General features: G+C 35.3%; 8 protein-coding genes and 2 long non-coding RNA genes across 28 annotated transcripts; 6 read left to right on the plus strand and 4 right to left on the minus strand.

The window, feature by feature from the left end:
- Positions 1–258: 258 nt before the first annotated feature.
- On the plus strand, positions 259–56866 carry LOC123556713 (F-box/WD repeat-containing protein 7-like). Its single transcript, XM_045347633.2, has 13 exons — positions 259–371; positions 9292–9422; positions 19440–19555; positions 22329–22875; positions 30585–30664; positions 38554–38680; positions 40340–40474; positions 43517–43780; positions 46088–46201; positions 46618–46799; positions 49893–50118; positions 50989–51199; positions 55758–56866. Exons 2-13 carry the CDS (start codon positions 9318–9320, stop codon positions 56054–56056), a joined length of 2406 nt encoding a protein of 801 aa, XP_045203568.2. The 5' UTR covers positions 259–371; positions 9292–9317; the 3' UTR covers positions 56057–56866.
- Positions 56867–114454: 57588 nt separating this feature from the next.
- Positions 114455–295629, minus strand: LOC123558240 (nucleolar protein dao-5-like). Of its 10 annotated transcripts, none has more exons than XR_008370927.1 (25): positions 295298–295629; positions 262509–262582; positions 255698–255767; positions 225283–225395; positions 180683–180697; positions 171565–171610; positions 158229–158942; positions 155346–155464; positions 153047–153248; positions 150314–150910; positions 143501–143621; positions 140611–140772; positions 136079–136188; positions 134015–134095; positions 132473–132704; positions 130972–131441; positions 129986–130054; positions 127238–127336; positions 126684–126776; positions 125964–126184; positions 124963–125048; positions 124494–124618; positions 122543–123614; positions 121890–121994; positions 114455–118412 (listed from the first exon to the last, which is right to left on the minus strand). XR_008370927.1 is itself a non-coding variant. In XM_053543021.1 (25 exons), exons 1-24 carry the CDS (start codon positions 295412–295414, stop codon positions 121867–121869), a joined length of 5031 nt encoding a protein of 1676 aa, XP_053398996.1. In that variant the 5' UTR covers positions 295415–295629; the 3' UTR covers positions 114455–118412; positions 121854–121866. The 10 variants fall into 10 exon arrangements, 9 of the variants coding, with proteins under 9 accessions (XP_053398996.1, XP_053398994.1, XP_053398990.1 ...); XM_053543021.1 differs by lacking the exon at positions 121890–121994 and adding an exon at positions 121854–121889; XM_053543019.1 differs by having other exon boundaries at positions 121956–121994.
- A 3354-nt stretch (positions 295630–298983) lies between these two features.
- On the plus strand, positions 298984–309284 carry LOC123558843 (uncharacterized). Its single transcript, XM_045350691.2, has 3 exons — positions 298984–299143; positions 308067–308173; positions 308597–309284. Exons 1-3 carry the CDS (start codon positions 299046–299048, stop codon positions 309124–309126), a joined length of 735 nt encoding a protein of 244 aa, XP_045206626.2. The 5' UTR covers positions 298984–299045; the 3' UTR covers positions 309127–309284.
- Positions 309285–318772: 9488 nt separating this feature from the next.
- Positions 318773–349376, minus strand: LOC123558844 (cyclic nucleotide-gated cation channel alpha-3-like). Its single transcript, XM_045350692.2, has 4 exons — positions 349138–349376; positions 336168–336289; positions 334945–335159; positions 318773–321155 (listed from the first exon to the last, which is right to left on the minus strand). The coding sequence occupies exons 1-4, from the start codon at positions 349291–349293 to the stop codon at positions 319549–319551; spliced, it is 2100 nt and encodes a 699-aa protein (XP_045206627.1). The 5' UTR covers positions 349294–349376; the 3' UTR covers positions 318773–319548.
- Positions 349377–355960: 6584 nt separating this feature from the next.
- Positions 355961–363628, plus strand: LOC123556714 (uncharacterized). 4 transcript variants are annotated; one of them, XM_053543024.1, is made up of 5 exons: positions 355961–356119; positions 357738–357812; positions 360687–360771; positions 361802–362645; positions 362677–363628. In XM_053543024.1, exons 1-4 carry the CDS (start codon positions 356026–356028, stop codon positions 361992–361994), a joined length of 447 nt encoding a protein of 148 aa, XP_053398999.1. In that variant the 5' UTR covers positions 355961–356025; the 3' UTR covers positions 361995–362645; positions 362677–363628. The 4 variants fall into 4 exon arrangements, 2 of the variants coding, with proteins under 2 accessions (XP_053398999.1, XP_053399000.1); XR_008370929.1 differs by lacking the exon at positions 355961–356119 and adding an exon at positions 357425–357444; XM_053543025.1 differs by lacking the exon at positions 355961–356119 and adding an exon at positions 357462–357537.
- An 8586-nt stretch (positions 363629–372214) lies between these two features.
- LOC123556715 (serine/arginine-rich splicing factor 4-like) lies at positions 372215–389845 on the minus strand. The gene is made up of 4 exons (XM_045347637.2): positions 389715–389845; positions 386146–386220; positions 382799–383206; positions 372215–376712 (listed from the first exon to the last, which is right to left on the minus strand). Exons 1-4 carry the CDS (start codon positions 389744–389746, stop codon positions 374813–374815), a joined length of 2415 nt encoding a protein of 804 aa, XP_045203572.2. The 5' UTR covers positions 389747–389845; the 3' UTR covers positions 372215–374812.
- Positions 389846–420040: 30195 nt separating this feature from the next.
- Positions 420041–508831, plus strand: LOC123556716 (kinase D-interacting substrate of 220 kDa B-like). 6 transcript variants are annotated; one of them, XM_045347639.2, is made up of 26 exons: positions 420041–420098; positions 439512–439574; positions 455727–455885; positions 456567–456665; positions 459088–459186; positions 462202–462300; positions 463304–463402; positions 463876–463974; positions 467351–467449; positions 470281–470379; positions 470885–470983; positions 478272–478370; positions 478855–478953; positions 479457–479634; positions 480536–480697; positions 481874–482056; positions 482527–482686; positions 483534–483682; positions 486954–487654; positions 490149–490163; positions 495118–495168; positions 504333–504540; positions 505202–505364; positions 505736–505923; positions 506213–506532; positions 506933–508831. In XM_045347639.2, exons 3-26 carry the CDS (start codon positions 455769–455771, stop codon positions 508250–508252), a joined length of 4905 nt encoding a protein of 1634 aa, XP_045203574.2. In that variant the 5' UTR covers positions 420041–420098; positions 439512–439574; positions 455727–455768; the 3' UTR covers positions 508253–508831. The 6 variants fall into 6 exon arrangements, with proteins under 6 accessions (XP_045203574.2, XP_045203573.2, XP_045203578.2 ...); XM_045347638.2 differs by lacking the exon at positions 420041–420098 and adding an exon at positions 426993–427079; XM_045347640.2 differs by lacking the exon at positions 420041–420098 and adding an exon at positions 427058–427119.
- A 4-nt stretch (positions 508832–508835) lies between these two features.
- Positions 508836–517565, plus strand: LOC128556947 (uncharacterized). Its single transcript, XR_008370930.1, has 2 exons — positions 508836–512805; positions 513854–517565. It is a non-coding gene; the product is annotated as an uncharacterized LOC128556947 (long non-coding RNA).
- A 6058-nt stretch (positions 517566–523623) lies between these two features.
- On the minus strand, positions 523624–535140 carry LOC123556717 (ELMO domain-containing protein 2-like). Of its 2 annotated transcripts, none has more exons than XM_053543027.1 (8): positions 535027–535140; positions 530184–530386; positions 529246–529372; positions 528599–528728; positions 528290–528423; positions 527683–527751; positions 526863–526996; positions 523624–525805 (listed from the first exon to the last, which is right to left on the minus strand). In XM_053543027.1, exons 2-8 carry the CDS (start codon positions 530335–530337, stop codon positions 525642–525644), a joined length of 912 nt encoding a protein of 303 aa, XP_053399002.1. In that variant the 5' UTR covers positions 530338–530386; positions 535027–535140; the 3' UTR covers positions 523624–525641. The 2 variants fall into 2 exon arrangements, with proteins under 2 accessions (XP_053399002.1, XP_045203580.2); XM_045347645.2 differs by lacking the exon at positions 535027–535140 and adding an exon at positions 534813–534983.
- Positions 535141–535347: 207 nt separating this feature from the next.
- On the plus strand, positions 535348–564050 carry LOC128556948 (uncharacterized). The gene is made up of 3 exons (XR_008370931.1): positions 535348–535662; positions 542746–542813; positions 564011–564050. It is a non-coding gene; the product is annotated as an uncharacterized LOC128556948 (long non-coding RNA).
- Positions 564051–576716: the final 12666 nt, after the last annotated feature.

Here is a 576716-nt window from a genome sequence, read left to right on the forward strand (position 1 = left end):
CATTTCATGTTAAATACTGTCAGACATATGTTAGTCGCCATAAAAATACAACATTTACATTACATCTATGCAAAACACTTTGAAATTTGAAAGAAATACTGTTTTGAAAAAAAAATCGTTTTATTTTTGTCTAGGAATGGCCCTGGGTGTTGTTTCTTTGTCATAAACAAATTATCCGAATATCTTGGGTGGTCGCCTTCGGCACGCAAACCATTAGTGTATGCCGTTGCATAAACAAATGTCGGACTCGGCAATGTCCGCAGATTTCCGCACAGTCTCGGAAACAAAATGGAGTCTGACAGGTTGGCCGATGAAAAAATACGAGGAAAATTTTAATTACCCTTGTCAGTCTGGAATGTTGCAAACTTTGAGTAAGTTCTGTCGATGCGGAATATCTTGCCCCTGTTAATTTCTTTTTATATCTGCAGTACATAGAGCGGAATTGTTGAAAATTAAATTTATGCAATGTTTCTTTGTCACCAAATTTTTTGCCAAGAATGATACTTGATTTTCTTCAGGACGGAGCGTACCATTTATGGAAAGTATCTTTAGTTGGACGCTAATTGACTCAGGATTTTCAAAAGATGCTTAAAGGACCTGGCATGTATCTGGTGTATCTTCCCTCCATCCTAGGAGAACTGGTCACCGTGAGGGCATAGAATAGAATTGAATATAATTCCAAGATCCAAACTCGTGAATACTGTAAATCCCTTCACCACGACTAATAACAAGGTAGTAGTTACACTGAGATCTAATGACATAAAAGTTACTTACGTATATGTAAACACACAAATTTATACTTCGGAGAGTCTACTGAGACTACTCAAAGAAGTATAAAATACACAGAATGGCAACTGGCTGTAATCTCACGTGATCTCGTGTCAGAGTGTGAATAGGCGTTATCTTAGTAAAAACAGACATTGGCGAGCATGAGTTACAATTTGCACCTTTAAAACTACATTTAAAATAGGCAGTGGCTACGATTACGGTACCGTAATCCTAGCCTTCGATTCTAGGATTACGGAAGTTCCGTATTCCTAGACAACCCTATGCATAGGCTACATTTATTTATTTATTGACATTTGAGATCAGTAGCATAAAACACAACACATGGCAATAAATATAAATATCACAGCATATAAAAAACAGTTTCTTTACATAGTTATAAAAACAAATCTATATTTAAGACTAGGGTAAGATGCATACTTTTAATAAAAACAGAAAATTCTAAGCCAAGGTGTTATACTTTAGAGAAAGCTAAAGATCTATGGATAACCCATTCAGCTAAAAGCTTATTTCCAATGGGGCCCATGCTAATCTAATAAAAAATACAGTGTAAGAAAGGAAAAACAATATAAGAAATACCCAGATTTTGGTACAACACGGGATTACTAAAAGTATGCATAACTTATTACGTAAAATTTATCACAATTAATACATTTTTGGTATCCACTTATCACATTTTGTGTTTAACTTATTTATCACAGATGCACTTATCACAACCCACCCGCTTAGCTCAGTAGGTAAGAGTGTTGGTCTACGGATCGTGGGAACTTGAGTTCGATCCTCAGGCGGGGCGTATGTTCTCCGTGACTATTTGATAAACGACATTGTATCTGAAATCATTAGTCCTCCACCTCTGATTCATGTGGGGAAGTTGGCAGTTACTTGCGGAGAACAGGTTTGTACTGGTGCAGTAGTGTTTCCTGCAGACTCTAAAAGGGGCATGGTGCTTCCCTTGAAAAAGGGCACTTTTAATGCGCAGTTTGGCACTGAAAGGGCATTCGTTCAAGTACGCTTGCTGGCATCATTTTACAGACACTATTTTACATACTATTTTCACATTGCATTTGAGAATTTTTCATATCTCAGATATGGGTTAGATATTTTGTATTATTCCTTAGATAATGTTTACCATACTTTAAAACATTCTTATTTTGTTACCAACATGAAGTGCTGGCTTGCATTTTCAGAGACAGATATCAGGTGATAATTTAATAAGCAACAAGTTTTATTGAACAACTATCAATGCCCAACTTTATTTTGTCAATCATCACATACCATTTCACCATTGAATTACGTTAAGAGCATAGGCAGTTCGTCAAATCTACATGTAATCAATGACTGTGTACCTATACCGCTGATTAAACCCATTGTTCTTCGTTGTCAGTAAGATTTAGAAGACAAATCTACATGGAAAGTTACATTTTTCTTTTGTTTTGGGCATGCGAAAACGAAAGTAGAATGCTACGTAAAAAGTACATGCTGTGAAATTTGCTAGATTAGATCGTCTGCCACTATTTTTATCAAGTTTCTGCGATGCATACACTAGTTTGAATCAACGATTGACTATGAATCTGTTCTTTTTTTTTTATCTAATCATACAGTATTAAGTAAAATAAACATACATGTGAATACCTATGGTTCATTGCGAATAATAATTCAAAATTTCGGCTTGCTTGAATGCGGCCGTGCACTTTCAACTTAAATTTCAGCCTTATAAAATTATTTTGACAAATTATTTACTAAAACAAAACTAGGGCCTTGCATTTTTAGTTTATTCATTTAAATCTCGATCAGGTTTTATAACTTAATCACTAGGTTATTGGTCATTTTCATACCGATGTACGTTTTCAAATTTTCAAGATGGTGGCGACTTCTGCGTCGGCGCGTCATGAATGTGCTTTTGAAAGTACTAGTTCGTAATTATTAAACAAGACATTTGTCGATTTTAATGAATTTGGTATCATTCTGAAGCTTAAATGTTTATCTTGTATTATTTTTATAAATGATACCCGTGAAGGAATAAAATATATCTTGTAGATAAAATCGATGTAAAACATTTTGAGTCTGGTCATTTTTCATGGGTTGGTCGGCGATCGGCAAAGGGCAAACATTCAACATTTTATTTTTAAAGGCCTAATGAGCGCATCAAAAATGTGCGACAATCAATCTACATTTTAATTGATTACAACCTTTTAAAATAATTATCCTTTAATCATGTGTTAACTGACCGTTTTCAATCATCTCTTCCGTAAAAAGGCTAAATGTAGCTTCTCCGCCGACGTGCTAAAAACAACAAATTTTCATCTACTGTTTCCAATTAAAGAATCATAAAACAGTAATTGATTGCATAATCCTGTCAGTTCTTAATCAGGGTCATTCACGGTTGATGCACCCACGTGTCGACCTGTTGATCAAAGCCGCTAATTGACGGTACAATACACGGAACATGCCCCGCGGACATTGGCTATCCAGGCTGGTTTTGAAAGGGCACTTTTCAAGATAAATACAAAAGCCTGATAAAATAAAAGGGCACATGGCGCAAACGGGCAGCTTGAAGGGCACCTTGACGGCACTTCAAACGGGGCATGGCGCTGCGCCATGTTAAAAAGGCCTGCAGGAAACACTATGCAGAATCCAGGAACACTGGTTAGGTTAACTGCCCGCCGTTACATGACTGAAATACTGTCGAAAAACGGCGTTAAACCCAAAAACAAACAGACAAAAAACACTTATCACATATAGAATCAGTAATGTACAAAATCACTTTTACTTTCTGAAGTTTGCTTATCCAAAAGAAATTTCTTAACTAACCATTTGAAAGTTTTAATATTTTTAACATTTTTTATGTTTTCAGGAAGAAAATTCCATTCCTTACATCCAGTATAACAAAATGTCTGTTTACTAGTGTTATTATTAATACTAGGTAACATAAAATTCTTCTGAGTGGATCTGGAACTTTAAACAAAATTATCACTCAAGTATGATGGACAAGTGCCATAAAACACACTCTATGTATATGATTGAGTCGTAGTTGCTTCACTCTATTTTCTACAATTAACATATTTAGATGCACATAATCTTGCCAAGTAACAGAATCCCAAGGAGAGTAACCCTTTATGAATCTAATAATTTTGTTTTGCATTACCTGTAATTTGTGTTTTAAACGTTTATTCAGACCTTCATACCAGGACGAACAAGAATAATCAAAATGACATTGTAAAAGTGCAGAGCATAAAAGTTTCCTTGTGTTAAAATCCAGACATCTATTTTTGTCTATATAAGAACTTAAGTTTTCCATTGACTTTAGTTATAATATTGTTTACAGTTGAGTCACCTGATAAAAAAATGTCTATTGATAAACCAAGGTATTTTACCTGACTAGAACTATTTATACTATGACCATTGCAATTTACAGACCCTGATCCAAGCTTACTTAGCTTGCGCTTTGGGCCAAAGAGAATGTATTCTGTTTTACCTAGGTGAAGGGATAACTTATTGTCTATTAGCCAGTCTGAGCAACTTTCCAGTACTTGACCAAGTTTGACAGAAATAAAATCTGGATTTTTATGACTAAACAAAATTGTGCTGTCATCAGCATATAAATTAAGTCTGCAGTCTTTATCTATGCTAGTAATCATGTCATTAACATAGCACAGGAACAGGAGGGGCCCTAATATGCTGCCTTGAGGGACACCACAGGTTACCGGATTAGCATTTGACATTGTTTTTCCTAGACTAACAACCTGGCTTCTACCTGATAGATAGGACTTAAACAATGGAATTGACCTAACGCCCATCAGTTCTAATTTTCTAAACAGGATATCATGATTTACTGTATCGAAAGCTTTCTGAAGGTCTAACATTATCATTCCTGTATAATGATTTTTTGAGTTATTCTTCTTAATAGTATCTAACAGATGAATCAAACAACTATCCGTAGAATAAGACTTTCTAAAACCTGACTGATAATCATAGATGATATTGTGCTTTGTCAAAAAAGATTCCGATTGAGTGTAGACAGCCTTTTCTAAAACTTTTGAAACAATACTTAAGATACTGACAGGTCTGTAATTACCTACGTCCAATGTACTACCTTTCTTGTGTAAAGGTTTGACTCTAGCTTGTTTAAAATCAGAAGGAACTACTCCTTCGGAGATAGACATGTTTACAATAGAAGTGATTGGGAATTTCAAACCATCAGCGTCATCTCTTAAAAACCTAGCAGGTATGAAATCAAATCCTGTACTTTTACTTGCATTCAAAGCAAGCAATTCTTTAAAAACAAATTATTTTATGTTTTTCGGTGGTTTATCGAAATATAACGGTGAATTATATCCTGATAAACTCACTGGCCACTCAGTGAAAATTATCAAATCTGATACCCGGATTAACGTCAAAAGTTTACCGAGCGTACTGAAAGCCGGAAACAATACATGACGTCTGTAATACTCATCCATGCTCCTATAACTTTCTGGCAAATGTTTTGAATCAAGCTGTGTTAAATAGAAGGAACTAATACGAGATAGAATGTTTACGATGAATATATGGAATTTCATAAACATCAAAGTGTCATTTCTCTTAAACTCGCCACGTATTCACATTAATCCTGGTGAATTTTAACTTGATTCAACGCAAACAACTCTTTAACACAAATCTTCTGAAACATGTTTCAAGTAAAGTTCCCTGTATCAGGGTTCTTTTCTTTATAAAATCTTGACAAAAACTCAGATTCAACATTGAACTTGTGCTTTGCTTTCGGTAGTTTTTGAACTAAAACTGAGGCAATGCCAGTAAAAAAATTATTAAAATAACTACAAACTTTAGAAGAATCATGACAAATTTCACTATCTGTTGAAAGAACAACATTCTGACTGTCTTTCTTACTGTTTTTATAACCAAGAGTTTTACGGTTCATTTCAAAATTTTCTTCCAGTACTTTTTTCTGTTTATTATTCACACTTATAAATGCTAGATGTTATAAGCACAGGTTAATTTAGGGTTGTATACAGATGTTTATGATTCGCATGTGTTTGGCGGTAGATTAAAGGTGCCGCTAGCCATTCATTTTAATTGAGTAGGGATTACAAATAAAGAAGTTTATTAAGAAAAAAATCAGCAGGGGTGTAAAAATAAATTTCACACCACTCGCCTAGTCTGTGTTCAGACCACTGGCACCAGATCAGAAAGAAAATGCCTCCGTACATGTTATACCCTACCCCTAGGTATTCTATAAGAACCATGGTCGTGAACGGGAAAATATACTAACCCGTTTCAATCGCACATTTCATACCTAAAACACACAGTGTGGTAAATGTGTACTATGGATATCAAACAAGTAGTAATTTATCTTCCATTGTGTGACGGTCACATTTTTTCAATACATCTTATCTTAGAAAACAACGCATAGTTTATAGTAATTTCAACATTACACAAAAAACTTGCTTGAACTTCCCTGGTGAAGTTCCGTTCTAGATTACAAAACCGTTCTGATTGGCTGTTGTGAAAATGTATGTCAATCGTCATTTTGCTACACGTGTTCGCGAAAATGTGAAAATGCAGCAAAATGTGCAAAATGAATAAAATATACAGAACAGAATGATGCAGGCCAATCTACGATTTCAAATTAAAGATCATATACTTGATGAATTTCATTCATCATTTCGAGTTTTAGTGTAAAATTGTGATTTTTTTTTAATCTGTTTTTGTTTGTTTACGTTTCGCCAAACATGTGCGCACTGCCGTGACTCTAGACCGGATGTTCATTAGGGAAGTTCAAGCAAGTTTTTTCTGTAACGTTGGCGAAAGCATAAAATATGTTGATAATCTTAGCAATATGGAATATTGAGACAATGTGACTGGTACACGATGGAAGATAAATTATCGCTTGTTCAATATACTAGGTACCCATTCACCGAACTGCGCGTTTAAGTTGAGAAATGTACGATTGAAATGGGTTAGTGCACTTTCCCGTTCATGACCATGGTTCCTATAGAATACCTAGGGGTAGGGTATAACACGTACGGAGGCATTTTCTTTCTGATCTGGTGCCAGTGGTTCAGACCCTATGTTTTGTTCACAGGAGATAACTCTTGAAGCTATTCAAATCTTGTATAATTATGTCCCTTTTCTTCTCAAAACAGGTAGAACCAAGACTGATGAAGTCAGAATATATTACAGAATTATTTTATTCTAAAAAAATATATTATCTAGTTGGTAGCCAGACTAACCACTCGTCCTGCAGGACTAGTAGCCAGTAAAATCTACTCGCCCTTAGTGAATAGTCACTCGCCCTAATAAAATTACAACTATCTTAATGACATTTTTAATACTGTCACTTCTATGAAAGAAGTATTATATACAACAAACAAATTTCAAACATAACATACAGTACTTAGACAAATAATATTCTGTTGTGTACACTACATTTCCATTTTAATTAATCATATTCGTTATGCTTAAATTTTCTTTTCACAGCAGACTTTTATCTTTCACTGTATTTTTGTCATCTCCACTACTTGGTCACTCTCCAAATAAACTACGGATGTTGGTTTGCCATGCCATGCTTATACAGCGAGGTCCATTTATCCTATCCAGACTTTAACTCGCCAATGCAAGCAAGCTCTGATCAGGAAATTTAACTTAGATTAAGAATGTAATAATGATATTAATATTAATAAAACAACTTTTGGTTAATATTATTGTAATACTAATAGCACTGCGTATTACTTTATAAGAAAATTCAGTCAATAATATCAACATGTTGAGACAGGACTCCTGTATCAGGGGTCTCGCGAGGGGGCGACTTTGGCGAAATAGTCGCTTTGGAGCTTCAGACTTCGCTCAAATGTAACCTTAAAGCGAAATTCAGTTCACCACTGAGGGTTTTTTGAAATGTCGAAATGAGTGTTGAATACACATACATACACACATCCATAGCATCAGACTTCAGGAAAGTTAAAAAAAATGGCCGGACATTTGGTCCAGCAATGCCTAAAAATCAGCCGGACCGAAAAAATGTCAGTGTACCGCATATGTTGCTTTTCTCCATCATATTCGAGCCCAGTGCAATTTTTAGTCCCATTTCTCGTTAAATGTTCGGTGAACCCTCTTATTTTCGTACATTTTTTTTCTTTTCACTACGACTGTCGGGCGTTAATTTAGGTTACTTTCCCGGTTCTGCCCCGGAAAATATGTTAGTGACACCATTTTGATGTGTTGTCTAAGATGTTGCGGTTCTCAGGGTACGATAAATCTGGTCAGTCGAACTGCATACGGATTAAGAAATGACGGACCTTGTCAAAATTTTCCAGTCATGTCCGTCAGACTGATGACTTTCCAGAAGTCTGAGCATAAATTAAGATGGCCTGATGTTTCATCTTGCAGTAGGAGGCAAAAGTTAGTGGTGATATGATTTACTGCTAAACACAGATTGAAATTATTTTAGCTCTGTAGCCTTTGGTACAGTGCCATGATGTAACCTGTTTTTCGATTTTAAGTGTAGTGTGACTGATGCTAAATCTTGTTTGGAATGCCTAAGGGGAGAATGTAACATTTTTGTGTTTAGTTTGATTGATAAACACTTAAGCCCCAGTCACAAATTGTGATATTCAGTTGCTACCAGACTACGAGTATTTGAGGGATAATAGGCAAAATTTTAGTTAGTTTTGGCGTATTGGTCTATTTGATGGCTTCTGAGAAAGGTTTAGTCAGTGCTGGCTGGGCAAATGTTTTGTCTTCGGAGAGCTTCGAACACATTGTCATAGAATCGATGATCAGAAGTGGCCAGAATGGCTCTTACTTGAATTGGGTGAAGTACAATAACTGTTCCAAACTTTACCTCCAAGATCATTTGGTGATGGTACTGACACCATCCAGACTGTCTGAGACAGTGAAGAAGCCCTTACAAGCATGATCTAATGTACAATTATTGTCTCGGGCTAATACTTGGTCTAGTAGGCCAATATTGCCTTAAGAGCCTCCAGCCCTGGATAATAACGTATAACTATCATCATGTTGTTGTGCTCATTCATAATGTTATCGCAATATTGCCTTTACCTCTGCAGTAGTTGACAGTAGGACAGTACATTGATGATTGAATGGCACTTTTGGAACACTATTGTGAGTTATTAAGAGGCTGAACTATATAGATCTAGGCATTGAAAAAAAGTAGTTAAACACTAAGTTGGATAGATGCTGTTAAGTTGAAGTGAAAGCTTCCTCATTAGAAACCATGCTGCATTCATGTTGTTGTTTTTTTTAATGATGAATATTTTACTTCATATGATAACCTGTATCCTCTATGTTTTTTTCACATAAAAATGTATAAAATATGTGCGGCTGAGCAGTTTGTTTGTAGTTTCTAGTGTAAAAGTGCATAACATTTGCGCCCTGGTAGTTTTTAGTGTAAAATGCATGAAACTTAGTACAACTGAAGGGAACAGCTTTTAGTGTAAAAATACATGACTTTGTAATGTATGCAGCTGAAGTGTCCTCTATCTTTTTCAGTGTAAAAATGCTGATTGTGCAGCAGAATGGCCAGTGACAGACTAGATATCAATGCAGCTACTGTTGATGACTTTGAACAGCTGATTGGTGTTGGACGGGGCAAGGCAGAGGCTATTGTTAAACATAGAAAAGTGAGTTTAATTTGAGTCTGAAATGAAATTGTGCTGTTTTTTTTTCTTGTTCATGCACCTTCATTGAACTTCGATATTTGTACAGATCAGATCTGAAAGCCTATTTCAGAATTAATTCATCCTTTTTTCAGTGACAGAAATTTTCTAGGAATGACACAAAGTTCAGTTTTTGAAGTCTCTGGTGCAGTTGGTCCCTTTGGGGGGCCACTTGAGCTAAAAATAGAGACACCTGTGATAAACATATGAAAAGCTTGATGGATCTTAATAAAAATTGTATGTAGTGTCATATATAATAGGGGTGACCCCTCATTTTTTAGCTCACCTGTCACATAGTGACAAGGTGAGCTTTTGTGATCACGCAGCGTCCGTCGTCCGTGCGTCCGTAAACTTTTGCTTGTGACCACTCTAGAGGTCACATTTTTTGTGGGATCTTTATGAAAGTTGGTCAGAATGTTCATCTTGATGATATCTAGGTCAAGTTCGAAACTGGGTCACGTGCCTTCAAAAACTAGGTCAGTAGGTCTAAAAATAGAAAAACCTTGTGACCTCTCTAGAGGCCATATATTTCACAAGATCTTCATGAAAATTGGTCAGAATGTTCACCTTGATGATATCTAGGTCAAGTTCGAAACTGGGTCACGTGCCATCAAAAACTACGTCAGTAGGTCTAAAAATAGAAAAACCTTGTGACCTCTCTAGAGGCCATATATTTCACAAGATCTTCATGAAAATTGGTCAGAATGTTCACCTTGATGATATCTAGGTCAAGTTTGAAACTGGGTCACGTGCCGTCAAAAACTAGGTCAGTAGGTCAAATAATAGAAAAACCTTGTGACCTCTCTAAAGGCCATATTTTTCATGGGATCTGTATGAAAGTTGGTCTGAATGTTCATCTTGATGATATCTTGGCCAAGTTTGAAACTGGGTCACGTGCGGTCAAAAACTAGGTCAGTAGGTCTAAAAATAGAAAAACCTTGTGACCTCTCTAAAGGCCATATATTTCATGAGATCTTCATGAAAATTGGTCAGAATGTTCACCTTGATGATATCTAGGTCAAGTTTGAAAGTGGGTCACGTGCCGTCAAAAACTAGGTCAGTAGGTCAAATAATAGAAAAACCTTGTGACCTCTCTAGAGGCCATATTTTTCATGGGATCTGTATGAAAGTTTGTCTGAATGTTCATCTTGATGATATCTAGGTCAAGTTCGAAAGTGGGTCACGTGCCTTCAAAAACTAGGTCAGTAGGTCAAATAATATAAAAACCTTGTGACCTCTCTAAAGGCCATATTTTTCATGGGATCTGTATGAAAGTTGGTCTGAATGTTCATCTTGATGATATCTAGGTCAAGTTCGAAACAGGGTCATGTGCGATCAAAAACTAGGTCAGTAGGTCTAAAAGTAGAAAAACCTTGTGACCTCTCTAGAGGCCATACTTGTGAATGGATCTCCATGAAAATTGGTCAGAATGTTCATCTTGATGATATCTAGGTCAAGTTCGAAAGTGGGTCACGTGCCGTCAAAAAGTAGGTCAGTAGGTCAAATAATGAAAAAACGTTGTGACCTCTCTAGAGGCCATATTTTTCATGGGATCTGTATGAAAGTTGGTCTGAATGTTCATCTTGATGATATATAGGTCAAGTTTGAAACTGGGTCAACTGCGATCAAAAACTAGGTCAGTAGGTCTTGAAATAGAAAAACCTTGTGACCTCTCTAGAGGCCATACCCTTGAATGGATCTCCATGAAAATTGGTCAGAATGTTCACCTTGATGATATCTAGGTCAATTTTGAAACTGGGTTACGTGCCCTAAAAAACTAGGTCAGTAGGTCAAATAATAAAAAAACCTTGTGACCTCTCTAGAGGCCATACTTTTCATGGGATCTGTATGAAAGTTGGTCTGAATGTTCATCTTGATGATATCTAGATCAAGTTTGAAACTGGGTCAACTGCGGTCAAAAACTAGGTCAGTAGATCTAAAATTATTAAAATCTTTTGACCTCTCTAGAGGCCATATTTTTCAATGGATCTTCATGAAAATTGATCTGAATGTTCACCTTGATGATATCTAGGTCAGTTTCGAAACTGGGTCACATGCGGTCAAAAACTAGGCCAGTAGGTATAAAAATAGAAAAACCTTGTGACCTCTCTAGAGGCCATATTTTTCATGAGATCTTCATGAAAATTAGTGAGAATGTTCACCTTGATGATATCTAGATAAAGTTCAAAACAGGGTCGCGTACCTTCGAAAACTAGGTCAATAGGTCAAATAATAGAAAAACCTTGTGACCTCTCTAGAGACCATATTTTTCAATGGATCTTCATGAAAATTGGTCAGAATTTTTATCTTGATAATATCTAGGTCAAGTTCAAAACTGGGTCACATGAGCTCAAAAACTAGCTCACTATGTCAAATAATAGAAAAAATGACGTCATACTCAAAACTGGGTCATGTGGGAAGAGGTGATCGATTCAGGACCATCATGGTCCTCTTGTTTTAAATGGGTTTTTTGTCTATACATCTATACATGTACATGTATCTTAAGAACACTTTGCTCTAAAGTCATAAGGTTGTGCCTGTGGGATCAAAAGGTGATAGGTTTAGATCTAAAAATCAAGTTTCTGATCTATAATATCTGAAGAAAACTTTAGCCTACAGTCATCATACTTTATAGAATGATTGTCTATGGTCAGTAGCTTAAACCTATTGTTTTGGGGTCAGTAGGTCAAGTTCACAGTGACCTTGGTCTTAAAATAAGATTTCCCACCTATACTAGAGAACACTTCGTCCTGCAGTCATCAACTTCATAGGATGATTGCCTCTGGTTTTAAGACGACTCCTATTGTTTTAGGGTTAGTAGGTTAAAGGACAAGGCCGCAGTGATATTGACAATGAAAATGGTTCCCACTTAATAGGTAAAAATCACTTTGGCCCAGTCATCATACTGTACTTCGGCTTACATTCTTAACCACAGGGAAGAATTTAATAAAATAGCATGTTATATTTACCTCATCAGGTTTATGTGCAGAGCCAACAACGCATGTCTCTAGGTCCATTGTCAACGTCACTTAAAGGTCAAAGGTCAAATAGCTTAGATTTCTGTTCTTTCCATATTGTCTAAATAACTTGAAAGATTTCCATAAAACTAGAATCAGTTGTTCGTTACACATTAAGGTCATTGTCAAGATTAAGTAGCTTAATTTCTTGTCCACTGTGTCTTCTAAACCATTTGAGAGAATTTCATGAAATTAGCATCTCATTGAGTTGACTTGCAGATAGCAGAGTCCATGTAATTTGGTCAAACTCAAAGGTCAAGGTTACACTTAGAGGTCAAAAGTGAAAAACCTGGTAGTTAAGTTTGTGTCTGCTCCATATCTTTGAAACTGCTAGATTTTCATATAACTAGCGTCAGTTGTTAACCTAGGTGGCCTCTGTGGCTGATTGGTTAAGGTTGCTGACTTCAAATCACTTGCCTCTCATCGATGTGGGTTCGAGCCTCGAATTCTTCTTGTGATGAAGCCATCCAGCTGGCTTATGGAAGGTCAGTGGTTCTAAAATTTGCACGTGATGAAATAATGCATGGAGGGGCACCTGGGGTCTTCCTCCACCATCAAATGTGGAAAGTCACCATACGACCGATGTTGGCCGTAAATACTGGTTAAAACCGGTCAGTACTGGTCGATTCAGTACTATGGTCACTCTTGGGTGGTTAGTACTGGTTTATTCAACACTTTTACATAATTTTCCATATATACAGGTTAGCACTGACTGTAATAGTAATGTAAAAATAATCAAGCAGTTTGAATATTATAAAATTTTGTTCATTAAAAAGTATAGTGGTCAGTACTGGTCAATTCAATTTTTGACCTTGGCAGTGTGTCCTGGTCAGGCTCAGTTTTGGACAATATACTTAGACTGGTCAATAATAGTTTTTTCAGTGCTTTTATCTTCTTAACCACTGGGAATAATTTTTAACTTTTTTTAAAAATTAATTAAAAATTTTATTACTATAAATTACATGCATTGAAATGGACAGTACTGGTCAATTCAAATTTTGGTCCTACTCAATATCCCTGGTCAATACATATAGTGGTCAATACTGGTCAGTTGAATACTTTGATTGCATTACTTATTATTTAAAATAAAGTTACCATGTTCAAGCATTGAGAATAATACTGTGGGGTTATTGATCATAACAGCTAACTAGTGACTAGAGAAACAGGGCAGCAACATACCTGACATGGTGTCAAATTAGGCAATGTGACAATTGCTATCAAAACACAATTAAACCACTCCCATGAAAGGGTCCAGGTGTTCGCAGCAATTTTTCATTAAATTATTTATAGCAGTAAACATAATTAGATTGATCTTTTGTGAATCAAACACTTACTGCTACAGTTTATGAAATACTTTCTACAAATTAAGTTCAGTTTAATTAGCAGTTTTTAGCTCGATTTTTTGAAGAAAAAGTAGACCTATTGCACTTGCCCAGGCATCGATGTCGCCATTGGTTAAAGTTTTTGATAAAGACAAATATCTCTGTTACTATCAAAGCTATTGACTTGAAACTTAAAATACTTATTTACTATCAAAGTCTACACCAGGAGAAACAATTCCCATAACTCTTGATTTAAATTTTGACAGAATTATGCCCCCTTTTAGCTTAGACTTTTTGGTTAAAGTTTTTGATAAAGTCAAATATCTCTGTTACTATTAAAGCTTTTGACTTGAAACTTAAAGGGAAAGGCAATGTTGTTCATACGTTAATTCCATCTGCTAGAATTTCTTGAATCATTTAAAGGAGTAAAAGAATTTTCAAAATAGGCTTAAAAATGAGAATGTTATGAGCAAATTGGCAACCATTTTGTTTCCATTGCAACAAAAAACAAAATGGCGGATTTATTATGCCCCCAAAGGGAGGCATATTAGTTTTCAACTGTCCGTCCATTCGTTAGTTCGTTCGTTCGTTAGTTCATTTGTTTGTCACAACGTTAACTTTTTGCATGAAGGCACTTACTCACGAACCACTGCACCCAGGACCTTCAAACTTCACTTGCTGATAGTACTTATTAGGTACACCACCCCTACTGACTTTGGGGTCACCAGGTCAAAGGTCAAGGTCACAGGGGCCAATGTTAACTTTTTGCTTGAAGGCACTTTACTAGCGAACCACTGCACCCATGACCTTCAAACTTCACATGCTGATAGTACTTTCTGAGTACACCAACCCTACTGACTTTGGGTCACCAGGTAAAAGGTCACAGGGGCCAACGTTAACTTTTTGCATGAAGGCACTTTACTCGCGAACCACTTCACCCAGGACCTTCAAACTTCACATGCTGATAGTACTTATCGAGTACACCACCCCTACTGACTTTGGGGTCACCAGGTCAAAGGTCAGGGTGCTGCGGGGGCATTTGTCACCATTAGTGACAGCTCTTGTTAAATTTCTTGATACATATTTCAACTGTATTTACTTATTTCTGTAAAACAATTTTTCTACCTTTTCAAGCTATAATGAAAAAAATTACCATGTTTTACATCTGTAACACTCAAGAAACATATGAAATTAATCTATTTAAAAGGTTATTTGCTAAATAAAGAATTATTATTATTATTATACCAGATTTATATAGCGCCATTTTCATGATCAATTTCACGTTCATATAAAATTTACTTATTGTCAGGCTTTCCTTACCCTTTAAAAAAGTTATTTACTATCAAAGTCTACACCATGAGAAACAATCCCCATAACACTGGTTTGAATTTTCACAGAGTGATGTCCCTTTTTAACTTAGGATTTTTTTGGTTAAAGTTTTATAAAGTTTATACTGGCAAAGCTCTAATTCATAGTCATGCACTGAGAAGTAGAATGCGCTGTCTTACAGACAGCTCTTGTTCCACTTATTGTAACATTTTTGTAGAAAAATAATATATCTTTGTAATCTAATCCAGCAGAAAATGTTCAATGACTGTGTCAAGCAGTATTGACCAGTCAAACACTTCTGACCAATTTGAGAGTATTGATAAGATTGCTTTAACTAAATAATAATGCCTGCATTCACTTTAATCCAGCCTCAAATGCTCTTAAACAGTCCTTATTTAATTGTTCATAAACTCTGCAAAATATCTTAACAGTCTGTATTGACTAATTGACCAATATTGACCAATCGACCAGTATTGACCACTTCAGGGAGTATTGACCAGGGCGGTTTTTACTTGGTTTTAACCGCCCAACGTTGCATATGACCTATCATTGTGTTGGTGTGATGTTAAATCCAACAAAATAAATAGTCAAGATGACTTACGGAGTGTACAACCTAGATTACTAGGTCAAAGTCAGGGTCACACTTGCAGGTCAAAGATCATGGTCTAAACATTTTCTTTCCCAGTATCAAAGTGGCATTTGGGGATATTAATCACTGTTGATAGCACCTTTAATTTCCTTTGAAGTAGTTTCTTGGTTCAACAGGCTTAGAGGAAGAAATTCTCATATAAACTTGAATTGCTATCCATGATCAATTTAATATTGGCTTTTCATTATTCACCTGATATTGTTTCAAGTTATTGCTATCTCCAGTTTCATGTAATAGGGGGAATAATATTGTGTCAAAAATTATCTGTTTTCTGTTTCATATATTTATGTTATAATTCTAGTTCACGAATTGCTCATGGTGAGCCATTATGATCATGTTATGTCCGTTGTGCGTGTGTGCATCCATTCGTCGTCAACAATGTCTTGATGAAACATGGCCTGGATGTACCTTGGGTGGTCCTATACCAAAGTTCTTTAAACAGTGCTGCTTGGTTGCACATGGGGGCTGCCAGAGCTAAAAATAGAATCTTCTAATGACATCTCCTACTAAAAGGCTGTTCTGATTTTGAAATAATTTCTCACAATTAATGGTCCTTATGTAAGACTGTTCAAATTATAATGATTCGTCAAAAAACATGGCACCCAGAGGGCATGATCACTTTTCCCTATATGTTTATTGTAGAATCTTAAAAAATCTTTTTGTATGAAACTGCAAGCTTGATTTTGAAATAGTATCACACAAATTGGCCTTGTTTGACCTTCTACAAAGATTGTTCAAATTATTCTGATTCATCAAAAAACATGGCCGCCAGGGGCCGTGGTTACTTTTCCCTATATGTATATAGTGAAAATTTTAAAAATCGTCTTGTGTATAACTGCTGTCCTGATTTAGAATAATTTTTCACAAAGGGTCCTTACGTGACTTTCTTCCAAGATTGTTCAAATTATTCCAATTCATTTAAAAACATGGCCACTAGAGGGTGTGGTCACTTTCCCTATATCATGTATATAGTGGAAACTTTAAAAGTCTTTTTTAGTGAAACTGCAGGCGTGATTTTTAAATGATTTCCCGAGATTGATCAAATTATAGCTGCCAGAGGACATGGTACATTTTGTAACTTTTCCCTACATGTATATAGTAGAAACTTAAAAAAAATCTTCTTGTATGAAACTGCCAGCCTGATTTTAAAATAATTTCACAGAAATAGTCCTTGTGTTACCCTCTACCAGGATTGTTATTCTGATTCGTTAAAAGAGCCATTAGAGGGAGTGGTCACTTTTCCTCCTATATTTATAATGGGTTCTTTAAACATTCGTCTTGCCTGGGTTTTTTTAATACTCGCAAAACTTGGTCAGTAAACAAAATTGTTGCATTTATTGTTACAGTGTGTTTTGACATATATTTAAGGTGAAAAGGTCAAGGTCAGGTGCCTGTCTGTAGGTCTGTTATGGCTCTCTTGTTATTAATATAAAATGTTTTCACACTGTACAAGGAGAACAACCAGTGTTAGACTGCATAGAAACTGTCATCTAAAAGTACTGATACTGTTAATAAACTGTAAATAGCAACTGGATAGTGTTTAAGAATAGCAGTGCAATTTGGTGCCCCAAATGTTTTTGTTGGTGTCAGAAACACAGAGTCCTGTAACAAATTTATGCACTGTTCACTGACCCATGTCTATTTAATCTGTGTCTGTAAGTGAAAATTCTGTTGTAATATGTGCCACTATTTTAGGAGTTGACGGTATAAAAGTTTTCTGACAGACATGGAATTTGTCTGATTTTTCTGGCATATGGTCGTCTTGTGTTCAGGAAAATGGTCAATCCATACAGTTCTTCAAGTTATTTCCAATATAACACACAAATCCTCAGTTGGTAATAGTATCACTGCTGCAAAGCAAACTGTCATAAAACCTGATGACAGTATGTAAGACACTTGGAAATTTGTTCACCTAATTTTAATTTTATAGTGATTTTTTTTCTTTTAAATAATTTCTGTTGTTACAGACATTGAGTTGTTCATTTGTTTCATTTTGGAAGTGTATGCTACCTTTGTGATAGGTACAGGTGTATGTCTGTTGGTTTGTATTATACATGTAGGTACAGGTGTATGTCTGTTGGTTTGTATTCTCTTTTTTTTTATCTGTATATTGAAATTTGATTTGCAGTTTAATATGTAACATTGCCAGCTATGTATTTATTTCTTCAGATTGTGACAAGTCATGTTGTAGAAAGTGTAACATTTAAGTTTTATGTGTAGGAAGTGAAATATTTGAGTTTTTCAGTGTCATTTTTAGCTCATCTGATTTTTGAGAGAAAAAAAGATTAGTGATTATCATCACTTGATCGTTGTCGGCGTCTGTGTCGACGATTTCTTGGTTAAGTTTTATGTTTAGGTCAGCTTTTTTTCTAAAATATCAAAGCTATTGCTTTAAAACTTGCACAACTTGTTCAACATCAATAGCTGACTCTGTACAGCAAGAAACATAACTCCATCCTGCTTTTTGCAAGAATTATGGCCCCTTTTGGACTTAGAAAATATCAGATTTCTTGGGAAAGTTTTATGTTTAGCCTTTAGGTCAACTTTCCTCCTAAACTATTAAAAGCTATTGCTTTGAAACTTGCAACACTTGTTCACCATCAAAAGCTGATTCTGTACAGCAAAAAACATAACTCCATCCTGCTTTTTGCAAGAATTAAGGCCCCTTTTGGAATTGGAAAATATCAGATTTCTTGGTAAAGTTTTGCGTTTAGGTCAACTTTTCTTCTTAACTGTCAAAGCTATTGCCTTAAAACTTGGAGCAGTTATTTGCCATTAAAAGCTGACTCTGCACAACAAGTGCTGTAACTCTACATTGCTTTTTGTAAGAATTATCGCCTCTTTTGGACCTAGAAAATCATGGGTAGGACAGTATTTCTATTTTACAGAGACAAAAAAATCAGATGAGCATCTGCACCTGTAACTTATCATGAGCTTTTCAGTGTCATTTTTATTTGTAAGTAGTGTAACATTTGATGGCCCTTATCTTAGCCAAATGTCCCATGTATTTCAAAATGTACTTTACCTAGAATAACTAAACATTAGACGATTGTTTTACAGTATGTGAAGTTGTGCACCTGGTGTTCTCTTAGGGATTTCACTTAGCTAGGCCAGAGTTATGATCCTTCACTTTCTGAAAAATACAAAAAAAGTTCTTATAAGTTTTGTGTTGCAATTTTCTTTTAAAAATTGTTACTTTAATCGAGTCATGACACGATATACAGTGACAGGAGTGGGAAGAGGTGGGGGTGCACCTGTGTCCTTTGGACACGCATCTGATGGCTTTCTGTGGTTAAAACTTAAGTTATGTTGTCGCAGTTTCATTTACATTTTGTTTTGTTTAACATATTTTACATCTTGGTGACAATTCATTTGCATCTCATATATCTTGATATCTAATACGTATGCAGTGTATTTTGATGATATTTTCTGAAATATTGTAAACAGGTTAGGGCACTTGAGTAAGAATTATTGTTGTTTTCTTTTCATTACACAATTTTATGGCATATTAATGTTGATCATTCCTTGTTCATAGAACATCAAGGACAAAATTCAGTTAGGATGTGGAGTATGACATATACCTCGTTGACGTAATATCAACTGTGGTTAAGTCTGGCTGCACATTTTTTATCACACGGTTTTAAAATATGACTGAATTTTTCAGACTGTTGGCGGTTTCCAGAGTGTGAGTGACCTCTGTGCTGTACCTAGTGTAGGTCGCAGTGTCCTTGACCTAAATAGACGACAACTTTGCTGCAAGGTTACTGGCAGGGCAAGCAGGTAAGCATTATACTCTCAAGACAGAACAGCAAAATAGTTATTTTCAGTTTTGTTTAAAAAAATTATGCTCTTGCTAAAGAGAAATGTAAAATTTTTGCACATTGTAGTGTTTATATTGTCAGATTATAGTACATGTAGCTACTGGCTGTTCTATTGAACTATTCCAGGTTCATGCCTGCAGATTTATGTCAATTTTTTCATGCCAGAAGGGCAGCAGATATATTAATTGAACTGTCCATTCTACCTGTCTGTCAGTCCTTCCTGCTTTAGTTGTCTGGAGTGTAACATAAAAACCATCGATAGACTTCAAACTTGGAATATAGTTTAAGTCTGCAGTGAAGGGAGTGCAATGTGCAATAAGTATAACTCTTGCATCCGTTATTCTTAGTTTTCCTTGTTTTCATTTTTTCCTCTCTGCCGATTTTCCCGATTAATATAAAAGATAAAACAACAATATTTTTAAAAGAAGATTAGGGAATTACTGAGCTAGAATAGAATGCACATGAACCATAACTTCAGCTCAAATACATTTTGAATTATCTTACTAAAACTTGATTTTAAATTTACTTTTGCATATAATTATTTAAAAAAGCAGCCAATTATCAAGGCGTATCTCAGTTACAGCTGCAACTTGACAGATGGCATTCTTCTTATCAAACTTACTTACATACCCAAGTTATAGGCTTTTTGATTGAAATTTATACAAATTATGGCCCTTATTTGACAAAAAATGGTATTATTTGACTGAAACTTCGTTGGAGTTTTGCATGTTACTTTTTAAACGCCTGACTCTGAAAGAGCGGGGCGTATTATGTGAACACCCTTTACAGTTGGGCAGTGGGCGGGCGGCGTCCAAAAGCATGTCCGCTCTCTAAAGTCGAACAGTTTTCATCCGATCTTCACCAAACTTGCTGACCATGTTTGTGGGCATAATATCTCGGCCAAGTTCAATAACCACCCAAACGCCCTAACCACTCTTGGATTATGGCCCTTGAATTACTGGAAAAACTGTGAATTTAGTCTTGTCTGCTCTCTTAAGTCAAACAGTTTTCATCTGATTGGCGTATTTTGTGACAGTCTGGCTCTCTTGTTATCATTACTATAATAAAATTATGATTTTATCAGGCCTCCTAGTGAAACCTTTAAAACCTTTAAAAACCTTTAATTTCAGAGCAAACCTATCTTCACCAAACTTGCTGACAATGTTTGTGGTCATAATAGCTCGACCAAGTTCGATAACCACCTAAATCACCCCAGGCATTCTTGGATTATGGCCCTTGTTTAACTGGGAAAACTGCGAATTTAGCCTTGTCCACTCTCTTAGTCGAACAGTTTTCATCTGATTGGCGTATTTTGTGACAGTCTGGCTCTCTTGGTATCATTACTATAATAAAATTATGATTTTATCAGGCCTCCTAGTGAAACCTTTAAAACCTTTAAAAACCTTTAATTTCAGAGCAAACCTGTAAAACCTTTAAATCTTCTGAAAAAACCTTTAAAATGGCCAAATAGCCTGTAATTTTCACTCAAAACCTATATTTTTGTTCAGACTGCTTGCTGTGCCAGTTTAAAGCAAGTAATGGTTATACTACTGTATTTCTTCCCCCCTTTTAAGTGTTGTTATTAGGATACTGCTTGTGTATCTTTCATCTTGAGTTTCTCAGAATGCTGTTGTGTTCACCAGACCACATACATGTAGATGTTTTTAGTAAATACCTATATATATTATGTGTTTTCAACGAGAATTCCGACAAAAATAGCCTTTATTTACTCTTTATTTTTTAATATTTTACACTAAAAGGCCTTTATTTCCATAGATTGGAGCCTTTATAAAAACCTTTATTTTTGTTCAGGCCTGCTAGGAGGCCTGTTTTATAATGAATTATGATAAAATAATTAGTGGCATTATACACCAGATATGAAATTTACAAACTTTTATTGAAAATGCTGTTGGGGTCTTACATTGTGAAGAATCAGTATATAAAAGGTTTCAGCAATTTGATACCTTCAAAGTGTACTGTTGTCATTTAGGATTTACTGATTATGCGACTTTTGATAAATTGAAGGCTTTTTAAGGTTAAGGAAGTTTATTTCTGATAATCATTGTTATATTTAATAAAATAATCGTTAAACATTCTGTCAAAATTTCATTATTTTGCGAAGATAAAAAGAAACAAAATTTAATGTAGAATTTAAAAAGTTGTTCTTTAAACAGGAACTCTAATAAAATTCACGTGGCAGAACTGTTGTGATATTTTGACTTGAATTTTTGGCTATAGGTAGTGATTTTCTCGTAACAAAATGCAAGTTGTCATATTTTGCTGTGCTTACAATAAACTGGAAATAAATTGCAAAATGGATGAGTTAAGAAATCTGATTAAAGAATTCAAATGAATTTTCTGAAGTGTACCATTACGGCATAAATGATGTATTAAATTATGTAGTACTTTGAATTAACATGAACTCTCATGGCATAAAATAAAATGTTATAGATCCTGTGCATACATGTTTTTGAGAAGGAAGACTTGTTATACTTCGGAAGTAAATAAGGAAAATGAAATTGTTTATATCATATATCTGGTGATATATATCTTATTACTTATCACTTCATATATTGCTAAGTTTTCAGGTGAGTTTTTACTCTTTTTCATGTTATGACATTTGTTTTGTAGATCTGAAAAGGAAATGTTTATAGGTTTGGAGAATTTCTTAATACAGTTTTGAGGATTACTATCTGATTAAAACATTAAGAGCTGTCCTTTCCTTGTTCCAGGGGTCGTAGGTTGCAGCTTGAGTGTTCAGCTTTAGTGGAGCAAGGTTCATCCAGGGCTATCAGAGCTGTTTTACGTAATAGAGCAGAGCCAAGGACACCTAAACTAACATCCTCGGCAAAGAAATGTAAATCAGGATCTGCAACAAAAAGGATCTCATTAGATAAACAAACAGATCTTGAAAATAAAGAAACAATTAAGAATAAGTCAAAATCACCTTCAGTATCAGTTAATGATGATCAGCCTTCAACCTCAAGAGACACTGCCCCAAATATATTTGGACAAATTTCCAAGTCATTCCTAACACCAGGTCCATCAGCAGACATTGTAGTTCATGGGGAAGAGCCAGTGCTGGAGGAGGAAGGTGGTGTGGAGAGTATTCAAGGGGAGATAAGTGATGCTAGTGATATTGAAGAACTTGACCCAGAACAAGAGGAAGATGAAGGTCATGAAAATATGTCAGATGTATCAGACACTGTTTATAGCTTGTCAGGTCAAAGGTCACGGATTCCTGTGCCGATATCTGGTTCTCTGACAGCCCATAATCTTGTAAGTAAACTGTACTCCCAGTTCTGTTGCTTTATTGCAAAACTGCGAAAATGTGCTCATAAATTGTTATTATTACTCCACCAAACTTTAAGGGCTATATAGGAATTACTTTTTTCCAATGCATCCCTGTCACACCCATCCTGTCCCATCTCTAAACAATAGAGATTTCATTTTGAAACTTACTGGTAAAGTATGTTTGTAAGATGGTAAGGCATGTTCATTCACATACCAGATCACATAACTCTGGTTTGTTTTGACAAAATTTTCTCCCCTTTTTACTTGGAAAATTTGCTATAAAGTTGATATTCCTTCCAATATTTCAGAAACCTATTAATGCATTTTATTGAAATTTCAAATGAGTATTTGAGATCATAAGTTTACACATTAAATTCCATTAGTCTGCATTTTATTTTGTTCAAATTATTCCCCTCTTTGACTCAGAAAATGTGGCAACATTAATGTCGGGAATTCTATGAAACTTGATACAGTGATAGATAAAAATCAGATAAACTAAAATCAGAAGAACCATAACTCTTGAATGAATATGAAATAATCCCCCAGACTGAACATCAGAGGTACAGTGAATAGCATTAAAAAGATAGAGGGTATTATTTTTTACCTTGTACCTCGTAACCTTTTTAGCATTTAGCCTGCTAGCGGCAAGTGATTCTGCCTTTGCAACCAGTGCAGACCCAGATCAACCTGCACAACCATGCAGGCTGATCTGGGTCTGCACTGGTCGCTATTCAGTTAGTAAATTTTCATTAAACACCCCTTTAAATATTAAATGATACTGCCCAAATTGAATGATAGACCAGTTCATTGTAGAAATTTAGCAGGGTAAAGGTTAAACAAAGCTTTTAGTACAGGAATCACATTTGGTAATATCTCTAGTTTATTTAGTTATTTGAAAACACTTCAGTGCACAAGTAATTTGATATAAAATAGCTGCAAAAAGCAAATGTTTTTCTCACTTATTCAGAAAATTTCGGATTAGTTTTATTTGATAGTTCTCATTTTTCACTTTATCTTTTACCGATTTCCCTAGTTTTCATTTAACCTCATATAATAGTCTTGGTAAAGGGCACACATCTTTTGGTTTAAGATTTGTTACCTGGAGGGTCAAAGTCCCTCAGGTCAGATAATGTAGTGATGTTGTTTGAAATCTAAGGGCACTGTAATTCACTCTATCTTCCTAGATGTCATCTGGGAACTGGTGTTAGTGTGGGGAAAGACAGCTTTTAGTTTGGGCTTCCAAAGTTTACTCCATATTGTGTCTTAGTATCACCTGCACACACTCTTTTTCAGCTTATAAACTTTGGTTAAGGTTTTGTGTGCAAATGACTATCATGCTGTGTGTCAATGACTGCTAAAATTTATTGGGTCAAATCTTAGGATAATGTTTCTCAGTAGCCAAGTTTGATAAGTATTGGTGGAATTTAGTGTAAATTATGGCACTCTTTTTACTTAGAAAATATGGTTAAAGTTTTGCATGCAAATAAATATTTAATTTTCTCAGTAACAGCATGGATGGAATTGAAACTTCGCACAATACTTTTCGGTTGTCAAACTTACTAAGTTAGATAACTCTTTGTTGAATTTTATTTGGCCTTTTTTTGGTCTTTTTTTTTTTTTGCTTAGAAAGTTTGTTTAAAATTAAACCTTTAAAGTCATGGGTTTTGGACGGAAACTGCTATTTTTAATTTGGCCTTATAGACAGCACATTCCTGCAGGAAAGTAAAAAAATCCGTCTTTAATTTTCTTATTGCTTCCATATTTTTTTTTGTCATTTTCACATCTCTGTTTGCAAACATTTTGGTGTGGTTGAAGGTGCTTTCATTCTTGGAGCTCTTTTTAATGCTGAAAGTTCTTTTCCTTAAAGGGATACTAGGTTATTTTTTACTAGGAGATTCATGATTTTTTTATTCTCTTTCATTGAAATGATAGAAGGGAACAGAAAGACGCCATTTTATGGAATTAAATCTAACTGTGGCAGACACTGTTTGAATATATCTGTGAATTGCGAAAAAAAATGACAAATTAATCAAGAATTTGACCATAAGTCTCTAATTACCATACCTTGTCATTGGCAAAAATGAGACACATAAAAAAGAAAAGTAGAAAGTGTTGTTTTGTAGCAATTATTAGGAGTTTTCCTAACCCGGTATATGTAGGTCAGGTTAGCGAAAGCATGAAAATTGTGCAGCTACATTGTCAAGGTATGAAAGCCTATATCTGTTTCAACTGAGCATGTCAGTAAAATGTGTGAAACACCATTTTTACAATGATTTATAGTATTTCAATTTTTTTGACCCAGTGTTAACAGGATGTTTAAAATATGATTTCTAGGAAATGAGTCAGGTGAAGTACATCCCATCTTGCATATGCTAGATAAAATTACATATTTTGACTGAGCTAGAAACTTACCATATCTATAATTGGGGTATGTTTTTTTGAGGCAGAATATTCAAAAAATATGTGAAATGAATAAGGATTTATATATAAATGAGCTGCACCAAGAGAAATCCAACATAGTGCATTTGCGACCAGTATGGATTCAGACCAGCCTGCACATCCACACAGTCTGGTCAGGATCCATGCTGTTTGCTTTCAAAGCCAATTGCAATAAGAGAAACCGTTAGCGAACAGCCGCGCAGGCTGGTCTGGATCCATGCTGGTCGCAAATGCACTACGTTGGTTTTCCCATGGTGTGGCTCAAATGATAGCACCATCAGGACTTCATTTTCACGAAAATAGACAGATAGCAAATAAAGCAAAAAGAAATTCCTGGTGAAAATTTCTGAATTTACAGTAGTGAATGACAGTGTGTATTTCCTCAATCTTCTGTTTAAGAAACAAATGCCACATCTTTTATAGAAGTTATTTGATTTATAAAGTAAATGACTTCTGTAACAAAATGAATGAACATTTTCTCTTGTTAAGAAAATTGTGATTTTTGTTCATCTGCAAATGTAATATAAGAAAGAGGTGATTTGATTTTGGCTGTTTCTTACAATGAAGAAAAATATGAAAATGGTTTGGAGAATAATGGGGAAAAAAAGATATATAAGGACTAGCATATTAGGATGTACAGAGCTATAAGATTAGCTGTAAGTTGTTTTCCTAACATTTTTAGCTCTTTAGATTAATTGTTTTAGAAATCTATTATTCTATAAGATATTGTTGTTACTTGATCGTTGGTGTCTGCACTGCAATGGTTAAAATTCTTATTCAGGTCCACTTGGTCTTAAAATCTGTAAGAGTTGTAGCTTTGAAACTCTATGCTAGTTTATAATGATTAGGTGAGGTAGGTATTGTGTCTGAAATCATTAGCCCTCCACCTCTGATAATTCATGTGGGGAAGTTGGCAGTTACTTGCCGAGAACAGGTTTGTACTGGTACAGAATCCAGGAACACTGATTAGGTTAACTGCCGGCCGTTATATGACTGAAATACTGTTGAAAAACGGCGTTAAACCCAAAACAAACAAACAAACAAGGTGAGGTAGGTGACAATGAGACAATAACACACAGAAAATTTCTTTAAACTTTACTTGCCTGCACCTCTGATCTAAAACATTGAACATATATAGGCACGTTTTGAAGAGCTCTTGTTTTGAATACAGTAATAGCAACAGAAACTTTGTACACTCATTTATTATCACTAAGGCGTAAAAAAAAATTGTTTGTTTCCGGTATCCCGACCTACCCTAAATTTTTGGCCTGACCCTAAATGTTTTTATGGCCTTGGAGAATATTTTTTTAAACTTTTTAACAAAAAGATGCAAAACTGCACTTTTTATGCTTTAAACATGGCCAGTGATGTTAGAAATCTACTTACTGATGCTCTAAAGGCATAACCACCTTATTTGTAATCATTTTTTGACAAAAAAAAAATTTCCGACCTACCTACCCTAATTTTTTTGAGCATGTTACCGGAAACAAAGATTTTTTTTTTTTTAGGCCTAAGATGTATAAATAGGTTATGAACCATAATTCTCTTACATCTTGTCTGCAGAAAATTGGACTTTCTTGGATAATGTTATTGTTTTGTCTTGTCCGCTTTTCCTGAATACTATATAAAGCTATAGCTTTAAAACTTTTTACAATTGTTTATTCATATCTTATTAGATAGTTAAGTAAGTCAAAAACTAGAACTCTCTCTTGTACTTGTCTGAATGATAGCCATATTTTAACCCTGAGTATAAGTAAATCTTAGTTAAATTTTTTGTTTAGGCAACTTTTTCTTGAATGCTGTAAGGGATGTAGCTTTAAAACTTCATACATTTCTTTGTCATCAGTAAGGGAGTAAGAGGGTTAAGAGCCATAACTGTTTTCCTGCATATTGACTGAACTCAAGCACTTACGGACAAGTGTTGGCAGCAGCAGGGGGCACTCTTATTATGCCCCCCTTCAAAGAAGGAGGGGTATATTGTTTTGCAGATGTCCGTCGGTCTGTCTGTCTGTCGGTCGGTCTGTATGTAGACCAATCCGTTTCCGGATGATAACTCAAGAACGCTTGGGCCTAGGATCATGAAAGTTGATAGGAAGGTTGGCCATCACCTGCAGATGACCCCTGTTGATTTTGAGATCTGTATGTCAAAGGTCAAGGTCACAGTGACCCTGAACATTTAAACGGTTTCCGGATGATAACTCAAGAATGCTTGGGCCTAGGATCATGAAAATTGATAGGGAGGTTGGTCATGACTAGCAGATGACCTCTATTGATTTTGAGGTCAGAATATCAAAGTTCAAGGTCACAGTGACCCGGAACAGTTAAATGGTTTCCGGATGATAACTCAAGATTGCTTGGGCCTAGGATCATGAAAGTTAATAGGGAGGTTGATCATGACCAGCAGATGACCCCTGTTGGTTTTGAGGTCATTTGGTCAAAGTTCAAGGTCAGATTGGCCAGGAACAGTTAAACGGTTTCTGGACGATAACTTGAGAGTGATTGGGCCAAGGGTCATGAAAGATGATAGAGAGGTTCATCATGACCAGCAGATGACCCCTATTGATTTTAAGGTCAGTAGGTCAAAGGTCAAAGTTACAGTGACCTGGAACATTTAAACCATTTCCAGACAATAACTTAAGAACGCTTGGGCCTAGGATCATGAAACATGATAGGGAGGTTGGTCATGACCTGAAGATGGCCCCTATTGATTTTGAGGTCTGTAGGCTAAAGGTTAAGGTCACATTGACCCAGAACAGTTAAACCCTTTCTGGACGATACCTTGAGAACGCTTGGACCTAGGATCACTAAACTTATTAGGGAGGTTGATTATGACCAGCAGATGACCCCTGTTGATTTTGAGGTCAGTAGGTCAAAGGTCAATGTCACATTGAACCAGAACAGTAGAATTTTTGTTTACAGTGAGCAAATAATTTCTGTTCCTTGTGCAATTACTGAATGCATCATGGGGGGCATTTCGTGTTAGATGAGCTCTTGTTTCCTTTTGTTAAAGGTGGTCAATCACATTTAAACAACATTTAATGACATTTTTTACTTTTTGTATATTCTGGTAGGGAATTATCTAAGGAACAAAAAAAATCAATTACATAGAGTAAGATTCCTATTTGAAATGTATATTTTATTATTTTTTTATAAAATTTTGTAATTACTCCCTTTTAATATGAAAGTATATAAAAAGCTGGGTATTTCTTTTTATTTCGATACAATGTCTAGTTTTACATTTGCATTTGATAGACGTATCAACTATTGAACAATCTGAACCAAAATGCAAGTTTTAAAGCTGTGTGTAGCTTCTGAATTAATTTATTTCCAATCTATCTTGGTTGCGCATCCAAGATAGGCAAAGGGAGGTAATAATAATTTTTCAAACTTGCGTTTCTAATGAATTCCATCTAAATACATAATTTTTAATTCAAATATTTTACAAATATATTACAATATGTCTAATATTTATACATTTCCTTAGGCAAAGTATATTTATCAAATTTATACTTATGATAAAATAACTCTATCTTGGCTGGGCAACCAGGATAGGAAAATGAAATTTTAAAAATACCTCTAGTGAAAATCTAATTGTATTAAGTGTTAAGTGAACATAAATAAGTGTAAATGATCAGATGCTAAAGTTTCGAACAAATCCGTTACATGGCCAAAATCTGATTATCCACCTTTAAGTTACTTGTATAGGAGAATTGGACTGGATAGAAAAAGCTGCTGTCATCTTTAAATAGTTCAGATGGCTGGGGTTGGAGCAAGGTCATAGTCACATCCTCTCAAAGACGCTATTTTGGGGATTCTCTCAGGAATGATTAAGATATAACGTGGCAAAGCTTTCTTCAAAATAAACTAAAAAATTAGGGAAAGCTAAGATATGGATTGCACCATTATTTACAGTTTTGCAACATTTAAACAGAACACTTTCAAACCTTTTAAAATTGGCATAATGTCAGTTTTCTGAGATAACACTGTAAGAAATCTCTAACTGTTAGCAATAAAAGAAGGTAATTTTAAAGATGATTTGAGACTTCATGTCTAAATATTTAGACAGTTATTGAACTATACCTGTAAGAACACGAAGACTTAATACATAGTAGAGCAGTATTAACAACAAGGTATTATATTCTCGCAATTACAAATAGAAAAATGGCGGAAATCTCTCTTCTTACATACCCAGAATGAGGTCTTGTAGTCTATTAGAAAACCTTTGCATAATGTTATACGACACTTTCAGAAGTGTGAAACATTTAAAATGTCACAATACTCAGGTTAACCAAACAAATATCAAGTAATTCAGGTGAAAAGAGGTAAAAGAAGGGAATCCATAAGTTTTCTATCACATAAAGTTTATTGTATTTAAAATGAACTATATGCTTTGTAAGTAATTTGTATTAATATAAGTTGGCTTACCTGAACACTAAGTGCTCATGGCGGGCCTTAGATGGTGGGATGTCAATCGTCCATACGTCTCATGTCTGTCTATGGTCATCCACAATTTCTTAAAGAACATTCTGCTCCTAGACCACGGAACATATTGCAACCAAACTTCACAGGAATGTTTCTAGTATGGTCCCTCTTGGCATTCCTTCAAATATAGGTCATTCATGTATAATTCTGGCTGACATAGCAACTGAGAAGAAAAACTTAAAATCTCCTATTTTAAAACATTTCACAGCAATGTTCCTTGGATGACCCTCTATCAAGGTGCTTCAAGTTGTTCTTTTTGATAAAAAAAACATGTGTCCACCAGGATGCTGGGCTAGTTTTGCCTAAATGGCTATACAAGGAATACTTTGAAAATCTTCTTGGCCCAGTTTGGTTACATTTTGTAAGTAATCTGGTATCTCAGTATCCTCTAATGGGAATGGATTGTAATCTCACATACATGTTCACTATGATGATCTGATGCGCAATGCACAGGTTCCATAAGTCAGTTTTTCAATTTTACAAAATTAAGCCTGTTTTCCAGATTTTTTTGTATGTAAGCTCTGTAACCACTAACAGGAATGGATTGTTACTCAGCTCACTTGTTGACAGTGATTATATGACATGCATTGCACAGGTCCCATGACTTTGTTTTAATTTTCACAAAGTTATACCCCTTTTACAATATAAGAATTCTGTTGTGTAATCTGTTATAAAAAGGAAAGTTTTACTGCTCAGATTTGTTGCCTGGTTTATACTCTTTATGATGATGCTTGTTAGCAGTTACTGTTGCTAATATTTTTGTCTTTTTTCAGATGAAGAGAAAAAGCAATTTGCACAGAGAAGATTTATTGTTACCAACTAGCAAGAGAATGTGTCGTTTAGAGTATTCTAGGTAAGTTTTCTTACTTTTATTTGGGTTAAAAATACTCATTTAGTGTATTCTAGGTAAAGTCTCTTTCTGACATTTTGGTCAAAAATACTAATATACAGTATTCCAGGTAAGTTCTCTTACATTAATTTTGATGAAAAATAACTATCTACAGGTATTCTAGGTAAGTTCCCTTTAAAAAAAAAAGTGTCTGTTTTGACAGTACTGGCCCTTAGAAAATGCACTTCAGCTTATTGTTATGGCATCATCAGACATATTTAAACAAACTTTGTTTCTTTTTAGCTCGCCTGTCACGAAGTGACAAGGTGAGTTTCTGTGATCGCGCAGTGTCCGTCATCTGTGCGTCCGTCCGTGCGTAAACTTTTCCTTGTGACATCTCTAGAGGTCACATTTTTCATGGGATCTTTATGAAAATGGGTCAGAATGTTCATCTTGGTAAATTCTAGGTCAAGTTCGAAACTGGGTCACGTGCCTTCAAAAACTAGGTCAGTAGGTCTAAAAATAGAAAAGCCTTGTGACCTCTCTAGAGGCCATAATTTTCAATGGATCTTCATTAAAATTGGTCAGAATGTTCACCTTGATGATATCTAGGTCAAGTTCTAAACTGGATCACGTGCCTTCAAAAACTAGGTCAGTAGGTCTAAAAATAGAAAAACCTTGTGACCTCTCTAGAGGCCATATATTTCACAAGATCTTCATGAAAATTGGTCAGAACGTTCACCTTGATGATATGTAGGTCAAGTTCGAAACTGGGTCACGTGCCGTCAAAAACTAGGTCAGTAGGTCAGATAATAGAAAAACCTTGTGACCTCTCTAAAGGCCATATTTTTCATGGGATCTGTATGAAAGTTGGTCTGAATGTTCATCTTGATGATATCTAGGTCAAGTTTGAAACTGGATCACGTGCCTTCAAAAACTAGGTCAGTAGGTCTAAAAACAGAAAAACCTTGTGACCTGTCTAGAGGCCATATATTTCACAAGATCTTCATGAAAATTGGTCAGAACGTTCACCTAGATGATATGTAGGTCAAGTTCGAAACTGGGTCACGTGCCATCAAAAACTAGGTCAGTAGGTCAAATAATAGAAAAACATTGTGACCTCTCTAAAGGCCATATTTTTCATGGGATCTGTATGAAAGTTGGTCTGAATGTTCATCTTGATGATATCTAGGTCAAGTTCGAAACTGGGTCACGTGCGGTCAAAAACTAGGTCAGTAGGTCTAAAAATAGAAAAACCTTGTGACCTTTCTAGAGGCCATATATTTCACAAGATCTTCATGAAAATCGGTCAGAACGTTCACCTTGATGATATCTAGGTCAAGTTCGAAACTGGGTCAGATGCCATGAAAAACTAGGTCAGTAGGTCAAATAATAGAAAAACCTTGTGACCTCTGTAAAGGCCATATTTTTCATGGGATCTGTATGAAAGTTGGTCTGAATGTTCATCTTGATGATATCTCGGTCAAGTGCGAAACTGGGTCACGTATGGTCAAAAACTAGTTCAGTAGGTCTAAAAATAGAAAAACCTTGTGACCTCTCTTGAGGCCATATATTTCATGAAATCTTCATGAGAATTGGTCAGAATGTTTACCTTGATGATATCTAAGTCAAGTTTGAAAGTGGGTCACGTGCCATCAAAAACTAGGTCAGTAGGTCAAATAAAAGAAAAACCTTGTGACCTCTCTAGAGGCCATATTTTCCATGGGATCTGTATGAAAGTTGGTCTGAATGTTCACCTTGATGATATCTAGGTCAAGTTTGAAAGTGGGTCAAGTGCCATCAAAAACTAGGTCAGTAGGTCAAATAATAGAAAAACCTTGTGACCTCTCTGAAGGCCATATTTTTCAATGGATCTTCATGAAAGTTGGTCTGAATGTTCATCTTGATGATATCTAGGTCAAGTTCGAAACAGGGTCCTGTGCGGTCAAAAACAAGGTCAGTAGGTCTTAAAATAGTAAAACCTTGTGACCTCTCTAGAGGCCATATTTATGAATGGATCTCCATAAAAATTGGTCAGAATGTTCATCTTGATGATATCTAGGTCAAGTTTGAAAGTGGGTCATGTGCCGTCAAAAAGTAGGTCAGTAGGTCAAATAATTAAAAAACCTTGTGACCTCTCTAAAGGCCATATTTTTCATGGGATCTGTATGAAAGTTGGTCTGAATGTTCATCTTGATGATATCTAGGTCAAGTTTGAAACTGGGTCACGTCCGGTCAAAAACTAGGTCAGTAGGTTTGAAAATAGAAAAACTTTGTGACCTCTCTAGAGGCCATATATTTCATGAGATCTTCATGAAAGTTGGTCAGAATGTTCACCTTGATGTTATCTAGGTCAAGTTTGAAACTGGGTCACGTGCCTTAAAAAACTAGGTCAATAGGTCAAATAATAGAAAAACCTTGTGACCTCTCTAGAGACCATACTTTTCAATGGATCTTCATGAAAATTGGTCAGAATTTTTATCTTGATAATATTAAGGTCAAATTCAAAACTGAGTCACATGAGCTCAAAAACTAGGTCACTGTCAAATAATAGAGAAAACGACATCATACTCAAAACTGGATCATGTGGGAAGAGGTGAGCGATTCAGGACCATGATGGTCCTCTTGTTTAGTATCATTTTTTCACTATATTAAGATGAGAACTATCTCTTATTCAGGTTTCAGTCGCATTTGAGATATTAAAGAAGTAGAATGATGGTGCTTTTTGTTTAGAAATGATTAGGTAAAAAATCAGTGGTTTTTAGCTCATCTGATTTTTTGAAAAAAAATGATGAGTTATTGTCATCACTTGAGCGGTTGTCGGCGTCGGCGTCAGCGTTGCCTGGTTAAGTTTTATGTTTAGGTCAGCTTTTCTCCTAAACTATCAAAGCTATTGCTTTGAAACTTGGAATACTTGTTCACCATCATAACCTGACCCTGTATAGCAAGAAACATAACTCCATCTTGCTTTTTGCAAGATTTATGGCCCCTTTTGTACTTAGAAAATATCAGAGTTCTTGGTTAAGTTTTATGTTTAGGTCAACTTTTCTCCTAAACTATCAAAGCTTTTGCTTTGAAACTTGGAATACTTGTTCACCATCATAAGCAGACCCTGTACATCAAGAAACATAACTCCATCTTGCTTTTTGCAAGAATTATTGCCCCTTTTGGACTTAGAAAATCAGTTTTCTTGGTTAAGTTTTATGTTTAGGTCAGCTTTTATCCTAAACTATCAAAGCTATTCCTTTAAAACTTGCAACACTTGTTCACCATCATAAGCTGACCCTGTACAGCAAGAAACATAACTCCATCCTGCTTTTTGCAAGATTTATGGCCCCTTTTGGACTTAGAAAATATCAGATTTCTTGGTTAAGTTTTATGTTTAGGTCAACTTTTTCTCTTAAACTATCAAAGCTATTGCTTTAAAACTTGCAACTCTTGTTCACCATCATAAGCTGACCCTGTACATCAAGCAACATAACTCCATCCTGCTTTTTGCAATAATTATTGCCCCTTTTGGACTTAGAAAAATCATTTTCTTGGTTGAATATTATGTTTAAGTGAACTTTTGTCATAAACTATCAAAGCTATTGCTTTAAAACTTGCAACAGTTTTTCACCATCATAAGTGGACACTGTACATCAAGAAACATAACTCTATCCTGCTTTTTGCAAGAGTGATGGCCCTTTTTAGACTTAGAAAATCATGGGTAGGACAATATTTCTATTATACAAAAAAAATCAGATGAGTGTCAGCACCCGCAAGGCGGTGCTCTTGTTTAGCTCACCTGTCACGTAGTGACAGAGTGAGCTTTTGTGATCACCCTTTGTCCGTCGTCCGTCCGTCCGTCCACAATTACTTGTGAACAAGATAGAGACCACATTTTGTAAGCAATTTTGATCAAACTTGTACAAAACTTGTATTGGCATGATATCTCAGTTCCTTTCGAAAACTGGCCGGATCCCATCATGGGTTATAGAGTTATTGCCCCTTAAAGGGCCAGAATTTGCTATTTTTGTGCGTCAACAATTTCTTGTCTGCACGAAAGTGGTTTCATTTATGATTTTATTTTAACCAAACTTGCTCACAACTTGTATCACCATAAGATCTTGGTTCCTTTCTTGAACCGGCCAGATCCCATTATGGGTTCCAGAGTTATGGCCCCTGAAGGGTAAAAATTAGCTATTTTGACCTTGTCTACACAATAGCAGCTTCATTTATGATTTTATTATGCCCCCCTTCGAAGAAGGAGGGGTATATTGTTTTGCAGATGTCTGTCAATCGGTAGGTCGGTCGGAATGTAGACCAATCCGTTTCTGGATGATAACTCAAGAACGCTTGGGCCTAGGATCATGAAAGTTGATAGGGAGGTTGGTCATCACCAGCAGATGATCCCTATTGATTTTGAGGTCTGTATGTCAAAGGTCAAGGTCACAGTGACCCTGAATAGTAAAACGGTTTCCGGATGATAACTCAAGAACACTTGGGCCTAGGATCATGAAAGTTGATAGGGAGGTTGATAATGACCAGCAGATGACCCCTATTGATTTTGAGGTCAGTATGTTAAAGGTCAAGGTCACAGTGACCCTGAACAGTAAAACGGTTTCCGGATGATAACTCAAGAACTCTTAGGCCTAGGGTCACGAAAGTTTATAGGGAGGTTGGTCATGACCAGCAGATGACCCCTATTGATTTTGAGGTCAGTATGTCAAAGGTCAAGGCCACAGTGACCAGGAACAGTAAAATGGTTTCCAGGCAATAACTCAAGAACACTTGGGTCTAATGTCAGGAAAATTGATAGTTAGGTTGGCTATGACCAGCAGATGACCCCTATTGATTTTGAGGTCATTAGGTCAAAGGTCAAGGTCACATTGACCAGGAATAGTTAAACGGTTTCTGATCTTCTTGTCCAAAACCATAGGGCCTAGGGCTTTAATATTTGGTATGTAGCAAAATCTTTGGTCCTCTACTAAGATTGTTCAGATTATTTCCCTGGGGTCAAATATGGCCCCATCCCGGGGGTCACATGGTTTATATAGACTTATATAGGAAAAAACTTTGAAAAACCTCTTGTCCAAAACCACAGGGCCTAGGGCTTTGATATTTTTTATATGACATCATCTAGTGGTCCTCTACTAAGATTGTTCAAAATATTCCCCAAGGGTCAAATATGGCTCCGCCCTGGGGGTCACATTGTTTACATAGACTTATATAGGGAAAAACTTTGAAAATCTTCTTGTCCAAACCACAAAGACTATGGTTTTGATATTTTGTAATGTAGCATCATTTAGTGGTTCTCTACCAAGTTTGTTCAAATTATCCCTCTAGGGTCAAATATGGCCCCACCCCAGGGGTCATATGGTTCATATAGACTTATATAGGGAAAAACTTAGAATCTTCATGTCCATAACTTACATCATTCAAATTTGGACCACATGTATAGTTTTGAATGGCAAGATGAACCTTGACATGAGTTGACCTTGATCTTGACCTAGTGACCTACTTTCACATTTCTGTAGCTACAGCCTTCAAATTTAGACCACCTGCATAGGTTTGTGTACCGAAAAAAACTTTGACCTTGTTCTTGACCTAGTGACCTATTTTCACATTTTTGAAGGTACAGGCTTCAAATTTGGACCACATGCATAGTTTTTTGTTCAAAAATAAAATTTGACCTTGATTTTGACCTAGTGACCTACTTTCACATTTCTCAAGCTACAGCCTTCAAATTTGAACTACATGCATAGTTTTGTGTACCGAAATGAACTTTGATCTTGAGATTGACCTAGTGACCAACTTTCACATTTCTGAAGCTACATGCTTCAAATTTGGACCGCATGCACATTTTTGTGTTCTGAATTGAAATTTGACATTGATTTTTACCTATTACCTACTTTCACATTTCTCAAGCTACAGCCTCCAAATTTGAAGCACATGCATAGTTCTGTCTACCGAAATGAACTTTGACCTTGAAATTGATCTAGTGACTTGCTTTCACATTTCTCAAGCCACAGCTTTCAAATTTGGACCACATACACATTGTTTTGTACCAAAATGAAATTTGACCTTGAGCTAGTCTTGAATTTGGAACATTCAAAAATGGCTCAGTGGATGGTGCCAAGATCACTCTGTAATCTCTTGTTAGGTTAATAGGTTAAAGGTCAAGGTCAGATTAAACCAGAATGGTAGAACTTTTGTTTACAGTGAGCATATAATTTCTGTTCCTTGTGCAATTATTGAATGCATCAAGGGGGGCATTTCGTGTTCAGTGAGCTCTTGTTTTAACCAAACTTGCACACAACTTGTATCACCATGAGATCTTGGTTCCTTTCTTGAACCGGCCAGATCCCAATATGGGTTCCAGAGTTATGGCCCCTGAAAGGGCCAGAATTAGCTATTTTGACATTGTCTTCACTATAGCAGCTTCATTTATGATTTGAATTTAACCAAACTTGCACACAACTTGTGTCACCATAAGAGCTTGATTCCTTTCTTCAACTGGCCAGATTCCATTATGAGTTCCAGAGTTATGGCCCCTGAAAGGGCCAAAATTAGCTATTTTGACCTTGTCTGCCCAATAGCAGCGTCATTTATGATTTGATTTAATTAAACTTGCAGAAAACTTGTGTCACCATAGGATCACAGTTCCTTTCTTGAACTGACCAGATCCCATTATGTGTTCCTGAGTTATGGCCCCTGAAAGTGCCAGAATTAGCTTTTTTTACCTTGTCTGCACCATAGCAGCTTCATTTATGATTTGATTTTAATCAAACTTGCACAAAACTTGTGTCACCATAAGATCTTGGTTTCTTTCTGGAACTGACCAGATCCCTTAGCGGGTTCCAGAGTCATGGCCCCTGAAAAGGCCAAAATTAGCTTTTTTGACCTTATCTGCACAATAGCAGCTTCATTTATGATTTGAATTTAATCAAACTTGCACAGAACTTGCGTCAGCATAAGGTCTTGGTTCCTTTCTTGAATCGGCCAGATCCCATTATGGATTCCAGAGTTATGGCCCCTGAAAGGGCCAAAATTAGCTATTAGCTCTGTAACTGTTGAACCCCTTGAAGGATTTCAAAGAAACCTGACACAAATGTTTACCTCACCGAAACAATGTGCAGAGCGCATTTGGATGGCTCACTTCAAGGTCAAGGTCACACTTAGGGGTCAAAGGTCATATGACTTTGTTTTGTGTGTATATTGCTCTGCATTTGCGTTGATTGCAGTGCTCTTGTTTTTATTTGACAGATCCTTCTTTTGTTGACCTACAATAATTTTTTTCAGCTACTTCCCTTTTATGTTACTATAAATAGCTTATGAAGTAACTTTATTATTATTGACCGTAGGGAAAAAACATAGACCACTTTTCTGTGATACAACATGGATGGTACCTCCAATTGTTAGGTGTATTTTGACATATCTGTACCTTGTAAGAATTTTTTATTTCTTTTTGGTTAAATTTTGCTCTTTGTTGTTCCTGTCCTTTGGACTTCGATATTTTTTCTGAGGACTTAAATTTATTTTTAATTTCTTACCTTTGTTGTTCCTGTCCTTTGGGCTTCATCAGTCAAAATTTTGCTCGATGTAATCCTTCGGGCATAAAACTACTGGCCTGATTTGAAAATAATTTTATTTGAAGTAACTTTAAGAAAATTTCAACTATAATTTCTCATAATTCTTTTGATTGATCTTGATTATGATTTTTTGATCTTCTTGTCCTTAAGTGCAATGATAACAGGTGAGCGATATAGGGCCATTTTAGCCCTCTTGTTTTTATCTAAAGTGAAAGTGAGTATTAACTCAGCACAAATGTTAGTATGGTTATTGCATTTAACTCAACTTGTTCTCCTCTCCAAATAAAATCTGTTTTATTCCAGTCCACAAACCACCAAATAAAATCTGTTTTATTCCAGTCCACAAACCACCTACAGTAACCTGAAGGCTCCTATGAAGAAGTGTGTGTACCAGTTACATCGGCAGAGAATTCCCTCCAAGGAACATCCGCCTCCTGGACTGGCCGAATGGCTCAAACAGTTTCAGGTATATAACTTCACTTACATACATACACATAGAACAGAAAAGTACACCATTTACATACATATGAATTGCAAACTGTTGTGAGGTCAAAACCTGCTAAAAATTTAAATTAACCAGTTAGGTCAGCTTATTTTAACTACTGCTTTGGGATGGACCACCTTATACTGTATTAGCATATTGTAATTACTGCCCATGAAAATACTACACTACATGTCAGTATATCTTAATTTTTGACTGGGCAAGAACCATGTTATATGTCAGCATGTTTAACTGCCAGTGGAAGTACCAGGTAGTTTGTCTAGTCAGTATATTTATTTCCCCAGCAATTACCATATAATTTGTCATCATGTTTTAATAACTGCCAGTGGAAGAACCGTGTTTTTTGTCAGCATATTTTGATTAATGCCTGTGGAGGTGCCACATTATGTGTCAGCATACTTCAGTTCCTCATATGAGCCGTGCCATGGGAAAACCAACATAGTGGGTTTGCGACCAGCATGGATCCAGACCAGCCTGCGCATCCGCGCAGTCTGGTCAGGATCCATGCTGTTCGCTTTTAAAGCCTATTGAATTGGAGAAACTGTAGCGAACGCATGATCCTGACCGACTGCGCGGATGGCAGTGGTCTGGATCCAAGCTGGTCGCAAACCCACTATGTGGTTTTCTCATGCATGGCTCATATGTCAGTATATATGTTACTGATGGAGAAGTCAGTGTTTTCAGCTGACATCATATATACGTAATAAGCCTTAAAATAATAAACCAACTTAACAAACCCTGACATACTTGAAAATTGAAAAGAGTTGAAATTTGATCATTTGAATAATGAATTTCTTAATAAAAAGGAAAGCTAGACTGTTTATTTTCAATACATTTATCTCTGTCAGTTTATGATCATCCCATCAACTGATTCCTGTATTCGTTTATTTTCTTATACTGTGAAATTATTTTACTTCATAGGCATAAAATCTTGTGGTTTGGGGCAAAAATTAAATATTTTATCTATTCCTTTATTTGTTTCCTTAATACTCATGAAAAATATCTTTTCCAGTGTATGTTGAAAGATATTTCTGTGATAACAAACTTGATATTTAATATTGTCATCTAAAGAATATGAGATTTTACAATTACTAAGCAATGCCTTATTTCAACTGACAATAATGGCTTGTATTACCTCAGTATTTTAAGGCTATGTGAAATATATTGGCATTCTATGGAAAGAGCTCAGCTCATTTATACTGTTTTGTAATTGAATATCTTCTGCATCGGAATACCTATATGAGCCATGCCATGAGAAAACCAACATAGTGGCTTTGCGACCAGCATGGATCCAGACCAGCCTGCGCATCCGCGCAGTCTGGTCAGGCTCCATGCTGTTCGCTTTTAAAGCCTATTGGAATTGGAGAAACTGTTAGCGAACAGCATGGAGCCTGACCAGACTGCGCGGATGCGCAGGCTGGTCTGGATCCATGCTGGTCGCAAAGCCACTTTGTTGGTTTTCCCATGGCACGGCTCATATTATTTTTTTTAATAAATATCACTTTATTTCTTCCTATATGTTTATGGCAAGATGGATGATGGCCTGTTAAGTAGATAGCTGATTTCATTATAGATTTGTAGTTGTTACTCTGAAAGTCTGTATGTACAATGATTATTTCTCAGGAATGGGGTAATGCAGAGCGGTTAATGGCTGTAGATGAGTTGATTACGTTGTGTGAGCCGACTCAGGTTCGGCACATGATGCAAGTGATAGAGCCACAATTTCAACGAGATTTTATATCGCTTCTTCCCAAGGAGGTATGTATAAATAACATACTTGAACCAAATAGTAACATTAATTGGTTTTCAAAAGTAATTTTAAGTTGTTTGTTTTAATTGTGTAAGGAAGAAAGTTATTCGGTATTACCATAGGACTTTCATTTGTAAACAACGAAAAAGACTAAATATTTAGAGTACTGTTTAGGTTTCTTTTGCCTTGCTTTCCGTGCAGTAAGTGTTTGGCATGCTGAGAAGCAGCTAATCTATAGCAATTAGCCCAAAAAGAATCTTTCTAAAAAAAAAAGTTGTTTGCTGTGGATAGAATGTCACAGTATAACTACCTTTACTTTGCTAGGATGACTTGCCAAACATATTCAGGTTTGCTAGAAACGCTAAACTTTGAGCAAACACAATTCAGGTTTGCTAACACTGACCGCTAAACATTTAGCAATATTCATACATGGGTTTATGACATGAACCAAATCTGTCCTTGTAATATTTACATGATAATTATTGAACTGTTAACACATAGACTTCCCTATTTCAAAGTTTAAGAATAAACACTGCTTATTATACACCAGAAGGGATTTACTATGTTATGCTGCCTCTGTCTGTCCATCTGTCTGTTAGCGATTTCTTGTCCGCTCTGTAACTCTTGAACCCCTTAAAGGATTTCCAAGACATTGAGACGACGTGCAGAGCACATGTTTTGGATGGCTCGCTTCAATGTCAAGGTCATATTTAGGGGTCAAAGGTCATACCTTCTGGCGTAAATTGCACCGCATTGCGGTGCTGTAGTTGTAATCTGTATTATCTATGCTCACAGATGGAATTACAACTGTTTCAACAAGTTTTTGGTATTTTATTCAATAAATTCTACAGTTTCATAGTGTTTTTACATTAATGACAATATGCATGCAAATTTATTTGTTGGCGCACGCATCGGCCGTATTACTGAAAATAGAAACAAGTCTGGTTTTACCGATTATATTTAGGTTTTATCTGTGAAATAGACCTTTATCATGCTAGAATTGTCTTGGTATAATAAAGACTGACTTAAAAAATTTATTCTAATCTATTTAGTTTTTCGACACATTCAGGTTTTTTTCATGATTTGAAGAAGATGAAATTTTCCAAATGTCACTTTTTATAAATATGAAAATGATAATTTAAACACACTGTAAACATTCCTTTTTGTGGCACAAGTGTGCATTGCCCCACATACAATAGCAGCTGTTATCAACTATTTCAGCAGCTGTACACAAGCTTAATATGTGTCCACTAAATGCTATCAGACTCTTATCAGGTTTAAGCAATTTATTGGTTAATTCCAAAAACATTTCTAGGTGAAGGTCCCCTAACACCCACATAGGAGGAATTTTCTCCCCCAATCAACCTTGACTGAGGCATTACTTTTCAAAACTAGGACATGCCAATACATCAGATATATATAGAAATTAAAAGTTGCTGTTTTAAATAGTATAAACTTCAAACAGATATGTCTGCATCACTTATGTCCCATTATCACCATGATATCTGTATTAATATTGATTTTGATATGTGTTGTATCAGATATTCAGAAATAAAGAAATGTTGAAAATGGTACTTACTACTGCTATTTTGCCCAAAAAAAATCAGTTGTCAATGATTCATAGACTTTTTCTAGCTTACCAGTCACCTAGTGACAAGGTGAGCTTTGTGATCGCCCTTTGTCCGCTGTCGGTCCATCCACAATTTCTTGTGAACACAATAGAGACCACATTTTGCTACTGATTTTAATCAAACTTGCACACAATTTGGAATGGCATAATATTTGGTTCCTTTTGAAAACTGGCCAGATCCCATCATGGGTTCCAGAGTAATGGCCCCTTAAAGGGCCAAACTTTGCTATTTTGGCTTGTGAACACAATAGAGACCACATCTTGCAACTGATTTTAATCAAACTTGCACACAATTTGGATTGGCAGAATATCTGGTTCCTTTTGAAAACTGGCCAGATCCCATCATGGGTTCCAGAGTAATGGCCCCTTAAAGGGCCAAACTTTGCTATTTTGGCTTGTGAACACGATAGAGACCACATTTTGCAATCAACTTTAATCAAACTTGCACACAACTTGTACTGGCATAATATCTTGGTTCCTTTCAAAAACTGGCCAGATCCCATCATGAGTTCCAGAGTTATGGCCCCTTAAAGGGCCAAAATTTGCTATTTTGGCTTTTGCATATAGAGACTTCATTTATGGTTCGATTTGTTACAAACTTGCAAAATATCTTTAACAACAGTAGATCTTGTATTCCATAATGAATCCGTCAGATCCAGTCATAGGTTCCAGAATTACAGCCCCTGATTGACCCCTGAAAGAGCCAAAATTTGTAAATTTTTACCTTGTGAACACGATATATTAAGTGACATTTTACATTCGATTTTAACCACACTTACACACAACTTAAGTCACAATAAGATCTCATTTCCTTTTGAAAACCAGCTAGATGCCTGAATGGGGCAACATTTTCTATTTTGGCCCTTTCATCCATATAGAGGTTTCATTAATGCTTTGATTTGATACAAACGTGCATAGAATGTTTATCTTGATGATCTCTAGGTTTGAAACTGGGTCATGTGGGTTCAGAAACTAGGTCACCAGGTCAAATCAAAGGAAAAGCTTGTTAACACTGCAGAGGCCACATTTATGACCTATCTTCGTGAAACTTAGTCAGAATGTGTATCTTGATGATTCCTAGGCCAAGTTTGAAAATGGGTCATGTAGGGTCAAAAACTAGGTCACCCAGTTAAATCAAAGGAAAAGCTTGTTAGCACTAGAGGCCACAGTTATGACCCTATCTTCATGAAACTTGGTCAGAATGTTCATCTTGCTGATTCCAAGGCCAAGTTTAACAGGTGAGCGATAAATGGTCATCATGACCCTCTTGTTTAAAAAATGCAATTTTTTACTAACTTTAAGCAGTTGTCACTTTTTCAAAAAAGAGTGAATGAGTTGATTTAAGTTCATATAGAACATCAATGAATGACCTAGTGTACCCAACTATATGTTTACTATTTATATTTCTGGTCTATTTCAGCTTGCATTATATGTATTATCATTCCTCGAACCAAAAGATCTATTACAAGCAGCACAAACTTGCCGTTACTGGCGGGTTCTTGCTGAGGACAATCTATTGTGGCGGGAAAAGTGTAAGGAGGAGAATATTGACGAGTCCCTTGTGTTCGGATCTAACAGGCTACGTAGACGTCAGCCTTCACCAAAAAGTCCTTGGAAGTCATTATACATGAGACAGCATCAGATAGAACAAAACTGGAGAACAGGGCCTCTCAGATCTCCAAAGGTAAAAACTTAATCATGCTTGTGAGCAGGGCCTCTTTGATCACCAAAGGTAAAAAGTTGATAATACTTGTAAGCAGGGCTTCTTAGATCTCCAAAGTTTAAAACATAGTCATACTTGTCAGCAGGGCTTCTTAGATCTCCAAAGTTTAAAACATAGTCATACTTGTCAGCAGGGCTTCTTAGCTCTCCAAAGTTTAAAACATAGTCATACTTGTCAGCAGGGCTTCTTAGATCTCCAAAGGAAACAGGGTTATCTAATACATGAACGGGATCACTTTTAAGGTAAATGCATATGGTTAACTATATACATGAACAGTATCAGTACTTGGTACTTGAACAGGATCACCCCAATGAACAGTATCACCACTTGGTACATGAACAGAATCACTCTAGGTACATGGTCCCATAGCTATCAAATAGCTTCTTTTTGTAACAGGAATGAAGTAACAAAATCTATACTGTAGAAGAATATGGTCACTGGTTTTCTAAGGAACAATGACAATCCTGTAGATTAACAGGATTACACACAAGTTCAAATACTAGTCTACAGCCTGCTTAGCTCAGTAGGTAGAGCATTGGTCAATGGATCGCGGGGTCGTGAGTTCGATCCTCGGGCGGAGCTTATGTTCTCCATGACGATTTGATAAAAGACATTGTGTTTGAAATCATTCGCCCTCCACCTCTTATTCTTGTGGGGAAGTTGGCAGTTACCTGCGGAGAACAGGTTTGTACTGGTACAGAATCAAGAAACACTGGTTAGGTTAACTGCCCACCGTTACATGACTGAAATACTGTTGAAAAACGGCGTTAAACCCAAAACAAACAAAATACTCAGGTGTCTAAATGTACATAATCTATCCTGTAGGTGGACAGGACCACTTTCAAAGTTCAAAATAAGTACCAAGTTAAACAGGACCACTTTGGTCTGCAAAAACTGCGATATAAACCCCCGCTACGAGTGGTGGGGGGTTATAGGAATGGTCTCCATCCGTCTGTCTGTCCTTCCGTCTGTCCGTAACACTTTCGTGTCCGCTCCATAACTCCTAAACCCTTTGAAGGATTTTCATGAAACTTGGGTCAAATGAAGACGATGTGCAGAACGAGTCAGCCTTGTCGGCTCAAGGTCAAGGTCACAACTGGGGATCAAAGGTTTTAGACTTCCATTTTGTGTCCACTCTATATCTCATAAACCCCTTGAAGGAATTTTATAAAACTTGGGTCAAATGATCACCTCATCAAGACCATGTGCAGAACCCATGAGTCAGCCATGCCGGCTCAAGGTCAAGGTCACAGCTTGGGGTCAAAGGTTTTAGCCTTCCATTTTGTGTTCGCTCTGTATCTCCTAAACCCCTTGAAGGATTTTCATATAACTTGGGTCAAATGATCACCTCATCAATGCGTTTTGCAGAGCTTATGAGTCAGCCATGTTGGCTCAAGGTCAAGGTCACAACTCGGTGGTCAAATGTTTGAGCCTTCCATTTTGTGTCCGCTCTATATCTCCTTCTTGAAGGATTCATAAGAAACCTGGGTCAAATGATCACCTATCCAAGACAATGTGCAGAACTTATGAGTCAGCAATGCTGGCTCAAGGTCAAGGTCACAACTCAAGGTCTAAGGTTTTAGCCTTCCATTTCTTGTCCACTCTGTATCTCCTTGAAGGAATTTTAGAAAACTTGGATCAGATGATCACCTCATCAAGAGGATGTGCAGAACTTAAAAGTCAGCCATGCAGGCTCAAGGTCAAGGTCACAACTTGGGGTCAAAGGTTTGAGCCTTCCATTTTGTGTCCACTCTGTATCTCCTAAACCCCTTAAAAAGGATTTTCATGAAACTTGGGTCAAATGATCACCTCATCAAGACAATGTGCAAAATTCAGCCATGTCAGTTCAAGGTCAAGGTCACAGCTCAAGGTCAAAGGTTTACCCTTTCACTATCCATGACAGTGGCGGGGGATTTAGCTGTCTTTCAGACTGCCTTGTTTGTTAGTGAAGATGTTTACCGTGTTATCACTGATAGTTTTGTGAAAATTGGATTACTCAAGAACAAATTATATTTTCTCATAGGTATTTATCATTTAAATACAGGTATGAGTACAGGTACTGTTGGAATTAATAGATCTTTGTAGAAAATTGTTGTAAAAGCTCTGTACTACACTGCTGAGCGTCAGTGACTAGTGATATGTATGGTCCTCAGTTGCTTTTCTTATATTATTATGTTTAGATTGCTGAAAGCCCTGGATTCTCTTGCAACTTTGAGCGATCGTTTATCTACAATATTTAAAAGACAGTCTTCTTTCTATATTTTCCAGTTATTGAAAGGCCATGATGACCATGTGATAACTTGTCTTGAATTCTGTGGTACCCGTGTTGTCAGTGGTTCTGATGATAACACACTCAAAGTCTGGTCAGCTCTCACAGGCAAGGTAGGTAATTCTACATTCATATGCTGATGTTACAGTCCATCCATCAAAAAGTTAAAAAAAACACTAAGACTGTTGTTAGTAATAATAATACTATAAAAGCTTTCTGACTACAAGGTCTTCAGCTATGATTAATGAATTAAAGATTTCTTTGGTAGCTCAGTTTGATTATTGACGTAGACAGTAATCTTACATTTCAAGGTACCTTGATTGTCGATTGTAACAGGCTAGCACACTGTATGACAACTGAAGCTAGAAACATTTACTGGACAACACCTTGACTGTTTGCTAAATGTCCTTGAAAAGATGTCATCATACAGGTGTGGTATGGTCATCTCAGAAGTTTTCTCTATTTCAGCAATTACATACCTTTGTACAGGTTTGGTATGGTTATCTTATGTGTTTTCTCTGTATTTCAGTGTTTACGTACCTTGGTAGGACATACGGGTGGGGTATGGTCATCACAAATGCAAGGTAATGTGATTATCAGTGGGTCCACAGATAGAACATTGAAAGTATGGAATGCAGACACGGGTCAGTGTATGCACACTCTGTATGGTCACACATCCACAGTCAGATGTATGCATCTGTACGGAAGCAAGTAAGTCACTTACTTTTATTATACCCAAAGACCCCTATATAGCAGTCACGCATGTACATTTGTTCTTCCCTAGTTTGTGTTCACTCTTTATCTTCTAAACTTCTTGGAAGATCTTCATGAAACTTGCATCATTTATTAACCTCTTCAAGACGAGGTGCAAAGTCCAAGGTCAAGGTCACACTTCAAGGTCAAATAGCTTAACTTCATATCCGCTCCATATCATCTTAACCGCTTCAAAGTATTTCATAAAACTAGCATCAATTATTAACTTTGTCAGGATTACATGCTTAGTGCACAACCCAGGTCACTAAGTTATGGTCAGGGTCACGCTTCAAATAGCTAAACCTTGTGTCCACTCATCTTCTAAATCGCTAGGAAGGTTCTTATAAAACTAGCATCAATTTTTTTACCTCATCAAGGTGACATGCAGAACACACAACCCAGATTGCTAGGTCCAAGGTCAAGGTCACAGAGATCAAGGATAAAAAGCTTAAATTCAAGTTCACTCCATATTTTCTAACCAACTGAGAAGATTTTCGCAAAAAAAAGTTATTTACCTAATCCAAGTGACATGTAGATTGGACAACCCAGGTCTAAGGTCAAGGTCACACTATACTCAAAGGTTGTGTTCATGCCATATCTTAACTCATGGATAGATTTTCATTATTCTGGCATCAGTTCTTGACATGCAGTGTACACAGCCCGTCGGTAGGTTCAAGGTCAAGGTCACACTTGAAGGTCAAAGCTCTTGGTCACAACAGTTGACTTCAGTCTTCGTCGTAACTGGGTTGCCCGAAGTCCGGGACAAGAAGATCCTGTTTCGGGCAAGCCAAAGTTTTCAGGTGGTTGCCCGAACGGACAAGTGCTTTTTTCCAAAATTTAAATCCCTTAATTTTCACAATAATTACAGAATTTCATGAATCTGAAACGAACATTCTAAATACTAGCTTTCGTATATTTATGCATGAATTGATGACTTCACATTTGCAATATATAAAGTAACTTTACAAAATTCAGATATTACATCCCTAAAATTACCTGAATTGACTGGAATTTACCCGCGAATCGTAAAGATATCAAAACGCCATGCCAGTAATTTTCCATTCCACGAGCACGTGCGACCTATCGTATCGCCGTTACTTTTGTTTATTGACACGTACACAAAAAATGCGTTTAATGCATTCATTTTTTAATATAATCGCTTCAAATTTTCAACACCGTTTGAGAAGTTATACAGTTTGAATTCTATAACAATTTTAAAAAGATATCGACAGAAATGTATGCAAAATTCTATAAAAACGATCAAAGTTTCATACAATTATTTGTAAAATTTCAAACAGCGCGATCTTATTTATTTATTTATTTCTAAAAGTAAATAAATAATACATACTATAGTCATAAATTTCAGACTTTTGACAAGAAAGTACAAAAAACAGAATTAAAAAATCTTAAATAATGAAAAAGCGGCAGCAATTTAAATACATCAAGTAAAACGATTTTTGGCAAACTGATTTCTGCAAGTGCGGCAGAATAGGTTACATGACCTCGTGGACGTAAATAAAAACAATGATTGTTTTAAAATAAAGCAGTATGATGTCGCTGTGGTTTTTAATAACTTTAATAAGTAAATGAATCTTTGTACTTTTTTGACTCGATGCTATGTCAGATATTCTTTTCAATCAATAATGTAAATTCCTTGAGGGCAAATAGGTCACCTAGGTAGGATATCTACTTCTATCGTTTGACACATTTACCTGTCAAATTTATACGGGATATTGTATATTCGCTTTTAAAAAAATTAAAGAAGATATATTTTTTACTGATTTCTTCTCAGCAATTTAAAGAACCAAGGCCGTACAATCAGACAGTGATGTGTCACATGGCGCGAAAACATGACGTAATGCCATGACAATCTCGGGCAACTACACCGCTTTGATCTCCACTTCAGAAGCCACGATACCGACACACTTCATTTAGCTCTTTGAGGGGGTTTTAATTGATGATGAAAACAAGGCCAATTACTTGTTTATCAACAGAATAATTACCGACAATGTTTTTGGTTTTTTTTCGCTGTAAACACGGGTGGGTTGATGATGTTTATTTTATCCATATTTTTTTTGGACACGTCGCCCCGGACTGTGATAATAGGCTACATTAAAATTTTACTTGATAATAATGCTTCAAAAAAATAAAAAAAAAACAAAAAACAAAAATACTGACCTACCGACCCTACTTTTTTTGGCCATGCCAGCAGAAACACAACATTTTTTTTGGGGGGGGGAGGGGGGTGCCTAACCAGGCTGATCCATTATTGCAGTTAACTTTGAACAACTACACAATATTTTAAAGGCCCTAAAAAAGTAAGTTTTAGAAGGGTAGTGCAAATTTGAACCCCACACCTGGCATATAACTAGATACTGGTATAGGTCTTACTTTTTTTCTACAGTTTTCTCCCATAATTTCTGTCTGGTAGTTACTTGAATATTGCAACATGGTTATCCACTTACGTTGGCTTAGCCTGCCCCATGGATAGTGTGGGTAGGTTAGTTGACTACCATTTAAGTAACTGAATGTTGAATTAAGCATAAACCAAAATACATCATATTTATAAACAAAATTATTTCGGGCAAGTAAAAATGTTTTCGGGCAAGTGGTTTTCTTAACTTACTTGCCCGAAAGGACAAGTGCCGAAAAAAAATTAAGGCGAAGACTGTGACTTTCCCTCTATCAAGGGAGCGTATGGGAGTATTAATCACCTTTAACTCGTGTATTTTAAACTGGAAATATTGTGAGACCTTAATTACTTGCTGATAATGTATGGTTTAATTTTATGGCAGTGCATCTTTTTGTATGATAGTGTTTTAGAATGTAGATGTATAAAGCATTTTTTATTTTATTTCAATGAACTTGTGAGATATTTTAAATCGCTATGTGAGAACGTATTTAGGTATATATAGATTTTCACAAAGTAACTTTACCTTTGGCAGTTTTACTTTGAATTTTTCACGGTATAGCTGCATTTTATATTTTATAAATTGTATTCAGGTTTGTGCTCTACAAAGCTTGTATTCACTTTGAATGGTTTTGTTATAGAGTTGTTAGTGGCTCTAGAGATGCTACACTTAGAGTATGGAATGTGGACACTGGTACATGTTTACATGTGTTGATGGGGCACGTGGCTGCCGTGCGCTGTGTACAGTATGATGGTCGGAGGGTTGTGAGTGGTGCCTATGACTATATGGTGAAAGTGTGGGACCCGGAGTCAGAGACCTGCTTGCATACACTACAGGGACATACTAACAGAGTCTATTCTCTACAGGTACAGATGTTAGATTGAACAGAAACAAAAAAATCAAATTACTGTCAGAGAAATATAGGAGCCATGTCAGCATTTTATGTTTAACAAAACATATTTTTTAAGGTCATGCATTCAGTATGTTTCAGGCGAAGCAAAATAGTTCTCTGGCCTATGTGTTGTACCTTTCAAAGCGTTTGTTTACGTTACACTGTAGGTTACCAATCAATCTGACTAAAGTACATATCCTGTTACGCTACGCATAGGATCTGAGAACGACCTATTCATTGCCTCGTTCTGACGACCCTTTCGCTAGCCAATCAGAGCCTAACTTACAACATCTTGCAAATCTACCTGTAGCCTTGACTTTTGATATTTACAATTCTTATGTCATAATGTATCAGATAGCTGGTTAGCTCAGTCGGTAGGCCACTTGCTTTGTAAGCGAGGGGTCCCAGGTTCGAGCCCTGGAATGACTGCACATTTTTCTTACTCTTTGACATTCGAACAAGTCGTCTGATTGGATAAAATAAAAATAGCAATACTGGAAATCCAAAATATACAGAAGACGAATGTGAATGGGTCGTTCTCAGATCTTCGTTTAGAAGATCAAGTACTTTAGTCAGATTGGGTTACCAATATGCTTTTCAGTTGGTTAATTGTGGGAAAGTGTTATTAGAATGTTGTTCAAAGGTTATGTCAGTTTATATCATTTCCACTCTAGGGTAGACATGTGGTGTATTTGTGTGTGAAGTTTTCAAAAAACCTTTATATGAAAATTTGTATCTTACAGTATGAGTCATTGTTGATTGTTGCGTATGTAAAAGAAAATGAGTGAACTGTACTTCATCAGCTTGCAATCCTTATTAACATGTGATACTTCTGATACTTCAGTTTGATGGTATCCACATAGTGAGTGGATCGTTGGACACGTCTATCCGTGTGTGGGACGTTGAGACAGGCAACTGTCTACACACATTGATTGGTCATCAGTCATTGACCAGTGGGCTGGAGCTCAAAGACAACATTCTAGTCTCGGGAAATGCAGACTCTACTGTTAAAGTGTGGGATATTACAACTGGCCAGTGCTTACAGACATTACAGGGTGGGTATTGTATACCTAACTAAAAACTTCCTTGTGAGAACATTGTTAGCATTGAAAAAAACTTTGACAAGTTTTATACCTTGTCATTGAAGGAATGAACAAGGTATAGTTTCATGAAAGCTTGACCAAAGAATGAAATGTCTGAACTGTCAGAGGTTATAGGCTGGTCACAACCAAATCAAGTTAAATTGGTAACACAAAAATCCATTGTCGTCAAATCTAATTACAATGGTTTAAGGTAGTGGTTGTAGTTACTACATGTTAAGGTAGCTGATAGGTAATGACTCTATGTAATGTATTTTAAGCAATTCTCAATTTAAACATTCTCCGGAGGGAAATAGCACAATCATTTGCTTTCCTTGACAGGGTTCTCACCAGGCTATTATCGCCTGTCGCATGTGACATGCCTTCAGACTTTGAGTTGTATATTCGACATCCCTTATTTCCCCCGTCATCCCTTATTGCCGAAGGGACATGTCATAAAATCATCCCAATAAACACCCCGATTAATCCGATAGTGTATTCGAAAAGCTTCCACGTGCTTACCCGATAGTTTAGCTAAAGCGATGCCAGTTAAGATAACCGATAAACCAATGACAGCTTCCTATGTGTGGAACGTGTGATGTAAATTTCATCGTAGCTCCGCCTTTAAATCCTTTGACAGGCGGTATCTTGTGAAGTGTACATGAAAGTGACTTCGCAAGTTTTAAGATTATACATGTCATTAGATATAATGACAGATGATTCAACAATTATCGTCCGAATATTTTTCGCAATCAAGGAAAGACAATGTAAGGAATTAAGTCAAAAATTGTGCAACACGGTAAAATGCTTTTGAACAATTATCGCCGTAATATTAATGTTTTTCACACGTGTTTTTCTCGGGCGGAATAATGAAAAAACTATGCAAGAATTAATGTTTTCTGTCGTCACTTTCAAAATAGAACTTGTAGAGAAAAGTTTGAAATACCCTCCGTGCATTATTTCATCACGAACGGACACTTTGGTAGAACCACCGACCTTCCGTAAGCCAACTGGATGGCTTCCTCACATGAAGAATTCATTGCCCTGAGTGAGGCTCGAACCCACATCGATGAGGGGCAAGTGTTTTGAAGCTAGCGACCTTAACCACTCGGCCACGGAGGCCTCGGTGACAATTTCAGAATCCCCCCCAGCCACGCCAAATGGCCAAAGGAAATCGGGCATTGATCCAAAATGGAAACCAGCGTTTCCCTGGATGACAGTCTCAGATTGTGTTGTTTTACATGTATGTACAACAAACAGTTGACATTTTCAAAAACTTAAAATGGATAAATTTCAGCAAATAAACTCCACAGGAATAGAAGACATAAACTTTAAAGTACAAACAGATCTGTGTGTAGTGCTAAAATTGTGTTGTTTTATATACAATAAATAGTAAATGAACATTTTAACAACTTAAAATTGATGAACTTTTAATTGTCATTCAGCAAATAAACTCCATAGGATTTTTATGACCCATTATCTTTTCTTGTTGTACATGTGAATGATGCTTATTAATTACTGAAAATACCACTATGTTTTTCACTCTGAAATGCACAAGAATGCACCAAAATGAGTTGTAGTAACACAAAATTTTCTGGGGTAACCCCCATACCCCCCATGAGGGAAGGGACACCCCTCCCGTGCCCACCCCTTTGCTCGTCAAAAAAAAAATCCTTCTGCAACATGCCTTCAGAAAATTCTGGCTAGAACCCTGCTTGAAAAACGAATAAATGCTGAAAAAGCATATGGAGATTACTCTATTTGATGATTTTCGTTACAGGTCAACTACCCTAAACATACTAAAAGGTGTTTTATTTATTGTTGAAAACAAAGTAATCGGATAATTTCAGATATCAACATTAATTTAAAACTTATACTGTTTACAAAACTTGAAAAAGGTTTTTGTTGGGGCCTCTCATTTACAAATATATCAACAATTATCACCTGAATTGAGTGCATTCATGAGTGGAAAATATTGATGGTAAAATGGTGTAGGGGTTTGCTTACAATATAAAATCTTTAATAACTTCTTTAAGGTACATTTTTGGTATTGTTTTGGTAAGCCTATAATAAAGAGCATGTCATTCTCTTTCACTCAGAATTTTTTCAAGCATTTTAGACTCTTGGCTAGTCTTGGAATTGACTTTATTTAAAAGACAAAAGGAAGTTCAGTATAGGCTCTTTCAAAATGTTGAAAGTAGAGTAAACTTACATTATACTATATTGAATTTATTTAGCTGTGGGAGCTTTTGATATAGACTAATTGGGGAAGTCCTAAAATCTTTGAAAAACAGTCAGTACAAGAGTTGTCCATTTTGCTTCAGATATTTTGAGAAAGTCATTTTTAGCTCGACTATTCGAAGAATAGTCTAGCTATTCTACTCACCCTGGCGTCGGCGTCGGCGTCACACCTTGGTTAAGTTTTTGCATGCAGGTACATACAGCTATCATTTAAAGGCATATAGCTTTGAAACTTATTTATTCTTTTTCAAGGTCAATTACCAACCTCACTGGGTCAAGTTCCATAACTCTAACATGTATTTTGAGCAAATTATGCCCCCTTTTGGACTTAGAAAATTCTGGTTAAAGTTTTACATGCAAGTTACTATCTCCAAAACTAATGCAGATATTGAATTGAAACTTCACATGTGTCTTTGGGATTATAAAACTAGTTGATAGCACCAAGTCCCATAACTCTGACCTTCATTTTGGCCAAATTATGCCCCCTTTTGGACTTAGAAAATTCTGGTTAAAGTTTTGCGTGCAAGTACATACAGCTTTTACTAAAAGGCATATAGATTTGAAACTTATTTTTTCTTTTTCTAGATCAATTACCTACCTCACTGGGTCAAGTCCCATAACTCTGACATGTATTTTGGGCAAATTATGCCCCCTTTTGGACTTAGAAATTCTGGTTAAAGTTTTGCGTGCAAGTACATACAGCTATTACTAAAAGGCATATATATTTGAAACTTATTTTTTCTTTTTCTAGATCAATTACCTACCTCACTGGGTCAAGTCCCATAACTCTGACATGTATTTTGGGCAAATTATGCCCCCTTTTGGACTTAGAAAATCCTGGTTAAAGTTTTACATGCAAGTTACTATCTCCAAAACTAATGCAGATATTGAATTGAAACTTCACATGTGTCTTCTGGGTTATAAAACTAGTTGATAGAATCAAGTCCCATAACTCTGACATGTATTTTGGGCAAATCATGCCCCCTTTTGGACTTAGAAAATCCTGGTTAAAGTTTTGCGTGAAAGTACATACAGCTATTACCAAAAGGCATATAGCTTTGAAACTTATTTATTCTTTTTCTAGGTCAATTACCAACCTCACTGGGTCAAGTTCTATAACTCTAACTTGTATTTTGAGCAAATTATGCCCCCTTTTGGACTTAGAAAATTCTGGTTAAAGTTTTACATGCAAGTTACTATCTCCAAAACTAATGCAGATTATGGAATTGAAACTTAACATGTTTCTTCGTGGTTATAAAACTAGTTGATAGCATCAAGTCCCATAACTCTGATATGCATTTTGGTCAAATTATGTCCCCTTTCGAACTTAAAACTCTTTTGATATTTAACATTTTGGGTAATAATTTCCTGCTTCTGTGACAATATTTTGAATAGTCGAGCTTGGCTGTCTTACGGACAGCTCTTGTTTAGATATCAAATATTTCTGTTTTTGACATGGAGAAGAGGAAAACCATAAATATATTAAGAAAATTGGTGCACTTAGCTATCATTTCACTCTGAAAAAACCCTGTAAAGATGAATTTGAATTTCTTAGGTACCATCTCTAAGTATATTCAAAGGGTTGTATTAAATGAAGTGTAACTTTCATAAATAAAAGTTAACACCACACTTTCTTTTTGTGTACTGGTTATATAGTTCTTTACAGGAATATAAGTCTCTGAAAATCAGGTATTCTAGAAAGTGTAGAAATTATGTTTCTAAGTAAGTGGAATTTATATAAAATAATGATGAAATGATTAAGGTCACTGGTTTCATAACACTTGACCCTAGCCACTGCAGGTTCAAGCTGTACTGTGGGCTTTTTTGTGAGGAAGCCATCTCTAGCTGGCATGTTCTACCTTGGTACTCATCTGTGCCAGAAATAATGCCTAGAGATGCACTGGGGGAGGGGGGGGGGGTCATCCTCAGAATTCTTTATTTTCATTGTTCTGCGGTTATACTCAAAAAGAAGTGTTTTCTACTTTATAGAGAAGCTTAAAGAACACATTACAATTAGGTGGATGAAATGTTCTGACAGTAATGATAGTCTTTGTTACACAAAAAAAACACATCGTCAGTGCTTGACATTTCGGATTCTAGTTTTTCACTTAAGGAAGACAGCTGTGGTGACGACAGTGAGCTGTAGTTTCTCGGGAATGATGTTGATATTAGACTGACCACAGTGTGCTGTAGTTTCTTGGGAATGGTGTTGGTATTTTAATAATCAAGGTTTTCTTTTTACATCTCAGTAAAAAGCCACTGGTGTAATAATTTAATTAACATGTATTTCCAGGTTCAAACAAACACCAGAGTGCAGTCACGTGTTTACAGTTCAACAAGAAATTTGTGATTACTTCATCAGATGATGGGACTGTGAAAATTTGGGACCTGAGAAGCGGAGATTTTCTCCGTAACCTTGTGACTCTCGATAGTGGTGGCAGTGGAGGTGTGGTGTGGCGAGTCCGCTGTAGTAACACAAAACTTGTGTGTGCCGTTGGTAGTAGAAATGGCACAGAAGAAACAAAACTACTAGTGTTAGACTTTGATGTTGAAGAAAAGAAAGATAAAATGCCTATGATTGAAAGAGTGTGAAATTTTTCTTGTATTCTAGGAATTTTTAAATGTGAGCAGATGGTCTGTGTTTTAAATGTGCTTTATTTCTCTGATAACGCCAAACAGAGTTCACTTTGGATTTTAGAATCATACATCCTAGTGCAGAAAAAGACTGAAAGGAACAGTGTCTTGTGTGCTAAATTTTTGGAAGATTAGATTCAGAAAACAGTGTGCAAATGTGTCATGAATGACCAAAATTATTTAATATATAATTAAATACCTTTATAAAAGGTGAGCCAGTATATTGTATAGTGAATATTTCAGTTGACTATAAACTACATTGTATTTCGATATGTTGGGCTTTAAACATTTGAAATTGTAAAAAGAATCAAAACAATTACACTATTTATTGTGATAACAACCCTCAAACTAAAGTGCCCAATTCTTTGTTTTAAACAAGGAGAGGACCAGCTTTTAGTCTTGAAAATCCCAGTTACTGCAGTCTTTGAACATTGCCAATAATGTATGCACTTCACATGTGTAAAGTGAATTCATTGAAAATACATTGAGGGAATTTATTAGAATAAATATGGTACATTGAAGAACAGGAAATGCTCAAAGTGTGACAGTAATCACTATGGTACAGGTGTGACTGGTGTGAACTGATATATGTTTTAGACAAGGTTGGGTATTACCTTTTAGAACTTTTTGAAGAATGGTGTTTGGGCTTTATTTCTGCTATAAGAATTAAGGGTTAAGGGAGAGCAAATTATTGTAAAAAATGTTCAAAATTTGTTATTGTAATTCATCAAAGTCAGGCCTCTTGGTTACATCCTATGTTCTGGAAAATATTAGAATTTGAAAGCTGGATGTTTAAGAAATTAGGTCTTGTTGTCTTCAAGTTGAGTGTAACTTAGAGCCATAGTTCAATAAGGTAGTAAAGTTTTTATTGAAGGATTGACCTTTAATGCAGGGCCTTCATAGCCAAGTGGTTAAAGTGGCTGACTTTAAATTATTTGTTCCTCACTGCTGTAGGTTCAAATCTCTCTTTGGGTGTAGAACTTTTTCCTGTGAAGAAGCCGTTCAGCTGGCTTACAGAGGGTGTTTGCATGAAGCCTGCTTAACCTTAAATAATGCACAAAGGGGCACCTAGAAACTTTGTCCATCATGAAAAGCTAGAATGTCAACATATGACATATAATTGTGACCGTGTGACACTTAACCCAGCCAAAAAAAAAAAGTTTTAATTCCAGGCTTCCTGAGTCTGGACACCAGATTTAACCATTGTACCCTGATTTCTTCAAAATAGTGTTCTCTATGAAAATGTATTACAGTAAAAGGGAAAAGCTGCTGGACACAGGTAGTACCCAACATTACAGTTTGTATGTATAATTGTGACAGTGGACTATGACTATAAATGCTTGTAAGATGGTTGTCATTACAAATGTTACAGTCAGCATTTTCTTTTGTACTGATAAAATGGCAAGACATGTATTTGTTGCATTGTGTTAATGTTCTATAATGTCATGGTATACAGTGATTGGTGTTGAACAGGTCAGTGAAAGCTTTTGTAATAATATCTTGTGAAAAATTATTTAAAAGATCTGAAATTTTGCTTTTAGAACCATCTGGAGGGGCTTATGAAAAACTAAGTTAATTTTAAGTTTAGGTAATCATGACATCTGAGTCATTTTGCATTTGCCAGTCTATAGCAAGTTATTTGTGTGAATGTGTACCCATTTCCAGTGTGGCTTTTACAACTTCCAGACTAGTATAATGAGTTGGGTTTTACGGTGAACAGACACAAAAAGGTAGGAATTTCAGATTTGCTGAACTCGTAGGAGGAAAAGCTGATTATAAGTTCAACAGTATATACATTGCTTTGACTGTTCTGTTCTACACCCATCAAGCAGATCTACCTACTGTATATATAAACTGTGAGTTTATAAATGGTTGTTGCTGCGATAGAACATGGTAAACTTTCAGTCATATTTCTGTAACAATAATTTATGGTGACATTTTTCAGTACATATTTTTCAGGATACATGTTCAGCATTCTTTAAATTATACCAAATCAATTGGTTTTTTTGATACCAGATAGAGCTTGGATAGGGAAAAAAAATCAAAATTGACAAGGTTTTAATTTCAGTTTTTAAGGAAATTTTAGTTACCTTTCTTGTAAAAGAGCTTTTGTTTTGGTTTTACTTTTCCAGTAAAATGGGCATTTTACTGAGATGGTACTGGAGATACCTAACTTGGATTTGTCTAAAGTTAAGGATTTAAGGGATTTTGTGTGAAAAGAAAAATTTTGGTCATTCTAATATAATTCAGGGAATTACAGAATTGTAATACAGAAAGTCTAAAAACTAAGCAACTTCAGTTAAAATGTCAGGTATAACATTCTCTAGATATCTGGTTCCGCTACATGCATTTCACAACACCTTAATTGTTGTCATGATCAATTTAGTGATTTAATTGTCCCTAGTGAAAATGAGTACAGTTGATTCAGGCCCAGTCTTTCTTATTTCACTGCAATTATTTGTGTTACATACAGTCAATACTGCCATTGAAATTATTTGGGATAATGGACTATTTGGCGTTCTACCCATTTTGTCATGAAGTAGGCTCAATCTGACTAAAGTACTTGATCTTCTAAACGAAGATCTGAGAACGACCCATTCACATACGTCTTCTGTATATTTTGGATTTCCAGTATCGCTATTTTTATTTTAACCAATCAGACGACTTGTTCGAATGCCAAAGAGTAAGAAAAATATGCTGATATTTCAAGGCTCGAACCCGGGACCCCTCGCTTACAAAGCAAGTGGCCTACCGACTGAGCTAACCGACCATCTGACACAATACGACATAATAATTGTAAATATCAAAAATCAAGGCTACAGGTAGATTTGCAAAATGTTGTAAGCCAAGCTCTGATTGGCTAGCGGAAGGATCGTCAGAACGAGGCCATGAATAGGTCGTTTTCAGATCCTATGCGTAGCGTAATAGGATATGTACTTTAGTCAGATTGGAAGTAGGCTGTAGGTATTTGCAGGACCACTCTATTCTCGATAGAATCAACAGGTTCCTGTAAATTATCTACCATTTTTGTTGCAGTTGATTTGTAGCAAACTATTTCTAGGGCTGAGCGCGAAACTATTGTATCTTGTTCTTTATTTATATACAGTTACAATAGTTTCGCGCTCAGCCCAAGATTTCTGTAGTTCTTTTATCTTCCCTTAATCAGCATAATAATTTTTATAAAAATAGTCTTTGTGTAAACCCTTTATATCCCTTTATTTCCATAATAGTTTCTTCTGACTTACATGTTGGAACAAACTAAGTTAGTCCTATAGGGAAATGGGTTACATACCTGTACTATATAACCAGAAATTTGTTCTATAAACCAAGTAGATGTGGTTTAGTTGATGTTTTTTATTTGGTTGTAGTTGTCTTTAACTTGAAATCAATTTTTATAACATTGTTATACCCCACATTTATGTTGGGGGCATATAGCGTTGCTGCTGTCCATATGTTTGTCAGTTTGTATGTCCCGAAATAATTGTGTGTCCAACACCTCATTCACTATTAGCCTAGTTTGCTTCAAACTTTCACAGAAGAACAAGCTTGATGTACAGATGACCATAAAGAAAGGAACTTTTGCTGTGATAATTTTTACCACAGTTATAGCCATATAGCCACAGTGATAATGTCTTGTGTGTCCAACTCCTCAAACACTATTAAAATGACATGGATGTGAAGATGACCATAAGTAATGAACTTTTTTAGCTCACCTGAGCACAAAGTGCTCAGGGTGAGGTATTGTGATCGCTCACCGTCCGGCGTCCGTCCGTCCGTCCGTCCGTCCACACTTTCCTTTAAACAACATCTCCTCCTAAACCAACAGGCCAATTTTGATGAAACTTCACAGGGATGTTCCTTGGATGGCCCCCTTTCAAACTTGTTCAAAGAATTGAATTCCATGCAGAACACTGGTTGCCATGGCAACCGAAAGGAAAAACTTTAAAAATCTTCTTCTCAAAAACCAGAAGCCCTAGAGCTTAGATATTTGGTGTGAAGCATTGCCTAGTGGACCTCTACCAATTTTGTTCAAATCATGACCCCGGGGTCAAAATTGACCCCGCCCCAGGGGTCACTTGATTTTACATAAGAAAATCTTAAAAAATCTTCTTCTCAAAAACCAGAAGCCTTAGAGCTTAGATATTTGACATGTAGCATTGCCTAGTGGACTTCTACTAAAATTGTTCAAATCATGACCCCAGGGTCAAAATTGACCCCGCCCCAGGGGTCACTTGATTTTACATAGGAAAATCTTCAAAAAAATTCTAAAAATAAACCAGAAGGCCTAGAGCTTAGATATTTCACATGTAGCATTGCCTAGTGGACCTCTACAAAATTTGTTCAAATCATGGCCCCCGGGGTCAAAATTGACCCCGCCCCAGGGTTCACTTGATTTTACATAGGAAAATATTTAAAAAATCTTCTTCTCAAAAACCAGAAGCCCTAGAGCTTAGATATTTGACATGTAGCATTGCCTAGTGGACCTCTACTAAAGTTGTTCAAATTATGACCCGGGGGTCAAAATTGACCCCGCCCTAGGGGTCACTTGACTTTACATAGGAAAATCTTCAAAAGTTTTCTAAAAATAAACAGAAGGCCTAGAGCTAGATATTTGCACATGTAGCATTACCTAGTGGACCTCTACAAAATTTGTTCATATCATGACCCCCTGGGTCAAAATTGACCCGCCCCAGGGGTACTTGATTTTACATAATTTTTCTAAAAATAAACCCAGAAGGCCTAGACTAGATATTTGACATGTAGCATTGCCTAGTGGACCTCTACAAATTAATTTGTTTAAACCTTGTACCGGTAAAATTGACTCAACCTAGGTTTTACTTGATTGTACATAGAAAAATCTCAATTTTAAATAACCAGAAGACTTAGATATTTGAAAATGAAACATTGCCTAGTGGACCTCTACAAAAAGTTTTCAAATCTTGTTTTTAAAGTTACTTAAAAGAAAATTTCAACTATATTTTCTCATAATTCTTTTGATTGATTTCTGTTATGATCTTTTGACCTTGAAGACTTGTCCTTAAGTGCAATGATAACAGGTGAGCGATATAGGGCCATCATGGCCCTCTTGTCTGTGGTTATTTTTGCTAGAATTATGGCCCTTGCTTAATTTCACAAAATAGGCCATAGTGAAGAAATTTGGTGTGTTCATCTCTTAATACACTTTATGAAGGAATGGATTCAATGTTGCTCAGATACACAATCTTATCTAAATACAATTTGCTTTAAACTTTTAGTCAAACATCTTTCATGTGAAGATGGTCTGTACTAAAAACTTTGCTATTTAGAGTATGGTGCAGTATGTGGGGGCATCCATGTCCTATGGACACAATTCAAGTTGTTGGAGAAGTTTTGTTGCTCATGTGTTGTCAGTAGTGATATATAGAACATGGCTACATCTGTTCATTCTCTGTGATAAAACTACAACAGTGATCAGTATACCACAGAAGATAGAAATTATATTTTATGTAGTTATACCCAAGTTTTGCGGTAACGTTTTTTTTTTCAGAGTATTTCTCAGTAACTTTGCAATCATAGAAAAACCTTGTTAACACTGCAGAAATCACAGTGTCTGCAACCTGGTCAGAATGTTTGTTTTAACGAAATCCAGGTCAAGTTCAAAAAAGGGCAGTCTGGGATCTCGATCTAATTCAAATCATAGAAAAACCTCAACTTTCTTCTTACCTAATTTATACTTGATCTACATGGCATCTGGTATGAATGTCTATTTGAAATCTAGGTGAAATTAGAAACGCTATCGTCTGGGGTCAAATACTAGGTGAGATGAAAGAAAAACCTTGTTAAAAAAGAAAGAGGCCATATTTCCTACCTTATCTTTATGAAGGAATGTCAGTATAATCTTAAATGGGAACATGCAACATTTGACAATATTTCGTTTTAGTAAGAACTAGATGAAACATTAACACTATTCAAAACAGATAAACGGGATTTGACCTTAATTTTTCAATGTTGGAGTTAGAATTCTGTCTCATTAAATCTGTTTATTTGAGGCACCCTAGAAAAAAAAAGATATTTACAGTTTTATTTTGTGTTTTGTAATTGTTTAACAATAGTTTGATGTTTCTTTTATCAAAATTAATGGTGTTATGAATTCTCTGCAAACATTTTAGATAGTGGCCATCACCTTGAAATTTGTCTCTTGAGCTTGAGGAAATACCTTAAATTATACAAAATTTACAAAAAAACTGCACGGTAAAAGTTGTTTAGAATTTGCAACACAATGCGAAACATGGTTAACTTTGAAAATATACCAAGCAAATGCTATTTTTTATACATTACTTTTAGGGGTCCAATACCTTAAGCTTAACAATATTGCCATATGAACCACTCCATGGATCTTCCCCAAACTCGGTATCTTCATTAATTTAAGCCTTATATGGCTCAGATTGTAAGGACTGAAAATAAAGTGTTTGCTACCAGAATGTTTATGTTGTATAATGAATTAAGAGACCTCTATGGCTGAGTAAGTAAGGTTGCCGACTTTGAATCACCTACACCTTGCTATTGTTGGTTCGAAATTAAAATTTTTAATGTGATGAAGGTTGGTGTTTCCCCCAAGGTGCCCTCCTGTGATGAAACTCCCGTGAGAAATAATGCAATCAAAAGTTGGAACAGTTGTCATTAGATCTAAATTGTGTCAATGTGACTCTAAACCAATCAGAAAATCTACAATAAAATTAGTTTTACAGATAAATTATAATAAATAGAACTGAAAGGCAGATTTTTTAAGATATTAGATTGTATTGAAATGTTTTAAGGACTACAGTAATAATTTTAGATAGGTCCAGCTTCTTTCACATAATTTATGGTGAATTTTTGGTTGTGGTAGACAGCTGTGCCCACATTGAAATTTTCAGATTCAGTTGAAAATTGAAGGTTTCCTGTACCTGTTCTGCTAAAAATTTACTATTAATTAAGTTACTTTCATCAGTAATGAATAAATGATAAAACTATAACATGCAGTTTCATAAGACAATAGTTCTTGATGAAAACTTGAAGGAATTTGCCTTATTTAGAAACTAAGTTTTAAAACCATTTCTGAGTAAAGCTGAACTCCTTTGTTCAAATGTTTCAGCTGTAATGCACACACAGAGGCTGCCCGAGATAGAATAGTAGTGCAATTTGGGTGTATATATAAAATAGAATTGAAACTTATCATTTTTGGGGTTAGCGGACTTATTGTCTAGCTGCTAGGCACCTTGCTGCAATTGTTCTGGTATATTGTGGTGGTGATTTGGTTGTATAAATTCTTTCTGCCCATAATGATTTATAATGCGAACTTAAATGTGTATATAACTCTACAAACGATTGTCAATTTACTGGTATACACATCCAATACATAAAGGGGCCGCACTTCTGGACAGTTCAGCTCCTTTAAAAACTCGCCATTTTCAAAGAACGGTTACATGTCTTCCTTTGATGCATTTGCAAAAATGTCCCAGTGCTGAAATTTCACGTAACTAGGAGTAATTTTCAAGAATCATTTACCGTACATTTATTTCCTAACAAAATTGCATTCATCTTTCAAGGGGGGCAACTTTTTGAGACTATTTCAAGTATCCAGTCATATGCAGCAATATGATAAAACATGTTGGACAGGTAGATATTCATTAACCAAATATTTCTGTGTTATGATGATATGCTGCTAAACTTAGACATTTCTTTACATACTTGTCACAAATATTTAAACCATTTCTGACAATGGTTGAAATAAAAGTTGGGAATATAATCTGCACAAGATTTTCATATATCCAGATATATCAAACACTAACTTTTTTTGAGACATCTGGTTTCCTAAACCAACTAGGCAGGGGCTTCCGTAGCCGAGTGGTTAAGGTCGCTGACTTCAAATCACTTGCCCCTCATCTATGTGGGTTCGAACCTCACTCGAGGCATTGAATTCTTCATGTGAGGAAGCCATCCAGCTGGCTTACGGAAGGTTGGTGGTTCTACCTAGGTACCCGCTCGTGATGAAATAATGCACGGAAGGGCACCTGGGGTCTTCCTCCACCATCAAAGCTGGAAAGTCGCCATATGACCTATCATCATGTGTCGGTGCGACGTTAAAGAGAACTCCTATAGTTTTTTTCCTTTCATGGAATTTTTTCAGATTCACATAATTATATGATAGGAAAATTTGTGCTGAAAACAATGAACAAATAAAAACAATGGGTCACCAGACTTTTTTTTTTGTGAAAAATTGTTTTGAACACACCCACTGTTGTTGAAACTGCCAGCGATTTTTCACCATTTTCATAATTTTTTGCTTTTTTATAAATACCAACCAAAATATACATCAAGACAGCACAATAAGGTTTATTCTTTTTACAGATTTTATTATATACTTATTCGATATCGTAGTCATATTTGTAATACTATATCCTTACAATAATGGGTACAAATGAAAAACCTCTGATTCATGTGGGGAAGTTGGCAGTTACTTGCGGAGAACAGGTTTGTACTGGTACAGAATCCAGGAACACTGGTTAGGTTAACTGCCCGCCGTTACATGACTGAAATACTGTTGAAAAACGGCGTTAAACCCAAAACAAACAAACAAAACAAATGAAAAAAGAATTTGTTCCATATTCACTTTTGTGAACTTTTTTCAATGAAAAACTACACATAGTGAAGAATATTTTTTTTTAAATTTTGAAAAAACTGTTTCATAGAATTTTTTCCTTTTTTTCTTGTGTATGGATAGTTGTATTGTGAGCATAAAAATGGCTAAAAATGCATGGGTCACCAGGCTAAATTTTATGTTAAGACCGCTAGAATACAACACCTGTTCGGACGAAAAATGGCACGAACCTGACCAAATTGATTACATGTATATGCTAGAAGTTAAAAAAATAAAAATACTTAATTCTTTCTATAATTGAATACTAAATAATCTGAAAAGTGATACTGTCTTATCAGTACTAAGTCAATTGACTTACATTATTTGAACAACACTGTCTTTGTACTAAAATGCTATGTGAAAACACAACCACAAAAAATGGCAAGATACCTGTCAGGCATGATACTAGTCAATACAACATAAACCAGTATCAACATGTGATTACTGATAAAACTCATCAAAAATGTTATTTCATTCACGATTCCTCATATTTAAGATTGTCTGTCACATGTTTCAAAAAATGTTGACTTCGCCGTTTTCAATGGAAAGTGTCAGCTGCGCAGAAAGATGCGCATAAAAAACTACGGGAATACACAAATTCCTGCATTTCACAATTTAAGTTGTTGATGTTTGTAAATGTAGCCAGAGGTGGGCACAATATTTTTTTGAAATGACAATAAAGGAATAGCTTTGCATCAACTTTTTTACAGAACAAAATTTAGATGTAACAGACCAATGACAGAAACAGTGATTTGTCTTGATGACCCACCTGCTGCGGAAAACATGAAACAGGCTCCATCTAGCAGTAAGTACAAAAATGTATTCTGTATATTATGTGGTTTACAGTTTCATTATTATTCAGAGAATTATGGCAATCTGTCTAAAGTACATCTCTTATTAATGCTACACACATCGGATCTGAAGACGTGCTAATGATAGCCTCGTTCTGATGACGCTTTTGCTAGCCAGTCAAAGCCTTACTTACAACATTTTGTATGTGAAAGTAGAAGTTTAAAAATCTATATTTAGCCTGGGTTTTTCATATTTACAATTCATATGACGGCCACATCCTGTTTATAGAAAAATCATAAGTCATATCACGGACTTGGTCATGTAAGGTGTCAGACAGTCGTTTAGCTCAGTCGGTAGGGCACTCGCCCTGTAAATGGGGGTGGGTCCTGTGTTTGAGCCAAAGACTGACTGCTCATTTTTCTCACCCTATGACATTTGACGCTATTTTGATGGTTCAGCTAAATCTTGTTGAAACAAGTCGTCTGAATTGTTCAAATAAAACCAGATTTGCGAAAATGAAAAAAGCATTATCGGAAATCCAAAATATACAGAAAACGAATGTGAATGGGTCATTCTCAGATCTTCAGTTAGAAGATCAAGTACTTTAGTCAGACTGAGTATTATGGCCCTTTGAATTATACATTAATGTTCTTGTGTGGACTCCATCTCCATGATCACTATCTTGATTATAGAGACTTCGCATGAGAAGTTGGTATTAAGCTTAGTTGTGCATATCATAAACATGTTTTGGTTTGATGATTTTGTGGAGTTTAAAAGTTCTGTCCTTCAATGATTTTTTCATAATAAGAATATTAACTCAAAAGGCAGTTTGCATGGGGGAAACCTGTGTTTTGTTTGTTTTGTTTTATGAAATAAAGTTCATGTAAATGTAACAAAAATTTCATATGTTTTACAGCAGGAAAATGTCTTCATTTCCTGAGTCGTAGGACAGATGTAATTGCCACGGAGAGAGGTAAAGCCAAGTTTGACTGTAAGGTTGAGGGATTCCCTTTTCCACAGATGAAATGGTGAAAGAACATGCTAGTGAGAGTTCAGTTTAAAACACAATATTGCATGGTTAACATTAAAGTGGGAAATAAAGGGAATTTCTGGGAAATATGATTCAGATCAATATATTTCATTTTTCAGATGCAACAATGATGCCAGTACCATCAGGTAGTATACATTCATCCTCCGAGAATATGCCTGATGGCCATCTAGATGAATATTTGAATAGCCCTGAAGCAGAACATGCAGGCACCATCAGCTGATAATACATCTTCACATGAATGTCAGTTGGATACTAATTTCACCCATCTTTAGGAGGAAACTGAGAAAACCTCAGCCAAATGAGCATTGAAACCTTAACATGCATTTAAACTTTGCAACTACATGTACATTCTTTTAACTGCATCAGTATGATTACTGCTTTTACTTCATTGGTCACAATCTGTTGCAGTGTTGTTTTCCTGTCTGAAAGTGTTATTTTAAATGGGCTTACCATGAAAATGGTACTCTTTCTATATCACAGAATACACTTTTTAGCTCACCTGTCACATAGTGACAAGGTGAGCTTTTGTGATCACCCTTCGTCCGTCGTCCGTCGTCAGTCCGTGCGTGCGTGCGTCAACAATTTCGTGTCTGCACGATAGTGGTTTCGTTTATGATTTTATTTTAACCAAACTTGCATACAACTTGTATCACCATAAGATCTCGGTTCCTTTCTTGAACTGGCCAGATCCCATTATGGGTTCCAGAGTTATGGCCCCTTAAAGGGCCAAAATTAGCTATTTTAACCTTGTCTGCAAAGTAGCAGCTTTATTTATGATTTGGTTTTAACCAAACTTGCACACAACTTGTATCACCATAAGATCTTGGTTCCTTTTTTGAACTGACCAGATTCCATTATGGGTTTAAGAGTTATGGCCCCTGAAAGGGCCAGAATTAGCTATTTTGACCTTGTCTGCACTATAGCAACTTCATTTATGATTTTATTTTAACCAAACTTGCACACAACTTGTATCACCATAAGATCTTGGTTCCTTTCTTGAACTGGCGATATTCCATTATGGGTTCCAGAGTTATGGCCCCTGAAAGGGCCAGAATTAGCTATTTTGACCTTGTCTGCACAATAGCAGCTTCATTTATGATTTGAATTAATCAAACTTGCACAAAACTTGTGTCACCATAAGATCTCGGTTCCTTTCTTGAAGCGGCCAGATCCCATAATGGAATCCAGAGTTATGGCCCCTGAAAGGGCCAAAATTAGCTATTTTGACCTTGTCTGCACAATAGCAGCTTCATTTATGATTTAATTTTAACCAAACTTGCACACAACTTGAGTCACCACAAGATCTTGCTTTCTTTCTTGAACTGGCGAGATTCCATTATGGGTTCCAGAGTTATGGCCCCTTAAAGGTCCAAAATCAGCTATTTTGACCTTGTCTGCACAATAGCAGCTTCATTTATGATTTGATTTTAACCAAACTTGCACACAACTTGTATCACCACAAGATCTTGCTTCCTTTCTTGAACTGGCGAGATTCCATTATGGGTTCCAGAGTTATGCCCCCTTAAAGGTCCAAACTTGGCTATTTTGGCTTTTGCAGCCATATATAGACTTCATTTATGGTTTTAATTTGATACAAACTTCTAAAATATCTTCAACAACAATAAATCTTGGATTCCATGACAAATCAGATCCAATCGTAGGTTCCAGAGTTATTTTATATCTGATTACCTCCCCTGATTGTAATCAAAATGGATTTATATCAGTAAGTACTTATAGGACTTATTTGAAATTTTATTATTGTTATTAGTTGGACTGAGACAATCAGGGTAGATAACTATGGACTGATTTTATGTCAAATTACCTCCCTTTATTTCAAATTAAAATGGGTATATCTCAATAACTAATGAAGATACTGATCTGAAATTTCATTTATGTCAACAGATTTATTTGGCAGATCCTTCTTTTGTTCACTTACAATATTTTTTTTAATTACTTCCCTTTTATGTAACTATAAATAGCTTATTTTAGTACCTTTTTATTATTGGCCGTAGGGAAAAACCGAGACCATTTTTCTGTGGTACAACATGGATGGTACCTCCAATTTTTAGGTGTATTTTGACATATCTATACCTTGTAAGATTTTTTTTCTTTTTGGTTAAATTTCTTCCCTTTGTTGTTCCTGTCCTTTCGACTTAGATATTTTTTCTGAGGACCTTCTTGTCCATTTATATTGACATTTCGAAATAATCAATGAAAATATATATAGAGAGAGAGAGAATATATGTTCAGACAGTGTTAAAAGTTTAATTATAAACCCGAGCGCTTTCGGCTTTTTAAAAAAGCCTTTTTCAAGGGTAGTATAAATCAAAACATAACGGCGTGACCTTGTCGGTCGGTCTGTCGGTCTGTTGGTTTTTCATTGTTTCCGGACAGTAACTCAAGAAAGGCTCGACCGATTTAAATAATTTTTGGTACATATGTGTAACATCAGAAAATACAGGTCAAGTTCGACTTTGGGGTCAGTAGGTCAAAGTCACAGTGACTCGGAACAATCAAACAGATTCCGGATGATAACTTGAGAATGCTTGGGTCTAGGATCATAATTAATAATAAATACAGATCAAGTTCGACTTTGGGGTCAGTAGGTCAAAGGTCGAGGTCACAGTGACCCTGAACAATAAAACGGTTGCCGGATGATAACTTGAGAACGCTTGGACCTAGGATCATAAATTTTTGTACACAGGTGTAACCTCATGAAACAAAGGTCATGTTAGACTTTGAGGTCAGTAGGTCAAAGGTCAAGGTCACAGTGACTCGTAACAGTTATACGGTTTCTGGTTGATAACTTGAGAACTCTTGGGTCTAGGATAATAATTTTTTGTACATGGGTGTAACATGATAAAATACAAGTCAAGTTTTAAGTTAGTAGGTCAAAGGTCAAGGTCACAATGACATGAAACAGTTAAAAGTTTCCAGATGATAACTTGAGAACGCTTAGGCTTAGGATCATGAAAATTGATAGGGAGTTTGGTTGTGACCAGCAGATAACCTCTTAGGATTTTGAGGTCAGTAGATCACAGTGACCTGGAACATTTTAAATGGTTTTCGGACAATAACTTCAGAATACTTTGGACTAGGATCACGAAACTTCATAGTGAGATTGGTCATGACCAGCAGATGACCCCTATTAATTTTGAGGTCCAAAGGTCAAAGGTCAGAGTGACCCAGAACATTTAAACCTTTTCCGGACAGTAACTTGAGAACGCTTGGGCCGAGGATCATGAAACTTAATAGGGAGGTTGATCATGACCAGCAGATGACCTGCTGATAATGATTTTTAGGTCAAAGGTCAAGCAAGTTCGGCTTTAACATTGGCTTAGTTCTGTATATAGTATAATATATCATAAAATAACAGTTTTTCTGATTGTTTCTTTCAACATTTAGATAATGGAAACTGTTGAAGAAAAGCGCCAGATTGATTCTGTGTAGTGTATATATATTATAACTTCAATATGTTTCTTTAAACATTATCAATCAACTGTCATTAAAATATCAAAGATTACTTTTAAGAGCAGGTGTTAATATCATGTTTACTTTAATCTTGAACTTAGAAAAGTGTGACACAAACCATTATCACTTCTGTATAATAATTTATATTGCAGCTATAAAGTTGGATTATAAATGCAACAATCAACAATGTTTTAGACTCACAATTTTTGAATAAAATAATTAAGGATATGAAAAAAATTGTAAAAAAAACTAAATAAAACCTTGGACTTTACATCTCCCTTTTGGGAGGAGTAATGTCTCAGGTTTGGGAGGTGTAAAGTCCTAGGGTGTATTGTCCCAGAGGTGTAAAGACCTGAATTCGTAAATACCGCCTGTATAGTTCAATATATAAATGCTTAATGAAAATATCGATCAACAGAATGGATAGAGCGGGCTGTCAATCAAACTAATTGTTATCTATGATATTGACCAATAAGATAACGCGAATTATTCAGTGCACTTACCTTGTTGCTAACCAGCCATTGCTTCCCACAAGCTTTCACTTAGAAACCATTACGGACTTATTCTTTTAAGTTTGATGCATTTATTTTTCGAAGGAAGTGGTGTTGAGGTGTGCGTTAGGAATATGTAATGCTGACGAACAGTAACCGCAAAGGCTAGAAGGGGGAAGATTTATCTTTCCATAAACCAAAGGCCGATTTAGAAAAATGTAAGCGTTGAACGGATCAATAAGCAATCTGCTCAGATGTAATTCTAATAAACTTTATATTGAAACTGCTCTGTGTGTGTGTGTGTGTGTGTGTGTGTGTGTGTGTGTGTGTGTGTGTGACTAATGTGCATGGTACAATATAATAACATACATAATACATCATGAATCGTCTGTCTCTCTTTACTCCTTTGTCTGTGATCGGAATTTCAATATGAATTTGCTCACTTTATTTTAATTTAGGCCGATCGCAGAATTATTCAGTTCAAGACATTAAATATATAAGTCATTTATATCTTATTTCATATAAAAGTAACAGCTAACCTTCTTCAGCAATATATTCTCGCAATTAAAAGTATGATGTGTATTTTCGCATTTGATTGTATATTATATAAACTATACTATATAAAAATGTTGAATTAAGCGACCAATCTTGTTACACAGAAAAAATATTAAACGTAGAGCGCACATTGAACGAGTCATTAATAAAGTCAAAACATATACATGTAAATTAATTTTACATAGAATACCAACATCATTATTCAAACATATAGATAAGATCTGGACAGTGCGTGGCATATTAACTTTATTTCAAGGATAAAACGTAAGCGTTTATTAATCAGACATTAAATCAGGAGCATAAAGATAAATATTCGAGAGTGAATTTTAATGCTTTCTCATTATTAGTCCCCTACTGGTTGAAAACCAGTTTTGGGGACTATAGGAATGCTCTTTTCCGTCATTCCGTCTTTCCGTCATTCCGTCCGTCCGCAATTTCGTGTCCGGTCCATATCTCTGTCATCCATGAAGGGATTTTAATATTACTTGGCACAAATGTTCCCCATGATGAGACGACGTGTCATGCGCAAAACCCAGACCCCTAGCTCAAAGGTCAAGGCCACAATAGGAGGTCAAAGGTCAACAGGGCTTTTTTCCTGTCCGGTCCACAACTCTCCCATCCTTGAAGGGATTTTAGTATTACTTGGCACAAATGTTCCCCATGATGAGATGATGTGTCGTGCGCAAATCCCGGACCCCTAGCTCAAAGGTCAAGGTCACAATTGGAGGTCAAAGGTCAACAGGGCTTTTTTCCTGTCCGGTCCATAACTCTCCCATCCATGAAGAGATTTTAATATTACTTGGCACAAATGTTCCCCATGAGGAGACGACGTGTCATGCGCAAAACCTGGACCCCTAGCTTAAAGGTCAAGGTCACAATTGGAGGTCAAAGGTCAACAATGTTTTTTTCCTGTCCGGTCCATAACTCTCCCATCTATGAAGGGATTTTAATATTACTTGGCACAAATGTACCTCATAATAAGACGATATGTCATGCACAACTTTCAGACCCTAGCTCAAAGGTCAAGGTCACACTTAGCAGTCAAATGTTAACATAGCATGAACAGGGTCTGTTTCGTGTCCGGTCCATAACTCTGACATTCATTAAGGGATTTTAATATTACTTAGCACAAGTGTTCCCCATGATGAGACGACGTGTCATGCGCAAATCCCGGACCCCTAGCTCAAAGGTCAAGGTCACAATTGGGGGTCAAAGGTCAACAGAGTTTTTTTCCTGTCCCGTCCATAACTCTGCCATCCATGAAGGGATTTTAATATTACTTGGCACAAATGTTTCCCATGATGAGACGACATGTCATGCGCAACACCCAGTACCCTAGCTTAAAGGTCAAGGTCACACTTTGAGATCAAAGGTCAAGATGATTTTTTTCCTGTCCGGTCTATAACTTTGTCATGCAAAGCAGGATTTAGATATCAGTTGGCACAAATATTCCCCTGGATGAGACAACATGTCATGCGCAAGAACCAGGTCCCTAGGTCTAAGGTCAAGGTCATATTTAGAAGTCAAAGGTCAAATTCAAGAATGACTTTGTATGGAATATTTCTTCTTCATGCATGGAGGGATTTTGATGTAACTTGGACCAAATGTTCACCACCATGAGGCACCCTTGTTTTTAGAATTACATCCCTTTGTTGTTACTATAAATAGATTTTATTGTAACTTTTTTATTACTGGCAGTAGAGAAAAATCGAGACCACTTTTCTGTGGTACAGCATGCATGTTACATCCAATTTTTAGGTGTATTTTGACCTATCTCTACCTGGTAAAGAGTTTCTTGTGGACTTATATTATTAATTTTTTTTTTTTTTTTTTTTTTTTTTTTTTAAAGATTTATTTCCCTTTGTTGTTACTATAAATAACTTACATGATAACATTTTTATAATCAGCCAAAAAAATTCAATATGAAAACAACTGTGGGTTTTTATATATGCACATTTTAATCCAAGTGTGTTGTTATAATGTTATAACATATTGTATATGTAGTACAATATTGTTTATACATCATTGACAGATATCAGTTCATTATGTTATACTGCAGTAGAAAAAATTAGGTGCCTTCCAGTAGGGGACTTTGTATTGCATGGCAATACTTCATTCACTTGTTTATTATGTTATGTTATGTCTTTCATATTTATTCAAGGAAGTCTGACAATGGATAAGTTAAAACTGATTTTCCTGTCAAGAGTCCTATAAAATGTTTCTTGTCTGGAAAGGGAGCTGTCTGATTTGTTGGGGATGTTTAAATTAGCAAACTTGCTGACATGAAAGTAAAGGTGGAAAATAACGCATGGAAAATAAAATGTAAATTAGAATTTACGTACATTATGTTATTACTGGTATTACGGCTTGTATTATAATTTTATAGTAGTTTTATCAATTGTAGGAATATACTAAACCCCTTCAAAATGAAAGTTAAATTAAACTTATATTTGTAGACGAATAAAATTAGATTAAAATCTTAATCTATAAATTTTGCTAAATGCAGATATCAATGTGAAAATTGAAAATAACGCACAACGGCTTAGAAATGATAATATTAAGCAGATGACAGAAATTGTGTTATCTTATAAATAACATAATTAATTATGTAGAGTCTCGAAAGTTGTTTTATTGAAAAAGGAAATATATAAACAACAGTATTTGTTTTAAAGTTGATATTTACCTAACGAAAAATATCGAAAACTGTGGTCTGAAGAACAACAGAAAACAACAACATTAGTTTTAAAGATGAACACGTAGATACTTACATACTTAACGAAAAATATCGAAAACCGCAATCTGAAAAACAACAGCATTACTTTTAAAGATGATGCTTACCTAACGAAAAATACCAAAATCCGAGATCTGAAAAACAACAGCATTAGTTTTAAAGATGACACAATCTGAAAAACAAGAGCAAACAACAGCATTAGATTTAAAGATAATACTTACCTAACGAAAAATACCGAAAACAGCAATCTGAAAACCAACAGAAAACAACAGCATTAGTTTTAAAGCTCATACTGAACTAACGAAAAATAAAAAAATGCGATTTGAAAAACAACAGAAAACAACGGGATTAGTTTTAAAGATGATACAATCTGAAAAACAAGAAAATAACAACACTAGTTTTAAAGATGATACAATCTGACGAAAAAACACAGAAAACAACAGCATTAATTTTAAAGATGATACAGTCTGAAAATCTACAGAAAACAACAGCATTTTAAAGATGATACAATCTGAAATACAACAGAAAACAGCAGCATTAGTTTTAAAGATAATACAATAGGAAAAACAACAGAAAACAACAGTATTAGTTTTAGAGATGATACAATAGGAAAGCCAATGGAAAACAATACTATTAGTTTTAGAGATGATACAATAGGAAAAACAATGGAAAACAACCTCATACGTTTAGAGATGATACAATCTGAAAAACAACAGAAAACAACAGCATTACTTTTAAAGATGATACTAAGTCTTACCTAATGAAAAATATCAATAACGACGATCTGAAAAACAACAGAAAACAACAGGATTGATTTTAAAGATGACACTTACCTAACAAAAAAATATCGATAACCTCAATATGAAAAACAACAGAAAACAACAGGATTAGTTTTAAAGATGATATGTAACTAACAGAAAATAATGAAAACTGCGATCTGAAAAACAGAAAACAACATATTAGTTTTAAAGATGATACAATCTGAAAAACAACAAAATTAGTTTTAAAGATGATACTTACCCGAGGATTTTAAAGATGATACTTACCTGAGGATAAATATTGATAACCGCGATCTGAAAAACAACAGAAAACAACAGGATTAGTTTTATAGATGATACTTACCTATCAAAAAAAAAATATCAATAACAATAATCTGAAAAACAACAGAAAACAACAGTATTAGTTTTAGAAATGATACAATCTGAAAAACAACAGGATTGATTTTAAAAATGATACTTACCTATTGAAAAATATCGATAACAGCGATCTGAAAATCAACAGAAAACAACAGTATTAGTTTTAAAGATGATACAATCTGAAAAACAATAGAAAACAACAGCATTACTTTTAAAGACGATAAACCTGAAAAACAACAAAAAACAACAGTATTAGTTTTAAAGATGATACTTACCTAACAAAAATACTGAAAACCGCAATCTGAAAAACTACAGCATAGGTCTAAAGAAGATACAATAAGGAAAACAAAAGAAAACCACAGTATTAGTTTTAGAGATGATACAATAGGAAAAACAACAGAAAACAGCAGTATTAGTTTTAGAAATGATACAATTTGAAAAACAACAGAAAACAACAGGATTCATTTTAAAGATGATACAATCTGAAAAGCAATAGAAAACAACATTACTTTTAAAGATGATAAACGGTAAAACCTGAAAAACAACAGAAAACAACAGCATTAGTTTTGAAGATGATAATAACCTAACAAAAAATATCGATAACTGCGATTTGAAAAACAACAGAAAACAACAGCATTAGTTTTAAAGATGATACTTACCTAACTGCGATCTGAAAAACAACAGAAAACAACAGCATAGGTCTAAAGATGATACAGTAGGAAAAACAACAGAAAACAAAAGCATAGGGCTAAAGATGATGCAATAAGAAAAACAACAGAAAACAACAGTACTGGTTTTAGAGATGATACAATAGGAAAAACAACAGAAAACAACAGTGTAAGTTTTAGAGATGATACAATCTGAAAAACAACAGAAACAACAGCTCTACTTTTGAAGATGATGAATCTGAAAAACAACAGAAAACAACATCATTACTTTTAAACATAATACTTACCTAACTGCCATCTGAAAAACAACAGAAAACAACAGCATTAGTTTTAAAGATGATACTTACCTAACGATACATACTGAAAAACGCGATCAGAAAATAACAGCATAGGTCTAAAAATGATACAATAGGAAAAACAACCGAAAATAAAAGCATAGGACTAAAGATGATGCAATAGCAAAAAAAAACAGAAAATAAAAGCATAGGACTAAAAATGATGCAATAGGAAAAACAACAGAAAACAACAGTCTTGGTTTTAGAGATGATACAGTAGGAAAAACAACAGTATTAGTTTTAGAGATGATACGATCTGAAAAAAAAAACAGACAACAACAGCTTTACTTTTAAAGTTGATGAATCTGAAAAACAACACAAAACAACAGCATTAGTTTTAAAGATGATACTTACCTAACTGCCATCTGCAAAACAACAGAAAACAACAGCATTAGTTTTACAGATGATACTTACCTAACGAAACATACCGAAAACCGCGATCTGAAAAAACAACAGAAAACAACAGCATAGGTCTAAAGATGATAAAATAAGAAAAACAACAAAAAACAACAGTATTGGTTTTAGAGATGATACAATAGGAAAAACAACAGAAAACAACAGTATTAGTTTTAGAGATGATACAATCTGAAAAACAACAGAAAACAACAGCATTACTTTTAAAGATGATTAATCTGAAAAACAACAGAAAACAACATCATTACTTTTAAACATAATACTTACCTAACTGCCATCTGAAAAACAACAGCAAACAACAGCATAGGTCTAAAGATGATACAGTAGGAAAAACAACAGAAAACAAAAGCATAGGGCTAAAGATGATGCAATAAGAAAACAACAGAAAACAACAGTATTGGTTTTAGAGATGATACAATAGGAAAAACAACAGGAAACAACAGTGTTAGTTTTAGAGATGATACAATAGGAAAAACAACAGAAAACAACAGCTTTACTTTTAAAGATGATGAATCTGAGAAACAACAGAAAACAACATCATTACTTTTAAACATAATACTTACCTAACTGCCATCTGAAAAACAACAGAAAACAACAGCATTAGTTTTAAAGATGATACTTACCTAACGATTCATACTGAAAAACGCGATCAGAAAACAACAGCATAAGTCTAAAGATGATACAATAGGAAGAACAACAGAAAATAAAAGCATAGGACTAAAGATGATGCAATAGCAAAAAAACAACAGAAAATAAAAGCATAGGACTAAAGATGATGCAATAGGAAAAACAACAGAAAACAACAGTCTTGGTTTTAGAGATGATACAATAGGAAAAACAACAGTATTAGTTTTAGAGATGATACAATCTGAAAAACAACAGAAAACAACAGCTTTACTTTTAAAGATGATGAATCTAAAAAACAACAGAAAACAACAGCATTACTTTTAAAGATGATAAATCTGAAAAAGAACAGAAAACAAAAGCATTAGTTTTAAAGATGTTACTTACCTAACGAAACATACCGAAAACCGCAATCTGAAAAACAACAGAAAACAACAGCATAGGTCTAAAGATGATACAATAGAAAAAACAACAGAAACCAAGTAAAAGCAATAGAAGTAGCGGCACCAGTAGTAGTAGTACAATCAAAATGTTAACTATTGGCAATGGAGGGTATTAGAGTTGTAGATCTAGTAAAATTGTCCGTTAGGTTTGGTGGGGATCACTTTTTAATAGATATTATCGTCGAAAGTCTTTTTAGGAGCCGGTGTTTTACACGGAAAGAGTAACTTTTTTAAATAGAATAATGTCCGGGAATCGATATTGTATCGAATGTAGTAATTTCGGCAGTGAGTATTTTACATGGAAGGAGTCAATTTTTCTATAGAATAATAACCGGGGTCGTTATTCTATGAGATTCGAAGGGAGTCATCTTTACGTGGAGGGGTCAGTTTTTCTATAGAATAATGACCGGGGGTCTTTATTCTATAGAGTTTTCAAAGGGAGTCAGTTTTTTATAAGGGGAGTCAATATTTTATAGGAAAGGAGTCACATTTTCTATAGAATAATGACCGGGGGGTCGTTATTCTATGGGGGTCGGAATACTTCATTACACCGGCACACCATTAGCACTTGTGTTTTATTAGGCGGTTGATGGTAAATCCCCATTCATTACTCCATTTTTCTATTACCTCAAGGACTTTTTGACCTTTTAGTAATGTACTATGGGGGTTTGGTGATGTTACCCATGTGGCTCCATCATCTACAAATTGGGCAAGTTCGGTCCGGTCACCGGGAGGGGACTGCTTGTTGTGTGTATCTATAGCCGTGTTTAGAGTGTTCTTAAGTATTTCAAAGTTCTGGCTACGCCTATTTATAACTTTATCATGACGTCACAGTACATTAGTGGTTGTAACTGACCAATCAGAGAGCTGCATTTTCGAGTACTGCCAGTTTCCACTTGGGTATAACAAAGTATCAATACAATCTGTAAGAAATGATCAATATATATTTGAAATATCGGTGTCATTTCAGGATCTGATATTAGCGCTGGGTCGACATCACGCACAGGCTACGGCGTTTAAAAGTTAAAAAAATAAAAAAATAATAAATAAAAAAACTTGTGTTATTAAATATACTTTGGATATTTTGTATCATTTTAAAGTTTTTTTAACACCTATGACAAATGACTCTTAATACCGTCGTCAACAGAAATTTTTAGTCCATGAACTACCAGGGACGTGAGCATCTCATTGAAATTACCGCATAAATACGCTCATTTACTTTAAAAAAAATGTTTTTCTTGTTCTTTACAAATTAAGCACAGTCAATTCACACCTTTACGCGTGCCTGATCACCGTCAGTTTTTAAAATTAAACAGTTTTATGTAGGCCTACAAGTCTAACCCTCTAATGATATTCAATTTTATCGGGAGATATCATCCATATGTTAAAAGCGCAGACTCATTTACCAAACGCGCAAGACAGTTACCCTGCGCATATAAGAAATATATAAGGTTGATCGATTTACAAATCGTTGCGCAGATAACAAATTGGTTATTTGCGCTGCGCGATTTACCAAATGCGCAGATTGGCTATATGCGCGTAACATATCCATTTTCCAAAGACCTTGCTGTTGATATTAGAAATAATGTATATCTATTTATGTCCGTGTGTTGAGTTAGCTTTTCACAGGTGCGGTTAATATTTCTGGAACAGCCTGCAAGTGAAGCAACTGTTCTTGGTTCTTGTCATGATGGTGTCCCGGAGATGTCTCTGCTCCAGAAAATATCACAACATGCAGACGATAAATTTTAAATGGAATGCAATTTTAACAAATGATAACCTACCGGTACCCGACTGAGAAATGCAGTAGGCAGCACACACTGAACACGGGTTGGTTGGGCCAGGAAGGTCTTATACGTATCAATTGTTCCAGGTTGGGCTAACCTCTAAAATGTAGCGGATATCGAAAAAAAACCGAGTAATCCCGCAACCTTTCGTGCTCTGTAATATTGCCATGCCTTGTTTGTAGAGCTGAAACAAAAATGCCACCTGGTTCTGCAAACAAATGATCACGTAGGCATCTGCGAATGTCTGTATAAACTTGTGGCCTATTAGTAAAGGCCATTTATGGCCAAAATGCCAAATAAAGGAAAAAACTCGCAAAGAATTGATTTTCTGTGTAAGTATTATACAAGATGTATGCAACAACATATAAAAAGTATAGAAAAGTATCATGATGCAAAATGTCTATTTTTGGGGTTAAAATGTTTAAAATATTAATGGAACTCGGATTTCTGGAATCGGCTTATAAAAACTGATTTATGCATCTTACGAGGTCCAACTTTGGCACTACATTAGATTACTATATTGTGCAAAATGTAAACTAATTAGAAATTTAGAAGAAAACAAAATGGCGTCCTAAATCCAATATGGCCGCCATAAAACGACATTTTAAACCAGAACTGTCGTCGATTTTATGTCAAATTCTCTCATATCATGCTTTTACATATAATAAGCTGGTTTATTGTTAGTAACAGTATGTAGTTTACCTAAGATGGAAAACATACTGCCAGCAGATTCAATACGAGGCAATAGTGAAGTATACAGATAAAATTGCCAAGTCATTCGGCAGTAGAAATTGTCGTAAAGCAGCGATAACTTCCTTATTTATTAACAAATATATATGAGTATGGGTACTTTTCTTTCTCAGTAATATCATTTCCCATATGATAATCATAGTTTTGAGGCAAAATTACATTAAAAGGTGTTTTCAGATAATTTTCTTTTTATTAAATAGGAAAATGGCACGAAAATATGGTAGATTCAAATAGTCCTCAGCCTTTTTCTTCCTTTTTTTTGTTCTGTAGAGCTATTTTCCTTATATTTTAACTATTTTTCTGAAATGACATAAATTACTATGCTTGACTGTAGGTAGCGTTTTCACAATGAAATAATAACATGACAGAATTGTCATGGAAACATATACTCCACCACTACAACCTGGGGTCTCATTTTCAGCTGATTTTGCAATTTGTGTGTTTGACTGAAAAATTTTTCTTGCATCAAACATAACCCCTGCTTTTCTTTTGATTTTTATTCAGCACTGATAATATTCTTCAAGAAAATGTAAGTTATAGACATTCTAAATTGGTCCTGATGTGTGCTACAGCCATTGGAAATATGTCAATTGTATATAGTATAAAGATGAACAGCTATTTAATGTGTTATAACCTTATGAACGGCTTGGGTTAATAACAGTCATAGCTGGATCTCAGCATCACACAATATGTTAAATACAATCGTATAGTAAAAGAGAACCAACTATTTGTTAGATCAAGTACTCGTGTATTCAATGTAAAATATGTTCGAATTTGGACCAATCAGAAACAAGTTCCATTAATAGCACCAGTCAAAGCACACCTCTGCTAGGGTATAGATAAGTAGATGAATTACAATGTCATTGAAGTCATTCTGTATCCACACATCAAGGATTTAACTTATAATTTATCCTAGTACCTTGAAAAAAGAGCTGTTGCAGCTACACTGTTAGGGCAGATAAATTATATAAAAGAGACGTTTGAGACTAAAGAAGAGTTGAAGTATTGTAATTAGGTTTCAAGTGTAAAGACCAGCGCATAGAAATTAAACCTTTACGGGATAGACAATAGCAAATACAGGCTGATCATCAGAAATCTGAGACAGAGACGTTTGGTTTGGTATCTTCTGAATCAGTAAGAGAACGAGGTTCAACGTTATCGGCGGAGTACAGCCAAGGCATTAGGGTCATTTTAATGCTGTATTTTATAGCATATAAGCGCTGAGCATCCAGGAGTTAGGGCAATCATATTGAGTTGCAGCTTCATGTAAGAGAACACCAGTAATCTTCTGAATCAGGAAGAGAACGAGGTTCAACGTTATCGGCGAAGTACATCCAATGCATTGGGGGTCATTTTAATGCTGTATTTTATAGCATATAAGCGCTGAGCATCCAGGAGTTAGGGCAATCATATTGAGTTGCAGCTTCGTGTAAGAGAACACCGGCTGAACATCTATGTGAAAGGACACTTGTATGTTGCCGATTCAAAGACATTGGCTGACAGGAACTTCAAAACAGTCAAACACAGTATTCCCAGCCTATAGGCGTTTGAGCTGATTATCATTAGTTGAAGGTTGTTAGTTTGAAACATTGAGTGATTCGCCTGATCCCTGAAATCATTACAGTCATGAATCATTTAGGCGAGGTAGCCAGAGAAAAAATATTTATAAGGTACTGTATATGGTCTCACCAGCTCTACGTTTTAACATAGGACAGTCACCGTAGCGATTGGACCCATTACATTGTTCTAGATACTAAAGGCGTAAGCATTTTCCTGTGTCATATAACTCGTATCCTGATATTTACATATGCTATGTGGAAGTGTTGTTATGATATAGATTTCTATGCTATTGCGAATCGTACTTTAGTAAAATGTATTCAATTAATGTTTTTGTTAAAGGTTATGACACACTTAATAGCTGTTCTTTTTTTTATTCTTTATAAAATTCACATATTCCCAATGACTGCAGCGCACATTAGGACCTATTTTAAATGTCAGTAGCTTATATTTTCTTGCAATTCTATTGTCAATACTGAATAAAATGAAAAAGGAAAGCAGGGGTCATGCTTGATGCAGAAAAAATATTTTCAGTCAAACACACAAACTGCAAAATTAGCTAAACAATGAGATCCCTCTAGTGGTAGTGTATGATGTACGTCAACATGACACATTCTGTAGTGTTATTATTTTATTATGAAAATGCTACCTACATGTCAGGCATAGATCGGCAAATATTGCAAAGAAAATAAGGAAAATAGCTCTAAAGAGCAAAAAATGAGGACTATGTGAATCCGCCATTACGCGACTACGATTTTGACCATTTTCCTATTAAGTGCCTGTATGCCTATAAGAAAACTTTTTTCTCTAAGATGTGCCCGTTTCATTTGAAATGTACATAGAACCTAAATACAAGGTTTTAGTTTATACCAACAATTTCTAAGGATTTATGGCAATTTCAGTAACGTGGAGAACTCGTCAAATTTTGGCAAAAATAGCTGTCACAACATAATTTTCAATCAGTTATCATATCTGTAGCCTACTTTTGCCCTGTTTTGTCATTTTCTACTGTGATCTGCTACACTGTCAGGGCAAATTACACATTTAAACTGTAAAATATGTTCAACTGTACCTCTGACTACTAGAAATTAGCAATCGTTTTAGGATACCAAAATGCAGTTTTGAGAAGAAGTACTGTGCATACACACAAATACATTTAAAATGTGGTCTTTTTGTGTTTATCAATATTTAAAGCAAAATTGCAATAAATTTACCATCTTCTATCAAATTCTAGTTAAAGTAGACCTTTTCCATCCTCATCTGGCCAGATTTCAATTTTTACCAATGTACCCTTGTATGTTACAGCACACTAAATAGCTGTTCTTAGTTATTCTATATAAAATTGTTCCAATGGCTGTAGCACACATCAGGACCTACTTTAAATGTCTTTATCTTACATTCTCTTGATGAATATTGTCAATGCTGAATAAAAATCAGAAAAAATGGGGGTCATGTTTGATGCAAGAAAAATATTTTCAGTCAAACCATTTTTAGGGGCATTTTCTTATTCGGGGTCTGTATTGTCTAAATGACCCCGTGGCGGCCATCTTGGAATTGAGAAGCCATCTTGAATTTGTTTAAGACTGAAGTCTGTGTGTTTTGAAATAAAATGTGTGTATCTTCTATGATGCTGGTCATTTTATACACTATTTGAACTTATGTTGTGACATACTTAAACGGTTTTCCTGTGAAATGAGAATTTAATGGAGACCATCTTGGATTTTGGCGGTCATATTGGATTTTTTTAAAAATAATCATAAGCTTAATTTTTTTGTGTTATAATTGTCTACTACCATGCAAAATTTCGCTTTCTTAATAAAAATATTGACATCATTATGGGCCGATTCCAGAAATTCACAGTTTCAATTATATTTTTAAACTTTTTACCCCAAAAAAATGCATTTTGCACCATGATAACATTCTATACTTTTAGTATGCTGTTACATACATATTGTTTAATGCTTTCACCAAAAATCAATTCTTTGCAAGTTTTTTCCCCTTTTTTCATAAATGGCCTTTACTAGTAAAGGCCATTTATGGCCAAAATGCCAAATAAAGGAAAAAACTCGCAAAGAATTGATTTTCTGTGTAAGTATTATACAAGATGTATGCAAAAACATATAAAAGTATAAAAAGTATCATGATGCAAAATGTCTTTTTTTGGGGTTTTAAAATTTTTTAAAAAATTAAGGGAAACCCGGGAAATTTCTGGAATCGGCTTATAAAACTGATTTATGCATCTTACGAGGTCCAAACTTTGGCACCTAATTAGATTACTATATTGTGCAAAAATGTAAACAAAATTAGAATTTAGAAGAAAAACAAAATGGCGTCCTAAACCCAAATATGGCGCCATAAAAACGACATTTAACCAGAACTGTCGTCGATTTTATTCAATTCTCTCATATCATTGCTTTACATAAAATAAGCGGTTATTGTTAGTACAGTATGTAGTTTACCTAAATGGAAAAATACTGCCAGCAGAATTCAAACGGGGCAATAGTGAAAAATACAGATAAAATTGCCAAGTCATTCGGCAGAGAAATTGTGGGTAAAAAGGCAGCGATAACTTCCTTTTTATTAACAAAATATTGAGTATGGGTACTTTCTTTCTCAGTAATATCATTTCCCATATGATAATCATAGTTTTGAGGCAAAATACATTAAAAGGTGTTTTCAGATAATTTTCTTTTTTATTAAATAGGAAAATGGCACGAAAATATGGTAGATTCAAATAGTCCTCACCTTTTTCTTCCTTTTTTTTGTTCTGTAGAGCTATTTTCCTTATATTTTAACTATTTTTCTGAAATGACATAAATTACTATGCTTGACATGTAGGTGGGTTTTTTCACAATGAAATAATAACATGACAGAATTTGTCATGGAACATATACCCCACCACTACAACCTGGGGTTCATTTTCAGCTGATTTGAAAATTGTGTGTTTGACTGAAAATATTTTTCTGCAATCAAACAAAACCCCCTGCTTTTCTTTTGATTTTTATTCAGCACTGATAATATTCTTCAAGAAAATGTAAGTTAAAGACATTCTAAATTGGTCCTGATGTGTGCTACAGCCTTTGGGAAATATGTCAATTGTATATAGTATAAAGATGAACAGCTATTTAATGTGTTATAACCTTATGAACGGCTTGGGTTAATAACAGTCATAGCTGGATCTCAGCATCACACAATTGTTAATACAATCGTATAGTAAAAGAAACCAACTATTTGTTAGATCAAGTACTCGTGTATTCAATGTAAATATGTTCAAATTTGGACCAATCGAAAACAAGTTCCTTTAAATAGCACCAGTCAAAGCACACCTCTGCTAGGGTAAAAGATAAGTAGATGAATTACAATGTCATTGAAGTCATTCTGTATCCACACATCAAGGATTTAACTTATAATTTATCTAGTACCTTGAAAAAAGAGCTGTTCAGCTACACGGGTTAGGGCAGATAAATTATATAAAAGAGACGTTTGAGACTAAAGAAGATTTTGAAGTATTGTAATTAGGTTTCAAGTGTAAAGACCACGCATAGAAATTAAACCTTTAGGGGATAGACAATAGCAAATACAGGCTGATCATCAGAAATCTGAGACAGAGACGTTTGGTTTGGTATCTTCTGAATCAGTAAGAGAACGAGGTTCAACGTTATCGGCGGAGTACAGCCAAGGCATTAGGGTCATTTTAATGCTGTATTTTATAGCTTATAAGCGCTGAGCATCCAGAGTTGGCAATCATATTGAGTTGCAGCTTCATGTAAGAGACACCAGTAATTTTCTGAATCAGGAAGAGAACGAGGTTCAACTTTTATCGGCGAAGTACATCCAATGCATTGGGGGTCATTTTAATGCTGTATTTTTAGCATAAGCGCTGAGCATCCAGGAGTTAGGGCAATCATATTGAGTTGCAGCTTCGTGAAAGAGACACCGGCCGAACATCTATGTGAAAGGACACTTGTTTTGTTGCCGATTCAAAGACATTGCTGACAGGAACTTAAAAACAGTCAACACAGTATTCCCAGCCTATAGGCGTTTGAGCTGATTATCATTAGTTGAAGGTTGTTAGTTTGAAACATTGAGTGATTCGCCTGATCCCTGAAATCATTACAGTCATGAATCATTTAGGCGAGGTAGCCATGAAAAAATATTTATAAGGTACGGGATATGGTCTCACCAGTCTACGTTTTTAACATAGGACAGTCACCGTAGCGATTGGACCCATTACATTGTTCTAGATACTAAAGGCGTAAGCATTTTCCTGTGTCATATAACTCGTATCCTGATATTTACATATGCTATGTGGAATGTTGTTATGATTTAGATTTCTATGCTATGCGAATCGTACTTTAGTTAAATGTATTCAATTAATGTTTTTGTTAAAGGTTTGACACACTTAATAGCTGTTCTTTTTTTTATTCTTTATAAATTTCACATATTCCCAATGACGCAGCGCACAATTAGGACCTATTTTAAATGTCTGTAACTTATATTTTCTTGCAATTATATTGTCAATACTGAATAAAAATGAAAAAGGAAGCAGGGTCATGCTTGATGCAGAAAAATATTTCAGTCAAACACACAAACTGCAAAATAAGCAAACAATGAGATCCTCTAGTGGTAGTGTATGATGTACGTCAACATGACACATTCTGTAGTGTTATTATTTTATATGAAAATGCTACCTACATGTCAGGCATAGATCGGCAAATATTGCAAGAAATAAGGAAAATAGCTCTAAGAGCAAAAAATGAGGACTATGTGAATCGCCTTACGCGACTACGATTTTTGACCATTTTCCTATTAAGTGCCTGTATGCCTATAAATAAACTTTTTTCTCTAAGATTGTGCCAGTTTCATTTGAAATGTACATAGAACCTAAATACAAGGTTTTAGTTTATACCAACAATTTCTAAGGTTTATGGCAATTTCAGTAACGTGGAGAACTCGTCAAATTTTTGGGAAAAATAGCTGTCACAACATAATTTCAATCAGTTTTCATTCTGTAGCCTACTTTTGCCCTGTTTTGTCATTTTCTTTCTGTGATTCCTACCTGTCAGGCAAATTACACATTTAAAATGTAAAATATGTTCAACTGTAACCTCTGACTACTGAATTAGCAATCGTTTTTAGGATACCAAAATGCAGTTTTGAGAAGAAGTACTGTGCATACACACAATACATTTAAAATGTGGTCTTTTTGTGTTTATCAATATTTAAAGCAAAATTGCAATAAATTTACCATCTTCTATCAAATTTAGTTAAAGTAACCTTTTCCATCCTCATCTGGCCAGATTTCAATTTTTACCAATGTACCCTTGTATGTTACAGCACACTAAATAGCTGTTCTTAGTTATTCTATATAAAATTGTTCCAATGGCTGTAGCACACATCAGGACCTACTTTAAAATGTCTTTTATCTTACATTCTCTTGATGAATATTGTCAATGCTGAATAAAAATCAGAAAAAGGGGGTCATGTTTTATGCAAGAAAATATTTTCAGTCAAACCATTTTTAGGGGCATTTTCTTATTCGGGGTCTGTATTGTTTTAAATGACCCCGTGGCGGCCATCTTGGAATTGAGAAGCCATCTTGAATTTGTTTTTAAAACTGAAGTCTGTGTGTTTTGAATAAAATGTTGTATCTTCTATGATGCTGGTTCATTTTTACACTATTTTAACTTATTTGTGAATACTTAAACGGTTTTCTGTGAATGAGAATTTAAAGGAGACCATCTTGGATTTTGGCGGTCATATTGGATTTTTTAAAAATAATCATAAGCTTAATTTTTTTGTGTTATAATTGTCTACTACCAGCAAAATTCGCTTTCTTAATAAAAATATTGACATCATTATGGCCATTCCAGAAATTTCCCCAGTTTCAATTATATTTTTAAACTTTTTACCCCAAAAAAATGCATTTTGCACCATGATAACATTCTATACTTTAGTATGCTTTACATACATATTGTTTAATGCTTTCACCAAAATCAATTCTTTGCAAGTTTTTTCCCCTTTTTTCATAAATGGCCTTTACTATATTTGACAATTTTGCTTTTGATAGCTACTTTATCAATACACGTGTTTATTCGGTTTATCCATTTAGGTATTATGCAGAACGTACTGTCTTATTTCTGAAGCAATAATATGTAATAAAATTATATATGAAAATGAAACCGACTAAATGGAGGCGTGGTGCACATTTCATTATCTTTCACGAACAGACTGCCAAACTGACTTTGTTCATATTTTGCTTGGTTGCGTTCCATATTGCTCTAAAAATAGGGGGAAAATCTTATAGACGGATTACACAATATATCGGAATTCCGAACCCATAATGGCAATAGAAATATCCATTTATTAATAATTTTTAGTATCTGATTCTCACTTGCTCGACGGCCGAAAAATATCTAAAAGTAGAATATGGCGATTATGGGTCCCGGGCTTTTAACCCTTATCATGCTGGACATGATTGATTTTGCCTTTGCAACCAGTATAGATCATGATCAGCCTGCACATGCGTGCAGTCTTATCACGAACTGCACTGTTCGCCATTCAGTCAGTATCTTTTTGGAACGCATGCCTTTTAACTGTTAATGGTATTGTCCAAATTGGAAGACGGACAAGTTCAGTACAGAAATTTAGCAGGGTAAGGGTTAAGAACTCAACACCACAATATAAGTTGCTCTATATTGTGCCGAGGGCCGCATCTAAACGTGGCCAGCGGTAGAGGAACTGCATGCAGAGTGGCATTACATATTGAACGCCCCTCGTATACTAGCATTGAGTACTTACTACTGAAACCAGGAAACGTCGGATCATCCCTTATTCCTCATTTTTAATCTACTTTTTTCATTAATAAAAGTTAGAACTCCCAAGCGACATAGCTCTTTTCTTTTTTCTCTACTTCCTTCTCCTTCCTTTTTTCTTACCTTCCCAAACTCTTTGTATAATATTCGTATTGAATCTGACGTGATTTTGATTCGAAACATGTTAAGTTCATGTTTTTTGACTATATATAGCATTGACATTGTATATGAAATTGTATGTCATATGTGTGTTATGCAAAGGAAAATAAACGAGGGTTATCCAGCTGGGGCCTCCAAAAAAAAAAAACAACAAAAAAACTCAATATCAATAGTTCAAATTAATTTTGTTCTCATGTCCTTCTCACGAAATGGAAGTGGTATCATTTTACATTAAGAAAACAAGAATATGTCCATGCTGTATGACACATGCCTCCTAAAACGCTTGACAGAACAAGGGCTATTTGTTAAACCATAGCCTGTCCATCTTAAGTCACGAGGTCATCATGACCTTACCCTTTAACATGTTGACTCCCATACAAACAGGGGTAATTTACTGACCAAAGGCAATCATAACAAGTTTGAAAGCAGCAGGCTCAATGGTTCTAAAGGTAAATGGACAGAAAAAATCTCTCAGTCTCACTATGACTTTCATCTTTGACATACCGACCCCACAAAGCAGTATGATTCATCTACTGACCGCAGGCAATTCTCCTATGATATTTAACAAGAGAGCCATGATGGCCCTATATCGCTCACCTGGTTAAATGGTTGCTATGAAGATTTGCATTTAAGCTTGACCCCGGGGTCATGATTTGAACAAACTTGGTAGAGATCCACTAGGCAATGCTACACACCAAATATCTAAGCTCTAGGCCTTCTAGTTTATTTCTAGACATTTTTTGGAAGAATTTCCTATGTACAATCAAGTAACCCCTGGGGCGGAGCCAATTTAAGGTCGGGGGTCATGATTTGAATAAATTTTGTAGAGGTCCTCTAGGCAATGCTACCTGTCAAATATCTAAGCTCTAGGCCTTCTGGTTTATTTTTAGACATTTTTTGAAGATTTTCCGATGTGCAATTAAGTTATCGCTGGGGCGGGGTCAATTTTACTCTGGGGGTCATGGTTTGAACAAAGTTTGTAGAAGTCTACTAACAATGTTACATATCAAATATCTAAGATCTAGGCCTCCTGGTTTATTTTTAGCAAATTTATGAAGATTTCCCTATGTACAATCAAGTAACCCCTGGGACTGGATCAATTTGACCTTGGGGGTCAAGATTTGAACAAATTTTGTAGAGGTCCACTAGGCAATGCTACATGTCAAATATCAAAGCTCTAGGTTTCTGGTTTTGAGAAGAAGGTTTTTTAAGATTTTCCTATGTAAAATCGTATGACCCCTCGGGCTGGGTCAGTTTTGACCCTGGGTCATGATTTGAACAAACTTGGTAGAGGTCCACTAGGGAATGCTTCACACCAAATATCTAAGCTCTAGGGCTTCTGGTTTTTGAGAAGAATATTTTTAAAGTTTTTCCTTTCGGTTGCAAGTTCTGCATGGAATTCAATTCTTTGAACATTTTTTGTAGAGCTTCACCCAAGACATTCCTGTGAAGTTTGGATGAAATTGGCCTAGCGGTTTATGAGGAGATGTCGTTTAAAGTAAAAGTTTATGGCCGGAAGCCGGACGGTGAGTGATCACAATAACTTACCCTGAGCCTTTGACTCAGGTGAACTAAAAAATAAAAGCTGTAGGCCAAAGCGTTCTTTACTTACTCAGCAAAAACCACTTTAGTGTCATCACAGTCGAGATCAATCCGACCTTGACCTTTGACCTACAAAACCCTGAACCAGTGGAGTAAATCTACTGACCACAGGCAATCAACAATTGCTGACCAAAGGGTTCTTTAAAGAGAATTCCTATAGTTTTTTCCTTTCATAGAATTTTTTCAAATTCACATATCCTTTCTGCAGCCTTAACGTACTAAAACGTACTAGCGTCTGATGGCCCTTTCACGCTTCGGAGAAACAACATTTATTACACGAAACTTATTTTGAAAATATTTCTGAAATGTCTAGGTCTGCAGCTCTCAAATACGGTTATATCTTACATCTGAGGCATATACTGACACTCTCAGACAACATCAAAAATGACATTTTGAGCGATTTGATGAAGTTCCAAAATTATCGATGTACCCTTGGTCCGTTACGGACCCCTGTGGGATTTCTGTTTATCCAGAGCTCAAATATTTTTTCGTAGATTAAAAGCTGACATGCTGTACTAAAGCCCAGGTAATTTCAATTCGTAATAAAGTGAATAAAGTGTTGAAAATTGGCTCCCCAATAGCAAAAAAAAAAAAAAAAAAAAAAAAGAAGAAGTCCACGCGCATACATTTAGACTGGGTGACCCCTGCGTGTGACCCCTGACTATCTACGAATCAAAATGCGGCTTTCGTTTTCAAGTTTAGCATTTCTACTTTCATTTTATTTACTTCCGGAAATAGCTGAAGGTCGAGTGACGTCATTTTCTGTGTTGTCAAAAACATACATGTGCCTGGCGAGATTGCATAAATATGTGCTGGCCGTCCTAAGGTTATTAGAGAAATCATTTTTTATCTAAAAATCAGTGCTTTTTCGACATTTTTTAACACGTCTGTACGAAAACTGATGTTTGAGACAAAAATGGCTAAACTAAAATGCATTTTAGGAAATCTGTATATCCTTTCCGCAGCCTTAACGTACTAAAACGTATTAGAGTTTGATGGCCCTTTCACGCTTCCGTAGAAACAACATTTATTACACGTAACTTATTTTGAAAATATTTCTAAAATGTCTAGGTCTGCAGCTCTCAAATACGGTTATATCTTACATCTGAGGCATATACTGACACTCTCAGACAACATCAAAACTGATTTTTTGAGCGATTTGATGAAGTTCCAAAATTATCGATGTACCCTTGGTCCATTACGGACCCCTGTGGGATTTCTGTTTATCCAGAGCTCAAATATTTTTTCATAGATTAAAAGCTGACATGCTGTACTAAAGCCCAGGTAATTTCAATTCGTAATAAAGTGCTGAAAATTGGCTCCCCAATAGCAAAAAAAAAAAAAAAAAAAAAGAAGTCCACGCGCATACATTTAGACGGGGTGACCCCTGCGCGTGACCCCTGACTATCTACGAATCAAAATGCGGCTTTCGTTTTCAAGTTTAGCATTTCTACTTTCATTTTATTTACTTCCGGAAATAGCTGAAGGTCGAGTGACGTCATTTTCTGTGTTGTCAAAAACATACATGTGCCTGGCGAGATTGCATAAATATGTGCTGGCCGTCCTAAGGTTATTAGAGAAATCATTTTTTATCTAAAAATCAGTGCTTTTTCGACATTTTTTAACACGTCTGTACGAAAACTGATGTTTGAGACAAAAATGGCTAAACTAAAATGCATTTTAGGAAATCTGTATATCCTTTCCGCAGCCTTAACGTACTAAAACGTATTAGCGTTTGATGGCCCTTTCACGCTTCTGTAGAAACAACATTTATTACACGAAACTTATTTTGAAAATATTTCTAAAATGTCTAGGTCTGCAGCTCTCAAATACGGTTATATCTTACATCTGAGGCATATACTGACACTCTCAGACAACATCAAAAATGACATTTTGAGCGATTTGATGAAGTTCCAAAATTATCGATGTACCCTTGGTCCATTACGGACCCCTGTGGGATTTCTGTTTATCCAGAGCTCAAATATTTTTTCATAGATTAAAAGCTGACATGCTGTACTAAAGCCCAGGTAATTTCAATTCGTAATAAAGTGCTGAAAATTGGCTCCCCAATAGCAAAAAAAAAAAAAAGAAGTCCACGCGCATACATTTAGACGGGGTGACCCCTGCGCGTGACCCCTGACTATCTACGAATCAAAATGCGGCTTTCGTTTTCAAGTTTAGCATTTCTACTTTCATTTTATTTACTTCGGAAATAGCTGAAGGTCGAGTGACGTCATTTTCTGTGTTGTCAAAAACATACATGTGCCTGGCGAGATTGCATAAATATGTACTGGCCGTCCTAAGGTTATATGATAGGAAAATTTGTGCTGAAAACAATGAACAAATAAAAACAAGAGGGTCATGATGACCCTGGATCGCTCACCTGAGTAATATGAGCTACATGTTTCAAATGTCAAACTGATGATAAAATATTAAGAAAGTCAGTAGGTCACATTCATGGTCAATGAAATTCAGTTTTACGATTTGTGTGCAAAACTGTGTATGTCATCAAAATTTCAAGGCTGTATCTTAAAAAAAACAAGAAAGTAGGTCAGTAGGTCAAGGTCACAGTCAAGTGACATCATATTACTTGGGGTCATCAGGTAATTATAATTAAACAGTCTTGGAAATAGGATCAGATGTGTTTTAAGTATTTTTCCTATATAACTCACATAATAACTAAGTGACCCCAGGGCGGGGCCTCTTTTAACCCCAGGGGCATAATTTGAACAATTTTGGTAGAGGACTACTAGACAATGCATCATACCAAATATCAAAAGCCTAGATAATGGTTTCAGGCAAGATTTTTAAAGTTTTTTCCTATATAAGTCTATATAAAACTTTGGACCCCCAGGGCAGGGCCTCTTTTCAGCCAAGGGGTACAATTTGAACAATTTTGGTTAAGGACCATAAGACAATGCTACAAACCAAATATCAAAGGTCTAAGTGTTGTCGTTTCAGACAAGAAGATTTTTAAACTTTTTTCCTATATAAGTCTATGTAAAACTTGGGATACCCCTGGCGGGGCCATATTTGACCCTAATGGAATCATTTGAACAATCTTGGTAGAGGACCACTAGATGATGCTACATACCAAATATCAAAGCCCTAGACCATGTGGTTTTGTACAAGAAGATTTTCAATGTTTTCCCTATATAAGTCTATATAAACCATGTGACCCCCGGGGTTGGGCCATATTTGACCCTAGGGGGTTAATTTGAACAATCTTGGTAGAGGACCACTGGATAATGCTACACACCAAATATCAAAGCCCTAGGCCATGTGGTTTTGTACAAGAAGATTTTCAGTTTTCCCTATATAAGTCTATATAAACCATGTGACCCCCGGGGTGGGGCCAAATTTGACCCTATGGGGATAATTTGAACAATTTTGGTAGAGGACCACTAAATGATGCTACAAACCAGGTATCAAAGCCGTAGGCCCTGTGGTTTTGGACAAGAAGATTTTTAAAGTTTTTCCTTTCGGTTGCCATGGCAACCAGAGTTCTGCATGGAATTCAATTCTTTGAACAATTTTGAAAGGGGGTCACATAAGGATCATTCCTGTGAAGTTTAGTGTAATTCTGCCCAGTGGTTTTCAAGAAGAAGATTTTTTTAGAAAATGTTGACGGACGGACGACGGACATTGAGCAGTCACAAAAGCTCACCATGAGCCTTTGGCTCAGGTGAGCTAACAATGGGTCACCAGGCTTATTTTTGTGAAAAATTGTTCTGAACACACCCACTGTTGCTGAAACTGCCAGCGATTTTTCAACATTTTCATAATTTTCTGCTTTTTTATAAATACCAAGCAAAATATACATCAAGACAGCACAATAAAGTTTATTCTTTTTACAGATTTTATTATATACTTATTTGATATCATAGTCATATTTGTAATACTATATCCTTACAATAATGGGTACAAATGAAGAAAAAAAAGTTTCATATTCACTTTTGTGGACTTTTTTTCAATGAAGAATACCCATAGTGAAGAATATTTTTTTAAATTTTGAAAAAACTGTTTCATAGATTTTTTTCCTTGTGTATAAGTAATTGTATTGTGAGCATAAAAATGGCTAAAAATGTATGGGTCACCAGGCTAAATTTTATGTTAAGACCGCTTGAAGACAACACCTGTTCGGACGAAAAATGGCGCGAACCTGACCAAATTGATTACATGTTTATCTGCTAGAAGTTAAAAAAAAGTTTTAAAAATTCCTTATTTTTTCTATAACTGAATACTAAATAATCTGAAATGTGATATTGTCTTATCAGTACTAAGTCAATTGTCTTACATTATATGAACAACACTGTCTTTGTACTAAAATGCGATGCTAAAACACAACCACAAAAATGGCAAGATACCTGTCAGGCATGATACTTGTCAATATGACATAAAAAAGTATCAACATTTGATTACTGATAAAACTTACAAAAAAATGTTATTTTATTCAAGATTCCTTATATTTAAGATCGTCTGTCACATGTTTCAACAAATGTTGACTTCATTTCAGTTTTCCATAGAAAGTGTCGGCTGCGCAAAAAGATACGCATAACAAGAGGACCATGATGGTCCTGAATCGCTCACCTCTTCCCACATGACCCAGTTTTGAGTATGACGTCGTTTTTTCTATTATTTGACATAGTGACCTAGTTTTTCAGCTCATGTGACCCAGTTTTGAACTTGACCTAGATATTATCAAGATAAAAATTCTGACCAATTTTCATGAAGATCCATTGAAAAAGATGGTCTCTAGAGAGGTCACAAGGTTTTTCTATTATTTGACCTCTTGACCTAGTTTTCGAAGGTACGTGACCCTGTTTTGACCTTTACCTAGATATCATCAAGGTGAACATTCTCACTAATTTTCATGAAGATCTCATGAAAAATATGGCCTCTAGAGAGGTCACAAAGTTTTTCTATTTTTATACCTACCGGCCTAGTTTTTGACCGCACGTGACCCAGTTTTAAAACTGACCTAGATATCATCAAGGTGAACATTCAGATCAATTTTCATGTAGATCCATTGAAAAATATGGCCTCTAGAGAGGTCAAAAGATTTTAATAATTTTAGACCTACTGACCTAGTTTTTGACTGCAGCTGACCCAGTTTCAAACTTGACCTAGATATCATCAAGATGAAAATTCAGACCAACTTTCATACAGCTCCCATGGAAAGAATGGCCTCTAGAGAGGTCACAAGGTTTTTTTATTATTTGACCTACTGACCTAGTTTTTTAAGGCACGTGACCCAGTTTCAAACTTGACCTAGATATCATCAAGGTGAACATTCTGACCAATTTTTATGGAGATCCATTCACAAGTATGGCCTCTAGAGAGGTCACAAGGTTTTTCTATTTTTAGACCTACTGACCTAGTTTTTGACCGCACATGACCCTGTTTCCAACTTGACCTAGATATCATCAAGATGAACATTCCAACCAATTTTCATACAGATCCCATGAAAAATATGGCCTTTAGAGAGGTCACAAGGTTTTTCCATTATTTGACCTACTGACCTAGTTTTTGACGGCACGTGATTCACTTTCGAACTTAACCTAGATATCATCAAGACGAACATTCAGACCAACTTTCATACAGATCCCATGAAAAATATGGCCTCTAGAGAGGTCACAAAGTTTTTCTATTATTTGACCTACTAACCTAGTTTTTGAAGGCACGTGACCCACTTTCGAACCTGACCTAGATATCATCAAGGTGAACATTCTGACCAATTTTCATGAAGATCTCATGAAATATATGGCCTCTAGAGAGGTCACAAAGTTTATCTATTTTTAGACCTACTGACCTAGTTTTTTACCGCACGTGACCCAGTTTCGAACTTGACCTAGATATCATCAAGATGAACATTCAGACCAACTTTCATACAGATCCCATGAAAAATATGGCCTTTAGAGAGGTCACAAGGTTTTTCTATTATTTGACCTACTGACCTAGTTTTTGATGGCACGTGACCCAGTTTCGAACTTGACCTAGATATCATCAAGGTGAATGTTCTGACCAAGTTTCATAAAGATCTTGTGAAATATATGGCCTCTATAGAGGTCACAAGGTTCTTCTATTTTTAGACCTACTGACCTAGTTTTTGACGGCACGTGACCCAATTTCGAACTTGACCTAGATATCATCAAGGTGAATGTTCTGACCAATTTTCATGAAGATCTTGTGAAATATAGGGCCTCTAGAGAGGTCACAAGGTTTTTCTATTTTTAGACCTACTGACCTAGTTTTTGATGGCACGTGACCCAGTTTCGAACTTGACCTACATATCATCAAGGTGAACATTCTGACCAATTTTCATGAAGATCTTGTGAAATATATGGCCTCTAGAGAGGTCACAAGGTTTTTCTATTTTTAGACCTACTGACCTAGTTTTTGATGGCACGTGACCCAGTTTCGAACTTGACCTAGATATCATCAAGATGAACATTCTGACCAACTTTCATAAAGATCCCATGAAAAATGTGATCTCTAGAGTGGTCACAAGCAAAAGTTTACGGACGCACGCACGGACGGACGACGGACACCGCGCGATCACAAAAGCTCACCTTGTCACTTTGTGACAGGTGAGCTAAAAAACTATAGGAATTCCCTTTAAATCAACAACAAAAAATAAAATAAAACAAGAGCTGTCTCCAAAGGATGACACATGGCCCGATGGCACTTTGAATGAATAGTTATGGCCGATGTTAGAGTTTAGGACCTTTGACCTACGGACATGGGTCTTGCGCACGACACATCGTCTTACTGTGGTACACATTCATGCCCAATAATTTTAAAATCCATGCATGAATGACAAAGATATGGACCGGACACGCCCATCAATGCACTATCATGAAATATGACCTTTAACGTCTAAGTGTGACCTTGACCTTTGAGCTACGGACCTGGGTCTTGTGTGCGACACGTCGTCTTACTGTGGTACACATTCATGCCAAGTTATTTGAAAATCCATCCATGGATGACAAAGATATGGACCAGACACGAATGCACTATCATGAAAAATGACCTTTAACGTCTAAGTGTGACCTTGACCTTTGAGCTACGGACCTGGGTCTTGCGCGCGACACGTCGTCTTACTGTGGTACACATTCATGCCAAGTTATTTGAAAATCCATCCATGGATGACAAAGATATGGACCAGACACGAATGCACTATAATGAAAATCGACCTTTAACGTCTAAGTGTGACCTTGACCTTTGAGCTACGGACCTGGGTCTTGCGTGCGACACGTCATCTTACTGTGGTACACATTCATGCCAAGTTATTTGAAAATCCATCCATGGATGACAAAGATATGGACCAGACACGAATGCACTATCATGAAAAATGACCTTTAACGTCTAAGTGTGACCTTGACCTTTGAGCTTCGGACCTGGGTCTTGCGCGCGACACGTCGTCTTACTGTGGTTCACATTCATGCCAAGTTATTTGAAAATCCATCCATGGATGACAAAGATATGGACCGGACACGAATGCACTATCATGAAAAATGACCTTTAATGTCTAAGTGTGACCTTGACCTTTGCGCTACGGACCTGGGTCTTGCGCGCAACAGGTCGTCTTACTGTGGTACACATTCATGCAAAGTTATTTGAAAATCCATCCATCTATGACAAAGATATGGACCGGACACGAAAATTGCGGACATACTGACAGACCGACAGACTGACAGACGGTTCAAAAACTATATGCCTCCTTTCGGGGGCATAAAAATAAACCAACTAGGCATGGTAGTTATAAAATAAGATAACACTTTTCATGTTTATTCCTTTTAATTATGATAGCTACTGAATAGCCAATAACCGTTTCTAGTACAAAGACAAAATATAACAGCTTAACACTGAGGCAGCAATAATTGAGCTGTGCCATGAGAAAACCAACATAGTGGCTTTGCGACCAGCATGGATCCAGACCAGCCTGCGCATCCGCACAGTCTGGTCAGGATCCATGCTGTTCACTTTCAGAGCCTATAGCAATTAGAAAAAATGTTAGCGAACAGCATGGATCCTGACCAGACTGCGCGGATGCGCAGGCTGGTCTGGATCCATGCTGGTCACCAACCCACTATGTTGGTTTTCCCATAGTGCGGCTCATATAGAAGACAAACTGGTGAGATAGCTAGAGATTGCTTTATGTAAAAAGCACAGTCATGTCTCCCCATACCACTTCCTGTAAACAGAAATATGAACTGATATGCGAAGACATTTTGTGATACAAGTTTATGGAATACAGAAAGGGAAATGACCAGAATTGTATAAGAAATTGATACGCAACCATAACTAATCAACATAAATTAAACAAGAGCTGTTTGTAAAACATGCTCCACATGACCACAGGATACTTACATATTAAAATATTTAGTATGCTGTCACCCTGACTTTTTACAACTCAATCTTTTTTTTCAACATGGAAATGCTACATCCATACAAAGTTTATTTGAAATTCTGCCAGTAGTTTCAGAGGAGAAGTGCAGAAAAAATTTGTGACAGGACAGACAGACAAGACAAAATCAATAATCTCCTTACATACGAGACAAAATAAATCATTTTATCACACATTTGAAACTGCTGGAGCGAAATTAAATTCTGTCATATTTTAAATATTACATTTGGTGTAACAACAGTTTGACATTTATGTCATTTCCAGTAAAGACTAGGTAAAAAAGGAAGAAATTTCTAGGTTTCCACATAGATAACAAGAAACTTACATCTGCGTCTTTCCAATAATTTATTAAACTGTTTGAATAAAAACTATATAATGCTCATAAGAGCCTCACATTTTACCTTCAATAAGTTGCACTGTTAATATAAATTTACGACATTCCCTTATCGCTGACTGCTAAGACATTGTAACTTCAGGAGATTCAGCAATGTATTATTTGTGAGCTGCTGAAACTAGAGACCAGTTACTTCAGACAAAAATTTAGCGCAAATTTTAGGACGATTTTAAACAAAAATTGGGGCTTAAATAAGGAATTTGTAACAATTTCTTAGATATTCTCAGGCTGAAATTATTATTTTTTACTAAAATAGAGACCTTCAGAATTAACATCTCTGTCATCCAGTCACAGCCACTGGTCAGTTGTCTATAAGCTGGATAAAACTGCTCACAGTAAGTAAGAAGACCTATAATACTACATTAAAACATAATTAGCATGAAGTACTTCCACAACTCCAGTCTAGGAAATTAGGGGAAAAAAGTAGGTCATATTCATGAATTCCTTTTAATTTTTCATTTTTTTTTCTAGGAAGTTTAGCCAAATTGAAAAAAAAAAGTAGGAAAAAGTAGGAATTTTAGGGACATTGAACCGCCTGATGAGTACATACTGAATAACATCTTGAGATAATTAATTTGCCCAAAATACATGTCAGAGTTATGGGACTTGGTGCTATCAACTAGTTTTATAACCCCAAAGACACATGTGAAGTTTCAATTTAATATCTGTAGTAGTTTTGGAGATAGTTACTTGCATGTAAAACTTTAACCAGGATTTTCTAAGTCCAAAAGGGGGCATAATTTGCCCAAAATACATGCCAGAGTTATGGGACTTGACCCAGTGAGGTAGGTAATTCATCTAGAAAAAGAAAAAATAAGTTTCAAATCTATATGCCTTTTAGTAATAGCTGTATGTACTTGCACGCAAAACTTTAACCAGAATTTTCTAAGTCCAAAAGGGGACATAATTTGGCCAAAATGAAGGTCAGAGTTATGGGACTTGGTGCTATCAACTAGTTTTATAACCCCGAAGACACATGTGAAGTTTCAATTCAATATCTGCATTAGTTTTGGAGATAGTAACTTGCATGTAAAACTTTAACCAGGATTTTCTAAGTCCAAAAGGGGGCATAATTTGCCCAAAATACATGCCAGAGTTATGGGACTTGACCCAGTGAGGTTGGTAATTGACCTAGAAAATGAAAAAAATAAGTTTCAAATCTGTATGCCTTTAAGTTCTAGCTGTAAGTACTTGCACGCAAAACTTTAACCAGGATTTTCTAAGTCCAAGGGGGCATAATTTGGCTAAAATGCAGGTCAGAGTTATGGGACTTGCTGCTATCAACTAGTTTTATAACCCCGAAGACACATGTGAAGTTTCAATTCAATATCTTCATTAGTTTTGGAGATAGTGACTTGCATGTAAAACTTTAACCAGAATTTTCTAAGTCCAAAAGGGGCATAATTTGCTCAAAATACATGTCAGAGTGATGGAACTTGACCCAATGAGGTTGGTAATTGACCTAGAAAAAGAAAAAATAAGTTTCAAAGTTATATGCCTTTAAATGATTGCTGTATGTACTTGCATGCAGAAACTTAACCAAGGTGTGACACCAACACCAACGCTAGGGTGAGTAGAATATATCTAGTTTGTTAACAAGCTTTACCTTTGACCTAGTTTTTGACCCAACATAACCCAGATTGGAACCTGACCTAGAGGTCATCAAGACAAACATTCTGATAAATTCCCGTGAGTTTCAAACTTAAAATTAGATCTCTAGAGTGTTAAAGCTTTACCTCTGATTTGACCTGGTGACCTAGTTTTGACCCTTCCTGACCCGGATTGAAACTTAACTAAAGATCTTCAAGATTAACATTCTGACCAAGTTTCATTAAGATATGGTCATAAATGTGGCCTCTAGACTGTTAACTAGCTTTTCCTTTGATCTGACCTGGTGACCTAGTTTTTAACCACACATAACCCAGATTCCAACTTGACCTAAAGATCATCAAGGTTAACATTCTAAGTTTCATTAAGATATAGTCATAAATGTGGCCTCTAGAGTGTTAACAAGCTTTACCTTTGATCTGACCTGGTGACCTATTTCTGACTCCACTTGACCTAGATTTGAACTTGACCAAAAAATAATTAAGATTAACATACTGACCAAGTTTCATTAAGATATGGCCATGAATGTGGCCTTTAGAGTGTTCAGTAGCTTTTCCTTTGATTTGACTAGGTGACCTAGTTTTTGACCCCACCTGACCCAGATTTAAACTTTACCTAAAGATCATCAAGATTAACATTCTAACCAAGTTTCATGAAGATACAGTCACAAATGTGGCGTCTAGTGTTTACAATTTTTCCATTTGATTTGACCTGGTGACCTAGTATTTTAATCCACATGACCCAGATTAAAACTTGACCTAACAAGAGCACCGCCTTGCGGGTGCTGACGCTCATCTGATTTTTTTTGTATAATAGAAATATTGTCCTATCCATGATTTTCTAAGTCTAAAAAGGGCCATCATTCTTGCAAAAAGCAGGATGGAGTTATGTTTCTTGATTTATAGTGTCAGCTTATGATGGTGAAAAACTGTTGCAAGTTTTAAAGCAATAGCTTTGATAGTTTATGAGAAAAGTTGACTTAAACATAATACTCAACCAAGAAAATGATTTTCTAAGTCCAAAAGGGGCAATAATTATTGCAAAAAGCAGGATGGAGTTATGTTGCTTGCTGTACAGGGTCAGCTTATGATGGTGAACAAGTGTTGCAAGTTTCAAAGCAATAGCTTTGATAGTTTAAGAGAAAAAAATGACCTAAACATAAAGCTTAACCAAGAAATCTGATATTTTCTAAGTCCAAAAGGGGCCATAAATCTTGCAAAAAGCAGGATGGAGTTATGTTTCTTGCTGTACAGGGTCAGCTTATGATGGTGAAAAACTGTTGCAAGTTTTAAAGCAATAGCTTTGATAGTTTAGGAGAAAAGCTGACCTAAACATAAAACTTAACCAAGAAAACTGATTTTCTAAGTCCAAAAGGGGCAATACTTCTTGCAAAAAGCAGGATGGAATTATGTTTCTTGATGTACAGGGTCTGCTTATGATGGTGAACAAGTATTCCAAGTTTCAAAGCAATAGCTTTGATAGTTTAGGAGAAAAGTTGACCTAAACATAAAACTTAACCAAGAAATCTGATATTTTCTAAGTCCAAAAGGGGCCATAAATCTTGCAAAAAGCAGGATGGAGTTATGTTTCTTGCTATACAGGGTCAGCTTATGATGGTGAACAAGTATTCCAAGTTTCAAAGCAATAGCTTTGATAGTTTAGGAGAAAAGTTGACCTAAACATAAAACTTAACCAGGCAACGCTGACGCCGACGCCGACAACCGCTCAAGTGATGACAACAACTCATAATTTTTTTTCAAAAAATCAGATGAGCTAAAAATCATCAAGATCAACATTCTGACCAAGTTTCATGAAGATACAGTTATAAAAGTGGCCTTTAGAGTGTTAACAACTTTTTCCTTAGATTTGACCGGGTGACCTAGTTTTCGATCCTAGATGACCCAATATTGATCTTGTCCAAGATTTTATTAAGAGTAACATTCTGACCAAGTTTCATTAAGATTGAGCCAAAATTGTGATCTCTAGAGTGTTATCAAGCTTTTCCTTTGATTTGACCTGGTGACCTAGTTTTTGACTCTAGATGAACCAATATCGAACTCGTCCAAGATTTTATTAAGAGTTACATTCTGACCAAGTTTCAATAAAATTGTGACCTCTAAGAGTGTTAACTGTCAAATTGTTGACGCCGACGGAGGGACGATGACGGACACATGGTGATCACAAAATGCAAAGTGGAATTATGGAACCTGTGCGAAGCACGTCAGTTCATTACAATGGACAGGAGACAGGGATTCCCATTACTTGGTATTGAGATAACAGTTTACCAGGTACATACAAGAACTTGACCTCAAATTGCTAACTCCAAAAAGGTGCAAATTTTGTAAAAATGCAAAGTAGAGTTATGGAACCTGTGTGAAGCATGTCAGATCATTACAGGGTACAGGAGACGGTGATTCCCATTACTTGGTATTGAAATAACAGTTTACATGCAAAAACCTCAAATTGCTAACTCTTAAAAACAAGAGCGCCGCCATGCGGGGCAATATACGCCCGAAGGCTTACATCATAGGATTGGAGTAAAGTTTTATGAAATTGACTGTTGTAGCCCCAAAGGACTGGAACAACAAAAGGAAAACTTCAAAAAACAAATCTAAGTCCACAAAAAAAAAATAATCAAAGTCTACAAAAAAATCCTTATCAGGTATAGGTATGTAAAAATACACCTTAAAATTGGAGGTACCATCCATGTTGTACCACAGAAAAGTGGTCTCGGTTTTTTCCTACGGCCAATAATAAAAAAGTTTCAAAATAAGCTATTTATAGTAACATAAAAGGGAAGTAATTCCAAAAAAAAAAATTACTGTAAGTACAAAAAAGAGATCTGCCAAATAAAAACAAGACCACTGCAATGCAGAGCAATATACACAAAGCAAAGTCATATATGACCTTTGACCCTTAAGTGTGACCTTGACCTTGAAGCGAGTCATCCGGAACATGTGCTCTGCACATCGTTACAATGTGGCGAACATTTCTGCCAAGTTTCTTTGAAATCCTTCCAGCAGTTCAAGAGTTACATAGCGGACACGAAACAAACTGATATGACTTTTGACCCCTAAGTGTGACCTTGACCTTGAAGCAAGTCATCCGGAACATGCGCTCTGCACATCGTCTTGGTGTGGTGAACATTTGTGTCAAGTTTCTTTGAAATCCTTCAAGGGGTTCAAGAGTTACAGAGCGGACACGAAACAAACTGATATGACCTTTGACTCCTAAGTGTGACCTTGACCTTGAAGCAAGTCATCCGGAACATGCGCTCTGCACATCGTCTCGGTGTGGTGAACAATTGTGTAAAGTTTCCTTGAAATCCTTCAAGGGGTTCAAGAGTTACAGAGCGGACACGAAATTGCTAACGGACAGACGCACACCAGCGTCATAACATAATACGTCCCTTCGGGCATATAAAAAAGGCACTGGTCCAGTGATTTTTTGTTTTATATAAAAAAAATCCCTTTTTCACACAAATATACTTTTTATTTGTTGGTCAAATAAAAACTAGAGCTATCACTAAAGGTGATGAATGTACCCCCCTCATGCACTGACAAAGTACTTTGCAATTTGACACACAAAAGACTGCATAATTATGTGGACTGTGTGTATATAGACTGTATGTAAACAGTATAGTAACAAAAAACAAAGTCCCATAACTATGCAGAATATTTATCTAAAAGAATGTAACATGCACCATGCACAACTAGGGTTGGTACTGATCACTTGTGTGAAGTTTCATTAAATTGTGTGCAAGGGTTTGGTAGATTAGGCACGCACAAGATTGCATATGCAGACTGTATGTACATAGTATGTTAACAAGAAACAAAGTCCCATAATTCTGCAATTTTTGTCGCTGAAAGAACCTAACATGCCCCATGCACAACCACTGTTGTTACTGATCACTTGTGTGAAGTTTCATTAAATTGTGTCAAGGGGATGAGGAGAGATGGTGCGCACAAGATTGTGTCTATATATATAGTATAGTAACAAAAAAACAAAGTCCCATAACTCTGCCAATTTTTTTTCTGAAAGAACCTAACATGCCCCATGCACAACCACTGTTGTTACTGATCACTTGTGTGAAGTTTCATTAAATTGTGTCAAGGGGATGAGGAGAGATGGTGTGCACAAGATTGTGTCTATGTATATAGTATAGTAACAAAAAAAACAAAGTCCCATAACTCTGCAAATTTTTTTTCTAAAAGAACCTAACATGCCCCATGCACAACTACTGTTGGTACTGATCACTTGTGTGAAGTTTCATTAAATTGTGTCAAGGGGATGAGGAGAGATGGTGCGCACAAGATTGTGTCTATGTATATAGTATAGTAACAAAAAAACAAAGTCCCATAACTCTGCAAATTGTTTTTCTAAAAGAACCAAACATGCCCCATGCACAACTACTGTTGGTACTGAACACTTGTGTGAAGTTTCATTAAATTCTGTCAAGGGGATAAGGAGAGATGGTGCGCACAAGATTGTATCTACGGACAGAAGACCAGACGGACAGACAGACAGACAGACAGACAGACAACCTGAAACCAGTATACCCCCCTTACAACTTTGTTGTCGGGGGGTACAACAAGAAATGACGACAAAAAATCCGGTCACAGTATCAGTCAATGTATATGATACTGTGACTGGTTTTCTTGTCAGCAATTTTTTTTTTCATTTGACTAACATGTAAAATGTAGATCTTATATTTGTGTGAAAAAGGGATTATTTTATATGAAACAAAAAATCACTGGACCTGTGCCTGTGTTAAAAAGGTGCATATCTTTTAAAAATGGAAAGTAGAGTCAATAGAAACCTGTGCAAAGCATGTCAGATCATCATAGTTGACAAGTGTGTGAAGTTTCACTTCATTCCCATCAGTTGGTACCAAGATATTAGCTTTCATTTAAGCCAAATATTGCATTGTCAAACAAGGGGCATAATTTGTAAAAATGCAATGGAAAAGTTATTGAACTTGTGCAAAGGATATGAGAAATTTCAATCAACTCCCATTCTTGGGGTTATGAAATATAGCAGCTTACATACAAAACCTAACTCGATTAAAATTTGCAAAGTTGAACAGCAGAATAATTTTGTAAAAATGCAGAGTATAGTTATGGAAATTTAACATAATACATGTCAGATCATCACAGTTGGGAAGTGTGTGAAGTTTCAATCCATTCCAATTAGTAGGAACTGAGATACCAGCTTACAGGAGGCTTTGGACAATAGTACTAATTCTTTGAAAAATACAGTTAAAACAGGCATAATTCCATGCATATCAAAATAACGACTGGGACAAGCTCTGCAATGAGTGGTAACCAGGCTGGTAACATTGCCCGATCGGGCTTATGACACAAAAAGTAATATTTCTCAACAATTAATGGAGATATTTCTTTCAAACTTGGTCCATTTATTAAGCATTACATATAATGATTATCAAGATAGAAATAACTTTGTTGCCTTCAGTTTAGTTAGAATTACTTCCCTTTTTCAGATTTTTATGATGCATAATTTTTGAAGTCCAAAAATATTATGTTTTTTAATGCAATGTTTAAAACAGTAAAGGGTTCAATGGCTTTCTAGTGCTCCAAACTTGTGCGCCAATACCTTTATTCTATATATTTAGGGTAAATACTTTGTTTCTAGTGCAGATGTATGAGCAATTTTTTTAGGACTAACATTTCTCTATAATGTTGTAAGTGAAAGCAGAGTAAAATGCTTACATTCATGTACTAGCGCAATAATTTAGAGCATTAGAAAGCCATTTAACACTTTTTTGTTTTAAACTTAGCATTAGAACATTGTTTTTTTGGACTTCAAAGATTATGCGTCATAAAAATCTGAAAAGGGGAAATAATTCTACCAAAACAGAAGGCAACCAAGTTATTTTTATTCTAATTTGTATCATTTGTTATGCTTAATATTTTTCAAGAAATATTACTTTTTGTGTCATAAGCCCGATCGGTCAATGTTACCAGCCTGGTAACCATACCACACTGGGGTGGACAGGTCACGGGTTGGGACAATGTCTGGCACTACCTGATTCAGACTTAGCAAATGACAATGGATTATACCGGAAACTGGTTCCAAGTCTAGCAAACCAATAAGACTTCTTAGGTTGACAACAAAGGCGGGCATTTTGTCAGGAAGAGATGAGCAAATGAAATTTACCTGAAAAACCTCATCAAATTTACAAAGTAGAAACTCTAAACATTAAACACCGTTAAACTGAAGCTTTGCTTAATTGACCTAGCCATATTTCACTTATTTACCTTTCCTTTTCTTCGTTTTGTCTTCGACCTTGTACCTGCAATGGCTAAAAAATTGACACACCTTCGTCTTTTCTGCAGCTACTTGCTGAATGAACACGAGTTCACCAATAGAAAAGGTCACGTGATCAACACCTTGCGCTACACTGCATATATCTTATGAATTCACTAGACACCACCTGCTACGCAATGATAACACTTTAACCGTAACGCAGACCAGATATGACATGACAACTTAAGAAACTGAATAAAACAAATGACATCATGTTTCCATGTCATTTGTTTTATTCAGTTTCCTAAGTTTGTTTTAGATCGTTTTTGTCCCTAGTGAGGTGGTTTTGGTCTCGTTTGTTTTATTGAACACTTGATTTTCTCACTTATACCAGTTCAGGCCCAACTATTTGTTAAGACTTTAAGGTGAGTTATGTATGCCGCTAATACAAATTTCATCAGGTTAGGCCGTGGAATTATTTGGTAAACTTTTAAGACCTCAGAGAATAGTCTGCCTCTGAATGTTTGAATAAACATATATGGTCTTGGCTATGGTTTGCCTGTCGGTAACATCTAAAAAATAACAGTCTTAGTGTTGAATTAGAAAAAAAACGCATAGTAAAAATAACATCTACAGGCTGCACCCTGGATGCTGACCAGTGTTTGACCACGGGTCTTTTTGTTGCATCAATAACAAGAGCACCGCCTTGCGGGTGCTGACGCTCATCTGATTTTTTTGTATAATAGAAATATTGTCCTACCCATGATTTTCTAAGTCTAAAAATGTCCATCATTCTTGCAAAAAGAAGGATAGAATTATGTTTTTGATGTACAGCGTCCGCTTATGATGGTGAAAAACTGTTGCAAGTTTTAAAGCAATAGCTTTGATAGTTTAGTAGAAAAGCTGACTAAAACATAATACTCAACCAAGAAAACGGATTTTCTAAGTCCAAAAGGGGCAATAATTTTTGCAAAAAGCAGGATGGAGTTGTTTCTTGCTGTACAGGGTCAGCTTATGATGGTGAACAAGTGTTGCAAGTCTCAAAGCAATAGCTTTGATAGTTTAGGAGCAAAGCTGACCTAAACATAAAACTTAACAAGGCAACGCCGACACCGACGCCGACGCCGATCAAGTGATGACAATAACTCATCATTTTTTTTTCAAAAAGTCAGATGAGCTAAAAAGCAATCACTCTTCCTATGCAGTGTCAAGTTTAAATTTTATAGAGACACCTTAACTGACGTATTATATGTATCTTGTCCTCCGTCGTTGATGTCATGGATTTTGATTCTCTTGGCTCGCAGCGCAGCGCAGATCACATCCTTCAGTTCCAACAGCTGCAGCACACAGGAGGACCCATTTTTAAATGTCTGTAACTTATATTTTCTTTAAGAATATTGTCAGTGCTGAATAAAAATCAAAAAGAAAGTGGGTGTCATGTTCGATGCAAGAAAAATATTTTCAGTCTAACAAACTGCAAAATCAGCTAAAAATGAGACCCAATATGTAGTGTTGTTGTATGGTCTAAGTTTCCATGACAAATTCTGTCATGTAATTATTTCATTATAAAAATGCTACCTACAAGTTATTCGTAGATCCGTCAAGTGATTTATGTAGAACATTGCAAAGAAAATAAGGAAAAAATAGCTCTACAGAGAAAAACAAAAACAACAACAGAGGACTGTCACTACTTGAATCCGCCATTATTTTTTTCGCGCCAAGGCATGGCATTTCATTTTTGACATTCTATATTTCCATTATCGGCATTTACTTTATTGTTGTGCGCACCCAATCGTCAGACTTCTATCGCAGTTTTTTTTTTTTAAATGAGGGTCTTTACAGTTGCAGATTATTTTCATAGATCAAAGTACCTTGAACTATGATATAAAGTGTATCTTCTTCCCAGAAAGTACTAGAAGATTGTCAATATATACAAGTTAGCGTGAAAAAAAAAAACGAATAGATAAACAAACACATTGTATTTACGTGCCAGTTAACAGTCAAAATTGTTTGCTCAGGAACAGATTGAATATAATATGATACAGGGAAAATACGATGTCTGTTGAACTTTGCATAAAAGAGCTTGCGAAACTATATTGGTAAGTCAAGGAAAATGAACTCCTGATTAAAGCATAAATGAGCCGCATCATGAGAAAACCAACATACTTCATTTGCGACCAGCACGGATCCAGATGCTGTTCGCTTTCAATTAGAGAAACCGTCAGCGACCATGCTGGTCGCAGATCTCTCATTGTGCGGCTCAAATGTTCTAAATCTTACTTAAATGCAAAAATAGTGCAAGAAGAAGCAGGGTAATGCAGATGTTCGTAGAGTGTAGACACGCGGATCAAACATAATTCGCGGAACAGATACATGTAGGTGAATACGACATTTTGCACGCAATTTACGGGTGTTGGAAGAATGTATACATTGCAACAATAGCCATTAATCCTTTATTACAATGCACCCAATGAATATGTCAAAGTAAGGTGGCATAACCGGTTATTGTTACACACCTTACACATAATTTAACATACACACCTACTTAGGCAACAATTACTGAATCAATGTATTTGTTTATGAAAATAAATTAAGAACGATGTGAAATCGAAACATGTGGTCATAAAAATCTTTTACATTTTAAAGGGCATGCGCGGATATAGACGTGGGGGGGGGGGGGGGGGGGGGGGGGGGGGGGGGGTCCTAAAAATAGGAAAGAGAGAGAAGAAGGGAAAGAAAATGATGTTTTTTTTCAAAAGGCATCATTAGGACCGCATTCAAAGTGTATGTGGCTGCTGCTTCATACAATCTCAAAGACACAAAGAATTTTACCTTAAAGGAAACCTAATTTTATCATTTTTTCCAAATTTAACAGGTGAGCTCATAAAAATGGGAACATAAGGGGTATATTTAATGTAGAATTGCAGTGGGAAAAAAAGTGTTCTTAATGCTCCTAAAATGCTCCAGAATGCAGGAAATGAAGCGCTGACCCCCCTTCCTGGTCAGCTTCTTTTCTATTGTAGCCTGTTAAAAAAAATATTATTGACAACCATGTACTGTAAGCGGCTAACAAATAATCGATTTGTTAAGACAGGTCGGCGCGGACGGGTGCGGCGGTGACATGTTTGTCATAGTATGGGTCGATCGATCGGACCCCCTCTGAGAAAACTGGCTGGATCCGCGCATGAAGGGTCACAAAATACAGATGTTGAACACAATTTTCGATTACACGGGTTGAAAATATTTCCTTGTCAATCATACCTTCATAGGTATGGCAAGACGATGGACAATGTATAATTTCACACTATGGAACGCCGCAGTTGTCTTAGGTCGGTACATTCTAAGTAATCTTGTTTGTTCGTAAGTAAGCTTATTTATAGTCGCCACCGATAACCCGTATGGGCGATTCCTCCAGAAGACGTGGGAGGATAGTGAAAGATACAGAAGACGCTCCAATTCCAGAAGCTTCCCTGGTTCTTTAGCGTGTCAGATGTAAAGCACACGTGACTCTTATCCCAATCACTGGCTAGAAATTTGTAGTTGGAGGAGTGGAGCTTGAACTCTAGACCCCAGGTTTCGTAGTCAGACAGTGTTACCATTTGCCACTGCGTCCGCTCTGCAAGTAATCTTGTCCATATAGTGCATTGTTATGTAATCAAGCTATGTTAAACCACAGTCGCAAATGGCGGACTGCCGAACCCGGGACCTCGGTACCGATGCTTTATTAATTGAGTTACCCGGCCGCCTACACATTTTCTCCCACTTTTAATATTCAAGTTATATACCGTGACATATTCCCCCACAATTTTGAAATTCGTCCTCGAATTTCAGCGAGTACATGATATATTATACAATTATCGACTTTTTCATAGGTTGATATCAGGATTTATCAACCCGAAAAGAGTTATATTCACCGAGCCGAAGGCGAGGTAACTATAACTTTTTGAGGGTTGATAAATCTTGATATCAACCTATGAAAAAGTCAATAATTGTTTTATTACATGAATAAATGTAAAGTTAGTCTTGTTATTACAACTGTAACTTTAATAAAGAAATAAGGAATAAATTTAGACCAAATCAGGTTGATATTGGTTTTCCAAGCACCTGCTTCGATCTATTTTTATTTTCGTACTATTTATAACCCAAGATAAGTTGATATGATATGTACTCATTACTTTTCAAACCGTTTTCAGCCAATCAGAGAAACAATAGAATACAGTCATGTAATAAAAGCAATTATTGGCGTCGGAGACTAACCAGTGTAGGCTAATGCCGTCACATTCCCACGTTGGGTGCGAAATATTACACGGTGAGAAAAATGTGCAGCCAGACCGGGACTGCTCCGATGCTCTACCGAATGAGCTACACGGCCGCCTACATATTTTCTCCCCGTTTTGATATTCAAGTCCTATACCGTGACACCTGGGAAGAGTTTAGGGAAGAACTCTATGAATGATATAATTCAACTGCGACCGGATAGTTGCTTATGACCAGAACATCGTTTGACTACCGGAAGGGACCCGGATGGCTCTTGGGCGGTGACAGTATAGATTCTGTTCCGAACCCTCCGGCGACCGTACTGGCACCGCCCAGGCATATGCAGAACTCTAACAGGGAACGTCCCCCGGTAGAAAAGTCCCGGTTGGTGAAGGCCTAACAGAATATGTCTGTCAGGGTGATTGGAGGCGTTGATTTTTGCAACGCGGAGGAAATGCTTTCCGCCAATGTCGGGACAAAACACTTCTTTGCCTTTACTCGGGTATCAAGTACGTGTGGAAAAACTATTCTTAGTTTGATCATTTGGAAATAGCTCACAGATTTTGTAAATAAGACACGTCCAATCATTAAAGTAACACAAACACAGACTTTACATTGTGTGCGTTAAACATGGGATCCATTGAAAATATCGTTGAGTTAAAGAAGCTACAATTTTTGGACCAGCTGTGTCGACTCTCACCGACCTGCGTAGCGAAGAAGGTGTTTGTCAGTAATTAATGTCCTTTATGAACCATGATGAACAGTATACTGGATTTATTCCGGATGTTTATAGGATTCTCCAAAAGTATATGTCCTACATGACTATATCGCGAGCGGACTATTTCCTGGACAGTATTCTTAGAAAATGACTAGCGTTTATCTTAAAAACAAACACCCTAACAAGTAACGGTAGATAAACCATGTTTTCTTTGGAAAAACGCAAACACTTTCGGAGTTGTCTCCCTTGTATTGTACGGTGTTTCAGATACGTAATTTATACATGAAAGCGAAATTGACCATGCACGTTAGTTTTGTAAATGCAATGAAAATTTCTGATATCTATGGTTTATGATATTATGGGTTTAGTCGACTTTATTCAATTTCAGTTAAAGAACAATCATCTACTGTGGGGCTTCCAGCTATTGAGACAAATGATGAAGCAATATTCGCTCTTGTAGCCATACCCTTGCTAAGATGTATCTGTAACATGATTGATTGATATTTACTTAGATGTTTATACGTGGAATGTCGCACATACCGCTTAGCCTTGTTGTCGTTAAATGTCTGTTCTGACTTTGATTATTAACATGTTTAATTATTTGTATTGTTTTGTTTTATTTCTTTAATTCAACACTTAAGAGCTTGTGCGTGTCCTATTCCCTTTGAAAGATTTCTTGGAATCGAAATATTACAAAAGAACATTGGCAGCTGCCGTGAATAATTCAATACTTTTCTACTGTTATTTTCGAGTATGGCTGTTTGAAAGTCAATTTTCTAAACTAAATTGTAACAAAAAGGTTAAAATGATGGTGAAACTAAGGTTTAGACACAGTATGAATTTCTGTAGTGTCCGTAGATGTTATAACAGTGATTCTTTAAGACAAGTTAATGATATTTAAAATGTTTAAAATGTTAAGCATTTGTTTGTGGCTACAAGATTGTGCTTTTTATGCAAAATCTTTATACATTTTATGCCAGGATAGAGGTTAGATATACATTTTCTACTTAAGAAACACCATGAGAAAAAAAAATTTGACTCAGGTTTTGGAAATATGTAGCCATAAAAAAAGAAACATTCACATCAGTTGTATTTTTATGATTGTGTAAACCTTACTTTAGTTAGTCATTACAGAACTTTCTCTGTATATTACAACAGCATTGTTGGAATCATCATCAAATCATGTAACATGTTTTGTAGTGTCCGTAGACATTTTAAAACGTCTTAATGAACCAATTTATTTTCAAAACTCATAAACTTTTAGTCCTGAGCATCTGTTAGTGAACTGAAGTAGTTTTCCTATCATTGTCAGCTGTTCTGTTAAAATAAAAGAATTTGAAAAGTTTAATAAACAATTTGTGTTATTATAATCATACTTCTTATGCAAATATTAACACAATGATGTCTTCTATCGAGTGGTTTTCGAGTGAAACTTACTAAATTGTAGTTGTTTAAGCAAGTTACAGTCAAAATGAATCTTTACTTCAGTGTTTTCCATAAATTACACATTGTTATGCCTAGTGTTTGTAGTGTCCGTGACTCTGCTACCCTCATATAATTGCTGCCGTGTAAATTTTATAGCAGACAGCCCTAGTCAAAAAGGTTTTGGTGTTTGGTCCCTGGTATATTAGACCATGACATGGACTGAAAAAATGAGGATTTGAAAAACTTCATTTTTTTTGGCAAAATTGCAACATAAATTCCCTATCTGATCTTGTTTTAGCCGATTAACAAATATTTGCAGAACAATAGTATTAACTTGCAATCATTCTTATGAGGACCAATCAAATATTTCATCAAGGATTTTATATAGCAGGTCCTTGTTTTATGATGTCTGAGAAAGTTACCAAAATTACTTCTTAATTATAATTTTAATATTTGCATACAAAGTCCAGTGAATAAATTATAACTCAATGGTTTTCGTATTATTGGCATAGTAAGCAAATCAAATGCTTCATCTTTATTAAAATATCTACATATTAATTCTTATGACTGAATTATAAAAAAAGTTATAAGTTTTCAATGGTTGCAACATAAAGGTCGTGTTATCATTACAATATCACAATTTACATACAAATATGGATAATGCACTATTAAAAAGTGACATGGGAAATGAATTGCCAGCATTGGAAAGGAATTGGCATATTGAAATACCAATTACAATAATGTGTGAAATGGCGGATATCCCCTTCCATATATGCCCCTGTTGGCATCCATGTCGATACAAAGCAACCTAAGTCCAAAACGAGGTCAAGTTCAAGGTCAAGGTCAAACTGAGGTCAGGTGATGTTTGAAGATGAGGAATGGTCACAGGTTACATCTGCATTAGAATCAAGTCATTCTAGTTAGGGGTATTGACGCTAGACGAAATGGTCCCATTTGGTTAACCTCATACGAACGGACGGACGGACAGGACAATCACTATATGCCTCCCACATCAGTAGATGCTGGGGGCATAAAATTTGGTCCCAGTGGGGCTTGAACCTACGCCCCCCCCCCCCCCCTCCCTGAAAATTGCAGTCAAAGTAGGTTTAAGGTAGGAATTGAATACTCTTCAAAAAGGAGGTACTCTATTACGGGCCCAATACCTTAAATATCATTAAATTAGCTGGCTTGAACAGATTTCTGAAACTTAAGATATATAAAACACAAGTAAACAGTATTTATTATAATAGCAAGCTTTATTATTATTTAAATAGAATGTTTTATCTGTTTATAACATAAATATTCTGCATTATTATATACATGTATTTTACAAAAACGAAGACATAATATATTGCTATTAAAACATGCATTAATCAGTCAACAATATAACATTCTATAAACATGTAATACGGTACATCATGTCAGAGACCTGTATCTTGTGTTTGCCCAAATATAAACATGTTATACACAATCTCCATTCATTCAAAATACAATGTGTAATCATTGCTGAGCTCAAAGTTTTTGTGGGATTTGTGGGTTTGTTAATTCCTGGAAATCGTGACAAAACCACAGAAACATTATGCCAACTCGATGAACCTTTAACCTGCTGGCGGCAAGTGATTCTGCCTTTGTGACCAGTGCAGACCAAGATCAGCCTGCTGGCGGCAAGTGATTCTGCCTTTGCGACCAGTGCAGACCAAGGTCAGCCTGCTGGCGGCAAGTGATTCTGCCTTTGCGACCAGTGCAGACCAAGATCAGCCTGCTGGCGGCAAGTGATTCTGCCTTTGCGACCAGTGCAGACCAAGATGTCTGTGTCTGTGCAGGCTGATCATGGTCTGCACTGTTCGCTATTCAGTTAGTAATTTTTCAGTGAGCACCCCTTCGAAAAATAACTGGTACCGCCCAAACTGAATGATGGAACAGTCAATTTTAGAAATGATTTTACTACAGTAAAAAAGTACTGAAATATTACATACAGACTTGCCTTTACTTCTGTACTACTCAAGTATAGAAATGTATATGAAATGATTCAATATCTTTATATGTAAATTACTATTAAATTTTACAAAAGAGTTGACAAAAATGTCTGGGCACAATTATTACAGATCATACTACCTGTATATGATTTTTCCGGACACAGTGAAATATATCTGGTAATTTCAAATATCTTTCATTTTTATCAGTTCACTTAGAAGTCAAGTACTGATATAACTCAAGAACTCCCAGAACATCTTAATACACAGATATAAGATGAGGATGCAACACATTTACAACCTACAAGACAAACTCGGAGAATCAATCAAACATGTGAAATATAAAATATCAGCTGTCTCATTTTACTGTTTGATTATTATAAATTCTTGGAAACAGAATTTGTTCTTGTTAAATGGAAAAAAAAAACTGCAAAAAAGTAAAATGCAACCTTCTTTTTCAAAATTTTATGTTACTAACTTTAAATCTATGACATTTCAGTCTATCTTAACAATAGAACGTTTCATTTCCTTGAAAGGATTTATGCATTTGTTAACCTGTAATGTAGATCAAAGTGACTGAACAATTTATAAGCAAGCAAGCAAGCAAGCAAGAAGCTATACAAGCCTCTATATCAAACTGTCACCTTCGAGGTAAGAGCTTTATGTTTTCTTTACTCAAAACACATTGCACATTGCCTCAGTGATCACTTCATATCATATAATAAATGAACAAACATATTTCAAACATATCATAAAACTACCATATACATACATGTATAAACTGAAAGTTATACAAAACACACCATTCATCATGGGACATAGGAATAAAAAAACACTGTATACATACACGTATAAACTGAAAGATATACAAAACACGTCATTCAACATGGGACACACAAATAAAAAAACAGAGACAGCAATGTCAAATGGGAGGCGAAAGTTAGGGGCTGGGTGGGTGATATATCACAATACACTTTATAGAGCCTTTTTAACATATAGAATACATATCTTTATACAGCTACTCTGTATCCATGGTTACAAGTGTATATAATAATATAGTGTAGTCATTTCACCTTTTATAAAGTACAATATATTCAGCATACTATTTAGTGCCAGCTAAATAAAGTAGCCATATGTTATTCACTGAGAACCATGTTGTCCTTGAGAGTCTTGTTTCCAAGCAATCTGCTTACTTAAGACGTCTTTTTAGTCAAGTACAAATAAAATAAAATCAGGGTATTATTGACAGAAGAAAGTCAAATGATAAAGTTCACTTTAGTTTTGTCTATTTTGCTGAAACTTTGCAGAACCTGAACTTGTAAGTATCAGTAATATGCAAAGTTTCATGTAATCTGTGCTGTTTTACTAAAATATGATAACAAGGTATATTTGACTGAAATTTAAAATGTAACTTGGAGACTGGATTTAACGAATGCAGGTCCAGATATCTGGAGTATTCATTGGTAAACATCTTGCCTAATAACTGTATGAATATGTACAGAAAAATCTTTTTGCTGACTTAATATTGCTTAATATATATTCCACAAGAACTGGTATACTTTTTGTAAAGGGTCTCTCAAAAGAATGCCACTAAAAATGCAAGCTGCAGTAACAAAAACATTTTACATATATGCAACATATTAAAGCACTGAAGCAATTTTAAGCTGACTTAAATACAAGAAGTTTACAAATCATATTTGATGACAAATAATTTGTGTATATAAAAACAATATGTATAATATATTTACTTTCTCTGTCACATATACTTCATTGCACTAAAGTCTACAACTTGATGAATTTTATACATAAAATGTAACAACCATAAATGTCATGCTGGAATGTCGAGAACAACAACAACAAGTCAATGTTTTGCAAAATATGATGCATGTAGTACACTAGTTCAGATGTAGTACACTAGTTTTGGTGTTGTAGACTGGATCCGGTGCAGTACACTAGTTCTCATGTAGTACACTAGATCAGTATAGCACATAGATCAGGTGTAGTACACTTGTTCTCATGTAGTACACTAGATCAGTATAGTACACAGATCAGGTGTAGTACACTCGTTCTCATGTAGTGCACTAGATCAGTATAGTACACAGATCAGGTGTAGTACACTAGTTCAGGTGTAGTACACTAGTTCTCATGTAGTGCACTAGATCAGTATAGAACACAGATCAGGTGCAGTACACTAGTTCTCATGTAGTACACTAGATCAGTATAGTACACAGATCAGGTGTAGTACCCTAGTTCTCATGTAGTACACTAGATCAGTATAGTACATAGATCAGGTGTAGTACAATGTTCTAATGTAGTACACTAGTTCAGGTGTAGTACACTAGTTCTCATGTAGTACACTAGTCTACTAAAACCAATGTTATACAGGTTCAATATTTAAGAAAAAAAACAGTCAACATGATGTATTTTTTTCTTAACATCAGAAAAATTCAACTGTTATTGAGTTAACAACTAGCTTATTTCTTTCAATGTGCTCCTTAATAGGGAAAACTAGTGTAACCATGTGCCAGTTCAGACAACGAACTATTTGCTATTTGTTAATCAAACAGTAATGAGAATATCTTCTTTCAATTACTTAAATATTGATTCAAATCAACCTCTGTTCTGCAGATGCAAATACATAAATAATGTAGAAGTCTACTTGAATAATAATGCAGAAAAGACACATGAAAAAAAAAATCAACATGATTTATTATTGCTTTAAATGTTAATGTGGTTAATAATGTGAAGATATATTCGGATGTGTAAACATTCATCATCAACTTTGTAACAAATTATACAACAATTCACTAACCTTGCAATTATCTATACAGTAGTTGCATTGTAACATTTTTTACCTAAAAGAATATATATTCAATAAATGAACATTATGGGAAAGCGGTCGTCTATAACATACATGCATGAATGAATATAATGTTAACATTTCCTTACTACAGTAACACTGTTATTGCTATATGAATATATCCAATGCTATTTTGATATGTAATATTGTCTAATCAACGTTAAAGGTATTTCTCTAAATGTTCTCTTTTTTTTTTCCACATGCCTCATGTACATATAAATTGTCTTTTGTGGCACTTGGATCATGCAACAATTTGGATAGTTCCGGGTAATGTAGAAAAACAAGTCTGGCATTTAAAACACAGTCTGGTATCTATTTCTGCTATGGAATTTATTATCACACTTTGCTGAACTTTAAACCAGCTGAAAAAAGACAAACAAATCATTAAATAACAATATATAGCTTTATTTCAAAATCTTAAATAAAAGTCATCATTACCTGTAAAGGCCTTGGCCTGCTTTTAAAATTCAAGGAAATATATATATTCGTGTAATTTTTAGTCTACAGAAAATATACTGTAAAAACTATTTACTTATTTCGAAAAACAAATTTGGATATAAATTTTTATTTAGCTATTACTATTTTATTAAATATTTTTGATTATAATATCTTTGGTTATGTAAGATTAGTTAATGTAATATTATAACACTGCTAGCAATATACAGCACCCAAACACCAATAAATTATATTATGATAAATATATATTCTCAATACTAAAATATCATCCAAATCAAACAGAACTTTACAGATGAAAATAAAACTCAATCCATGCCATCAGTTTCTAATGCAAGGTAAACCAAACTTAAATCCAACACACTAGGTCATACAAACTTAGCAGGATAGAAACTTTCTCCAGTCTTGTGTTCAGCTCTTGACAAGCCTCTACACTTTCCAGGTAATGTCAGAACAATATACAGAAATTTCAGAACAATGTATGGAAAGTTCAGAACAATGTACAGAAAGTTCAGAACAATGTATGGAAAGTTCAGAACAATGTACTGAAGTTTCAGAACAATGTAAGGAATTTTCAGAACAATGTACGGACAGTTCAGAACAATGTACAGAAATTTCAGAACAATGTATGTAAACTTCCAGACAATAGATAGTTCAGAACAATGTATGGAAAGTTCAGAACAATGTACTGAAATGTCAGAACAATGTACGGAATTTTCAGAACAATGTATGGAAAGTTCAGAACGAAGTACCAAAAGTTCCAGACAATGTGGAGTAAGTTCAGAAAAAGTGTACAAAAACCACAGAATGTAATAGCCTATATAGCCTAATAATTATACATATCACAGGAAATTATTAAATTTTACTTATTTCTATAATGAACTTGTCCATCTTGGACAGTACCATTAACTGTCAAAAGGGTGTACTTACCAAAAAGATACTGACTAATGGCGATGAATGCAGACCTTGATCAGACTGCATTGATGTGTGCAGGCTGATCACGACCTACACTGTTCGTAAAGGCAGAATCATAAAAACATGTATGGTGTACCTTTTATGCTGGTGTTATTAAATTTGCAGACATTTTCACTGAGGAAAAGAATGGTAAATCAATTGTTTGACCTGTGACAGTTCTGTATTAACCTTTGTACTAATTACTTCGAAAACTTTGAACTTATGCTTGGAAATGGGCAGACAACTCTTACTACTTTTAAACCTCTTACTAAGGCACAATATGGCAAATCACTTGTCAGAAATGCCGGATACGGTTAAATAGCATAGTAAAAATTTGTTGGTAAGATCTTTCAAAAATATTCAAGTAAAGCGACTTCCTGAAAAATAACAAAGAATCACAAAAAAAGTTAGGTAAACTTAGTAAAAAGCTCAATTCAAACTTTCTGGTGTTTATCATTTAGAAATTCTCAATAATGGGATTTTGTAATTAAAGCTGGGTCCAAAACTGAGTTTGGAAACCAGTTTGGAATTCCAGCATCTGATTGGTCGATTCTATCTCAATCCAGCATCTGACTGGCTGATTCTATCTATCTTAATTTGAAATTGACCAATGGCAAAGTTCCATTAGAAGACTAGTTTCAAGACTCAAGTTTTACAATCTAGGACCATGGTTCCAATGATACAAACTTGAATTTAGAGACCATTGTAATAATTAAACCTTTGCCATTAGTCAATTTCAAAAATAATTTATTATTTATGATGTTGTCTAAACTCCTATTTCAATACAACCTTTGATCCTGGGTTCTAAAGCATATTTCAAACATGAGCTGGTTTTGCATCTTGTTACTGCCACACAGCATACACCATGCAAACCTTCAAACAATCATTCTTTCATGTATATAGATATATTATCAGACATTTTATATATAAAATTTTAATTAGTAATAGTGCCCATGCAAAAATGATTCAGTAAAGATTGATCTAAACTGAAAAAAAATCTATCATTTATATATGGATTTATAAATATATGTTTTGAAAAATGCTAAAAACTACCTTCTACACCATAATTTATGCTACTTTTATAATAAAACCATCTCCGCATTATATCATTTTTGGAGTATGAATTAAAATAATTTTACTGAAAATTTGAAAACCATGCTAATCAAACCATTCTATATTTCTGACTGGTTACCTATACATTGGAAACAAGTGGCATGGCTTGAATTATCTCCCTTGTCAGAATACTCCCCAGTATTCTATAACACTACCTTCATCATTACTGTAACAATTTCTACAATGTAACTTGTTGACTCGTACTCTAACGTCCGTGCCCTCGGACCCGTTACCTAGCGGCATACGGCATACACAGCAACGGAAACACTGTACATGATAGTACAAACTGAGGGACTCAATCACCATAGCCGCACCGAAGCCTGTCAAACAGAATCATAGCTTTGTTAGCAATAACTCATGCTATATTCAATAATAACTGTGACCTTGCTACGTAAAAGGTAAATTTCGAGCTATCGTAAAGTCCTTTAAATCTAAAAATATCCATCACAAAGGTAATCATCCTTGTTAGAACTTATGTGTTTCTTTTATTAATTTAGTTGTCAGAGTTTTACAGCCAATTATGGGCATAAACATAAATTTATGCAAAAACTCGAACAAGACTTTCAAGTGATGGCTCGAAAAGGTACCAGATACATAACACAGTCTAGCATAATATAGTATGCCTCTATGGTAATTTCCCAAAGCCTGTCAATAAATGAAAAGCGAAGTTAGCTCAACTATATATACAAAGCTAGCAGCCTTCATAATGCAATAAAGCTGGTAGCTGACATGTTAAATATTAATGAGTTTATCTGTTTCACAACTCTTACAGTAGCTGAAACAGATGTCACTCCTGTATGAGGTATTGTTCTTGAAACGCAACAATACTGCTGCAAGTTTACCTAGCTCTTTGGATATATAGGTACAAACAATTTCAGGACAGTTTTGTAGAATCCAGAACTTATATATACATATTCTTATATTTACTTAACAGAACATTCAATAATTCTGTACAATCACTTTTAACCCTTACCCTGCTAAATTTCTATAATAATGAACTGTCTATCTTTCAATTTGGACAGTACCATTTACTGTTAAAAGGTGTGCATACCAAAAAATACTGACTGAATGGCAAACAGTGCAGATCATAATCAAACTGCACAGATGTGCAGGCTGATCATGATCTACACCAGTGGTCACAAAGGCAGAATCAGTCTTGTTTAGCATGGTAAGGGTTAATTCCCCTCTAAAATATCATATTTTGGTTTTATATTATGCTTTGAAGACTGAACACTACATAACTATCCAGATTTTGTCATGTGTTATCAATAATATATAAATACCATTATATTTCAGTTATGGGTGTTTATAAACGCTACCTGTATGTATAAATATGTATTTACACAAGGTACATAACACGGAAACCAACGTAACACATCAACTACCTTCTAGAAAATCACACTGAAGATGATTTAAGTTTTCAACTGTGAAAATCAAAGTATAAAAGCTCGGAAATTATGACATTAGACATAAGTAACCAAGTGCAACCATAACAATATGAATCCATTTTAATTCATACAATATAATCTTTATCAGAATATCAAGCATATTTCTATAAACAGTACAACTTCGGAGAAATAAAAGTCAATAATGGTTCATTTAAAAGTTTGGCAAAATTGTAACAACAGCTATTGGTGAGCTAACATTGATTTATATGTAAAATAACAGGTTTCATTTCCGAAAACGTGTGAATGACTTCTGTATAACATGAATTATAGCAGGAGTTTATCATGCACTGCTGACAATTGTCACGCTTCAACTAGCACAAAGAAACCACCATAATATAATGTATTCAATTATTAATCATAAATCAACAGCATAAATTTTTAAACTGTTAAAAACATTTACATACAAATTCAAGCATTAACTGATTTTGTTCTTAAAGGCAGTACTTATCTTAAACTAATTCAAAACATGTCATGTCAACAAAGATCTGTATTGTAATAATAAACCTAATTCAGTAAATACGTACCTAGTTCCTCTCCACAGTGAGAACACTTCTGTTTACCACTGACAGCTATCACCGGACCAGAGTCATCGGTCAAAGATCTTGGCGGCTTTGTTGGCATGCTGTCTTGATTCCGAACATTTGCATTAAAACTAAAGTTTGGTGGTAAAGTTTGTGTTAATGATGGGTTACTGGCAAAAGTACTAGGTGAAGTCTTTGCACTGAATTGTGTAACTGTTTGTTCTGGACTGCGGTTATACTGGTTTAAACTAGATCCAGTAGCTGACAGCGGTCTAGATGTCGGTGAAAGACGTGAATCAGAATTATAGGAAGATGGGTATGAATATCTGTTACTTCTCGGTGGGGGTTCAATATCTCCCCTGAATCGACTAACTAGAGAACTTTGACTGGGTTTGGTTGGTCCTGCATGAGCAGTTACACTTTCTATATTTGCGTAATCTGACTTTTCTGCAAGTCTACGTTTCTCAGCCTCACGAACCAACCAGTGGTCAGATGGATTTGAATAGTCTCTTTGATGAATAAGATCTGATCTTTTACCTATCACAAATGGTTTTTCACTTTGCGTATTATTTTCAGCATCCCTATCCTTAATCCAAGCAGCTGAACTGTGGAATTTCGGTTTTGGCACAGCATTTAATGAATGCAACTCTCCTTTTGACGGAGCTTCCCGTGTGGCCGGAGATAAACTGTTATCGTGTGAATCACCAGAAACTGTTGTCTCCACTGATGGATCTGGACGAGTTAAAGGTGTCGCTTTGCGATTCATTGCTAACAAATCCTCTCGTGTCAGCCGAGCCTTTGTGGATGCTCGATCAGGCTTTGGAGCAGTTGGAGGTGGAGCCTTTTTTGACTGTGTTTCTCGATATTTTGGGTCGAGAGCAGGGGGCGGAGATCTAGGAGACTGTGATAATGATGATCCTGAACTTCCAGCTGAACTTCGCAAGTGACTATTGACCGGCTGATAGCGTGAGGAATAGCTCTCCTCCTGTCTCACTTTCTGTTCCAACATGGCCTTCTCTCTCTCCACTCTCTCTTGTTCACGTTGTAATTGTTCTCTTTCTCGTTCAATCAATTCCTGAAATATTTCAATATCCATTTTAAATCTGTTATATATGCTAAGTGATCAATCTAACAATATATAGAACAGCTTTTAAACTTGTTCAACCACTTCAGCATTACCATTATGTAAAGTAAACTAAAACCAATTCTTATCAGGTAAAATATCTACAATCAGACCTGGCCCCTTAACTGTTACTTGTGTCACATTCTATTGCACAATGTTTTGACATCATGCATGTTCTACAGCAAAAAATAAAACAACAGACACAAACTCTTCTTTCTGAACCCAAAAAGTAGTACACAGACATGCATCATGAACAATGTCCCCTACCTGCTGAAAAATGTTTATTAATGAATCATCCTTACATTGAAATAGTTACAGAAAGCTGTTAACAGTTAAAGGGATACACAGGTAAAATTGCTAATGAAAAATGTAAATCTTGAAATCATTCAGGAAACTATACTTCATACATTTTACTGACATGCTTTGTTAAAATAGTTACTTTTTCTTACTTTGGCACTGCTGGTGCACAGTTTTCATGTTTTACTAACATGGCCTAAAAATGCCTGTGAGAATTACTAGAAAAAGTAAGTTTCCACTATTCTTACCATGGACAGCATAATTAGTGTGATGTTCTGATTCTTGACTGGATGATTTCTCGCACGTTTTCACAATTTAACAATCATTTAGGCACTGTTACAGAAAGATTTAATTTGACTAAACAATCTCTTTTTTCTTGGATTTATCAATCAAAACAGAATAAAAACATCATAGATCTATTTCTTTTAAAAATACCTGAGTATTCCTTTAATACACTTCACATAAATGATTCAAAGCAATCAACAGGATAAGACCATGCTGCTGCATGTTGTTGTAAACTTGGGACAAGATTACCTGTTGCTCTCTCAGTTCTCTTTCTTTTTCTTCCTTCCATCTTTGTTGTTCCTGCTCAAACTTTCGTTTCTCCTCCTCTCGGATTTTCTCTCTCTCCTTAGCCAGTATCTCCTCAGGATTCAGTTCTGTAAAGGTTTCAGACATATTTTGATGTTAATCATACTGTACTGTAGAATAGATGTAGACCAATGACTTACAGAATTAACAAACATTAAAAAGCTGGCTTTATGATTATGGTTATTAAAACATTAAATATTCAGCTGAAACATCTAATTTCACAAACAATTAAAAATGTTCAATTAAAAATATTAATGCACAAAGATTAATAAAATTGGAATCTTCAATTGAAATATGATTAGAAGTTTGGATTAACAGTCCAAAGCACACCTTGCAGAAGTGTTTCAAACTTGATCATTTTAGATGAGATACACATGTATATCTTCCTACCAACTAAGTGTACTAGTCTTACCTGGCTGATTGAAAGTGCGTAGTGGCGGAGCAGAATCTGTCCTAGGAAGGTCCACTCTAAAACTATACTCTGGTAACATATTATCACTGTAACAAAACATAAAAATTATATAATGTTACATCAGAACTGTAACTGTTTTTACAACTTTTCAGTTCTTGGTCTGGTACTTTCTCCAGACTATGAAAAATTTTATCGAGATTATAACAAGAACTCAAATCAACAGCTCAATTCAATCTCAAGCAGGAGATTAACTGGAATTATCTGTGGAATACTAGTACATGAGCAGATCTGAAGTAATGATTATAAAATCAAGGAAATTCAACCTTCTAGCCTATATATCACAGTCCATCTCAATTTACCCCAAATTCAAAATCAACAACTTTGGTATGCACTTGATATAAGATAACAGATCTATATATATGCATTATAACTCATTGATTTGTAATTTGAGAATAAAACAGGCTGGAGTTACCTACTGATACCAGGTTACAAATGTAATTTCGTTTCATATCAACCATTTGGGTAATTTGAATTGGGGATCCTCAACACCTTGATATGAGATTCATGCCATTCCAAGGACAGAAAATGACATACATCAATCAAGTAGACTACAATCAAAATACATGTAACAACAAAATAAAGAACTGCCTCTTTTGAATCCTAGGAATGTAGATGGTTCTGAAGAACTATTTGTCTTCATGTAAAAGCAAGACTGTGGAAAATATCACAATATGCATTATAACAACAAAATTGAGCCACACCATGAGAAAACCAACATAGTGCATTTGCGACCAGCATGGATCCAGACCAGCCTGCGCATCTGCACAGTCTTGTCAGGATCCATACTGGTCCCTAACGGTTTCTCTAATTGCAATAGGGTTTGAAAGCGAACAGTATGGATCCTGATGTGCAGGCTGGTCTGGATCCAAGCTGGTCGCAAGTGCACTTTGTTGGTTTTCTCATGGTGCGGCTCAAATCTGATACTGATTTTTACTTTTTACCTTTTGCCTTCTTGATTTCTTGGATCAATGACAAGTTGCCTTCCCTGAGAATTTGCTGGAAGCCTTATTGTCATTGGCTGAGAGTTGTAACCTGACTGTGTGCCAGTGGCTCTGATTGGTTCATTGTCAATCAGGTTCTGACTGGCTGCTTCATGTTTTGTCTGAAGTATCTGTGACTCCATATCCCTAAGAAACTTGTCTGAATTCAATGTTTGCTGTTCCTACAAGTCATTTGATAACACACATAAAATTTAAGAGACAAAACTTTGAACAATATATGCTGCATGCTGTCAACTGAGACAAAGATGTGACCAAGTAAGTGAACACAGCCACACTCTGACCCACTTTAATCAGTAAAGCTTAGTGATCCTGTAAAAGCTACAAGATTACTTATTTTGTTAGGACATGAGAAATAATTATGAAGAATACATCCTGCTTGTTGAAATATAAATTTGTCCTTTTAGAAATCAAACATTCAATTTAATCTAAATGCCCAACAAATCAAGAGATATGTTTTTTACTTAGTTCAGTACATTCTTACTTTTAACTTCTGAATGAAGTTTGTCTTAAGACAATGAACATAGGAAAAAGTAAACTGCCATGTAAACAAACAAGCTGTAAGTTTGAACATTCCATGGAAAATTATTTCACAATTAAAGATATAACTGATGGCAGCAAACTTAGTGTTTTCACAATAAATCAGAGATTAGCCCATATTACCTGCTCTTGTTTCTGCTTTTCAGCTTCACGGGCTCTTCTCTTTTCCTCCTCATATTGCTGACGAATTCTCTGCTGATCCCGCTCAAACTTTTCCTATACAATAACAACAATCAAAATTACTCTCTAAAACAGTGCTGCCTATATACACAAGAGAAATACAGTTTGTCATTCATGTTTAAAAAAACAGAAGTTGTTATAACTGGTTTATTTATTGTTTTTTTATGCAACTATACTTTCTGAAGGAGTATACATTACAGGCATGCAAATATAGGCAAGCTACAAAAACTTTCTGCTCAGTCTTGTTTGATTTTTTCAAGATTATGAATCTTTTAATATTGTTGCTGCTTTATTTCCAGAACTATGTGGACAACTAAACAAAACAGTATTTACATTAATATAATTATTTTCTTAATTTTACATATTCAAAATTATAGAATCAAAGTAAATGAACCATGACCACTTATAAAACACAAGCAACCCAAAACAACAATATCTACAGTATAAGCAATTTTGTTTTCTACAAACATTCTTTATACTACCTTATCATAGTTTACCTGTGGTGACAGCGGCGGCGGGTCGCTGTAATTGGGTATATTTATTTCCATCAAGTTAGGCGCATCAACCTGCGCTTGTTTCCGAGCAGGGGCGGCAGACTACAAGAACAGACAAGTATGTGATCACATGCACACAGCAAGCAAAGGGGACACACCACACGGTGAAGCAAGACAGGTATAGGCCAACAACATGCAAAACTCAGGGGAACAACCACTTCATTCTGGAGGTATTTCTAAGTTAATGACTAAAAGTTAATGTGCTGTTTTTATTGTTCTTCTTAAATTTTCACACTTTAATACTTCCTCATATAATATAAATCTTGACAAGTACAGCCTGCAGTTAAGTCCATCAATACCTCCAAAACCAGAGTGGCTCCCCATAAACTAAAACAACACTATTGTGGTCTTTTCATCCACATTTGCAATCAATTTTCTATAACTAAAATCAGACACTACATGTCTAAATGAAAATTATCCTGAAACAAGAGCTGTTTGTTCAACACATATGCCCCCATGATGGCCTCTTTGAGAAACCAGATATGTAATTTTGTATAATGTTACTTTGACCTTTGACTTAATGCCCTCAAAAACAACAGTGATCATCTTCTGACTACAGGCAAATATCCTATGAAGTTTGAAGGCCACAGACCTAAGCATTCTACAGTAACTATGGAAACTATTTACAATCTCAATGGGAGCCTGTTCTTTGAGGTACTGAACTCAAAAAGAATAGGGTTATCTCCTCAATGCAGGTAATTATTCTCTAAGTTATATTTGAAAGCCATATGCACAAGTGCTCCAGATATTGAACAGAAATCATTTTCAGTTTTAACATATCTATGACCTTGACCTTTGAACCTTAAAACAATATATGTTTTCTGCTGACCACAGGCAATCATTTTATAAAGTTAAAGAGCAGTAAACACAGACTCTTTAGTTAATAGGCAGATTATGAGACCTTGACCTTTCACCTACTGATCCTCAAAAGGACTGGGGTCATCTACTGACCACATGCAATCATGCTATAGAGTTGATGAATGTAGGAAAGTGTTCTTTAGTTAATGAAGAGAAACAGTCTTCAGTTTCAATCTCATTTGACCTATAACCCTCATCAAAAACAGAGGTCATTTACTGAACAAAGACAATCATTCTATGACGTCTGACCTCCGTAGGCCCCAGTGGTCTCTAGCCAAACAGTCTACAGACAGATGGACAGACCAACAGGCAATGAGCAAAACAATATACCACCTGCTGAAGGGAGGCATGATAATAAAGAAAATTAAAAACAGGAAAATAATATAAAAGAACTGAAATGCTGCAGCAAAGAACAGAAAAAAAGTGTACTGTCTTGACTGATGCCTACAAATATCCTCCATAGAAGCTATGTTGTTTATTTACACTTTTTAAATTTTCTGAATAAGTGAATCAACTGAGTTTGGTTTCATTACAATAAAATTAATGCCGACATTTGCTCATCAGATTAAGGTAAATATATTCATTAACCCTTATCCTGCTAAATTTCTATAATGAACTAGTTCATCTTTCAATTTGGACAGTACCATTAACTGTTAAAAGAGGTGCTTACCTGAAAGATACTGTCTGAATAGCGAACCGTGCAGATCATGATCAGACTGCATGGATGTGCAGGCTGATCATGATCTACACTGGTCGCAAAGGCAGAATCAGTCATGTCCAGCATGATAAGGGTTATCAGAATAGATATTTTATTATTTATTTCAGTTTAGAGTCACACCAACACAGTTTAGATCATAATTATGGAGTTTTTCAGCTTTTGATGGTGGAGAAAAACCCTAGGTGCATAGCGAATGAGCAGGCACCATGTTAAAACCACTAACTTTCCATAAGTCAGTTGTCTGTCATCCTCATAAGCAATAATTCTACAACCCCGGCTAGGTTTCGAGCCTAGAGCAGATAGGGGCAAGTAACCTTAACCACGGATGCTGATTTATTACAAAAGAAAACTGTTAATTGTAAATAATTAACTATAAAAATTTTACATTACTATTTTCATTATTAGTGTAATTACCATGAGATTAATGAAGTTAAGAAGAACAAAATAGCATAAGGTCTGGATGTATCACTTTTGTGGTTATGTTCTTTATCACATTATGCAAAAATATGTATCTATCACTTAAATTACAAAAGAATTTGTAATTGTACAATTATACCATTTTTGCTGCCATGCAATTAAAATTACACTTATCGTTGACAATATATTGATAAAATAGCACCATCATAAAAGTGATGAGAAGGAAACTGGAGTTATACTTGCTCATAGCAGAATTCTGTTAATCAAAGTAAAATGTGTTAGTTTTTCTAGATCTGCAGAATCACACTTTTATCCCTATAAACCAACCAACTTGTCATACATTTATGTCAAGAATTTTTCTATCCATGTATAAGTGGGCATGACACAACCTTATACATGTTGGCTTTTGCAACAGCATAAGGTCAATAGTCCAACATGAGATGAAACTCACAACCAAATTTGGATCTTAATTTGAGTTTATCAAACATGGCCAGACAGACATACTATACTGTAATTAAAATATATCCCAAACAGCTCTTCACAAAGGAGACATGAAAAGTTGGTTGGTTTACTCTATTCTACTCTTCTCACCATAACCTGCAAGCAAATCACAAGCAAACCAAGAAATGTTCACAAGCAAAGTTAAAAGGAAAACTGCAAGCAACATAAATATATAAGCAATTGATTAAGCTGTTTACCTGTGCTGTTAAATTCTCCTCTCGGTGTATGTTAAGTTCAATGGGTGGGGTACTGGAATGCTGGTCAGGCTAGTACAGGAAAAGATGCAAAAACATAGTAAATTCAACATCATTCAATACATGCATGTGTTCAACATTTATGTGGTTGTTTGCTACACTGGAAATATTTTGTTATGTGTAGTGTTATTAAGCACTGACAATCATCAGAAAAATAAATATGAAGTTAAAACACTGGTTCTGTTTGTTTGTTTTTGGGTTTAATGTCTTCTTCAACAGTAATTCAGTTATTTAATGACAGGCAGTTATCCTATCCAGTGTTTCGGATACTATACCAGTACAAACCTGTCCTCCGCAAGTAACTGCCAACTTCCCCATATGAATCAGAGGTGGAGGGTACAATGTCTTTTATCAAATCATCATGGAGAACATATGCTCCACCAGGGGATAGAACACACAACCCCGTGATCCAGATCTCTATTGTGTTAAGTGGGTGGGCATAAAATAGACACTGGTGTATCCAATGGCATTTTTGGTCAAATTCTTACCTGTACACCAATACTTATTTTGGAGGATTTGTCAAACTCATGAATATCCATGCAATGTCTCATGCATCACACATTGATTGTCAGTGTCTATTATATGTCTAGTACTGTTACACCATGTGAACTGTCAATTCTCCATGGGAAAAAGGTATCAGAGCAAGAAACACATTTCCTTCATGCAAAAATATCTTTGTGCAAACTACTTATGCATATATAACATACAGCCATGTGTAGATAATACATATTACAATTCCCAAGAACTGTTTAAAATCTGAAATAGGAATGTCCGTGTAATGATACCTGAATGATTATTATGTAAATATTTCATGGACAGGTATAGATCATTACACCTGAAATGCAGCTGTATTTGATTTGTTGGAAAAGCATGACTTCCACTCATATGTAGCATTCTACTGAATTTTAAGCCAATCAGATTTCACCTACCAGTCTCTGCAGGTCCTGCTTCTTCTGCCAATCTTCAATACGTGTGGCATCATTGAACTGATAAGCATTTGGCTTTGATTCCACTGGTTTTGACACAGACACCGACTCTACAAAGTCTCTAGACACTTTGTCCATCATGGAATCATCCTTACTATAATCTTTGTCCAATGAAAATGTGTTATCCGATTTAAAAGGTAAGGTAGCACTCAATCGTTTTGTTCTGTCTGATGGCTGGTTCTCCGCTGCCGACATTGAAAATGGGTTCTGGTACTCTGATTTAGCACGTGGGCGTTGCCATCTCAACAGAGCAGCTGGTGGACCAAATCCTGAGGAGTCATCGCTAGTGGTCACCCCTGGGCTTTCTGTATACTTGGCTAACGGTGGAAGTTCTGTTTTAGGTGGTGTTGGAGGTGGGGGTGAGTCTTGTTTCACAGGGGTTCTTGAATATTGCATCTGAACAGGTGGCTCATCTACAAAAAGCAGAAGAAAACTAGATATGCTTTTGAGAAAAGCGCATGTCTCCCACAACTGTCCAATGAAAAATGACTAGTTTCTCTGGATGGTCTAGACGAATGTATCCAATCAGTAATTCAAGGGCCAAAATTCAATAGTGCCTGAGCGGATTTGGCTAGTTATTGCACCTGGCCGAGGTCTTATGGTCAAACACATGTTGATCAAGTTTGGTGAAGATCCAATGAGAAATGTTCGACTTAGAGTGCGGACAAGCTTTGTGACAGTGTTGCCCAATGAAAAATGACTAGTTTCCCTGGATGGTCTAGACAAATGGATCCAATCAGTAATTCAAGGGCCATAATTCAAAAGTGCCTAAGCGGATTTGGCTAGTTATCGAACTTGGCCGGGGTCTTATGGTCAAACACATTTTGTTCAAGTCTGGTGAAAATCCGATGAGAAATGTTCGACTTAGAGTGCGGACAAGCTTTGTGACAGACAGACAGACAGACAGACAGACTGGAGTAAATCAATATGTCTCCCACACCACTGTGTGGTGGGAGACATAATAATTATGAATTTTTATAGAAACTTTTTATGGTAACAATTTCTTACTTTTACAAATAAAGTAAATCTCAATTTGTTAATCTGTCAAGGTTACAGTAACATCAAAGGAAGAATGCATTATCGTAACATCAAAGAAAGAAAAACTGTAATGTAATTTTCAGAATCTAAACAAACTGAAGTAAATCTGATTAAAACCAAGCTTATAAACAAGCACAGAGAAGTAAACAAATCATAAATCACTTTAAAAATGTGTTTCATATTGCACCCAACCATGAACTTTCATTTATGTAAGTAATTTTTCACAAATGGTAATCCAAATTATATCTTCTTTTGGAGTTTTTTAACTATCTATTACATGACCTCACCTATAATCTTTAAAATATATTTCATCTTTTTGCATAAGTAAATATATCACAAAACTTTGATGTATGTTTTCTTCTGGGTGCAGAAATGTGTAAAAATGCTGCTGTACAAAAGTGTATACCTGGTTTAGGGGTTGTACTTGCAGGGGATTTCCTCACAGAGATGGTGGACCTCTCTTCTGTCAGTGTGACATCCTGTGGTGCACTCATATCCTGAGTTGGACTTGGCGTCTGCTTCACTGGTGTCGTCTGCTGCGCTGGTGTTGACTGCTGCGCTGGTGCAGACTGGGCAAGAATTCTAACGTCTGCTGTGAAACTTTCTGCTGCTACTGGACTAGGTGCTCTCTTGTTTCTCTGAATGTATAAATCCTTCACAGTTATAACAACAGTAATTGTTCAACAGTTGATGCAAAAATTATCTCCCAAAGTTTACGCATACACACAAAATAAATCCATTACATCAAAACAGCAAGCAAGAACGATGACAGTGTTTCATAGAAAACAATGTGGGCACTATTTTTTTTATATTTTCAGAATTTCTAGATTAATTACATGCAGACAAATCCAAATTGAGCAAAAACAGAATACAACATCGTCACCACTGAAGTCTGGTTTTCAAAATCCATGAAATTATTCCCTAGATAATGATTCATTTTTACTATGTTCTTTTTTTTTGCACAAATGAAATTTATTTTAACAATTGCATTAAAACATGGTAATTTATATGATTTATTTATTTATTTTGTTGGGTTTAACGTCGCACCGACACAATTTTAGGTCATATGGCGACTTTCCAGCTTTAATGGTGGAGGAAGACCCCAGGTGCCCCTCCGTGCACTATTTCATCACGAGCGGGCACCTGGGTAGAACCACCGACCTTCCGTAAGCCAGCTGGATGGCTTCCTCACGTGAAGAATTCTACGCCCCAAATGAGGTTTCGAACCCACATCGATGAGGGGCAAATGGTTTGAAGTCAACGACTCTAACCACTCGGCCACGGAGGCCCCCGGTAATTTATATGAGGAATGCCATTTAAACAAAGATGAAATGAGTTTAAAATACATCTGGAATATTAATGCCCATTAACAAACATATATCATTGCTAAATTCATCAAGTTGCTATTAGTCATGCAGTTAAATAAATGTATTTTACCATCTCATGTGAAATACACCACATAAGAGGAAAACTTGGCTGCATTTTCATATGAAGTGTTATTTAAATGCTTTCAAGGGAAATTACCTTTAATAGAAAATGATCATGTTAATGTGTTCTGAAGTAAAAAGCAGGTATGTATTGTCGTGATATAGTGATGGCAAATAAGGAAATTTAATCTCAATGTCACATTATATAATTAGGTTTTCAACTTTAGGTTTAAACTTCAGTTTAATATCTTTATTAAAATTAGGCTCAGATCTTCACACTTTTCCGCAAATTCTTTCTGGTAAATAAAATGTGATGGCAAACACTGATGGCAAATAAAGGAATTTAACTGCAATGTCACATTATAATTAGGTTTTCCACTTTAGGTTTAAACTTCAGTTTAATATCTTGATTAAAGTTAGCCTCAAATCCTCGCACTGTTTCGCTAATTCTTTCTTCGTTATAAAATGTTTCACCTTGAGTTGTGCATGCAACAGGGAATATAACTCTAGCATGTACATACCTCATTATTATTAGCCTCCCTTTGTTGCTCTCCTATAAGTTGATCCATCAAGCGTGGCTTCTCCTCTGTCCTTGTTGACATCTAGAATTATACAATATAAAGTATTCCATGTAATTTGCTGCATGGCATTAGCCCGTATATGTGCAGTAGTCCTCGTACAAAAAAAAATGTCACTCAATGTTTTATCAGTTTTGTATGAAGAAATAAATCATAAATTGTTGACTTTCCATACTTCTAGTAAGTTATGTGTCTATCTTAAGCATCTGATATTAAAAATCTGACATTTCCAATTGGGGGTTGGAAGGGGAGCGGGGAGGGGCAAACTTTAAACTGCTCACTACTGCAGTCCCCATATGGATAGCAAATACACAAAGTTCAAACTAGGTAGATAACAAAAACAGAATGCTGTGCATTGAAGTAGCCAGAGATGATAAGCACTGACACAGAACCTTTACCAGGGGTCTAGCAAATAATTTAAAAAAAATAAAATTGTTTTTCCTTTTTTTTTCATTTTCTCAGAAAAAATTCCAAGGCAGCTGCTATTCCACTGATACGTTGATTTTATACAAACTACTTTTAACACATATTTCCAGAATCACATTACAAACTAACCTTACCATGCCAAAAGAACTTGCACAAAAATGTGACAATATTCTTGTATTATATTTTCATATATTGTCGGCTAATAAAACACATTAATAATCAGCTCAAATAATCCTCAGGAATAGCTTCATCATTATTTTCTTTTGAAAAAAGGAAAAACAATAGTATCAAATTTCCACCATTTCAATCTGAACATTCCATTAATCTACATACTATTCACAAATTGTAAGAGAATATTAACCTATTCTATATGTAACATAAAACATTGTACACAACATCTTTGCCACCTGTAACAAGATAATTTCCCGACATAATTCTGGTTTAAATGTTCAGTTACATTGTTAAGCTACCCATATGTTTTCTAAATCAGTAGATCTATTTATTTGCAGTTAACTTAAGCAAGGATGACATCTGTTTGTGTATCTATTGTAATTTGAAGGTAAATATTTTTGATCACGGAAAATCAATCAAAGCTTGGCAACATACTGAGTATATCAACAAAACACCTTTACAGATAGTTGACATGTGTGCATCAAATGATTTAAACTATTGTTATTTACCATATTTAACATAATCTGCATGTTCTGTTCCATACAAAAGGGTATATTTTGCAGGTGGTGGTGTGAAGGCATTGTTGTAATATTAAGTTGGGTGGAGGGTGGTGAAAGAAAAATTACACAATACAAAATACAGGGAGGCCAAAGCATGTATGTGACACACACTGAGAAAATGTCCCGATTCAGGTAGCATTTTGCCTGTATTTTCCTTAAAACCTGACAGCTTTTCATAAGATAAAGAATGTTGAAGACAGAAAAAATACTGCTTTCCTCTGCACAAATGTATGCAATCAGTTCTCAGTATTTATCAAAAACTTTGCCCAACTGTGTGTACGCTTTCTGCACAGTTAGTCCAAGAAAAGCACTTGGGCGAGTGTTTCAGCAAAGTACTGAGAACTGATAGCAGATGCTTTGTGCGGAGAAACACACTCATTTTGCTGTCACTGATGCACTTTATGAAAAACTGTCAAGTTAAAAGGATAATATAAGCAAAATGTTACCTGGATCAAGACATTTTCTACGCGTGTATGTATCCAAATTTCACATAGGTTGGCCACCCTGAAGACAGTTTGAGACAATTTTTGTTTTCGCCATTAAATTGTATCTGTGCTACTTCACTGGTTTCAAAATGGTGGGGAATGATGACAAAGCCCAGGGGTGGGGTATGGAGATTTATTCTAGGAGTAGCAACAGGGATTCATTTGAGGGGCGAGACACCCAGATTTACCATCTGATTTAACCACTTGGATGTCTTTGATGGGGATTTAATGGGGGTGGGGAATGGTGGGGGATGGAGAATGGGTATTTTTCAGATGCACTGGAGAAAATGATCAATGCATTCAACTTTTTTGTTCAAGGAAATGAATGCTTCACACTAGATTCTAATTATATTTACATGTATTACCTGTAGTGCAGGTTTATAGTGGCTGGTTTCATTTAAGTGATCTGTCTTGTTGTTGTTGTTTATACTGGCCTTGTCAGTAAATGCACTCTCTTCCATTGAATCATAACCCTCTGTAAGCAAAATTAATAATCATTATCACATTAAGCTGAACCTGATAAATTTCAAAGTCACTAATATGTGTTTCTTCAAGCAGTTATTATTGACCAATCAAATGTTTCATGCATACATTAATATGAAATATAGTTTATAACTTATACATAATTTTCAAGGGAGAGATGCTAATACATATTTTAAATAAGTACTTTTCTTCACAAAGAGGCTTATATTAATAACATGAATGACTGCATAAAACAAATTTAATCTTGAATGCATCTTCAAGTCCAGCAGCGACACTTTACTTTATGAGACAGGAAAAAGCACTCCCGGTAATAGTTGCTTGTACCCAACCTATATCCTCCCATACCCTTTCCATATATCCTCCTCTACCTTCTCATACCCCACCTACACCTTCTCATACCCCTCCTACATTCTCCTATCCCTTCTCATACCCCACCTACACCTTCTCATACCCCTCCCACATCCTCCTATATCTTCTGAATCCCTCCCATATCCTCCTACATGTATTCCTGTCATACCCCCATCCTGCTATATTTCTCAAACCAGTATTTTCCTGTGCCCTCTCATACACCTCCTACACCCTCTCATACCTTTCCCATACTCTTGTATACCCCTCACCCTCTCATACCTCTCCAATATTTTCTATGCCATTTCATACCCCTCCCATACCAACCTCATTATTAACATTACAGTGTTCCCGATAGTTTAGGACCATACAATACATCTTCTTGTGTTTGCTATGCATAATGAATTTAATTATCTGGTTTAACTATTACCATTTCTTATAATACTTCTCACTTCTCAATGCTGATAGTTTTTTTTTTAATTTATCATATGCACTCACCTTTTTCAGCTTAATCCTTGTATATTCTGTTACAACTTTACTTGCTTAAATTCATATTTTCTAATTAAGTAATGTTTTAACAAGTGTATTTTAATTTATTTCAGTTAATCAAAAAATAATATATTTAAACATATTTTTTTCAACTTATTTTTTTTTGTTTCAGCAATTTACCATGTTCTATAATTAAATTTTACAATTCCCAATGGCACTATTTACTTGAATTAATTGAGTAATTCATTTAAAATTTTGTAATCAGATAAAATTCCTTTTGATGAAAATCTCAATAAATTTCACTCTGGTCATTATAAATAATCAATGTTCTTCACTGAATGAGCCAATATTTCCAATCAAGCGCACTATTGACCAGTTCCTGATTACTGGTTCCTGATTACTCTGTGGGTAAGAACAATAGAGCCAGGTAACACAGGAATGTCAGGTATCCCTACTTACTAGATAACACTGGTTTTATATTCCCAAACCTATCTATCTCCACTTTCTTTCTTATAAAAAATTATCAGTTTGTTTACCATAAAATAAAGCTCACGAGACAAGAACCACCTTGTTTTTCTCTTATTTATAGACAAAATGTTGTAGCAACAATAAATCAATTATAGGCCTAACTTTTTTTTTATTAAAATGAAATTTTTTTTTAGATGGGAGTTAATACAGAAATGAAACCTTATAATGAAGACTATAAAATATTTTATGAATAAATGAAATGGAATCTTTTCTAATTTCATAACTGAAGATCCTAATAAATTTCAATACAGTCTCGCCTATTCATTGAAAGTCTGAATAGATGTTAAATATATAGTTTAATGTAATTTAATAAGGGAAATTTGAGTAAAACTGATATAAATTTACAGTAAATTTACACCTATTATATCAAATATGTGGGAAATATTTAGACAGTTTTGGATGTCATCATGACATCTGTTGATTTTTCTTTTTTCAGTCTAATGCCATAATTTCATTCAGTTTTTAGAAAGTCTGTCTTGACTGCTGATAGTCTTGACCACTGATAAATGAGACAGGCAGTCTTGACCCTCCAGGTACCATTATCTTTATTTGTTACACTTTTTTTAGTAGATTAATGTCTTACTCATCAGACAATCACCATCTTAAAAGCTATATATAATATTAAACAAGTTATTCATTGACAATTATTTTTATTTACAATCATATCAAATTTTGTGGCACAATTTCCTCCTTGTAAATATTGAAACAGGGAAGGCCTAATAAGTTCAATCAATTTAGTATAAAAGCCAGTGTAGTAGAACTTGACATTCCAGTGAAGATCATCCAACAATCTATCAAACATATAAAATCCTCTTTATGTCAAAGTTCTATGTCTAACAAAATCCTATAAGCTTTCAAAATCTCCTGATAGTTAAGGACTCATCTCTCTGTATTTACATCAACACAAGTTTTAGATGGTATAAATATTTAACATATGAAATGCAATTAACTGAATGTGTTTGTTGGTTACATGATGGCCAAAAATGTGCAAGGCTCCATGTTTTGATTAGCAGAACATTGCAAATCTGACAATATGATAGCAGATGGCTTATATGAAGTATGGCAGTTCATTAAGGTAGGACACAGGTCAATGCCAGATCAAGTTTGATCTTGTATAGGAATCAAGGTATGATGTTCAATGACAAATACCTTCTCAGATAAATTATATATTGATTGTTCCATGATGGACATTTTTCCTTCCAAGCAATTACAATCCAGAGCCAATCAGGGAATAGCTGTTAGCATAGAAATGTCTGAATTTAGCTAAGACTTTGTAAATGAAAATGTAGCTCTAAAACTAATCACTGTAATTTGTCAATCACTGTTTTATTGTTTGCTTTCTGTGTTTTCTTACTTTGTGTTATAGTTTGCTTTCTATGTTGCCTTACTTTATGTCATTGTTTGCTTTCTGTGTTGCCTTACTTCATGTCATTGTTTGCCTTCGTGTCAGTGTTTGTTTTCTGTGTTGCCTTTGTGTTAGTGTTTGTTTTCTGTGTTGCCTTTGTGTTAGTGTTTGTTTTCTGTGTTGCCTTCATGTCAGTGTTTGTTTTCTGTGTTACCTTCATGTTAGTGTTTGTTTTCTGTGTTGCCTTACTCTCTGTTATTGTTTACTTTCTGTGTTGCCTTCATGTTAGTGTTTGTTTTCTGTGTTGCCTTACTCTGTGTTATTGTTTGCTTTCTGTGTTGCCTTCATGTGTTTGTTTTCTGTGTTGCCTTTGTGTAAGTGTTTGTTTTCTGTGTTGCCTTACTTTGTGTTATTGTTTGCTTTCTGTGTTGCCTTACTTTGTGTTATTGTTTGCTTTCTGTGTTGCCTTACTTTGTGTTATTGTTTGCTTTCTGTGTTGCCTTACTTTGTGTTATTGTTTGCTTTCTGTGTTGCCTTACTTTGTGTTATTGTTTACTTTCTGTGTTGCCTGACTTTGTGTCATTGTTTCTTTCTGTGTTGTCTTACTTCGTGTCATTGTTTACTTTCTGTGTTGCCTTACTTCGTGTCATTGTTTACTTTCTGTGTTGCCTTACTTCGTGTCATTGTTTACTTTCTGTGTTGCCTTACTTCGTGTCATTGTTTACTTTCTGTGTTGCCTTACTTCGTGTTATTGTTTACTTTCTGTGTTGCCTTACTTCATTTTCTGTTGCCTTACTTTGTGTTTTACTTTTCTGTGTTGCCTTACTGTGTCTTGTTACTTTCTGTGTTGCCTATTGTTGTACTCCTACTTTGTGTATTGTTTACTTTCTGTGTTGCCTTACTTTGTGTTATTGTTTATTTTCTGAATTGCCTTATTTTGTTATTACTTTTTGTGTTGCCTTGCTTTGCGCTGTTGTTTACACTTTCAGTTTTGCCTTACTCTGTACCAAGCAATCTGTACTTATTAAGTTCAGAAAGCAATAGGAACATTAAAATTATGGCAGGTTTGAATTCCTGCAGTGTGTGGTCCCTTTTGATATTGCAAATCAACTTTGACGCATTGAATAATGAAATATTCACGAGTATAAAATCATTCTGTGGACTCCAGGTGTTGTTATGATAGGCAAAAATGAACAGTGTGTACCTGAGCTGCTGATGTATGCAAGCTGCTGAAATGTGACATATTCAACACCTTAATTAACCTATAAACACTAACTGTTTATTAATACATGAAAGAAGATTATGGAAACAAGTAAGATGAATATGCTACTGTATTATCTTCTCTATAGACATAACACACCTGTCACTGTTGTTTCATTGTTGTTGTTATTAATCAGCCTCTCATATGTCAAGTGTCTATCAAAACGAAGTAACAGGTAAATATTTCATCCTAAATAAACAATAAGTGACAGGTTCTGGATTACTCCACTACCAAATAACAGAATGGCAGATCTAGGTAATAAAGGTACATCCTAGAGATAAAGATGATTAAGCTGGACTGTAAAAGTAAAAGTTATTCAGAGTTCTGTCCCTTGCACACCAGTCTGAACTGCCCTCTTTATAAATACCCCTCACTTATATCTGCAAGAGTTATTTTGTTTATGAATAATCTGACTTCTGTCCCCTGTGAAACAGTTATCTACTTACCTTCTTGTATATATCTCTTGATTCTTAGTTCAATCTGCCCTCTTTTCACACTGTGATCCACCATGCCCTGTACCTGGGCCAAGGTCAAGGACGTAACATCTCTACCATTTACAGAGAGGAGTTCATCGTTTGCCTCAACTTCACATACATCAGCAGCACTACCTGTAAATCCAGCAGACACAATAATCCTTCAAATGTGGCATAAAGTACTCATGGTAGTATTGTCCAAACAACTTCAATCATGATGTTTAATACTTGATTTTAAAACAACAGTTCATTCTGATTTTAGTTTAATGAAACAGCATTATTGTTCTTCGAAAATCTTGTATGTCTGTTCTGCTTACTTTTTAGTATATTTGAAAAAGCTAAATTATTCATTTTTTTCTTTACAAGAGCTACCCATAGGACAGTCAATGCTTGACTATTCACACTGTTGTCCCAGAAGCAGGAATACTACCACTCCAGTATCTGCATTAGTTTTGGAGATAGTAACTTGCATGCAAAACTTAAACCAGAAGTTCTTAAGTTCAAAATGGGACATAATTTTGCAAAATACATGTCAGAGTTATGAAACCTGGTGCTATCACCTAGTTTTATGAACCCAAAGAAATGTGTGAACTTTCAATTCAATATTTACATTAGTTTTTGAGATAGCAAGTTGCACGCAAAGCATTAACCAGGATTTCTAAGTCCAAATACTGGGGGACATAATTTGCCCAGAATACATGCCAGAGTTATGGGACTAGATCCTGTGAGGTTGGTTATTGACCTAGAAAAAGAAAAAAAAACAAGTTTCAAAGCTAAATGCTTTTAAATAATAGCTATATGTACTTACATGCAAAACGTTAACCTGGATTTTCTAAGTCCGAAAGGGGTAAAAATTTGGCCAAAATGCATGTCAGAGTTATGGGACATGATGCTATCACCTAGTTTTATAACCTCAAGACACATATTAAGTTTCAATTCAATATCTGCATTAGTTTTGGAGATAGCAACTTGCATGCAAAACTTGAACCAGGATTTTCTAGACCTAGAAACAGAAAAAATAGGTTTCAAAGCTATATGCCTTTAAATGATTTAACCAAGGTGTGATGCTGACGCCGACCCCGACTCCAGGGTGAGTACAATAGCTCAGACTATTTGAAGAATAGTCGAGCTAAAAAACGGAAGTCAAAGACATTATCAAATGATAACTTAGCAATTTTCTGACTGATTACTGGCTCCAGTATTTATACAGATTATGTTATAAAGTACCAGTATGGGGTCCCTGTAAAAATCTTGCGTGCCATTTTTTGGTCACTTTTTTAAATACAAAAAAAAAGGTAAGTAATTTCTTTCTCCATGTGATTTTTTTCAGCAAAAAATTAGAATAAAGAAAATCCCTGATATTTTCAAATGGTCATTAATTTTGGCAACTTTCAGACAGGTTATCAGCTTAGATATTTTCAGTAATGATGAGACTAAGTATATTTTGTGCCAAATATGATAAAACTGAAAACAAGTTACCCCAGAGATGTCTGATAAGAGAGAATGTTTGTTAGAAATGTTGCTGATGGTCAAGTGAAAAAATCTGAAGTTTAGAAAAAAACAAAACTGAAGAAAAAAGTGTCAATTGTGCCAAAAAAATCAAATATTAGCAGAGAAAAAACAAGAGCTGTTGGAGGACAGCAACGCTTGACTATTCAACAGCCTTGTCAATTGAATGAATGTAAAAGTTGAAAAAGGGGCATAATTTTGAAAAAAAAAATGCAGAACAGGGTTATGGAACATGCACAGTGCTTATCAGCTCAAGACAGTGGACAAGTGTGTGAAGTTTCAATCCATTTCTAAAATGTCTAAGTCGGAAAAGGGGCATACTTTGGGGCATACTTTTGTAAAAAAGCAAAATAGAGTTATGGAACCTGTGCAATGTAAGACAGTTTATCACAGTGAATAAGTGTGTGAAGTTTCAATCAATTCCCATTAATGGGTACTGAGATACCAGCTTATATACCGAATTTTAACCAAAAACTGCTATTACCACAAAATTTTAACCAAAAACTGCTATGTCGAAAAAGGGGCATAATTTTGTAAAAATGCAAAGTAGAGTTATGGAATCTGCACAGTGCATGTCCAATCATAACAGTGAACAAGTGTGTTAAGTTTCAATCCATTCCCATTAGTGGGTACGGGAGATTCCAGCTTACATACAAAACCTTAACCAAAAATTTCTAAGTCGGAAAAGGGATAAAATTTTGTACAAAAGCAAAATAGAGTTATGGAACCTGTGTAATATCAGTCAGTTTATCACAGTGAATATGTGTGTGAAGTTTCAATCCATTCTCACAAGTGGTTACTGAGGTACTAGCTTACATACAAAAACTTAACCAAGTCGGGATGTCAACACCGGTGTTACCGGCGCAGACACTGATGCATGGGTGAGTCCAATAGCTCTACCTATTCTTTAAATAGTCAAGCTAAAAACGGCATTTGTTGAAAATACTAATCATTTTAAAATTTCTAAACTAAAGGATTTTAATGTTAACTAGAGGTGGATTGGTGGTTTCTGTGGCAACAGCTGTCACAGTGACAACAACAGCTGTCAGGTGGATTGTTGAAATGTTAAGGAGTCATAGAGGAATGTTATTTCTAGACTTACTCTCCGAATCATCTATAAAGACATCGTCATTCTCGCTTGTTTCGCTTCCTGAATACAAGTAATATAAGTGCTGAACAAATATAAACCAATCAAAATTGCTGTTACATACACAATCAGATTCTCCTATTGAGTCACATGCGCACACTATGAAACATATTAAGTTTATGACTATCAAAAGTACAAAAATATCCAATCCAGAAACACTGACTGATATTCAAAATTTTCTTGATGAAATCCAGACGTTTTACATACCCAGAGAAACCCTCTGTACTGTGACAGGCTGTCTCTTTTCACACCCTCCAACCAGGAAGAATCCAAAACCCTTATCATTGTTTGGTTTCTGGTTGATTTTAATTGTCTTCTCTGTAAACTTCTGCAAAAGTAAGTCACTTATATTCAAATATTATTCAATACAAAGAGACATAACTCCTCACAAAATGGGTATAACTCATGTTAACAGTCAGCTCCCTTACACTTACAAAATCTGAGCTGTATACAGTCAAAATACAATATTATCAAAATAAAACAAAATGACAAAAGCTACTCTGTTTTTTTACTGTATTTAGGTTCTAACAATTAAATCTTGTTAATAAAGACTTTTCCTTGCTAGTTATCAAAGAGAACTTTGTTAACAGGAAACAATTAAAACTAAACTGTTTGCATTCTACTAAAAAGTCTGTTAACAGCAATAGTTGTGCTTTAAGAAGAGATCGTAAACAGCAGGTACATAAATGAAGTTAATGCATTCAAATAATTGCTCTGTCACAAACAACAACAACCTGCATAAGTTAAGAAAATAATTTAAGGGAAAACTTGACTGGAATTATAATATCATTAAGTTTATCTAGTGACTTTCTTGGTACTATTTGACAATATATAGATAACATCACTGATGATCTAATTCTAATGTCGCACAATATATTCTAACAGCAAAACATGTGACTGTACCTGTCATTGTGTTTAGAACTACATGTAACAGTACCACAACAATAGTAAGTTAGAGCTAAATTCAAAGTAAATGTAACAAATGGTAGCTAGCCTCTTCAACTACATATAGAAGAATGTAAAAACGGAGGAAATCAATGAAAGAGCGATTTCATATTTCTGTCAAATTGTTAGCCATACTCTGAACGTTTGCCATCTAAAGCAGCATTTAAAAAACGTTTCTGCCAATCAAGGCAGAAATTTTTCTTTACCCGGACTAGTCTGGAAGCCTGTATCTTTTTCCAGAAAAGAAAACCGTGTATAGTTTATATTTGGTGTACATGTTCATGAGGGATGACTGCATTCGTGTATAATCTAAAATTACCCAAATTCATTCACTCAAAAGATATTTTGAAGCGAAAACAAAAATGTTCACTATCTGGATCAAAACTGTGATATTTAACTTTTCATAATTATTTCAATAATTGGAAAGTTTAGTCCAAAACTACCTAATGATACCTCCAGCCAATGGACAACAGGTTCGTGAATAGGAAAATGCCCTTTATGTAATTATACCATTAACACGACCAAATAACTAACCTACGTATTATCTGTCTGTAAAATTTGGTGTCTGTCATCCAGGCAGTGATCTGTCATCACTGGTGCCCATAATAATACGGTGTACATAAGCCATGGCTAAGGTTAAGTTACCAGACCAATGGTAAGCCATGACTAAGATTAAAGTAAAAGACCAATGACAAGTCACGGCTAAGGTTAAGTACCAGACCAATGGTAAGCCATGACTAAGGTTAAAGTACCAGACCAATGACAAGTCACGGCTAAGGTTAAAGTACCAGACCAATGACAAGTCACGGCTAAGGTTAAAGTACCAGACCAATGACAAGTCACGGCTAAGATTAAAGTACCAGACCAATGGTAAGCCATGACTATGGTTAAAGTACTAGACCAATGACAAGTCACGGCTAAGGTTAAAGTACTAGACCAATGAACAAGTCACTGTAAGCTTAAAGTACCCGACCAATGACTCAAGCCATGACTAAGGTTAAAGTCACGCTAGGTAGTACCAGACCAAGTCAACGACTAAGATTAAAGTAAACAGACCAATGACAAGTCACGGCTAAGGTTAAAGTACCAGACCAATGGAAAGTCACTGGACTAAGGTTAAAGTACCAGACCAATGAGTAGCCATGACTAAGGTTAAAGTACAGACCAATGACAAGTCACGGCTAAGATTAAAGTACCAGACCAATGACAAGCCATGACTAAGGTTAAAGTACTAGACCAATGACAAGTCACGGCTAAGGTTAAGTACCAGACCAATGACAAGCATGCTAAGGTTAAAGTACCAGACCAATGTAAGTCCATGACTAAGGTTAAAGTACCAGACCAATGACAAGCCAGACTAAGGTTAAAGTACCAGACCAATGACAAGTCACGGTAAGTTAAAAGTACCATGACCAATGGTAAGCCATGACTAAAGGGTTAAAGTACCAGACCAATGACAAGCTCAGACTAAGGTTAAAGTACCAGACCAATGTAAAGTCACGGCTAAGGTTAAAGTACAGACCAATGACAAGTCCACGCGTCTACAGATTAAAGTACCAGACCAATGAAGCCATGACTAAGGTTAAAGTACTAGACCAATGACAAGTCACGGCTAAGGTTAAAGTACCAGACCAATGGTAAGCCATGACTAAGGTTAAAGTACCAGACCAATGACAAGTCACGGCTAAGGTTAAAGTACCAGACCAATGGTAAGCCATGACTAAGGTTAAAGTACCAGACCAATGACAAGTCACGGCTAAGATTAAAGTACCAGACCAATGGTAAGCCATGACTAAGGTTAAAGTACCAGACCAATGACAAGTCACGGCTAAGGTTAAAGTACCAGACCAATGACAAGTCACGGCTAAGGTTAAAGTACCAGACCAATGACAAGTCACGGCTAAGGTTAAAGTACCAGACCAATGACAAGTCATGGCTAAGGTTAAAGTACCAGACCAATGACCAAGTCACGGCTAAAGTTAAAGTACCAGACCAATGACAAGTCATGGCTAAGGTTAAAGTACCATATCAACGACATATTAAGCCTGAACTTAACATACCAAACCAAAAATGTGTCATGGCTAAACTTACAGTATCATGATAGACACAGGCAATGCTATGGAATATTGGTATACTCAAACTCTTCACAAATGTAAACTAAAATGCTTTTCAGTCTTTGCTTATTCCTACACTACAAAACACTTTGTTTAAAAATTTTACTTTAAAGATAACTGCATGATAATACTACAGACAAAGAGGTAGTTATGGACATTGCTACTCTAAAATGTTTGCCCTTCTCAAATAAGTGCCACTAAAACATCCTCGTGGCCTAATAAAAACTATGTACTCTGGTCTGCTCATGTATGTGTCTTCATGCATTGCAAAAATAACTGGTCATAACAACAACATGCCATTTCTAAGTGTAACAGCATTTCATTCTGACATTGCTGGATGATCCAACTTTGTACAGCTGCATAGTGAGGTTATTATTTTCCCTTAGCCCAGGTATTATGTTTGTAAATAAATATAAATTTCATGTAGCTTGTTCATGAAAAAAGTCAAAATGGAGCACAAAAGGCCAAAATCAATATATAGAACACATTTTCTTCCTTCTCTCTCAATGTTTCAAAAGGTGTATTACTACTTTTAAGAAACTGAAAACAAAACCTGGGCACTTAATTCGATCTGAAAATCTATAGTTCTTACTTTTTTGTACTGCATAGCAATTATCTTAACAGTTACTGATTTTTTTCAAGAACAAAGTACAATTTTTTAATGAGATTTTACAAAGTTGGATCAAAATATAACTAACATAAAATGTGCAACACTAAATGTTTGTTAAACAGCTAACTCTACTGACTTCTTAATATAGGGATATTAAATTTTAAAGAAAGACTTGCTTCAGGACTATCTGGTTCAGTATTAAAATCCGACTCTCCAGGACCCAGGTATGGAAATCCCCACTTTGTGTTGTACCAATCATACACAAGATTTTCTTCAACTGAATTGTCTGCAACACTGCTAACTATGATATCCGGTATAGAACTTTTTGGTAAAGCCGGGGGTCTAGGTGACTCTTTGTTAATATCCAAGACTCTAGGAGAAATTGATATCTCATTATTAGCTTGCTCTAATGTTTCCAAGGTTACTGTTACATCAGACGTTTTTGGAGAATCTGGAGCTATATGAAAGGTCTGCTGACTCAGGGATTCTGAGTCTGTTGGAAGATGCGAGGTTATTGAAGATCCTGTGACCAATGATGGCATTTGTTGCCTTGGTGACCCAGATTTTGCTGATGATTGTGAAGATGTAGAGACCTCTGCAGTTGTTGGTCTAGATGATCTCACAAAAACAGGAGAGGCTGGTGGACTTAGAGAACTTGTAGTTGTTGGTTCTACTGGTGGTATGATAATTTCTGCATTATCTGCTGAACTCATATGTTTATGCTGTAATTCATTTTCACAGGACTTATCTAACTCACTGACTGTATCTTCAGCAGGCAAGGAACTGGACAAGACTGTTTCCTTTTCACCCTCATTATCAAAGTTTAAATCCAATTTTGGTATAACCTGTTTTATTGTATTTATTTCAAGATTTTTCACATTTTCAATGACACTGTCAACAATCTGCTCAGCAAAGTCCTCAGTTCCATTTACAGTATTTGATTCTGTTTCTTCAGAATTAAGAAAATGTAATTTATCATGTATATCACCAGCCTGCCTCAAATTTTTGTCTAAGGTTTTAGAAGTATCTTCAAAGCCATGGTTCTGTTCCACATGTATGCTTTGTTCATCTGGTTGTTTATCTTCAGTTACATCTTCAGGAATGTCATATAAATATTCACTAAGTCTGTTACTTTCTCTTCCAATTGGCTCTATACTATTACTATCTCTATCTTGTTGATTAAAATTTGTACAGATTTCTTTTGTCTCTGAATTTTTCACTCTTTCATTTTCACTTTGCATCCTGTTTAACTCAGCTTTATCACTAAAGTTATCAATATCAGGAAAAACATTCCTCGCACATTTATTTTCAGGTTTACCATCATTTACATCAATTCTGTCAATTTTCTCATGTTCCACAGAACCATTTTGTGCTCCAGTTAGGTTTGACTCTAGTTTGTTATCCAAAGATGATTCAAACTTGGCTTTCACTGAAGCTATTTTTGTTCTGGATGGTTTTGGAGATGTCGCAGGAGGCTTCTTAGATGTGTTACAGGGTCCCGTAGGTGTTAGAACAGTAGGTTTAAGTACATGAGAAGGGGAAAGAGTTTTAAAATACCTTACATTCTCACTAACAGATGGCTTTTGAAACAAAGAAAATATAACACTATTAATTTTTGCAAGATCTAAATAAACAGAATTTTTGGAGAGCTGAAACTCAATGACACATTGTCCTTTGGATCATTCTAAATTTGAAAACAGTAAGTATTTGAGGCAACTTTACTGAATAAATCACTTAATAAGACCTGAGCCAAAATACACTGCACGAGACCACAGATTTTTGAGTTTCGATGGTACATACATGTGTATATCATTAAAACTGATATCTTTATCAGAATCAAAATGTTGTTTATTTCATACTGAATTTTCTATTTCAGTTTTGATTTTAAATCTTTTGATGCAAGCTGCACAAATACAATGGTTATCTATAAAATGATATCTGGTTTGAATATCCTTTTCCAGATTTATGTAAACATTGTGGTTTCACACTTTGTGTGATTGTAAGGGTGTATTAGATAAAACATTGATATAAAAGCTCAAATTTATAAATCTTGAACCTTTTTTGTCAATATCAAAATGTCAATAAAACAGAGACTCTCAAACCTTACATATATAGAATACTAGGAAAAAATATTATTATAAAAACTTATCTAATTAAACAAACTTGAGCCATCACATTTTAAAGTACCATAGTACAAAAATACTGTTTTATTTGGGAAAAAAACAACATCTGAATTAACATTGCAAATATTCCATTATACAAGATGTTTCTAAGCACTCATAAAAATGCAAACAATTTCTCAAATTTATTGAAATTAAACAGATGTTCCCTTTTATTATGACTGCAAGCACTAAATCAAAACTGCTCCGTCACAACTTTATATCATGATTCTTTAACACCAGTTTTCAAATATGCACTGGAACAATTGCTGTTTTTTTCAGCTGTATTTGGCCCTTGACATTAGGGCTGTGGATCATCAGACAAGTGGCGATTCGATCTGATCTGCGAGTCGGGGCTGACGGATCACCAACAACTTATAATGATACAAAAATGCAAGCCTGTTATTTTTGTACTGTTTTCTTTATGGAATCAAAGCTTTGCAGTTCTCATAGTGCTCAGTTTAACAGTTTTGACCTATGTTTAATGTTTTGCTCATTAATTAAAGTCAGGTTTCTCGGGTGGACTTCTGTAATGTTCGGCCATTCTTGCAGATGAATGATATGACGTCAGTCATTAATAATCACAATATTTAGTAACAGTTTTGCATTTTTGATAAGAAAATTTTATTTGGACAGAAATTTCATATCTAAATTTTTATTGAATTTAATTACTTAAATGATAAATGTTTATTCACTGTTTTGACATATTCCATATTAACTTTAGTTCGAAAATAGGACCAATGCTAACTCTACCTAAGACATTTATTTACATCCGGTTTAGAATCTAAAAACTTGTAATCGTTTTAGATGTGCAAGAAAATTCATTGAAGACGTTTAATGTGGCTTTAATATAGTTTTATTGATAGAATTTTACAAATTGCATGTATTAATGAAAAAGATCGCGATCCAACGATCCTGACAATGACGAATATCCGTACTAGAACTTCTGGTCAAACTCGTGGATATCCGAGTACTCGGATACTTGTTACAGCCCTACTTGACATTATATCTTTAAAGTTAGTTTTTCAAGATCCAAAGTTTAAACCTGCTGTTACAGATATACAGTCATATTACTAAGAACATTTACTTGGAAAAAGATTAGCAAAACTCTTCTTTCACAAAATGAAGTTTTTGACAGACAATCTGGTATTAATATGTTTATATAATATTAAAACTAATACAAGTTACCAACCTTATCCGCACTGTTCGTAGCGGGACTTCCGACTGGACTGAAGTTTTGGGAGAACCTCTGATCCCGTGGAGTTAACGCTTTAGGTGCCGTCGGTGAAAGAGGCGATGGTGGTTTCTTTTCAAGCGGTGAATAAGGTTTTGAATAACTATCTGTTAAATCCAACGATTTAGAAAGAGAAGAACGACTAAATTCTGAACGTTTTGTTACCACAGGTGTTGCATTAGCTTCTTTATCCTTCTGTTCAAATGCTTGAGTTATATTCCTAATTTTAGCACTATTAGCTGGAAGATCTTTGACTTTTTTATCATCTTTTTTCTGAGATTCGTTTGCACTGTTTTCCCATATTTTCATACTATCTCCTAACGACCTCTGTGTTCTCACTGGCGGGGTTAGTTTGCTAGAAACTGTCTGGGCAGACTGTTTATTTTTCACCCAAGAATCATCATCACTCAAAACTTTGCTGGGTGTTGATTTGTCAGAAAACACACTGTCCGTATCACCTGATTGGTGGCTATTATTAGTCTCGGAATCTGATTGGCTGTTATCCTCACCACTGGAATCATGTGCCCATGGTGCTACATCTGCTTTTGACTTGTTCTGGAAAAATGAACAATAGATAAATGGTCACCATATGTCTACAGACTAACTAACCTAAGTTTTCTTTTAAATACATAGCAGTGACATGTGTATTAAGTAATAGGAGTAACTTCAGCAATGACTGTCTCTTTTATAGAAAGCTGAAGATGGGACTATTTATTTATTTTATGTTTAAATGTAGTTATTCAAAATACAACTGTGGAATATATTAAAAAATTTCACTGTTCAAACAGCCGGGTTATCGCATTACAATTTCGCTGGTTCAGAACAACCGTTAAACAAGGAAGACTACAAATAATCGGAAGTTCCGCTCGCGAAAAAAATATGAAAATTGGACTACAAACAAAAAAGATATGGCAATTTAAGTATTATTAATTTAATGAAATGGCAGCCATTTTTGGCACAGTGATGTCATCATTTTTTCCTTATTTAGGCATTACCAAATATGGTATTTATGGCAAAACTATGTTAAATACAATTTAACATGGAGTTTAAATGTAAGGAATGCACTTTTTCACACAAACTAAGGCTCATATTATATAACGACCCGCAAAATATGATCTTCTTAGTTGTTATTTACTGATTTACCATATAAGGTTATGCCCATATAAGGAAAGAATGATGATGTTACTGTGCCCAAAATGGCTGCCATTTCGTTACATAGATGGTATTCAAATAGCCATATCTTTTTTGTTTGTAGTCCAATTTTGATACTTTTTTCGTCAGTGTTCATGTTTCTCCTAGTTCTTTCTAATAAAAAAAAACGTTGCCAAATGTTGCATATTCCCCTATATACCTACAAGAACAGAAAGACTTGCAATTTGTTTTACATTTCAGATCAAAATATCTTTCACCTAGGAGCACCAGATTTTAATTTTCAATCATGGCTGCACAACTTGCAGTATTCACTTGATGACAGAATATTTAACAATTTCACTGCAACAAACAGATATATTTTATTTCTACCAAGTTTTTTAATCAAAAACATAATTTTCACAAGTTTATATAATCTTAATCAGATGAGTATTGCTTTCATGATATAAAAGTACAAGTTTATTTAACTAAACTGATGTCCTGCTAGTGTAATTTTCCTTAATAACTTGTACATTAAATTCAAGGTGGTTGACTAGCGCTAGTAAACTACTATAGACAGCACCAGTATATACCAGCTAATGCTGCAAGCTAACAACCAGAGACAGTACCCGCTAATGATGCTAGCAAGCAACCAGAGACAGTACCTGCTAATGATGCTAGCTAACAACCAGAGACAGTACCCGCTAATGATGCTAGCTAACAACCAGAGAGTACCCGCTAATGATGCTAGCTAACAACCAGAGACAGTACCCGCTAATGATGCTAGCTAACAACCAGAGAGTACCCGCTAATGATGCTAGCTAACAACCAGAGACAGTACCCGCTAATAATGCAAGCTAACAACCAGAGACTACCCGCTAATGATGCTAGCTAACAACCAGAGACAGTACCCGCTAATAATGCAAGCTAACAACCAGAGACAGTACCCACTAATAATGCAAGCTAACAACCAGAGACAGTACCTGCTAATAATGCAAGCTAACACCCAGACTGAGTACCAGCTAATGATGCCATCAAAAACTAGAGACAGTACCAGCTCATGATACTAAGAAATGACTAGATAGGTGGATAATGATGCTAGCAAACAACCAGAGTACCAACTAACAATGCTAGCAAACAACCAGAAAGAGTACTGGCTAAAGATGCTAGCAAAAAAAAACAGACTGAATACTGGCTAACAATGCTAGCAAACAACCAGAAAGAGTACTGGCTAATGATGCTAGCAAAAAAACCAGACTGAATACTGGCTAACAATGCTAGCAAACAACCAGAGAGAGTACCGCATAATGATGCTAGTAAACAACCAGATTGAATACTGGTTAACAATGCTAGCAAACAACCAAAGAGAGTACCAGTTAACAATGTTAGCAAACAAACAGATTGAGTACCGGCTAATGACGCTATCTAACAACCATAGAGTACAAGCTCATGATGCTAGCAAACAACCATAAAGTACTGGCTCATGATGCGAGCCAACAACCAGATTGAGTACCAGCTAATGACACTAGCAAACAACCAGAGAGAGAGATTACTGGTATATACCTTTGGTTTTGATTCCTGTTTTTGGCTGTTGGTCTTGGATATGTGTGATTCTCGAGTTTTTACCCCTATACCACTGTCATCATCCTCCAGTGGGTAGAAGTTCATGGCTCCAAGGCTACGTCTCTTATCCTTCTTCTCCATCTTAATGTCCTCATCCTCTGTAGGGTACAAACTCATTGGTCCCACACTTCTTCTCTTTTCTCTGTAAATATATTAAGACATTCAAATACTATCTCCAAACAGCAAAAAATAATGTTTTTTGAAATTATGTTGAATGAATAGACAAATTTAGGCATTTTACTTCAAATTGCTTGAAAAGACATGAAAAGACAGAATTACTGCCTCTTTTATTGTTCTCTGTGAAATATTTTAATTCCTTGGAAATAAAATTTTGAGCTTTTGGTTGAAACGCCCCTTTTATGGATACATAAATCTTCAGATTTTGCAAATTTGAAAGATAAGATTACCTTTCGTCCAACATATATGTCTCCCATGATGTGACTAAATGTTTAATGTGGTTTACATACCTCTTTCTGTTGTGATACCAAAGTGAACTACAAACTTTTTCTGCCGTGATCTGTTCAAGTATTTTCTTCTGTTTTCAAATTCTTACTAGATGTTTTCTGTTACATTTCTGCCATTATTTCAGCCAATGTATTTTCTGGTTTGCTTACTTCAACCATGATGTGACTGAATATTTTCTGTGGTTTACATTTTTTTCTGCCACAATGTGACTGAATGTTTCCTGTGGTTTGCTTAAACTCAACCATGATGTAACATGTTATCTTTGGTTTACATACTTTACTGCTGTAATGTGACTACATGTTGTGACTCAATATTGTTGTGATTTGCTTATGTTTCTGAAACGTTTAATGTGGTTCACATACATTTCTGCCATTATGTGACAGAATGCTTTCTTTGGTTTACTTATGTTTCCCCCATGATGTGACTGATGGTTTACTGCAATTTATTTAAATTTCCCCAATGTTAACTGCAGTTTATATAAACTACTGCCATGCTCTGACTGAATGTTTTCTCTGTTTTACTTACTTTTTTGCCATGCTTTGAATGTTTCTTTTACCTTCTTTTCTGCCATGTTGTGACTGAATGATATCTACAATTTACATGCCTTTCTCTCATGATTTGACTGAATGTCTTAGGTTTTCTGCCATGATATGACTGAATGTCTTAGATGGTTATCATACTTTTCTGCCATAAAATGACTGAATGTCTTAGGTTTTCTGCCATGAAATGACTGAATGTCTTAGGTGGTTTACATACTTTTCTGCCATAAAATGACTGAATGTCTTAGGTTTTCTGCCATGAAATGACTGAATGTCTTAGATGGTTAACATACTTTCTCCCATAAAATGACTGTCTCAGGTTTTCTGCCATGAAATGACTGAATGTCTTAGGTGGTTGACATACTTTTCTGCCATAAAATGACTGAATGTCTTAGGTTTTCTGCCATGAAATGACTGAATGTCTTAGGTGGTTTACATACTTTTCTGCCATAAAATGACTGAATGTCTTAGGTTTTCTGCCATGAACTGACTGAATGTCTTAGGTGGTTTACATACTTTTCTGCCATGAAATGACTGAATGTCTTAGGTTTTCTGCCATGAAATGACTGAATGTCTTAGATGGTTTACATACTTTCTCCCATAAAATGACTGTCTCAGGTTTTCTGCCATGAAATGACTGAATGTCTTAGGTGGTTGACATACTTTTCTGCCATAAAATGACTGAATGTCTTAGGTTTTCCGCCATGAAATGACTGAATGTCTTAGGTGGTTTACATACTTTTCTGCCATAAAATGACGGAATGTCTTAGGTTTTCTGCCAAGAAATGACTGAATGGTTTAGGTGATTAACATACTATTCTGCCATAAAATGGCTGAATGTCTTAGGTTTTCTGCCATGAAATGACTGAATGTCTTAGGTGGTTTACATACTTTTCTGCCATGAAATGACTGAATGTCTTAGGTGGTTTACATACTTTTCTGCCATGAAATGACTGAATGTTTTAGATGGTTTACATAGTACTTTTCTGCCATGAAATGACTGAATGTCTTTAATGGTTTACATACTTTTCTGCCATGATATGACAGAATGTCTTTAATGGTTTACATACTTTTCTGCCACGATATGACTGAATGTCTTTAATGGTTTACATACTTTTCTGCCATGATATGACTGAATGTCTTTAATGGTTTACATACTTTTCTGCCATGATATGACTGAATGTCTTAGATGGTTTACATACATTTCTGTAATGTCTACTCTGTTGCTCACTTACTTTTCTGCCATTATCTGACTGAATGTTTTCTGTGGCCTTTTCTCTTCTTCTTCATCTAATGTATCACTCTCTAATCGAGCATGTGTGGATTTACGTCGTGACTTCCAGTTGTTAAAATTCTGTAACAAAAACATAATAAAGAAATAAAATCAAGCCTTACCACAATACATTTTTTGGGGAAAATTTCAGCCCCATTCCCATTTCAAAAATTATATTTCCCTGAACATTTATCTACTTGTTTTGTAACAAAACACATCCCCACATGTATCAGAGGTGCAGGATGTTCAACACATCCCAACATGAATTGGAGGTGCAGATGTGTTAAACACCTCCCCACATGAATCGGAGATGCAGGATGTTAAACACATCACCACATGAATCGGAGGTGCAGGATGTTAAACACCTCCTCACATGCATTGGAGGTGCAGGAGGTTAAACCAATTCCCACTTGAGGTGGTGGTAAAACATGTTAAACACATCCCTACATGATTTGGACCTGCAGGATCTTAAACATCTCCCCACAGGAATTGGAGGTGCAGGATGTTAAAACACATCCCACATGAATTGGAGGTGCAGAGTTTAAACACCTCCCCATATGAATTGGAGGTGAAGGATGTTAAATACCTCCCCACATGAATTGGAGGTGAAGGATGTTAAACACCTCCTTACATAAATTGGTGGTGCAGGATTTTGAACACCTCCCCACATGAATTGGATGTGCAGGATTTTGAACACCTCCCAACATGAATTTGAGGTGCAGGATTTTGAACACCTCCCGACATGAATTTGAGGTGCAGGATTTTGAACACCTCCCTACATGAATTGGAGGTGCAGGATGTTAAACACTTCCCCACATGAATTGGAGGTGAAGGATGTTAAACACCTCCCCACATGAATTGGAGGTGAAGGATGTTAAACATCTCCCCACAGGAATTGGAGGTGCAGGATTTTGAACACCTTTCCACATGAATTGGAGGTGCAGGATTTTGAACACCTCCCCACAGGAATTGGAGGTGCAGGATTTTGAACACCTCCCTACATGAATTGGAGGTGCAGGATGTTAAACATTTCCCCATATGAATTGTAGGTGAAGGATGTTAAACACCTCCCCACATGAATTGGAGGTGAAGGATGTTAAACATCTCCCCACAGGAATTGGAGGTGCAGGATTTTGAACACCTTCCCACATGAATTGGAGGTGCAGAATTTTGAACACATCCCCACAGGAATTGGATGTGAAGGATGTTAAACACCTCCCTGCATGAATTAGAGGTGCAGGATGTTAAACATTTCCCCACATGAATTGGAGGTGCAGGATGTTAAACACTTCCCCACATGAATTGGAGGTGAAGGATGTTAAACACCTCCCCACATGAATTGGAGGTGCAGGATTTTGAACACCTTCCCACATGAATTGGAGGTGCAGAATTTTGAACACATCCCCACAGGAATTGGATGTGAAGGATGTTAAACACCTCCCCACATAAATGTGAGGTGCAGGATTTTGAACACTTCCCAAAATGAATTGGAGGTACATCCCCAAGTGAGTCAGAGAATTGTGATGCATTACAATCAATCAGTATTATCAATCAGAACACTTCTGGACAAACATGTACCTAACCTTTTGATTGTTAGTCTTTTGTTTTGCCTACTGGGTTAACCTCTAAGGCAATCTACTACATAATTTCATTTTTAACACTAAAATCAAACAAATTACTTCACCTGGAGTTTAATATTTGCACTGTACACATGAGTACACCAAACAAACCACTACTACGCTATTTCTCACTACCTTCTACACATTGCACATTTTAAAACCTGGTCTCCTACTGCCCAGTTTTTCAAACAAGAAAGAAATTAACTCCCCATTAAGTCCATTTATCAGAAAAACAACACGCAACTTGTTTAGTTTACTTTTCAATTGAAACTAATCCTAAACAGCTGTGTACACAATCAGTAAATATCCAAGAGTTTCCTTTTTCTAGCAATAATACTTCATTGGCAAGAAGACAAAATTCCTGCAAATGGAAGAATTCCAAATACGTAATTGTCTATCAGAAACCAAAGGTGATTTATCAATCATGGTTGGGTCCTATAAGGACGGCAAAACAAGTTTAGCAACTCCTGCTGTTAATGACTCACCTGTCACAGCCTTGAAAAAAAACTTATCATTATCAGTGAGGAGGAAAGAGCACAACCAAATTATTACTAACTATCCTTAAAAACACCTAATTTATGAGGTAATTTTAACACTTTCTTCTGAATAAATTTGCATGTTAATGTCCTTACTTATTACTGTAAGATCTCTACAACCAAACAAAGGCTTGTGTGCAAATATGACCATATGCAACATATTTTTGAAAGGCGATTTGTATTATTTCTGAAGTCTCCACAGATTAAGGGTTACCTGAATAGAGGCGTTTTTGACCGTAACATTTTAGAGGATTCTTCTTTTCATAGAAGCAGCAGGGGAGAGAGGCCTTCTCACATACAACATGACAAGTTACATGATAGGTATTCAATAAGGCAGGGTCAATCACAGGTCTTCAACATTCTTTCATCTCTATATTAATAATACATCAAAAGGACATTAATTTTACTTGTACTGAATCTATGTTAACATCTATGTTTATATTTAGAGATAGTGTATATCAAAAAGCAACAACAATATCTTCTATCCTAACTTTGCAAACTAAGCAAGTTATCGATATAGGATAGCTTACAACAATCTAACATATTCAAAGCCCTGTCAACTGAGACATTTCACTGAGACATGACCAGTACTTGTTCGTGCTATATGTCATCTTAAAAAAAAGGACTTGTTTCCATTAAATTTTGTGGTTTTTAAATCTGTCAGAGAAAACTACTACTAAAACAACTTACTGACTGCCAGTCTGGTTCTTCATTGCTGCCGACACTGTCAACCTTGCCACGCATCATGTTCACCTCCTTTGCTACTTCCATCTGCTTCTTTGCTTGTGCAGCCAAGTCGGCAGCACCTTTCAGTTTCACAAACTGTAATGGATCTGGTGCAGACGTACTTGTTTTCCTGGCACTGCTAGAAGAACCAGACCGTCTTGTTGCATAATTGTCCGTACTTCCAGACGACTGTCGGGAATGGTTACCGTAATAATTTCCTTCCATACTGTCAGTTGATGATGATCTTGTATGAGCATGTGACCCCTGAGAGAGGTCAGGCGAACTTACATACATACCATCATGTTTATCGTCAGAATACATAGACTCGCCACTAGCTGTTGACAGTCTAAGATCACGCGGCATGGACAGCGAGCTAGCGCTCCCGTATCTTCTCATTTCCCGCATGTCTGAACGTACTGGCATAGTACCACTGCTATCTAACTCATCAAAACTTGACTCAGACTCACGTTCGTAAGATCCAAGTGAATCATAAGAACTATCACGAATATGTTTATGATTATCCTTTGTTAGCGGACTTCCATTTTTAAAAGAATCCTCTGAAATTATGTTCTTATTCCCATGACTATGAACAAGAGCTCCAAAGGCACTCGCATCAAGCTCTGGTCCCTTATATTTTCCTGCTACTGTTCTACCAAGCCAGTACACAGTCACAGCAACCTAAAAATAGATAAAATTAGTATCTACTTAGTATGATTATCATGAACAATGATTTCTGCATTTGTCAAAAAATTCTACAATTATAATGAAAATACTAATTTTTTTTGTACCAGTCAGAACTCTTCTCTGTTTTTTGACACACCTAAACAGAAACAAATTGTAAGGCAAAATATAAGGTGGGACATTTTAACTTAAAGAAACTAAATGAAGTTAAGTATCCGTATGTCAAGCTATCTTATCGCAATCAAGATCTCAACATAATTATTTTGTCGCAATTGTTACAAGGTGTTTTTTCCCATTTGTTGCAAATTTGTCTATGATACTGATCACATGTTCTGGCAGACTGGGTCTGCACGCGATCGTCAGATATACCTGACTGATTCACAATTAGAAGATTGCTTTTGATGTCACCTCTATAATCTAGGACACAAGTCTATGTACAAAAATTACACTATGTATACAAGAAGACATGAACTTTTTAAGTCAACTCAAACTGTAACATAGCTACAAATACTACAATAATTGAAGATATTTGAACATATTTAAAATGGTGAACAGTACCATCTGTCTTAACAATGTTTCCTTAGAAACAATGTTACACCATTATAGTTCATGTTTCATTAGTAAACTTCTAGTCAAAATAAATAAATATTTTCTAAATAAAAAAATTCTTTAAAAATAAATAATGCTATTCTTTTCTTACTTAACAACATGCGTATATATTCCGGCATAATCAGAGAATTTGAGCCACATCAGCTTTCAAATTTTAAAACAGGAATGACGAAATCTGTTCACTACCTCCAGGGCATTTCACCATACAAACTGAACATTTCTCACCTTTTGATGTACACCAAAAACATCAAAAATAAATTCATCAATAGTTCACTGATCAAGTAAATGTCACAAATAGTTGAGTTTCAATCCCAGGTAACGATATGTAAAGGTATAATAATACCTAATATATGTGGTATATTATTCTTTTATCTTTGTCAGGATAATAATTCTCCACCCTACGCTATTTAAACAAACATTAAACATTCCTAACTGAATGTTCATCATGGACATTGTATAACTTCCTAATCACGATCATGCTTTGCCAAATATGGCGACAACGTCAGCCAAAGTAAATACAAGTGTTGAAGAAAACAAACAATGTCTTAAAAACTTAAAGGGAGACAAATGATGACCTACTGTTAAGATCTGGAATTAAAACTTTGGCAGGTATTTAACCCTGAAGGGTTCAAACCTACACTGTCCTCAATATATCCTCAAGGTCTATATTCCCTAACAATTATCCTTATTAGTAAAATTCAGTTTTTATATTCCCCCATAATTGTGGTAAAGTAAACAGTTATGTGCATTACAATGATTGGTTGATAATGTCATGACTTTAAGGTATCAAATAACTCAAGTGTTTAAATGAACACAAAAAAATATCAAAATGGGAATAAAATCCATAAAATATGTTACACCTACATCACCTGGCCATAAAAAGGTACTGCTAATGTAGTAAAAGATTAAAATCCCCATAAATAATTCACTGTCAATACCATCAAAGAAGTATAATGTATAGCTGTTGCTTGTCACATACATAAAATATTAATCAGAAAGTGAAGAGTTACTGTAATTACAATAGACTGAACAGTTTTAAGGATACAAAAATCTGCCAAGCAAACAGTCTTAATTTGTCCTTTCTTCTCATATGAAATGATCGAAAAAAAGCTAAATTTATTTACAATGGACACTATTTCAAAATATTTGTAGTGTAAAGTTTTATCAATAGTAAGGTCAATCAGGTTGTCAAAATCGAGATAAACTTTTCACTGTCCTACCCATAGATAAACAACATTCCTATCCGCATAGACAACATTTGTTTATAAAGGATTCAATGTCCTTATTTGTACAAACAATGGTCATATGTCCAATACTCTGGGGAAGTTAGGGCAAAACGGAATTTGCTAGAAGAAAAGTCCAATATACCTCCACATCAAAAGAGAGCTTTTAACTAGTGAAGATGCATATACTAGATATACAACATCAAACACGACATTGTGGTGTTTGCTTTGTCGGTACAAAGTCATTATTTGGAAAAACAAGTGATTGAGTATTGCAGTGGCAATACGGAAGTCACATACCGGTTTTGAAAATTTACTTAGTGTTCATTGTTGGCAACAGTGTTAGGACTAAAAACGCTTCAAGGCATTTAGGAGCGAAGGAACAAAACCTACTTTTACTTAAATTTCAATAGTGACCTTGACTTACAAGCATAGATCATGTATGTGACACTTTGTCTCATCTTAGGGAACATTTGTGTGCAGTACTAAGATAATCCATCAATGAACGTAAAAGTTATGGAGCGGAAACAATTTTACTTGACCTTCAATAGTGACCTTGTCCATTGACATACAACCATTTGTTATGTGCGCTACACATAGTGTAATCATTGGGTACATTTCTGTGTAGTAATAAACAAGAGCTGTCACTAATGTTGACAAACGCCCCCCGCAACACCTTGACCTTTGACCTTGACCTTTGACCTGGTGACCCCAAAGTCAGTAGGGGTGGTGTACTCAATAAGTACTATCAGCATGTGAAGTTTGAAGGTCCTGGGTGAAGTGGTTCGCGAGTAAAGTGCCTTCATGCAAAAAGTTAACGTTGGCCCCTGTGACCTTGACCTTTGACCTGGTGAACCCAAAGTCAGTAGGGGTGGTGTACTCAATAAGTACTATCAGCATGTGAAGTTTGAAGGTCCTGGGTGATGTGGTTCGCGAGTAAAGTGCCTTCATGCAAAAAGTTAACGTTGGCCCCTGTGACCTTGACCTTTGACCTGGTGACCCCAAAGTCAGTAGGGGTGGTATACTCAGTAAGTACTATCAGCATGTGAAGTTTGAAGGTCCTGGGTGCAGTGGTTCGCGAGTAAAGTGTCTTCATGCAAAAAGTTAACGTTGTGACTAACGAACTAAATAACTTAACTAACGAACGGATGGACAGTTGAAAACTAATATGCCTCCCTTTGGGGGCATAAAAAATCTTTCAATGCAATTAAAAGTTATGGAGCAGAAACAAATTTTTACTTGACCTTACACAGTGACCTTGACCTTTAACTGAAAAGCATAGATCACGTGTTGACATAATGTCTCATCATGGGGAATGTTTGTGTGTAGCATTAAGATAATGCATCAATTCATATAAAAGTTAAGCAGCGGAAACAATTTTCACTTGACCTTCAATAGTGACGTTGACCTATGACCTACAAGCATAAGTCATGTACTTGCATGTTACCTAAATATTGCCCTCTTTTCACATACTGAGTTTTATGAACCTACAGCTTTAATACATACTTTTTGAGTAATTGTAGGATCCAGATTTGCAGATGTACAGATGGATGGATGGACAGATGGCATTCCTATAATGTGTTCCACTGGTAGGGGACTAATACACATTAATATTTATGATGCTCAATTAAATCACAATCATAGTATCTTGTATTGCTCCAAAGTTAAGGAACTTGCCTTAAACAAATGATTGAAATGTAACCTTGCTTCAATGTTACAAATAAACAAAATTGGGCATTTATTCAGTCAGCAACTCAATTCAACTGTAGTGATTACATCTTACTGTACCATTAGAATTCTGATCTCCTTTTATGAACAGTACTTATCTGTTCACACACTACCTTCATGACCAAAACATTTCTGCTAATTAAAAAGAAAAAAAAAATTGCTCCAAGTGTGTCAAAGGTACAGTCCAGACATGACCTTTTACCAGCATTATGTGACCTTTAAGGCAGCAGACAGTCTCCTAGACACAAACACTACCAATGTACTAATGAACATACACAGAACAGGTACTTTGACGACAATGTCAGACTGGGTACAAGTTGACTGGACAAATATCGCATTATCTCCGCTTTAAGTGACTTTCAACTTAATCACATGGAATATAATGTTTATGCTACATAAAACAATGAATAGGTTGGCCATCAAATAACTTCACAACTTTTCCCCTCCCACATAAATATTTTCTGACTCCAGGCTAACATTTAATGCATTAATAACTGAAAGCTTAATTTAGCTGTTACATGAAACTGGTTTGTTACGGACTAATGAATATAATGTAATAATACATATTTTAGCTTACATATAAAAATTGTATGAATTTTTGATGTACTATTATTTATTCTACAAAACATTCCACAATGCCACAATGTGCATGTTTGTCAAAAGGCCAGTTTTGCATGTTTGTCTCGGGTGCACTATAGACATTCATATAGCAAAGGGAAATAACTCAAATCAATTATAAGCCTAAAATAAAACAAGAGTAACAAACTGCCACAATAAATTACTTTTTGACTTTAAAAACACTCTTACTTTTGATACTTTTGAGAGGTGTAGTTACCAATTTTCTCAATTTCAACTAATTCAAGGACCATTACTTCAGATTGTTAAAGACTATCTGGCTGGTTATCAAACCTGGTCAAGGTTATAATATGCCTATAAACATTCTGAATTAGCTTGGTGAACTGCATTAATTATTCAACAGACAATTTCATGTAATTCATGGGCCATAACTCAAGTGCGGTTTGAGTCTTATGGCTGGTTATCAAATGTGTGCAAGATATTATGCCCATATACAATGGTGAAAACTGCACAAGAACTGCTCAATTTGGAGAGGAGAAAACTTTGTGGACACAGGCTGCCACTGAAATACGTCCCATTTCATGTGTAAAAGAAAGTTCTATAATTATTATATAAACAGTTTCAACAGTATTCAAAGTTAGTACTGATACAGATTCGAGGTTTGACATCATTCCATCTGCAAAACACTTTAGTAACATTAACAGTGTCATAATGGCTCAGTGTCATAATGGCTCTCAGAGCTGTGATGGCAGTTCCTAAGACTGTGGATGAGTACTTACTTGTTCACAAGATGACAGACTTCAGACACACTGTCTTCCATCAGATCATGAAGGAATAAAGTAAACAGTAACCTAGGTTTCTTTAATCTGACCACTGACTTCTGTGTGTCTTGATCCAGTCAACCAAACTGATAAATTTCTCTGATTTTTCTTTTTAAAAGTCCTTTTTTTCTTAACATATTTTATACAGAAAATTGCTTTAAAATACACTAGGAAATAAGTTGTCTCCATTCATACAGTAAATTATGAGAGATAGTTTTCTTATTTAATTAGCTCTGTGACACTTGATTCTTTGTCATTAAAATGTTGCATTACCTTAAATGGAAATTGCTGTTTAATTACCTTATATTTCATAAAAATTAAATTAACAGCATGAAGACAGACAAGGCATGATATAAATGTCAACATGGTATTTTTTGTTTTTCTCACCATGACATGCATTATATGACCTCAAAGTAAGTGCTGAAACTCTCTCACGTTTTTACCTGCTAGAAACTTATTTTACAGAACTGTAGTTTCTGTGATACAGTCTCAATCCACCTAATTTTCTTTACAATCCTTCAAGCAGTTCAAGAGTTACAGAGCCGACACAAAACAAAGTCATATGACCTTTGACCCTAAGTGTGACCTTGACCTTGAAGCGAGCCATCAAAAACATGCGCTCTGCATGTCGTCTCGATGTAGTGAACATTAACCCAGACAGCTTTCCACTACACCACTGTAGCAGTACAGATATTTTCAGGGTATAAATATAGCATAAACTAACGAAAACGCCCAAAAATATGGACAAATATTATAGCCAGGTTATACTTAATTCAACACACCTATTAAAATGGCATGCATTTAAAAATCATTATATTCTGTTATTCAAACAAACATGTCGATTAACTAACCACAATTGCATGTAAAAATAATTAAATCAGTTCATTATGAAATCAATGATGTCAAAAACACATTTTTATGAGTTTTTATGACGTATCTCATAAATGTTTCTCAATCTGTTAAAAAACGCCATTTATAAGAAACTTTCTTTACATCATTATGGAGAAGGCAAAGGTATGCCAAATATGTCCATAAACTTCCTTGACAATGTTTGGAAAATGTCAAAATGACAACATTAATGAAGGACAGTAAGACAAAACTGATATGACAATGAAATGCACTTGGTTCACAAACTGCATTCCTTAATGAACAGGACATGGTGATTCAGACTAGCAAATGAAATGTACTATACATGGTCAACATACGGATTTTATCTATGGGATTTCACTGTGAATCCCATTGGGACTCTGCATCAACACCATCTACCTGTACAGGCTAATACAGTAATACAGGGATTAGGGATGAAATAACAAGAGCTGTCCGTAAGACAGCCAAGCTCGACTATTCGAAATATGTCATAGAAGCAGGAAATTATTACTCAAAAGAGTTTTAAGTTTGAAAGGGGACATAATTTGACCAAAATGCATATCAGAGTTATGGGACCTGATGCTATCAACTAGTTTTATAACCCCGAAGAAACGTGTTAAGTTTCAATTCAATATCTGCATTAGTTTTGGAGATAGTAACTTGAATGTAAAACTTTAACCAGAATTTTCTAAGTCCAAAAGAGGGCATAATTTGCTCAAAATACATGTTAGGAGTTATGGAACTTGACCCAGTGAGGTTGGTAATTGACCTAGAAAAAGAATAAATAAGTTTCAAAGCTGTATGCATTTTGGTAATAGCTGTATGTACTTGCACGCAAAACTTTAACCAGGATTTTCTAAGTCCAAAAGGGGACATAATTTGACCAAAATGCATACCAGAGTTATGGGACCTGATGCTATCAACTAGTTTTATAACCCCGAAGAAACATGTTAAGTTTCAATTCAATATCTGCATTAGTTTTGGAGATAGTAACTTGAATGTAAAACTTTAACCAGAATTTTCTAAGTCCAAAAGAGGGCATAATTTGCTCAAAATACATGTTAGGAGTTATGGAACTTGACCCAGTGAGGTTGGTAATTGACCTAGAAAAAGAATAAATAAGTTTCAAAGCTGTATGCATTTTGGTAATAGCTGTATGTACTTGCACGCAAAACTTTAACCAGGATTTTCTAAGTCCAAAAGGGGGCATAATTTGCCCAAAATACATGTCAGAGTTATGGGACTTGATTCTATCAGCCAGTTTTATAACCCCGAAGACACATGTGAAGTTTCAATTTAATATCTGCATTAGTTTTGGAGAAAGTAACTTGTATGTAAAACTTTAACCAGGATTTTCTAAGTCCAAAAGGGGGCATAATTTGGCCAAAATACATGTCAGAGTTATGGGACTTGACCCAGTGCGGTTGGTAATTGACCTAGAAAAAGAATAAATAAGTTTCAAAGCTATATACCTTTACATGATAGCTGTATGTACTTGCATGCAAAAACTTAACCAAGGTGTGACGCCGACGCCAACGCCGACGCCAGGGTGAGTAGAATAGCTAGACTATTCTTCGAATAGTCGAGCTAAAAACTAAATACAATATAACCGCAAGTCTTTCTCCAGTTTACAGATCCTTATAAAACATGGAAGAATTCAATATAACTCGAGTGCAGTGATCAATCCAATTAGGACTGATAAATTAAACTAACCTACCATATATTCCCTTACTTATGCCCCTCCCCCCCCACACACACACCCCACCCCCCTGGGGGGCATTTATTGAGGCAATTTGTTTAGTACACAATCATGTACTAATGAACTGTAACAATAACAGGACTACCAACATAACTTACACAGACTTATTTTTGAAAATATGGGAAGGGTGCATGATGTTTATTACCAGTATAGAATTAATTTGGAATATACCTGTAATATACATACACCATTGCAGTCAGAAAGTGACATTTTTAGCATGAAGTGTCAGAAAAATGACACACCATTAAATGCCAGCAAGAAGGCTCAGAAAAGTGACACAATTAAATTCCAGCACAAAGGGTCAGAAAAGTGACACCATTAAATTCCAGGATGAAGGGTCAGAAAAGTGACACTGCTAAATTCCAGCACAGAGTCAGAAAAGTGACACCATTAAATTCCAGGATGAAGGGTCAGAAAAGTGACACTACTAAATTCCAGCACAAAGGGTCAGAAAAGTGACACTACTAAATTCCAGCAAAAAGGGTCAGAAAGTGACACAATTAAATTCCAGGATGAAGGATCAGAAAAGTGACACTATTAAATCCCAGCATGAAGGGACAGAAAAGTGACATACCATAAAATCCTAGCATGAAAGGTCAGAAAAGTGACAAGTTTACAGTTATACTGTTTGTTATGATTTACTTGCTGGAATGTCCACCCTCTAGCACAACTATCACATCCATAAACATCAAACTGTGAAATATTCATTTACAAATCTATCTCCCATTGTCCATTTTTCACAAGTGTTTTGCAATAACTGGACAACTGACCACAACAACAAAATTAATGTTCAAGGATTGACAAATGTAGAGAAACATGTTGGAAAATCATGTAAATACATGACATTGTATATAAAACTCTCTAGAAACATCAGGTGTTTCCAGTACTATGCTAAACAAATTAGGGTAGGTAGGTCTGTAATTTTTTTAATTTTATTTATTTTATTAAATGGGACTTTTCGGAAATTATTTTAGTGTCAAACAAGAGCTGTCTCCATAGGATGACACATGCCCCCGATGGCACTTTGAATAAATAGTTATGGCCAAAGTTAGAGTTTAGGACCTTTGACCTACGGACCTGGGTCTTGCGCACGACACGTCCTCTTACTGTGCCACACATTCATGCATAGTTATTTTAAAATCCATGCATGAATGACAAAGATATGGACCGGACATGCCCATCATTGCACTATCATGAAATATGACCTTTAACGTCTAAGTGTGACCTTGACTTTTGAGCTACGGACCTGGGTCTTGCGCGCAACACGTCGTCTTACTGTGGTACACATTCATGCCCAATAATTTTAAAATCCATGTATGAATGACAAAGATATGGACCGGACACGCCCATCAATGCTCTATCATGAAATATGACCTTTAATGTCTAAGTGTGACCTTGACCTTTGAGCTACAGACCTGGGTCTTGCGCGCGACACGTCGTCTTACTGTGCCACACATTTATGCGTAGTTACTTGAAAATCCATCCATGGATGACAAAGATATGGACCGGACACGCCCATCAATGCACTATCATGAAAAATGACCTTTAACGTCTAAGTGTGACCTTGACCTTTAAGTTACGGACCTGGGTCTTGCGCGCGACATGTCGTCTTACTGTGGTACCGTTCATGCCAAGTTATTTGAAAATCCATCCATGGATGACAAAGATAAGGACCCGACACGAAAATTGCGGACAGACCGACAGACAGACAGACAGACAGACGGTTCAAAAACTATATGCCTCCCTTCGGGGGCATAAAAATGAATACAAATAAGGGGATTATGCCTTTTGAGTATCAGTAAGTTGATTTCTAACATCACTGACCATATTTAAAGCATAAAATGTTTTGCAACTTTTTATTAAAAAGTTAAAAATAAAATTCTCCAAGGCCATAAAAACATTTAGGGTCGGGCCAAAAATTAAGGGTAGGTCGGGATACCGAAAACAAACTTTTTTTCTACGCCTTACTTAAACAAACTTCCACAAACTTTACGGACTCAAAAACAATGTATTTTCTTTTAGAAAAAAGAAATTTCAGTTCCACAATTTGCAAACTAAATTGGAAAAACACGTCTAAAGTTCTTGGCATAAACATTCTTGCATTGGAAGCAAAATTACGTTACTACAAGGCTTATAATTTATAAACAACACTCAGGGTCTGATATTAAGTAATGGGTTGGTGTACAAAAGAATGCTGCATTAAATTTCAGCTAATTCAAACTTCAGTAATAAGTGTTTCATGCATCATGTCCTCATTCCCAAGGGAAAATAAAATATTTATTGTCAAAAATATTTCACAAATACTAAAGTTGTAATGTTTTTATTTTGTTATTTCAGAATGCTGTTACCCAAATCCGCCATAAATCACCCGTATCAGCTACTAATGCAATACCTCATTTGGAAGAATGTAAAAATTTTGCTTGAAGTGAAATTTTACACCTTACATAGCAAGCTGAGGGCAAACACATTGTCATGTCATCAGCTATCTCATTTGTTTTACTCAAATTACCATTATAGGACCATGTAAGGTCATTATAGGGTTACATTGTGGTATGAGCATTGCACACAAAAACAAGTCACATAGTAAATCATATCTAGTGAACTAACAATATTATATCCCACTGTTGACATTGTTACCAGTCAAAGCAAAAGGAATATTTAAGACCCAAAACAATGAATCTTTTCTTTAATTTCTGTTTCAACATTACTTGTCTGTAAAATCATCTTCAAAGGCTTCAATACAATCTTTCCTTTTGCTTACAGTGCCAGTCAAAAAATTACAGTCACACAAACCGTGATGGAACAGTATCTGCCAGACTAAATAAATTTTCCTTCTTCCTTGGTTGGAAGCTCTCCCTGTCTTTGTATCTTGAATATTACAAAAACAAAGAGAAAACAAAGAAAAATCAATTAGGCATATGAAAACAAGGAAATTATCGGTCAAAGGTTTGTCAACCATAAACTTGTGGTCATCACCTCTGGTATGTGATTGCCATCGTATTGCCACTTGCCATCAAATACATGTTACTTTTGACCACAACAGTTTTCATTTAATTGGTACAGCTGATTTTATGTAGGTGCAAAAATTGACAAATGCAGTAAGATAGCAAATGATCATTTATGTAAACATAGCAGGCAGACAAGGTTCAGTCTTTTCCCCTTTGAAGTTTATTTTATTTGTTACCGAGTTTGCGACAAATGACATAGAGAACTAAATCTCTGCACATCAACTGCAATTAATGATGCAGTTGGTCTGTAAATGTTTACCTAGGAGATATAAAACATTTTAAAGTTGCAGTGACATAAAAATCTAGTTGCAAAACAATTGCAGACCTTCATTCTGAATCATTTTAGGTGGAGATGAGTATACAACATAGTTTTATCGTTTTTTTGCGAATGCTGCATTATACAATGTAAACCTGTACACAGCTTAGACATTATCTTTAGTGTAACCAGACTGTACAAAAGTCCTTAAGCATCAACTTTTGATGTCTGTTGGTTAGAACCCTGCCTAGAATTAAGTATGTATTTAACAACAAGAACACCGCAATGCAGAGCAATATAAGCTCAAAGGTATGTCCTTTGACCCCCAAAGTGTGACATTGACCTTGAAGCGAGCCATACAAAACATACGCTCTGCATGTCGTCTCAATGTGGAACATTTGTGCCAAGTTTCTTTAAAATCCTTCAAGCAGTTCAAGAGTTAGGGTGGACACCAAACAGTCATATGACCTTTAGCCCCTAAGTGTGACCTTGACCTTGAAGCGAACCATCCAAAACATGCACTCTGCACGTCGTCTTGATGTGGCTAATGGATGGGCAGACAGACCACCGACAGACAGACAGAAGGACACTGGAGTCATTACATAATACGTCCCTTTGGGCGTATAAAAATATGTAACCCTAAATAAGTGAATGGGCACACTGAGACATACAAATCGTACCCATCGTCACATGATAAAATGTTTCTGTCTCCATCAGCTTTAATGACATGTACATGGAGCATTTGTAAATGCAAATAAATGCATAAAATAATGTTTAAAGCAATTGTAGGTTAATTGGCTAGCATTTTTGTTGTTTCGCAGAAAAGAATAAAACAGATATCATGCAACCAATGATATAAAAATGTTTTAAAAAAACATCTTAGTATTGTACACAAACAAATCATGAATACCGATAGCTTTGTAGGATGACACTGAAAACCACAAAATGTGAACTTGAAATGTGAATGTGTGAACATGCAAGGTAGCAGAATGAATCAGTGGAGGGTGTTGGGTAATGATATGTATCAGGTTTGCATCTACTGTGGCTACCAACTATATAATCTTTTTAAAAAAAAAAAAAAATCATGTTATTCGGACTGATCTTTCTTGGCTCTGAGTACCTAGACCCAATAGGGACAAAATAAAACAAAATTGAAATATCCACAGGAGTTATCTCCTGTCAACCAAACATGGGGTCTGAACACAGACTAGGTCTGCATCATATGACTGGTCAGTCAAATAAATTTAAACATTTTGATTGGTTGATCAATTTGTATTTCTTTTATATTAAACCATTTTCAATTATCTTAAAGCACTGAGTATGTTTCTTGTTGTTATTAGTGTTATAAAGCTACCAATCTGACTAAAGTACATATCCTATTACGCTACGCATAGGATCTGAGAACGACCTATTCATTGCCTCGTTCTGACGACCCTTTCGCTAGCCAATCAGAGCCTAACTTACAACATCTTGCAAATCTACCTGTAGCCTTGACTTTTGATATTTACAATTCTTATGTCATAATGTATCAGATAGCCGGTTAGCTCAGTTGGTAGGCCACTTGCTTTGTAAGCGAGGGGTCCTGGGTTCGAGCCCTGGAATAACTGCACATTTTTCTTACTCTTTGACATTCGAACATGTCGTCTGATTGGATAAAATAAAAATAGCAATACTGGAAATCCAAAATATACAGAAGACGAATGTGAATGGGTCGTTCTCAGATCTTCGTTTAGAAGATCAAGTACTTTAGTCAGATTGATAAAGCTACTTACATTTATTGCTCTCCTATCAACTTCCTGTTTCAGGAAAAATTCATTTCTGAAAAGACAAAAGAAAACAGTCTAAATACAAAATGAAAAACATTTTAGAAATTACATGTCCACCATATTTATACATTTTCATTTACAACTTTGCCACACCTGAAATAAGATTCATTATTGCATCTGATGGTCACTTGGTGAAAGATATTTCAATCTTTATTCTCTATATAAATGTCGACAGATAAGACAAAAATTTCAAATACATTTATATTTTGTTATGCAATATCAAACTGAGAAATTGTTAATTGGATTTTATTTTCTGAAAAAAAAGAAGAAAAGAAATGAGGCAATAAGCAAAAAATAAATTTTATGCACTTGTTTTGGTTTTCAGGAAAACAGGAGTGAGATAAGAGTAAAAGAAAATATTGTCATACTTTACTTTAAGAAAAACTTAAAATAGTATCACTTTGTCAGAGACAACATGCATATTGTCGACAAGCTGTTATATGCTTAAGACTAATAAATGTTCTGTTCTGTTCATATTATAAAGTCCTTACCCCACCCATTTCTGTACACTAAAAGGTCAGTAATTTTAACACGGAAAAGTGACATGCATTAAAATACATTTCCCCTTACAATTAAAATGTAGTTTAATGTGATAAAATTAATTTGTGGGTCTCCACGGCTGAGTGGTTAAGGTCGCTGACTTCAAATCACTGGCCCTCTTTGATATGAGTTCGAGCCTTGCTTGGGGCATAGAATTCTCTGTGAGGAATCATCTGGCTTACAGAAGGTCAATGGCTCTACCCAAGTGCCCGTCCTTGATAAAATAATGCCTGGCGGGTCACCTGGGGTCTTCCTTTACCATCAAAAGCTGGAGAGTCACCATATGACCTACAATTGTGTTGGCGTGACGTCAAACCCAACAAAAAAGAAATCAAAATAAAATTGATTTGTTACTTAGTTCACTTTTAAATCTGTTTTAAATTGGTATATGCATTAAGAGAATTACAAATACTATGTGTCATGGTATATTTATAGTTAATATGTTTACATACTACATAGTTTGTTTTAATTGTGATTAAAGGCCATTTTAAGACAACTTGAAATGTGATTATCTGATCAGTGACTGTACAGTCAGTAAAAAGTACAGCACACACATATTTTAACCAGATTTTTTTTGAAGGTGTATTTCCGAAAAAAATATCAGCAGCATATTTTTAATTTTGTCTTTACACTTAATTTTAGTTAAGTAGTGAGTATACATGTTTAGGCTTACAGTCTACTTTAGTTCGAGGTATTTATAACCTCCCACTCTTTAATGTAAATGTGTTTAACGCCATTAAAAAACCAAGCTGGAATTTGACATGCGCAATGCACTGATAATGTGTTATCAATTATGCCAATCAAATTCTAGTAAGCTATGAAATATAAATGATCTGTAAAATGTTGAACAATTTTGATAAAATGCATCAAACCAAAACCTTACATTTGTTATGGCACTAAGCTATGTGTATGAGACATAATGATAAATAGTTTCAATAAATTTTTTGTTGTTAGCACATAGTATTGCATGTCGAAACTGCTTTCCAAAATCCTCCTTCTCTTACCATAAAAAAACAAGTTTCCAAAAAAAAAAAAAAAAAAAAGGCAATTAAAGTTCTTACCAAATTTCAACAAATCACTCCTATATTCCAAACCAGGTGATATCGGGAGTAGAGATTTCAATCTATATTATTATTTATACCAATATTTAGTTTGAACTTCTCAAATTCCAACTAGTATGAATACACCTTTTAATCAATACTTAAGAACAAATTGGAAAAATCACTATACATTACTTTATATATCAAATAAATTGTTGAAAATCCTAATCTGTCTAATTTTAAAAATAGGCATTCAAAATAAACACGATCCTAATTATTATTTCCAACTGATCAAATTAATCCAATTTAAATTAATCCAAGTATTAATACCTCCGACCTTCCGCCACTAACCACAGACTGCCTAATAATATGACTTTACGATTTGCGACATACAGCAATAATAATCGTTCAGCTAAGTGAGACCGTTCAGGGTCGTACAGGTAGCTAAAACACGTGTCAGCGAGACTAAGGTATGCATAAATTAAAGAGGCATTTGTTGATATCAGAGATAAACTTCAAAATGTTTTTAAAGTCTTTTGCCATTTTTAGTTTGTTAATAGGATCTATTAGTGAAATAGATTGTTCAAATATCTTTTCGCCATACTTACATTGCTAATTACTATATTGCGTAAATATTACTCAAATTTAATCATTATAACAAAAAAGGAAACAATTTCTTTTCTTTTTTTTTCCTGCTAATATGCAAATCCAAGTTATAAATAACATGGTTATTTTTTTTAACCCTTAGCCTGCTAAATTTCTAAAATGGACTGTTCCATCATTCAGTATGGGCAATACCATTTATTATTCGGAGGGGTGTTCTCTGAAAATTTACTAACTGAATAGCGAACAGTGCAGACCATGATCAGCCTGCACATCCGTCTAGGCTGATCTTGGTCTGCACTGGTCGCAAAGGCAAAACCAATCGCCACCAGCAGCCTAAGGGTTAATGCTGTGTAGCCAGCTGTTTGTGTTATTGACCCAGTTATATTCATCCACCATTTGATCATAGTAATTTATGCATCATTTTCATGGCATTTTCAGTCGTTTTTGCTTTTTTTCAGATTCCATTGATGGTCAATGTACTCACTTTATTAAAAACTAAAATGACATAGGGCCTTGTATATATTATATATTAACTGTACCTTGAAGTTACAGGGTAAACATTCTGTCAGTTAACTAGAGCTATCACTAAATGTAATTCATACCCCAACAAAAAGCCTATATAAATTCTGTCAAAAATACTGCTTGCAATTCACAAGTCAATATGAACAGGCAGAAAAAATTCTGTATTGTACATTTTGTATAGTATGTTGTCAGACTATTTTCATATAATATGCATGGCCTGACACAGCGCACACTTCACTCATTTCTATTTTAACATCCACAAACACTGAAGATTTCTTTTAATAACAAAACAACAAACAAAAAGGTTGAGGTATATAATAAAAGGGTCAAAACAATAGTAGCTAGATCTGGGATTTTGTATACTGCACTCGTGGATTTTACAAGGACGTATCACACTCGGCACTTGCGCACCTCGTGAGATCGATCTGGCAAAATCCACTTGAGCCGAATACAGCTACTATTATAATAATCCTATTATATTGGTAATAAATGATACTCGCTACTTCACATTGCACCTTTTATGTTCAATCTGGGAGATAATTTTATCTATATTCAAGGAAGAGTTACAGTTCCTGTACTTTTCAGTTTATTGCCTTAAAAATATTAAAAAGAAGTACAAAGGGGCAGATAACTGCGATTATCATTGTCCAGAGTAAATTTATGGTAAATGTCTTTCAAAATCTCTTAATGACATAGCAGCAAAGTATCACTGTATCAAGTAGTATGAAATACTATTCTGTGGAAGTTACAGATCATTCTCTTCCGTAGTGAAAATGAGAAAAATTAAATACAACTGTAAAAGGGAAACAATTTTGTATAAAAATCAGGTATGGGACTTGTTATGTTCCCTTAACTTTCAGGTTGATAATTGACACTAAATTTCTTTCAGTAAAGTCAAAGTTATTCCTTAAATTTCGAAAAAGGTTTCAAAAAGGGAGATGAATTTATCACTGTTCAGGGCTCAGTTATAGTTATTTTACATTAAATTCCTTCCAGTAAATTTCATGTCATTCTTCTAAATATCGAAGTGTGAAAAAATTAAATACAGTAATAAAGGGAGACAATTTTGTACAAACTAGATGTGGCTCCACCTCCACAGGTGCCCCCACACATACTCCTGTCACTATACATGGTTTTATAACTCTAGGTGAAATATTTGTAAGAAATATGCAACATAAACTTTTAAGCACTTCATGTGCATTTTTTCACTGTGTGAAAGACCATAACTCTGGCCTAGCCAAGTGAAATCCCGAAGAGAACACCAAATGCACAACTTCACATGCTATACAACAATCATCTAATGTTTTATAACTCTAGGTCAAGAACATTTTGAGATACATGGGACACTGTTAAACTTCTATTTTTTCACTTAGTCAAGGGCCATAACTCTGGTCTTGCAAAGTGAAATAATAAAAATATTCAGAAGCACAAACTCACATGCTGGTTAATATTCCTGCATGGTTTCATGACTCAGGTTAAATATTTTTTTACGATATATGCAAACTTAAAGCATTTTATGTGTATTTTTCAATAAGTCAAGGACCATAACTCGGGTCTGGTTGAGAGAAATCCCAAACAGAACACCCTATATGCAACTTCACATCCCCTGATGTTTTATGACTCTAAGTCATTGAGATACAATGGACACAAACTTCTATTCCCTTAATCAATGCATACTTTTGACAATCAAGGGCCATAACACTGGTCTGACCGACAGAATCTGGAACAAAATCCCAGGTGCACAACTTCATTAAAACACCAATGTTACTATCTTTCTAAGGATAAAATGAGCCGTGCCATGGGAAAACCAACATAGTGGGTATGCAACCAGCATGGATCCAGACCAGCGGATGCACAGGCTGGTCTGGATCCATGCTGGTTGCATACCCACTATGTTGGTTTTCCCATGGCACGGCTCAAATATAGTCTTAAAATGCTTGACACATTAAATAGTACCATACAGGTCTTAAATTCAGTGTGTATACTAATGTAAGGACCTCTTTAATTATGAGGAAATACCTCAAAAACAAGTACACGGACCAATTTTATGACTGTGGGAAGTTTCATTAAAATCTACATTGTACAAAAATTTCTACTTCATGCAAAAATGATAGCAAAATTGTGATTTCATATCTTCTAAAAAATCCTTGTTAAATGTATTTAACTGAAAATATTCCTTGTGTTAATTTAATTCTTAAATGAAAATCAATCTCAACTGAAGTAACAATTGTTCCAAATTTCATCTTTATTTGACTAAAACATTTTCCCATGCAACTGTCAATTATACTAAATGTTGTTATTTTTACTGCTGTCCTCAAAATGAAAGTGATTTCTAAGCTGCAATCTAAATATCCTCAAAGTGCCATATATATCTAGCTAGTGAGGGCCCCCTTGGCCAAGAGGTTAAGGTCGCTGACTTCAAATCATTTGCCCCTCACCAATGTGTTCGAGCCTCACTTTTGGCATGGAATTCGTCATGTGAGGAAGCTATAATCCAGCTGGCTAAAATACAGAAGACTTGACTCTACCCAGGTGCCCATTGGTGATCAAACAATGCCCAGAAGGGCACCTGGGATTTTCCTCCACCACAAAAAGTTTGAAAGTCACCTTTTGACCTATAGTTGTGTTAGTGGGGCATTAAACTCAACAAAAACAAAACAAAAACTATTTAAAGTGATATTCTAACTGGAATGTCCTCATTTCGAAGTGATATCAAACTGGAATGTCCTCATTTGAAAGTGATATATAACTGCAATGTCTTCATTGTAAAGTGATATCTAACTGCAATGTCCTCATTTTAAAATGATATCTGCAATGCCCTCATTTTAAAGTGATATCTAACTGCAATGTCCTCACTTGAAAGTGATATATAACTGCAATTTCCTCATTTTAAAATGATATCTGCAATGCCCTCATTTTAAAGTGATATCTAACTGCAATGTCCTCACTTGAAAGTGATATATAACTGCAATGTCTTCATTGTAAAGTGATATCTAACTGCAATGTCCTCATTTAAAAGTGATATCTAACTGCAATGTCCTCATTTGGAAGTGATATCTAACTGCAATGTCCTCATTATCAACAGCGAGAATGATCATTACAAGAAAAATTGCATTTTCAGCATTTCCATTATTGGTTTTGCACTTGTACATTTCTATTGTTAGAGATCATTAAATATTATATATCATATTTCTTAATCATTTAGAATGTAATATTTTGCAAGTGTCAAAACCTTTTTGCCTGGTAATTTGCCAGATTTCTTTAACATAAGAAGTTCCCTGTTGAATAAATACAAAATCTTTCATGTCCTTGATCCACAACATGCATTTCAAATCATGAAATATGCCTCAATAGTTTTGTTGTTAAGAAGGCCCTGTCCTATAGAACAGTTTGAACAAGGACCTGACTCAAAATGAAATATTTATTTATGGGCATGCAAGTATGCATTTATCCAGCTTGATATACATTAGAACTGGTTGTAAACATCTTTATAAGTACTTAATGTGCATTTATATGCAATCTTTACAACTGAAATATTTCAAGTGCTGTATTTATCAGTTTGTTTTATCAGGTAAAACAATCTAAATTTCCCACTCTCCACAAATCCTATTTTTACCTTTTTTGTCGGACGTTTTTTTCAAGTCATGTGAAAGAATACTTTTTTACTTGTAAAAGAGTTGCACATTTAAAAAACTGTGATGTAGCTGATTTTGGCCCATTTCAAAAAGCTTGGGAAAAAGTTAAAGAACTTATGTGTAAAGTTTTACGCCAAAATCTGTTTAATATAAGTCTATTGATTTTGTCTTTCAAAAATATTCAATTTACCACCTTGATAGCCAAGTGATGATTTTGGTGCCCAATGTAAGTTTGGGAGGTTGTAGGTTTGTTCCTTTTCCGAATCACACATATGACGTGAAAAAATTGTAATAGCAGCTTCTGCACTTGACCCTCAGCAAAAATACGATTGGTCAAACCGATGTCAGTATAATGTGACTGGGTGGGGTATCATGTCACATGTCTACGGCCTGATATTACACTGAGGCAGCAAGTATAAAGTCACTGCTAAAAGTAGACAATGTCGTTTATTATGACTGTAAGATTGTTGAAAAAGACACTCAATCCGAAAACATACACTTTATAGAACCTAAGCACATTGAATTAGGAACATAATTTTAGAATCCATACTTAGGAGAGAACTTTGTATAAAATTTAAGAACTTGTGTAAAACATTTACAAGTACTCTTTGAACAATTTTTTTTAAGAACTGCATAAATTAATTTGATTAAGTCTGGTGCGCAGAAAAATGATAAAAAAACAAGAGGGCCATGAAGACCCTGTATCGCTCACCTGACCTATTGACCTAAAGATCATCAAGATTAACATTCTGACCAACTTTCATTAAGATATGGTCATAAATGTGGCCTCTAAAGTGTTAACTAGCTTTTCCTTTGATTTGACCCGGTGACCTAGTTTTTGACCTCACATGACCCAGATTCGAACTTGACCTAAAAATCATCAAGATTACCATTCTGACTAAGTTTCATGAAGATACAGTCATAAATGTGGAGTGGTAACAAGCTTTTCCTTTGATTTGACCTAGTGACCTAGTTTCTGATCCCAGCTGACCCAGATTTGAACTTGACCTATAGATCATCAAGATTAACATTCTGATCAAGTTTCATTAAGATATGGTCATAAATGTGGCCTCTACAGTGTTAACTAGCTTTTCCTTTGATTTGACCTGGTGACCTAGTTTTTGATCCTACATGACCCAGATTCAAACTGGACCTTGAGATCATCTAAATTAACATTCTGACCAAGTTTCATGAAGATACAGTTATAAATGTGGCCTCTACAGTGTTAACTAGCTTTTCCTTTGATTTGACCTGGTGACCTAGTTTTTGATCCTACATGACCAAGATTCAAACTGGACCTTGAGATCATCTAAATTAACATTCTGACCATTTAGCTTCATGAAGATACAGTCATAAATGTGGCCTCTACAGTGTTTACAATCTTTTCCTTTGATTTGACCTGGTGACCTAGTTTTTGATCCCAGATGACCCAATATCGCACTTGTCCAATATTTTATTGAGGGTAACATTCTGACCAAGTTTCATTAAGATTGGGCCAAAATTGTGACCTCTATAGAGTTAACAAGCTTTTACTTTGATTTGACCTGGTGACCTAGTTTTTGACCCCAGATGACCCAATATCGAACGCGTCCAAGATTTTATAGAGGGCAACATTCTGACCAAGTTTCATTAAGATTGGGCCAAAATTGTGACCTCTAGAGTGTTAACAAGCTTTTCCTTTGATTTGACCTGGTGACCTAGTTTTTGACCCCAGATGACCCAATATCGAACTTGTCCAAGATTTTACTGAGGGTAACATTCTGACCAAGTTTCATTAGGAATAGGCCAAAATTGTGAACAGTGAAATTGTTGACGACGGATGGACGACGGACACAGGGCTATCACAAAGCTCACCTTGAGCACTTCGTGCTCAGGTGAGCTAACAAGCAAATTTGATGAATTGGTATCCCCCGAATGCCGAATGGGTTTGTGGTGAGGAATGGCAAAGAAAATTATCCTGCAAAAAGGATGTTACTAAGAAGCAAATAATTTCATTACATTTGAACTTAAAAGAACAGATGTCCTTAACCTTTAGCCTGCCTTTGCGACCAGTGCCAATCTGACTGAAACTTGACGGGCCACATTTTCCTATAGTGTTTAACATGTATATGAAGTTTTATTTAAATATTCTAAACCACTTCCTTAGATATGGCTCCGGACGGACAACGCCAAATCTATCTCCCTCCGCATTTGGCGGGGGATAATAAACAACTTTGTGATTAAAACTGAAATGATGGTTAAGAACTGTGAAGAAAAGTTTACAAAAGAGTTAGTGTAAAATGTGTGACTTAATTACAGATAGCTTCAATTCCAAACAGAGTATAATATTAATTGCAATATACATGCTTCATATAAACACTTTCACTTGTTTTAATTGACATATAACTCTGCTCACAGCAGGTGAACTTTGAACTTTGCTTCTTTTTAAATCTTTTATTGTGTGAAATCTTTAATAATGGTAGTGGACCCCTTGATATATTATTGCCAATTTCTCTGTGATTTCAGCATTCTCCCATTGGTTACAGCTTGTGCATATATGCAACAATTGCAGCAATAACATGAGAGAATTATGCAATCACAAGGAAGTAAATTTTAACCGGTCCATTGACTTATTTTAACAAACAATTATTTTTCTGTAATGCAGTAATTAGTAAGTATCAATATTACACAATGTTACAACCAAACAAGCTCAACAGGTTTGAATTTTTAAGGGTTACATACCCTCCATTGCTTGATCTGTGGAAGAAAAAAAACACAAGCATACACACAAACAGTTATAAGATCTTCCATAAATGCTAAAATATGTTGCTGCCAGATTTTTTGTTATTTACATAAAATATGTTAATTTCATGTTAAATCCTACGCAAGATAATTTTTTTTTTAATTTTTGACAAAGGTCTGAATATAATGATGAATGTAGCAGAGGGTTTTTAGGCTATATACCAATAAAAGAAATTGTTCTTTGTTTCATATAAAATTCAGCTACTTCAGAACAATTTTGTTACAGTTTCTAGATTTTCACTCCGTCGTAGACCTATTTTCCACAAGATATCCATACATATGCTTCAAGAAAACGAAAAGAAAAAGGGGTGTTGAATAGTATGCAGTGAAATGCAAGTCAACTGAAGTCAGGTACCCTCATATTGCCGCATTTCAGAAAGCGGTCCGCAGAATAAACACCCTACTTTCGTTTTCAAGTAAACAATTCGAAAACATGCGAGTATTAGCATGAAACGTGTCCTATTTTATGTAAAATTCATTCCACGAGTGAAATAATGCCCATCTGGCTCCCGATTTACGCACAAATGCGCGAAAAATGGAAAAATTAGGATCTATTTATTAGGGACTTCTTTCGACTACACCACGGAAGCACATTTTGGACCAAATTACTGCATTTTAACCTTTATTGAATCTGTTGTCTTTGATTACCTCCCTTTGTAGCACTAACTGTACAGTTTTATGTGCAGTATTAAAAGTAACGCTTTTCTAACCATATAATTTTGCATAACATCTACTTGGACAGCTGTTTTATCAGCTTTTAACATAAAATTTAAAGTCTTATGGAACTTTAAGGAGAGACTGCAACAAAATGTCCACGTACAAACGGGTTGCAGGATGGGGTCCTATAGACTGGAAATATGTCAGAACAAAAACATTTCATGGGTCAGTGTAAGAAACATGGCAATTAGAAGGCGCCAAAAATTCAACGTCTAATTTGTCAAAAACAACCTCTTGAAGATAAAGCAACCCATTGATCAAAACATCACATAAATACGGAAATTTCACCTTTGACGAAAAGTGACATGGACCACGATTTGTCCCTTTAATCAAGCATGTTTAAATTCCCGATCAGGACAGTATGCCTCAAAGTTCAATGTTTTCACTCCTAAAAAAGTGTTAAAGGAATTTTTCAAATGAACTCAACTTCAGGAAGAGAGAAAACAGGAAATTAAAGCAAACAAAAGATCTGAGTAATGAAAAACGACAGCAGTATATCATGAGAACACAATTTTATATTGTCATCTGCTGCATACCTCAGTGTTGTCTACACATACTTCAGCTGTGACAGTGCACAAGGACGTGCATGTACCAAATGCAATAAAACCTCCTCACTAACCTTTCTGCAGATGTTATTCAAGAATGTCAAATGGCATTGCTATAATTATCATATCATAGAGGGACACCTTCTTTTGCACATGTCAAATAAAGTCAGGCTGCTGACATTTACAAATTACTACTGTCAGAGCAATTACAACCCCATTAAAGGAAATGCTTCCTTTAAAACATCAAAGCCACATTAAATGTTCAAAATTTTCTTCATATCCTTACATTAAGTGCATCTCAGGTCTACAACTGGCAAATCAGACCGGAGGCTGACGATGGTCAACCACAGTTTAAACATTTATAACAATTTGCACCACAGTTACAATATGCCCATAATCAAAGACTGCTGTTCAGGGTTGACCATGGTCATATCAAGTCTTACCATGGTTTGCCAATGGCTAAATATTGTAACATGGTTTAACTTGTACATCTGGTTCACTTCTAAAGTAATCACAATCCTGCAAATATGAAGTAAAGACCTTGAGAAAGTTATTATTGTTCAATATCATAGTGAATTCAAATTGATCAAAATTATATAAATCACGGAGATACTTATTTGTAATTGACACTTAATTACAATGACTAGACAGTTTTTAACATTTGATATAATTATGACTGGTATTCACTGAGGGGAAGCAACTAAGAATGGAAGTTATGTCAATTCTATTACTGATTAATAAATTTTCAGCTTATTTTTCGAAAAGGCCATGATGACACTATATCTGACTCGCCATAATCACTGGACTGCAGAGAATCAGAGATTTTCAGTTTTTCTATGAAGACATATTAGGAAAACCAAATCAATCCTTGGATGCCACATTTTTTAAGTAAAGACGGCTAATTTAATAATTTTCGTAGAGATTTACCAAAAGAACTTTTCGGTGAAATTATTTCAAAATCAGACAAACTATTTAGTAGGAGATTGCATTTTAACTAGCTTTTAGCTCCAACTGCCATGTGTTTTGACAAATTAAAATACTATGAACAAACTTTGTACATAGTTTTAATTGTCAATGATTTTCAGATTTAATTCAACAATCTATTACTATTCCTACAATACATGGATATAATTAAAACAAGAGGCCCAAATGGGCCTGAGTCGCTCACCTGAAGAGGACCTTAACCATCTGATCTAGAAGGGGGCCAAACACCTCAAACTTAACAAATTTATGAGAAGACCTTATATTGATGCCACAGACCAGGTTTGATGAAGATCCACTGAGGGGTTCACGATAAGTGGTCATCAAAATGTACTTTTACTTTTAGCCCTAGCCCTAAAAGGGGCCTGGCTTGAACTGCCCCCATTTGAAAAATTTGCGAGAGGACCTTATAATGATCGTACAAACCAAGTCTGATGAAAATCCATCTAGCCATTCATTAGAAGAAGTTGTTTAAAGGTATTTCTAGTTTAGCTCTGGCAGCCCTTAAAAGCTGGGGCCAGGTGTCCCCAATCAAAAAATTTTGGAAAAGGGCCTTATGATAATGCTACAAATCAAGTTTGATGAAAATCCATCAAGCAGTTCATGAGAAGAAGTCTTTTGAAGGCAATTACATTTCTGTTCACTAGTGGCCCCTAAAAAGGGGGAGGACTGCCCCCATTTGTAAAAATTTGGGTGAGGACCTTGTAACAGTGCTACAGACCAAGTTTGATGAAGATCTATCAAGCGGTTCATGAGAAGTCTTTTAAAGTCATTTCCTTTTTCAGTTCTAGTGGCCCCTAAAAGGGGCCAAGTTCCCCCATTTAAACAAAACTGGGAGAGGACCTTATCATAATGCCACAAACCAACTTTGATGAAGATGTGTTTAGAAGGGGAAAGGTGACACATATAGCCTTTATTTGTGGATAGATACCTATCTAGGATAGAATCTGGTGAAATGGTAAAAGGGACATCATTAAAATTCCTAAACTATCAAACTGAAATGAAATTGTCCTAAATCAAGTCAAATTGTCTATTAATGGCCTTCTGTGAAAGCTACACTTAACAGATATTTAAATACCTAAATGTTGACCTCTTCTGTTGTTAACTAATGTAAATTAATTCTCAAAAATCTTTCTCTTTCAAACAAATTTTAAGTTTTAGAACTGAGACTTTTTAAATAGAGATCAATATGTAAAAGAATGGTATTCAAATAAATCATTTCATCAGGTTACCGATTCTTTCATTGAAGGCTTTGTTAAATAATACCACATAATGTGTTTTATAGATTAAGATGCATTTAGACCAAGGAATGCATTATTGATATAAAAGCTGGTTATCGATCAGTAAAGTATCATATGAAATATTTCTAAATACTGAATAGAGACTTCAGATCTCCGCTTTTCTCTTTTAACATTCCTGTAATATTTTCATGTGTGCAATACCTCAAAAGCAACAAAAAAGGACTAGTGGTGAAAAATGAAGCGTGAATATTTTGCCACATAATCTTAGACTTAGTAAATCTATCAAATATACAAAATGCATACTATGCAACAATAACGTAAGACTGGCACTGCCTTAATAAACACAGAACATGTTTTAAGACATCTTCGCAAAGTTAGTCATGATGGTGATGATGATAGTGCTGATGAAACATGGTTTATTTTCTCCACTCACTAAACAAATACATTTTTTTATTTTACACTAAGCAATGAATAGAGATGCTGTCGTAAACATGCAATATTTATCACATGTCTGATAATAATGTGCTGAAATTGACAACATGTCTTAAATGCATAGCAACAAATGGTTGATCATTGTTTCTTAATGAAAATGAAATAACTGCCTTCAACACCTGCCATGCAGGTCTTTAATTAATCACTAACACACAGCCACATAATGTGCCCTCAATTATACAACATCTTTAAGCTTTCTAAACCCTGCTTAATTTCTATAATGAACTTGTCCATCGTTCAATTTGGACAGTACCATTAACTGTTAAAAGGGGTGCTTACCAAAAAGATACTGACTGAATGGCAAAGAGTGCAGATCATGATCAGACTGCACAGATGTGCAGGCTGATCATGATCTACACTGGTTGCAAAGGCAGAATCAATCATGTCCGGCATGATAAGGGTTAAACTTCTCCCTTTGTAAACTAAACAAATGTTATCATTTGTAATGTGTAAATTCTGGATGCCCCCCTTTTATTTTAGCTTTGCTTGGAACAAATTGCTTAAAAATTCCTGCAAAGAATTCATCTGCAAGTAACCATTGCCATGATCTACAAGAAGTTATCTGCTTCAGTTTGCCAGGATTCACTTCCTTTGTATACACAAGTCTATTCCACTAGCACTTCCTTTGTATACAAAAGTCTATCCCACTAGCTTTGCTAGGATCCACTTCCTACAAGTAACCTTCCTTAAGCTTTTCCAGGATTCAAGTAATTTGGCTAACATGCAGTACTGGCTAGATAGATATCATTGTACCTATACTGTCAGAATAACTTCCTGAAAGGACAAAGATATGCCATATGTAGATGTCAACTCTGACCTTGACCTAAATGAGGAAGGTGAATTGACCTTCTGCCTTGTGATATGAACTTTCTAATATAAATGACATGAACTGTCTCCACATAAACCTCTTCACTAGTGGCAAAACTGAACTTTGAACATTTTATATGGCACTTATCTAATTTTGTCTAACTACATCTAAAAGTGTAATGCATTTAGTCTTATTTAATGCTTTATTTGAGCAAACATATTAATTCAATTTACATGTCGCCTAAATTCTGTGCAATTGTCACTTCAAAATGTTCTTCCCGTTCCAACTTCTATTTTTTGTGCCGCCAATGTGCATGTAAAATTTTTTAAGGTGGGCACAACCAATCATTTTTAGTCTTGCATTGGCAATAAATTATCGTGGATGCAAAATGCACATACCTTCGCTGACAGAATACAATTAAGACCAGAGTCCCCACTTTTGTATCTAAAACTTTTCTTTGACAGCTTTAACAAAAGCCTTAAATAAGCTAATTTTTATTCAGTCGATGTCTTTTTAAACATTTCAATGATGAAAACTGAAAAATAAGCTGTCACAATTTGTTGTTTTCAGGACAATCTACTATTTAATAGTCTTTTTCCAAATATTTGGTCAATTTTTGTATGGTACTGTGAAAACCATCAATTTGTCATGCCTAATTGTGTATTTCAACAGATAGTTATCACTACCCATCATCTAATTATGTCCAATTGGCGGTTAATGAGACAAGTCAGTCTTAATGACATTTGACTTGTGACCTTTAATGAGCCATAGCTAATGACCTTCCAAGGTCAACCTCTCCCCCAGCAAAACAACTAATGTCCATTTTAATGACTAGTCCTTAGCTGTGTTTTCCTTTGATATGTGCTGACTGCTTGTGACCAATCAAGTGTGGGCTTTCCAGGTGTTGGATAAGATCCAAGATTCTCCTGTGGACATTACTACAGGAAGAGGTAGGTAAGCATATGGTGCAGAGCCCCTGTGCTCATTACTACAGGAATGGGCAGGCAGCTGGTGGAGAGGTCCACTGTACTTTTTTACAGAAAAGGTAAGCATATGACAGGCAGTCTCTCTGCAAATTATAGCAATGAGTAGGAACACAGTGGAGAGCACAGCCCTTTGTATAATACCACAGGAAGGGATAAGCACCTGGTGGAAAGCCCCTCTGCACAATTTATAGATGACTAGAGCTATCATCTTTACACCAAGGAGACACTGTAAACATTCTCCTTTGAGACAGGACTGGGTCTTGTGCATCTTACAGGGAATATTTGTGCCCAATGATATAAAATCTCTCTAGCTAATGAAAAGACATGAAACAGACCTTATAGAATTTTTGACCTCAAAGCACAACCTTGACAACTGAGTTACAGGCTTCAGGTTACTGGACCAACAAGAGTGTGGTGGATGGCTGGAAATCAACCTCCTACACTCTTTCTGCTAATCCATGATTATTTTTACATATGTATAATAATTAATCACTGCATCTTATATATATACAATTTACAAGTTTATTATAATCTAATTCTACCAACTACAGGCTTTGGACAGTTTGATTATACTTATACAGGATTTGGACACCAATGGGCTCAAGTCTCACTACATTCTTCCCTGCATGAAATTATCATACAGTTACTGTGCCGCTATAATACTGTCAATAGCAGTTGTTTTTTTTCCTTTTTTGCCCTTATCCATTTGCCTTAATGGTGTGCTGCATACAAGACTGCTATGAGCAATAAAACTATCTGCACATCAGTATATGATAGCTGTCATTCCTCACTGAACAACAAGTATGTATAAACATAATATTTCCTCTGTTAATATGCTTTTTGAGAAAGTTAAAAATCGATTCACCTGACGCTATTTCAAATATTTGGAATAGGTAATTTTTCATATCAAATTTGCATTTTGCAATACTGGCTGCTTCGTACTGTCTATTTATCATAACAAAAAATTGAAAATGACTCATGGACGCAAGCAAAACCTGTTTTGGCAACAACAAAAATTCAGCTGAAAGTAACGCTTCATGCACAACTAAGTTCTTTTGACTTGTTTTTGATGTAAGATGGCATGTTAATCCCTCTCAGGTATTAAAAGGCATTATATTTCATTGCTGTAAGACGACTGTACTTTTTCCAACAGTCTATTCAGAGTTATGTCACATTTTTTCAATCATCTATCCTACCTTACAAAAGGTACAACATACAGTAAGTCTCTTTCCTGCAATGAAACAGCAACATCAGGAAACTAAAAAGTCAGGACGTATCATGTCGGTGGAAAACAAGTCTTTTACAAGCTTGTCAGATGACCCAGGTCCCTTGTAGATCATGATTCTCCTCAATACTTGATTAACCAACAAGTCAGATATCCACACTAAATACAACTAGAGTTGTCAAAAGAGTGACGAATTATACCCCCACAATATGGCCTTGTCACAGAACTAAGCCAATGTCAAAGCCGAACTTGCTTGACCTTTGACCTACTGACCACAAAATCAATAGAGGTCATCTGCTAGTCATGATCAACCTCCCTATGAAGTTTCATGATCCTCCGCCCAAGCGTTCTCAAGTTATTGTCAGTAAAAGGTTTAAATGACCTTTGAACTTTGGAAGTCAAAATCAATATGGGTCATCTGCTTGACATGACCAATCTCCAGATTAAGTTTCCTGATCCTAGTCCCAAGCATTCTCAAGTTTTGTCCGAAAACTGTTTAAATGTTCCGGGTCACTGTAACCTACTGACCTCAAAATCATTAGCGGTTATCTGCTAGTCATAAACAACCTCCCTATCAATTTTCATGATCCTAGGCCAAAGCATTCTCAAGTTATCATCCGGAAACCATTTAAATGTTCCGAGTCACTGTGACCTTGACCTTTGACCTACTGACCTCAAAGTAGAACTTGACCTGTATTTCATGATGTTACACCTGTGTACCAAAATTTATGATCCTAGGCCCAAGCGTTCTCAAGTTATCCGGAAACCATTTAACTGTTCCGAGTCACTGTGACCTTGACCTTTAATCTACAGACCTCAAAGTCGAACTTGACCTGCACTTCATGATGTTACACCTGTGTACCAAAATTTATGATCCTAGGCCCAAGCGTTCTCAAGTTATCATCCTGAAACCATTTAACTGTGCCGAGTCCCTGTGACCTTGACCTTTGACCTACAGACCTCAAAGTCGAACTTGACCTGCATTTCATGATGTTACATCTGTGTACCAAAATTTATGATCCTAGGCCAAAGCGTTCTCAAGTTATCATCCCGAAACCGTTTAACTGTTCAGGGTCACTGTGACCTTGATCTTTGACCTACTGACCCCAAATTCGAACTTGGCCTGTATTTTCTGATGTTACACCTGTGTACCAAAAAGTATTTAAACTGGTCAAGCCTTTCTTGAGTTATCATCCGGAAACAATGCAAAACCAACGGACCGACCTACCGAACGACCGACCAACAAGCTCACTCCTATATACCCCCCCAAACTTCATTTTGTGGGGGTATAATTAATGAGCATTAATCAGATGTACCCCCAACTTAAAATTCTCTAACCTTACTAGGTAATATCTAAATACCACACCAGTCCAGTGGTTTTACAGTAAATTATTCCAGTATATTGCAGAAGTTGCCAAGTAGATAGAGGTGGGGGTGAATGAGTGTCCTCCCATTAAGAACTTTATTCGCTACATAAAAAGTAGCTGGGGCTTTATACCATAACAGCAGGTGGTAATCCCCACCCCCAGACCTTCACGAAACCCATAATTTATATTCACACTGAGTAGTTCATATCAAAACTTCAATTATAAAAACACTATCTTTTCAACACTGTAAAACAAGAGGACCATGATGGTCCTGAATCACTCACCTATCCCCACATGACCCAGTGTTGAACTGAGTATGACGTCGTTATTTCTATTATTTGACATAGTGACCTAGTTTTTGAGCACATGTGGCCTAGATATCAAGATAAAAAATTCTGACCAATTTTCATGAAGATCCATTGAAAAATATGATCTCTAAAGAGGTCACAAGGTTTTTCTATTATTTGACCTAATGACCTAGTTTTTGAAAGCACGTGACCCACTTTTTAACTTGACCTAGATATCATCAAGGTGAACATTCTCACCAATTTTCATGAAGATCTCATGAAAAATATGGCCTCTAGAGAGGTCACAATGTTTTTTTATTTTTAGACCTATTGACCTAGTTTTTGACCGCACATGACCCAGTTTCGAACCTGACCTAGATATCATCAAGCTGAACACTCTCACCAATTTTCATGAAGATCCATTGAGAAAAATGGCCTCTAGAGAGGTCACAAGGTTTTTCTATTTTTAGACCTACTGACCTAGTTTTTGACCGCACGTGACCCAGTTTCTAACTTGACCTAGATATCATCAAGGTGAACATTCTGATCAATTTTCATAAAGATCTCTTGAAAAATATGGCCTCTAGAGAGGTCACAAGAATTTTCTATTTTTTAGACCTACTGACCTAGTTATTGACCGCACGTGACCCAGTTTCAAACTTGACCTAGACATCATCAAGGTGAACATTCTGACTGATTTTCATAAAGATCCCATGAAAAATATGGCCTCTAGAGAGGTCACAAAGTTTTTCTATTTTTAGATCTACTGACCTAGTTTTTGACCGCACGTGACCCAGTTTCAAACTTGACCTAGATATCATCAAGGTGAACATTCTGACCAATTTTCATGAAGATCTCATGTAAAATATGGCCTCTAGAGAGGTCACAAGGTTTTTCTATTTTTAGACCTACTGACCTAGTTTTTGACTGCACGTGACCCAGTTTCGAACTTGACCTAGATATCATGAAGATGAACATTCTGACTAATTTTCATAAAGATCCCATGGAAAATGTGACCTCTAGAGTGGTCACAAGCAAAAGTTTACGCACGGATGGACGACGGATGCCACGCAATCACAAAAGCTCACCTTGTCACTTTGTGACAGGTGAGCTAAAAAGGGCAAAAAAATGCAATAAAACAATAGTACCTTTACATAAAACAAGTTAAAGGTCTTTCCAAAGGATATAAATTCATCATAATCTTTTTTGGCTTCACATGCTTCAAACACTGCAGCAAATTACAAAAGTATGAAAACTATGTAACCTTTCCATATATAAAAAAAATGACAGTGAAAAATAATTCACACAGCCAGATAATATTTAACATTTCGAATGGTGAAATTCAGGCTTAGAGCATAAAAACTCCTAATATCCTCTAAAATGCTTTTAAGATAATCATTTCCTCTAACAAAAATATCAAAATGAACCTTTTCATCAATAATAGAGGTAAGTTTATCCTGAAGCATTATTTCCAGTTCACTTACAATTATAACTTTCAATTAGACTACACAGAGAGTATCAAGTTCTACCACAATTTGACTTGCGGTGCCATTTAGAGCATGCTTACAATGTCATCTACCAAACACCATACCATGTTAATCAGCTTGTATTCCACACAAAACATCACCTTAATAGATGGTTTGACTGGTTAAGGGTGAAAATTACAGCCTATATGATCATCTCCTATTAAATTAAATGTAAATTCAAACCAAAGGTCAACAAAATAATCCCTATTACAACACCAATTCACACAATGAAGCTTAGCTTGGTATGCATATAGAATAAATCCTCGCATTACTGAAATTTTTACAAAATCCTAGTGATAGTGTGCAGTAGAAATCATCACAGGTTACAGGTTTAAATCTCCATAAAATTTTAATTTGATGCGGGCTACTGGGGCCAATCAGAAGCAGCAACTGTTCAAAGCTTTTTTAACACCCTTAAACCTTACACAGATTTTATTTTGAACTTAAATTCAGTTTTGAGATAACTGAAATCAGTTTACAGGTTAATTATCATGTATATGTAGTACTAATTAAAGGACTTTGCTGCAGTGTTCATGTAAGAAGCACGACATTTGGTATTGTAATTGAATGTAATTAATTTAATTAATTATGCCTCTTTCTCGTAATTCCGAGCCTTCTCATTGATCCGAGCCTTTGGAAAATATGCACTTGCAGCTATTTCCTGTTTCTAAATTTTATGTATGTTGTAGCAAATCATATGACAGTTAAACACAAATAAAAAGAAAATAGAATTACTTGCATTAAAATAGAAATATACACAACAGAAAATTTTGGCACAAAATTTGCTTATCTAAAATCATTGGGGTAATATATAACCTTCTTACAGAAAACAGAAAGCACCTATTTTAAAAAAAATTGTCCGCTAACACAATAATGTATCTGTTCTTAATTTTAACAAAGAACTTTTTCAAAAAAGCCATAATTTTTCAGAGCTAGTACTAATGATTGCAAGTCTCGGTTTTAACGAGAAAGAATCTGGCTGTTTCAGAGGGTTAGGGTCATCATGTGAAAGCCTAGATTATTCATTTACCAAAATCCTTAGAATTTTTCTTCATAGGGATTTTATAAGTTTAGATGTTGGAGTATCAAACTATAGCAAAAACTCTTTTGAAACTTAAATCTTCTACTGACCAGCACTGAAAAACCGGCTTAGGGGCTCGGAATAACGAGAAAAGGGCATACATATCTAAATTTCATGTAATGGTAATTGTAATTTAATTGGACATTTCTCAATGTAATTGTAATTTAATTAATTACATTTTAAAGTAATTGACCCCAGGTCTGCTGCTAAATTTCTATATTATATGAACTTGACCATCTTTCAATTTAGACAGTACTATTAACTGTTAAATGGGTGCAGGCTGATCATGATCTACACTGGTTGCAAAGGCAGAATCAATCATGTCCAGCATGATAAGGGTTAAACTTACTCAAGTTGCAAAATCAAATGCAATAAACATGAAACCAGGCTATATGTAATTGACATGAGCTAGAGTTATGGTTCCTGTACACTTTCCTCTTCGTCCCATCTAGTCACTACATACCTGTAAGTTTCAAGTTTGGAGTCAACTTGGGAAAGTTATTTGTCACTCTTCAGACAAACAAACATCAATGGAGATAATACAGAATGAAATAGTGCTCAAGAGTTACAGTTCTTGTACTCAGCCGCACTTTCTCTAATAAGGATTCCTCTGTTCTTCATTCCAGTTGGATTATCTTTCATACAATAACAGAAAATAATTGGACAAGGAAAAGTGTGAAAGGGAAATAACTTCTAAAACATAAATTTGACAAAATACAAGCTAGTGTTATGTAACTTGCCGAATGAGATGAACTAGATCATGCCAAAGATTATGTGTGGAGTTGGAAAGCATTTAGACTGGCATCAGTCGTTAGAGTCATTAAATGTAAAGCACTTGGCCATAAAATCAATCCTCTTTGATAGCACTTTCTAAAAAAATTTACAATATCTCTAACCTCTGTCTCTAACAGAAAGCATTTGGCCTAACAGTTTTTGAGAAGCCTGCTTATATGTACAATTTCAACCTGAAACTCTATGTTAAAAAGGGGAATAATTTTTACAAAATGAAAGCTAGAGTTATGCAACTTGTCCTGGGAGGTCACCTCATGATCTCGAATACTTGCAAGTGAATTTGGAAGTATTAGGTCTAGAGGTTTAAGATACCTGCTTACATGCGAAAACCCGTGATGCAGACAGCAATGCTGATGAAAGTGTTCTATTATTGCAGTCAAGCAAAAAAATGACCAAAAATATAAAAATATTTTGTACTTTAAAGGTGTACTTTAAAACAGTCATAAATACAACAGCAGACATTTAATAGACAGGGGTCTAACCACGAAAGTGAGTAATGGGTAATTTCAGAGAAAACCACAAAATGATCTACTGATAAAAACAGTAAATACATTCACACCATAAATCAAATAAAATGTAAAGTAGCAACATACTGTCTATGTTGTTGGCAACTTTATTGTTTCAAAAACTTCTGTAAAACACAAATCATTCTGCCAACAACCATTTTTATACTTGGGTCATTAGGGTTTATTTGTTTATTTTAAGAAATGTCAAATGTTCTTCAACAACTTAATTTATATCATAATTAAACAAAAGAGAAACTGTAGGGAGATTCAGATTTCAAAAGCATGCAAGTCCAGATAAAAGAGGAGTTTTGGATTTCCCAAAGCATAAAGTATACAGCAGTGAAGAGTTTCAGATTTCTAGAAACATAAAAGTCCAGAGTAATGAAGTTTCAGATTTCTAAAATAAGCAATTAAGTACAAAGAAAAGGAGAGTTTCAGATTTCCCAAAACTTAAAAGTCCAGAGCAGTGGAGAGCTTCAGATTTGCTAAACAAGAGGGCCATGAAGGCCCTGTATCGCTCACCTGACCTATTGACCTATAGATCATCAAGATCAACATTCTGACCAAGTTTCATTAAGATATGGTCATAAATGTAGCCTCTAAAGTGTTAACTAGCTTTTCCTTTGATTTGACCCGGTGACCTAGTTTTTGCCCCCACATGACCCAGATTCGAACTTGACCTAAAGATCATCAAGATTAACATTCTGATTAAGTTTCATGAAGATACAGTCATAAATCTGGCCTCTAGAGTCTTAACAAGCTTTTCCTTTGATTTGGCCTAGTGACCTAGTTTTTTAACACACCTGACCCAGATTTAAACTTGACCTATAGATCATCAAGATTAACATTCTGAACAAGTTTCATTAAGATATGGTCATAAATGTGGCCTCTAAAGTGTTAACTAACTATTCCTTTTATTTGACCCCGTGACCTAGTTTTTGACCCGACATGACCAAGATTCGAACTTGACCTAAAGACCATCAAGTTTAACATTCTGACTAAGTTTCATGAAGATATAGTTATAAATGTGGCCTCTAGAGTGTTAACAAGCTTTTCCTTTGATATGACCTAGTGACCTAGTTTTTGACTCCATCTGACCCAGATTTAAACTTGACCTAAAGATCATCAAGATTAACATTCTGACCAAGTTTCATTAAGATATGGTCATAAACGTGGCCTCTACAGTGTTAATTAGCTTTTCCTTTGATTTGACCCGGTGACCTAGTTTTTGACCCGACATGACCCAGATTCAAAATTGCCCTAAAGATCATCAAGTTTAACATTCTGATTAAGTTTCATGAAGATATAGTCATAAATGTGGCCTCGAGAGTGTTAACAAGCTTTTCCTTTGATATGACCTAGTGACCTAGTTTTTGACCCCACCTAACCCAGATTTGAACTTGAGCTATAGATCATCAAGATTTGACCAAGTTTCATTTAAGGTATGGTCATAAATGTGGCCTCTAGTGTAAAAATAGCTTTTCATTTGATTTGGCTTGGTGACCTAGTTTTTAATCCTACATGACCCAGATTCAAACTGGACCTTAAGATCATCAATATTAACAATCTGACCAAGTTTCATGAAGATACAGTCATAAATGCGGCTTCTACAGTGTTAACAAGCTTTTCCTTTGATTTGACCTGGTGACCTAGTTTATGAACCCAGATAACCAAATATCGAACTCGTCCAAGATTTTATTGAGGTAACATTCTGACCAAGTTTCATTAAGATTGGGCCAAAAATGTGACCTCTAGAGTGTTAACAAGCTTTTCTTTGATTTGACCTGGTGACCTAGTTTTTGAACCAAGATGACCCAATATCGAACTCGTCCAAGATTTTATTTAGGGTAACATCCTGACCAAGTTTCATTAAGATTGGGCCAAAATTGTGACCTCTAGAGTGTTAACAAGCTTTTCCTTTGATTTGACCTGATGAGCTAGTTTTTGACCCCAGATGACCCAATATCGAATTCGTCCAAGATTTTATTGAGGGTAACATTCTGACCAAGTTTCATTAAGACTGGGCCAAAAATGTGACCTCTAGAGTGTTAACAAGCTTTTCCTTTGATTTGACCTGATGACCTAGTTTTTGATCCCAGATGACCCAATATCGAACTCGTCCAAGATTTTATTGAGGGTAACATTCTGACCAAGTTTCATTAAGATTGGGTCAAAAATGTGACCTCTAGAGTGTTAACAGTCAAATTGTTGACGACGGACGGACGGACGGACGGACGGACGGACGACGGACGACGACGGACGCCGGACACAGGGTGATCACTAAAGCTCACCTTTGAGCACTTCGTGCTCAGGTGAGCTAAAAATAAAAGTCTAGAGCTGCAGAGATTTTCTTATTTCCCGAAGCATAAAGTTTAAAGCAGTGGAGAATTTCAGATTTCTAGAAAAAGTAAAAGCCAGCATAGTGGTCAGTTTCAGATTTCCCAATATAAAAGTCTAGATCTGACAGTGAAGACTTTCCGATAAAAGTCTAGAGCCAGGGAGACTTTCTGATAAAAGTCTAGAGCTGTGAAGACTTTTTGATTTTCCCTGTTGCAAGAAAGATTGAGAGCAGTGTCACTGCAAGTGAAAACTTTAACATTCCTTTAAACAAGAAGTGAGGACTTTCAGATTTTTCTGAAGAAAAGACAAAGCAGAGAAGAATTTTACATTTCCTCAAGCAAGAAAAGGACAGAGCTGTGAAATCTTTCAGATTTCCCTGAAAAAAGAATGCACAGAGAAAAGTGAAGAATTTCAGATTTCCCTCAAATAAGAATTAGCATGATGCAGTGAAAAAATATTTTTAAAAATTCAGATTTACCAGAAAAGTATCGAAAAGATCATGAAAGTCCAGAGCAGTGAAAAGTTCCTGAGTTCCAAAACTTGAACTGATGATAACAAGAAGGAATGGAATGTGTGCATGCAGCTGTCAACCTCTACATTTTATAAGGATAGTGAATAGGATGTGGGAGTTAATAAATTGTAATAAGTAATTTTGAGTACTTAAACTTTAAAGAAAATGTATCATATTTGTTCCTGCAAGTGTAGGAAGGAAGATAACACCTTTTTGCTGGTTATATGATAAAAAACCACATTAAAATTTTTCACATCTCATTTACATCAGAATAAATATGTAAGATAAATCAAGTTTTTATACCTGCTTGAATTGTTGAGATGGCTTAGTTTTAATAACAACAACAACAACAACAACAATAAACATAGCACAAACAGATCATAACACTAATTTCATGACAGCCCTTTTGTTTGGTATTAAAATGCAGAAGGTTTTGAGACTCAGTACCAACTGCTAAAGTGTAGGATAACATGGGTGAATCCTAGGGGGGATTTGCATGCCGGCTGTCTCAAATATTCATATTCATGCCAAAATATGTCAAATATATATAATATACACACTCGTCAGAATTTGCACCATTTGAGGCAAACTTGCCAAAAACTTTCTATGGGGGCATGCCCCCGGACACCCCTAGAGACTCCTCGTCCCCTGTAAACCACAATCTTGGATCTGCCTCTTAAAGGTTATAATACGAAACCTCCAGCATTCTCATTATGCTAACCTTAAGATATTCCATGCGTCTGACTAAAAATAATGTATAGATCCAGGTATGTTTTGGAAACATCTAGACAAAATCTCTGACCTGTTAAATTGTTACTGTTCCTTTCATAAGAAATACCAGAAAACAATACTGTGCATGATAAAAAATCCTTCCAACATAAACTATATTTATTTCATATCTAGTAACACTATAACAGGAATAATTTCCAATGGTAAATCCCCCCCACCTGAGAAAACACCATTTATAGCTTTGCAAATTCACATAATCTGATTAATTTCGCCACAATGGCCACATAAATGACAATGTTTTCATTTTACATTAAACGTATACAGCTAGTATTTAACATTTATATTTACCTATTTCATAAGTCCTTTCATTCCATATCAGTCCATATAAAAAATTATTTCCGTTTTTTTTTCTTTTATTCTTTCTTCAATGGTCTACTGGTAGATATAAATATTTTAAAAGACGAGACAAAGCAATTAAAACTTCAATCGAACAAAAAATCGTTCATTAATGGTCTCACTTCTTTTGAAGCAATCAATGAAAATGACAATAAGGCAATTATATCATTGAGCAAGGGAAGCATTTTATTTACTTACTTTTATTATCATTCCCAACTCTACCGTAAACAACAAGCACACATTCTAAACTTAAAAATCATGTCCTTTTTTAAACACCAAAGTTCCAGTGTAAAGAAATATTGCATAAAGTACAATTAAGGTAATTGTATCATATTGCGTGTGAGAAAATACTAACAAGGTTTATGCCGTTCGGGTGAGACAAAAGCTGCCGTAGTGACAATATAAACAAAAGTCATGCCCTTGGAACACGTATACATGTAAAAGGTATTAATGTGGATCACCTGTACTTGGTAAACTGTATTTAATCAATTAAATTTTTCATTTATTGTAAATAAAATAATCAGGGCATAAAGTGGTCATTCAAATAAAATTACATGAATAATATTATATAGTTTATAGACAGACCACAATACAATAGGACAATAATAAATAAACAATAAAAATTGTTAGAGTGATGTAAGAAAGCTAGTGTATGATACAGAATTCCGTTAGGGCCATCACCTTTGACTGTGTTGATCTGAAACATGTTACTCGATAATATGATGATGAAAACGCGAAATCATGAAACTACAATAACAACAAGAGCTGTCTCCGTAGGATGACTCATGCCCCCGATGGCACTTTGAATGAATAGTTATGGCCGATGTTAGAGTTTAGGACCTTTGACCTACGGAGCTGGGTCTTGCGCGCCACACATCGTCTTACTGTGTCACACATTCGTGCATAGTTATTTTAAAATCCATGCATGAATGACAAAGGTATGGACCGGACATGCCCATCAATGCACTATCATGAAAAATGATCTTTAACGTCTAAGTGTGACCTTGACCTTTGAGCTACGGACCTGGGTCTTGCGTGTGACACGTCGTCTTACTGTGGTACACATTCATGCCAAGTTATTTGAAAATCCATCCATCCATGACAAAGATATGGACCGGACACGCCCATCAATGCACTATCCTTTAACGTCTAAGTGTGACCTTGACCTTTGAGCTACGGACCTGGGTCTTGCACATTGCACGTTGTTTTACTGTGGTACACATTCATGCCAAGTTATTTGAAAATCCATCTATCGATGACAAAGATATGGACCGGACACGCCCATCAATGCACTATCCTTTAACGTCTAAGTGTGACCTTGACCTTTGAGCTACGGACCTGGGTATTGCGCACTGCACGTCGTCTTACTGTGGTACACATTCATGCCAAGTTATTTGAAAATCCATCCATCGATGACAAAGACATGGACCGGACATGAAAATTGCGGACAGACCGACAGACTGACAGACTGACAGACCGACAGACCGACAGACGGTTCAAAAACTATATGCCTCCCTTCGGGGGCATAAAAAGGCAACAACTAGATGATGGTAATGCAACACTACGATAATGAAAATGTGATAATACAATGAGGATAATGCAATATACTATCACGTTTTCACCATCGTAATATTCGTGATATCTGTTGTCTGGCCGAATGAAATCTCTAACAAAACACCAGGTGTACAACTTCCTATTTTGAATAATAAGTTTCATAATCCTAGGTAAAACACTTTTTGAGATACATGCGTCATAAACTCAGGCCCTTGTCATGCATATTTTAAACAAAGTCAAGGGCCGTAACTCTGGTCTGACAGTGTGAGATCCCAATTAAAACACCAGATGCACTTCACATGCTGAGTAACAATCCTGTAAGGTTTGATTGACTCTGGGTCAAATACTTTTTTTAGATAATATGCACAACACAAATTAGGACGGATGGATGGACATTTTTGACTGTCAAGGGCCATAACTCTGGTCTGGCTGTGTTAGATCTCAATTAAATCACCAGGTGCACATTTTCACAAGCTGATTAATAATCTTGTGAGGTTTGTTGGCTCTGGGTCAAATACATTTTGAGATATGCAGGACACAAATTTGGATGGAAGGACAGACAAGGGCAACTCTGAGGTATTTATGATGTTGAACTGTGCGTAAGTGTAGCCCAGATATTTGTCTCTAGTGCAAGGCAACAAGATGACACAGTGCTTTGCATAAAGATATTAATTTTATGTTTTACATGCTGTTTATTTATATTGTAAAATAAGGCTGTTTTAGGATGACCTGATGATGATCATTTTCATATAAAAACACGCTAAACGTTAAGGAATTTCAGATTTTCACTAAGAGTTTCGCCGTTTTTCCTTTTAAGCCTTTGCCCAGTCACCAGCTAAGCAAATTTCTATTTTTAGGTTACAAGAACACTAACGTCACAATTAAAGACTGATAAATGCAAATATTTAATCAAAGAACCTTTAACATGCGGGTTAAGAAATATTAAATGATACAATCAAAATAGTCATTGACAAACATTATTTACATGCCAGATGTAAATAACATAGATATTACAACCTTAAATTTGGTTAAAAGACAAAAGGAGCGCTTAAACGACAATACAACAGCCTTAATCAACTTGACCTAAACCCTTACGAAAATGAAATATGGAAACAAGCTGGCATTAAGCTGCAAGGTAACTGTCAATAATCTGGTAACAGTCTGTCAAAAAAAAAAGGTAACTGGAAATAATCTGACTCCTACAGGGGAACAAACTTCCAAGAAAAAAAAGTCTATCTGAAAATAACATGGACACTATTTCCATATTATTTCCAGTTTCTGGGAATAACCTGCAAACTATATGACAATAAACTGGCTCATAACAATCAGCATGTAAACACACTGACAATATTGTCAGCTTGTTTCCAGTGTCTGGAAGAAATCTGGCAGGAAAATGGCAAGGAACTGGAAATAAAAAACATAATTTCTATAATCAAACTGATATGGCAACACACTGGAATTGTAAACAAGAGCTGTTGGAGGACAGCAATGCCCCAACAGCCTTGTCAATTGAATGAAGACAAAAGTCGGAAAAGGGGAATAATCTTGTAAAACTGCAAAACAGGATTATGGAACCTGCACAGTGCATATCAGCTTATGAAAGTGGACAAGTGTGTGAAGTTTCAATCCATTTCCATTAGTGAGTACCAGCTTACATACAAAAACTTAAGCAAAAAATGCTATGTGGAAAAAGGGGCATAATTTTGAAAAAAAAAAGTTATGGGACCTGCTTAGTGCATGTCAGATCATGACAGTGAACAAGTGTGTAATTAGTTTCAATCCATTCCCATAAGTGAGTACTGAGATACCAGCTTACATACAAAACTTTAACCTTCAAAGTAGAAAAAGGCCATAATTTTCTAAAAAAAAAACGTACGGGCATGTCCAATAACTCGGCTATTCTTTGAATAGTCTAGATAAAAATTACATAAGTGACAATATTGTATGAATTTTCTGTCTGTCTGACAGTACAGTGGATATAAATTTACTCTGAGAGCAGATTCTGGCAATGCACTGGCTACACACTGACAATACACTGACAATATACCCATCTTAGCAATTTTCACAGCAAAACAAATATTACAAGACACCTTATCAAAATGGCCGAGTATTGCATTTTTCCCTCCAAAATTATTTTCAGTTTTCAATAGTTTTCCAGCATTGATGGGCACATTGTAAAGGTACTTTTTCATCATTTTACAGTTATTGTTTTCATTGTAACACAGATTCTGTCCGCAACAAGTATTTGTGCTAAACAGATACAGAAAATTTAAAAGTCATGTATTTTCGCTACCCTGTAAAATTAAACTTGCAAATTTACCATAATCTCCTTTGGTTTCAATATTATATTATTGATAATTGAAATATTGCAAATCTTAATTGGTATTAAAATTGAGTCACAAGCAAATGAAGGTTTTAAGTCACATTAAAATTCATATTAAACATTAATAAAGATAAATAGAGAAAAATATATACTGACACTAAACTGGAAACAAACTTCCCATACACTGACAATGCTATGACAATACAATGGTAATAAAGACAATTTTCCTAGGGGAAATAAATAAAATTAACAATACTGAGTAAGCAAGCGCTATATTGGGGTACTAGTCCATCTTTAGCTCAGTAGGTAGAGCGTCGATCTATGGATCGGGGCTTATGTTCTCCCTGACTATTTGATAAACGACATTGTGTTAGAAATCATTAGTCCTCCACCTATGATTCATGTGGGGAAGTTGGCAGTTACTTGCGGGGAACAGGTTTGTACTGGTACAGAATCCAGGAACACTGGTTAGGTTAACTGCCCCCTGTTACATTACTGAAATACTGTTGAAAAACGACGTTAAACCAAAAACAAACAAACAAGACTAGTCCATCTGCCACACTAATGTATAAGTGCTCATAACTATGTACTGCATGAAGGAATTTAGTTAAAACTTTAAATAATGATTCCAGTTTGCTAAAGTGTTTCTCTTATCCATGTAAGAGAGCCTGGCATGTTGTGACTGACTTTACACTGACAATACAATGACAACACACTGGCAATATGCCAGTGTGTTGTCAGAAAAATATTTCCAGTTGACTGGCTGCGCACTGACAATACAAGGACAACAGACTGAAAAGTCCAAAAAGCCGCTTGTTGTCAGTTGTGTATCCAGTGTGTTGCCAGATTGACATTGCATACCAGTTTGTTGCCAGTTTGTTGTCAGTGTTTTATTTCCAGATACCTCTATATAATTTAGCTCCTTCAAATAATTTTATATGAAAAATCAATGAAATTTTGTTAAAACGTCATTACAAACATCACTGGCAACAAACTGTATATAAACTGACAGCAGACTGGAAGTTAAATTGTACAGCTGGTTTTCAGATCTGGAAATTAGCTGACAAGTACATGGACACATGATGGTTATTCAGTGGCAACACACTGGGTCAGTTTATTGTCAGCTCTGGAAATAGGCTGGCAAGTAACTGGATTTAAGAGTATTATTCACTGGAAACACACTGGACATAAACTGACCATACACTGACAATAGGGACAGTTTTTCGTAAGGGAAGACATCAATATTATTTCATTCATAAAATTTCAAAAGAAGGACAGAATATAAGAATCTTTAACTGGATGATGGTGCAGACAGAAATATCTGGCTCGAAGGTAACTTTAAGGCAGTAACGAGGCTCTGCTGAGTAACAGCGAAACAGTTACCTGAGAGCCAGATATTTTCATCCACACCCTCAACTAGTGATTGATTCTTTTTCTTGCATACCGCATTCTTCAATTAATAGAAGAAATAAAATAAAACATGTTTTTCTTTCAAGCCCTATTTTATTATAGCAGCATACAAATTTACACTTTCATTCACAAATTTCAGCATTTGAGTCATGGTGTGTAAGATTAGTTTTTCCAGAACCAGTAAAAACACAGGAAAATCCTTTCTGGCATGTAAGAAAATTCCAAAGTCATATAAATATTGTACTTAATTTTTGACCAACTTCATAAATGTTTTGGTAAAACATTCTATGAAGCAAACCAAAAGTCTGCCATAATACAAGATCTTTGCAATCATACTTGAAATCGAGGATAAATGAAGCAAATGTATAAGTAGATGCAGTATCAATGGGGAACTGTATAGGTAATGGTGCCATGGAAAAAAATCTTTAAACTGGAACAAAAGGGCAAAGGCTAAAGTCTTAAACTGGGACGAAAGTAACTGTACAAGATAGCACAAAGGGAAAAGTCTGTAATTGGAACAAGTGTATCTGTACAAGTTAGGGCAAAGGCAAAAGTAAAACTGTAACCAACGTATCTGTACAGGTTTGTGCAAAGGAAAAAGTCTAGAACTGGAACAAGACACTGTACTAAAAAATTCAAGTTGGTGCTAAGAAGCAAGTGCACCTGTTAAGACTGGTGAAAAAAAGCTGAAGTTAGAGAACAAACACTATGAACTCAAGCAAGTGTACCTATACTGATTAAGTGCAAAGAGTCTGAATTTAAGGAACTATCAATATGTGCCCATACAGATTGGTGCATGGAGGCTAAATTTACGGAACTATCAGTATGTACCTAAAAAGATTGGTGCAATGGAGCCTAAATTTATAGATCTATCAATATGTACCTATATAGATTGGTGCATGGAGGCTAAATACCTATATAGATTGGTGCATGGAGGCTAAATACCTATATTGATTGGTGCATGGAGGCTAAATACCTAATAGTATATAGATTGGTGCATGGAGACTAAATAACTATATAGTTTGGTGCATGGTGGCTAAATACCTATATAGATTGGTGCATGGAGGCTAAATACCTATATAGTTTGGTGCATGGAGGCTAAATACCTATATAGATTGGTGCATGGAGGCTAAATACCTATATAGATTGGTGCATGGTGGCTAAATACCTATATAGATTGGTGCGTGGTGGCTAAATACCTATATAGATTGGTGCGTGGAGGCTAAATACCTATATAGATTGGTGCATGGAGGCTAAATACCTATATAGATTGGTGCATGGTGGCTAAATACCTATATAGATTGGTGCATGGTGGCTAAATACCTATATAGATTGATGCATGGAGGCTAAATACCTATATAGATTGGTGCATGGAGGCGAAATACCTATATAGATTGATGCATGGAGGCGAAATACCTATATAGATTGGTGCATGGAGGCGAAATACCTATATAGATTGATGCATGGAGGCTAAATACCTTTATAGATTGATGCATGGAGGCTAAATACCTATATAGATTGGTGCATGGAGGCTAAATACCTATATAGATTGATGCATGGAGGCTAAATACCTATATAGATTGGTGCATGGAGGCTAAATACCTATATAGATTGATGCATGGAGGCTAAATACCTATATAGATTGGTGCATGGAGACTAAATACCTATATTGATTGATGCATGGAGGCTAAATACCTATATAGATTGGCAGGGCTCCGGAAATTTTGATAACTCAATCGGTCCGAAACGAAAATCCTGACATCGGCGCTACCCCACCCACCGCATTCCCAATATTACATATTTTGTAAAACGTGATAGAGTAAAGAAATAAGCATGTCATGCATTAAAACTGAGTTACCAGTCACCGCGAGTTACCGTACAATGAAGACAGTTATTCAGTGTTATGTGTGATCGTTCTTTGTTTAAATTTCGATGTTTTTCCAAGAAAATACTTGCAAGGATAAAATTGCCGAGGCATTGACAACGCGTACGTAACTAGTCTAAAAGCCAACGCACGTGACTTCGGTACCGTACACACGGCAGATACTTTGTGATGTTTCCTCATTCTTTGACGGAATCCTATAAAATACAGTGCGTCAAAGTGAATTACACGATACATATTCCCTGCTAAACAGCCTCAGTATTTTAAGAATACTCTGCCACGGACCGAATGTGTACGTTATGTGCACGCTGAGATCGAATTTCCCGCATGCATAGTACCAAAATGTCACGCGGGTTGGCCACTGATATTTCATTTCACTTACGTTGTACTTCAATAAGCAACTACATTTTATAAACTTATGTTCTCTTCTGATGTAAACAAAATTTCATTTTGAAACGTTTTTTAAAGACCGATTTGATAAACAGCGCCACTCCGGTTCTCTCTATCATTCGTGTTTGCCAGTCCATTGTTTTCATTTTCTTTTTTTGTACAGTCGGGTTGCAAAGAAGATTTTCCACACTTGTTTCAACTGGAGCCCCAACAAATGAATCATGTAATTTTTTCAAATAAATTAATTATAAAAATTATTTTTATCGGTTTTCCGTGTGATGTCTCATTAAATCAAACACCTATAATGCACAATTATAACTCTTTGATTAAATGCAGTGACCCTTTGTTTTTTACCGCGATCAAACATAGCCTTTTGTAATAAACCATCCATCGGATTCTAGATAAAAGAAGTGGATCCCCGTCGAAATGATTTGGATCCAGTCAAAACATTTGGAAACCAGTCAAAAATGTTTAATACATTGCAGTCGGCTGTCTGCAAACATTAAAGGATGTGCCGCGCAAGCACTGATTGCGTCACGTGCTAATTACGGACTGATTATCAAAGTGACAATCAGACCGTTTGACACATTTATTGATTATCTGAGGGTGCGACCAACAATTTCCTGCTTGGCAGGTGATCGTGTATTGTGATATCAGACCGAAATTTATACTTTTCTCATTTTTACGGGACCAATTTTTTTCGTTTTTTCACTTCACGAATCGGTCTGAAAAGTCAAAAATCGGTCCAAAACCGACAAACCGGCAAATTTCCGAAGCCCTGTAGATTGGTGCATGGAGGTTAAATACCTATACTAAGTTTTGGTGCATGGAGGCTGAATTTACGGAACTATCAAAATGTACCTATATAGATTGTTGCATGGAGCCTAAATTTATGGAACTACAGTAGAATTCCGCTATTAAGACCACCCATGGTTCTTTGTAAAACTGGTCTTATTAGCGGTCTGGTCTGATTAGTGGACAAGGCTATACGGGGAAGGTCTGGCAGATAATAACACATTGGAATACAATCAAGACGCAATAATGGCAAACACAGTGTTCAATTTATACTCAACTCAACTCAACTATGTAGCTTTATTTTCTTACGGATCAAACTGTGTATTAATTAAGGCCGCATTTAACTGATAATGATTTAAATTTTGTTCAATTAAAGACAATTACAACAATATCAAACCTTTTCAAACTTCATTCTCCGCTGAAATCCCAAACGTACTTACATTAATAATAACAAACAAACACCGTTTAGATCTAATTAAATCCGTTTTAATCCAGTCAATTCGATCAGCGGGCATTCGTCTAATTACAAATAAATTAATTATTTCAACAATGTCTTATGTTAAAATAGCGATGTAAAACACCAAACATCTTTAAATAACAATTTCAGACAATCAAACAGTTTGATATGTTGTTTTGATAACGTTTACAGACTTAGCAATTAACGGATAAATACACAATTTACACGCTTAACGTGTTAACACGATGTCGCATGTGTTAATTCCGGCGGCGATTCGCAGTAACATACAGAAAAATTTGAGTGGTCGTAATTGCGATGATTAATTAAGTGTGAAAAAACCAAACAGTTCTGAAATTGGTGGTCGCATTAGTGGATTAGCGGTCTGGTGGCATTTTCGGACAAACGACCATTGGTTTTAAGAAGGAAATATTCCGTTCTTTGCAAAATCGGTCGTATTAGCTGTGCGGTCGTAATTTCGGCGTGGTCGTAAGTAGGAATTTTACTGTATCAATATGTACCTATATAATTGGTGCATGGAGGCTAAGTTTATGGAACTATTAATATGTACCTATAAAGATTGGTGCATGGAGGCTTAACTTAAGAAACTATCAATTATGTACCTATATAATTGGTGCATAAGGGCTTAATTTATGGAACTATCAATAAGTACCTACACTGACTGGTGAACTGAGGCTGAATCTGGGGAAGTATCAAAATGTACCTATATAGATTGGTGAATGGAACCTCAATTTAGTAAACAGTATCAATATGTACCTATATAGATCGGTGCATGGAGGCTGAATTTAGTGAACTATCAATATGTACCTATATAGATTGGTGCATGGAGGCTGAATTAGTGAACAATCAATATGTACCTATATAGATTGGTGAATGGACCCTCAATTTAGTGAACAGCATCAATATGTACCTATACAGATTGGTGCATGGAGGCTGAATCTTAGGAACTGACTGGTTCATGGAAGCTAAATTTAGACAACTATCAAGCCTGAAGCAAGTGCAGCTGTATAGACTGATGCAAAAAAAAAACTGAATTTAAGGGACAATCTATATAATTAAGTGAGACAAATGTACCAGTATACACTCAGGTGCAAAGAATCTGTATTTGGCAATACTGACAATTACCTGCATACACTGATGCAATTAAAGGAATATGAATTAAGGATCTGTCTCTATAAAAGTATCATCTTGAAACTTGATAGGAATGATCCATATTTAAGACTTTAACTTTACCCTACTAAATTTCTATAATGGACTGGTCAATCATTCAATTTGGGCAGTACCACTTACTACTCAAAGGGATGCTCAATGAAAATTTACTGACTGAATAGCGATCAGCGCAAACCAAGATATCAGCCTGCATGGATGTACAGGCCAATCTTGGTCTGCACAGGTCGCATAGGCAGAATCACTTGCCGCCAGCAGGAACACAGATGACTGGCATATACAGTTTACTTATATTTAGCAGGCCTGAGCTTTGGAAATGCATGAAGGTATACCTATTTATTCAGGACCAGTAGCTGAATATTAGGTAATGTTTGTATTTACAAAACTGTTTGATTCTATCAAAATAGAGCAAAAAAAAAGAAAAAAAGAAAAATAAGATCTGACTGTATCCAACATTTACTTACTGGTCAATACTCAGTGACCTAGTACGCAAAAATTGATTTCAGTATAAACCTACTGTTTTTCTTGGTGACTATCTATTACAGCAAGTGACCTGATCAGCTCTTAGTAGTGGAGTTTTATACAAATCACTCAAATTCTGGAACAGATGAGACGTCTAAAAATTCATTTGTTCACTCTGTATCATTATAAATGTATTTCAGAAATGAAACTATTATATTTTGCTCAAATTAATATATGCATGACCGTTCCCTGAAAAATGCACAGATATTTCGTAGGTGTTGCAAATAATGCCATAGTGCGTCATAAATCTTTCTCAACATGTAGTTAAACTGTCTGTTACAATTATACTAAAATGTAAAATTATGTAAAAATTAAAAGGTTGTACATAAAACAACAAAGGAAATGCAAGGAAGTTGCACTATAACTGTCGTAATGCAAATATTAAAGATTTTTCAAAGTAGATCCTACAGGCTTTTAATGCTGCTTATCTTTTGTTACCTAAAAGGGCGTAAAATGTTGAACAATACCCAAAACTGCAATACCTTGTATTTACACAGGTGAGCCCACACACGTTAAAAGCTGTGACAAGGAAAAAATAACAGCAAATAATATATGAAATGCAAACTTAATGTAAATTATCTGCATTATGCACACTATTAGGCGTAATATTAGTGTCACATTAAAAAAATCTGGGTATACTAAGGACACATTTCTCAGTAGTTACAACAAAGTTCTTATAATAAAATTTTTAAATCTGCAGCCTACAAAAACAGTCTGCTACCTACACTTAGCTGCACTCAATTAATTATTCCATATTGACAATATGGAAATACTTAGTCACATTTCTGTACTGTAAGCCCTTTTGGTTTAGTAATTGTGTGTGTGTATGTGTTTAACGTCAGATAGAAATATTTATATGTCATAATTTATGCATACAGTGGTTTTCCAGCTTTCAGGTAGACAAAGACCCCAGGTATCCCTCAGAGCACTGTTTCCAGCTTGAATGGTCACCAGGGTAGAACCACCGACCTTCCATACGCCAGATGGATGGCTTCCTCACATGAAAGAATTCTTAACCCAAAGCGAGGTTTCAAACCAACAACAGTGAGCTTGGCCATGGAGACCCCTTTTTGGTTTAGAAATTAAAACATAACATATATCAATGCTATGGAATTTTTTCTTTGCAGATGTCTGCAAGAGACATAAACCATTCTGGCAGAAAAGCTCAGTGCTTTGATGGAGGATTGCACTTCCTTTTAAACTTCATAAACTTCAAAGATTATACCACAAAAAAATCTCTCCTCAAAATGTTACCTTGACCTTTTCATCAATCTAGCACAAACAGGGTATGAAATAATTTTCCAATCCCTTGCAACAATAATAGAAACACTATATACAAGATCACTTTTTGACACTGTGACCTCAATAAGTTATTTGGAAGCTCTACTGTTGGGAAGACTGTCATATTAATATAATTACATCCACCTACAAAAAAAACTAAACAATCACAGTCTTACCTGGTGCCCTCTCTTACAAGCTGGTAACCAGTCAACGCTACCTCAGAACAAGGTCCGTAGCATGAGGGAGGTAGCCTAGAACTCCCTCACTATAATATCCTTCAAGCCTCAAGTTCAGTTCTTTTGTGAGGAAGGTGTGATTAGCAGTTGCTCAAGCTGTTGCAAATACCGAGAAAGGGGAGATAACCATTATCAACCTAGAAAGGGGAGATTATGAACATCAACCTAGGAGGGGAGATAATCATTATCTGAAGTACCTTAATACAACTTTTATGATAAAGGTGAAAGCTGCATTAATTTCAACAAATATGTGGTGCATCACCTTTTATGTATCATTATTCAAGCATGTCACTGCATAAATTTCCCATTTTCAAAGCCTTAATGATTTCTGTGAAAAGAGTTATTACACCATAAAATACAACACTTTTAGGAATAATTTACTGATATTTCCAAATATGTAAAGGCATACAACACAATATAAAGTTGTTTACATGACACATAAAAAGGAGGCAAAATCTATAAATCAAATCTCAATGCATTGCAAAGATTTTATCTTAATTTACACTGAAACTTGAACCAAGTAATAAATCTATGTATTATAATTTTACCTTTGATACATAAGCTTACAATTTCCTTTCTATGCCGCTGATATATCCACAGCCATATTTAGCATTCTTCACCAAAAGGCAATGTGGCAAAAACCAATTACCACATCACATTATGACCTACACCTGGGCTGGGTCAATAAAACAGTGACAGAGAAATATTTGATCTAATAAGAACAAGCACTAATATTGGAGCATCCTGCATTCTTTAGTACAATATCAGGTACTCCCAGCATTGATTAGTCTTTATTGGCTTAGAAGTATAGAATAACCCTTACGAAAAACTGTCCCTATTGTCAGTGTATGGTCAGTTTATGTCCAGTGTGTTTCCAGTGAATAATACTCTTAAATCCAGTTACTTGCCAGCCTATTTCCAGAGCTGACAATAAACTGACCCAGTGTGTTGCCACTGAATAACCATCATGTGTCCATGTACTTGTCAGCTAATTTCCAGATCTGAAAACCAGCTGTACAATTTAACTTCCAGTCTGCTGTCAGTTTATATACAGTTTGTTGCCAGTGATGTTTGTAATGACGTTTTAACAAAATTTCATTGATTTTTCATATAAAATTATTTGAAGGAGCTAAATTATATAGAGGTATCTGGAAATAAAACACTGACAACAAACTGGCAACAAACTGGTATGCAATGTCAATCTGGCAACACACTGGATACACAACTGACAACAAGCGGCTTTTTGGACTTTTCAGTCTGTTGTCCTTGTATTGTCAGTGCGCAGCCAGTCAACTGGAAATATTTTTCTGACAACACACTGGCATATTGCCAGTGTGTTGTCATTGTATTGTCAGTGTAAAGTCAGTCACAACATGCCAGGCTCTCTTACATGGATAAGAGAAACACTTTAGCAAACTGGAATCATTATTTAAAGTTTTAACTAAATTCCTTCATGCAGTACATAGTTATGAGCACTTATACATTAGTGTGGCAGATGGACTAGTCTTGTTTGTTTGTTTTTGGTTTAACGTCGTTTTTCAACAGTATTTCAGTAATGTAACAGGGGCAGTTAACCTAACCAGTGTTCCTGGATTCTGTACCAGTACAAACCTGTTCCCCGCAAGTAACTGCAAACTTCCCCACATGAATCATAGGTGGAGGACTAATGATTTCTAACACAATGTCGTTTATCAAATAGTCAGGGAGAACATAAGCCCCGATCCATAGATCGACGCTCTACCTACTGAGCTAAAGATGGACTAGTACCCCAATATAGCGCTTGCTTACTCAGTATTGTTAATTTTATTTATTTCCCCTAGGAAAATTGTCTTTATTACCATTGTATTGTCATAGCATTGTCAGTGTATGGGAAGTTTGTTTCCAGTTTAGTGTCAGTATATATTTTTCTCTATTTATCTTTATTAATGTTTAATATGAATTTTAATGTGACTTAAAACCTTCATTTGCTTGTGACTCAATTTTAATACCAATTAAGATTTGCAATATTTCAATTATCAATAATATAATATTGAAACCAAAGGAGATTATGGTAAATTTGCAAGTTTAATTTTACAGGGTAGCGAAAATACATGACTTTTAAATTTTCTGTATCTGTTTAGCACAAATACTTGTTGCGGACAGAATCTGTGTTACAATGAAAACAATAACTGTAAAATGATGAAAAAGTACCTTTACAATGTGCCCATCAATGCTGGAAAACTATTGAAAACTGAAAATAATTTTGGAGGGAAAAATGCAATACTCGGCCATTTTGATAAGGTGTCTTGTAATATTTGTTTTGCTGTGAAAATTGCTAAGATGGGTATATTGTCAGTGTATTGTCAGTGTGTAGCCAGTGCATTGCCAGAATCTGCTCTCAGAGTAAATTTATATCCACTGCACTGTCAGACAGACAGAAAATTCATACAATATTGTCACTTATGTAATTTTTATCTAGACTATTCAAAGAATAGCCGAGTTATTGGACATGCCCGTACGTTTTTTTTTTAGAAAATTATGGCCTTTTTCTACTTTGAAGGTTAAAGTTTTGTATGTAAGCTGGTATCTCAGTACTCACTTATGGGAATGGATTGAAACTAATTACACACTTGTTCACTGTCATGATCTGACATGCACTAAGCAGGTCCCATAACTTTTTTTTTCAAAATTATGCCCCTTTTTCCACATAGCATTTTTTGCTTAAGTTTTTGTATGTAAGCTGGTACTCACTAATGGAAATGGATTGAAACTTCACACACTTGTCCACTTTCATAAGCTGATATGCACTGTGCAGGTTTCATAATCCTGTTTTGCAGTTTTACAAGATTATTCCCCTTTTCCGACTTTTGTCTTCATTCAATTGACAAGGCTGTTGGGGCATTGCTGTCCTCCAACAGCTCTTGTTTACAATTCCAGTGTGTTGCCATATCAGTTTGATTATAGAAATTATGTTTTTTATTTCCAGTTCCTTGCCATTTTCCTGCCAGATTTCTTCCAGACACTGGAAACAAGCTGACAATATTGTCAGTGTGTTTACATGCTGATTGTTATGAGCCAGTTTATTGTCATATAGTTTGCAGGTTATTCCCAGAAACTGGAAATAATATGGAAATAGTGTCCATGTTATTTTCAGATAGACTTTTTTTCTTGGAAGTTTGTTCCCCTGTAGGAGTCAGATTATTTCCAGTTACCTTTTTTTTTTGACAGACTGTTACCAGATTATTGACAGTTACCTTGCAGCTTAATGCCAGCTTGTTTCCATATTTCATTTTCGTAAGGGTGGTCTGTCCATGATGGCCCTATATTGTTACCAGAGTTGATCTGGCCTACTGACCTAGTTTTTGACCCCATATGACCCAGTTTCAAATCTGACCTAGAGATCATCAAGTGGGGGTGACTATTGAAGCCAATTTTGACTATTACAATACTATTGATATTGCTTAAAAACTATTGCGATACTATTCTATTGCATGTTACTATAGCGATACTATTGCAATAGTTATCGGCCATCATATTTTATACAGTAAAGCTACCAACTGGCATTGTTACACAGTGTAAGAGACAGCACTGTTTATAATTGCTGTTAACACACATTGAGATTTTTGTATAGATGAAATGGACAGAAATAATTCTAAGATTAAATATTTCTTGCCTTCCTTGGCTTTGGAACAATAAGTAAAACAATAAACCTATGCAACGTATACTTAAACAAATCGGCCATTTTGTTGCGAATGTCAACATGTTTAATAACCCAAAGCATCGAAAAAGACGATAATTAACGGATCGGATTAAGGTGTACCAGCACTAAATGAAGGGCCCTACCGAACAGTTTGCTGTATAATACAAGTAGCCTTCTTTCTCCATGTCCATAATACATTTTCTCATCTAAGATTAACAGGTTATTTAAATATATTTAATCAATGTTTCTAAGAAACTAAATTTATTAATTATCTCCCAGACTTCCCAGTCCTTTATGGTAATTTAATTGCGTGAGGGTAATTACTGTAATGGAGACGTAAACATTTTCCGAGGCGCAAATGAAAGCTGGCTCTGTTTCTTGGTTTATAAATTATAAATTATTTCTGTATTTACTAAAATTTCAAAACTATCGAAACTATCAATTGTTGAAGGAACTATCGGCGATTGTTATTGGATCGTGACTTTTCTATCGATGCATGTTATCGGGGCACTTAGTATCGCAATGCATCTATAGTTCAATGTATCGTTACACCCCTATCATCAAGACAAACATTCTGACCAAGTTTCATAAAGATTGGGTCAAAACTGTGGCCTCGAGTGTTAACAAGTTTTTCCTTTGATTTGACCCAGTGACCTAGTTTTTGGCCCCACATGACCCAGATTCAAACATAACCAAGAGGTCATCAAGACAAACATTCTGATCAATTCTCAGAAGTTTCCAACCTAAACCATGGAATCTTGAGTGTTAACTAGAGCTATCACTAAAGGTGATGAATGTACCCCCCGCTTGCACTGACACAGTACATTGCAATTTGACGCACACAAGATTGCATAATTATGTGGACTGTATGTATATAGACTGTATGTATACAGTATAGTAACAAAAAACAAAGTCCCATAACTATGCAGAATATTTATCTAAAAGAATGTAACATGCACCATGCACAACTAAGGTTGTTACTGATCACTTGTGTGAAGTTTCATTAACTTGTGTGCAAGGGTTTGGTAGATTAGGCACGCACAAGATTGCATATGCAGACTGTATGTACATAGTATGTTAACAAGAAACAAAGTCCCATAACTCTGCAATTTTTGTCGCTGAAAGAACCTAACATGCCACATGCATAACTACTGTTGTTACTGATCAAGTTGTGTGAAGTTTCATTAAATTGTGTCAAGGGGATGAGGAGAGATGGTGCGCACAAGATTGTGTCTCTGTATATAGTATAGTAACAAAAAAACAAAGTCCCATAACTCTGCAAATTTTTTTTCTGAAAGAACCTCACATGCCCCATGCACAACTACTGTTGTTACTGATCACTTGTGTGAAGTTTCATTAAATTGTGTCAAGGGGATGAGGAGAGATGGTGCGCACAAGATTGTGTCTATGTATATAGTATAGTCACAAAAAAACAAAGTCCCATAACTCTGCAAATTTTTTTTCTAAAAGAACCTAACATGCCCCATGCACAACTACTGTTGGTACTGATCACTTGTGTGAAGTTTCATTAAATTCTGTCAAGGGGATAAGGAGAGATGGTGCGCACAAGATTGCGTCTACGGACAGATGGACAGACAGACAGACAACCTGAAACCAGTATACCCCCCCTTACAACTTTGTTGTCGGGGGGTACAACAAGATTTTCTTTAGATCTGGCCTACTGACCTAGTTTTTGACCCCACATGACCCAGTTTCAAACATGACCTAGAGATCATCTATACAAACATTCTGACCCAGTTTCATAAAGATTGGGACACAACTGTGGCCTCTAGAGTGTTAACAAGGTTTGATTTGCCAAGGTGACCTAGTTTCTAACCCCGTGTGACCCAAGATTTGACAAATTCTGATGAGTTTCAAACTAAAACCTTTGACTCTTGAATGTTAACAAAATTTTCCTTTGATCTTGCCTACTGACCTAATTTTTGACCCCATATGACCCAGTTTCAAATCTGACCTACAGATCACCAAGACAAACATTCTGACCAAGTTTCATAAAGATTGGGTAACAACTGTGGCCTCTTGGGTGTTAACAAGTTTTTCCTTTGATTTGACCAGGTGGCCTAGTTTTTGATCCAATATGACCCAGACTCGAACTTAACCTAGAGGTCATCAAGATAAACATTCTGATCAATTCTCATGAGTTTCAAACTTAAACAGTGGGTTCTTGAGTGTTAACAAGATTTTCCTTTGATCTGGCCTACTGACTAGCTAGTTTTTGACCCCACATGACCCAGTATCAAACTTGACCTATAGATCATCTAGATTGGGTTACAATTGTGGCCTTTTAGAGTGTTAACAAGCTTTTCCTTTGATTTGACCAGGTGACCTAGTTTTTGACCCCACAGGACCCAGATTCGAACTTGACCTAGAGGTCATCAAGACAAACCTTCTCACCAATTCTCATAAGTTTCAAACTTAAACTGTGGACTCTACAGTGTTAACATGATTTTCCTTTGATCTGGCCTACTGACCTAGTTTTTGACACCAGACCCAGTTTTGAGCTTGACCTAGAGACCATCAAGACAAACATTCTGACCAAGTTTCATAAAGATTGGGTCACAAATGTGTCCTCTAGAGTGTTAACAAGGCAAATGTTGACAAGACGCCGCACACCGCCAGACAATGACCAGTCACAATAGCTCACCTTGAGCACTTCATGCTCTGTTGAGTTAAAAAAACATAAAACAGGTCAAGTGCCAACAAATCTGAGAGAAGAAAAAAAGGCATTTAAAGATATTTCTATTTTTAACTCCAGTGGCCCCTTCAAGGAGGCCAAGTGCCCTCATTTGAAGAAATTTAACACGGTACTTATAAGAATGCTACAGACAAACTTTGATGACATCAAGGCTTCATGAGAAGTTGTTTAAAGGTATTTCTATTTTTAGCGCTAGTGGCTCAAAAAATGGGGCGAGTGACCACATTTGAAAGAAATGAAAAAGAGGACCTTATAATAATGCTTCAGACCAAGTTTGATGAAGATCCACTAAGCAGTTCATGGGAAGACTTTGTTTAAAGGTTTGTCTACTTATAGCTCAAGCTGCTCCTAAAAATCAAGTGCCTCTGCTTGAACGACCTTAGACGAAGTTTGATGAGAATCCATTCAGCTGTTCTTTTAAAAAGTATATTGTTTAAAGACTTTTCTATTTTATCTCTAACTGGACCCTAAAAGAGACCTAGTGTCCCCATTTAACCGAAACTGAGATAGAGTCACAGACAAGTCTGATGAGGATCAGTCAAGCAATTAATGAAAAGAAGTCATTTAATGGTATTTCTATTTTTAGCTCTTTTTAGCCTATAATTGTGAACAGGTATGTTGACCCCACTTTGGACAGGACCTTATAATGATGCTATAGACCAAGTTTGATTAAGATTCTCCAAGTTGTTCATTGTAAGTAAGAACTGTTTAAAGGTTTTTTATTTTAAGTTCTATAGCAGCCCCTAAAAGCCCTCCGTTAAAGACAGGACCTTACAATAATACTACAGACCAAGTCTGATGAAGATCCAGACATCCAAACTCTCCAGATCCGATCGGGTTTCTCCCGATTCTGGTTGTAAAACCCGATCACCCCGATCAGAAGTCTCAATCTCCCGATTAAAAAAAACAACAACAAAACAACATAAACACACAAAAATTATGAAATAATCCGCTTCTTTGCACCTATATGATACTGTATCACTACTGACGAGTCTGTAAACAACAGCTTTCGGATATTTTCGCACCTTATTCTACCCGTGCTGATTATTGTTTATTACACGATTTAACAAAGCCAGGTGTTGATTAATGTGTCACAGTTGAAATTAAAATCCAGACATTAGATATCTAATTAAATTCAATCAAATTTAGATTAGAAATTATACTGGCTTTACCTTTTTCTGTAACTTTTTGAAATCGAAAGTAGATGGTCGCCAAGTCAACAATGTTAAAAAACATTTCTCTTAAAATCATTTTGATAAGAGGAAATGTCATGGTAAATTTTAATATCACTTACTATCAAATGCTGTTAAACTGTCTTTGCATCATAACAATTTGTCAAACACATCCTTTTAACTGGAGGTTTAGGCAAATCTATGAAAGTGTAACAATACCCGGACATTCAATTTTGGATAACAGGATTTTGATCAATAAAAGTATTTGAGCCAGGGGTTTTAAATACTGGTTGACAGGGATGAGAATCAAACAGTAAATTTTCTATTGCTTGAACTTTTATTCTTTTAGCTATATACATTTTGTTTTTACAGTTCTAACAGCTGTATGTATACTGTTTGTCATGTAAAAGTCTTCTTTCCAACAAAAGAAATAAAAGTGCAGGTTTAATTCACAGTGGTGTTTAGAATTTAGACATAGTGCTTAAAGTGCCATAACTATTTAATTTTGCACAGAAGGTTTCATGTTTTATTGTCCCAAAACATTAAATATGCATGAATAATAAGATATAGACAAGTGAATTTTTTTAAGACTAGTGATTTTATAAGGGCAAATAAGTTTATATTATCATTAGATTTGTTAAAAGCTTCGTTATCATGAACATTATTACCGCGGTATAAAATCTCCCACTTGAACACCTCAATCTCCCACTTTGGAAAGCAAAAACTCCCACTTGGCATTCAGAAAAAGTTGGGATGTCTGAAGATCATCAGGTGATTCATGAGAAGAAGTTGTTTAAAGGTTTTCCAACCCTTTAAAGGACCCAAGTGCCCTAATTTGAATTTGAGACAGGACCATATTATGATGCCACAGACCAAGACTGATGAAGATCTGCTGAGTAGCTCATGACATGAGAAGACATTTTAAGTTTTTTTTTCTAGTTTTAGCACTGCTCACAAACCTGAATAACGCCACCTTGAATAGGCTGACGAAGATAGTCCCTGATATGCAAAGTTGCAAGGTTGCAAGCTTGTGCGATCATAACAAAGTTGCGAGAGACTCGCAAATGTCTTTTTGTCTGTGCATTAAAGCTTGCAAAATTTCCAAAAAGTTTCAAACTGCATCATGAGTTATTTTAAAAGAATTAATGTAATGTTGAGAATTTCAATGTAACATATAAAATTTCTGTAATCTATACACCTTAAATGAAAACAACAACAGATAATAATTATGTACAAATAAGACTTTGTCTGCTGGGGTAGGCATGGTGATTCCATGTTGCACCTACGTATTCTGCTAAAACAAAACATGAAGTACAACATAATTATGCAAGTTTAATAGTTTGTCTACAGACAGTTACAGATAGCATCGACTGTTCTACCGAGAAGACAAGGAGTGAGCCAGTGTTTCCAGGTAATTACCTACTCAATAATTAAACACATCCTTTCTCTATACACTATATATAGACAGTTCAATAAATTGACTTACTGGAAAGAAACGACACAATATGTTCTAATATTGCTTGTCCCTGTGCATCTTTACTTAGAATCATATATCCTGTGTACTGAAGAACTGTCAATTATGTTATACTATGACATCTGCCTAGAAGCTACATTATCAGTACCTAACCTCACATTTTATAACATGACTGTGGATGGGGTTTTTGAAGAAGTTGGACAACTCACTAATTAACCCTTAGCTGCTGCGCATACTTTGCCTTTGCAACCTGCAACCAGATCAGCTGCACATCGTGCAGCTGATCAGTCTGCATGTTGCTATTCATCAGAAATTTCAGCGAACCCCTTTCAGTTAATGTTCTTCCAAATTGAAACATGACAAGTCATTATAGAAATTTAGCAGGGTAAGCGTTAATTTAGCATGCAGCCAATCACCTTTCCTTGTTTTCCTATAATGATAATGGAAGAGAAATTCACAAATGAACATTCCAACACTGAGGTGAAATGTAACAACCTCAGTGACAATGATGGCACTATGACAGGATTATAAAATGGCAAGTTTTATAATTGATGAAACTTTTCTAAATAACTTACAAAATACTTCAGGCTAGGTATTTCAAAACCATTCTTTTTAACCTTAAAATTCACAACATGCATGCATTCTGTCATAAAGAAAAACAATTTTAGCAGTTAAAAACGAAAACAATTTACATGTTTGCATGAAACACAAAACCCAAAAAACAAGAAACCAAAAACATGCTGAATACAGATTCATGAAATTCTCTTTAGTTGAAGGGCTAAATTCCAGTTTTTATCAGTTAGAGAGGATTGATGATAAGATGAGAAGACACTTTCTTTGATTTAAGCATCACCTACAAATTGTATTGGCTGTGGTGATATCATATTTCATACCTTTTGATTGGTTGTCTTGTGATGAACTCAGTACCCCTTTATTGGTTGTCCAGAATGGGCTGCATCCCCCCCCCCCCACCGTTTGGTTGTCTAGACTGACTTGGTACCCTAAAATTGGTTGTCTAGTATGACCTGATACCTGGTACAGTCCCCTAAATTAGTTGTCTAGAATGAATCGAAACCCCACAACTGCTTGTTGAACAAACAATCATTGTTTTTCTCAATTATGGTATTGTAATATTCACATGGCCAACACAAGAAAATCTCTTTATTATGTTCATCCTTAGATTCATTTCTTTTTCTATTACGAAAATTCTCAACCACCATACAATTGTAAAAGTGAGGTTCATTGATTTTTAAAAAAGAGCTGTATTTCAGTTAGATGTCTGTGAACCCCACCCTCACTCAACTGCTGTCTTTTTTACAACATAATCCATCAAACATCAGTTCCATCCAACTCAACTATTCATCTACTTTCAAATCAATGAAGCCAAATTTGGTCATTTGTTGACATTACAGCTGTGAGCAAACACCACTTATTCTCTCCGATAAGCTTAAAAGATTAAAACACTTTGTACAAGTTTTCATTTTGCAATTCTTTCATCCCGCTATCTGCATTAATTCTTTAGGATTAAACCCTGTATCCTTGTTCTAATGATTGAAGTGTAGTTCGTCTTTGAACTGCAGTTAGGTAATTTTGCTGAGGACGCCACAGCCTTTCTAAAATCATAATTATTAAATCTGTTTGAGACATATTCAAATAAAGAGTCCTTTATTTGTTAGTTTCAAAAGTAATAAACTGTGGGAGTAAAGTGTTCGACACTTTCACATAATAAGTAGTCGTATCATGAACTGCATGCATATTAATTGCGCTTCCACTAATAATTTCTACTTAACAAAATATTGTAAAAGAGGTAAGTTTGTACTGAACCAAATATATGCCCTAAAAACTCCCAAAGCTTTAAAACAGTAAAAGGTATGTTTTTCCGCCAAAATAAAAATGTCATTTTTCCATCAAGTAGAACTGTCTTTCTCTTTAAAAAGTAAACTATGTCTTGTATCTTAAAGAACCTACAAGTTTCTTTATGGAGATAAGAAAAAGATCATTTAAAGAGAACTACAAGCCTATTTAGTACAATTTACAGTAACTCTAATGTGTTTTTAAAATTTCAAATCATTTTAAGATGGATTACTATCAACAATTACCAAGTTTCATACAAGGCCTTCCTTGTCCAACATTCCATAATCAAAATAGGTCATCAAAAATGTCATTTAGATGTCCATTTGTCTAGTTCATTTTGAACAGTCTCAAAATCTTGGAAATTATGTAAATCTTTGTAAATCTTGGCATCATCAGCAAACAATTTGCAGTAGGGCTGTACTTTATCTGGCAAATGGTTTACATACCAGATAGATAACTAAAGGCTAAGGACAGATCCTTGGCAAACAACGCTTGATACATACATCTAACCATTCTGATGCTTGTCCATTTAGAATTACATATTCTTTTCTGTCTTGTTAAAAGTTGCTAATCCATTTTAATATTCATTTTCACCCATAGAATCTGAAACTGTTCAGTATCATTTTTAGATATTGGATATCATAAATCTTGTTTTCACAAACTGGTCAAAATATTACAAAATAATCAACCCCACAATAATCACTGCTGTATCAAATAATAAGTTTCAAGTGACATTTCATTAACATCCCAACCATTGAATTAAATCAAAATGACTGGAAGAATAAATCATTTTACCACCCAGAATTCATATAATTCTATTACTATGTTTGTAAATGCTCCAAATGTCTCTTTAAATTCCTAAGAAATTCTAGAAGTTTTCACAGCTGGTAAAGTAAAAAAAAAACACCCAACTAACAATGGAAAAACTTGCATCAACATTATCAAAGGACTTAAAAGTCCTGAGAATCACCTTGAAGTTGTAGGAGAGTGTGTCAGCTGTTTATGGAATATGCAGAGTAAGAAAACCAAAGATGACAGTGAAAATGACAAGTTTATATTAACATATTGAAGTAAATTTGTTTAAGTCTACCTCTCAGGGCCATGTTGCCCTATCAAACCTAAAATTACGCCAATTAACTGTCACAGGATTATCTTCCTGTGATGATCTCAATGATCAGTTGCATCAGAGAGATGAAATCAGAATCTAAGTATACAAAGGAAACTATGAAGCTTTCATGGAAATGCTTTTGATAAACAGTGCATGTATATAAACTTAGGGGGTCAAGGGTACATTGTCAGACTCCAGATTCAGAGATGGTGGATTCCAACTTTGCTGAGAATGGAAATGGACTGCTGGTCCCACAATCTCTTGCCAATGTGCAAGTACTGGTCAGGAAAAAAAAACAAACATGTTTTGCAGTGAAGAAAGAAATAACTTAAAACTTAAAACAAATATGAAATTTGATACTCTTTTGAAATAAAATGTGAAATAGCTTTATCTCTAACAACTCACACTGCTTTGATCAACTGTAACAAACTTACAGGAAATACATGTGCACTGTTCATTTCATGAAAACAAAGATAAGATGAATCAATTTTTCAATCATTGTTCAACTTACATAAACAGATAAATATTATCTGTATTTGTTACAAATAAACATTAGGGCATCTTACCTGACTAAACTCAACAAGCCAGAACAAAACAATTAATCTCGATCATATAACCTCCAACCTCAATAAGGAGATTAACGCCTCAAATAATTTCAAATTAATTATATTTACTGAATATTAAAATTATATTCAGAAGTTGAATTCCGTCACCACAAAATTAAGTCCGTAATTTATCACCTGGGGTTGAGCTTTTCAACTCGACATGAGATATAGAAATGGTTTATTCATGTATACCATAGCACCGCTGGAATTTGAATGTCATAATCCGCAGTGAACGTTTACTAAAGCGTAACACAACAAATAATAAGTGGCGCAACTCAAGGTATTCGTAATTGTCTGCAGTGAAATGCTTCAATGGCCGTCTATAATTAAATTACGATAAAATTACCTTTCCTTATAATTTTGCTATACAAGACGATTTTTACCATTTTTTTTTCAGGTGAAAACTGGGCTGATAATTATTATAATTACACAAAAAAACATGTCGTCTTGAAGTCTTATATTCCCCAAAATTTGTAATAAATTTCAGTGTTCAAAGGTTGAAGCAACATGTCAAAATAGTGATTTTCTGATACCGATCTTTAAAATCAATTAACCTTACACCTAGTTTAGACAAAATTCGTTAGAAATGATGGAATGAAGGTGTTGTCTGTCCCTCTTATATTTCACCTTGACACTTTTTCATGTACACTTCTTCTTTTGACAAGTATAATTTAAACCAGAAAATTACATCTTTATAACAAATAATGCAAAAAAAATCTAGAATTGAAAATTTATTATTTTTAAGGATCATTGGATGATCACCTACAAACCATAAACTAAGGTGTTCCAGATTTTCACACAATGAGAGAGAAGAGAAGCGCGCTTCTGAGATAATTTGTGTACCTAGTAAAACATATCATAATGTAAGTGACCAAGATAATGTAAACTGCATTAAAGATGAATTTAAATGTGCAAACACTGCACTTAAAGTTTTTTGCAAGTGCAAGATGGGACAAAGATCCTCACATGCTTTATCAGCTAACCTCTCCGATATGTATATAGCAAAATATACAGCTGAATATAGCATAGCTTACTGTATTTACAGCAAAGCGTATAGGGGAACAACAACTGTATTTACAGCAAAGCATATAGGGGAACAACAATGAGAATAAGGTGGTTCAGCATGTTCTTATCATTTTTGTAGAATTTATTCACACCCTATTACCTGATGTCCCTCACGCCAAGTAATGTGTCTACCACAGAGTAACAAAATCGATAACGCCAAGTAGTGGTGTTAGTCTTTTGAGCTGTAATTTTTCATTTCGTCTTCCCATTAAGATATTCTAGTACATGCAGGTCTTTAAAGCGAAAACAACAGCCAGAATCGTTGATTTACATCAAATTTTCCTCTGCCATAAACAGCATCCTGTATTTTGACTCCTAGGTGTGGTGGACAACATTTAAAAACTCCCTCTGTGGTAAAGTTTATCATAAGTGTCCATACCCGGGTCACTTTGGAAGGCCAGAGCATCGGTGTAGAAGTAGGGACAGACTTGAAACTTGTCTGGATTATCCTCAAGTGGTTGACTGTTTGACTTGTAGGGTAAAAATATTCAAAGTTTATTGTAAACACTTTGAATTGGGCCGTTGAACACAAATTTCACATCATTTTCAATAAATTCCAATATTAACAGTTGAACTCTTCTTTATTTCACGAAGATAGCGATCAGGGTTAATTGTATAATGTTTAGGCATTTACACGTGTGCATGCACCAGAATATCTTATGGGCGTGAGGAGCATCAGATAATGGGGTATGTTAATTAATGAAAGATTTTTCAAGATTTAAGTTATATTCATACAAGAGGGTCATGATGATCCTATATCGCTCACCTGTTAAACCTGGCCTTGGAATCATCAAGATAAACATTCTGACCAAGTTTCATGAAGATAGGGTCACAAATGTGGCCTCTACAGTATTCATAAGCTTTTCCTTTGATTTGTGTGGTGACCTAGTTTTTGACCCCACATGACCCAGTTTCGAATCTGACATAGGAGTCATCAAGATACACATTCTATCCAAGTTTCATGAAGACAGGGTCACAAATATGGCCTCTAGAGTGTTAACACGCTTTTCCTTTGATTTGACCTAATTTTTGATCCCACATGACCTAGTTTCAAAGATGGCCTTGTAATCATCAAGATAAACATTCTGGCCAAGTTTCAAGAAGATAGGGTCATAAATGTGGCCTCAAGAGTGTTAACAAGCTTTTCCTAGAATTGACCGGATGACCCAGTTTTTGACCCCACATGGCCAAGTTTCAAACTTGACATAGAGATCATCAAGATAAACATTCTGTTCAAGTTTGTTTCAAATCAAAGCATAAATGAAATCTTTATATGGCTGAAAGGGCCTATTTTGCCCCTTTCTGGGGCAGTAACTCTAGAACCTAAGATGGAATCTAGCCGGTTTTCAAAAGGAACCAAGATCTTATTGTGATTTAAGTTGTGTGTAAGTATGGTCAAAATTGAATGTAAATTGTCACTTCTACTGTGTTCACAAGGTAAAAATTAACAAATTTTGGCTCAATCTGACCTATGACTGGATCTGACGGATTCATCATGGAATCCAAGATCTGTGGTTGTTAAAGATATTCTGCAAGTTTGTGTCAAATAAAACCATAAATGAAGTCTCTATATGGCTGCAAAAGCCCAAATAGCAAACTTTAAGGGGCCATAACTATGGAACCCGTAATGGGATCTGGCCAGTTTTCAAAAGGAACCGAGATATTATGCCAATACAAGTTGTGTGTAATTGATAGCAAAATGTGGTCTCTATCATGTTCACTAGAAATTGTGAACAGACTGCGGACAGACGAAGGGCGATCACAAAAGCTTGAGTTGTGCATTTGAGTTTTTTGCTAGAATCATTCAAAAAATATATACCTGTGTACCTCAGTCAAACTTTCATAATGACAGTCTATTGGAAAACCTAAAATTTGATGACACTTTTACGTACAGAAAAGATTATACAGAGCAGATTGTAATGAAACTTTCCTTCTTTCTTCCTGCCCAGGATTAAAGATATTCCAGTCCTAATTTTGAAATTCTTCATAGGTTCAAATATTTTATCATTTAGAAAGACAAAAATACCTGTTTTATAAATTAAAACAAGTTTCCATTTGCCTGCCTTTTGATTTATTATGCTGTATCTGGACTTTAGTCTACATTTTACAAACAGTCGACCATCACTTCAAATGCACAAAACCTTTTTAAATGGTTCTTTTTAGGCCTTATTACTTTATGTTCTGTAAACACTTGTGAGCATAATTATATCAGCTTTACTGGCTGCTCTTGTTTTTACAGGTTTGTTGGAAAAGAGTTCCATACTAGACTAAATACTTTGTTATATAATATAGTGTTACTTACTCATCAGAAATGGCTCTATTCGACAAATCTTCAAGGTCAGTTGGGTCAAACAACTGTGTCTTGTTTAGGCCAAAGTTTTTCTCGCATGCAGTCAGGAATACATTTATATTATCCTGAAAAGAGAAAATTGTCTACAATTTCATAAAGTAATAATGTTAGCCACAATAAAAGCAATACTGGTATAAAAACCATCAATGTACAAAGCAGTATTTGGTATCCTGGCACTAGATTTATATCTGGATAAAAACCATCCATGTACAAACAATATTTGGTATCCTGGCACCAAATTTATATTTGGATAAAAACCATCAATGTACAAAGCAATATTTGGTATCCTGGCACCAGATTTATGTTTGGATAAAAACCATCAATGTACAAGGCAATATTTGGTATCCTGGCACTAGATTTATATTTGGATAAAAACCATCAATGTACAAAGCAATATTTGATATCCTGGCACTAGATTTATATTTGGTAAACACCATCAATGTACAGCGCAATATCTGGTATCCTGTCACTAGATTCATATCTGGATAAACATCATCAATGTAAGGAGCAATATCTGGTATCCTGGCACTAGATTTATATCTGGATAAACATCATCAATGTGCAGAGCAATATCTGGTATCCTGTCACTAGATTCATATCTGGATAAACTCATCAAGTAAGGAGCAATATCTGGTATCCTGTCACTAGATCATATCTGGATAAACATCATCAATGTAAGGAGCAATATCTGGTATCCTGTCACTGATTCATATCTGGATAAACTCATCATGTAAGGAGCAATATCTGGTATCTGTCACTAGATTCATATCTGGATAAACATCATCAATGTAAGGAGCAATATCTGGTATCCTGTCACTAGATTCATATCTGGATAAACATCATCAATGTAAGGAGCAATATCTGGTATCCTGGCACTAGATTCATATCTGGATAAACATCATCAATGTACAGAGCAATATCTGGTATCCTGGCACTAGATTTATATCTGGATAAACATCATCAATGTACAGAGCAATATCTGGTATCCTGGCACTAGATTTATATCTGGATAAACATCATCAATGTACAGAGCAATATCTGGTATCCTGGCACTAGATTTATATCTGGATAGAAATGCTATTAATTTACAGTCTATTACAATGTTGGAACAGACTACAGCAAAATGATTATGAACTTCATCAAAGCCTAAAAACCTGAAGTAAATTTACCTACATTACTCGAGACTGACAAAATTCAAGTTCATCTTCAAAAACTGATGTTTTTCATCCTACAGCAGTATGTTGGAAAACTGGAAATAATTACATCCACTTTTTATTATGTGTCATAAAGAAATCTCGATCAATATAAAAACCAAACAGTGTGTGCAGTGTTAACCTGCAGTTATATCATGCAATCTCCATATTTCATTTCATTTTTCAATGCATGTACAAACTGTACAAACCATTAATCATGTGGATGATACGAATGCTATGAATGCACATTTTAATGCCTTTTTGCCTTTGTAAACAACTACATATTAGGATGGGATTTTATTAAAAAACATTTTTTCTCAAACTTCTGTGAAATTGTTTTGATGGGCATAACTGATACAGCGTTCTAACATGATGGGCAAGAAGCATTGTATATTCTGTGATAAACCATGCTTAACATGTGGACCTTACAATGCCAATTAAGATGTTAAATAGCCACATGACAGCATGTTTTAATGAAAATAAACAAGGCCTAATTTTTAATCTGGTGGTTTATCATATCATTTGCAATGGGTAATCACTGAGGTGCTTGGGTATTTAATCACTCAGGCTAATGCCCTACTGGTGTGGTAAATCAGATGATTAACAATGTGCTGGCATTGATTATCAAAACCATCTGCAGCTCTTTTTACCTCTATATATATTAGATACTAGACAGATTTTTCCTGTCTCAGCAAATCAATTTTTAATATTTCAAAGTATTAGAAATAAAGAGTTACTATTCAGGGACTATTGAAAATTATGTTCCATTTGTTATCAAATAATACCACTGAATTAATCACAAAGAGATAATTTAAGTTTAAATTACGATTAATTTCAAGTACTTTTATCACAAAAGATGACACGTATAAAATGGATTCTATTCAATCCCTTACAAAAGTCAAATGACTTCCCTATCTTTCTTCAATAAATCTATGAAAGAGATGATGATAATATTGACATAAATGACATTCTGTATAGAATTTAGTCATTACCTTGGACTTCAGATGATTAACAAAATGATATAAAGCTCCACAATTTGTATTTGAATTCAAAATTTTGATCTTATCCATTTTATAGAAAATAGCAAAATTTTCAAACATTCATTTAATAAAAGTCTTGTCAGGACATTATTTCACAATAAATGATGAAGTACATAATTATCTTTGTGTTATACATGAAAGCATGTTCAAACCATAACTGTATGATAATCATTGTCTTTTCTAAACTTTTTAATAATTCTCTATCAATTTATGTAAATTATCGAAATAAGTACCAAATTTTGAAAAGTTTCCTTTATTTTAGATCGTGTTGGAAACACACCACAACTCCTATACAATTCCTCCAGTCCATCTTCCATTAACTGTTTTATATTCAACCACAGAGGTTCATACTTGTGATTTAGCTCTGTAGGTAGAACATAATTATATGACTTTGAATCAACAGGCCGAGATGACTATCCTCTTCTGGAAGTATCATTACCAATGGTAACCATCCTAGACAAAATGATGACCATGGTTGACCATGTTTTAACGTGGTCAACCATCAAATACCATGGTGAAAACATGGTCAGGACCACGGTCAGCCATGGTGAGATAAGATTGGCCATGGTCAACCATGGTCAGAAAAGATGATCAACAGTTTGATCATGGTCTACTGTGGTCAACTTTTTTCAACCACGGTTGACCATGGTCATGTTAGTAATTTTCACACTTATCAAGTTTTACAATGCACCAAAGATACCTGACTGCATTTTGGCTCCAACGGTTTTCATAGTTATAGAATAAAACAAGAGCTGTCATTAATGGTGACAAATGCCCCCGCAGCGCCTTGACCTTTGACGTGGTGACCTTGAGCTTTGACCTGGTGACCCCAAAGTCAGTAGAGGTCGTGTACTCAATAAGTACTATCAGCATGTGAAGTTTGAAGGTCCTGGGTGCAGTGGTTCGCGAGTAAAGTGCCTTCATGCAAAAAGTTAACATTGTGACGAACGAACAAACGAACTAACTAACGAACAGACGGACAGTTGAAAACTAATATGCCTCCCTTTGGGGGCATAAAAATGCATTCAAAGGTAAACTTTCATAGTCTGACTATAATTTGTTGTCATCTTAGCAATTTTATGACAAATAAATAACTGACTTGCAAAAATAGATATAGACTGCAATTGTCATGTATTTTCACGACCATTTCATATTTATACAGTTTTTGATAGTCAATAATCACCATGGACGACCATGGTCATAGACCTTGGTTGACCATGGTTGACTGTGGTCCACAACCATGGTCGTCTATGGCTTTTGACCATGGTCTGATACCATGTTTTATGACCATGGTGCCAATTACCACAACCATGGTCAACCATTGCCCAATGACTATGAACTACCATGGTAAACCATTAATTACCATGGTAATAAACTGTCAATTTGGACTGGGATTGTAACAAGTGTTGAGAATATAAACAATGAAGTATTCAAGTCTATTAATTTATATAGTTTGAATTTGATGCTTGAGAGTTCAATTTATAACAGGTCTTTCTTACTGTAGTCTGGTTATCTATCAAGTTAAGCTGACTTCAGACTCGACCTCACTGACCCCAAATGCTATCCCAACCTCAGTTTTTCTATAAACTATCTACAGGCCAAGTTTAATTTCATTACATCAATCCAAACTTAAGTTACTGACCTTAAACTGTGCTTTTTCTATTTTTAGTAACAATAACCTTGACCTTAACGCCACATAATGCTGACTGAAGACCTAATACCTAAATAACAGACTGATTGACCTGTAAAACAATACCTTTAAAACATCTTAAAAAGGAAAACAGAATAAAGCAGATAAATCTATTTCTCTCTAAAACATGCTGAAAATATGAACGCTTGAACTAAACTGAAATTCTACTGAAAACTTACAATGACCTGATTCAATATTGACATAAAATGACCAAGGCAAACAAAGATGATAAGATTAAGTTATTTAAATGTAGATTTCCTTATCCTTTGTTGAAATTGTGTTATATAATGCAAATACCTCTTAACAATTCCTTTTACACATTCATGGCAAAATTTTGTATCAACGTTTAGTTAGTTTATTATAATAGGGATTTTCAAAACTCGACAGTTAAAAGCTAAAGTCCACTGAAAAGCAATAATTCTTCTTCTTACCTATTCCATGCAAGACCAGACTGATGTGCTTTCCAGAATTTAAGAGACCTGCTATATTTTGTGACTATTCTATTAATGAGTTTGTGTGTAACGGATGTTACATGTTACGGAGGTTATCCTAACTCTTTAACAGCCACATACGCTTTCTTTAATTTTGAGGTAGATACAAAGAACAAAATCAATTCTTTTAAAATATCATTACATGAACACAATCAGCAAGGATTCAGTATATAAATGTATTTATAAATAAAATAAGATACCTCATGCTCCAGGTAACAATTCAATGAACAAGATCCTAGAGTTATCCCAGGTTTCAAGCTATCCAGAACAAAAGAAATAGAAGGAAAATGCCTATTGCTAAAGTGAACCCTGGTTCTCCACTGCTACAATGAGCCGTATAGTTTGCTGTAAGTGCTGTCTAGAACTCAAGTCAACCTTTTTCTATTTAATAGCAAATATAGGAAATATGGAATATAAGCTGTATAATGTCCTGTCATATCAAAGACTTTATTTAATAGTTTAGAGCAGTTTTAAATTTTCTGTTTATGTTATTCTAGGTCTTGCATTTTTTTCCCTACAAAACTCTGAACATTAAAGAAAGTTTTATTTTATTAAAAGAATCTGTTTACATACCTATGTAGTGAAAAGCTCTTTATTTAAGGTTTAGCAGTATATCACAAAACAACAGATTTTTAGTAAATGAACAGCATCTTGATACACAATACATGTTTTACTGTTCTGTCCCACAGAGTTGGATACTAAAATTTTTCAAAATGAGTTGTCCCCCTGTAAATAAGAAAGCCATTTGTAAAGAAATAAATGTAAACAATTGTCAAAAACGATGTATTACCTACTTATGTAAAGTTTAAACTCTCGCACGATGTTGCAAATGCATCAAAACGAAGACATGCAACAGCTTTTTAAAAATGGTGAGTTTTTAAAGGCGCTGAACTGTCCAGAAGTGTGGCCCCTTCAAGCAGTCCCTTTCCAGAATTCAATAAATATATGTGTAAACTGACAATGGCTTTGTAAAATAATATAAATGTTTTATATGCTGTTAAATTTTCATGTAAAACAATGCTTTCTTTCTATGATTTGATGACGTTCGAACTTTTTTCTCCGAAACATGGACCTATACCTTAATAACTCTGAAATGTTTTGTCAACACAAAAACAGAATACTTAAATCACACCTGACTCCCAGCAATAAATATGTGCATGTAAAATTTGCAAAAACTGAAACTTTGTATTTGATATTCTATTTGGAGGTATGATAAGCAATATTTGATCATTTAGAACCGAATGTAACAACAATGACTTGACTAAAAAGTGCAGTATTTTACCATTGGTAGTTACATAAATGCATTACATATTTCATTTTAAAGGTGAACTAGTGTAATTCATGTTTAATATCGATATAATTAAAGAGCCTATAAAATATTCCCTGTCAAGTAGTAAAGGAATTTACCAAATGATAAATGGCTATGTTTACCATATTTTAATCCTTTGTAGTATTGTAAAGGTGTCTGTTCCACCTGTATTACTTAATGACAGAAATATGGAAACACAAATGTAAAGCTGTTATCTCATTTTAATAAGGCTTGTGGAGACATGCCATTAATGCTGTTATCTCGCATAAAATTAATGAGAGACATGGAAAACAACAGTAATGCTGTAATGTTATCTCGTGTTAATAACAGACATAGAAACACAACACTAACAATGTTATCTCGTGTTAATAACAGACATAGAAACACAATAGTAACGCTGTAGTGTTATCTCGTGTTAATAACAGACATAGAAACACAACAGTAACGCTGTAGTGTTATCTCGTGTTAATAACAGACATAGAAACACAACAGTAACGCTGTAGTGTTATCTCGTGTTAATAACAGACATAGAAACACAACAGTAACGCTGAAGTGTTATCTCGTGTTAATAACAGACATAGACACACACCAGCAATACTGAAGTGTTATCTCGTGTTAATAACAGACATAGAGACACAGCGGCAATCCTGAAGTGTTATCTCATGTTAATAACAGACACAGAGACACAACGGCAATGGTGCAGTGTTATCTCATGTTAATAACAGACACAGAAACACAACGGCAATGGTTCAGTGTTATCTCATGTTAACAACAGACATAGAAACACAATGGCAATGCTGCAATGTTATCTCATGTTAACAACAGACATAGAAACACAACGCCAATGCTGCAATGTTATCTCATGTTAATAACAGACATATATGTATGTATGTATGTGTTCGGGTTTAACGTCTTTTTCAACAATAAAAGACATAGAAACACAACAGCAATGCTGCAATGTTATCTCATGTTAATATCAGACATAGAAATACAACATTTATGGTATCTCAATTGTTATAAACATACATTGAACACATCAGAAATGTTATCTCTAGTCAATGACAGACCACAGGAAAAATAGCAACAGAAATGCTGTTATCCCACTTTAAACACACAAAAACACAACAGTAATGTTATCTTATGTTGATGCAAAACCACTGGAAGCACAACAAAATATGATGCTATCTCATGTTAATCACAGACATAGAAAAACAACAGCAATGTTGATGGAAAACCGAACAAAAATGCTGTTATCAAATATTAATCACAGACATGAAAACACAACAGAAATGCTGTTACTCCACTTTAATCACAGACATGAAAACACAAGAGAAATGCTGCTTTCCCACTTTAATAACAGACATGAAAACACAACAGTAATGTTGTTATCTCATGTAAATGAGAGACATGGAACATAACAAAAATGTTGTTTTGTTACCTCATGACAAACCAAACTGTAATGCTAAGATATAATGTCAATGACAGAAAACTCAAGGCAGACCATTATAAATCCAACAGTAATGCTAAGGTACAATGTCAATGACAGACAACTCCAAGGAGCCTGCTAATGTCAGACCATTATAAATGTGACAGTAATGCTAAGATATAATGTCAATGACAGACAACTCCAGGAAGCCTGTTAATGTCAGACCATTATAATTCCAACAGTAATGCTAAGATATAATGTCAATGACAGACAACTTCAGGAAGCGTGTTTATGTCAGACCATTATAAATGTGACAGTAATGCTAAGATATAATGTCAATGACAGACAATTCCAGGGAGCCTGTTAATGTCAGATGATTATAAATCTAACAGTAATGCTAAGATATAATGTCAATGACAGACAACTCCAGGAAGCCTGTTAATGTCAGACCATTATAAATCCAACAGTAATGTCAATGACAGACAACTCCATGAAGCCTGTTAATGTCAGACCATTATAAATCCAACAGTAATACTAAGATATAATGTCAATGACAGACAACTCCAGGAAGCCTGTTAAATGTCTGACCATTATAAATGTGACAGTAATACTAAGATATAATGTCAATGACAGACAACTCCAGGAAGCCTGTTAAAGTCAGACCATTATAAAAGTGACAGTAATGCTAAATTTATAATGTCAATGACAGACAACTCCAGGAAGCCTGTTAATGTAAGACCATTATAAATCCAACAATAATGCTAAGATATAATGTCAATGACAGACAACTCCAGGAAGCCTGTTAAAGTCAGACCATTATAAAAGTGACAGTAATGCTAAATTTATAATGTCAATGACAGACAACTCCAGGAAGCCTGTTAATGTAAGACCATTATAAATCCAACAATAATGCTAAGATATAATGTCAATGACAGACAACTCCAGGAAGCCTGTTAATGTAAGACCATTATAAATCCAACAATAATGCTAAGATATAATGTCACTGACAGACAACTCCAGGAAGCCTGTTAATGTCAGACCATTATAAATGTGACAGTAATGCTAAGATATAATGTCAATGACAGACAACTCCAGGAAGCCTGTTAATGTCAGACCATTATAAATCCAATAATAATGCTAAGATATAATGTCAATGACAGACAACTGCAGGAAGACCATTATAATTCCAACAAAAATGCTAAATTTATAATGTCAATGACAGACAACTCCAGGAAGCCTGTTAATGTCAGACCATTATAAATGTGACAGTAATGCTAAGATATAATGTCAATGACAGACAACTCAAGGAAGCCTGTTAATGTCAGACCATTATAAATCCAACAGTAATGCTAAGATATAATGTCAATGACAGACAACTCCAGGAAGCCTGTTAATGTCAGACCATTATAAATCCAACAATAATGCTAAGATATAATGTCAATGACAGACAACTCCAGGAAGCCTGTTAATATCAGACCATTATAAATCCAACAATAATGCTAAGATATAATGTCAATGACAGACAACTCCAGGCAGACCATTATAAATCCAACATTAATGCTAAGATATAATGTCAATGACAGACAACTCCAGGCAGACCATTATAAATCCAACAATAATGCTAAGATATAATGTCAATGACAGACAACTCCAGGAAGCCTGTTAATGTCAGACCATTATAAATCCAACAGTAATGCTAAGATATAATGTCAATGACAGACAACTCCAGGAAGCCTGTTAATGTCAGACCATTATAAATCCAACAATAATGCTAAGATATAATGTCAATGACAGACAACTCCAGGCAGACCATTATAAATCCAACAATAATGCTAAGAAAGAACAAAAAATCTTACAAGGTATAGATATGTCAAAATACACCTAAAAATTGGAGGTACCATCCATGTTGTACCACACTAAAGTGGTCTTGGTTTTTCCCTACGGCCAATAATAAAAAAGTTACTAAAAATAAGCTATTTATAGTATCGTAAAAGGGAAGTAATTAAAAACAAGAGCTGTCTCCATAGGATGACACATGCCCACAATGGCATTTTGAATGAATAGTTATGGCCGAAGTTAGAGTTTAGGACCTTTGACCTACGGACCTGGGTCTTGCGCGCAACACTTCGTCTTACTGTGGTACACATTCATGCCCAATAATTTTAAAATCCATGCATGAATGACAAAGATATGGACCGGACACGCCCATCAATGCACTATCATGAAATATGACCTTTAACGTCTAAGTGTGACCTTGACCTTTGAACTATGGACCTGGGTCATGCGCGCGACACGTCGTCTTACTGTGGTACACATTCATGCCAAGTTATTTGAAAATCCATCCATGGATGACAAAAGATATGGACCGGACACGAATGCACTATCATGAAAAATGACCTTTAACGTCTAAGTGTGACCTTGACCTTTAAGCTACGGACCTGGGTCTTGCGCGCGACACGTCGTCTTACTGTGGTACACATTCATGCCAAGTTATTTGAAAATCCATCCATCGATGACAAAGATATGGACCGGACACGAAAATTGTGGACAGACCGACAGACTGACAGACTGACAGACCGACAAAAAGTATATACCTCCCTTCGGGGGCATAAAAAATATTGTAAGTGAACAAAAGAAGGATCTGCCAAATAAATCTGTTGACATAAATGAAATTTCAGATCAGTATCTTCATTAAATTAGGAGATACACCCATTTTAATTTGAAATAAAGGGAGGTAATTTGAAATAAAATCAGTCCATAGTTATCTACCCTAATAGTCTCAGTCAAACTAATAACAATAATGAAATTTCAAATAAGTCCTATAAGTACTTACTGACATAAATCCATTTTGATTACAATCAGGGGAGGTAATCAGATATAAAATAACTCTGGAACCTACGATTGGATCTGATCTGCCATGGAATCCAAGATTTATTGTTGATGAAGATATTTTGGAAGTTTGTATCAAATAAAACCATAAATGAAGTCTCTATATGGCTGCAAAAGCCAATTTTGGACCTTTAAGGGGCCATAACTCTGGAACCCATGATGGAATCTGGCCAGTTCAAGAAAGAAAGCAAGATCTTGTTGTGATACAAGTTGTGTGCAAGTGTGGTTAAAATCAAATCAAAAATAAAGCTGCTATTGTGCAGACAAGGTCAATATAGCTAATTTTGGCCCTTTCTGGGGCCATAACTCTGGAACCCATTATGGGATCTGGCCGGTTCAAGAAAGGAACCGAGATCTTATGGTGACACAAGTTTTGTGCAAGTTTGATTAAATTCAAATCATAAATGAAGCTGCTATTGTGCAGACAAGGTCAGAATTGCTAATTCTGGCCCTTTCAGGGGCCATAACTCTGGAACCCATAATGGGATCTGCCCAGTTTAAGAAAGGAATCAAGATCTTATGGTGATACAAGTTGTGTGCAAGTTTGGTTAAAATAAAATCATAAATGAAGCTGCTATTGTGCAGACAAGGTCAAAATAGCTAATTTTGGCCCTTCCAGTGGCCATAACTCTAGAACCCATAAAGGAATCTGGCCAGTTCAAGAAAGGAACCAAGATCTTATGGTGATACAAGTTGTGTGCCAGTTTGGTAAAAATCAAATCATAAATATAGCTGCTATTGTGCAGACAAGGTCAAAATAGCTAATTTTGGCCCTTTCAGGGGCCATTACTCTGTAACCCATAATGGGATCTGGCCGGTTCAAGAAAGGAACCGTGATCTTATGGTGATACAAGTTGTGTGCAAGTTTGGTTAAAATAAAATCATAACGAAACCACTATCGTGCAGACACGAAATTGTTGACGCACGGTCGCACGAGACGCACAGACGACGGACAAAGGGTGATCACAAAGCCTCACCTTGTCACTAAGTGAAGGTGAGCTAATAAAACATACATTTCTAATACGGATCTTATTCTCTATAACAGGTGTTTCATTCTTAAAAGAAATAAGAAAGTGGAAAATGTTATAAAATGTTCCTTAAATGTGAAGGAAAACCTTTAATTAACAAAAACGCCTGGGCATATTTAACTTATTAAAATCACTGCTTATCAACATGGATTATTTGAGCTGTTGCTACTGCCGCTTGTAACAATTGTATCAATAATGATTATTTATCTGTGATGCAACCTTTGTCAGGTTAGTCAACATACTTATGTAACCGCTATCACAGTTCTGAAAGGGAGAACTGTGATAAGAGAGATAACCTCACATTCCTAGATAAGGTACCTCAAAATCACTGTGTCAACCAGGTTGAAGTTGCCAGAACAATAAACATACAATTAATTCCAATTATAGATAAATGGCCTGGCCTAATAACTTCTGAATATTTAGCCTTCCTTTGATATTAGAACACATAAAAAAACAGTCATTTTTGGTTAATGTATCTTCTTTAAACCTCTACTAAGTCACAATGTCCCTAGCACCCTATTTTCTAGGGATATACACTGATATTATAAATTCTGCTTTCAATATTCATGAAATACTCATTCTACTTTCCTGAAACATCCTATCTGCTTTCCTAAAATTTTCTGTTTTCCTCAAACACCCGTTCTGCTTTGCTCAAACATCCATTCTGCTTTGCTCAAATATCAATTCAGCTTTGCTCAAGCATCCATTCTGCTTTGCTCAAACATCCATTCTGCTTTCCTTAAACATCCATTCTGCTTTCCTCACATCCATTCTGCTTCCTCAAACATCCATTCTGCTTTCCTCAGACATCCATCAGGGTTCTCACTAGCAATTTCAAGTTGCAGTCCTGGGACTCCCAAAGCTGAAAAAGTTGCAGTCCCAACTACTGACTAGACTGACGGAAAACAGTTTGAGGAAAGCAGAATGGATGATTGAGGAAAGCAGAATGGATGACTGAGGAAAGCAGAATGGAAGCAGAAGGGAGTCCATTCTGCTTTCCTCAATCATCCATTCTGCTTTCCTCAGACATCCATTCTGCTTTGCTCAAACATCCATTCTGCCTTCCTTTGAACATCGATTCTGCCTTCCTCAAACATCAATTCTCTTTTCCTCAAACATCCATTCTGCTTTGCTCAACCATCTATTCTGTCTTCCTAAAGCATCCATTCTACTTTCCTCAGACATCTGTTCTGCTTTGCTCAAACATCCATTCTGCTTTCCTAACATCTATTCTGCTTTCCTCAAACATCCATTCTGCCTTCCTCAGACATACATTCTGCTTTGCTCAAAGGTCAATTCTGCCTTCCTCAAACATCTATTCTGCCTTCCTCAAACATCCATTCTGCTTTCCTCAGACATCTATTCTGCTTTGCTCAAATACCCATTCTGCTTTGCTCAAACATCCATTCTGTTTTCCTCACATCTATTCTGCTTTCCTCAAACATCCATTCTGCCTTCCTCAGACATACATTCTGCTTTGCTCAAAGATCCATTCTGCCTTCCTCGAACATCTATTCTGCTTTCCTCAGACATCCATTCTGCTTTGCTCAAACATCCATTCTGCTTTCCTCAGACATCCATTTTGCTTTCTTCACATCCATTCTGCTTTCCTCAGACATCTATTCTGCTTTCCTCAATCATCAATTTCGCCTGCCCGCTTAGCTTAGTAGGGAGAGCATTGGTCTATGGATCGCAGGATCGTGAGTTGGATCCCCGGGCGGGGCATACGTTCTCCGTGACAATTTGATACTGTGTCTGAAATCATTGTCCTCCATCTCTGATTCATGTGGGGAAGTTGGCAGTTACTTGCGGAGAACAGGTTTGTACTGGTACAGAATCCAGGAACACTGGTTAGGTTAACTGCCCGCCGTTACATGACTGAAATAATGTTGAAAAATGGCGTCAAACCCAAAACAAACAAAGCTTTCCTCAGACAGCCATTCTGTTTTCCTCACATCCATTCTGCTTAGCTCAATCATCCATTCTGCTTTCCTCACATTCATTCTGCTTTCCTCAAACATTCATTCTGCTTTCCTCAAACATACATTCTGCTTTCCTCAAACATACATTCTGCTTTCCTCAAACTACCTTTCTGTTTTCTTCAAACATTCATTCTGCTTTCCTCAAACATCCATTCTGCTTTCCTCACATCCATTCTGCTTTCCTCAAACATTCTGCTTTCCTCAAACATTCATTCTGCTTTCCTCAAACATCCATTCTGTTTTCTTCAAACATTCATTCTGCTTTCCTCAGACATCCATTCTGCTTTCCTCAGACATCCACTCTGCTTTGCTCAAACATCCATTCTGCTTTGCTCAAACATCCATTCTGCTTTCCTCACATCTATTCTGCTTTCCTCAGACATCCATTTTGCTTTCTTCACATCCAATCTGCTTTCCTCAGACATCCATTCTGCTTTCCTCAATCATCCATTTCGCCTGCCCGCTTAGCTCAGTAGGGAGAGCATTGGTCTATGGATCACAGGATCGTGAGTTCGATCCCCGGGCGGAGCGTATGTTCTCCATGACAATTTGATACTGTGTCTGAAATCACTGTCCTCCATCTCTGATTCCTATGGGAAAGTTGGCAGTTACTTGCGGAGAACAGGTTTGTACTGGTACAGAATCCAGGAACACTGGTTGGGTTAACTGCCTGCCGTTACATGACTGAATACTGTTGAAAAATGGCGTTAAAGCAAAAACAAACAAAGCTTTCCTCAGACATCCATTTTGTTTTCCTCACATCCATTCTGCTTTCCTCAATCATCCATTCTGCTTTCCTCAGACATCCATTCTGCTTTCCTCACATCCATTCTGCTTTCCTCAAACATTCATTCTGCTTTCCTCAAACATACATTCTGCTTTCCTCAAACATCCATTCTGTTTTCTTCAAACATTCATTCTGCTTTCCTCAAACATCCATTCTGCTTTCCTCACATCCATTCTGCTTTCCTCAAACATTCATGCTGCTTTCCTCAAACATCCATTCTGTTTTCTTCAAACATGCATTCTGCTTTCCTCAGACATCCATTCTGCTTTCCTCAAACATTCATTCTGCTTTCCTCAAACATTCTTCAAACCTTTATTGTGCTTTCCTCAAACATCCATTCAGCTTTCCTCAAACATCCATTCTGCTTTCCTCAAACATCCATTCTGCTTCCCTGAAACATCCATTCTGCTTCCTTGAAACACCCGTTCTGCTTTCCTCAAACATCCATTCTGCTTTCCTCAAACATCTTTTCTGCTTCCCTGAAACATCCATTCTGCTTCCCTGAAACACCTATTCTGCTTTCCTCAAACATCCATTCTGCTTTCTTCAAACATCCATTCTGCTTTCCTCAAACATCCATTCTGCTTCCCTGAAACATCCATTCTGCTTCCTTGAAACACCCGTTCTGCTTTCTTCAAACATCCATTCTGCTTTCCTCAAACATCTTTTCTGCTTCCCTGAAACACCCATTCTGCTTCCCTGAAACATCCATTCTGCTTCCCAGAAACATCCATTCTGCTTTCCTCAAACATTCATTCTGCTTTCCTCAAACATCCATTCTGCTTCCCCAATATCCATTCTGCTTTCTTCAAACATCCATTCTGCTTTCATTCTGCTTTCCTCAAACATCCATTCTGCTTTCCTCAAACATCTATTCTGCTTCCCTGAAATATTCTTTATGTTTTTCTGAATCCTTCATGCAATACACATTCTGCTTTCCAAAACAACATGTTCTGCATTCCTAAATATCCAGTCTTTCCTAAATGCTCAAATATCCTGAAATATTTCTGAAATATGCATTAAGCATCCATTCAGTTTTCCTCTAACATTCATGAAACACCCCTTCTGCTTTCTTCAAATTTCAATGAAATGCCATTAATACTTTTCAAGTAAATTGTCCGGACAAGCCTTATTTTGTATAATAAAGGGAGATAATTCAAAAACTAGGTAAAGTTAAGAGTTATGGTTCTTTGACACTACACTTCCAGTCATCAGTGGCTTAGACATATAAAACGTTCATCTAGATAAGGGGCCTGAATCCTTATTTATATGACATAGGACTTCTGCCAAGATATTTTGAAAAAGTGACAGGGATGGGACTAACAGACTGAAAATTTTAACAATGTCACCATTTCCAAGTTCTTGCAATTCAGCTGACAAGACATTTCACATCATTCACAGCAGCAGACTGCCTGTCAATGACATCGACTGACATTTTTATTGCCACAAATATACATGAGGTTGCTTCTGTATTGATTCAATACATTAATTCTACAAGATGTAGCAATTTGTCAGCAGCTCTAATTAAAACAGTCAACAGGGGGGTCAGGTAGGCCCTATATTACTCGCCTGGGTGTTTTGTTGCAGCTTCTACGACTTTTGGAAAAAAAAAATAATTTCCTAAATTACCCTTTAAGAAAAACTGGCCAAGACCCATGACAGTCAATATCTAACTAATGTATTAAACAGTGTTTTGTTTTTGCTGAAGAGTATCAACAGAACTGAGAACTTACATCAAACCTTCACCATTGTTTTTTAAATGGAAGGTTTTGGTAATTTTCTTAATATAGAGATGTCTTTTTAAACTACTGTTGACACACAAGGTAGAAAAGACAAAGAGTTAGAAATTAAAATCCATAATGTTTTTTATGAATACTGGGGGAAAAGGTACATTTTTTTGTATTGCAAAGTAGAGAAGTATACAAAAAGCATCTGCTTTGAAATTCATCATGGCATTGTTTACTTTAAATTTTTAAGTATTTTGAGCTTCATTATCAAGTCAGTTTTCCTGAACAACCTACCTTTTGCATCTGCATATCCACAAGATATAATTCTAAACTTTAACACTCTAAGGTGAGGGGCAAGTCCAGAATGACTCAGTCTTGGGGTACCCCTGAGTAAGGAAGAGTTTATTAAATAAAGTGACTCAATGTTACATGTTGTATTACAATGTGAATGCATAACTTTTCCTCATTTAAGCAAACAAAGTATTGAAAAGATAATGAAAGTCACTTGAATACATTGTATCTTCAAGTCAATGCAAAATGCCTTGTCATGCAATGCATGTTTTAACTGATAAAACACCTAATCAGATAACAATCTTTGAAAAGGGCAAGGTAACAAAAGTATTGATAATTCTACTGAATCTAATGACATTCATTAAAATTATTAATTCAGTTCAATTTACAGTAACATGTCTAGCATGTAAAATTGCAGTCTGGATATAAAACAGTCAAATTTTTAAATTCTCTGAATCAAACGTTCCATGGACTCAGTCAGAATCCTTTATTGACTCAATCAGGGCCCTATATTCACTGAATCAAACGTTCCATGGACTCAGTCAGAATCCTTTATTGACTCAATCAGGGCCCTATATTCACTGAATCAAACATCCCATGGACTCAGTCAGAATCCTTTATTGACTCAATCAGGGCCCTATATTCACTGAATCAAACGTTCCATGGACTCAGTCAGAATCCTTTATTGGCTCAATCAGGGCCCTATATTCACTGAATCAAACATCCCATGGACTCAGTCAGAATCCTTTATTGACTCAATGAGGGCCCTATATTCACTGAATCAAACATCCCATGGACTCAGTCAGAATCCTTAATTGACTGAATCAGGGTCCCATATTCACTGAATCAAACGTCCCATGGACTCAGTCAGAATCCTTAATTGACTCAATCAGGGCCCTATATTCACTGAATCAAACGTTCCATGGACTCAGTCAGAATCCTTTATTGGCTCAATCAGGGTCCCATATTCACTGAATCAAACATCCCATGGACTAAGTCAGAATCCTTAATTGACTGAATCAGGGCCCCATATTCACTGAATCAAACGTCCCATGGACTCAGTCAGAATCCTTTATTGACTCAATCAGGGCCCCATATTCACTGAATCAAATGTCCCATGGACTCAGTCAGAATCCTTTATTGACTGAATCAGGGCCCCATATTCACTGAATCAAATGTCCCATGGACTCAGTCAGAATCCTTTATTGACTCAATCAGGGCCCCATATTCACTGAATCAAATGTCCCATGGACTCAGTCAGAATCCTTAATTGACTGAATCAGGGTCCCATATTCACTGAATCAAATGTCCCATGGACTCACTCACAATCCTTTACTGACTGAATCAGGGTCCCATATTCACTGAATCAAATGTCCCATGGACTCACTCACAATCCTTTACTGACTGAATTAGGGTCCCATATTCACTGAATCAAATGTCCCATGGACTCAGTCAGAATCCTTTATTGACTCAATCAGGGCCCCCTATTCACTGAATCAAATGTCCCATGGACTCAGTCAGAATCCTTAATTGACTGAATCAGGGCCCCATATTCACTGAATCAAATGTCCCATGGACTCAGTCAGAATCCTTAATTGACTGAATCAGGGCCCCATATTCACTGAATCAAATGTCCCATGGACTCAGTCAGAATTCTTTATTGACTCAATCAGGGCCCCATATTCACTGAATCAAATGTCCCATGGACTCAGTCAGAATCCTTAATTGACTGAATCAGGGTCCCATATTCACTGAATCAAATGTCCCATGGACTCACTCACAATCCTTTACTGACTGAATCAGGGTCCCATATTCACTGAATCAAATATCCCATGGACTCACTCACAATCCTTTACTGACTGAATTAGGGTCCCATATTCACTGAATCAGAGTCCAGTACTGATAGAATAGGGTCCAGAACGGGCTGAAACAGTGTCCAGTATTAACTCAATAAATCTCCATAAAAAAATGTTGAAGTGAAATATGCTAATGATTGGTGAAATTAGTTTGTTACCGAACCTGTGGTGACCTTACAAACTAAACTATAAGTACGTCCAGATGTGTAGTCCAGAGAAAACTTTGTGTGACAGACAGACAGACAATCAATAGGACACAGAAATGACTATGTCTGTTGACTCTAGATTCAAAGGCTTAAATTTCAAACCTACCCAGTGAAAATTTTGTATTGAAGAACCAACATATTTTTGGCAAAAAAAAAAAGATTCTCTAAAAAATCTATAAAAAGTGAGTACTCTGAAAATGACTAGTGATACAAACTTATTGACATACGATTTTTGCAAGATATTGTTATAAATAACCAAAAATATTGTGCAGAAGGTACAATTTAGTAAAACGCATTGCAATGCTTTTGAAATAATGCAGAAAATTTATATTCATCCTGCATTTTTATCAATATCTTAAACTTTTATTTTCATCAACTTTATGATTTTTCAGTGTCATATTCTATGCCAAATTTAGTTAAAATAAACACCTTGAAAAATTTTACCAAAACTATGGGTGAGTAGCTTTACATGACACAGCCACTCTGAAGTCCATTATTTGCTACAACTGGCACAAAATCTAGGACCCCTTATTCTGTTAACTGACCAGGATAATACCTGCTGCAGGTTTTAAAGGTTAATCTTATATAAATTTCTACCCAGAGGGTATAAGTGCATGCCTAAAGTGAACTAAAGACAAGGTCTTGAACAAAATCAATACAGTTTTCATGTTCAAGCTGATTATAAATTCATATATCATGTGTAGGTATTTTCATGCATGTTTCATCAATCCATTCTTCAATTGAAAAACTTGTAAAATTTTAATCTAATTCCCTTTTACCACCTGTAGGGGGTCAGTATAACGTCTAAGTCTTCAATTTCTTACAATGGGCAAAAAAATGTGCATTCAGTTTATCAAATATCTTAATCTAACATATTTAAGAAGTTTTCAAGTGTGTTTAACCAGCAAAAACGACAGTTACAATGGGTAATGACTCCATTTGCAGGGCTGACAGGTCTGTCCCCTTACTTTTGAAGATTTCTATCTTAATCTGACACAAAATAGATACAAGTCTCTCATTCACATTGCAGATGTATTGTTCACAAGTGTCAAGCATTTATTACAGTTGCTCAATGACAAAATGTAGCATGTTAAATGGAGCTTTCAGAATTTTTCTGTCCAAATTAATCTGTTTTTCTCCACTATTCACAAGGCTAAAGACCTGGGTACTAGAAAAGTGTCTTTGTGGTCTACATATTGTTAACAAAAAACAGGATCCATAAATTCCAAAGATATTTCTCTCAAGAACAGAAATGTGTATAAGTTGTAAGTTAAAATACTTTTGCTGTTATTTTCACACCAGAAAAAAAATCTATCTTAAGGTAAAAAGTGCCCTTATAATTCAATGAATATGTGTTAACATTTGTACAATATCTACCACATATCTGCTCAGTAAATTGTATGTATTACATAAATTCGATACAAAAAAAGAAGGTATACAAATTTCTCCCTTTTGTTACTAAGAAAGACTACAAGCAAAGCTGCAAGCAACATCCAAAACTATGTTTTCGAAAACATTTATGTGGAACTACAAAACTTGAAATTCTGGCAAAAGAAGGGAAGATTCAAAGTCTTTTAAAAACATTTTCTCCTATAGGGGTAATAATACAAATAAATTTTATTTAAAAGATAACAGAGTAAATTTTCAGATATGAACACAGTTCTAGGTAACAAGCCCTTTTGTGCAAAACAAATCAAAGATAATAAATTGGTAATCTAAATGTCCAGAACCTATGTACAGACATACTATTAATTGGTTTTGTATCTCTTAACTAAATCTTCAACATGATTTCTGTATCATATTTTCTATTTCTGTAAACATTCATTACAGAATGTCACGTTCAACAGAAATGGGACCTTCTAAACACGGAATACAAGTCAAAAAAATATAAAAATCAGAATACAATTAACTACAAGTCTAACTCTACCCTACCTTTAGAATTATTGCATTTTCTAACAAGAGCACCGCCTTGCGGGTGCTGACGCTCATCTGATTTTTTTTGTTTAATAGAAATATTGTCCTACCCATGATTTTCTAAGTCTAAAAAGGGCCATCATTCTTGCAAAAAGCAGGATAGAGTTATGTTTCTTGATGTACAGTGTCCACTTATGATGGTGAAAAACTGTTGCAAGTTTTAAAGCAATAGCTTTGATAGTTTAAGAGAAAAAGTTTACCTAAACATAAAACTTAACCAAGAAATCTGATATTTTCTAAGTCCAAAAGGGGCCATAAATCTTGCAAAAAGCAGGATGGAGTTATGTTTCTTGCTGTACAGGGTCAGCCTATGATGGTGACCAAGTGTTGCAAGTTTTAAAGCAATAGCTTTGATAGTTTAGGATTAAAGCTGACCTAAACATAAAACTTAACCAAGAAAACTGATTTTCTAAGTCCAAAAGGGGCAATAATTCTTGCAAAAAGCAAGATGGAGTTATGTTTCTTGATGTACAGGGTCTGCTTATGATGGTGAACAAGTATTCCAAGTTTCAAAGCAATAGCTTTGATAGTTTAGGAGAAAAATTGACCTAAACATAAAACTTAACCAAGAAATCTGATATTTTCTAAGTACAAAAGGGGCCATAAATCTTGCAAAAAGCAAGATGGAGTTATGTTTCTTGCTATACAGGGTCAGCTTATGATGGTGAACAAGTATTCCAAGTTTCAAAGCAATAGCTTTGATAGTTTAGGAGAAAAGCTGACCTAAACATAAAACTTAACCAGGCAACGCCGACGCCGACGCCGACGCCGACGCCCGCTCAAGTGATGACAATAACTCATCATTTTTTTTCAAAAAATCAGATGAGCTAAAAACACTACAGTTTATTACAGAAATTAAAAACCTGTTTCTTATAAACATTTTGACTGTCAGTTTTATTGTTAAAAAACTTGTTCACGACAAACAGGCGCACTGGAAGAGGCGCTCAAATTCCTTTAAATTGTGCAAAGTCATCTCACAAGTAATAAAATCAAAATAGAATTTTTTTTAAAGGCAATAACCCTTGATTAATTGTTTGAATTCTGTTGAAAGGACAACGATTTGAATGACAAAACACATCTTGACACTGTTATCAAAAGAACACACATCTGTGGTCCATAGTTATGTAGGAAATGGTACAAAAGATATTTACTGAAATAACTTGATACTGTCAAAAGTGAGCGACCCTATCATGAATTTATTAAAATAAAGAGCCGCCTCATGACCTCAATAAAGATCTTGATCTCTTCACGCCGACTGTCAGCGACAAATCACCTGGTAAAGGTAATCAATGTGATAAAGAATTCGCTTTAATACTGCTTGACAAGGACTTATAATCATAGCATATAAAATATATTAACAAGAAAATACTTGTTGAAACTGTAAATTATACCAGTATACCTGACATCACACATGATTACTTTTCCTTCAACTTGTAAATAGATCTTAAGTTGTTTAAATATATGTGCACGTATTTGGAAAGTATTAAATTGATATCACACTGTTTATTGAAAACACTTACTTTAGCATCAGGTTATAAATTATTTCTAAAATACTGAAATTGATTAATAGATTTAGGTCAATGTGAGATTATATTAAACGAAAAGTGTTTGTTTTACGGACTCTTCAAAAATGGTAGTATAAGGTTTATCGAAACTTACTTTGTCTCAAACTGACAAATCTTTGCACTAAACTTGATATGGTGGTATACAGCATGTAACTGTGTAACTTGTACTCCTGCAATCCAAGTTCTTTTGCAACTATGACTTAACTTCAGCACATCTTACTCATTTCACCGTCAATGAATGCAACTGTGACTGCAACAGGTCTTGCTGACTTTGCTGTCAATGAATGTAGCTGTAACTGCAACGCATCTTGCTGACTTCACCGCCGAAGAATGCAGCTGTGACTGCAACACATCTTGCTGACTTCACTGCCGATGAATGCAGCTGTGACTGCAACACATCTTGCTAACTTCACCGCCGATGAATGCAGCTGTGACTGCAACACATCTCGCTGACTTCACGCCAATGAATGCAGCTGTGACTGCAACACGTTTTACAGACTTTGCCTTTAATGACTGCAACTGCGACTGCAACACATGTTGCTGACATCTTCGTCAATTAATGCAACTGTGACTGCAACACATCTTATTGACTTCACCTTTGATAAATGTAGCTGTGACTGCAAGGCTACTTATTGACTTCACCTTTGATAAATGTAGCTGTGACTGCAACGCATCTTGCTGACTTTACCGTCGATGAATGCAGCGGAGACTGCAACACGTTTTACAGACTTTGCCTTTAATGACTGCAATTGCGACTGCAACACATGTTGCTGACATCTTCGTCAATTAATGCAACTGTGACTGCAACACATCTTATTGACTTCACCTTTGATAAATGTAGCTGTGACTGCAACACATCTTATTGACTTCACCTTTGATAAATGCAGCTGTGACTGCAACACATCTTATTGACTTCACCTTTGATAAATGCAACTGTGACTGCAACACATCTTATTGACTTCACCTTTGATAAATGTAGCTGTGACTGCAACACATCTTACTGACTTCACCTTTGATAAAAGCAGCTGTGACTGCAACACATCTTATTGACTTCACCTTTGATAAATGTAGCTGTGACTGCAACACATCTTACTGACTTCACCTTTGATAAAAGTAGCTGTGACTGCAACACATCTTATTGACTTCACCTTTGATAAATGCAACTGTGACTGCAACACATCTTATTGACTTCACCTTTGATAAATGTAGCTGTGACTGCAACACATCTTACTGACTTCACCTTTGATAAAAGCAACTGTAACTGCAACACATGTTGCTGACATCTTCGTCAATTAATGCAACTGTGACTGCAACACATCTTATTGACTTCACCTTTGATAAATGTAGCTGTGACTGCAACACATCTTATTGACTTCACCTTTGATAAATGTAGCTGTGACTGCAACACATGTTGCTGACTTCACCGTCGATGAATACAGCTGTGACTGCAACACATGTTGCTGACTTCACCGTCGATGAATGCAGCTGTGATTGTAACACATATTATAGACAGCGCCTTTGATGAATGCAACACATGTTGCTCACTTCACTTTCAATGAATGCAACTGTTACATAACAACTCAAATGAAATATATTCGCCCACAATGACAGATCATTCAAGATGTCACAACATTGGCTACAATTACGGTGTCCTTTGATATACATCTATTTTAAAGGAAACTGCCCATGGAAAGCATTCCCTGTGAGGTGACATTAGAATATTTCTCAATTCAACAGCTGCCATTAGTTGATGGTTTTGTCATTTCAGAGATCTAAAACTTCAAAAGTATGCAGCAAATCTCTAACAGCATCAAATAAAATTACATAAAAAGTTAAAACAGTTACAGATTCATTCAAGAAACAAAAGTACCAATCACCTATTAGAAATATAATACAATAATTATTAAGAAATTTTGTAGTTACTCCCCTTTAGTACGAAAGTATTTAATACCATTTCTAGATTCACATCTGCATTTTATAGATTCTGAAATAATTTGACAATATGAACCAAAAGGGAAGTTTTAAAGCAGCACATGGATTTTGCATTCATTCATTTCAATGATCTTGACTGCTCAACCACAATAGGCCAAGGGAGATAATAATTATATTACTAACATGCATTTTAATGCATTTTGGCTAAATATATAACTGTCAATGCAAATCTACAATACTTCTTATACTAACACCAATCCTTATGCTATATAATTACCATATTAATTTCCTACTTATGCTAAAGTAACTTGTTTTGGCAAGCAGGAAAAGGAAATCAAATTTTAGAAGTGTTTCCAGTGAAAATCTAACTTCTACTCTGAAATAATTTAATTTCATTGGCACAGTGACAGATTTCATGTTCTTTGCAAAAGCAGCTGTTTCATCACGAACACTATATGAATAGTAATTTCATTTGTTCACTGTAATCAAATTTCATAGACTGACTCAACCAAGAAATCCACGAAAATTAGTCCCACAATAACAAAAATGATTTTACAGTATTTATCATTTGGTTAACGCTACTATAAGTTTTACAAATCAATTATTGGAACAAAAACTAATTTATCACCTTTAAAGGTGGTCAATCACATTTAAACAACATTTAATGACATTTTTTACTTTTTGTATATTCTGGTAGAGAATTATTTAAGGAACAAAAAGACCGATTACATAGAGTTAGATTCCTATTTGAAATGTATATTTTATTATTTTTATAAAATTTTGTAATTACTCCCCTTTAATATGAAAGTATATAAAAAGCTGGGTATTTCCTTTTATTTCGATACAATGTCTAGTTTTACATTTGCATTTGATAGACATATCAACTATTGAACAATCTGAACCAAAATGCAAGTTTAAAAGCTGTGTGTAGCTTCTGAATTCTATCTTGGTTGCGCAACCAAGATAGGCAAAGGGAGGTCATAATAATTTTTCAAACTTGCGTTTCTAATGAATTCCATCTAAATACATAATTTTTAATACTTATGATAAAATAACTCTATCTTGGTTGGGCAACCAGGATAGGAAAATGAAATTTTAAAAATACCTCCAGTGAAAATCTAATTTGGATTAAGTGTTAAGTGAACATAAATGAGTGTAAATGATCAGATGCTAAAGTTTCAAACAAATCTGTTACATGGCCAAAATCTGATTATCCACCTTTAAAGTACACTTAAAGATCACTTTAAACATGCCCATGTATTACACACAGAAATGGAAACTACTTAATTGTTATTTATTCCTTAATCTTACCTGAAAGAACATGCAACATGCACTAAACAAGAGGGCCAAGATGGCCCTAGGTCGCTCACCTAAGAAACACTCCATAACAGTGTAAAACATGTTTGACCTAGTGATTTCATGGAAACAAATATTCTGACCAAATTCTGAAAAATACAGCCTCTATCGCATACACAAGGTTTTTCTTTGATTTGACCTAGTGACCTAGTTTTTGACCCTAGATGACCCATGTTCAAACTCGACCTAGATTTTATCAAGGCAATCATTCTGACCAAAATTCATGAAGATCAACTGAAAAATACAGCCTCTATCACATACAGAAGTTTTTTCTTTGATTTGACCAAGTGACCTAGTTTTTGACCTCAGATGACCCATATTCAAATTCGACCTAGATTTCATTAAGGCAATCAACCTGACCAAATTTCATAAATATCAACTGAAAAAAACAGTCTCTATCGCATACACAAGATTTTTCTTTAATTTGACCTAGTGACCTAGTTTTTGACCCCAGATGACCCATTTTCGAACTCGGCCTAGATTTCATCAAGGTAATCATTCTGACCAAAATTCATAAAGATCAATTGAAAAATACCGCCTCTATCGCATACACAAGGTTTTTACGTGATATGACCTAGTGACCTAGTTTTTGACCCCAGATGACCCATTTTCGAACTCGGCCTAGATTTCATCAAGGTAATCATTCTGACCAAAATTCATAAAGATCAATTGAAAAATACCGCCTCTATCGCATACACAAGGTTTTTCTTTGATTTGACCTAGTGACCTAGTTTTTGACCCCAGATAACCCATTTTCGATCTAGGCCTAGATTTCATCAAGGCAATCATTCTGACCAAAATTCATGAAGATCAGTTGAAAAATACAGCCTCTATCGCATACACAAGGTTTTTCTTTGATTTGATCTAGTGACCTAGTTTTTGACCCGAGATGACCCATTTTCGAACTCGGCCTAGATTTTATCAAGGTTATCATTTTGACCAATATTCATGAAGAAGAATTGAAAAATACAGCCTCTATCACATACACAAGGTTTTTCTTTGATTTGACCTAGTGACCTAGTTTTTGACCCCAGATGACCCATTTTCGAACTCGGCTTAGATTTCATCAAGGTTATCATTCTGACCAATATTCATGAAGATTAATTGAAAAATACCACTTCTATCGCATACACAAGGTTTTTCTTTGATTTGACCTAGTGACCTAGTTTTTGACCCGAGATGACCCATTTTCGAACTCGGTCTAGATTTCATCAAAGTTATCATTCTGACCAATATTCATGAAGATTAAATGAAAAATACAGCCTCTATTGCATACACAAGGTTTTTCTTTGATTTGACCTAGTGACCTAGTTTTTGACCCGAGATGATCCATTTTCAAACTCGGCCTAGATTTCATCAAGGTTATCATTCTGACCAATATTCATGAAGATTAATTGAAAAAAACAGCCTCTATCGCATACACAAGCTAAATGTTGACAGACGACGGACGACAGACGACGGACGACGGACGACGGACATCGAGCGATCAGAAAAACTCACCTGAGCATTGCTCAGGTGAGCTAACAATTCAAGAAACAAGCAACAGGACAATTTCAAGAAAACAAGGATTTTCAAACATCTATTTTTAGTATCAGTTGCCTTGACCTGACAGTCACCTTGACTCAAGTGGCCAAATAAAGAATGCCCTAAACTAACGCACATAACAGCCATTTAGACGACTGTGTCTTTGCTTCTGCAAGCGGGCTCGACAATTACCGAAACTGTCACTACATGTCATCCTTTATTGCTTGTTTTATAAACATTAACCTTACAAGTGCTTACTTTGAAATAATTACTAACTGGCTGGATATATTAATTAATATGTTATTCAATTCATGATACGAATTTTGAACTCCTCAATTTATATTTAAAGAACTGAATCACTGAATACTGAATGGACAGGCATAAACATGCCAGATATAGAAACACAAAAAAGTTGCTGAGAGAATTTATAATTCAAAATTTATCAGCAAAGTAACAATTATCTGTATGGCACTGTATTTCTGTTGCTATAAAACATGATTATTAATTGACAAATAGCAATATCAAATTCTGTTTTCTTGACCAAATCATCTATTTAAACAAACATCTCTTACGTCATGATCTATAATATTTAGATCAAATATCTATTAACCCTTACCATGCTGAAAAGGATTGATTCTGCCTTTGCGACCAGAGTAGATCAAGATCAGTCTGCACATACATGCAGTCAGATCAAGATCTTCATTGTGTGCCATTCAGTCAGTATCTGTTTGGTAAGGACCCCTTTTAACAGTTAATGGTACTGTCCAAATTGAAAGATGGACAAGTTCATTATAGAAATTTAGCTGGGTATAAGGGCTAAAACAGAATACACACAAACTTCATCGACAAAATGCTAAAACCACAGCGAAGTCTAGAATTATTTTGAACTACTTGTTGAAGATAAAAATGCTGTTTACACAATGTCACTTAAAAATATTGGATACCACAAGGGCAAACATGGCCAAGTTTGCTCTAGACAAAATTCAAACATATCAATTATGCTAACATGCTTTAGTTGCTATTCTGAGTCTCGAGTAGGAAGATATCTAAATTACTAAATCTGACAACCATGGCGCCACTAAAAGTACTAACACAAAGAAGTTTGACTTTTTTCTTCCTATTTACCGAAGTGGTATCAGTAACTGGAATGTTTGCTATCATGGTCTATGATTCTGACCTTGCTTTTGTGTAATCATATCAGTAAAATGGTATTTATAAGCATTTCTTCAGTTATTCAAGTAATCATCATATCTTACTGGTTTTTTATGGGTAGAGAAAGCCAGAAAAAATCTAGAATTGTAGCCATTGGACACTGATGTCTCCACATACTGTGACTTCCTCTAAATAGCAAATTTCACATGAGGGATATTCGACATAAATTTTGAAACAAATTGTATTCATCTGAGCAACTTTGAATCCATTCCTTAATAAAGTGTATGAGGAGTTGAACACACCAAATGTATTCACTATGGCCTATTTTGTGAAATTAAGAATGGACCACAATTCTTGAAAAAATAACTACTGAAAAAATTCTATTATTTACGGTATCTTCACATGAAGGTCCTTCATATGTGAAACTTTCAATAGGGTTTGAGAAGTTGGACACGCAAGATTTTTCTCTTTATTCCATATAGTAAAACTATCAAATGGCCATTAAACTGTGATAAAAATAGTCACAGCAAAAGTTCCTTCCTTTATGGTCATCTTCACATTAAGCTTGTCCATCTATGAAAGTTTGAAGCAAATCAAGTAACAGTGTGGCAGGAGTTGGACACACAAGATTTTTCTCTATAGTCTATTATAGCAAAACTATCAAACGGCCATAACTGCAGTAAAAATAGTCAATGAAAAAATTCCTTCCTTTATAGTCATCTGTACATCAAGCTTGTTCATCTGTGAGAGTTTGAAGCAAATCAGGCTAATAGTGTGGAAGGAGTTGGACACACAAGATTTCGGGACATAATTATGCGGATGGATGTACGGACAGCAGCAACGCTATATGCCTCCCACAAGAAAAGACTTTAAACAACTTGTTCTCATGAACCAATGTATGGATCCTCACCAAACTTGGTCTGTAGCATCCGTATCTGTAGCATAATGTGGGGGCATAAAGAGTAATGTCAAAATTGTATGACACATTGAAAATGAAAGTGATGATACATGCCTGAACACTTCATTTTAATGGTAAGTAGCTATAACAATATTATAAAGCACCAAACCTGTGGCAAAACTCATGGAAAATAAAATCAAAATCCTGAAAATTTGGGCATACTGATGCTGATGGTGCACACCAAGTTTCATTTAAATTTGATGAAAACTGTAGGAGTTTAGTACACAAGGTACAGATGTATTTATAAAAAGTCTGCATACTAACAAGTGTAACCATTTACTATATTTAAAGAGGACTTTGCAGTGATGCTACAGACCAAGTTTGGTGACAATCTATGAAGTGTTTCAAAAGAAAAAGTAGTTTGTTTTTTTTTTACATTTTTCAGCTGTGGTGGCACTTAAAAAAGCCAAACATAACCATTTTAACAATCTGGAGGGATGACTATACAAAGATGCTTTAGACCAAATTTGGTGAAGATCCATACACTGGTTCATGAGAACAAGTTGTTTAAAGCCTTTTCTATTTTTTAGCTCTGAGAGGATCTTACATGGCTGCTACAGACCAACTTTGGTTAAGATCTATCAGCTGGTTTATGAGAATGAGCTACCCATAGGTTTTCCATTTTTGGCCCCTTAAGGGGGCCAATCAGAACCCTATGAACAAATTTGGAAAAAGATCTATAGACCAAGTCTGGTGAAGATTAATCATCTGATTAATGAGAAGAAATTGTTTAAAGCTGTTTCTATTTTTCACCGTTGGTGGCCTCTAAAGGTGGCCAAGCAGAACCCTTAGAAAAAATTTGAGAGAAGGACGCTACAGACCAAGTTTGCTGAATGTTCATCATTTTGTTCATGAAGTTGTTTAAAGATGTTTCTACTTTTAGTTTTGTTGACCCCTAAAGAAGCCAAGCAGAACCATTAAAATGAATTTGAGAGAGGATCTTACAAGGATGTTACAGACCAAGTTTGGTGAAGATCCATCAAGTGGTCCAAGAGAAAAAGTTGTTTAAAGTTTTGTTTTTTACTCTGGTGGCCAAACAAAAGATATGAACAAATTTGAAGGAAGCTACAGACCAAGTTTGGTGAAGATCATTTGGATGGTTTATGAACAACTTTTTAAGAAGGTTTTTCTTGTTTTAGCTCAAACTTAAGAGTTTGAACAAACTTGAGAGGAGTCCATGCCAGGACGCTGCTGGTTGTGTTTGGTGTCATTCTAACCAGAAGTTATAGAGGAGAAGATGTTTAAATAAAAATGTTGGCACAAAATGATGCATAACCATCCTATACTACTAGCTCATCCAGAACAAAGTTCAAGTGGGCTTAAAATGGAAATAAAATATGAAAGTCCTGACAATAAGTTCACTTCATGTTGATGATGTATACAATAATCATTTCAACTGGATGGTGTCTGTAGGAGTCCAGTACACAAGACTAGTGTGACATACTGACGTACATCCTCATAGTAATTATGTGACAACCCATTTAATCTTTCCTTCATTCATGTAAAAGATTTGTGCTACATAAAATTAACTGAATACAGCATAACCTGCATTTGTTCTCTTCAACAAACTGACAACTTCCAGTAATGAATCAGAGACGGAGAACATATGACTTTGGACTGGTAGTTATTGTCTCCAGTCAAATAATACTGACTGCCAGTCTAACTACAACCTTTAAATTGTTTGTCTTGTACTTTTTGGAACTGAATATTTGGGTTAGCTGTCATGAATTAAAGGGATACACACACTACAAACTAGACTGAAACTGTCAACCTACATCCACTACAGACAGACATATCCCCTATTTCAAAGTAATGGTGTAGATATCTAAGGGAGACAAACACTAATGTTTGTCCTCTTAAAGCAGACTGAAGTTATAAACCTTACTACTACAGCTTATATACATCTAAGGGAGAGAACTGCTATATAAATGTCCTGATATAGCAGACAGGATTATCAACCTTCCAATAGAAAAGAACAAATAACAACATACCAGACCAGCAATAGCTCCTGGGAGTTTGTTAATTCTTTTTACACTGCCTGGCTTCAAGCAATTTAACAACCTGAAATACACAACAGATGAGGGTACATGTATATCATTTTCATTTAGGTTTTACAAAACAGTCCTACCACAAGAAAATGTTTACTCCAATAACAGTAAGAATTTTAATTCAAAACATTTGTTTTTGGGTCCAACACCATTTTTAAACAGTATTTCAATTAAGCAATGGCCAGTTAAAACATTTAATAAAAAAAAAACTTGTTTATTAAATCAAAATTCAGAACAATTAATACTATTTCAAACTAGGGGTGTGAATTATTAAAAGCTGTAATATACTGATTGAGTATCATCAACCACATATCAATTCAACGGCATAAAAAGCCACAGATCACAATATTTTATAAAATGTCTTTATTTCATTAATATAGGATAAAATAGCTTTGGTTTGCGAAACATATTAAACATGAGAAATGCTATTATGATAATAAAAGATTAAAACTGATAACTCTTTTTATCAATTAAATTACTGAGTGAGAAACTGTAAAACATATTGCTGGTAAAATATTATTTGTTATTTGATATTTCAGAATGGCAGTTGATACATCAACTATCATTTGAATCAATCAAATTCCACAATTTCAACCCATTAATTTTTCATTACCTACTAAACAAAACCTTTTTGTTTGGGGGATTTATATTCTAAAAGCATATCATGTTATATACAGGCAATAATTTAACCTATTCTTCATATTTCTGACCAGAACTGACTTGCTCGTAGCACTGACAATTTCATTCTTTTCATTGAGCACTGAGCTGACAACCTCATTGGCAGGGTGGTTTTTCATAAGAAAATGTTCAAACATAAAAAGATGGAAGAGCTCCTGTATTCCTGCCTCTTACTGACATTCTTTGGAATGTTAGAATACTGTATCTTACTGGGATACACAGGACTGATAGGGTACCCTGCCTCTTACTGACATTCATTGGAATGTTAGAATACTGTATCTTACTGGGATACACAGGACTGATAGGGAAACCCTGCCTCTTTACTGACATTCATTGGAATGTTAGAATACTGTATCTTACTGGGATACACAGGACTGATAGGGTACCCTGCCTCTTACTGACATTCATTGGAATGTTAGAATACTGTATCTTACTGGGATACACAGGACTGATAGGGTACCCTGCCTCTTACTGACATTCATTGGAATGTTAGAATACTGTATCTTACTGGTATACACGGGGCTGATAGGGTACCCTGCCTCTTACTGACATTCATTGGAATGTTAGAATACTGTATCTTACTGGGATACACAGGACTGATAGGGTACCCTGCCTCTTACTGACATTCATTGGAATGTTAGAATACTGTATCTTACTGGGATACACAGGACTGATAGGGTACCCTGCCTCTTACTGACATTCATTGGAATGTTAGAATACTGTATCTTACTGGGATACACAGGACTGATAGGGTACCCTGCCTCTTACTGACATTCATTGGAATGTTAGAATACTGTATCTTACTGGGATACACAGGACTGATAGGGTACCCTGCCTCTTACTGACATTCATTGGAATGTTAGAATACTGTATCTTACTGGGATACACAGGACTGATAGGTACCCTGCCTCTTACTGACATTCATTGGAATGTTAGAATACTGTATCTTACTGGGATACACAGGACTGATAGGGTACCCTGCCTCTTACTGACATTCATTGGAATGTTAGAATACTGTATCTTACTGGGATACACAGGACTGATAGGGTACCCTGCCTTTCTGACATAACCTTCATTGGTAGTGTACTATGTCTTTAAGTGACATACCCTGGACCAGTAGACCATCTATTACTGACACACCCTGGACTGGTAGTGCATCATGCCTTAGTGACATACCCTGGATTTGTAGTGTATCATGACTCAGTGACAGACCCTGGATTTGTAGTGAATCATGACTTAGTGACATACCCTGGACTGGTAGTGCATCATGACTTAGTGACATACCCTGGACTTGTTGTGCATCATGACTTAGTGACATACCCTGGACTGGTTAGTGCATCATGACTTAGTGACATACCCTGGACTGGTTGTGCATCATGACTTTAGTGACATACCTGGACTGTGTGCATCATGACTTAGTGACATAACCTGACTGTTGTGCTCAGACTTAGTGACATACCCTGGACTGGTAGTGCATCATGACTTAGTGACATACCCTGACTTGTTGTGCATCATGACTTATGACATACCCTGGACTGTAGTGAATCATGACTTAGTGACATACCCTGGACTTGTTTGGCATCATGACTTAGTAGACATACCTGGACTTGTTGTGCATCATGACTTAGTGACATACCCTGGACTTGTTGTGCATCATGACTTAGTGACATACCCTGGACTTGTTGTGCATCATGACTTAGTGACATACCCTGGACTGGTAGTGCATCATGACTTAGGTACAGACCCTGGACTGGTAGTGATCATGACTTAGTGACATACCTGGACTTTTGTGCATCATGACTTAGTGACATACCCTGGACCTTGTTGTGCATCATGATTAGTGACATACCCGGACTTGTTGTGCATCATGACTTATGACATACCCTGGACTTGTAGTGCATCATGACTCAGTGACAGACCCTGGATTTGTAGTGAATCATGACTTAGTGACATACCCTGGACTGGTAGTGCATCATGACTTAGTGACATACCCTGGACTTGTTGTGCATCATGACTTAGTGACATACCCTGGACTTGTTGTGCATCATGACTTAGTGACATACCCTGGACTTGTAGTGCATCATGACTCAGTGACAGACCCTGGATTTGTAGTGAATCATGACTTAGTGACATACCCTGGACTGGTAGTGCATCATGACTTAGTGACATACCCTGGACTTGTTGTGCATCATGACTTAGTGACATACCCTGGACTGGTAGTGCATCATGACTCAGTGACGACCCTGGATTGTAGTGAATCATGACCTTAGTGACATACCCTGGACTGTAGTGCATCATGACTTAGTGACATACCCTGGACTGGTAGTGCATCATGACTTAGTGACATACCTGGACTTGTTGTGCTCATGACTTAGTGACATACCCTGGACTGGTAGTGCATCATGACTTAGTGACATACCCTGGACTGGTAAAGCATCATGCCTTAATGTGACATACCCTAGATTGGTAGTGAATCATGACTTAGTGACATACCCTGGACTGGTAGTGCATCATGACTTAGTGACATACCCTGGACTTGTTGTGCATCATGACTTAGTGACATACCCTGGACTTGTTGTGCATCATGACTTAGTGACATACCCTGGATTGGTAGTGCATCATACCTTAATGTGACATACCCTTGACTGGTAGTACATCATGACTTAATGTGACATACCCTGGACTGGTAGTACATCTTGACTTAGTGACATACCCTGGACTGGTAAAGCATCATGCCTTAATGTGACATACCCTGGATTGGTAGTGCATCATGCCTTAATGTGACATACCCTTGACTTGTAGTACATCATGACTTAATGTGACATACCCTGGACTGGTAGTACATCTTGACTTAGTGACATACCCTGGACTGGTAAAGCATCATGCCTTAATGTGACATACCCTAGATTGGTAGTGCATCATGCCTTAATGTGACATACCCTTGACTGGTAGTACATCATGACTTAATGTGACATACCCTGGACTGGTAGTACATCTTGACTTAGTGACATACCCTGGACTGGTAAAGCATCATGCCTTAATGTGACATACCCTGGATTGGTAGTGCATCATGACTAAGTGACATTTGTTTGTTTGTTTTCAGTTTAATGCCATTTTTCAATGTTATTTCAGTTATGTAATGAAAAGCAGTTAACCTAACTGGTGTTCCTGGATTCTGTACCAGAACAAACCTGTTCTCCACAAGTAGTGCCAACTTCCCAACATGTTTGAATTCAGAGGTAAGGATGAATGTCATTTATCAAATTGTCACTTACAACACACGCCTCGCCCAAGGATCTAACTCATGACCATGCAATCCATAGATCTACGCTCTTTCTATTGAGCTAAGCAGGCAGGCTTGTCTTGGTGATGCACCCTGGACTGGTAGTGCATCATGTCTTACTGACAGACCCTGGATTTATAGTGTAAAAACTGTCACTTCTCTTAAACTTGAATAAGGTGGCAACAATGTTTCTTTTGAAGGCTGTATGAAGAGAATGTGTACTTAAAGAAAATTGAGATTGCTGAAACTGTTTATGTACTAGAACAATGAGAACTGAACAAAATGAGGTGACTGTATCCAGTTATTCAATAAATACAGGAACAATTAACTTAATGGGAAGGAACTGTCACTCTGTCTCTGGCATGGCAGATGGTTACAAGTATCTGACTGAAGTGATAAACAGAACAAGTGAATGAAGTATGCCAGGCAAAACAAAGTCACCTACTTGAAAAGTCGAGGCAAGGGAATGGAAAGGGAAGTTACTATACAGTATAAAATTGTGACACCTCGTCTTCTTATAGCAAATATTTGTGCTAAGTTTATGTGAATATCCATCAAAAAAAAAGTTATAGATTGAAGAAAAATTACCTAAAATCTTTTACCTCTTAGTGTGACCTTGACCTCTGACCTAGAGGTGTCTGAGACTTGCAAGCGACATCATCTTAATATTATGGTAAATTTTTATGATAAGTTTTATCAAGAAACAAGAGCTGTCACAGGAGACAGCGCGCTCAGCTATTACAATGCTGGATAGTGAAACTGGGCATATCTGAGGAAACTGGAGCTGTCACTGGAGTGTTTAATGACTCCAATGGTGGATGAAGATATTGCACAATAGCTTGAGTCTGTGTCAAAAATATTAAGTAATAAGTGAGGTAAAGATGAAGTGTATCAAAACACTATATAAGTATAATTTTAAGCAAAAAGGGGGCATAATTCATAAAATATTGGTGCAAGAATTATGCACCTTGTGTCATATGATGTGGGTGATAATGTGGAACAACTACTTCAAGTTTGAAGCACATGCATTTCGTAATAACTGAGATACAGTGAAAATTATTGCATCAAAATTAACCTTAAATTCTAATAGAAGGGGGCATAATTCATGAAAAATTGGTGCCAGAGTTATGCACCTTGTGTCATGAGTTATGAATGATAAGGTGGAACAACTATTTTAAGTTTGAATTAAATCCATTTAGTAATAACTGAGACAGAGTGAAAGTGTATCAAAACTTTAACCTGAAATTCTAAGTAAAAAGTGGGGATAATTCATGAAATATTGGTGCAAGAGGTACGGCCCTTGTGTCATATGATGTGAGGGATGATGTTGAACAACTATTTAAGTTTGAATCAAATCCATTTCCTAATAAATGAGATATAGTGAAAGTGCATCAAACCTTTAACCTGAAATTCTAAGGGGGAATAATTCATTAAAATTATATTGGTACCAGAGTTATGGGCCTTGTGCAGTATGATGTGGGTGATGATGTGGAACAACTCCCTTTAGTTTGAATCAAATCAGTTTAGGAATGACTGAGCATCAAAACTTTAACCTGAAATTCTAAGTATTAGGGGGGATAATTCATGAAATATTGGTGTGAGAGTTATTGCCCTTGAGCCATATGATGTGGGTGATGATGAGGAATAACTATTTTAAGTTTAAAGCAAATCCATCAAGTAATTACAGAGATAAGGAGAAAAAAGAGAAAGTGTTAAAAAACTTTAACCAAGGTGGGGAAGCGGAAAGACGCCGACCCCAACGCCAGGGTGAGTAGGATAGCTCTCCATAAACTTTGTATAGTTGAGCTAAAAAGTAGCAGATTGGATAAGAAAAATTACTTAAAATCTTTCACCCATAACCTTGACCTTTTCTTTGAGATAGAGGTCCAAATCTTACATGTAGCTTTGTTGAGTGCGTAGCACGAGTGATTTAATATTCACATCCCAACAACTGCCCATATTTTATTAACTGATAAAATTATTGGAACATATTCATTATTTCCATTCTAACCATGAAATTTCTTCGTATTTTACAGCACTATATTTTAGCTCGATATGTCATTCGGCGCTGGCTATATGCTATTATAAAAACCTCCCCACAAATGGAAAGCGTTGCATAAAATGGAATTTTCCGAAATTCAGTAAATTTTGATTAAGTATTAAGTAGTTACTGCTGTGAAAATGTTATTTTCAATAACATCTAAGGACGGATATAGAAATCAAAAGTAAATACTAGTACTTCATTGAAAGGTCATATGTGCAGTTTCTAAAAATAGTACAAGTCACCTTCATGATGACACTGAAACAATCACGCCAGAACATTTCGGCATATAACGCTTGATCGAGTCTGGAATATTGGAGCATGAACTATAATTTATTTACTGTCAAAGAAGAATCTTGTTGACATTTGTGGTGCCCACAACGCAGAAATTGTAAACTACGCACACGACCAGATATAGATGCACTGATACTGAAGTTGAAACTGAACGGGCTGAAACATTTTCTTACAGTAAAAATATAAACAAATAAATTTATCAGTTAGAAATTGTTTGTTTCAGAAAATTTGATGTACACTTTATTACTACTACTTTAATGAGCACTGAAAAAGTCGGGTATTTAGTCAGCATATAACGGAAGCAGAGTAGAATCTCACACTCATGTTACAAACGTAGTGTGGAATGGAACAGCTATTTTATCGTAGATTCATGTATAGGCGATTTCACTGTATGTTTATATAGCAACTGCTGCGGATCGTGTTAGAATAACTGATATTCATATATACTGTATACTCACTCGCACAACAGAACTCCATTTCCAAGAGACTTCCTAAAATCTTCAGCATACTCAAACTTCTTTCTTGTTACAGCCTGAAACACAAAAATTGATGTGTGAATTCACTTTAAAGGGATACACTGGTGAAATAGTTGCTGAAAAATTAAAATCATTTCAATTTCTGTAGGACAGCTGCACATTTTATTATCAAGTTAAGCTGGGAAAAAACAGCAAATTGCACAGTTTTAGTAACATCTTGTAACATAAAATGCGTCCTGGGGACCTGAAAAAAATTGACACTCTGTTGCACTGTTTACCGCTCTTTCCTGGCTGCTAGATAAAAGATCGATTCCAAATCACTTCAGCGCTTTCTGGTGCTCTTACAAAGCGAATGGCTGGTATGTAAAGCGGCTACACTGTATGATTAATCATTATGCTGGACAGTTTCTGTCTGAATGAGCCAAGATGAAACAGGCCGCTATAACAGGCATGTCTGGCCTTACCTCAAAGCAAATGTCAATTGAAACACAGAAGAATATTGAAAGTGAACAAGAGCTGTCTATAAATATGACGAAAGGCAAAAAATGCAAATTTCTGGCTGACTGGTCTGATCAAATTATTTGGTTATGTCACATGTTTTGTTCACTTTTGAAAAAGTGTAAAAAACGAAATCTATTTACAACTGGGTGCAGCAATTTCTAGATATCTCTGTCAAACAAGATTCATGAAGTTTCATGAAGATTGGGTCACAACTGTGGTCTCTAGAGTGTTAACAAGTTTTTCCTTTGATTTGACCGGGTGACCTAGTATTTGACCCCACATGACCTAAATTCAAACTTGACCTATAGGTCATCAAGACAAATATTCTGACCAAATCACATGAGTTTCAAACTTAAATTCTGGACTCTAAGAGTGTTAATAAGATTTTCTAGCCTACTGACCTAGTTTTTGACCCTGCATGACCCAGTTTCAATCTTGACCTAGAGATCATCAAGACGACTTCATGCTCAGGTGAGCTAAAAACTGAAACTGCAATCTGATACGCAAATGTCTATGAAAACAATTAAGTAATAAGCAATTAAGCAAGTACCAGTATTTAATAAAGTACTTAATACAAAGAAATATAAGCTAGACATTGGTTCATATGTACTGTGTACATTTCCACAGCACCCACATATCTTTTCCATACCTGTAGCATAAAAAAAACAACATAATAACGACCTTTGGCCCAGTTACGCTCCTGTAGAATTGAAAATCATTTTAAAGATATGGCTATGCAGCTCTGAAATACAGAAACGTCAGAGATCTGAGGCAAATAGGGATCCTTTTAAGACAACACCAAGAAGGGCCTTAAGAATACTTTTATGAAGTTTGCAAAACTTTTATATAACCTTGTTCAATAACGGATCCTTAAGGGACTTGTGCTGTGCTCCATTACTGCAAAACTTAATTTCATTAGATGGTCAATAAATGATCTATAACCTATACTTAAAGGGCAAGGAATGCCTGATAAAAAGTTGAATTTATTTATAAGCCATGATCAAACCTTTCAAAATGCTGAAAGAATTTTTAAAATCGGACCACTATTAAAAAAGGTATAGCAGCTTGAAATTGAAGACAAGAAACGCGGCAATGCCACGAAACCAGGTTTTCAACACTTTTCATAAGAATAAACAAGAGTGCCAGAATGTCACAATATACGCCCGTCACAGCAAATTTCTTTACTCTAGCACCTGTATTTGCAGATGTAATTTTAATTTTGTGGTTGTTTAGTAATCATTGTAATTCTTTTGTTTTTCTAAGTTCACAAAAAAACTCCTTACCAGGTAGAGATACCTTAAAATACACCTAAAATTAGAAAGTAACAACTAGGTTGTACCACAGAAAAGTGGTCTTGGTTTTTCCCTACGGTCAATTATAAAAAAGTTACAATATAAGTTATTTATAGTAACAACTAAGGGAAGTTAATCTTAAAAAAAAAAAAAAAAAATACAAAAGAGCTGTCTCCATAGGATGACACATGCCCCCGATGGCACTTTAAATGAATAGTTATGGCCGATGTTCGAGTTTAGGACCTTTGACCTACGGAGCTGGGTCTTGCGCGCGACACGTCGTCTTACTGTGTCACACATTTATGCGTAGTTATTTTAAAATCCATGCATGAATGACAAAGATATGAACCGGACACGCCCATCAATGCACTATCATGAAAAAAGACCTTTAACATCTAAGTGTGACCTTGACCTTTGAGCTACGGACCTGGGTCTTGCGCATGACACGTCGTCTTACTGTGGTACACATTCATGCCAAGTTATTTGAAAATCCATCCATCGATGACAAAGATATGGACCGGACACGCCCATCAATGCACTATCCCTTAATGTCTAAGTGTGACCTTGACCTTTGAGCTACGGACCTGGGTCTTGCGCGCGACACGTCGTCTTACTGTGGTACACATTCATGCCAAGTTATTTGAAAATCCATCCATCGATGACAAAGATATGGAGCGGACACGCCCATCAATGCACTATCCCTTAATGTCTAAGTGTGACCTTGACCTTTGAGCTACGGACCTGGGTCTTGCACGCGACACATCGTCTTACTGTGGTACACATTCATGCCAAGTTATTTGAAAATCCATCCATCGATGACAAAGATATGGACCGGACACGCCCATCAATGCAATAACCTTTAATGTCTAAGTGTGACCTTGACCTTTGAGCTACGGACCTGGGTCTTGCGCGCGACACGTCGTCTTACTGTGGTACACATTCATGCCAAGTTATTCGAAAATCCATCCATCGATGACAAAGATATGGACCGGACACGAAAAATGCGGACAGACCGACAGACCGACAGACTGACAGACCGACAGACCGACGGTTCAAAAACTATATGCCTCCCTTCGGGGGCATAAAAATTGTAAGTCCACACTGAAATCCTTACCAGGTAGAGATTGGTCAAAATACACCTCAAAATTGGATGTAACATGCATGTTGTACTACAGAAAAGTGGTCTCAATTTTTCCCTACGTCTAGTAATGAAAAAGTTACAATATAAGCTATTTACAGTAACAACAAAGGGAAGTAATTCTAAAGAAGGGAACTGCGCAAGACACTTCGTCTCATGATGGTGTATAATTGTGCCAAGTTACATCAAAATCCCTCTATGCATGAAGAAGATATGCTCCGGACAAAGTTTTCATTCTTGTATCCTTTGACCTCTAAGTGTGACCTTGACCTTAGACCTAGGGACCTGGTTCTTGTGCATGACACTCCGTCTCATGACGGTGAACAATTGTGCCAACTTTCATCAAAATCCCTCCATGCATGTAGAAGATATGCTAACCCTAACCCTAACCTAACCCTAACCCTATTTTTAGTAACAATGACCTTGACCTTGATCCGAGAAACCCCAAAATCAATCCAAAGCTACAACTTTATATAAGCTTTCTATACACCAAGTTTCATCATGATAGCTCATTCCTAAGTTAAGTTATTGACCGGAAACCCTTTTTCTATTTTAAGTAACAGTGACCTTGACCTTGACCCCAGAAACCCCAAAATCAATCCCAGCCTTTGTCTTGATATAAGCTACTTACATACGTTTTATTCAAATATCTTTACCGAAACAAAAGTTACTGACCGGAAACACCAGTTTGACGCCGCCGCCGCCGGCCGGCCGCCCGCCCACCCGCCCGCCCGACCGACCGACATCTTCCCCAATCTAATAACTCAGGTTTTCGTTGAAAACCTGGTTAAAAATGGCTGATCATGGAGGCAGCTATTTTAGTGTGTTTATGATGTCATTTACACATTGCTGAATTCATTATTTAGCAAATAACCTTTTAAACTAGAGCTGCTTTTGAGAAAAGCGCATGTTTCCCACAACTGCCAATCATCTGAATAGTAGTATACGAGTCAATCATGCACCAAGACCTCAACTGCCTTATCAGACTTTCAGTGCTTTGATTATCAAAAACAAGTTTCAAGGGCCATAATTCCGAACAGCCTGGGCCACTGGCTAGTTATCAAACTTGGCCGCTTACTTATTGGCAAACACATTTTGTTCAAGTTTGGTGAAGATCGGATGAGAAATGTTCAACTAAGAGTGCGGACAAGATTTGTGACAGACACACACAGGAGTAAATCAATATGTCTCCCACACCACCATGTGGTGAGAGACATAATAAATTAATTTCTTATGTTTCTTGAGTGTAAGATGTAAAACATGGTAATTTCTTTCATTATAGTTTAAAAAAGTAGAGAACTTATTTTACATAAAAAAGTAAATACAGTTTCAATATGTATCTAGAAATTTAAGAAATCTGGCATTTCATTGTTTTTTTTGCCATTGAAAGGAAATGACCACCATTGTCATCATATGTTTAAATGCTCATAACTTTCTTACCTTTTAGCTGATTTTGAAAATTCTTTCATTCTTTTAAATGATTTAAGAAATCCTAGCAGATGAATTTAACATAAGAACATGGTTGCCTATCCCTTTAATGTTTGCTATGTACATGTTATTAGACTACCACTTCTTGGGGCATCCGTGGCCGAGTGGTTAAGGTCACTGACTTCAAATCACTTGCCCCTCATCGATGTGGGTTCAAGCCTCACTCAGGGCATTGAATTCTTCATGTGAGGAAGCCATCCTGTTGGCATACAGAAGGCCGGTGGTTCTACCCAGGTGCCCGCTCGTGATGAAATAATGCACGGAGGGGCACCTGGGGTTTTCCTCCACCATCAAAGCTGGGAAGTCGCCATATGACCTATAGTTGTGTCGGTGCGACGTTAAACCCAACAAAAAAAAACAAAAAACACCACTTCTTAGTATTACCACAGTAAGTTTACACCCAGCCCTATAAAGCATTGTGCTAACAAGCCAGCCTGTTCCGTTAAGGTATTTCAGCATGGCAATGTACCAAAACGGATTATAACATACCATTAAATCTGATACCTTAAATTATTTATGCGAAAAAATACCAAGACTGTCTAGTTTACCTGAAGATATGCAAATTTTTGCTGCTTGGTACATAAAATGTTTGGTTCATTCACATAGTTACCAGGCTCATCTCATAAGTATTACACCAAGTAACAATAACTGTTCTGCTTTCAAGCATTCTTTTTCTATTAAATGACTGAAAATGAAAACAAGAGTGCAATAGCGACCCTAAGTCGCTAACCTGACTTTGACTATTTGACCTGGGATAGATGTACCATATTATGAATGATAACAAAATGTGTTTAATATGAAAAAACATAAATCCTGGAATGCACAAAGATATATGACCACGACAAGAAATCAGGACTTATAGTCTCTGTGACATTGACCTTGAAGATATGACCTTAAAAAATGTGTCCAACCAGTTCGACAAAATTGAAAGATGACCCTGAAAGGATTCCATAAACCAAGTTCATTAAAGGTTCATTTAACTTCTATCTTTAACTCTGATGGCACCTACAGAGGCCAAGCGCAATCAGTTGGACAAAACCGAGGATGCTACAGTTTCAAGAGAGCAATCAATGTTAATGAAAAAGCAGTAACTGAAAGGATTTTCTATTTTTAGTTCTGGCAGCCGTTATACTGATCATGTGCCCCCATTTGAACAAAGTAGAGAGAGGACCTTACAAGGATACCATAGGCCAAATTTGGTGAAGATCTATCAAGTGGTTCACAAGTGGAGTGTGTGTGTATGTTTGGGTTTTGCATTTTTTTCAACACTTTTCAGTCATATTAATGATGGTGTCTACCTGCTGGAATATCTTGCCATAGAGATGTGACATGATACCTACCCAGTCACACTATACTGACTCTGGGCTACCATTTTTTAAAACTTTGGTATGACATGGCAAGCTCATACGGGCGCTCTACCACTGGGCTACCATTTTTTAAAACTTTGGTATGACATGGCAAGCTCACACGGGCACTCTACCACTGGGCTACCATTTTTTAAAACTTTGGTATGACATGGCAAGCTCACACACGGGCGCTCTACCACTGGGCTACCATTTTTTAAAACTTGGTATGACATGGCAAGCTCACACGGGCGCTCTACCTGGGCTACCATTTTTTAAAACTTTGGTATGACATGGCAAGCTCACACGGGCGCTCTACCACTGGGCTACCATTTTTTAAAACTTTGGTATGACATGGCAAGCTCACACGGGCGCTCTACCACTGGGCTACCATTTTTTAAAACTTTGGTATGACATGGCAAGCTCACACGGGCGCTCTACCACTATGCTACCATTTTTAAAACTTTGGTATGACATGGCAAGCTCACACGGGCGCTCTACCACTGGGCTACCATTTTTTAAAACTTTGGATGACATGGCAAGCTCACACGGGCGCTCTACCACTGGGCTACCATTTTTTTAAAACTTTGGTATGACATGGCAAGCTCACACGGGCGCTCTACCACTGGGCTACCATTTTTTAAAACTTTGGTATGACATGGCAAGCTCACACGGGCGCTCTACCACTGGGCTACCATTTTTTAAAACTTTGGTATGACATGGCAAGCTCACACGGGCGCTCTACCACTAGCCTACCATTTTTTAAAACTTTGGTATGACATGGCAAGCTCACACGGGCGCTCTACCACTGGGCTACCATTTTTTAAAACTTTGGTATGACATGGCAAGCTCACACGGGCGCTCTACCACTGGGCTACCATTTTTTAAAACTTTGGTATGACATGGCAAGCTCACACGGGCACTCTACCACTGGGCTACCATTTTTTAAAACTTTGGTATGACATGGCAAGCTCACACGGGCACTCTACCACTGGGCTACCATTTTTTAAAACTTTGGTATGACATGGCAAGCTCACACGGGCCTCTACCACTGGGCTACCATTTTTTAAAACTTTGGTATGACATGGCAAGCTCACACGGGCCTCTACCACTGGGCTACCATTTTTTAAAACTTTGGTATGACATGGCAAGCTCACACGGGCACTCTACCACTGGGCTACCATTTTTTAAAACTTTGGTATGACATGGCAAGCTCACACGGGCCTCTACCACTGGCTACCATTTTTTAAAACTTTGGTATGACATGGCAAGCTCACACGGGCACTCTACCACTGGGCTACCATTTTTAAAACTTTGGTATGACATGGCAAGCTCACACGGGCACTCTACCACTGGGCTACCATTTTTTAAAACTTTGGTATGACATGGCAAGCTCACACGGGCACTCTACCACTAGGCTACCATTTTTTAAAACTTTGGTATGACATGGCAAGCTCACACGGGCACTCTACCACTAGGCTACCATTTTTTAAAACTTTGGTATGACATGGCAAGCTCACACGGGCGCTCTACCACTAGGCTACCATTTTTTAAAACTTTGGTATGACATGGCAAGCTCACACGGGCGCTCTACCACTAGGCTACCATTTTTTAAAACTTTGGTATGACATGGCAAGCTCACACGGGCGCTCTACCACTGGCTACCATTTTTTAAAACTTTGGTATGACATGGCAAGCTCACACGGGCGCTCTACCACTAGGCTACCATTTTTTAAAACTTTGGTATGACATGGCAAGCTCACACGGGCGCTCTACCACTAGGCTACCATTTTTTAAAACTTTGGTATGACATGGCAAGCTCACACGGGCGCTCTACCACTGGGCTACCATTTTTAAAACTTTGGTATGACATGGCAAGCTCACACGGGCGCTCTACCACTAGGCTACCATTTTTTAAAACTTTGGTATGACATGGCAAGCTCACACGGGCGCTCTACCACTAGGCTACCATTTTTTAAAACTTTGGTATGACATGGCAAGCTCACACGGGCGCTCTACCACTAGGTTACCATCACAGATGGTTCACAAGAGAAAATTTTTCTTTCTTTAAAGATTTTCTATTTTTAGCAGTGGCAGCCCCAAAAACGGACCAGGCTGAATGATACAAACAAACTTGAAAGGGGACTTTGCCAGAATGCTACATACCAAGTTTGGTGTTATTCTGGCCAGAAGTTTCTGAGGGGAAGATGTTTTAGTTAAAATGTTGATGCCCAAACATCTACCGATACTAAACGCTCATCCTGAACCTTTCATTCATGTCAGCTAGCAAAACTCAGAAAAGGGAGACAATTTCTATATCTATTGTGTCTGAACAAGATGAAACTAAGGGAAACAATTGAGCATCAGATGTCCAATTAGCGAACAAACCCATTAATCTTATCGTCATATTCAAGAGTTAGGTCAATTTACAGATTAATTATCATCTAAACATTATCTAAGTCATTCATAAACTTTAGTGGTACTATATTTCCCTACATATCTTGCACCCGTTTCATATAATGAGCTAAAACTGCACTTCAAAATTTACAAGTTGAGCCATTTTTGCATTCATCTATGAAATAATTTGAGTATATCAGAGAAGGCATGGGTGAAATGTTGTTGACACTATATATTATCAGTGTTTTACAAACCTACTTTGATAATGCAGGAGTATATTGTGGTATGTCAATATTGACCCTGGACACTGAAGATCACAGTACTCAATCACTGTTAAACTATTACCGCTCCCTTTAAAGTTGAAAAATATGAAAAATGATTTAATGTAAGAGGTTTCAACATAATTTATTTAAATAACATGAAAAGCCAATATGAAGTTGTAATGACAATGAGAGATTTCTGTAAATACATATAGCCTGCAAAACCAGCAAGATTAAAAGGCAAATAATTTGCTGCACTAACAAGATGTGAAATCACATAAAATTCTATAGCTTTGGCCGAAATGGCCATACAGACATTACACTTTGGATTTTAAATTGTAAATATGGAATGACCCAGGGCACCGGTATTTCTGGCTTGACACAATCACAAAATCAGTCCCCATTTTACTAATTTTGGTACTTCTAATTACCTCCCTTTAACAAAGTATTAATGTATGTCTTATCAATATTTTCTGATGATATAAATCAAATGCATTATAACAACAAAATTAAGTTAAAACATTTAACTCCGACACCCAGCTGAAGTTTTTTATACACAAATTTTGATAACCCGGACTAATTAATCTGTTTCATCATTTTTAAAACAATTTATTAAGTAAAGTCTTCAATTGTTTTAATGTCTGGCATCCAAGAAGGCAGACTGATTCGAAGGTGTGGGACAAGCCAAGGCCAAATTCTTCAGGCACAAACGGGAAGCACAGAGGAAGAGCTGGAGAAACAAAACAGCCTCGCTCAACCTAGAACGAGATGGCCAAAAGCTGTGGAGATTGACGAGACAGCTGAATGATGAAGAAACGGGAAGAGGCTCAGTAACTCTGGAAGAGAATGGTGAACTGTCGATGGGTAAACAAGCGGCAAACACTTTTGCCTCTGGTTACAAAGATGTTTCCAACATCCCCATCAACAGGGAACAGCAAAGGGAAGCCCAAAGAGAAAAAAGGGAAAGGCAGACAAGCCAAGTGACACCAGAATGCATGAAGCAGGGTCTTAAACTGCATGAGCTACAGACAGCTCTTAGGCAGTTGAAGACAAAGAAGTCTCCTGGACCAGATGGAGTCACAAATGAAATGCTGACCCATCTAGGCACTGAAGCAATTTGCAAACTCCTGGAAATTTACAACTGCAGCTGGACACAAGGACTGATTCCACAGATATGGAAAGAGGCAGTCATGATCCCCATCCACAAGAAAGGGAAGGATCCAAAGAAGGCTGCAAGCTACCGCCCAATAAGCCTAACCAGCTGTGTTGGAAAGACCATGGAGAGGATTGTGAATGCACGCCTGAAGTGGTACATGGAGACTAACAACCTATTTGCAACGCAACAAGCTGGCTTCAGACAATTCCGCTCCACTGAGGACCAGACCACTTATCTATCGCAAGAGATAGAGGACACCTTCCAAGAGCAGAAAGTCATGCTTACAGCATGGATTGATCTGCAGAGGGCGTTTGACAAAGTCTGGACTGATGGACTCCTCGTCAAGCTGATGAGGACTGGAGTAGGAGGTCACATGCTGAGGTGGATTAAGTCATACCTCCAAAACAGAAGAGCAAGAGTCAGTTTAGAACATGCCAGCAGTAGGAAGTTCCTGTTGCGTCATGGTGTCCTACAAGGCGGAGTCTTATCCCCTACACTCTTCTTGCTTTTCATCAATGATCTGGTGTCTGAACTACCGAAAGAAGTTAAGGCTGCTCTCTAAGCTGACGATCTGGTGTTATGGTGTAAGGAAGAACATGCCACTACAGCCACATACAGGATGCAAGAAGCCACCAACAAGCTTTCAGCTTGGGCTGAAGATTGGTGTGTATCGATCAATACAGAGAAATCGTCCACCACACTATTCTCCCTGTCGTCAAAGCAGAGGGCGAGTAAAATCAAGATGGGAAATACTTCGCTGATTGAAGCAGACGAGGCAAAATACCTTGGAGTGACCTTTGACAAACGGCTAACCTGGAAGCCCCACATTAGTCAAGCAGAAGGGAAGGCCCGTAAAAAGCTTGCCATGATGCGCAAACTTGCTGGAACGTGAGGAGCAAATGAGCAAATACTCAAGACAGTATATCAGGGAACAGTGAGACCCCATTTAGAGTATAGCTCAACTGCCTGGTCCACTACTGCCAAAACTAACCAACAGGCTTTAGACAAGGTTCAGAACCAAGCATTGCGGATCATGACAGGTGCTACAAAGTCTACACCAAATTCCTTCATGGAGAAGCTAACAGGCAAACAGCCGTTACAAGACAGAAGACATGCAAAGGTTCTGCTTCAAGCAGAAAAGTTCAGGTCTTTTCAAGACCATCCCATGAAAGCCAAGCTAGATGGCTATACAAAGAATCGGCTCAAACGTAGCAGCTTCATACATGAGGCAAAGAAACTCAACCGAGAGTTCAAAACTGAGCTGAGCATTCCAACGACTCCCTTAGGTAGTGAAGACATCATAAACCCACTAGTGAATGATCTGTCCTCAGCGACTGTGAGACTTGCTGTTCCTCGTCTTGACCGCGGGAAGCAAGAGGATGAAGGCATTCCGAAGAGCCTCACACTTGCTATGATCAATGAAGACTATCCTCCGGAATTATGGACTCATGTCTATACAGACGGATCAGCCAAAGATGGAGGAGCAGGAGTTTTAATTCAATACCCATCTGGCAAGAGAGAAACACTACATGCAGCCACAGGAAAACACTGCAGCAACTACAAGGCAGAGACTGAAGCACTCATGAAGGCCGTCTCAGTGGTTGAAGACTCGGCAGAAGAAAGCTCCTCAGTCGTCTTTTCCACAGATGCACTGTCTGTCATGGAAGCTCTGATCAACAATAAAGCTCCGCAGCTAGCCAGGAGAATGCAGAGCCTGAGTATAACCTGCAAAGTAGCACTTCAGTGGATTCCATCCCATTTTGGACTTGCAGGCAATGAAGAGGCAGACAAACTGGCTAAGCTAGGAGCTCAGTCAGAACAACCAACAGTACCTGTGAGTTACAAGGAGAAAGTCACCATCATCAAGGCACTAACAAGACCAAGGATGGAGGAAGATGCTTTTCATCTCCTTGATCGGTCTGAACAAGTGATGATGGTCAGGCTCCGCTCAGGGCACAACAAGCTCAATGCTCACATGTACAAGAAATACAGACTGACATCATCGCCAGCTTGTCCGTGTGGTGAAGAAGATCAGACTGCGGAGCATATACTTCAGAGATGTAAAAGGCACGACCAGGAGCAAGCTGCGACTCAGCCGATAGATACCTCAATCCACCAGAAACTGTATGGAGGCATTGAGGATCTTAGGCAAACCACAAGTTTCATCGAGGCTACTGGTCTGAAAGTGTAGATGCAAACGACAAGAAGAAGAAGAAGAAGAAGGTGTGGGACGAACAGAAACAGCTTTTTCCTTATCAGTATTTTAGATTGTATCAGTATTTTAGATGGTATCAGTATAATGGTTTATAGCATTTTTTAAATATCTTAAATCACAATAAACCTCAGAAATTGTCAACTTATATATCAATGTTATAACACTGGTGCTAAACTTCCCATTCTTATGATCATAATATTTACCTGAAAGCTTTATAAACAGAGCTTTTACCACTAGGGTACGATTTATCAACATTTACATAAATTCTTTCACAAAAACCATTTCAACAATTTAGGTTAAATAGAAAATACTGTATGACAGAATCATGTTAAATATACACAAAATTCAACAGTTATTAATGAATACTCAAGATTTTGTTCTGGTTTATGCCTACAGAAAGATTATATAACTTCATATTCACAATGTCTTGATCTAAACTCAGGGGTGGTATAGTACGTCATCAACAGGTGCGCGCAACACTTCCCGATGCGGCTTTTTTGTGTCAAAACATCTCAATTCGGTGAGTAAACTTGCGATTATTATATTGATAACTAATAGATTCGGAAATGACATGTAGTCGAAAGTACCCGCACATGCGTCTAGTTTATCATTTACGTTTGCATTTTTCAAGAAAGCCTTCCGTTTAAGAAAACATTCGTGCACAATGCACTTCATGGAAACACTTCCCTATTCACCACACCATATTATGTCGTATAACAAGAGTTTACATGCATTTCTGATAAATCCAAGCATTGGCGGGTGTTCTTTTATGGTAAACAGATGTCAGTGATACCTTGATTAGTCATTGGAATCTAAACTTTCCGAAAAATCAGTAAGCTAAAATTTCGCCTTCCCGGTTCACCTGCTGAATTGATGTCCTTCCCGGCTCACCAATTTCCAGCATGACTAACATAGGACTGGTGCTCATGCAAATGTGATCACGCTTGCCTGGAAGTTCTGTTAATTCGAATAACTAATTGTTAGAGTGCTTGCACTAGATGGTCCGTAAACTTCATTTGAGCATTTGAAGATTATATTGAAAGAACGAGACATAACTATCTTGAACATATGTTGTATACTATAAACGTGCATATGTATGATATAATTATGGTTCTATCATGTCCTTATTTTGTTATTTTAGTACACGAAAGACAAAAAAGGAAACATATCTTCTAGTCTGCATCAATGGAATTGTCAATATATGTTAAAAAGGATTGTTGAGTGATCGGCATGCAAGACATAATTGACGTATATATTTTCCAAAAGCTGTACGACATAATATTTTAGAAGTGGAAGGAACATCCTCTAACGGAATTACCCCAGACAAGGATTTCAACGCTCAAACTAGTCTCCGTACCAAACTGTTGTCACGACTATGTCGGTTGCTGTTTGAAGGTATGGATATAAATAACACTGATTTAATTCAATAATGTTACAGTAGTTAAACTTTAATAAGGGGTATAGTTAGATAGGCACTTCGACACATGATAATATAAATAGAAAGTATTTTGGAAACAATTAGTTAACTTGTTACTCTAATTATTTTTTCATGATAACTATATATGGCGTGTCATCGAAAATAGTCGAGTATGATGGCTTTGATTCCGAACTTGAGTTCAAGGCAAGACTCGATGAGACAAATAAGAATATGCAATGATAATATGCTAAGTAAAGCAAAATCATATAGTAAAATTATTATCATGTGCCGTTTTTTAAAGGAGCAACCTTTTAATATATTTTTAAAGGTATAAAGTCGCACCAGTGCAGTTTAGTTTTTAATGATATGATACTATTTAATTTTGTTTAACGTTTCAGGGCCACGTGATCATCACAGTTGCTCGGGAAAAATGTGAAATTACTGTATCGCGCCAACGAAATGTTTTTATTAAGGAGTTTTAGATGTGTGCAGGGAAAGACTAAGAATGGCTGCAACCGAATTATAATTACCACATAGTAGAATGGGACATCGATTGAATCTACACTACAAAGCGGTTCAGGATTTAACATTGACTTATGTTCAGATTTTGCTTGCAAATCTTAGTGCACCCGATTACATGTTAAAACTCTAAGTGAGCTTGAACAGTGGTAGAACAATTTTACTTGCAATGTAAATTATTTTGCTTTTCTTAAACTGTTTAGATGTTGAAAATGTTGTTGTATAAAATATCATTTAAAATAAGAATTTTTACTGATTTTTTATTTAAACCCTTACACAGTGGAAGCCGTTGTGACATAAACATACATTTTCAAGACATAGCAACATCTTTCTTTTTATCAGCTAATGTTATATATTTAACAAATCAACAAAAGTAGATTATTACTTGATTGTAGCAATTCTAAATTTTATACACACTTATACGGGTACAAGGATAACGTTTCATTAACTTTGGACGTAATTCTTTATAACTCAACATTTAAACAAAATGAAATTCACTCAAGTTTCATTAAGATCGCATATCGACAAATCTTTCCACATTGTATGCTTTAATTTTTTTCGATCAAAGTAGTGTGCATCTCTGTATGTCACATATTCGCAACAACTGAAAATATTCAGACACGACAGAAAGACATGAAGTGGAGATGCACTGCCTAAACTTCAAAATAACAAAATCAGAATATAATAAACTCTTGACACCAGAAAATTTCATTAAAACACACAAAAATTGATAAGTGGCAATGTAGTAAAATCTGTAAACGTTTATTGACCGAAACATAGCGATAACAAGAATATTTACATTGTTGTGTTTTACCCGTTATGAGCATTAGTATCGACTACATTTCATACAAAGTTAATACTGATGTTGCCTTCATCAAAATCTGCCAAATGTTATTAAGAAGAAAGGAGAGGCACTGACAAGACTCTGTGACTTCAACACAGACAGACAACAAAACAGTTTCAATAAAAGATCACAATTGTTGAAGTCACGCAAAATCACATTAAATTCTGTCTACAAAAGCTGTACGGTAGTGGTCACACGTAACAGTGAGCTGTTTTAAACGGTGTCTGCACATATTGCCAGTGAGTGAACCTCAAACAACGACTAGTTTTGTGGTCTTCATTTCTGACTTTTTCACAAACATCCACAACAAGCGGATATTGTTCTTTCTATAATTCTGATGTTTTGACGTGTCATTTCATTCCCGAGAAATGCATGAATTACTATATACAGTTTATGTTCATCTTCTACGGATATCATACTGCTGAACCCCAAGTGTTTAGCTTCATAATTTAATTCTGATAAACAGAATATCTCAGTGGTTCGGTGTTGTGATCTGAAAAAAGAAAGAGTAAATCTGTCATAATATAGCCCTTGAGAGTAAATTAAGCACTGTTTTACTGACATAAACGTTCATTGCTAAATACTAGTTTTGCTGGTATGGCAACCGAAGTACCATGCGTCAAAATAAATTGAAAGGCTACATATAATTAAGTCAAACACGATGTCACACGGGCGGTGAGCCGGGAAGTGCATCGTTTACCTGGTGAACCGGGAAGGCGAAATTTTATATTACTGATTTCTTTGAAACTATAGATTCCAATAATTAATTAAGGTATCACTGACCTCTGTTTGTCATAAAAGAACACCCGTCAAGGCATTTAGTCATTAGAAATGCATGAACTCTTTTTATGAGATATAATATGGTGTGGTGAATGGGGAAGTGTTTCCATGAAGTGCATTGTGCTCGAATGTTCTCTTAAACGTAAGACTTTCTTGCAAAATGCAAACGTCAGTGATAAACTAGAGACACATGCGGGTACTTTAGACTATATGTCATTTCCAAATCTATTCGTTACCAATGAAATAATTGCAAGTTTACTCACCGAATCGAGGTGTTTTGACATAAAAAGCCGCATCGGGAAGTGTTGCGCGCACCTGTTGATGACGTACTATACCACCCCTGAAACTGCAACCTTGTATTTGACAAAGCTTACAACCATTGGCAGTAGATAATAGATTTTAGATGGCACATGTTCTTGGCTTAAACTGAGCCTTATGTCTTGCATTTTGTCTCACTATCACGGACATCCATGCTAATTATTACAATTTACAAATCCCTTGATGGATAACAAGAAAAAGGTTACAGCTTCATGAAATCAACTATTTCTTTTTCCAGAGGGTTCACTATGTTAAGGAAGTCTTACAGACCAGGACAAAATCTGAGGACACGTGGACACACAAGCATACAGCTGGTCAGGATGACACTGACACAAGCAGGCTTGACCGAAACGTTTAAGCTGTAAAAATTGATAGTTTAGCTGAAAGGTCAAACTGGCTCTATTTTTTAAGGTCTTAGAATTAAAATACTTCTTTACTATAAATGGTGTTAATTATAATTTAAACTAATGTGATCGAGACCAGTACCACAGCAAAATATTTATAAATATTTACAATATCAAATTGGTATGACAGCACCCCCAGGCCTTATTTTGATTTTACATAGTGAATAGGTGAAAAAGGTTAAAATTTAATTTTACGCTCTACCGAGGAAATATAAGTGACAATTTACACAATACAAAATATAATATTTAAACTAAATGTAATGTTTAATGACCCATATTGGGCGAAAACTGACAAATAAGCTAATCGGAGGGTATAGAATGACAATGATTTTGTTACATTTTAAGTACACAATGATATCCTTATTGATCTGTGTTTAGACAGGAGCTTATAAGATTGTATATCAATTTCATTAAATAAAAGCAGGTGTCAACATTCTGAGATATCTATTTTCACTTGTTCTTCACTTCTGACTATAAAAAAAATGACTAAGTCAAATACACTGTTTTAATTTCACATTGAAATAAAGTTCAACCTGAGTAGCTCCTACTATCTACAACCATACCATCTACACAGCCATAACATCATCTACAACCACACAATCATACCATCTACACAGCCATAACATCATCTACAACCACACAATCATACCATCTACACAGCCATAACATCATCTACAACCACACAATCATACCATCTACACAGCCATAACATCATCTACAACCACACAATCATACCATCTACACAGCCATAACATCATCTACAACCACACAATCATACCATCTACACAGCCATAACATCATCTACAACCACACAATGATTCCAGCTATACAGTCATAACATCATCTAAAACCACACAATCATACCATCTACACAGCCATAACATCATCTACAACCACACAATCATACCATCTACACAATCACAGCATCTGCAAAATACTACCACCTTCTACAAACATACAATCTATATAAACATATCATCTTTTACAATCATACCATCTACAAAAATATACCATCTTCAATTTACAGTCATGCCATATATACAATCATACCATCTAGAATTTGGAAATATATCTATATGTTGAGCACAAAATTATATCTACAATTCTGTAGTAATAGTCATTTTAACAGAGTAAATATCTACGAAGCTCTGTTTATGTTTAAAACTGTATGTTGTTCAACACATAATAGCTTTTCTTAAGCTGGAAATCTTTGGAGAAATTGGTAAAAAATGTCCTTTTAATATCTTTTCTAATGAAAAAAAAGAGGCTGAAAGTTTTGATCTCCCCCTCACAGTTTACTATCCTATAGAAGATGAATGTCTCTGCTTGATTTAATCTATATTTAATGATTTTGTGATGAAGTGATTATTGCCTCATGTCACATGTTGTGGTTGGCCAGAACCTGTCACCTTGGGCTAACAAATGACAACCTTCACTGACTCCATCACCTTGTAAACTGACAAAATACCAAAATATTTGTACTAAATAAAATAAATGATCTGCTGGAAAATGAAAAATTGAAAGTATCAATCATCATCCCTCTTATATCAATTACAGCTCTAGATACATTTGTATTTTAATATTATAAATCAATTAAAATACATAGCACAGTTAGTATGTAAAACATACAGTCAGCAAAATATTCAAACAATTTCTGTATCATATTATACAAGGGGGGTATTCGATCTACTCCTTACCACCGAAACAAAATGGCGGCCAAAACTGAAAATGTGAGTTTTTCTTACTTTTTTTCTTTTTCAAGGATATCTAGACAATAACACATGTCTATCAACCTCCTCCACTGTTTTCTCTATCAACCGCTACCTTTCACTTTGGAAACAGTGCTGTAATTTGTCTGGAATGCTGGTCATGAGATTCGAATCGATGGAAAATCCTCCGTTAAACACGGGATAAGGAATAGTGCGATTAGCAAAAATGGTCTTTTTTCCTAATATACCGCAGGTTGTAAGCTATTTTTCTGATTGGAAGGAATATTTCCACATGCTTATCTAATACTGTTCATTTTGTGCAGATCACAGTTCGTATTTTCAAAAAAACACAATTTTTGTCCGATGGTAAGGAACAGTGTGCGAAAATCAGAGGATAAGGTGCAGTGCAATTTTTTCAAACGGATTTTACAGTTTTCTTTCATCGTTTCTGAGATAACCAGTTTACATTTCTCTACCATGTAATAATGAAGGGGTCGGATTGAGGAGTAGAACAGTAAACATAATCCCCGAATGAACATATTACCAGACAAGATATGTCAGTAGGTAAGCACACTTGACTTTTTCAGTGATTGTCGATTAAACAAAACTGTTGTTCTCTGTTCTACGTGGTGTCTTATATCACTTTTGACTAGATATTTGGCCAATCAAACATTTTATAGGAACTTATATTTGGCCATTCAAATATAAATAGTCGGGAGCAAATGTAACCGAATTTTCCATTGGTATAAATATACAAAGCAACCAATTTCCTCTTCAGAAGATATATATACTACAAAGTTTGATTTCTACTTCAGAAGCTTTTCACGAAAATATAAACAAACAACGATTCTTCTGGAAATTACAAATCGGTTAGGTCTCTTGGTAGACTTTTATGATTATTCATGACGGCCAAGAACCGTTGCTTTTTATTTCACAATCTCATTTGCATATTTAAAGTGAAACTCTGATCATCTTACTGTAATTCGTGTTAGTATAATACTAGTAGCAATTTTCAGTTGCTGTGCATTTCCATGTGTAAAATGAATGATATTTCCGCAAGTATTTGGTTGTCGTGCTTTTGAAATATATAAACCAGGCATTCTGGACAGGACAATGCTCTATTCTGTATGCTAAAACATACGATAATCCAATCTCACTTGAAAGACTTCCAAGTAGGATGTCTCGTTATCAGCCTGCATGAAAAAAGTGAAAAATGTAAACATTTTCATAAACATGGCTATAAATATGGGGACTTGGGATTCAGTCTTCATTTAAAAATGCAAAAGGAATTATTCACCCAAAATCACTAGTGAGGCGCATGTGTATGTTAGCTGTTACTATCTTATTCACAAATCAATAGAAGAGTAATTCGTCTCCATGTCATATAGCACTAAGCTTGTTTGATTTTTATACCGAATCTTTGACTGTTACCTTTGTCTGTTAGTACTTTATGAAGCTTCAAACTACCGTAAACAATACATACGCTACTGTCGCCAGCTCATTTTTTATGTTTAATGAACGTTCTTGTAGTTAAAATTCATCAGTAGTCAATGAAATCACATATTTTTATGAAGTAACATAGGAAGTTATTTTTATAATCAAACATAGATACAAATTTTTCCTGACTCCTTTGGTATCAGTCATCATTTAAAATAATGCCAAAGAATATGATAATGTTTTTGCCGTTTCTGGGTGGAATAAACATTCACACATGTCTGTTTGTAATTATATAACTATTATGCTTGCTCATTCATGCTGTTAATTCGGGTTACATTTTATACCATATAAGCGTGGAAAACCTTACCCAAAAGCGTATATAACAGATTGATACATCCGTTACCGTATTGTAGAAATATCAAATTTAATTTAATTCATTTTTTAATGCTCTTAAAGACGAAGTTCATTGTCATATCTGATAGCTGATTACCCTTTAGGCAACAAATATCTATCAATGAATATTTTTATGAGCATCAAAGAAGGAAATGATACATACGTGATCGTACATACGTTACTGAAATATTTAAAACTAACTCCTACGTCAGCATACATCAACAGTGACGCAGGGTTTCATGTTTACAAGCTTTTTAGGTCGCCAACTTTTAATTTTGATAACCTTATATCACGTACACATTGTAAACAAATTCAGTTTTGAGAATTGTATGCTATAGATATGATAAGAGAATAATATCACACCGTAATAAATTTTCATATCTAATATTTTTTTAAATATAGAATATGTTTATTATTTCAAATAAAATCATTACATGTATATTAAAAGTATATAAAAGTAAAGATACAGTGTTTACGAGTGATACATACGTATCCAATAGTAACGTATGTATAATTTCAAATAAAAAACATTTCTTTTTTTGGTGGCATTCGTAATGTAGTAATACAATTATTTGAATATCATGCTCGGAATATAATTACAGGATATGAATAGATAGGAAAGTATTTTCGTATTATGTTCAAACCGGGTGCCATTATTTATCCCCAAAGTTGATTTGACAATGTAATTCAAGTTCCATTTGATCTGTAATTCATTTACATCAATACTAATGCTTCGATTCAGTCGTACAGGATGGATTTTATATCCTTTCGTAGAATTTTGACGATTACATAACGCATATTCTTACTTTTGTACAGCAGGAGGTTACATGCCAGCTGTAATTGTGCAGTAACGTATGTATTTGCTTTGAAAAAAAGCTATTTGTTGTCGCGATATTGATTCTTCTTTTCTGCAATTCACATGATATGCATAACTGCCTTGATAGTGATTAAACATCTTAAAACATTTCCTTTATTATAGTTTTGGACCAATATACTAGAAATTTAGGACGTACATAAATTTCAGGGCAGTATCATAGATGACTGAATTCAAATGAGAATACACTATTGCCCATAAACAGTAATACAAAATTTAATGTGATCGAAACATATTCAAAGGGCATATAAAAAGATTTTATTAAATTAACGAAAAGTGGTATCGGTAAATACATTGTATATGCATAATTTACTTAACTGGTACATACGTTACCTGAGCATACTCATCGATTTTGTGTTATGTATGATGAAAATATGATAGAATGTTCTCAAAGTTGTTAGAATGACTGTAAATATTCCAGGACTTTTCCTTCAGACAAAACTATTGTTTGTATTACGTTTAAATTACATAGAAAAAAAGAAAAAAACTGCTTTAGTTCACTCTGAATGTTTAAAATAAAATTTGATTTCAATTCATCTTGTTAGTTTGATATATGAAGCCGGAAAAAATAAATGCAGTTTGTATAATGAGTATGTAGCTAAAATGCTGGTATATTTTCAGCTATTCTACTAAACATACCGACACAGTCAACCGCGCAACTGTTCCCGAAAACAGTTTGTTTTTTAAACACTGGTGTAGTTACGTATGTATTTTGAAAAACCCTCAAGGAAAAAGTGGTGATGTTTTTAATGTATCATAACTTTCTTCAGAGAAAATTTCATGGTTGTTTTTTTGTTTTTTGTGTGTTTAATCTAGGTATGTTTTATTTTGGAAATGAAAACACCTCACTTGTATACCTCAAAATTATTTTTTTTTCAGACTTTTTACGACCTATATACGCCTTATTAGTAATTTTGGGTGAATTACTCCCAAAAAAGCTTTTTAAAATGTTTGAATTATTATATAACACAAGGAGAAATTTTTTTAGAATCTGGAAAATAAGGTGTAGTCCTTTTCATAAAAAGATGTCAGCAGTAGTGTTTTCAAATCATAATAGTAAGATTTAGATTCGTTTATTTATAAAGCTTATGGAACTAGATGTGTTGATAAACGTTTTTATGATACTGCTTTCACCCCTGAAATTAACATGTATGCTTTAACACATAGTGGGAACTCCAAAAACATTAGAAGCAAAAGCAACCACTTGTCAAAACACAAATGTAAAAGCACATAGCGTAAACCCTCCTATACCAAAAAGAAATTTACAGAGCAAGGGATACTATATTAAATACTTGCTAAACTTTTGGCTTTCAGTACATCACGTGTCTGATAGACAGGCGGATACCTTTTAAATCTCACTACATTGAGCAAGAGATAGTTATAAATGATACCAAAATATTATTTTTAACAGAATTTTACTTGATTATCTCTGAAAAGAGCGAAGGAAAAAGTCGCTTGAAGAATTGTGAACTGTACCTTATCCTCTTATTTTTCGTACACTGTTCCTTACCATCAGACAAAAAACTGTGTAATTTAAAATTACGACTTTTAATCGGCTCCAGACTAACCATGAAGGAAATATATATTGATATTTTACTTCTAATAAAAAAATAGCTCACAGCTGTTTGAATAATTAGGAAAAAAGACCATTTTTGCTAATCGCACTATTCCTTATCCCGTGTTTAACGGAGGATTTTCCATCGATTCAAATCCCATGACCAGCATTCCAGACAAATTACAGCACTGTTTCCGAAGTTAAAGGTACTGATATATAGAGAAAACAGTGGAGCAGGTTGATAGCCATGTGTAATGGTCTAGAAATCCTTCAAAAAGATAAAAAGTAAGAAAAACTCACATTTTCAGTTTTTGCCGCCATTTTGTTTCGGGGGTAAAGAGTAGATCGAATACCCCCCTTGTTATACCGGTAGTAAATATAATTCTGAAACCTATGTAACTTACTTAATACAAAGATAATAATAGTAACATCTCCCTCACCTAGCACATATCAGTCAGACAACATTTTCCTTTTGCAACACCACTGACAAGATTTCCCTTTTATGAAATACAGCGACCCGAGACAACATTTCCCTTTCTAAAGGGACCACAGTTCAAACAAGAGCTGTCGGAGGACAGCAACGCTCGACTATTCAACAGCCTTGTCAAGTTCTTTCTCAATGAAAGTTGTTTGCTATCAATAGGCTGGTAACATTGCCCGATCGGGCTTTCGACATAAAAACTAATATTTCTTGAAAAATAGTAAAGATATTTCTTTCAAACTTGGTCCATTTATTAAGCATTTCATATGACACAAATTAAAATAAGAATAACTTGGTTGCCTTCAGTTTTGGTAGAATTATTTCTCCTTTTCAGATTTTTATGACGCATAATTTTTGAAGTCCAAACAAAATATGTTCTAATGATGCTAAGTTTAAAACAAAAAAGGGTTCAATGGCTTTCTAATGCTCTAAATTATTGCGCTAGTACATGAATGTATACACTTTACTGTGCTTTCACTAACAACATTATAGAAAAATGTTAGTTGTAAAAAAATTGTTCATACATCTGCACTAGAAACAAAGTATTAACCTTAAATACATAGAATAAAGGTATTGGCGCACAAGTGTTGAGCAATAGAAACCCATTAAACCCTTTTCTGTTTTAAAAATTGCATTAAAACATAATTTGTTTGGACTTCAAAAATTATGCATCATAAAAATCTGAAAAAGGGAAGTAATACTAACAAAACTGAAGGCAACAAAGTTATTTTTACCTTAGTTTGTGTCATATGTTATGCTTAATTAATGGACCAAGTTTGAAAGAAATATCTTCATTATTTTTCAAGAAACATTAGTTTTTATGTCTAAAGCCGGATCGGGCAATGTTACCAGCCTGATCAATGGTCTGCCATGGTATATAATATATGCAAACCCTGTTACCTTTGTTAACACTTAGCCTTATGTTTTGAGAAACAAGTGAATGAAGTATTGCCATGCAATACAAAGTCCCCTACTGGAAGGCACCTAATTTTCTCTACTGCAGTATAACATAATGAACTGATATCTGTCAATGATGTATAAACAATATTGTACTATATATACAATATGTTATAACAAAACACTTGAATTAAAATTTATATATATAAAAACCTATAGTTGTTTTCATATTGATTTTTTTTGGCTGATTATAAAAATGTTATCATGTAAGTTATTTATAGTAACAACAAAGGGAAATTAATCTTTCAAAAAAAAAAAAAAAAAAAAAAAAAAACTAAATAATATAAGTCCACAAGAAACTCTTTACCAGGTAGAGATAGGTCAAAATACACCTAAAAATTGGATGTAACATGCATGCTGTACCACAGAAAAGTGGTCTCGATTTTTCTCTATCGCCAGTAATAAAAAAGTTACAATAAAATCTATTTATAGTAACAACAAAGGGACGTAATTCTAAAAACAAGGGTGCCTCATGGTGGTGAACATTTGGTCCAAGTTACATCAAAATCCCTCCATGCATGAAGAAGAAATGTTCCGTACAAAGTCATTCTTGAATTTGACCTTTGACCTCTAAATATGACCTTGACCTTAGACCTAGGGACCTGGTTCTTGCGCATGACATGTTGTCTCATCCAGGGGAATATTTGTGCCAACTGATATCTAAATCCTGCTTTGCATGACAAAGTTATAGACCGGACAGGAAAGAAATCCTCTTGACCTTTGATCTCAAAGTGTGACCTTGACCTTTAAACTAGGGTACTGGGTGTTGTGCATGACACGTCGTCTCATCATGGGAAACATTTATGCCAAGTAATATTGTAATCCCTTGATGGATGACAGAGTTCTGGATCGGACAGGGAAAAAACCTTATTGACCTTTGACCCCCAATTAAGACCTTGACCTTTGAGCTAGGGGTCTGGGATTTGCGCACGACACGTCGTCTCATCATGGGGAACACTTGTGCTAAGTGATATTAAAATTCCTTAATGAATGTCAGAGTTATGGACCGGACACGAAACAGACCCTGTTCATGCTATGTTAACATCTGACTGCTAAGTGTGACCTTGACCTTTGAGCTAGGGGTTTGAAAGTTGTGCATGACACATCGTCTTATTATGAGGTACATTTGTGCCAAGTAATATTAAAATCCCTTCATAGATGGGAGAGTTATGGACCGGACAGGAAAAAAGCCTTGTTGACCTTTGACCTCAAATTGTGACCTTGACCTTTAAGCTAGGTGTCTAGGTTTTGCACACGACACGTCATCTTCTCATGGGGAACATTTGTGCCAAGTAATATTAAAATCTCTTCATGGATGGGAGAGTTATGGACCGGACAGGAAAAAAGCTTTGTTGACCTTTGACCTCCAACTGTGACCTTGACCTTTGAGCTAGGGGTCCGGGTTTTGCGCATGACACGTCGTCTCATCATGGGGAACATTTATGCCAAGTAATATTAAAATCCCTTCATGGATGGGAGAGTTATGGACCGGACAGGAAAATAGCCCTGTTGACCTTTGACCTCCAATTGTGACCTTGACCTTTAAGCTAGGGGTCTGGGTTTTGCGCATGACACGTCGTCTCATCATGAGGAACATTTGTGCCAAGTAATATTAAAATCCCTTCATGGATGACAGAGTTATGGACCGGACACGAAATTGCGGCGGACGGACGGACGGACAAACGGACGGACAGACGGAATGACGGAAAAGCGCATTCCTATAGTCCCCGAAACTGGTTTTCAACCAGTAGGGGACTAAAAAATCAAACACCAATCATAGAAAGAAAAAGTTGTTTCACATGAAATTTCAACAGCTTGTAAAACATGTATATTACTCTACGAAACAAATGTCAGTATACCGATATAAACATTGAATTCTGTAAAAGACTGCCTAAAGGGGTCCCACTTCCGGAACGGTTAAGCGCCTTTACAAGCTCACCATTTTCAAAGAACTGTTACATATATTCCTTTTGATGCTTTTGCAATAGCGTATGAGTGTTGAAATTTCACATAACTAGGTGGAACAGTTTTCAGCAATTGTTCATTTTTATTTCTTTACAAATGGCATTCATTTTCAAAGGGGGACAACTTTTTCAGAATATTTTAAGTATCTGCCGTATCAGACAGTTCAGCAGAACATGTAATGGTCAAGTAAAATATTGGTAAAGATGTTGTTCGTTTATCAAATATTTCTGTGTTTTGATGATATTGTAAAATTCAGAGGCAGGCACACCCTGCAAGCTCTTGCATGAACTGAAATATCTATGAAAGTGATCCCATTATATAAAACTATTTTTACATAATTATGCAGTACAGAATGAGTTTCATTTTTTCTAAATTTCACCTTTTTCCCTGACCCTAAAGTTGGAATTTTATTCCAAAAAATAATCTTTTATTGCAATAAAGGTCTCATGTTCCAAAGTTTAAGGTCAATTTGAATGCATATCTGTCAAAAGTGGCAACTTTTATTTAAGTATAGATTGATCATGTAGATTTTATACTTGTATAATTACTTTATTCATCTATGTTTGACTGAACTATTTGTCATCAGATAACCTGACGAAAATAAGTTAAAGAAAACTTCTTTCATTCAGAATTTACAGAGCAGAACGACATTTCCAAAATATTTGTGAAAAAAGAACAAGTTATTGCAACTGTTATTAAAAGTTTTGTGTTTTTGTTTTTTTTAGTTTTACTCCTTGACATTGAACCTGTTTTTGGATAGAATTGTCTTTAAATACCTGAAATATTTAGGTTTCCCTTTCCTTTCACATCCACCCAAAAAGTAGTTATTGATATTGCACTGACATCAAAAAGCAGTTAACCACTTTTTGCACCAAAGTGACAAAATGTTATAGGATTAGACTGTTCCTCAATATTCCCCATTCTTATTAAAGATAGAGTTATATTCCTCAAGATAAATAGAGTTGCTGGAAAATGAAGTGTTTCATTATAGGTTTAATAAATTATTAATAGCTATTCTACAACAATATTTAATATATATGTATGTCATAAAAACTCATAATAATCATTAGACCTATATAAATGGGTTCATATAAAATATGCAATATAAAATAACCCCATGGCTAGTTTAAACAATCTCTTACTTCTTTTGTGCTTCATGAAGCCTTCCTCACAAAAAAATATAACTAATGATAAAAATTAAAAAGAATGTTCAGTTTATATTTCCATTGTTCCTTGATTCCAAACTAGTCCTAATTTGTTCCCTGCAAGCATATGACATTTTCACTACGTACATCAATTCCCCTGTGAAAAAGGTTCATGAACTTCATGAATTTATTCATGAATTTGTAAGAATTCATGAATTATTTCATTAACTATCAAAAAAAGTTCATGAACTACAAGGAAAAGTTCACTAACTTAAATTCATGAAGTTTCAAGTTCAAGAATATTACTTTCATTTCATGAACTTGTAAATGTAGTTCATGAACATTTCAGAAAATCAATTAAATAATGAAAGAAATTCATGAACTTGAAAATGAAATTCAGATAATGATTGAAATTGTGATTCAGGAACTATGGGGTTATGACCCTGTAAAAAATGTTCTAGAACTTGTATTAAGTTCTTGAACATTCAAGAACTTCTGAAGAACTTAAAGAACTGTTCTTGAACTAGCATAACAGTTTTTAGACTGTGATTCTAGAACAATGATAGTTCTTGAACATTGGTTCAAAAACTGCAAAAGTTCAAGAACTTATAAACTTTACCAGTTCCTGAACAGTTACTGTTGGTCTAGACTAAGACTAAGAACCAAAATTGTTCACAAACACAGGTTCATTAAAAGTACTAAAATTCAAAACCTTTTTCTAGTTCAGTGTAACCAGTTCTTGAACCCAATTGTGAGTTTCTGAACTGTTCATTCATTAAACATAGAACTTAGGTTTATTGCCTTTTACAGTAAATGAGTAAGTTCATAAACTTTTCATGAATGTTCATGATCATTAAATTCATAATGTCACATGATCAGTTTCCATTATTTTGTTGCATGCTGAGAAATTTTTTGTACATGAGATTCAGCAATTATTGAGAAGTTTGTGTATAAAATAAGAAGGAAATAACTATCATACTACAGTAAGGAATGGTTTAAAACGAACATGAGTACATATACTGAAAACCAAATAAGTAATTATGGTGTTGTCATAAATCGTTCATTTAAAAAAAAATAAAATCCTTTTAAATTGTCACAAGTTTTCACGACCCTGAAGCAAAGCTAGAATCTGAATTTCAATCTTGAGATTAAAGTAAATTATCCCAATCCCACTCTTGTTTACTGTTTTACTCAACATGTCATTAATTTTGTCGAGGGTAGAAAATGTGACTCATCAGAGACTAAAAAAAACAGTCTCTGGCCAGGCTAACTGAAAACACTTTGACCTACAGGATTTTTTCTTGTATCAAGCTCTACTGAAATTATTAAAAGAATTCCATTACATGCAGATCTCTCAGGTTTCATTGTGTTACACTCCTACCAGCTTTCCTTGATTAGTTCATGAATAAGTTCATGAACTCCCCCCCACCAACCCACCTTTTTTTCTTACAAAAATAGTTCATGAATAAATATTCATGAAAATCAAAATTTATGTTTCATGAATTTCAATATGAACTAGTTCATGAATTAAAATTCATGTATGATTTTTAATTCATGAACAAGTTCACGAATATCGAGTTCATGAATAAAAATTCATGACAATAAAAATTCATGTTTCCTGAATTTCAGTATTCATGAATTAAAATTCATGAAAGTCAAAATTTATGTTTCATGAATTTCAATATTCATGAATTTGTTCATGAATTAAAGTTCATGAATAAATATTCATGAGAATCAAAATTTATGTTTCATGAATTTCAATATGCATGAACTTGCTCATGTATTATTCTTAATTCATGAACAAGTTCATGAATATTGAAATTCATGAAATATAAATTTTGATTCTCAAGAATATTTATTCATGAACTATTTCATGAATTTGTTCATGAATAAATTCATGAAGTTCATGAACCTTTTTCACAGGGGATAGATATAAAACATGTATGACTTGACATGTATAGTACCTTGTATAATGAATTCACCTCAGCTGGGAATCAAACTTGAATCCTCTAGATTAGTAACTCTGCCTTACTCAGCCTCTTGAGCTGCCTATTCTAGGGGCCACTTACTACAATATCTGACTAATATTTAGAAACATATTATATATCAATTCTCTACAGATATAAAGATAGTGTTCTACAATAGTCTTTTTTATAGTGAGTTCCACTAACACAGGTTTGTCTGTATGGGTTACAACAGATGACTCATAGCCGATCTGCTTAACATCATAATTTCATGGGAGAACCTGTCCAGTGTTATCACACTCTAGTGCAAAAATAGCAATTAACTGATTAGGTCCCAATTAAAACAGGGAAATACTAGACCTTAACTGATACAAAAGTGTAAAAGTCAGCCTTTTGACATTATTGATACAGAATTTGTCATTTGTTTTACTGGAGAAATATCCAAGAAACTTCATATGTCCAAATTTCACATTTGAAAAGATGAACAATTAATAAACAGTACATGTGTAAACATAAATACTTGTTAATCACTATTTTGCAGTCTATCGATCATGATTGTTCTAAAATGAGAATTATAGGTGGAGGGGCACAGCAATTATTTGATAAAAACATGTATTTGGAGAAAGATAGGGAAAAATAAAAATCATAAAACTGTTCAAAGAACCTAAAAGTGGTGTTACAGAAACATTTTAAACAAAAACAACACCTAGGGGCGGCATGCAATGCTACCTTTGCGACCAATGCAGACCATGCATGCAGGCTGATCATGGTCTGCACCGCACCCTGTTCAGTCAGAAAATTTTCAGTGAACATCCCTTTGTATAATAAGTGGTACTGACCAAACTGAATGATTGATCAGTCCATCTTAGAACTTTAGCAGGTTTGTAATTTGGGAATGATCATACAAAGTGATACAATTACTGTTTGACACCAAAAATCCCCTTGAGAATACATTGTTCTTACAGACTATACTCATGTACCTGTCACACTGTAATGAAAACCAATGTTTGTGATCAATAAAAATCTGCATTTTAAGAAGAAATTGAAACCAGCCTATTCTACCATTAAGTAATCCAGTATAAAGGGGTATATTTTGTGTTCATATTACACAATTTTACAATGATTCTGGACTGGTGGCTGTTACATGTAAATAATACTGTCAAATTTGCATACCATTTAAAATAATTTTAACCGTATGGTCTAAAGCTTCTAAAAATAACACAGATTTAGTAATTTACACCTGAAATTGTATGTACTTTAATGGAAAATGGCAAAATATGCAATTTACAGAAAACAAAAACTATTAATATATTAACTGATATTAATGACAAGTGGCTGTTGTTGATTTTTTCAGTCAAGAAAAGATCATCTCAATAGAAGGTAAGCAAGGAAATACATGTATTTTTCTCATTTATTATAGTACTGAGTAACAATACTGGTGTCATAATTGTCCGAGACATGCCCCCTGAATATACTTGCTGGAATAAAGTATTAAGTCAAAGTTCGGCAAACTGCAAAAAACAAAAAAATCTGACACTAAATTCCAAACATTGAGGCAGTTTTAGTATGGTTATGTCCAAAAAAGAAGCATAATTTAAAGAATAATAATCAGACAATGTCATGTAAGTCCTCACAATATGTGAATGTCCACTTCACAAGTGTGACAAACAGACAGACAGGTAAACAGACAGGCAGTTCAAACACTATATGCCATATTTTGACATTCAAACTCAGAATCTTGTAAAAACTTATTACTTTTACAACTTGTATGTCAGAATTATTAAGAAAAGTTTTATGTGAAATAATACTGAAATTCTCTATCAATGATTAAGGTGAAAATCATCTTACAGTTACAAGGTACCATTGTTCTCATCTCTCAATGCTCACTGTAACATTCTTCTTCTCTTACAAATAAACTGTTCATACATTAAATATGATATTTATGTATGGAACAATTGATATAATTTACTGAATGGAAAAAAGAAAACTTTGTTTTGTTTTATAAGGTGCAGAAAGGTAACTATTACAGAACTTTTAATACTATTACAGTTTACTGCCCTTCACACAGACAAATAACTTATTAAGCAGTTCAAAAAGTTATTCAGTCAGCTGGTACTTAAATTCAAAAATAAGATATTGTTAGTAAACATAACTGTGCATGTCAGTGAATAATAAATAAATAAGTTACTTAGTCAGACTGGAGCCATTACAACATTCAACATAATGTCTCGATTGTTTACTAATCCAACATAATCTTCCAGAGGATTTGTAATAAAAATTAAATAGGAAAAAAAGCTCTGTGTTTCCCACAAAAATAAAAAATTATTTTATGCTAACTAATGAAATACTGTATTCTATCAGTTAAATATTTTTGTAATTCTAATCACTCACACTGTGAAAATATGAAATTTATATTTCACACTGTGAGAGATATAGCTCCGCCCCCTCATACATTGTGTATGAATTTTAAATTATTTGCTTAAAACAGGATAAAAAGTGTAGTCACACTTTGTTTTTTATAGTATATTTCTCGATTCAAATTATTTTACTTAATGAGAATTTCTTAACGTTATGCAACAAAAAACTAGAGATGCTTTTGAGAAAAGCGCATGTCTCCCACAACTGCCCCTATGAAAAGTGTCTAGTTTCTCTAGATGGCTTAGATGAATGGACCCAGTTAGACGGCTTGGACGAGTGGACTCAATCAGTAATTCAAGGGCCATAATTCAAAAGTGCCTGGGCGGATTTGGCTAGTTATCGAACTTGGCCGAAGTTTGGTGAAAATCTGATGAGAAATGTTCGACACAGAGTGCTGACAAGCTTTGTGACAGACAGACAAACACACACAGAGACTGGAGTAAATCAATATGTCTCCCACACCACTGTGTGGTGGGAGACATAATAAAATAAAATGGAACTTTATGTTGTGTGCGTCTTTCTAGCGTCACAACACATCTGACATCATGTCTGTTTACGCGCATCTGTTTCCCGCACTGAGATTAAAAATTGTTGCAAAATGCACATCTGAGCATAAAATAAAAAGATAATTTGTTTGTGTTTCGTGAATATTGAATATATCTCACCTCGAAGTGAGAAAAAGTTCACATTTTCACTCTCGCTACGCGCTCGTGAAAATATTTCAAATTTTCTCTCTTCTCAGTGAGATACATTCCATATTCACTCAGAACAAACAAATATCCTCTATGTATATAATGATCACAGACTATAAATAGGGGTTACTATACCCCAGACCACCCTAAAACCTTCATGTGATGTACCCCTGTGTTTTTTTTTGTATGTTTTACCTACATGCATATACTTCTTGTTGGTGAATATAAAGTTTCTGTTGGAATTAGTTGAACGTAATAACCTATTTCTCTTAGCCTATATTTTCAAACATAATATTAGGGACTTCTGAATGGATCATCACCTCCCTTAAAAGATGAATTTAGAACAAAATATAATTCACATTTCATCTGTGAAAAAAGTATTATTGTTGCCCCCTACAAGTTTCAAAAAAAAAGAATAAATAAAAATTAAGCTAGGAATTTTCAAATTCTGAAGCAGTGTCTATGTTATACATAAATAAGAAGCAATTTTACTTTTTTTCATCCCCCCCCCCCTCCCCCCAAAAGAAAAACCCAAAAAACAGAATATTGTAAACCTGCTAATACTCCTACATATCAGGATATAATAGTCTTTCAGTAATATATATATACTGTACACCTGTACATTTTCAAAAAATCTTTGTTTTGGTATTAAAGTATACGTATAGGTATAAATTAGAACTGATGTATTTTATTGCACTTCACTTCTGACATCGTTTTTTTTTTTTCTTCCTTTTTTTGGTAACTAGATTCTATCTCTCTCTCTCTCTCTATACATAGTGTTAAAGAAATGGGATGCTGTTTTTGCTCATGTAAAAAGGAGAATGGATCCACCATCAGATAAAATAACTAGACAGAGTAATAATATATGGTCTTCAGCCCCTTCCAAATAACAGGTTGTTTAACAAAAAAAGTAACTTAAAGGCTGCATTGTACCGGTATATTAATTCAACTGTAGCAGTAAACATAAACACAACACCTGAAATGGTCCAATTGAAAATACTACTGCTCTGTGCTGCTGCAAGCGTGTCTCCTTACAAATTTCACACCAAATATTACGTCACGTGTGTCAATAATTCAATACACAAACCGCGGGAAATTATGACACTTACCTGTATCCACCGTTCCGCTTCGTGCAAAGCAAGTTCTGTAAAGAAATCCATTTCCTCATCCTCCCGAAGTCGGATCGGAATCCATTCCTCTTCGTTTTCTTGGGTATCTTCCGCCATTTTCACAAATCTAACAATTCAAACAGCAAATAAACCGGCTTAAGATCCTTCAATGAAAAATACACACACAGCGGTCAGCTAACACCAAATAAAAGCAAAAGGTAAACATTCCACTGAACGTCACGCGCTATAAAATTCGTCTGACACACTTCGGCGGTCAGGTTATCAAAAAATCTGGTAAGCATGAACGCATAATGACAGTTTTATGTGTCAACTTTTGTAACCTGAAACAAAATTAAGTAATGATACTACATTTATCCAATTTTACAAGTGGAAAAGTAAATGTCAAATAATGCGTAAAACAATTTATAAAAAAAATGTAGTTGCCTATTGTTTATCTCGATGAGAGATACTTGACCTGAATTGTTTAAGTGATGCGCTGATACTGACAATTCAAATCATAATTCAAATAGCTAAAAAATATTCTCAAAAACTAACATAAATTTCCTTCTCTAGTCAGTTTGAATCAGATAGATTAATGAACACACGTGCTATTAAAGTGGAATTATGGGCATTTTTCAAGTAAAAATCCAGCTGAAATAGATGTGTGTGTAGAAACGTACTAATTTGAGCCGTTTTCATTTTATTTGGTATATATAATGGATAGAAATTCCTTTAAATCGGGATGACTTATTTTATGATCTGATATTTTAATGCCAAAACGGCCAGCTGTAATATTTATTTAGCTGCAGCGAAAGCGTATTAACTAAGAATATTCTATTCGATTCCCTTATTATGAGTTTTTTTCCTTAATTTATAGATGTAAGGTATATACCAATATAAATATCTTAAGAGTAATCAGAAACTTTTTCATATCATTATTTCACAGCTTGATTAATTTGATTTTTTTTCAATGTAAAAGTGCTCGTCCAAAATATTATCTTTAAACATTATGTTTGAGAGCATTTTTGTACCTGATACAAAGATCAGAATTCCTTTGAATGTTTCCGTGTTTCAAATGCTAGAAAAATCGAACGTTCTTAACCAGTTTCATATTCTAAACATTCTTTAAATTACACCGGCGTGCTTGTTTATTTTATGTATATTTTATAAGTCATTTAAAAGTCAATATAATTATATGCTTTTCATTCCGTTCACATAAAATCTAAACTGATTTGTGTCCTCGTCAGTTTAATTGCCCTTGATCTATTTTCGTATATTTTTCTTTATATTCATACAAACACATATGGACATTTTTCAGTCCATTTTGTCGGGAACCTACAGATTGCAAGAATTACATTGAAACAAAACAGTCTTTGTTCGGCTCTCTTGTAACTTAGTTCAGTAGCCTTGGGTATATACTCGTATAATTATACGGAAATCGACCAATGTATAATTGTTCTAGGGGATTTTTTTGGAGAGTTCGGTCGTTTCCCACTTTCTGTTATTTAGTATTGGTTAAGTACAGTGAAATCTCCCGGGTCACTAGTTTATAAAACCTTTAAAGAACAGTGTGAATTTCTAGCACCACTAATATTGTTTTGCCCTGTCCGTCCGTCAGAACCTTCATCTGAATTTGACCTAGAACCTTTAAACTTCATAATTATGATGATAGGTCTTACGGAGTAAATGACCCTGACTGCATTTTATTAATATTAAGTATAAATAAAGTCTGCATTTCTACAGCAACAATGCTCCTGAATCCTCTTCAGTGTGGAAGACCCTTATTAGACCCGAAGTTCTATGTATAAATTTAAAAGTTCTGGTTAAAACACTATTGGATTAACTGTTGTCAGATGTTTTTCTTGAAAGGAACTTCAGAGGACATTAATGCTGGACTAATGTAAAGAATTCAAGGCTTATCAAAAGGGTTTAAACTAGAGCTATCACTTAAGGCGATTAATAACCCCAGATGCTTCTTTGATACAGGGAAAGTTAAATGTTGTGATTAAGACCTTTGACCTTTAAGTGTGACTTGGACTTTGAACCTAGTGACCTGGGTTGTATACTCTGCAAGTTGTCTTGATAAAGCTGTCGTTCAGATTAAACTAAAAGATTCTTTTGTAGGAAAGCTCATATCTCTCCAAAAGCATAGAAGTCAATAGAGGACAGGAGCGAAAGTCAAAGAGAAACTGATGGTTGTCTTAGTGACTGAAATGCAGTTAAGATCATCTACTTGGCATGTCAAATCATCCCATGAAGTTTCAACATTCTGGGTCAAATGGTTCTCTAGTTATGGATCGGAAACTGTTTTCGATGTTCTGGCCCCTGTGACCTTGACCTCTGAAAGAATGGCCTCAAGATCAAAAGGGAACATCTACTTTGCATGTCAATTATCCTATGAAGTTTCAATATTCTTGGTCAAGTAGCTGTCAAGTTTTCATAGGATATAGTTATTTTGGAATAAACTTAACTATGATATATAAACTATATGTCAATGGTAAAACAAATATAACGTGATCAGTATGATTAAGAACTGAATGAAGATGAAATCTTTGCTCACACTATCTTGAGATTTTCTGGAGATGTCTGGCTTGGAAATGTTGCCGACTTACAGATGTTACTGTTAAAAACTTTAAACATATTCGGAACACCTATTTGCTATATTAATGTCAAGGACATACATTAATGTGTATAAAGTATTCGTTATGACGACCATCTTATTTTTTTCTGGAAAGCAAAAGCAATACTTCTAACAAATAAATTTTCATCATTACAATGATTACTGTGAATACGCTCTTATTAATGTATATTTTTGTATTTGCCGTCATTTTTATATCTCTAAATGACCAAAAGATATATATTGTATATTCCGATTGGTCAATTACGTCCTGGAATAAATTTAACTGTTACTCCTGATGGTGAGTACGAGAATGCACATGTCTGGATTTCAAAATTTTAAGGGAGAGAGATAGCATCATCATCATCATCATCTTCAGTAATAGCCTCACTCTAGAAGTTTGATTAAAATACTGCATGTGTGTCACCCCAGCGTAGACTGGTTTATGGTATATTGAAGCAGGTAGCTTCGAAGGACAACATTGGCAGGTAAAAGGCCGTGTGGATAGGCAGATCTGCTTCAGGAAATATGGTTGTACAGTTGGTTGTGGAGTGTCTGGCAGATCATGTTTGCCGTAGAAGAGGATCTGGAATATATGGTCATATTTTTGCCACGATATAGTAGCTAGGTAGCTATCGTGATAATATTGCTTATTTCCCTGGAAATGTATGCATTTTTCTGAAAACATTTTAGCCACGAATGGTATTTTCTAGATATCTTATTCATTTCCTGAACATGTTTCAGTGCAAAATTTCCACCATAGGAATAACATCAACAAGAGTGTGCCTAATTTTGTACAGCATGGTTATTCTGGACATGTTGCGTCTGTGCTGAAATGTGTCCCACTTGAGTTCATGGAGTATCTTTGAGACTGAGCTTGTTCGTCTGTAGTCGTATTGGAGGAACCTTGCAGCTCTTTGCTGAATCATATCCAAAGTTTTGTGCGACAAAACTGTAAAACATATGGGAATAGTAAAAGAAATGGGAATAGTACCTAAAAATAAATATTTAGTGTATTACAACCTGGTCCTGCTTTGTAGAATTATGCGTATTATTACGCATCACCGGTGGGCATGACAGAGTGACGTCCCTTACATTTTGGCTTCATTAGTAACAACTGAGCTGACTGGCATGCTAAAGGATGGAAATGTGGACACTCGTTGCAGTACTTGCAATAAACAGATGAAAATAATGAAACGATGTACCCGTTGCAAATCTGTTATGTACTGGTGCGTATTGGAATCTGTCATTTACACATAAAAAATTTGTTGGAAAAAAAAAAAGGTGTGGGGGGCGGGGGGACTGGTCTCTGTGTGTGTAGATTGTTTCCGCTTTTGTTGTAGCGTTGACCACTATGTGCAGTGCATTATCATTGTCATCACAGGTTGCTAACACAATACGCTTTTTCAGTGTTGCTTCATATTAAAATATTGTAATGAGGGAATTTGTTTTTAGGAAGTGTCTAGCCGTCCGGTAACCAGACGCCTAGCCTGCGTTCTAACCGTCCAGTTACCGGATGACTAGCAAATCCTCGGGAGATTTTCTAGCCGTCCGGTTATAGATTTCTGAATGAATAAATAATGATTTCATATATTTTTAATGTTATTTACTTAAGATATCGATACAGTGCTTTAGGGTATAGCGGATTTCAGGGTATAGAGGATAGATTGATAAATTTTATCTTTAGACTTGAATTATTGTATAAATTTTCATATCATTCTTTTACTGGTATGCAAACAGACATTCTGACATACATTTTAAATATTTGCTTGTTGTGTTATTTTTCACATGTCATCAAATGTAAAATAAAGCTATCCCGTATAGACTAAATCAGCGTATATGTAAAAAACGTCAGTGAATGAAAAGTATTTGATAGAAATTTAAAAAGCTGACTGTTTTTGAAAAGAGAATACATTATTAATCTGATTTATAGTAAAGAAATCTTGGAAAGTTTGTTAAGATGTGGATTTTAAACTAGTAATCTAAAAAATGACCAAAGCTATCCTGTACACCCTAAGTCAGTGCATATGTAAACAATGACTTGGAGAGAAAAAACACGTGAATTTCTATTAAAAGCTGAATGTTTAAGAAGAATAGATGTTTTCTGTCTGATATACTGAAAAAAAAAACTACTATTTTCATTTCTTTGAATTGGAATGTTGGAAAAATTAGTTAGCTATCCGCTATACCCTAAAGCACTGTATTTATCTGCAAATAAAATTTTATGTGAATACATATTGAAGATTTACAATAAATCACTGCATTAATCAGCCGATAAAACGAAAGTTTGCCGAAATCAATAATGGCGAGATCGCCATGACGTCACTCATTAAAATCTGATGGTTTTTATTTTCGGAATATTTAAATTTTAACAACTTTTTCACTGGATTTTCAAAATTAAAACAGTTTTGAAATAGATTCTACTTACAATTTTCATATTTAGTATTCAAATATTTTTTAATGAATAACTGTTTCAAATGACATTTAATTTCAGTAGCGGCAGTGTGATGTTCAAAACTTTTAGTAAAACAGTAGTTAAGCGTTTATAATTAATCCATTTTATTTCAAAATAATGTCAAAATTAATTAATGAATTACTTGTTTTATAAGCTTTCTATTCTTCAAAACAAATATTTTTTGTGTTTTAAGAATTAAAGTTTAGGCTGTTATAAAAACATCACTTTTACAAAATAACATGGATGTTCGGCGAACAATATTTTATCATTTCTAAAAATAGAATATCAACGGATTTGTATACAAACACGATCACATTCCTTTTATTGACTAAAAAAATCAGATAAGTATTGATATCTTAAGTAAATAACATATAAAACTATATAAAATCATTACTAATTCATTAAGAAATCAATTACCGGACGGCTAGAAAATCCCTGAGGATTTGCTAGTCGTCAAGTAACCGGACTGCTAGAACGCAGGCTAGGCGTCCGGTTATCGGACAGCTAGACACTTCCTTGTTTTTAATGTCATTTAATAAAATCTGCCTGTTGCATGATCGATAAATGCTGTAAAAGCTTTGACAAGTTCTTCTTTTGCAGTGACTGTCACATCCTCAATTTCTCCTGCTGCTGCTAGTGTAGAAAGAGAAATGGTGCTGCACTCTATGCTTTTCTTGTATATACAAGTATGTCATCAACTGTCCTTTCAAGTATATCTCTCTGTGAAGTGAATCTTAAACATTTCAAAACGTAGTGCTCAACTGCTTCTGGGGTTTGGCATTGTTCACAGTACTTGGATAAGTTCTTATCGATTTTAGACCAAATGAATGATTTTTTTACGCCCGAAGGGACGTATTATGTTATGGTCCCAGTGTCCGTCTGTCCGTCCGTCCATCCGTTAGCAGTTTTGTGTCCGCTCTGTAACTCTTGAACCCCTTGAAGGATTTCAAAGAAACTTGACACAAATGTTCACTACACCAAGACGACGTGCAGAACGCATGTTTTGGATGTGTCATTTCAAGATCAAGGTCACACTTAGGGGTCAAAGGTCATATGAGTGTGTTTCGTGTCCGCTCTGTAACTCTTGAACTGCTTGAAGGATTTCAAAGAAACTTGGCATAAATGTTCACCACACTGAGACGACGTGCAGAGCGCTTGTTTCAGATGACTAGCTTCAAGGTCAAGGTCACACTTAGGAGTGACAGGTCATATGAGTGTGTTTTGTGTCCGCTCTGTAACTCTTGAACTGCTTGAATGATTTCAAAGAAACTTGGCACAAATGTTCACCACACTCAGGCGACATGCAGAGCGCATTTTTTGGATGACTTGCTTCAAGGTCAAGGTCACACTTAGGGGTCAAAGGTCATATATGACTTTGCTTTGTGTATATTGTTCTGCATTGCAGTGCCCTTGTTTTTATTTGGCAGATCCCTTCTTGTTCTCTTACAATAATTTTTTTTTGAATTACTTCCCTTTTTTGTTTTGTTTTTTACTATAAATAGCTTATTTTGAAACTTTTTTATTATTGGCCGTAGGGAAAAACTGAGACCACTTTCCTGTGGTACAACATGGATGGTACATCCAATTTTTAGATGTATTTTGACATAACTTTACCTGGTAAACTTTTTTTTGTGGACTTAGAAATTATTTTTTTAGCTCACCTGTCATGTAGTGACAGGGTGAGCTTTTGTGATCACCCTTCGTCCGTCCGTCCACAATTTCTTGTGAACAAGATAGAGACCACATTTTGCAAGCAATTTTGATCAAACTTGTACAAAACATGTATTGGCATGATATCTCAGTTCCTTTCAAATACTGGCCAGATCCCATCAAGGGTTCTAGAGTTATTGCCCCTTAAAGGGCCAGAATTTGCTATTTTTGTGCGTCAACAATTTCTTGTCTGCACGATAGAGGTTTCATTTATGATTTTATTTTAACCAAACTTGCACACAACTTGTATCACCATAAGATCACGGATCCTTTCTTGAACTGGCCAGATCCCATTATGGGTTCCAGAGTTATGGCCCCTGAAAGGGCCAAAATTAGCTATTTTGACCTTGTCTGCACAATAGCAGCTTTATTTATGATTGGATTTTTACCAAACTGGCACACAACTTGTAGCACCATAAGATCTTGGTTCCTTTCTTGAACTGGCCAGATTCATTAATGGGTTCCAGAGTTATGGCCCCTGAAAGGGCCAGAATTAGCTATTTTGACCTTGACTGCACAATAGCAGCTTCATTTATGATTTTATTTTAACCAAACTTGCAAAAAACTTGTATCACCATAAGATCTTGGTTCGTTTCTTGAACTGGCCAGATTCCTTTATTGGTTCCAGAGTGATGGCCCCTGAAAGGGCCAGAATTAGCTATTTTGACATTGTCTGCACAATAGCGGCTTTATTTATGAGTTGAATGTAATCAAACTTGCACAAAACTTGTGTCACCATAAGATCTTGGTCCCTTTTATTGAACTGGCCAGATCCCTTAATGGTTCTAGAGTTATGGCCCTGAAGGCCAAAATTAGCTATTTTGACCTTGTCTGCACATAGCAGCTTCATTTATGATTTATTTAACTAACTTGCACATAACTTGTATCACCACAAGATCTTGCTTCCTTTTTCAACTGGCCAGATTCCTTAATGGGTTCTAGAGTTATGGCCCCTGAAAGTGCCAAACTTAGCTATTGTGAGCTTGTCTACAATAGCGCGCTTCATCTTATGTTCTTACTTTTGATAAACCTTGTTCTGATAACTTGTTCACCCTGATCATTGGGTTCTTCTTCAAACATGGGCCAGATCCAGACATTGGTTGCTAAGACTGTATGGACCCCATTAAATGTCCAAAATTTGCTATTTTGGCTTTTGCAGCCATATAGAGACTTCATTTATGGTTTTATTTGATACAAACTTCCAAAATATCTTCAACAACAATAAATCTTGGATTCCATGACAAATCAGATCCAATTGTAGGTTCCAGAGCTATATCTGATTACCTCCCCTGATTGTATTCAAAATGGATTTATATCAGTAAGTACTTATAGGACTTATTTGAAATTTCATTATTGTTATTAGTTGGACTGAGACAATCAGGGTAGATAACTATGGACTGATTTTATGTCAAATTACCTCCCTTTATTTCAATTTAAAATTGCTATATCTCCATAACTAATGAAGATACTGATCTGAAATTTCATTTATGTCAACAGATGTATTTGGCAGATCCTTCTTTTGTTCACTTACAATATTTATTTTTTTAATTACTTCCTTTTTACGTTACTATAAATAGCTTATTTTCAGTAACTTTTTTATTATTGGCCGTAGGGAAAAACCGAGACCACTTTTCTGTGGTACAACATGGATGGTACCTCCAATTTTTAGGTGTATTTTGACATATCTATACCTTGTAAGATTTTTATTTCTTTTTGGTTAAATTTCTTCCCTTTGTTGTTCCTGTCCTTTGGACTTAGATATTTTTTCTGAGGACCTTCTTCTCCTCAAGTGCAATGATGACAGGTGAGCAATATAGGGCCATTATGGCCCTCTTGTTTGGAATTTCTTCTTTTTTTTTGTTCCTGTCCTTTGGGCTTCAACAGTCAAGATCTTTAAATTTTGTTCTCATCCTCTGATATAACTCTTCGAGCGTACATGTATATAGCCCCGCTTGGCGGCGCTCTTGTTTAATCTACTATGGCCACACAGCAGTTGATTCATTATTCAAAAGTTTTTTCTGTCTTCTTCTCCAGTACAGTTTCTTGTTACCACCTTGCTGAAAATTTCTTTTAGAAATAAAAGCAAACTGAGTTGAGGTTGTTTACACCTAAAAAAATGTTTGTTTAAGTTATCTCGACCTACCCTAACAGTTACTGTAGTCGAACTAATCCGACGCATACAGTTTGTTTTATATTGTGACGGTCAAACTGTAAAGCGGTGGCTGCAAATGTCAGAAATTAAAATTAAGCAGCCACTCAGCCACAGTAAGCTTGTCTACTCTTAACAGTGTTCGAAATTAGCGGTAGTCGGATAGCCCGTGGCTACTGAATTTCAGCTTGGGCTACCGATTTTCCTCAGATACAAGTCCGAACAGGCTACTGTTTTTTCCAGATGTGATAAAAAAAAAACATGCTAATTCATATAGCATCATGATTTCATATGATCTGCATTAATAAACAGTTTTTAGCTCGACTATTCGAAGAATAGTCTAGCTATTCTACTCACCCTGGCGTCGGCGTCGGCGTCACACCTTGGTTAAGTTTTTGCATGCAAGTACATACAGCCATCAATTAAAGGCATATAGCTTTGAAACTTATTTTTTCTTTTTCTAGGTCAATTACCAACCTCTCTGGGTCAAGTCCCATAACTCTGACATGTATTTTGAGCAAATTATGCCCCCTTTTAGACTTAGAAAATTTTGGTTAAAGTTTTACATGCAAGTTACTATCTCCAAAACTAATGCAGATATTGATTTGAAACTTCACATGTGTCTTCGGCGTTATAAAACTAGTTGATAGCAGCAAGTCCCATAACTCTGACTTTCATTTTGGCCAAATTATGCCCCCTTTTGGACTTAGAAAATTCTGGTTAAAGTTTTGCGTGCAAGTACATACAGCTATTTCTAAAAGGCATATATATTTGAAACTTATTTTTTCTTTTTCTAGATCAATTACCAACCTCACTGGGTCAAGTCCCATAACTCTGACATGTTTTTTGAGCAAATTATGCCCCCTTTTAGACTTAGAAAATTTTGGTTCAAGTTTTACATGCAAGTTATTATCTCCAAAACTAATGCATATATTGATTTGAAACTTCACATGTGTCTTCGGGGTTATAAAACTAGTTGATAGCAGCAAGTCCCATAACTCTGACCTTCATTTTGGCCAAATTATGTCTCCTTTTGAACTTAGCAAATTCTGGTTAAAGTTTTGCTTGCAAGTACATACAGCTATTACTAAAAGGCATATAGATTTGAAACTTATTGAAACTTTTATTATTCTAGATCAATTACCAACCTCACTGGGTCAAGTCCTATAACTCTGGCATGTATTTTGGGCAAATTATGCCCCCTTTTGGACTTTGAAAATTCTGGTTAAAGTTTAACTTGCAAGTTTCTATCTCCAAAACTAATGCAGATATTGAATTGAAACTTCACATGTGCCTTCGGGGTTATAAAACTAGTTGATAGCATGCAGCAAGTCCCATAACTGGTATGCATTTTGGTCAAATTATTTCCCCTTTTGAACTTAAAACTCTTTTGATATTTAACCTTTTTGGGTAATATTTTCCTGCTTCTGGGACAATATTTCGAATAGTTGAGCTTGGCTGTCTTACGGACAGCTCTTGTTATTCAAGAATGCATCATGCATCATCCAGATTGACGAACGCTTATTGAATTATTGACACATCGTCCAAATTGAGGAACGCTTATTGAATTATTGAAACAGTATGAGTGTGCCCAATTGGGTGGTCAGAATCGTAAGGGAATCGAATTCAAACTGTTTCATAAATTCTTCCAAACGAGTGATTACACAATCATGGAGTAGATCTAAAAAACTTTCACAAATGCAAACCGATGGTCTCCATCCATCTGTCCTTTCATAACAATTGTTTCCGCTCCATTTAACTTAAACCCATTGAAGGATTTTCATGAAACTTGGGTCAAATGATAACCTTATCAAGATCATGTGCAGAACTCCTGTGTCAGCCATGTTGGCTCAAGGTCAAGGTCACAACTCAAGGTCAAAGGTTTGAGCCTTCCAGTTATGTCTGCTCTGTATCTCCTAAACCTCTTGAAGGATTTTAATATGACTTGGCTGTAATATTCCCCTTATCAAGACAATATTAACCCATGCCAGCTCAAGGTCAAGATCACAACTCAAATTTTTATTGCTTCCACCCTTTACCATCAACCCTTTCACTATCCATAACAGCGGCAGGGGATATAGATGTCTTTCAGGCTGCTTAGTTGTTTTTGTTTTTATTGTTATTCTTTAGTGGTAGAGGGTTACATGTGGTGTGTTAGAAGAATCATGACATAATACTTAGAGACAGATCTAGATATCATTCCCACCCCCCTCCCCGACACACACACACACCCACCCATTCCTCCAGCTGTGAAACTCAGATGAGCAACCTAGGGCTATGATGACCCTCTTTTTAGCCCACCAGCATCAGATGGTGGGCTATTCAAATCACTCTGTGTCCGTGGTCCGTCGTCCTTCCGTCCGTCCTTCTGTTAACTATTTCTCGTTATCGCATCTCCTCAGAAACTACCAGGGGGATTTTGACCAAACTTTGTCAGAATGATGTATTGGTACCTTAGTTGTGTCCCCCTGAAAATCAGACTGGTTCAACAATTTTTTAGTAAGTTGTGGCCCTTTGTTTATTTCTATAATTTACATAGATTTATATAGGGAAAAACTTTGAAAATCTTCTTGCCCAAAACCACAGAGCCTAGGGCTTTGATATTTGGTATGAAGCATCATCTAGTGGTCCTCTACCAAGATGATTCAAATTATTTCCCTGGGGTCTAATATGGCCCCGCCCCGGGGGTCACATGGTTTATATAGACTTATATATGGAAAAACTTTGAAAAACCTCTTGTCCAAAACCACAGGGCCTAGGGCTTTGATATTTTGTATTTGACATCATCTAGTGGTCTGCTACTAAGATTGTTCAAATTTTCCCCCTAGGGTCAAATATTGCCCCGCCCCGGGGGTCACATGGTTTACATAGACTTATATAGGGAAAAACTTTGAAAATCTTCTTGTCCAAACCACAAAGCCTAGGGCTTTGATATTTGTAATGTAGCATCATCTAGTGGTTCTCTACCAAGTTTGTTAAAATTATCCCCCTAGGGTCAAATATGGCCCCGCCCTGGGGGTCACATGGTTCATATAGACTTATGTAGGGAAAAGCTTTTAAAAACTTCTTGTCAATAACCTACAACATTCAGATTTGGACCACATGTATGGTTTTGAGCAGCAAGATGAACCTTGACATGAGTTGACCTTGATTTTGACCTAGTGACCTAATTTCACATTTCTGTAGCTACAACCTTCAAATTTGGACCACATGCATAGTTTTGTGCACTGAAATAAACTTTGACTTTGACATTGACCTAGTGACCTACTTTCACATTTTGAAGGTGCAGGCTTCAAATTTGGACCACATGCATAGATTTGTGTTCTGAAGTGAAATTTGACCTTGATTTTGACCTAGTGAGCTACTTTCACATTTCTCAAGCTACAGCCTTCAAATTTGGAACACTTGCATAGTTTTGTGTACCAAAATAAACTTTGACCTTAAGAGTGACCTACTTTCAAATTTCTCAAACTTCAGTCTTCAAACTTGATGCACATGCATAGTTTTGTGTACAAAGAACTTTGTCCTTGAAATTGATCTAGTGACCTACTTTCACATTTCTCAAGCTACAGCTTTCGAATTTAGACCACATGCACAGTGTTGTGTACGGAAATGAAATTTGACCTTGAACTAGTCAATAAGTCTTGAAATTTGGAACACACAAAAATGGCACATTGGTGGGCGCCAAGATCACTCTGTGATTTCTTGTTATACTTTCAGCCAGAATTGTAACATCTGATCATGATGATTTATTTTGGTGGATTCCGAACACTAGTAGATAAGTGTTGCAAACTACTAGTTAAGGCTAGTTTAACATTGTAATCTTTTTCTGCTTCAGTTCCAGAGATTGCCAAATAAAAGACTGGCCTGTGCACCAGTCGGTTTGTGAGCCCAGCAGAAAAAGCGGCTATCTCAGAAATGACAACAGTATTTTTAATGATGAAGGTACGTTGCCTACCAGCAGAATGTGTAAACCCAAATAAATTCTTTTCAAAGTTATATCACTACATATGCAAGATCTGTGTTTTCGATATACAATTGTTTCCAGTATAAAATGAAAATCTTATAGAAACAAGAATTGTCATATTTCTTTCTTTAACGTTAACAGTCAGTGGTGCACAGTGGTGCAACATGATCAAGTTGAAATTAACCAAGTTATCACTGTTCTGAAACTTTTTTGGATAATATAAAAAGCAAAACTTGTTTTGTGTTTTTTTTGGGTAACCTAGTTTTATATTTCAGTATTTCCAATATTCAGGATAAATAATACCTCTACTCAGAGTCATTAGTCTGTGATGAAGAAATTTGACACCCATAAAATACAGTTTTTATGGCAGTTAATAACTTTCTTGTTTACTGATTTCACAGTTTTACAAGACAACAGGGACAGAGGGTCAGCAACAGCAAGTCATCCTCCATTAGTAGATTTCACAAAGGCAACTAGACACAAATCAGAACCACGGATAGACAGCGTGAAAAAGCCAGAAGGAAAGTGTTACCTTTTTGTTAATGAATATTACACCGATGTTCCAGTTGTGAACCACTCAGAACCAGCATCTTCCATCACAGTCAAGTGTAACAAAGATAAACACAAACTGCTTGTTCAAAACAGTTGGACTGGAGTTGAAGTATTTAAATTTTTGTCTTACTCTTTAGAGATACCATTAGAAAAGGTGAAGGTCATACATAAAGGTAAAGTGTTAAATCGAGAAACTATATGTGAAACGATAAAAGACAAGGCACTGTATCAGGTGATTGGTGAGGTAGCAGAGTCAGAGGAAGGTCTGGATCAACGAGATATTTCTGTGATGATGAAACAGTCGGGACTTGACAGACAAGCTGCTGTGCAGGCTTTAAAAAAGAAAGGAGATCTTCTAGATGCCCTACTAGATCAGTGACCACAATCTGACTTAAGTACTTGACCTTCCTGTGTATAGCATTAATAGGAGTTCTGATGTTTTTATTTTGATTGTTTGTAACCTGTACTTGGCTACATGCTGTTTTCATGTTTCCTCTTCTACAGTATTGAAATTTTATTAAAAAACCATTATAGTCATTGGAACTTGTGTTTGATAAGCATAGAAACAAATACTAATTTTCATCTTGTCATAATCTTTTGTTAAAGAATTTGACATTAGCCAAAATGCAAATAGTGACATACAGTGTAAAGGTTTAATCAAAAACTGCTGCAAACAAGCAATATGACAAACAAGTTATAAAGAATAGTAACATTAATGCATGCATTACACCAAAAAAAGTAATTTTTAGCTGGACTATTCAGAATAGTCTGAGCTATTCTACTCACCCTGGTGTCAGTGTCGCACCTTGGTTAAAAGTTTTGCATGCAAGTACGTACAGCTATCATTTAACTTTGAAACTTATTTTTTCTCTTTTGAGGTCAATTACCAACCTCACTGGATCAAGTCCCATAACTCTGAAATAATGCCCCCTTTTGGACTTGTAAAATCATGGTTAAAGTTTTGCAAGCAAATTACTGTCTCTAAAACTAATGCAGATATTGAATTGAAACTTCACATGTTTTTGGGCTTATAAAACTAGATGATGGCATGAAGTCCCATAACTTACATGCATTTTGGCTTAATTATGCACCTAATCCTGGTTAAAGTTTTGCATGCAAGTACATATAGCTATTATGTGCACATAGCTTTAAAACTTATTTTTTCTTTTTCTAGGTCTCAGAGGATCAAATCCCATAACTCTGACATGTAATTTTGGAAATTGGACTGTGAAAATCCTGGTTAAAGTTTTCCATGCAAGTTACTATCTCCAAAATAATGCAGATATTGATTTGAAACTCTACTTCTGTCTTCAGGGTTATAAAACATGGTGATAGCATCAAGTCCCATAACTCTGACATGCATGCTGACCAAATTATGCCCCCTTTTGGACTTAGAAAATCCAAAACCAATGTAGATACTGGATTGATACTCTATAGATATTTTAACATTTAGGGAAATATTCTTGCTTCTGGGACAACAATTCAAATAGTCGAGTATTTGGCTGTCTTACTGACAGCTCTTGTTACAATATTATGCCCAAGTTTTCCCTTGTCCACTGTCATAAGCTCACAATTGTTCCATAACCATGTTTTGCATTTTTACAAAATTATGCCTCTCTTTCAACTTTTATATTCATTCAATTGACGAGGCTGTTAAATAGACCAGCATTTCAACTACTACTGAAAAATTCAAATTTCCTTAACTTCCTGTTCGATGAATCTGTATCACTAAAACTTTGCTTTGTTTTTCCTACATATTAAGTCTATTCATCACATGTTTGACGTAGCAGGAATGTAATAAAGCCATATTATTTTAAATTAAACAAGAGGGTCATGATGACCCTGGATCGCTCACCTGAGTAATAAGATTTTCCGATGTACAATCAAGTAACCCCTGGGGCGGGGCCAATTTTACCCCGGGTGTCATGATTTGAACAAAGTTTGTAGAAGTCTACTAGGCAATGTTACATATCAAATATCTAAGCTCTAGGTCTTCTGGTTTATTTTTAGCAAATTTATGAATATTTCCCTATGTACAATCAAGTAACCCCTGGGGCTGGGTCAATTTGACCCTGGGGGATCATGATTTGAATAAATTTTGTAGAGGTCCACTAGGCAATGCTACATGTGAAATATCTAAGCTCTAGGCCTTCTGGTTTATTTTTAGAAAATTTTGAAGATTTTTCTATGTACAATCAAGTAACCCCATGGGGTGGGGTCAATTTGACCCCGGGGGTCATGATTTGAACAAATTTTGTAGAAGTCTACCAGGCAATGCTACATGTCAAATATCTAAGATCTAGGCCTTCTGGTTTATCTTTAGAAAGTTTTTGAAGATTTTCCTATTTAAAATCAAGTGACCCCTGGGGCGGGGTCAATTTTGACCCCGGGGATCATGATTTGAATAAATTTTGTAGAGGTCCACTAGGCAATGCTACATGTGAAATATCTAAGCTCTAGGCCTTCTGGTTTAGTTTTAGAAAATTTTTGAAGATTTTCCTATGTAAAATAAAGTGACCCCTGGGGCGGGGTCATGATTTGAACAAATTTTGTAGAGGTCCACTAGGCAATGCTACATGTGAAATATTTAAGCTCTAGGCCTTCTGGTTTATTTTTAGAAAATTTTTGAAGATTTTCCTATGTAAAATAAAGTGACCCCTGGGGCAGGGTCATGATTTGAACAAATTTTGTAGAGGTCCACTAGGCAATGCTACATGTGAAATATCTAAGCTCTAAGGCTTCTGGTTTTTGAGAAGAAGATTTTTGAAGATTTTCCTATGTAAAATCAAGTGACCCCTGGGGCGGGGTCAATTTTGACCCCGGGGTCATGATTTGAACAAACTTTGTAGAGGTCCACAAGGCAATGCTTCACACCAAATATCTAAGCTCTATGGCTTCTGGTTTTTGAGAAGAAGATTTTTAAAGTTTTTCCTTTTGGTTGCCATGGCAACCAGAGTTCTGCATGGAATTCAATTCTTTGAATAATTTTTGTAAAGCTTCACCCAAGGAACATTCGTGTGAAGTTTACTGGCGACGGATGCCGGACACCGGACGGTGAGTGATCAGAATAGCTCACCCTGAGCCTTTGGCTCTGGTGAGCTAAAAAATAATACACAGGACTGGTGTAAGCTTTGACGTCAGCATCATTTATAGTACAGGAGACTATGGTCAAAATGACTTGTTGTACCCCCCAAACAACAAAGTTGTAAGGTGGGGGCTGTGTGCAATGGTTTCAGGTTGTCTGTCTGTCTGTCTGTCTGTCCATTGACACAGTCATGTGCGTACTATCTCTCCTCATCCTCTTGACACAATTTAATGAAACTTATAATACAAGTGATCAGTAACAACAGTAGTTTATCACCTCAACACAACTAAGTCGTATCTTATTATAGATTTATAAAGATACGACTTTGTTGCGTTGAGGTGACGAAACTGTTGTGCATGGTGCATGTTAGATTCTTTCAGAATTTTTTTTTGCAGAGTTATGGGACTCTGTTTTTTGTTACTTTACTATATGCATAGACACAATCTTGTGCACATGATCTCTCCTCATTCCCTCTGCACAATTTTAATGAAACAGAAGTTGACTTTAATGAAACTTGACACAAGTTATCAGCAACAACAGTAGTTGTGCATGGTGCATGTTTGGTTCTTTCAGAAATTTTATTTGCAGAGTTACAGGACTTTTGTTACTATGCTATATACAGAGAGTCTGCATATGCAATCTTGTAGGCGCCTAATCTCCTGAACCCATGCACACAATTTAATGAAACTTAATTCAAGTGATCAGTAGTAACCCTAGTTGTGCATCCTAGTGCATGTTAGGTTCTTTCAGAAAAAAATTCTGCACAGTTATGTATATAGTATGTTCGTACTATATACATACAGTCTGCATAATGCAATACTCGCCTTCTATAATAAATTAATCTTCTGAATCCTTGCACACAATTTAATGGAACTTCACATAAGTGATCAGTAGTAACCCTACTTGTGCATGTTGGATGTAATTTTCTTTTAGATAAATATTCTGCAGGGTTATGGGACTTCGTTTTTTTGTTACTATACTATACTATATACTTACAGTTTATATACATATAGTCCACTTAATTATGCAGTCTTGTGTGCATCAAATTGTAATGTACTGTGTCGGTGCGTGTGGGGATACATTCATCAATTTAGTGATAGCTCTAGTTTGTATAGTAAAAGAAAGTAGAATTTTTTATGTTTAGACAGGAAAGGCTAACATGTGATAAAAAGAATATTGTATTTGTGACTTTCCACATTGAATTTCGTTTTCTACGATTTAACCTAGTGTCCTAGTTTTTTACCACTGGTAACCCAGTTTTAAACTTAACCTCGATTTCATAGAGACAAATTATCTGAGAAAATTTCTACAAGAACTCCGCCAAGTGGGGCAAAATAAGCCCAAAAGGGTTATAAGCTATTTATAGTAACATAAAAGGGAAGTAATTAAAGGAAATATTGTTCGTGAACAAAAGAGGAATCTGCCATAAAAAAAACAAGAACACCGCAATGTAGAGCAATATACACATGAAACAAAGTCATATGACCTTTGACCCCTAAGAGTGACCTTGACCTTAAAGCAAGCCATCCCAAACACATACTCTGGACATCGTCTTGATCTAGTAAATATTTGTATGTTTCTTCAAAATCCTTCAAGGGGTTCAACAGTTACAGAGCGGACATGAAATTGCTAATGGACAGACATACACAAGGGGTACAACATAATATGTCCCTTCGGGCATATAAAATATCAAACTCAAAATGTGACCTCTAGAATATTAACAAGATTTTCTATGATTTTACCTTGTGACCTAGTTTATTTATCTCAGGTAACCTAGTTTTAGTCTTATCCTAGATTTCATCCACAAACTTCTGACAGTGTCATAAAGGTGAGCTAGAAAATGTGGCCTCTAAAGGTTTTCCTATTTATTGACATAGACTCCAAATGGCCCAGTAAACTATTCATTCTAGATTTTATTTAGGGTTATATTCTGACCAAGTTTCATTAGGATTAGACTGATAATGTGACCTCTAAAGAGTTGACAGTTAAACTGCTGAAGCCACACAAGAATGACCAAAATAGCTCACAAGCAATATTGTATGTAATAATAATAACAACTTTATTTATAGTGGATAACATATTTGGCTATGCCAATTTACAATATGGTCCACATATGTAATGATATGCATCTGTTGTCTTGTCACAGTAAAAAGGAACATGATTTTGAGTGTTAGAAACTATCTCACCTCTGAATGTTCTTTTAGAGTATTTATTTTGTTTTTCATCTATTAATCTCAGGCATGTTTACACACAAAACATATTTATACTAAATATATTCAAACACTAAGTCAGTAATATGTTCCATTTTGATGTGACAACCTACAAACATGTATGAACTCATTCTGCAATGTACTGCACCTAGAGGTCACAGGAAGGTAAATGACTCACTCAAACTAATCTCTCGCCCTGTCCCAAAAAATTGCAAAAAGATAATTCTCCTGTAACAAAAGATAATTCACAATGACAAATATGGATATGGCACCCTACAGTATGAAACAACACAAATCAATAAATAAAAGTCTTAAAATTTAATCATTTGAAAATTATCTTAATTTATGTTCCAGAACAACTAAATTACATATACATATGTGTACATACAGTTTAAAACATCATCAACATTATCCGGATGGAAACAAACATCTGTTTTTCATCAAACAAAAATAATACTTGTTATATATCATACAACAAAGTCATATTCCATACACATTGTCTATGTAAACGTTCAGGTATTAAGTAATGATCAATTAGACATGTTGTCAGAAAACAGTTCCGTATTGAACCTTTTGTATTGTATATTGCTGGACTGCTTTCATTTGATAAGCATGACCTGACACAGTTCTATAAATAGTGCACAAAAATCTTCACTCATTTCTATTTTAACATCAATAAACATGGAAGGTTTCGTTCTGTAACAAAACAACAAACAAAAATGTGGAGGTATGTAATAAAAGGGACATTATAACAGGAACTAGATCTGGGACTTTGTATTCAGCTCTCATGGATTTTGCAAGGTAGGATCCCACTCGGCGCTTGTGCACCTCGTGAGATCCAATCTGGCAAAATCCACTAGTCAAAAATACAGTATCCCAGATCTAGCTACTGTTGTAATAACCCTGTTATATCGGATTTAAACACAGCAATGTTTATGTATGATGTCTAATGATATATGATGTAATCATAGTGGTGTTTAGAGATTATTAATCAGCTGATGATAACTCACATTTACTTAATAATGGTGAACATATGAAGAAAACAACATTGGTAATGCAAATTAAATAGCATATTAATGTCCTTTTTCAGGACAACATCACTTTAGACTTACAATACTATAAATATATGTTACACAAAACAATTTAAGGACCAATGATTCTGTAGTGATTTAACTTTTGTTAGTAAACTTCCACAGGAGCTGCAGAAATCTCAACAGTACAAAAAGATTTTCCCTAAGGCGTAAAAAAAAATTGTTCGTTTCCGGTATCCCAACCTACCCTAAATTTTTGGCCCGACCCTAAATGTTTTTATGGCCTTGGAGAATTTTTTTTTCAACTTTTTGACAGAAAGTTGCAAAACTGCACTTTTTATGCTTTGAACATGTTTAGTGATGTTAGAAATCAACTTACTGATGCTCTAAAGGCATAACCACCTTGTTTGTATTCATTTTTTGACACAAAAATAATTTCTGAAAAGTCTCCCTTAATAAAAAAAAAAAATCAAAAAAAAAAGTTTTTCCGACCTACCTACCCTAATTTTTTTGAGCATGTTACCGGAAACAAAGAATTTTTTTGTTTAGGCCTAAACAGTAAAGCTGTAAAATACATCCCGGGTCAACTTGTGAGCATCTACATGTTGTTAAATTCCTACAGGAGATTTTTTGCATTTAAAAATCTGATGAAATTGTAAAGCAGCACAAAGGATTGAGAACTTTTTTCTAAACGCTTGTGTAGAATGTAACTGGTAAATTTTCTAAATATGAAAAGTTCTATTTGGTTTGGAGAACAACAATTAAAAGCTGTATGTCTTCATTTTGAGGGTTTAATTGTTCAGTGTCCTCTTGAACATACAAGTTGCAAAGTAATAAAAGTTAGCAACATACAAAATGTAATGGGCAAACAAAAATGCTATTCATACTGAGAAATCTGTACTTGACAGGCAAATAGTTACAATTCTCAATTACTTTAAACATTTCTATATTTTCCAGTTTACCTCCATGCTTTCAAAACTGTGGGGAAATTACCCTCTGGCTCAAGATCAGTAGCAATGAACAGCTATTTATGAACACAGGACACAAAAGAAACCTATATGCATCACATGTTAATAAGTTTACTTTTTGCAATAAATGTACAATACAGACATGTTAAGCAGTACCATCTTTTAGCAGTTTCTCAAATGTATGCTTCTGATCACGTAGGAAGAAAATCGTTGTCCGTCTCAAATTTTAACAAATCTGTTTGATAACGAAGAATTTATTAAAAATAGAGGGACAACATGCCTGAACACTGGAAAGGTTTTAACTGTATTTATTTATAGGTTCTCTATGAACGTTCATCAGAATCTGTTTGATATCTTGGGACTTTATGAAACTTAACATGCCCCAGAAGATTTATATATATTTGAAGTAATTTTTATTCATAAACTTCCATTATTACAAGACTAATTCCTTACCAAGTTTAAGCAATACATTGGAAAGGCCTGTCATAATGACCTTAAGAAAACCTATATTGACAAAAATTAGATCTTATATAAAATAAATAATAACAGTTTTATTTCTTTTAAATGATTAAAGGGCAAGAAAAGCCCGACTATGAGTTAATTTTATATGAAAGCCATTCCAAACCTTTCGTAATGCTAAAAGAATTTTTAAAATCGGACCACTATTGAAAAAGATATGGCAGTTTTAAATTTTAAAAAAATGGCTGATCATGGAGGCCCAGGCCTTTTAGTGTGTTTATGACGTCATTTACACACTGCTGAATTCACTATTTAGCAAATAACCTTTTAAATAGATTAATTTCATTTGTTTCTTGAGTGTAAGTCTGTAAGATGTAAAACATGGTAATTTCTTTCATAATAGCTGGACAAAATAGAGAAATTATTTTACAGAAATAAGTAGAATTAATACAGTTCAAATATGTATTTAGAAATTTAATAAATCCACCATTTTGTTTTTTGTTGCCATAGAAAGAAAATGGTTGCCATTATGATAAAATATTTAAATGCTCATAACTTTCTCATTCTTAAACTGATTTTGAAAATTCTTTCTCTTCTTTTAAAAGACTTAAGAAATCCTAGCAGATGGATTTAACATGCGAGCAACATTGTCTTTCCCTTTAAAATGATTAATAATGGTGTGAACAAACGCAGTCACATCAATTTTTCTGTCTGTGTAAAACAAAACGACAGTTAAAGTGTCATCACTGTAAGGGATACAATCTCTGAAATTTTAATTTTTATATTTGGAGAATGTTCTTGTAATGTAAACAGTCAACAAGAGCTGTCTGTCTACAGCTTGCTCAACTATTCTAAAAATTGATATACGTATGGGTTCACAATATTACCAGAGACAAACAATGTACCTGTATTTGTGGAACTGAATAAGTCTTGCAACATATGACCATATGGGCCATAATGCAGCCAAAAAACTTTACCGAGTTATGTACCCTTGCTTACAGATAGAGACTGTTATAATAAACAAGAGATCAAAGATATTATGCATAATCACACGGTTAGAAAATCACTACATGTACTTTCAATATAACACATGAACTCTTACAGTTAGAGCAATAAAGGGAATTAATGATAAATAATGGTTTCAAAGATATTTCAATATTCAAGCCTTTCGCAAATACCTAAGAAAACAATTATCAAACATAGCATTTAACATAAAATAGACACATTTTATGTCTGCAACAAAAAAAAAAATGTGGCTGCCGTATTATAACAAAGGCATACTGTGCCTTTAAAATTTACACAACATTTGACAATGAAATTCATGATACAAAGCTTCTAAAGAGTGACCTACATTTTGAAAGTGGTGTATGTAGTAAAGAACAAACTTCCATAATACCCTTGGTTAATAATGTTCAGTAAAATAGCATGCATCTTATTTATGAAGATTTGAATATAATTTTACAAAATATTGCCAATATTTCTTTCACCTCTTTTCAAAGATTAGACTGATTATTTTTTACTGCTTAACAGATTTGTATAGACAATGGTCAATATTGTACGTAAAATCTTGCTGAGGGCAGTCGGTCTCCATGTTAGTGATACCAATGTTTTTTGATGGCTTTATTATCAACTTTGAAATCAAATACACAAGATCATTTCTGCTCTGCATACATATTTACAACACTTTCTACCAGGGCTTCGGAAATTTTGAGAACTATATCGGTCTGAAACGAAAATCACGACATTGGCGCTACCCCACCCACCGTATTACCAATATACCATATTTATAAAACGTGATAGAATAAAGAAATAAGTATGTCATGCATTAAAAATAATTTACCGGTCACCGTGAGTAACCATACAATGTAAACAGTCATTCAGTGTTATATGCGATCGTTACTTTGTTTAAATTTCGATGTTTTTCCGAGAAAATACTTGTAAGGATAAAATTGCCGAGGCATTGTTTTCTTGACACCGTGTACCTAACTAGTTTAAAAGCCAACGCACGTGACTTCGGTACCGTATACACGGCAGATACTTTGTGACGTTTCCACATTATTTGACGGAATTTTATAAAATACAATGCGTCAAAGTGATTTACTGGACACAAAGTCTCTGCCAAACATCCTCGGTATTTTTAGAGTACTCTGCCGCGGACCAAATGTGTCATTATGTGAACGCTGAGATCGAATTTCCCATGTGTATGATACCAAAAGGTCACATGGGTTGGCCGCGGATATTTAATATCACAGGCGTTGTACTTCAGTAAGCAAACTGCGTTTTATAAAGTTATATGTTCTCTAATGATGTAAATAAAATTTCATTTTGAAACGTTTTTAAGACCAATTTGATAAGCTGGCCGGGTCTGCCACTCCGGTTTTCATTATCATTCGGGTTTGCATATTCATTTTTTTTTTGTACAGTCGGGTTGCAAAGACGATTTTCTGTACTTGTTTCAACTGGACTGCCAAATGAATCATACAATTTTTACAAATCAAGTAATTATAAAAAAAAAAAAAAAAAATTTATATCGGTTTCCCGTGTGATGTCTCATTAAATGCAATGACCATTTGTTTCTTTTTACCCATCTTCAAAATAAAGCAATCCATGGGCTAATGATCTAAATAGAATAAGTGGGTCCCCGTCAAAAGCATTTGGATCCAGTCAGAAGCATTTGGAAACCAGTCTAAAAATTGTTAAACACGTTGCAGTCGGCTGTCTGCAAACATTAAAGGATGTGCCGCGCGAGCACTGTTGTGTCACGTGCTAATTACGGACCGATTACCAAGGTGACAATCAGACCATTTGACACGTTTATTGATTATCTGAGGGTGTGACCAACAATTTCCTGCTTGGCAGGTGATCGTGTATTGAGATTTCAGACCGAAATTTATACTTTTTATACTTTTTCTCCATTTTTACGGGACCGATTTTTTTCGTTTTTTCACTTTATGAATCGGTCTGAAAAGTCAAAAATCAGTCCAAAACCGACAAACCGGCAAATTTCCGGAGCCCTGCTTTCTACCATAAATGCATTAAATACTTAAATTATTTCTTTTGCTCAGACTTGACATCTTTTGTTTTTGCACCATCAGATTTACTGTCTGATCCTGAATCTGTCTTAGCTTTTTGTGTTTCAGGTTGCTTTGCAGCAGCATTTTTCTCTTCAGTTTCAGGTTCTGTCTTCTGCTGATCTGATTTTTCTGATGACTGGTCTTTTTTAGTATCTGGTTCTTCTACTTCTTGGATGGGTGATGGAGTTCTAAGTTTTGCAGCAGAAGACACCCTCTCTGGAATTTCAACAGATGACAACGGTCTGACGATGTCTATACCAGTCATGCTTACTCTAGACTTTGTTTGATGGGTGATTCTATCAATCTTTTCATAAAGTTTATCAATGCTCCTCTGAATATCATCAACAGCATCTACTATAATTTCTATCTTTGCAGTCATTGCTTGTTGACGTCGTTCTTCACGGAGTGCTGCTTCTTCATCTAGCAGTTTATCTTTCCTTAGCAACTGTTTACCTTTTTCGAGCAACATTTTCTTAGCTTCTGGGTATTCTTCTAAAGCCTCCCACAGATCATGTTTTGTCAAACAGAACAGATCAGAATACCCAACCGTTTTTACACTTGCTGTTCTCCGATTACCTGTCTTGTTACCTGCAATGTTCAACACACTTATCTCACCAAATACAGCACCATCACTGAGAGTTACAAATACTATCTTACCACATTCTGATACCACTTGCAGTTTCCCACGTTTTATAATGTACATCTCTTTACCTATGTCACCTTTTCTACAAATGAAATCACCAGGACTATATACCTGAAGTTTCAGTTTTAACACAAGTTCCACCAGTAAACCTGGCTCACAATCCTGAAATATTGCAACTCTCCTCAATGTGTGCATATGTACATGGATTGAGATTTCAGCTCTTAATTTCTCAGGTAAAAACTGTAAAGCCTCTTTGTCATCAATAGATTGTTTATTATTCCATGTATAATCAAACCATTTTATAACTCTATTTTGAAGTTCTTCACCGATACCTCGCAGCTCCATGTATCTTTTAACATTGTCAACCCTATTCTGAAATTCATTTCTAGCTGCATCCATGTTGTTTATCATGGCTCCGACGTTACCAAAAATAGTAGCAAAGATTAATACACCCATTAAAGCACAGGTGAAACAATACAGTGTTTCTACTGGAGTTACAGGCCACATGGTATCTCCAATAGTTGTTAGTGTCAGAGTTGACCAGTATAAACTGAAAGTAAACTGTTTACTGAAAGTGTCGAAGCCTGCACTTTCGGGATCAGGATAAACCCAATCATCGGTACCAAAACCAATGAGTTCACTGATATAGTAGTAACAACACGCATTCCAATGGATGATAATAATAATATACAGGACCAGGTTTGATACTCTGATAAGATTTGGAAAGTTTGTGTGCGTTTCTGCCATCTGAAAAAATTCTCTAAGCCGCCACGTCTTCAGTACTCTATTAAATCGAAATACTGCACTGTACTGGATCCAGATGTAGCCAATGTCTGTAGGTAAGATACTCAGTACATCTACAGAAAACTTCCAAGTCTTTAAATATCTTTGGGTTAGCTTCTTTACATCACGAACAAGCAAACCTTGCTCCAGAAAACCTGAAATAAATCACTAGTTTGATTTATTAAATATAAATACTCTGTCCCAATGTAAGATGGAAGTCTAAATCATACTAAATTAGAATATGCTTTCACCTGTAGGGTTAACTAATAAAAGCTGGTGTACAACAGACTCTTATTCAGAGCTGGATGGCAAGTAAATCATAAGTATGTTCAAATCAATTTACTTTACTCTAGTGGTGGCAAAAGGAACTTTATGTTTCAAAACATCTTGCTTTATATTGAATTTATTCTCAAACTAGAAATGTGTCCATGGGACACAGATGCCCCCACTACATGACATTAAAATGACAATTTTTTCCCAGGTCAGGGGCCATAACTCCTATAATACTGAATGAATCCGGACGCGAAACCCCAGGTGCACAACTGCACATGCTGACCAACATTCCTGTAACCTTTGGTGACTCTAGGTCAAATACTTTTGGAGCTACGCACAACACAACATTAAAATGACCAATTTTTAACTAAGTCAGGGGCCATAACTCCTACACGACTGAATGAATCCGGACGCGTAACCCCAGGTGCACAACTGCACATGCTGACCAACATTCCTGTAAATTTTGGCGACTCTAGGTCAAATACTTTTGGAGCTACCATGAGTTTAACTAAATCAGGGGCTATAACTCCTACAAGACTGAATGAATCCGGACGCGAAACCCCAGGTGCACAACTGCACATGCTGACCAACATTCCTGTAAACTTTGGTGACTCTAGGTCAAATACTTTTGGAGCTACACGCGACACAACATTAAAATGACCAATTTTTAACTAAGTCAGGGGCCATAACTCCTACACGACTGAATGAAACCGGATGCGAAACCCCAGGTGCACAACTGCACATGCTGACCAACATTCCTGTAAACTTTGGTGACTCTAGGTCAAATACTTTTGGAGCTACACGCGACACAACATTAAAATGACCAATTTTTAACTAAGTCAGGGGCCATAACTCCTATACGACTGAAAGAATCCGGACGCGAAACCCCAGGTGCACAACTACACATGCTGACCAACATTCCTGTAAAGTTTTGTGACTCTACGTCAAATACTTTTAGAGCTAGGCGCGACACAACACTAAAATGACCAATTTTTACAAAGTCAGGGGCCATAACTCCATCACGCCTGAATGAATTCGGACGCAATACCCTAGGAGCACAACTACACATGCTGACCAACATTCCTGTAAAGTTTTGTGACTCTACGTCAAATACTTTTGGAGCTAGGCGCGACACAACATTCTCGGAAGGACGGACGGATGGACAGACAAGAGCAAATCTATATGCCCCCACCAATCATGGGGGGGCACAAAAACAAAACAAAACAAGAGGGCCATGATGGCTGTAGGTCGCTCACCAGAGTAACACAACATAACAAACATGTTTGACCTAGTGACCCAGTTTTTAAAACCACATGACCCAGTTTCAAACTCATCTGAGTTTTCAAGGAGATAAACATTCGGACCAAGTTTCATGATGATTGGAGCAAAAATGTGGTCTCTAGTGTTTTTTTCTTCGATTTGGCCTTGTAACCTAGTTTTTTATTCAACCGGAGCGAATTTTTTACCTGTCCGAAATTTCATGGAGACAAAATATTCTGACCAATTTTCATTAAGACTGGACCAAAAGATGTGGCCCGAGTGTATACAAGCATTTTCTTTCATGTGACCTAGTGACCTAATTTTTGACCCCACATGACCCAGATTGAAACTCGTCCATGATTTCATGAAAACAAACATTCTGACAAAGTTTTGTGAAGACTGGAGCAAAAAAAATGTGCCCTACCAAGTGACCTAGTTTTTGACCCTACATGACCAAGAGTCGAAATCATACAAGATTTCATGATACCAAACATTCTGACCAAGTTTTATGAAGATTGAATCAAAAATGTGGCCCCTAGAGTGTTAACAAGCTTTTCTTTTGATTTGACCAGGTGACCTAGTTTTTTATCCCACATGACCCAGATTCGACTTTCCCTAGAGGTCATCAAGATAAACATTCTGACCAAGTTTCATAAGACAGGGTCATAAATGTGGCCTCTAGAGTGTTAACAAGTTTTTCCTTTAACTTGACTGGGTGACCTAGTTTTTGACCCCACATAACCTTGATTCAAACTTGACCTAGAAATCATCAAGTCAAACATTCTGACTAATTCTCATGAGTTTCAAACTAAAAATGTGGTCTCTAGAGTGTCAACAAGATTTTCCTTTGATCTGGCCTAGTGACCTAGTTTTCAACCGACATGACCCAGATTCAAACTTGGCCTAGGAATCATCAAGATAAACATTCTGACCAAGTTTCATGAAGATAGGCTCATACATGTGTGGCCTCTAGAGTGTTAATAAGCTTTTCCTTTGATTTGACCGGGTGACCTAGTTTTTGACCCAACATGACCCAGATTCAAACTTGGCCTAGAGGCCATCAAGATAAACATTCTGACCAAGTTTCATGAAGATAGGATCAAACAAGAGTGCAAGAATGTCACAATATACGCCCGTCACAGCAAATTTCTTTACTCTAGCACCTGTATTTGCAAATGGAATTTTAATTTTGTGGTTGTATAGTAATAACTGTAAGTGTTTTGTTTTTCTAAGTCCACAAAAAAAACTCCTTTCCAGGTACAGATACCTTAAAATACACCTAAAATTGGAAAGTAACATCTGTGTTGTACCACAGAAAAGTGGTCTTGGTTTTTCCCTACGGTCAATTATAAAAAAGTTACAATATAAGTTATTTATAGTAACAACTAAGGGAAGTTCATCTTAAAAAAAAAAAATCAAAAAAAAAATTGTAAGTCCTCATAAAAATCTTTACCAGGTAGAGACTGGTCAAAATACACCTCAAAATTGGATGTAGCATGCATGTTGTACTACAGAAAAGTGGTCTTGATTTTTCCCTATGACTAGTAATGAAAAAGATACAATATAAGCTATTTATAGTAACAACAAAGGGAAGTAATTCTAAAGAAGGGAACTGCGCATGTCACTTCGTCTCATGATGGTGTATAATTGTGTCAAGTTACATCAAAATCCCTCCATGCATGAAGAAATGCTTCGGACAAAGTCATTCTTGTATCTGACCTTTGGCCTCTAAGTGTGACCTTGACCTTAGACCTAGGGACCTGGTTCTTGCGCATGACACTACGTCTCGTGGTGGTGAACACTTGTGCCAAGTTAAATCAAAATCCCCCTATGCATGAAGAAAAAATGCTCCGAACAAGGTTTTCATTATTGTATCCTTTGACCTCTAAGTGTGACCTTGACCTTAGACCTAGAGACCTGGTTCTTGCGCATGACACTCCACCTCATGGTGGTGAACAATTGTGCCAAGTTATATCAAAATCCCCCTATGCATGAAGAAGAAATGCTCCGGACAAAGTTTTCATTCTTGTATCCTTTGACCTCTAAGTGTGACCTTGACCTTAGACCTAGGGACCTGGTTCTTGCGCATGACACTCCTTCTCATGATGATGAACAATTGTGCCAACTTTCATCAAAATCCCTCTATGCATGAAGAAGATATGCTCCGGACAGACATTCTTGAATTTGACCTTTGACCTCTAAGTGTGACCTTGACCTTAGACCTAGGGACCTGGTTCTTGCGCATAACACTCCCTCTCATGATGGTGAACAACTGTGCCAAGTTTCATCAAAATCCCTTCATGCATGTAGAAGATATGCTCCGGACAAAGTCTGTGGACGCCGCCCGCCAGGGTCGTTCCCATAATACGTCCCGTTTTTCAAACGGGCGTATAAAATGTGACCTCTAGAGTGTTAACAAGTTTTTCTTTTGATTTGACGTGGTGACCTAGTTTTTGACCCCAGATGACCCAATATCGAACTCGTCCAATATTTTATTGAGGGTAACATTCTGACCAAGTTTCATTAAGACTGGACCAAAATTGTGACCTCTAGTGTGTTAACAGTCAAATTGTTGACGTCGGACGGTGACAGACATGGACACAGGGCGATCACAAAAGCTCACCTTGAGCAAAGTGTTTGTGCTCTGGTGAGCTAAAAACCCAAACAATTTTTATTGTAAATTTCAGCCTTTTTGCACACCAAAGAATTTTTAAACTTCAATTTTGGCTTTATTTCTTGATGGTTTATAGTTAAACTTTCTCGATATATTAAACTTTATATCATAATGGCAAGCTGCGTATTGTTTTTCCAACCATTTTCAACAACAACGTAAACCAGCCCTTGGTCAAGATAATACTATGCCCCAACAATAATGTGATCTTTACAAACATAACTAAAAATACATTTTGTAGCAGTGTGTATATAATGTATATAATTAGTCTATGATATCGATTGTCCGACTAGCTCAGTTGGTAGAGCATCTGACTTGCAAGCAGAAGGTCGCAGGTTCAAGTCCTGTATCCGGCTGCACATTTTTCCGCTCCTATTACATTGGTGCTGTGAGTGTGGTGGCTAGCCTTGGAATCCTAGAGCTAGGGTGAAGCAATGGCTGGGTTAGTCAAAAGAATCTGAGTTTGTCTTTCAAAAAAAGGAAGGAGGAATGTAGCAGTGTGTATATAATGTATATAAATAGTCTATGATATCGATTGTACAATTAGCTCAGTTGGTAGAGCATCTGACTTGCAAGCAGAAGGTCGCAGGTTTGAGTCCTGTATCGGGCTGCACATTTTTCTGCTCCTATTACAATTTATTAATGAAACATAGGGAATTCAACATTTTTATAACTTTTCATTTAGTTGTCAAAGTCTAAATGTTTCTAGATCTCGTACCAATAATAAATTAGCTCAGGGGTAAAGCATACTGTTTATGTTCATCAGGACTTTTGTGGTGTGGGTTAGAAACTCAGCAATGGCAGTTAATTTTTGTTTTATTTTTGCATAAAAGAAGATTCCTTCATTTTCTCTATGACACAATAACAGAGAAATATCTGAAGCCAATGAGAAAAGTTTAGTATCTTTAGTATCATATCAAAGATGATATAAGTTAAATGCTAGGGCTGTGTATTGAATGGAAAAAATTGATGCGATACATATTGCAATAAAGAAGGATCAATACATGGTATGTACTGACGATTCAATACAACATCTAGTAGGACCTATAACTTCAAAGCTACAACATGATGGGTCCAAAAATTGCTTGTTTGGGGTAACATGACCGTGAGAAACTGAAAATGTCTAGTTGTGTGGGCTCCTATAAAATTTGAACTCATTTAAATTGTTAAAGAAACGTTAAGGCATGATCTTTTTATCTAATACATGTATCAGTCTATATTTCAGAACTATACATTGGGAAAATGCATATATATTCCTGCTTAAAGGGAATTCCTATAATTTTTTATGCACATCTTTCTGCGCAGCCGATACTATCTATGGAAAATTGAAGTGAAATCAAAATTTGTTGAAACATGTAACAGACAATCTTAAATATGAGGAATCTTGTATAAAATAACAATTTTCAGTAAGTTTTATCGATAATCAAATGCTGACAGTGGTTTTGTTGTATTGACATGTATCATGCCTGACATGTAATCATGCAACTTGCCATTTGTGGCTGTGTTTTGACAGCGCATTTAAGTACAAAGACAGTATTGTTCGTATAATTAGACACTTAACTTTGTATTGATAAGACAATATCTCCTTTCAGATCATTTACTATTCAATTATAGAAAGGATTTAGAATTTTTTAAACTTCTAGCAGATATAATCCATTTGGTCAGTTTCAGGCTACTTTTTTGTCCGAACAGGTGTTGTATTCAAGCGGTCCTAACATACAATTTAGCCTGGTGACCTAGATACATTTTTGGCCATTTTTATGTTCACAATACAATTATCTATACACAAGAAAAACAGGAAAAAAATCTATGAAACAGTTTTTTTCAAAATTAAAAAAAAATATTCTCTACTATGAGTATTTTTTTATTGAAAAAAGTTCACAAAAGTGAATATGAAACAAAATTTTTTTTTTCATTTGTACCCTTAATTGTAATGGTATAGTATTACAAATATTACTATGATATCATATGAAATAAGTATATAATAAAATCTGTAAAAAGAATAAACCCTACTGTGCTGTCTTGACTCATGTTTTTGTTGGTATTTATAAAAAAGCAGAAAATTGTGAAAATGTTAAAAAACGCTAGGAATTTCAGCAACAGTAGGTATGTTATAAAACAATTTTTCACAAAAACAAGCCTGGTGACCCATTGTTTTTATTTGTTCATTGTTTTCAGCACAAATTTTCCTATCATATATATATATTATGTGAAATTGAAAAAAATCTATGAAAGGAAAAAACTATAGGAATTCTCTTTAAAGTCGTAAATTTCGACTGAGAACTTAGCACTTATGCAAGGCCTTTATTAGTATACCAGATCTTTAAGTTTGTTTTGTTTTTACTTATTTCTTTAATTATTAAGATTGCTAAAATTAAAACAGCAACACGTGCGGTAACAACATCCATGTAAATGGAATTCCCCGCAACTGAAATTACGTAGCAGGTGCGCCCGAAATGGAAAACTACCGGCATTACGTATGGATTTCATTTCATTTTAGCAGGTAATTTCCAGTCAGTTTGAGAATAAAAATAAAAAGCCAATGAAAAGCGAGATTTCCTTAAATCACGTGCTTGATTTACATGAGACGTCATGCTTGTCGGGGGATGTCTTTGAACTTAGCTGTCAAAACAAAAAGTGGTTTACGCAATGACTGTTTTGGGATATAATGGCGGCCCGAGGTTACAAAATTGTACTTTTCTTTTAATTTCTCTGAATATTTTATTGTAAAGTGATAAAAAATGAAGAAGTTTGCTTTTATTTTGTGTTAAAAGGGGCGTCACTGAATATATCGACATACGAAGAAAGCAGATACGCGTATCGGTGTAAACATGAATATTCAATTCATATCTATATACCGGTATATTAATCCAGCCCTATTAAATGCATATGCTAAACATATATGCTAAACATCTACAAGAGGCCCAAATGGACCTAGGTTGCTCACCTGAGGTAGACCTTGACCTAATCAGATCTTGCTTGTGATGGTGTCCCCATTTGAACAAATTTGGGAGAGGACTATATAATTATGCTACAGACAAAGTTTAATGCAGATCAATACAGCGGTTCATGAGAAAAAGACTTTTAAAGGTATTTCTATTTTTAGCTCTAGCGGCCTCTAAAAGGGGCCAAGTGCCCCCATGTGAACAAATTTGGAAGAGGAACATATAACTATGCTATAGACAAAGTTTAATGCAGATCCATCAAGTAGTTCATAAGAAGACTTTTAAAGGTATTTCTATTTTTAGCTCTAGCAGCCCCTAAAAGGGGCCAAGTGCCCTCATTTGAACAAACTTGGGAGAGGCTACAGACAAAGTTTAATGCAGATTCATCGAGTGTTTCATGAGAAGAAGACTTTTAAAGGTATTTCTATTTTTAGCTCTAGCGGCCCCTAAAAGGGGCCAAGTGCCCCCAGTTGAACATATTTGGGAGAGGACCATATAATTATGCTACAGACCAAGTTTGATGAAGATCCATCTGACAAGCGGTTCATAAGAAGAAGTACTTTAAAGATATTTCTATTTCTAGCCCTAGTGGCCCCTAAAAAGGGCCAAGAACCCCAATTTGAACAACCTTTGGAGAGGACTATATAATGCTGCTACAGACCAAGTCTGATGAAGATCCAACAAGCGGTTAATGAGAAGAAGTTGTTTAAAGGTATTTCTATTTTTAGCTCTAGTGGACCCTAAAAGGGGCCAAGTGCCCCCATTTGCACAAACTTGAGAGAAAACCCAGTTTGATGAAGATTCATCAAGCAGTTCATGAGGAGAAGTCGTTTAAAGGTATTTCTATTTTCAGCTCTTGCGGCCCATAAAAGAGGCCAAGTGCCTCCATTTGAACAAATTTGATAGAGGACTTTGCCAGGATGCTACAGACCAAATTTGGTGTTATTCTGACCTGTAATGTTCGAGGAGAAGATGTTTAAGTAAAAATGTGGACGACAAGACGCCGGACCATCCACCCATACTAATAGCTCACCCTGAACCTTCGGTTCAGGTGAGCTAAAAAAGAAAGTGAATAATGAACATATGCTACATAAAGACATATATAAACTGCAAACCATCAAAGAAAGAAATGAAAAATACAGGGACAGAATTGAAAACCTATAGGAAACCAGAGGGCCATGATGGCCCTATAATGCTCACCGGAGTCGAGTTGCTTGCTTGAACAAATTTCTTAGCTAAAGCTTTAAAAACAAACAAGAGGGCCAGGATGGCCCTAGGTTGCCCACCTTAGAAACACACCATAACAGTGTAAACATGTTTGACCTAGTGATTTCATGGAAACAAATATTCTGACCAATTTTCATTAAGACTGGACAAAAAATGTGGTCTCTTAAGTGTAAACAAGTTAGTGTTTTCTTCAATTTGACCTAGTGACCTAGTTTTTGAGCCAAGATGACCTACATTTAAACTTGACCTAGATTTGATCAAGGCAATCATTCTGACCAAATTTTATGAATTTCAATTGAAAAATACAGCCTCTATCGCATACAAAACGTTTTTCTTTGATTTGTCCTAGAGACCAAGTTTTTGACCCCAGATGGCCCATATTCAAACTTAATTTCATCAAGGCTATCATTCTGACCAAATTTCATCAAGCTCAATTGAAAAAAGACAGAAAAAATGGTACTAGTAGCTTCCTCACTTGGCGCTCAGCATTAAGAGGGTAGTGCTAGAACTGGTCAGCCCGGTGTCAGTATAATGTGACTGGGTGGGGTATCATGTCACGTGTCTACGGCGTGATATTCCAGTTAAGCAGCACTATAAAGTCTGGCATTGTGCTCACTGCTACAAGTAGAAACCGTCGTTTATATGACTGAGAAATTGTTGAAAAAGACGTAAAACCCGAACACACACACACACACACACACACAATTGAAAAATACAGTCTCTATCATATACACAAGGTTTTTCTTAGATTTGACCTACTGACCTAGTTTTTGACCACAGAAGACCCATATTCTAACTTGACCTAGATTTCATCAAGACAATCATTCTGACTAAATTTCATGAATATCCAGTGTAAAATGCAGCCCCTATTGCATACATAAGGTTTTTCTTTAATTTGACCAGGTGGCCTAATTTTTGACCCTAGATAATCCATATTCAAATTCAATCTAGATTTCATCCAGACAAACATTCTGATCAAATTTCATGAAGATCTGGTGTAAAATGCAGCCCCTATTGCATACACAAGGTTTTTCTTTGATTTGACCTAGTGACCTAGTTTTTGACCCCAGATAACTGATATTCGAACTTGACCTAGATTTTATCAAGGCAATCATTCTGATTAAAATTCATGAAGATCAATTCAAAAATACAGCCTCTATCGCATACACAAGATTTTTCTTTGATTTAACCTAGTGACCTAGTTTTTAATCCCACATGACCCATTTTTGAACTTGGCCTAGATTTCATCAAGATAATGATTCTGACCAAAACTCATGAAGATCAATTGAAAAATACAACTTCTATCGCATACACAAGGTTTTTCTTTAATCTGACCTAGTGACTTAGTTTTTTATCCCAGATGACCCATTTTCAAACTTGGCCTAGCTTTTATCAAGGCAATCATTCTGACCAAACTTGATGAAGATCAGTAGAAAAATACAGCCTCTATCGCATACACAAGCTAAATGTTGACAGACAGACAAACGACAGACAGACGCCAGACATCGAGCAATCACAATAACTCACATTGCTCAGTTGAGCTAAAAAATAGGTGAGTGGGTCATGGTAAAGATTATTCAAAATATCTTCTGAAATCTGTAAAAAAATTATACAGGTGGTCCAAATCTCTTTGCTGTAGCTTCAAAATCAAGAATGTAGGTCAGTAGGTCAGAAGATGTGTATTGAAATTTGTATCAATCATTACACATCATGTGATCCAAATTTCTTTGCTCTAACTTAAAAAACAAGAAAGTAGGTCAGGGTTAAGAATAATAAAGATAAGTATTGAACTCAAAAGTAATAAACGTGGTCCAAATTTCTATGCTGTACCTTCAAAATCAAGAAAGTAGGTCAGAAGGTCATGATTAAGACTATTCAAGATGAGCATTGAAATCTGTATCAAAAATTACACATACTGATGAAAAAATATTAAGAAAATAGGTCAGTAGGTCACATTCATGGTCAATGAAAGTCAGTGTTAAGATCGGTGTGCAAAACTGTATATGTCATCCAAATTTAAAGGCTGTATCTTAAAAAACAAGAAAGTAGGTCAGTAGGTCAAGGTCACAGTCAAGTGACCCCTAATTACTTGGGGTCATCAAGTAATTATAATTAAAAAGTCTAGGCAATATGATCAGATAATTTTTTAAGTATTTTTTCCTATATAACTCATATACAAGTGACCTCCGGGGCGGGGCCTCTTTTTGCCCCAGTGGCATAATTTGAATGATCTTGTTAGAGAACCATTAGGCAATGCTACATACCACATATCTAAGGCCTAGGCCTTAAACTTTCAGACGAAGATTTTTTAATTTTTTTTCCTATATAAGTCTATGTAAAACTTGGGACCCCCAGAGCAGGGCCTCTTTTCACCCCAGGGACATAATTTGAACAATTTTGGTAGTAGACCACTAGGCAATGCAACATACCAAGTATCAAAAGCCTAGGCCTTGCAGTTTCAGGCAAGAAGATTTTTAATTTTTTTTCCTATATAAGTCTATGTAAAACTTGGGACCCCCTGGGTGGGCCCTCTTTTCAACTCAGAGGCATAATTTAAATAGTCTTGGTAGAGAACCACTAGGCAATGCAACATACCAAATATCAAAAGCCTAGGCCTTGTGTTTTCAGACAAGAAGAATTTTAAAGTTTTTTTTCCTATTTAAGTCTCTGTAAAACTAGGGACCCCCGGGGCAGGGCCTCTTTTCACCCCAGGGTAATAATTTGAACAATCTTGGTAGAGAACCACAAGGCAATGCTACATACCAAATATCAAAGGCCTAGGTCTTGTGGTTTCAGACAAGAAGATTTTTAAAGTTTTTTCCTATACAGTCTTTATAAACCAAGTGACCCCCTGGGCGGGGCCATATCTGACCCTAGAGGGATAATTTGAACAATCTTGGTAGAGGACCTCTAGATGATGCTACATACCAAATATCAAAGCCCTAGATTTTGTGGTTTTGGACAAGAAGATTTTGAAATTTTTCCCAATATAAGTCTATGTAAACCATGTGACTGCCAGGGCTGGGCCATATTTGACTCTAGGGGGATAATTTGACCAATCTTGGCAGAGGACCTCTAGATGATGCTACATAACATAAATCAAAGCCTTAGGCCCTGTGGTTCTGGACAAGAAGATTTTCAAAGTTTTCCCAATATAAGTCTACCATGTGACCCCCAGGGCAGGGCCATATTTGACCCTTAGGGAATAATTTGAACGATCTTTGTAGAGGACCACTAGATGATGCTACATACCAAATACAAAAGCCATCTGACCTGTTGTTTTGGACAAGAAGATTTTTAAAGTTTTTCCTTTTGGATGCCAAGGCAACCAGAGTTCTGAATGGATTTCAATTCTTTGGGCAATTTGAAAGGGGGCCATCCAAGGATCATTCCTGTGAAGTTTGGTGTAAATCTGCCAAGTGGTTTTGAAGAAGATTTTTAAGAAATTGCTGTTACATGATGCACGACGGATATCAAGCGGTCACAAAAGCTCACCTTGAGCCATTGGCTCAGGTGAGCTAAAAATGATAAATTATTTTATTCTTGTTGAAAAAAATTAGATTCTATATTTCAGAATGGAGAAAATATCTATAAATCTATTTATTTTGATACACAATTTTATGCGGCAGTTCCATGGAAACAAAATGGCTGCCTCTTTAATCAAATATTGAAACATTCATAACTTTTTGAAATTGATTTTGAAAATTCTTTCACTGCCCCTGACTGGTACTTTACTGAATATTTCTTAAATAATAATAATAATTCTTTTTAAAAAATGAACAATTTCAAAGGCTACTTATGGTGGCATATTTCTGCATCCCCTTAAGCAGATAGTTTTCGCGAAAATTCATACAGTTTTCGAGAAAATTAAAAAAACTTTTCTTGAGAAGAAACTCTTGTTCTAAGTGAAAACAAGAGGGTCATGATGACCCTGGATCGCTCACCAGAGTAATATATTTCAAATGTCAAACTGATGATTTTTAGCAATTTTTTGGAAAATTTTCCGATGTACAATCAAGTAACCCCTGGGGCGGGGCCAATTTTACCCCGGGGGTCATGATTTGAACAAAGTTTGTAGAAGTCGACTAGGCAATGTTACATATCGAATATCTAAGATCTAGGCCTTCTGGTTTATTATAATTAAGCAAATTTATGAAGATTTCCCTATGTACAATAAAGTAACCCCTGGGGCTGGGTCAATTTGACCCTGAGGGGGTCAAGATTTGAACAAATTTTGTAGAGGTCCACTAAGCAATGCTACATGTCGAATATCTAAGCTCTAGGCCTTCTGGTTTATTCTTAGAAAATATTGAAGATTTTTCTATGTACAATCAAGTAATCCCATGGGGCGGGGCCAATTTGACCCCGGGGTCATGATTTGAAGAAATTTTGCAGAGGTCTACTAGGCAATACTACAGGTCAAATATCTAAGACCTAGGCCTTCTGGTTTATTTTTAGAAATTTTAGAAGATTTTCCTATGTAAAATCAAGTGACCCCTGGGGCGGGGTCAATTTTGACCCTGGGGTCATGATTTGAACAAATGTTGTAGAGGTCCACTAGGCAATGCTACACGTGAAATATCTAAGCTCTAGGCCTTCTGGTTTATTTTAAGAAAATTTTTGAAGATTTTCATATGTAAAATCAAGCGACCCCTAGGGCGGGGTCAATTTTGACCCGGGGGTCATGATTTGAACAACTTTAGTAGAGGTCCACTAGGCAATGCTACATGTCAAATATCTAAGCTCTAGGTCTTCTGGTTTTTGAGAAGAAGATTTTTTAAGGTTTTCCTATGTAAAATCAAGTGACCCCTGGGGCGGGGTCAATTTTGACCCCGGGGTCATGATTTGAACAACTTTAGTAGAGGTCCATTAGGCAATGCTACATGTCAAATATCTAAGGTCTAGGGCTTCTGGTTTTCGAGAAGAAGATTTTTTAAGATTTTTCTATGTAAAATCAAGTGACCCCTGGGGCGGGGTCAATTTTGACCCCGGGGTCATGATTTGAACAAACTTGGTAGAGGTCCACTAGGCAATGCTTCACACCAAATATCTAAGCTCTAGGGCTTCTGGTTTTTGAAAAGAAGATTTTTAAAGTTTTTCCTTTCGGTTGCCATGGCAACCAGAGTTCTGCATGGAATTCAATTCTTTGAACAATTTTTAGAGAAGACCATCCAAGGAACATCCCTGTGAAGTTTCATCAAAATTGGTCTGTTGGTTTAGGAGGAGATGTTGTTTAAAGGAAAGTGTGGACGGACGGACGGACGGACGGACGGACGGACGCCGGACGGTGAGCGATCACAATAGCTCACCCTGAGCACTTTGTGCTCTGGTGAGCTAAAAATTCACGATAGTGCCAACTACTGCATACGATAACATAAACTTCATTCCATAGAAAGGACTACTGAGTTATCTTTATACAGTACAGGGCACTTACTATTTTGACATATATAGTCTCGATGACCAGATGATATTTTCACGAAAACGTTCTCCTAATTTAACTAAAGTTTATTCAATTTTCATGAAAATTTTATGAGTATGCAGAAATATGCCACCATAGCTACTACTCACCTATTCTTGATTTTATGAACATGTCGCAAAGGTAGATGCAATCACAAATGTAATCGACAGTGAACCACAAGGGAAGAAGGTTACTTTCATGTGGTTGGGGGAAAACACACCTCAGTATGATAAACAGGATGTTATATAGCACTGCAAACATCACAACCATTGACCAGTAGAAATAATTCTCATTTGACGGGTCTACAACCACACTCTTCCAAAAACTGAAAAAAAAAAGTGTATGATCAGTCTTGTACTGAATGAAACTTGTAAAGACTAATTCAATAAGAACAGCTTTCCAACTTTAAGGAAAAGAGACATGGATACCCAACAAGAAAAGTGCATGTCCCCCATACTGCTTTGTTTGAATGGAAGTGGTAACTGATATGTAATATCTGGGTAAATGTTTGGTCAAATTTTTTTATAACCTATAAATCATATATGTTATGCCCCGGGCAGGGAAAAAAACTTTTGACCTTTGATCTCAGAGTGTGACCTTGATCTTCTAAGTCAGGCTTAGGCATGAAAACTTTTCTCATTCTGGGAAACATTTGTGCCAAAAAATATTAAAATCCCTTGATTGATGGCAGAGTTATGCACCGCAAAAGGGAAAAAACCCAATTGAACTCTGACCTCCAACTTTGACCTTGACCTTTGAGTTAATGATCTGGGTGTTGCGCATGACACATGTTCAGTGACCTTTTAGTATAAAATTCGTATTCATGAATAAATATTCGTATTTGTCACCCTGTATTCGTGATACGTATCATATTCGCCCCTTAGTGTATTCGTTACAGCCCTAGTCAATAGTCAGGAAAAAACAAAAGAACAGAGAGATTGCGAGTACGATTCAAAATGAGTCAGATCATTTCAAGAGTCTTGATATACTGAATACAGCAGGCTTCCAACAGGCAATGTTTCGGCATGGCATTTTTGTTATTCTGAATCTGCTGAAGATTCCCCAGCCTTGCCGATACAAATTCAGACTTGTATACAGGCAAAACAGTAATACACTGTAATATGTTTGCTTTTGATTCTATCTGTAGACCATAAAAATATTTGCTCGAACTAAAGAATTTTTTGCCGTTAAATGCAGGTTTCAATCTTGAAAATTGGGACAGGTGAATTTTGACTGCGGGCAAGTGGATTTATTGGGATTTCCACACCCCTGATAACTAAGAACAAATATATAATGTTGCATAATGAAATGGTAGCGTTATCTTGAGACTTGCCTTTTTGAAAAGTAGTCTTTGAATGTGTACACCACAGCCTCATTTTCTGCTGAAAAAGATCTTCCAGTGACTGTAAATCTATCCAAAAATGAATCTCTCACAGGTGCTTCTTTCTTTTGAATCTAAAATGAAAAGTCTACCTTCATTACAATCTTGAGTCAAATTTGGTATTATTCAAGTATATGAATATTATATATTCAAAATAAATATTACATATTCCAAAAAAGCTGGGTATACATTATGCATATATACACATATCACACTGTCAGTTACATAAAATGTTCCAGACCTTTAAATCATTAGATGTCGAAGAACAAGGTCACATTAGAGGAAAAGATTCACTTTTGCCCAAAAATGGCCTAAAAACTGAAAGTCTCTAAATGGAGTGAAGAACAAGTTTTCTTACACCAAGAAGCATTGTTTTATCAAACCACATGAAATATTATACAATTTTTTCATTATCAAAGAAAATATCTGACGTAAATGAAAATACTTTTTACATTAAGGGTATGTGAAACCTTCAGTTTTTAACTAAATTTTTGAAAAAAACTGAAAATTTCAATATGAGCACAGCTGTCGACCACAATAAAAAAATGACCATATGTTCTATGAAAGATGCTGGACCTATGGTCAAAACATTTTTGTGGTCTCTGAGTGCGCTCATTCCTATGTGACGGAATATTGTAAATATAGCAAAAAATGCTCATTTCCTCAAAAATCAGTGATTTCAGAAATATTCAGTGACATGTTTTGATAAAAATAATAAAAATAAAGTACATTTTTTCTGATTATAATACATTTGAAAATTTCCAAATTTTGTAGGCCATATTAAGGCTTAAGTGAACTATGTCCTTTAACAAGTAAAACAGCCCTTTAGCTAATGTCTCTCAAAAATTCAAAAATAAGAGTGCAAGACTGTCACAAAATACGCCCGTCATCGAACTTGGCCTAATTCAAGGGCCATAATCCAAGAGTGCCTTGGGCGATTTGGGTGGTTATCGAAGCTGGATGAGATAGTATGCCCACAAACATTGTCAGCAAGTTTGGTGAAGATCGGATGAAAACTGTTTGACTTAGAGAGCAGACAAGGCTAAATTTGCAGTTTTTCGAGTTATTCAAGGGCCATAGTCCAAGAGTGCTTGGGACTGTCCGACAATTTGGGTGGTTATCGAACTTGGCCAAGATATTATGCCCATAAACATTGTCAGCAAGTTTGGTAACGATCAGATGAAAACTGTTTGACTTAAAGAATGGACAAGGCTTAGAATTTGCGGTTTTTGGAGTAATTCAAGGGCCATAATCCAAGAGTACATGGGGCGATTTGGATGGTTATCGAACTTATCTGAGAAAACTGCTCGACTTAAGAGAGAGGGCATGCTTTGCACGCCGACAACCTGCCTGCCTGCCATAGGTGTTCACATAATACACCCCACTTTTTCAGAGACGGGCATATAAAAAATCTTGAAATTAGCTTGAAATGTGCAGTTCACTTCAATCATGGTCAAATATCTCGAAAATAAGCCTCAGACCTATACATTTTATTTCACCACATTGTAGACCATATATATAATATATACTAACAACTGTGAAAAGTTTCATTAAAATCTACGTTGTAGGAAAAATTTCTATTCTCAAAAATGATACAAGTTTATGAAAGTTGTGATTTTCCCATAGATTAACATTATGAAAAATTGTGACAGTGAGGTCCAAATTTTTCAAATCAGTCTAGCGAAAAACCAATCACAGGACCTTTTTGTATTTGCTGAATTTTATATCCTGAAGTTTTGAAAAAAACTGGGTTTAATCAAATTCTATACTGTAGAAAAATTTTCGATTCAAACATGCAGACCTTAAGGAGATGTCACGGCTGAGATAGTTTAGCATTATTACAATACACAGTCGGTATTGAAATTGTGTTTCCAATACATGTGCTCATTAGATAAATCCTCAATATGTATGTGAAAATAAGGGATGTGTTTTATATGATTGCAACACTGTGAGTTGCTCTAATTACTGACAAATGACTGAAACAATAGGAATTCGTACGAGAGATGGATAGACAAAACGACAGTGAGGTAACAATATATTCTTTTATTGTTTTAATGTATGAGTTGTAAGCTACAATAAAGAATACCCATTTTATGAAAATTAAACTGGAAGTTAGAAATAACAGAAAAAAACTAGAAAATGCTTTTGTAAAAAAGCGCATGTCTCCCCCACTGCAAAGTCCTATAGGCAAGAAGTCAATAAGGGTCAGGAGCGAAAGTCAAAGAGACACTGATGGTTGGCTGCAATAGGGATCATCTACATGGCATGTCCAGTCATCCCGCTAAATTTCAACACTCTTGGCCTAGTGGTTCTCAAGTCACTGTTCAGGCTCCTGTGACTTTGACCTTTGATCAAGTGACCTCAAAATAAATAGGGGTCATCTACTCTGCATGTCCAATCATCCTATGAAGTTTCAACATTGTAGGTCAAGTGGTTCTCAAGTTATTTCCAAAAAATGATTTTACATGAACAGGCCACTGTGACCTTGACCTTTAATAGACTGACCCCAAAATCAATAGGGGTCATCTACTCTGCATGTTCAATCATCCTATGAAGTTTCAACATTCTGGGTCAAGTGTTTCTCAAGTTATTGATCGGAACTGGTTATCAATGTTCAGGCCCCTGTGACCTTGACCTTTAACGGAGTGACCCCAAAAACAATAGGGGTCATTTACTATGCATGAACAACCATCCTATGAAGTTTCAACATTCTGGGTCGAGAGGTTCTCAAGTTATTGATTGGAAATGGTTTTTCATGTTCAGGCCCCTGTGACCTTGACCTTTCACAGAGTGACCCCAAAATCGTTAGGGGTCTTCTACTCTGCATGTCCAATCATCCTATTAAGTTTCAACATTCTGGGTCAAGTGGTTCTCAAGTTACTGACCGGAAATGGTTTTCAATGTTCAGGCCCCTGTGACCTTGACCTTTAATGGAGTGATCCCAAAATCGATAGGGGTCATCTACTCTTCATGACCAATCATCCTATAAAATTTCAACATTCTGGGTCAAGTGGTTCTCTAGTTATTGATCGGAAATGGTTTTAAATGTTCAGGCCCCTGTGACCTACACCTTTGATGGAGTGACCCCAAAATCAATAGGGGTCATATACTCTTCATGATCAATCATCCTATGAAGTTTCAACATTCTGGGTCAAGTGGTTCTCTAGTTATTGATGGAAGATGGTTTTCAATGTTCAGGCCCCTGTGACCTTGACCTTTGACGGAGTGACCCCAAAAACAACAGGGGTCGTCTTCTCCAGCAGCCCTACAACCCTATGAAGTTTGAAGGTTCTAGGTCAAATGGTTCTCCAGTTATTGCTCGGAAATGAAGTGTGACGTACGGACGGACGGACGGACAGGGCAAAAACAATATGTCTCCTAGGGGAGACATAATTAATTAGGTTATGAGTCATCATATACCTGTCAAAATTTGTCATTAGTTTTCACGAGCTGTCAAAATTACTTTTATCTCTCTATTCTGCAAATGCATTGTTTTTGAAAGTATCTAGGACGGATATTGTAGTGTGTAACTTACTTTACATTCCACATTAATATTTGTGCTTAAAATTGCTTTGTTGAGCTCACCGACGTCACATATGAATGTCTATTGTTTTAGTTTACTATCTGTTATAAAGGTATCAAATCTCAATATTAAGATATAAGAATTGTTCCTTTCTGGTAGACAATGGAAACTATTTGGTTGAATCATAATATAACAGTTTTTGGAAAGAACTGAATATTCTTTGGTTTTTTGTTATTCACCGGAAATTCAAAAAGTGACATCACCTTAACATTGCACTGTCACAATTATAGGTCATAAATATATGACAACATTCCAACTTTGATGGTGGAGGAGGACACCTCTGTGCATTATTTCATCATGGGATGACATCTGGGTAGAACCACAGACCTTCTGTAAGGCTTAAGCCAGCTGGACTAAGCTTCCTCACATTTATTTATAAGGATTCAATGCCTCGAGTGATTTGAAGTCAGCGTCTTTACCACCGGTGACTGAGGCATCTTAATTAGATTTAATGCTCTTTCACATTTTTATTACACTTCAAATAAGCGTCAGTTTGGGAATGAATGTGCATACGGGACTACCAGAACTGAATACGAATCATTAGGGTTTTTTTCCGTATCCGAATAGAAGAGTTTCCCACAAAAACGTCGTTTTTATCAACAATGAACAATTTTAAGCTATGTTTCTGTATTTGTAAACAGTAAACATTCAGTCTAATGATTAACAACCTAGTACTTCATGTTGCTTCATAAAAACCAATAGACCATACAAACCTGATGTTGTTTACCGTTCTCCACCCACTATCTTGGCAGGTGAAATTGAAAGGGTGTCCGTCAACTGCTTAAAATCTGTCGACTATTCGACACTAATTATCTCCAAAACTGAAAATGCGTCACAAAATCAAACCACAATGGGTGCAGAAAATTTGGATGAAGTCAAAAAGCAAAGTGACACCAAATTTCAGGAGAGTTGATAACAAGAAATATCTTTAAAAATGATGGTCGGCGAATGAATTTTTCATCTAACATTCATCTTTCATCTAACATTTTTCAAATTGCAAAACTAAACACTGCACTTTAACAATTTAAATAGTTCTCTTTTAATTTTTCGCAAAGGTTTTGTAGGGTTGCAATTTTGTTTCGTTTATCCTTAGACGAATAATTACAGCAGTAGTTTGATGAAGATTCATGAAGTGGTTCATGAGAAGAGGTCATTAAAGGTGTTTATATTTTTAGCTAAATTGGTCCCTATCCCCATTTGTAAAAAAATAGCAGGAGAACTTACGATATTGTTACACATCAAGTTTGATAAAAATCCATTACATTTTTGTGGTTAATGCGAAGGAAGGCATATCTACTTTTAGCTATAGTGGTCTCTAATAGGGCCCAAGTTCCTATATAAATAAATTTGGAAGAGGACCTTATAATGATGCTCCAGACCAAGTATGACAAAGACCCACCAAGCTGTTCATGAGACGCTGTATAAAGGCATTTCTAGTTTTAGCTCTAGCAGCCCCTAAAAGGGGTCAAATGTCCCAGCTGAACAAAGTTGGCTGCGGGCCTAATAAAGATGCTACAAATCAAGTTTGATTAGAATACATGAGAAAAAAATCAATTAAAGGATTTTTTTGTTTATTATTTTTATTTATTTCTAAAATAGGCCAACTGATCCCGCTTTAACAAATAGCATATTCGCTATTCATGAATCTTTGGACAATGACGTCACTCCTATAAAAAAGTGAAGGTCAAGCAAAACATACAATTGTAATTATTTCAATATTTCTGTTTCATAAGCAAAGTTTGACCGAAGTCATCAGGGTTCGAATTTAGCCTGATTTTCTACCTGCATTTTTTCGCAAGTGGTATTTTTTTAACTTGCTAAATGAAAAACAACTTGCATTTTCCGCGACATGTTACTTTCTTAGAACATTAACACAAACATCCACGTGACAAATCCAGCCAATCGTATTTGCGCTATATAAATAGTAACTTATTAATAGATTACCAAAAAAAAACCACCCGATGCGGTTAACGTCATCAAAATTGGCGCAGGTACTTGTCAGCAGTTGAAAAGACATGCGCACAGGACAAGTATCGAGTGTAAACGTCCTTTCACGACGAAAGATGAAAGAGTGCTCCAAAAGAAAGAACAGTGTAATATCGAGACGACCGTTAGAAATGCACATTATTCGGCCAAAAATTTTCACTCGCAAAAAAATGCTGGTGTCTGAAATCTCACCTTGCAGTTTGAAATTTGCACTCGCATTTCGCAAGTATGCGAGCTTAAATTCGAACCCTGGTCATATCAGATAGATAAACTGTACGCAGCGTACCTTCATTTCAGTGTAATGAGATTCAGTCATTATATAGCATATATATAATAAAACAGATTTCAACTGAGTTCAATATTTGCATACCATACTAAAGAAAAATATTCATATATAATAAATCAGTTAAATAATTTATAACAAATATATCAAAGCAAACAAGTACTCATTTTAATATGCAATCTGAATAAGTCACAAAAGCAAGAAACCTTTTCATATACAGACGACAATTGTAACAAGGAAAATCTTTTAAAAAGCACTTCTCTACATAATAGACTCTTATCACACCCTTATTCATGTGATATGCAGACCAAATTCAGCTCTTTCTTTAATTTGATACATGTTGGTATTTGAACAGGTTTTTATCATATTAAACTTACTTATCATTATGAGATATATCAATATTCTTGCTAAATATACTGAGCCAAAGTTAGCTTTAAAACTGTGAACAGCGTCGTTTAGGATAAACGCTTTGTCTACATATCACTCAGTAGCACAATCAACAGAGTGAAAGAAATTGACACTCTCGTCCAATCAGGCAGAGTATTACATAAATCTTCCATTTTGATAAATTATCTATAATGCGTTATCAAGTAGTTTGATTTGCAAACTGAAGTCACGTGGCATAGGTAACGAAAACGAATTTAGACGGCGTCGCTGAAAAAAAGTATCAATGGTTGGACTACAATAAAAACTTCAATTTTAGTATTATGTTACTGTCTTATTTCAATGACATATGGCCCAAAGTTGTTGTCCATAAGATTTGGAAAATATCCCAACATTTTTTGTACCAAGGGGACATGTGTCCCCACCATTTTTGATCCTCGGCAGAACCCTGCTGCAGTATCAACAATATTGTACTATATATAGAATAATAACACAACACTTGGATTAAAATTTGCATATACAAAAATGTACAGAACTTTGCAGATCTATTCTTTCAAAACATCAAAATATTAAAAATATTTAATTTCAATCTTGATAACATTTCATTTTGAAATTGGTGAGAAAATATGAGAAAAAATGTAAGAAATCATCATATTAAAGGGAAATAATTCTGAAGAAAATACACCCTTTTTAATTGGGTCCATATGACACATGAACTTATATAAAACTATATTACAGGCTGGACAGGAAAAGATCAATGCTGACATTTGACCTTCAGGTGTGACCTATTCCTTTGCACTAGGGGTCTGTGTATTGCACATGACACATTGTCTCTTTATGGGGAACATTTGTGTCAAGTTATATTAAAATCCCTTCATTGATGACAGAGTTATGGACCAGAAAGGGAAAAAAAATCCTATTGACATTTGACCTCTGACAGTGACCAGTCATCTTGACCTTTGAGTTAGGGATAAGGGGTTGCATAAGACATATTGTCTCATTATGGGAAACATTTGTGCTACATTGTAAGTAATATTAAAATCCCTTCATGGATGACATAGTTTTTGATCATACTGGAAAAAAACAACACTATCAACCTTTGACTCCAAGTGTGACCTTGACCTTTGAGCTAGGGATCTAGATGTTGCGCATGACATATTGTCTTATCATGGGGTACATTTGTGCCAAGTAATATCAAATCCCTTAATTGCGGAGTTACAGACCGGACAGGAAAAAAGCCCTGTTGGCCTTTGACTTCCAAGTGTGACCTTGACCTTTCAGCTAAGGGTCCAGGTTTTGTGCATGACACATTGTCTCATCCAAGGGAACATCTGTGCCAACTGATATTTAAAATCCTGTTTTGCTTGACAAAGTCATGGACCAGACTGGCAAAAAAAACCCTATTGACCTTTGAAATCCGTGTGTGACCTTGACCTTTAAGCTACGTAACATTGTAGGGTTCTAGGTTTGCGCAGTTCACATTGTCTGATTATAGGGAAATTTATGCCAAGTAATATTGTAATCCCTTGATGGATGACTTAATTCTAGACCAGAAATGAAATAGACCCAGTTCATCATACACATGCCATGTTAACATTTGACTGCCATGTGTGACCTTGACCTTTGAGCTAGGGTCTGAAAGTTTTGCAAGAAACATCGTCTTATAATAAGAAACATTTGTGCCCAGTAATATGAAAATCCATTCATGGATGGCAGAGCTATGGTCCAGACAGGAAAAAAAGCCCTGTTGACCATTGACCTCCAAATCTGACCTTGACCTTTGAGCTAAGAGTCCAGGCTCTGCGTACGACACATCATATTATCATCGGGAAAGTTTGTATGAAGTAATATTAAAATGCCTTCTTGAATGACAGAGTTATGGACCAGACATAAAATTGCACGCAGACGGGCGTTCCTACATACGGATACTTATGTTTGTTTGTTTGTTTTGGGTTTAACGCCGTTTTTCAACAGTATTTCAGTCATGTAACGGCGGGCAGTTAACCTAACCAGTGTTCCTGGATTCTGTACCAGTACAAACCTGTTCTCCGCAAGTAACTGCCAACTTCCCCACATGAATTATCAGAGGTGGAGGACGAATGATTTGAGACACGGGGATCGAACTCGCAACCCCGCGATCCATAGACCAACGCTCTCCCTACTGAGCTAAGCGGGCGGGCGGATACTTATGTGGCTCCTCTTTTGTTCTCTCTATTGTTCTTTTAGCCACGTAAGAGAAAAATAGCCACATAAAAGCCTTACGGGATGAATGACATCAAAGAAAAAGTATAGTTACCTATTGTCCCTATAGCCACCTAAGTATGCAAATGTGAGCTCGGATGGACGTAATGACGGACAAACAAAAAAACACATTCCTATAGTCCTCGAAACTTGTTTTCAACCTACTGGGGACTAACAAACAGTTTGCTGCAAATCAGAAACAAAACTTCACTGTGAAATATTGTTCATAGAATATAACTCTCTTAGCAACTCTGATGAACCATGGCTATGTCCAGCATGCAACTTTTTTAATTTTTCAGACTCCTTTTTTAACAACTCACTGGAATCAGAACATTCGTCATATATTGATCTTTCCTGTTCATCTTCTTCAAGAGAAAATCCACAAATATCAGTTTTCCAAGAACTGCGGGAAGTGAGAACTAAACATCCTAAAAAATTTATTCTGGCACACTTGAACATTAATAGTTTAAAATCAAAATTTGTAGAAATATCTGAAATCTTAAATGATATGATAGTAGACTTGTTATTTCTTTCAGAGACGAAACTGGACAATACCTTTTTAGATGCTACTGTAAGTGTGCCAGGCTACAAACTGGAGAGACGCGATAGAAATATAAACGGGGGTGGTTTATTGGCATACACCAGAAGTGACATTCCATCAAGGAGAAGAAAAGATTTAGAATCGGATCACTTAGAAAATATTGTTATAGAGGTAAATTTGAACAAAACAAAATGGTGTTTTCTAAATGTATATAGATCTCCAAATCAAAATGATGAATTTTTCTTTGATCATCTTACTAAAACACTGGATAAATGTATAAATTTTTATGACCATTATGCAGTAGTGGGTGACTTAAACTGTGACTTATTGTCAGAAACCAAAGGAAGAAATATCTCAGATTTCTGTGAACTTTTTTGTCTTAAAAATATTATTAAGGAGGCTACCTGTTTCACAAAAAATTTCAGTCCTTCTCTTTTAGATGTATTTTTAACAAATTCTAAATCTTTATGTATAAAAACATTAAACTTTGCAACAGGAATCAGTGATTGCCACAACATGATTAGCACTGTAATAAATAATACAATTCCAACTTTTGAAAAACAAAAAATTTCATATAGAAGTTTTAAAAACTTTAATATAGATACTTTTCAAAATGATCTTTCACAAATAAATCTTTCTGGAGATACTCCTCAAGAATTATCAAATGTGCATCATATATATAATAAATTTGAAGAAGATGTAACAAAAATCATAAATGAACATGTTCCTGTTAAACAGTCATATAGGAAGAGAGAACAATTGCCATATATGAACAAAACATTAAGGAAAGCAATTTACCATAAGAAAATGGCATATCACAAGTATTTGAAAAATAAAAATTCAAAAAATTGGGAAAAATACAGACAGAACAGAAACATGGTAAATAAGATTAAAAAGCAATCAATTAAAAATTATTTCTTAGAAAGATGTGTAGGCGGTAGCAAATCCTCAGATTTTTGGCAAACAATTAAACCCTATCTATCCAAAAAGTCAGGAAAAAATGATTCAAAAATTACATTAAATGAAAATGGAATTACAGTATCTGATAAAAAGGAGGTGTCCGAAATATTTAATGAATTTTTTGTTCATGTGGCTAAAGACATAGGCAAGGATGAAATTTTTAACTCTGAAGATCATGAAAGTATACATAAAATAAAAGAAAAAGGTTTTATTCCAGGCAGTTTTTCTTTTCAACCAACAGATCATAAAACAGTTACTAAAATTATAAACAAATTTAATATAAAAAAGGCTACAGGTGTTGATAAAATATCGGCTAAAATTTTGAAACTAGGAAAAGAATCTCTGGTACCCTTTTATACTGATTTGGTAAATATTTCAATTTCTACAAATGTTTTTCCAGATAGGTTAAAGGAGGCCCAGGTAACGCCAGTTTTTAAAAAGAATGATCCTTTCAGTAAAACAAACTACAGGCCAGTCAGTATCCTGCCAAACCCTTCTAAAATTTATGAAAAGGTATTATCAGATCAACTTACCTCTTATTTTGAAAATATTTTTGATGATTTTTTATGTGCGTTTAGAAAGGGTCATGGCTGCCAAACAACTTTATTAAGGTTATTAGAGGACTGGAAATGTGCACTGGACTCAAATCACTATGTCGCAGCTATCTTAATGGACCTGAGTAAAGCCTTTGATTGTTTACCACATCCAATTTTATTAGAAAAACTTCAGAGTTATGGTCTTTCAGAAAATTCGGTTACACTTTTGTCAAGCTATCTGTCCTCACGTAAACAACAAATTAAAATAAATGATATTGTCAGCTCATGGGCAAATATAGAGAAAGGAGTTCCCCAGGGTTCCATATTAGGGCCTCTCCTCTTTAACATTTTTATAAATGATATTTTCTACTTTATCAAAAAAAGCACCCTTTATAACTATGCTGACGATAATACACTCTCCTTCTGTTCACCAAATTTTGATCTCTTAATGACAACATTACAATCAGAAAGTGAAATACTTATACATTGGTTTAGAATAAATTGTATGCAGGCAAATCCAGACAAATTTCAGGCAATAGCAGTTGGCAAAAAAACTAAAGATAAATCACCAAAATTCAACATAGGTAGTACTGTAATAAACTGTGAGGATGAGGTAAAATTATTAGGAGTTGACATAGATTTTAATTTAAAGTTTGATAACCATATAAAAAATATTTGTGCTAAGGCAGCAAAACAACTTAATGTACTAAAAAGGATTGGAAAAAACTTAGGTAAATTAAACAGACTCACAATTTTTCATACTTTCATATTATCAAATTTTAATTTTTGTCCTTTGTCTTGGCATTTTTGTTCTGTAAAGAATACCAGAAAAATAGAAAAGATCCAGGAAAGAGCTCTCAGATATGTTTATAATGACTACAGTAGTTCCTATGATGAATTGTTAAACTTTGCCAAATTACCATCATTACATGTAAGACGTTTAAGAACAATGGCGGTTGAAACATATAAGATATTAAATAATTTGGCACCTCCAGTATTGTCCAACCTTGTTAATAAAAAAGATTCTAACTATAACTTTAGGTATTCAAATATTCTTCAGGTACCACAAGTCAGAACTTCAAATTTTGGTAAGAACTCCTTCAGGTATGCTGCACCTGTTCTGTGGAATTCCCTTCCTGAAAGCTACAGAAATGCTGTAAACTTCAGTCAGTTTAAAAATCAGATTTCTTTTTGGAGTGGAAATGATTGTAAATGTTCTTTGTGTAAAACTTGAATCTCTCGAATAGTTGCATCTTTTTTATATACCCATAGAGCAGGTTAGCAGCATACCTGTTTGATGTATATGTTTTTCCTGCGTGACATTATGTATTTAATTTTTGCCCTGTATTCTTGGTTTTGCTTGCATGTAGTTGTATATTATTTATTTTTTCCTGCAGTTGTGCTTTCTTGATTTCCATCATGCAGTAGTATTATTTTCTCATTTTGCCTTGTCTTTCAGTTATGTCTTGCATGCAATTGTATTTGCTTGGCTTTTCCTGCAGTTATGCTTTCTTTAATTTTCTTGCTATCATGTAGTAGTTGCTGTTCAGTTCACCTCATGTCTGATCCTGAGATGATAACTTCCTTTAGCTTTCTTTTAAATTATGCATTTTTTGTGCTTGTTTTGATGGTTTCACTTTTTTACATTTATTCTCTTATGGCAGTTTTTAGGTCACTGACCTAGAACAGCAGCTGTTACATGGTTTTTTAACTCAATTACATGGTCTTAAATGTACTGCTCTACATGGTTGTTAAATATAACATCTATCAGTATCACATTCAAAATGCTGCCATGTCATTTTTATGTTTCTTTCCATGTGCTAATATGTATGGTTTGTTTTATATACCAGATCTCCTTGATTGTGCAATGCTATTATAATGTTCTGTCTTTGTGCTAGATGTAATTTTAAGGTTAATTTGCAACAATAATTATTTAAATGTTCATATGTTTTGTTTTTTTAAACCATGTCCTTCTTTTACAGCTTGTTTTACTATTGTTCCTTATTAATTTGTTAACATATAGTCGGTTCAAAAGCACCTAGAGTGCTTATGTTGTATTGTTACTTGTCTTGCCGACTCAAAATAAAATTTATCTTATCTTATCTTATCTTATCTTATCTTATCATCTCCTTTACTTCGTAAATTTCTCTTATAAATTGGCTATTAATAAATTAATAAATGTACTTCTGATCTATTTGTAGCAAGGCAAATGCAAACCTATTAGATTACAAGTATGCGAGTCTCAAATCTAAGTCTAGACTAAGATGAATTCTGCATGACCTCACATGAAGTCCGGAAATCATGCAAGGATGTAGAATAAACATGGGCTGGAATACCTTATCATGGAGTTAAAAAAACCGCTTAGTTTATGTTCAAAAAAGTTTAAAATGATAAAACATTTTGACTACCTGCCGAACACTAGATATGGCTTTTCCCCACCGAGCTTTGGGTTTGCTGTCTTTCTTACTTCCAAATTTGAAGTTTAGTCTACGTTTTTTCTTTGGGGACTTTTCATCGGGTCCTGCTTCTTTACTTTTATCTTTACTGTCATTTTCACCTGCCATAGTCTATATTTTTGCCTCGAGAGACCACAGTGAAAACAAATTTGATATCATTTCGTGAATTTCCCCGGAACTTCCAGCCGCCATTTTATTCAAACGCGTAACATATGACGTCACGTGACAATTTCATGACGTCATAACACTTTACATGTTGCAAAAAATTCGGATTTCACGGTGCTACGTTTTATCAAAATTATTTTTATTACAAACTTTCAAAGTATTCCCGGACCCCACTTTACCGAAACACATTTTTGTAACCTTTTTACCCAATCGCGAAAAGTAGATATAATTAATTAAATTTGCAAACAGAATCTAATCGTTGCGATGGATTCCATGAGGAGTCGAGAGTGATTATGGGAGAACGGGGTTGAATGTGCCATTTTTCATATTTTGCCTTCTTCTCGGGCGCTGTTTCAGTTTATCAGTACATTAAGACGATGTTTATAACATTTCCTGTAAAACATGAGATGTAACAACAGCAGATGTAGAATACCTGCTAGTAAACGTGGCCTGTCAAACGTCACAACCTGCCCCGCGTCTGGGGTAGGTTGTGATAGTATTCAGGGTACAATTTTCGGGGTTCACCCTTTCCGTACAGTATGGTATAGCATTATACAACTACATAGCCTTTAATATTTCTGTAATCAGGCGCGTAGAGCTAGGCATTCTTCATAGTACGCAGAGGTAATGCGTAGGGGTCTTGGTATCCTTCCCATGATTTTTTTTTCATCTGAGAACCGCAAATGGTGCATTTTGGCGTGTATTTGAAGCTAAAAAAACAAAGACAAATATCAAACAGGGAATGCCACGTACCAAACACGCAGCCTCCCCAAAACGAAACACACAGCACGCAGACGCGTACACCACAAGCACACACACACACACACACACATACACATACACGCGCACACACACAAAGCCAACACATAAGGACAAAACGAACAAACAAAGGAACACAGTGGGGCACCGCCTTGGAACGGTCAGTGGCAAAAACACCACTGGGTAGCTTAAACCGGTTTATGGTGCGCACCCAACCTCACTCTTACCCCACCATGTTCCAAAGACACGGGACAGTGTAAATAAAAGTTATCCCCTCCAGGTGAATCTCTAACACACGTAATGGAAACAAAAAGGCATGGCATGTAAAACACAAAAATGCTCGTGTATAAATATATAAAAAGCAAACCTTTAGAACCAAAAACGTATGTACTCAATGCCTTTGCAGAAGACACAGCAACAAGAGAAACACCCTTAAGGGCCCGACGAAACAGGCCAGAAGACAGATATCAAAACAGTTCAGTCCTGGTAGGATTTAAAAACTGCTCATCATAGAGTCCTCCCCCTCTTCCGTCAGACACAATTAAAGAGGGAAGCGTAGTGTCCAACTGTAAACGGGTTGAACACTAAAACATTGCACAAAAAACTTATTCGTTCTTAATCTTTTATATAAAATGTATTATTTTACTAGGTATGCGTGTAATATTGCACGTGCAATTTGTGGTTCATTGATTCATGTTATATGTGTGCAGTATTCAAAACAGATGGTTGGTGGTAACACACTTTCAAAACATCATTATGATTGGATAACAACAGATGTGTGTATTTATAAGTATATATTCGAGAGTTGTTAAAAGGAATTTTGCCATAACTCCAAACTGAATACTCAGTCAACAAAGACATGCTAAGGTTCATGATATTGTTACAAATGTACCAAATAAGAAACTGATGCTTTGCATGGGGAAAATATTTCGGCCGATGTCATCGACGTCTGCATTATGTCAACTTCGTTAAAATGTATTATTATCTTTACTTCAACTAAAACAGTTTTCTGTAAAACGTTTCTTACTCCTTTTAAATCATTTTGCAGTTTGCCATCGTGATCTTGCGCTTTTTTAAGATGTATAAAATACATTTATTTTTATAACTCTTTGAGCTAAACATCACGGTGGTGAAGCGAAAAATTTCGAAAAAAAAACAACAACAAAAAACCAAAAACTCCATTTCGTGCTTTGTCATTTTGATCTCGCGCTTCGGGTATCGCCTTCCCATGACAGAGAAGCGTGAAAGACGAAGCGCGAGATCACAACGGCGAAGTGAGAAATTTCAGGCTTTACATTAGCATTGGGCAGATTTCGTACTAACAATTTTGAATCATAAAACAAATATTTAAACGTAGTGGGATTGTTGATATAATATTATCTAAACGACATCTAAAACCAATAAAAAGATCCTTTGGAAGCAAAGAATGCAACCAAGAATAATAATAGCAGACTCGGTTTGATTGAGTCTGTTCATGAGAGGTAATGAAATGTGCAACACCTCTCATGCCCCCTAGCACCGGTTTAAGCGAAACTCTATTACGTATGTTGAATGGACTCCATGATCCCAAAGGACCAGAAAATATAACAACACTGAATCCAAGTACGGGGAGACTTTTTACAGCCGCCACACGGCACTTTAAGATTGCTGTTGTGATAGTTAATAAAATCTGTAAAAAAAATCCTTTGGAAGCAAAGAATGCAACCAAGAATAATAATAGCAGACTTGGTTTGATTGAGTCTGTTCATGAGAGGTAATGAAATGTGCAACACCTCTCACGCCCCCCTAGCACCGGCTTAAGCGGAACTCTATTACATATGTTGAACTGACTCCATGATCCCAAAGGACCAGAAAATATAACAACACTGAAATCTTGTTTTGATGATTTTTAAAAATGTTGTTTAAGGTCTTTCGAAATATTATACATATATAATAATGTACTTTAATTCAATTTAATAGAGTTTGCATTCTAGCTTGAGCTCATAAAATTATACAGCGTTAAAGGTTCTGTTCAGACGTTTTTGGTCCGCTATGTCTTAGCTGTTACATTCAGCGATAAAAAGTTTCGACCATGGTCGGTCCGTGATGAACGTGAAATGTGTAACACTTCATTTAATATAGAATCTAGATCTACTAAATCGTAATTAGAAATGTTTCTACCTTCTGTCGCTCCTTCAACCTTTTTTTTCTTTTTCAAAATTTTTTCATAAAACAGCATAGTTATTAAAAAGGTTCACAATATAACATACAAACACGTATGATATATAACATACAAACACGTATGATATAGAATCTAGTAAGATAGTTTATAGATCTATGCTTGAAAATGACAAGTACATATAGTTTCTTTTGCAAACGTATTCTTAATGCATTCAGAAATTTAAATAGTAGATGTATTTTATAATCTCTATTTCTTAACAAATATTTGACAACAATTGATATATCAGTGTAGAACATAAGCACATTTTTATACAGAAAATGACGTTAGATGACCTTCAGCTTTCTGGAAGGTAAACAGAATATACTTGAAAACGATGTCGATTGCCAGGGTTCATGCGCAGGGGTCACCCCGTCAAAATGTACGCGCGTGGACTTTTTTTTTTATTTTTTTGCTCACGAGGAGTCACTTTTCAGCATTTTCGAACGAATTGAAATACCTAGCTGGGCTTTAGCACGATATGTCAGCTTTTTATCTATGAAAAGATATTTGCACTCGGAATAAATACAAATCCGACAGGGGTCCGTAACGGAGCAAGAGTATATGGAGAATTTTGGAACTTCGTCAAATCGTTCAAAGGGTCCTTTTTGATGTTGTCTAAAAGTGTCAGTATATGCCTCAGATGTCAGATATTTCCGTATTTGAGAGCTGCAGACCTAGACATTTCAGAAATATTTTCAAAATGAATTTCGTATCATAAATGTTGATTCTACGGAAGCGTGAAAGGGCCATCATACGCTTATACGTTTTATTACGTTACGGCCGCAGAAATGATATATTTCTTTCTTCGTTCACTAAAGATATATGTCTTGTAAATACAGTATGTTATTATACTGAGCAAAATATTAATATGATATATTCATCATAATCAATATGTAGTCAAGCACTATGTTATTAATATTTTTTTCACAGATTTATCTAAACCACATTTACTAAGTGATTCATGAACGATCTTCCAAAAATACGATGAATAACTGCAATTAATGAAGAAATGACACCTGTCCTCAATGCAATTACAAAGATGACAGTTCGGGCTATCTTAATTATTTTAAGAGTAAAAGGTTTCAAGTTCGTAGCAACAATACGGTGAAGCAATCTATACTTTAGCTGTCTGATCCTTTTATCAGGAATAATTTCGTTTGAAAAGTAGGAAAGTGCATTCCAGTTTATTTGATGACCAATATGTGTTTCCCAAAACCTACAGATTTGCTAACAAATACTATATATATATCCCTTATTGGCTTCAGTAAATGGTTTCCTTTTTACATCAGGGAAGGTTAAGTTTGTTCTAACTTTAGTCAAATAAGAGTCTTTTGTTTTTAGATTATTTTCCATTCCTTAGGAATGGCGCTTTATAGTATGTTTATTTCTGATATCCAGTTTTTTTTACCGAGTATTCGATTTGTATCAAGTTCGCCTTTCTCTGACAATAAATCATCAACAAATAGTATATTAGAATCTATCCACTTTTTGAATACAGTACATTTTCCTTTATGCTTAATAAAGCTATTGCCCCTGAATAACTGTTGTCTTAGTTTATCAAAAGTTTCTAATTTACTAATGTTGCGGAGAGATCTGTTGAACTCTATCCATATTTGTAGTTCAGTTTTATAAAAGACAGGTAATAGAAGATATGATTGTGGAAGTGGTTTAATAGAATCTAAATTCATCATGAATACCTAGAACTCCTTTCCATACTGAATTTGAAAAAAAAGAAGGAATAACCTTCCAATTCGCGTTTTCAGAAGAAGTTAATTTTTTTACCCATATAATTTTCATTGTTTTAGAAGAAGAATCAATATCTCCTATATCAAGGCCTCTATCACTTTTATGGCTAATTGTAAATGAACGTCTAACTTTGTCGTTTTCACATTCCAAAGAAATTCTAAAATATGGCGTTAATCTGGTTAGTGATATCTTTAGGTACTTGTAAATTTTGCAATAAATATGTAAAGTTTGGTAATGCTGAAGATTGAAGATTTCAAAACAAGAATTTTCCCATAAAATGTTTAATTTCTTTTGCTCCAATTCGAGAGAAGTTTTAGGCATTGCAGAAATCTTTCATTCAAAGTCTTTTTTTTAATCAAGCTTTCACATAATTATTTGTACAATTAGTATCATAAATATGTGTGCATGTATTTTTCTTCTGTTTTCCTGTCCATAGGCCTCGGTTACTTCTTTTATTTAATTTCAAACCTGAATAATTGCCAAATTCTTCAATATCAGCGATAGATACATCACTTTTTATAGTTATTCCGTAATTTCTTGGTTTGGTCATATTTTTATTGCCAATATTCGACTATAATGACAAAAAGAAGAGCTGGTAATGGAAAGCCTCATCTTTTAACTTGTGTTATAGAACTCGGAAATCCATCCTATGTTTGTGACACAGGCAGATATATTAGTATAAAATATTTTAACCCATCTTGAAAATGATTCATGAAAGCCAAATTTTTCTAAAATTTTAAACATGAAAACCCAATCAGCCGTATCAAATTATTTATCTATCTATTTTGTTGGAATTATGACGTGGATAACTCGACATTTATAGGGACTGAATTTCATATCCCTCCAACTCCCACTTTCTGTATGCTAGGAGGAGCATATGATAACATGCTATTTGGCATGCAACAACATGCCATTTTTTATATCATATAAATAACAACGTACTAAACATGTAGTGTCTAACAAAATAATAAATATATGTAAATATTTATATTTGCTAAACACACTATATAAATCACGTAAGATTGAACATCACTTTAAGATGTCATGACAAGCATCAATTTTTAAATGATTTAGAAAATTCAAGCAAAAATAATGTAATGGTATAGTTTTTAAGACCATAAAAGATTTTACGATTTATTTCCACTTGGGCCCTAGATTATCACACTGGAAATATATAGCTTACCTACAAAAGACGCTATTAAAAGAAGAGAAAAGCTAGATGTATAATAATACCTTTGAAGAAACTAGGGGATGGGACGTTGAACTGCTTAATATGTATTGCTGGTTCGTATTGCTAGAAATGAGCAAAATGTTAGGCAATGATAACTTGAAAAATGGCAGATGTTAAAATGTAGGATGTATTACACTCTACGAGTTTTTATTCATGTCTAACTTACTCGACGGCCGGCCAAAGGTGTCAAAACAAAAACGTTTTTGTCAACGCAAATAAATTAACGTTTCTGGCCGGGTACCCGAGGAGAATGTAGCAGTTCACATGACTTTCCTTGCAATTCGAGGGATGTTATTATGTGCTGTTTTTTTCTCCAACTTAATGCGGAGGACATTATAGTCTTTTTTCACCTTAACCACTTCTGGGTTTGAAGAGGAGAACTTTAAGTATTATCTGTTTTATATGATAATGTATCCTAGTAGGCTACTTTCGATTTTTAAGTTAAATGCCTGTCATTTTCAAGTCATAACACCGTTCGCTCACTAAAATTGGTAAATGGCATAAGAAGTGCAACGTCCAGTCTCCTTCTGCAGAATAATAACTGTTGCTGTCTGGCTAGCTATTTGGTGCATACTTACTTTTCCGTATCCATTTGTGGTATTGTCAAGGGTCGTTTACTGGTGGTTATCAAACACTCCAGTGTTTACCTTTGTTATCATATATATGTATCAGATTCAGCTGGTCACATTTAGTTATGAATCATTAATATTGATAAAAATGAGATGGTTAGTTGTTAAAAATGATTTGGAGTTTTACTTATATTTATTTGAATTTCCTGTTTTTGGTTTGTGAAGGCTTATTTTTCTGGAAACACAACAAAACAAAAATCGAACGTAAGTCTTAGCATACTGTTTTATTTCACGTACAATAATGTATATAAAACTAAAGGGAAAAAGAACGTCTGCTCATTATACATTGCTATGAATTAACACCATCTTTTTCTAAGATGGAATCATTTTGTTAAATATCCCTAACTTGTATTTATCAGTTGTTTTGTCCTATACTGGTAAGGTTCCATACATGGTGCTAAGGGGTCGCGCCCGTCTGTCTCGGTTCTGTCTGATTAGAAGTATATAACATCGTCATGTGCCTGTGTCTCAAAACAGTGGCTTCGGTTCAAATATACTAGGCTATATCGAAATGTTGGTTCTGGTTCAAGTCGAGTAATAGTCTTATTTACACAAGTAAGGTAATAATTTGATTTTCAAAAAAGACTGTTTGTTCTCGACATTCAACATCATTAACGTAAAACCGGCTTTTTAACCTCGGAAGCATTCACCCTGCAACGATATAGGTTCGATTATTTGTTTACAAACAAGAAACTTTAAGTACCTTTGGACACAACAATCAACTTGTCCTGATTTCCTGCGCAAAGATCTTCCATGAAGGCAACACAGTTTTTAAATGATCTACATAAGTTACTCGGAACATTAAAAGCATGTCTGATTGTGGTGATAATGGTGACGGTTTACATACTATAACTTTAAAACACCTGTATGAAGCAAATATCTGTATGAAGCAATTGTTCTATGGTAAGTTTCTTCAAGGGCTCATTCTCACAGATGATGCGTTAAATTCATCCAACGAAAGTCAAATGTAATAAACAGATGTTGTATTGAGCTTACTCGGAGTATTTTACAAACAGGAAAAAACTACAGACATTTGGTCAGTCATGTACTCTTGACAACAAAAACATCATATTTTTGTTTGCTCGAACACTTTCATGTCATAGCTAAACACGGATGCTACTTTCCCCAAAGTACTAGGTTGATACATTTTAACTGGTTTAACTACATAGCTGAAAAATAAAATTACCACTAATCAAATGATGTAATATGACTTTATTGTTTGCCTTCTGACAGTCGTGCTGGCCCTCAGCATCGGCCTGCGGCTAATAGGACCACACTCAGAAAAAATAACAAGGCCAACATGAAATCATTTTGTTAATAACTTTATACATTTTTGTATAATGAATCGTAGTTCAGTATTTTTCTTCCTGAGTATGCAATGCACTAAATAGGATTCAGCATTCACTAACATTTAAACGACTATCTCCTCCTATTTCATTGTTTAATGACTTACATTCATTACATATTCATAGATACTACAGTAAGGTTCGTTTAAATCTGTAATCTAAGCCGAGCTTAAACAGGAAGGGGTATGAATTAATTCACTAGATAACAATATTTATTATGTGACACACTTTAACACTGTGAAGTGGGTTTAGACATGGAGTATGAAAACATATCTGGTAGTTTCTTTTATATTCAGGTTATAATATTTGTCATATATAGGATGGGTGTGTATTTTATGTTTAGAACTTAAATGTGCACGCTTTTGTTTTAAGTGGCTTTTACCTTATTTTGGTTCCTTTACCTGTGAGTATATCTTTAGTGGTTTTTTTTCGAAAAGGAATTAAACAAAAACATGAACTATTTTCACGTATTTTAGACCCTGTTCTCAACGCCACACAGACTACAGAATTACCTGGACATGATGACTTTGACCCAGTAAAAGCAGAAGCTGGTAAGCGAGTTTCCATTATTACAAGAATGTCCTAACCTCCCTATAGGATGATCGGAAACTAACCGTTGACATTGCTTTTTGTAAGACCACTCATTCAAATAGTGTACTCAGGTATTCTGAATTAAAGTGGGACTGAAACACCAAGTGCAATTTTGTTTTTATATGCATATTCATGAACATTCAACTATTATCTGATTTATAAAATGTCGCCTACTTTACCAAAAACTTAAATTTCCCCGAACCTCCATGAACTCGACTATTTCGAGTCATTTCCGGGTATTCCGAATCACTAACGCTGCTGTTATTCATTCCTACCTCAGTGACTGGTTGGGCCTTATTTTATGATCGTTCAAAGCACGCACACGCACACACACACACACACACACACACACACATAAAACAACAATATACGCTTAATTTGAAATTAAGAGCATAATTAACGATATAAATTTCAATTGTTGTTATTTCAACATTGAAACCCGCCATTATTCAATGTAACACATAGTAGCATGTACAGTAGTCCAGACTACCTACTGACCATGACTTCAAGCATTTGCAGATGAATAGGGAACAATGGTGAATGTGAATATTTAAGGATTCATGAACGAGTATTGAGGCACGAATTACGAATTAACAACTATTTGGTATCGTATAGAATAAAAAGGTATGGTGTTTCGGAATATTCCAATATTTAATAATTTTTGTTTAATATTAACTATCTCAAAATTCATATACTAAGTTATGGGGAGGGCATATAGCGTTACTGCTGTCTTTACGTTCGTCCGTCCGTTCCAAAATGTTTTGTGTCCAACTCCTCCGACGCTGATTTCCTTCAAACTTTCATAGATGAACAAGCTTGATGTACAGATAGCTTATAAAGGAAGGAACTTTTACTGTGACTATTTTACCACAGTGATGGCCCTCTGATAGTATTGCTATATAGAATAGAGAGAAAAATCTTATTTGTCCAACTCTTCAAACACCATTGAAAGTATATGCTTGAAAGTTTTACAGATGAAGAAACTTGTGAAGATGACCATAAATAATGGATTTTTTTCCGTGGCTATTTTTTTTTTAGAATTATGGGCCTTTCTTAATACCAGTGAAGAAATTTGGTGTGTTCAACTTTTCATACACTTTTTGAATGAATGGATTCAAAGTTGCTGAGATGCACAACCTTATCTGAATACAATTTGCTTCAAACTCTTCATGATAGTCTGTACTAAATATTTTGCTATTTAGAAGATGGCACAATTGTGTGGAGGCATCCGTGTCCTATGTACATAATTCTAGTTGTAGTATGACTAAACCAACAAAAAAGACAACAGAGATTTAACATTGGTGACCCATGTAGACTTATTCGGATTGGATTCAGAATCTGATTTAATGTGTTTATTAACTGTTTTGTATACCTTGAGTGATCACAATGGTACAGTTTAATTATATGTACCTGTATGTACAAACAATGGAAACCGGCCCACCTCTCTAAAAACATTTTTTTTCTGTGTACAAATTTTGACACCTCATAAATTTATTGGGGTGTTTGGATCCCTGGCGAAATTTTAGGTTGCCTGTTTTATTTGGTAGATCTTTTTTGCTGATTCTTATCGTTTCAACAGGCTGTCTAATTCTAATGTTTTGGGAGACACCATATTTCTGAAATTCTGTCTGTGATATTAATATTATAGTAATGCTAAATGATTGATTGATTTCTTCTATGCAGTTTATGCATGTATATTCTTTGCAAAATCACATGCCAGGTCGTAAAATGTGCATGTTCTAGTCTCCTATAATTCTTTATAGATTGGTCATGTATATGTTGTCTTAATGTTTTTATTGTAAATGTCAATGTTGGTTTTATAAATGAACGAGACTTTAATAAACTAATAAACTAAACCTTTTGTAAAAACTTAAAGATAGTCTTTCAACCTTTATACCCTTGTTAAAATACCAAACCTTAGAAGAGCAGTATGATACTGAGACTATATACTTGTCAAAGATGGATTTGTGCGAGTTTGTATAGATTGAAATATTGTCTTTCATGCCTGTCCACATACAGTTATGCCTGTTTCATTGAATGCCCTATCAGACGTAAAAACTGCACTATTATTTGTTTCCAAGAGTGACCCATTGACCACTTGCTACCGAAAATAGCATTTTAGCCTTTTGTATGTTTAAAGTCAGTTTTTATTACAATGTTCTGCTAAACATTTAAGGACCTTTGAAGTCCTTCAGCTGACTTTGAAAACAGAACATTGTCTTAGGCAAGCAACAAAAGATACACTTTCGAAGCCTTCAACACCTTTGAGAAAATCGTTTATGCATCATTCAAATAACATACTAAATAAAAAGAGACATAAACATGTTTAAATACATAATATTTAAACTTGAGAAATTAATGGATTATGGAACTTCAATATCTATGATAGTTTTGAAACAGCATTTATACAAGAACTGCGACATAAGAAACACTGTGATGTAGGAACATTTTATATATCTTGCTGGTACTCGAATAATATGTACACCTGGAACTTTTTATGACATACACTTGCTTTTAAGTTCAAATTTATAATTCTGTTAAAAACAACCCTATTTTGAATAAAAGGGGAAAAACGCTTGTATATAGTTTAATAAGATACTCATTGAGTTTGGATTATGTTTTGGATTATGGTTTGATATGCGTGACCTTCATAAAACATAAACACCAAATTTCACTTAGAGTACAGAGTTTCAAAAAAATGGGTAAATTTCGAGTATTTTGCAAAAAACAAACTTTTCTTAACGCCTTTACATATATGATATTTTTAATTTGTGTATTTCGTCCATCAGCATACTTGGTTCGTTCCTTTACTAAATGAAGAAAATTAATTTCAGGTGCTATTGCAGGGGTAGTATTTGGAGTTCTGGTGTCGGTGGGCTTCATAACATTTGCGGCAGTCATGTACCTTAGGAAGAAACGGTATATACCTTTAACATTATTTTCTCAATAAATGATGACAAAGTGACAAGAATCATGTATGCTATGAAGAAACGGTATACATGTGCGAATAATGTCTTTGTCTCTTGTATCCTTTGATATACTGTTTGAAGGGCGTCTTGTCTGACACCAGAAAGTGTTTTCATGCTATACTTTTGCCAAGGTATATATCCCCGTACCTTGTTAATTAAACTGTAGGACATATAGATCTGGACGTGTGTGCATGCAGAAATGCACTTAAGTTAAACAGTATTTATATTATTGATGCTGAATGCATGATAATTGAATTTGCAATGGATTTGTATATGATGGGCAACTACCTGTGTTTGTAAATTTGACTTTTTATGTTACAGTCTAAAGTTTGACGTTAAAATATGATAGGAAATAATTTCTGTATTGAAAAAAAGTTTTGGTTACCTACAATTTTACTTGTTAAACTATGGATAGGTTATAGATCACTTACTGGTCTTCTAATGAATGAATTAAGTCAATGCTTCACTTCGCTGCACTCCATCACTGCAAAACTTTATTTCAGTATAGCCTACACTAAACGAGTCCAAACATCCAGTCAGCAACCGGCGATTTTCAAATTTTGATTCATTTATTGGTATCTTATGCCAGGGTATGCACTACGCATTAAGTGAATTCATTTTCATTAAGTACATTATTTTAGTTTGCAAATCTCGGGGTCTACAGTTTTGCTTGTGAAACTGTGATAAATATATAGGTTATACTTCTTCTAACTAATTATGCTATTGCTTTCATCTCGCTGAGTTCCGTTACTGCATTAACTTAATTTAGTAAAAGATTATAAATGGTATAAAACATATGCACATATGCATCTTTTACATATATTTTCTGACTTTTTAAAAGTTAAATGAGTAACGTTCGATCACTGCGTCAAATGTCAAAGTGTTTTGTTAAATGTTATATTGCAGTCAAAAACACGATATAAGGGAACTATTTAGTACCTACTACACTATAATATAAAGGATTTCAATTTATTTTCTAGTGAAAGAGATCTGGAATATCACCGCAAAACTAAAGTTCTAAAGCAGTCATCACAGAGTGCCGGTGTTTATGTTGATACAACACAGGACTTTATTTCCGGCCCAGCCAGGAACACTGAAAACAAAGGTCCGGAATACAAACACCTGCAAAAAGAGTCCGATATCTACGAAAGTGATTCCGAGGATGAATTGTGATCTTCAAGATTACGTTAAACATGAAATATGGAAAGAGTGGGGCTGTACAAAAAGTGAAACTATGTTTAAGGATGACAGTATGGGTTAAGGATGTTAATATCAGTTCTTTTTTTAGTTGTAGCTGGGTTAAAAGTTATCTACTTATGTTGTAGCTAAAGTTTACTAAATATCGAATATGGTCAAATGCTGAAATAGAAATGTATTCTATAAAGCAAAAGCCGGCCTTTGCAAAAATACAACTTTGAACTTTAATATGCCTAGCAGAACGAAACTGAAATATTTATTGGCCAATTGCATAATTGTATAGTTTGAATATATCTCCATGTTGAGAAATTTCTAGGTATCCTACAGTTTTATCAAATAGCATAAACTTAAATTCATCTAGTATTTAAAGGATATTAGTACTAGTAATACTGAACGTGGATGTTTGGGGTGGGGTGGGGGGGGGGGTAGCTGGGGGGCGGGTATACATGTAATAGGTGCGCTATGGTGTAATATTTAGAATCTATGTTTTTGGTTCTGATGTTGTGGCTGTTTGTTGGGTATATGTTATAGCTGTGGTGGTAAAATATTCAGCATGGATTTTGTGGGAAATATGTTAGGTGTAATACGTGTTTGTGGGAAATATGTTAGGTGTGGGAAATATGTTAGGTGTAATACGTGTTTGTGGGAAAAATGTTAGGTGTAATACGTGTTTGTGGGAAACATGTTACAGATGTGACGACGTGTAATATTTAGCGCGAGTGTTTGTGGGAAATATGTTGAACATTCGTTGTATATTTTATATAATCTTTTTGACTAAGTTCACCCAAAAACTAGTATAATACTATCGCATTTCCTATTTATACAGGAAGAGAAACTGTAGCCAGGAAACAAAGTGTCTATATCCAACATTAACAACATTAAATAATGTCTATCTTATTAATGTTATTTAACACAGTACAGACCTTTTTTTCCTGAGTTAAACCTTGGCTAACATAATTTCTGTATGTAAATATATTGGAATAATTATACCAGAAAATCAGTTTATTTCCATTGTTCATGTATAACATAATCATAAAGACGACAAATCAACCAACTGAGCTATGTCCTAGTTGTAACATCATTTAAATCGCAGTTTTGCTTGTGTTTTAAAGAAGACAGGAGGTGAGAGGATAATACCACAATTGTTCATATATTTATAAAGAGATGAAAAATGTTCTATTGTGCATTCTTGGTATTCTGCTAGAACTTTTTGTTCTCCAAATATTCTATGCTTCTTCTATTGTTCTTTGAATTTTATATTCTACAATAGAAGGCTAGACCTCATTATGACTAAATGCAAAATGTAACTATTCAAATGCTGATAAAGTAATAAATCCTGTCAAATTCCATGTGAAAATTGTACATCTTCACAAGAAATTCTTTTTTTTTTTTTTTTTTTTTGAGAAGACAAGAATGTGACAGCATATGCATTGTACAATGGACCAAACAAAATAACATGCCATCAAGAATGATACCGTTTGTAAAATGTTTTTATACTAATCCAGAAAACTCTAGAATACACACTTCATGTAATACTATGACAGATTTTATATGTATAACCAGTCATCTTGAAATATTCTGTGCAATAAATCATATACATTTTGTTTCAATTTATATTTTTCTTCATTTCTATATTCTTCTTTTTAAAAAATCCCACATGAAGAGAAAACTGTGTTACTAGCCATATAACTATTTATTCGTTATGCCAAGAAAATAGAAGAGTTGTAAAAAAATACATTTACTAAAATGCTTGAAAAAGTAGAAAAGTCTATTTGGTATCCCACGTGAGCAATGCATTCTGGTCTATGTTTGAAGCTGTTTCTATGTTAATAATTTCTGGTAATTGCCTTAGGAAAAAAAGGTAAAAGAAAAACATCATTTTTTTTAAATACTGCTTTTGCACAGTATGGAAGTTTTCATCTTCCAAGATTTCAGGGGAAGATGAGTTAGGTAGATAGACTGGATGCGATGCAAGGCTAGCCCTGTTTTCTGTTCTTCTAGAATATTTCCTTACATCTTTGATATTACCTCCTTGCTTTCAGCTGTTCCCAAATAATGACATTGTTGTTTCTATAATTCACTTCTCAGCTCTTGTTTGTTGCGCCCCATATCGTCGAATGTTGCTGCTTTATTTTCAGTTATCAGACCTTGTCTGCCGCATTTATTATCGATATTCTTGCTTTATCAACTTCTCAGTCATCGCTTGCTGCATTCAATATTGACATTGTTGCCTTATTCACTTCTCAGACCTTGTATGCTGCAACCAATATCGATATTCTTGCTTTATCAACTTCTCAGTCTTTGCTTGCTGCATCCAATATTGACATTGTTGCCTTATTCACTTCTCAGACCTTGTTTGTTGCAACCAATATCGGCATTCTTGCTTTATTAACTTCTCAGTCATTGCTTGCTGCATTCAATATTGACATTGTTGCCTTATTCACTTCTCAGACCTTGTATGCTGCAACCAATATCGATATTCTTGCTTTATCAACTTCTCAGTCTTTGCTTGCTGCATTCAATATTGACATTGTTGCCTTATTCACTTCTCAGACCTTGTTTGTTGCAACCAATATCGACATTCTTGCTTTATCAACTTCTCAGTCTTTGCTTGCTGCATTCAGTATTGACATTGTTGCCTTATTCAATTCTCAGACCTTGTATGTTGCAACCAATATCGACATTCTTGCTTTATTCACTTCTCAGTCTTTGGTTGCTGCATTCAAAATTGAGATTGTTGCCTTATTCACTTCTCAGACCCTGTTTGTTGCAACCAATATCGATATTCTTGCTTTATCAATTTCTCAGTCTTTGCTTGCTGCATTCAATATTGACATTGTTGCCTTATTAACTTCTCAGACCCTGTTTGTTGCAACCAATATTGACATTCTTGCTTTATCAACTTCTCAGACTTTGCTTGCTGCATTCAATATTGACATTGTTGCCTTATTTACTTCTCAGACCCTGTTTGTTGCAACCAATATTGACATTGTTGCCTTATTCACTTCTCAGACCTTGTCTGCCGCATTTATTATCGACATTCTTGCTTTATCAACTTCTCAGTCTTTGCTTGCTGCATTCAATATTGACATTGTTGCCTTATTTACTTCTCAGACCTTGTTTGTTGCAACCAATATCGACATTCTTGCTTTATCAACTTCTCAGTCTTTGCTTGCTGCATTCAATATTGACATTGTTGCCTTATTTACTTCTCAGACCTTGTTTGTTGCAACCAATATCGACATTCTTGCTTTATTCACTTCTCAGTCTTCGCTTGCTGCATTCAATATTGACATTGTTGCCTTATACACTTCTCAGACCTTGTTTGTTGCAACCAATATCGACATTCTTGCTTTATCAACTTCTCAGTCTTTGCTTGCTGCATTCAATATTGACATTGTTGCCTTATTCACTTCTCAGACCTTGTCTGCCGCATTTATTATCGACATTCTTGCTTTATCAACTTCTCAGTCTTTGCTTGCTGCATTCAATATTGACATTGTTGCCTTATTTACTTCTCAGACCTTGTTTGTTGCAACCAATATCGACATTCTTGCTTTATTCACTTCTCAGTCTTCGCTTGCTGAGTCTTTGCTTGCTGCATTCAATATTGACATTGTTGCCTTATTTACTTCTCAGACCCTGTTTGTTGCAACCAATATCGATATTCTTGCTTTATCAACTTCTCAGTCTTTGCTTGCTGCATTCAATATTGACATTGTTGCCTTATTTACTTCTCAGACCTTGTTTGTTGCAACCAATATCGACATTCTTGCTTTATTCACTTCTCAGTCTTCGCTTGCTGCATTCAATATTGACATTGTTGCCTTATACACTTCTCAGACCTTGTTTGTTGCAACCAATATCGACATTCTTGCTTTATTCACTTCTCAGTCTTCGCTTGCCGAGTCTTTGCTTGCTGCATTCAATATTGACATTGTTGCCTTATTTACTTCTCAGACCCTGTTTGTTGCAACCAATATCGACATTCTTGCTTTATCTACTTCTCAGTCTTTGCTTGCTGCATTCAATATTGACATTGTTGCCTTATTTACTTCTCAGACCTTGTTTATTGCAACCAATATCGACATTCTTGCTTTATCAACTTCTCAGTCTTTACTTGCTGCATTCAATATTGACATTGTTGCCTTATTTACTTTTTAGACCTTGTTTGTTGCAACCAATATCGACATTCTTGCCTTATTCACTTCTCAGTCTTCGCTTGCTGCATTCAATATTGACATTGTTGCCTTATTCACTTCTCAGACCTTGTTTGTTGCAATCAATATCGACATTCTTGCTATATCAACTTCTCAGTCTTTGCTTGCTGCATTCAAATTGACATTGTTGCCTATTTACTTCTTTAGACCTTGTTTGTTGCAACCAATATCGACATTCTTGCTTTATCAACTTCTCAGTCTTTGCTTGCTGCATTCAATATTGACATTGTTGCCTTATTTACTTCTCAGACCTTGTTTGTTGCAACCAATATCGACATTCTTGCTTTATTAACTTCTCAGTCTTTGCTTGCTGCATTTAATATTGACACTTGTTCCTAAATTTACTTCTCAACCTGTTGCCGCATTTATTATCGACATTCTTGCTTTATCAACTTCTCAGTCTTTGCTTGCTGCATTCAATATTGACATTGTTGCCTTATTTACTTCTCAGACCTTGTTTGTTGCAACCAATATCGACATTCTTGCTTTATTCACTTCTCAGTCTTCGCTTGCTGAGTCTTTGCTTGCTGCATTCAATATTGACATTGTTGCCTTATTTACTTCTCAGACCCTGTTTGTTGCAACCAATATCGACATTCTTGCTTTATCAACTTCTCAGTCTTTGCTTGCTGCATTCAATATTGACATTGTTGCCTTATTTACTTCTCAGACTTTGTTTGTTGCAACCAATATCGACATTCTTGCTTTATCAACTTCTCAGTCTTTGCTTGCTGCATTCAATATTGACATTGTTGCCTTATTCACTTCTCAGACCTTGTATGCTGCAACCAATATCGACATTCTTCCTTTATCACTTCTCGGTCTTTGCTTGCTACATACAACATTGACATTGTTGCCTTATTCACTTCTCAGACCTTGTATGCTGCAACCAATATCGACATTCTTGCTTTAACAACTTCTCAGTCTTTGCTTGATGCATTCAATATTGACATTGTTGCCTTATTCACTTCTCAGACCTTGTTTGTTGCAATCAATATCGACATTCTTGCTTATTCAAATTCTCAGTCTTTGCTTGCTGCATCAATATTGACATTGTTGCCTTATTCACTTCTCAGACCTTGTTTGTTGCAACCAATATCGACATTTCTATGCTTTTATTCATCTTCTCAGTCTTTGCTGTGCATTCAATATTGACATTGTTGCCTTATTTACTTCTCAGACCCTGTTGTTGCAACCAATTATCGACATTCTGCTTTATCAACTTCTCAGTCTTTTCTGCTGCATTTAATATGGACATTGGTTGCCTTATTTACTTCTCAGACCTTGTTGTTGCAACCAATATCGACATCTTTGTTTATTCACTTCTCAGTCTTCGCTTGCTGAGTCTTTGCTGATGGGATTTAATATTGACATTGTTTTCTTATTTACCCTTTTCAGACCTTGTTTTTGCAACCAATAACGACATTCTTGCTTTGATCAACTTTCAGTCTTTGATTGCTGCATTCAATATTGACATTGTTGCCTTATTTTACTTTCAGACCTTGTTTGTTACAACCAATATCGACATTCTTGCTTTATTCACTTCTCAGTCTTCGCTTGCTGAGTCTTTGCTTGCTGCATTCAATATTGACATTGTGCTTATTATTACTTTCTCAGACCCTGTTTGTTGCAACCAATAACGACATCTTGCTTTATCAACTTCTCAGTCTTTTCTGCTGCATTCAATATTGACATTGTTGCCTTATTTACTTTCAGACATGGTTGTTGCCCAAACCAATATCGATCATTCTTGCTTTATTCACTTCTCAGTCTTTGGTTGCTGCATTCAATATTGACATTGTTGCCTTATTCTCTTCTCAGACCTTGTTTGCTGCTACCAATATCGACATTCTTGCTTTTTCACTTCTCGGTCTTTGCTTGCTACATACAGCATTGACATTGTTGCCTTATTCACTTCTTAGGCCTTGATTGCTGCAACCAGTATCGACATTGTAGCTTTATTCACTTCTCAATTTTTGCTTGCTACATTAAATATTGACATTGTTGCCTTATTCACTTCTCAGGCCTTGATTGCTCCAACCATTATCGACGTTCTTGCTTTATTCTCTTCTCAGTCTTTGCTTGCTACATACAACATTGACACTGTCACCTAATTCACTTCTCATTCCTTGTTATCGACATTCTTGCTTTATTCACTTCTCAGTCTTTGCTTGCTGCATTCAATATTGACATTGTTGCCTTATTTACTTCTCAGACCCTGTTTGTTGCAACCAATATCGACATTCTTGCTTTATCAACTTCTCAGTCTTTGCTTGCTGCATACAAAATTGACATTGTCACCTTATTCACTTCTCATTCCTTGTTTGCTGCAACCAATATCGACATTCTTGCTTTATTCACTTCTAAGTCTTTGCTTGCTGCATACAACATTGACATTGTCACCTTATTCACTTCTCATTCCTTGTTTGCTGCAACCAATATCGACATTCTTGCTTTATTCACTTCTCAGTCTTTGTTTGCTGCATACAACATTGACATCGTCGCCTTATTCAATTCTCATTCCTTGTTTGCTACATCCAATATAGACATTCTTGCTTTATTCACTTCTCAGTCTTTGCTTGCTGCATACAACATTGACATCGTCGCCTTATTGACTTCCCATTCCTTGTTTGCTGTAACCAATATCAACATTGTTGCCTTATTCACTTCTAAGTCTTTGCTTGCTGCATCCAATATCGACATTGCTGCCTTATTCACTTCTCAGTCCTGATTTTCTGCATCCAATATCGACATTGCTGCATTATTCACTTCTCAGTCCTGATTTGCTGTACCCAATTTCGACATTCTTCCCTTATTCACTTCTTAGCAATTATTTGTCGATCCGATATCTACATTCTTGCTTTATTCACTTCTCAGCCCTTGTTGCTCTATTTACATAGCAGCTCTTCTTTGCTGTGCCCAGTATAGACATTATTGCCGTATGAACTTACCAGCACTTGATTGTTGTGCCAAGTATCAACATCGCTACCTTATTCACTTCTGAGCCCTTGTCTATTGTTGTAATGAAGAGAAAAAATTCGTTTGTACGAGAAAGATCTTGTTATAAGGAGAAAAGAGGAGCATGACATATTGGTCCCGAGGTCGATAGGGATCGTCTACTGACCAAGACCAATTTGCAAATAAAGTTTGAAGGTTCTAGGTCAAACGGTTCTCGTTATGGCGCCCCGCCAAACGCCAACCCGCCAGACGTTCTACAACAGAAGGAAATAACGAAATGGCACAAATCAGTCACCATAGAAAATAGTTGGGTATAGCCTTGGAATGATCAGTAGCGATGAAACAGCTGGTAGTTTGATGAACCTTATTGTTCACTCACTCTTAATGCTGCTTTTAACTAGTCTCTCTCTCTCTCTGTGCGTGCGTGCGTGTGCTTTCACTTTTAGTGTAATACCATCTTTCTGTACATACATTTGAAATGCATGAATACAATCTTCCTGGTTTTAAAGAAACAAATGCGCCTAATTAAAATACAACGCATCACTTTAGTCAAAATGGCATGTGCCTCTTATATTATCTATGGCAGATATATTCATTTTCACTCATAAACAAAAATAGTATGTTATTATGTTACTTGTTTTCTCTTTTAGGGCTACTTCATTATTTTAACCGGGAACCATACGCCGCTTTTCACGGAATTGCATTTTTTAGTGTATTGTTGTTCCAAAGGTTCCATAAACACATCTACTTAATTATATTTTATTGATTGAAACATGTACAAATGTCGAGTTCTGCTCAACCAACGGTACTAGAGGGCACTGACGGAAGCTTGCATTTTCACTACCGTCCTAATGTGCAGGCTCAATCAAACCCAGCCTGAAACAGTTTTGTTTTTGTCGTGTTGGAAAGCATGTGGTTTCAACTTGTTCTATTTTTGAGATTTTGTAAATGCATGACGAGAACAATATAGCTTGCAAGTTACCCTTTTCCACAAAAGCAAACTATATTTCGTTTGTGAAATGCAACCTCAAATACAGAGGGTTTTTTTTTTATATCTGAATCCAGTACACTCTCCCCGCACCCCTCCCCCACTTTCCCAAGGCAATAAAATATAAAGTGTTATATGCGATATTTAAATACCATATTTTCATTAATAATTGAAACAATTTTAAACACGTGGTTTTGAACAACATATCACGCTATCTGAACGATATTCTTATAATGTGTTTAACTCCTATGGTTATTAATGCTATAATATATTCTCGGGAGCTATTAGTTAAATGAATATGTCAGTTTTATCAACATCCATTGATTATGATATTATTTATAAAAAAAAATATTGTAGTGAGAGAGGTTATATGAATTTCAGCATTGTACATTCCCCTCGTTTACAATATTGAAGTACGCCTGGACACCGACCAGGTTTTTGCAACAAAGGAGAGAACAGTCGATAAAAATGTACGTAACATACATTGGAATAAGGGGGATTTTTTGGTTTGTCAATATTTTTTCGGGAAAAAAAAAAAATAGTCCATTCTTAGCTATCAGTGGTTCGTTATCAATTTGGAAACCACTGTAGATCTCTGGTATGTGAAACTGTGGAAGGTTGGCTCCTTTACTGCCCCCTTCTGTCTTACCCTGAATGCAATGCACTTTTCTCAAACAAATTAGATTTTCTAAGCATGTAGTTACATTTAGGACTAAGACGAAAATATTAAATAAATTACAACTAAACTCCTTCAACAAGGTACTATTATCACATGTTACATTGATCGCCATTTTTCTATCGTATTTACGATTTCTTTGTAAGTTCAAAAGTAAAGGTAAATTTTATCAAAGAGCTATAAAAATAAATTTATACTTCTTTGATTTTATTTACCGTCGCTTTGTGAAACAATGAAAATAAGCTCTATTGAGCTTTTGAGCGACCATATTTTAAACAGTTAACCCAATTACACCTTAACCATAGCATTAACAGCTGGGTCGACCGAGGCAATCGTGATAAAGTGCCTTGCTCAAGGACACACCGCAATATAAGTAGCCAGGAATCGAACCCGGGACCTTCACCTCCGTAGGAAAGTGTCTTAGCCGTCCACACTGTAACTGAGACTTTGTTACAAGAAGGAATATCACTCTCTTGACGTTTATGGGGATGTTAATAATTAATCTTTTCTGGACATTTTCGTATCATATTTTGGTCACGGAGCATCAGTGGCTGTTGGCTTTAAATCTTTATCCATCACTGCTTGGGGTTTGAAATCTCGCTGGATGTGTAGAATTCTTTCATGTAAGGAAGCCGTCCAGTTGGCTTAAAAAAGGTTGGTTGTTCAACCCAGATTCCCGTCAGTCTTTTATAATGCCTAGAGGGGCACAGAGAGCTTATCCAGCATGAAAACATTGTAAGTCGACACATGACCTATAATAGTGTCGGGGTGTCGTTAAACTTCAAAATATATTTTGCCTAGTTTTAAGTTTCACTAAGTGCAGGCACGACCCTGCTGTTTTAAAAAACCCTGCGTGTTTGAGTTTAAACCGCTTCACAAGTGGACGCTACACTTTCTGCTTTAATTTGGACTGTGCACTGCTTTGCTTTGGTATTTGTCCCTTAATTTACACTCTGTACCTTTGAATCATGTTCGGAATGAAGAGTATGGTTTGATGCACTATAAACAAGTTATAATTCCCTAGTGTTGTTTTGGCTGCCGATCGTTTCTAGGTGTCGCTTCATTGTATTCCTTCATTTGCTTATTTTGACCTCCTTGTGTGTATGTTTAACTTTTTTATAATTTTAAATAGTTCTCAAAATACTGGGGTTTAGCTATTCATACCGGCTAATACCATTGTATTACCTGCTGGGCTATAAATTTCAATTTTTAAAGCCTATGTTCCGGACTATAAAAACTGATCTTGGGACAGTACCATATTTCTGACCGATGGACAGACATAACTAAGAGATACTTATAGTATAAAATGCTGTTTAGCCGAGTTTATGATAATAGAGGAAGTAACATACAATACTTTAAAGATTATTTCCTTTAATTACACTACAATATTTTGTCACATAACTTGTTACAGGGATCAAATATTAGTATTTTTCTAGAACTAATACATTTACAACATACAGCACATATCATGCTGCTATAGACTTTGACTGAAAAAAATACACAGCATGAAAAATTAATCACAATTTTCAGGAATCTACTTATTTTTCTTAAAAAAAAATTAATCACTTGTACATCTGCAAATGGCAATAAAAAGTTAGATAATAAATTTGATCACTCCTAAATTTCATGTAATACTGGTTAAAAGATTTTGAAACACCACTATGAAATAACTAGATATGTGTCCCTAGTACACTGGTGCCCCCACTTCCTGTCACTGTTTATGGTGTTTCATGATTCTAGGTGAAATATTTGAAATTATTTAAAGCAACTGTTACAATTTAACCAACTTTGAGAGCTTTAAGTGTTTTTAACAGTTGCATGTGTTCCCCAAAACAGCAAACATATTCTTTAAATGACAGCTGATTCACTCACAAATCTTCACTGACTTCAAGAGATACAAAAGGTTTATTCAACCTCTTCTTACTTCCACAGAAACATGAGTACTGGTAAAATAATTTGCATTATCTCCAAATAGTTATATCATGACAGAATTCAGACCAACAGACTTGTCTAAAGAAACAAGAGCTGTCCGTAAGACAGCCAAGCTCGACTATTCGGAATATTGTCACAGAAGCAGGAAATTATTACCCAAAATGTTAAATATCAAAAGAATTTTAAGTTCGAAACGGGACATAATTTGACCAAATGCATATCAGAGTTATGGGACTTGATGCTATCAACTAGTTTTATAACCCCGAAGAAACATGTTAAGTTTTAATTCCATATCTGCATTAGTTTTGAGGACAGTAACTTGCACGTAAAACTTTAACCAGAATTTTCTAAGTCCAAAAGGGGGCATAATTTGCTCAAAATACATGTTAAGAGTTATGGAACTTGACCCAGTGAGGTTGGTAACTGACCTAGAAAAAGAACAAAGAAGTTTCAAAGCTATATGCCTTTTGGTAATAGCTGTATGTACTTGCACGCAAAACTTTGACCAGGATTTTCTAAGTCCAAAAGGGGGCATAATTTGCCCAAAATACATGTCAGAGTTATGGGACTTGATTCTATCAACTAGTTTTATAACCCCGAAGACACATGTGAAGTTTCAATTTAATATCTGCATTAGTTTTGGAGATAGTAACTTGCATGTAAAACTTTAACCAGGATTTTCTAAGTCCAAAAGGGGGCATAATTTGCTCAAAATACATGTCAGAGTTATGGGACTTCACCCAGTGAGGTAGGTAATTGATCTAGAAAAAGAAAAAATAAGTTTAAAAGCTATATGCCTTTTAGTAATAGCTGTATGTACTTGCACGCAAAACTTCAACCAGAATTTTCCAAGTCCAAAAGGGGGCATAATTTGGCCAAAATACATGTCAGAGTTATGGAACTTCACCCAGTGAGGTAGGTAAAAGTCCAAAAGGGGGCATAATTTGGCCAAAATACATGTCAGAGTTATGGGACCTGACCCAGTGAGGTAGGTAATTGATCTAGAAAAAGAAAAAGTAAGTTTAAAATCTATATGCCTTTTAGTAATAACTGTATGTACTTGCACGCAAAACTTTAACCAAAATTTTCTAAGTCCAAAAGGGGGCATAATTTGGCCAAAATGAAGGTCAGAGTTATGGGACTTGGTGCTATCAACTAGTTTTATAACCCCGAAGACACATGTGAAGTTTCAATTCAATATCTGCATTAGTTTTGGAGATAGTAACTTGCATGTAAAACTTTAAGCAACATTTTGTAAGTCCAAAAGGGGGCATAATTTACTCAAAATAAATGTTAGAGTTATGGAACTTGACCCAGTGAGGTTGGTAATTGACCTAGAAAAAGAATAAATAAGTTTCAAAGCTATATGCCTTTAAATGATAGCTGTATGTACTTGCATGCAAAAACTTAACCAAGGTGTGACGCCTACGTCGACGCCAGGGTGAGTAGAATAGCTAGACTATTCTTTGAATAGTCGAGCTAAAAATGGATTGTAAACTTACAGTGTCCACCTTAGCCAATATTGGCAGGGTAGTAATTATCATATAGACCTCTGTAAAGGAGACTAGAATATAGACTAAACAAATACCTTCATTTTACCAATTCATTTAAATAAATAATACCAAACTCAAGTTCTAAATTTCCTCTATACAGCAAAATAAATGCATGTATAAATTATTATTTCAATAACCCATAATATTTTAAAACTGATCTCAATTTAATTGTTACCGGTCATGAAATGACATCCATCAAGTCATTCTAATAGTTGTCCTCAGATAGGAAACTAATTTTTGCTAATTTTACATAAATGTAATAATGTTGATACGTTTCACTTCTCGAAAGATGGAATGTACACAAATTTGTGTCATACATTCCACCTTTCGACAAATTTGTGTCATACATTCCACCTTTAGAGAAGTGAAACTTATCAACAGAGACTATTTTCTTTTAATCAAGATCTGCACTCGCTAGGTATCATATATCCCTCATCAGGTATGACACGTTCTGTTGTCATTTAACATCATTCTAAAACACCTTCCTCTGAAGAGCTACTCCAAGCTTCACCACTCTCCTCATCCGACACATTCTCCAAGTCACCTTTGCCATCAGACACTATTTCCCCCTCAGACTCTTCCTCCTCCAGTTGAACACCATTTTCTGAATACTGCTCTTCATTATATGCAGATTTTTCACTTTCAACTGCATTGCTTTCATTATCTGATTCACTGCCACGATCACTGTTCTCTTCATTTTCTGACTCTGATTCACTTGATTTCTTTGATCTGTGTTTACTTCTTGAGTGCTTTCTGTGTTTAGATTTTTTATGCTTTCTAGATTTTTTATGTTTTCTTTTTGAACGACTATGAGATCTTTCAGAACTATCTTTATCCGAGACAGAATTTTTTCTTGATTCATGACTATATGATCTTCTATGTCTTGATCGGCTTCTGTGACTTCTAGATCTACTTTTAGAATGATGGTCTGAGCTGTACCTCCTTGATCTAGAATGACTTCTAGAGCGATCTCTCGTCCGATGTCTAGAATGACTTCTAGAGCGGTCTCTCGACCGATGTCTAGAACGACTTCGAGGGCGATCTCCTGACCGATGTCTAGACCTACTTCTAGAATAACTTGAACTATGTCTAGATGAATGTCTTCTTGATCTACTGTTAGACCTGTCTCTTGAATAACTTGAATCACTGTCAGAGTAGTAACGTTTTTTCTTCTTTTTATATCTATGTGACCTTGATCTTGAACGAGATCTTGACCTAGAACTAGATTCAGATTTATATCCACGACGCTTAGATTTCTTTAAAAGTTTGTGACCATGTTCTTTTATAAACTTTTCCAAAAGGTAAGGATCCATTTCATAAAGAAAACTAGCGTAGAATGGATTAATGGGTGGAAACATAGGGAACCCACCCCTGAAACCTCTTGGAGGTCTACCTCTGAAAAGAGGTCTACCTCTCATAAATGGTCTGCCTCTGAATGGTCTCCTTGGTGGACGCCCTCTAAAATGTTCAAAGGCTGCCATCCTCATTTGCTCTTCTTGCCACTGCATGTCAGCAACCCTTCTCATATCTATTTCATTTCTCTCTCTTTCAGCTTCATGTCTCATTTCTTCTTCTTTTCTCTTTCTATCTGCAAGCCTTTTCATGGATTCTTCTTTCCTTTCTCTTTCAGCTTTGTCTCTCATTGCTTGTTCTTCCCTTTCCCTATCAGCTATCCTTTGCATTTCTTCTTCCTCATCTTTCTGTTTTTGTTTTAGATATTTTTCTCTCCTTTCTTCTTTTTCAAGTTTCACTTGTTTTAAATATTTTCTATTTCCTTTTCTATCAAAATCATGTTTTGCACTAACTGAACCTTTCTTCATTTTTATTTCCTCTATATCAGCATACATACTTCTAGAACTTATTTTTTCCCACAAGGTTTTGCCATCATTTGGCAGTTTTCTTGTTTTCTTGCTTTTACCTTTATGTTTCTTAGGTTTTTCAATATTATCAGCAGATTCTGTCCCTGAATTTAAGCATTCTTCATCACTTTCTTCATCTGTTTCTGACATAACCATATCCTCTCTCCTTATTATCTTTTTGGCTTGATGCAGATCTGAAATATCGTCATCAGAATATCCACTTCCTTCATTATATTTTGATGTTCCAGCACCTTCATAGTCTACGTTATTAACTTCAGGTCTAAACTGAGACTCTCTACTGGGACGACTTCTTTTCCTTAGACTTCCCTGATCAGGTTTACAATCTCTGTGTGATTTGCCTTGTCTTCTGTCTGTCTGATGAGAATGTTGTCTTTTGTTTTTACTTTGTCTGTATACATCTTCATCCTTTTGAGTTCCTTCAGTTTTTTCCTCAAACTCTGCTGCATATTCATCTGCAGAGCCAGTGTCTGACCACTTGCCTTCAAATCTGGAAAACAATATACATATATAAGTTTCAGTTCATGTATTAGCATTATTTGTAGGAAACCATTTGACAGAAGAATTTTACAATATACATGTAGCTAAAATCTATTGAACCCAATAATCTCTCAATGGTTGCACATGCTGATTGGAATATCCAGTTCCAGAGTAACTTTTTTGGCAGTAACAAAGCTCTACTGAGTTACCACCAAAACAGTCACCTAAGAGCCAATTATTCCCATCTGCATCTACAACCAATGGTAGACAGTTTTTCTTGCATACTGCATTTTAGAAAAAACAAGAGGGCCATAACCGCCCTAAATCACTCACTTCCCCCTTGAACAAATCTGACATAGGACCTTTCAAGGAGGCCACATATCAAGTTTATTAGCCCGCCATCATCAGATGGTGGGCTATTCAAATCACTCTGCGTCCGTGGTCCGTCGTCCTACCGTCCGTTAACAATTTCTCGTTATCGCATCTCCTCAGAAACTACCACGGGGATTTTGACCAAACTTTGTCAGAATGACGTATTGGTACCCTAGTTGTGTCCCCCTAAAATTCAGACTGGTTCAACAATTGTTTAGTGAGTTATGGCCCTTTGTTTATTTCTATAATTTACATAGATTTATATAGGGAAAAACTTTGAAAATCTTCTTGTCCAAAACCACAGAGCCTAGGGCTTTGATATTTGGTATGAAGCATCATCTAGTGGTCCTCTACCAAGATGATTCAAATTATTTCCCTGGGGTCTAATATGGCCCCGCCCCGGGGGTCACATGGTTTATATAGGGAAAAACTTTGAAAAACCTCTTGTTCAAAACCACAGGGCCTAGGGCTTTGATATTTTGTATGTGACATCATCTAGTTGTCTTCTACTAAGATTGTTCAAATTATCCCCCTAGGGTCAAATATGGCCATGCACTGGGGGTCACATGGTTAACATAGACTTATATAGGGGAAAACTTTGAAAATCTTCTTGTCCAAACCACAAAGCCTAGGGCTTTGGCATTTGTAATGTAGCATCATCTAGTGGTTCTCTACCAAGTTTGTTCAAATTATCCCCCTAGGGTCAAATATGGCTCTGCCCTGGGGGTCACATGGTTAATATAGACTTATATAGGGAAAAGTTTTTAAAATCCCCTTGTCAATAACCTACAACATTCAAATTTGGACCACATGTATGGTTTTGAGTGGCAAGATGAACCTTGACATGAGTTGACCTTGATTTTGACCTAGTGACCTACTTTCACATTTCTGTAGCTACAGCCTTCAAATTTGGACCACATGCACAGTTTTGTGCACTGAAAAAAACTTTGACCTTGACATTGACCTAGTGACCTACTTTCACATTTTTGAAGGTACAGGCTTCAAATTTGGACCACATGCATAGTTTCGGTTCCGAAATGAAATTTGACCTTGATTTTGACCTAGTGACCTACTTTCACATTTCTCAAGCTACAGCCTTCAAATTTGGACCACATGCATAGTTTTGTGTACTGAAACAAACTTTGACCTTTACATTGACCTAGTGACCTACTTTCATATTTTTGAAGGTACAGGCTTCAAATTTGGACCACATGCATAGTTCTGTGTTCCAAAATAAAATTTGACCTTGATTTTGACCTAGTGACCTACTTTCACATTTCTGGAGCTACAGCCTTCAAATTTGGACCACTTGCATAGTTTTGTGTACCAAAATGAACTTTGACCTTAAGATTGACCTAGTGACCTACATTCACATTTCTGTAGCTACAGGCTTTAAATTTAGACCACATGCATAGGATTGTGTACCGAAACAAACTTTGACCTTGACATTGACCTAGTGACCTACTTTCACATTTTTGAAGGTACAGGCTTTAAATTTGGACCACGTGCATAGATTTGTGTTCTGAAGTGTAATTTGACCTTGATTTTGACCTAGTGACCTACTTTCACATTTCTCAAGCTACAGCCTTCAAATCTGGACCACTTGCATAGTTTTGTGTACCGGAATAAACTTTGACCTTAAGGCTGACCTAGTGACCTACTTTCAAATTTCTCAAACTACAGCCTTCAAACTTGATGCACATGCATAGTTTTGTGTACAAAGAATTTTGTTCTTGAAATTGATCTAGTGACCTACTTTCACATTTCTCAAGCTACAGCTTTCGAATTTGGACCACATGCACAGTGTTGTGTACGGATATGAAATTTGACCTTGATCTAGTCAAAAAGTCTTAAAATGGAACACTCAAAAATGGCACATTGGTGGGTGCCAAGATCACTCTGTGATCTCTTGTTTTATTTTATTTTTTGTTGGGTTTAACATTGCATGAACACAAGTATAGATAATATGGTGATTTTCAAGCTTTGATCGTGCCCCTCCATGCACTATTTCATCACTACCCAGCACCTGGCTAGAACAAACGACTGTCCATAAGCCAGCTGGACAGCTTCCTCACATGCAAAATTTGATGCCCTGAGTAAGACTCCAACCCTCATCAGTTAGGGTCAAGTGATTTGAAGTGAAGCGACTTTAACCACTTGACCGTGGAGGCGCCCTACAGATCAAGTTTAATGAAGATCCTCCAAATGGTTCAAAGAAAAAGTCAATTAAGGATTTTTTTACTTTTAGATGTAATTGGGTTAAGTGCTCTCATTTGAAGAAACTTTACAGAGAATTTTATAAGAATACTACAAACCAAGTTTGATTAAGATCAATCCAGTGCTTCAAGAGAATAAGTTGTTTAAAGGTAACCCCACCTGAAAACACTTTAGAAAGGACCTAGCCAGGACACTGCAGACCAAGTTTGGTCTAATTCTGAGCAGTATTTATGGAAAAGATGTTTAAGTTAAAAGCCAGATCACCCACCTGTACTTAAATAATTCATCCTGAACAAAGTTCACAAAATTTTAATGAGGAAAACAAAATACTTTCTTTGAATCACTCTTTCTTATAGCAGCACATTTAAACAAAGCAAGGGAAATAAATGTCTCAAACAGAAAATGAAGTCAAAGATGCACTGTTTAGTTTTATCACTTTCAGCATAATTATTGTGATTATTATTCTGTAAAATAACTTTTTTGAATCATGAAATGTACAATAAGGAACGATATCTGATTGTTACTGAATTTTACGTAAACAATATATAATCAATGCACAGATCATTAGTTGTCATAATCAGCACAACAGCCATCTGGCATGAAGCGTACCAGGTCTTCAAGGGTAAAATCACTGGAAATGTCCACAATGAAATTTCAACAGCAAGGTATCTACCCTTAAACATAGATTATAGACACAAAACAACATTTTGACCAAAAACAAGTTCAAGGGCAAGTTAAGACAAAATGAAGACATAAATTCTAAAAAAGATGTATACCAAGAGCTGTCACAGGAGACAGCGTGCTCGACTATTTCGATGCTGGACAGTGACACTGGGCACATCTGAGGAAGCTGGAGCTGTCAAAGGAGTGTTTAATGACTCCAACGGTGGCTGAAGATATTGCACAATAGCTTGAGTCTGTGTCAGAAATATTAAGTAATAAGAGAGACAAAGATAAAGTGTATCAAAACACTAAATAAATAATAAATCTAAGCAAAAAGGGGGCATAATTCATAAAATATTCGTGCAAGAGTTATGCACCTCGTGTCATATGATGTGGGCATTGATGTGGAACAAATACTTCAAGTTTGAATCAAATCCATTTAGTAATAACTATGATATAGGGAAAATGCATCAAAATTAACCTTAAATTCTAAGTAAAAGGATGCATAATTCATGAAAAATTGGAGCCAGCATTGTGCACCTTGTGTCATATGATGTGGGTGGTAAGGTGGAACAACTATTTTATGTCTGAATCAAACGTATTTACATTTTGTAGTTATAACTGAGATAGAGTAAAAATGCATCAAAACTTTAACCTGAAATTCTAAGTAAAAAGGGGGGATAATTCATGAAATAATGGTGCAAGAGTTATGGCCCTTGTGTCATATGATGTGAGTGATGATGTGTAACAACTATTTTAAGCTTGAATAAAAGTAATAACAGAGATAGAGTGAAAGTGCACCAAAACTTTAACCTGAAATTCTAAGTAAAAAAGGAGTATACTGTGAAATCATTAATATTCGTGGGTGACTAATTTTCGTGGATTTCGTGGTTGAGTCAATCCACAAAATTTAATCCCAATGAACAAGTAAAATTTTCGTGGATTTCGTGATTGAGTCAATCCACAAAATTTAATCCCAACGAACAAGTAAAATTTCTTTTCATTTTATGTTCAAAAGTTGAAATTCACGAATTCATATCCCCACGAAATTGCCATTTTGACCAGAACCACGAAATTTCATGCCCACGAAATTAAATGATTTTACAGTAATCCATGGAAAATTAGTTCCAGAATTATGGACCTTGTGTCATATGATATGGGTGATGATGTGAAACAACTATTTTAAATTTGAATCAAATCCATTTAGTAATAACTGAGATAGAGTGAAAGTGCACCAAAACTTTAACCTGAAATTCTAAGCAAAAGGGGGGATAATTCAAGAAATATTGGTGCAAGAATTATGGCCCTTGTGCCATTTGATGTGGGTGTTGATGAGGAATAACTATTTTAAGTTTGAAACAAATCCATCATGTAATTACAGAGATAAAGAGAAAGTGCATCAAAAATTTAACCAAAGTGCGGACATGGAAGGACGCCGACACTGGGTCGAGTAGGACAGCTCTCCATACTTCATATAGTCAAGCTAAAAATCATGGTTTAAAACAACTATAATCATCAAGATAACTTTGATATACCAAGCACTCCTTCAGGGAAAAAGTTCTACAAAAAGTAAAATCCAACAAGGAATCAGTTTGATTTACATATGATTTAAAGCTGTAATTATTGATATTATTGATTTCATCAAATGTTGTTTAGTTTTTCTTTACATTTTACTTTCCATTAAAACTGCTACATATATAAATAAATAATATCAGCAAGAAAACAGTTTACAATGGATCTACAAACAACTGATAAACAACAAAATTTCTATAGATGGGCCCATTTTAACAGTCTCCTCAGTGTGACATTCCTCCCTGCTGTGAGTTCACAACCTTGTTTGGGGTGGAGAATTCTTTCATGTGGCAATGCCATTCAGCCTGACCTATGATTTGGCTGGTATGATGTTAAACCCAACAAAAAATAAATCTGAAATTCTGTAATTTTAACGTGGCAGTTTTGCAGCATTTACATGAATTTTGTGATAAGGTCTTGCATTTATGTAAAAGACATGGGCAAATACATACATTTTCAGATGATATTAAAAACAATGGATGTAGGATCTTCGTGTATAGTAAGTGCCATTTACTGGCCTCTTCCCCTTATAAAAATCTTTAAAATCATGCATTTTTCCCTCTAAATTTATGTGATATGAACTAAAAGAAGCTTTACTGGTGAAGGTATAACCTTGATTCTGAACAAATAGTTTACAGGCAGACCTTCATCTCTTTTTGATATTGGGTGAACACTTTAGTGGAGTTATACCAGCAAAATACATAGCAAGTATTTATGACACACTGATAATGTTTGAAAGCACAGAACTGATAAGAAATACCAATTATACCTTTCTATGTGGGACACAAAATATGTAAGTCCATCCTACTGTACCATATTAAAGAATTACTTCAAACCAAAGAGTCTGAAAATAGGTTTTACATGGTGAACACAGTCTTCAGTTTACATCTAATGCATGAATGTATGAACATGGATGGTACAGTAGACAAGATGACCAGAAAAAATTTCATATAACTATTACCGGTAGTTTTGGTTTAGAGTCACACCAGTATTTTCCATCATATGGTGCCATTTCCAGCTCTTGATTGTGGAGGAATAACCCAGTTAGGTGTCCCTCTTGACACTGTTTCAGACATGGGCAGGGACTTGGGTAGAACCACTAAACTTCTGTAAGCCACAAGACATGAAGAATTCTACTCCCAAATAAAGGTTTTGAACGCATTGGTGAGAGTCAAGTGATTTCCTACATGAAAATTTGATAAAGTTCTATGAATGTTCTACACTGTGCTACTATACACTGGTGTAACTATCAGAGCTGCAGCAAGAGATTACCTGTCATGTTGCCATTTATCATGTGAAGGATCATCATACTCTGTGTAGGACTCCTCGGAATCTGAGGAACTATGCTTGTAACGCTTCTCTACAAAGTTCCCTTTCATAAAAGAATGTTTTCTGTGTGAATCTCGGATATACAAATCTGTGCATTTGTCTGAGTAAGCAATAGCATCGAATTCTCCATAATCAGGTTCCGGTTCATTTGGTTCTGGTTCAACAATTTCTTCACGATCTCCCTGATTTCGATAATAATTTCTACCTCTACCGCGTCTGTTGTTCATATGATTCTGATATTTACGATAACTACCGTCTCTGTGCTTTTTATCCTCCCTATAGCTGTGTCGAAGTGTGCTCACCAAAGTATTATTCAGGAAACGCTTATTTGGTAAAATGTCTCTCTTTTTCCTGAAAACACATAGATTCTGCAATTATCTCAATTCACAAACAAGAGCTGTCAGAGGACAGCAATGCTCGACTATTCAAAAGCCTTGTCAACTGAATGAATACAAAGTCGAGAAAGGGGCATAATTTTGAAAAAATGCAAAGTAGAGTTATGGGACCTACACAGTGCATGTCAGATCATGACAGTGAACAAGTATGTAAAGTTTCAATCCATTCCCATTAGTGGATACTGAGATACCAGATTACATACAAAAACTTAACCAAAAACTGCTAAGTCAGAAAAGGGGGCATAATTTTGAAACAAGAGCACCGCCTTGCGGGTGCTGACGCTCATCTGATTTTTTTTGTATAATAGAAATATTGTCCTACCCATGATTTTCTAAGTCTAAAAAGGGCCATCATTCTTGCAAAAAGCAGGATAGAGTTATGTTTCTTGATGTACAGTGTCCACTTATGATGGTGGAAAACTGTTTGCAAGTTTTAAAGCAATAGCTTTGATAGTTTATGAGAAAAGTTGACTTAAACATAACATTCAACCAAGAAAATGATTTTTCTAAGTCCAAAAGGGGCAATAATTATTGCAAAAAGCAGGATGGAGTTATGTTGCTTGCTGCACAGGGTCAGCTTATGATGGTGAACAAGAGTTGCAAGTTTTAAAGCAATAGCTTTGATATTTTAAGAGAAAAAGTTGACCTAAACATAAAACTTAACCAAGAAATCTGATATTTTCTAAGTACAAAAGGGGCCATAAATCTTGCAAAAAGCAAGATGGAGTTATGTTTCTTGCTATACAGGGTCAGCTTATGATGGTGAACAAGTATTTCAACTTTCAAAGGAATAGCTTTGATAGTTTAGAAGAAAAGCTGACCTAAACATAAAACTTAACCAGGCAACGCCAAGGCAGACGCCGACGCCTACAACCGCTCAAGTGATGACAATAACTCATCATTTTTTTTCAAAAAATCAGATGAGCTAAAAAGGGGCATAATTTTGAAAAAATGCAAAGTAGAGTTATGGGACCTACACAGTGCATGTCAGATCATGACAGTGAACAAGTATGTAAAGTTTCAATCCATTCCCATTAGTGGATACTGAGATACCAGATTACATACAAAAACTTAACCAAAAACTGCTAAGTCAGAATAGGGGGCATAATTTTGAAACAAGAGCACCGCCTTGCGGGTGCTGACGCTCATCTGATTTTTTTTGTATAATAGAAATATTGTCCTACCCATGATTTTCTAAGTTTAAAAAGGGCCATCATTCTTGCAAAAGCAGGATAGAGTTATGTTTCTTGATGTACAGTGTCCACTTATGATCGTGAAAAACTGTTGCAAGTTTTAAAGCAATAGCTTTGATAGTTTATGAGAAAAGTTGACTTAAACATAATATTCAACTAAGAAAATGATTTTCTAAGTCCAAAAGGGGCAATAATTATTGCAAAATGCAGGATGAAGTTATGTTCCTTGCTGTATAGGGTCAGCTTATGATGGTGAAAAACTGTTGCAAGTTTTAAAGCAATAGCTTTGATAGTTTAAGAGAAAAAGTTGACCTAAACATAAAACTTAACCAAGAAATCTGATATTTTCTAAGTCCAAAAGGGGCCATAATTCTTGCAAAAAGCAGGATGGAGTTATGTTTCTTGCTGTACAGGGTCAGCTTATGATGGTGAACAAGTGTTGCAAGTTTTAAAAGCAATAGCTTTGATAGTTTAGGATAAAAGCTGACCTAACATAAAACTTAACCAAGAAAACTGATTTTCTAAGTCCAAAAGGGGCAATAAATCTTGCAAAAAGCAAGATGGAGTTATGTTTCTTGATGTACAGGGTCTGCTTATGATGGTGAACAAGTATTCCAAGTTTCAAAGCAATAGCTTTGATAGTTTAGGAGAAAAGTTGACCTAAACATAAAACTTAACCAGGCAACGCCGACGCCGACAACCGCTCAAGTGATGACAATAACTCATCATTTTTTTTCAAAAAATCAGATGAGCTAAAAATGCAAAGTAGAGTTACGGGACCTGCACAGGACATGTCAAATCATGGCAGTGAACAAGTGTGTGAAGTTTCAATCCATTCCCATTAGTGGGTACTGAGATACCAGCTTACATACAAAACCTTAACCAAGAATTTCTAAGTAGAAAAAGGGGCATAATTTTGTAAAAAAGCAAAACAGAGTAATGGAACCTGTGCAATGTAGGTCAGTTTATCACAGTGAATAAGTGTGTGAAGTTTCAATCCATTCCCACTAGTGGTTACTGAGATACCAGCTTACCTACAAAACCTTAACCAAGAATTTCTAAATCGAAAAAGGGGCATAATTTTGTAAAAAAGCAAAATAGAGTTATGGAACCTGTGCAATGTAGGTCAGTTTATAACAGTGAATAAGTGTATGAAGTTTCAATCAAACAAGAGGTTACTGAGATACCAGCTTACATACAAAACCTTAACCAAATCGGGACACGAACGCATGGGTGAGTCCAATAGCTCTACTATTCTTTGAATAGTCGAGCTAAAAATCAATCATGAGATCTTACTAAACACATCTGCTGTAAGAATATTGTGGACAGCTCTAACATAGACATCAGAGGCGTACTCCAAATTTTTGCTATTCTAGCTACATTGTAGCAAACAAATAAATTTATGCAATTATAAGTCCATAGAGATTCTACAAGACCCAAGAACATTCAGTTATGTTTTTGACACTATTACATTTTTGCATGTTAGTAACAACTGCCTTTATTTAAATAGAAATTGAATACAAAATATTTTTTGTTGTTGGTTTATAGTTACACTGACACAATCTAGGTCTTATGGTGAAATTTCCAAAATCAAAGCAGATTCATTGTGAATGTCTGAATTGTTACGAGCTCTTTGAAGCTTCAATTTGATGTTTATACAGTAGAATTTCATATACTTGGATAATGAGCACTGAATTCATACCATCCAAATGCTCCATATTCATTAGCAAGCTCCTTTGATCTCTTTGCTTCCCTTAGAATCTCTTCAACAGCTTGCCTGCAATAGAAATAATAACTTTACACACCTCTATATGAGATAATCTTATGTCATACGACTCAGTTTTTCATAAAACAAGAGCTGTTGGAAGAACAGGGCTCTCAAATATTTGAAAATGTAATATAAGATATTATTATTATAAATATGATAAAGGTGAGAGTGAGAAATGTAACAAGACCACCGCAAAGCGGAGCAATATACGCCCAAAGGTATGACCTTTGACCCCTAAGTAATAAGTATGACCTTGACCTTGAAGCAAGCCATCCAAAACATGTACTCTGCACGTCATCTCAATGTGGTGAACACTTGTGTCAAGTTTCTTTGAAATCCTTCCAAGGGTTCAAGAGTTACAGAGTGGACACTAAATTGCTTTGACCCTTAAGCATGACCTTGACCTTGAAGCGAGCCATCCGAAACATGCATTTTGTTCAAATGGGGCACTTGGCCACTACCCTACACATGTATCTTTCAGATAGTTTTAAAGTTGTTGATGGTTGATCATTTCGGAGAAATACTAGTCCAAATATTAGGACTTTTCGGGACAGCGTGAGAACTTTTGACTGTCGCTGACTCCGTCACGTCCAAACTTATTATGCATATTTCTGATAGGAAATCCCCAATGAAAATCCGTTGGGAACGACTTCTGGTATATGTACAAAGTATTTGTAATGATTGCATCTCTGATAATGAATTTATGTTGACATTAAAGCATAAACTTGCCTCGCTGACATTTTATGAATGTATATTTTGTGTTTTGTTTCTGTAATTTAGTGTCATATCGGCAGTCTTCTCTTATTGAAATCGGTGTCAGGTTAGATATCTCCTCGCACCTGTCACATCATATTTCGAAGATTTAAGTCTCTTATTTAAAATTATGGAATAAATTCAACCCATATGAAGTTTCTACACGAATATTAATGTTTAATTTATTAAAGCAATAAAGTCTGACCAGTATATTATGACTTTTTTTATTTTTTAAAGTCTTCGTTTTCCTAACAGTAAAACGCAGATACGGGTAAGGCTTAGAGGGATAACACAGGGCTTTTCATCAGCAAATTGGGAAGAGGCCTTGGCCTTTCAAATTGGGAAATTTATGCGCGATAATTGTCCATTTTGTGAACAGTAATCAACCGGAAGTAAACACCGAAAGACGAATCAAATTTATCTCCCCTGAAACACGACTCAAATCCAGGCCATGGAACATAACGGATTAAAACTTGTAATGTGTCACATGTGGTTCTTTGCACTGTTAGGCTATAGTGCAACAAAAAATCAATACCAGGCAAAAGCTTCCTCTGGAAATATTAAAATGTAAACAAAATCTTAACCATCTTTTGGCATGATTTTGATAAATCTTACCTTGCATTTTGGGAAATATCTCTGCCATAGTTGGGAAAAAATAGTATATTTTTGGATTGGGAAGTGGCCTTATACAGGCCTCTGTTATATAAGGATGAAAAGCCCTGTGACAACTATAAAATATTAGATCATAAAATAAGTCGTCCCGATAAGCCAAATGAGAAAGGCTAGAGAAATACATGTAAATATTTCAAAATTGAAAAAAATTTGACGACTACGTTTCAAAGAAATTATTGTGGCTATGCGAAATTCACACTTAAACAGCCATTTAAAAGCTTCTACAAATAAAATACAACCACATAAACATGTGTAGGGTGTAGTTGGCATGCGGATATTTGTCCATATCTTTTTTGGTCCATCTTTTTTGGTTGAAAAATGTCAAGAGCATGTAACGACAGTCGTCGCGAAATGCAGTACTGCCGAGTTGTTTAGCTTCAATAAATTAATATATAGTTAATAGGTGCTGGACTGTCTATAAATACTATATAGCATCATTATTTACAAAACGAATGTGCCGAATACCTATAGGACGGATTACACAAAACCGGAAGTGACTACTCAGTGTTACATGTGAAGTAGTCCAAAATGTAGTTCCATGCTATGGATGAAATCTGGTATAATGAGTGACATGAGGAGGTGACAGTTAAATTTTTGGCTTATGTTTATTGCTTATAGTATTGAGAATAGATCTAGACCATTTTCATTGTTAATTTCTTGAAATAAGTTTTATTCTTTGCGAAAAATGTCTACCTACGCGTAACTGCTAAACGGCTGTTTTCATGGGGGCATTTTTAGAGGGTGATGTTTCTCAGATCAGATTATTTTTCTTATATACAACATAACATGTCAATATCTTTCTATTTTTGATCACAGACACTTGGGGTCTGGAACCCCCAACCCCTCCAGCCTAAACTACTACGCACCTGTGTATATTTTTATCATCATCATCGTATATCCAGACCCAAACTATAATCACACAAGCAATGTTAAACTTAATTTGAAAATATATATAATCTCTCACTAGCTTAAAAATACACAAGATATAAATCTTTGCCAGAAAATATATCTCGCACACCCACCTTGAAAAATCATCTCATATTTACTATTTTAACAACTTTCCCCAAGAATTTTGGTGTTCTTTCATACAATATATATTTTTCTTCAAGATGATGTTCATGATAATACTTTATCTTCACTGCTGTCAACAAAATACGCGAGAAATATTACAATTGTGAAATTTTTTCCTCCATTTACAAGATCTTTCGACTGCGTATACTGTGGCTTTCCGGCTTAGTACGATAAATAAACATCGCGTAATGAATATGGGAACCAGCTGGTTCCAGTATTCGCTGCGCGAAAAATATTTACAATATGAAGCCGGCAGCCATAGCTAACGTAGTCGAAAGATTTTGTAAATGGAGCGAATTTTTTGACAATTGAAGAATTCTTCGCGTATTCTGTTGACAACACTGAAAATTCAGTACTATCGTGAATATCATTTTGAAGAAAAATATGAACTGTACTGAAGAACACCAAAATTCTTGGGGAAAGTTGTTAAAATAGTAAACATGAGATGATTTTTCAAGGTGGGTGTGCGAGATATTTCTGGCGAAGATTTATATCTTGTGTATTTTTAAGCTAGTGAGAGATTATATATATTTTCAAATTAAGTGTAACATGGCTTGTGTGATTATAGTTTTGGTCTGGATATACGATGATGATGATAAAAATATACACAGGTGCGTAGTAGTTTAGGCTGGAGGGGTTGGGGGTTCCAGACCCCAAGTGTCTGTGTTTTTGATAAGAAGACATGTTATACTAAATGACCATAATGGTTTTCATATCATTGAAATGCTCTAAAGTGCTGAAAATGAGGTCTGAATATTTTGTTATTAATATGAAATAAATAAGGAATTGAATTGGTAGAATGTTGCCGCCCAGTGATAGTCGGAAATCGACGGTTGGGTGAAAGATGTAGATGTAGATGTAACCTATACCCGTTAGTAGGGTAGGACTATCTAAACTAGTAGATTTTGACTAGAAAATTTAACAATAAAAATGTGTTGATTCGAGGGCGGTGATTGATGTATCACTTTTATCTTAATTCATTAGTATACAATAAGTGTTATACGTACCCTTCTAGCGTGATTGGATGGACGTCGCTCATCGGAAATTGATTTTAATTGCATTTGTACAGTAAATTACTTTTTTTTACATTCTCACCGTCTGACTTGGAAAGTAAAACCCATTATTGAAGCCGTACTTTATTCCGTCCGCGATTGGTTTATACTTAAAGGCTGAACACCACTAAATCCGGCTGTTCTTTATTTCATATAAAATCCACTTACTTTATAACGGTTTTTCGACATTTTCTAGAATATCAGATTTTCAGAGACTTATATTATCTTAAAGAACTATATCGCTACTTTAGAAAACCAAAAAGAAAAGGGGTGTTAACTTTTATACAAGAGCACCGCCTTGCGGGTGCTGACGCTCATCTGATTTTTTTTTGTGTAATAGAAATATTGTCCTACCCATGATTTTCTAAGTCTAAAAAGGGCCATCATTCTTGCAAAAAGCAGGATAGAGTTATGTTTCTTGATGTACAATGTCCACTTATGATGGTGAAAAACTGTTGCAAGTTTTAAAGCAATAGCTTTGATAGTTTATGAGAAAAGTTGACTTAAACATAATACTCAACCAAGAAAATGATTTTCTAAGTCCAAAAGGGGCAATAATTATTGCAAAAAGCAGGATGGAGTTATGTTGCTTGCTGTACAGGGTCAGCTTATGATGGTGAACAAGTGTTGCAAGTTTCAAAGCAATAGCTTCGATAGTTTAAGAGAAAAAGTTGACCTAAACATAAAACTTAACCAAGAAATCTGATATTTTCTAAGTCCAAAAGGGGCCATAAATCTTGCAAAAGCAGGATGGAGTTACGTTTCTTGCTATACAGGGTCAACTTATGATGGTGAACAAGTGTTGCAAGTTTTAAAGTAATAGCTTTGATAGTTTAGGATAAAAGCTGACCTAAACATAAAACTTAACCAAGAAAACTGATTTTCTAAGTCCAAAAGGGGCAATAAATCTTGCAAAAAGCAAGATGGAGTTATGTTTCTTGATGTACAGGGTCTGCTTATGATGGTGAACAAGTATTCCAAGTTTCAAAGCAATAGCTTTGATAGTTTAGGAGAAAAGTTGACCTAAACATAAAACTTAACCAAGAAATCTGATATTTTCTAAGTACAAAAGGGGCCATAAATCTTGCAAAAAGCAAGATGGAGTTATGTTTCTTGCTATACAGGGTCAGCTTATGATGGTGAACAAGTATTCCAAGTTTCAAAGCAATAGCTTTGACAGTTTAGGAGAAAAGCTGACCTAAACATAAAACTTAACCAGGCAACGCCGACGCCGACGCCGACGCCGACAACCGCTCAAGTGATGACAATAACTCATCATTTTTTTTTCAAAAAATCAGATGAGCTAATAAGAAAACTACAGTTTGTTAACTACAACCCGCTGAATTTACTCCTTTTCGCTTCTTTCAATTTCTCTTTTCAAGATATTTTTACGCCGCCATTTTTACCCAGCATGCGATAGGAACATGCTGATTTCAATAGAATGCTAAGTAATACATACTGAAACGCAGTAGAGTAAAAGAAAACATGATGCTATTGAGAAAGGGCAGGAGGAAAGGGAAAAAGATTAGCACTATTCATATTTGGACAACTGTAGACCAGCGGAGGCATACATTTGATTTGGTATTGATCTGCCTATATGTAGATGACAGTGTCATTCTCTTTTCCCAAAGACATCATTAAATTTTCTACATCTATATCTACGGTGTACTGTCCAACAATCAATACTGATTATAATTGGGAGACGCTTGTCACGGACAGACTGTTAAAAGATGAGCAAGCTCATTAGGTGCAAAGTTAAAAAGAACTACACTTTCTAAGATTAAAAACATAGATATAGATCAGAAGGATACAGTTTATCAAGGAGAGAGTTCCAAATAAGTTTTCAGCTTCCTACTCCATCCTGTATGCCTTTTTGATATATGTACATGTTGTAAATGAATTGTGATTAATAAAATATTGTTTAAACCAAGGTTACAGTTCCCAGCCTCTCAATGAATAGAATCAAAGTAGGACTGGACTATATGTGTAGGGGAAGCCCATTCCAGGAACAAATTGTTCTTGGAAAAAAAGGAGTTAGAATGGTATTGCGTATGAGATTATGGGATTAAGTAATTCAGGTTTCTTGTAGGTGTGAGGTCGTTATGGTCAACTGCAATAAGACTGTACTTTATTTTAAAAGAAATATGATAAGGGAATTTTTGATGCGGCGTTGTTCAAGGGATTGCGAGTTGAGATCTTTAAGCATTTGTGTGACACTGCTTGTTTGGCCATAGTTGTTACATACGTTTCTAGCTGCAGATCGTTGTACTCGTTAAGTTTTGTATGTAAGGGATTTTTGCCACGGGTGCCATATGGAGGAACAGTATTCAAGCTGTGGGCGGACATAGGTGTTGTAGGCAGTTTCTTTTACTTTTCTGATGTTTGTCCTTGACATTTCTTTTGATGAATCTAAGTGAGTTATTTGCTTTCGATGTGATGTTATCAATATGATTTGACCAACTGAGATCTTTACTTAATGTGACGCCCAGGCATTTAACACCTCCTGTAGTTTTTAGTGCTATATTATGGAGTGTATTATTGTAGATGATGGGTTTTTTCTTTCGAGTAATCCTCAATACCTAACACTTATCCGGATTGAACTCCATTGACCAGTCCTTTTCCCAGGCTTCTAGGGAATGGAAATCATTTTGCAGGGATTGGGAATCAAGGGAGGATTTAACCGCCAGATAGACAATAGTGTCATCTGCAAACATTCTTGACTTACTTTTGACGGGCCGTGAAGTATTGGGAAAAGAATTAGAAAATTGTAGCGAATGGATGATCGACAACAAACTTTACACCCTTAAATAATCGTACTATTAAGACATAAAAGACCAGTTAAATATCTTGGGTCTGTTCTTTATAGTGATCCCTCTGTTTTTTATTTTCTATCGTCAGTAATATTGTGAAAAAGGTAAATTCTAGAATTGAAATATTTCAACGGCAAAATAGCTTCATGAATGAAACAACTTAAGAGCAGACTTCAGGCTGCACAAAATAAAGTATGTTCCTTAATAATGTTATCTCTGTAGGACCTCGTTAAGTGTGATTTTTTTAACACTTTAATAATTGTTGTTTTTAAATATTTGAAGAATGGAATCGGCAGATTGCGTTAAATCATGCTCCTATTCTTTTATCGTAACTGTTCAGGCTCTTTAAATGAGAACTTTGTGAAAATCAGTGACATATATAGCGTTGTAAACAAAAATAATTTTAATGTTCCTCAAGTAAATGGTTAGAGTGAGGTTACGTGCACCATAAACCGGTTTAAATTTCAAGTGGTGATTTTCTGACGATTCCAAGGCGGTGCCTGACTGCGTTCTTTATTAGTTCGTTTTGTCCTGGTGTGTGTGGATGTGTGTGTTGGTCGTTTGCTCGTCTGCGTGCTGTGAGTTGCTGTTTGTGGAGACTACGTTTTTGGAACATGGCTTTCCTGTTGGATGTCTATCTTTATTTTTTTACTCAGTGTACTTATTACTACAACTGTATTCAGGATTGGAATGACCATTCAATGAATATTAAAATTTCAAAGCCAAATTTTGTTTCTAAGTGTGCTGTTACACAGTATGGAAACTTTTGAAAATTCTAAGCTAAGGTTAGATTATTTGTACATGCTGTCAAGAGTTTATCAGAACATGTATTTAAAAAAACATAAAAAATTTATGGGCACTCCTTAAAAGAGAAAGTCTTGATGTACAGACTAAACTTTCGTTTTTCTGATAGTCCCTATTTTGTTAAATGGATCGAAAGTGTGGGGAATTTATAATTTTAGAGACATTGGTGTACCATAGGTTAGATTTTGTAAGTAAATATTAGGGGTAAGACAACAAGCTACAAACGTTGCTGTTTTAGGTGAATTAAGGCTGTATCCTTTATCTGTGTTATCTTCTGAAAGAGCTCTGTAATATCGGATCAAAATAAAACGAAATGAAACTTCTAAAATTCACAATGTATATCTAGAAAATTATAGTCAAATTCATGAAATGGAGTCTGCTTGGCAAGATGTATTATGGATGAACTTAATCAGTTAGGTTTAAGTAGTTGCAAAATCACATCAACATTTTGAATACATTTTCTATAATATTAAAGTGATGTCTCCGTAAAATTTGAAGTCATTTTCTCATTAGAGTTCAAGATAAATAACTTTTTGTTTAGGACAATCATACGTGGTATCACATAAAATAACGTCACAAAAACATCTAGAAATCTGCGCAAAACATTAAGTAGTACAAAAATATAGGACAATACTAATAAAAACTTTTGAGTTACTGCAGCTAACAAAATTTGCGGTTGACCTATCTTTAAAGATAGCATAAATAAGCATTATTTCTTGAGGTAAATTTCTGAACATCCAATTATAGGAATAGAAGTCATGCAATATCATCTTTATTCATTCTTAGTATAAATACTTTTCTTATATAATAATAATAATAGTAGTGTGTTTGTGAGAGATCCGCCACGACGGGAGCAGGAGCGGGGAGCAGGAGCAGGAGCGGAGCAGATTGCGTAATCAATTAATTAATTAATTAATTAGTTAATTAGATGCTTGGGGGAGATTGCATCATGCGGGTGTTGATTGCGCGATTTAATCTCATTTGCTGAGGGCAGAAAAAGTGTATTGAAAGGGATCAGGTGTTTTTGGCCACTGCTTATCTTGATCAATTAATTAATTATATATAATTAATAACGATTTTGTTATAAGGAGAAGTGTACACTTCGTCGGCTGTAGGGAGCGTAGACAAAGTAAAAAAAAATGGATGCCGGAAAGAATTTCGAGATCAGACAACGCAGGAGAGTGCGCATGCTAGAGTTTTCATTAAAGGTTCACTATGCACAAGCTGTGGTAGATAACATAGAATACGCCGCAAGGTCGGCTTGCTGCGGGTGCGAAATGCACGAGCAAGCGAACTTCAACTTTATCATATTTTTATTTTATTGGCTTACTTTGTGAGTGATGAATTCCAGAGACAATGGCTTTTTTGGTCCCGATATGTCTTGATATCATTAAAAAATCTGACAGAATAAAAACCCAATTAAAATGTGAATTTGGTTTTCCCAAAAAAAAAGGGCACTTGTTGTTTAAAATTTTTTTTTTTAAAAACGAACAATTATTCACAATGAAGTTAGATATGCAAAATTTAAGATTTTTTTTAAAAACATTACGGGTTTTGTTAATAAATACAACTTCAGCAAAGGGGCCGGGGCGATTTGTGCCCCTTTATTACTCCCTCTCATAAACAGTTTTCCCAAGGGCAGGGTTTCTATAATTATTTTGTTTGGGTTGGTTCTATGTTTCAAAATTTGCCTTCTTTTTGTTTTTAAATTTAATGGCTGATGGAATTGTTCACCACCCATTATTGCCTTTTCCCATCGGTTTTTTGTTCCTTTTTTTAAATTTTTCCCCCCCCTATTGCGGTGAAGTACAGATAATTTCAACAAAACAAAATCTTTAAAAACTTCGCGGGTGCAGCTGCTGTTCGCCATCTCGCGTGCGTTGCAAGGGTTTTTCTTGCGGGGGGGTATTTTCTATTGGGTTTTGTCAATAATACTTTTTAAAAGTATAAAACACTTTAGAAACCCCAAACTAAAAAAGGCCCCAAAAACCCCCCCCGCATAAAATGTTCTTTTCTTTTAAAATGATATTTAAACCCTTTTACGTACAGTTTCTCCCGCCTTCCTATTATTTAAAATATATTTTTTTTTCCTTTTATGTTGCGATTACATAAACCCCGAGTCCATACCTTTAAATTTAACCGTTGTTTTCCAAGCTGCTTTAAAAATTCGGATAACAAAATTAAAATTTCATCTATACGGAAAAAAGACAAGAAAAAATTTTTTTAAAAGTTTTGTTAAAGTAACAGCAAGTTTCTCTATGTTCCCAAAAGATTTACACTGTTCCCAAAGGGATTTACAATGGAAAAAAAATTTTTTGTAAAAACTAAAAAACCCGTTGAAAATTTTTTTAAAAAGGGAAAAAATTGATGGTCCTTTTGCTTCCCCCTTTTTATAGGGAAGTCTGAGGGGAAAAATTATTGACATTTATCATGCTGTACAGTTACGTAAACCCTTTGGGGGAAACCCAAACATAGTCATGGCAGTTCATGCTTTTATCTTTTTGGGCGCCCAAAAAACCTGAAACCCAAATCCAAAAAAATCATATACAAAGAAAAAAACAATTATTATACCCTTTAAACTTTCACGGGCGTTAAGCTCGTCAGGAAATTCAAATTTATCTTTGCGTTTAAATTTATTGAAAAACTTTAAAGATCCCGACAAAATTACATAGATATAAGCTAAAAAATTTTTAAATTGAAGAAACGCGCGCATTGCAAAGGGGCTTTTCTTTGTGTCGGAAGGCATATTTGTACGTAAAAAATTCGTTGCGAAACCTAATTTTTAAAGATCTCAAAAATGTATTTCAGCACTTTGTTTTTTAAATTCGCCGCTTTTTACCTTTAAAACGAATTCGTCCCCCCTGGGCCAAGAATAAAAAAACATCTTCGTTTTAGTTTCAGACCGTTTTTTGTTTTCCCTCTAAATTTTTCAAAGCTTTTAAGCCGTCAGGAATCGAGAAATTTTTTGCGTTTAGTTTTTATAAAATATTTTTCAAGTACCTGGCAGAAACTAGATTAAGCAACATAAAAATTTTGAAAAAACCCGGGGCCGAAATTCCAAAGGGCGTTTTCTCTGTGTATAAGGCATATTTGTACGGGGAAAAATTTCGCTGTCCCCAAAATAAGTTTAAAGATATGTAAAGGGTATCTCACACTTTTTTTATTCTTTCCGCCCTTATCACAATAAACAATTTCATCCCCCCGGGCCAAGAAGGAAAACATATCTCGGATCAGTTCAGCCCGGGTTGTTTATTTAATTTACCAACGGGAAAAATGGGACGCCGCGGGGTTTTGGTTTTCCCTTTTTCCCCGAAAATATAGGGAAATAGCGATAAAAACAGTAAAGTCGTTTAAAACAGTCCCCAACCCGAAAACCGGGATTGAGGATTCCCTTAAGAAAATAGGGCGGCAGAAAAACAAGGGTGAAGTTTTATCCATATATCAGATAAAAATGGGAGGTATGAAGTGTTTTGGGGTTAACCCCCAAGTTATGAAAAAAAGTGTTGGGGTTTGGGGGGCGCTATAACGATAGCCCATTTTCCCGATGGGAAATCTTTTCTCTCTCTCTCTCGTCTACTGATGTGTGCGTAAGGCTATAAATTTTGTACGGTAAATTGATTTTATTTTTGAACGCGTGAAAAAAAATTTTAAAAAGTTTTATCGTTTATCTATCCCCTTTAAACAAATCGATCCCGCAAAAGTTTTGGGAAAGGGGCCCGGGGTAAACGAAAAAAAACTTCCGGGTATTTTTGGGGGCGTAAAATTCTTTTGCTAAATCAATTCTTGTCCTTTTTTAATTTTGTTTTTTCTTTTTGTGTCAAAATCGGACATACACTTTGGCGATCAGTTTTCACAAAAATATCCATGAAGCTTTTAGTAAAAAGTTATAAAAAATTTTAAGGGGCAAAACGATTACAAAAAATTTGGGTTTAAATCACGAATATGGGTAACTCGGGTGCGAGCGCTATTTCGGGGAAGGATATGTTAAGTTTTGTTGATATTTTGTTAGAAAATATTTTCCCTTGACGCAAGCAGGGTATGCCCAAGGGGCGTTCCTTTAATTTCGAAAATTTGTGTTATAGTTTTGGCGGTCCCCCGATAAAGAAAGCAGAAACAGCGCTGTATTTCAAGAAAAAAAAAATGAAAATTTTCAAAGATCGGCCCCTTAATTGTTGCAAGGATTACGAAATTTCCGGCGACATTTTGCGGCAAAAACTTAAGAAAAATACCCAAGAATAGTCTAAAAAATCACAAAACGAAACGTTGGTTTAAAAAAATTGATTTCTGTTATCTGGACTGCTTGATATAAGATTTAAAATTTCCCAAACATTCATCCAAGAAAATGTTTTGGGGGAAAATTATGGGGAAATTCCAGATAAAAAAAAGCGAAAGTTACTAGATCTGTCCATGTCTCCCCGGTTTTTTTGTTTCCCTTTTCCCACTTTTTTAAATATCCTAATAAAAGGGAAGTATTAAAATTTTTTGTGATTTGAAACTATACTTTTTTTAAAACGTTCAAACAAAATTTACCCTATTTTCATTATTAAATATTACCCTAAAAACAAAATAATCGAGTTTCTTGAGTTTATATATGATATCTTTAAAATTCGTTTTTTCGACTTTAAAATGCCATTTTTTAAATTTGAAAAGGACATTTGAAAATGAAAATAAAAAAGAAGAAATTATAATTCAAAGTCCCCAAACATCTTCCCCTTAAACAATTTACTGAAAAACATTCACAAGACTTGAGTACAAATTAAAATAAAAAAAAAAAAAAGGGAAAAATTAAAAATAAAAAAAAAATGAAGAAAATTATAAAAGTCACCGTAAACATCCCCCCCCCTTTAAAATTTTAAAGTAAAAAAAATTCTTTAAACCAACAAAAAAACAATTCAATAAAACAAAAAAAAATGTCAGGGTTTAACATTAATTATGCGGGAAGCCCTTTTTAAAAATTGTCGTTTTTTTAAAAAAAACCCAAAAACCGAAAACTCAAGGGCTGCAGGGGGTTTATTTAAGCAAAAAAAACAAAAGAAAAATTTTTTATTATTTTGGGTTTTATTTGGGGGCCCCTTTTTTAAAGCAACCCTGCTCGTTCCGACCATTTATTAAATGCAAAAGTGTTTTTTTTCAATAGGACGAGTTACATCGTGTTTAAATTTAAAGCAGTGTGTTTAAACCCATACTTTATTGCTGTTCGAACCCCTATGATAATTCTACGGAAAATTTTCTCAGGGCTCTCAATAGAAATAATGTGCGTTATTACGAAAATTTGACTGCTCTTTAAAACAAAATTTTTTAAAAAAAAGAAAAAAAATTTAATTGATAAAAAAAAAGAAAAAGAAGAAAAGAAAAAACCCCCTTTTCAAAAATAATTCTTTCAGTCATATTGTACATACCCTTTTTAATGCCAGAGCTGATACAAAATTTAAATAAAATAAGCAATTGAATTATAAACTTGTCAGAAGGGGAAATATCATACTTTTCGATGCCCTTACGGAAACTGCTTACGTGTTTATTTTTGGGTTTTATTCCTGATGATAAAAAATTAAAAATTTAAATTTTAAAAAGGGCACTTTTTTAAAAAAATTTTTAAAAGTTGGCAGCCGAAATGGGAGTTGTTTATATGAATCCTAAGAAAATACTGAAATTTCCCCTTTTTTTTTAAAACATTTGTTTTTTTTTTGACTTTCATATTCGCACATTTTCCCACATGTACATCTAGTAGCTTTGTACACTTAAAAGGACGAACAATAGACAGCAGACAGAAATTAAAAAACAATAAAACAATGCTCCCCACACCCTAAACCATTCTCTATGTCCCCTTTGGGCCTAACTTTTTAAATAAAGGGTTTTATGGGTACTAAAAAGGTTTTGGGGAAAAAATAAATTACTTAAGTTGACATCAATATACTTTGGGGCATTAGATTTTTAAAACAGAAATCTTGCCCCGCTGACCATTTTTTTATATTTTAAGATAAAACATGATTGTGCTTTTTCCCGGGTCGAAAAAGGGTGGGGAAAGGGGCCCTTAATATTAGTGTTATATAAAGGGGGTTTTTAAAAATCTAACACCTTTTCGTTTATCCCGTACTACGCTTAGCGAGGGGAAGGGAAAAAAAATTTACGTTCCTGAATTTATAGGGTTTTATCCCCCCTAAACTCCCGTCAACGGGTGGGAACATTTACCGCCCCTCTGACCAGATTTTTAAAAAATTTACATTTTTAAACGGGGTTTCGAAAACCCGTGGGAAACCCCAAAAGAACTTTTACACCCTAAATCCCATTTGTTACAGACGAAAAGGGTTTTAAAGGGACGAAGAGAAAAAAAGGAAGAGTGACACTAGCGAGGGAAGGTCAAAAGAAAAAGTTGGGCGGACATTTATAGGGCTTATCCGCCCCCGTCTAAACGCCCCCCCCCCCCCTTCCCAAAGGGGTGGGGACACTTACCGCTAGGGCTGTTTGGTGTAAAATGGTGTAGTTTTAAAAAAGAAAAAGGGTTGGTTTCTTAATTAAACCCTGAGTTATTCACAAATCGGGCCCCATGGCATTGGTTAATGTGCCCCAGTGATTTTCAGCTTTAAATTTTTCCCCCCGCCACCACCCGAATGGCCATTTTACTTGTGTTTTTTTAAAGTTTATACTTTTTAAATTTTGGGTTTAACAGAAGCTTTAAGTAAAAATAAAACAATGAGCTTTCGAAAAACATTCGACACTAAAAGAAATTTTTGAAACCCCCTTAACTGCAGAAAAAAACTAAAATTTTTTTTCCCCTATTTTTAAAATACATTTTTTTGATAAAAGCAGGGTTATAGTTGAAAACCCGAAAAAAATTTTATGGGTCTCCCATTTTCTTTTTAACCCTTTTAAAATTAAATTATTATTGGCATTTTAAACTTGGTTTCGTTTGGGGGGAAGAGATATAGGGGGATTCTGCCTGTGCATACCTCCTTTTTAAAAAATTTTCTAAAAAAGGTATTGACACTCAAAACGCGGGGTTTATTTATGTAAAAAAAGCCTTTATTAAAATTAATATTTCTCAATGTTGAAAAGGAAAATTTAGTTTTATCTACCAAATGGAATGCGGAATAGTTTTTAAAAACTTGTACATAGTCATTTTGAAAATTTTTCCTTTTTCTTGGTGATAATTTCTACTAAATTTTTAAAAAACGGAAAATAAAATTTTTTTTATTTTCCCTTTCCCCTACCCCGCATTTGATATGTTTTAATGAAAATTTAAAAAAAACTTTAAATGAAAAAAATCTGTTTTGTAACTATTATTTTGAATAAAAGAATAAACGGACCACTCATATAAAAGGAAAAAAAACAACAAAAACCGAACTATCTTTAACAATCGAAAAATTTACTGAAAATTTGGTTTTTATACAGGGGTATATGCCGTAAAGTTTTTTTCCCATCCACTTCCTTACTGAAACGTGGGCAATTCCACGATGGGCTCTTTATTCAGATCCCTTTTACAATTTTTCAAAGTTTCCATAAAAAAATGGTTTTAAATTTAACACGGGGTTTCCTTTTTTATCAATGGACAAAACAAGGGAAAAAAACAAACAAACAGACAACGGGACAGGCAAAGGGGCGACACACAGAGAAAATTAATCTCCAAAAATTTATGTTCAAAAATTATTGAATAATTATGTACAAATTTTTTATTTGTATTTATAAAGGGGGAAACCCGTTTTTTTGGTCTTGGGTTTTTTAATTTTTTCTGCCATTAAATTTCAATTTTTTGGGCACAGCAATAAAATAATAAAACCGCACAATGTTCCCGAAACCCCTATCAACAAAACTTGAATTTTTAAAGTTCCCCCTATTGCGGGATTCTTTTGAAAGCTTAATAAATCAAATAAATCTAAATCTCATGAACTGAAAAATGCATTATTATATCTCACTGCCCTATTTTTTTCTCAGTGTTTTAAAAATCATGTGTTTTCCAATTAAAATTTTTTGGTAAAAACCCCCTGTTACAGCTGCAGATAAGTATACTCTTTAAAAAAAGGCTGTAAAACAAGGTCGGGTATCATACCAACAAATTCGTTTTAAAAAATAAGCCCCCAAAAATCAGTACATTGAATGCTAAACAAAAAATTTACATAAGACAAACAAATCTTAAACAAAAAAGGGATTTTTAAAAAAGATGGTGGGTCGAATTGTTGAAAGCAAAAAACAATAAGGTTTTCATTTCTTTGGTGTAAATTCTGACTTATCATCTATCATTTTGAAAAACAAAATTTAAACACCCCATTTTAAACTTTTTTAATTGGTAGGTGTGAAATTTTTTGGTTTCGTTAATTACAGAAGAATAATTACAGCGGGGGGTTTAAAAATCACTTCTCTCCCCGGGAAGCCCTTAAATTAAATTGGCTAATCAAAACCCCTTTTTTAAATGTGATACGAGACCGTTTTCCCGGGCCATTTCGTAAATTGATATTTTTGGGTTTTTGAACGGGTTTTTAAAGGGAACCTGGGGACATTTTCCTATTCAGATTGCCTATAAAATTAGGGTAAAAACTGCCCAAGGGCTAGACGTCTAAAATAGCAAATTTAAAACAGATATTTAAAGGACCATTTCTTGATATTTTCGACAAAATTTTTAAAAATTTTTGTTAAAAAAAAAGATGATTTTGGGACTTTTTTCATTCTCTTTCTATTAAAAATTTTGAAAAAATTAATAATTTTTAAACTTTTTAAAAACATTTTTCCCCCCATGACCAAAAAAAATATTTCAATCCTTTGAAAAATATTATTATATATGTATGTTTGAAAAAAATGGTATTTGGGTCACGGGGGGGAAAGTGATAAAAAATTTGGGGAAAAACTACTTTCATGGGGTCACAAAAAATTTGGCATAAAATTTTTTGGCCATTTTTTTCCCTTTGTGTCTCGAAAACCCTTTGAAAACTACAGATTTATTTGTTTTGTAAATATTTAAAAACATAAAAAAACACTATAATAAATAAATAAAAAATTGGACAAAGAATTCATGTTGAAAGGGGGACAGATTTTGATAATATTCTTATGAATTTTTCAAATCTGGTAAAACTGTCTTTTGTCAGTCTAAGCCCGTCGATTGATTTCCCACGGGGACTGAGACAAATTTGTCTGTCGCAATTTCGGACAAACCCAAGTTGTTAGCATTTTGCAACTAGATGTATGTGATTTCCCAACCTAAACATGAAAATGAATATGACAACCTTCTAAGAAAATGGGTCCCACTGTGGAACAAAGCCTTTTCCCTTTTTTTAAAGACCCAATAATGTCACACTTTGAAATGCTTTTAAGAAAAACCCTTTTGGGTTTTTAAAATTCAAACCCAAAAAAAACCCCCTGGACCCAACACCCTTTTACTCAACAGAACTACACTAGAAAAACCAACTCCTGAAATGACCCGGTCCCTTTCCCAAAAACTAACACCACAAAACACTGACACTCCAAACAAACAGTTTGCCCCAGAAAAAAACAAGCAATGCCCCCGAATTTAACACTGACCCCAAACAAAAATTAAAAACCAAATTTTCCCTACACATCTAAAATTTATTCGAAGCCCCCAAAATACTAAAAAACGACATTCAAGGAACTAACACTGACCCCCCAAGAATATCTACTTTAATTTTGGATACACCTAGTTAAGGGTTCCCTTTTTCCAGGGGCCAGTGGGAAATTTATTATCCCTTTTTTCTTTTATTTGTTTTATTCTTTGTTTTCCAGAAAGCCTTTTAAAAATCCCTTGCTAAAACTTTAAAAGTATGGGGCTAAATGTAAAATTTGACTCTGTGGCGTAGCCTTTAAATTCTTAAGCCAGCAGGACTTTTGGCCTACACAAATAAAAAATAGGGCCCTTTGAAAAGAGCAAACGATGCATCTAGAACATCCCCAAAATGTTCATAAAATGCTAAAACGCAGGCCCCCCTGAACCTACATTGCCTAATAGTCCCTTATACCCCTCCGCTAAAATTAAAAAGGGCCCCGGCTACTCAAATGTTTTAAAAAACTTTTGGGGCCCAGCAACTTCATTGCATGTTTTCAATATATAACTCTTTTTTTAATGCCGGCCCACTTTGTGAAAGTGAAATTTGCATGCGTCAATCCAATATAGTTATTAGTTCTTTAAAAACAACAATGGGCTATGAAAAATTTCATCATTTAAATCATGGGCGCCGGGTGGAAAGAACTAAAGTCCCGTTGGTTCCCCAAAAAGTTTCGTCCCACTTAAAGTTTTGGGTTTTAGTTATTTTTTAAAATTTTAAAAAAAAAACTGAAAAATTTTATGGAAAAGAGTTTATTTTTTTTTTTTAAAAAACACTTTTAATGGGGAAAACCCTTTAAAATGCGTACGCTTATTTCACTAAAAAAAAAATTTTTAACTTTTTTCCCATAAAAAAAAGCCCCTCAGTCACTAATAAACTTATTTTTTGACAGTTTGATAAGTAAATAAAAATTTATGATTTTTTGAACCCATAATAAAATTAAAGATATTTTAAAGTCATGAAATTGCACTAAAATTTTTGGGCCCAAAAATTTAATAGCAAAATGTCCGAACCCTTTTTTGTGTTTTATTAAAATTTAATATGCATGAATTTCTCTTTTTAAATTACACATTTGAAAACTTGAATTGTAAACTGTTTTTCTTACTGTACGAAAAACTTAAAAAAACATAGTTAAACCCCTCTTACACCAACAGAATATATTTGGCCCAGTTTGTAAAGTAGAAATTAGTTTTCCCCCAAGTGGTCAGCAAGTGGTCACAATTATTTAAAGGCCACTTAAATGCGAAATTTTACAGTTTTTTGGAGATAACAGGACCCAAAAAAAATATTTATCTTTTTCACTCAGCTGATTGTATTGCTCAGTAATTTTTTTATTCTTAATGACGTTTTTAAATTTTTAAAAAGTTTACTTTTCGTTTCTGTATATTTAGCAAAAAAATTTGATATATCAAAAAAAGGTAATTCAAAAAAGATTTTGGAAAAAAAAACAAACAACTGAAAATAATAAAAAAAAAGTTCACGGAAAAAAAATTTATTGTCCCCAAATTCAAAATTCAGTTTTATCAAAAGTATTAAAAATTTTAATTAATCTACTTTTTAATTAGTGAGTTTAAATAAATTTATATTTTTTAAAAAAAGAAATTTGGCTCGAGGAATTTTTAAAACCCTTAAAAAATAAATAGGGCCTATACATACCAACCTGATATTTTTTTAAAAATTTTTTAACGAAAAAATTTGCGCTTTTTTTGGAACAAAAAATTTTCATTCAAAAAATATGCCTTTGGGCCAAAAAAAAACTTTGGTAAGTGGGATTTCAAAAGATAAATCTTATATTAAGTTATTACACATGATAAATAATTGAAATTTATAGATAGAACCTAAAGACTAAAAAAAAAATTATCCTCTTGAAAACTAATCCCTACACGAAAAACGCCCAGATGTTTTAAAGCAGGGTAGGGGGGATTTTTAAAAAGTTTAAAAGTATTCGGGAAACGCCCCTGCCCTTCAAACATCTCGAAAAAAATAAAAAACAACCGGGAAAAACAAATCAATTAAAGGTTTTATTGCATTTGGAAATTTTTTTTGACAAATTTCCGGGGTATTATGTGATATTGTTATCATTAGGGAAAAAAGGGAAAAAATCTGCAACTATCTGAAATTGACGTGTCCTTTTAAACTGCTGGGGCAAAGTGGGGGCCCAAAAGGGGGAAAAAAAAAAAAATACTTTAATTTCCCCTGAAAATAGATAGCATGTTTTAAGAAAAGGGAACAGAAAAACTGGATATCTAAGACTGTATACCAAAGACTGTTTTTTCTTAAATAAAAACCCAATCATCTTCAAAAAATAAAAAATATTCCGGTGAAAAAAAACCAATTTAAAAAACAATTAAAAATACAATCGTGAACAAAAAATTTAAAAAGGCCCTTTACCTTCGGGTCCCCGGGGGAAATGGTTATATTAGCATGATCATAATATTTTTCAAATTAAACCCCCCCTTTAATTATAAAATTTTTTAATTGAACTTATGATAAGCAGAACTCTAGTATAAATTATAAAAAACAAAAACATATCCTTTGCCTCAAACCCCCACTATCAGATATAAAAATTTGCAACAGGGGGTCCATAGGGCCAAATGATTTTATTAACTATTTTGTACAACACATGGGGGAAAGGTGAATAATCAAAAAATCATAAAATATTTCATTGAAACAGTAAGGGTTAGAGTAAAAATTTCAAAATTAAACCTTTTAATTTAAAAGGGAAAGGGGATTGGGAACAGTTGTGACACAAAAAGACATTTTGATTCTTACAGAAAGAAATTTTAAAAATAAGAAAATTAGTAGGCCACTCGTATACAATGTTCAGGAGAAAATGTCCTTTTGTCTTCTTCATTCTTCCAAACCCAAATAAAGGTTGGGCCCCTTAAAAGAAAAAAACCACACTAATTTTCTTTATCCGAATTTTTCGATAACTTATTTTTCCAAGAAAAAAGGGAAACCCCTTGCAAGAGTTTTTCCCGGGATTTAACATTGTCAAATGAATTATAGATGCATACTATACTTTAGGCAGTGCTTTTTTAGTACAATTTAATTTACATTTTTATCAGATAATAAAATGTTGCTATATTTTATCAGTGAAAAAACATAGGGAGGAAATTCGGACGAATAGTAATTAAATAGTATGTAGCACGAGTGATTTAATAAAACTCAAACCAAACGATTGCCTATATTTTTTTTCTCTGATAAAAAAAATGAACATATTTATTATTTCGATTCTAAAAAAATTCTTTTAAAAAATATCATGAAAATTTTGTTTAACGATCATTTCATTCTAATTTCCCAAAAACGAATGAATTGGGCGCGCTTGTTTACATAAGTTTGGGGTTTGGGCGTAAAATCATATTTACCGGGTCGGGGATTCCCCCCGGGGGAAAAATAAAGTATATTTTAAAACGTAGAAAAAATTTTGGGGGGTTTTCCCCAATGTTTTTTATAGAAATCACAATGTTGCAGGGGCGTGTTAAACATTGACAAAAAAATTTTTTTTTTTGGGAAAGCAGATCAAAAGTGGAGCTAGGGGAACCACATTAAAAAAATTCTGGAATTGGGAAATGTGGTGTTTTTACAAAAATGTAATTTTTTTTTAAAAGTTGTTTTATTTTAGAAAATTGTTTTGTGTTGAATACACATTTTCAGGGAAGTGGTTCAAAGTTAAAATTCAACTATCACCGGGTGGAAAAAGGGCCCATGCGAAAAAAATTTTTAATTTGCTTTCAACAATATTTCCCGAAATTTAAAGAATACTGACTTTAAAAATGTATTTTTAAAAAATCGAAAAAATAAATACTTCCCATATTTTTTTTCGGGAAATAAAATAAAGGGAAAAGTTTGGATGCAATTTATTTTTTTTTCTGGAGTTTGAAACCGTACCCCGGCAAAAAGGGAAAGGATTTGAAGGGGCGGCTTTTTTGCAGACGGATTCGGAAAATGCGACCCATTGGGTTGGGGTCCGAAAGCTCTAACCCCCCACACCACGGTGCCTCCCCCCGGGGCGATTTATCAAAAACAAACCCTGACGTACTCGGGAAATTTTTTTCTACCCACGAACTCCCGTCTATATTTTATTTTTCTTTATAAAATATTGGAAGTATTTAAATTTTCTGGTTTGTGATATAAAAGTCAAATTTGGGATCCAAACATAATTTCAAGTTTCACAAGGGCACTGTTTTTAAAAACGGAAAAATCCCTTTTTTGGGAAAAAAAAAATCGAAAAAAATCAGATGAAGAAGTTAAACACTTTTGGTTTTCCTTTATGGGCCATCTATTTGTGGGGGTTTTGAAGAACGAGTATGCAAACAGTCAATTCCCCCTGAACCTTTGAAGCCCACCTAATTATTTTTTTTTTAAAAAAATTTATTTGTGTTAGAACTCAATTTTATCACTTTATTTTGAAAAAAATATTCTAAATTTTCCCATTTCGTTGGGCAATGTTTTATATCTCCTTATTCACATAAATCACCCATAATTTTGTAGAAAAAAAATATAATCACTTGGTCATATGAACCCCCTGTTGTGCTGAGATACTGATGTGGTTGGGTTTTTAGGGAAAAGGGCCCTATGTTTTTTGCTCTTTATAATGTATGCCATAACTTTCAATTAAAAACTTCATAAATTTGGTGGGCAATTAGAAAAAAATTTTGGAAACATGCTAGGTGATAAACCCTTTTTCCCCCGGGGACGGAAAGGTTTGGCCTTTAAAAAACAAAAATAAAGAAAAATTTTTTTACTTTCTTTATCAAAAAACGATTCGCTCGATTGCCCCCTGGGGTTGAGCGGAAAAAGTTCTCTAAGATACTCTTTTTTCAAGCATGACATGTATTTTTTTTTGACAGAAAAAAAAAGAATTCCCCTATATTTTTGCGTGTTTTAAAATTATACGTCAGAAAAAGGGAAAAAAATAATTAAAATGTAGGAATGTTTGGGAAATTTTTCTGTTCACCCTTTTCACAATTTTTAGACCAATTGTAAAGGGTTTTATCCAAATAACAAGTTTCTATAAAATTTTAAATTAAATAATACACATAAAAGTTAAACTTGTTTTAAAAACCCCCTCTGAAAGAAGGGCCACCCCGGTCTAAAAACCCCATGTTTTGTTTTCCCATTTTAAAATTTAAAAGTGTATTTTTAACCCCGTGAAAAAAAGACCAAACCCCCCAATAAACAAAATTTTTGGCTTCCCAAGGTGGCTTTTTGGGGCAGGTTTGACTGATATAGCAGAAGTTAGAAAAAATAAGTATTTTAAAAAATCCCCGGAAAAAATTCCACCGCACTTTGGAAATAAAATTTTTCCCCCGGGGCCTTTAAACCCCCAAATTTTTTTTGGAGCACCCTTTTTTTGGGTTTAAAATTTTTAGTTCCCAAAAATCATAGACCTTTTTTTTTCCCGGGCCATATATAGTTTTGTGCTGGGGGGGGGGGGGATGACCCGTTTAGTTCAAACAAATTTTACTGGGCTAAAAAGTCTTTAAATTTTTAAAAAAAACACTGGGGAAAATTCGTAAGATTTATGTTATAGGGCATTTAGTCTTATTTAATGACTTGGGTAATAAAATTTCAAAACTATAGGCCTTCTGTACAATTTTTGTCTATTTACTGGCCCAAACCGTTTAAAAAGTGTATTCTCTGATCAAGAAAAAATTTTAAATTTAAAATTCCCTTTTTAGGATTCTATGCTTCAAAAAATCCAAGGGTTTACCACATTTATATTTTTTTTAAACTGAAACCCGGGAAAAGGGGCGTCGGGGTACGAAAAAAAAGGAATTTATTTCAAGCGATGGGGTTTGAGGTTGCCAAATTTTTAATAATTATTATGTTTTTTTTTTTTCTTCATTTCAATATAAAATTCCTTGTTTCTTTTAAATTTTTCCTTAAAAAAGATTTTACTTGTCAAAATGCAAATAAAACTTCTGACATAAACCAAAAAACCAAGACACCCGGGTTTCCTCAGTAAACAAACAAAACCATCCCACATTATTGAAAAGAAAAAATGGAAATTTTTTGGGAGTATAAGGCTATTTATTCGTTTAATTTGGTATAAAAAAAAAGCATGGGCCTTATTAATTGATATAAGCCTAATCTTCTCCGGTTTCCATTTAAAACCTGATTTAATTGGGGAAAATGGATGATTTTAGTCCTGTTTATGTTTCGAAACGGGCTGTATCAAAACAAATTTACCCCACGGGGAAAAAAGAAAAGAGAGAGAGAAAGAGAGGGGGAGAGGAGATTTTCAGGGCTTTTGAAAAAGTGATATCCCCTGTTTCAATGGTGTATGATGAGATGGGTAAGTCCTGATACTCAAAGAAATTTACCAGAGTTACTTAGAAGGGAAAAAATGTGCCCACCCTCTTCGAGTGACGGCGAAAACAAAAAAACAAAATTCACCCTCTGTTCCTCAAACACTGTCAAATTACAAAAAATGATACAAAAAATTTTTTCCCCGGGAAGCAGTGGTTTAAAAGGGGAATTTATTTTTTTCAACCCCCTTCCCAACCCCCTGTCGTTCACGGATCAAGGAATTTCCCAAAAAGGTTTAATAAGAATGTGGGGCAGAAAGAAAAATTTTCACGCATATACCACTGTATAAAACTAATTGTAGTAGAAATTCGACTTTGTTAAAGTTTAACCCACCCTTTGATTGTATATACTTATAAATTTCCTTTTTTAAAATCTGAAAAATATTTGTTTCAATAAAGGGTTTTTTAATAAATTTAAACCCTCGTTTTGGGGGGGGGGGGGGGTCAATACAAATTTTTATAGAATTTGCAAAAAGGGGGTATGCACAGGGAGAAGTCCCCCTATATCTCTCGAAACGAAAAACCAAAATTAAAGTTCCAATAATAAATTTTTTCAAGTTTAAAAAGAAAATGGTAATATAAAGTTTTTTGGGGTTTTTTTAACTATACGATGCTAAATCAAAAAAAATGTTTTGCAAACATAGGGAAAAAAAAAAATAATTTTGACCCGCAGTTTTAAGGGGTTTTTAATATTTTTTTTTAGTGTCGAATGTTTCTCGACAGGGCCTTTTTTTTTTAAAAAAATAAAGCTTCTGTTTTAAAAAAAAAATTTAAAAAAAAGATATATACATAATAAAAAACAATTTTAAAAGGCCATTCGGGTGTGTGCTTTTGATAAAATTTAAATAGCTGAAAATTTCCCCTGTGCACATTTTAACCAATTCCATGGAGCCTTTGTGAATTTAAATCCCCCCCGTGTTAAGTATGGGGAAACCAACCCTTTTCTTTTTTTTAAATCTACACCAGTTTTTCTTTCCATTCACGCGATAGCGGTTTAAAGTTTTCCACCCCTTTGGGACGGGAAAGTTTAGACGGGGGCGGATAAGCCCTATAAATGTTTAGCGAACTTTTTCTTTTGGGACCTTCCCTCGCTATGCCCCGTCTTCCTTGTTTTTTCCCCTTTTCCCCGTAACCTTCTCTTTTGTTTCAAAAAATGGGATTTAGGGTACAAGTTTTTTGGAGTATCCCCGGGTTTCAGAAAACGTTAAAAAAAGTAAAAAATTCAAAAATCTTGGGCAAAGGAAACGGGAAAAAGTCCCACCCGTTGGGACGGGGAAAGTTTTTGAGGGGACGGTAACCCTATAAAAAGTCCCGCGAACGTAATTTTTTTTCCTTCCACGGGTAAGGGTTTGTACGGTTTAAAACGAACGGTAGATTTTTTTAAAACCCCCTTTATTTTAACAAAAATATTAGGGTCTTGCCCTAAACCCTTCTCGACCGAAAATGCACCAAACATGATAACTTTACAGATATCAATAAATGATCACGGGCAAGGGTTGCGTCTATTAATTTAAAGCCATGTACCCATTGATGTCCGCTCCCAATAAAATTTTTATTTCCATAGCCCCCTTTTTATAAACCCAAAAACTGAAATTTAAAAGTAGGGAAAGGGGGGACAAGAGAAGTTTCGGATGTTTCGTACATTGTTTATATTGTTTTTAAGTCTGTCTGTCTGTCTATCTGTTTTGTCTTTGAAGGGGGGTTTTAAAGCTATAATGAAAATTGAAACTGTGCAATATGAAATGTCAAAAGAAAAAATAAAAAGGGTTTTTAAAAAAAACTATTCGTATTTCATAGTATTCTATAAAAACTCCCCTTTCGGCTTCCCAAATTCAAATTTTTTTTAAAACGTGCCTTTTTAATTTAAATTTTTATAATTGTTTTCATCGGAAATAATACCCCCCGATAAACACGTAGCATTTCCGTAAAACATCGAAAGGGGTTTTAGATTTTTCCACTTCTGACAAATTTTTTTAATTCAATAGCTTATTTATAAATTTTCTTTTTGTAACACTCTGGCATTAAAAGGTATGTACAAAATGACATGAAAAAATTTATTTTTGAAATGGGGGTTTTTTCTTCTTCTTCTTTTTTTCTTATTTTTATCATTATTTGTGGGTTTTTTTTTTTTAAAAAATTTTGTTAGATGAGCAGTCATTAAACGTAATAAAACGCACATTAATTTCTTGAAGCATGAGGGAAAATTTTCTCCGTAGATTTATCATAAAAGGTTTTCCCAACAGCAATAAAAATTATGGGTAAGCACACTGCTAAATTTTTAAACACGAGCTAACTCTGTCTTATTGAAAATAACACTTCGCATTTAAAAATGGGGGGGGAAAGAGCAGGGGTATGCTTTAGAAAAAATCTGGAACCCAAATAAAAACCCAAAAATAAAAAAAAATGACTATGTTAAATTTCCTTTAAAAAACCAAATGCAGCAATTTAGTTCGGGTTTTTTTTTTTCTTTAAAAACCCACAATTTAAAAAGGGGCTACCCCGCTAATTTTTGGTTTCAAGGGCTTTTATTGGGGTAGCTATGAATTGTTTTTTTTAGTTTTTTTTGACTTTTTTTACTAAATTGTAAAGGGGGGGGATTTTTCCCGGGGGACTTTGATTTAAAAATTTTTTCTATTTTTTTTTCATTTTAATAGCCCCCTTTTTTTTATTAAAATTTAAAAGAAAATCAAAAAACTTAGTGAAAATTTTTTGTAAATTGTGAAGGAGAAGATGTTTGCGGGACTTTTTATGAAAATTTCTTCTTTTTTATTTTATTTTTTAAAAGTCCTTTTTTATTAACCAAAAGGGGATTTTAAAAATCGAAATAACGTTCTAAAGAATCATATATAAACTCAAGAAACTCGATTTTGTGTTTGAGGTGTAAAATTTAATAATAAAATTTGCTAAAAATTTGTTTAACGAAATTTAAAAAAGTAAAGTTCAAAAATCACAAAAGTTTTACATTTTTCTTTCATTTGGATATTAAAAGGGTAAAGGCAAAACCCAAAAACCGGGTAGGGCATGGGACAGATCTGTAACTTTCCTTTCTTTATCTGGACTTCATCAAAATTTTTCAATACTTTCTTGGGGTGAATGTTTGGTATTTGAAAATCTTAAAATCAAGCATCCAAAATAATTTACAGAATCAATTTTTTTTAAAACCCCCGTTTCGGGTTTTGGTTTATTTTTTAGACCTTACTTCTTGGGTTTTTTCTTAAGTGTTTTTTCCCCAAAATGTCTGCCGGAAATTTGATAATTCCCTTTCAACAGATTTTAAAGGGGATCTTTTATATTTCATTTATTTGTTGTCTTGAAATACAGCGCTTTTAATTTCTTTCTTTATCTGGAACCGCAACACCCATATACAAAAATTTCTTGCGATTAACGGGGAAAGCATTCGTTCATACAATGCTTGCGTCACAGAATATATTTTATCTAAAAAAAATATCTAACAAAAAATTAAATCATCCTTCCGCGACTATGCCTCGCACAGTTTACCCGATATTTCGATGGGCTTGAACCGATTGATTTTAATCGTTTAGGCTTAAAAAAATTTTGGGAAAATTTTTTAAAAAAAAGCTTCATGGGTATGGGTTTTGGGAAACTGATCCCAATGTTATGTCGATGGGGACAAAAAAAGAACAAACAAATTTAAAAAAGTGACAAGAATTGATTTAGCAAATGATATACGCCCCTCCAAAAGTACCACGAGTTGTTTTTTCCCTTTGTGAAACCCCGGCCTCTGACCTATTCTTAGGGGGGATCGATTCGTTTACCCGGGGATAGATAAACGCCCTATCTTTAAATTTAGTTGCACGCGTTCAAACATAAAATCATAAAAAAAGTACAAATTCATTTGCCCCTTTCGCACCCCATCAGTAGACGAGAGAGAGAGAGAGAGATCCCATCGGGGGATGTCTATTTGATAGGGGCCAAACTAACACTATTTTTAATACTTGCGGTTAACGAAATGCACTTCATACCTGCACAAATTTTTTTAGATATATGTGATAAAATTCACATTGTTATTTTTCCGCCACTATTTGCTCAAGGGAAACCTCCCAAACGGTTTTCGCTGGCACTGTTTAAGCACAAAACGATTGTTAACGCTATTTACATATACTTTCGGTAAACTGAATAAAAACTCCTGCCGGGGTCCCCTTCACATTGGTTTAAAAATAAATAATCAACGGGGCTGAACTATCCGAAAATATGTTTTCCCCTTCTTGGCCCCGGCGGGATGAATTCGTTTATTGATGATAAAACGGCCCCATGAATAAAAAAAGTGCTGAATAAAATTTACATTCTTTAAACTTTTTGTGCCCCAGCGGAATTTTCCACGGACAAATTGCCCTTTTAAAACATGGAAAAACGCCCTTTGCAATGCGCGGTTTTTTTTTCAAATAATGTTGCTTTAAAATTTTGTATTCTGGCCCGGGATCTTGAAAATATTCTTATAATAAAATAAACGCCAAAGTACTCGATTCCCTGACGAGCCCTTTAAAGCTGTGAAAGTTTAAAAGGGTATACAAAGAAAGGTCTGAACTAATACGAGTTTTTTTCATTCTTGGGCCCCGGGGGGAAAGAATTTTGTTTAAGTGTAAGCGGGATGAAAAAACAAAGTGCTTAGATACATTTAGAGATTTTAAACTTAGGTTCGCCAAAAGAATTTTTCAAAGTACAAAAAAATGCCTTACAAAACAAAGAAATCGCCTTTTGCAAAGCGCGCGGGTTTTTCAATAATAATTTTGTAGCTTAAAATCTATGTATTTGTCAGGTATCTTGAAATATTACAATAAATTTTAAAAAGCAAAGATATTCATTCCCCTGACGAAATTTAAGGGGAAGGGGGAAAATAGGGGGGTATAAAAATTATTGGGTTTATTCTTTTGTATATGGGTTATTTGTATTTGGATACAGTTTCGGGGGGGGAAAAAGATAAAAAACATGAACTTTCCTTTACTTTTGTTGCTTCCCCTAAGGGTTTAGTAACTGTACAGCATGATAAATGTCAAAAATTTGCCCTCAGTACTTCCCCTATAAAAAGGGGAAGCAAAAGGACCTTTAATTTTACTTTTTTTAAAAAAATAAAACCCCAACGGGTTTTTATTTCAAAAAACTTTTCCCATTTTAAATCCCTTGCAAAAAGTGTAAATTTTTGCAAATAGAAAACTATCTGTTACTTTAAAAAAACCCCTTTTTTTTAAATTTGGGTTTTGTCTTTTTCAGTATGGGTGAAAATTTTTAAAACGTTTTTCCGAAAATTTTAAAGCAGTTAGAATACAACGCCCTTTTTCAAAGGTTTGGACTTGGGTTGAAAGTAATCGCAACATAAAAGAATAAAAATATATTGTTAAAAATTTTTTCATAAAGGGAAGGGGGGGAGAAACTGTACGTAACAGGTTCAAATATCATTCAAGAAATTTAAACATTTCAAAAAGGTTTTTTTGGGCGTCTTGTTTTTTTTAGGGTGTGCAAATGTGTTTTTACTTTTAAAAGTATTATTGACAAAGCATCAATAGAACATACAGCAGCAATGAAAAAAATTTCAACGCCCCGACGAGATGGGGAAAACCCGCAGCTGCAAAATTTCGCAAAGTTTTTAAAGATTTTGTATGTTGATAAATTTTCTGTACTTCACCCAATAGGGCAACATTTAAAAAAAAGGAACAAAAAACCCGGGCGGAAGAGGCATATAATATGGTGAACAAAATTTCCCTTTAAACCATTATTTTTAAAAACTTTTAAAAAAGGCCAGTTAGAAAAAATAGAACGCAACCAAGCAAAATAATTATAGACCGTGCCTTGAAATTTTTTTTGAGAGGTAGTGGGAAAAAGGGGCACAAATCCCCACGGCCCGTACTGAAGTTTTTATTAACAACCCGGGAATTTTAAAAAAAAATTTTTCATTATGCCTAACTAACTTCATTTTGAAAAAATTAGTTTCGTTTAAAAAACCATATTTTTAAAAAACCCTGTGCATTTTTTTTTCTGAAAACCAAATTCACATTTTAAATTGTTTTTCATTCTGTCAGATTTGTTAATGATATCAAGACATACGCACAAATAAGCCTTGTCCCCTGGAATTTTACACTACAAAAAGCCCAAAAAAAAAAATATGATAAATTGAAGTTCGCTTGCTCGTGCATTTCGGGACCCGCAGCAAGCCCACCTTGCGGCCCTATTCTTAGTTAAATTTCCCCAGCTTGTGCATAGTGAAAACCCTTTTTGAAAACTCTAAACATGCGCACTCTCCTTTCGTTGTCTGATCTTTGAAATTCTTTTCCCGGGAAACCATTTTTTTTTTACTTTGTCTACGCCCCCCTACAGCCGACGAATGGGTACACTTTTCCTTTTAAACCCAAAAACGTTATTAAATTTTATATAATTAATTAATTTATAAGATAAGCATTTGGGCCCAAAAACACCTAAAAACCCTTTTAAAACACTTTTTTTGCCCTCAGCAAAAGAGAAATTTAAAACCGCAATCAAAAAACCCCCATGATGCAATCTCCCCCCAAACATCTAATTAACTAAATTTAAATTTTTAAAATTGATTACGAATTGCTCCCTCCTGGGTCCTGCCCCCCCCTGCTCCCGCGTGGGGGATCTCCACAAACACCTACTACTACTACTACTTAAATACTATAATAATAATAATAAATTTAAAAACAACTTTTATTTAAAAAAACACATAAAGAAAAATAACAGTGTTGGAACTTTTAAAATCTTTAAAATTCAATGTGGCCTTCTTCAAAAAGAAAACAACAGTTCAAAATACAAAAAAAAATAATATAACCAAAAAGGGCAGGGAAATTTTAAATGAAAAAACATTTAAATTCAACATTTACTCAAGGGAAAAACTCCATTTAATTAGAAAAAAAAAATGTGACTTGTATATCAATCAAAAAAAAAAAAAGGAAAAAAAAAATCCAAAACACCTTCCCAAAAAAAACATTCACTCACACAAAACAAATTTAAATTTAAAAAAGCAATGGGAGAAAAAAATTTTCAGCTTATTCAGATTTCCCCAAAAAAATATTTTTTATACATGTATTTTTTTTTTAGAAGAAAATAAGTAAACCACATAACGAATAAATTTTGTGGAATGATATTCCATACTTTAGCACTATTATAGCCAAAAAGACCCTTTTAAAAATTTTTGCGATATTTAGGAAAAAATAACAAATTTTGTACAACTGATCTAAGCCATAAAAAAAAAATTGCTGGAACATGTTTAAAAAATCAGATATGTAAAAAGGTACAAGATTTTTTTTTTTTTTTTTATATCATTACTCCAGTATGGTATTTGCATCGTTCAGAAAATTTCATCCATCCGAGTTCTTTTAACATTTCAGATTTGCTTGTCTGCAGTTCTCTATTCAAAACAATTCTAGCAACTCTTCCTTGAAGTGCAAAAATTTTATTTAATGAACCTTTACTGCCTGTATACCAAAATGTACAGCAGTAATCTAAAACAGACAAAATTGTAGAATATTTTTTTCATATCCTCTGTTAAAAAATAAACAATCCTCTTCAATAGTGCAATTTTTGAGTTAACGTTTAAACATACTTTATCTATTTGTAAATCCCACCAGAGTGTATTGTCGATATAGATTCCTAAAACTTTTACATTTTCTATGATAGATCCACCAATAGTTAAGTTCAAATTGCTGCAATAGCGTTGCTTGTGTTTTGTACATTTTGACATACAATTTGTTGTTTGAAAAACACCATTTTTCGATTTTATTTAAGTTTTCTTGGAGTTTAATTTCAACAATTTTAATATCATAATCAAATTAATATATTGTCGAGTCGTCAGCGTATAGATCAATATTACCTTTGTTTGCTGATAATGCTATGTCATTGATATAAAGTGAAAATAACAGGGGACCGAGAATTGACCATTGTGGAACGCCGGAAGTAACGGTCATTTGTTCGGATCTGAAGTTACCAACTTTAAACAACTGTTTCCTGTTAGATAAGTACGACTGGAATAATTTAATTGTACTATCTGTAAATTATACAATCTTAGATCATGTAGTAAATTAGAGTGATCAACAAGATCAAATGCGTTCCTTAAGTCAAGAAATACAGCACCTACATATTTTCCAGAATCTACGTCTTTTAACCAGGCATCTATTAAGCGCATAAGAGCTGTATGGCATGAATGATTGGGTCTAAATCCTGACTGAGTTTCGTGTATGATATCAGATTTTTTGAAAAAAGATTGTATTTGAATCGCTATATGTCTTTTAAATATTTTAGATATTGTCGGTAAAATTGAGATAGGGCGGTAGTTGTTTGGATCTTCTTGGTTTCACTGTTTAAATACTGGAACAACAAATACCTCTTTTAAAGAATCTCGGAACGTACATATGTCGATATTCTTGTTTATTAAAAATGCAGTTGCAGACGTGATATAGTCAGCACAATATTTAAGTATATTAGGACCAATGCCGTCTAATCCCGTTGAATTATTTGTATCTAATTTGTCTATACTTTTTTAAACTTCAAATGCCGTTATTGGTTCAATATTAAATATGGTAAATTTAAATTTGTTGTCGAGATACTTTTCCAAAGTTAAAAAATTGCTTGTCTTTTTAACGATATTTGATATATTAATGAAATGATTGTTCAGTGTATTCAGTATATTTGAAGGCTCATCGATTATTTCTTCATTGATAACCAGTTTTAATGGCAATGATGTTTTTAAAGTTTCAAACTCGGCGTGCAGAATAATGGCGAACATTGATTGGCTGAAACCACACCCCTTAGTAATTACGAGTGTCAATGCTCACCAAGTAAATGAACAAAAGAAATCAGAGGTTCGTCTTTGGATTTTGATGAACCTCTTATGGGTGAGAATATAATCATAACTGCCCCGGATAAACGTAACGTCCATGCGTTCTAACATCGACGTCATTATGGGGTTTCTAAAATATTGATGACATTTTAAACGAAAAAGCAACACAAGTTATACTTATAAGTTTGAGGGAAATATGAAAGATGAAAAGTATGGTGGCAAATTTCCGCCATGAGATAGCTAGGTAATTGTCACGATAATAATGTTTACTTTCCAGGAAATGTTTACATTGTTCTGAAAACATTTCAGCAAAAAAATAATATTTTCTAGACTCAAAATTTCGCTGTAATGCTTGAAACTGCCACAAGATACTTGGTAGCTATCATGATAATATTCTAAACTTTTCAGAAAAGTTGTATATTTTTTTCTGAAAACATTATCGCAATAAATTATTGTTTTCAAGATACGCTTTTTATGTCCAGGAAATTTTAGGCTATTCAGAGAAGTTTTTAGAAAAGTTCGAAATATCAAGATAATTGCTGAAAGTACCGAAATAACTATCAGCTTAACGACAATAGAACCAGGGCCTCAGACCGTTTCAGACAGACAGCGGGTGCAACCACTATCTACAGGGACTTCTTCTCCCACACTATTAGCGACTGGAATCGCCTCCCGAAACGGACCGCTTACTGCACCATGATAGAGGCGTTCCAAACCAACCTGGGAACCCTCGCACCTCACCACTAGATGACCAGACATTTTGTAAATAGTTTTAACCTCTACGACACTTTTACAGCTCTTTTATTGGTCTGCACAGAATTTTACACAGGGTTTCCGACATTCCGACACGGATTCCAACCCTTATACCGGATGATGATGATGGATGATGATGATGATGATGATGATGAACTATATAGCTAATAAATGGCAACTGTGGGCACTTACGGAAAAATATCGAGATACTAATGTAAATTAATGCAATAATATTTTCAGGAAACTTTCGACTATTGAGATAATCTTTTCAGAAAATTTCTCTTTATCAATATATCATTTTAGAAGAGAATAGTTTCTTTGTAATATTTTTAAGGGGCAAGGAAAGCCTGACGATAAGTTATTTTTTTATGAAAGTATCATCAAGCCTTTCATAACGCTGAAAGAATTTTCAAAATAGAACCACTATTGAAAAAGATATGGCAGTTTGAAATTTAAGAAAATAGCAGATAATGGAGGCAGCCATTTTAGTGTGTATGTGACGTCATTTACACACTCTTGAATTCTTTATTTAGCAAATAACCTTTTAAATAGATTAACTTCTTATGTTTCTTGACTGTAAGATGTAAAACATGGTAATTTCTTTTGTTATAGCTGGAAAAAGTAGAGAAATTATTTTACAGTAAAGTTCAAATATGTATCTAGAAACTGAATAAATCCATTATTTTGTTTTTTGTTGCCATAGAATCAAAATGGCCGCTATTTAAAAAAAAATTATTTAAATGCTAATAACTTAACCGATTTTGAAAATTCTTTCACTTTTTTAAAAGATTTAAGAAACCCTAGCAGACGGAATTATCATAAGAACAACATTGCCTTTTCCTTTAAAGTTAAACCTGCTGTCTTTGAGCTCGCTTTGGGGCTTTGTCTTATTTCATATTATAAGATCAGTGAACAGTTTGTGTGTGCTCTTTGGCTATAATGGCACACCTATTTTCATAATGGCTATTGGACTAAAGCCCTCGGACAATTATGTTACTAGGAGTGTCATTATGGCAAGAAGGCACAACGTAACCGTATATTACCCTCTCATTAAAACTCTTTCTTTTTTAAGTTATTTTCCATTGTTAGTCATAGTCGGTTGTACTTATGTTTATTTGTTGTAGTCTTATCGACTGAATTGATGGAAAACAATTGGTAGTCTCGAGCCTATAAGTAATACGGGTGAACGGAATTTATCCAAGACATCGTGTTGTTGTTTTTTGCGCAAGCGCACACAATAATTTACTTCCGGAACAACAACAACAAGAAAATGAAAGAACAAAGGTGCAAAATGCGACATGGTTAATGTAAGTGACATTTTTACAAATGTTTGTAGTTTTGTTCATACGACAAATTCAAGCTTTATTCTTCTGCTAATTGCTTTGAATAAGAAGAATGTGTTTATCTGTAAAATTTACGTTTTCTTTGCGAGTGTACTTATTTTCGAATAGTTTCATATTCGGATCAATTACAACTACATAAACATATCAGCAATCTCGGGAGCGGATCCAGAGGGTGCGCACTTGGAGCACACTCCCTCAAAAATCTTCCTAGCATGAATTTTTCATAGCCTAAAGGTCAGATGTCATTCATTCAACAAACAAACAAAATGTGAGGCTCGCTTTCCTGGCAAACTAGTCTAACTAATTTGACATGATCATAGGAAATATTGTGTCTACACGCCAATATCCGTAAGCTATAAAACCAACAACTTTACATGACTCAGTGTACTGTGATTTATCCTCCATTATTTTGGTCTTTCAAAGTTTTGACGTTTAGATTGCCCGTCACAAATATAAAACAATCTGAACGTTGAATTATTTTGACTGATGGCAAACATATCAAAACTTTTTTATGTGGGGACATAGAAATGCCCCTGGCTTTTTTAACGGCTCTCAGAAGTTTTTTATTTTAATATTAATTCTAGAACATATAAATACTATAGCATATTTATTTAGCACTGTTTTTGGGGTCACACATTAAACCGGAATCCACCTAAAAACCGGAATACACTTTCTGTAACCGGAATACACCTGTATTTTTTTTAATTAAAGGTATTTTTGAAGGTTTTTTTATATAATTCAATCATATATATCATAAATAATCAACATACCAAAGGAAAATACAATACGTTAAAGCAAAACAATTTTATAACAGATTGAAATTCGGCGACCGCGCGGGAAATTACCATAACTGAAATACACCCGTGTTTCTTCAAAAATGCTATTTTTGAAGTGATTTATGACTGAATTCAAAAATATCAAGGTATCATGACTTTTCCCGTCCTAGATGTTTCTCCCCTAGACTTTTCACCTGGTTGTTTCAATCCTACATGTAGCTGTTTCACCTTCTGTTTATTATATTGATTAAGTAGGTGTCAAATGTTCTGTTGTTATACTTGATTCATCTCTGATAATGGTAGGTGTTGAGCAGTCTCAAAGATCAGAGAAGTATAACAATAGAACTTTTAGCACATACTTAATCAACATATTCAGCAATTTATTATTATTTGGAATTAAAAAATAGTTTTGATTAAGTTTAAATTTTTTAAAAAGTTGTTGAAGACTTTAGATCTATTGAATTAAATTTATTTATTTATTTTAATATATATAGGGCTCACACTGGCCTCCAAAAAATAATAACCAACTTTTGAACCTATAAAAAACAAATAGCCAAAACTGATACGGACCTTTTCATGCATTTTTTTTATGAAAATAAGAACAACAAATTTTAATATATATTTTCTAATGCGTTTAATTGTTAACATGTGCGAGTCGTTTTATGAAGAAATTGTCGATTAACCATGCAATTAATTGGAATTATAGACACAATTATTTGGTATCCATGGTAAAAGAACAACATGTAAAGTATTAACTTTGTAAAACTGACTTTGATGGATGAATTGATTTGAATATGTATTTCTAGGTTTGACACAGTTTACTTTCAGTTTTATTCGAAAGAGAAACTGTTCACACCAGTGGTGGCTCGGTATTAATAATAAACCCCTTTTCATCCTGCATTCATGTACTATTACACAATATGGCACCAAAAATCGGCGGGTTAGATTTACAACACCGGCTTGAATTTCAGAAAACAAGTTTTTTTCCGAATTTTGTAATGAAACAATAATCACTGTATGGGAAATGATGTAAGTTATGTAACTAAGAAAATGAATGATCACATCAATGTTTTTTTTATCTAGAAACAAGAAAATTATAGCCACCTTTCGAATTACTTCAAAGCGTTTAGGAAGAAATAAAAAAACGATGGAGTCTTCCCACTTCTCCCTAAAGTATCCCCGCTTCTCCCTAAATCAGCTTGAAGGAGAAGTGACTTCTCCCAAAAATTGGACCTAGCAAGACTACTGTTAAAATGCTTCAATTTCAATGATAGATTCTGAAGGCATAATTAGTTTGTGTAACATGTGTAAGGCAGCTGAAATGGATCAAATGGTTGAAACTGACTGACACCAATGGCACCAAATGCGACAAAAAAAAAATCTGGCGCTGAAAATCTTCAATTGGCGAATTTTAGTGACGCCAACAAAATAAATCGGCTATCAGATTTTTCTCACAGACATTAAGATCATGCATGATTGATTATACATAATATTTTATCTTTTTTTGCCAGTTTGACGCTGAGATTAGTATTTTGAGTAGCTAGTGACATTCTAATTGTATAATTGGATTAACCACATGAGTCTGAAATTCTATTCAGTGTATTTTTTCCATTTTGGGAAAAGGTCTGGTACCAGTTAAATTTGGAATTATTACGGCGTTTTTTATTCAAACTGGGGAAAATAGCGGGGTTTTTACTCTAATAGGGAATTTTTGATAATAAGTTAATAACATCATTTAGAACATTTTTTTTCTTTTATTCCGTGGATTTAACATCCCATAAACATGATTGAATTCATAATGCAGTGTCCCAGGCTTTCTTATGCTTAAAAATGTTAACTATATCAGCTGTATGAGCCTCTGTAAGGGGGCTCTGACCCTCTCTACAGAGTAGCATGAGTGAAGCTAACGTCTAATGAGAAGGCCAATTTCTATTTGTGGTGCATTTGAATATATTTTGCACACTTTCTTACGAGTTTTTTTCATTTACACAAAGAGGTGTGTATTTTACTCCAAGGTAGAGCTTCATACATTTTTTACCAGTTTGATAGCACGTAAATATCCCCGTAAATCGGACAATTTTTGTCAGCTGTCTTGTGTTTACGTTATTTTGCACCTCCTATTGAAGAGTGCTTTCGGCTGGGTCTTAAAGCAGGTACGGTACTGATATACGATAAAGTTTTTTTTCGTGTATTTTCTTTATTAATAATTATACTTTCTAAAATTAAAATAATCATTTATGTGGCCATGATGTCGGTTAATTTTTGTACATATCCTAACGCGATGGATAATGGGCCAGTAGAATCATTAAAACCATGTGAAATGCAAAATTTTATGGCAGACACACAAATTATCTTCTCCTTTGATGTGCCCGTAATTATGAAATGTGTGTTCACACATATAAAGCTTGCTGAGAAGGTGTTGACAGTTTGAGAAAGGTTCATTAAATATAAATTTTTTAGATGTCCATGACTGATTGCGATTTTCATGCGAAGTCAAGTTATGCTTTCCACAAATGGCCGATTGTAATTAAACAAAATTTTTACGATATAAACATTTTTTCTCCGTCATTTTGGGGTTTTTAATGAAAATTTGGAAAAATGGTCGCTTTTTTCAATTGGGAAAAGGTCTGTTTACCGGTACTATATAAAGAAGGAAAAAAATCACTGCTATCAATAAGACCCCAGAAGTCTATCTTAAAAAATACCTGCCATAATATATATAAAATAAACACCAGGAATGAAACGTTCAAAACCCAGGGTCATCTGAAAATTCGAACAGGACATTGTTCAACACAGGGTGATTAAACATGCTGAAGAAAGAGCACTAAAACAAATAAACCACACTCGGCAGTCTTCAAATCTGATACACTTTACGAGAGTAATCAGACATTTTCTGAGGGTGCATATAGCGTTGCTGTCCGTATGTCTGAAATCTTGTGTGTCCAACTCCTCCCACACTTAGCCTGATTTGCTTCAAACTTTCACAGGTGAACAAGCTTGATTAGCGGATGACCATAAAGGAAGAACTTTTGCTGTGGCTAATTTTACAACAGTTTTGGCCCTTTGATAGTTTTGCTATATAGAATACAGAGAAAAGTCTTGTTTTCTGTGGCTGTTTTTTCTAGAATTATGGCCCTTTCTTAATTTCACAAAATAGGCCATAGTGAAGAAATTTGGTGTGTACAACTCCACATACACTTTTTGAAAGAATGGATTAAAAATAAAAGTTGCTCAGACACAGAACCTTAAGTTACCTAAATACAATAAGTTTCAAATGTTTAGTCGAATATCCTTCATTCTGTAGTAAAAACTTTGCTGTTTAGGTTATGGTGCAGTATGTGGGGGCATCCATGTTCTGTGGACACTATTCTTGTTTAAAAAAATAATGACTAATCATATATCATCATACAGGAAGTGTCTAAGGGCTGATTTGTACCTATAGTATCTTATTCAAAAGGTACGGATCCATGCCTCCAGACAATCCTGCTAGGAATTGTCTAGGAGCAGTGACTGCTCTGAAACAGCTGGCTCGATTTGAAATAATTTCATTTCTTCAAACATTCTGTTTCATTAAAAGACATAGACGCCAGTGGAGGTGAGGCTAGTTTCCCTATATTGCTATTAGGAAAACTGTAAACTTCTTCTCTGTTGAAACCACTGGCCTAGTTTTAAAATAATTTTACAGCAATTGTTCCTTGTTCCAATATTATTTGAATCCAGCTATGAATGTCAGGTGAGGGATCTAGGGCCATCATGTCCTTCTTGTTTATGATAGTTTCAATTCCATTTGTAAAGTACCGATAATTTAAATGCATGGGAAAATACCAAAATTCAGCTTGATTATAAAATCAGTTTGTACAGTTTTATGGGTTTTTAGTAACATAGATTTCTGTGTCAGTTTTCATTCAAAATAGTTGTCACAACTTAACTTTTACTTTCTACTAGTTGGAGCTGTTTTTCCTATTCTCTTATTTTATACTCAAATTTACAAGCAAATAACACACTTACATTGTTAAATATACACAATTTCTACTCTGAAATGTTCCCTGACAAAATAGCCCATTTGTACCTGTGTCTGGACAAATTTTAATTTTTTGCCAATTTGTTTTAGGTAGGACAGTAGTAAATAAAAACAATCTTATGAGAGCTGTCACACATAGCTGGGACCATTTAAAAAAAGAACTACTTACTATTATGTTCGTTAATCACCTATAAACCACTAAACAGAAAAGTAGAGATCATGTGTCTTCTCACTATTTTTAGCTTACCTGAGCATGAAGTGCTCAAAGGTGAGCTTTAGTGATTGTCCGTTGTCCGTCCGTCGTCAGCAATTTGACTGTTAACACCTAGAGGTGACATATTTGTGCACCACAAACTTAATGAAACAGTTGGTCATGAATGTTACCATCAATAAAATCTTGGAACCAGATTCGATATTGGGTCATATGGGTCAAAAAACTAGGTCACCAGGTCAAATCGAAGGAAAAGCTTTCTTAACACCTCTAGAGGTACCATTTTTGGTACCGATCTTAATGAAACTTGGTCAGAATGTTACCTTCAATAAAAATCTTTGGGACGAATTTTATATGGGTCATTCAATAGGGTCAAAAACCAGGTCACCAGGTCATCAATCAAAGGAAAAGCGTATGTTAACATCTCTATGGGGGTCATCAATTTGGGCCTTTAATCTGTAATGACTTAACTGAATGGTCAGAATGTTACCCTCATTAAAGTCTTGGACAAGTTCGATATTGGGTCATCCAGGTTCAAAAACTAGGTCACCAGGTCAAATCAAAGGAAAAGTTTAACACTGTAGAGGCCAGATGTATGACTGTATCTTTATGAAACTTGGTCAGAATGTTAATCTTGATGATCTCAAGGTCCAATTTGAATCTGGGTCATGTAGGATCAAAAACTAGGTCACCAGGTCAAATCAAAGGAAAAGCTAGTTTACACGGTAGAGGCCACATTTATGACCGTATATTATTCTTAATGAAACTTGGTCAGAATGTTAGTCATGATGATCTATAAGTCAAGTTCAAATTTGGGTCAGGTGGGGTCAAAAACTAGGTCACTAGGTCAAATCAAAGGAAAAGCTTGTTAACACTCTAGAGGCCACATTTATGACTATATCTTCACGAAACTTAGTCAGAATGTTAATCTTGGTAATCTTTAGGTCAAATTCGAATCTGGGTCATTTCGGGTCAAAAACTAGGTCACTGGGTCAGATGGAAGGAAAAGCTATTTAACACTTTAGAGGCCACATTTATGACCATATCTTAATGAAACTTGGTCAGAATGTTAATCTTGATGATCTTTAGGTCAATAGGTCAGGTGAGCGATACAGGGCCTTCATGGCCCTTTTGTTTTAAAGGACATCTACTCCTAAACCACTATGCCATTTTCAGCCAAACTTTACAGGAATGTTCCTTTGGTGATCCCCCTTTGGATTCCTTCAGAAGTAGAGCATCCATGCTGAATTCTAAATGCCATTGCAACCGAAAGGAAAACCTTTAAAAATACTCTTCTAAGTAACTGCTAAACTGATTTTGAGATAATATCAAAGAAATGGTCCTTTAGTGTCTCTCTGTTGAATTCCCTGGACGCTCTCTGTTTTGTTACAAAAAATTTAACCACCAGGTGGTTAGGCTAGTTTTCTCTATAAGGTTGTATGGAAAACTTTCTCTGAAACTGCTGCAGATTTGACCCTTATTCTGCTGGACACGATTGAGTCTGCCTTTGCGACCAGTGTAGATCAAAATCAGCCTGCACATCTGTGCAGTCTGATCATGATTGCACTGTTCGCCATTCGGTCAGTATCTTTTTGGTAAGCACCCCTTTTAACAGTCAATAGTACTGTCCAGACTGAAAGATGGACAAGTTTATTATAGAAATTTAGCATGGTAAGTGTTAAATTCCTACAAACTTTGACTCTCTCCTGTATACAGTCCATTGATTGTCTAATTATTGTCATATTATCATGTTATATCTATACTTATGATGAAGTGTTTGAACAGGAAGTATGAGTGTGAATAATTTTATGTTAATTAATGATACTTTTTATAAGGGTTGTATTATAAGATTTAAATATTGAGAGTATACAATTTAATAAGTGAGCATCAGTAAAACTTGAAGGAAGTATTTGGTTATTATTGTTTTTATTTGGCAGGTATTGTTTTTTATAGTCATTTCTTCTCCCTCTGAATGTTGTAAGTATTGACAAGAATTATATAATTATTTAAATCTTCTCAATCGGAGCAAAATAACAAAGACATTGAAATAAGTGTAGAAAAGTGTTTTATACCATTAACCTGAATAGGCTTCTCTTTAATGCATCAAATCGTTAAATTTATTTTTTTTTTAAAAAGGAGCTTTTTTGTTTTAATTCCTTGATAAAATTGTCACCTTGGCATTAAAGGAATGTTAAAGTATTTTTTCACCAATCATATATACTATTTTATACAGTCAGTTAAAGGAAATAGAGGCAGTTTAGCAAACTAAATGGAAGTCACTTTCAGACTATATTATGTGAAGTCACGAAAACTGACAAATCGTCAAAACAAGAATTTTATCATCAGACTTGAATAACCTTACCTTGTCCTCAGTAGAAAAAATGAGTAACTTTAAAACAGAAAAGTAGAATATGACATTTTGTAGCAATTTTCAGGCGTTTTTCAAATGTGGCATAATTATGTGGGTCATGTTAGCAAAATCATAAACATTGTGCACCGTCTTTTGTCAGATTAAGAAATAACCTACCTATTTTAACTAAACATGAAAAAACATTGTTAGCACCATAATTTAAAGGATATTAATTTTTTGTCCACAGTTCTATCTGTGTCTCCCTTTGAAAGTGAATAACTGCTTTTTTATGTCAGTGCAGATAAACCCTTTTTGTACTGAGGTAATGAAATGTCGCCTTTAACCCTTACCCTTTTGAATTCTATAATGAACTTGTCCATCTTTTAATTTGGACAGTACCATTAACTGTTAAAAGGGGTGCTTACCAAAAAGATACTGACTGAATGGCAAACAGTGTAGTTCTTGATCAAACTTCACAGATGTGCAGGCTGATCAAGATATACACTGGTTGCAAAGGCAGGATCAATTGTGTCCAGCATGATAAGGGTTAAAGTCTCCAGGGCCATGTTGCAATTGTGCTTAAATGCACTTGGGTGAGCCATGAACAAAATTTAGTACACCTGCTTATCTATCTGCCATTTAGTCAAACCCCTGCTGGGGACCTAGACTTTGCTCAGTCTCGCTTAGCTCAATAGGGAGAGCGCAGATCTGTGGATTGTGAGTTCGATCCTCGGGTATGTTCTCCGTGACAATTTGATGAAAGACATTGTGTCTGAAATCATTTGTACTCCACTTCTGATTCCTGTTGGGAAGTTGGCAGTTACTTGCGGAGAACAGGTTTGTACTGGTACAGAATCCAGGAACACTGGTTATATTGACTTTCCCACCGTTAACTGAAATACTGTTGAAAAAACTGCGTTAAACCCAAAACTAAACAAATGAACATAATTTATCCTTATGAAATTCAGTGTATATTATGTGCTTGATGAAAATGTATTACTAAACTAGTTACAGATACATGTAAGTGTTTGTGACAGATAAAGTTCAAGTAGTTTTAACATAGTTTTGCAGACTCATGGTTTCAGTGTGTTTTATGTGACAGTGTAGTTAAAAACTCTGAAAAATGGTTGTGTTTGAATGATATATAAAATAAATTATGCAAGTTTTGCCTGATATGTTTCAATTTTTTAACATGAATGAGATAATTTAGATTTATTAGAAATATTTTCTAATAATCCTCCAGGAAATTTTGCATGATCTTGTTTTATTAGTGTTGTGTTTATAGGTATAGTCTAATTGAAAACAATAAAAGCAGTTAAGGAAGCGCATCCAATAGAAGTATTGAAATTCTTGACATGCCAATAAAAATATAGAAACACATGGAGCAAAGGCTTATATGTAGGACATTCTCAAATTATGCCTTTTAGCGTTAAGATAGGCTTGATGATTGCTTTCAAATAAAAGTTATTATTGGGCATTCCTTCCCATTTAAATATTGTTAACAGGGATTATGATAAGTTTCCATCAGATAGATTCTGTCCTATAGCATAATATGTGTACTCAAGAGTTTTATTTAAGGAGGTAGTATACCGTAACATTTGTATTGACGTATGCCCAAACGGAAGCTATCATGACGATTTACGGCAACTTTTACGACAAACCAAATGTGTTTGTATATTTATTCTTATAAATGAAAAAAAATCATTAACCTGTTTCTTGATCTGATGCTTAATGGTTGAATATTAAATGCCGAAATAGTGAATAAATTACTGCAGAAATGCTACAAAACATTGTTACCTTAAAGTCTCAGTGACTGCGCAAAATTATTAGCTTTTATCTTTTAGCTCGACTATTCATAGAATAGTAGAGCTATTGGACTCACCCATGCGTCCGCGTCCGCGGCGGTGTCCGCGTCCCGATTTGGTTAAGTTTTTGTATGTAAGCTGGTATCTCAGCAACCACTTGTGGGAATGGATTGAAACTTCACACACTTATTCACTGTGGTAAACTGACTTACATTGCACAGGTTCCATAACTCTATTTTGCTTTTTTACAAAATTATGCCCCTTTTTTGACTTAGAAATTTTTGGTTAAGGTTTTGTATGTAAGCTGGTATCTCAGTAACCACTTGTGGGAATGGATTGAAACTTCACACACTTATTTACTGTGATGATCTGACATGCACAAAGCAGGTCCCATAACTTTATTTTGCTTTTTTACTAAGTTATGCCCCTTTTTCAACATAGAAATTTTTGGTTAAGTTTTTGTATGTAAGCTGGTATCTCAAAAAAGATTGAAACTTCACACACTTGTTCACTGTCATGATATGACATGCAGTGCAAAGGGTCAATAACTCAACTTTGCATTTTACAAAATTATGCCCCTTTTTAAACTTAAGAGTTTTGGGTTAAATTCTTCTATGTAAGCTGGTATCTCAGTACCCACTAATGGGAATGGATTGAAACTTCACACACTTGTCGACTGTCATGAGCTGATAAGCACTATGCAGGTTCCATAACCCTATTTTGCTTTTTTTAAATTATACCCCTTTTTCGACTTCCGTATTCATTCAATCGACAAGGCTGTTGAATAGTCGAGCGTTGCTGTCCTCCGACAGCTCTTGTTTTATTTGAACTAGTTTTAGATAGCCATTATTTGCCGAAATATTTTTATGTGTCTTTCACTCTGAATAATGATCAATATTTTGCAGCTTTTATATATTTATATTGAAATTTTATGTTGAATGTAAGAAAATGGATGATAGTAACTGATGTTTGTGAATTGGGTGAAAGGTTATTTATAACAGCCACTTTCAAATTAAAATAGGGCAGTTTGACTCGTTGCACCTGTTTTTCTGTTTTCAGTGATAATTATGTCTCCCCCCCCACCTCCCTCTGGGGGAGACATATTGTTTTTGCCCTGTCCGTCCGTACGTCACATTTCATTTCCGATCAATAACTGGAGAACCATTTGATCTAGAACCTTCAAACTTCATAGGGTTGTAGGGCTGCTGGAGTAGACAACCCCTATTGTTTTTGGGGTCACTCCATCAAAGGTCAAGGTCAAAGGGGCCTGAACATTGAAAACCATTTCCGATCAATAAGTAGAGAACCACTTGACCCAGAATGTTGAAACTTCATAGGATGATTGATCATGTAGAGTAGATGACCACTATTGTTTTTGGGGTCATTCCGTTAAAGGTCAAGGTCACAGGGGCCTGAACATTGAAAACCATTTCCGATCAATAACTTGAGTACCACTTGACCCAGAATGTTGAAAAACTTCATAGGATGATTGTACATGCAAAGTAGATGACCCCTATTGATTTTGGGGTCACTGTGTTAAAGGTCAAGGTCACAGGGGCCTGAACATTGAAAACCATTTCCGGTCAGTAACTTGAGAACCACTTGACCCAGAATGTTGAAACTTCATAGGATGATTGGTCATGCAGAGTAGATGACCCCTGTTGATTTTGGGGTCACTCTGTTAAAGGTCAAGGTCACAGGGGCCTGAACATAGAAAACCGTTTCCGATCAATAACTTGAGAACCTCTTGACCAAGAATGTTAAAGCTTCATAGGATAATTGGACATGCAGAGTAAATGACCCCAATTAATTTTGGGGTCAGTCTATTAAAGGTCAAGGTCACAGGGGCCTGAACATGGAAAACCGTTTCCGGTCAGTAACTTGAGAACCACTCGACCCAGAATGTTGAAACTTCATAGGATGATTGGTCATGCAGAGTAAATGACCCCTATTGTTTTTGGGGTCACTCGTTAAAGGTCAAGGTCACAGGGGCCTGAACATTGATAACCATTTTTGATCAATAACTTGAGAACCTCTTGATCCAGAATCTTGAAACTTCATAGGATGATTGAACATGCAGAGTAGATGACCCCTATCGATTTTGGGGTCACTTTGTTAAAGGTCAAGGTCACAGGAGCCTGAACATGGAAAACAATTTCAGATCAATAACTTGAGAACCACTTGACCCAGAATGTTGAAACTTCATAGGATGATTGAACATGCAGAGTAGATGACCCCTATTGATTTTTGGGTCAGTCTATTAAAGGTCAAGGTCAGAGGGGCCTGGTCATGTAAAATCATTTCCGGAAAATAACTTGAGAACCACTTGACCTAGAATGTTGAAACTTAATAGGATGATTGGACATGCAGAGTAGATGACCCCTATTTATTTTGGGGTCACTTGATCAAAGGTCAAGGTCACAGAAGCCTGAACAGTGACGTGAGAACCACTAGGCCAAGAGTGTTGAAACTTAGTGGGATGACTGGACATGCCAAGTAGATGATACCTATTGCAGCCAACCATCAGTGTCTCTTTGACTTTCGCTCCTGACCCCTATTGACTTCTTGCCTATACGACTTTGGGGGAGACATGCGCTTTTTTACAAAAGCATCTTCTAGTTTGGTAATTATTTTCTAAAACTATGCTCTAAAATTGTTCAAATTTCAGTAGAACATAGTGATTTGAATTAGATTAATGTTATCATGGAAATGAATCACATAACATTTATATCTAAATGAAAAATTCAAAGGTGTTGACACTTGATTATTTAAGGAACACAGCTTCAGATTTTTATCTGTATTTCAACAGTAGTCATGAGAATAGTAATTTAATTGCAAGTAAACATGTCAGACAAGGGGTACTGCTGTAAGTATTTTAAGTAAATAAATCATAAATGCAAATAACACAAACATATAACTTACCTTAAAAATAAAATATTTTGAAGCTTCATTAAACGAGAAAGATAATTTTATTAAATATTTTTCTAAGAAATTATGATAAAAAGCAAGATATAAGATATTTTAAACATCTCTGTTCCCATGGCTACTTTAAACGTTAAGATAACCATGTGAAAAGTGTTTAGTATTCTGCTAATAATATTACCCTAATACTCCATGTTGGTCATTATCAGAATGGCACTGAAGCGGTCGAAAAACCCGTTATCATTCTTACTTGAAATGAAAGAAAACCCGTTACCATGGAAACACGAGCCTCACGACATATACATTTTAAGCTTATATTAGAAAGCTCACACGCATACTTACTAGTTAAACTATCAACTACGCAGGTTTCTACGGATAAAAGCGAAACCAAAATACACTGAAAAGTGTTTAATATCCATATTTTCCTTCTTCTTTCAATCTGGAGCAATGACATTGCTATCTTCTTCCCGGTTTCAATATAAATAACTTTGCTGGGGCCATGTACTTCAAACCTGGATAAAAATTGTACTTGAAGGGACAGAGATAAACAAACTTGAGATTGTAGCAGCTAAAACATAAATTACACGAAATACAATAAATTGCTACTGTTCAGCTAATTTGAATTTACCCTGGTTATAAGGTATACTACCTCCTTAAGCATCACTTTTCATTCCTTATTTGGAAATGGTTAATCATATGTAAAGACTTATCCTAAGCCCTCTTCACACAAGGCAAACAGTCTGTTTACAGAGTGAAATTGTTGAGCGAACACTGTCCTATCTATGCTATATCAGTGCAATGGAAAAGTAAGCTATCTGTGTTAAATGCTATGCAGGATAACACAGTCATGCATCTAACTCTCCTGAAATTGTTTTCTTTGGTTTTTGTCGAGCCCGCTTGCAGTTAGCTCGACTAAGTTTCCACTTTTGGCATTTTGGTGTATGTGGGTGCATCCGTCCGTCCGTCTGATTTTGTTCGGACCATAACTTTGACATGCATGGACCAATCTTGTTTATATTTGGCATGAATGTTTACCTCAATGAGAAGGCATGTTGTGCGCAAACCCCATGTTCTCAAAGGTCGAGTTCACAGTTGGAGGTCAAAGGTCAAATTGAAGTTTGTCTGGAGTATTTCTTCTTCATGCATGGTGGGATTTTGATGTAACTTGGCATGAATGTTCACCATAATAATTTATGAGACGGAGTGTCATGCTCAAGAACCAGGTCCCTAGGTCTAAGGTCAAGGTCACAATTGACAGCTGGCGGGCTCGACATTCTGCCCTTGGGCATACTTGTTTCATATTTCTAGATATTTTTCCCATACTTTGAGTCTGAAGCATATATATATAGGTAGCAGATTGTTCGCTTTCTCAACATATTTTACCTTGTGAAATACTGTGGGTTTTTGACCTTTTCAAAAAAGTTGTCTGTTTGTTGACAAATTTCACCACAAAAAATGTCACACTTTCCCATTGTCTCATTATCTGATTTGATCTTATCAGACTGCTAATCCTTATAGTAATTATGCATGCTTTTTTCGCGGCTAGATGTAAAAAGTGCATGGTTTGCATGAGGTACTGGGTCAGTAGTCACATAAGCCTGCAATAAAGTCTTAGCGGAGTTGTCTCCATTTTTAGCTCACCTGTCACATAGTGACAAGGTGAGCTTTTGTGATCACCCTTCGTCCGTCGTCCGTCGTCAGTCCGTGCGTCCGTGCATGCGTCCGTCCGTCAACAATTACTTGTCTGCACGATAGTGGTTTCATTTATGATTTTATTTTAACCAAACTTGCACACAACTTGTATCACCATAAGATCTCGGTTCCTTTCTTGAACTGGCCAGATCCCAATATGGGTTCCAGAGTTATGGCCCCTGAAAGGGCCAAAATTAGCTATTTTGACCTTGTCTGCACAATAGCAGCTTTATTTATGATTTGATTTTTACCAAACTGGCACACAACTTGTATCACCGTAAGATCTTGGTTGCTTTCTTTAACTGGCCAGATTCCAGTATGGGTTCTAGAGTTATGGCCCCTGAAAGGGCCAGAATTAGCTATTTTGACCTTGTCTGCACAATAGCAGCTTCATTTATGATTTTATTTTAACCAAACATGCACACAACTTGTTCCACTATAAGATCTTGATTCCTTTCTTGAACTGGCGGGATCTCTTTATGGGTTCCAGAGTTATGGCCCCTGAAAGGGCCAAAATTAGCTATTTTGACCTTGTCTGCACAATAGCAGCTTCATTTATGATTTGAATTTAAACTTGCACAAAAGCTGTGTCGCCATAAAATCTGTTCCTTTATTGAACCGGCCAGATCCCATAATGGGTTTCAGAGTTATGGCCCCTGAAGGGCCAAAATTAGCTATTTTGACCTTGTCTGCACAATAGCAGCTTCATTTATGATTTGATTTTAACCAAACTTGCACACAACTTGTATCACCACAAGATCTTGGTTCATGGGTTCCAGAGTTATGGCCCCCTAAAGGTCCAAAATTGGTTATTTTGGCTTTTGCAGCCATACAGAGACTTCATTTATGGTTTGATTTGATACAAACTTCCAAAATATCTTCAACAACAATAAATCTTGGATTCCATGACAAATCAGATCCAATCATAGGTTCCAGAGTTATTTTATATCTGATTACCTCCCCTGATTGTAATCAAAATTAATTTATATCAGTAAGTACTTATAGGACTTATTTGAAATTTCATTATTGTCATTAGTTGGACTGAGCCAATCAAGGTAGATAACTATGGACCGATTTTATGTCAAATTACCTCCCTTTATTTCAAATTAAAATGGGTATATCTCCATAACTAATGAAGATACTGATCTGAAATTTCATTAATGTCAACAGATTTATTTGGCAGATCCTTCTTTTGTTCACTTACAATAATTTTCTTTTTAATTACATTGTACTTCCCTTTTACATTACTATAAATAGCTTATTTTTAGTAACTTTTTTATTACTGGCTGTAGAGAAAAACCGAGATCACTTTTCTGTGGTACAACATGGATGGTACCTCCAATTTTTAGGTGTATTTTGACATATCAGTACCTTTTAAAAATTTTTTTTTTCTTTTTGGTTAAATTTCTTCCCTTTGTTGTTCCTGTCCTTTGGACTTAGATATTTTTTCTGAGGACCTTCTTGTCCTCAAGTGCAATTTTACAGGTGAGCGATTTAGGGCCATCATGGCCCTCTTGTTCCAAATAATTCACCCAGGATTCTTTTTTCAGCTCAAATAACACTTTTTCAGGAAATGATATTTCAGTTACTTTTTCAGACGCAGTTAGCTATACATATATCTAAAATAGGTTGTGCCTACTTGAAGTTTGTATTTTTAGATCCATTACCTATTATATGGACCAGTTAAGGCAGACTGGTAGAACTTTATAAAAAATCTTAAATAAATGGGTGAGCACTCTGGGCTGACTAGCATAACTGAATTCTTTTAGTCTGCTACTAACTAACATGATATATTATGAAACAAACCTTCAGGTGTGGTATCTTTGTCAAAATTTTTGCTCCACAGGAAACATCTAGATTTTGCTACTGCACATGTCACTAAGCAGCAGTAAAATATTTATGATAGATGAGCTATAGTTTGTGATAGATTGTGCAGAAATTGTTGTTCAAAGAATAATTTAGATGATAAAGTTTATGTAGATTGTGACTAATAAATGAAGAAAATGGTTTACTTACATGCTATATAAAAAGCATTTTCTTAACTTTTGGCCTGGTGCACAGTAAAGTGCCCAATTGGGTTAGCATCTAAGTCAAAAAATAAAGTTTTTACTTTGCCTTGAAAAATACCTTTTTTCTACACTTCAACATGTTGTGCACAAGGATCAGTACCCAAATAGATAACTTTTTGGGAATTTTTTTCAAAAAAGTGGATTTAAGTTGCCATGTCGGGTTGGGGACGGACATTACACTGTCATTCAAATTAGATTCCTACTGTAAATGTTTTATGCAAAACCACTTCTTTTATGTGTATTTTCTAATAGTTTGAGGTCACAGATAACGAAAATATATGCCTTAACTCTTTGCTTTTCCATTTTTTTTAAAAAAATAGCTAATTTCTCTGAAATTATGATTACTTTCTGTTAATTGTAAAATTCACTTTAATATAAAATTTGGAAAATGGAACATTTACAGCAGGAAAACACCTTTAAAGCAATTAATTAATACAAGCAACAAAGTAGAAACATAAATACCCTTATTTATATTACATTTAAGCAGAAAATATCATAAATAAATAGTGCCGGAAACGGGGGACGGACATTACATAAAATGACTGGTTCAGCTTTTATAACTACTTTGGAACATATATTACTCTGAAATTCAAATTTCTTAACTAAGGAAACATTTGTGTCATTTCAATAGGTAATATGTCTATAAATATAATAAATGGTTTTACTAAATGATAAAGGAAATTCATTTCAGACATTCATTCAAATAGCAGTTAAAAAGCGAGCAAGATTGAAATATTTCATTTTTACTAATTTTCAAAAAGTATTCTGCTAGTATTAAGCAGTATTTGTCAAAATCAGCTTTACAATCAATTCTTTACTGCATATTATCATATGTATGCAAGTACTGTTCTGTTTCAAAGAAAAAAACATACATGCAGTACATGCATTCCCATAAAAATAATCCATATCTAACAACTTTCCAGTAGAATACAAGCATATTAAATGTAGATGACCATAACATTACTGTATCAGTTTAGCTTTCTATCAGTGCTGTGTTTATGGTACAAAAAGAAATAATGATAACATAATAATGTTCTGTCTATGAAAAAATATAACACTTCAACACATTGTTTTTTGTTTTTTTTTGTATACTTGTTTGTATACTTGTACCAGTCTTTTATTTTTCACGGTTTAATTTAATATAATACTTTTTTTTTAAAAGGGGGGAAGTCCTTGGCAAAAGAGGCAAAATATATCCTTACTAGGGGTTTTAATTTTATACAATACACTGGATTATAACACTTACATCAAAGAGTGTTGTTTTAGGTAAAGATTCCATAATGATCAATTAAGGTCCAGTTTAGGGGTTTTATGGTCCCTTGTATATTGGCACCCTGTTGAGAAAGTGTGATTTTGTGATCTTCTATGGCCACCTGTGTTTTATGGCATGTTGTTGCCATCTCAATAGGTCACTAATTAATTATGTTGTTTTAATTAAGGAATGATTTTGATGCATCTTATGACCCTTTATTGTGTTGATGAAAATATAAGAGAAAATGTAAAAGATAAGAAATATACAGTAGGGCACTAGGGGAGGGGGATCAAGTGTTTAAACAGTATGGTAGCATTTCAAAACTTTTTGTAATTACTAAGGGACAAAAGGGGGGCATAGTTTTCTGGATATGATGTTAAAACTTATAAATTACAACACTATAAATTTCAAGAAGACAGATGACTAAAACTCTACTTACTTTTTTCAACATGTAGTTTTAGTACAAAAATGTAATGTCCGTCCCCAACACTTTAAATGTGCTTATAGATAATGTTTGGCAAAGTTTTACTTTATATATATACTCATTAGTCTTTTTTCATGTTTTTTCATGAGTTCTTTATATGAAAGTAAAATTCATGTATGAAACTGATTCATTTTGCTGAAGATTTCAACAATTTTTGACATTTTTTTTACACACACTGTGTTTTTAAGAAAAAATGTCACAAAACAATGTATTTTACTGATTTTAAATGCATTTTTTAAAAATTTCAGTTCTTATTGGTAAATCAGAAATAAAAGGAATTGAATTTGATAGAAAATAACAATATATATACAACATTTAAAATCAATGATAAGTGGGGACGGACATTACGGGGACGGACATTACATATAACTTTTACACTTTTGTCAGTATCTAAAAAACTGCTTGATGGATTTCAACAATTTTTGGAAATGTTACTCATGTCATCATATGTAATAAAAATGTGCTGCAAACTTCTAGTTTTATAACACTTAATGAAGTTTATGGTAGGGGGACGGACATTACGGATTTTTTGTCACAAACTAACTTTTGACGAGATATTCGGCTATATTTATTTATAGACTTGATGTACAGAAATGATACTTTGACTATTTCAACTTACATATTTTTCAAACTTTTCAAGGCCATCCCACATGTTCTAGCACCAAAAGATACTACTTTTTTCTTCACATTTTTAAGTATAACATTTTCAGATTTCTAGGGCGTTACATCCATACAACTTTGGTTCAAACCATGATTCTCAGAACAAGAAATACAGAAGAACATGTTGTTATATATCAAATGAAAGCAAAGATATTTTTCTTTCACAAAATTTAATAGTGAAGATGTAAAAAAGAACAGAATTTCTGTGAGACAGCTTACAAAAATGATGAAATTTTAGATGCTAACCCGTTACATGCAAAAATGGCTAATTTTTGCCTACTTAAACTTGTCGCACTACTTTATTTCTAAATTTTCATGATAAATGTTCACCTCCACATCTACATCTGTATCATACCTTACTTATAAACTTTATTTCATAGTTCTATCATGTACTGTTTGAAAGATGGGGCTATGTACATGATTTTTTGCTGAATTGGGCACTTTACTGTGCACCAGGCCTTTTTAATTTGGAAAGTTGATTAAAACTTGTACCATAAAATGGGATCTGTCACTGTGGTTTGTGTGAATTGGTTACCAACAGCTAGCAGTATTGTTGCTAGTATCCAGTTTTATTGTATCCATTGTCTGTCCTTCAGCTGAACGAGATTTATTTAAAATATAAAACATTACTATGATACTGTGAGCAGGAGATTGCCTTACAAAATGTTGTCAAGACAGGCGAGGTAATGGATCAAATTACAGAAATACAGTAGCATCAAGTATATTTTAAAATTTTTTGGATTTCTAAGGTTCATAACACAGAAAAATACACTTAAAAACTGTTAAAAGTAAATATAATTTAGTATAGCTGCAACTAAATGACTGTATACTATATTTCATGTGAATTGATGAATTCAGTTGGAAGGTGTCTATAAATTTGCTTTCATTTGTTTTAATTACATTAGGGTCATGCTTACTTACCGGTACATTTTTTATAAGGTTTATCAGGCCATAACCAGTTTATGAGTTATGCTGTGGACGGCAGGATGTGAAGAAAGTGTTTTATACTTGCAGGTTAATCTGAACAATGATAAATAACACATGGATCAACTTACTGGAAAACGCTTATATAATGTCTGTTTGATGTCATTTTGAAGCCATAGTATCTGTTTTGTTTCTACATTGGTTGTTTCAGGGGATTGTTTAGACTGAAGATTTTTTGACACAATGAGTGGAACTACCTGGTGCTGAACTTATTGTAAGTACTGTTTGCTTTATAATGCTTCAATGAGAGAGTGACTGTGTGACTTTGGTGGGATGTTTGGCTGCCATTAAAAGCAGACAAAAATGAAAAAAAAGAGGTCAAAAAGAATATTATTTTGCATTACATTGCCTTTTATATCAGAAAACAACATATCAGGGCTGTTTGTATATTTTTCATGGCAATTAAGCTGTAAACAAGGAGAATGTTTGCTTGAACTTCATTTAAGGTTTAGAAGTATATCACCAAAACACAGAAATATTTTATGAACGAACAACACCGTTACCAATATTTTACCTGACCATTACATGTTCTGCTGTACTGTCCTGTACTGAAAATATTCTGAAAAAGTTGTCCCCCTTTGAAAATGAATGCCATTTGTAAAAAAATAAAAATAAACAATCGCTGAAAACTGTGTTCCACCTAGTTATGTGAAATTTCAACACTCGCACGCTATTACAAATGCATCAAAACAAACATGTGTAACAGTTCCTTGAAAATGGTGAGTTTTTAAAAGCGCTTGACTGTCTGGAAGTGGGGCCTGTTTAAACAGTTCTTTTTTCGGAATTCAATGCTTATATCAGTATACTGACACTTGTTTTGTAGAGTAATATAAGTAATATACACGCTATCATTACAAAAACAACAAAACAAGTGTCAGTATACTAAAATAAACATTGAATTCCGAAAAAAAAGACTTCCTAAATGGGACCCACTTCCGGGCAGTCAAACCTTCAAAAACTCACCATTTTCAAAGAACTGTTACACATGTTAGTTTTGATTCATTTGCAATCGCATGCGAGTGTTGAAATTTTACATAATTAAGTGGAACACAGTTTTCAGCAATTGTTTATTTTTATTTCTTTACAAACGGCATTCATTTTCAAAGGGGAACAACTTTTTTAGAATATTTTCAGTACGGGACAGTACGGCAGAACATGTAATGGTTAAGTAAAATATTGGTAACGATGTTATTCGTTTATAAAATATTTCTGTGTTTTGGTGATATACTCCTAAACCTTAAGCATTTTTTGGGCTGTCTTTGGATTTTCATTCTTTGTAGTTATTAGGGGCATATTTAGGTCAAAGTCACAGATACATTTTTTGTCCCTTTAATGGATACATTTCAACCTTGATTGAGCAATATTCTCCTGTCAAACAAATAAATATTAGAAATGACCATGTCAGGTAATACCTCTTGTTAAATTTGATTCTATGCAGTAATTTTGCATTTCTAGCTCACCTGGGCATGATGTGGTCATGGTGAGCTATTGTGATCAGTCTGTGTCTGTCGTCCGTCTGTTTGTCGTCAACAAATTCTTTAAACATCTTCACTAAAACCACTTAATGGATTGTGATGAAACTTGACCTGTATGTTCCTTGGGTGGGCCTCTATCAAAGTTGTTCAGACGGTTTTGCCAGAGCTAAAGGGGCCTTCGTGGCCAAGTGGTTAAGGTTACTGACTTATAATCACTTGCCCCTCATCGATGTGGGTTCAAGCCTCACCCGGGGCGTTGAATTCTTCATGTAAGGAAGCCATCCAGCTGGCTTATGGAATGTCGGTGGTTCTACCCAGGTGCCCGCTCGTGATGAAGTAATGCACGGAGGGGCACCTGGGGTCTTCCTCCATCAAAGCTGGAAAGTCGCCTACAAAGAGCAGATCTTCAGCTTTCCAGAACAGTTTTAATTTTGAAAATATCTCAATAAATTAAAAAGTTATGACAATTTGAAAATCATGAAACGGGTGAAAAATCTGGAAATTTCTACTATGAAAAATTGTCGATTGCGGAACCGAACTTTTCATCATTTTTGAACAAAATTAATTTACTCCACTAATACACGGCTACTAAACGCTAGCGCCACCACCAAATTGTGGTGATAAGGAAAAGAGCTATCGACATTTCCGTGGTGCAGCTATCGCCCATTTCTACTTGTAAACACGTGAGTAAAATTTATATTTTATCTTATATTTTTATTGATAGAACTTTTTTCAAAAATCGGAGAATGTAGTTCCGTGTAATAACACTTTTACTACAGGTTGGCTGTAATTTCATTAAAATAATATGCGAATTGTGGCGTCAGGAGCTTTTCTCCCGAATCTGACAATGGCATATTTTCATATCGGCCATTATTCGAACACCATTCCCATGAATTGACACACTGTAAGAACATACCTGCGCATGCAAATGGTGTAGAAATGAATTGCACTTATTCCCATACACCAAAGAATTACGAAAAACACATTAAAAAGTTAAAACACGACTATTTTAGAAAGTGGTGGCGCTATCACTCAAGTGGTGGCGCTATACAGTAGTGGTGGCGCTGTTGTATATGATTAGTGGCTTTTTATAAATTTAATTTTGATATATGAAAATGTCTGTCTGCAAGCCTCGGAATTTCTTACAATAATCGATGTTATCAACCTATCCCACACTATACCTAAATTACGTTACTCAACAAACTACATGTAGTAACCTTTACATGATCGCAAAATAATCTACATGTATATGGATTCAGATTGTACATCTAAACTCTATTGATTAATCATATTTAATCTATTGGAATTGAAAATGTACTGTACTCACTTTTCAGAAAGAATTGTGAAAGTAAGGTCTTTTGTTAACAATGACATGCAAATGACGTATAAAAACAAAGGAAAGTAACTTTCAGAATCTTAATATAAAAAAATAAATTCTACACTATCTTCAGCTTATTTCCTGGACATAAATCTTTGTTTGAATAAAGGTATTGCTACTATTTTTCTTAACCTGAATTTACTTACGTTTGTATTTAAGTACAATATTTAAAGGTTAGAAATAATTCTACATTAACACTTTTAAACAAAGGAAAACATTTACTTTGACTACAAGAGTCCCAAGGGTCTGTGAGTATTTTGTTCTTTTTTTTTCTTGGATAGAGAATGTTTCATAAAGGTAAATAAACTATGATCGTGTTTTTCTTTCATTAATAACATAATTCCTTGCAAGAAGAATATTAGTGTTTGTTTTGGTCCGGATGCGTCAGCAGTTTGTCAGCAGTTCGTATTATTGAATGCCGTAACAGCGCCACCACTACTGTATAGCGCCACCACTAGAGTTATAGCGCCACCACTTTCAAAAATCCTGGTATATTTCTTCTAACTCTAATTCTATTATTCATGGTGTGAGCGTATACAATTATTTATCATTTCTACACCATTTGCATGCGCAGGTATGTTCTTACAGTGTGTCTATTTATCGGAATGGTGTTCGAATACTGGCCAATATGAAAATATGCCACTGTCAGATTCGGGAGAAAAGCTCCTGACACCACAATTCGCATATTATTTTAATGAAATTACAGCCAACCTGTAGTAAAAGTGTTATTACACGGAACTACATTCTCCGATTTTCAAAAAAAGTTCTATCAATAAAAATATAAGATAAAATATAAATTTTACTCACGTGTTTACAACTAGAAACGGGCGATAGCTGCACCACGGAAATGTCGATACCTCTTTTCCTTATCACCACAATTTGGTGGTGGCGCTAGCGTTTAGTAGCCGTGTAATAATGGAGATACTGTAATGAAGCTTTGCATAATTAATGTATTTTTTCCTGCAGAATTCAAATATCCTGTCCCTTTTCACATTAAGAAAGAATGTGACCATGTTATTTAAAGTCAAAGAGGTTATTTGACTTAAATATTTTCATGAAAATTTTAGTTCATTTGACGGTCTCTCATAGTTTCTCTACTTGTCAACTTTTTTTACATAAAATGTGACAGACTTGGTTATTTCTTTTGTGCTATTCAATTCTTAAATATTTTATTTATAAATAAACTTTCAGGTATAAATATTTTTAATGAAAGGTAAAAACATCAAGAACGTCGATTCTTCATCATCAGATATTTATATTGACAGCCTAAAATTTAAACTATGTAGTACTACATGTTATAAACAACTGGCCATTCATCTCAATTTCAAATTCATTTGTTAATGTATACTTAATTACTTTGCATAATTATGTAGAAAATGAAAGCTTCTTTATAACAAAAATATGTATAACTTGTTGGAACAAAAACACGAGTCACAGGGATTTCATTATACATTTGATCGATCACTAGAAATATAGTTCTAGAAATGTCAGGAACTTCTCTTGCAGCTTTTCAGGAATGTTAAAGAACCACTGCCTTTCAGAATTTATAGTCTGGATTCTGGAACTATGTTCTGTTCAAGGATAAATTTATATGGATGAATTTATTGTCATCCAGGCCCAACTGTCTGTCATCTTGGTGGGGTCACTGAAAGTGTTCAGCGTTGCGAAAAGGGATTCATGAATTTAACGCGGCCTGTAAGGTGTTTTACATTATCTGAGGATAGATAGACGTTTACCGATTGCCTTTTTTTTGTGTTTTTATTTTGTTTAGATAATTAACCACTTTTGCAAGTGTTTGATTTGTAGTATCAATGTCGATGCTGTGTTAAGAACACATCCAGGTCCATGAAATTGGTGACACAAACCCTTTTTCATAAAGATCTTTAGCATTATTGAAACCGGTCATTTTCTTTTTACTGCTTTTTTTCGTCAAGAAGTCTTGTAATTTTTTGCATGCACAGCTTTTGGGTTAGAATCACAAAATCTAATATTCAGATTGCAGAGTATCTTATACATAGAGATGGTACCTAAAAAATTTAAATTCATCTTTACAGATTTTTTTCAGGGTGAAATGATAGCTAAGTGCACCAATTTTCTAAATATATTTATGGTTTTCCTCTTCTCCATGTAAAAATAGAAATATTTGATATTTGAAAAATGACTTTCTCAACATATCTAAAGCAAAATGGACAACTCTTGTATTGACCTTTTTCAATGATTTTAGGATTTCCCCAATTATAGTCTATATCAAAAGTTTCCACAGCTAAATAAATTCAATAGAGTATAGTGTAAGTTTAGTCTACTTTCAACACTTTGAAAGAACCTATACTGAACTTCCTTTTGTCTTTTAGTCAAATTCCAAGACTAGCCAAGGGTCTAAAACACTTGAAAAAATTCTGAGTGAAACAGAATGACTTGCTCTTTATTATAAGCTTACCAAAACCATACCAAAAATTTACCTGAAAGAAGTTATTAACGATTTTATAATGTAAACAAACCCCCACACCATTTTACCATCAATATTTTCCACTCATGAATGCACTCAATTCAGGTGGAATTGCTGATATAATTGTAAATGAGAGGCCCCAACAAAAACCTTTCTTTTTCAAGTTGTGTAAACAGTTTTAAGTTGTAAATTAATGTTGATATCTGAAGTTACCCATTTCTTTGCGAACAATAAATAAAACACCTTATAGTTTGTTTAAGGTAGTTGACTTGTATCGAAATCATCAAATAAAGTAATCTCCATATGCTTTTTCAGCATTTATTCGTTTTTCAAGGAAAGCAATGATCGTGATAGTTCCATCCAGAGAATGTTGAATTGCTTAAAATACATTACATATAGTCATTACCTATCAGCTACCTTCAAATGTTGTAATTACAACCACTGCCTTAACATTGTAATTATATTTGATGACAATGAATTTTTGTGCTACATTACTTGAAGCAAAGTACTCCTGAACAGTAAGAGAAACTCTTCGAAATGACTAAAGCATAAGAAACACTTTCAAAATGATTCACTGAAGTGATAAATATATGCAATCTAGCTACTAGCACAAAAGTGATACCAATTTAACTTTTTTTGTGTTATTTCCCAGTGTTAGATATATTAATTTTACATCTTAATATATAAATTTTGTGTAAACCAATGTATCACCATTGAGAACAATAAATAACTTTGACTAAAAGATCAGAACTCTATAACATTTCTTAATTTCGTAAATTTTCTTTAAAGGAATTTATTCATTATTTTACATTATCTTCATGCACTTCTAAACTTTCCATCAGGGCCTCACTACAACTTATAAAATAACTGTCAGTGTAAGCCATGAGAAAAGTGTGCATGTTGTATATTGAATACAATTGGCCAGTTTTTCAACTCTAGCACTAAGAAAGGTTCAAACCAGTATTAGTTAAGCCATTGCTCAACCTTGTTTTCTAACGGATTTTTACTAATACTCAGCGGGTATATTTGCGATGTATTAGCTAAGCCTTGGTCACACACTATGAACATGTAGATACAGTTATCGGACCGTTTCGCTGTAATTTTTCATATATAAAACATGTTACTTTGGTGATTTACTACTTTCGAAAAATAAATTCTCATAGAAATCATAGAAAAATACAAAGACACATTAAAACACAAAAGCACTAGCGCCCATCCAATGAGTGAACAAAATATTTGCTGGGAAAAAAGGTGAATTTATTTCAAGGTAAGACTACAAGCATTCCTATGTTTACTCATTGTCTCAATGTCTTATTGTTTTCATTATGCCTAAATGTTCCACCTTTCATGTACAAAATACGTGCAATATGCACATGTAATTAGGAATGCATTTGTAAATTTAAATCAATAGTACAGGTACTCAAATTGCACTTGCAAATGCATGAATTTCAAAATCCGCATGTCATTGAAAGGAGACGTATATATATGTAGACGTGCGTATCCATATTTATCTTGCCTCCTCCAAGTTTCTTGCATTTCTATTGGTCAATAGACGTCACGTGGAGACAGGATATATTCCATATCCTGCTAGTACATTCCAGATATGAATTTTGATTAAAAAATGGCTGCCACTTTGTTAATTTACAAAATATTATATTATAGCATGTAAGTAAAGGGTAGTCGGCAAGATAAAATCGTTACACAGCTTGTTGGTGACAGGATACGGGATATACGCTGTCACCAACAAGCAGTGTAACAAATAATGTTCACCTTCATATTTGTGGGTTACATGTACTTATAATTAATTACATGCACTTATATATTTATGCTTGCACGCATATTTTGAAACGTGTACAACATGACAAACGTAGCTAAAAGTGAAGAGTTGTTACATTTCAAGCGTGACTTTTCGAATAAAAAATAGAGCTTTTGCACTGTCTCCAGCGTCGGCATCGGCCTCGGCCTCGGCGTTGGTTTAAGTTTTTTTTGTAAAGTAAAATAACTGTAATACTAGCTTTACGGAGACAAAATCTATCAAAAAGTCCAAATCGTCGTACATAATGAAAGGGTTTGCTCAATCCCGTATCATTCCCTCCCTCCTCAACATTTCTGCTTTAACTTCATACTGGAAATTTAAATCCATGTCTAAATATTCCGCCTCCATCTTTTCTTAAACCACCTATGCCCCAGGTTTAAAATAACAATAGAAAGATAAGCCATTGCTGACACCGCTCAAAGTAGAAAAATCCAATTGAAGGTTTAACTTTTGTCGAGCCCCGATATTCACGTGCTGACTAAATCGTTGTAAATATATCCGACACGGCTTAAGTCAGAGCTTAAGTCATTACTGAATAGTTGAAAAACTGGCCAAATGAGATTTAAACAAATGTAGGTCATATTTTGTCTGCGTGATCAGTTGTTTGAAAAAGGACCTATCTGATTTTTCTTTCACTTTTTACCAGTTTTATGTTGGCTTCAGTTTATTAGTCAATTCAGAGTTGTTCCCCTTAGATTTTCTTGGGTAGGTACCATCTCTATTATACAAGTTCTTCCACTTTTATCATAAAAAATTTAGTTCTATCACAAGACCATTTGGAACAGTACTGCCTATGTTTGGAAGGTTGGTCGATTCTTTCAACAACTCATTTGTTACATTAAATTGTTAAGGCAAAGTCAGTCATACTGAGGAAGCAGCTAATATAGAACCTGAAAGCAAGCAAAATAAACACAATATAGCCCATATTTATTGATATTATCTAGCTTCGTTGAGTTTTTTTGTTTCGTCCCCAAAGTATGAAAAGTCACGCTATAAATCGGCCGCATTTTTCTAACATGTTTATTTCGTTAAAAAGCCATCAAAAACTTTAAATTTTTAAAAAATTTCATAGTACTCGTGATCTTATAGCTCTGCTAAAATAAAATGCGTTTCTAAAACGTATACTTTTCTTTTCCAAGCAAAAAACTCACATAGCTCAGACAATGTTTTGTAAACTTGGAAAAACTTTACGCCGGTCAAATTTATCTTACAGATTACATGCTTAAAAATTAATAACTGTTTTAAAACTGTGGAAAATTAAAATAATAAATATCTTACAAGTTGATTTAAATCATTTTTTGATTTATTGAAGATAGTGATCGCATGAATTATCGAATAATTAGACGATGCAGTCAATCAGCCGATTTCAATAATGGCGGCCATTTGTAGCGCGCACGAATTTTCTTCAACAGCAAACTTCAAATATAAATGCGACCCACTAAATCACATCTGATTTTTAGCCCACCATCATCAGATGGTGGGCTATTCAAATCACTCTGCGTCCGTGGTCCGTCGTCCTTCCGTCCGTCCGTCCGTCCTTCCGTTAACAATTTCTCGTTATCGCATCTCCTCAGAAACTACCAGGGGGATTTTGACCAAACTTTGTCAGAATGATGTATTGGTACCCTAGTTGTGTCCCCCTGAAAATCAGACTGGTTCAACAATTTTTTAGTAAGTTATGGCCCTTTGTTTATTTCTATAATTTACATAGATTTATGTAGGGAAAAACTTTGAAAATCTTCTTGCCCAAAACCACAGAGCCTAAAGCTTTGATATTTGGTATGAAGCATCCTCTAGTGGTACTCTACCAAGATGATTCAAATTATTTCCCTGGGGTCTAATATGGCCCCGCCCCGGGGGGTCACATGGTTTATATAGACTTACATAGGGAAAAACTTTGAAAAACCTCTTGACCAAAACCACAGGGCCTAGGGCTTTGATATTTTGTATGTGACATCATCTAGTGGTCTTCTGCTAAGATTGTTCAAATTATCTCCCTAGGGTCAAATATGGCCCCGCCCCGGGGGTCACATGGTTTACATATACTTATATAGGGAAAAACTTTGAAAATCTTCTTGTCCAAACCACAAAGCCTAGGGCTTTGATATTTGTAATGTAGCATCGTCTAGTGGTTCTCTACCAAGTTTGTTAAAATTATCCCCCTAGGGTCAAATATGGCCCCGCCCTGGGGGTCACATGGTTCATATAGACTTTTATAGGGAAAAGCTTTTAAAAACTTCTTGTCAATAACCTACAACATTCAGATTTGGACCACATATATGGTTTTGAGTGGCAAGATGAACCTTGACATGAGTTGACCTTGATTTTGACCTAGTGACCTACTTTCACATTTCTGTAGCTACAACCTTCAAATTTGGACCACATGCATAGTTTTGTGCACTGAAATAAACTTTGACCTTGACATTGACCTAGTGACCTACTTTCACATTTTTGAAGGTACAGGCTTCAAATTTGGACCCCATGCATAGTTATGTATTCCGAAATAAAATTTGACCTTGATTTTGACCTAGTGACCTACTTTCACATTTCTCAAGCTATAGCCTTCAAATTTGGACCACTTCATAGTTTTGTGTACCGAAATGAACTTTGACGTTAAGATTGACCTAGTGACCTACTTTCACATATCTGTAGCTACAGGCTTCAAATTTAGACCACATGAATAGGATTGTGTACCGAAACAAACTTTGACCTTGACATTGACCTGGTGACCTACTTTCACATTTTTGAAGGTACAGGCTTCAGATTTGGACCACATGCATAGATTTGTGTTCTGAAGTGAAATTTGACCTTGATTTTTACCTAGTGACCTACTTTCACATTTCTCAAGCTACAGCCTTAAAATTTGGACCACTTGCATAGTTTTGTGTACCGAAATAAACTTTGACCTTAAGATTGACCTAGTGACCTACTTTCAAATTTCTCAAACTACAGTCTTCAAACTTGATGCACATGCATAGTTTTGTGTACAAAGAACTTTGTCCTTGAAATTGATCGAATGACCTACTTTCACATTTCTCAAGCTACAGCTTTCAAATTTAGACCACATGCACAGTGTTGTGTACGGAAATGAAATTTGACCTTGAGCTAGTCAATAAGTCTTGAAATTTGGAACACACAAAAATGGCACATTGGTGGGCGCCAAGATCACTCTGTGATCTCTCGTAATGATATTGGTATCAAAATAAAATTTAGAGTGTTTAGATTCATTTTATGTGCGTATATTTTAGAATACTTTTAAATCCAGTTCTACAATTCAAGTAGACTTCAGTGGACTATTTCTTCGTTCTCAAGGGGGATATGCAAATAAAACATACATCATTGTAAACTTCAGCCTGTCAGCTTTCGAGAAATGTATGCCTCATTAATATTCAAAAAGAAAGAGGTGGTCGCAGTTTTAGCTTCAAAGGTGAGCTTTAGTGATCGCCCTGTGTCTGTCGTCCGTCATCGTCCGTCCGTCGTCAGTCGTCTGTCCTCAACAATTTGACTGTTAACACTCTAGAGGTCACAATTTTGGCCCAATCTTAATGAAACTTGGTCAGAATGTTACCCTCAATAAAGTCTTGGACGAGTTCGATATTGGGTCATCCAGGATAAAAAAACTAGGTCACCTGGTCAAATCAAAGGAAAAGCTTGTTAACACTGTAGAGGCCAGATTTATGACTATATCTTCATGAAACTTGGTCAGAACGTTAATCTTGATGATCTCAAGGTCCAGTTTGAATCTGGGTCATGTAGGATCAAAAACTAGGTCACCAGGTCAAATCAAAGGAAAAGCTAGTTTACACTGTAGAAGCCACATTTATGACCATATCTTAATGAAACTTGGTCAGAATGTTAATCTTGATGATCTGTAAGTCAGGTTCAAATCTGGGTCAGGTGGGGTCAAAAACTAGGTCACTAGGTCAAATAAAAGGAAAAGCTTGTTAACACTCTAGAGGCCACATTTATGACTGTATCTTCAAGAAACTTAGTCAGAATGTTAATCTTGGTGATCTTTAGGTCAAGTTCAAATCTGGGTCATGTCTGGTCAAAAACTAGGTCACTGGGTCAAATCGAAGGAAAAGCTATTTAACACTTTAGAGGCCACATTTATGACCATATCTTAATGAAACTTAGTCAGAATGTTAATCTTGATGATCTTTAGGTCAATAGGTCAGGTGAGCGATACAGGGCCTTCATGGCCCTCTTGTTAATTTACATAAGTAGGTGTCACTGGCGTTAGCTTCAGATCTGTAATTAACAACGCGGCCAAAATTTTATCAAGTTGCGTAATTTATGCTTATGCTTATGTGTAATAAACACACACAATAGGGGCACCATAAAACTTATATCACATTGAAGGCAATTTTATTAGCTTTTAATTGGTGGTAACCATATTACAGTGAGATTATTGATAATGACTTTATGAATATTTTTCTGAGCAAGGTATAAGAATTTGCCGATTTTCCAGACGATTTGCTGATAAGCGCTTGGCTTATCAGGGTTGCTACAAAATATAGAAAAATCTTCAAACGACATCTCCTACACCGCTGGTCCAATTTTGAAATTATTTCACACGAATGGTCAAGTAACCTTCTATCATGATTGTTCAAATTATTCCAATTCATCAATATACATGGCCGCCAGAGGGAGTGTTCACTTTTCCCTATAATATTATGTATATAGTAGAAATTCAAAAAAAGATTCTTTTATGAAACTGCTAGCTCGATTTTAAAATAATTTCACACAAATGGTCCTTGTGTGACCTTGTACCAAGATTGTTTGAAATATATTGATTTGTCACAAAAAATTGCCGCCAGGGGGAGTTGTCAATTTTTTCCTATAATTTATGTATATATTGGAAACTTTAAAAATGTTCTTTTAAGAAACAGCAGGCCAAATATTAAAACAATTTTACACAACTGTTTCTTGGGTGACCTTTTTGAATATTGTACAATTTATTCTGTTATCTTCTTGTTTGGTATGTAGTGGAAAAATCTTGTTAGATATATTGTCATATCACATCATTCCGCCAACTTCTTACTACACCTCCCCCCAACACACACAGTCATACACATTACCTGCCCATATTTATTTAGTAGAAACTTTTAAAATATTCTTCTCAGAAAACACTGGCACTATTTCAGTGTAATTTCACAGACATTTTCCATGCATAACCATCTGCCAAAACTGTTCATGCAAGCAGCATAACTCAGGTAAGCATTCTAAGGCCATAATGACCCTCTTGTATTTGTTATCAAAAATATGGGTCAAGAATACTTCAAGGTTGTCTGGATGATTTTAGTTTTCATTTATGACACCTTTTCATCAGTTCAGATTTACCTGTCGTACAATAATTAATGAGGAAAAAGAAATAAAAATACGGATGTTTAATGATATAGTTTAAACAAGGCTTGTTACCATGGTTTTTATTTGTTTCTTTTAACAAGATTTATTATACATAATTATGTGAAGTGCTTTATAAAGAACATAAGAGTTATTGAAGCAAATATAATGTATTATTGCCACTACTCTTTTTAAAAGTGGTCAATCACATTTAAGCAATATTTCATAACATTTTGCAGTTTTGGTATGTTCTGTCATTTTGCAGTTTTGGTATGTTCTGTCATTTTGCAGTTTTGGTATGTTCAGTTTTGGTATGTTCTGTCATTTTGCAGTTTTGGTATGTTCTGTCATTTTGCAGTTTTAGTATATTCTGTCATTTTGCAGTTTTGGTATGTTCTGTTATTTTGCAGTTTTGGTATGTTCTGTCATATTGCAGTTTTGGTATGTTCTGTCATTTTGCCAATTTGGTATATTCTGTCATTTTGCAGTTTTGGTATGTTCTGTTATTTTGCAGTTTTAGTATGTTCTGTCATTTTGCAGTTTTTGTATATTCTGTTAGAAATTTATCTAAGAAAAACAAGAAAATACTGGATATTTGGCATCAGGGCTCACTTATGAAATTAAAACTTTCTATCAACAAGGTTTTGGAACTTCCTTTCATGAAATATTAACATTTCATTTGGTTCTGAAAGGTTTTTACTTACATTAATGACAGTTTGCATGCACACATTGACCATGTTTAAGCTAAATATGGAAAAAAGTTTGGTCTTTTCAAATTTTTAACTCGACTATTCAAAGAATAGTTTTGAATAGTCTGAGCTATTCTACTCACCCTGGCATCCGCGTCACACCTTGGTTTAAGTTTGGCATGCAAGTACGTTTAGCTATAATTTAAAGGCATATAGCTTTAAATTTCTTTCTTTCTTTGTCTAGGTCAATTACCAACCTCATTTTGGTCAAATTATGCCCCCATAGCCCATACAACTTGAAAATCCTGGTTAAAGTTTTGCATGCAAGTCACTATCTCCAAAACTAATGCTGATATTGAATTGAAACTTCACATAATTATGTCTTTTGGGTTATAAAACTAGGTGATAGCATCAACTCCCATAACTCTGACATTTATTTTGGCAATATAATGCCCCCTTTTGGACTTAGAAAATCCTTGTTAAAGTTTTGCATACAAGTATGTATAGCTATCATTTAAAGGCATATAGCTTTTAAACATATTTTTTTCTTTTTCTAGGTCAATTACCAACCTCACTGGGTCAAGTCCATAACTCTGACATGTACTTTGGAGAAATTATGCCGCTTTTGGACTTACAAAATCCTGGTTTAAGTTTTGCATGGAAGTTACTATCTCAAAAACTAATGCAAAATTTAATATTAAATTGAAACTTAACATGTTTCTTTGGGTTTATAAAACTTGGTCCCCATAACTGACATGTATTTTGCAAAATTATGTCCTCTTTTGAACTTAAAAAATTCTGGTTAAAGTTTTGCATTCAAGTTACTGTCTCCAAAACTAATGCAGATACTGGATTGAAACTCTATAAATATTTTAACATATAGGGAATAAAAATCGAATAGTCCAGCATTGGCTGTCTTGTGGACAGCTCTTGTTAGTAAATGAAACCATTCTTGAATTTTATCACTTTTAATTCACTGGGGAAGGAAGCAGATACCCAAAAATAATTTGTCTGTAACCCTTTTTTTCTGGCAGATAATGGAAAATTTGTGATACACTTTATGGCGTGGTCACACTACACGTAGTTAATCGTAGTAAGGAATGATCGTAGTTGATCGTACTAAGCGTAGTTACACGTAGATAATCGTAGTCAAACATAGTAATGATCGTAGTTCGAACTTATGATTTGTCCGTAGTAAGCAAATAATTTTTCGACATGTTCAAAATCTGACTACGATTAACTACGATGTTTTGACCCTACTGCGACCGTAGTTTGAACGTAGTTGATCTTAGTTAAACGTACTTGATCGTACTTAACAGTAGTGTGTATCGTTTTTGATCGTAGTACAAGTACAAACATGATATGAAACGAGAGCCGATTACACAAAAACTTTACTGTTATATAAATTAATTTCAATTCTAGTATGATAATATCGCTAATTATAAATACTTAAAAACTAAATAGAATTGTTTTCGGTATTCATGCGAAATGAACAACAGATTTGGATCGGCAAATATATGTACATGAATCGCGCTAGCAATCAAATGTTCATTTACCATGAAGACCGGGAAAATCCATTTTATATATTGCATTTAAATTATATTTTCTTTGCATTAGTTAGCAAATCTGTGGTATAAATTGCGCATTTTTATGCATTTAACTTTTAAATTCAGTTTTTCGGCCATTCTGTTTTATAACATCGTTTTTTCCTAGGCGGCATACTGAAGCTTAAATGATGCTGTCTCGTCAACTTCCAAGAGCAAAATGACTGTAGCTTTCCCGTCCTGCGCAGGCGCAACCACAACGTTTTTCCGTAGCTCAACGTAGTTGATCGTAATTTGTCGTAGTTGTTCGTACTTCGATCGTAGTATATACGTAGTGTAACGTAGTAACTTGTGGTAAGACGTAGTGATACCCTAGTTAACCCTACCCGATTTACTCGTAGTTGAACGTAGTTGTTCGTACTTACACCTACTTCAACGTACTAAGACTTTCCATATTTCATATTTTAAACCTAGTTCGAGCGTACTTCAACCCAGTTGATCGTAGTATTACTACGACAAACTACGTTTAAAATGAACTACGACTAACTACGTGCGTGAACGTAAATGTGACCATTGCTTTAGTAGTTTATGGGCCTCCCATACTGCACAGAAAATTTTGGCTCATTTGAAGTAATGATGAGAGAGTTGAATCTGTTTGAAGATAACTGTTGATAGAGTTTTACCATGTTATAGAAGAATCATGAAGCATACAATGTTATTAAAATAGTACCATGGTATAGTTCAATCTTTCACCTTCATTTTGGTATGCTACACATGTTTTTCTTTAGAATTAATGTGCTGAAAAATCATGTTAAAGCAGTCCTCCCCTTAGAGTGTCCTTAAAAATCTTCTTGTCAGAATTGCTAGCCTCACTGATTTTAAAATAGTTTGACACAAATGGTCCTTGTGTAACCCTCTATCCAGATTGTACAAACTATTCAGATTTGTAAAAATCTTATTGTCAGAAACAGCAGACCCAATTTTAAAATAATTTCACACAAATGTTCCTTTGGTGACATTTTACGAAGAATATTCAAATGATTCTTAATTATTCATCAATGTATATAGTGGAAACATTAAAAATGTTTGGTCAGTAAATACTGGCCAGATTTTTAGCTAACTTCACATTAATGATCCTTGTGTGACCTACAGAGATCGTAAAATTATTTTGATTTGTCAAAAAAAAAACATGGCTGCCAGCAGGTTTTGTAACTTTTCTCTATAATTTTTATGTATATAGTAAAAGCTGTTGATAGAAACTGTTGATATTGTCTCTTAGCATCCAATGTCATCATTCCCCCAAGGTCTTTTTCAAAATAACTTCACAGAGATTTTCCTTACAAACCATCTACCAAAACTGTTCGAGCAAGCAGGGTAACTCAGATGAGCATTCTCGTTTAGAATCTCTCACCCTTTTATCTTGTGTTTGTAGTATTTATACCCAGTACCTGCCACCATTGCTCACATCCCTAAACAAGGTAATATGAAAGCTTAGTTAGTCTTGCATTGTCAGCAGGTAACATCACCATATGTTAGGAAGTAGGTGCACCAGTTACCTATAGTGGAGCATGCCTTCTCCCCACCTCAGCCCCCTAACACATACCTATTTCTGTAACTGCATTGCTTTACTCTTTGTAGAAAACATTTTGAACAGAGGTACTCTGCTTTTTAGGCATTCAGTGGTTGGCTATAACAAGATATAAGGAGTATAGTGATGGCACTTGTCGGTTTCCGGTCACAGATGTTATGGGAGAACATCAGAAAAGGAGATCTCTCAGCGGTTGTCAATCTCTTAGAGAACGGAACTATCAACTTGGAGGAGAGGGATGAGGTATGGTTAAACTGAAGTTGTCAAAATGTCAGAATGATAATTTATTATGAAAATGTCAAAATGATGTCTATGTTTCTGGATTAACCCTTACCCTGCTAAATTTCTGTAATGAACTTGTCCATCTTTCAATTTGGACAGTACCATTAACTGTTAAAAGGGGTGCTTACCAAAAAGATACTGACTGAATAGTGAACAGTGCAGATCATGAGCAGACTGCACAGATGTGCAGGCTGATCATGATCTGCACTAGCCGCAAAGGTAGAATTGATCGTGTCCAGCATGGTAAGGGTTAAAGACATCCAATCTCTGTATCTCAGTTATAGTGATCATCATTCAACCTGTGCACATTTTCTGGATTTTGTACCAGTATTATCTTGTCCTTCAAAAAGTAACTAACAACTTCTCCACATTGATTACAGATGGAATAGTGAACAGTAGTCTAGCACGGCGATTGAACTCATTAAAGCTGTCAGTACAATCAGTGTAATGTTTATTAATGTAATCAACTCTGGAAAAAGATGTGGAAAAACTTGAAACTTCTCAGCACATGGGCAGGTTAACTTGCATGTTTTAATAATATACTGTGATATTTGTGTATGGGAACTTAGATTTTGAAATCAGATTATTATGACTCTTTTTCAGTAAATTGCTTTATAAATTAATGTTTTTGTATCATTTCAGAATGGACAGACATTTTTGATGGTAGCATGCCAACAAGGGGAGATAAGTCTAGCTAGAGAGTTACTGGATGCTGGCATTGATCCTAATGCCACAGATAATGTAAGTTTGTACGTTTAACCCTTACCCTACTAAATTTCTTTAATGAACTTGTCCATCTTTCAATTTGGACAGTACCATTTACTGTTAAAAGGGGTGTTTACCAAAAAGATACTGACTGAATGGTGAACAGTGCAGATCGTGATCAGACTTCATGGATGTGCAGGCTGATTATGATCTACACTGGTCGCAAAGGCAGAATCAATTGTGTCTAGCATGATAAGGGTAAGCTCCTGGGGAATAATCATGAACACTTTATGCATACATCTTTAGTTTGTTTTATTAGTCATTTGTTTTACCAATGTAGATCAGAGATTCTTGTGACATTAATGGCAGGTCTTTTCATCATGAAATTTGGAAGAGGGCCTGGACTTCCATATTTGACAATAACTGCCCATTTTTAGTAAAGGACTTTATATGAAACAGAGCTTTTGTCCTGCTGTAACACAGGTCTGAAACACATTTGTAATTTAATGGCTTCCTGGAAATGCTAGAAATCACAATCTTTTGAGATTAAAGCTATTAATTTTGCATGGTTATTGACACATAATCATTAATATTATGATGTCTGTAACAGTATTGCAACTCTTTTTCATGGAAATTTATTTATTATTTTGGCATAATGAAACTGAGTTATTAATGTTTGAGAGCTGACTATTTTAAATATTATGTGAGCTGAGTGTTATACTTTATAAAGTATAAGAGCTGAGTTGTTAAAGAATGAGAGCTATGTTATTTAAGTATGAGAGCTAAGTGATTTAAGTATAAGAGTTGAGTTGTTAAAGTATGAGAGCTGTGTTATTTAAGTATGAGAGCTGAGTTGTCGAAGTACTAGAGCTGAGTTGTTAAAGTATGAGAGCTGTGTTATTTAAGTATGAGAGCTGAGTTGTTAAAATATGAGAGCTGCGTTATTTAAGTATGAGAGCTGAGTTGTTAAAATATGAGAGCTGTGTTATTTAAGTATGAGAGCTGAGTTGTTAAAATATGAGAGCTGTGTTATTTAAGTATGAGAGCTGAGTTGTTAAAATATGAGAGCTGTGTTATTTAAGTATGAGAGCTGAGTTGTTAATGTATGAGAGCTGAGTTGTTCAAAGTATGAGAGCTGAGTTGTTCAAAGTATGAGAGCTGTGTTATTTAAGTATGAGAGCTGAGTTGTTAAAATATGAGAGCTGTGTTATTTAAGTATGAGAGCTGAGTTGTTAAAATATGAGAGCTGTGTTATTTAAGTATGAGAGCTGAGTTGTTAAAATATGAGAGCTGTGTTATTTAAGTATGAGAGCTGAGTTGTTAATGTATGAGAGCTGTGTTGTTCAAAGTATGAGAACTGAGTTGTTCAAAGTATGAGAGCTGTGTTATTTAAGTATGAGAGCTGAGTTGTTAATGTATGAGAGTTGAGTTGTTAAAGTATGAGAACTGAGTTGTCAAAGTACTAGAGCTGAGTTGTTAAAATATGAGAGCTGTGTTATTTAAGTATGAGAGCTGAGTTGTTAAAATATGAGAGCTGTGTTATTTAAGTATGAGAGCTGAGTTGTTAAAATATGAGAGCTGTGTTATTTAAGTATGAGAGCTGAGTTGTTAAAATATGAGAGCTGTGTTATTTAAGTATGAGAGCTGAGTTGTTAATGTATGAGAGCTGAGTTGTTCAAAGTATGAGAGCTGAGTTGTTAAAATATGAGAGCTGTGTTATTTAAGTATGAGAGCTGAGTTGTTAAAATATGAGAGCTGTGTTATTTAAGTATGAGAGCTGAGTTGTTAAAATATGAGAGCTGTGTTATTTAAGTATGAGAGCTGAGTTGTTAATGTTTGAGAGCTGAGTTGTTCAAAGTATGAGAGCTGAGTTGTTCAAAGTATGAGAGCTGTGTTATTTAAGTATGAGAGCTGAGTTGTTAAAATATGAGAGCTGTGTTATTTAAGTATGAGAGCTGAGTTGTTAATGTATGAGAGCTGAGTTGTTCAAAGTATGAGAGCTGAGTTGTTAAAATATGAGAGCTGTGTTATTTAAGTATGAGAGCTGAGTTGTTAAAATATGAGAGCTGTGTTATTTAAGTATGAGAGCTGAGTTGTTAATGTATGAGAGCTGAGTTGTTCAAAGTATGAGAGCTGAGTTGTTCAAAGTATGAGAGCTGAGTTGTTAAAGAATGAGAGCTGAGTTGTTAAAGCATGAGAGCTGAGTTGTTAAAGAATGAGAGCTGAGTTGTTAAAGAATGAGAGCTGAGTTGTTGAAGTATGAGAGCTGAGTTGTTAAAGTATGAGAGCTGAGTTGTTCAAAGTATAAGAGCTGAGTTGTTGAAGTATGAGAGCTGAGTTGTTAAAGCATGAGAGCTGCCTTATTAAATTATGAGAGCTCAGTTATTAAAAGTATTAAGCAGAGCTTAGATATTGAAATATGAGAGTTGAGTTGTTAAAGACAGGTTGTTACTTTCAGGACAACTGGACATCCCTGCTGTATGCTGCTAAGGATGGTTACCTGGAGGTCTGTATAGAACTGCTGGAGAGAGATGCTGATATAGAACACAGAGATCTGGTAGGGATCTGTCTTAATATAAACTATTAAATGGTATGGCTAATATTAACATTATGTATAATCATGGTTGTAGTCTTTAGAAAAAAATAGTAAATTTAAGAAAATGTTAGTTTTTACAAAGTTATGAGCTAGCCTGGCTGGAAAATACAATGTAGACCACATGAGAACTTTTATAAAGATTTTTAATCATTAAAGTGCTTTACATGCAATTTAACCATTATAGCGAGGTTAATAAGATGGACCTATCCTTAGCTCACCTGAGCACAAAGTGCTGGGGGTGATCTATTGTGAACAGTCACCATCTGTCCACACTTTTCTTCAAACAACATCTCCTCTGAAACCATGGGATGGAAATTGATAAACTTGTCCTGGATGTTCCTTGGGTGGTCTTCTTTCAAATGTGTTAAAATGTTTCCATTTGATTGCTTATAGGGGCCACCAGAGCAAAAAATAGAAAAATCTTCAAACAACATCTCTTCCTAAACTGCTTGTTCTATTTTAAAATAATTTTACACAAATTATCCTTGTGTGACCCTCTACTAGGAATGTTCAGATTATTCTGATTCATCAAAAACCATGGCCGCAGGAGGGTGGGGTCACTTTTCCCTATATTAATGTTGTGGAAACTTTAAACGTCTTTGTGTATGAAACTGTTGGCAGGATTTTAAAATAATTTCTCACAAATGGGCCTTGTGTGACCTTCTACCAAGATAGTTGATATTATTCTGATTCGTCAAAAAATGTGGCCACCAGAAGGTTTGCTCACTTTTCCCTGTATGTATATCAGGTGAGTGATCTAGGGCCATCATGGCCCTCTTGTTGCCAATGGCCAGCTGTCCACATAGAATCATTTGGTCCTCACTATAGTGATGTGAACATGGCAGGGTCACAGTTCCATGTATTGTGAAGTTATTAAGCTTGCTTGCTTGATTATGTCCAGCAATTCTAAATAACGGTAGATACTGGTCAGTCCCAGAACAGTCATGATGTTTGTATGGGAACATGGAGTCTGCTTCTGCCAATAAAAGTGGAAAGTTTTCTTGTTTTTTAGGCAGTTGGTATAATAGAAAAAATATGTGTGTCTCGATATACAACACATAGTTTAAATAAAATACAGGTCTGATTTGTTTTTTTGTTAGCTCACCTGAGCAATGCTCAGGTGAGTTTTTCTGATCGCTCGATGTCCGGCGTCCGTCGTCCGTCGTCTGTCGTCTGTCGTCTGTCGTCCGTCGTCTGTCAACATTTAGCTTGTGTATGCGATAGAGGCTGTATTTTTCAATTAATCTTCATGAATATTGGTTAGAATGATAACCTTGATGAAATCTAGGCCGAGTTCGAAAGTGGGTCATCTCGGGTCAAAAACTAGGTCACTAGGTCAAATCAAAGAAAAACCTTGTGTATGCGATAGAGACTGAATTTTTTATTTAATCTTCATGAATATTGGTCAGAATGATAAACTTGATGAAATCTAGGCCAAGTTCGAAAATGGGTCATCTCGGGTCAAAAACTAGGTCACTAGGTCAAATCAAAGAAAAACCTTGTGTATGCGATACAGGTGGTATTTTTCAATTGATCTTCATGAATATTGGTCAGAATGATAACCTTGATGAAATCTAAGCCGAGTTCGAAAATGGGTCATCTGGGGTCAAAAACTAGGTCACTAGGTCAAATCAAAGAAAAACCTTGTGTATGCGATAGAGGCTGTATTTTTCAATTGATCTTCATGAATTTTGGTCAGAATGATAACCTTGATGAAATCTAGGCCGAGTTCGAAAATGGGTCATCTCGGGTCAAAAACTAGGTCACTAGGTCAAATCAAAGAAAAACCTTGTGTATGCGATAGAGGCTGTATTTTTCAATTGATCTTCATGAATTTTAGTCAGAATGATTGCCTTGATGAAATCTAGGCCGAGTTCGAAAATGGGTCATCTCGGATCAAAAACTAGGTCACTAGGTCAAATCAAAGAGAAACCTTGTGTATGCGATAGAGGCGGTATTTTTCAATTGATCTTCATGAATTTTGGTCAGAATGATTACCTTGATAAAATCTAGGCCGAGTTTGAAAATGGGTCATCTGGGGTCAAAAAATAGGTCACTAGGTCATATCACGTAAAAACCTTGTGTATGCGATAGAGGCTGTATTTTTCAATTGATCTTCATGAATTTTGGTCAGAATGATTGCCTTGATGAAATTTAGACCAAGTTCGAAAATGGGTCATCTGGGGTCAAAAACTAGGTCACTAGGTCAAATCAAAGAAAAACCTTGTGTATGCAGTAGAGGCTGTATTTTTCAACTGATCTTCATGAAATTTAGCCAGAATGATTACCTTGATAAAATCTAGGCTGATTTCGAAAATGGGTCATCTGGGGTCAAAAACTAGGTCACTAGGTCAAATCGAAGAAAAACACTGTGTATGCATTAGAGGATGTATTTTTCAATTGATCTTCATGAAATTTGGTCAGAGTGATTGCCTTGATGAAAACTAGGTCGGTTTTGAATATGGGTTATCTGAGGTCAAAAACTAGGTCACTAGGTCAAATTAAAGAAAAATCTTGTGTATGCGATAGAGACTGTTTTTTTTCAGTTGATATTTATGAAATTTGGTCAGGTTGATTGCCTTAATGAAATCTAGGTCGAATTTGAATATGGGTCATCTGAGGTCAAAAACTAGGTCACTTGGTCAAATCAAAGAAAAAACTTCTGTATGTGATAGAGGCTGTATTTTTCAGTTGATCTTCATGAATTTTGGTCAGAATGATTGCCTTGATAAAATCTAGGTCGAGTTTGAACAGGGGTCATCTAGGGTCAAAAACTAGGTCATATCTAAGAAAATGCTTGTTTTATTGCAAGAGACCAATTTTTTGGTCCAATCTTAATGAATATTGGTCAGAATATTTGTTTCCATGAAATCACTAGGTCAAACATGTTTTACACTGTTATGGAGTGTTTCTTAGGTGAGCGACCTAGGGCCATCTTGGCCCTCTTGTATGAAAAAAACTTTTATATGTTCTTAGTGTAACTGGACAGCTTTAATGTGGGCAGCATACAAGGGAAGAAATGAGGTGGTGCAAGAATTGCTTGACAGAGATGCTGACCCAAATATTAAGGCAGAGGTACGTTTTCTTTGTTTTGATAACACAGAACAATAGCTTTATTTTAGAAGAAATCAGGGTAGCTATTTACAAGATATTTTCTATCAAACAAAACTTACTAGCTTGTATAGAGATAGCTTTATATTTCATCACAATCATTATAACATTTTGTCACAGTGTACTGTTCATCAGATTAGTTGTCTGTCCGTGGAGTGGTAGTGATGACACTGTGTGACACACTCTTCATTATAACATTTTGTCACAGTGTACTGTTCATCGATAAGTTGTCTGTCCGTGGAGTGGTAGTGATGACACTGTGTGACACACTCTTCATTATAACATTTTGTCACAGTGTACTGTTCATCAGATTAGTTGTCTGTCCGTGGAGTGGTAGTGATGACACTGTGTGACACACTCTTCATTATAACATTTTGTCACAGTGTACTGTTCATCAGATTAGTTGTCTGTCCGTGGAGTGGTAGTGATGACACTGTGTGACACACTCTTCATTATAACATTTTGTCACAGTGTACTGTTCATCAGATTAGTTGTCTGTCCGTGGAGTGGTAGTGATGACACTGTCTGACACACTCTTCATTATAACATTTTGTCACAGTGTACTGTTCATCAGATTAGTTGTCTGTCCGTGGAGTGGTAGTGATGACACTGTGTGACACACTCTTCACTATAACATTTTGTCACAGTGTACTGTTCATCAGATTAGTTGTCTGTCCGTGGAGTGGTAGTGATGACACTGTGTGACACACTCTTCATTATAACATTTTGTCACAGTGTACTGTTCATCGATAAGTTGTCTGTCCGTGGAGTGGAAGTGATGACACTGTGTGACACATACTTCATTGGTGTTAGGTTTATAAGTAGAATATTGTTCAGTAAGAAAGTGTATCTTCTGTGGCTTGTTGATGATTTCTTCTATTTATTTGATGGCATCTGTAAAGCTTTATAAGTTGGTGTATGGCCAGTCTAGGTGTTTATCTGTTGTATGAATTGTTTTATTTTGTAGCAAAACATGTCCTGTTTAGGCTGGGCAGCTGGGAGAGGTCACTTAGGTGTGGTGAAAGCACTGCTTGAAAAAGGAGCTAGGGTGAATAGCACCGACAAGGTAAGCCTAATTATGGTGGATTGATATTTGGATGAGCCTAGAGTCCAGTTACAGGCCAAATACAAGAATGTATCATCACCTGTTTTGTCTAAAAATAATCATGAGGGAACATGGAAGATCTTTTTTGCCCATTTATTAATATTTTTAAACAAATCTTATATTTCTATGTTACATATCAATAATTCACTGAAAAACATTTAATATAATAATAAGATCCTTGCCAGTAATATAAAACAGCAAAATGAAACTTGAAGATACTTCTTCAGTATAAATTTACAGATTAAGTTTATGCTTTAATTAAAAAAAAAAAATGTTCTTGACTTTTTTTGTGTTTTTGTAAAGGCATGTTATGAGAACATGAGAGCAACTCTTTTTAGTATGAATCTCAGATAAAGGGACATTTTTTGCCCAAAAAAGACATGTTTTTGAAAAAGTTACGAAACATGTATTTTAAAAGGTATGATTATTTTCAGTATGGTACTACACCACTGATATGGGCATGTAGGAAGGGTCATGCAGAGATAGTATCAGAACTGCTACACCATGGTGCTCTAGTAGACAACACAGGAATGGTAGGTTGTCAAATTACATTATCATTATGAATTCATGATAAGAAAGGGTTATACTTATTGTGGCCATCAATTGTGACCATTTTGTCATGCTGAATCATTGTTTCAATATTTCGTATTGAACAGAGTTTCACCAAACTTGGTCTGAAGTAATATTGCATCAAGCTTTCACAGGACTGGTTTCTCTGCACCACACCTGATGGTCCCTAGAGGTACAGAAGCTGCTTTATCCTTTAAACATCCTTTGTATCCGATGACAAGTGAAGGATTTAAAAAAAAAAAAACGACCAACTTATTTTCATATTGTTTCATATTTGAAAACATTGATCCACTTAATCATGAATTGATACAAAATTAATGGGAATTCATAGTTCTGCCTACTATGGATCACCCACATTCAAGGAGGTGGAGCAACTGCCAAAATACAGGAACTGCTTACATGAAATTATATTTCTATATAATGAACACACAAAGTTTATAAAAAAAAAGATATGAATAACAGATTCTGGTTTGCAAATTTTTCTTTCAGAGTTCAAGTTTTACCTGTTTTTCACCTTTGTATTGTCTCCATGATTTTAATATTGTCCGCGACAACAAGTTTAAGAAGTCCACAAACTTCATTTGTTTTAATGTTGTTATTTATATCCAAAATTTCCTTATTTTCCTCACTCTCATGTTATTAATTTAGCAGAAACTGTTGTCTTGTAGTTCATCAGAATACTGAAGAAAGGCATCAACCACCATTTTGTTTAAACTTTGGCTTTGTAATGACCTTGTAGCCCCCTATTTTAAATGTAAACTCGATAAGTGCAGATAATACAAGCCTTAGAAATGGGAATACCTATCCAAGAAACTAAAGAGTTTAGTTTACTTGAGGCAGCAATGTTGTCAATTTGACCTGTATAAAGTGAAACAGGGTATTTTAACTAGAAGTCGGTCATAGATCACTTATTGATATGCTAATGAATTAAGTTTTGCCTTCATTTTTGGCAAACTTAATTCCATTAGAATGTCAATAAGTGATCTGTAACCTATACTTAAAAGACATTATTTGAATGAAAATGATCAAACCGTATTGGTTCCTCTTTAGCTGAATATTTATATAAGTGGAAATTTTGCTTGTTTGTCGGGATTTAGTTTTGTTTATTGACCCAACCAGGAAATCCACAAAATTTATCCTCTGACAAATATCAATGACTTTACAGTACAACATCATAATGACACTCCTCAATAATAAAATAAATTTAAAACAGATTTTTTCCAATAATTACTGAGCACTTTTACCTCAGTTACCTTTATATTTCTTCAATTTAGATTATCCACTGCCACATTATATATCTGAACATTTTCTTTAAACAAACAAAACTGAATATGCTATAATTTTTAGCTCACCTGAGCAATGCTCAGGTGAGTTTTTCTGATCGCTCGATGTCCGGCGTCTGTCGTCTGTCGTCTGTCGTCCGTCGTCTGTCAACATTTAGCTTGTGTATGCAATAGAGGCTGTATTTTTCAATTAATCTTCATGAATATTGGTCAGAATGATAACCTTGATGAAATCTAGGCCGAGTTCGAAAATGGGTCATCTCGGGTCAAAAACTAGGTCACTAGGTCAAATCAAAGAAAAACCTTGTGTATGCGATAGAGGCTGTATTTTTCATTTAATCTTCATGAATATTGGTCAGAATGATAACTTTGATGAAATCTAGGCCGAGTTCGAAAATGGGTCATCTCGGGTCAAAAACTAGGTCACTAGGTCAAATCAAAGAAAAACCTTGTGTATGCGATAGAGGCGGTATTTTTCAATTAATCTTCATGAATATTGGTCAGAATGATAACCTTGATGAAATCTAAGCCGAGTTCGAAAATGGGTCATCTCGGATCAAAAACTAGGTCACTAGGTCAAATCAAAGAAAAACCTTGTGTATACGATAGAGGCTGTATTTTTCAATTCTTCTTCATGAATATTGGTCAGAATGATAACCTTGATGAAATCTAGGCCGAGTTCTAAAATGGGACATCTGGGGTCAAAAACTAGGTCACTAGGTCAAATCAAAGAAAAACCTTGTGTATGCGATAGAGGCTGTATTTTTCAATTGATCTTCATGAATTTTGGTCAGAATGATTGCCTTGATGAAATCTAGGCCGAGTTCGTAAATGGGTCATCTCGGGTCAAAAACTAGGTCACTAGGTCAAATCAAAGAAAAACCTTGTGTATGCGATAGAGGCTGTATTTTTCAATTGATCTTCATGAATTTTGGTCAGAATGATGCCTTGATGAAATCTAGGCCAAGTTCGAAAATGGGTCATCTCGGGTCAAAAACTAGGTCACTAGGTTAAATCAAAGAAAAACCTTGTGTATGCGATAGAGGCGGTATTTTCAATTGATCTTCATGAATTTTGGTCAGAATGATAACCTTGAAGAAATCTAGGCCGAGTTCGAAAATGGGTCATCTGGGGTCAAAAACTAGGTCACTAGTCATATCACGTAAAAACCTTGTGTATGCAATAGAGGCGGTACTTTTCAATTGATCTTCATGAATTTTGGTCAGAATGATTACCTTGATGAAAGTTAGACCAAGTTCGAAAATGGGTCATCTCGGGTCAAAAACTAGGTCACTAGGTCAAATCAAAGAGAAACCTTGTGTATGCAATAGAGGCGGTATTTTTCAACTGATCTTCATGAAATTTAGCCAGAATGATTACCTTGATAAAATCTAGGCCGAGTTCGAAAATGGGTCATCTCGGATCAAAAACTAGGTCACTAGGTCAAATCGAAGAAAAACATTGTGTATGCAATAGAGGATGTATTTTTCAATTGATCTTCATGAAATTTGGTCAGAGTGATTGCCTTGATGAAATCTAGGTCGATTTTGAATATGGGTTATCTCAGGTCAAAAATTAGGTCACTAGGTCAAATTAAAGAAAAATCTTGTGTATGGGATAGAGACTGTTTTTTTCAATTGATTTTTATGAAATTTGGTCAGGTTGATTGCCTTAATAAAATCTAGGTCGAATTTGAATATGGGTCATCTGAGGTCAAAAACTAGGTCACTTGGTCAAATCAAAGAAAAAACATCTGTATGTGATAGAGGCTGTATTTTTCAGTTGATCTTCATGAATTTTGGTCAGAATGATTGCCTTGATAAAATCTAGGTCGAGTTTGAACATGGGTCATCTAGGATCAAAAACTAGGTCATATCTAAGAAAATGCTTGTTTTATCGCAAGAGACCAATTTTTTGGTCCAATCTTAATGAAAATTGGTCAGAATATTTGTTTCCATGAAATCACTAGGTCAAACATGTTTTACACTGTTATGGAGTGTTTCTTAGGTGAGCGACCTAGGGCCATCTTGGCCCTCTTGTATATATAACTTTTCAGGACTCCCTAACTGCATTGCTTGTGGCTACTAAAGGAGGCTATACCGAGGTTGTTCAGGCTCTGGTAGAACATGACCCCAATGTTAATGCAGTTGACAAGGTAACATTGTATGAAATACTGTATAAATAATGTAATTGTGTTTAATTAAGGCAATAGTGTATAAAACAAGAACGTATTTACTGTACAAGGTAACACTATTTTAAATAGAGTATCAATAAAATGTATGTTAAATTAGAACACTAGATGTATATGTTAAGATCTGTAATGTGTCTCCCAGGTTAAATTTGTTTATTAAAGTATGTTTAATGAAGTGATTATAAGGTGTGTGAAGTAAATGTAGTTTAAAGGTATCAGATATAACTATGAAGTAGATTAATGTCAAATTTGATGGGGGGACATTTTTGAAATTAATGAATTACATTTCATTATGTCATGGGTAATGATAAATTTGAATAGATAACAGTAGACAATAGTTTAATTCATCATTCAGGAGCTTAAATATTCATTTAGGGTTTTGATTGTTTCTGCCAAAAAGTACCGGACATCCTTTATGGGCGTCTTGTGCCATTCACATAAAAATGACAGTAGGAAAGAATTGAGCTAGGTCAGTATGTTTATATTATGGGCATCTTGTGTTGTTCTTGTAAAAGTTGATATTAGGGAAGAATTGAGCAAGGTCAGTTTGTCTGTATTATGGGGATCTTGTGTAATTCTTTTAAAACTTGACAGTAGGAAAAAGTTAAACTACGTCAGTATGTCTGTATTATTGGCATCTTGTGTTATTCTTGTAATGTGTCATTCACATAAGCTATGACTGTAGGAAGCTTTAAGTTACGGCAATGGTGTAAATTGGTATTACAGTAAAACTTTGTTTGCTCAAACTTGAATAATTCGAACACCACTCTTTACTTAAATTCATTGTCAGGTCCCGGTAAAATCTGTATAATGTATAATTTTCATTGACTCCACCCACCGATAATATTTTACCAGTCCCGTTGAGTCCGAGAGTATGAAGTTTGAGTGTATGTGCTTTTTGTGTTATTCATATAGAATTTGAAAGTAGAAAGGAATTAAACTAGGCCGGTGATGTAAGTCTGTGTTATGTTCCTGTGTCCCTCACATGGTATGTAGACAGCAGCAAAGAATTAAACAAGGACAAAAGATTTAACAAATTGTGTGACATTGTACTGTCTTTCCTTATTACATGAAGGTTTTAACAGTTGTTCCACTGACAGTTTGGTTTTCCTGTATGAAACAGTGTAGACAAGATGTCAGTAATTAGTTCTAACATGTAATTATGTCTCCCCCAGGAGACATATTGTTTTTGCCCTGTCCGTCCTTCCGTCCGTCTGTCCGTCCGTCCGTCCGTACGTCACACTTCATTTCCAAGCAATAACTGGAGAACCATTTGACCTAGAACCTTCAAACTTCATAGGGTTGTAGGGCTGCTGGAGTAGACGACCCCTATTATTTTTGGGGTCACTCCGTCAAAGGTCAAGGTCACAGGGGCCCGAACATTGAAAACCATTTCCGATCAATAACTAGAGAACCACTTGACCCGGAATCTTGAAACTTCGTAGGATGATTGGTCATAAAGAGTAGATGACCCCTATTGATTTTGGGGTCACTCCATCAAGGGTCAAGGTCACAGGGGCCTGAACATGGAAAACCATTTCTGATCAATAACTAGAGAACCACTTGACCCAGAATGTTAAAACTTCATAGGATGATTGTACATGCAAAGTAGATGACCCCTATCGATTTTGGGGTCACTCCATTAAAGGTCAAGGTCACAGGGGCCTGAACATTGAAAACCATTTCCGGTCAGTAACTTGAGAACCACTTGACCCAGAATGTTGAAACTTCATAGGATGATTGGTCAGGAAGAGTAGATGACCCCTATTGATTTTGGGGTCACTCTGTCAAAGATCAAGGTCACAGGGGCCTGAACATTGAAAACCATTTCCGATCAATAACTAGAGAACCACTTGACCCAGAATGTTGAAACTTCATAGGATGAATGTACATGCAAAGTAGATGACCCCTAATGATTTTGGGGTCACTCTATGAAAGGTCAAGGTCACAGGGGCCTGAACATTGAAAACCATTTCCGGTCAGTAACTTGAGAACCACTTGACCCAGAATGATGAAACTTCATAGGATGATTGGACATGCAGAGTAGAAGACCCCTAACGATTTTAGGGTCACTCTGTTAAAGGTCAAGGCCACAGGGGCCTGAACATGGAAAACAATTTCCAGTCAATAACTTGAGAACCTCTCGACCCAGAATGTTGAAACTTCATAGGATGATTGTTCATGCAGAGTAAATGACCCCTATTGTTTTTGGGGTCACTCAGTTAAAGGTCAAGGTCACAGGGGCCTGAACATTGATAACCAGGTCCGATCAATAACTTGAGAACCACTTGACCCAGAATGTTGAAACTTCATAGGATGATTGAACATGCAGAGTAGATGACCCCTATTGATTTTGGGGTCAGTCTATTAAAGGTCAAGGTCACAGTGGCCTGTTCATGTAAAATCATTTTTTGGAAATAACTTCAGAACCACTTGACCTACAATGTTGAAACTTAATAGGATGATTGGACATGCAGAGTAGATGACCCCTATTTATTTTGAGGTTACTTGATCAAAGGTCAAGGACACAGAAGCCTGAACAGTGACTTGAGAACCACTAGGCCAAGAGTGTTGAAATTTAGCGGGATAATTGGACATGCAAAGTAGATGATCCCTATTGCAGCCAACCATCAGTGTCTCTTTGACTTTCGCTCCTGACCCCTATTGACTTCTTGCCTATAGGACTTTGCATTGGGGGAGACATGCGCTTTTTTACAAAAGCATTTTCTAGTTAGAAAATTATATTTACACAGAAATGATTGCCAAATTATGATTATGTTTATTGTTGTATGTAGGATGGTTTCACAGCTCTAACTATAGCTGCAAAGGAAGGCTATGAAGACATTGTACAAGAACTGCTGCCTAAAGATGCTTATGTCAACATAGCTGATAGAGTAAGCAACAATTTACTATATATTCTTATTTTGTTTTGATTTTGAATTTTATATTATACTGTTAGATATTGCAAAAAGTTTCCTGTAAAGTTAACAGTATATAACAAGTGTTTATCAGCATTTACCATCTCATATGTATTGGGAGAATACTTTTTGTATAAAATTAAACAGTAGAAAGTTAAATTTTAAAAACAAACACTTTGTTGGACTAAGTACCAAAGACATCCAAGAAAAGCTATTTTTGTGCCCCCACCCCCAATTTTTTTCAAGGATGGGGGCACTTAGAGTTGCCCTTGTCCATCTGTCTGTCCGACCATCCAGATTTGTGTTGTGCATATCTTAAAAAGTATTTGACCCAGAATGATCAAACCTAACAGGATTGTTATTCAAGACAGGAAGTTATGCACCTGATGTTTTTAATTGGGATCTCACACAGCCAAACCAGAGTTATGGCCCTTGACTTAGTCAAAAATATACATAAAAAGGTGCTGATTTTATATTACAGGTTGGGGACACTATATTGATACACGCTGTGAAGGGGGGCTATACTGGTATAGTTAGAGCTCTACTCAACAGATATGCTGATGTAGATGTAGAAGGCAATGTAAGTACGCTGTATGTTACCTTTTACTGAAATTTCTTAGTTATGTTCATAAACAAATTTTTACATTGAAATAACAACAACAATAAAAATATGCTTGCATTGTGGTCCCAGTTTGTTATATGGAAAATTAAAGGTAAAAGAAGTTGTTAGAATTCAGTGAGCGACAAAATTGTCACATTTTGGGGATTTTTTAGCTCACCTGTCACATAGTGACAAGGTGAGCTTTTGTGATCATGCAGCGTCCGTCGTCCGTCCGTGCGTCCATCCGTCCATAAACTTTCACTTGTGACCACTCTAGAGGTCACATTTTTTGTGGGATCTTTATGAAAGTTGGTCGGAATGTTCATCTTGATGATATCTAGGTCAAGTTTGAAACTGGGTCACGTGCCTTCAAAAACTAGGTCAGTAGGTCTAAAAATAGAAAAACCTTGTGACCTCTCTAGAGGCCATATATTTCACAAGATCTTCATGAAAATTGGTCAGAATGTTCACCTTGATGATATCTAGGTCAGGTTTGAAACTGGGTCACGTGCCCTCAAAAACTAGGTCAGTAGGTCTAAAAATAGAAAAACCCTGTGACCTCTCTAGAGGCCATATATTTCAAAAGATCTTCATGAAAATTGGTCAGAACGTTCACCTTGATGATATCTAGGTCAAGTTCGAAACTGGGTCATGTGCCGTCAAAAATTAGGTCAGTAGGTCAAATAATAAAAAACCTTGTGACCTCTCTAAAGGCCATATTTTTCATGGGATCTGTATGAAAGTGGGTCTGAATGTTCATCTTGATGATATCTAGGTCAAGTTCGAAACTGGATCATGTGTGATCAAAAACTAGGTCAGTAGGTCAAAAATAGAAAAACCTTGTGACCTCTCTGAGGCCATATATTTCATGAGATCTTCATGAAAATTGGTCAGAATGTTCAGCTTGATGATATCTAGGTCAAGTTCGAAAGTTGGTCACGTGCCGTCAAAAACTAGGTCAGTAGGTCAAATAATAGAAAAACCTTGTGACCTCTCTAGAGGCCATATTTTTCATGGGATCTGTATAAAAGTTGGTCTGAATGTTCATCTTGATGATATCTAGGTAAAGTTCGAAAGTGGGTCACGTGCCTTCAAAAACTAGGTCAGTAGGTCAAATAATAGAAAAACCTTGTGACCTCTCTAGAGGCCATACTTGTGAATGGATCTCCATAAAAATTGGTCAGAAGGTTCATCTTGATGATATCTAGGTAAAGTTCGAAAGTGGGTCAAGTGCTGTCAAAAAGTAGTTCAGTAGGTCAAATAATGAAAAAACGTGACCTCTCTAGAGGCCATATTTTTCATGGGATCTGTATGAAAGTTGGTCTGAATGTTTATCTTGATGATATATAGGTCAAGTTTGAAACTGGGTCAACTGCGATCAAAAACTAGGTCAGTAGTTCTTGAAATAGAAAAACCTTGTGACCTCTCTACAGGCCATACCCTTGAATGGATCTTCATGAAAATTGGTCAGAATGTTCACCTTGATGATATCTAGGTCAAGTTCGAAACTGGGTCACATGCCCTAAAAAACTAGGTCAGTAGGTCAAATAATAAAAAAGCCTTGTGACCTCTCTAGAGGCCATACTTTTCATGGGATCTGTATGAAAGTTGGTCTGAATGTTCAACTTGATGATATCTAGATCAAGTTTGAAACTGGGACAACTGCTGTCAAAAACAAGGTCAGTAGGTCTAAAATTATTAAAATCTTTTGACCTCTCTAGAGGCCATATTTTTCAATGGATCTTCATGAAAATTGATCTGAATGTTCACCTTGATGATATCTAGGACGGTTTCGAAACTGGGTCACGTGCGGTCAAAAACTAGGCCAGTTGGTATAAAAATAGAAAAACTTTGTGACCTCTCTAGAAGCCATATTTTTCATGAGATCTTCATGAAATTTAGTGAGAATGTTCACCTTGATGATATCTAGGTAAAGTTCAAAACAGGGTCACGTACCTTCGAAAACTAGGTCAATAGGTCAAATAATAGAAAAACCTTGTGACCTCTCTAGAGACCATATTTTTCAATGGATCTTCATGAAAATTGGTCAGAATTTTTATCTTGATAATATCTAGGTCAAGTTCAAAACTGGGTCACATGAGCTCAAAAACTAGGTCACTATGTCAAATAATAGAAAAAACAATGTCATACTCAAAACTGGGTCATGTGGGAAGAGGTGAACGATTCAGGACCTTCATGGTCCTCTTGTTTGTAATTTTATTCACAGAAATAATTTCGTAGAGTTTTGTTAAGCAATATTACAACACATTCGAGTTAAAAGATGACATAATTATGGAATTGTGTTGGAGGATGTTATTATATAAACGTACTTATATATTTCTCTGCAGGCAAAGGTAAGATTGGCTTATTGTGATGTACTTAAGCGTGTCAGTGTGTTGTATGAAGCAAATAATTTGTCCAACAGCACTGCTAGGTTCATTTTGTACTGCCAGACTACCAGTTTAGTGTTGATAATGTTTTTACATGATAGAATGTTATCCACTCCTTATATTGTATTAAAAAATAACAAAACTGCATGTCGTGAACACAGCCTTATAAACAGCAATTAGTCTGATAGTGTATTCAAAATACAGTCACATGCCACATAATCTCTTATGTGAGGTGATGTGAGTTAGATGAGCTATACCAATATTGAATTAGAACATGTGACATAAATTTTATGTGTAGGAATATTGTGCTCTGACTTTGCACATAATGACGTGTCAGCTGAAGTAATTTTGTACCTAGGATTAAAGTCGTAATGTTTTTTTGTTGTTTTTTTTTCACAAAGTAAATTAAGAAAGAGATATTTCGATATTGAGATACTGGAAGATAAGTTTGAAGTTAAGAAAACCATATTTTCACAGGCTGAATGAAAAAAAGACAGTGCCAAATATTAAAGAATTATACACAGATCTTTGCAGTAGTTTTTAACAATTTCAAGGCAATGATTTTTATGGGCAGTGTTATGTAATAATTAAAGAGATCACATTAATTACATTTTCTAGGAGAACTTGTAATACTTGGTCATGCTGGAAATTGATGTCTTTTAAAGCCATGACGTCCCAATTGTCGTTCCTAATATTTTGAAATCGGGACATAGATCGGATTTTGGCAAATTACAGTTGAAGAAGTGTAACAACATAAGTAAGTGGTCGAGATCAATCTTGGTCAACTAGTTAGAAATTGTTATTCTTATAAATATAATGGTATACCTTGATTGCATCTTAATCGGCCTATATTTTGAAAGTTGATGCCACTTTCTACCTCACTTACTTGGATGTTTGAGATGAAAGGATTTGGATAGGAATAGGATAGGAATATTAAGCATTTGTGGATTCTCAAATGTGTCAAAGCACAGATATACAGTTGTGGTTATATCATAACAAGCACAAAGTATAATTTGTATTAGCAATTTTTTTCGTTGTCGTGCAGTGTTGCATTTGATATTGTGGACGTGGATTTTTAAGAGAACTGCCAATGATATGAATAATAAACATAAAACAACCTTTGTTATCTGAATTTATTAAATCTAGCGGTTGTCTTATTTCATTAGATGTAATTTTTTTATCTTAACTATAACAAAAGGATAATGATGATATGATGATTAATGCTAGTTATAGAATCATCAACCATGAAATGATGAATAACATTTTAAATAATTTGTCTGGAGAATATTGTTTGCCCTAGTCTGACTGTTGTCCGTCATCATCGCATCACCTTCATGTCCGATAATACTGAAGACATTTGACCTAGACTTCAAACGTCATAAGTGGTAGGGCTTGATGGTGTAACACCCCTATTGTTGTGGGCACTCGTCAATCAAGGTCAGAGCTGAGGAAAACATTTCAATCATAACTTAAACCATTGACCAGAGTTAATATGATGATTGGTCATGCGGAAGACCCCTATGTTGGTACTCGTAGGTCACAGTACAGGGGCCTGGATATGGAAAACATTGCCAGTGTAACATTGAAACCATTGACTCAGAGTGTTGAAACTATCATAAGTGATTGGACAGCAGAGTAGATGACCTTATGATTTTGGTCACTGTTAATGGTCAGTCACAGGTTGCATGGAAAACATCGATCATAATGAGACATGACCAGAATTTGAAATTTATGATGATTGACTGTAGAGAGAACCTATTGATTTTGGTCACTTATTAAGGAAGTACAGGCCTGAACATTGATGCAAACTTTCTGTCAGTAACTCATTGACCCAGAATGTAACTTATAGGATGATTGGAAATCAGAGTAGATGATCGACTGATTTGGGCAATTGATCAGAGGAAAGGTCCAGGGCCGAATGGAAAAACGTTCAAGTCAGAACTGGTAGAATCAATCTAGGCTCAGAATGTTAAAATGTGGTTATTGACAATACAAGTAGAGATCCCGTCAGCAACATTCATGTCCTTTGACTTTCGCCTGTTCCTATTGACTTCTTGCCTATGAATGCATTGGAACATGGCTTTTTACAAAAGTTTTGTATACTTTAATAAACACGCTTCACTCAACTTTCGTGTGTATACTGAATTATGGACAGTTTCGGTAGATAGATGAAGAAAATATTAGTGTGTGACTTTCTTCAAATGTTGGTCAAAAAATTGATACAAAGTTGTGTGGTTATATTGAATAACAAGCACAAAGTTATTTGTATTGAGAAAGTTTTTTTCTGTTGTTAGTGCAGTGTTGCATTTGGATATTGTGGTACGGTGGATGTTGGTTAAGACAGAATGCCAGATGATATGAAATTTAATAAAACACTAATCACATCAACCTTTGTTATCTGAATTTATTAAATCTAGCTGTGTTTGTCTTTATTTCATTTTAGATGTTAATTTTTTTATCTTAACCTATAACAACAAAGGAATAAACTCTGATATGAAATATATGAAATTAATGCTAGTTATAAGAATCAATAACATGAAATGATAATAACAGTTCTAATAATAATTATGTCTGGGAGACATATTGTTTTTGCCCTGTCTGTCTGTCTGTCCGTCCATCATTCCGTCCATCACACTTCATTTCCGATCAATAACTGGAGAACCATTTGACCTAGAACCTTCAAACTTCATAAGGTGGTAGGGCTTATGGAGTAGACACCCCTATTGTTTTTGGGGTCACTTCGTCAAAGTCAAGGTCACAGGAGCCTGAACATGGAAAACCATTTCCAATCAATAACTTGAGAACCACTTGACCCAGAATGTTGAAACTTCATAGGATGATTGGTCATGCAGAGTAGATGACCCCTATTGGTTTTGGGGTCACTCTGTTAAAGGTCACAGTCACAGGGGCCTGGATATGGAAAACCATTTCCAGTTGGTAACTTGAGAACCACTTGACTCAGAGTGTTGAAACTTCATAGAGTGATTGGACATGCAGAGTAGATGACCCTTATTGATTTTGGGGTCACCCTGTTAAAGGTCAAGGTCACAGGGGTCTGAACATGGAAAACCATTTCCGATCAATAACTTGAGAACCACTTGACCCAGAATGTTGAAACTTTATAGGATGATTGGACATGTAGAGTAGATGACCCCTATTGATTTTGGGGTCACTTTATTAAAGGTCAAGATCCAGGGGCCTGAACATGGAAAACCATTTCTGGTCAGTAACTCTTGACCCAGAATGTTGAAACTTAATTGGATGATTGGACATGCAGAGTAGATGACCCATACTGATTTTGGGGTCACTTGATCAGAGGTCAAGGTCACAGGGGCCTGAACATGGAAAACCAGTTCCAGCTCATAACTTGAGAATCACTAGGCTCAGAATGTTGAAACTTGGTGGGATGATTGGACAATCACAAGTAGATGATCCCTGTTGCAGCCAACCATCAGTGTCTCTTTGACTTTCGCTCCTGTTCCCTATTGACTTCTTGCCTATTAAACTATGCATTGGGGGAGACATGCGCTTTTCTACAAAAGCATTTTCTAGTAATATTTGATAATAAACAGCTTCTCACTGCAACTTTACGTTGTACTACCTGCAACTTCATGGGACAGTTTCGCTAGACTGCATTAATGAATATAGTGTTACACCTTTCTGTACATGTGATTGTGTGTGTGTCAAAAAAACTTGAGTCTCGTTGAGAAGTTGTCATGCATGGTGGGATCTTGAAATAATATAGCACAAATGACCGCCATAACAAGATGGTGTCTTCTGTGATATTTTTTATATCTTTTAACACTTTCTATCTGTAAGATTTCGTTTCAGTTATGAATGAAAAAAATGTCTGAAAACAACTGAAATTTTAACAATCACCATTCCATGATGTCACTTGTAGCAGATGCAAAATAATTATTTTTTATGTCATTTAGAATGCGTGCAGTTCTCATATGCATGTTCTTTCTGTATAATTTGTTGAAACACTTCATTTGCTCTATATACATGTGGTACAATACCTGCACAGCTTACCTTTAGATTAATAGTTGGCTTGTTTTTCAAAACATGATTCTGATGTTTATTTACAGGAAAGGATGGTACTTTCAAAACCAAAGTCCAAGTCTGATTAAAAAAATAAAATCAACAAGTGTTTGAAACTGAGGACTGTTAACTATAGTTTGTCTGTGTGATTTTGCTATATCCTTTCTGCAACTTTGACACAATAAAATGTATTAGCTTCTGATGGCCCTTTCATGCTTCCATAGAATCAACATTTATTTTACGAAAGATATTTCAAAAATATGGCTGAAATGTCTAGCTCAGCAGCTCTCAAATACAGAAATATCCAACACCTGAAGCATATACTTACACTTTTAGACAACATCAAAAATTACCTCAAGAATTATTTGACAAGGTTAAAAAAAAGTCTCCATATACCCTTTATCCATTAGGGACCCATCTGGGATTTGTGTTTTTTTCCTTCTACAGATACTTTTTCATATATAGAAAGCTCACATAGGATGCTCAAACCTAGATATTTGTTTTAAATCGTAAAAAGAGCTAAAAATTGACTCCCCATTACCAAAAAAAAAAATAAATAAAAAAAAAAATGTCCAAGCGTATATATTAAGACAGGGTGACCCCTACGCATGAACACTGACTGTAGACCAATACAAATGTGACTCGTTTTCAAGTTTAGCATATGTACTTTCATTTCATGACTTCAGGGAAAAGCTGAGCGCGGTCTGATACCATTTTCTATCATTTTCTGTGTAGTCAAAAACGTATGTATGCCTTGTGAGGTTGTATAAAAATGTGCCTGATGTCCTAAAGATGTCAGAGATACTGACTTCCTTGATTTTGTTTGTGTATTACAGGAGAGGAAGACAGCACTGTATTGGGCAGTAGAAAAGGGTCATGCAGACATTGTCAAACTGCTGCTGGAAAATGATGCAGATATGGAAATATCTACAAAAGTAAGTCAGACAATCTTTTCAGATGAAATGAATGGTACTCATACATATAAGCTTATTTAAATATATCGGTGGTTTCTTGTCAATAATTTTAAAATTTTGTAATATAGAGTAAATGGTACAGAGAAACACTGATCACTCAAGTATTGATGGCTGAAACGCTAAGGCTAACTCTCCCATTACATTGATCCCCAACCATGCACACTGTATTTTCTATGTTTGGATCACTCAAAACCCTGGATAAGTTGACAGCATCTTGTAACCTGGAGTGATCACTATTTTTCTTGATTTTGCTGTACAAAATATAATTTATGTGGATGTAGCAGCAGATACGTTACATATTGAATGACCTTCACATTTAGTCATGTCCCCTTTATTTAGACAGAATAATCAAGCAAGTGTATTATAATTTTAAAAAAATCATTGAAAGTGTCTGATTATAAATCTCGGTAGTCATGGTTGTGTTTTCTTGTTCTAATTTGAACAGGATGGTGACACACCCCTGATGAGAGCTGTCCGTAACAGGAATGAGCTGATAGTAAGGATACTGCTAGACAAAGGAGCAAAAGTTGCCGTGTATGATAAGGTAAACATAGATTTTAGTTAACAGCCAGAATAACTCTAGGGAAGATGATAACACTTGCTTTTTGTGATAACATAGATATCAAGCTAACAACCAGGCTAGGTCTAGGTAATGGGTACAAAGATTTTGTTTTTGTTTTATGGTAATGTAACATTGAGCTGACAGCCAGGCTAGGTCTAGGTGAAGGAGACAGAAGTTTTTGTTATATCATTATGTAGCTCAATTAGAGCGCAGATCTATAGATTTTGGGGTTGTCAGTTCGAGTCCTGGACGAGGCGTATGTTCTCCATGACGATTTGATAAAAGACATTGTGTCTGAAATCATTCGTCCTCCACCTCTCATTCATGTGGGGAAGTTGGCAGTTACTTGCGGAGAACAGGTTTGTACTGGTACAGAATCCAGGAACGCTGGTTAGGTTAACTGCACGCCATTACATAATTGAAATACTGTTGAAAAATGGTGTTAAACCCAGAACAAACAAAGACCTGTACTGGTTTACTTACAGAAAGGTGATACAGCCCTGCATATATCATTGCGAGCAAGAAGTAAGCGTATAACAGAGTTGTTGTTGAGAAATCCACGTAACAGTCGATTGTTGTACAGACCAAACAAGGCTGGAGAAACACCATACAGCATTGATGCTTATCATCAGAAGGGCATCCTAACACAGATACACGGACATCGTAAGATATTTTTACACTGAACTGCTCATAAAGTCTGACCTTTTGTAGCCTTTGATTACTCAAGCTATTGGTGCAATCCCAGGCCATTTTCCATATATTTTACATGTGTCAGTCGAAACACTGGGTATACCGGGTAATAAGTACTTTGTTTTGATCTGTGTGACTTTGGGCGATAAGATGTTTTACTGCCTTCAGTAATTATGTATGTGAATGTCAGATATCCTTCACTACCCTGTAACACTTGAATAAAGCATTGTGGATGCAGTTTATTATTCACCACCATATGAAGCTGTGAACTGTGAGGAAAAAGAGTATTTCACTGGTTGAAAATGCAGGATTATGATTACGATGGTCAGTTAGTTTTTGATGCACAATTGAGATGAAAGTTTGAAGCAGTCTGTTAGAATTCTGACATGATTTTATCTAATTAATTAGTTAATTAAGGAACATGTTTCAGTCAGAATTTATTTTCACAGAATTCAGGGTTAATGACAAAAACCACTTCAGGTAGACTATTGTTTCCTCAGAGGGACTTTACATGGCTCTGCCTCTTGAGATTAAATGTTGTTGTTTTTTTAGACAGATAAGCTACTTGTTTTGTTATAGTTTATGTGTAGTATTCTTTTGAATATGTGTATATATTTTAGGAATATTTTTCCATATACAGTTAAAGATTGGTAACTTGAATTCCAAGTGATCAAGCCTTTTACTTCAAGATAAACAAAATTTGACTTAAAATGATATTTTGTGCTTGAGTTGTCAGGACTGGACTTGGAAATGTCTTCGAGATAGTTGGAATTCGGAGATAATAGAGTTTGACATATTAATTTTCAACTGTACATACAGGCCTGAACTATATTAATGATTATATATTTGTGATAAAATACAATTTGTATTCCAGGACAACTAAATGCGAGTGATGGAGAGAACTTATTAGGATATGAAATCTATAGCAGTTCCTTGGCTGATATATTGAGTGAACCATCACTGAACACTCCTATCACTGTAGGACTGTATGCCAAGTGGGGCAGTGGAAAATCTTTCCTGATTGACAAACTGAAAAGTAAGTTTGTATGTTATGATATTTTCAGCATTGCTGGCTTTCTTTTACACTTTTAAACTATACCTCAGTTAGACTGAGATTTATTGAAATTTCAAGTTATGCTTAATTCTTATTGTTTCAGATGCCATCAATACCAACTGCAATTTCTGATATTTTGTTGGAATTGGCCCAAGGTGAATAAGGAAAGTACTTAGGTATTGTTTATTAGGAACTTTATGGAAGAGATACACTGCATAAGCATATTGATATTGAAACATCTTTCACGAAGGTTGAAAGAACTGTTTGTTATGAGTACTGTTTCTCATCAGGTAACACTATACAAATGTAGTTATTATATCTCCCACCACACAGTGGTGTGGGAGACATATTGATTTACTCCAGTCTGTGTGTGTGTCTGTCACAAAGCTTGTCCGCACTCTTTAAGTCGAACATTTCTCATCCGATTTTCACCAAACTTAAACAAAATGTGTTTGACCATAAGACCTTGGCCAAGTTCGATAACTAGCTGAATCGGTCAAGGCGTCTTGGAGTTATGGCCCTTGAATTATCAAAAATCGGCCTTTTTACTCTTGTCCGCACTCTAATTCAATTATTTCTCATCCGATCTTCACCAAACTTGAACAAAATGTGTTTGACTATAAGACCTCGGCCAAGTTCGATAACTAGCCAAATCGGTCCAGGCATTATGGAGTTACGGCCCTTGAATTATCGAAAAATCGGCCTTTTTACTCTTGTCCGCACTCTTAAGTCGAACATTTCTCATCTGATCTTCACCAAACTGGAACAAAAATGTGTTTGACCATGAGACCTCAGCCAGGTTTGATAACTAGCCAAATCAGTCCAGGCATTTTGGAGTTACGGCCCTTGAATTACCGAAAAATCCGCCTTTTTACAATTGTCCGCTCCCTAAATCGAACATTTCTCATCCGATCTTCACCAATCTTGAACAAAATGTGTTTGGCCATAAGACCTTAGCCAAGTTCGATAACTAGCCAAATCCGCCCAGGCACTTTTGATTTATGGCCCTTGAATTACTGATTGGATCCACTCATCCAGACCATCTAATTGGATCAACTCGTCTAAACCATCTAGAGAAACTAGACATTTTTCATAGGGGCAGTTGTGGGAGACATGCGCTTTTCTCAAAAGCATCTCTAGTTTTATTGTTATTTGCAGGCGAGATGAAGTCATTTACCAAGGCCAATGATGACAATCAGCTGACCTTCACCTTGAGTTTGTTTATATTTCTCTTCATTGTGAACAGTATCATAGGTTCAGTCCTTGCACTGTCCTTGGAGGACTGGAGAGTCGGACTCGGAGTTGGTCTAGGTCTCTTTGTTTGGGAATATGGATTTCTAGGTAAATAATTTTATGGTCGGTACAAGGTGTCATTTTGTGACATTTTGTACAAAGGTAAGATAATTAAATTTAAGAAATACAGAAAGGTTTACAACTATAAAATGCATAATGCATATGAGATTGGAAATCCAGAGAAAAACTCTGCCATTATAGAAAGATATTATAGAGAAAAGTGGCAAAGTTAAATTGTTTAAAAGAAGTAGTGCTAAATATTGAAGGTAATAAGGTAACACTGCATGTTTAACAATCTGGAAATTCTGGCTTGACACCATTTGTCAAGATAATCTAGAATAAATCCCATTCTTGCATAAGGAAATGTAAAGCATGCCACAAATGAGTGGCAGCCCACATGATAAAGCTGGCTGAATTACAGTCCGTTTTAAAGACTTGTGTTAAAAATGTACTGATTTATTTCGTGCGGTACTTATTTCTAAACAAAACTATATTCACTTGTTTTTTTTATTTGACAGGTATAATTTGGATATGTTCAACACGATACAATGTACACTTCGCTCGAAGAATAAGTTTGGCTATAGGGAAACGCTTACAGATTCTTACATTACTGCTGCAGATTTTGTTTTGTAATCCAGTCAGTAGGTCCAGCTCCAATACAGATGTTCCACTCGTCAAGTAAGTTTGATGTACACACTTATACATGTCCAGTTTCCACCTTGTTTTAAGATGTTGTTAACCCTTGCTAAATTTCTATAATGAACTTATCCATCTTTCAATTTGGACAGTACCATTAACTGCAAAAAGGGGTGTTTACTAGAAAATATTGGCTGAATGGCGAACAGTGCAGATCATGATCAGACTGCACGGATTTGGACTGCACGGATGTGCAGGCTGATCATGATCTACACTGTTCTCAAAGGCAGAATCAGTCGTGTCCAGCATGGTAAGGGTTAAAGTCATAACAGTAAAGTTTGTCAGACCTACATGTAACATGTAAGTTCCGTGTCCTAAATTTCATGTCCAAAAGAGCAAGACCTTTATCCAAATAAAGATTTTTTTATGATCAAACTATCCAAAACAGTCATCGAAAGTACAAAGGAAGATAACCATACATAGTGTATCCTTTATCAACAGTTGGTCAAATGTTTGAATTAGTTCCAACTTTTAACGTTGGAAACCAGACTGCAAGTTCACAATACAAGACAATCAGTACTACAGTGAAACATAGTGTACCGGTAACTGAAGCATCATTAGCTCCAGCAATTCATGTGGTTTCTGACTATTTTGCTAATATTTACTATTTTTGAATGGTCTGAAGTCCTGGATAACTCAGAAAATTTTGCTCAGCCCTGTGCAGCCTGGAGCCATTGGTGCTTTACTGTGCATAATTTTCTATGTCTTATGTGTATCTCACATGTGAAACACATCTTGAGAAGTTTTAACCCGAGATAGGAAAGTATGAAAATCACTTTGTTTCTGTTTACATAAAAATCTTTGATGACAGAGAATGATTTGTTTTCAGGTTTTTGTTTTCTGAGAGTACAAAGTTAACAAGTGTTGGTGGGGAGAAAGCCCTAGCGGCAATGATAGCTGGACTAAGTGAGTCTGTAGAGAAAGAGTTTGGAATGATCTCTGCTAGACTGTTTGGAGTCTTAAAACATGTTTCAGATAGTAAGTAGGACTTACATATTGTGTATCCATTAGATTGTTTCTATTGACGATTCATTCCTGAAGGCTCATCGAAAGACATAAATATATAAACGTTGCAGAATGCTATCAATGCTAAGGTACCCTTCCCATATAAACCTTCTCTTAGACAGCACCCTGCAACCTTGGTGAACCTGTTGGGGTAGTGGAGTGTTTTCAGCAGTAGAACCCATTTTTCTTACAAACTAGTGTGTTGCAGAAATAAATTTGATTTTTTCCACTTGATGTTTTTATGTCAGCAATAGTTCATTATTAGCTCAAAGTGCTCACAGTGAGCGTTTAGGATAATTGGATGTCTGTAGTCCATCAGTTCCTCATCTGCTCCATAAGTAGTCATAGAATTCCATTCCATGCATAATGCAAGTTGCCATGGCAACCAGAAGGAAAATTTAACAAATCTTCTCAAAAACCACAAAGCTCAGACCTTAAATTTTTTGGTATGAAGCATTTTCTAGTTGTCCTTACAAAGTTTGTTCAAATCATGCCCCTATGTCAAAACAGGTTCCGCCCCAGGGTTCAGTTGTTTAGACATAGACTTAGATGGCAAAAACTTGTAGCATGTAGCATTGTGTACTGGTCTTATGCTAAATTTGTTCAGATAATACCCTGGGGTCAAATTTGGCCCATCCCTAGGATTCACTTGTTTTACATAGACTTACACAGAAAAAAACTTTGAAAACACTTTTGTCTAAAACCTCAAGCCCTTGAGCCTAGATAATTAGCATGTAATTTTTAGCTCACATGTCACAAAGTGACAGTGTGAGCTTTTGTGATCGCGCAGCGTCCGTCGTCCGTCGTCGTCCGTCCGTGCGTCCGTGCATAAACTTTTGCTTGTGACCACTCTAGAGGTCACATTTTTCATGGGATCTTTATGAAAGTTGGTCAGAATGTTCATCTTGATGATATCTAGGTCAAGTTCGAAACTGGGTCAACTGCGGTCAAAAACTAGGTCAGTAGGTCTAAAAATAGAAAAACCTTGTGACCTCTCTAGAGGCCATATTTTTCAATGGATCTTCATGAAAGTTAGTCAGAATGTTCATCTTGATGATATCTAGGTCAAGTTCGAAACTGGGTCACGTGCCATCAAAAACTAGGTCAGTTGGTCAAATAATAGAAAAACCTTGTGACCTCTCTAGAGGCCATATTTTTCATGGGATCTGTATGAAAGTTGGTCTGAATGTTCATCTTGATGATATCTACGTCAAGTTCGAAACTGGGTCACGTGCTGTCAAAAACTAGGTCAGTAGGTCTAAAAATAGAAAAACCTTGTGACCTCTCTAGAGGCCATATTTTTCAATGGATCTTCATGAAAATTAGTCAGAATGTTCATCTTGATGATATCTAGGTCAAGTTCGAAACTGGGTCACGTGCGGTCAAAAACTAGGTCATTAGGTCTAAAAATAGAAAAACCTTGTGACCTCCCTAGAGGCCATATTTTTCAATGGATCTTCATGAAAATTGGTCAGAATGTTCATCTTGATGATATCTAGGCCATGTTCAAAAGTGGGTCATGTGCGGTCAAAAACTAGGTCAGTAGGTCTAAAAATAGAAAAACCTTGTGACCTCCCTAGAGGCCATATTTTTCAATGGATCTTCATGAAAATTGGTCAGAATGTTCATCTTGATGATATCTAGGCCGTGTTCGAAAGTGGGTCACGTGCGGTCAAAAACTAGGTCAGTAGGTCTAAAAATAGAAAAACCTTGTGACCTCCCTAGAAGCCATATTTTTAAATGGATATTCATGAAAATTAGTCAGAATGTTCATCTTGATTATATCTAGATCAAGTTTGAAACTGGGTCACGTGCTTTCAAAAACTAGGTCAGTAGGTCTGAAAATAGAAAAACTTTGTGACCTCTCTAGAGGCCATATTTTTCCATGGATCTTCATGAAAGTTGGTCTGAATGTTCACTTTGATGATATCTAGGTCAAGATCGAAACTGGGTCACGTGCGGTCAAAAACTAGGTCATTAGGTCTAAAAATAGAAAAACCTTGTGACCTCTCTAAAGGCCTTATTTTTCAATGGATCTTCATGAAAATTTGTCAGAATGTTCACCTTGATGATATCTTGGTCAGGTTCGAAAGTGGATGACGTATGGTCAAAAACTAGGTCATTAGGTCTAAAAATAGAAAAACCTTGTGACCTCTCTAGAGGCCATACTTTTCATGAGATCTTCATGAAAATTGGTCAGAATGTTCACCTTGATGATATCTAGGTCAGGTTCGACACTGGGTCACATGCCTTTAAAAACTAGGTTCTTAGGTCAATTAATAGAAAAACCTTGTGACCTCTCTAGAGGCCGTACTTTTCATGAGATCTTGCTGAAAATTGGTGAGAATGTTTACCTTGATGGTATCTAGGTCAAGTTCGAAACTGGGCCAATTGCCTTCAAAAACTAGGTCATTAGGTCAGATAATAGAAAAACCTTGTGACCTCTCTAGAGGCCAATATTTTTCAATGGATCTTCATGAAACTTGGTCAGAATTTTTATCTCGGTATCTAGGTCAAGTTCAAAACTGGGTCACACGAGCTCAAATACTAGGTCACTATGTCAAATAATAAAAAAAAAACGACATCATACTCAGTTCAAAACTGGGTCATGTGGGGACAGGTGAGCGATTCAGGACCATCATGGTCCTCTTGTTTTATATTCAATTTGATTTTTGACCAAGTTCTTTTAAATCATGCCTCAGGTGTTAAAATTGGTCCTGCCTAGGGGTCACATAGAAGAAAAACTTTAAAAATCTTATCATCTTCAATCTCAATCCTTGGGCTTAGATATTTGGCTTGTAGCGTTGTGTACAGGTCCTCAACCAATTTGTTGAATTCGTACCTCTGATAGTAAAATTGGCACCTTTGGGTGATTTGTTAATGTAACAGAAACTTTGAAAATCTTCTTTCCATAAGCTGCAAGACCTGAAGGTTAGATATTTGGTAAATAGCATGCATGGCTTAGTGGTCCTCTTCCAAGTTTGTTCATATAATATCCCTTGCCCATGGGAGTCATTTGTATTGCATAGACATATAGAGCAAAAACTTTAAAAATCTTCTTGTCTTAAACTTCAAGGCCTAGAGCTTAGATATTTGGCAGGTAGGTTATAGTAGAGGTCTTCTACCAAGTTTATTGAAATCATTTACCCATTTGAGTCAGGTGAGTGATGTAGAACCATCATGCTTTCTTGTATTAATGTATTCTTACATTTAGTTGTTTCATATTTTTCTATTATATTTTCAGAGAATTACATTGGACGTTTCAAGACTGTTTGCTGTATTCCAATATTTGTGATTGTTGGGTTTGTCCTACTATGTCTAATTGTAGGCATATCATTGTTAGTGACTTGTCAATTTGAAGATCGTACTGTTAACGGTCTGATGATTGCACTTGCTGCAGTTGTTGGTTTATCGTTGCTTAGCAACATCCATAATATAGGTAGAGCTTTCCTATCAATGTGCATTCCACAGAGACGTAGAATAATGAAAGCGGCTGAGCGTGTACATCATATAAAAATAGACGGATTTATGCAGATATTGAAATATGAAGTGGGCTTGATGAACAGACTTGTAATGTCCATAGATAAATTTACCAAGAACACGACACGTTTAGTGGTAATAGTGGATGGGTTAGACAGCTGTGAACAGGAAAAAGTTCTCCAAGTTTTGGACATCATTCATTCACTGTTTAATGTAGAAAATTCCTCATTTGTTGTGATTCTTGCTGTAGATCCACAAATCATCATAAAAGGCATAGACCAGAACTTGAAGTCTGTTTTTCATGATACAGCAGTGAATGGATTTGATTATTTACGTAATATAGTTCACCTACCATTTTACTTACAAAGTCAGGGATTACAAGCTAAAAAACAGCGGTTAACGAAGAGCGTATCTACATACGATGTGAATCATGAGTCGCCGACACACAACCATAAAGCTTACAGGGTATGTATCTATGTACATTCTCCTATTTTGCTGTTACTCTAACTGCTGTCAGTGGTTGTTGATATTTTCTTTTCTTGTTTCACTTTTCTTCCAAGTAGTTGAATTTTCTGTTGAATTCTGTAAGGTATGGAATCACTTGAACAAAAAAATGCAGTAGGCAATTTACTAACACTAGTAATCTGGAAACAAATGCCTGGGATAAATTAGTTTTTGATATTTACATACTCTGCAATTAGAATGATTCTGTTTCATGTGTACGTTCCAAATATATACTGTAAAATCATTTAATTTTGTGGGCATTAAATTTTGTGGTTTTGGTCAAAACGGCAATTTCATGGGGATATGAATTTGTAGATTTCAACTTTTGAACATAAACTGAATGGGAATTTTACTTGTTCGTTGGGATTTGATTTCGTAGATTGACTCAACCACGAAATCCACGAAAATTAGTCCCCCACGAATATTAATGATTTCACAGTATGTATTATTTCCATTTAGATAATTAGTTCAAGTGTGTTTCAACCATGATGGTCTATCTCTTCAATACTGTTCTTTCTGCCATTGTTTATATTGTTGCTGCATTCTCCAGTTTATGAGATGCTAACTGATACTTGTGAATCTTGTATTTCTTACTAACAAATAGTTTACGTCAGTTACTTATGTAATTTTAGTGACTTATATGAAAAGCATCTATCAGTCTGAACTTAGACTAGCTCCTAGACTAAGATATATTATTTTTTGAATTTTTTTTTTTAAATTGTGAATGTAGCCAGTCTATATCCTATGTCCAATATCATGACCATTAAAAATGCGTTAACTAAACATATCAGTGGCTAATTACGTAACTCCTGATCACTGGCATGATGTACCAAAATATCTAGGGGTCATTTAATAGCCATTTAATAGCCATGCTAGAGCATTTCTGATGATACTAGACTGATAATATTACTACCAGTTCTCTGTGAAAATCTTTAAAATAGACTTGCGTTTCATGATTTGCCACTATTACACAGAATAAAAGAAAATTACAAAAGCTTTACTTTGTGACAAATTCTTTATTATCCGTCTAGTGGCTAGTCTAGTCTGTACAGTTCTTACAACTTTTTATACAGAAAAGAATAACTTGTGTATGTAGATAAAGTTACACTACGTAAACATGACACAACTCTGCTGTTCATTCGGCTTGCTCTTATATAAGTAGTCCTTGCTATTAGGAATCAAAAGATACTTCAGGAGTTTTTAGTTCCTAGCATGGAGTTCAATGACAGTATGATTTATCTTTTCATATATGGAATTCAGGGCCTCCTCTGGGTTTTTCATACTTGTTGCCAACCTTTTCGCCAATTTGAAAAAGTTGGAGCCACTTTAGAGCCATTTTTGAGCCAAAGTTCTGAGCCACTTTTATTTCTCTTAGTTGGCTGTCATAGTGTGCATAGAGAAATAAAATATTGTAAGTAATTTCATTAGGAATAATAACAACTTTTGAAGGTGTATTAGTTTATTGCAGAAGTAAATTCAATTTGTAGCTTGATACAAATGACACAAAACATTCTCTAGTTTAAGAATCATATCTATCCATGTCAGAATTACCAATATTTCAGGACTCATTTATTTTCGGAAAGGAAATTTCGGATTATTTTCTATTTTAAAAGTGAACACTCGTCTAATGATTTTTAAGAAGCCATGGTAGCAAGTGATATATTCCAGTTTCTGAACATTTCAAAGAAATTAACCAGGTCCAGGATACAAATTGAGGCTGATGTGTTTTTGTTTTCGGATCCATCGTTAAAATCTTTTATGAAAACTGAGGAATTAAAAAATTATCTTGCAAAAAGTAACAAATTAAATGTATCTTTCGTACTTATTTAAAATTCGTCAGTCATACAACTGCATGCCACAAACATGTCGATCTTTTTTTGTAAAAATCGCAACACATAAAGTACACCATAATCAGCATTAATTTTGGTGAATTCTCGGCAGAGGTCAAACATACAAGCTGGCAGATGTTTTCATTACTGACTAATCATCAATTCACACATTATTACGCAATTATCTTCTCAAAGTGTCAACCAACTTCAATAGTCCAATTGTCAAATACACCGCCTAGACTGTTTATCGATTTTATTCACTACCAGCGCCTAGGTAAACACGTGTATTGGGAACCATTTCTTGGGCCGCTTATATCACTACGGAAAAAACAAATGCCGAGGAAAAAAACTATGCGCCACTTATTTTCGCCAGTTTGCAAAATTTAGCACCAAATTCTTAAAACTATCGCAAATAGCTACATTGGCGATCGACAGCGGAGGCCCTGGAATTTATTATAAAACTTTTTACATAGATGGTTGTATATAAAATCTTAGTTTTAGTTTACATCTGATGCAGTATACATACCTTGATATGGAATATTATTTTATGATGATCAACATTATTACTATGCTTACCTCTGGTACAGATATGTTAGTGATATAAACAGTTGTAACAATATTTGTAGGGTGAAACAAAGACAGTAAGTGCATAAGATATTTCCCCAAAATATACATCACAATTTCCTGTAGCCTGACAATCAACTTTTGGATATTTTAATTGTTTTAGTTTATGTGCCCCCTCCATGAGTAAGGGGGCATAATTTTATGGACTTGGTCTTGTCCGTCTGTCCGTTCATCTGAAAAAAGTTTGTGAAGCGCCTAGTTCAAAAAGTATTTGATATAAATTGATGAAACCTTGCATAATTCTTTATCATATGAACTTGCGCACCTCCTATTTTTTGTCTGGCACCGCCCCCTATTTCCAGTGTTATGGCCCCTGAAATAGTCCAAAATGTACATTTTCATCTTGTGATGTGCCTAGCTCAACGAGTATTTGGTATAAATTAATTGAACACTGCATGAGTCTTAATCTTGATATGAACTTGTGCACCTCCTATTTTTATGCCCCTCTTCGAAGAAGGAGGGGTATATTGTTTTGCAGATGTCTGTCGGTCGGTCGGTTGTTCACCATGTAGACCAATCCGTTTCCGGATGATAACTCAAGAACACTTGGGATTAGGATCATGAAAGTTGATTGGAAGGTTGGTCATCACCTGCAGATGACCCCTATTGATTTTGAGATCTGTATATGAACTGTCAAGGTCACAGTGACCCTGAACAGTTAAACGGTTTCCGGATGATAACTCAAGAACGCTTGGGCCTGGGATCATGAAAGTTGATAGGGAGGTTGGTCATGACCAACAGATGACCCCTATTGATTTTGAGGTCAGTATGTCAAAGATCAAGGTCACAGTGACCCGGAACAGTTAAACGGTTTCCGGATGATAACTCAAGATTGCTTGGGTCTAGGCTCATGAAAGTTGATAGGGAGGTTGGTCATCACCAGCAGATGAGGTCATTAGGTCAAATTTCAAGATCACATTGGCCAGGAACAGTTAAACGGTTTCTGGACGATAACTTGAGAACGCTTGGGCCAAGGGTCATGAAAGATGATAGAGTGGTTCATCATGACCAACAGATGACCTCTATTGATTTTGAGGTCAGTAGGTCATAGGTCAAGGTTACAGTGACCTGGAACATTAAAACCGTTTCCAGACAATAACTTGAGAATGCTTAGGCCTAGGTTCATGAAACTTGATAGGGAGGAGTTTCATGACCTGTAGATGACCCCTATAGATTTTAAGGTCAGTAGGCTAAAGGTCAAGGTCACATTGACCCGGAACAGTTAAACCCTTTCCGGACAATACCTTGAGAACGCTTGGGCCTAGGATCACTAAACTTAATAGGGAGGTTGATCATGACCAGCAGATGACCCCTGTTGATTTTGAGGCCAATAGGTCAAAGGTCAATGTCACATTGAACCAGAACTGTAGAACTTTTGTTTACAGTGAGCAAATAATTTCTGTTCCTTGTGCAATTACTGAATGCATCAAGGGGGGCATTTCGTGTTCGACGAGCTCTTGTTCCATCTGGCTCCGCCCAATTTCCAGAGTTATGGCCCTGAAATAGTAAAAAATGCATAGTTTCACCTTGTGACGTGCCTAGCTCAAAAAGTATTTCATGAAACCTTGCATGTGCCTTTATGATATGAACTTCTGCACCTCCTTATTTTTCGTCTGGCTCCGCCCCCTATTTTCAAAGTTATGGCCATGAAGTAGTCAAAAATTTTCACCTTGTGATGCACCTAGCTCAAAAAGTATTTCATGTAAATTGGTGAAACCTTTCATGAGTCTTTATCATTTATCATGATATGAACTTGTGTACCTCCTATTTTTCTGTCAGGCGCTGCCTGACTCCCCACCCCCTATTTCCAGAGTTATGATCCCTGAAATAGTAAAAAATGCACATTTTCACCTTGTTATGACACACCTAGCTCAAAAAGTATTTCGTATGAATTGATGAAAATTTGCATGAGTCTTTATCATGATATAAACTTGTGCACCTCTTATTTTTTGTCTGGTTTCACTTCCTATTGCCGGAGTTATTGCCCATGAAATAGTCAAAAATGCACATTTTCAGCTAATGATGTGCCTAGCTCAAAAAGTATTTGATGTTAATTCATGAAACCTTGCATTAGTCTTTATCATGATGTGACCTCGCACGTTCTAACCATTCTTCTTGAGATTTTAGCGCTAATTACAGAGTTACAGCCTTGAAATAGCCAAAAAAGTGGATTTTTTGTTTGTGATGCTCATAACTCAAAAAGTATATGGCCTAGAATAATGAATCCTTTATATAAACTGTTTGTTGAGGCTATACCCCTTTAAGACTGCAAACATTTGAATTATTGCCCTTATTTTTGTGACAAATGTACCAGTGGGGCACACCCTGTGTCCTAACAGACTTATATCTGTCATTATGTAATAAGTTTTTGGCTTTGTAAAACGTTTGTGAGCATGAGGGAGGGTCAAGTATAGGTTTAAAGACAACATAAACAGGCAACAGGAAATAGGACCTCTATTATTTTTGTCATCTGTTCTGTGTGGATTCATATATATTGGCTTTAAACCTGAAAACTATTATTTATACTCTGCAGCCTATTTAGAACACAATATTATAGAACCAGACTGGTAAAGGCATTAAAATGATTTATAGATATTAGTGTTGGGAAAGGGAAAAATTCATGCTGATATAAACTGATAGCAATTCACATAAAATATTTCAGTCCTTTTTGTTATGTGTTCTGTTTATCTTGTCTTTGGTAGTGTTTTCTGTACTAGTGATCAGCCAATGTAATCTTTAACATTGGTTAGTGATCAGCCAATATAATCCTTAGCATTGGCCAATGATCTGCCAATGTAATCATTAACATTGGCCAGTGATCTGCCAATGGAATCCTTAACATTGGCCAGTGATTTGCCAATGGAATTATTAACATTGGTTAGTTAACTGCCAGTGTGATCCTTGACATTGTTTAGTGATCTGCCAATATGATCCTTAACATTGGTTAGTGATTTACCAATGTAATTCTTGACATCAGTTAATGATCTGCAAATGTAACCATTGACATTGGTTAGTGATCTGCCAGTGTAATCCTTAACATTGGTTAAATAGCTTCCAGTGTAATCCTTGTGTGCCAATGTAATCATTAACATTGGTTATCTGACTGCCAGTGTAATTCTTAGTGTTGGTTAGTGACCTGCCAGATTGGATTTTTATTGCTTAACATTGATTAGTAATCTGCCAATATAATCCTTAGCACTGGTTTTGTATCTGCTAATTATTGCTGTTTAACAGTTTATTTCAGTTACCTTGTAATCACATTACATATATTGCCTTGCACAGAAGCAAAGTTTTCAGATGATGGACAGTGTTTAAATGATGTTTCATTACTTTCAAAACCTCCTGTTTTCAACTGTTTTTCTACATTTTTTCTGTCTTTATACAATTTATACCACTGTCCCACCCCTCCGCTGTATCTGCTACTTAAGCATATAGTATACCACTCAGTATCAAACACCTTGTAATGTTTAGTAGTTATTCAGTATTTTCTCATTACTAGTTACAAAATTTAACTGAGATAAAAAGATTGTTCCTGTGAAAATGTTGTGGACAATTGTAGCCAACCCTTCAGAATGTCATGTTTACCCTTGGTTCTGCCAAATCTAAACACCTTGATTTGTTAGCTCACCTGAGCACCCGGTGCTCTGGGTGAGCTGTTGTGATCACACATTGTCCGGCCATCAGTTCACAGTCTGCTTCAAACGACATTTCCTCTAAAACTGTATGGTGGAAATTGATGAAACATGGCCTGGATGTTCCTTGGGTGGTCCTCTTATTATAAATAAACCTTTGTGTTTGGTTGCACATAGGGGCCGCTAGGGGTATAAATAGAAGAATATTCAAACAACATCTCCTCCTAAACCGCAGGTCCGATTTTGACATAATTTCACACAAATGGTCCTTGTGTAACCCTCTACCAAGATATTCAAATTGTTCCAATTCAGGCCAGGAGGCATGGTTGCTTTTCCCTATATGTATTCAGTGGAAACCTTAAATTCTTTTTGTATGAAACTTCTTGCCCAATTTTAAAATAATTTCACACAAATGGTCCTTGTGAGACTCTGCCAAGATTGTTCAGATTTTCTATTTGTCAAAAAACATTGATGTCAGATGGCTTAGTTACTTTTCTGTGTATATGTGTAGTGGAAACTTTAAAAAGTCTTCTAGACTAGTATAAAACTGCCGGCCAGATTTTAAGATGATTTCTCACAAATGGTTCTTGTGTTACCCTCTACCAAGATTGTTTAAATTATTCCGATTCATCAAAAAACTTTGCCGTCAGAGGGCGTGGTCACTTGACCGGGTATGTATTTAGTGGAAACATTTAAAAATGTTTTTATCAGAAACAGCAGGCCCAATTTTAAAATGATTTTACACAAATGTTTCTTTCAGTGGTACCATTTATGAAGAGTGTACATATTATTTTGTTTCATCAAAAAACATTGTTGCCAGTGGGTGTGGTCACTTTTTCCTTTATGTATGTAGTGGAAACTGTTTGATGTTGCGTTGTAGTATCCTATGTCATCATTTTGTCTTCCACCCACACCCATACCCCACTACTATGCACTACTTTAAAATAATTTTACAAACATTTTCCTTTTATAACCATCTACCAAAACTGTTCAAGTAAGCAGCATAACTCAGGTGAGCGATCTAGGGCCACCATGGCCCTCTTGTTATTTTAATGAAGTGGGAAGTTTTGACTGGTATACTTTGTATGTTGGTGAACTTCATATTTTGTTGTTGACATGGAAGTCCAACAGCTCTCTGCAAATGCCAAACTTTATAGCAATATACAATACCTAAATAGAAACAATACAATAATTTTGCAGTGTCTTTCACAGCTTACAGTGCACATGTATCTCTCAGCCTCACTGCAGTCTATTGTTGCACTTTTGAGAATTCTTTGTTTATTTGCAAGATGTATATTTATTTGCATTTTAACTTGTGTAATTATACATTGAATTGCAGCGTAAGGACTCGACTGTGTCCGGGTTCTCATTGTGTGAAGCAGTCTACCAGGTGGGGTATTGTGCTTCCTGCTTACATTGATTGAGTTTGCTTCAGTTTTCCTCACACCATATGATCTGATATAAAGGCTTTGCTTTTTAATCAAAATTACCAGTTTGTCTTCTGATTTTCCAAACAGTCTCACAGCATTAATATTTAATTGCTTAGAAAGCATACCAGAGTGGGGTGTTGCTAATTTTGCTCTGTAGATTTTCTTTTATCTTTATTTCTTTTTATGCCCCCCTTGAAGAAGGAGGGCTATATTGTTTTTGCAGATGTTGGTTGGTGGGTTGACCAATCCATTTCCAGATGATAACTCAAGAACACTTGGGACTAGGATCATGAAAGTTGATAGGGAGGTTGGTCATAACCAGCAGATGACCCTATTGATTTTGAGATAGTAGGTCAAAGGTCAAGGTCACTGTGACCCTGAACAGTTAAACGGTTTCCAGATGATAACTCGAGAACACTTAGGCCTAAGATCATGAAAGTTGATAGGGAGGTTGTTCATGACCAGCAGAATGCTGACCCCTATTGATTTTGAGGTCATTAGGTCAAAGGTCAAGGTCACAGTGACCAGGAACAGGTAAACGGTTTCAGGATGATAACTCAAGAACAGTAGGGTCTAGCATCATGAAACTTGATAGGGAGGTTGATCATGATCAGCAGATGACCCCTATTGATTTTGATGTCAGTATGTCAAAGGTCAAGGTCACATTGACGCAAATAATTTCTGTTCCTTGTGCAATTACTGAATGCATCAAGGGGGGCATTTCATGTTCTGTGAGCTTTTTTTTTCTGAATACTATTCATAATTAAATTAATTGAATAGCAAGATTTCCTTCTTTAGTTACAAATTAATGTAGCATCACCTCATGGCAAAACCTGGTTAACTGCACCAGATAACCTAGTTTTGCACTGAGGTGACAATTGATGAAATACATTTAACATGCAGAATTGATATAAACATGCAGAATTGATATAGGAAGCAAAGTAAACATTAATGCAGGAGGCAAAGCAGTTAATATCTATTTCAGTTTTCCCACCTTTATTGCATATAGACTGTAAAAAAGTAATGCTTACTTCTTTATTTCTTGACAGTGTAGACTTCAGTGTAGACTTTGTTATTTTTATGCCTCTGGTGTCAAAGACCAGGGAGGCATAATACTGTTTGAACTGTCCATCTGTCTGTCCTCACACCTTCATGTGTGCTCAACCCCTACAATTTCCAGCCAATTAAAATGAAACTTGGTATATATCATCAGCATGAAGTGGCTTAAAACTTTGTTGTGCATTGTTGGATTTTGAAACAACTTTGCACAAATGATTACCATAATATCACAACTTTATACATACAGAATACTGAGACCTAGCTTAAACATTATAGTCACACTTCGCAAAGATCGCAAGTCATTTTCCTTGTCCTTTCTGTAATTTTTATGCATACATTGATGTTCAGATGACATGGCACAAACATTTTCCCTAAGAACTTTTTAGAAGGTGATGTGTCTCGTTCAAGAACCATGCCTCTGTCTGAAATGTCAAGGTCATTACATAGAGATCAAAGTTTTAAGGTGATTTTTCCTGTCTTCTCCATAACTTGTATATTCATGCATGAATATTCAAATAATTTTGCACATATATTCACCATAACAAGATGATATGTCACATTCAAAACCCCTACCCTTACCTTAAAGGTCAAGGTCACAATTAGAAGTGAAATAAAAAGAAAAACATTTAATTTTTCATGTTCGGTCCTTAACGTTTTATGAATGGATTGATTTTCAGATAATTAGGCACAAACATTTGACAGAGTTAGACAGTATGCTGTGTGCAAGATCTAAACCCACTAGCTAAAAGGTCAAACTCACCCTTAGAGGTCAAAGATTTTATGTCAATAACTTCTGTCATCATGAGTGAACATGAGCATATATTAGGGAATTTTGTGTCCAGTTATAATTCTTTTTGGAATTTTGGCTCTGTTTTGGACTTTATTTATTATTCTGTCAAGCATTTTCAGGGGTCGTGTGTCATACAATGTTGACATCATTCTTGTTATAGGATGACTAGTATATTGTAGATTAGGTAATATTAGCAAACCTTTATTTTTGTTAATATTTACAGTAATAGTGACATAAGAATTCAAAACTCTTGTGAATATTACAAAGCATTATCTGTCAATAAAGAAACGACTACAAAAATAAAAAAAATAAAAAAATCAACTCAAATAAGATTAGTTTGCCTCCATCATTTAAATTGTGGAGGGGGTGGGTATGGGGGTGTGGATGCATACAGTGTAACTCCTGCCTATCTATGCTTACGACAGTGCGCAAATTAATGTCTGGCCTATATCTTTGTTGTGCAATGTAGAATTTTGAAATAAATTGGCACAAATGACCACAGTAATAAGACAACAGGTTGCATTCAAGATCCTAGTTTCTGCCTTAAAGGTCATGGTCACACGTGGAGATCAAAAATATTCGGTCATTTTTCTTGTCCACTCTGTAACTTTTTATACTCCTGTGACGGTTGGACAGGCAGTTAGTGACATCTGCTAAAATTGTCCAGTCCCTAATTAAAAACTGAGAAGTTCTTATCAAGTGTTCACTACATGGTCGCATTGTGATGCTCCGCATTTGAATTATTAACATTTGTGAAAATTAACAGTGTCCGCTGTATAACTTGATTAGTTGTTATCCAGTTTTTACCAAACTTGGTCACAATCTTTATGGGCATCTCCAAATTTGATAAACAGCTGGATTCTCCTAGAGGCTGGTTTTATGGCCCTTGAACTTCTAAAAATTGTGAAAATTGACAGTGTCTGCTCTCTTACTTGAGATGTTCACCAAACTTGGTCACAATGTTTATGGGCATATTGTCTCAGCCAGGTTCGATCACCAGTCTGATTGTTCTAAAGATTGTGGAGTTATGGTCCTTTAACTATTAAAATTTGCAAATATTGACAGTGTTTGCTGTCTTACTTTGATAGTTTTTATCCAGTGTTCTCCATTTTTGGTCACAATATTTATGGGTATAATATCTCAGACTAGATTGATAACCAGCAGTCACTCTTGAGTCCTTGAATTACTTGATATTGTGAAAATTGACCGTTTTCACTTAATAACTTTAATTTAAAGCAGGTCTTACCCAGTGTTCACCAAACTTTTTCTGAATGTTTATAGGTGTATTATCTTGGCAAAGTTCAATAACCCACATATAGTTTTGTTTGCTCTATAGTTATGGCCCTTGAATTAGTTCAGATTGAGATAACTGATATAATTTGACCCCGTAAGTAGAGTATTAAATTTCAAGTCAAAATTAATTTGCTGTGAGGGGCATATTTAGTGACAGTTTGCCACTCTTGTTTATGCAGGCATGGACATTCAAATACTTACTTAGCACAAACATTCACCAAGGCTATCATAAAAAAAATGTTTGTTAACAATGCGGTAACACAACCTGCCTGTGAAAACTGCTGTGATCCAACTTTTTTTCTGGCCAGTCAGATGAAATATTTTTCCCCTACATGATTATTTTTTTAAAAAAACTTCACTACCTACCCTCCCTTACAAAAAACTTGGTCGCATTACAGCAAACAAACAGTTTTTTTAATTACAGCCCAAAACATGATGGTGTGATGAGAGGCCAAATATTTAAGGACATTTTTTTCATATGCTCTTTAACATTTTTATGCACATGCATGGATATTCAAATATCATGGCACAAACATTCAGTGTAACAATCTGACTTGTAGTGTTCAAGACCTATTTACTGTCTTAGAAGTCAATTTTACACTTGGAGGTCAAGTTTATAACTTTTGTATATATAGATGGATATCTGTGTACCTAGGCACAGTCATTTATCCTAACTAGACAGTGTGTTGCAAGACCTATACCCCTAGTGTAAAGGCCAAGGTCACCTTTTGGCATCATTACTTCATTTTTCTTCCCCAGACTAAATTCTTTCATGTAATTAGATGGATATTGAATAACTTGACACAAACATTCACTATAAGACGATGTGCCAAATCCCACAGTTAGACAGCTAGCTCAAAGGTTAAGGTCACACTTAGAGGTAAAAAATATTATGTCTTTCTTTTGTTGAATTGAAGATGAATTTTCTTTTTCAGTTGGTATGTTCAGTATACATGTTCTGTTGTCAAAGTGCCATTATAAAAATCACACTTTTGTCTTAACATCACATAGTGGGAGCATCCATATCCTGTGGACAATATTTCTAGCGCTCATCCAAATTACAAAATAAAAGTGACTTGAAAATTACCAAATCTACAGTAGATAATGTAGAAATCTATTGTTTTGTAGCATTTTAGACCAGAGAAGCAGGGATAGCTTTGCCTTTGGTGCAAGGCCCATATTAGTGTTTAGTTTTCAGTTAAAGATAAACAACTCTTTGATAAGCCTTCTAATTGGTTTTTAGAAAGAGTTAAGAATATTTGTAGATTTAGGCAACAGCTAGAATATAAGAATAACCATTTTTAGCTCATCTGATTTTTTGAAAAAAAAATGATGAGTTATTGTCATCACTTGAGCGGTTGTCGGCGTCGGCGTCGGCGTTGCCTGGTTAAGTTTTATGTTTAGGTCAGCTTTTCTCCTAAACTATCAAAGCTATTGCTTTGAAACTTGGAATACTTGTTCACCATCATAAGCTGACCCTGTATAGCAAGAAACAGAACTCCATCTTGCTTTTTGCAAGATTTATGGCCCCTTTTGTACTTAGAAAATACCAGATTTCTTGGTTATGTTTTATGTTTAGGTCAACTTTTCTCCTAAACTATCAAAGCTATTGCTTTGAAACTTGGAATACTTGTTCACCATCATAAGCAGACCCTGTACATCAAGAAACATAACTCCATCTTGCTTTTTGCAAGATTTATGGCCCCTTTTGTACTTAGAAAATATCAGATTTCTTGGTTAAGTTTTATGTTTAGGTCAACTTTTCTCCTAAACTATCAAAGCTATTGCTTTGAAACTTGGAATACTTGTTCACCATCATAAGCAGACCCTGTACATCAAGAAACATAACTCCATCTTGCTTTTTGCAAGATTTATTGCCCCTTTTGGACTTAGAAACTTTTTTTTTTATGGTTAAGTTTTATGTTTAGGTCAGCTTTTATCCTAAACTATCAAAGCTATTGCTTTAAAACTTGCAACACTTGTTCACCATCATAAGTTGACCCTGTACAGCAAGAAACATAACTCCATCCTGCTTTTTGCAAGATTTATGGCCCCTTTTGGACTTAGAAAATATCAGATTTCTTGGTTAAGTTTTATGTTTAGGTCAACTTTTCTCCTAAACTATCAAAGCTATTGCTTTGAAACTTGGAATACTTGTTCACCATCATAAGCAGACCCTGTACATCAAGAAACATAACTCCATCTTGCTTTTTGCAAGATTTATTGCCCCTTTTGGACTTAGAAACTTTTTTTTTTATGGTTAAGTTTTATGTTTAGGTCAGCTTTTATCCTAAACTATCAAAGCTATTGCTTTAAAACTTGCAACACTTGTTGACCATCATAAGCTGACCCTGTACAGCAAGAAACATAACTCCATCCGGCTTTTTGCAATAATTATTGCCCCTTTTGGACTTAGAAAATCATTTTCTTGGTTGAGTATTATGTTTAAGTCAACTTTTCTCATAAACTATCAAAGCTATTGCTTTAAAACTTGCAACAGTTTTTCACCATCATAAGTGGACACTGAACATTAAGAAACATAACTCTATCCTGCTTTTTGCAAGAATGATGGCCCTTTTTAGACTTAGAAAATCATGGGTAGGACAATATTTCTATTACACAAAAAAAATCAGATGAGCGTCAGCACCCGCAAGGCGGTGCTCTTGTTGGAATTATTGTCAAACATTTCATTATCCCAGTTGTACCTAACTTTTCATAGATTAATGATAAGCAGAAAAGGCATGTCAGTATTTATGTAACTATGTCAAATTTGTGAAGTGGTGAATTAAGAAAACATAAAATTTCATACTTTAGGACTTCAGGATTTTGTCAATAAAATTTGAAATGGTTGAAAGTTTTAAGATCCTGAATTCAAAAATCATCCCTTCATGACTTTTTCCTTAAAACACTGAAATTGGGGAAGTAGAAGTTACGAAATAATTTACTTCACAATTTTGTCATTAAGCGGTGGTGTCATGGAAGTGAAGTCATCAATTTTATGAATTTACACTTGACGTTTGCACATTTAGGCCAACAAATCTTGAAATCTTTAAGTTTGAATGAAATCATGCAGTTCAAGCTATTACTCCTGTTTTATATAAAAATTTGTGAAGTATGAAACCATGAAGTTTACATTTTTATACTTCACAATGTCACATTCAAATTAGAACTATGAATTTTGAAAAAAATTCTGGCATTATAAAGCATCATAAGGAGTGTGAAATATTGAAAAAAACAAAGAAACCATTGTTTTTTTCCTAGACTTACTATCAGTCTTTCTGGATACCTTATGTACCAGTATAATTGACCTTACGCCAGTGTTGATTGACATGTTCCAACTGACCAGTCAGAAAACAGAACTGATAAGCCTTGTTGTTAGCCGCCATTTTGTCCGTCAAACTTAGTGCCGGACTCGCCAGTCAAAGAATATAAATACCACCGAAAAATCGTCCAAAATGGTAAAAAGGTGACGTTACGACTCCTTTACATCAGACACAGGGAAGAGAGTGTAATACTAGAGCGCTTCCCTTTTCCAAATCCACTCTCAGACCTCGAATATTGTCAACGATGTATCAGGCTCTGTGGACGTCCTCAAGAATAGTTGATCTTAAAAATCTTATAAGAGTGATTAAAAGCAAAGCAATTCGACTTAGCACTCATTGTGTTATAACGTTTTAATTGTTTCATTTAAATCAGTGTAAAATTCTATGAAAATTAACTTTCTTATTTAACAAAAGTGCCTAGTATTCTTTATTCAATAGTAAAAATATTCCATCTGTTACCAGAGTAACTGGTATGTACTGATAAAACACAAGTATTTGATGTTCTATATTATTTGAATGGTAACGTGTAAATATTATGCCTTAATGTACCGGAAACATGATTTATGCATTTTTTAAGGTTTACATCAATCTCCCATTGGTGTATGTTAAGTCATACCTGGGTGATAATACAACAAATAATAAACATGATAAAAAACTATGATTGATATAAGATTATTTTTAAGATTATTTTTAATGAGTCTAATCAACAATTTTCCAGGCACTCAAAGTTTTGACTTAGCACTCGGTGTGTGCTTTCGTTCTAAATTTCGTTTTATTAGACAGCGTAAACTTCGTCTAAAATTCCAGAAAAAAAATAGCATATTTCGTATTAAGAAGATATGTTCTTAAACAAAAAATTATACATTCATTCTGTATACTTTATAAAGAAATTTGGTAGGCTCAGACATTGTTTTAAGCAGCGATGCGTCGGTATGATGTCTTGAAATATGAGTATGGACTATATCGTCGCCTTGGACTATATGTTATCTATTTATCATTTACACGTTTTAAGGATAACATGGTGTAATAGCCATATTTCATATCTTGTAACTGGATGGTAATATTTAAATGAAATTTGGTCACTTTAAAGACATTCAAAATTAAACATGTTTCACCGAAAGATTTTACGAATTTGTTATTTTTGGGGGAGATAATCGGTATTGAAGTTAACATTGATGCCTATGGGAAATATATAATTTCTTTGATTATGAGAATAGGAGCTCGAGTTTCGAGAAAATTTTGCGGTAGAAAGCTGCATTATATAATTCTGATACAAATATCAAAAATAAATCTAAAATTCCCCGTAGGGAAAAGGAGAAAATTATTTTTTCTAGTTTTCAGGGGAGATAACTCATAAAAAATTATCAGGGGAGGTAATCTAAAGGAAATTTTTGAGAACTTCTGCCACTATATAACTTGTCAATATGCACCTTATTTCTATCGTTTGACATTTTCAAAACTTACATTATCAAGTTGTATGTACGCTTTTGATGAAATTGAGACCTATTACGGATAGTCATCCTTAATTATAATAAGAGAACTTTCTTTACATATACTTAAAACACATCATGTCTAAGTATTAGACATTAAATGCTATGTATCTGAATAATGTTGAACAATGATATGAGCATCTTAAATGAGTTCCGGTATTTCGAAATCCGACGTTTCTTAAATGACACAAGTGACAATTTTTACATGTAAATTACCTTATTTAATTTATCTAATTATTTTGAAATAGGATTCAGAATCCACAGTCTGATTTCAACCTTAATTAATAAAAATCAATGTTCTAGTCTGCTTAATATAGTCATACCCTACATGATTTCCGGGAGATCGAAATTTGACGTTTCTAAATGAAAAAGAAATGGACAATTAAAAAAACCCCACAAAATTAGCTATAATGGTTTCAGAGATTTCCGTCTTTTTTACGTGTTTTCCGCTCGGCCCCCTGCCTTGTTTAGTTTTCCTCATACTCGGGTGCAGTTCCCGGCTTTTAACAACAACGTATCGTTGTTTTTTGTAGAATTTATGTTTCGCTACAGAATATCCACTTATTAACGATTGTCTTTTGTCTTTCCACTTTAGAAATACGTGTGAATTGAGGTAGCGTACGCCGAAATCAACTAGAATGTCCGGCAAAATATTTCTGCCGTCGCCATTTGATTCCTTTGTTTGTCGGGCCTAGCATGAATTGTTCCCCCTGAAAACTGGTAGGCGTGGCTACAGGCTATCTGGCGTAAGGTCAATTACCTGTCCCTCAGTCTGGGTTCAAGTGCTCAGTGAAATGCAGGCTCTTCTACTGACCAATATTTCAGTGCAATAGAATTTGTAACATTCATACTGTGTATACTTTACCTAAAATTTATATCTCCATACATCAGTAACATTATACTGACAGAATGACAACACTCATACTGATTAGATGTCTATCATCTTATTATATTATCTATCCTTACATACTAATGTATGTTACTTAGCATTATAAAATGTTTGTAGTTTAAAACCATATTCTAGTAGATAAAAAGAAATATGTGCTAATTGTCCACATTAATGTTCTGAGGAATCAATTTCAGTTAATTGAATTGATATGTTTCATCATGATATGTTTTGTAAATTAAAAAGAATTATTTTAGATAGTTAATAATTGTTCTATTTTTAGCACCAAGATTCCACAGTATCACAGATCTCTGGTTTCTCAGTAGTAGATCCAAGCATCAAGAAGGGTCGGGCAAAACCTCGTACTGACAGTTTGTCACAAGTAACACACTCCAACTTCGATATCTCCCATACTCTCACAAAGAACGACTATTTCAGTGATATCAACCCTAAAAGTATGAGACGATTGATGAATATTGTAGCAGTTACAGGTTAGTTAACTCTTGCAGAGAAACTAGAAGGTAAAAACATTCTCATTTGAATTTTTCTTTGAACCATTCTAAAATTTTAACAAGTTCAGCTTAAAGATCATGCTCAGAAACAAGCAGTCAGGTTCTGTAGTAACTGCAGAAAACACTGCCTGACCATGTATCCTATATAGGAGCCCCTGTGGCTGAGTGATGGAGCCCTGTGGCTAAGAAGTTATGGTCACTGACTGAATCACCAGTGTCAGTTTGAAACCTACCTTGGGTTTGTAGAATTTTTCCTGTGAGGAAGCTATCCAGCTAGCTAGGCTCTACCCAAGCACCTGCCCGTGATGAATTAATGCCTTGAGGGGCACCTACAGCAAAAGTTGGAAAAAGTCGCCATAGAATCTAAAATTGTGTCTGTGTCTCTTAACCCAAATAAAAGAAAACAAAAATCTTTTCTGAACAGGTAGTGAGAAATACTCACTATTAACACATACAGTTAGGCAATTCCTGTTATTTGCCAAACTGTGTTCACTGGACCAGTGTAAACGTGGAACTAGAAGATAGGGTGTGTGCTCGAGATCTTTAAAAGAACATAACTATGGAATGTTAATAAATATGAAATTCCCTAAAATGTTTAGCTCGAAAGTGTAACTGAAATTATTTATTTATTGTTTTTCAGGACGTTTGTTGAGAGCGTATAACATAGATTTCAACTGGTATCGTTTAGCAGCATGGGTAAACCTGGTGGAGCAATGGCCATATCGACTTTCCTGGTGTATTCTCTACTTTGAAGAACATGATGACCTCAGTGATGATGTCACATTGAAGTTTATCTATGACAAGTAGGTGTAGGCTTCATTCCTTCTTTAAAATGTTTGTATGTCTCAGTATGAAAACTTGCAGAAAATGGAGGTTCCATTTTCTGCATCTCTTATTTTCAGTACTTTTTATTTGCTCATTTTGAAAAATGGATGTATTATATGATGGGGCATGAGTCTGTCTGTCCATTATAGATCATGTCTGAAGCATAACTTAATAACCATTTAAGGTATTGACTTCATTCTTGCCATATAGGTAGGTCGTGATGAGACAATGTTCCATGGCTCCTTTGTTTTTCATGGCATAATCAACTCAATTAAAATCAGTCTGGTACTTACAATAAAAATTAACTGAAATTTGATATTGATTAATAAATATGTCATTTATTTTACAGAATTGTAGGTCAGATGCCGAGTTCAAGTGAAGTAGAGCCATTGTTGGAGATAGACAGGAATGTTCGCAAACTACACGTGTTCCTCAGTAGCAAATCCAGCAGTTCACCAATGCTCAGTATTTCTGATCTCAAAAAATTCTTGCCATGTACAATAAATCTCGACCCTTACCTGAGGAAACTTATCAGAAGTATGTTTAAAGATTTATTCCAGAAGCTACAAACTTTTCACACCCTTGGGTCATGTATTTTCATCACACTTAATACTGGACATTTTGTTAAAAAAATTCACATCCACTTATTTCTGTAATCTGCTCTCCTCTCTAAGCAAACATTTAAAAATCTTTCCAACAGTTTGTGTTTTGAAAAGATTATATCTCTTCATTTCAACTCTGTATACAGTATTATCAGCTTATTTCAAACATATCATTGTAGGTAGTTAAATTAGGATTTCATATATCATTGTTATTTTGTTCACAGACCTGCAGCAACAGATGACTCAGCCAGAGTTGCCCATGAACTTGTATAATTCACCACCAAATCTTGGTGCTACCAAGTCAAGCCAGGAACCAGCTGCTCAACTGAGAACCACACTGCATAGAACTCCACTAGGGAAACAGCCATTGGGAACTATGCATCCTAGTCACATGATGCCATATGGACCAATGATGTATCCCCACATGATGGGCATGCAGAATCCATACATGATGGGAATGGGGGTGGTAGGAGCAGGTCCAGGGACTGTTGAAGATGTAGCAGTTTCTTCCAAGAAGCCGATCAATCCTGGGCAATATATAACAGTTAGTATTTTAAATGTTGGATAACTTACTTATTGATTTTGTCATGTTCAAGACGTGTTGTCATTTAAGTTATACTGCAGAAACATTTTTTAAGGTTTCAGACTTTGAATTTCTCCAGTTGGTCATTTCAATGATTACAATAGATTGACAGCTAAATCCATTTAGTTGCATCAGTTACAGCCTAGTCTGTTTGTTTCATTTGGTTAACCTGATGTATTAATAAGACATACAACATTGACTATCTGTTTACAACCTTGGATGCTTAAGTTAAATTTTAGGGTATCTCTGATCTTGTTGTTTGAAAATGTCTTTTCTGAATGTGAATTTTTGGTTTAATTAGTATTGAAGGTAAAGAAGCATCTAGCAAGTATTTCAGAGCTTTATATTCTTCATTTTGTAGGGATACAAAGGTGAAATTCTGAGTGAACTGAGTACCAATGAAGTATCCACACTACTTGCACGTATTGCTGGAATAAATCTTCAGCAATTGCCAAAATATCAAGATGCTGTGATAGACAACAACATAAATGGTATGGTGCTATCTCAGTGTGAGCTTGATGACCTGGGCAAATGTTTGCAGATGAAATTTGGTGATTGGCAGTTGTTCCTTACGGCAGTGAAAGCTTTGCGAGAGGCTGAAACTGATCCACCTGAACAACCACAAAAGGAAGAAACTGATATTTCTGCATCCGCAGTTAAACGAAACAAGTCTGGCAGTGGTGCAGAAAACAACAGTAGAACTATACATTTCTCTAGCACAGATGATGTAGTCAGCCCTCCTCAGAGAAAAAACAGCTTGGAGCAAGTGAAATCAAGAGGAACATTTAGACGCCAGTCAACTGTAGACACTGATAAGGGAACAGATTCCAATCCAGCGTTTGATATGATTGAGGAAGAGATTGATGATGATGAGGAAGTTAAACTGCCACCAAGTAGGTCAGCTGGTTCCATGAAGAGGAATGATAGCGTTGTGGCGCAGATGATGTACGAGTCCAACCTGTTACACGAGTTTGTACACAATTTTACAGAAAACGTTTCTGGAGAAGATGATAATAACGAAGACAGTGCTGAAGAAATGCTTCCAAATGGAGATATAATACAAGCTATAAAGGCTGACAGTGACGTAGTTCAAACATCTTCTGTAGAGTTTAGTTTATTAATGGATCATCAGCATGAAGACGAGAACCAGTCACTCGGTTCAACTATTCATGAATCAGAAAATGAACCACTTCTGGCTCATGTCAAGAGTTTTAAGAAGTCAACCAGTCTAGGTGGTCCAGTGCCTACTCTAAGACTACCTGAATTTAAAACAGCCACGTTTGATGGAAAATCCATAAGAAAAAATGTCTATTCTGAGCCGGATCTCCTACACCCAGAGAAACATGAGACCACGTTATATGAGGAGAATCAGCCTTTACTTGCAACCTCGAAATCAGTGTCAGTCACCTCCTCGGGATTTGCTGATACTGGTTTGTATGCTCAGGGGTCAGTAAAATCTAATGAAAGTATAAACTGTGTCTCTGTTGTAGATGAGACTTCACCAAGACAAGACAACACGAGGGCAACCAGTATAGAGGAAAGTATACAAATGTATACAATGCAAAATGTAGGAACCAGTCAGAGGACTGGAGATGCAGAAAGTCAGACTGGTACAGAGGTTCAATTAATAACCCAGAAAAATAGAAAGGAAGAAAGAAAGTCTCCTGTGGATTTTGTTTAAGGATATGCTCTCTGTCTATATTGTGTTTGTTTCATACCACACATTTAATTATATGACTTTATGATTTGATTTTAGTCTTACAGAGTTTTTTTTTTTTTATTTTATGAAAATATTTTTATTAGAGATTTATATTTTAACTTTTTTGTTTACTATTATAATTTTTGAGAAATGATGTAAGTGATAGGTGCAGATTGATTGTAGAGTGTAAGTTTAGTTAATCTATTCAGAGAATAAGAAGGGCTATTTTATCATTTCCCTGGCATCACCAGCATCATCACCATTGTCATTGCAATCGGGTAAATGTTTTATGACAAGCTTCTTAATTTCACTACTACCCCTATTATCATCAAACTTTACTCAAGGGTTGGTCTTGGGAAAGGGCAGACATCTCATAGTTTAGGGTCCAGTATCCTAAAGGTCAAGGTCATTAGGGTCAAATAGTGCTCTTTAAAGATTTATGACAATCTTCTTCATTTCTCTATATCCTTAACTACTGCCTGATAATTATCAAACCTCACATAAGGATTAACCTCAGTATGTATCAGATATCTTTTGGTTTAGGGTTAGATAATACATTTTGGAACAGATTTTGTTATATTGTTGGTTAAAGTTTTATGTTTATTTATAATGTTTTACATTTATCACAGATGCCACCCCAACACCTCTTCAGATATTATTCTTCCATTCAGTTATATCTTATATCCGATATATTTATATTCTGTTTTAGTATCCAACATTCCCGATGCTTCTATCACCCACTTCCAAATGAAAAGTATATATATTTTTACATTGCTTAACTTGCTTTTACCTCATATGGATTCTTAGTATCCATCATGCCCCACACCCCTCTGTTACTCCCGGCAGATACACACACTAGCCACCACCCCCTTTATTGTTTCTATGATTCCCTCTTACCATTACACCTACTTTCCGCCCATTACTGCACCAACTACAAATTAAAAAAGAAAAATATATATTCTTTTTTTTTTACATCTCCCACACTTACACATATCTTAATGATAGCTTGGTTAGCATTTTGGAATAGTCAAGCAGGCTGTCCTTACAACTCTTGTTCATTTGTACATTTTATTTTTTGATGAAAATTTGAAATTAGAAAAGAATTCATTTTTTCAAAGATTTAGTGACATTCTATATGAATGTGTTTTAAATGATCATGTAAAATTGAAGTGTTCACTCATCTATTTTGTTGATCTCATATATCATTTATGTAAAAAGAAATACTTGCTGTATGAGTTCATTGACAGATTTGTATTAAGGAATTATATCAGTTACTCGTGTGTCATGATTTCTAGGTTCCACTCGAGATAAAGTGATTTTCTCGAAATTAACTGTTAAAGAATTGTTTTATTTATGTCCCAGTTGTTTAAGTCAGTTGGTGTTAATATCTCGGAATGAAGGTATACACTAACCACACACTAGATTTACGTGTTCTGTTGAAATATTACACTAATGTTAAGTATGATGAGGTGTCAGGTCTGTATCTCCAAGGTCAAGGTCATGTGACCTTAACCCACAGGCAAGGGCTGTCACAACCTCGGGGTCAAATGTCACTATTTTTTGTTAATTTCTTATTTTGTTAATGGGTTCTCTTCCAGTTTGTTATTTCCGCAATATTATTGATATTTACTCCTGCATTTATTATCCAGATTTTATATTAAAACTGGGTGCATTTATATTTTTTGTCCTTTGTTTTAAAGTTTGTTTTCTTTTCATTGAGAAAGTGTAAAAAATGTATGTGGCTTGCACTCTTAAGCTTTCCACTATTGCCATTGATCAAAAAATAATTTTGACTCAGTTTGATTCTTATTTTCCAAACTGTCAAATGACCTCCGATAAAACATTAGTCCTTTGTATTTAAGTCTTATTAATCTAGTCTTCATATGAAGTATCTGTATCATGCTAGGGCTGTTTGTATTCTGTGCTTGTATTGTTTTAAGCATTACAGTTTGTTGTGTTTTGTAATTAGTGCCTTAGAAATCACTGACTTATCATGGCACATTATTAGTCCCCTACTTATCTTGTGTTAACTTGAAAAGTAGTAGATATGTTATTTTTAGCTTCACTATTCGGAAAATAGGGGGGCTATTCTACTCGCCCCGGCGTCGGCGTGAGCTTTCTTGGTTAAAGTTTTTCGGCAACCTTTGTTTTTCTGTCATATCTTTGTTAATATTGCATATATCTTACTGTAACTTCACATAAACATTGTCCAGCATACAAACAAAGTATGTGCAGGGGCTGGGCCCATTATACATAAGGTCAAGGTCACCAAGGTGTTATACTTAGGTTATTTTTAAGGTTAAAGTTTTTCGGCAACCTTCGTTTTTCTGTCATATCTTTATTACTATTGCTTATATCTTACTGTAACTTCACATAAACATTGTCCAGCATGCCAACAAAGTATGTGCAGGGGCTGGGCCCATTATACTCAAGGTCAAGGTCACAGAGTTGTTATACATGGAATTATTTTCATGTTAAATTTTTTCGAAAGCTTCGTTTATAGACATATCTTTGGTACTTGAAAAGATAATGACTTGAAATTAAAAACATTTCTTCATAATCACCATCTGCGTGTGGTTACAATCCCCATAACTCTTATTGTATTTTGACAGAATTATGCCCCTTTCATACTTAATGTTTTTTGGCAATCTTCGCTTTCTGGATATAACTTTAGTACAATATATGATAAAGACTTGAAACTTAAAGTTACCTTGATCATCATCATCTTCATGTGTGATAACAATCCCCATGACTCTGATTTGTATTATTGACCAAGTTATGCCCCTTTCATACTTAAATTTTTTGACAAACTTCGTTTTCTGGACATTACTTTGGTACTATATAAGATAATAACTTGAAACTCAATTATATCTTTACCATCATCATCTGCATGTGTGTTAACAATCCCAATAACTCTAATTTTTGTTCTTGGCAGAATTATGCCCCTTGGTGTATCTTCCTTTTAAAAGTAGAGGTCTCTTATTGAGACATTATATTCATTTTACTGTCAAATCGCCGGATAGTGGAGCGTGCTGTCTTACAGACAGCTCTTGTTGCATTAACTTGGCACAAGGGTAGATGGCAATAAAGGGAATGTGTACATCCTTCTATGTGTTCCAGCCTTCTATTTGTTCCTTTGGCAACAAATAGTTTGAAAATTAGACAAATAATGACTAAACAGAATCGTGCAGTAGGTTTTTTTTTTTCTGTGAAACTTAGTATATGAGTAGATGACAGTATGGAGAACATGCATGTTCTTTTATTATTTCTTTTTAGCAATGTTTAAACATATTTTATTGCAAATGAATCAATACATGTTTATAATACAATTAAACACATGGATTATTTTAACATAGATTAATGAAAATTGGAAAAGCATGTTACATAATGTATACATTGAAATCAGAAGCAAAAGGGTTGGGCTACAAGTTTTCCCAATATTAGCGATGGCCCTTCCCCAAGAGTAGGTTAAGGTACCAGATGGATCTAGAATTTAGTGTAAACATATATTGTTATACAGAGAATGATGATACAAAAAAAAAAAAAAAAAAAAAACAAATGTCTAGTTCAATGGAGAAAGACAAAAAGCTGAAGAAAGAAAAAATAACTAATGAAGATAGCTCTGACAAATTGTCCAAAAATATGAAAAGATGGAGCCATTGATAACAAAAGATTCCCCCCCCCCCCCACCCCCCACTGAAAACTTGGTACAGAGATAGAAGACAATATGGAGAACATTCATGTTGTCTTCATTTTCTTTGTCTGACCATCCATTCATCTTCCAGGCTGTCCATCAGTCATAAAAACTATGTGGTAGATTCTGCCATAAAAGAAGTATAAGACATTTGTTCATGAAACATTGAACTTAGGTAGAAAGCAAAATATGCACACATTTTATTTTGTCCATTCATCCATCTGTCCATCAGTCCATAACAAATATAGATCCTGCTTTAATTTCAAAAGCAGATATCCGAGAGAAACCTGGTTTATTGATTGGGGTTTAATTAGTCTTCAATATACAAAATTGTGATTCATTAGTCAGCAAATGTGACAAATGCACTTTCTGTGCAGGGTAATAGTCTAGTTTTGCTGTAATGAGTTTGTGCCAAAGGTTAAAGGAAAAAAGTTTAAGGAAGCTAAAACAACTGCTGACATGTAGATATGAAAGCATATATCTAGCTTTATGCAGCGTCTTGCTGTACATGTTCAGGTACCACTGCCCAGTTAAATATTTTTGAGTAAATATTTTACATTACCGTTTTCCAGCTTTCGTTTTCTTTATTTCAACAATAACTTGGAATTCTATAATTTGTAAATCCCTAATTGTTAAAGATTCTGACATGGAAGTGAATTCCATAAATTATGTCCCTCCCATCAGTAGATATTATATGTTTGTGCCATAGTCTGTAGCCATTGATATGTTAGAATAATTTGTACTTTTATCCTGGTGTAATCCTGTCTATATATTGTATATGAACTTCTCTTGTTTCTTGAATACTCGAGATCATGTTTTTAGAAAGTAGTGTTTCCTACTGGTTTCCCAGTAGTTTCCGGACCGAAATCGCGATGTTTTGCCAGTAACTTTCAAACAAAACATAGTAGAAACATAAAATTTTCACAGAAAAAAGCTAGGTTCTTCGTTAACACCACGCAGTATTCGTACTACACTTGCTTTCATTAACACAAATGTAAACGAGGCCTCAAAAGGGGCAGTCAGTTCCATTAATATTTCAGTTATTCTGAGTAGTTTTCCGGACCTTTCATTGTAACTGTTGTAACCTTTCTGTAAAAGCAAACATTTTCTCTTTCACTATAAATATTCAAAATTAAAACATAATTCTAAGGCGTGATGATGATTTGAATAGTATATTTCAAGAATTTAACAAATACTAGATTTGTAATACGCTCATTACAGTTATGTCTAATTACGTTTGAATGACGTTTGCAACGTCATGCTAAAAGTGACCGAACGTATTGATCGGACTGGTAATATTACAAAAAAAACGAAATTAAGAACTTTTGATATAATTAACAACTTAAAATAAAGAACAAGAACGGTCTCAAAATTGGTAATGTCACGCCCTGACCACTCGAGCACTGCTGCTAAACATCTGATTGAGCTACGGTATCGTAAGTAAATACCCGTCTATTTTGATTCCTATTTTAATCGATAATTTAATGCCGTAATATAGTGAATAGGCCTATTTTTCTGACTTTCTTTGTTTCATTTTAATACTGTCTGAATGTTTTTACTGTATCGCCTGCAAATGGGAGCATCAATTGACTGTTGTTTACTTTCAAGGAGCCTCAATTTCTGCGCATGCGCACTGTAACTGGAATTCCCCTGCAGTTGACAATCGCTTGTGTAAACAATTACATCGGGGTAAGTTTAAACAACCGGGATATTCAAATAATAAAAAGTTGGTAATGCTGGGCTTTCGCTGCTATATAAAGGCAACAAAGGTCCAGATGAAATAATATTGTTACCCAGATGCTTTACGACGGAATAAAGTCTATACAGCACGATATGTAAAAGGTCCGGAAAACTACTTGGGTCTGGAAACTACTGGGAAACCAGTAGAGCAGAAGAGAGTTCTCTAATAATGTGTTGTAAATTTTTATCTTTTACATGCCTGTTTTTGAAAAATGGACTAATTATGGAATGATGCTGTCTATCCAGTTTCCATTTTTGGACTCTTTAAGTGAGAAAGGATAATAGCTACAGTTTTCTAACTTGATAGGGTGATCAAGAATTACTTGAGGAGGATCCCTACTGTTTTTTTTTGTCAATAGGTCAAGATCACAATGACCAGGAGACTGTAAATGGGTTACAGAAAAAAAGTCATAAAGTGTAACAGCTGTGGCTTTTAAAGGTAACATAGTGACTAAGTACCACTGGAGGAAGATTCCTAATGATTTGAGGGTCAATGGCTCACAGTTCAAGGTCACAGGGATCTGAAATAAGTTGTGGTATTTTTTGTGTGTTTCAGCTTTGATATACTTTACAGGTTGAATAAGCATCACTTGAGGAGGATGTTGAATAGGTCAAAGGTCGAGGTCACAGTGACCTCGAGACTTAACCTGGCTTTTGAACAATAAGTCATCCTCCACTGCACAAATGCTTCAAGTTTATATTGCCTTGTCACATTCTGCTTGTGAATAGGCATATTATACCCAGTTTTTTATATGTTTGTATGCCTTTTATTTGTATTTCTCCTTATTCTTTGTGTTTGTGAATTTTTGTAGATGAACAAATATACCTAGTCCAAGGGTGGTCAAGGGTAAAGAATTGGTGTGGGGTAGGGGGATATTACTTTAATTGAAACTCCTTCAGAACATTCCTTATATAAAGATGCTCAGTGCAACATATTTAACTGGAATGGGAATTTATAAGGTGAATTATTCAGCTAATGCTTTGTTGTTTTTTATGGCCACTCTTGTTGATGTGCTTATTATTTTGTGTAACTTACTATTGTAATGATTTTATTTCCTTGTATGTTGTTCTTGTGAAGAACTGTGTTTATTCAGCAGATTCCTGTGAAGTTCATGAAGTATAGAGAGTTGTCTTTACCTGATATCAAGCAGAGTAGCCGTTCTTTATCTTATATCAAGTAAAAGTTTTGAAGGGCAAACCTCCAGATGTAAAGCAAACTTTTTGAAATTAGAAAGTGCCTTTTCAGTAATTTTAAAATTATAAATTAAGAATGAAATGATTGCAGTTTTCTGTCAGTATTTAGATTGAATGTCTTTTTTTTTTTGTACATTTAGACTTGTATAAAAGCAGAGACCTCTGCCAAATCCATGAATTTCCATTAGTGATTGTTGGTTCCTGTCTGAATGCTCAGAAATAACTTTTATATGGCGGACAATGATCTTTACTGCTGATAAATAGAATGCCTAAGCTAAAATGCACTTTGCCTTCCTATAGAAATATATTATCTGATTTTAATTTGTATGTCAACAGTTTTCATCTTTACAGTTAGAACAGTTAGAAACATTAGTTTGAGCTATAATTGAATGTTCTTTCTGAAATTTTGGTTGCCGATTTTGAAAGATGTGTTTTGAAGGCTGACAATTTTTGTGTGTAGTTTTGTGAATGTGAAATCTGGCCTGCAATCTTCTGGAACAAAAGTGCATTTGTTTCCTTGTACTAATGTTGTTATATGGAAATGAACAGTTTTTAGCTCACCTGAGCCTAAGGCTCATGGTGAGCTTTTGTGACCATTCAGTGTCCGTTGTGTGTCGTGGTTCTGTCAACATTTTCTAAAAATATCTTCTTCTTGAAAACCACTGGGCAGAATTACACCAAACTCCACAGGAATGATCCTTGGGTGGTCCCCCTTCAGAATTGTTCAAAGAATTGAATTCCATGCAGAACTCGAAAAACTTTAAAAAGCTTCTTGTCCAAAACTGCAAGGTGTGTAGCCTTGATATTTGGTTTGTGACATCATCTAATGGTCCTCTATAAAGTTTGTTCAAATTATGCCCCTGTGGTGAAAAGAGGCCCTGCCCTTGGATCCCAAGTTTAACATAGACTTATATAGGAAAAAAAATTAAAATCTTCTTGTCTGAAAGTCCAAGGCCTAGGTCTTTGATATTTGGTATGTAGCATTGCCTAGTTGATCTCTAACAAGATTGTTCAAATTTATGCTCTTGGGTGAAAAGAGGCCCCACCCTGGGGGTCACTTGTTATATGAGTTATATAGGAAAAAATACTTCGAAAATTGTGAGATCATATTTCCTAGACTGTTTAATTATAATTGCCTGATGACCCCAAGCCATTAGGGTTCACCTGACTGTGACCTTGACCTGTTGACCTACTTTCTTGATTTTTAAGATACAGCCTTGAAATTTAGATGACATGTACAGTTTTGCACTCTGATCTTAAAACTGACTTTCATTGACCACGAATGTGACCTACTTTTTAAATATTTTACCATCAGTTTTCCATTTGAAACATGTGGCTCGTATTACTCAGGTGAGCGATCCTGGGTCATCATGACCCTCTTGTTTTGTTTACATAGAGAACAAATAGTAAATGTAAATAATTAACAACAGTCTGTGCACATGGATGGGTCACACAATTGAAATGTTATGTTATTAGCTTTGTTTGGTATCCTGCGTGTACCAGCTTTAATAATACTGATTTATGATTCGATATATGATCTGGCAATCTATTTTAATGTGTATCTGGAGGAATGCCCAGGTAAGACACAAAGTAGATTTTATCATTTACAATACCACTTGCTATATTGAAAGTTGTCATTTCTGCATAAAAGAAAAGTAAATATATATTTTTCATCCTTTTTCTTCAAAAAGCAGGGCATTAAATAGTTGAACTTGTAAAGAAATGTTTCATTTTATACAGAAATGATTTCTTCACAAAGATGTGTGTATGTGTCATTGTTTTGTCTTATAAAACATGCATAATATTGTTTATAATTGCCTATAGGTTTGTAATAGCAGTTGAAACTACCTGTTGGACTATATTGGATAAATCCGAGCTGCTATTTGTCCAAAACACAGGATGATGCCTTAGGTTGACACAAATTATACATGCTTGATAAACAGATTTTTATGTACTATCACCATATATACCTGCATAGATATAGAGATTGAGATTTCAGAATGTGTAAATGTATGGGTTAATTGGAAAAATTACTTTTCACAGCCGCAAATGCAAAAAGATGCTCTCTGAAACTGTATCAAACTGTCCTGCTAGTGGGACATATTTTTATGGATTTTATGGTTGCATCTATTCATGAGTACAGTTGAAACTTTATATCACAAACTCACTTATCTCAAAATACTGGATATCTCGAAGACAGTCCTGAAAACAGGTGCACATGATATCATTATGTTAAATTCTGGTTGTCGAAGTAAAACATTCAATCCCCTGAAATCTGAGAAACCCCCAAGTTTCAGTTGTAGTTGTTTTCGCCTCAACCATGAAATTTCGTGCCCACAAAATGAACAGTTCAGAAAGTTTTTTTTACTGGCATCGATTTATGTTTTAACATACCTGATCCATTTACATATGAAGAAAATCTTTCCCATACATATACATGGGTGGAATTTCAACCTCGTTAGTAATCACCATGTTTCTTTGTTATACAAAAAAAGAAAGGAGCTGTGCTCTTGTTCTTTTAGATGCACCATTATAATGTTGTTTAGGTATCTAAGCAAAATTTGTTGTTGACGAGATGTCTTATTATGTTAATAAGCATCGTCAACCTTGTTGTTTTTGTTTACAGATGAAAGACTTGTATATCAAAATAAAGTAATAAAAAAGCAATCCTAACCAGTTGTGTTTTACTTTTATGCATTATTTCTAACACTTAATTGATTTATGGGCCATCTCTTGACAATGTGATTCCAATGCAAACTGTAAGTAGATAGATTTGTGTATATAATTCTGTTACCAAGTGACAAAAATATAGGTTAATGTTATCAAGCCCCTGGATTTCTGACATGCACCATGATCTTGACCTGCATTGTGCTCTGGAACTACACTGTCGTGTTCTCAAACTGCATTATCGTGTTCTTGACATAGACTACATCAAATATGACTGTAAAAAACTGATCCCTGAAGGTAGTGTTTACTTACTTTGCCTTAGATGCCTTAAACTGTCAGTTATTTTGTGTTTTGTGCTGCCATTATATGCCTTTGTACACTACCTTTGCTGAAACCTAGTCTTAATATGTATCCTTTTGTGATTTTTTCATATAGCTTCTCCTAAGATAGTTTTTATACGCCCGTTTGAAAAACGGGACGTATTATGGGAACGCCCCTGGCAGGCGGGTGAGCGGGCGGCGTCCACAGACTTTGTCCGGAGCATATCTTCTACATGCATGAAGGGATTTTGATGAATCTTTGCACAGTTGTTCACCATCATGAGACGGAGTGTCATGCGCAAAAACCAGGTCCCTAGGTCTAAGGTCAAGGTCACACTTAGAGGTCAAAGGTCAAATTCAAGAATGACTTTGTCCGGAGCATATCTTCTTCATGCATGGAGGGATTTTGATGAAAGTTGGCACAATTGTTCATCATCATGAGACAGAGTGTCATGCGCAAGAACCAGGTCCCTAGGTCTGAGGTCTAGGTCTCACTTAGAGGTCAAAGGATACAAAAAAGAAAACTTTGTCCGGAGCATGTCTTCTTCATGCATGGAGGGATTTTGATATAACTTGGCACAAATGTTCACCACCACGAGGCGGAGTGTCATGAGCAAGAACCAGGTCCCTAGGTCTAAAGTCAAGGTCACACTTAGAGGTCAAAGGATACAAGAATGAAAACCTTGTCCGGAGCATTTCTTCTTCATGCATAGAGGGATTTTGATATAACTTTGCATAAATGTTCACCACCACGAGGCGGAGTGTCATGCGCAAGAACTAGGTCAAAGGTCAAGGTCACACTTAGAGGCCAAAGGTCAGATACAAGAATGACTTTGTCCGGAGCATTTCTACTTCATGCATGGAGGGATTTTGATGTAACTTGGCACAATTATACACCATCATGAGACGAAGTGTCATGCGCAGTTCCCTTCTTTAGAATTACTTCCCTTTGTTGTTACTATAAATAGCTTATATTGTAACTTTTTCATTACTAGTCGTAGGGAAAAATCGAGACCACTTTTCTGTAGTACAACATGAATGCTACATCCAATTATGAGGTGTATTTTGACCAATCTCTACCTGGTAAAGATTTTTGTGTGGACTTACAATTTTTTTTTTTGGATTTTTTTTTTTTTTTTTTTTTTTTTTTTAAAGATTATCTTCCCTTAGTTATTACTATAAATAACTTATATTGTAACTTTTTTATAATTGACCGTACGGAAAAAACAAGACCACTTTTCTGTGGTTCAACATAGATGTTACTTTCAAATTTTAGGTGTATTTTGAGGTATCTCTACCTGGTAAGGAGTTTTTTTTTGGACTTAGAAAAACAAATGACTGACAATGATTACTAAACAACCACAATATTAAAATTCCATTTGCAAATACAGGTGCTAGAGTAAAGAAATTTGCTGTGATGGGCGTATATTGTGACATTCTGGCACTCTTGTTATGATATGTGTTTTACCTGCATGATCTCTCTTTAAATGTGCTCTTAAACTGAAATATTTTTTGTGACATGTGTTTTATCTGCATGATCTCTCTTTAAATGTGCTCTTTAACTAAATATTTTTTGTGATATGTGTTTTATCTGCATGATCTCTCTTTAAATGTGCTCTTTAACTAAATATTTTTTGTGATATGTGTTTTATCTGCATGATCTCTCTTTAAATGTGCTCTTTAACTAAATATTTTTTGTGATATGTGTTTTATCTGCATGATCTCTCTTTAAATGTGCTCTTTAACTTAAATATTTTTTGTGATATGTGTTTTATCTGCATGATCTCTCTTTAAATGTGCTCTTTAACTAAATATTTTTTGTGATATGTGTTTTATCTGCATGCTCTCTCTTAAATGTGCTCTTTAACTAAATATTTTTTGTGGTTATCTGATGTCCTCTAATGTGTCTTTAATAATATTTTGTGAATGTTTATCCATGACTTCTTTAAATGTGCTCTTTAACTAAATATTTTTTGTGATATGTGTTTTATCTGCATGATCTCTCTTTAAATGTGCTCTTTAACTTAAATATTTTGTATGATGTGTTTTATCTGCATGATCTCTCTTTAAATGTGCTCTTTAACTAAATATTTTTTATGATATGTGTTTTATCTGCATGATCTCTCTTTAAATGTGCTCTTTAACTTAGATATTTTTTGTGACATGTGTTTTATTTGCATGATCTCTCTTTAAATGTGCTCTTTAACTAAATATTTTTTATGATATGTGTTTTACCTGCATGATCTTTCTTTAAATGTGCTCTTTAACTTAAATATTTGTATGTGCTAAATATTTCTTTTACAGGTTTTTATGTTTTTCGCGTTTTGTTGTTGCATGACTTTGTTTTTGTCGGAAAATAGCTGTCTAGCTAATGTTTCTTTGTTTATACTACCAGACTTAAAATAAAGCTTCTTGTATCTTGTATCTTGTAAGGTCGCATTGTGATAAGCCTAGTGTGCTAGTTATCCTGGATTTTAAGTAATTCAAATTTAGGAAATACACTGAAAATGGCCAGGAAGTACAAGAGCTAGTAGAATACGAAATGCCCCCCTTGATGCATTCAGTAATTGCACAAGGAACAGAAATTATTTGGTCACTGTGCACTGGACGTTTGACGTACTGACCTCAAATAAATAATTATGCGTCATTTCCTAGTCATAAATGACCTCCTAATGTGATCTTAGACCAAAGCATTCTCTACAGGGTTCCCACTCTTTTCAGTGGAAATAATTCAAGGACTTTTCCAGGACATTTTCACAAAATTCAAGGACTAATAGAGCGCCTCGTGGTTCAAAGGTAGAGCGCCCAAACCTGATCCAGACATTGTAGGTTCAAGTCCCGTCAGAAGTGAAATTCTTTCACTGCCTCTAAGACCTTTAATAGGTGCTAGAACTTTAAGAAAGTAAGCTAGAGCTATCCCTAAAGGGGATGAATACTTCTGCCTCGCTCACTGTCACTTGGTTAAAGTAGTACTGTTTAAAAGACATAATGGAAAATATCTAGGTCCGAGTTATCTCCCCTTAGCTAGATTATCTTGTAATACGGACATCCTCATGTTATATACAACCAGTCTGTAAAGTTTCAACAAAACCCTTCAAATAGTTTAGAGTAAGGTTCACAAGAATCATGGACAAACATAAATGGACAGATGGACAGACTCCAATATACCCCCTTTGAACTTCATCAGTGGGGGTATAATACATGTAAATTTAATTAATCTAAAAAACAGGACTCAATTTTCACCAAGCGTTTAATCTATGACTTTTCAAAGTTGTCAGTAGGTTGCTTTTTAGATTGACTTCTTGTGCTGATAAGCTTCTCTTCACCTTGTGATTCAGTTTTAAGGGTGTTCTGCAATTTGTCAGATGTATTTCAGTCAGATTATAAGCATGGACAATGCAGTCATCTGGCAATACCGATTTATTGTCAATTTTCAGGCTTTTGAGGTCATATTTTACACTAGCTTTGCCAATTTCTCTTCTTTGTAGAAAAGAAATCATTTTTCAAAGTGTGCCACGATTTTCTTTCATCTTAATCACCAGACGCTTTTCAAAGAAAGACAACTCTGTATAGACTAAGTAGGTGTAGCACCATTAAAATCTCATCTGATGTGAAGAGTTGAAGACGCGAATTTTTCAAGAACAGGGATAGCAATGTCGGTGTTTCTCTATTTAAATATGTTTGCTTTTTATGTACACTGGCAATATTGTGAGCATACAGAAAGGACAAAATTCCTGCCTTTTTTCAGGTTTTTTGCTCTTTCTTTAAAATTCAAGTACTTTCAAGGCCTTGAAAATGAAATGAAAAATTCAAGGACTTTTCCAGTTTTCCAGGAAGCGTGGGAACCCTGTCTCTAGTTATCTGGCAAAAAAAGTTCTACTGTTCTGGGTCAATGTGACCATGACCTATTAACCTCAAAATCAATATGGGTCATCTGCCGGTCATGATCAACCTCCCTATTGAGTTTCGTGATCCTAGGCCAAAGCGTTCTTGAGTTATCGTCTGGAAACACTTTAACTGTTCCAGATCACTGACTGACCTCAAAATCAATAGGGGTCATCTGCTGGTCATGACCCTTTCATGATCCTAGGCCCAAGAGTTCTTGAGTTATCATCCAGAAACTGTTTAACTGTTCTGGGTCACTGTGACCTTGATCATTGACCTCAAAATCAATAAGGGTCATCTGCTGGTCATGATTAAATTCTCCATTAAGTTTCGTGCTCCTAGACACAAGCGTTCTCCAGTTATCGTCCAGAAATGGTTTAACTATCAACTTTCTTGATCCTAGGCCAAAGTGTTTTTGAGTTATCATCCAGAAACTGATTGCTCTACAGACTGACCAACCAACATCTGCAAAACAATATAACCTTCCTTCGAAGGGGGCATAATAATGAAAATGGTCAGGGACCAGAAGTTGCCACACAGACAGGGACACTGCTTGATCCAGCCATGTTTGTGTGCAAAACTCAAAACCAAACCATGAACAAGAGCTTGTGGAACACTAAAAGCCACCCATCCCCCACCTTGATGCATTCAAACAGAAATTTGGCCACTGTGCACTGAACGTTTGATGTACTGACCAATAATTATTGGTGGTATTATGTGACCTCGATAACAAATGTGATCTTAGACCAAAGCATTCTCTAGCTTTCTGGCAAAAAACATTCTAGTGTTCTGGGTCAATGTGACCTCAAAATAAATAGGGGTCTTCTGCTGTACATGATCAACCTCCCTATTAAGTTTCCTTATCCTAGGCCAAAGCGTTCTCCAGTTACCGTGCGTAAATGGTTTAACTATTCCGGGTCACTGTGACCTTTACCTTTGACCTACTGATCTCAAAACCAATAGGGGTCATCTGCTGGTCATGATCAACCTCCCTATTAAGTTTTGTGATCCTATGCCCAAGCGTTCTCAAGTTATAGTCTGGAAACGGTTTAACTTTACCGGGTCTCTGTGACCTTGACCTTTGATCTCAAAATCATTAGGGGTCACCTGCTGGTCATGGTCAACTTCCCTATTAAGTTTTGTGATCCTAGGCCCAAGCATTCTCAAGTTATCATCTGGAAACAGTTTAACTGTTCGAGGTCTCTGTGACCTTGACCTTTGACCCACTGATCTCAAAATGATTAGGGGTCATCTGCTGGTCATGATCAGCCTCCCTATTATTGTGATCCTAGGCCCAAGCGTTCTCAAGTTATTGTCTGGAAACAGTTTAACTGTTCCAGGTCTCTGTGACCTTTACTTTTGACCTACTGATCTCAAAATCAATAGGGGTCATCTGCTGGTCATGACCAACCTCCTTATCAACTTTCATGATCCTAGGCCCAAGCGCTCTCGAGTTATCATCCGGAAAACAACTGGTCTACAGACCAACCGACCGACTGACATCTGCAAAACAATATACCCCTCCTTTGAAGGGGGACATAATTATGGAGGCCATTTTCTTGGCCAAAGCAAATTTTTTTAATGTTTTTGGCAATAGGTGTTTTGCATTTAGGACACCTCATAGATATAATTTTAGCATTACTGTAATACACAACTGGTACTGAAATTTCATGACCATTATATGTGATAATTAGAGAAATCCTTGATAAATGTGTGAAAATAAGGGATCTTTTTTTGACTAATTGCAATACGATGAATGGCTCAAATCAGTATCAGCTGATTGAAGAACATACAAACTGGTTACTTGATCTACATAAAATATTATGCATAACAAAAATGAAAATTTTACAACATTTTTTACTGTTCAAATTCAATTTATTGTACGAGACTGAGCATTTTATAAAAACAACATTATGACTCAACAATGTCGTATTAAAATAGACTTTAAATTTTCTGTACTCATATTAATACAAAGTGACAGTGAATAAAACTGATTTATAATTAAAATAAAAAACTGGAACATATATATATATATATATATAACTTAGAAGTTTCATTTCCTGGCATTCCAACATTTGTTAACAATCTGTAGTGCACAAACAGCTGTCAGACAAACATTTAACTTTTTTAACTACCCGGTACCTTCTAAAGGTCTCCAAGGGTGAGCAGTATCTTTTTGAATTTTCAAAATATATGTAATAATGTTTATTTAATGTCAAATATGTTTTTTCCTTTGTATAAATCATGGCAAAGTCACAATGGCTTTTGCTAGGTTTACAGCCATGTTAGAGCACACGAAAACTGAACCGTTTGCTTGAAAAAGTGCTATGGAACACGAGAGTAAGGCTAAGGCACTTGGACACTTTTTATATATCCTCTACAGTTGTATATTCTAGACATTGAAAAATGTTGCGATTCACCCTTCAAAATGTTCTACTGTATACAAACCTTGACTAAGACTAGATCTACTAGGTTCTTGTTTAAGTCAGATGTGTATAACATCAAGGAAAAAGGCACAGGCCTTATGCATACATCTAATGTACAATATAAAGCCAAAATGTTGGAAAGTCTACTTATTATCAATATATCTTTAAGTTTTACAACTGACTTCCATTCATCTTGTAGCTTACTATATCCTCTAACTTATTTCATTTTTTTAAACTTTATTAGGGTGTCCATAACTGCAAAATGGTGTAGATAACTGCCTCCACGTCTTTTTGTATGTGTGGTTATCTTATATTCGTACTGCCTTACTGCTGTTGCTATATGGACTATCGGATGATGTGGATGAACAATTAATAACGTTGATAATTTGTTTCAACTAAGATTATCATAAGTAAACAACTTGTTATCCTCCGCCAATGCTCAAGGTGTCAATAACTGTCGACAATGCTCTACATTTTAGAAATGTAACAAAACTTTTGCATGCAAATGTTGCTTTTCTGTTGACAAAGATATCCTGACAATTTTATAACAATCCTTTACAAATAAATCAAGTCTTTATTTTGTCTAAATTTTGGTGTCAAAAATAGCTGAACTTTACAATGGAAAATACCTCGCAAAATTTTATTTTGGACAATAAAATAAATACTAATCAAGGCATTCTGATAATTTAAAGGAGTTCCTATTATCACCCTCGGAGTTTTCTTTAAAATGATATAAAATATCAGTATTTTCTTAAATATCTAAAGATTAATCCGGACAAAACCTTGTTACTGAAAAAGGTGGATCTAACAGTAAGCTGTTCATTACTTTGAGGGAAAACATGGAATTTTGTTTATAATTTCATAGATCATTATATACTGTAACCTTACAATTTGCACACGGAAATGAAGGAGAGATGTTGATACACAATGTGCTCGATATCAGGAGGTAATTGATTATGTACAATGTGAGTGATGTAATGAGGTAAATGGTAATATACAAAGTGTTTGTGTTGTAAACTTAGCATTCTTTTTCACAATAGAACATTTATCTGTACAACTGTGAATATGCCTTCAAAGTGGAAATGTGTTAATGAATAAAGCTTTATGTAAACGAAGCAGATCCCATTACCATAGATACTGAACACTTGCAGTACAAAACTAAAGTATACCTATACTGTGTAAATCAATACAATGACTTTACAACATTCTGTTCATCACTTCTAGTAAATCTGACTAGATGGAATGAAAGGTAGGTAAGTAGAATACAACAGGAAAGATGTCAAATATTTAACAGCCTAAGTAACTGAAATTTCCTGTACAGTTATCCTTTATATACTTCTTTCAGAATGTAACATATAGTAAACTGAGGAGTGGTAAATTATCAATAGTCTATCCAGATTGAGAACCATGCAAGTTTCTTATTTTGCATAAAGTTTTGTACAGTCTCAGGAATCGTGCTTGTATTGGAACTCTGCTATAAGAACTGTATCCTTTTCTTTAAGTCGAGCCACCAACTTTTTGCGATATTTTTCCCGTATTCTGCCAAACTCCATAATGTCTTTTGGTTTCTCATTAAACCAAAATGTATCAAAGTCGAAGAACACATAACCTGAAAAAAAATACAAAACATAAAAAAAAGAGATTAAACTTAAAAACCATTCATCTTTTGCTTTCCCTTAAGAGCTAGCCAACCAAACTGCAAATATTCTAGCAAGTGTATTTGAGACGCAATAAGTGTATCCATGTATATGATTCTTCATACTTCTAGTAAACTGACAAAACATAAAAGCTCTTTATTATACAAGTATACCTATAAATATTCTGTATGAAATATTGCCAGAATTTTAAAAGTCAATAACAAATGACTGTTCTAGATGGAAGTCCAATTCCATGTTTTACCTGTGTTTGGACTACATTCATCTCCTTTTATCAATATTCATGATCAAATCAATAAATAGGTGTGTTTTGAGTTTCTAGTTTTATGCTGCAAAATTTCGAAGAAATAGGAAGTAGTATAAAATGAAAGTGTCATTATAACAACAGCTTGATCTACAATGCATTCCATAAGCCTGAATTTTACCAGTACACACTTGGCATATCACATGTTCAAGGCCACTAGAGCTGAAAACAACATGCCATACCAAGAGGAGGTTATAACAAGATGGTCATGAAGGCACTAGATTGATCATCAGATTTTCACAGCTCAAGTACGACCTTGTCCACCACCTTGGACATCGTGACCTGGGTTATGCCCTTAGCATGTTGTCTGCATGAGGTTAACAAGTGCTACAAATAATGAAAATAATGCCAGGGGTTTAGAAGACATGGACAGGAATTTTAGCTCTTTAACCTTTCACCTCTAAATGTGACCTTGACATTGAATTTAGTAACCCAGGTCATGCGCTTTGTATGTTACTTTGACAAGGTAAACAAATGATAGTTTTAGAGTGTGTGTGTTGGGAAGGGTGGGGTGGGGGTGTAGTCATCTATGTCTAAACTTCATGGGCCTAATCATACAAGATGTGGATGATGGTATGGGTTTGTAATATGAAATTTCATATTTTACTTAAAAGAACACTGAAAGACCACATTCAGTGAGTAAACAAAATGATTAATCAAATTATTATAGAAGGAATATTAGCAATAGATGCAACACATATACTTACAGTAAACCTCGTGGAAATCTTCGATGGTTGGTTTGCTGGATTTATTGTTGTAATAGTGAGTTCTCAGGTTACCATGTTTCAGTAATGTATATACCAGCTCCGTCAGGTTTATACCAACTATTGCAAATGAATACCTTAAATGAACAGATATTACTGTTATACTGATTATCCACACATTCATGCACAACTAACAAGCTTTATACTAGTATTAGTAAATTTATACATTCCAAATGACAATGAGACTCTAAATTGTTTTTTTGTACTTTTAGCATGTGTAAATGTTGTGTTCTGCTCAACCTGGGGCTAGAGGGCGTGGACGGTAGCATGCATTTCCACTACCGTCCATGAACAGGCTCAATCAAACTGAGCCTGCAACATCTTTGTTTTTGTTGTGTTGAGCGACTTGTGGAGTTTCCACTTTTTCTATTTGATAAATGATCTCAAATCTCAACTGAAAATAACTAAAAGCAACACTAGCATTTACAATCCAAAACTGACCACTAACTCTCACTAGTTTCATAATCATTAACATACTGTAAAGTAACAAGCCTGGATGACTTCCTCACATGAAGTATTCAATGCCGAAGGAGGCTCGAACCCACATTAGGGAGGGGCAAGTGATTTGAAGTTGGCAACCTTAAGCACTCGGACATAGAGGCCCCTACCAAACAAACTTTTGTGACAGACAGACAACAGACTGAATAAAATCAATGTATATTCCTAAATTTATGTGAGAAAGACATATTTCGCCCATGGTATCTGCATAGTTACAACGAACAGGGAAAATATTGAAAATGTGTACATCATTTTCTAAACTTACCCAAAATATTGATTGTGAGATTTGGATAGCAAAGATCTGGCTTCTGCTGTATACTTTGTTGAAAAATACCTGAATTTGAAATGAAAAACAATGGCAGCCCCTTACACATGGTTAAATATGTGTTTTCTTAAATGAATACAAATAATTTTGCTCGACTTCCAAAGACTGCAGTGGATAAAAGAGAAAAAAATCTTTCCAGAATAAACTTTAAAATGGAAGACTTTGAAAAGTGTAACTTTTTTTTGTTGGGTTTAACATCGCACCAACACAATTATAAGTCATATGGCGACTTTCCAGCTTTGATTGTGAAGACCCCGGGTGCCCCTCCTGGGCTCCATGCATTATTTCATCACGAACGGGCACCTGGGTAGAACCACTGACCTTCCGTAAGCCAGCTGGATGGCTTCCTCACATGAAAAATTTAACGTCTCAAGTGAGGCTCGAACCCACATCAGTGAGGGGCAAGTGATTTGAAGTCAGCGACCTTAACCACTTGGCCACGTAGGTACCCGAAAAGTACAATATTACCAGTATCGATATAATATGTGGCTGAACAATTTAAAAGAAACATAACAAATCAAAGATAAAAACTTGGATGATTTCTTACAATAGTTGATCTAGACCCAGTTGTCCCATGCCACGGAAATCAGTCTGTGGATCTTCACCCTGGAAGCCAATCTGAGACCACTGGGAACATGTTCTTGATGTCAACTTTTCACCATCTGTCAGGATATTCCATAACTACAACACATTTTCAATATTTAGAATTTCTTCTTCAATGCATCAGACAGGCTTTTACTATCCAAAGTCGAAACAAAAAGTTTGTCTTTAAAGAATTTCTTGCCAGAATCTGCTAAAACAATTTTATATGATAAAGGTAAAACACTATGTCTAAGTAATCTCGAGGTCAATTTACCTTCATCAGTTTATCTTCGTGATCGGAGTTTTCACTGGAATATTTCACCTGTCTTACAGTCTCTACTTCATGCTGCAGCCTTACATACCCATTTATCTGTGTTAAACTTTGCCGAAATATATGCTCAAATCTGAAATGTGAGTAACATTTGAAATTAAGCAGAAGTTAGGCAGATTTTAACCATGAGATTACGATAAGGTACATAATTATTTAGAAAGGCAAATTTAAGCAAAAAGATCCCAGTATGGATACATCATCTATTCTTTTTTTTTCATAACATTTGCTCTTTATTGGTCCAAGAGTGGTCTTAAATAAAGTAGCAAACCTCAAGCTTGTAACTTTATGTACAGATTTTTACATAATACGTTTTGTTACTTATGACAATCAAATCTCTAGCTGATAAATCCTGCAAATATGAAAACATTCATGAAAACCTTATACCTGTAAAATACAGACATTTTTTGGCAACATCTTATCCGATTTCATTACATACAATTTAGCACAGATTTTTCATGAAAAGATTTCAAGACTGAACACTGAATTACAAACAGTTAAATGATAATTACTGACAAACTGAAAGACATTAGAAGTGTACACCACTTGAATGATATTTTACATGTCAACTAAATGTAAGGACAGTGACATACTGCGAGTGTACTTCCGGCAATATAAATTTTGTTTTCATCACCAAGACAACCGCTGCCTCTATGTTAGTATCTGTCTCTTTTACAAGCCGTTTCAACTCATGATGGCTGGAATGCTTTAAACTGTACTCTACAAAGACATTTTACACACAATTAGAAAATATTTGCAGTCATACCTTTAGAGACTGGGTCCTAGAATATACATGTAGTACACACTTACTGAATCACTTGCCAGTCAATAGTCAAATTTATTGCCTGAGGTCAGAAAGTGTTTTAATACATGACATCAGAAATGAATTTTTATAACTTTTTCCTCAAGTTTTAATCTAAGACCAGCAAAATTTAGTGTTGAACTATAGACCAGCCTATAGCACAAACTATAGACTGGTGAGTTATAGAAGACCCCTGAAATACAGTATACACTTACTGAATAGGTCTGCCAGTCAAACATTTTTGACTATCGACCAGCAACTCCTTCTGTATGTGTTTTATAAATACATGTAAATCTAAATTAACTATTTTTTTTTAACTTTTGACTTTAACAAAATATGGTGTGTTGAACTTTAAATTGGTCATATAGCACAAACCAAGGACTGGCTATTTATAGAAGGAGTCCTGATATGCAGCATTGATTGTTTCTGACAATAATCTGTGGCACAGTTGCATCCTGGTTTTAAAAAAATAAATTAAATTTGAGACAGCTGGAGTTTGATCGATTTATTTCAGTATCTAAATTTATGTAAATATGGTTACAGACATTTAAAATTCAATATTTACCCATGAGTAATGGACTATAACAAGAATCCTAATTAATGGTAGGCATATTAACAACATTTTGTGAAATATTCCCTTTCATCAGATTTTGTTTAGTTAACTACACTATAATTTTATATACCGTTACTGTTATGCATTTTTTAAATAATGAAAGAATAATACATTACCTACATATTTGGTCCTAGCAGCTCCATTCGGGTACTGGTATACTATACGGAGAAGCTCACATTTACCGGTCACCCTGCGGATAATCCACTTGAACATGGGTCTGAGGTAGATATACAGAGTAGCAACCAGGCTAGCCCATAGTGCTTGCAACATTGGAATGTACTCTTGTTCAAAACAGTTTAAGACCACCTTGATCTTTTACCTGAAATAAATGAAACAGGTTCAGACTTTTTGTACACAGGTTGATCTAAGAGATGATGCTCTTTATTTCAAATTTCAGCAGGCACACAATGGAGCATGCATGGTTGAGTGAGATTCTCTCAAAAATAATACAGACATAAATTGTGCCAGCAGACATTTTAATCAAAGAAACCTACCAGGTACTCCATTACAGGTGGTCACTAACAATTCAGTCAGGTAATTGTTTTTTTAGAAACCTTAATCTGACCATTTACACTTATTTATGTTCATTGGGAAGAACTTTCGTTACATATTAAATGAAAGAGTTACAACTGTTTTGTGTTCAACTGCCGACATATAGTATTGAATCTGTAGCTTATTATTTGACCAATGATGCCAGTTTTAATAGCTGAAAACAAGTCTCCCTTGCAAGCTTATTTTCTGTTGAAATATAGCTATACATATATAGCTATACATAACTAATGTAATTTGTATTGTATTGTTCTGAACCATACCATTTTTCCATCACTGTACATACACAATTCTGTCTGACTAGTCAAATGATCAATTTCCGTAAATTAAATGCATAATTTTAGCCCACAAGCTTATTTTTAGCACACAACTTGCAAAAGGACTATAATAAAAACATAAATAAATGTATAGTATACACAACATGTTAAGTATGTCTACTAGGTTAGGAATGTCCACTAGTATGTGATAATGCAGAAAGATTGTTTGGTAACGGAGCTAGCTTTTTGAACAGAAACATAGAAACAGATGTAAATGATGACTTTTTTGTTCTGCTTATCAAGCATGTGCTGAAAAAGTAATCCCCAAGGAGACAGTTTGTACATCATACAACATGCAAAGGCCTTTATATAAAGATGTTGACAGAACTGTACAAAGATTTTAAACAGGCAAAAAAACATTTCACAGCTGTCAGAAAGTGAAACAAAGGCAGTTGTGCAACCCAAATTTAAATGTGACAACACTCTAGCAGTTTCATACCATGAAACGTATGCAGTGATGAAAGAACAGTATGGAAAAGGATTCTTAGATAATAGATATAAAACAAAGCAATCCTAAGTGGAAAATTAAGACAGAAAATAAATGATCTAGAAAGAACTTGAAGAGAAAAACAATATATTAGTGAAGGATTATGAAAATGAATATGAGTGGGAAAATGCAACAATTTCTATCCCTGAAGTACCAGCAGCTATTAAAGAAGCCTCTAGTAGTACTAGTAGTGCTCCAGACCCCCTGAAAAAATATATACAATAATGCTGAAAAATGGAGGTACAGTACCTCCATTGATGTAATATATTCTCCAAAAAAGCTGGAGTGAAGAAACACTTCCAAAAGCATTTACAACAGACCATAATTTGATAAAGTGATACTCCCCACACCAGGAAAAGGCAATTTCAACATGATGCAATCATATCTTCTAATGGAAGGAATCATGAAGGATAGACTTACTTCGACAACAGAAGTGTATGGAGGTATTGCAGCAATGCTATATGCATATAGAAAAAACAAGTCTTGCACATAGACTGAACTGCAAATTGTTAATTTGGTAGAAGATGTATAAAACAAAGATGAAAAGACAGCATTAGTACTGATAAACTATGAGTAAAATTGTTTCTAAAGAGTATGGATGTTCGGCCTTATAAAGAAAGTCCAAAAATCAGGAGTGAAGGGCAGAATGTGGCTGTACTTCAAGAACTTACTTAACAGTCAGACATTACTACATTAAAGTAATAACAATTATACTGCAGAAGAAATGACATCCAAGGTTGGAATCTCACAGGGATCTGTTTTAACAGTTCTTTGAAAATGGTGAGTTTTTAAAGGTGCTGAACTGTCCTAAAATGTGTCCCCTTTATGCAGCCCTTTTCCAGAATGTATATTATATTGATAAACTGACAGTAGTTGTGTACAGTAATCAGGGTTGGCCGGTATTTCCCAGGGGCAGGATATCCCATTGGTATTTATCAGGAATTCCCGTACTGGAAAATACTCCTAAAATTGCAAAAAGTGGGAAATACTGGGAAATAGGGCAAAAATTACTCCAAATTTTAAGGAAAATGCTGTTTTTTGTGACAAAAACAAAAAATATCTGAGTGATAATATATATTTAAATGAAAACCTGCATGAGAAAAATACTGCACAAGTACTTAGTACATACGTATATAAAACATAGTTCACTGTTGAGAAATGGACTTCGAATTTTACACAGTTCAACAATCATAAGACTCAGAGACACATAAAACATTCATGCAGGTTGCATTTTCACTACCAAATGGTTAAATCATGTCTAAACTAAAATTGTGTATTTGAATTTTACTACATGTATAAAGCGTAACTGATTAGATGTAAGGGCTGAATTTCATGTTTTCTTGAATTGATTTCATCTTTCAGTTAAAATGACCATAATAATGTATTGTAATATTTATTTTGAGTCAGAAAGACTATAAAAATGAACATAATATTTTAGATGCTTTTCCAACCACCTGTGATAGTAGTATTTAATAGTATCAACATAAAAAAGTATGATAAGCTGTGAAAGAGAATAAAAGTACGAATGATCTGAGTTATATTAATAGCAGCTTAGTGAAACAAATCTTCAATTATTCAAATGATAATAATATAATTATGTGCTAAATAACAAGCAATAGGCATAGTAAGACATTCATTATAGCTACTTAAAAATTTTCCAGAAAAATTGAATTTTGTTACGAATTATAGAAATAACACAAACAGGTGCTATTAAGTTGAGGCATTGTGTATTATTGTCATTGATCCCTACCAACTAATAATGTATTGTGTCGACTTCTCACCTTAATGTTATTGACACTGGATTGGTATGATGGGATTATAAAAATAATCTACATACTGTTGATCATACTGTTTTAGAGGCCACATATGAATAAATACATAATAAATATAAACGTTTCTGACGGCCCTTTTCTTCAGTGTTCTCCCAAATTTTTATCAGCAACAACTTTCGTATACGTGTTGTACCATTCACAGACGTCTTACTCATATAAACTCATAGTCACCATAATGTCTCAAAGTCACTGATAGCAACTGGCATTAAATTTTATTGACTGACCCACCCAATCTTTGTTTGTTCAGTCATGATTTAAATGCATTTACTGAGGGTGCTAAACTACTGAATCAGGTAGTTCATTCCTGGTATCAATTACTCTTTGACTGAAAACACTTTTTTTTCATTTCAGTGTTAGCTATCTCTTAAATATAATTTATACTGGTTACCCCTATTTCTGTTATGACCTATCAAGGAGAAAAACTTTTCACTTTTAGCGGAGGATCTTGAACACCTGTCTCCCCTAAGCCTCCTATATTCCAGAGTAGGTAAACCTAGCAACCTAATCTTTCACAATATTCCATATTACCTAAATCTGCTAAAAGCCTAGTTGCCCTTCTCTGGACATTTTCTACGGCAATCTGATCTTTTTTCAATCTTGGATTCCATACAACAGACGCATATTCCAAATGTGGCCTGATCAGTGCCTTATACAGAGACAAAAACATGTCTGTATCCATATATGTGAAAGTCCTGAATATGAGACAAGTAAATTCCTATTTGCCTTATTCACCTTTCCATTGATATGAATTGGTTTCTTCATATATATCTGCATCAAAAACAACTCCAAGATCTTTCTCACTCTATACCTGACTGATCTCAACAATCTGGTTGTTATTAATATTCATGTGAAAGGTGTCAGTAATTTCCCTCTTCCCAGATGCTTACACTTCTTACTATTAAATACCATTTGTCATTTTTGTGCCCATTCCCATGCACTAAACACACTATCCTGGAGTACCAACTCTTGCTCTATCTAGTATAGCTTATGTAAAGGATAAGATATTTTGATCTGAATCATATTTCCCAGTATCTCCTGCCGCTTTAATAACAACCTAGCCTTACTCACTTGGCTTATCTGGATGACTTATTTTAAGATCCGATATTTTATAGTTGTCATCCCTCTAAGCATTACCCATATCTGCAATTTACTGTTTTGAAAACAAAGATATAAAAAAAAATCATAATATACTGGTCAGACTTACTCGCTCCAATAAATTAAACACTAATATTAATGTAGAAACTTCAAATGGGTTGAATTCAACTCATAATTTTCAATAACAGACTTAAATCTTTACAAATATGATGTGAACATGTACCCCAACCCGGTTTCAATACACAGCGGACTGCCGATGACACTAGATTGCAGAAACAAAACTCAAAATAAACATTTCATTGGCGATTTCCTACCAGAAATATGCAGAAAAGGTTTGGATATGACGCAACAGCGACTGTCAGATTTTATAAAGATGTCCCGAAACATCCTATTATTTGGACTAATGCCAATGGTGAGAGTAATTTACAAGTTTTATATGCTGCTCAGTTTTCATGTGTCAACAACCTTTTCTTTCTATGATCTGGTGTTGTTTGAATTCTTTCTCAAAATGAAAGGCCAACACAAACTTTGGCCAAAGACTGCAATTTAGATCTATATCTCTCCGGCCTGCACTTCATAAAATAATATGTATTAAAGTCACTGTTTCGGTACATGTAACTGGGCCATACATGTTCTACTGCACGTTGGGAAGAATAACCAGGAGCTGTGAGTGTGTTACCTGTGAGCTGTCAAAAATGTTGTTACTTACACGGCGTGTTGATAAAACGGAAAGAAATAAAGAAAGTAAATTCATGTCATGTTTTGATTGGTCAGCGTTTCCACAGAAACCAAACAGATATGTTCAATGTTAGGGTCATTTGGGGAGCTATTGCGGTATGAAAATATAATTGCTTTTCATATTGAAAGAAACCTAACTTCCTTTCTTTCATAAAGTCAATCAATTCCTTCTGTAACGCCTTTTCTAACGCTCAAAACAATGTAGGTCAGGAGGACATTAGAAACCATTCAGCCAATAGAAATCATTGTAGCAAATCGAATTTGCTTAAGACCTTTAATAAAGTCGCATATTCGTACACATTTATAATAATTTTATACCATTTGAGTTATTTCTTGAAATAACTGAAAGAAATATAGTTTCAGAATTTGGATATAAATATTTTTCAAGTCTATACTTTTATTTAGAATGTAGATATTTGCAATTTTAATTTTCGTTTTGTTTGTAAATATAAAAAAGACAGCATGGCGCGGATAAAGCGAAAAGAAATGTCAAAACATTTTACTATTTTATTCCTATTCTTTCAAACCCTGTGTCATATATGTCACAGTCTGGAAACAGTAGAAAGTCACAATCAAGGTGAGAACATATTTTTAGGTCACAGTATTACATAGATATGAAAATAACAACAATCATATTTTGTGTTGATTTTCTTGTCAATTTGTGCTAGATTTACGTGAAGTCATGACCTAATATATTTTTGACATCACAGATTCAACAAAAGCTTGTTTTGGTCATATATCAAAATGAAAAACATCTGGACATATTGTAATAAACTTCTGTTGAAAGAATTCTTGACCCATACAATAATACTGAACTGTGTTTGTGTATACATGACATGTCTAAGTGTCTTGGATACAAATGTGTTAAAATGATGAAACCAGCTGTTTAGATCAGCTGGTTTAGATGTTTCAGTGACAATGAGGTTAACTGTACATTATCATAATGTAGAGTGAATTGTGCTGTAACTGGTAAAACCTCTAGTAATACAAGTGTACTCAGTAGTGGCAATGTCTCTGCACTATTCCTGTAAAGTATTTTGAATTATCCACACAGAAATTTATACCGCATGACCATTATTTTTCTTCACATACAGGGCTTGACAAATCCGCTTGTCTGCTCTTAAGTACAAGTAGGAATCTCCTGCGAGCAAGTGGAACTTGCTGTAGTACTCATCCTGCACGGCAAGTTTGATTTAAAAAAACAAACATAAATATATATTAAACAAATTAAAACTGAGCTTTGCAGAAGCAGGATAGCTAATACATCTAAAACTAAAGTTGCTTTGTTGTTTGCAGTGTTCACGAAAGATCCTGATAATTTACAGGACAGTCGGTCTGGTAAACATGATTTTTTTACAGGACCGGATAATATTTTACCAGAAGGAATTCTTTTTAATAAATTTGATATCTGATTTTTAAAACTGGTATTTATACATAGTGTATATAGACAGCATTACACAAATTACACCCCTTAAGTTAATTGAAACAGATTTCAGACATTAAGTTTTCAGGCTGTAAAAAGTGTCCCCATACTTGGATTCATTGTAACTGTTGTTATATTTACTGGTCCTTTGGTATCATGAAATCCATTCAACATATGTGTAATAGAGTCCCGCTTAAGCCGGTGCTAGGGGGCGTGAGAGGTGTTGCACATTTCATTACCTCTCATGAACAGACTCAATCAAACCGAGCTGCTGTTTAATTCTTCTTGGTTGCATTCTGCTTCCAAAGGATCTTTTTACAGATTTTTTTCATATTCATTTTCTATATATCATCGCTGTCTTTTCTCCCACAAGTCTATTGTTTGCAAAGTGTCACAATGTTGACATTGAAAGAGAAAGATGACCTCAGAATTTCTGTGAATTCCCGTCTGGTTCCCGCATACAAAAATCAAGTACCATCCATGATCAGTCGGAACAACGCATCCAATGATAACGCGCTTTCTTAGAATTGTTGTGAAGTTGTGAGGGGTTTCCACTGTTTCTATTTTAAGAACCATTCAAACAAGTGCTTACTGAAATATAGTTTGACAACATTTTTTCTGGATTCCATGTTACAATAATAATGAAAGTAAGGTGTTTTTTGTTCAAACTTTAGCGAAAGCCTGGAGCACGGGTACTAAACAGTGCCTGCGGCACTGCCTGTGCCGACGAGGATTGAAGGCACTTCGCTTCCTGTACCACAGGTACTTCGTCAATGTTTACAAAACGAGCGAGATCGGTGAGTGATTTTTGTCATTTTTATCATTTTGTAACTGCATGAAGCATTTTTTTCAAAAATCGGGGAATGTAGCGGGGTGTAAATGTATCTTATCTACATAGACATGCTTAAATTTGTGGCAAAAGATCAATTTCCTAGAAACGTAAGGACAAATAAGTTTGGAATGAAACGTGATTTTTTTCACATCAGTGACTGTTTAGACTCATTTCTTTTCGCTGACCAAAACGTTGCCGTCTTTGCCGTCGTAAATCATATTTATAAATGACATGTGATCTGCTAAAACATAAAATTTGTCCAGAAAATTCCGAATTTGAACGTTATGCCAATTTTGAAAAAGTGCCGCAGGCATTTCGACGATGCCGCAGCCCCTTCGAGGTGCCGCAGGCACTTCTAAAAGTTTCATAAATTTGGCCCATAACTAACCAAATCTCAAATAACTCGCATTCGTACGATTATATTTTATATTCACAAATATAAAAAAGTATAGCAATCGGTTTGTCTTCGCGGGTAATCTTAAACTCTAGTACGCGATTGTTCCGGTCAGTTGATTTCCCAAACAGTATGCCTTTTGAAAATTGCCTTCTCTGTCCGTCCTATGCTGCCCGATATGTTATTCTTTTTTTCAAAGTTTTGTTTGCAGGAAACGAATAGGTTTTTACGTACATGTAAAAATTCTCCCGTTTGATCGTTTATGAGCTATACTTATTAAGTTCTCCATTTTTCTGAAAACATTTTTACAATATATATATATATATATATTTTTTTTTTTGTAGATATACTTAATATTTCCAGGAAACGTTAGGCTATTAAAATAACTACAGAAAATTTCAACATCAATATAGTTTCTGATTTTATACCGAAATAACTGTCTAGCTAGTAAATGTTAGCTGTCCACAATGGGCTCTTACACAAATGGTATCGAGATTATAATGTGAATCATCGCAATAATATTTACAGGAAACTTCTGACTATTGAGACTCTTATTAGAAAACTTCGCTTTTTCTTGATAATTTCTTGAAGTATCGCGACAGCTACCTACCTATCTCATGGCAGAGGTTATAATGCAGTAATTCGGTCAAAAATGTGCTTCCGTGATGTAGTCGGAAGAAGTCTCTAGTAAATAGATCCTAATTTTTCCATTTTTCGCGCATTTGCGCGTAAATTGGGAGCCAAATGAGCATTATTTAACTCGTGGAATGAATTTTAAATAATATAGGACACTTTTCATGCTAATACTCGCATGTTTTCGAGTTGTTTTACGTGAAAACAAAGTAGGGTTTTTATTCTGCTGACCGCTTTCTGAAATGCGGCAATATGAGGGTACCTGACTTCAGTTGACTTGCATTTCACTGCATACTATTAAACATCCCTTTTTCTTTTCGTTTACTTGAAGGAAATGTACGGGTATCTTGTGGAAAATAGGTCTACGACGGAGTGAAAATCTAGAAACTGTAACAAAATTGTTCTGAAGTAGCTGAATTTTATCTGAAAATTTTTATTGGTATATAGCCTATACCACCATAATGGATTGATATTTAAAGCCTTACAAAGGTTTGGTTCCTTTTATTTTACAACTATGAAGTCAATTTACTACAGTATCATGGGGGCATTTAGTTTCTGCCCTTCTATTTCTCTGTTCTTCCATTTGTCTAGTTTCGGCCAAATTATGTGCGCGGCGATACTTTTTGAAAGTGCCTGCGGCACCTCGAAGGGGCTGCGGCATCGTCGAAATGCCTGCGGCACCTTTCCAAAATTGGCATAATGTTCAAATTCGGAATTTTCTGGACAAATTTTATGTTTTAGCAGATCACATGTCATTTATAAATATAATTTACGACGGCAGAGACGACATCGTTTGGGTCAGCGAAAAGAAATCGAGTCTAAACAGTCACTGATGTGAAAAAATCACGTTTCATTCCCAACTTACTTGTCCTTACGTTTCTAGGAAATTGATCTTTTGCCACAAATTTTAGCACGGATATGTAGATAACATACATCTACACCCCGCTACATTCCCCGATTTTTGAAAAAAATGGTTCATGCAGTAACAAAATGACAAAAATGACAAAAATCACTCACCGGTCCCGCTCGTTTTGTAAACATTGACGAAGTACCTGCGGTACAGGAAGCGAAGTGCCTTCAATTCTCGTCGGCACAGTCAGTACCGCAGGCACTGTTTAGTACCCGTGTGGAGGACTTTCTTCTTATTTTATCATATTGACCTGCAATTTTTTTCGGACACTCGGTCTTGTGAACTTGATATATCGCGGCGGACCAGATCAAACGATGAGGATGTCCGACGGCTTTTGCAACCTCTGGTTTGCAACTGTAAAATCTGTCCAGGGCTCACAGTTACAGTACAACATAATGTTTGCATTAGCTGGACAGTGGACACTCGATAGTCCACAACAAGATTCTGGTGTGTATTGTTTTTAATAAACATTAAAATAGACGCGGTCTGTAAAAATCGAATTGCAGGACATGTGCAAACTGTAGCAGGACAAGTGAAAATTCTAGGCAGCTGGTCCGAGTTGCTTGAATAAGAGAATATGTTGAGCCCTCTCAGAGCTCAACTTTAAGGACAGCCCTATTGCCCAGGGCAGGTAAAAGTGGAGTCAGGCAGGCAAAAAATCATACTCAGTTGCCCATATATGATACATCCCAAGAAATACTTCTCAGAAAGTCATGTATGACTGTTTTTCTTGCTATACTGTATTGCTATTATCTCATCACATCACATATAAAATTATATTGAGACACCCCAAAATTGGGTTCAGCCAAGTAAAAATAAAGTTGAAGTTGCCCTACGGGCAAGTGCTCTGCAGAGTTAAAGTTGAGCCTTGCCTGTTATATAAACTGAATTATTCAGATGAGGTAAAAAATACTTGCTTAGAAATGTATGTTTTGTCTTACAAGTCAACACATTTACTTTGACGGTTCACATCTTATTTTTGTAGAAAATATCAAACTTTTTTCCAAGATTAGTTTTCTTTTACTTTATTTTAGTTGTATATCTAACCAGTAGATACTCACACTAATGAAAAATGATTATGTTATATCTTTCTGTAAAATATAGCAGGTTTTTTATACCCCCACATTTATGTGGGGGCATATAGCGTTTCTGCTGTCCGTACCTCTGAATGTCCGTATGTCCCGAAATCTTGTGTGCTTCTCCCAGACTATTAGCCTGATTTGCTTCGAACTTTCACAAATGAACAATCATTTAGGGTTAAAATTAATTCAATTTAATAAAATTAATTCAATTCTAGTCCAATCAATTAGTTGGACTAGATGTGCAGATGACCATAAAGGAAGGAACTTTTGCTGTGACTAGTTTTACTACAGTTATGGCCCTTTGATAGTTTTGCTATATAGAGTATAGAGAAATATCTTGCGTGTCCAACTCCTCAAACACTGGATATGCTTGAATGAAAGTTTCACAGATGAAGGACCTTGATGCGAAGATGACCATAAATAATGGTCTTTCTTCTGTGGCTATTTTTTCTAGAATTATGGCTCATTCTTAATTTCACAAAATAGGCCATAGTGAAGAACTTTGGTGTGTTCAACTCCTCATACACATTTTGAAGGTCCTGGAATGGATTCAAAGTTGCTCAGCAATCTGACTAAAATACATCTCCAGTTAAGCTACGTTTAGGATCTGAAGATGTGCTATTGATAGCCTCGTTCTGACTACCCTTCCGCTAGCCAATCAGAGCCTTGCTTGCAACATTTTGAAAGTGAAAGTAGAAGTTTAAAAAATCTGAATTTAGCCTTGATTTTTTCGTATTTACAATTCTTATGACGACCACATTGCGACTACGCCCTTGTGTTTCGAGTGAAATCATGTCACGGTACGGACTTGGTCACGTAAGGTGTCAGACAGCCAGTTAGCTCAGTCGGTAGAGCACTCGCCCTGTAAGCGGGGGGTTCCGGGTTCGAGCCCCGGACTGACTGCACATTTTTCTAACCCTTTGACATTCAGCGCTGATGGTTCAGCCAAATGTTTGTTGAAACGAGTTGTCTGATTGGTTCAAATAAAAATAGATTTGCGAAAATAGAAATAGCAATTTCGGAAATCCAAATATACAGGAAGGTGAAATTCAGTGTGAATGGGTCATCCTCAGATCTTTGTTTAGAAGATCAAGTACTTTAGTCTGATTGAGTTGCTCAGATGCACAACCTTATCTGAATACAATTTGCTTCGAAGGTTTAGTTGAACATCCTTCATGTGTACTGCTAATTAGAGGATGGGGCAGTATGTGGGGGCATCTGTGTCCTATTGACACAATTCTTGTTTAATTTTGACAACTCTGCTTTCAATTACATTTTGCAATTTTGCAGTTGTTAAAAATGTATTTATGTTTTGAAATATTTTCCACACCTAGAGTAACTGGAGAATTATGTTTCACAAACATAATAAAAACATTTTTCCAAAAAAAAAAGAAGTTTCATATTTTACCACACATATAAAACATAGACTGTCAAAGTACCTGTGATAAAAGGCATGATTTGTTGCTCCAAAGAGAACACTCTCTCTTGAAAGCTTCTGCTACTTATTTTGAACAACTATCTATATACTTTTGTGAAAAACAAAATCCTATTTGACATAAAAACCTAAAACAAACAGTCACTTTTGTGTAGGTTATAAAACATTTTAGTTGAACCTTACAAGATCTAATGATCAGTTTGTATATCTCTGTCTGCCTATCTCTTCTTACTGCTTCGAACATCTCATAAGTATCAATCATTTGCAGGGTTAGTGAGAATAAAAGTATAAGAACTGAAAAAGTCATTTCAGCAACAATGAGAACCTGAAAGAAGACTGTTGACACTTTCTCCTTATAATATTAAAATTTTATCAATTTGTTAAAATTCTAATATTATACCGAGTAAGAAAAGGATAAAGCAATTGCCATTCATTAGTAACAAAGCTATGGCACTGCTTTCTAAAGGACTCTAGGTCAGGCTGTGTTGCAATATTTGGGGGAGTGGGTACTTACATTTTGCTTCCCAATCTTTTGAGCTTCCTGTGCAGTCAGGTTACATCTCAGCCTTTTTTTTCCCCTTGCACCATTGTCCACTGAAACTCAATCACTGAGAATATTGTCTTTTGGAACCAACCAGTTCTATGTCTGCCAGTCTATGTCCTCGCGAGGGATTTGACTAATTGCAAGATAGATAGATTTTAAAAGGAGTGACATGGAGCTTACTAAAGTTACTTTATACACCAAAAGAGTACCATAGTAGTCCAAATAATAGGACGTTTTGGGATCGCGTGATAACTTTTGACTGTCGCCGTCCCTTCATGGCTTAGAGAGATGACAACTATAAAATATCAAATCATAAAATAAGTCATCCCGATAAGCCAAATGAGTAAGGCTAGTACCATAGTAGATGTTTTTTTTACTAATCCATATTTACTTATTTTTACTTTCAGCTTTCATACAGACAGACAAACATTTAACATATATAGTAGGGGATGTTAGTTCTGGAATTCCAATTGAGGTAAGAATTTATTATATGTTCAATTTAGTTTTCTTTTGTGAATGTACTGATGTTCACACCTAGTGGAAGACAGCCTCTTTTGAGTGCTAGAGGTGGTTGGTTTTCTCCCAGGCCGAGTTATACCAAAGATGTAAAAATGATACTAGTGCTGGTGCCCGGCATTAAGAGGATAGTTCTAGCACTGGTCATCCTGGTGTCAGTATAATCCTACTGGGTGGGTTGTTGTGTCACATGTCTATGACGTGATAGTCCATTGAGGCAGCACTATAAACTTGGGCATTGTTGTCACTGCTGAGTACAGGTGGACATCACTGTTTATATTACTGGAAAGTTGTTGGAAAGACCCAAGACCCAAACACACACACTTTTCATAATCAGTAGTTTAGAGACCGTACAAGAGTTCTTTGCATACTTTGATTTTTGCAAATATAGTGGTTTTTAGCTCACCATCATGAGATGGTGGGCTATTCAAATCACTCTGCGTCCGTGGTCCGTCGTCCTTCCGTCAGTCCTTCCGTCTGTCCTTCCGTCCATTAACAATTTCTTGTTATCGCATCTCCTCAGAAACTTCTGGGGGGATTTTGATCAAACTTTGTCAGAATGAGGGTAATTTGTACCCTAGTTGTGTCCCCCTGAAAATCAGACTGATTCAACAATTTTTAGTGAGTTATGGCCCTTTGTTTAAATTTCTATAATTTACTTAGATTTATATAGGGAAAAACTTTGAAAACCTTCTTGTCCAAACCCACAGAGCCTAGGGCTTTGATATTTGGTATGAAGCATCATCTAGTGGTCCTCTACCAAGATAATTCAAATAATTTCCCTGGGGTCAAATATGGCCACGCCCCGGGGGTCACATGGTTTATATAACTTAAAATAGGGAAAAACTTTAAAAAAACCTCTTGTCCAAAACCACAGGGCCTAGGGCTTTGATATTTTGTATGTGACATCATTTAGGGGTCCTTCAATAAGATTTTTCAAATCATCCCCCTAGGGTCAAATATGGCCCCGCCCTGGGGCATATGGTTTACATAGACTTATATAGGAAAAACTTTGAAAATTTTCTTTTTCCAAACCAAAAAGCCTAGGGCTTTGATATTTGTAATGTAGCGCTTCTAGTGGTTCTCTCCCAAGTTTGTTCAAATTATCCCCTAGGGCCAAATATGCCCTGACACATGGTTCATCTAGACTTATTTAGGGAAAAGCTTTTAAAATCTTCTTGTCAATAACTACAACAGTCAAATTTGGACCACAGTATATTTTTGAGTGGCAAGATGAACCTTGACATAAGTTGACCTTGTTTGACCTAGTACCTACTTCCACATTTCACAAGCTACACATTAAAATTTTGGGACCACAAACTTTGACCTTTACATTGACCTAGTGACCTACTTTCACATTTTTGAAGGTACAAGCTTCAAATTTGGACCACATACATAGTTCTGTATTCTAAAAAAAAATTGACCTTTACATTGGCCTAGTGACCTACTTTCACATTTCTCAAGCTACAGCCTTCAAATTTGGACCACGTGCATAGTTTTGTGTACCAAAACAAACTTGACCTTTAGATTGACCTAGTGACCTACTTCACATTTTTGAAGGTACAGCTTCAAATTTGGACCACATGCATAGTTTTGTATTCAGAAATAAGATTTGACCTTGATTTTGACCTAGTGACCTAACTTCTACATTTCACAAGCTACAGCCTTAAAATTTTGGACCACTTGCATAGTTTTTGTACCAAAATGAACTTTGATTATTAAAATTGACCGAAAGACCTCCTTTCACATTTCTGTAGCTACAACTCAAATTTAGACCACATGCATTGGTTTGTGTACCGAAAACAAACTTTGACCTTTACATTGACCTAGTGACCTACATTCAGATTTTTTAAGGTACAGGCTTCAAATTTGATCCACATGCATAGATTTGTGTTCTGAAGTGAAATTTGACCTTTGATTTTGAGCTAATGGCCTACTTACACATTTCTAAAGCTACGCCTTCAAATTTGGACCACTTGCAAAGTTTGTATACCAAATTAAACTTTGACCTTAAGATTGACCTATTGGCCTACTTTTAAATTTCTCAAGCTACAGCCTTCAAACTTGATGCACAAGCATAGTTTTGTGTACAAAGAACTTTGTCCTTGAAATTGATCTAGTGACCTACTTTCACATTACTTAAGTAACAGCTTAACAGCTTTCAAATTTGGACCACATGCACTGTGTTGTGTAAGGAAGTGAAATTTGACCTTGAGCTAGTCAATAAGTCTTGAAATTTGAAACACTAAAAAATGGCACATTGGTGGGCGCCAAGATCACTCTGTGATCTCTTGTTACAAGTGCACCGGGTACGAGAAAAATGTAAACAACGGACTCTATCTCTGAATCATTGGAGTGAATGAATGACAGTCGATCTTAGTCATAATACTGATTGACAGTGAATGCTAATAACTTCGTGCGTTGCAGAAAAGTATTTAGTTTGTAACTGTAATTTCTTATCATCTGAAATCCTCTCGAAACTTGTAAAATTATTGCTTAAATTTGGCCAAAGGTCACTGTGTTTGCCATTTGCCTGCTGCTAAAAGGGCAAATATAAAACATTTGGTGTAAGTTATATTTCACTGGTACTACCAGTTAGTAAGTTCATACTCTAAGAAACACATCAGAGAAATTTGGGCAGTTTTGACCGGTTAAAATGTTGGCAAAAATAGATTATATTTTTTCTTTACACGAAAATTGCTGTTAGGTAACAAAGCCAAAAGGCCGATAATCCGGAGTACACCGAACATGTTATTGTCACAAAATTGTTCCAGGTTACATAATGTAGTCGGGAAGAGAATAGGGGCGCACTTAAACACTTAAACTGTCTAGCTTTAGCTACTGCTGTTATAGGGAAGTAATAAAGTGTCTGCCTTGGATGTGAGAGGTCCTGGGTTCGAGTCCCGGTCAGAGCTTAAATATTTGCATTCTGTTACAGCATGTATTTGCAGGTTATCAGATTGTTCCGTTCTATATTTTTAGCAAACAGTTACTCATGGATCATTATTTAGCAATCCAGAACACTGCTGAATGTTAAACGAAATACACCCAAATAGAAAATATTCAATATATTATGTCCTTTTGTTGTTTCTGCTGTCCATGTTCAAGAAGAGTTACATTTCCTTGATCACAACATTTTCCTTTATATGAAAATATTAAATGCTCATAACTACCGGTATTTGCTTCTGGTTAAAATATTGTCAATATATCTATTTATGAGAAATATATGGACATTTGCCTTCATTTCAAAATTTTTTAACATCATACCTAGTATGATTGAAAAAAAATAAGTACTCTAAGTATTAAATTAGCTTAACACTGGATTATCATGTCATTTTCTTGACAGGTAACAAAGTAGTGTAATAGAAAGTTTGTGTTACTGCTGCCCATGAATTACATCATCGAAAATAAGCAGTTGTTTTTAAGAGAGATAATAATGTCACTCTGTTCAGACAATATTGGTGTTAAAACATATTACAATTAATCATTGATTCTTGGCAACAGGTGTATAGAGTTGACTTCAGTTACAGCCTTGAAGTTGAACCATATTTATCATAACTTGTTTGTATAGATCTAGGTTATTCGGATAAGAAATCATTCGTTCAGAAAGTTGAAAAATTACTTTCATATGTGTACAAGTTGGTCTACTCCTGTGACTTTTTGGTTCCGGAAGACCACATTGGTTGGCTACCCTATAGTAGAGGTGTAACAATAGATCAAACAATTGTTATTTGCCCATTTGTATGTACCTACATTGAAAGTTGTGATACAATAACTTTTGCTGATAGGTCCCTCAACTCTCAATGCTTTCTGCAGAGGTCCCTCAACTATCAATGCTTTCTGTAGACTAAACAAAGGATAGTTTTGCTTAAACAAAAAATAGCATTTATGTGGGCACATATAGTGTTGCTGCTGTCTGTATGTACATACTAAAGTTTCGAAATACTGTGTCTTCAGCTCCACCCACACTACCAGCCTGATTTGCTCCAAACAAGCTTGATGTGCAGAATGATAACCATAAAGGGAAGAACTTTTGCTGTGACTATTTTAACAGCAGCTATGGTTGCTATATAGATTATAGAGAAAAATCATGTGTGTCCCTCTCCTCAAACACTAATAAAAGGATATGCTTGAAAGTTACATAGATGAAGGACCTTTATGTGAAGATGACCATAAATAATGGACTTTTTTCTGTGGCTATTTTTTCTAGAATTGTGGCCCTTTCTTAATTTCACAAAATAGGCCATAGTTAAGAAATTTGGTGTGTTCAACTCCTCATACACTTTTTGAAGGAATGGATTCAAAGTTGATCAGAGACACAAATTATCTGTTTGAGTATGACATCAAGGATGGGCTGTGACCATTTTGACCAGTGTTATGGCCCTTTGTTCATTTCACTATATAGGGTATAGTGAAGAAATTTTGTTTGTTCAACTGCTCATACTCTGAAGGAATGGATTCAAAGTTGCATAGGTGAAAACCCTTGATATGAAATTGTGCAGTATATGGGGGCATCTATGTCCTAGGGACACAGTTCTACTTTCATTTTATAATTTTGTCTGAAAAGGTGAAAAAGGATCTAAAATGGAAAAACCAGCAATTTCCAAAGCCTTGGTGGGCCCATTAAAATGTCTAGTCAGAAACTGCTGCTCCAATTTTCAAATGATTTAATGCAAATTGATATTCATTGGATAATTACGGAAAAGCTTTAGTGTCAGGAGTATGTTATTTATTAACTTAAATTTTTAAGCAAGGGAGTCAAGTACTTAATATTGATTTGGACCTCATATAATGCATCATGCATACTATGGCAGTAAGTAACTAAGTTATAACTTGGAATTTTGACTTTTAAAGTAACTTCAAAATTTAGACTATGTAATTACTCAAAATTGTATTGAATCAGATTTAATAAATAATAATAATGAGTATCAAAATACTTAATTTCAAGTTGCAGGAATGAAATCATGTAATTGCTATACATGATTAAGGCATTTTTGAAGTCCTTGAGCGTTTTGTAAAAATTTTACATGCTTTTTGGCTAATCTGGTTTAAACATGTAATTCAATTGAAAATCACTGAAATGCTCCATATTGTGATGTTTCAAGTGTTTTCTATCATGCAAATCTCCTTGAAGTCTTTAATATGCAGATAATATAGAATATGATAATATGTTGATCAATATCATAATATGTGCATGTCATTACATGTGCAGTTTAGGTGTTGTTAAATGACAGAGTTCTTGGTAGATTTATTTTGTGTTCATGCTTGTAGCATAATAATACTGAATTTCAAAAAGATCCCAAAATATCAGACGTTAAGATCACGCTTTGAGACAAAAAATCTGATGTCTTTTTAGCTCCACTATTTGGAGAATAGGGGTGCTATTCTACTCGCCTGGGCGTGAGCTTTCTTGGTTAAAGTTTTTTGGCAACCTTTGTTTCTCTTTGTTACTATTGCTTATTATACCCCCACCAAACATGTTGAGACGGGGAGCGGCTATATAGGACTCAGTTTTGTCGCGTCACGTCCCGTTGCATCCCGGAATCTATATCTCAGTTTTTAGCTCACCTGTCACAAAGTGACAAGGTGAGCTTTTGTGATCGCGCGGTGTCCGTCGTCCGTGCGTCAGTGCGTCCGTGCGTCCGTAAACTTTTCCTTGTGACCACTCTAGAGGTCACATTTTTTGTCGGATCTTTATGAAAGTTGGTCAGAATGTTCATCTTGATGATATCTAGGTCAAGTTCGAAACTGGGTCACGTGCCATCAAAAACTAGGTCAGTAGGTCTAAAAATAGAAAAACCTTGTGACCTCTCTAGAGGCCATATATTTCAAGAGATCTTCATGAAAATTGGCCAGAAATGTTCATCTTGATGATATCTAGGTCAAGTTCGAAACTGGGTCACGTGCTATCAAAAACTAGGCCCAGTAGGTCTAAAAATAAAAAACCTTTGTGACCTCTCTATAGGCCATATATTTCACAAGATCTCATGAAAATTAAAGTCAGAACGTTTACCTTGATGATATCTAGGTCAAGTTCGAAAGTGGGTCACGTTGCCATCAAAAACTAGGTCAGTAGTCAAATAATAAAAACCTTGTGACCTCTCTAAAGGCCATATTTTTCATGGGATCTGTATGAAAGTTGGTCTGAATGTTCATCTTGATGATATCTAGGTCAAGTTCGAAACTGTGTCACGTGCCATCAAAAACTAGGTCAGTAGGTCTAAAAATAGAAAAACCTTGTGACCTCTCTAGAGGCCATATATTTCATGAGATCTTCATGAAAATTGGTCAGAATGTTCACCTTGATGATATCTAGGTCAAGTTTGAAACTGGGTCACGTGCTGTCAAAAACTAGGTCAGTAGGTCTAAAAATAGAAAAACCTTGTGACCTCTCTAGAGGCCATATATTTCACAAGATCTTCATGAAAATTAGTCAGAGCGTTCACCTTGATGATATCTAGGTCAGAGTAGAAACTGGGTCACGTGCCTTCAAAAACTAGGTCAGTAGGTCAAATAATAGAAAAACCTTGTGACCTCTCTAAAGGCCATATTTTTCATGGGATCTGTATTAATGTTAGTCTGAATGGTCATCTTGATGATATCTAGGTCAAGTTCGAAACTGGGTCACATGCGGTCAAAAACTAGGTCAGTAGGTCTTAAAAATAGAAAAACCTTGTGACCTCTCTAGAGGCCATATATTTCATGAGATATTCATGAAAATTGGTGAGAATGTTCACCTTGATGATATCAAGGTCAAGTTCGAAACTGGGTCACGTGCCTTCAAAAACTAGGTCAGTAGGTCAAAAAATTGCAAAAATTTTGTGAGCTCTCTAGAGGTCATATTTTTCATGGGATCTGTATAAAAGTTGGTCTGAATGTTCATCTTGATGATATCTAGGTCAAGTTCGAAAGTGGTTAACGTGCCATCAAAAACTACGTCAGTAGGTCAAATAATAGAAAAACCTTGTGACCTCTCTAAAGGCCATATTTTTCATGGGATCTGTATGAAAGTTGGTCTGAATGTTCATCTTGATGATATCTAGGTCAAGTTCGAAAGTGGTTAACGTGCCATCAAAAACTAGGTCAGTAGGTCAAATAATAGAAAAACCTTGTGACCTCTCTAAAGGCCATATTTTTCATTGGATCTGTATGAAAGTTGGTCTGAATGTTCATCTTGATGATATCTAGGTCAAGTTTGAAACAGGGTCATGTGCGGTCAAAAACTAGGTCAGTAGGTCTAAAAATAGAAAAACCTTGTGACCCTTCTAGAGGCCATACTTGTGAATGGATCTCCATAAAAATTGGTCAGAATGTTCATCTTGATGATATCTAGCAAGTTCGAAAGTGTGTCACGTGCCAAAAAAAATTAGTCATAGGTCAAATAATGAAAAAACGTGACCTCCCTAAGGCCATATTTTTCATGGGATCTGTATAAAAAGTTGGTCTGAAATGTTTATCTTGATGATATCTAGTCAAGTTTGAAATGGTCAACTGTGGTCAAAAACTAGGTCAGTATTTTCTTGAAAAGAAAAACCTTTGACCTCTCTAGGGGCCTTTACCCTTGAATGGATCTTCATGAAAATTGGTCAGAATGTTCACCTTGATGATATCTAGGTCAAGTTTGAAACTGGGTCACGTGCCTTAAAAAACAAGGTCAGAAGGTCAAATAATATAAAAACCTTGTGACCTCTCTAGAGGCCAAACTTTTCATGGGATCTGTATGAAAGTTGGTCTGAATGTTCATCTTGATGATATCTAGGTCAGGTTTGAAACTGGTCAACTGCGGTCAAAAACTAGGTCAGTAGGTCAAAAATTTAAAGAAAAATCTTTTGACCTCTCTAGAGGCCATATTTTTCAATGGATTTTCCCATGAAAATTGATCTGAATGTTCACCTTGATGATATCTAGGTCAGTTTCGAAACGGGGTCACGTGCGGTCAAAAACTAGGCCAGTATTATAAAAATAAAAACCTTGTGCCCTCTCTAGAGGTCATTTTTTTCATGAGATCTTCATGAAAATTGGTCAGAATTTTTATCTTGATAATATCTAGGTCAAATTCAAAACTGGGTCACATGAGCTCAAAAACTAGGTCACTCTGTCAAATAATAGAAAAAACGACGTTATACTGAAAACTGGGTCATGTGGGAAGAGGTGAGCGATTCAGGACCATCATGGTCCTCTTGTTACTAAGTTATTACTAAATGGATTTGATTTAAAGATGTTCCACCATATCACCCACATCATGTGACACAAGGTGCATAACTCTGACACCTGTTTTTCATGAGTTATGCCCCCTTTTACTTAGAATTTAAGGTTAATTTAGATGCATTTTCACTATATCTCAGTTATTACGAAATGCATTTGTTCAGACTTGAAGTAGTTTTTCCACATCATCACCCACATCATATGACACAAGGTGCATAACTCTTGCACCAATATTTCCTGAGTTATGCCCCCTTTTTGCTTAGAATTATACTTGTACAGAGTTTTGATACATTTTATCTGTACCTCTCTTATTATTTGATATTTTTTTTAATACAGACTCAAACTGTTGTGCAATATTCATCTACCATTGGAGTCATTAAACACTCCAGTGACAGTTCTTGACAGATTATATGTTTTTGGTACACAGGTGTGACATCATAAAATACAGATAAAGTTAGACTTTGTCTACAACCACCTATATGTAGTTATAGCCCCTTTCCAACTTAAAATTTGTCAAACTGGTGGTTGCCAGACAATAACTCATGAAAGGTTTGACAGATTTAGATAAATTTTGGTACACAGGTGTAACATCATAAAATACAGGTCAAGTTTGATTTAAATTGCACCTTGTTGCCATGTCTTTCTTATGGTTGCCATTCTTCTGTGACAAGACCGTATTGTGGGGGTATTCATCACTCCTGTGACAGTTTAAGTATCTTACTGTTACTTCACATTAACATTGTTCAGCATGCAAACAAAGTATGTGCAGGGGCCGGACCCATTATACCCAAGGTCAAGGTCACCAATGTGTTATACTTAGGTTATTTTTAAGGTTAAAGTTTTTCGGCAACCTTTGTTTTTCTGTCACATCTTTGTTACTATTGCTTATATCTTACTGTAAGTTCGCATAAACATTGTCGAGCATACAAACAAAATATATGCAGGGGCTGGGCCCATTATACCCAAGGTCAAGGTCACCAAGTTGTTATACTGGGAATTATTTTCATGTTAAATTTTTTCAAAAGCTTCATTTATAGACATATCTTTGGTACTTTAAAAGATAATGACTTGAAACTTAAAATGTGTCTTTATCATCATAATCTGCATGTGTAGTAAATGTCCCCATAACTCTGATTTGTATTTTTGACCAAATTATGCCCTTTTTAGCTCACCTGTCACAAAGTGACAAGGTGAGCTTTTGTGATCGCGCGGTGTCCGTCCTCCGTCGTCCGTCCGTGCGGCGTCCGTAAACTTTTGCTTGTGACCACTCTAGAGGTCACATTTTTCATGGGATCTTTATGAAAGTTGGTCAGAATGTTCATCTTGATGATATCTAGGTCAAGTTCGAAACTGGGTCACGTGCCATCAAAAACTAGGTCAGTAGGTCTAAAAATAGAAAAACCTTTTGACCCCTCTAGAGGCCTATAAAATTTCACAAGACTTCATGAAAATGGTCAAATGTTCTCTTGATGATATCTAGGTCAAGTTCTAAACTGGGTCACGTGCGGTCAAAAGCTAGGTCATAGGTCTAAAAATAGAAAAAAAATTTTGACCTCTCTAGAGGCCATATATTACACAAGAACTTCATGAAAAAATTTGGGCAGAATGTTCATCTTGAAATATCTAGGTCAAGTTCGAAACTGGGTCACATGCGGGCAAAAAAAAGGTCAGTAAAGGGCTAAAAATAAAAAAAAAACCTTGTACCTCTCTAGAGGCCAAAATATTTCACAAGATCTTCATGAAAATTGGTCAAAACGTTCACCTTGATGATATCTAGGTCATGTTTGAAACGGGTCACATGCCTTCAAAAACAGGTCAGTAGGTCAAATAATAGAAAAAACCTTTTGACCTCCCAGAGGCCATATTTTTCATGGGATCTGTATGAAAGTTGGTCTGAATGTTCATCTTGATGATATCTAGGGCAGTTTAGAAACTGGGTCACGGCGGTCAAAAACTAGGTCAGTAGGTCTAAAAATAGAAAACCTTGTGACCTCCCTAGAAAGGCCATATGTTTCATGAGATCTTCATGAAATTGGTCAGAATGTTCACCTTGATGATATCTAGGTAAAGTTTTCCCAAAAAGGGTCACGTGCCATCAAAAACTAGGTCAGTAGGTCAAATAATAGAAAAACCTTGTGACCTCTCTAGGGCCATAATTTTTCATGGGATCTGTAGAAAGTTGGTCTGAAAGTTCATCTTGATGATATCTAGATCAAGTTCGAAACAGGGTCATTTTCCATCAAAAACTAGGTCAATAGATCTAAAAATAGAAAAACCTTGTGACCTCTCTAGAGGCCATACTTATGAATGGATCTCCATAAAAATTGGTCAGAATGTTCACCTTGATGATATCTAATAAAGTTTGAAAACGGGTCACGGCCCAAAAAAACTAGATCGAGGTCAAATAATAAAAAAAACCTTGTGACCTCTTTTGAGGCCTTAAATTTTTCAATGGATCTTCATGAAAATTGATCTGAATGTTCACCTTGATGAAATCTAGGTCAGTTTCGAACTGGGGCACGTGCGGTCAAAAAACTAGGGCCCGTAGTTATAAAAAATAGAAAAACCTTGTGACCTCTCTAGAGGCCAATTTTTCAATGAGATCTTCATGAAAATTAGTGAGAATGTTCACCTTGATGATTCTAATAAAGTTTAAAACAGGGTCACGTATCTTCGAAAACTAGGGCAATAGGTCAAATAATAGAAAAACCTTGTGACCTCTCTAGAGACCATATTTTCAACGGAAACTTCATGAAAATTGGTCAGAATTTTTATCTTGATAATATCTAGGTCAAGTAAAAACTGGGTCACTGAGCTCAAAAACTAGGGCACTAAAGTCAAATAATAGAAAAAAACGACGTCATACTCAAAACTGGGTCATGTGGGAAGAGGTGAGCGATTCAGGACCATCATGGTCCTCTTGTTATACTTAATTTTTACTATAGAAGATAATGATTTGAAACTCAAAATATATCTTTACCGTCATCATCTGCATGTGTGTATTTTCCTTTTAAAGTAGAGGTCTCTTATTGAGACATAAATTCATTTTACTGTCAAATCGCCGAATAGTGGAGAGCGCCTTCTTACACATTATGGTTCTGTCCCAATAACAGATTTTTTTCGCATATCAAGCAAGTGTGCAAAATGGCGGCTTACAGTTTACCAAAAAAGAGACATATAATATTGTTAACAGGCAGAAAACACTTGTTTCAGTCTCAGGACTTTGTTGGTTGGAAGGATGATCATTTTGTTTAACCAGGTAGAAAAATGTAGATGTTTACCAGTCAAACATGAATGTGGGAGCCTTACCCATACATGATATTCACATATTGAAAACTGGAATCATAGGTTAAATTTAGATTTTTTCGAATTTCTACTTTCACTTTCAAAGTGTTGAAAGCAAGAGTTTGATTGGTGAACGTGATTCTCAATAGCCTATCCTCAGATCCAAGGCATAGCATTAATAGATGATTTTAATCAGATTGGGGAGACAGATTTAGCCTGAACTTTATCTCTTTAGAGTAAAATAATGATCTGAACTATCGTTTTTTGCCTCATTATCTGGGCAAACTTGGTTACATTAACTTATATGTACCTTCATTATATTCATTGATTAACAGATAGCGAGTTTGTCAACAAATTTGTCCATATATATATTGCGTATTGGTAATTTTATGATGACTTATTCAGTCGAGTTGGCCTGCAGCAGAATTTAATCTAATATTGGTTATTAAATTTTCCAAGTTTGTACTATTGAAAATAGTTCGGCAAAGTGTGAATTGTATACTTCCTGATGTTGTTCACAGTAAATTTGCATCAGTGAGTTTTATATAATGAAAGTGTGTGTTTTCATGATGAAGATTTTTAGCTATGTATTCTATATGGGAAGTTTGTGGAGTTTATCAGATAGTGTAGGACTAGTTTCAGCTTCATCAGCATGCTGCTCATGTGGATGTTGTGATACTGATACTGATAATGTAAGTTTTGTTCCCTCATCAAACCTGCTCATTAAAGGCATAAATTGGTCTAATGTGTGTTTAAAGTACATAGATTATAATATATAGTCCGGTGGAATTGAATATTTTTCTAATATTGAGTTTACTTACATATTCTACAAACTTAGTTGAGCAGTGATCTTATTGGTGTGTTGGTCACCCATTTTGTGGGTCAGGTGTTTGAGCCCAACCGGAGTCAAACCATAATCATTTGACACCAGTCCTTTTTTCCAGAAGTTGACTCGAGAGTGTTTCAATAAGCTTTAATTTTCAAAACAAATTAGACAAACTTAGACAAACTTGCACTGTTGTTGAGTTGCATAATTATAATGGAGAGAAAACTCTAAAAATTGAACCCAAAAACCCAGGAAAAAGGCTCCATTAACGGAGAAACCCAAATTGCTTTTAATATGAGTAGATAAAACTAATTCAAATCTTATGTACAAACTGTAATATAATAAGAAGGCTTATCACCCAAAATGAATTTTTTTTTCTTAAACAAAAACACCGTTTGCTGGCATACAATGTAATAATATCATATAAATTTAACAAAAACATCAGATACATGTTATTTTTATCTTGACCATCGCATCTTAAACAATATTTTGGACATCTTGAAACCACGAAAAATTAAACAGATCAAATAAAATACAAAAATTTTTTAACCTAACACGTAATTGATTGTTAGTTTTGGGCCAAAAAAACCCCACAACTCTCCCCCAGTACCATGTTGTTTGTTTTCCACTCCTTTTATACCATGACTAGCACATTATGATTGTCAATGAACTGATGACCACAGGTACCATAGTTACTTGAAACACCTGCATAAGTTCAAACACTTGTAGTGACAAAGTAGGTGATGGACAAAGCAGGTGATGATCGTATATTGTACAAATAACTAAAGGATGGGAAAGGAACAAAAGGAAAGTTTGTAAAGTTGCAGCTTCTGTCAGTTTGCATGGTTTCTCACCAAAATTGTTGGTATATATCCTGATGTCTCTGACAGGAACAGAGAGCCTATATTGTTGTCAAATATCAACATGTCTGAGTGTAGGCTTTTGAAAATGCTGACAGCCTTTTCTCCAAAACGAAGATGTTGATGCTTAGTTTTATATTAGTTTGTGTTTGAATAGAGTACTTGATATTTAAGTTATTTTGATGAAGCACATGCTTTCTAGAGTTATGATCATGTTGTTGTATGCACTCTGTGTTTAGTGATGCATGGATTTTCCATGGTTTATAGGTGAGGGGCTGATCTGCTAATGTTGTTGTATGCACTCTGTATTTAGTGATGCATGGATTTTCCATGGTTTATATGTGAGAGGCTGATCTGCTAATGTTGTATGCACCCTGTATTTAGTGATGCATGGATTTTCCATGGTTTATATTTTGAGGGGCTGATCTACTCATGTTGTTGTATGCACTCTGTATTTAGTGATGCATGGATTTTCCATGGTTTATATTATGAGGGGCTGATCTGCTCATGTTGTTGTATGCACTCTGTATTTAGTGATGCTTGGGTTTTCCATGGTTTATTTGTGAGGGGCTGATCTGCTCATGTTGTTGTATGCACTCTGTTTTTAGTGATGCATGGGTTTTCCATGGTTTATATGTGAGGGGCTGATCTGCTAATGTTGTTGTATGCACTCGGTATTTAGTGATGCATGGATTTTCCATGATTTATATTGTGAGAGGCTGATCTGCTCATGTTGTTGTATGCACTCGGTATTTAGTGATGCATGGATTTTCTATGGTTTATATGTGAGGGGCTGATCTGCTAATGTTGTTGTATGCACTCTGTATTTAGTGATGCATGAGTTTTCCTTGGTTTATATTGTGAGGGGCTGATCTACTCATGTTGTTGTATGCACTCTGTATTTAGTGATGCATGGGTTTTCCATGGTTTATATATGAGGGGCTGATCTACTCCTGTTGTTGTATGCACTCTGTATTTAGTGATGCATGGGTTTTCCATGGTTTATATGTGAGGGACTAATCTGCTCATGTTGTTGTATGCACTCTGTATTTAGTGATGTATGGGTTTTCCGTGGTTTATATTGTGAGGGGCTGATCTGCTCATGTTGTTGTATGCACTCTGTATTTAGTGATGCATGGGTTTTCCATGGTTTATATGTGGGAGGCTGATCTGCTCATGTTGTTGTATGCACCCTGTATTTAGTGATGCATGAGTTTTCCTTGGTTTATATTGTGAGGGGCTGATCTACTCATGTTGTTGTATGCACTCTGTATGCACTTAGTGATGCATGGGTTTTCCATGGTTTATTTGGGGAGGCTGATCTGCTGATGTTGTTGTATGCACTCTGTATTTAGTGATGCATGGGTTTTCCATCTGTATTTAGTGATGCATGGGTTTTCCAAGGTTTATATGTGAGGGGCTGATCTGCTCATGTTGTTGTATGCACTCTGTATTTAGTGATGCATGGGTTTTCCATGGTTTATATGTGAGGGGCTGATCTACTCATGTTGTTGTATGTACTCTGTATTTAGTGATGCATGGGTTTTCCAGTTGTTACATCTGTAAAGTTTATTCTGTTTTTTGTCAAGCCCGCTTGCGGAAGCAAAGACATAATCGTCCAAATGGCTGTTCAGTGTATGTGTTTGCGTCTGTCCGTCCGGATTTGTTTGTCAGGACCATAACTTTGATTTGCATGGAGCAATATTGTTTGTATTTGGCATAAATATTAACCTCAGTGAGACGGAGTGTCATGCGCAAACCCCAGTTCCTATCTCAAAGGTCAAGGTCACAGTTAGGGTCAAAGGGTGGGCTTGAAAAGTTGCCTGTGGGCATCTAGTCTGTAATGTTACCACATTTTATTCTGTTACATACACTGTATTCTGAAATATTCAGCTTGAAAATAAACATATAAACTCATAAACAGCATATGGTTTATATACATATTTGAACTTACTGTATAATTATGTATTTCAATCCACATTTGATAGTATGTTGATTGAGTATTTCTGTAACAGATGTTTTTACTGTATGTCTGTGAATCATTATTTTTTGTGTAAGTTAAGTTTTCATGCAATAATCAAATATGGTTTGGCCATAAATGAATTGGAAATAAAAGTAAAAAACTTAGGAATTTTATGGTATATAATTGACAGCAGCTTCATTTTCCATACAATTGTCACACACTGCTCTTTTGACTTGCATTCTGCTGTTGTGGTTGTAAATTGTTTAAAAGTTGCAGATAATTGCATTAACAGATTTTTAGCTCGACTATTCGAAGAATAAGTAGAGCTATCCTACACACCACGGCGTCGGCGTCGGCGTCGGTGTCGGCGTCGGCGTCACACCTTGGTTAAGTTTTTTCGTAAACCCGTCCACATTTTGACAAAGTCTTTTGAGATAAAGCTTTTGAAACTTTCAACACTTTTTTTCCCATCATCATGGCCAGTTTTAAGGCAAGAGCACATAACCAATCAAGGATTTTGGCTGAATTATGGCCCCTTTTGCTTAGAAATCATGGTTAAGTTTTTCGTACCAGTTCATATTTTGACAAAGTCTTTTGAGGTAAAGCTTTGAAACTTTCAATACTTGTTTACCATCACCATGTCTAGTTATAGGCAAGAGCACATAACTCCATCAAGGATTTTGACTGAATTATGGCCCTTTTTGACTTAGAAATCTTGGTTAATATTTCATACCAGTTCATATTTGACAGTCTTTTGAGATAAAGCTTTGAAACTTTCAACACCTGTTTACCATCACATGTCCAGTTTTAGGCAAGAGTTTCATAACTCCATCAAGGATTTTAGCTGAATTATGGCCCCTTTTGACTTAGAAAAACATGGTTAAGTTTTTCGTACCGTTCATATTGACAAAGTCTCTTGAGGTAAAGCTTTGAAAAATTTCAGTACTTGTTTAAACCCTCACCATGTCCAGTTATAGGCAAGAGCACATAACTCCCTCAAGGATTTTGGCTGAATTATGGCCCTTTTTGACTTTGAAATCCGGTTAATATTTCGTACCATTTTAATTTTGACAAAGTCTTTTGAGATAAAGCTTTGAAACTTTTAACACCTGTTTACCATTACCAGTCCAGTTATAGGCAAGAGTACATAACTCCATCAAGGATTTTGGCTGAATTATGGCCCCTTTTGACTTAGAAATCTTGGGTTTAAATTTTTCGTACCAGTTCATATTTTTTGTAAAGTGTTTTGACATATGGCTTTGAAACTTTTATCACTTGTTTAGTATAATAGTCTCTATCTGTAGAAAGAGAAAAATAACCTGTCATCTAATTTGGCTGAATTATGGTCCTTTTGGATTTGAAATTGGTTCTGTTTTCATACAAGTCCATGTTTTGTCAAAACATTTGACATATGGGTTTTAAACTTCGAACACAGTTTTATCATTATGATTTCCATCTGTAGGCAAGAGTACAATAACTATTTTGACTGAATAAGGCCCTTTTGGACTTTGAAATTGGTCTTATATTGCCATTTAGTGGGGAAGACTACCGAAATCAAAGTAATACAGGAACATGTTTGTCTAATCTATTTATTTCTTTTGTCTGAATATTCCGGGAAATATTTTGACCCCATTCACAGTCAATTTTTCGAATAGTCGAGCGCGCTGTCATCAGACAGCTCTTGTTATATAACCTTTTTACAATTTCTAGAAATTGTACAAATTATATGATATTGGATAATGTTTTCAACTGTCAATTTTATGCTTGTTTGCAGAAAATGCAGTATAAAGAAATTAATCTAATCTAGCTGTTATCACACTGTGATCTGCAGGATATAAAGTGTGATAACAGCAAGATAGATTATTATTACAAAATGAAAAAGTATTCTATGACAGAGTAACATAATGAATATAACCATTACCTTTTAAACTCAACTATTCCATGAATAGATAGAGGTTATTGCACTCACCCATATCTCAGTGTCATATCTGTGTCTGTACTATAAGCTGCTGTCTCAGTATCCAGTACTGGCAGTGTATTGGAACTTAACACTGACATGCAGTGCACATTTTCCATAACTCTGTTTGACTTTTTTACTAAGTCATGCCCCTTTTTTGACTTAGCTATTCCTACGATGTATTATTATCTTTGTTTTAAGTGTCGTATGAGGGAAAGTTCTGTGACTTAAATTTGTTGCATCTTTTGTACTTGTTTATTAGTTTCTCATCTTATTAAAAGGTCCCCCACCCCACTTCGAAGAAGAGTGGGTATAATTTTTTTTTCTTTGTTAGTCACACAATTTCTTTCTCTGTTGGTTTGTCAGGGCTTCCGACCAATAAAAGAGAATTCTTGCGCATACCGTTGGCGGACTTCATAGGGTCAGTAGATGAGCCCTGTTGTCAATGTTACAATGGCCTCTAGATTGAAAACCACTTCCACTTGACAACTATTTCACATCTTGACCAACAGTCATTAAATTTTATAGAATGATTGTCTGCTGTTAGTAAATGACCAGTATTATTATGAGGGTCGGTATTTTGGTCATTAACTAAAGTATGCTGTGGCCTGGTGTCTTCAAACTTCGTAGAACAATTACTTATTGTCAGATTACCACTACACTATGTCAGAGGAGTAAGTCCAGGTCACATTGACCTTGATACAGAATATGGTGTTTGTGCAATTACTAAAAAATGCTTTAGCCTATTACCTTCAAACTTAAAAGGATGTCTGCTTGTGCTTAGTAGCTCAAAGGTCAAGGTCACATTGATAGCGAGAATGAAAACAGTTTCTGCTTGATAACTAAAGAAAACTTTTTACAGTCTTATAGATGAAATATAAATGAATGGGTAAATACCTACTTTCCTACCCCTGTGAAAAAGGTTAATGAACTTCATGAATTTATTCATGAAATAGTTCATGAATAAATATTCATGAGAATCAAGATTTATGTTTCATGAATGAACAAGTTCATGCATATTGAAATTCATGAAACATAAATTTTGATTCTCATGAATATTTATTCATGAATGTTAATTCATGAATACTGAAATTCATGAAACATAAATTTTGATTCTCATGATTTTTTATTCATGAACTTGTTCATGAATTAAAAATCATACATGAATTTTAATTCATAAACTAGTAATTGAAATTCATGAAACATAAATTTTGATTTTCATGAATATATTACAGTGATTGTCCTGTCCGTCTGTACGAGGTTAACCAAATGGGACCGTTTTGTCTAGCATCAATACCCCTTACTAGAATGACTTCGTACTAATGCAGATGTAACCTGTGACAATTCCTCATCTTCTGACATCACCTGACCTAGTGTTATTTCTAGAGCGACGCAGCCGGGCGCCCCGCCCTGCCCTTTTTAACTGCCGCCACGCTGCCCTTAAAATGCCCCCTCTTGCCTTTGATCTTCTGCTAAATCCCGCCCTTTATCCTGTAGACATGCCTCGCCGATTTTTTGATCAGCAAATTAAGTCACGGCGAATGCACATAGTCGGCGAGAATCAATGGAGTGTTAAACTTAATCGATAAAGAGTACTGATCCTTTGTACTGTCAAAATGGCGCTAATTAATGAATTGCCCGTAAGCGACAGCTGATTACCGAGCACGTGAAAAGCGCCCTGTACGATTTCTTCATGCAAGCCTTAAATTAGACCATTGTTTAATATAATAATAAGTGTAAATCAATGCAGTCTAATCCTACCGTAATTTCAACTGGGAAAAAGCACAAATTTGATGAATTTCTAAATCAAAATTAAGTTTAGAATGTCCGTTCACGATTCTAATTACACCCGATGTCGTATGCAATTTTTCCATAATTCCTTCGAAAAAAACTGACTATCAACATATTTTTTATGGTAAGTAACATCAAAATTTAAATTAACTATCTCTGGCTTACCCTAATGCATCAAGTAAACCAAGTAAAAAGCGCTTTCAGACAACATTCCGAAAGTGTACCAGTATCCGGATAGTTAATTTTGGATATATTTTTTACAGAGTTTTATAGCACTTTTCTGTTAATGAAATATTGACAAAATACCTAATCAATATCAAATGAATTTTGATAAATATTAGTTAACAATGTGACCTAAAACAGACCTTTTCATTATGCTGTAACATGCTGCATGGTTTCAAGCTTAATATCATATAGGCCTTCGTATTTCAGATTCACATGAAAAAAATTGACATCCTGGTGACATTTTTAAGAAAAAGGTCTTGATATTATGACCAGAAGAAAACAAAGTGTAATGTAAACCATTGTAAACTCTGTTAACTCGTTTTGGTGAGTTATCATTTACCACTTTTTTCTTGATAAGTGTGCAATAATCATAAGCGTTATGAATACTATAACTTAAAATTTGGAAATGCAACTACGGTAAACTTTCCTGTTAAAAAACAGACCTTGCTCCTTTGTGGGGCAGCCCCCTGCCCCTTTGCTTGACGCACCCTGCCTTTGAGCTCTCGAAATCAACCACTATGACCTCAGTTTGACTTGACCTTGACATCATATTGGACTTGGGTTGCCTTATTATGGGCCATCTTTTGGTTACAACCAAATGGACGTTTCGTCTAGGCTTCAATTACCCCTTACAAGAATGAATTGCTACTAATACAGATGTAAACAGTGGACCATCCTCATCTTCAAACATCACAGACCTCATTTTGACAGAGACCTTGACCTCGGTTGGACTTAGGTGCAACAATCAATCCACAAGGATGCTACTGGGGGCATCAAGCGTTTATTGAACGCAGCTCCTTGTTACACTTGTTATTTGAAAAGTTAAGCTCAAAATTCTTGGTTATGAAATATTTAGGAATTTCATGAAAATGTCAGTTTTTCAGAGACAACATTAAGCAGATTTGTCCAACCCATTAGTTTTGTAATTTACAAATTGAACTTTTTCTGCTGTTTTTGAGACTTTATTCTCTAATTGTTTTTTTGCGCTGGTGGTTTTATTATATGATTGCGATCATTTATTTTCAAACATTTCCATTGCGTTGGGATGAGATATTCAATATGGTTTTTGTGTTAATGGGTGTACCTGAAGTTTAGCAGCAGTTTTCCGTGCTAAATTATACAGTTGTTATCACATGCGTGTCAAAGTTTTTTTCATAGTTACCATTGGTAACACATTGCCATCTAAATTCCACATTGTTCCAACTAACATTATGACAAAAAAATCGAGTTATGATTGTCATTTAAAATATACATATCATTAAAAATGTCTTGCAGAGATCTTCTTTATGATCAACACTTCCAACATTCTAACTTTGATATCACATGACTATTGCATTGTGCAGTTATGTTCATTTATGAACAGATAGAACAATTGAAAACATGAGGATGATTTTGAGAAGTTTTGACCAGTTAGAACGGTGTGGAATCGAGGCCACACCATGTTGTCGGCTCCTTTTGAATATTGAATTATATTATTTGTGAGATACAGGTAACTGTTGTGAATGACACCTCTGATAAGTGAATACCTCCCAACAATGAGGATTATTTTGTTTCCCACCTGATTTAACCTTTCCAGTATAGCAACCACTGTACAACAAATAGACTGAGACATGCTATAGAAGCTTTGTTGAAACTTGTACAAGATACTGCTGTAGACCCTTCTTTTGGGTGCCAGGACTGGTGTAAACCATCCATACAGGGAAATTTTATCCCAAAAAAAATTTGTATTGGTCAAAGGAACATTGACAGAGCTCAAAACCCCTGAATTCCTAGTTCGGAATCTTTTCTTGGAGAAAAACAGTCATATCTGAGCTTTCTTTAGTTATGTATAAAGTCGTTCTTAAAGATAATTCTTATTGATGTTTAAGTGAGGTAAAGTGATTGTTCACATCATCCTGGCCTGTGCAGTTATGATAGTCATCATCTAGAAAAACACATTGACTTTAACTGCAAGATAATTTCCTTTTATCTCTTCATCAAACAATTCAAGATGATATTGTTAGATACTCATACTTGACATTTTTCTTCCTTTTTCTATTTTCAGGTTAAAGCAGGACAAGTTTATAATGATTATATAGGGTAAGTAGTAAGCATTTGTCATATTCCCAGGGAACAACATAACATCTTAAAAATAACACAAGTCTTCAAAGTCTATCATAAACTTACAAACTATTTGTACCTTTTTGTACCCCACAAACAACAAATCTGTATGGGGGGTATACTGGTTTCAGGTTGTCTGTCTGTCTGTCTGTCTGTTCTTAGACACAGTCTTAAAATAAGTAATCCTTAGAATACCGGTAAACATTTGTACAACAACAAAAAAACAATGTAACATGGAGGGGTTTTTTCCTGGCTGTACATGCGGAAGTCAGTAGAGGTCCATCTGACATCCTAAGCATTATGTACTTTGTCTTTTGCAACATTTTTTGAGAGGGAACAGTGTGAGGGTGGGGGCAGAAGTAGGGGATAGAGGAGTATTGCAGAATGGTAGATTTTATCTTTCAGCTGTGACATGGTATCCTCCATTTGAAGTAATTAGCTTAAGGTAAAACAAGAACTCCATCTTTCAACAAAGGGGCACTGAGGCTTTGTCTGTAATAAAGAGGTCCTGCAGCATAAACAAATGCATAATATAATTTCAAAAGACTGACAAAGAAGGTTTAAGTACATTGATAATTTTCTTGTGTTTACCATTGCTCAGATTGGGTTTACCATTGAAGTTTTTATCTTTTAGTTGTTTTTGTAAAGTAAAATATTGTTCGAAATATGATACAATAAGTACTTTACAGGACAAGATATATTATGTAGCATTGATCCAGAAAATTAATGTATTGAAAACTAAATATTGAAGTTTTTTGTGTACTTGCAATGTTAACCACTGAATAGTTTGATAACATTGACTGATAGATAAAGGGCTTCCAAGAATTACATTTAAATATTGAAAGGGTGCATTGGACATTTTTAACAGTTTATAATTTAAGACAATACATAGCCCTCACTGAGCAAAGCATAAAAAGTGCTCCAGATTACAGCAAGAAAAAGGAAAGTCACATTGCTGATGTGGAATTGATGTCCTGTTGTCATGCATAATGAGAAATTAAAGTGTTACTGTGCTTTGTTTTTGCTACAAGATTTACTTACTAAATTGGGAGATAATTGCAGAGTTCTGTAAAAGTAACACTATATGATAAATCAGACCGCTTGACTAAAGGAAATTTCCATGCTGTACCAGAAATATAATTATTTCTTCAGAATTAGCACAAACTGTGCCAGGGATAAAGGAATAGAAAAATAGTTGTAGCATTATTTGATGGTATTGTGCAGCATTGTATCTGTGCTATGTGGCATGACCAAGCATTTAGAACAAAATGCTGCAATGGCTGTGAAAGTATAGAAAACAAGCTGGTATGTGGCCCTGTTCAGAAGTAACTTCTTGCAAGTTTTAATAAGTTTCTGTGTAACAGACCATTATCAATGCATGTTGTATATAATTTGCTACATACCCCTTTTTATGCATTTAATGCAGCTTCATGTGTATTATTTTCATGAAACAAGTTCAAACAACATTAAACTTAATGCCTTCATGCAGATTAAAAAATGTGGTATTTCCAGCCACTGGATGCCAAACAACATAAATTTGTTTCAGAGGACAGATCTTTGTTGTGTATCCACAAATAACATAAAACTGTGTTGTTTTTTATCACATACCCTATGTGTTGTGTTCATACACAACATAAAACTGTGCTGTTCAATAACACAGACCACGTATCCCTGTAATATGGCGCAGTTAAGACTTTTTGATTTGCTAAAAATATTAAATCGCCTACTTTTTCCCCAAAATGAGAATTAATTATAAAAACAAACAAAACTTGATCTATCATATGATTTTCAAGAAATGTAATATTGACCATTAATATTTTCACGTCTTAAACAACCACCCCTTCTCTGCGCTCTCTGTTTAACATTCGGTATATGGCCGCACAAGGACTAGCTGTGTGTAAATGTGTAATATAAGTCATTTAAAACAGTTTTAGCTACTGGCACGTACAATATGTATAATGTTTCAAGTGTTTATAGTATTTAGATAGGGATCAAGAGTAAGGAAGGATCTCAAGTAGTAGAGTCTAAAAATTAATGCAATACGGTGTCTCAATTAACATAACACAGCATGACATTAAGTATTACGCATTAGTTTTCATGCTTATTATTCTGCAGACTTATATTATTCATCTGATTTTTAAAATTTCTGCCTGAAAACATGGTTCCTATAAAGTATTCATCATTCAAAATATATAATCCAATCTGACCCAAACCCATTTTGCGCCATATAAACAGTGGTATGCATGTTTTTGTTGAAGTGGAAACATTGATCGATGTCGTTCCAAGTCTAAAGATGTGCTTAGTGAAAATGAACGCTTGCTTAAAAATTTCTGATGCGACGTCATTTGCGCCAATTATTACCAATGCGCCATTTTACTGGTGTGGTCTTAATGTCAAGTTTAATGTAAATGATGTTGTTCCATATTGTAGAACCTATGTAATGTGTCCTTGCACAAAATGAAAGGGTATTATTTCATTACACAGACCCTATACATGCACAAGTTGAAACTATGCTGTTTCACGTTATGGGACCTGTGTGTGTGTGTGTCCATGCAATAAATGAAACTGTGTTGCTTTGCATCATAGACTTATGGACATGTTCTGCAACAACATTAAAGTAGTTTTATTCTCTAGACACAGCTTGTACATGAAAGGATGTTATTCTGTAGCACAATCTATGTGTGTTATGTACATGAATAACATGGAATGTTGTTGTTTGCGCAACAAAATGGCATTATTCCATAGCACAGAACCTGTGTGGTGTGTTCATGCACAACAAAATGGCATTATTCCATAGCACAGAACCTGTGTGTTGTGTTCATGCACAACAAAATTGCATTATTCCATAGCACAGAACCTGGGTGATGTGTTCATGACAACATAAAATGGCATTATTCTGTAGCACAGATGCTTGGTGGAATGTCCTTGCACAGTTTTAATCAGTTCTGTACCATATCACCAACCCATATTTTGTCTACATGCAGAGCCTGAAACTGTGTTGTTACGTAGCACAGTTATAGCCATGTACAACTTCAAATATTCTTGTTCCATAGCATGCTGTGTGACATAACCATGCACACACAAAATGCACAGTATGAAATAGTTGTTCCATCCTTTGTGGTGCATATCCACAAATAATATAAAACTGTGTGATCTATCTGTGAACAACATAAAACTGTGTGATCTATCCATGAACACATAAAACTGTTTTAAATTTCCCTAGTATACCCCTTGTGTCCCTGTGTTTGCCCCCCCCCCACATTCATGAGTGGTGGGGGGCTATAGATTTGCTTTTGTCATCCGAAGTTCGTGACACGTCTAGCTCAAAAGTTGATTTGATATAAATTTAAGGAAAACCTTGCATGAGACTTCATCATGCTATGAACTTGCGCACCTTCTATTTTTCGTCTGCGCACCGCCCCCTAATTTTAGGTTATGGCCCCTGAAATAGTCAAAAAAAAATAAAAACAAAAAAAAAAAAATTTAAAAAAAAAAAAAACATTTTTCACTTGTGACATGCCTAGCTCATAAAGTTATTTGGTATAGATGCATGAAAACCTTGCATGAGTTTAATCATTGATATGAACTTGCGCACCTCCTATTTTTGTATCTGGGTTTGCCCCTATTTCTAAATGTTATGGCCCTGTAATAGTTAAAAATGCAACATTTTCACCTTGTGACACACTAGCTCAAAAAGTTTTGATATAAAATTGATGAAACCTTGCATGAGTCTTTATCTGGTGTGAACTTGCGCACTCTCATTTTCTTCTTGCTCCGTCGTCCTTATTTTTAGAGTTATGGCCCTGAAATAGTCAAAAATGCAATTTTGACCTTGTGGACATGCCTAGCTCATAAGTATTTGATACGATTCATGAAACCTTGCATAGAGTGTCTTCTCATGATATGAAACTTGCACCATCTCTTATTTTTCATCTGGGTCGCACCTATTTCTAGAGTTATGGCCTGAAATAGTCAAAACTGCCTTTTCCACTTGTGACCGCCTTAGCTCAAAAGTCAGGGGTCCCTGAAAATAAGTTGTCCGAGGTTGTTCCAATTCGTGGATCCTCGGTCGGGACAAGAGTTTTTAGAGCGGGCTTGTCGGGGACAAGTAAAAATTTCCGTGGTAAACATTTATGAAAACACAAACTATTCGGCGTCATCTGTGATTTCCGCATGCCTAAGGCCAATATTAATCTGTTTGTGATCATTTGATGACCCTTAAATTCTTCAAAAACAAAAAATGGATGCAGCCATTTTAGACAAGTGGAATGATTTACTAATTAATGGGATCATTATGGAAAATTATAACCGTGAAGTGAATGATGTGCCAGTCGGGGATTCCCGTTATCTCTTTCATTTTTTGATTTTCAGAAAATCGAATTAGCTACACCCCATGGGGGGGGGGGTTTTTTGGGGGGGGAGGGTTGGTGCTATGTAAAAAAGTTTAGTAGCAAAATTTGTGGCTTAATTTGGTCCCTTAATTTTTCGAGTCGATTGTTTTGAGCCATGTAACACTGGACGCTTATTTCAGGACCCCTGAAAGACCAGGTGCAGTATTCAGTGAATGTTATGGGACCAGGGCATTGAGAAATTTCTAGATCATACTGAGATTAGTTTTGTCCAATGGCATGTGTTCAAGTGTTCTTATTATTCTCTATCACTAAACTTGCTAGTCATAACCTATTTTCAAGTGGATCTTTAGTCACTTAGCTTGCTAGTCTTAACATATTTTCAAGTGGTATGTTCAAGTCACTTAGCTTGTCGTTATAACATATTTTCAAATGATGGTTCTAGTCATAAGATAAAAAACACTCTTTATATAAGTCTAAATAGAAGTCAACAGAAGTGTAGTTTGTTTTATTTGTTTATTTGTAATGATAATGCTGGTGATCCTGTTTTTTTTCCTTTTTAAACTAAAAAGTACGGACAAGTTTCTTTGGTACGGACAGGTGGATATGAGGGCCCAACTTGTCTGGACAAGTAGACCTGAAAATATTTCAGGACCTGCTTAAAGTATATGATATAAATTGATTTGAAAACTTTGCATGAATCGTTATCATGATATGAACTTGGCACCTTCTATTTTCATCTGAGGTCCGCCATTTTATTTCCAGAGTTATGGGCCCCTGAATTAGTAAAAATTGTACATTTTACCTAATTATTGCTCACTCAAAAAGTATTTACTCCAAGTAGACGTGTTTATTGACTGAAAAAATTGGTTGAAAAAAGACGTTAAAACCGAGACACACACACACACACACACACACACACCACACATCTCACACACAACGTATTTATGTAAATTCATGAAACTTGCTTGAGTCTTTATCATGAATGTGATCCTTGCACACTTGGCATTTCTTCTGAGTATTACGATTTAGTACAGTGTTCTGGCCTTGAAATAGCCAAAATAGTGGGATTTTTGTTTGTGATGCTCATAGCTCAAAAAGTAAATGGTATAGATTAATGAATCCCTTTATAAATTTTTGTTTGAGGGCTATACCCATGAGACTGCAAACATTTAAATTGATTTCCCCTTATTTGTGACAAATGTACCTGTTGGGGCACACCTGTGTCCTACAGACACATTCTAGTTTGTTCTATAGGACAAACAGTGTTTGGTGTGTTGACAGTAAAACATGTAACCATCTTCTTTTCATTGCATGTAACTGTTTGGTTTTTCCAAAGACATGAACCTTAAGTGCTTTGAAGAAATATTTTAGAAAGGACAGTTTTAGTTATTTTTGAGGTTTTTTGGTTGCTGCTTAATTTAGTTGACTTTGCTGAATCCATATGCCTGGCAAACTCTGTTCTTTCAAAAAAAAACGACTTCATTTGTATATCGGATACTAAGCACATTGGACGATTTTTACTTCAAATTTAAATGACAGTGGTATTGCATGTGCAGACTTCGATGAATTCAGTGGAATTGATTCCACTTGAAGTTATCAATGTCATTTCATTATAAATAGTTCATACATGAGGTATTTTACTTTAAAGACATATTTTATTCATTTGGATATGGATAGAGTTGATTTAACTTGCCAGCAGCATGTTTCTATGGAGGTGGTGTAATTGTTTCATTCTATTTACTCTCATCAAATGAAGCTAACTTGTCATGATTATTGATTCCTGCTTGCAGGCAGTTCACAGAGAGATAAGTAGTTCCTAGTAAGGCATAAAGAATCCCCAATGATACAGTACCAGTGTATAGAAAGTAGGCTGTAATTAGGTGGCTATTATTTCTCTGAGACCATAAATGGGATGCCAGTAATTGTCAATATAGTAATTGTCCTTGCAATGGTTGTCTGAAAATGTTGTTTTGTGCTACAATTGTTAACTTTTATTCACACTCCTTTCCCGTGGTGGGGTATGGAATCATTTTTAATTTGTTAAGCGAATTGGGCAAACAAAAAAGCCCCAAACAATTTTAGAAGTCACTTACTTTCCCAAAACATTCAAGTGTTTTTGTGCTAAACATTTTCCCCAAATCCCTATCAAACACAGTTGAGTAGACGTCGTGCACATGACAGTATTGAAAAATCCCTAGTTCAGTCACACTGTCCTATACCTTATGCAAAAATGCCCAGTTTTTCCCTTTTTTAGGAAAAATTAACCTGCAGTGTCTGCTTGTAAATTCTGACAATTTATTTTGCTTCGGAAGAAACATTATTGTGCTAGTCATGTTGACTGGTTTACATTTTTTGGTTCTTTCAGATTTGTTTTTGCTCTAAAATAAAAAAAGATTCAAATAAAAAATATTTGCCATACACACTATCTTGTGTACTGAACTCCTACACTTTCCCCAAATTCAAATAAAAATTTGTACACATCACAACATAATTGGCATGTCAATTATTGGGATTTTCTATAATTAAAATTGGCCTTGATGATGTTCATTTTTTTACTTTTATTTTTTTGAATTTCATTCATTTTTTTTCACAACAAATATAAAAAAGGTTTTTTGACCCGGGCCTTTCCCCGCCCACCTTGGAAATTTTGGTCATTTTTTTCTCTTTTTTCAACTTATCTTGTAATTACTTATGGATTTGTTTCAAACTTAAAATATTATTCCTCATCACATCCCACACTGACAAGGGGCCAAACCTGGCCCCATATTTCAGAATTCCCCCCCCCTTTTCACTTAGATTTTCGGGTTTAAAGTTTGATGCATTTTTCACTCTATCTCTGTTATTGTAAGGGTTGGGGGAATTAACCCTTTTTAAAAATTTAATTGTACCAAAAATTCCTTTTTACAACCCTTTTTTTTAGGGGCAAAATATAGAATTTCTGCCACCTTTTCAAAATTTTTTCCCCTTTTTAAACTTTTTTTTTCCCATTTAAATTTTGTAACTTTCCATCTAACCCCTTTTTCCCAAAAGTTCTAATTTTTTCCCTAAACATTTGTTTTCCCCCAAAAACATTACCCTTACATTTCGAACGTCCCCATAAGGCAATTTGGGGGTTTCCCCTTTTTTCCCCCAAAAACCTTTAAAAAAAGTTTGCAAATTATTTTGGTTCAAGTGTTCCTTTTTTCCCCCCTGGGAAAAACCTTTCACCTAGGTACTTTTAAAAGAATCCTAAAATTTGGGCAGATTTTCACCTGTTTCTAGAAAAAAACCGAACTTAGTCCTTAAAAACTATTACCTTAATTAGTAACCCCTTTGCCTTTCTATAAAATTTTTTCAAAGGACCTAAAATTGCATGTTCATCTATTTCCCCCAACAATTCAAAAATTTATCAAAAAAACAAAGGTTAAAAATTCTAAAAATAAAAAAATTTTTAAACTCTGGGCATATTCACCCCTTCAAAAATTGGCCCCAAACGTTTCTTTGATTTTTATCAGGTAATTTTTGAAACCCTTCTTTTTTGCCAAAACAAAAACTGTAATCAATTGATTTTAAAACCTTCAAAGCCTTTTTTAAATTTTTCTTAAAAGTTTGTTTTTTTCATTTAAACCAGTAAAAAAGTTTTCAACTGTTAAAATTGTTCTTCAAAAATAGCCATTTTTTGTTTTTTAAATGAAAAATTTTTGACCTTTTTTTGCCTTTTTAAATTTTTAAAGCCCTTCAAAATTTTTGTTAAAAATTTTCATTTTTGATTTGTTTTTTTGGCCCAAGCCCGCCATTTTCTTCCCCGCAAAAACACGTAGTCTAAAAAAGAAAAAAAAACCTTTTTATCCTGGCCTTTTCCTGGAAAGCTCCCCATAAAAGTTTGGGGGAATTTAACCCTGATTTATTAGAAATTTTAAAAAAGTAAACCAACTTCAAAAATTTTTTATTTCATGGTTTTCAAATAATAAATTTTGCCTCTTTAAAACCAAAAATTTTTTTCCAAAACCTTTTTTAAATTTTCACTTCTTTTCCCTTTAAAATTTTTCTATTTTTCAATTTGAAACTCAATTTTTAAAAAAACAGTTCCAACCTAAAATAGAAAACTTTCTTTCTAAACCGCCCAAAATTTCAAATTGGGTTCGAAGTCCACCCAAAGGAATTTTTAAAAGGGCATTTTTAACAATCATCCCTTTTTAAAAAAACAGTAAGTAAAATTTTAAATTTATTAAAAACCTTTTTTCCCCCAAATGAAAACAAAATTTTAACAAGAATCCATAAAAATTGCAGATTTTAATCTTGTTTTAAACAAAAACTGGACATAGTTAAAACAGGAAAAACTATTCAAAAATTTTAAACGCCTAAAAAATCAACTTTTCTGTGAAATTTTTGAGCGTTCATTCATGTTTCCCCCTCTTTTTACTAAAAATTAAAATTTAAAATTTTTATAAAAAAATTTCAAATCTCTCTGTTATTACTGAATGGTTTTTGATTCAAATTAAAATATTTGTTCAACATCTCACCCACATCATATGAACAATTTTAAAATCGGGCACCATTTTTCATGAATTATTTCCCCTTTTTACTTAAAATTTTTTTTTAAAGTTTTGATGCACTTTCACTTTGTCTCTGCTTTAATGAATGGATTTGTTTCAAACTTAAAATGTTTTTCAACATCATACCCACATCATATGAGCAAGGTGCATAATTCTGGCACCAATTTTTCTTTAAAATTATTCCCCATTTTACTTAAAATTTTGGGTTTAAAGTTTTGATGCATTTCATCTGTCCTGTTATTACTAAGGATTTATTCAAACTTAAAATAGTTGTTTCAACACATCACCCACACATATGACAAAAAGCTGCATAACTCTGGCCCAATATTTAATAAAATTATGCCCCTTTTTGTTGGGAATATTATATAGTGTTTTGATACATTTTACTTTACCTTAATTACTTTAAGTTGAATTTTTGACATAGCCAGGGCTATTTGTGCAAATTTTCAAACCCAATTGGAGTTTTAACACTCCATACAGCTCTATTTCCTCACTTTGCCAGTTCAACGCATCAAAATAGTCGGGCGGCGTCTCCTGTGACAGCCTTTTTTATCCAAGTTTTGAACCTTTGTTGTGAAAAAAAGTGTACATTATCAAAATTTTCTTCTGTTTTCCTGTCTTGAAAGAACGGGGATTTTAACACCTGGGGCCCCGGCGGTGGGTCCAAAGCATGCCGTTTTTAAGTCGAACAGTTTTCACCCGATTTTCACCAAAATTTGCTGACAATTTTTGTGGGTAATTTTTGGGCCCATTCGATAACCACCCAAATTGTCCCAGCACTCGGGTTTTTTGGGGGCCCTTGAATTCTCGAAAAAACGCAAATTACCTTGTCCCTCTATAAGTCGAACTTTTTTATTTGATTTCCCCAAAACTTGCAGACAATTTTTTGGGGGTAAAACCCCGGCCAATTCGAAAACGACCCAAATCGACCCAGGCATCTTGGTTTTGGCCCCTTGAATCCCAAAAAAACTAGAATTTAGCCTTGTCCCTCTTAAAAAAAACAGTTTTTTCATCCGATTTCCAAAAACTTGCGACAATGTTTGGGCATAATTCTGGGCCAAATTTTCAATAGCCACCCTTTAAATTCCCCCAGCCTTTTTGGTTTAGGGCCTTTAAAATCCCAATTCGATGACAGGTATTTTGTGACAGCCGGGCCCCTCTTTTTATTAATGGAAATTAAAAAGAAAGCCCTTTTTTACGGGATTGTGGATCATTTTATGTTTAGTTTATTTATGGTTTCTCAATTTTTTTGGGAATCCCCATTTGTTTAAAAAAGGTTTGTTAGCAATGTGCAGTTATCCTTGGACAGGACAAGTAGACTTTAAGAGCAAAAGTGGACTTGTTTAGACAGAAAAACCCTTCGACAAGGTTTTTATGTTCATCGATTTTTTGAAAATTATGACCTCAGGCAAACAAAAGGGAAACTTGGAAGGGAAAAGGTTGGCGCCAGCTTGTTTTTCTAAGGAAAAGTGACAATTTATACTTTTAAAATGGCTGTTGCCTAGGGAAAATTAAAAATTTCGGGGAAAGGAAGACAAATTTTAAGGGTTTTTAAAAAATTGAATGAAAGTGTATTCTCACATGGTTTTTCGTAGCTTGTTTAGTGTTTTTTTTCTCTTTTACTGTTTTTGTTTTCAATTTCAGAAAGATAAATTTTTTATTCCAAGTGTATACTTTTTAATCCGCCCATGTTGATTTTAAAGAACAGTAAGGTTTTGCGGGAACGTCAATAGCTCTAAAATCTTTTTTCAATACAAAAACCAAACTTTTTTGTTAGAGACCTAACTTTGTTCAGGGTGACATCAGTAAGGTTATTGTCCAGGGTCCCCATCTTTTTCCCCTGGCCCCTCAAACTTTTACATTTCCCCCGGGGAAACTACTGGCCAAAAAATGTACCAAAAGGCAGAGCGTTTTTGAAAATCTCCTTTCCCCCAGGTTTTAAGAGCCACAAGAGAAAAAATTGGGGGAAAAATTTGAAAAAACTTTTTCTCAAAAAACCATTTATGGACTTAAAAAAACTTTCTGTAACCCCGATTTGTTCTAATGGGGGTATTTTGACCAGTTAAAATGGGGGAAATTTGGCTCTTGTAGGGGCCATACTGCAAAAATAAAAATACATTTCACTTTTTTCTTGAACAAAATTTTTTCAAAGGGTGACACTTGGCCCTTAGCAAAAGGGGAAAAACCCTTTTAAATAACCTATTGGATGTTCACCAAAGTTATGCAGAATAAAGGTTAGGTCCGGGCCCTCCTTAGAGGGCAACAGCCATTTTGTGTCTAAAGTTTTATTATTTATTTGGGTTGACCCCTAAGGCAATTTAAGCGTGTTGTCCAAACGGTAAAAGTGCATTCATTTATACCACTGAAAAAAACAAAAATGGTTATTTGATGCGAAATACATAATATTCTTTTGTGATATAACAAATAACATGGAATTAACCCAGTTCTTTTTTTGAGACCCGGGTGTCCCCCATACACCCCAATTATGGCACAAAAACTTGCTTAAATAACATTGTTATTGACATGTCAATAATCAGTATTCATTAATGAAAAAACAATTTGCCTAAAAAGCGGGGCAAAATTTCGTTATTCTACAATAAACGCCCCAAATGTAAAAAAAAAAATTGTTCTTGTTTTAAATTTTCCTTAAAAGTTGGTCAAACCATTCTTCGATAAAAGGCCATACCATACAGCATTCCCCATTCAATGTTTTAAAAAGGTAGCATTTAGGCTCAAAGGAATCAATAATTTGAAAATGATTCCAGTCACGGAAAACTTTTTCTCACGGGCAGTGCCTGATGACTTGGTTGGCGGAACCAATAATAGCTCTATGCGGCAAGGAATTTTAATCTTCATTATTATAGGTTCCTTTTTCTGATTAATTAAGAACTATTGGTTATTGAAATATCAGCAGTGTTTTATTTTAGCCCATGCTTTTTTTAATAGCTTTATGGGTTCTCCGTCTGTTTGTGTGGGTATTTTAAATATTGTGTGTTGAAAATCATTTCCTACCAGAATTTTGCATGAGGGAATTCAAAATCTTTGCACACATACACCATTCAAGAAATTCATGTCTGCTGCCCTGGGCTTCAAACACTAATGGTAAAAGATTTGATTGTTTCCAGAGAAAATTTGTCGGGTTTGGGTGGGTTTTTAAAAATCTGGGTGTAATGATTGTAAAAACCTTGGTGTTGATGAAAACCCTTTGACCCCCTCCCAAAATCCCAAATATAACATTTTTTTTTAAATTTCAAAGATTTTATGTCTTTTTTCTTGCCAAGTCTTAATTCTTTAGTTGGGAGGGATTTTCAGATAACTTAGTTTAAAACATTTATTGATTCAAAGCATTGATCGTTTCAAACTTTGACCCTTTTAAAATTTGCCCAAAAAAAGGTCACCAAAGGGTTTTTAAAATATTTGATAAATTTTTCTTGTCTGTTGTTTTTAAATTATTTATACTCTGGTCACCAGAAAAAGATGGAAGGGCTTATATTAATGTGTGGGAGGGAAAATTCACAAAAAAAAAGTGGCAACTGAAAGTGACCCTAACCAAGCAAGGAACATACTTCTGCATCTTAAGTTAAACTTTTTAAAAAATAGTGGGCTGTTTGTGCTCTGGGCTGTTTGTGCTCCAAAGACACACTTACCTGTAGCCTGAAAGTTAAATTGTTTGGTTACAAGCAAACAAAACCTTAAGTATTATGCAAATGAAATACAAAAAAATGATGAAATTAAATATTTATTTATCTTAATCCCTTGTGGT

This window comes from Mercenaria mercenaria, chromosome 5, assembly GCF_021730395.1.
Source record: "Mercenaria mercenaria strain notata chromosome 5, MADL_Memer_1, whole genome shotgun sequence".
Classification (NCBI taxonomy): Eukaryota; Metazoa; Mollusca; class Bivalvia; order Venerida; family Veneridae; genus Mercenaria; species Mercenaria mercenaria.

Bases quoted from the DNA above. Each gene is read 5' to 3' on its own strand.
- LOC123556713 (XM_045347633.2), top strand. From the start codon at position 9,318: ATGGCCAGTGACAGACTAGATATCAATGCAGCTACTGTTGATGACTTT. The intron at 22,876-30,584 runs GTAAGTAAACTG...GTCTTTTTTCAG, and splicing joins CTCTGACAGCCCATAATCTT to ATGAAGAGAAAAAGCAATTT. The intron at 40,475-43,516 runs GTATGTATAAAT...GGTCTATTTCAG, and splicing joins TATCGCTTCTTCCCAAGGAG to CTTGCATTATATGTATTATC.
- LOC123558240 (XM_053543015.1), bottom strand. From the start codon at position 295,414: ATGGCGGAAGATACCCAAGAAAACGAAGAGGAATGGATTCCGATCCGA. The intron at 136,189-140,610 runs GTAAGTAGATAA...TTTTGCTTACAG, and splicing joins CAAGAGATATATACAAGAAG to AGGGTTATGATTCAATGGAA. The intron at 132,705-134,014 runs GTATGTACATGC...TTATACATTCAG, and splicing joins GGGAGGCTAATAATAATGAG to AGAAACAAGAGAGCACCTAG.
- LOC123558843 (XM_045350691.2), top strand. From the start codon at position 299,046: ATGCTAAAGGATGGAAATGTGGACACTCGTTGCAGTACTTGCAATAAA. The intron at 299,144-308,066 runs GTGCGTATTGGA...TTTCTGCTTCAG, and splicing joins TGCAAATCTGTTATGTACTG to TTCCAGAGATTGCCAAATAA. The intron at 308,174-308,596 runs GTACGTTGCCTA...CTGATTTCACAG, and splicing joins CAGTATTTTTAATGATGAAG to TTTTACAAGACAACAGGGAC.
- LOC123558844 (XM_045350692.2), bottom strand. From the start codon at position 349,293: ATGGCAGGTGAAAATGACAGTAAAGATAAAAGTAAAGAAGCAGGACCC. The intron at 336,290-349,137 runs GTAGTCAAAATG...TTTTCATTTTAG, and splicing joins CCATATCTAGTGTTCGGCAG to ATTCAAAAGAAAGAAGCACC. The intron at 335,160-336,167 runs GCAAGTCTCAAG...TTTTTTTTTCAG, and splicing joins AAAGACTACTTTTCAAAAAG to TTTTTGGAAGAGTGTGGTTG.
- LOC123556714 (XM_053543024.1), top strand. From the start codon at position 356,026: ATGATTTGGAGTTTTACTTATATTTATTTGAATTTCCTGTTTTTGGTT. The intron at 357,813-360,686 runs GTAAGCGAGTTT...AATTAATTTCAG, and splicing joins CCCAGTAAAAGCAGAAGCTG to GTGCTATTGCAGGGGTAGTA. The intron at 360,772-361,801 runs GTATATACCTTT...TTTATTTTCTAG, and splicing joins ATGTACCTTAGGAAGAAACG to TGAAAGAGATCTGGAATATC.
- LOC123556715 (XM_045347637.2), bottom strand. From the start codon at position 389,746: ATGAGCGACGTCCATCCAATCACGCTAGAAGG. The intron at 383,207-386,145 runs GTATGAATTCAG...ATGTGTTTTCAG, and splicing joins GAATATGGAGCATTTGGATG to GAAAAAGAGAGACATTTTAC. The intron at 376,713-382,798 runs GTAATCTCTTGC...ATTGTTTTCCAG, and splicing joins GATAAATGGCAACATGACAG to ATTTGAAGGCAAGTGGTCAG.
- LOC123556716 (XM_045347639.2), top strand. From the start codon at position 455,769: ATGGCACTTGTCGGTTTCCGGTCACAGATGTTATGGGAGAACATCAGA. The intron at 459,187-462,201 runs GTAGGGATCTGT...ATATGTTCTTAG, and splicing joins ATATAGAACACAGAGATCTG to TGTAACTGGACAGCTTTAAT. The intron at 495,169-504,332 runs GTGGGGTATTGT...TTCTATTTTTAG, and splicing joins TGTGTGAAGCAGTCTACCAG to CACCAAGATTCCACAGTATC.
- LOC123556717 (XM_053543027.1), bottom strand. From the start codon at position 530,337: ATGTTGCAAGCACTATGGGCTAGCCTGGTTGCTACTCTGTATATCTAC. The intron at 528,424-528,598 runs GTAAATTGACCT...AATGTGTTGTAG, and splicing joins ACGAAGATAAACTGATGAAG to TTATGGAATATCCTGACAGA. The intron at 526,997-527,682 runs GTAAGTTTAGAA...TGTTCATTTAAG, and splicing joins TCTCACAATCAATATTTTGG to GTATTCATTTGCAATAGTTG.